The sequence below is a fragment of the Castor canadensis genome, chromosome 2 (genome assembly GCF_047511655.1).
Source record: "Castor canadensis chromosome 2, mCasCan1.hap1v2, whole genome shotgun sequence".
In the NCBI taxonomy this organism is placed as follows: domain Eukaryota; kingdom Metazoa; phylum Chordata; class Mammalia; order Rodentia; family Castoridae; genus Castor; species Castor canadensis.
The window spans coordinates 76,447,315-76,957,461 of NC_133387.1; the positions used below are offsets into that span (position 1 = coordinate 76,447,315).

The 510,147-nt window shown below is 35.0% G+C and overlaps 2 protein-coding genes and 1 pseudogene across 9 annotated transcripts; 1 reads left to right on the forward strand and 2 right to left on the reverse strand.

The window, feature by feature from the left end:
- Positions 1-91,475: 91,475 nt before the first annotated feature.
- Crppa (CDP-L-ribitol pyrophosphorylase A) lies at positions 91,476-385,484 on the reverse strand. Of its 8 annotated transcripts, none has more exons than XM_074065073.1 (11): positions 384,996-385,481; positions 377,666-377,942; positions 356,984-357,133; positions 308,929-309,033; positions 300,470-300,515; positions 278,012-278,106; positions 260,973-261,062; positions 260,360-260,452; positions 240,068-240,199; positions 138,978-139,070; positions 91,476-108,680 (listed from the first exon to the last, which is right to left on the reverse strand). In XM_074065073.1, the coding sequence occupies exons 1-11, from the start codon at positions 385,430-385,432 to the stop codon at positions 108,576-108,578; spliced, it is 1,623 nt and encodes a 540-aa protein (XP_073921174.1). In that variant the 5' UTR covers positions 385,433-385,481; the 3' UTR covers positions 91,476-108,575. The 8 variants fall into 8 exon arrangements, 6 of the variants coding, with proteins under 6 accessions (XP_073921174.1, XP_073921177.1, XP_073921176.1 ...); XM_074065076.1 differs by lacking the exon at positions 138,978-139,070 and adding an exon at positions 109,523-109,575 and having other exon boundaries at positions 384,996-385,477; XR_012445224.1 differs by lacking the exons at positions 91,476-108,680; positions 138,978-139,070 and adding exons at positions 253,004-253,174; positions 254,046-254,159 and having other exon boundaries at positions 240,067-240,199; positions 384,996-385,478.
- Positions 385,485-441,927: 56,443 nt separating this feature from the next.
- Sostdc1 (sclerostin domain containing 1) lies at positions 441,928-446,271 on the reverse strand. The gene is made up of 2 exons (XM_020187592.2): positions 445,882-446,271; positions 441,928-443,391 (listed from the first exon to the last, which is right to left on the reverse strand). Exons 1-2 carry the CDS (start codon positions 446,084-446,086, stop codon positions 442,976-442,978), a joined length of 621 nt encoding a protein of 206 aa, XP_020043181.1. The 5' UTR covers positions 446,087-446,271; the 3' UTR covers positions 441,928-442,975.
- A 25,702-nt stretch (positions 446,272-471,973) lies between these two features.
- Positions 471,974-499,280, forward strand: LOC141418045 (small ribosomal subunit protein eS24-like; annotated as a pseudogene).
- The last annotated feature ends 10,867 nt before the right edge of the window (positions 499,281-510,147 follow it).

The window sequence follows — 510,147 nt, forward strand, 5'->3', positions numbered from 1 at the left end:
ATATATTTACAAACATTTTTTCTGCAAAGAGTTCATAAATGTCTACAGTATGCCACAGGAGTATAGATCATAGCACAAAATTATTCAAAATCCCTGCCTCACTTTCCCTCTCTCACCTCCTCCTTCATGACATTCAACTAATGTGGCAACTCTTCATATGCTTTCCCTGACCACCCACCATCAAGAAGTTTCCTGAAGGGTGAATATGGTGCGAACACTGTGTACACATGTATGTAAATGGAAAAATGATACCTGTTGAAAGTATTCCAGGAATGGGGAGAAGGGGAGGATAAAGGAGAATGGCATCTTATATTATGTGTATAATATAATTAATGTAAGAACTTTTATAAATGCCACAACATACTCCTACTCAACACAACAATAAAAAAGAAATAAAAGAAGCTTCCTGAGTACTTTTTAGCACAATCCCTAGTTTTACTTTCAAAATTCTATAAATTCTATAAATTAAATTCTGTTAATTAATTCTACAAATTATATTTGTTTGTTTACATATTTGATGGTTGGTTCTGTATATCTCATTTATTCTGGCTGACATTATTTTTTCTTTAATATCCAACTCTAGTATTTCAAGTTTATCCCTTTGGATTTTCTTCTTTAAATGCTAATTTTCCTTAGTCTTTGCTCACTAACCATTCTTTCTTCCCTAGTTTCCTTTGACTCTCCAGACCATTTCACCTACTCCCATTAGTAAAAACACCTTCAAAAGAGGATGACACATAAATGATATATACAGGCCCACAATCCTTAACTGTCATCCTGAAATCCATAATATTCTCTACAAAATTCATTGGCAGAAAAATCTCACCTGAAATAACAAACCAGCTTTCACTTATCTCATATCCTGTGAATCTTCCTACATTTTACCACAAAACTCATTTCTTTTCTTTTTTTTTTCTTTTTCTTTTATTATTCATATGTGCATACAAGGCTTGGTTCATTTCTCCCCGCTGCCCCCACCCCCCTCCCTTACCACCCACTCCACCCCCTCCCTCTCCCCCCCATTATTTGACACTCCCTGTGTAAAAAAAAAAAAAACTGTTTTTAAAGAGTGTGCAATATAAGTACTTTTTTAAAGTCCAAAAAACTATGAAATTGAAAAGGTAAGAGGACATAGGCTTATTTTTAGCCAGATTCAAAGAATGATCCAATTGTTTTCTGAGCATCCCAGAATTCAACACCACTGCTTTGTTGTTCTCATTATTGATTGCATCTCTATTCACTTTCCTAGGTACATTCATTGCTTCAGCTTTGTCACACTATATTCCTACATGCCCCTTACTGCTCCACACCTCTGTCACTGGATAGTAAGTCCTCATGTGTACTTCTTATAATACCTATTTGTTACTGAGACGTCTTTCTTAGCCTTACAAAGTAGAGTTTATGAGTGTAATTTGAAGAATTCTTCTAAATCCAGTAATTGTCAGTGTACCCCTATACCACACAGAACTACAAAATTTCATCTCCTAGTATTTCTCCTGCTATTGCATGAGGAGCTCCATGAGTGGTGGGATCATGCCACATTCCTATAATCCAACATGGTGCCCAGCTCTGCTGTCTGTAAATATTTATAAATTCTTCACCTTCTCTAAGCTCACTTCAATGTCTATTGTTGCATTCACCATTTCTGTCAATTGCACTATCAGGTATCTTGTCACTCAAGCAGAGTTCATTCATTCTCTCTTATCTTTCTTGTTAATTGTCTTACTCACTTATCATGTGATACAGTCTGCCTCCCAATGTCTTCTCAATTCATCTTCTCTATCTCCTACACTACTACCACTTTATCTGCCCAAACTGTCTCTCAGCCAGGGTTTTTGAAACACTATCTTGTTTCTCTGCCTATAAACTTACTTTCTATATAAATAATTTTTATTCCAAGTGAATGCTTTAGATGTGTTGCATGCTAATTTTTAAGTTCTAAATGACTTTACACTTCATATATAATGTTCAAAATTATTGGTAGAATAGGAAAGTCCTCATAATTTGCTCTCAATCAACTGTTTCAGCATTGTCTCAGACTAACCCCAATGGTTTTTGCTTTCTATTGTTTTTCAAACAACACATATAATTTTAGATGTTTGTGACTTGAATCTTCTTATTCTTTATGGAATCCAAGCTTCCATAATAGTCCCATGTCAAATTCTTACACAAGCTAAATATCCACCCCAAATGTTCTTCTATTTAAAAAACTTCTCGAAGCCAAGTTAATACCTCCCACATCTGTCTTACACTAAATACTGATTACATATACAGAGCATATTACCTAAAGGTAAGTATATTGAGTTCTATATGTATATAATATTTAAATTATATATTTATTTACAAAGCACAAAAGAAGCTTATACTGTGATTTTTTAAGAATAGCATACAAAAAAGAAAATTATATTCCAATATAATTGAGGTTATCCAATCTAATAAAATATTAGTATATAGCATGCTAACATGTTACAAAACAGAACAACAAAAATATCACATTCTACTATAATTTTCTATCTGAAAATAGTAAAAATAATGCATGTAAAATTCAATAGTATTTTAAAATATCTGAAGAGCTTCCTTCATTGAAAAAATATCACATTTCAATATAATTTGTTACATGAAAATAATAAAATAATGCATGTAAAATCCAATAGCATTATCAATAAGAGGTATTACATTAGTAGATTAAATGACAAAAATGACATATTCATCTCAATATAAATGTATTATGTTGTGGTAAAATCCAATATCTATTACTAAATCCAAAATAAAAACATATTTGTATATAATTTCCAGATAGCTTATTTTAACATTATATTTAAAGATCAGCACTTCCTAATTTGAGAGCTCAATGCATTATCAATGAAAACACACATTTGTCTCCAATTTGTCTTAAACATAAACAAAATTAAGAATTTTTTTTGAAATATAAGCAATGAGTATGACCTAATCCAACATACATTAAATTTTATTATAAAGTTTAAAAAGTTGAAGTGATTAGAAACATTCAATATTGGTGCCAAAACAAACACATCAATAGTACAAAATAGAGGATCTAAAAATAGATGTAACCATACATGGGAAATTAATATACAATAAAGTTGGCATTTCTCTATTGTCTAGATCATTCACCAAGTGGTTTGGGGCCAACTGGCTTGGATTGGTAAAAATAAAATAACTTTGAAAAAATAAACCTAGATAATAACTTTCCTTTTAACAAAATAAATCCTAAATGAGCTTCAAAGTGTTAGACTTTAATGAACAAAATATATACTATAAGAAATCTTTGAGGTAGAATAGTTTTTCTAAATGTGTCACATAATTCAAAAGTCACAGAAGAAAATAGTAATTTTAAAACATAAAATGTATAAGAAAAAAGCCTTTAATAAGTTTGTAAGACAAAAATATGATAGCTGAATTGTTCACAATTATAATAGGGGGAAAACATCTTATAAATCATGATGTAAGCAAAGAACAACATGAAAGAAAGTTTGGCAAATTTCCTAATCTGGAATTCAGCACCATCTTCCACCTTACACATTAGTTGAATGTTTTAAACAATTACAGCTTAAATTCTCTTCTAAGAAACTTTGTTTTCATAATACACTATGAAATTAAATCAGAGTTTCTTAAGAATTATATTGAAAAAAGAAAATTAATCATGCTTTTGGAAGATTTTGCTTTTTTTCAAGTCTTTGTCTATAATCAAAATAACTAATAATTTTTCATTTTTGAGTTAGAGATAAAAATTCTTAACGTGAATACATTCTAACTATAAGGTAAAACAGGTCCTGACCAGGAATGGGTACCTGTGAGAAAAGAAAGACAGCAAATATGGTCAATGTACTTATGTATGTGTGTAAAAATAGAGACAAATCCTGATAAAATTAATCTGAGTGAGGAGGATGGGGAATAATGGAGAGGGTGACTCTAATGAAGATACATTATAAGCTGTATGTAAATGTCACAATGAAACACCCTTGTACTACTAATATATGCTAATAAAAAATAAATTATGATTTGAAGCTACTATATTTGAAGTTAGGAAAAGGGTATTTTATTTGAAGTTAGGAAAAGGGTAATTTAATACCTAATTTACATTGAATTGAAAATGGGCTACAAAATCATTTTAATGTGATTTCCTGAGATACATGTTCAGTAAAAAAAGACTATGTTAATAATAACATTTACTTTTCATGACTTACTTTGGAATTACTTCTGACATTTTAGGTTTCCTAGACATTCTATTTATATATTTTTAAAACCTTAAATAATTTTCATTCCTTATGAAATCATAAGATAAACTCTAAAACCTCAAAACTTCCAAAACTAAATGATAATGAAAAATACCAAGATATATATAAATGGAGGTTTTTATGTTATAAAGTCAGAGACTACAAAGTAAAATGTATGAATTGCCATGTTTTATATATAAATAATTATATATATGTGTACATGCACAGATATACATACACTCACATGTTATATTACATGTGCATGTGAACATGTATCTATAGTGTAACTATACATACAGTGACCATGCACACTACATATATGTGATTAGCACTGCTATCTCCTGGACTCTAGAATCACAATGTCACTTCTCATCCACAATCACCCTCACTAAGAGTTTAAATTCAAGGTTACTCTGCTTTAGTAAGGCTGTTTTTTTAATTTTCAATCATTTCCTCTAGATTTCATAGTAAAATATATTTTTAATATTTATATTAAAAAATGCCAAGTGTCCTTATTAGCTGCAAGCTGTAAATGCCACAAAACAGATTTCGAAATTGGAACACACCCAACATAAATGGTTACCAATGGTGAGTGGGAAGGCATACGCAACAGGCTGTAAAGCCACCACACAATATGAGGAAAATCATTAACCGATCTGGAAAGGCATCAAGATGGCCGGCACCTTTGTAGTTTCAGCACAAAGACTGAGCCTTATTTCCAAATATTTTCCCTGGTGGGGAATAACAGCTGGAAAACAATCCCAGATGTATTCATTTGTGTAACTATTTGCTTCTTGTAGCATATAGGCATGGAAAAATTGTTGAAGGTTTCAATTCTGGACTTGTATTTTTTAAAATGTCAGGCTTTTGAAAAATAGCACCATTTTTCTTTAAAACCGTTCATTTACCTGGAATGTTGGCCAGCAGGCCTATAATATGAATTTGGTGTTGTTAAGGTTGAAAAAATGCCCAATGGCAAGAGAGGAATGGATAATTTTAGTGGATAGAACTAAATATAAGCCTAAATTCAGATGAGCAAATTGTCCAAGCAGAATAAAAAATAATGTTTTCACAATTCTAAGCTGGCCAAGGAATTCTAGATTCTGTTAAAGTAACAAAGTTAGAGAAAAAAGTAATCTAGAAAATTTTCTTTAAAGATATGGAAGACAGAATGTTGAAAATAAAGTTTAAGAAAGTAGGTTAACTGCACTCAGGCATTTTTTTTCTTGAAAGTAACCTTTCATTTGAGATCATTCTAGACATTGACACAGAGCTCCAAAAACTAAAAATTTTTAAGCATATTGTTGTTGTATTTGGAATACATTGTGACATTGACAAAAGTTATTATAACATAGCATAGCTAAATACACTCCCTCCATCATTCTCCTTTATTGCCCCCTCCACTCATTCCTTGAATAGCTTCAATGGGTCTCATTTTTCCATTTTCATATATATTAAGTGGATTTATAGTTCTCTATCAATTATTGAAAAACTCATTGGAACTCTAGTTTTTATAGGGCTAAACATAAATTTTAAATTAATACAATTTTTCTTAATAAGCATGTAACATAGCTTCACTTCTGCAAATGCTCTATTTAGTAATAATTCTATTTTATATATTAGAATATACATTAATTTTTTAAGCAGAGTCTCTGATGTGGTGGGGTGTGTGTGTGTTTATGTGTTTATGTGCTCAGGAAAAGTGTGAGAAAGGAAAGAGAGAGATTTTAATCAGTGTAGTTTTTCTTCACTTGCTTAGATTATTTTTATTTTAAAGGATACCAGACATTTAAATAGTTGAGTAAAATAATCAACTTTTTGTAGGTCTCTACTACTAAAATCAGTGCTGGTTCATGTTCTTTTGTCACTAAACTGTTTTTTAAGAATGTGAGGGGCTGTGTTTGGATCCTTCATCCATTCTATAAATATTAAATGAACAACTATTGCTTTCTAGGAAACCTAAGAACTGGAATTTCAGCATCATCATTTCTCCAAGATGCTGACTGGAGAAACAACTAGAATCACATTCCTGATTATGTTAGGAAGACAGTTTGAGATAAAGTATACGAATAATTTTTCATTTACAGACCTCCAAATGCTTTATGAACATTACATCAACCCAAACATAATTTATGTAAAGGATTTATCACCTGAGCATGTGGAATTGATATCCTGTTCTGTGGAACAAAAAAGGTCTTTTTGACTCAAGTGATCTCTTGCTTGAAGCCAGACTAATAGCCACACAATGATGACACCAGAGAAATGGATTGGATTAATTTCAAACAAAAGTAAGGAACTCAATCTAAACTATGTAAAACTCACCTTGCTCTGATTTATTGGTTTCTTCAGACCATTGAAGCTGCAAATAAAATTTACGAGGGCAGAACAATAAATTAAGATTGGATAAAGGCATAATTTTAGGCCTCAAGTTGCTTGTACAGTTAGATTTTTAACACATAAAATTGGGAGCATAATACTAACAAGTTAATAAAATCACCCCAGTGCTGACATGTACATTTTTTAACAGTTGATTGGTCTAGTTAGCCTCGTTGACAACTTAAAATTTCAAAAACTTACATTACATATATTCAATGAACATTAAAAACATAGAAAAGTTCATAAATGCATGCAACAGAAGTTCATTGGTCTTGAAATATATTTGAGGGAGGAGGAAGTTGCCTTTAAAGTTAAAACTGTAAAATTACCACATAATAAAAGCCTGTGCTTTGAACACTAATTGCCCATTTATTAAGAAAAAAAATAAAGCTCCTTTCCTACGATTCTGAAAGTGTGATATATGAACTTTCTTTGGTTTTATTGAGATGAGCTTTGTGTATTTCCAGTACTACTGCACTTTTCCATTTCTTTTTGATTTTTATTTTGCTAATATGCATTAGTATCATAAGGCATTATATCTATGAAGATTCCTACAGCGTTTTAATTGAGAGTAAATTGCCTACAATAAATGTGGCCTCCTACTGGCCTAGAAGGATGGCCCACCCTAGTGGCTGGGCACAATTGCTTGTTTGAAGAGTTAAACCAAGGCACCATAGCCCACTTTGTCAGCTGCCTAGAGGGAAGTTGTCAAGTCTGGGACCCTGCTGCTTTATTCCTATAACTGTGTTTTAGAAACACCTCACAAGTGGAATTGTGGTTGCCTCATCCAGAAAATGTGGAAAGGATTAATGTGGCATGTAAAACAAATCACTCCTGAGCTCAGCTGAGAAAGTGGGTATTAAAAGCACTCCAGTCAAAAGAGCTTTAGTGAGAGGGTCACGGTGATATACAGTCAGCACATGTTGGGCTGGTAATGCTGCAGGGTGTTTGGGAATGGTAATGGTCCATGGGTGTAAAGTCTTTCAAGACCTCTTAAAGGCACATGTGTTTCTTGAGCATGTTCTCCAAACAAGGACCTGTTATGGGTTAGATTCACTGAAGCTTTTAAACTTTATTGATTGGTTTGTGGGATTCCAGGTTCACTTACTGCTTTAAAAAAAAATCTGTTGATAAACACAGGCAAGAATCCCACTTTAATCTTAACCTTATGAATCAATAAACAATGTGGGATGCTGCCTCTTCATCGATTACAGTACACGCTATTTATTTTTATTATGGAAGTGTTTGCTAGTTTTCAGAGTTAATGGGCAATATATCTGTGTTGTTCTTCTAAATCCAGGTGCTTTGTAGATTTATTTTGAGGGATAAGAAAAGGGAGAGACCTGAAGATTTCTTGCTATTTGAAATATGAACCATAGCCTTAATAAAAACTTGTGGGTTTCAAGTTGAGAGAGAACAAATAAACCTTCTAAGTATAATTTCATAAACTGAAACAATTTTGCTTGGTATTTCCACTTTTGGAAAGAATTCATTCAGACTTCCCATTATAATGCAAATATATCATTAGAGCCAAAGTTGAATGAAATTTTAAAGAGAAGAAATAGAATAGTTTCATGCATAAAAATAACCTATTCTCTTTGTTTGGTTTATATTTGCTATTTTTTGTGAAATGCCCATATTTTTCCCTGTAATTCATTCATCTTTCTAAATAACCTACACCAAAGGCTTATGTAAAATCTTTGAAAAGATGAAAGCACAGCAAAGGCTGTAATAAATAAGAGGTGATACATTTAAGTAGTTGTCAGCACGTGTATACAAAATACACATGTGCTTTTAGGTAAGAGCTGATAAAATATCAAGACAGGTGAACAGGAAGTACTAGTTAACTAACCTAAAAATCTCATCAGTAAAACTAAACAAATGAAAATATTATGTGAGACTGAAAAAAGCCAGGATGCTATTGGGTTCGGGTTCAGTGCTCCCAAGTTTGGTCCCAACTTACAACCATGACGGCAAATATTTTTTCACCAACTTCAAGCATGACATTATTTGTTACCTTTGCTTTACTGCAGGCCTGGTAAAAGTCAAGATCAATAATTTCTCAGAAACAGTTCCACTCTACACTGAAATTACAACCAGCCTGAGGGACAGAGCAGATATAAAATTTCTTGCCATCTCTGTAAAACTCATAAAGCATCACCATTGCCTTGTTTTCAAATTGAACTTCCTGTTTTAGGCTCATTTATGTCACTGTTCTCTGCCTAACATATCTGGCAGGAAGGAAAGTATATGGAAAGTAAGGGCTCATTATTAGTGTATTAAAAAAGATGAAAATATTATAATAAAATAGAAAGATAGTAAGGAGATGTAAAGCTGCTGATATTGTCACTATCAAGTAAGGAAGGAAAATATAGCTTTATGTGTACCTTGTATTTATTCAAAGAAGCAATGGTGTTGCTACCTTCTATGTACCCAGCTATGACTGAAAAAGATAAACACAATTCTGTGCAAAAAAATCTCCGTACATAAGTCACTACTCACGGATTGCTCTTAGCACTTTTGATTTTCAGTTATATTTCTTATACATCCACAGGTAACTGTGATCTACAGTCATATCTTTCCATTTTGCTTAGAGTTACTCTTCTAGAGGCTCCTTCATATAAAAAGGATATGTATAAAAGGATGAAACCCTTTATAATCTCTATTAATAAGAAACCACCCCTTAAAAACATAAAACAATCTGAAAATGTCTTGTGTAGATTTAGACTTCTTCAAATGATTTTCTGATTACATTAAATATCCAGATGGTCAAAATACATGTGTCTGTTCTGTGTTATTAACACAGGTATTTTCATTTTATACCAAAATGATGACAGGAAATGGATGACTTTGACAGCAGTCTTTATTTTGTTGATAAAGTTGTGTGAGTCTGTGGATGCATGTGACATTTTGGCACTTTAAACTGAAAAGGATTTTGTACCTGAATGATGGATTCTGCAGTGTCAAATAGTAACCAGAGTTGGATTCTGGTAACTGGGAAATCACTGACCACTTGTTGCCTGTGCTCAGTAGTACCGACTTTGAATGTTTCCCCAAACACACTAATTGGGGACCTGGACTATGTTGAATTTTGCAGACAGACTGCATGTGAGGGCAGACTAACTCACACCAAGATGTGATGCACACCTGTACAACAGATGACCAATTTTAATGTGCAAAGAAAAACCTCTACAAAATAATAAGATGTTTTCATGTACAAGTCAGACAGCTAAGGAGCTGAATCATGCCATTTAGCTGCAAGTTTTCATTGCTAAAGACATTTTATAGGGCTTAAATTTTATATAGTCCAGTATCAAGTAGTACTCCTAATTGTGTGACTTCAAAGTAGACATGTGAGCCCTACTTTCATATCATTTTAGTGCTAAGCAATCACTGTCTTTCCAATTGCTCCTATGAGGTCCTATATTAACAATATTATTGAGGATTTTATTTAACTTTAGTTTTAGTGAAAACTGTACCTCCTTCTTTGGATAGGAATTTGAACATTGAGATTAAATTGATAGAGAAAATCAAGTCTGAATGGGGTTATAGCCCAGAGGTATACTGTGAATCCCATAAAGCATTGTTTCAGGAACCTGGTTAGTGTTCTGTACACCTGCTTAATGTTTTTTTCATCATCACAAATGTCAAAGTGCTCAGTAAGTCACTGAGGTTTGAATGACAGCCATGCACTAAGCAAGCAGTTATGTTTTTTTACTACCAAATTGGACCATAAATGATGAAAAAGAGGTCAAAAAGGAAGTATGGAACCATACAAATTTGAAAGGGGAAACTGCTAATAGCCATAAACCCAGCACAATCAAAGGCTTGGCAAGTCATTGCAAATTACCTGCTCTGTGAATTACTGATCACACTGCATTATGATATAGAACTTTCTAACTCCTTTCATCTGTAGTAACAGCACTTCTAATAGCTCACAGATCAAAAGCGAAACTCTGCCTGTGGAATTTTGATACAAATACACCAAGGTTGCATAAGAATAATGCATGTGAGCAAAATGTTAATACACAGCTAATGTTTCTTTGGAACAGCTGATTATTTAATATCATGTGTTGTTTTACAGATCAAACTTACCAATATAATATTTATAGAAAAGTAAGATTGGTGAGACATGCACAACTAATTTAGAAGGAATTGTGGAATCTTGTATGATACTTGTGTTAGAGATCAATGTATGTTGGTAGATTTTAAGCAAAATTTTGGCAATCTTTCAAATACAAGATGCCAAGCCAATGATCCTTTTCTTCCAACGCAAGGTTCAGAAATGTGGGAGTGAGGAGACCCAAAATACCCCACTGAATATTTTTTCCTCTAGGAATAATATGTGTATCAATAAGTTCTTCTGAAAAATCTGAAATGCCCATGAAAGGTGAGATTTATATAGATTTTCCCTTGTTTCTTTTCTAGAGATTATATGTACTAATTAAATAGATAGTTTTATTTTGAGTAAAGAAAAAAAGAAAAAGCTTAAGGCTGTGAGACATTTTATAGTGATGATTTGGCTAAAGTGATGACAATCTAGGGTTTTTTTTCCTCTGGCACAAAAATAGCCCTGACGCCTAGAGGTGAAGAGGAAGAAGCAAATGAGACAGATAGTTGGTAAAAATACCATGATACACTTGGATATTTTGTACTTCATAACAAACTGACATGCTTAAAATTAAGAATTGTTTTCTCATTTATGCTTGCATTGGGGTTGTTATGGAACCCCCTGTAATTCTTTTGTTAGATTTCTCCATGAATTAGTGTGAGTTGTTACTCTAAGGTTGCAAATATCATAGTGAATAGATAGGCAATATCTGAGAGATGGCAAGAATAACCTATGTAAAGGTCCTAGGTCTATAAAGAGCTAAGAGTGGTTGAGAAAGAGCAAGAAGCACAATGTGACTAGACCATAGTGAGCAGGAAAAGAATAGATGATGCAAGATTGTGGATGACATGAAGGAGAAGAGTAGCATGTTATAACTCTCTGTTCTGTAGAGAACAGATGATGCCTGAGACAGAACAGAAGAGAGCAGTCCAGTTAGGTCAACAATGCAGTTGTCTAACATGATAGTGGCTTGAACTGGGGTGGTGGCAGTGGAGGTGCAGAGAAAGAAAAGGAATCAAACTATACCCACCGTATCCCTAGAGAGATTCTGAAGGCTATTACATCCCACCTTATAATAAGGTGATCCAACCTCTGGTTGAAGTATTCTAAGTGTAAAATTCTACCCCCAACTCTCCAACCAAAAAATTTGTTTCTCCTAACAGAATTTCCTTGAAATTGGTGAAGCCTTTTAAATAGTCTTTTTAAATCTATTTAAATGAGCTAAGTATAGAACTCAGTGAAAAAAGGCATTCTTCTTTCAATGTTTATTTCAAAAGTTTTGTCTATTGATCAATAATTTTCAGTCGATAAAACCTGAGCAGCTGAAGAAATGTTTTATTATTATCAGAAAGAGAGGGAGTGAAGTTGCCTGGGACAAGGAATATGAAATTGAGGAGACATTTGGAAAGAAGTTTTCTAAGCCCTCTTCCACATGTATTTGCTTGTTATTGTATTGAAAAATAGAATGGACTACATATTTTTACAAATTCAGTAAGACCATTCATTTTAAAGTTCATTTAAAACATTTTTTTAAAAAATACCTGCAGACATTCTGTGATCAGTAACAGATTAAAAAGGTGAAGGCAAGAGCATGAGGCAGAAAAGTAGACAAGTTAGAGGAGAACTAAATTAGTTAAGGATTGTCTGAATAGAAAATGCAAAAGTTCACTCTAGCAACCTTTCCAAGTGCCAGAATCTTGGGATAGTTGTTTGTAGATAGTCATGCCTATAAATCACTTATAATTGCTATTGATGTATAATTATTTTGGGAACTACATATAGTTCATTATATAGTGCAGGTCAATACTCACAGACTCTTATTGTAAGGAGATTTAATTAATTAGTAAATGGTGTGATATGAACAATATTGCTCCATATGTTATCAGTAGCTGACACTATAAAAGAAAGGCAAGTAACCAAGATACCTTACTTCAGGGCTTCCCTGTGCTTTTCTTGTCATAACATGCAGAGAAAATTATGTTTGTATGATTCATTTGAGAAAATCAAAAAGGATTTAAGAGTATTTATAAAACTTTTCTGAGAAAAAATATATTTTCCTAACATTATATAATTATAAAGATGGAGCATTATGCAAAATATTAAATGTTGAATGTGTATAATACTTTCAAGTAAAATCTCTTTGAATTTCCAATGAGAGACTTGAGTTAACTTTCACATACAAACTATTTCCACTACAGGCTAATCTTGAAGAACTCTTCCTTGTCTTTCACTGACAAATGTCATGTTGGCATTTCTAAGGGAAAAATGATTTTTAATTCATTGAACTTGAACTTTTTCATGCAAGATACTTCCAACTAGGACTCAGACTGCATATGCATTGGAACCAACATGTAATAACTTAAATGTTACTGAGAAAATACATGTGGCAAAAACAGATATGAGTATCCCATATATATGAAAACAGACTGAGTCTACCATTTTCAGTTAGGCCTGCTAAGAGTTGTTGCAAAACTTCCCTGTCCCATATTCTTATACCATGATCTTTGGCTGTTAGGGATCTGAATTCTTCTACAACTTCAAGGGACCCACAAGTAGTACAATCTGGACCTGAGTGTTGAAAAGATGTCCATATATAGAATATTTCTTTAACCATTAAGAAAGAGTATTCAGATTGTCAGATGTATACAGCCATTACTGAGCCTTCCCTTAGATGCAGGTGTTGGGGGTATATATCCATGGACCATCTGAATGTTGCTCATTGCTAGAGGCTACTGAACCAGGATGTCAGTCATCTCAGGCCCCACCTGGACGCTCCAGGACTGTAAATCTGCTATTTATTTCTGAGGCCAGTTGGGAAGTTGAACTTTATAGAACAGTTGCAAAACCTGGGTCTGTGCCTCCTGTAGAATGAATAATTTATATTCCCAAAACATGTATTCACTAGATTTTCAAATATAACTTTTACTACACTAAAAGGACAGAAGATTTTTACTTTAACATATTCTATTTTCTTTTAAAGTAATATTTTGAGAATTGAACAATCTATCTTTACATTTTAGCCTTAAACTTTTATTTTAATCTCTAGTTGAATATAACTTTGATACGCAGTACAGACAGATGCACTCAAGCTCTGAATTTTGAGTACAAGTTCTAGGGATTTTATTTAGCAAAAAGATAAAACTTAGGGCAGGAAGAGGTCTTAGTTTGACTAATTATGTGAAAAGAAAAATCACCATACTAAAACAGTCCTAGCAAATAGCAATCTAAGATACATATGTAACTTAAAATTCAAAGGTTTCTAATAGCTACATTTTGAAAAGTAAAACTGGGCCCATAAAATTAATTTTAATAATACATTTTATTTGATGCAAAATTCAAATATTTTAATTACAGAATATGGTCGATTTTTTTATCTTTAAAGTGTTTTTAGTAATGTTCCATAGTGTGGAACATTGCTATATTATTTGATAATTTCCATTGGTTGAAAATTATCTGATTATCACTTTCTTGTTACTGCAAAAAATGCTGTAATAAACATCAGGGAATATACAACTTTGTGCTTTATTTTTTATGGATTATATTCTCAGGATACAATTGAAGGTCAAAATAATATGATCTTTAATTAAATAGACATTAGCAGATTATATTCCAAAAGTGTTATACTAATATTTCCTTAAGCAATGTAGAAAACTGATTTTGTTCACCTATTCTCACGAGTAGTGGGATATGATTTGATTATTATCTGACTAAATGTCACAAGGAGCTATCTCCTTCCTAATTCAACTTGTGTCTTCCTTTGCTCTTCCATAATTTTTTTGTATTAAAATTTTTGGAAGCTATTTTACTTTTAAAATTACTAAAGAAATGTGTTAAATTCTTTCCTATAAAATTTTCATTCTTAATCTATAGTACATCTCAATTTAGACTAGCCACTTGTCAATTTCAATAGATATCTATGGAAATTTCAATAACCAAATAGCCACCTAGTGGTTATTGCATTGGACAGTACAGTTCTCAAGAATAACCCAAGCACCAGTTCACCTTAATTATTGGCTTCCTGATGAAAACAGTCATCTTGTTCATGTCACTGCAGTCATTCCCTGACTTGCATCTAAACTGGGGAAGAAGTACAGAATGCTAGTGGACTATTGCTGCTTTGTTATGTGCATATGAGATTACAGGCCATATTAAACCTGGTGATGATCCAACAGAAGTTACAAGTGGGTATCTTCTGTGGTACAATCATATCCAATTGTCCAGAGCAGAAGAGGAAAAGAAATGGAAGAAAGAAAAAGGCTGAGAGACAGGATTCTAACTAAGGGTGTTGAATTTTCACCTAATTCGCATACATTTTGAGTAACCTTAACAGTATTTATGTGCTACCCTCTTTCTAAGGAATAAAGAAAATACTCCAAATCCTTTATTTCCTTCCTTCCCTGCAGAAGTAAAAGAATAAATAAACTCAGATAGCACAGGTTCATTGCCTGCCTCACGTGGTAGCAGAAACTTTACTGTGATGGAGAGGCAAGCATATTGATTGAATAGGGAAGAAAAATTGACATTTCTCAATTTTTATGTACACATGCAAAATGTTTTTTCTTTGAAGCACAAATACCTGATCTTCCACAGATGATCATCTTGAGCATTTAAAAATACTATTGTACTCATTCTATCATGGTGAATTTATGCAATACTGAGTTTGAATTTGAGTTTCTCTGATCTTCAGTTTTTGTCTGCCATGTGTGATCATTGCTAAGCTTCATATTTCATATTTGTGGAGCTTTTTATTAAATATTTCACTTTACGTGGACTCAATACATATACAGAGATATCACAAAAAGTAATATATGAAAGCCAATGCTTCACATCTATACAAGTAACACACTATTTTTAACTGTAATCTGTATTTTCCAGTGTTTTTCCACATTGTGTGTTTTGCTATAAAAAAGAATTTAGAAAGAATTGCCAAACCTGTCTTGAAACTTCCACTTTAAATTCAAAACAGATCCTCAAATGTCTACTGGGATATATCTCTAGTATGACAAAGAATGTGCACCTGTGATTACCTAAACCAGCCAAAGAATGGCACCATTGCTTCACATAAATGTAGTGACAGATATTTTTTATTTGGTTATAGAATTTTATCATAAATCCCATGGCTCAGTGTAGAGTTCTATCTGTCCTACAGGTCTACTTTTTGCCTTTAGATAACATTTTACACAAACATCTGATGCATTGCTTCTGTCACACTTTGACCAGTAAAGGAACTTAGATCAGCACAATGGGTGAATAATAAGGAGACAAAGGGAATTCTCTGCCCTACTAGATCAGTTTATACATATGGTCATAATTTTTCCAACTTTATGGGTGGAATGCATTTATCACCCCTCTGCTCCCTGTCACCCCTCTGCTCCCTCTCAAATTGATCTTCCATTGTTGGGCTTAGCAGTTGGCCATAGAAGTTACAGAATTGTTAAATAATGTGGAAGTAATGAGTGAGATGGTCAAGTTGAGTTTTATAAGGAAATAATGAATGGTGGAAAAAGAGTGGCAGATCTTAAGAACAGATTCAGAGAAGCATGAAAAAATGAGATGGTCATTTTAATATTTTTAAGAGGTAACTTGTAAATTAAAGCCAGCCTGACAAGTCTCAGACTAATTTATCCTGTCACATTCTGCTCAAGAGAGAACAGCTCCACACTAGCAATGGAGTAATTGCAAAACAATCATATTTTTTCTTCTTTACATTTGTAGACCACACCTAATATCATTTTTTTGCTTTATCTATAATCAGTAGTATAATTTGGATGGTTTTATATAACCAAGTTTTTCAAAGAAGTAATTGAGTAAAACAGTGACTTCACTTGGATCCAATATTTCTGAGTTTTCAAAATCAGGCAGAGAAAAAGGATAAGCAATCCAATTTTTTTAATTGGGCAACAATACCGAACAGTTTACAACTGCTTGGTTGAAAAATATTTGAGTGGCCAAAAGTGTTCAATACCATTAATCATCAGGAAAATGAGCATGAAAACTACAATGAATTATCAGTAGGTATACTCTAGAAAAAAATCTAAGATTAAAAAGACAGAAAATATCAAATGTTGGCATGTTTGTGGAGACAGCAGAATGTTCACATATTGTTGGCGAGAATGTAAAAGGGTGCAAACACTGTGGGAAAAGGTCTGGCAGTTCCTTTATGAAACTAAACAAAAGCCTACCCCAAGATCCAGAAATTCTACTCTTCAGTATTTATCTAAGAGAAGTGAAAACATGTGTCCATCAAAAAGACTTATACAAGAATATTCATATCAGTTTTATTGCTAAAAGCCTAAACTGAAAACTAGTCCAAGTTTTAATCAACAGAAGAATAGATAAACAAACTGTGGTATGTTCATGAAATGGGGCACTACTCAGAAATATAAAAGAATGACTCACTGTGACAAATAAATGTACCTAAAAGACATTATGTAAGTAAAAGAAGCCTTTCACAAATGAGTTGGATATTATTTGAGTCTTTTGGACGGCCTTAAAATCTAAAGTAGATAAAACTAATCAACAATGTAAGAACTGAAATTATCCTTGTCACTGCTTTGGTAGAGAGAAGGCTAGGAGTTGAAGAGCATGTTGGATTTTTCCATAGTAATTTTCAATACTATGAAAGAGATTTTAGTTACATGAAGTGTCTATACTTATCAAAAATCACCAAATGATACACAAGATTAGTGCATTTCACTTCATATAAAATTTGTCAAAATGAAAAAATCAATAAATTTGAATATAAATAAATGTTCAGGAGTGAAAACCACTGATGTCTGTGATTAGCTTCAAGTACATACAAAAATAAAATCTCTTGATTCATAGACAGATAGACAATTGGATAGATAGTTAAAAAGTAAACCTTGTAAGATAACAGAATCTATGTACTTTTCAAATTTTCTGAGTTTGGTAATTGTCAAAATAAAATGGTAGGAAAAAATCATTCAGATAGTTTTACAAGATTGTTCTTGAAACTAAAAGTTGGATTGAAAAAATAGAGACCTTAGCTAGGGCTGCCTAATTTATTTGAGGTATATGAGGTTCTGCTTGATACTCTGTTTAAATCAGTATCTTTGTAATTATTTAATGTAAAAGGTAATGATGTCTTTGTCTATTGGGACTCTGTCCTCAAAATGAAGACAATAGAAACAAATAAAGAAATTATTTTATATTGGCAAGGATTACATGATAAACCCAGTATGGATATATGCCATAGATCAAACTGTATCAGTGACCAAGTGGCACCAGTTCTTCCTCTATACACAGTAGGCAGAAAGACATGGTGATTAACCATAAGGTTTTGAAGTCAGGGGTATTTGAATTTGGACTCTCTTTACTAGCTTTTTTCTTCCTGTCAATATTATTGACACTCTTAGAGTCTTGGGTTCATCATTTACCAAATAGACAAATTGCCAGCTTGTACTCCTGAAGGTCCTTCTGAAAAATAACAGAATGCTAATATTAAAAATCATTCTCTCTCCCTCTCTCTCTCTCTCTGTCTCATACACACACACACATAAATGAGAAGACAGAAAAGAGGTAGATAAATTTGAAGTAATATAAGAAAAAGCTTTCTGAGCAAGAATGTAAAGATGAAATAAGAAGCTAGAAAGAAATTATCAAACTATAGAAATTTTACTTTGCTCCATTTCTTCTCTTTTTTCCCACTACATGGGTTACAGCAATCTTCCCTGTCCTTACCCCAGCACTGAAGCAATGACAGCAATAATTATTCCTAAGCACAAGTCTGAATGAAAAGTCACATTATGAATTTATTTTCAGCTTCCTTGAAAATCTGCTCATAATCTTCCCATAAATAAATGGGACTACAGTCAAGGAAACTAAGCTAAGTCCCTCCCTTATCACTTGGGCTATGCCCAAATCACTCATAATGACACAGGTAGATTGGAGCTTCTTTTTCATATGTATCTTAGGGAGGTCTGGCTGGATTAAGGGAAAGAGACAAAGGAGACTACATTCAACTATCAGGGGTATTTTTGCCAGTCTACAGCTTTTTTCAACAAATCTGTGCTTACACCAGAGGTGCTGAAAATTGCTTAGTTAGCTAAAAATTGTATGGAGAAAGATCTTTGCAGAATAATACTCTGATAGTGAAGATAAGAATTTTTAACCTCCAGGTTCTAAAGTCAATGACCTCCGAGAATTACTAATGGTTTTCATTGAACTAAAATTCACTTATTCTTCCTATTTCAGTGCTATCTATTTCAACTATACCATTTTTCCTGGTTAAGGAGAAAGATTTTGTGCTGGGGCACCAAGCCAGTATAAGGACAAAAATGTTCTGGTCCCAGAGAAATTGTGTGGTGTATAGGAGTAGTTCTGAGGAAATATATGTATGGGAAGAGTTACAAAAATACAAGATTGTTTGTTCTGTAAAATCTCTCATAACAAGATTGATTGATTGTTCTGTCCAATTTCTCTTAAGTCTTCCTGGGATTCTATGTTCTATTTTAAATCTTTGAAATGAAATTTCATGCCATAGACTTCCCACTGAAAGTTAAAGAAAAGGGAAAAATAAATGAAGAATAAAAACCAAAGCAAGACAAAACAATTTTCACAATATGAAAGACTCTTAAAATTATTTTTCCTTTCACTGAAAGAAAAAACTTTCTTGTTTTTAAATGTTTTATTTAAAGAGCATAAAATTATTTACTGGACATGAGAGTAGAAGGCCACCATTCCTTATCTTTTTCTGGCTCCTATGTTTTGAAAAAAACAGCCCAATTGTGCTTGGGACAAGAAGACATTAAGTGAAAAGTGTATTTTATATTTCACTTAATTAAACATGATCAAAGGTTTCTTTAGAGCATTTGAGTGAGCATTTTCCTAGTTATGCACAGTCTATATAAGAATATAGCCATTGGCTCAATAATATCCCTGTTGTTGATTCAATAGTTCCTTTTCCTATGGCCAACCAAAATTTTCCATTCTTTGAAATCCAAAGTTTTACTACCCAGATGAAACACACCTGTTTCTGATATACCACCACTTTCAATTCTTGTTAACTGAAAAATTCATGAAATGGAAAAAAATCTGTGTTCCCTATTCTGGTGTTAAGTATAATTTGGAGCTTCACATTGTTGATTAATAGAAAAAATAGTGACCATTTTTATTAGAATCTAATAAATCTAAAAATGTTTGTGAAGTATTCACTATGGATCAAGCCATCTTGCTGGCTCTGAAAGAAAGATCACGAAAACAGAGCAACCTGGAAACAACAATGATAACAGGGAAAAAAGAAGAAAAAAGCATATCTATGTATATATATATGTATGTACATACATATATATATACATAATGTATATATATGTACATACATATATATACATTATATATATATATATATATATATATATATGTATAGCAATCAGAGTGCTGGGAGGACTTTTAAAACTTTTCTGCAAAGAGGGATCAATGAAGACCATGAGGTGGGGCATCCTGGACACTTTTAGAAAGAAAGGAGACCCGTGATATTATAAGTGGATACCTGCAGCAGAAAGTGATAAAAGATGAGTTCATAGAAGTAATAGGATGCCAAACTATATAGGGCCTTGTAAGCGTTGTAAAATCTGGTTTTTAAACCAAGAGTGACATGGGGCTTTTGCAAGGGCTAAACATGGGGAGGTAGTATTGATGTGTATTTTCATAAAACACCAAACCAGTGTAGTTGCTGGTATAGTTGTTGACTATACCCTGAAGTGTAAGGCTGTATAAACAGAGGAACAAATGTGCATGCCATTTGATACCCTAAGTAAGAGAAGATTATTGCTTAGACTAGGAGAATGGTCAAAAGTGATAAGATTTTACATATATTTCAAAAGATAGAACCAGAAGATTTGCTGAAAGATGGGATGTGCTATATGACAAAAAAATAAGTCAATGATTGTTCTAACATATTGGTGGTAGCTGACTAAATAAAGTAAACAAAAGTAGCTCCATTAATGAAGGAGATAAAGTTGATTTGGGGAGAGAGAAGTGGACACAGTTCACTTGACATGTTGCATAAAGTTCCAAGTGAAGATGATTTGGCATACAGAGATAGACATATCCATGTGAAGTTGAGGGGTGATGTCCAGGCTGGAAATGTATGTTTGGAAATTATCAGTATGCATGGTATCAGTATGCATGGATAATAAAACAATGATCTAGGGAATGAGTGGATATTTATTAAATCAAAATACTGATCTTGACTACATATTTAAGAGTCCAGATTAACTAAAAAAACAGAAACAGAGAGGAAGAGGAGAGAGAAAGACAGAGAGAGAGAGAGAAATGAAGAAGAAGGAGGAGGAAGAAGAGGAGGAGAAGAAGGAGGAGGAGGGAAGGAGGAGTTGCAGAAAGGAGATGGAAGAATGCCAATGGCCATTAAAGGATAAGGAAAATTGGAAAAGTATGTCCTGGCAGCAAAGTGAAATAAAATGAGCATTATAATTGTGAATATGTGGCAACAAGTAAAGAAAATAAGATGACATTAAAATATTAGGACATAGAGTGGTATGTACAACAAAAGAAGTGCAGTTTATGAGCCTTACATGTACAGGATGGACTTTTTACCATTTTCTAACATGGTTGCATGATGCAGATAGTATTAAATCCAGTACTGAGGGATGAGTGGATACTCTAGTGGCAGCATAGGAAAGGAAAACAGTTAATTAAGAGGTGATGTCTTACAAAGAAGAATGGAGAAGGAAAATACAATATTTGAGAACAATTACTAGTCTGAGCTAGCCAAGGTATGTAGGATTTGGAGCCTGTTTTCTTCACACCTCTGAGATAAGATTCTTGGGACTCAAGATACTAAGCCTTTACTGTTGTATGCTTTTGAAAAGCAAATCAGTAGCATGGGTATAAGAAGTTTCAACATTCTATTAAAACTTACTTTTTTCAATTATTTGTCCCAATCCCAATCTAATTCTTTCCTGCCAAACCATGTATTTTTGTTTGTAAGTGTAGTAATAGCCATACAGAATATCTATCTCTACCCATGTAGTATTTATTGAGTTCTTGTTCTATGTAAATTCTGGTGGGAAAAGAAAAGGATTAACATAAGAGTACAAAAATATTCATTGTAATTCAAGTCCCTATTATGTGCTAATTCTAGAAGTGGGTGGAGAAGGTAGAGACAGGGAAATAGGAATAAGATAAGGCTCACTTTTTGGACAGTTGCTTAAGTTTATTACTTAAGGTAGCCTTCCTTAGTAGTTCGGAAATAGAGATTCCATCTTATAGATTTGGTGCTTGGCCCTGCCTGGTCTTACCTATATCCCAATCCCATGGAGGTAAAGAAAGCTGTCTGGCCTACACCCACATACAAAATTCCTTAGGCGTAACAGTCATCATCTCTGAGGTCTGATTAACTCTTGATATTGAAAAGAGAAAGAGATAAAAAGGGACATAAGGAATCACAACAGGTTTTTTTGTTCAGTAATAGGCAGTAATATTTAATAGATTTCATTCCTCAAAATACAAAGTAAAACATTTTTACAGATTTTTAAATGTGACTTTTAATTTTAGAACAAATTTCACTGGTTATTTTGCCCACCTTTGTATGTCCAGTAACATAGCAAGATAAGCCGAGCTTGTTTCTAGTCCAAAATGAAACACCAAAGTTAGTCATATGATCTCTTTACATCACATGGCTCTTACTTTCAAAATTAAGACACCAGAGTGAAATTAAATGGGAAAGAAAACGTTTTATTATTATGTAGATTTAATAGCTGTACGATGTTGTGCAAGCTGCTGAAGCTATTTGAATTTAATCTATTAAACTGAGGATAACCACTCTCACACAGTGCCATTGTTCAGAGGATTAAAGAAATTCTGTATAGAAAATATCTGACACATAGTGACACTGAATAAATATTTGTTTCCTTCCTTCTTTTTGAATTGGATATTTTCAGTTCAATATAATGTCAAGACTTTGGCTCCTTAACTTTGGTGAAAACCACTTAGAAAATAAATTATAAAGTTTTACCACTGTTGGCTCTCTTGCAATTCATAAATAAAAAAAATTGGCATCCAGTCTGTTTCCAAGCACACAACAGCCTCTATCTGTAGAGTAAAAATAAAGAACTGGCAGGGATCATATATCAGATGAACAGTGAAGAGAAAACTGGTGTTTTCCTTGAGAGAAAATTTAAGATTATTTAGGGAAGAAAAAAAAGTAAGAAGGGAGAGAGGGAGGGAGTTAGTTGATAAACAGTTATAAGGCCTATAAATTTAAATGAACCAAATGGTAGAGAGGTTTGTGCTGTATTTCCCTTCCCCATTGGTTAGGTATTATGGCTAGCATTATATATTCATCTTTCTTTCTCCCAAAATGGAAAAAAATTCCTGTGAAAGTGAGTTTATGGAAGAATGTCAGCTTAGTGAATGATTCTATGCTCTATGAAAGAGGAAATGGATACTTTACCACTTGACCTTCCTATATTTTTCATATTTTTTTGGCTAGATTGCAACCATTCCTTTCAGTTCACAATTAAAGTCTAATTTGCTGCTACATTTTATAAAAGTAAGGCTTCCCTCTTACAAATGAAATTTTTAAATTTCTTTTGTTTGATCTCAGACAATTCATACAATTCAGTATCATACAATTCAGTATTTTAAACATATAAAATGCTCCAAATATGAAGAACTGCAATAAATAGTCAATGTCCCTTGGCACCAGGCATTACTCAAAAGTTTCAGTTTGTCACACAGTATAAACTATAAATAAAGACAGAGAGGAAGGGAGAGGTAGTGGTAATTTACACCTGTCTAGAAAGTTTGGCACTGCAGCACAAAGTATAGGAGCCATTTACAAGGAAAAAATGTAACCAGAGACTATGTAAGTATGGAAGATGAGATCATCCACCAGCAGCAATCTTTCAAGTTCATAGACACTTCTGGAGTCACGAGGTGAGAATGAGCAGTGCAGAGCACTGTGAAATTCATTTGTAGTGTTTCAATTTGTTAACACACACTCTCAATCTGTCTTTATTATGAGATAGCATTCATACCATAAGTGAAAGAAAAACAATATGGAAAATACCTGTCTTCACTGAAATCATGATGGTCTTAAACCAGAAGGACAAGGACAATATGAAACTCTGAAATATTATTTAAAGGAGAAAAGGGAGGTAAATTTAGGAAAAACTTTCAGTTACCTTTTTCCCCAAATAAGTACATTCTGTCTTTTAAAAGTTTAGTTCGAATTCATTAATTAATTCTAATTCATGTAAATGCATTTATACGTCTATTGGGCATGGCCAAAATCTGTCATCAAGCACTTTTTCTTAAACTTTTTCCTTAAAATAATTAAATTTATCAAGAATTTAATAAAGACAAAAAATAATTTATAGAATCATAGAATAATCTGAATCTTTCTGCTTTTGCTCCTTAAAAACATAAATGTTATTTCAACTTCAAAGTCAGGCTTGAGAAACAGAAAACCTATCTTAACAGTATTTTAAGAATCAGATATGTCAAAATCTAGGAATCAGATGAGAGTAGTTAGGTATTTGGGGATGAGAAAAAGAAGAGGAAATGATGTTACCAGAATTGCCTGTGGGGGCCTAGCATGTATTAGAAAACATTAAAATAATGTGGAGAAGTAAAGTAGCACCATTCTGAGGGACCCATATGACAATCTGGAACTTTAAAAAGCAAATTTTTAAGCTAAAAATATACACAGGTATAAAGATAGATGTTATTAAATTATGAGAAAGGTAGGGAAAGTGGAAGGTAATTTAAAGGGCTTAGTTGTACAGACCAGTACTTTTCAAACTTTAAAGCACACGTAAGTCAGCAAGGAACTCATCAAGTGCAGATCTATATCAGTAGATCTGAGGTTGGAGTCCAGATTCTACATTCCTAACAACTTCCCAGGCAATGCCAGTGCTGCCCCTGGACGACATTTTGAGGAACAAAACCCCATAAAACAATGGAAGACAAATTTATCCTAGAAATCATATTAAGTAGAATATGAAATGATCTTCTCACTGGCTGCCCCCTACCCCTCTTGTCTTTTCAATGGAACCCAAACTAGAAAACATAAATCAAAGGAGCTATTTTCAAATAATCACAACACACCATTTTACTAAGGTGACTAAATTAATTATTTAATTTAACCCTCAAAACAGCCCAGCAAATAAAGACTTTTATTATCCCCAGTTTACACAAAAAGGAAATTTGGACTTAGAGAAATTAATCAAGTCAAGGCCTTGATTGTAGGACAAATCCTACATATGTAGGATTTAAAAGCAGAGTTCTGAATCTGGCATTATCTGACCACAAAGTCTAAAGACTTTAGTCAATCATACTGCAATTATCCACACTTCTATAAAGCATTCTTAGCTATATTGCAAACAAAGAACTAGACTCAAAAGATAATATAAGGAATATAATTATGTATGAGCTTTAGGAAACACCATTGACATTATTACCTTCTAAAAAGGAGACACTCAGATAAAAAATTACAGGTCACATACTTGATGACTAGGAACCCAATGCAGTAAATAATCATTTGCAAGAACCAGAGTGAATAAAAGATTAGAATAAAATACTTCCAAGACTCAACTCTTTAGACTAAAGAAAGGACATATAAACTCAAGATAAAGACATATTTGAGACACCACAGACCTAAACATGTGGAGTAACCCTTAAAACTTCACATCTGATCCCAAAAGGACTTTTACTTTCAAATAGTAAACTATTAAATATTGTATGCATTCTGTTATCTTTAAAAGAAATACTCACTCCTAAGGTGTGAATTGGTCTAGACCAGAGTTAACTAGAAGTCATCCTTTTCATTATGTATGTCATGTTTACTTACTTGTTTCATATATTCCCTCCCGCTATACAGGTCACAGTGCCTTCAGAACCTGTTGCCTCTTTTCTGTTGTCTCTATTCTTTTCTCTTTATTATTCATGTGCATGGATAAGATAAGTTTGCCAAGGCTTGTCATTCTTGAATGCCCCTGCGAAGTATCAGATACTTTAGTATTGAAATGCTTCTCATACATGCTCCAATTGCTACTGCTACCAACTTCCAGTGCCCAGTATTTACAAGAGAGTAGAAACAACCAGGGTGACATATTCATATATGAACAGTGATGATATGCCCCTGGGTACACATCCTGCTTACATAAAACATCCCCTTTGGCTAAGAATAGATCATATATATACCTTAACAATATATCTTAATACTTTACACCTTTAACTTTCTAAAATCATTAGTAAATTTGTTGGATTATATGTGCTGATTTGTTGGTAGTTGTTCACATGAATGATGGCATAGGTTGTACACTAAAAGAAAATTAAATTCAGTTTATGGCTACAACATAAAAGTTTCTTTCGATAAATTTTTAACTTTTTCTTCCTGGGGATAGCCACTATTTCTATTCTTCTGTTACATATTTTATCCATATAAAAGTGAGTACTTCTAAGATAAGGACTTCAGGAGTCAGTTAATCTTAGATAAGTAGCCAGGGTAAAGCTATCCAGTTATTGGAGGCTGGCCAGTTGGTCATAGGAACATTAGCTCCTTTTATGAAAAGAATGGCAGCCAATAACCAAAGACAGGCTTTCCCTTGTATATAGAAGAACATAACCTGGTAAAGATGGGCTAATTCTTACATCCTAGGTAAGATACACAGCAGGCTAAAGACAAAAAAGAAATATGTCCATTTTCTATAATTTTTTCAACTCCATGCTACCAATCTTTTCAGATCTTCTCAGAGACATGGAATACACAGGAAAAAGAGTAGAAAGTATATGGAATGCTGCCATATGGTTACCAAGGACAAGTGAAGCTTTCACAGTTTTTTCACTTCCTAGCAACCCACATTTTCAGTATGCTTTCCTTCTCTGCCCACATGAGTATATATAGTTGATAGACTATTAAGCAGACATTAAAAACCCATCTAAAACTCTCTTGCAATCCACAGTGAAACTAGCTTCTGCAACAACCTCATTTCATGAGCACTGTGCTTCAGGCCTCTTCTGGACAAATAACAATTTTTTCCTTTTGCAACACTATTCTAGAATATTCCTAAATATATTTCCATGTCACTCTCTATTTGGTTCTCGCCTTCCTTCTTCCTCTACTTCTACATCCTGTTTTCTTGTATGTATGTTCCACTCATAGCCCAAGCTGCTTCATAATTTAAAAATGAATTACATATCTTAACAGCAAGATTTCATAAGCCTAATGTTAAGAACCTTCTTGGTATAGCACAAGAGGGAACCAAGGAATTTTTCTCAGAGTGAGAATTTCAAATAGCATTATTTTTCATAAGTCTCCTAAACTCTATATTAGCAAGTCTTCATGGCTTCTGGAATGGGAGGTCTAGCTGTGGAGCCCCAGTCAAACTGAATTTTCCTCGTCTTTGGCTACTTACAGTGCCTCAATAACTAAACATTTTTGGGTACAGATATGGTCAGTCACATGTAGGATTTTCTCATGGCTTTGTGGTGTATGCATTTCCAAATGATGCCCCTGATGACATAAAACCAGGATTGGAACAAACTTCAAGACACAAAGCATTTTTGGTATAATTAAGACTAGCTTGATTTATCTAGCAAAGGAAGAGATCACTTACAATCGAATCCTCTTCATACCCAAGGGCTACAAGTGTATTTACCTTTCAAGTAACAATATTAAGTAAATAATGAGGAAAACAAAACTAGATGAAGATAAGGTTTGGAGGGCTATATCATAATTAGAAAAAGAGTTTGGGGACAGAATTAGAACTCATTCACTTAGTGTCTAGACCACAGATCAGAGAATTCAAGAGAATTCTAGGCACAGTCACTGCTAAAATTTAAAAGAAATTTAGAAACCTCCTCCCATCAGAATAATTTGGAAGCTCTGACACATACCATTGTTTGATGAACATTTCCAGAAGAATGAGATGACTGTTTTGGCTTTTGCAGTGTGAGTAACACATGTCAAAAAGCAGGACAGGAGGCTTATTTTTCTATAGATAGCAAAAAAAAAAAAAAAATGACTCTCCTGGTTTAGAAAGAATGGCAGGCTGCTTTTGTCTTTCTTTTTCTTTTTAATTTGGAAGTCCTTCCAGATAAACCTTCACAGTATACAACTTGGTTTTGACATCCTGGCATTATGCCTCTGTTTATAAGTCGTGCAAGGAAGTCATCTATCTTGACCAATATGGTTCAGACATATTTTCCATGTTAATTACACATGTTTGGACTGACATTGGAGTGATACTATTTCATTTGTTTAAAACAACAGAAGGGATGGCTCTTTAACTCAACAAATGTAGGTAAAAATTCTTCCCCGGGTAAGTGTTACAAGTCTGGAAATTATAAAGTCTCAGGCACTGATGGCTAAAACCCCAGAGACCAGGAGGCTGACATTGTACAAGGATCCCCTTATTTAGATTGGAAGCATGTTGGGATGGTATAACATAATTATCACAAAAAATTGTAATTATAATAATATATGCATTAGAACTCCAACTAGATCGGTATCCTAAAAATAATTGCCAGTTTAAAAGGAAACAGACCAGTTTTTTCTTTGGCCCAGTGGAAATATTCAAATTTTGGCCGTGTTTTTGAGCAGAACCTCAACATTTTTTACACTTACCAGAACACCAGCAGTTAACCCCATAATGGCCAAATGCTAGTTATCATTCTACATTTGGTCCACAGCTGCATGGTTGTGCTCACTTTATTGTCGTTTCAGTCCTCAACCCATTAGCTGCCTGGTGACCGCTTGCATGCAGAGGGGCCTTTGGTTAACTAAAGTCACCATCAGGATCACAGCTGTTGTAAAATATGCAGTGACAAAAATATCCACGTGCAATGCATTGTAGATAAATCTGTAAGCCAATTTAAGCAAAACTTGAAAAGCAAATGAGGGGACTATAGTTCTCTGACTTCTGAACATTAGAAACTACATTACATTTATTTTTAGGATTCTCTTTATAAAATTTCAGAGTTTTCTCCTTCATGAATCAGATGATGAAGGATAAATTTCAAAGTGATAGGCACAGTTCAACAAAAAAATTCTTTTCTACCTTTCTCCATTCAGTACTAAGAGAATGAATTTTGTGCCCAGTAATTACACAACTTCGTAATTTTGGCACAGAACTGAAGTAAGCATTGGGCGCCTATTCAACTACGTGCCTCAATTTAAGCACCAAATCCCAGCCGGGAAGCTTACTCAGTGGTTAAAAATATGTAAATGCATCACAGCACATCCATCTGCCAATTCTAGGTCATCTAACAGACTCCCCTGAAAGTGCCTTACAGGTAATTATGATTAGGGTTGCAATGGCCACACTTTTGTCCTTACAAGTAACTATGATTGGGATTGACAATGGGAGATTGTGTTTCTTCTCACTACTAGACAACATTTGGAAACAGGAAGCAAACAAGGAATCAATGATGTATACCAAAAGCATACGATGGAAAGATTCTTTTCTCTTTCTTCTTACTGAATTCCATTACCTTGTCAAGATCTCAACATCAAGTGACAGGTGTGATCTGAAACTCCCTTTTATATAAGTTTCAATCCACTAAAGGGGAGTTATTTCTGGCTCTAACTAATCTAAAATTCAGTTCATACTTGCCTGTGTGAATTCATTGGCTTCACTGCCCCAGAAAGATTAAGTTCTTTCCACTGAATTATTGGATATGTTAGTCAACATACTAAATTTTTCTCCTTTATTAAGTAATTTAAGTATGCCTTGTGCACCTATCATAAGTCAAGCACTAGAGATAAACATCAGTGAATTATAATCCCTGTGAAAGGAACCTAGGGTTTGGAGGCATATAATCCCCAAACTGTAAGCAAATAAGCATTTATTTTTCCCTTCCATTCAAACTCCACCTCCGTGGTATCTGGTACCATAAACGATACAAATGAGTATCTAGGTAGCTGTTTCCCCAATTTGTTGAGGCAAGAGAGAGTGTTTATATTAACTAGGCATTGGTGTCTTTTAACTGACTTCCTAGTAATCTTCATTAAGAAAAAAAGGTTAAAATACCAGGTAGATACATGGAATGTAGTCAACATGTTATGTGTATTACTAAAAAGTAGTTCAAATTCTGTTTACAAGTAATTTGCAATAAAATTGAGGAAAACAGTATTTTAACAAATATTTTAAAAATACGATTGCAATGTGTGTGTTTGTCTTTAAAAATAGTAACTGTACATTTATATATAGGAGAGCGCTTTGGGCTAGAACTACCTAGGAAAACTTTATTTATAATAGATAGTCATCATCTCTCATCACATAACTCTACTCCCTGATAGTTTTTCAGTGGATCTCTTCCATCTACAAAATAAAGCACGAGAGGGCTATACTGGGTCCAGGTGTAAAGTTCCAATACTCTGAAGTACATGAAGCCAGCACACTTGTCAAACATTTTATCAAGAACTGTGAATTCCAAAACCATCGTTTGTCTATCCTCCTCAGGCTCCTGCTTTTCTTTATTTTTCTCCTAGAATTTAAACTGTTTCTTTTTTGCTACTCCTGTACATCAGATTAGGTCATACTGCTATTTGAAGTCAGTTCATGGTTCACAAAACGAGGGTTTTCAATAAAGTTAATAAAGTTTCAAACCAAAAGAAAAATAACTTTCAAGATTTGAAGATAAACAAAATTTCTCTCAGATCTCGGAGGCCAATTAGATATATTCCTTTTTAATAAAAACATATACTTTGAACTAAGGAGTAGAGGTTTCCCCCCTTTTCTATTGCAATAAGAAATTGAATGGTAAAAATTAATTGAAATTTGTATTTAAAATTAGAGCAGTCCACTTCTTACATTCTTAATAATTCATGAGAAGTTAAGATATTTCAATCATTTCAGTTCAAAATTCACTTACTGAAGATAAAAAACATTAGATGCTATGTGAGATGCTATAAACACAACAATAAATAAGATATAGCCTCATACATCACATTACTTCCAATAACTGGGAAAATAAAAAATAAGTAAGTAACTTAATTAGGATATATATGTAGTAAGAGGATAGAAAAGTATCATAAAAATACACAAGAAAATACATAAGATATGTACCTGGCTGAGATCAGAAAAACCTTCAAGAAGAAATTAAATAAGCTCTTAAAAGAAAAGTGAAATTAAGGAAGCAGGAAGCATGAAATAGTAACATGTCTGGGAACAACTTCTAAAATGCAAAGAGACATAAAATATGTTGAATGTTTGGGAGCTTTAAGTAACTGAACAAAAAATGCAAAGGATGAAGAAATGAAAGAAGAAAACTGGAAGAATGGGTTTGGACAGACCAAGGAGATTCCAGATTATGGAGTTTGGAATTTACCTTATCATTGATTAAAGTCCATTATGATAAAGAATGGCCTTTATGATAAAGAATACTTTGATGAGAATATAGTGCCTATGCTTAAGTACTGGTCACTTTGAACAGGAAAAAATAAACAGTTGGATATATTCAGTATGATTTCACTTAGAAAAGGTGTTGTGTTATAAGATTCTCAACTTTTATATCTTGAGGTATTAAGCAGTTGTTAGGTTTTAATACTTGAAAAAATAAACACAGATTTAGCAAGACTACAATGATCTCAGTTTTAGATACATTGATTAGGTGGCACCCATAGGACATCCATAAGTTTAGGGGGAAGCACAAAAGTTTAAGAATACATAAGACATTGTTTTATGGCTTCCAGCATCCTGCAATGGTCAAAACCTCCTCTTGAGTCAACCCTGTTACAGATAACTACAAATTCTCAAAGATTTGCATATAAATCCCAATGGACAATGACTGAATGTATGCAGATGTCAGAGGCAGATCAACACTTAGATATAGAGAAATACAAGTGAGTTTATATCTCATAGCATGAGGCAGGTCCTAGTCAGTGAGGCAACAAATGGCTGAAAAAAAGATGGAAAATTCAGTCTTACTAGCTTGAAGATGACAACATTCAGGGTAACCATAGCAACATAACAAATCAAAGTCATCTTACTATAGGATACCTTCAATATCCATGCTTCTCACTGCACTCTTCTCAATAGCTAAATTATGGAATCAGTGTAGGTGCCCATCAATAGATGAGTGAATAAAGAAACATGGTTTACATACAAAGTTTTACAAGGCAATGGAGAGGAATGAAATTATGCCATTTGTAGAAAAATGAATGGAACTGGAGATCACTATGTTAAATGAAATAATCTAGTCCCCAATGTCAAATATCACATACTTTCACTCATATGTAGAATCTGGGAGGAGAGGAGGAAAAGGACATGAAACTAAAAGGGAGACTAACAGGGATGTGAGTGAAGAACAGGGTTAGAGAGAGGGAAGAGGGGAGATGAAAAAGAATAACTGAGGGGTGACTATGATCACAGTATATTATATTTATGTATGGAAATGTCATAATGAAGCTTATTTTGTGTAATCACTATGTGCAAATAAATTGAAAATATAAATCAAATCTTTAAATTTTTCATAGCTTTTAACCATTTGAGTATCAGACTACAAGTATATCTTTACCCTACAATTTCTATAACAGAAAGTGAGGTGGCAATATTTGTCACTCTTTTTAATTTTAAAGAAAACATTAAAAAGGATTGAAGGTTAGTAATATTTTTCAAAAAGGACTACTAAAGGAGAAATTCTAGTCATAACCACAGAACAGAACTAAAAAACCTTTTTTCCCCATCTGTCTTTCCTAAAATCCTACATACTGCAATACAGTAGTTGCTCATTATTTCTCTGATTATTAAAATTTTTCAGAATCATTTTCTAAAATTGCTGTTTCTTCTCTCTTCTTTCTCTAACTTTCCAAGCTTACTTTTTCATTCTTTCCTTGACTCTCTCTCACATGAATTAATGTTTTCCAAATTTATACACTTCTCTACTTCTTGCATCTTCTAGATAAACATGCCTCCCTAAACAATAAAGAGTGCCTGCCCTTTAGGAAATAGAAATGAAAGAAGACTGGGAACACACAATATGCTAATTTTAAATTTTTCTGTCAAATTTACAAATGGAATGAATTTGAAGGTCATTATCCAACAACAGTGGATTGGTTGAATGCTAGATTTATTCAACAGAATTTGGTGTGATATTTTATAAAAATTGTGTGTATATGCTAAATATTTGATGTGTACTTAATGACACAGAAAATATTTGTCATACAACTATTAATTTTTAAAAATTCAAGTTAAAACTAGAGTGTACATTTGAGCCCACCATTTTGTCAATGACTAGATAGAAACATCTAAATATTCTCAGGTTCTTTGTCCATGTATCTAATTGAACTTTTTGTTTTCTTGCTATTCACTTGTTTGAGTTCCTTATATATTTTAGATGTTAACCCTTTATCAATCCTTATCAATATATGATTTATAAATATTTCTCCATTCTGTTGGTTGTCCTATTATACTGTTGATTTTTTTCCTTGACTGTGCAGACTTTTAGTCCAGTGTAATCCCATTTTTGTATTACTGCTTTTCTTACATGCATTTTGCGGGTTACCACCAAATATTCTTCCTAGAACAGTGTCACAGAGATTTTCCTTTATGTTTTCTTCCAGTATTTTCACAGTCTTCAGTCTTACATTGAAGTGTAATTTATTTTGAGTAGATTTTTGTATAATGGATGAGATAGAGGTCTAATTTGTTCTTCTGTATGTGGATATCCAATTACCCAGCACCATTTATTAAAGAGTGTTTCCTTTTCTAAATATATGTTCTTGACAGCTTCATCAAAAATATGTGGACTTATTTCTGTGCTCCATATCCTCTCTCATTGGTCTGTGTCTGTCTTTATGCCAGTGCCAGAAAGTTTTGATTACTAGAGCTCAGTAGTTTATTTTGAAATCAAGTAGTATGATGCTTCAAGCTTTGCTCATTTTAAGATTACTTTGATTATTTACAGTATTTTGTGGTTTTATATGAATTTTCATATAATTGTTTCTCTATTCCTGAGAAAAATATCATTAGTAGTTTAATAAGGATTCCTATTTGATACTTTCATAGGGATTATGGATTGCTTTGGGTAATATGGATATTTTAACACTATAAATTCTTCAGATATATGAATATGGATTATCATTCCATTTATCTGTATCTATTTCAATCTTTTATCAGTATTCTATAATTTTCAGTATATAGATCTTTCACCTCCTGGCTTAAGTTTATTCCTAAGGGAACAGCTTCACATAGTAGGGCAAGAAATGATGTTTTATTTTTTCTTATCTGTCCCTATATTTTTCCTAATGTTTTGGAATGAATATGTGTGATAACATTAAAAAATGTTATTTGTGGAGGTAGAAATCTTAACTGATATTTTATAAATATAAAATTCTTTATGACAAGTTTGATCATAGCTATTCAGCAAAAACAACTCACTTTATTAACTTTCCTTTAATATTTAACAACCTCAAGATTAGTTACCAAATTGATTACTGTTTTATTTTAATAGTATTCTGCTCTACTCAGCAAAAGGAAAAATGTTGAATTTCATCCAAACTGAATTTTAAAAATATCTCCAATTAACATTCACACTAAATCACATATGCCAGTAGTTGTAAAAGCAGGTGAGTAATATGAATTATTTTTAACAGTAAATCCTAAAAATTAGAACTATTTCCAACTAAAATATACTTTGTAGAGTTACAAGTCTTTATATCACTTAAATTCCACAAGGTAAATATAAAAACAATAAAAAGATACATTTCATATAATAGCACTATTCTATATTTTATTATACTCTAAATCTTTGAAAATTAGCTATCCACATATTAATTTTTTTAATCAAGAAGTCTAATTAATTGCAAACTCCTTTTTCCAATAATGTTGAGTAATAGAAATAGGTTAGATGTGTTTCCTTCACTTTTAATACAGCTGTGCATCCTAAGTCAACACAAAAATAACTGTACCAACGGTTACATTTATCATCACCACATAGCTGGAAAGGAAATGACATATTTCAGAGAATGCCTTCAAGAAAGTAGAGGCCTATGTCATTGATTGTTTTCTGTTTTCTCCTTTGGATTATATCAAACTGACAAAACTTCATATTTATAATTAGTCCATTAAGACAAAAGCAAAGTTTACACAGAACATTCATCAGCTCAATTTCAATAAGTGTATAGATTACATAGCCTAATAAATCATTCGAGCAGCTGTGTCTTTTTAAAGCATTGGTAAATAATCATTTAGACTGAAATTAATTGCATCTTTTCTACCTCCATGCATGACTAGTAATGTGAAATTATCTGTATACAAAGAACAAATTTTAGATTTTTGTTATAAATAATAAAACTAAATATTCACTTTATATACCAAGTAATATATGATGGGCTCAATGAGTTCTTACATATATTATCAAAACAAATAAGAATATAGTACAACAAAATTCATCCACATATGAGGACTATTTTTATTCCTTTTGTGGATTTTCATAAGCAATTATTTTATATCATTTCAATATGTTTTTAAACTTTCATGAAATAATTTAATCCCATTATTTGAAATTATCATATTTGAAATATGGATTTCTAGGGTTAGCCATATCAAATAACAATGTTTAAATTTTAGATTACACCTCATTGTATTCCATAAAATTAGGATAATTATGAATTGGCTTTTCTAACTATGAAAAGGTATCTACATGTAGATGGGGAAGTAAAGAAGAGCTGCCTCTATGTTGTTTCTTCCAAACATGCCTGCCATCGAGAGCATCAAGGGCAAAGCACTTCTCTTATGTTGCTCACAAGGAGCTCACAGCAGACAGCCAGGAAGTCCTGAGCTTGCTGGAGAGAACAGATGCCCTGAGTCCTCTATTTCATCCATTTATACATCCATATGGCAAAAACCCACGCCTAGTAACTTTCTAAACAATAAAATATCCTTCCTCTTTAGAGGGAAGATATTTACAGATTAAGTATTCAAAACTATGCCTTGTACTGATTATTTTTCTTTCCCTAAGGACCTTAATAGGATAAATCCTATCATGTCTTGCATTCCTGTTTACTAAATTCTAAATTTCCCAAAACATCAACAGATGATTTATTGCTAGAACTGCTGAGAGGTCATATAGCCTGATGGAGAGAAATTCTGGAATAAGGCCATCGTTTACCTGTAGATAAATCTCTTAAATTTCTAGCAATTCCAATTTCTCATTTGTAAAATGGGAAAATGATATCACAAGAATATTAGAAGAATTAACATTATTATTTTTTAATACAAGTTTATTTCTTTCTCACTTAAAACCCAATACAAGTATTCCTACTTGACAGGTGCTCTCCTCCAAGTGATAAATCAGGGGTCAGGATTCTTCCAGCTTGTGGCTCTCCATCTTGAACATGTTTGTTAAAAGAAGAGGAACACTCACACTCACACAAGGAAGGTTGTTACGGGCTCACTCTGACATATAACGTGTAACATGTTTGGGAAAGAGCTGGTTACTATGTGCCATCAGCCAACACACATGACTAGAATATATTTTCCAGGTTACAATCTTCAGATATATCCTTCAAAGCCAACAAAGCCTCATCTCATTCATGATGTCACTTTGAAGCAGCTAACTGTGATCTTACTCTCCAAACTCAAACTCCTGGCACCTGTTGATTACACTATGCTTCAACTCATTCACACTCTTTTGTTAAGTTGTGAAGACTTTTCTCAGATCTCTCTATTCTCAAACCTCTCTGCAATATTAAAATCTGATAGCACCCTTCTTTTTTTTTTATTGTTGCGCTGGCTGTGAACATTTACAAAGGTTCTTACAATGTATCAAATATATCATAATTGAATTCTCCCCTCCACTGCTCTCCCCCATCCTGCCTTCCCTATACCTGGAACAGTTTCAACAGATATCATTTTTGCATTTACATACATGTGTATACATTGTTTGCACCATATTCATCCTCCTACTCATTTCCACACCACCTCCCTCTCCCACCAGTGCCAGCCTCCCCCACCCTCCATCACTCAACCCCCAGCCCCAGAACCTGTTCCATGCCCCGTTCTCCAATTTTGTAGAAGAAAAAACATAAAAGGTAAAATGAGAAACATGACAATTTTGCTAGTATGAGATAGTTACACAGAGAGTTTCCTTGTATTGTTTCCATGCATATGTATATTACAGCCCCAATTGATTCACCTCTTCCAGTCCTCTTCACTCCTCCCTATTCTGCTTCCTAGGAGCCCTGGTCAGTTTAAAGTTTCTATATTCATTCCTTTACGTGACATAGCAACCACATTCAAGTTTTTATTTCCTTTCCCTTGCCTTATCCCTCCCTTGCACAACCTCCCCTTAGTGTGACTGGTGTTCCATAATATTGCTGCATTTGTTTTAGGCCTACATTCTACATATGAGGAAGAACATGTGGCTTTTGGCTTTCTGAGCCTGGCTAACTTCACTTAAGATGATATTCTACAATTTCATCCATTTACCTGCAAATGATAAAATTTAATTCTTCTGAGTGGCTAAGTAAATTCTAGTGGGTATAAATACCACATTTTCTTAATCCATTTTTTTGGTAGTGGGGCATCTTGGCTTTTTCATAGTTTAGCTATTATGAATAGTGCTGCAGCAAACATGGGTGTGCAGATGCCTTTGTCGTAAACTGACTCACATTCCTTTAGATATATTCTTAGGAGTGGTATTGCCGGATCATACGGCAGATCTATGTCTAGTTTATAAGGAGCCTCCGTACTGTTTTTCATAGTGGTTGTACTAACTGACATTCCCACCAGCAGCATATGAAGGTTCCTTTTTCCCATATCCACACCAGCAGTTGTTGCTGTTGGTATTCTTGATAGTATATATTCTAACAGGAGTGAGATGGACTCTTAGTGCGGTTTTGATTGCATTTCTTCTATGGCCAGAGATGGTAAGAATTTTTTCATGTGTTTTTTGGCCATTTGGAATTCTTCCTTTGAAAAAGTTCTGTTCAGTTCGGTTGCCCATTGCTTTATTGGGTCATTGATGTTGGGGGAGTTTAGTTTTCTGAGCTCCTTGTATATTCTGATTATCAGTCCCTTGTCTGATATGTAACTAACAAAGATTTTCTCCAATTCTGTGCATGGACTTCAATTTAAAGACCATTTCTTATGTTGTATAGAAACTATTTAATTTCAGATAGTCTCATTTGTCCATCCTTTCTCTTAGTTAATGAGCTGCTTGTGTTCTACTGAGGAAGTACCTGCCATGCCTATTGCTTCCAGTGTATTCCCTGCTCTTTCCTGTACCAGTTTCAAGGTTTCAGGTCTGATATTAAGGTCCATAACTAACTTTGAGTTAATATTTGTACAGGGTGACAAACATGGATCTAGATTCAGTTTTCCACAGGCAGATATCCAATTTTCCCAGCAACATTTGTTGAAAACACTGTCTTTCCTCCAATGTATGTTTTTGCTACCTTTATAAAAAATTTGGTGGGCACAGCTGCCTGGATTCATTTCCAGGTCCTCTATTCTGTTCACTGGTCTTCATATCTGTTTTTGTGCCAGTGCCATGCTGTTTTTACTGCTATGGCTCTTGAGTATAGTTTGAAATTGGATATTGTGATACCTCCAGGTTGCTCTTATTGCTCAGTATTGTCTTGGCTATCCGTGGTCTTTTGTGTTTCCAAATGAACTTTAGGGCTGGCTTTTTAGTCTCTAATGAATGTCATTGGGATTTTGTGGGAATTGTGTTCAACATGTAGATTGCTTTTGGTAGGGTAGCCATTTTTAATTTTTTGATTCTACCAGTCCATGAGCGTGGGGGATCTTCCCAATTTCTGTTACCTTCTTCTGTTTCTTTCTTCAATGGTTTGCAGTTTTCCTTGTAGAGGTCATTTACATTCTTTGTTAATGTCATTCTTAGGTGTTTGATTTTTTTTTTTTGAGGCTATTATAAATGGAATTGTTTTCTATATTCTTTCACAATCTGTTAATTGTTGCTGTATAAAAAGGCTACTGATTTTGGTAAATTGGTTTGTATCTTACAACTTTGCTGAAACTGTTTATAGAGTGTAGGGGTTTTTTGGTGGAGTTTTTCAAATCTTTTAGGTATAACATCATGTCATCTATTTATATTCCTATTTGTATTTCTTTTTTCTGTCTTATTGCTCTGGAGAGGAATTCCAAGACTATGATGAATAGGAGTGAAGAGAGTGGGCACCCTTGTCTTGTTCCTGACTTTAGGGGAAATGGTTTCAGTTTTTTACCTAGTAAGTATGATGTTGGCTATAGGTTTGTCATAAATAGCCTTTATTATGTTGAGGTACATTCTTTCTATTCCTAGTTTCATCAGAGCTTTTATCATGAAATGATGTTGAATTTTATCAAAGACTTTTTCTGCATCTATTGAGATAGTCAGGTGGTTTTTGTCTTTACTTCTGTTAACATTCTGTATTAAATTTAATGATTTGCATAACTTGAACAATCCCTGCATCCTTGGGATGAAGCCAACTTGGTCATGGTGAATGATCTTTCTGATTTGTTGTTGGATTCAGTTTGCCATTATTTTATTAAGAATTTTTGCATCAATATTCATTAAGGAGATTGACCTATAGTTCTCTTTTTTGGATGTGTCCTTGTCCATTTTGGGGATCAGTGTAATACTGGCTTCACAGAATAAGTTAGGCCATATTCCTTCCCTTTCTATTTCATGGAAAAGTTTAAGGAATATTGCTATTAGTTCTTCTTTCAAGTTCTGGTAGAATTCAGTGGCAAATCCATCAGATCTTGGGCTTTTCTTTTTGAGGAGACTTTATTGCTGTTTTAATTGCATGTTATAGGTCTGTTTAGGTGATTAATGTTCTCCTGGTTCAGATTCGAGTGGTCGTATGTATCTAGAAATTTGCCCATTTCTTCTAGATTTTCCAATTTATCTGAATATAGGTTCTCAAAGTAGTCCCTGATTATTCACTGTGTTTCCTTGTTGTTTGTTATTATCTCCTCCTTTTCATTTCTGATTTTGTTGATTTGGGTCTTTTACCTCCTCATTTTAAACAGATTTGCCAGGATTTTGCCAATTTTGTTTCTATTTTCAAAGAACCAGCTCTGTTTCCTTGATACTATTTTTTTTTTTTTTGGTATCTATTTCATTTATTTCAGCCCTTATTTTTATTATTTCTCTCTTTCTGCTTGTTTTGGATTTTGCTTATTCTTTTTTTCTAGGAATTTGAGATGTAGCATTAGGTCATTTATTGAGATCTTTCTATCCTGCTAATATAGGCACTCAGGGCTATAAACTTTCCTCTTAGGACTGCCTTTGCTGTGTCCCATAGGTTCTGATAGGTTGTGTTTCCATTTTCATTAAATTCCAGGAAATTTCTGAATTCCTCCCTATTTCTTCTATGACCCACTGATCGTTGAGCAATGTGTTTTTCAGCCTCTGATTGTTAGAGTATTTTCTGCTGCTGTTTTTGTTGTTGTAGAGTTCTGGTTTTATTGCATTGTGATCAGATAGAATGCAGGGAATTGTTTCAATTCTCTTATATTTGTTGAGACTTGCTTTGTGCCCTAACTTTGGAAAAAGTTCTATGGGCTTTTGTGAATAGTGTATATTGTGCTGCTGCAGGATACTCTATAGACATCTGTCAGTTCCATTAGATATATGGTGTCATTTAGTTCTTTGATTTTTGTTGATTTTTTTGTCTGGATGACATATATATTATTGATAGAGGGGTATTAAAGTCTCCCACTACCACTGTGTTAGGTCTATATGTGGTTTTAAGTCCTTTAGTGTATGTTTAATGAAGTTGGTGCACTGACATTGGGTGCAAATAAGTTGATAATTGTTATGTCCTCTTGATGTATTGCTCCTTTTATTACTATGAAGTGACCTTCTTTATCTCTTTTAACTAATTTAAGTTTGAAGTCCACTTTATCTGATATAAGTATGGATACTCCTTCCTGTTTTGGGGGAGCCATTAGCTTAATAAATCATCTTCCAGACTTTTACCCTAAGCCAGTATTTGTTTCTGTCAATAGGTGGGTCTCTTATAAACAACAAATTTTCAGGTTTTCCTTTTTAACCCAGTTTGCCAAACGGTGTCTTTTGACGGAATAGTTGAGTCCATTAACATTCAGTGTTAGTATTGAGAGACATGTGGTGATTCCTGCCATTTAGTTGTTTTGGTTGTTTAAGGATTTGAGTGTGTGCAGCTGATTCAATGCTACCCTCTGAATACTTGTCTGTTCTTATCATGAGTTTTAATACTTCCTGTCCTTTCATGGTCATGTTTGTTTTCATCTTCTGTGTGTAGGATTCCTTTCAGAATCCTCTGTAGTGGTGGCTTAGTGGTCATATATTGTTCTAGTTTCTGTTTTTCATGGAAGACTTCTATTCCTTCATCAATTTTGAATGATAGTTTTGCTGGATAGAGTATCTTAGGACTGAAATTGTTTCTTTCAGTGCTCAAAATATCTCACTCCATGCCTTTCTTACTTTTAAGATTTTGTTGAGAAGTCTACTTTATTTTGATGAGTTTAACTTACATGTTATTTGGTTTTTTCTCTCTGACAGCCTTCAATATTCTTTCTCTGTTCTCTGTGCTGTTGTTTTAATGATAATATGCTGTGGAGAGTTCTATTTTGGTCAGGTCTATTTGGTGTGCTCGAGGCTTCCTGTACCTGAATGGACAACACTTTCTTGAGATTTTGGAAATTTTTGGCTATTATTTTGTTAATATATTACATACCCCTTTGGTTTATACCTATCTCTTCTCCTTATTTGATGCTTATGATTCTCTGGTTTGGTCTTTTGATGGAGTCGCTAAGTTCTTGCATATTCCTTTCACAGTTTTTGAGTCTTTTGTCTAAATGTTTATTTGGTTTTTTTTCTTTAATATCTATTTTGTTTTCAAGCCCTGAGATTCTGTTTTCCACTTGCTCTAGTCTGTTAGAATGGCTTTCTCCAGTGTTTATTTTATTTAATAACTTTTTATTTCCAGCATTTCTGTTTGGTTCTTTTTTCCTGAGGTTTTCCATATCTTTGTTAAATTCCTGTTTCATATCTTGTGTTGTCTTCTTTATTTCATACAGCTCTATTTTTATAGTCTCCTTTGCTTCATGTTGGAGTTTGTTGAAGTCCTCTGAATTCATTTAGTCATTTCTGTGTCTTCTCAAGTTTTTATTTGTGGAGTCTTGATATCATTTGAATTCGTCTTGTACTTTCTGTTTAACCATGTCTTGTAGCTTCTCCGTGACTATCTCAATGATCTTATTAATAATTTCTTCTTTGAGAGTTTTTTTTATAGATGTCATTTGGCTCATTAGTCATAATTAGCATTGCTCTGCTATGTTCAGAAACTGGGTATTCCTTTTCTTCATTTCCCACTAAATGCTCTATTGAATTGTTGGTCTTTTGAGGGATAAAATTGCCTGAACTTCTTCTCCCCATGCTTCTATGATGTGCTGTGCTCCTATGTTGTTGAGTTGCTATTTAAGGATTTTAATCACCTGTTATCTTCCTCTTGAATCAATTATTGTGCTATGACTGTCTTAGTCATTAGCAAGATTGGTGTGCTATTTCTATTCCCTGACTAGGTGATATTTATTAGTAATAACAAATTCACTGAGTCAGTGCCTGACAAGTAATTTACAAAATATATAGGGAGTCCCTTGGTAATGTTATCTATAATCTATGGGGATTGGGAGGGAGGTAGATACTTAGATAGTGAAAGAGCTGGCACTGGAGGAAGGGGCAGAAAGGGGGGATGGTGTGAGGGGGAGGAGGAGGAGGTGTGGGGATTCCTGGGTACTAAGTCCCTACTGTGTGTTGAGATGTAATTCCATCATTGTAGAAGAGGGTGCTATTGTCAGAGATTGCTGAGTGATAGAAAGGCTGGGGTAATGTGTAAAGTTGGTACAATAGACTATTTTGCATATTTAGGAGGTTGAGGTGGTGGAGGGAGGGAGAGGAGAGGAAAGTGAAGAGGAGAAAGGAAGGGAGAAGATGGAAAGAACAGAAAAAAAATCAGGGAAAGAAAGGAAAGTTGGGCAATGGAGGGTTGAGCAAGTAAGTGTTAGGACAGAAAGGAGAAGGGAGGTAGGTAACTGTAAGGTAGAAGAAAATATGAAGAAAACAGCAAAGTAGCAGGATACAAAATCAACTTACAGAAATAAGGAGCCTTTCTATACACTCTATACACCAACAATGAAAAGATTGAGAAAGAATCTAGAAAAACAATTCCACTTATGATAGCCTCAAAAAAAAAAATCAAATACCTAGGAATAACCTTAACAAAGAAAGTAAATAACCTGTACAAGGAAAACTATAAACCATTGAAGAAAGAAACAGAAGATTACAGAAGATGGAAAGATCTCCCATGCTTATGGATTGGTAGAATCAACAAAGTGAAAATGACTATTCTATCAAAAGCAATCTACACGTTCAACACAATTCCCACCAAAATCCCAATGACGTTCATCAGAGACTGAAAAATCAACCTTAAATTTCATTTGGAAACACAAAAGACCACAAATAGCCAAGATAATACTGAGCAATAAGAGCAACCTGGAGGTATCACAACACCCAACTTCAAACTATACTCGAGAGCCATAGCAATAAAAACAGCATGGCACTGGCACAAAAACAGATATGAAGACCAGTGAACAGAATAGAGAACCTGGAACTGAATCCAGGCAGCTGTGCCCACCTAATTTTTCACAAAGGTAGCAAAAACATACATTGGAGGAAAGACAGCTTCTTCAACAAATGTTGCTGGGAAAACTGGATATCTACCTTCAGAAACTGAAACTAGATCCACATCAGACAAATGGCTTATAAACTAGAATGAGAAAATAAAAGTTAAAATTAAAAGTTACAAAATTTAATGAAAATTTTAAAAAATATATGTATATGTATTATATATAATATATCATATATTATATACATTATATTATGCATATGTATTATATATAACATATCATACATTATATACATTATATTATGTGTATATATATATTATATATCGATTGAATGAATGTTCTTTTCTCTGATTTCAGGTTGAGGTAGTGATGTTTTTATTTTTTATAGGGGCTTTGCCCAAGACATTGTCCCTTCTTTATGGTTGGTATGTTGGGTTGCATGGCATTGAATTCTGCTCTTCCCTATGGGACAACTTCATGGGGGCTCAGCTCTGGGTGTTTGAGTCTAGTCTTCCTTAGTGGAGTGGGCTCCCTGGAGCACCTGCCTGCTCCAGAAAAAAACAACAGATCAGCTGGGGCTATCTGACCCTGCTGTTCCCAGCCGGTTAACAGGCAGGCGGGCTGGCAGCAGGTCAGAAAGATTAACTTTAAAAGTTTTAAGAATCTAGTGAAATGGTTAGTTAAGATGGAGTATTTATATTATTTCTATATAAGTTTCTGTTAACTAACCAACTAAGTACAATATATCCTCTAATCTGATGCAATCCTGCCCTATTCCTCAACAATTTTCCTAGGTCTATGAAGTTCCATGATCAATAGGGTCATATTCATGGGTATGTGATCTGTGCAGAAACACAAGGCCCCACATTTAGAAGGGTCCACACTTGATACAATGTTCATTTATCACCATTTTGGAATTCTTAGCTATTGTACATGATATCCTGCATTTTCATTTTGCACTGGGCCCTCTAAATTATACAGCAGATCATAAGAATATGTCATAAGATTTCCTTATACCTTCAAACCCCTCTTTAGATATTCTCATTAGTCCTGTTGATATTGTTTAACTTACAACAGTCTACAATGACGGATATGTTTTCTGTTCCACTTTATATGTCATAAACTCAGAAGGAAAGAGGTTGGGGCATGTGCTACCTCTAATTTTCATCCTTTCTTAGTCACTCCTTCCTACTTGAAGCTTCACTATCACACTAACCTACATACTACACCTCCTTCTTATTCTCAATACTGACCCGGTCACCCTCTTAGATTTGCTCTTGACCCATTTTCTTCCTCTTTCCCTTTATAACTATTCATGCCTTTATTCTATCCTTCCCTTTCTCAGCTCCAATCACCTTTTCCTCTACCCCTTCTGAATTGGGGTATCACATATTTTTCATTGCATCAGCAGTTACTCACAATATCTGCAATCTTAAAATAACTCTTTTTTTTGACTGCCACCTGCTGTTCTTTCAGTCTGCATCCTCTGGTACTCATTTGGTAAGAATTTTTCAACTTTAATGACACATAAAAATCATTAAGCTTCATTTATTTGTAACCTATATCTGCTTCTATTTTCTCTTTCCTCTCTACTTGGCTTTTAGTCTGTTTCCTAATTGAGATTTTTTAAAATTATTTTAACTTGTTTACCTTCTTTTCTCTCTAGAATCCTCTTCTGGAAAAACCTAACATGGATTTAAACCATTTTAAAACTTTCTTTTCATGCCAGTATTTGAAAAGCTGAATGTGACTTTAGAAAATCACCAATGAGAAAGAATAAAAGTCACACTAATTTTATAGTAAAATCTCCACACAGATACTCAACATTACCAGGCCAACCTACTGCACACACATACTCCCCAATAGAATCACAAACAACCCTATTTATGTACTGTCTGCTCTCTCAAACTTCTACCTTGCTGTCTATAGTTTTTAAACCCTCTTTCTTCTAAATATTGGCTTGACTCAGTCCTTCTTTGTGATCTCCTTGATTGCTCTCATCTAAACTCATAAGCACTATCTGTTTCAGGTGAATATCTATCTTGGTTTGCCAAAGATTGTAAGTGTTTCAGAGGACTTGAGACTTTCAGTACTAAACCTGGGGAAATTCATAGGCAAAATAGGATGATTGGTCACCCTCATCATGCTGATAATTATAAAATTATGCCCCCAATCCTGACCTCTCTGCCTGTTTTTAATACTCATTTCAGACTTAAAGTTGATTTTTTTACTTCAAACTCTCCTTTTCTCATCATCTTCTATCTCTGTAGATGTCAGCATAATGCACCAATTATTATGGCAAAAAAATAAAAACATGGAAAAAGAAAGTAGAAGACATTTAGAGCTCCTTGCTATTCTTCCCTTCCCATCACCCCGCCCCAAAACTGCCCCTACCTGATCCAGGCCATCACCTTCTCTTACTTGGACTATAAGAGTCTCCTAACTACATTCCCATATTTAACTACTGACTTTTTCTAATCCATTATATACAATGAAAGCTGGGATAGTTTTCTAGTTTTAAACTAGTGATTTTTTTTCACAAAATGCTTATGAAAATTCATTTTTATTTAAAATATTTCAATGGCTTTCCTTTGTTCTAAGAATGTCAACCAAACATCTTTACAACTGTGTTCCTCTATCCATAGGGATATGAATTTGTTTTATTATTTTGCTTCTTTTTCTAGTCCATTGTGGACTAATAGATGGTCTTGTTGCACATGACTAAAAGCATTTTCAAATGTGAGTTGCATTATGTACATTTGAAGCTTTTGAACAGCTGTAGACCCTAAAATGTGTCTAGTGGTCAAATGCTGAATTCTCAGCAATGTGGAGAATTGCTATAAAAGTTTTTAAATTCATGTGCTTTTCTCATTTGCTGATCATTTGCAGCCAAACTTTTATTAGCAAAATAAATACAGGCTAAATTATAAGTCCTACCACAGTGGTCTTAATTCACCCAACCTATCCATTTATCCCCAAATCAAAAGGCATTCTGCCCCTTCTCTTGTTCAAATGAGTTATCAAGCCTGTGGACTCAGCTTAGAATGGTCTTTGCCCAGCTTTTCACAACAAAGCTTAAAGGTAACTCAGATATTCTTAGAGATTCTATCCCTCCAAAAATCCCTCCTTAAATTGGGTATTTCTGACTCTTCTCTGACTCATTATGTTGCTTATTCCCTTTAAAACAAATTCTAGGACATTAACATGTAAATGTCTATATACATAGATATATACTTTCCAGCTTTACTCATGTTTAATGGGCAAATAATTATATATTTAAAGTGTACAATATAACATTTTCTTAATATAAACTTCTTTTCATATCATGTTTTATTTTTGGCAGCATTGGAGTTTAAACTCAGTGTCTCACATTGATAGGTACTCTTACCACTTGAGCCACTCTACCAGCCCTTTTGTGTGATGGCATTTTTTGAGACAGGGTCTCACAAACTATTTGCTGAGGGCTATTTTCCAACTGTGATCTTCCTGATCTCTGCCTCCTGAGTAGCTAGGATTACAGGTGTGGACCATCATATCATTTTTGATATAACTGTTTATGTCAAATAGATCTTTTTTGAACTTTTTATGGGTTCCCAGTTATCATTAAGAGGTTTTGCTCAAATTCTATATTGTTTATGTAGCTTTGATTTTTTAAGTAGTTTCTATTTGAATTTAAACCAATTAAGAATTACTATATATACAGGTAATATATAATATGTATTATAAACACATACTTATACATTTATATTTACATATACATATGTTTATCATATATATATATGCCTATAAAAATTACATATAAAATTAGAGAAAGAGAGCAGTGCTTCCCAACAGAACATTTTACAATGATGAAAAGTTTTTTAATTTGCATTTCCCAATAAATTAGACACTAGACACATGTGTGCAACTATTGAGCACTTTAAAATATGGCCAATGCTACCAAGAGGCTGAATTTTAAGTAGTATTAAATTTTAATTAATTTTAACATACATTTAAACAGCATTTCTGATCATTGGCTACCATGTTGGACAACACAGATATAGAGAGTGGGTCCAACTTTGTTTCCTTCTGGATAAAAAGCTACTTATCAGTCCCAGTTATTAAAGCCATTCTCTTCCAACTTAATAGAAATACTAATATTGATACAGATGAAGTTTTCATGTACAGATATATTTTTCCAGATTCTCTATTTTTTCATGGATCCATGTAGCTAAAAAACATATTGATTTGATTATAATGACCTTACAGCCTGATGAAGTATGTATAAAGTAAGTTTCTCAGTTTCTCATTCTCCTATATCAAACTTTTCTTGGCTGTTCTCAGACATATTCTTCCAAATGAACTTTAACATCATTATATCCAACTCTAAAATCAACACTTGATGAAGTTCTACTTAGACATGTATTAAATTTATAGAATGTTTTTAAAGAACTGGCATTTTTACTGTATTAATTCTTTCCATCCAAAATCACAGTATGTTTTCTATAATTGAGATATTATTTTATGTCTTTTTTCAAGATTTGGATTTTATTTTTGTGTAGATCTTGTGTTTTTTAATTATCATAAGAAGATCACAGTGTATATTGTAAATAGAATATTTTTTTCATTTTCATTGCCATTGCTTATAATGTAGACCAAAGTTATTGGTCTTTATGAATTTATCCTTTTCTTTTCTTAGCAAATTCTCCTGTTCAGTTTTTTTCATTATTTTTTATTTTGAAAAGAATCTTTGGATTTCTAGACATACAATATTATCGTAAGAAAAGTATTACTTGCCAATGTTATACTGACTTTAATTCATTTCAACTCACCATACTGATGCAATTAGATGGGTAGTAAAAAGCCCCATCTAATTTTTCACAATAATAGAAAGAAGAATTTTACAATTTAATATGATAATTCATTTTGTTTTGTAGTAAATTGTTTTATCATTTTGTGTAGTTCGCTTTTATTTCTATTTAACTTAGAGCTATTACTTAAAATCCTTAGTAGATTTTTCAGATTTTGTTAATATTGCCATATGGCTTTTATTTTTTGTAGGTTGATGTAAATAATACTGATAGATTTCTGGATAACAAAATTTCATGTATTTTATAAATATAATTTCAAATACAATTTAAAAAATTTTAAAAAAAACTCCTTTTTCTTGCTTCTCAAACCTTACCTCCCTTGAGATCACATTTTTCCTTCAGGAAGTCCTGAGACTGGCAGATACTGAAATGACCTCATGTGGGTTTTCTCTCATGCATGACCCACACATGGTACATGGAATCACCCAAGAACCCTTTGCTTTGATAACCTATGAAAGACAACAGCCAGCCCCAGCTCCGTCTCCTTGGCTTATTTATCAGCTACTGGTCAGACATTCATTTATAGCCTTTAGATTTAGCAAGGTCATATTAGACATCAGTCTACTAATGTCTAATCTTCTATGGACTCAAATGAAGTGCTCAGTGTTCTTTTCAAAGCCACTTTAGACTTAAAATGAAGATGAAACAAACATCTGCCTCTGCTTTTATTGCAAATCCAGCACAGCAATTTTCACATTTCTTTCTCTAAATTATTTATTTATTATTGCTTGTTTATTTATTTATTTATTTATTTATTTATTTATTTTGGTGGTACTGGGGTTTGAACTCAGGGCCTTGCATTTGGTAGGCAGGCATTCTATAACTTGAGTCACAACCCATTCCTTCTTTCTCACATAAAGAGATTACTTTGTTTAACTAGTGTTTACCAAATTTTGGGACAGTGGTGGAACAGACCCAAGGAAACCTGCAGGACTAGAGAAATGACCCAGCTGATAAGTGAATGTTTCTACCACAGTCAGGAAACTTAAACCCACGATGTGTACCAGGTTCGTTTGTAGTTCCTAAGGATGTAACAGTGAACAAAATAGACAAGAAAAATCCCTACAGTAATGAAACTTTATTTGGGGGGATAAAGTAGAGATGAAGATAAGGAGTAAGCAAGGCAAATAGATATAATACGTATTATGTTCAATACAAATGATTGCTATGCCAACACTTAAAGCAAAGAAGGTTTGGAATATTAATTTCAAAAGAGGAAGGAAGCAAGAAATGTTAATGTCTAAGAGAAGAAAGTTCCAAGAAGAGGAAGGAGAGTACTTGCCAGGTTTAAAAAAAAGGGGGGGGGGGTGGAATCCAAGATGTTAACTTGGGTACAGAAACAAAAAGCCTAAGCTCCATAACTCCAAAAACCTCCCTGAGATGTTGGAGCCACACTGGGGTAATTCTGACTGCATCTAGCCAAAATAATAACTGCCATCACATTAGGTGCAGAAAAAAATTTGAAGACTCTCAAATCAGCCTTTAATTGCACCTAACAGCTGCAACCCGTGTCACAGCCAGCAAGGCAGATTGAGGCCCAGGAAAACCCTCCTCCCCCATGATGACTTCTCTCTCCTTTTTTCTTTTTTTTTTTTCCTTCTCTTTTCCCTCCTCTATCAAGCAGAAACAGAGCATCACCCAGAATCAAACTATGCAACATCCTGAACCCCTCGCTTGTGGAATGCCTCCCACACACCATGTTGAGCTGAGAAAAGTTGGCACCATTTATCTCCGCCACCACCACTGGCTCCAAACCTGCCTGCTCTTCAATTGGCAGAATAAACAGGTAAGCACTATGCACCACATGGGACTGCCCTATCACCCCCAAGTACATAAAACAGCACAGTCCCTGGGCAGACTAATTGCACCCCAAAAAAACTGACAAAAAGAGGTGGGAAGGGTGGAATACTGAACCTACCCTGGAGAAAGAGGGCAGGGCAAAGAACTAAACTCTCAGCACTGAACTTTCAGTGAACAAAGACAGTGACAGCCACATGCCAAAGCAGAGCAGGTAGTGGATTGCAGAGCTGATCTCCTGAGCCAGAGGGCAGCATTCAAAACTAAACTGCCACACCTCTCTGGGGGGAGGAGCTGACCAAACTGCTGTAGCTGAAGGATAACACAGCTGTCAGCTGGGGAAAAACAACAGCTCTGACCACCCTGCATTATCTGGTAAAACTACCTTACCTTACAATTTCAATTACACTGGTGGACAGAAGAACAAAACATTGCTCACAAGACAGTCAGCTGGTGAGACTATGTCAGAGCCTCTGCTTATATGCCAATAACAGGACTAGATGCCAGAGGAATAACGCTAGAACTTAAACTAAGACTGAAATTCAATTGTTCCTGAAACTTGTGTTTTCTTTCTGTTTTTGTTTGTTAATTATATTATTGTGGGTTTTTTATTTTTATTCATATTTTGTTTTTTCTTTTTGTATTATCAACTTTACCATCACTATTTTCTCATCCCTATTCTCACCCCCTTCATACTCCCTCCTCCTGTGCTACAATCCATTGTTCTCCTTCCCAACTACTCTTTCTGCCCCTTCTCATCCACTGTCTCCCCCTGCCTTCACCTCCCCTTCCCATCCTCCCACAAATTGTCACCACACTACCCCTCCCTCCTACATACTAACCTACTGTACCAACTTTATACAACCCCAACCCCTGCAATCCCTGACACAAGCACCCTACAGCAGCAGAAATACACCAAAACACACACAAGAGCCACAAAATCCAGCAGCCCCCAAATCACTTCCCCCACTCACTCATCTCACTTCCTGCCTACCCTTTTAGTGCCACCCTAACCAATTTCCCAAATTTCTATAGCTAGCCTAACAATATTAACTCCCCAACTCCCACTGTTTATTGATAATACCAACAAGCATTCTTCTATATAATATATAAACACCCAGTCAGGCATTGAAACTGTGAATTAGTTATTGCTAAATTATACCTCCAGGTCAGGGACAGAAATAGCACACCAATCTAGCTAACAACCACACCAGTCACAACACAAAAATTAAATCAAGGGAAAGAAAACAAGCAATTAAAACCACCAACTAACCTAGTAAGAACATGTTGCACAGCACCAAGTGGAGCGATGGGAAGAAGAAGAAGGGATGGAAACCATTCTACTCAAAAAAATAATTCAATACAGGACTCAAAGGGAAATAAATAAAATGGACACCCAGTTTCTGACCCCCAAAAAACAATGATAAATGACAGTAAGGAACCCAGCAATGCACAAAAACACACTCAAAGAAGAAATCTCACAAGAAATCATGGAGAATTTCATGGAGAAGATGCTAGACATAGTTAACCAAAATGTAAAAGATGTTCTCAAGAAAATTCAGGACACCAAAAATAAAGAACATGAGAAGACACAGAAACAAAGTACATGGATTCAGAGATGACCTAAACAAACACCAAAGTGAAACAGAGGACACTCTAAAAAGAGAGATAAATGAATTAAAGATGAAAATAAAAAATATTAAAGAAAAGATGACCAAAGATATGGAAAACCTCAGAAAAAAAGAATCAAACAGAAACATTAAACACAGTGGAAAGCTACACCAGCAGACAAGAACAAGTGGAAGACAGACTCTCAGAACTCAAAGATAAAATAGAAACTAAAGAAAAAAACTAAAGAAATGTTAGTCAAACAACTCAAGAGCTATGAAAGGAATATGAAAGAATGAACTGACTCCATCAAAAGACCAAACTTAAGAATCATGGGTATAGAAGAAGGAGAAGCAGTCCAAGCAAAAAGGATCCATAATATATTCAACAAAATAATAGCAGAAAATTTCCAAACTCTCAAGAAAATTTTGCCCCTTCAGGTACAGGAAGCCTCCAGAACATGAAACACATGACCAAAATAGAACCTCCCCACAGAGTATTATCATAAAAACAACAAGCACAGAGAATAGAGAAAGAATACTGAAGGCTATAAGAGAGAAAAAAACAAGTGACATATAAAGATAAACCCATCAAAATCACAGCAGATTTTTCAATGGAAATCTTAAAATCAAGAAGAGCATGGAATGAGGTATTTCAGGCACTGAATGAAAATAACTTTAACCCTAGGATGCTCTGCTCAGCAAAACTATTATTCAAAATTGATGGAGAAATAAAAATCTTCCACAATAAGCAGAAACTAAAATAATATTTAACCACCAAGCCATCACCACAAAAAATTCTCCAAGGAATTCTGAACACAGAAGATGAAAGCAAACAAAACTATGAGAGCACAGGGAATATTAAAGCACAGGAGAAGAAAAGACAAGGAATCAGAGAGTAGTATTAATTCAGTTCCACACAATCAAACCCTTAAACAACAAAAACAACTTTTTTTTTTTTTTTGGCAAGAAAAAAATGGCAAGAATCACCAGATACCTATAAATATTAACACTGAGTGTCAACAGATTCAACTCCCCCATCAAAAGACACATTTGGCAAACTGAATTAAAAAGGAAGATCCAACATTCTGTTGTTTATAGCAGACCCATCTCATTGACAGAAACAAACACCGGCTTAGAGTGAAAGGCTGGAAGAAGATTTACCAAGCCAATGGTCCCCAAAAACAGGCAGGAGTAGCAATACTTATATCAGACAAAGTAGATTTCAAATTTACATTGAACCAATGAGATAAAGAAGGACACTTCATACTAATAAAAGGAGAACTACACCAAAAGGAAACAAAAATTATCAACCTAAATGTACCCAATGTCAATGCACCCAATTTCATCAAACATACACTAAAGGACTTAAAAGCACATATAGACTCCAAAACAGTGGTAGCAGAGGACTTTATACCCCACTATCACCAACAGATAGGTCATCCAAACAAAAATCAATAAAGAAATTATAGAACTAAATCACACCATAGGTCAAATGGGCCTAGCTGATGTCTACAGAATATTTCATCCAACTTCTGCACAATATACATTCTTCTCAGCAGCTCATGGAACCTTCTCCAAAAGTGATCATATCTTAGGGCACAAAGCAAGCCTCAGCAAATATAAAAAAACAGAAATAATCCCCTGCATTCTTTCCAATCACAATGCATTAAAACTAGAACTCAACAACAAAAAAACAACAGAAAATACACAAATAAGTGGAAGCTGAATAAAATGTTGCTAAATGACCAGTGGTCCATAGATGAAATAAAAGAGGAAATTAAAAGGTTCCTGGAAGTTAACAAAAATGAAAACATGACCTACCAGAAACTATGGGACACAGCAAAGGCAGTCTTAAAAGGAAAGTTTATAGCCATGAATGTATATATTAAGAGGATAGAAAGATCTCAAATAAATGACCTAATGCTACATCTCAAACTCCTAGAAAAACAGGAACATGCAAAACTCCAAACAAGTAGAAGGAGAGAAATAATAAAAATACAGGCTGAAATTAATGAAATAGAGACCAAAATAACCATACAAAGAATCAATGAAACAAAAAGCTGGTTCTTTGAAAAAATAAACAAGATTGACAATCCCCTGGCAAATCTGACTAAAATGAGGAGGGAAAAGACCCAAATTGGTAAAATCAGAAATGCAAAATGGGAGATAATAACAAACACCAAGGAAATCCAGGGAATATTCAGAGACTACTTTGAGAATTCATATTCCAATAAGTTAGAAAATCTTAAAGAAATGGAGAAATTTCTAGATACTTATGACTACTCACAACTGAATCAAGAGGATATTCACCACCTAAACAGATCTATAACACAAAATGAAATTGAAGCATCAGTAAAGAGGATCCCAAAAAAGAAAAGTCCAGAACCTGATGGATTCTCTGCTAAATTCTATCAGAACTTTAAATAAGAACTAATACCAACTCTCCTTAAACTTTTCCATGAAATAGAAAGGGAAGGAATACTTACTAAATCATTCTACACTCATCCCAAAAGCAGACAAAGACACATCCAAAAAGAAGTACTATAGGCCAATCTCCTTAATGAACATCAATGCAAAAATCCTCAATAAAATATTGGCAAACCAAATCCAACAACAAATCATAAAGATCATTCACCATGACCAAGTTGACTTCAGCCCAGGGAAGCAGGGATGGTTCAACATATGCAAATCAATAAATATAATACAACACATTAATAGAAGCAAAGACAAAATCCACTTGATCATCTCAATAGATGCAGAAAAAGCCTTCAACAAGATCCAACACCATTTCATGATAAAAGCTTTAAGAAAACTAGGAGTAGAAGAATGTACCTCAACATTATAAAGGCTATATGTGACAAACCTATAGCTACTATTATACTTCATGGAGAAAAACTGAAACCATTTCCCCTAAAATCAGGAATAAGACAAGGGTGCCCACTCTCCCCACTCCTATTCAACATAGTCCTGGAATTCCTAGCCAGAGAAATAAGGCAAGAAGAAGAAATAAAATGAATACAAATAGGTAAAGAAACTGTCAGTATCCCTATTTGCAGACTACATGATCCTATATCTCAAAGATCAAAAAAAACTCCACCCCAAAACTCGTAGATGCCATAAACAGCTTTAGCAGTGTAGCAGGATACAAAATCAACTTACAAAAATCAGTAGCCTTTCCACACACTAACAATGAATAAGTTGAGAAAGAATAAAGGAAAACAATTCCATTTATAATAGCCTCAAAAAAAAAAAAATCAAATGCCTAGGAGTAAACTTAACAAAGGATGTGAATGATCTCTATAAGAAAAACTACCACATACCTCTAAAGAAAGAGATTGAGAAAGACTACAGAAGGTGGAAAGATCTTCTGTGCTCATGGATTGGTAGAATCAGCATAGTAAAAATGACTATACTACCAAAAGCAATCTGCATGTTCAATGCAATTTCCATCAAAATCCCAATGACATTCATCACAGAGATTGAAAAATCTACAACAAATTTCATTTGGAAACACAAGAGACTGCGAATAGCCAAGGCAATACTCAGCAAAAAGAGCAATGCTGGAGGTATCACAATACCTGACTTCAAACTATATTACAAAGCAATAGCAATAAAAACAGCATGGTACTGGCACCAAAACATGTATGAAAACCAGTGGAACAGAATACAAGATCTGGATATGAATCCACCTTATTTTTGACAAAAGTGCCAAAAATATACAATGGAGAATAGACAGGCTTTTCAACAAATGTTGCTGGGAAAAACAGTTATCTGCCTGCAGAAAATGGAAACTAAATCCATGCCTATCATCCTGTACTAGTATCAACTCAAAGTAGATTAAGGTCCTTAATATCAGAGCTGAAACTCTGAAATTAGTACAGGAAAGAGCAGGGAATATTCTAGAGGCAATAGGTATAGGCACAACAAAAGAAATGGTCTCTAAACTGAAGAGACCACCCACAGAGTGAGAGAAAATATTCACTGGATATACATCAGATGAAGGACTGATACCCAGAATATATAGGGAGTTCAAAAAACTAAACTCCAGGAGATTCCAAGATGGTGACTAGAGGGAAGAAGCAGAAAGCGTGCTTCCTAAAGTAAAATCTTGGAGAGATGCTGGAGATACACTTTACAGGAAAAACCACTGAGAAGAGGCAAAACTTTGACAACTCCACACCCCCAGCCCGTGCATAGCATCCCCACTCCACGTTAAATGGAGAAACCAGGAGGGCTCCCGCATTGCCAGATGCCAGTGCCCAGATGGCTTGGAAAGATGCAGACCACAAGGTGAGCTAAGCAGCACCTGGTACTCCCACAGACAACTGTGGGCCAGATCAGCACAGCCCCCTGGACAGACTGATACCCACCCAGGGAAAAAAGAGAAAAAAAAACTGAATAATAAACAACAACAACAAAAACACACATAGCAAAGAGGGCGGGGAATCCTGAGCTCCAAAGAGGGGGGAGGGGAAATCCCTCATGGAACTGTAAATAACCCAGCCAGCCGGAGAAGGCAGGAGTGGAGGCATCTGCCCAGCAACCAGGAGCGGGAAAGCTAGTAAAAGTGACAGTGGAAGAAAAACTCCACAGGAAAGAGGGGAAGACCCACTTCCCACATGAGCTGTAAACAAACACGCTGGCTGGAGAAGGTGGGTGTTGGGCCACCGCCCCCAGTGTGCTTGGAAAGGGGAAAGCTTGTAGCAGTGGCAGTTGCACCCAGGAGAACTCTAAATAAAAAAGCCTATGGGGCTAGGTGACTGTTAAGCTCACTCCTGAGATCTGCATAATAAAGCCTGCACCAACAGCTGGCTGACAGTAGCAGGCAGGCAAGCCACAGCCTCAGATAGACATTCACAGAACTGTCTCCAGACCCTTTTTTTTTTTTCTTTTCTCTCTTCCTTTGATAAGACAAGACCAAACCACACCTGAAAAACTTACTGAAACTTTGTTGCATTTGAACTTGGGACACTTTGTGGTGTTTTGGGGGTTTTTTGGGTTTTTAAATATTTTTTCCCCTTTGATGAGACAACTACAGAACTACTTCTGAGGCACCATCTACAGGAATGGAGGCTGAGGGAATAACACCAAAATTATTAAGACTGAAACTTTACTGCATTTGAACTTGGAGATTTTTTTTTAATCCTCTCTGTCTCTCTAATGCATTTTTAGCTTCCTGTTGATTAGTATACTAGCTCTCCATGTTTATATGTTTGAAAAATTTTTGTTTGTTTTTACTTGTTTGTTTATTTGTTTTTCCCTTTTTCTTTACCTTCTTTGCTTTTCCTCTCCTCTCACCCTTCCATTCTAAATATCACCATTGTTATTATTACAAGCTAGAAAATACTTAATTGCACACAGTACAGGGACAATAACAATACCAAGGGCAATGATGGGAAGACAGAAAAAACAGGGAAATCAGTTACCCCACAGCAAAAAATTAGTACAGGAACCAGAGGGAAATGAAGAAAACAGATACTCATATCCAGACTCCAACAAAATGAAGATAAATTATGCCAAAGAGCACAATGAAGCCCACGAGAATGATCTGCAAGAAGAAATCCTACAAGGAATCAATGAGAATTTTATAAAGATGATACTGGATATGGTCAACCAAAATGTACAGGAGACACTCAAGAAATTCCAAGACAACAAAAACAGATAATTTGAGAAAGCACAAGAAGAAATAAACCATGGAAGCACTGTATAAACACCAAAGTGAAACAAAGAACACAATTAATAAAGAGATAAATGAACTCAGGATGAAAATAGACAACATTAAAGACGAAGTGAGTCAGGATATGGAAAACCTCAGAAAAAACAATGAAACAGAAATGCAAAACAAAATGAAAGGCCAATTCAGAGAATAGAACAAACAGAAGTCAGAATCTCAGAACTCAAAGATGAAATGGTAATTAAAGGAAAAACCAAAGAACTATTAGTTAAACAACTCAAGACCTCTGAAAAGAAAATGCAAGAACTCACTGGCTCCATCAAAAGACCAAACCTGAGAATCATGGACATTGATGAAGGAGAAGAGGTACAAGCAAAGGGAATGCATAATAAGGCATATTATCTTTAACACAACAAGTACAGAGACCTGAGAAAGAATATTGAAGCTTGTAAGAGAGAAAAAACAAATAACATACAAAGGTAAACCCATCAAAATGACAGCAGACTTCTCAACAGAAACATGAAAAGCAAGAAAAGCTTGGGGTGAGGTCTTCTGGGCACTGAATGCAAATAACTTCAACCCCAGGATACTCTACCCAGCAAAACTATCACTCAAAATAGATGGAGCAATAAAAGTCTTCCATGATAAGCAGAAACTAAAACAATATGTGACCACAAAGCCACCACTACAAAAGATTCTGCAAGGGATTCTGCACACAGAAAGTGAAACCCAACTTAACCATGAAAGGGCAGGCAGTACCAAACTACAGGAAAAGAAAAAGCAAGAAAGTAGAGAGTAACCTCAACTTAGGTACACACAATCAAACCTTCAAACAACTAAGACAACTAAATGACAGGAATCACCACATACCTATCAGTACTAACAATTAATGTTAATGGACTTAATTCCCCCATCAAAAGGCACCGCTTGACGAAATGGATTAAAAGGAAAGATCCAACAATTTGTTGCTTACAGGAGACCCATCTCACTGACAGAAATAAGCATAGGCTTAGGATGAAAAGCTGGAAGAAAATTTACCAACCCAATGGCCCCTGAAAACAGGCAGGAATAGCAATACTTATCTCTGACAAAGTAGACTTCAAACCTACATTGAGAGAAAGAAGGACATTCCATACTAATAAAAGGAGAAATAGACCAAAAGGAAATAACAATTATCAACCTATATGCACCCAATGTCAACGCACCCAATTTCATCAAACATACCCTGAAGAACCTAAAAGCATATGTTAACTCCAACACAGTGGTCATGGGAGACTTTAACACCCCATTATCATTAATAAATAGGTCATCCAAACAAAAAATCAATAAAGAAATCATAGATCTAAAATATACCATAGATCAAATGGACCTAGTTGATGTCTACAGAACATTTCATCCAACTTCTACACAATATACATTCTTCTTAGCAGCCCATGGAACCTTCTCCAAAATAGATCACATCCTAGGGCACAAAGCGAGCCTCAGCAAATATAAGAAAATAGAAATTATACCAAGCATTCTATCTGATCACAATGCAATAAAACAAGAACTCAACAACAAAAGTAAAGACAAAAAATAAGCAAACAGCTGGAAACTGAATAATATATTGCTTAATTAACAATGGGTCATTGATGAAATAAAAGAGGAAATTAAAAAGTTCCTGGAAGTCAATGAAAATGAAAACACAACCTACCGGAACCTATGGGACACAGCAAAGGCAGTCCTGAGAGGGAAGTTTATAGCCATGAATGCATATATTAAGAAGACTGAAAGTTCTCAAATCAGTGACCTAATGATACATCTCAAACTCCTAGAAAAACAAGAACAAGCAAATCCCAAAACAAATAGAAAGAGAGAAATAATAAAAATAGAGCTGAAATCAATGAAATAGAAACCAAAAAAACCATACAAAGAATTAATGAAACAAAAAATTGGTTCTTTGAAAAAATAAACAAGATCGACAGACCCCTGGCAAACCTGATTAAATGAGGAGAGAAAAAACCCAAATTAGTAGAATCAGGAATGCAAAAAGGGAGATAACAACAAACACCATGGAAGTCCAGGAAATCATCAGAGACTATTTTGAGAACCTATATTAAAAATAAGTTTGAAAATCTTAAAGAAATAGACAGGTTTCTAGATACATATGATCATCCAAAACTGAACCAAGAGGAAAATAATCACCTGAATAGATCTATAACACAAAATGAAATTGAAGCAGCTATCAAGAGTCTCCCTAAAAAGAAAAGTCCAGGACCTGATGGATTCTCTGCTGAATTCTATCAGACCTTTAAAGAAGAACTGATACCAACCCTCCTTAAACTGTTCCACAAAATAGAAAGGGAAGGAAAACTGCCTAACACATTTTATGAAGCCAGTATTACCCTTATCCCCAAACCAGGCAAAGACAACTCCAAAAAGAACTATAGGCCAATCTCCTTAATGAGCATTGATGCAAAAATCCTCAATATAATAATGGCAAACCGAATTCAACAACACATCAAAAAGATAATTCACCACGACCAAGTAGGCTTCATCATAGGAATGGTTCAACATATGAAAATCAATAAATGTAATAAACCACATTAACAGAAGCAAAGACAAAAACTTGATCATCTCAATAGTTGCAAAAAAAGCCTTTGATAAGATCCAACACCATTTCATGATAAAAGCTCTAAGAAAGCTAGGAATAGAAGGAAAGTACCTCAACATTATAAAGGCTATATATGACAAACCTACAGCCAGCATTATACTTAATGGAGAAAAACTGAAACAATTCCCTCTAAAATCAGGAACGAGACAAGGATGCCCACTATATCCACTCCTAATCAACATAGTACTGGAATTCCTAGCCAGAGCAATTAGGCAAGAAAAAGGAATAAAAGGAATACAAATAGGTAAAGAAACTGTCAAATATTCCTATTTGCAGATGATATGATCCTATACCTTAAAGACCCAAAATACTCTACTGAAAAGCTCCTAGGCACCATCAACAGCTACAGCAAGGTAGCAGGATGTAAAATCAACATAGAAAAGTCATTAGCATTTTTACACACTAATAATGAACAAACTGAGAAAGAATATATGAAAACAATTCCATTTACAATAGCCTAAAAAAAAATCAAATACCTAGGTGTAAACTCTACAAGGAAAACTATACACTACTGAAGAAAGAGATAGAGGAAGACTATAGAAAGTGGAGAGATCTCCCATGCTCATGGATTGGTAGAATCAACATAGTAAAAATGTCTATACTCCCAAAAGTAATCTACATGTTTAATGCAATTCCCATCAAAATTCCAATGACATTCATTAAAGAGATCGAAAAATCTACTGTGAAATTTATATGGAAACAGAAGAAGCCACAAATAGCCAAGGCAATACTCAGTCAAAAGAACAATGCTGGAGGTATCACAATACCTGACTTCAAACTATACTACAAAGCAATAACAATAAAAACAGCATGGTATTAGCACAAAAACAAACATGAAGACCAGTAGAACAGAATAGAGGACCCAGATATGAAGCCATACAACTATAACCAACTTGTCTTTGACAAAAGCACTAAAAATGTATGATGGAGAAAAAGCCTCTTCAACAAAAACTGCTGGGAAAACTGGTTAGCAGTCTGCAAAGAACTAAAACTAGATCCATGTATATCACCCTATACCAATATTAACTCAAACTGGATCAAGGATCTTAATATCAGACCCCAAACTCTAAAGTTGGTATAGGAAAGAGTAGGAAGTACTCTGGAATTAATAGATATAGGCAAGAACTTTTCAATGGAACCCTAGCAGCTCAGCAACTAAGAGGTAGCATAGATAAATGGCACTTCATAAAACTAAAAAGCTTCTGTTCATCAAAAGAAATGGTCTCTAAACTGAAGAGAACACCCACAGAGTGGGAGAAAATATTTGCCAGCTATACATCAGACAAAGGACTGATAACCAGAACATATAGGGAACTTAAAAAACTAAATTCTCCCAAAACTAATGAACCAATAAAGAAATGGGCACATGAACTAAACAGAACTTTCTCAAAAGAAGAAATTCAAATGGCCAAAAAACACATGAAATAATGCTCACTATCTCTAGCAATAAAGGAAATGCAAATTAAAACCACACTAAGAATCCACCTCACCCCTGTTAGAATAGCCATCATTAGCAACATCACTAACAACGGGTGTTGGCAAGGATGCAGGGGAAAAAAGAACCCTCTTACGCTGCTGGTGGGAATGCACACTAGTATAACCACTCTGGAAAAAAATTTGGAGGCTATTTAAAAATCTAAACATTGATCTACCATATGATCCAGCAATACCACTCTTGGGGATATACCCAAAAGACTGTGACACAGGTTACTCCAGAGGCACCTGCACACCCACGTTTATTGCCGCACCATTCACAATAGTCAAGTTTTGGAAACAGCCAAGATGCCCCACCACTGACGAATGGATTAAGAAAATGTGGTATTTATACACAATGGAGTTTTATGCAGCCATGAAGAAGAATGAAATGTTATCATTCACAGGTAAATGGATGGAATTGGAGAACATTATTCTGAGTGAGGTTAGCCTGACCCAAAAGACCAAGAATCATATATTCTCCCTCATATGCAGACATTAGATCAAGGGCAAACACAACAAGGGGATTGGACTTTGATCACATGATAAAGCAAGAGCACACAAGGGAGGTTAGAGGATAGGTAAGACACCCAAAAAAGTATCTAGCATTTGTTGTCCTCAACACAGAGAAACTAAAGCAGATACTTTAAAGCAACTGAGGCCAATAGGAGGAGACCAGGAACTAGAGAAAAGGTTAGTTCGAGAAGAATTAACTTAGAAAGTAACACACATGTACAGGAAATCAATGCGAGTCAACTCCTTGTATAGCTATCCTTATCTCAACTGGCAAAAACCCTTGGTCCTTCCTATTATTACTTATACTCTCTCTTCAACAAAATTAGAGATAAGGGCAAAATAATTTCTGCTGGGTAGTGAGGGGTAAGGGAGAGTAAGGGGGGGAGGGTCAAGGAGGGGGTGAGAGGAAGGGGGGAGAAATGACAGAAACATTGTATGCACATACGAATAAAATAAAAATTTAAAAAAAAACTAAAAAAAACTAAACTCCCCCTAAAATCAATGAACTGGTAAAGAAATGGGCAACTGAGCTAAACAGAACTTTTTCAAAGGAAGAAATCCAAATGACCAAATACCACATGAAAAAGTGTTCTCCATCCCTGCCCATAAAGGAAATGCAAATCAAAACCACACTAAGATTCCACCTCACTCCTGTTAGAATAGCTATCATCAAAAACACCACCAACAACAAATGTTGGCGAGGATGTGGGGGAAAAAGGAACCCTCATACACAGCTGGTGGGAATGTAAGCAAGTAAAACCACTTTGGAAAACAATATGGAGGCTCCTTAACAAACTAAACATAGATCTGCCACATGATCCAGTAATCTCACTCCTAGGGATACACCCGAAGGAGTGTGACTCAGGTTATTCCAAGGCACCTGCACACCCATGTTTATTGCAGTACTATTCACAATAGCCAAGTTATAGAAACAGCCAAGATGCCCCTCGACTGAAGAATAGATTAAGAAAACGTGATATTTATACAAAATGGAATTTTACTTAGCCACAAAGAAGAATGAAATTTTGTCATTCACAAGAAAATGGATGGAACTGGAGAACATCATCTTAAATAAAATTAGACAGACTCAGAAGGCCAAAAATCATATGTTCTCCCTCATATGCAGATTATAGACCTAAAACAAATGCAGTAATATTATTGGACATGGGTCATACACTAAGGGGAAAATGCATACAGGAGGAATAGGGAAAGGGAAGGAAACCTAAAACTTGAATGAGGTTGATGTGTCCACTGCAGAGGAGTGAATATAGTAATCTTAAAGTGACAGAGGCCACTATGGGAATGTGACCAAGAAGTAGTGAAGAGGTCTGGTAGAGATGAGTCAATGTGGATTGTAATATACAAGTGCATGGAAGCAATGCTAGGAATCTTTCTGTATAGCTGTCTTTATCTCAAACTAGCAAAAATACTATGTCTTTCTTATTATCTCATATCTTCTCTTCAACAAAATTGGAGAAGAGGGCAGAACAGGTTCTGCCTGGAAGCAAGAGGGATTGGGGGGAGAGTAAGAGGGGGGTGGAGAGTAGGGGGAGAGGTAGCCCAAACAATGTATACACATATAAATAATTTTATAAACAATTAAATTGTATATAACTTGTGAGAATAAAAAAGGGGGGGTACCCATGACATTGAAGCCAAGAGGTAAGTCATAGTGTATGGGTAATGATTATGAGTAAAAGTGGGGGAAGAGAAATGCAGCGAGGATGGATCATGTAAGGCCTTATAGGTCATAGCCCAGATTTGGGTTATACTCAGACAGAAAGCTATTGAATTGTTTCTTCAGTGGAATGACAGATGATATTTTTAGATAGGATTCCTCCTATCTAAAGATGGAAAGAGTGAAAGCAGGGATATTTATTAGTAGACTATACAAATGATCCAAGTAAGAGATGATGTTGATTTGAGCTGTCAGGTTGAGCATAGATACAACTAACAAAAATTGTTATTAAATCATATACGGAATATAAGTGAAAGAGAATCAAGGATGATGGAAAATTTGTAATTTAAACTACTCAAAGGGTGGAGTTTCCATTAACCAAGATTTGAGTAGGAAAGATCATTTTCAGTTTAGGACCTACTATGCTTGAAATGACTGTTACACATTCATGTGTACATCTCAACGAGATATGTGAGTCTCAGAATCTATGGGCAGCCCAAACACAGATTCTCCACCAGGATATGAAAACAAGGTGCTGTCTAGCTTTCATGGAAAAACATAGTCTATCTCTGTTTTGTCTACTTTCCCTAAGATCTTTATTATTTTTTTCAGTCCTATATTTTGCTCTGTAATTTACCTTTATAACAGCAATTCTCATCAATTTGTTTGTTTATTTCCTAATTTCAAATGTTTGTGATACAGACAGGTACAATTGACTCACACCTATAATCCTAGCTACTTAGGAGCTAAGATTGAGAGGATCATGGTTCAAGGCCAGCCCTAGAGAAAAATGGGCTGGAGATGTGGCTCAAGTGGTAGAGTGCTTGCTTTGCAAACATCAAAATCTGAATTAAAACCCCAATTCCACCAAACAAAACAAAACAAAATTTGTAACATAAGGGAGGAAGTATGTAGACAAAGGTGTGGCATTTGAATCTCCTGAAAGGTTTGTTTTATTCTGAATAGTTATTGAAACAATCCCTGCTTCTCTGTAAGCTCTGTCTTACAAAGGAGAGCTTGTTCTGAAGTCTCTGCTTTGTGCCCTCTTCACCTTTTGGCTTCCTAAGGAATGGTATCGTCTACTCTGCTGCAAACTGGGGCTCAGGTGCTCTTCTTGGGATTACTTTGCATCGTGTCAGGCTCCAGAATGGTGAAAGGCTTGCTGGTTTGGGCTCTGAGCCACAAGAGGGGCATTTGGGAAGCAGTCAATTCTTATCAAGGAAACAAGAAGATTGCCTGCTTCCAGGTCTCTGTTGAGGTCTCAGTCTACATGTGTCATTTTCTGTTAGTTTCTCGAGGGTCATAAAAACCAATCATCCTCATCGAGCTGCAGAACAGATTCACCATTCAAATTCTGAGGAATCATTTCTATTTCATGGTCATATCAAAGATCATCACCGTGCCAATTACCCTTGAAATATAGTTACTTATCTTAACAGATTTGAAACCAGAATTTTGGACCCAAGGCCCAAACTCTTGAGATTGCATATGCCAGGTCCGGCCACCTGCCCCTAAACTCCAAATAAAGAGGCATGGTGAAAGCAGAGAAAGATTTATTACATGGCTCAGAACATGCTGTGGGAAGAGGCAGAGTAAGCACTAAGCTCATCTTCAGCCATCTTTGGGATACAGACATGACCTATAGGTTTAAGGTGATTGCAAAGTAAAGTAACTGCAAAGAGAATGGCTTAGAGCAAAGGCAGATACAAAATGAAGGCAGGATGTCAAGCTTCTCCTGCTGTTAGTTAATTTGTGGGCCCAAGTAATGAGTCAGTGCTTTTCAGTAAAAGAAGTTTAAGGGCCTCTTACAGATTGTAACACACACACAAATATGTCTGAACACTTTTTGAATTTGTTAAATGTTTTCTGACTTTATTACCACTTAGGATACTGCCCCATGTCTCTCAGTCTCTCTATCTGTAAATTGTGGAGTGGGTATGGGGACCCATGATTGGCTGTACCCAAAGCACCGACTTTTGCCACTGTATCATCCTATTTTCTGGTAATGGGAACATAGTAAAATTGAAATGATTTTTATATCAGTTCCCTTTTATTAATGTAAGTTTGAGGGTTGACATTATTTGGAGAAATCATAAGACCTAAGTAGATTTAAAAAAAAAAAAGCTAATTTATTTGTGTCTTCTTAACCTTATGGCAATTCCTAGAAAGTTCTGACCTTCTGCCTTGAGATGGCCTGTGATTTTTCAATCTGACTACATGTGCCTTGAGTTAAGCCCAGGAAGATATTACCTAAGATTGACAGCACAGAGTTGGAAAGGTGTATTTGGTATGAATACCTAGTCCTCCCAGAACTACCGTAGTCTTTTCTGTTTATTATATTGAAATGCTCAAGAATCATCACCATTTTTAATAGACTGGAGCTCCTCCAGGCCTAGATTCCTGGATTTCTCTGAATCTCTAACAATGACTTCAGAAACAAACTCCATTAACTGCTAAAGACCACCCAGGAGTAACCTTTAAACTGAATGTAGCCATATCAAATTTCCCAGGGCTCCTTCAGGCTATACTAGCTCACCCAGGACCACCCAGAGGCATGACAGGAGATCCAGTGGAGTTTTGGGTTGAATTCAACTTCCAAAGAATGTGAGATGTCTTCTCCAGTATTGAGAAGCCAGACCAGAAAGGCCAGAGTCTATTCACTCACAGAATCAGATGAGTTCACTGTATTATACACCACTTGGCTGCAGTGATACGTACGAGCATCAGTTATCCTCATCTGAGGATCACAGCCTGGGAATTGTAAAATGGGAACTTTCCAAGAATATTACAAAAGCCATCTTCCAATTCAGCCTACCCAATAGATTAAGGATATATTTAACTTTGTTTTTGTTAATTGTCCTGATCTAATTCTTGATAAATTCATTGCATTTTATTCAAGATTTTATATTGAAAACATCCTAGCTGACTAATTATGTAATCCATTGCAGTTTTAAATGGAAATGTGTTATGTACATGAAAGGTATTATTGACGTTGTTTGTCATACAACTTCTTTCTTCCCCTGAGTTTAGGGAACACAATAAGAAACAGCTGTAACATAATGATTATATGAGAGAAAATCCCGTGAATGGAAAGCAGTAAGTTGGGATTTTAGTAGTGTGTTTATAAGTCTGATTATTTGGGGATGGTGGTTTAACCTACATTTACTTGTATGCCTTTGTTTCATATGCCAAGAGTGGAATGTGATGAATGAACATATTGAACTTCTCTCTAGATGAAAAATTTTGACCTTTTGAATATACATTACCATTGCCATATTCAAAGCCTTTCATGAAATCCCTTGAGCAACTCCAAATTGATATTGTTATTCAAAAGAAATTTTTCTTATGTACAGATGTAAAAAGATACTAGCATAGTTACACTGCAAGTCACCATATAATCAGACCCAAAGCACAGACATGCCTCTGAAAGGCCAAGAATGCTGCTTTTCCTTCAACCATCTATCAACCCAATGACAGAGAATATAAGAAAATTCTATTTGTGATGCTCCACCTCCCCTCAAAACCAAAAACAGGAGATTTCATCAGTTTGCAAATCTAAAATACATACATTGAGGCCCAAGTGATAGTTTGGTAAGAAAAGAGACACTCTTGTTAGAACTATCCATTTCTTGAATAGGAGGGAAGGTTAACCAAAAGTCATTTGTCAACCTCCATGTGGAATCATTTACAAGACTGAGCCATCAATAAAACTGGAATATATTGCTCTTATGTTTTATAAGTTATAGAAAATACTCTTATACAAATTAGGAAGAGGGAACAAGATTGTACCTGGTGGATCCAATTCTATGAGTTCCTCCAATTCTATCACCATACATTGTCTTTCATCACTCATGGATTTCCACCTATAAATATACTGCAATACCAGCATCCAGTTACACATCCACACCACCGGTTAGCAGACAGTCAAAGAAATTTCTCCAATTCAGTCATTTATGTGTCAGCAAGCAGGGAGCCCTACTTCCCTCATTGCCAGAAGACTTACTTCTGCATCACTGGAGTGATGGCTAGACATTTACAAGCCATTTTCTTTGGCTGACAATTTTGATTTTAATCCCCTAATGGAGCATCTGCAACTACTGTTTTATTAAACTAATTTCAAATGCAGTTGTGTTTCCAGTAATCTATGACAGTTTTAAAAGTTTGAAGAGACCAAGAGTTGGAGACCACAGTAGAGCAGATGTGTTTCATTGAGATTTGTTAGTTTCTTGCTAAGCTATGCTATAGAGAAATTTCAGGAGGCAAACATCAGGCCAAGCAGCAATAAAACCTCATTAAACATACAGGATTACATGTCAAGTGATAAAATGCAAGCCTCCAAACTCATAGCTAAATAAGAAGTGACCAGACATATAAAATAGAGTGAATAATGTTTTATAGAGTCCTCAACATACCACAAAAGATTATTAATTGTCATAAAATGGATTCATTTCTTTAATAAACAATTGTTGAACTTGTATAATATACCAAACACTGTCTTAAATTCACAGGATTTGTTTGGGACTAAAGTGCCTGATTTCCAGGTGCTTCCATTCTGAGATATGGCAGGGATCAGACAGAGACAAAGATAATCAGGTAAATCAGAAAGTGTTCTTCTAGGAGATAAATGTAATGAAAAGATAAACATGTGGAACACAGCAAGGGGAGACTCAAAGTGTAGGATCTGGAGAAGTGACAGGTGACAGCTCACAGAATTTGAGTGACCGTCATCCTGTTTGACAAGGTAACATTTGAACAAACATCCAAAGGAAGTGCAATTAGCAGTAATATTTTAAGTAATAAATTATCAATTAAATATGACCAACTAGAATTATACAATCTGATAAATAGATCTGTAGCCTAATCATTACAATGTCACAGAGCAAAATGAGTATATTCTCCTTCTCAAGTTCTCACTTTGCTCTTCCAAATTACTTCTTTTCCACAAGGAAATATTTCTAATAATACAACATATGCTCTCACTTTCTTCTTTTTAAATTTAATTAATTTATTTATTTATGTAGTATTTATTTATACTATTTATGTAGTATTGGGGATTGAGCTCAAGGCCTTGCACTGTCTAGGCAAAAACCCTACCACTTGAGCCACATTCATCCTTTTGCTTTTATTTTGTATTTTGGATAGTGTCTCTTGCTTCTGCTGTACTGGCTTCTGACACTGATCCTCCTACCACCATCTCTCACATAGGTGGGATTACAGATGCATGACACTGTACATCGCTTGTTTTCTTAGATAGGGTCTCACTAACTTCTTAGGCTGACTTTGAATCACACAATCCTCTTATCTTTTACCTTATTCTTGGCATGAACACTTTTTTTCTATACTCATGCTGTGACCATTAGAGTTATAATACTCCATGTCTCATTTAGTGATTTAATTTTATTCCTGAAACTCTTGTCCTAAAGGAAAAAATTAATAATAATTATAATATGATGATAATTCATTAATGGCAAAGGGAAATTTTCATTTATATTATTGAAATCCAAATCCAGATTTTTATAATTTAAAAATACATCAAGGAAACTAGCAAAACAAGTTCATATAAGTAAGAAACAATGTCCTCGTAAAAGGAGGATATTTGCTCAAAGACAGACACTCTGTAAAGATGAAGGCAGAAGCAATGAAGAGATGAAAGCTGAGATTGAAGTGAGGTATCTACAAGCCAAAACACAGAAATCTGCCAGCAACTCACCAAAGCCAGAGAAAGGCATGGAACAGATTCTCTCTTATAGCCTACTGAGGAAACCAATCCCATCAACACTTTATCTTAGATTTTTTAGCCTCTTGAACTGTGAGACAATAAATTTCTATTGTTTAAGCCACTCAGATTGTGATATTTGCTATGGCAGCTCTAGCAAGCTAATACACCAGCATTGGTATAAAAAGGGTTGAAATTAGTACGAGAGAAAAGTTTAATCATCATATGCCATGGGTCTTAAAGATTGGTTTTGATCAATCTTCAGTGTTGAGAGTCTGCTCTATGAAGGCATTCCAGATACAATTCTGTCGATACTCTTCTAGGTGAATGTAGTCTAATATTGCACCAAGAACACCAGATGAAACCAAGTTTCCTACAGCAAGGATGAATGTTGATGAAGTTTGTCTCCTCTCTTTCACTTTGGTTGATTAATTCCAATGAGAGCACTGAACGGGTAACATGTATGTAACAACAACTTTTCTCTCCCACTACAATCTCAAATGTTTTTATTTCTTCTGTAATCGGACAGGGGATGCACCCAGCTAAAAATACATTTGCCAGTTTTACTTGCTCAAACAATGAACAATAAGATATAAGTATGTCTTACAAGCAAGATGGAACATATAGTTGAATGAGACTTCTGGGAAAGTCTTTTCAGATGATGGGTGTTCTTTTACCCTTTTCCTTTTCCTTTTGCTTTCCCAAAACATGACTGTAATGTCTGGAGATCCCGCAGCCACATTGAGGTCATGAGTGAAAGGCTAAGATGTCTTCCTCCAGTTCCTGACACTTTTGTGTTATTGAATAGATATCAAAAACTGTCTAGCTTCATATTTTTTATTGAATGACAAAAATAATATCATCTGGGCAATAGACTTAAAAAGATATGTCTCAAATGAAAGCATATAAATGGTATGTGAAAAATGCTCAAAAATTCATAATTCATATTCCTATATATGAGAATAAATGAAAGCTACTCTCTGCTTTAATAACTCCTATTTCTTTTTTATCATTTGAAGAAAAATTAAAGGAAATAAAAAAGGAGGCTATCATCTGAATCATTTTAAACAAAAGGAAACATTACTGAAGATTAAGTTTACATCATCTTTAACATAAGGTTAAAAGTCCATTGCAAAATACTTCTTTTAAACAAAAAAAGTGAAGTTTTCAGAGACTTTCCCATGTTTACCTGGTTCACAATGCTTACTAAAAGTCTATACTTAAGCTAAACACTGGTGGCTCATTCCTGTCATCCTAGCTACTTGGGAGACTAAGATCAGGGCCATTGCGGTTCAAGACCAGCTGAAGCCAATAATTCAAGAGACCCTATCTCAACCAATAACTGGGTTATGCCTGTCATCCCAAGCTATGCTGGAAGCTGGGATCAGGAGGATCTCAGTTCCAGGCCAATCCAGGCAAAAATGTTTGTGAGATCCTCATGTCGATGGAAAAAAACCAAAAAACTGAGCACGGTGGCATCTCAGCTTTGGTGGGAAGCAAAAATAGAAGAATCACAGTTCTGGCTAGTCTGGACAAAAAATGCAATCCTATCTTCAAAATAATCAGAGCAAAAAAAAAAACAACTAAATTGCTGGGTGTGGCAGCACACACCTGTAATCCAAATACTCTGGAAGCTGAGAGAGGAGGACTATGAATTAAAATCCAGCTACATAAAATGTTCTGTCTTAAAAAACAAACAACAACAAAACTACACTTTTTTTTCCCTTCTCAGGACTATTATTTAAGAAATCTTAATCCATTAGTTGAATAACCTTTTATGGTATCATATTCCATGTAGGAAAACAAGTTATCAAGATGAGCAGGAATTAGAGATAATTCTTGGCAAATAGTTTTCCTTCTTCAGCTCAGAAAAATTGTTAGTCAAATGTACAAGGAAAAATATTTTAATTGATTACTGTTCCAGAAAATTCAGCCAACAAAACGTTTTAGAACAGGTCTTCCTAGACCTGTTAGTCACTAGTTGGCAATCTTAAGAAACAATAGACTTTATTTTAAAAATACATTCTCATTCTTAGCCAAGGGAAATAAAATATATTAAGGAGTTCTAGCATTCTTATCTTTTTTCTTTTCCAAATTGCAGATTTTCTGTTTAGGACTTCTGATTCTGGTACTATTTTAAGTCCTGCTTCTTCCCCTTCAACCACTCATCTTTTTCTAAATCCCATTTTTAAATAACAAAATTCTTGAGTTCTTGGACATGGTTGAGTTCTTTAACATATCAAATGTGTATGGCTTCTTAAGAATAATGCGATTTCATGTTCATTATCTTCTTTTTTTTCCCCTTATTACTGTGTTGGGTGGGGGTACATTGTAGCATTTACAAAAGTTCTTCCAATATATCATACTTTAATTCATCCCCTCCATCATTCTCCTTTATTCCCTCCTCTCCCATTTTTGGAATAGTTTCAGCAGGTATCATTTTTCCATTTACATACATGTGTACACAGTATTTGCACCATATTCACACTCCCACACACTTTCCCCACCTCCTCTCCCTTTTTGGTAAGGTAGGTCAGATCTGGAGTATCACAAATATGGAGACAGAGACTGAGGATTTGACTTATAACTCAACCACAGTGACATATGTAGTATGTAACAGAACTAAGACTAGAATCAAGTCTTCAGTTTCCTAGTCCAGTTCTTCACTAGTTCTCCTGTACTTTCCTTCTATTATAGCTTCTATTGTGAAATGCGTGTGTTGGCCACATCAACTAAGAAGGTGATTGAAGTGACTCAGGGGATACAGAATTCTTTCAGTCAGGCATGACTCAAAATTGAATTATTATTTTTGGTGACAGTTTAAGAAAGCACTACAGTATAGAAAAGTACCCATTTAAAATAGCAAATTATATTATGTTACGCTCGACGATTAGGTCACTTACCAAAACTATACTATCCAATACCATTTATTGCAAATCTAATACAAACTCATTCTTAAATGCTGGACACCTGACAAGTGTTTCCAGAGGTACACATTACCTGAATTATGCATTCACTTTAGAGAATTTTATGAAGCCAGGAACAGGATGTCCTAACCGCATCTACTTGGATCAGAGGATTTTACTCCTAAATTTATAGGGCATTTGACTTGCATTTTTGTTCCCCTATCTCATCAGCTAGTTCTAAGAAAATCTTATTACTATAGTCTTAGAAAATGGTCTGTAAGGTTAGCAGTGAAGGATGAAAATTGGTGGCAAAAATCTACTTCTGTTCTTGCATTTCCTACTTAAGTTTAGCTTACTTCTGTAGCAATAGAAATCAGTCTAGCAAATCACAAAAATAAGGTTGGATAAGCACCCTCACAATCTAAAGAAACAAAAACAAACTTTTCAGGTAAGGGTATAAATTACTGCAAGCTTAAAATACATATAAATGAGTATTTTTTTCTTGAATATGTTTCTGTTTCTCTTAGTCATCTTTGTGATTTTGTATATTATAAGTTTATACATTAGAGCAAAACTGTTAAACATTTTCTCATGAAAAAAGTAATTTATTCATTCAATTACCTATTCAATAAATATTTTTTGAGAACTTATTCTGAGGCATACATATGAGAAATACTGGAGATATAATATGATCCATATAAAATACATTCCTTGCCTTCATGAAGCTTATGATCTGATGGGAGATATACAAAAGTCAAAATTCAAGTTAAACATTGATCAGTGCTACAATATTGAGACTAAAATGCTGTAGAGAATTTAAAACAAAGCATTCCCACAGGTCTATCCAAGATCAAACACAATTCAAGTCTGTTAAGTTTAACTCAACTCAACCTTTCTCTCTTAAGAAAACATTTAGAAATAAAAATAAATGAGTGATAGCATTATAAGGATAAGTGTGAGCTTACTTATACTGCAAACTGTCCTTCATTCCTCAACTTGAATCTCTTCATAAGTTTGTACTGTGCTAATTACAAAGTGTTATGTTTCAACACCATGTTTGTGAAACCATTTTTCTAAATATGAAGACATTATTTTGAACATGAGTCTAGAGAATGTTTCAAAAGACAAATACTTTGATGCTAAAAAATTTATAACAATGCAGTAGGAGTCTATCTTCCTTGGTCTATCTCTTAAATTTAATACACTTAAAGTTAAAAAAATCCATGAGGATATAAAAAGAAATACATTTCACTGACATAGTAGGAAATTGACAGCTAATATAAATTGTAAATCTGTTTTAAAAGTAATGAAGAAATTATATTATTCTATAAGGTGGTCATTACTTTCATGTGATAATCACATTTTCAAATTGTTCACCTAAATCCACTGTTAAGAAGTTATAAGTGTGATAAGCTGATACTGGTTCTAATATCAAACAAAGTAATAATGAAAGTGAACATTACAATATGCTTCCCATGACACACCAAATATACATAGGGTTTCTAAGAAACTTAACCAATAATCCCTTGGAAAGACTCCATATTTATTGAACAACAGCAGGAAGAGAAATTATGGCTGTGGTAAAATCATCAAATCTCCATGGCAAAATCTGAATTGGGTTGATAATTTGAAAAAAACAATAATTATTTTGAAGGAAAACAGACATTTACTTCTGTCTGTGCTACTATCAGCTGGTTTAGAAAAACTCTGCGTAGGAACTTCATCCCAGACATTAAGCTAACCATCAGCTGGGACAAATGATAACAGATAGTCAAAAATTATCCAGCTGGATTTTCAAGATTTTTCTTAATTTGAAATACCCCCCAATTTCAAGCATAAACTTTCAACTCTACTGAAGTTTATGCTTGAGTCACTCCAAAGTTATTGTGTTACTAATTGAATAAAGGAATACTGTGCTGAAGACTTTATTTCTTCCTTGTCTTTCTAACCCAATAAGTTAGATTGATCAGATGTAAACTTAGCTACAAGGAGATCCATGGAACCAAGAGGGGTAAGTTCCTTGTGGAACTGACACAAGTTACCCCGAAACCACAGAATCTGAGAAAATGCTTGCCAAGCTCAGATTTACATCAATCCATAAAGAAGTACTTTCTAGTTTCTCCCTCGTCTTATCTCCAAAAAGGCTACCAACACCAGCAGCTGCTAGAAGTATAGTTATAGCCAAGTCCATTCCAGAGCAAACAGTGCCAAAACATTTTTTTTACATTCACAGTTCCCAAGAGAGCAGTTGTCAACTGGCCAGGGAATGTGTCTGTGTGGGCCAAACCACAGAGAAATATTCTTATCTAGTGTATATTTATTTTACTATTTGGTATATGATAACAATGATCCAAATTTCCCTTTCTTCATGAAATGTTAATATATGAGTTTGGATTGGGGTCCGGAAATCTCTGCCATTCCAGTGATTTTAAAAGAATAACCAAATAAAAGTTTCAAAAATTTTGACTTAATGCATTAAAAAATTCTATACTTATATAGCTAGCCTCAAATAATATTTAAAATATGTATAATATTCAAATAGGATATTCTTATTCCTTAGGACCATTTCAAAGGAAACTATTCTAATTTTTGAATTTAAGTATTTTTCTACTTATGAATATTTGTTTGGCATATGGAATATAATATGTGCTCAAAAACATTTTCAATCTTTTAAAAGAACAAACTAGATATATGATTGTACAAAATAGCTAATTGTATTAGCATAATGTTAACTGTGATTAAATTTTCATATAATCAGTTGAATATAAGACCCTTTTCTAAGTAATCTTCTTATAATTTTTAAAATAATAACAAAAATTCTTTCACATTTATTTTTGTATTTTCCTACTGCCTTCTGTTTTAAAAGTTAATATTTTAAAACTAACTAAAACACAACTTTTCATAATTTGAAGCTTAAGGAATTTGAGCACATATATTTGCCTTCCTTTTCTATGGCAACACACTTAAAATGACAATAACAAGGCCGAGTGTCAGTGGCATGCCTATAATCCTAGCTACTCAGGAGGCAGCAATCAGGAGGATTGAGGTTAAAAGCCAACCTCAGGCAAATAGTTCACAAGACCCTATCTCAAAAAAATCCAACACAAAAAAGGGCTGGTGGAGTGGTTCAAAGTATAGACTCCAAGTTCAAGCCCCAGTAGTACCACAAAAACAAATAAACAAACAAAAAATGATAGTAACAACAATAAATACAAACAATATAATCACAACAGTGAAATAAATGGAAGAGAATAAATAGTATACTAAGGACCTTTACAAAAAAACAAAAATCCATTGAGAACTCTTTTTCTGGCAGTATGGCAGTCTTGATAAACTAACATAAACTGTCCTGAAAATAGCTAAAAACACTGCATTCCACATACATACATCAGTTAAATTTGTGAATTTGCTATTAAAAAAAAAGGTAAGAATTATTTGAGGAAAAAAAGATAGGTGAAACAAAACAAAACAAAATACTAAGAAATAGTGTTGTTTTCCCCTTGAAGATATTGAGCAAAACCCAGGTTTTCAAAGTTTCACAGGTTGCTGGAAATTTGAGATAAACCCTATAACCAATCCAACATGCAAAGTCTTACAGATGATTTCCCTGTATAAACTGGAGAGGACATGGTGACATATTGTTGGTTAGTATCATGTGAATTCTGTTCCCTAAAAATCTCCTAGGTCCCCACCCCTTTACCTCTCATCCACACTCACACCTGTGCTGCAAATAATGAAAAACTGCTGTTTCTTATATTGAAACTCAGTGCAGGTAGAGGTAAAATACAAATAACGACTCTCTTAAGATTTGTACACACAAATAGGTTGTCAATAAATTTTGCAAACCAATGCTATGCTACAAGGATTTCTGTAAGGTTTGAAACCATGAGTTTATTTAACAGTGGTCATGAGGGCTCTGATTTAATCAATGGTTAGTTCCATGGATTCAAAATTTGAATACATTATTGGAATATGGTGAAACTGTGGAAGTTGGGCCCTGGCTGGAGGAAGCGTGTCACTTTCCTCTGTTTAAGTTATTTTTAGGTTATTTGTCACAGTGAATAAAAATAGCACAGTGAATAAAAATGTGTTGAAGGCTTAGTAACCAGTTTTGTACTATTGGGAGGTAGGAGAATCTTTATAAGGTAGAACCTAGTGAGAGGTTTTAGATCACTGGGGACATGCCCTTGAAGAGGATTGTAGGATCCTGGTCTTTCTTTTGTTTTGCTGGTCACATGGTGAGTTGTTTTCCTCCATACCACTTTCCTACCCTGAAGCCATGAAGTGCTTCCATAAGCCCAAAACAACAGAATCAGATGTGGGCTGAGCCCTTCAAAACTGTGAGCCAAAATAAAAATTTCCTCCTATAAATTGATTATTCCATGGATTTTGTTACTGTGAAGGAAAGCTAACACACTGTGTCATCACAGAGAGGGCTTAGTAGTGTCACTGAGTTGAAGAGAAAGAGATTAGAATTTGGAGAGATCACAGCAGTTTGCAATTTGGGAATGGAACACAGAAGAGAGGGAACTGTATGGGGAGAAATTTCCAGAGAGCTAGTTCTTGGAATATTAATCTGTGCATACAGGAGATAAAGATACCTGAGACAATAGAAATAACAGTTGAGGACCATTTTACCAAACAATTACTGCAGCTCACACAAAGCTAGGAATAGTGTTCCATATAGGTAGGAGAAAAAAAAAGACCTCATAGTGTGACAAGCATAGGGAAAACCTCCAAATGTTTGTATATAAAGGTGATATACAAGTTTACATTATATGAAAGTGAGAAAAAAACCCATAAGGTCATCTCAAATGATGTTTTATCATCAGTTGATGATGAAAGATATTTGCCAAATATAATACCAGGTCATGGTAAAAGATACTAGCTAGCTAAGAATAGAGAGAACCTTCAGTGCCCTGATAAAAATTATCTATGTCAAATCTACAAGTAAAATCATACTTGATAATGAAAGATTAATACCTACCTACTATGACTGGGGAAAAGACATGATGTCCTCTCAAATAAATTTTATCTAACCTTGTACTGAAAGTTCCAGCCAGTAAAATAAGGCAAAAGTTAAGTATATATGTATCCATACATCTATATCCATTCATAAATAGAAAAACTTAAACACATTAAAAAGGAATAAGCAAAGCTGACTTTAGTTATCTACATAGAAATTCCTAAGGAATCCCCTTTGCCCATCAAAAGACATTGCCAAAAAAATTAAAAACAATCTACAGACCTAGAGAAAATGATTGCAAAATGCATGTTAGTAAAATATCTGTATGCAGAGTAAATAAAGAAATTAGCAACATGATAAAAAAATAAGAAAAATATTTTAACTGATGATCACACACACACACACACACACACATACACACAAAATGAGATACCAATAAATACGCTCTAGAATAGTTATTCTTCTAAAGGGTTAGTGAGGAAGTGACATAGCTGAGACTTGTATATTGCTGGTGAGAGTGTGAAATGGTACAACCACTTTGGAAAACAGTTTAGTATCATCTGCTAGTTAAGCATAAACAAATCATCTGGCAATCATACTCTTTATTATTACTTGGAAGAAATAAGGGTAAGGGAGGGAGCGGGGGGGGTAAGGAAGGGGGCAGGGGGAAAGGGGGAGAAATGACCCAAACATTGTATGCACATATGAATATAATAAAAAAAGAAAGAAAATCATATACCCCAAATTATCAAAAGGATTTTCAAGCAAATGTTCTTAGCAGCTTTATCTATAATAGACAAAATTGAAAATAACCTAAATGTCCACTAACTGCCTAATATATAATAATATGTGTTTTGTCTATGCAGTGGAATGCTCAGCCAAAGGTAAAATGAGCTAATAACATGTGAAAGGATGTGGTTTAACCTCAAGAAAATAATGCCAATTGAAAGAGACATGTAGAAGACTAAATACTTCATTATTTCAGTCCATGAAATTTTAGAAGACAAAGCTGTGATGACAGAAAATAGATCTGGGAATGAGGCAAGGGTCAATGACAAAGCAGCATGAGGAGAGAGAATTTTTGGAGTGATGGCACTTGTCTATATTTTGATGTAGTGGTGATTATATATCTACATTCATATTTCTGAACTCATCAGTTTGTTCTTTTGGTAGTACTATCCTCTATACAACTTCAACAAAAGGAATATTGTTAAAAATATTGGAAAAAATTATCAGGCAAAACAATCAAACTCAATGTGACTCTATTTTGAACCCATTCAAATGACAATAATAAGAAATTATTGCATATCACGTAATGGAGAATATGTAATCAATACTACCTTTTGTGCATTACTGACAGAAGTATCTTTTTACTTTACCACACCATAAAATATTTATGTGTTATCTTTTGAAATTGGGTAATAACAAACACTATAGCCTAACAACTCTACCATAGGCGCATAGTCTACCATAGGAGCACTCTTATATGTATGGATCATAAAACATTTAATAATCATTTAATACTGTGTACTACGAAATAATGGAACTATTAAATATGTATCACCAAGATCACAAATTATAGTATATTCATACAACAGAGAATTATACTGTAATAAAAATAAGTTAACCAAAACCACATGTGCCAACACAGAATGAATATTAAAGACATAATATTAAGAAAAATAGCTAGTATCAGAAGATCACATACTGCATGATACCTTGTTTATAAAATCCCAAAACAAATAAAGCTTGGTTACTGTTGTGAGAGTGCATTATAACTAAAAACATTAGTATATGGATCAGTGATGACAGAGTGTCATACACTAAGAATTATAACTAACTCAAATTGTGTTCCTAGACATTCACTTAAATAAAAATAAAACATGTAGATGGAATGAAAAATCAATAGCAGATGAAACATATTAGTAATATGGTATAAATATATCTTTTGTCTTCAACTGGGAAAATATGTTAGCATAATCATCAGGGAAAATGAGAAATAATTGTTTTGGCTTTGCATAATTATTACTTGTAATAATCATACCATACTATTATTTAAAATTTTAAGATCATATCATTCAAGACAGAGGCTTGATCTAATACACAATGCAAATCCTACCAATCTTTAAAATGTAAAATAAAGGTACAAATAAACAAAGATAGGAGATGAAAGGAGGGAGAAAAGGAAGGGGGGAAAGTGAGTTTCACTGGTACTCTCATGCTTTATAATTGGGAATGATAGGAAATTGTATTTGATGAAATTAGAAAGGATTGTCTGATTTTTAAAACTATTAATGTCACCAAAAAGATAGAAAAATAATACTATAACTGTCCAGTTTTGAGAACAGTAGTGAGGACAAATTGTCCTTGGGAGTGTGAATAAGCTGTAGCATCATTTGTCAGATTAGAAATACCATAGTTAATTTTACATTTAGAAAAAAAAATGTTATGATGATATTGTTTGGAGCTGTGAGAAAACATGGACCAGACCAAAAAATTAAAATTACAAGTGGCTACCTCTGGAATAGGACTATGATTAAAAAGACATGTAGGTCAGAGAACTATTGGGTTTTATTATAAGCCCTCTGTACTAGCTAATATTTTTCCCATTTGAATGAACCACTTCATTTAAATACATGCATAGATAAGTAAATAAGATGCCTTATACAGCTCTTTTATCATTCAAGAAATTAGTGGAAGCAGCAGCCTTATTTTACATCCTTGCTCCACTAGGCATTATTTTACTCTTCTGTCAAGATGGGCTATCCTTTATCATGTTGAATAATGATACCTATCTTTGCATGAAAAGAACCTAAATAAATGTCAGAGTTAAATTGAAGGAAGTTTTTCCAATAGCTTGTAAGATATTTTCTAATCATCCCATAAGTGAACTGAATTGTCAGTGTTTGTAATGAAGAAAGAACAGAAAGAGCAATAGAATCTCAAGCTAATTTATAGCCAGAATCCAACTGAAATTTAGAGCTCTCTCTGAGCTGCACAGATAGCTGCTATATTCTGCACTGCCCCTAAATTTGAATACATCCAAAAGGACACACAAAGCTCTCATCTAAGGCTCACTTAGGGAACCCTGCAGTGACATACGGCCAACTACCACTGATCTGACTCAACTGGTGAGTGAATGCCATCCTGTCTTTAGCTAACTGCACAAAGTAAACTTAGCCCTTCTCCCCCTCTTCTTCCCCTCCTCTCCCTCCCATTTTCTCCTCCTCCTCTTTCTCCTCCTCCTTCTTCTTTCTCTTTCTTCTTCCTTCTTCCTTTTGACTTTAAAACTGAAGAAAATCTTAGAGAACAAGAAAATTTTCTCCCTCTTCACATAGGAGCAAGATTGACACGTTGCAACTCTTTCTCCTTCTGAGGCAGTTGATGTGTGTTCAATTCATGACATGGTTTGCTACACAACTCTCTAGATGTTGTCAAAGAGAGTGTAATCACCCATTCCTGCATGAGAACTAGAAAATGTTTCTCCCATTTTTCCCCATTTCTCCCTATTTTTACCCTGTTATACTAAATTCCTTTTCTAATAGACTTTTTTTTATCACTTTCACAAGGAAAAAGAAAGGTAGAGTGTGAAAATGGTTGATGTATTTTTCTATACATGTATGAATAAGGAACATTGAAACCTACCAAATTTATTTTAAGAGGAGGAAAGAGGAAAAGAGAGAATAACAGAGGGGATGAACCAATATGGGGAACATTGTATGCATATGTGGAAATGTTACAATGAAACCCCCTATACAACTATCATATGCCAATAGAAACATTTTAAAAAACCCTTTTTAATGAATAATATCATCTCATAAAGGTCTAACTCCAAAATCTAATGAGGATTTTTGAAAAGGAAAACCTGTCCCCATATTTTTTTAAACAATAGTGCTTATTTTGATTCAAGAGCAAGAGCTATTGATATTTGAAAGGTTTTTCCAACCAATTGTAAATCCTTTGTATTACTTCTCCCATTTCTGGTAAAATTGAAAACCAAATAAAAACCTAGCAAAAGAAGAAAAAAGAAAAAAACAACCACAAAGAGTATATAATCTCATCAAGAGGCTAAAATGTATTATCTTCCTGCTGCAATTAAATGAGTAACAATGGAGAGTTCCAATCTTGTCTTCCTAAAGCTAGTTTTGATTGTTTACCCTCTTTCTTTTGAAGAGACTCAACCAAGCATATAGTAACCCAGGAACATGGAAACCCCAAATCACACCTTTCTAAAATCAGTTGGTAAACAAGCATTTAGTGTCATGTACTCAGATGCTTGATATCTCAGTTTCTATTTTCCTGTATTTTGTTTGTTGACTCACCACATATTCCTATGTCCTGCTTTTACTCTGTAATCTCTACAGCTTTACTTTATCAATGCTGAATGAGTCTTGTGTTTAGCCTCACTTTCAAAGCTATGCAAAGAGAGATGAGAACATAATTTCACAGGATGGGTTTCCAAAAAAAGAAAGGATTAGTAAGGAATCATTGTCAATTTCATGATAAATTATATTTATGGGCTTGGAGTGCTTAATAAACTGTAAAACAATAGTACAACAGAATCACTGTGATGGTTAGTTAACCACAAGCACATCACAGTGTGTTCTCACTTGACAGTTGGTGACTTAGGGTGGTAACTTCGGCATTATCTTTTAGCTCACTGAATTTAATGAAATTTTTATTCTCACGCAAAGAACAGACTTTCAAAAGTTTACTGAATCTGAACTGGGAAGAGTAGTCCTTCATGTTCAGTGATTGAAATATTTTCTCCAAATCTCTCAGGCATTTTGAGCCTGCATGAATGGAGAACAAACCTTTGCTTGCACATGTGTCCAGGTGATGCTAATTTGTCCTCTGACTTGCTATTCACACTGGCCTACAAGCCATTCCTTCTACACACCACGTGTCCCCATTGGTTCAGGATTCTTTTATTTGCTTTTCCTTTGCCTGAAATATTCTATTAAAGATAATAATATGGTTCCTCTTTTCCACAACTTTCTACATTGCTCAAATGTCACTTGCTTATTGAGGGGCAAATAGGTTACCAAATAGGTTACCAACCCAACACTCCATATCTTTCCTTCTTGTTTCTTTTTTCTTCATACACTTAACACTTTCTACTGTATTTTACAACTTATTATTTCTCCTGTTCTCTAATACTAAGATGATCAAAATGTTTTCTAAATGATCAAAGGAATGATGATGCAAACGTCAGGTTGGTGTTTGGATATGACTGTTAATGTTTGTTGACTGCTAATGTCACTTTTCTACTATGGACATGCATTTTGTTCACATTTCACAAAATTCTGTGTTCTTTATAATATCCAAATGCTTTTTCTCAAACAATCCCTCAACTTCCTCTCTTTCCAACTGATAACATCTCAGTGGCCTTCACAACTGTCTTTAACCAATAATTATTTGACATGTTCTAGGTCACTGATGATTACCTTGAGAAAGAGGGATTTTCCAAGCCAAAAAGAAAAAAGAAAATGAAAAGAAATCCCACAAAGAAAAAAAAAATTAGCCCTGGTACAAGAAAGAAGAGAACTTGCTGCTAGAGGTCACATAAGCAAATTGAAAGATACCTGGGAAGCACAGGCAGTGGTCCATTCAGAAGGAAAAAAACATTGGACTGCACCAAGAGTCCCTTGCTCTCCTTCCTCAGATGTCTCTGGTAGGGGGTCCCATTTACCCCAATCAATGGGCAATAATTTTTCCAGTAGAGCCATTTTCCAGTCATTTCATTTCTCCAGCAAATGTGTCCTAAGAAGATATCTACAGATTTATCTGCCTGAATGATTACCTAGACTTGGCTAGATGTTGCCTAGACTTGGCTGAGATGTTCTTCCATCTATTCTAATTTTTTCAGTCTAAATTTTTTTGAATAATAAAAGCATTGTAGATGTCTCTAGTAGCTGAGATCAAGTCTTAGACAAAAGACTTCTAAGACTGAATATAAATAGAGAAGAGTTCAGGATGACATCATGCAGTATGCACACCAGAAGTGACCACAAATAACCTACAATAACCTTTAAAATTAGTTTTTTCCTGACTTCATAAAACAATATTTTATTTGGCAGGCATATATTGGCAAGCTCTTTGAAAAGCTCTATTTGTTTTCTGTATCCAGGAAGACACAACCACTGTTTTCACATAGGTTTCCTTCTATGCTGTGGTTTTGCCATTTTCTGCTTCTTTATGAGTGACTGCTGCAGAGTATTTTTCTTTGGGACATTTATTAAGAGCAACAAGGATATGAATGAAAAACCATCCTTATAACAATAAAGGGTGGATTTCTCCTTCCATATGTAATGCTAACCAAATCCAAAGGAGAGAAGTGGAATATATCAACAGCGATATGGTTGCTTTATCCTGAGGTTGTATAATAACATACAGCTGGATAAAAATATATTATAGTACACTGAAGGAAAACAGTCCACATGGCTTCTGATGTATTAATTACATCTAAGGTTAAAAAGAGAATATGATATCTTAATGTGATTTTTTAAAAGATAAGAAATTATTCTAGCCAAAGTGAAGTGTATTAGAGAGGAGGAAAACATTTTGAAGTTATCTCATAGATTAATCAATGGTGATCTAGTTTTTGCAGCATGTTTACATTGTTAAAACAAAAATATTTTCTATATATTTACATATTATAAAATCCTTCCTGAACCTGATTAAGTTCATATCATCCACTTTTTCAAAATCTTCTATTTCTTAAAAGACAAAGATGAGTAAGTGCAAAATCTTTGAGAATCAAATCAAAAAGAAAATAAAAACTTCCCAAATAAATGGCACTTGTAGAATAAGCCACTATATTTCATTTTCTTCTTTTGGTTCCTATTAATCTTACACAGGCAAAAGAAGAAGTTTCTAATAATTAACCTTGTGCTGTTGACCTAACCAAAATTAACTGGCTATGCAACAATTTAGCTGTCCATATAAAAACAGGAAGAGAGATTTCCCCAAGTAACCCTTCTTCTCCATGAGAAAAACAGCTGGGGCTCTCTCTTTCTGTACAAGCCTGTGGGGCATGGATGAAAGGATGTATATTTCTGATATCCTCTCTTGTAAATGGGTGGGGTTTTTTTTTCAGTGGAAATATGCCAGCACTCAGTTCCTGAAAGGCAGGGGCCCAAGAAAGTCTGGTCCAAATATTTAGAATTATTTCTTTATAAGATGAGGCCTGTGTAAATGAACAAAGTTTTCTCACCAGTGCTACATGAATAATCACTACAAAATAATAATGGAAACCTATACCATTCCCTCCTAAGAAAGGAGGAAAAGATTAATAAGAAACATTGCCTTCCAACAACAAAAATCAAGGTTTTTAGCACCAGACTTCTTTTGTGTCCCTGTTTTCCAGTAGTTCTGCTACATTTCCCACAGTACACTGCTGGGATTTTTTATTTTTTATTTTCGCTACGCATGCTCACACATCTGTTGCACATGTGTGATCAACCGACTAGATTTTTGAGCCAAATGTCCTGTTAAATGGACAGAGTGGGCAGAGCATTCCTTTGAGAGTTAGACTCTGCCTCTGGTGGATTGCCGCCAAATGCAATGGTGTAATAAAGAAAAGAAATCTGCTCATTTGAATTGCATTGAAATGAACTGTGTCCTCTCCTAAAATACCATATGGTAATGATCCCTGGAGGTACAGCGCATAACACCTAGGTCTGGCAGGCTACAATGGAAGGCTGTAAACGTCCCTGCATAGTCAGGCTGTGAAAGGCAAGAGAGTTGACAAGAAGCATGCAGAGTGAAACAAGAATCCTATCTGATGTCCCTCAGTCGACTTGAAATGAAAGAAAGTAGATTGAACAAAGAAATCCTAGCAAGTCGTCTTGGAGAAATCCTTCTTCTCCCATTAAAAAGCAGTTCTTGGATCTCACCTCCAGTAAAGTGAAACCTTATGGAAAGAAAGCTGTTTCACCTGAGCAGTAGCCAGAGTTTCTTTGCAGCAAATTATCTCAATAAGACTCAAGTGTACATCTGCAAAGCAAAATTCAGTCTTCATAATCAAACCTCCACCAGAGCTGAGAGCAGATGGACCAAGTAAGTGGAGATTCCAAGAGTTGTGCCTCTGCTTTGGCTAGCACTCTCAGTGAACCGATCCTAGCACAGGTAGTAGCTAGTGACCTGGACGCCATGCTATGAGGTCTCTCAAGGGAGTCACACACACGTGCACACACACACACACCAGGCTTTTTTAATGCAGAGTAATTCAGGCAGCTTTAGACAATTGGTGGTGAGGTGTTGAAATGTCTACATGTCAAACAATAGAAAAGAAAAAGAATTAGTATAAAGTTTAGAGTGTGGGCTTTAACTACAACAAAATCCTAGTAACCATTAGTAATCATATAATTTTTATTTATACCAACGATATAATTCTGATTCTTTCAATTTCCTAGAAAACAAATTTTCCACTAATTTAGTTAATAATCTGAATATATTATATAGAAATGAGAAATCACCTCAGGACAAAGAGTTATTCTTCTCTCTATTTTGCTTTTCTAAAAATCTGATCATAATGGTGTACGTCAATTAATGAGGTGCAAGAATTCCTGACTACATTTCTTCTCAATTCTTCCTTTTTTCCCTAGAAGCTTAAACACTTAGAGTTTATCCATTTAAAAATAAATTATGGATTCTATAATTACTATTCTTAGTTTTTCTAAAAATTAGGACATTTCATTTTTCATGTCAAATGTGACTTTGTGTTTTAAGTTCTAAAATTTCTTTGTGATAATTTTGAGAAAATTCCCAGTTATTACTTTTAAAAACATAAACGTTATATAATGGAACAGCAGCTAGTACATATTAGGCAGTTTTGTCTTATATCAGTTCATAGCAGCATTTTGGGTTTTGAATCACCACTTCAAACATTATATTCTAAGACCATCGAAGGGACAATATTAATTACCTCAATAATTTTATAGTATTTCTGAAAGCATTCTGTTAACTAAGTATTCACATATTCTTTAAATACGAAGTTTTCCTGTTAACAAAGTGTTGATCCATTGTTTCTACCTTTGGCCACTGATAACATTATCCAAAAATCGTTTTAATTCAAACATTTTTAAACAGAAAAAAAAACAAGTGCCTTCAATCTCATCACAGAAGTCATTTCTTTTTTCTAAATCAATGCATTCTGCCAAAACTAGGGGGCCTATGGTTTAAAAAAATCATAAGTAAATAGAATTTGTGTTAAGACATTTTTTCATTGAATTCTTCTATAAAGTATCTTCCTGTCCTTGTTTATGAAACATTTTCACTTGAGGACCTCTATGAATATTGATATCACAAAAAATGGCTCTTGGAAATCCATATTTCAGGATAATTCTTATAATATCAACACAGATGATTCTTTCTGCATTAACTGCAATATCTTGATATTGAAATGCCAAATAAATGTCAGCCACTCTTTTTGCTGATAAAGAGGACATCGGATTCTGAAGCAATACTTGAAGTCATATATTACAACCGTACTTATTGTTTCAACAGAGGAGCTCTGAGCACAAAGTGTGTGGGAAGAGTATTTATCTTATTTTCACAGATCAGAAAGCTGATGTAGAGAGATTATATTTACAAGGTCAATGAAAACATTCACAGACTAAGATGAGCCAAATCTGCATTCCATGAAATGTCTAAAAATAAACTTCCAAATGATATGTAATAGTATTTGAAAACATCTTGTAAAATTAATGCATTCATATATTCATGCTTTTCATTTTAGCTGTAATTAAGCTACTAACCTATTGTCTGATTCACAGAAAATTCCCAGTACAGGTTGCTAGTTGCTCTAAGAGCAAAAAGTCCCCCAAAAGTCACATATATACACATATTTGGGTTTTTAACATTTTTTATTAGCGTATATTAGTTGTATGGGGGAGTGTTCATTGTTTCACTGTGACATTTCTATGCATGCTAACAACATACCTTTCTCAGATTCACCCCTCCATCATTCTCCCTCATCTACCTTCTCCCTCTTCGGTGAGTTTCATTGTTCTATTTCCATGCGAGTATACAAGTACATTGACCATATTCACCCTCTTTTACCATCTCAGTTCTCCCTACACATATTTATATTTTAAAGTTAGGGAACGTGTATCTCCAAAATGCACAGTATTGCCTGTGCTAAATCAATCTGAAAACACCACGTTTACTTTTAAATGTGAAATTCCTTCTCCCAATTCTCAGATAGATCCCAACAGCTATGTTCTGGCCATGTAGGGATGCTGCTAATTATCCTGGATGGGAAACTGGTGTAGCGGTCTTCTTTTACATCATTAAGAATTTCGATGTTCACAATAGAGACTTGATTTGCTCTTATGGGCAGCCCTATGCACAATAGCCATGTCTTGCTGAATTTTAGAAAATCATTAGACATGAAAGTATCATTAGCTTCTCCAAGATGTTTAATAAATAAGCTCCTGATCAGAATCATACCACAGTCTGATAATATTCTTCAAAATTCTTACCTGATATTTCACATTTTATTAAAATTTGAAAACTACCATTTATTCTCTCTTTCTCTCTCTCCACAAACACACACACACACACACACACACACACACACACACACACGGGGTGGAAGGAGAGCAAATAAGCCCAAACTAAGAATTTTGCTGGTCAGCGTCGGACGAATGCCTTGGAGACTTGTTGATTGGAGCACACAAGTGTATTTTCTCCAGTGAGCATACAATGTACCCTGTGTGAAAACACTCACAGATAAACAGGAATTTGAGCTCAGCAACACTTCTGCATACTTTCTCTTCCTCTCCCCTCCCTTACCCAAGTCCTTTTACTTCCTAATCTGCTAAATCAAAAGCTAAATAAGGAGCAATAGCCTACAATTAGCTATTCAATTAAAAGGTAGAGTTCAAAGTTGACTCCAGAGTGAGTAATTGCTTTTGAAAACCACAACCAGCAGGCAGCCGCCAGATTGTTACAACAGTTTATTTAACCTCAAAACATCTGATCAATTTTATTATCTCCACAGAAAGGAGATATCCTGGAGAGTAGGATTTTAAATACACTACATGTTCTACATGTTGGAGAGAAAACTGAAATTCTTCAATACCATAAATATTCTTTTGCCATCACCTTGCTGAGAAAGCAAACTCAAATTACATTTTCTTCACCAAAAGTCAACAGAGATGAAGAACATCAGGACATTCAGCCCGGGTGGGAGTGTGGTGAAGAGGCCAGGAACAGATAATTTACAAAATTACAAGGTTTAAAAACACTCAAATATCCGGCTCATGATTTTGGGGGTTTTATTTATTCATCCAGAAAGGAGACTCAGAAGGGGCTGCCAATTTCACCAAAACAAAGAGTATCACGTTTCAAGAATCTTCCCTCTACACTGCCAACCTGATTATTTTGAAATCCGCTCTATGACTACAATGAAGTAGATTGAAATCTTGGTATTATATAAATGGACTGAAGGACTCTCAGCCCTCCAAACCCACAGAATGTCACTTCCCAGGTTTCTCCCAACTCCTTCCTGACCTTATGCCTCTACATCCTGCCTTGTCTTCACTTCAGATCATTGGATTCAATCCCAAAATGTTTCTGCAAGCATATTGGAACTCAACACATTAAACGACTCAGATTCTTTACTTCATTACCAACGCCCATCCTCTTCAAAGAGGCTATATTGGTGGAGAACACAGACTCTTCAGCAGTCTTGCTAGATTTCAATGTCAGTTCCAACAGGTATTAATAAGATGATCTTCAGCAAGTTACTTAGATTCCCTGTGGCTCATTTTCCTCATATATAACCTCAAAGCTTCATTTTGAAGATTGAATGATTATCATGTGAAAAGAGGTCAGAGATATGCCTGGCACATGATAAGCTCTATATAGTTTTTCCCATTCAGACATGAGGAAGTTTTTTGTTCCCCTTGGCTCTGGGCCTGGCCTGGTGGGTATGCCTACCCACTTTTCAGGCTCAGCTCTTGAAACTGGGATACTTCAAATAGCCTAGAAGGAAGCTTCAAACAACCAGCTGCCTGGGCTGTTCTTAGGTCAGTACTTTTAGGCCATGTTATAAGCCTTAATACCACCATGTACTTCTCATCTTTCCAGAAATTTAACCACTTTGAATAAAGTGCCAATGAATCCAGAATACAAGTAATTCTCAACAATAGTTGTCTCCAAAAGATATCATCCTTCACTGCCACATGCGGGTAGCTGGATACTAATCTAATTTCAATCAATGCACCTGAGGAATATGAGTTTTGAGCTTTTTGCCTATTCTAGTGAATATAACCCTAAAATATTCTACCAGTGAGACAACTTAGAGAGTGTTCATAGGAAATGACCCACACATTTCCTCTGACATTTTATTATTGCAAAAATATGAAAACATCAATTACATGTGTTAGTCTAGTTTTTTAAAAATATTTTTTGCTAATTGTCTTTTATATCTATTTCTCAAATCCATTCACTTTTTCCTCTAGAACCATGCTAATATATTTGGTACAATGGAATTTCTATGAATGCTTGAATATTATTAGTGTTCTATGTGCATTCTAAAAGAAGTACATTGGTTTGTAAGTCAGTAATCAGCAAAGGTTGATTTGTAATGATTCTGATTCATTCAGTTTCTTTTAATCATTCAGCAAAGTATTTTCATATTCATATCATTTTATCTACATCTAGCTTGGTGCTTTTAATTATTATAGAATATTCTAAAATGTGTGCCCATTACATTTTTAACTTAACCAGTCAAAGGTTCCCATTTAATTAACATGCAAAATATTAACACCCCATAGGTAATCTCATATTTGATCAACCTGATCCACAGTGACAGTGCTTCTGGCAGTCCACTGAAGGAACTTTCATTCCTCCAATCTTTAGAAGTTTTCCACCTGAATTAAAATGATTCACTCTTTCACTTTCTAGTAAAGATGCATTCAGACAAATAGCACTTTCTGTTTTGAAATATGGTTGTTGGCAAGCAACATTTTTTTTGACAAAATAAATATCTTTCAAAGATACTGAACAACATAAAACACAGACACTTAAAAATTTTTGTGGAAATAGGCCAGTCTCAAATGAAAAGTAAATAATAACAAGTCAGCCGTGTTTTCACTATCTGTAGGATTTTATTTATAAATGTAGGAAATGCACGGGATTCCAGAGGCATTTACTCAAGTTTCTGTATTGCCACATTGTTTGATATAATGAATAATGGAAACAATTTAAATGTCTAGCAACAGAAGACTGGGGTCTAAGTAAAATATGGATTTTATGCCACTATAAAAAAGTTCTGTAGGTACTGACATAGAAACAACTTAAAAATACATTGCCAGGTCACCTAAGAACATTTTTCATATGACTCCACTTTCATAAAATAAATAAAGATACACATATATACATATAATAATGTGATATATATATAGGATTGTACATGCTAAAATATATCTAGAAAGATTTAAAATGCAAAGAAGGATTAACACAGTCTAAGGGAAGGAGAAAAATATTTATCTTTTAATTTTTATCCTTCAGTAGCATTCATGCATTTTTTTCGTTGTTTACAAGCAGTATTTATTAACTTCACACTGAACTTTTCTAAATATAAACAAAATAAAAATACCAACCGATCAACCTGGCTTTTACCTGCCCAAAGAGAAGGCAACATAGTCATAGTGTCATTCAGGGAAAGGAAGTCCAATCAAAGAATAAGTCCTATTCCAAATCACTTATTAAACGGCAATGTAAAATCAAGGAACCTTGGCTGTCTCCATGTTGACACATCCCTTGCAGAGGGGTGTGTGTTTTTGTGTGTTTATTGCAATGGAAAAGAGAAAGAAAATATTTCCATTTAAATAAAAGAAACAATTTTCCATGAACTTGGAGGAGTCAGGGAAAACTATTTGTTTAAAGCTCTTGATGCTAACAGTAGGAATCTAAAACAGAAAATTAATTAAAAATGGATTTCAAATAGTTAAAGTGCTAAGAAATTAAGCTTTCCTCACTAGGAATAAACTGAAATAACCAAGCATGTCCTTTTTCCTTGATGAAATTATGTACATTCAAATTTAAATGTATTTTACCTATAAAGAGCTAATATCTTGATTTTCATATTTTCTCTTATAATCTTAAATGCTGTTTTATTGTTTAATGTTTCAAAAATAGATTATATAAATTATTTTTAGCTTTTCTGCAAATGTTCAAGCAGAAATAATTCAATCCAAAACAAAACTTGGAAATTTATTACAGAATTTGATCACATTTTAAATTATTTATAGAAACCAGGAAAAAAAAAGAATTAGAATTTAGGCCAGCCATCTGAGGAATATTGCTTTTACCATTGGCAAATACATTTTTTATTTTTCTAAGCTAGGTAGCAGGGTTTTTTTTTTTTAATCTTGAGAATTAAACATTTGACTTTATTTCAATATAACCAAAAACGGTTTGTTGCCCAGTGAAATAGTTTACCTTAAATGTCTGAGAAAGCTGTAACTGACTAAGAAGTAAGTATCTTCATTTTATCCATGACAAAGAAAACAACAAAAGGCCCCACAAAATGTGGCAGAACATATTTACATCCCAGGATGTTTTAGATTGTGAGGTCCAAAAATTTGGTCTGGATTCCATTTCTACATAATGACTTTAAATTGTGAACATTTCATGTATAAAATACTAACCCATTAAATTTTTAGCACAATTTCCTATCAGAATATTCAACAAAATTTGAATGCGAAAAGCATTAGACAAAGTATGAAATAAGGTCTAGATACTGGCATTTGAATCTTGCTTTCCTGAGTAGTTTATCAGAAGCAAAGCAATACAAGGACATATTTATGATGCTCTACTCCCTCTAGTGCTCAATGTTTTAATGGCATGTTCAGCAACCTCCCCACACACTCCTGAGCATTTTAAACTTCAGTAACCTCTGTATTTTGTATGGAAAAAGGTCTTTGTTGGTGGCCTAGTCAATGATTCCTATGAATCATTGGTCAATCAGTTCATGTTTGACCTAAGTTCCACCACCTCAAGAAAGCTATAGTTTCTTTCTAGGGAGAAGAATTGTTAGGAAGTTATGTTTAGACCTAAGCCTAATTCCACTCTGCAACATGCACGCTTAAAGAAACTGGGAAAAGTTTACTCTTTCCCACTGTGACTATCCTTACAGTGAATTTAGAAGAGATTTCAGCATAAGAGTAGCTATAAAGAATAATAATAGAAATAAGAAGCTATTTAAAAATACATTGTTTCAGGCAGGGATAACAAAATATGAATGTATTATTAATATTCTATGATATTACAAACATAATTGGTTAATTTCTTTTCATTATATAATAATGACAGTTCCCAAAACTGAATATTATACCCAATAGCAAATTTTTTATGCAAATAAATATGCTCAAATATTTGTTCATTTGGATTTAAAAATATTTCTCTTCCTATGAAACTGCATAATTTCCACTGCATGGGAGATTGTGCAACTTATTATTTTTGCTAGCCCACAGTGGCAGAGGAGCCCTGTGTGTGGAGCATAAATGACCTCAAAGAATTTACAAAATATTTACAAAAGTTTGAAAGAAAAATGTGTACAAAGTTACAGGATTTAGTTAAAGTCGGAACTGATAGACACTAAAACTCATCTTTCCAATTTAAAAAGGCACATAATTACATTCTATAGTTTAAATCATGTCCTCCAAAAAGCATATGTTGAAAATATAATATAAATTTGGGGAATGGAGCCTAATAGGAGATGCTTAGATCATAAGGGCTTCACCTTTAAGGATGGGCTCATGTCAATTATAAAAGGGATTTGGATTGGGAATTTACTCCCTGCCCTTTCTTTGTCTTCCCCCTAGAATGATGCAGCAAGAAATTCCTTTACAGATGCTGGCCCCTGCATTCTTTATTTCCCAGGCTGCAGGATGATGAAAAAAAATTTATTCTGCTTTTTAAATAAGTTACCCAGTCTGGGCTATAGAAATACGAAATGCACTAAGACACTAGAGCTTCCTCAAAAAATTAAAAGCAGAACTACCATATGATCCAGAAATGCTATATGTGGGTTTGTATCCAAATGAAATAAAATCTCTATCTCAAAAAGACATATGCACTCTGGAGATTTGGAAACAACTTAAGTGTCTGTAGATGGATCAACAAAGAAAATATGAAAATATGATGTAAGCGAATGCACAAACAGAAATATTACTCAGGTTTTAAAAAGTAGGAAGTTCTGCCATTTGCAACAATATGGAAAAACCTGGAGGACATTGTGCTAATTGAAATAAAACAGACAAATACTGCATGATTTCATCAAAATAGAGCCTTGAACATAAACGGCTTGTTTGCTATCTTACAAACCTGTAACCCAAGGACTACTCAATTCTAAATGTCTAGCAGTGTTGCCTGATAAGCAGCACATTCAACAAAATCCCCAGGTGACTTTCTGCACAGGCACTGAAGTATAAAAATCGATCACAACAGTAGGGAATCTAAAAACATCTTCCATAACAGTGGAAGAGGCAGGGTTGTGGAGAGGTAGTCTCTAAAATATCAAACCACCATGGGAGGAAATCATGCCTACCCTGTACAAATCCCTGAGAAACTGACATTTGAAGACCAACATACTATATCTCAATTATATTTCCCTTGTACACGGGAAAAGAATTCAGATTTCTTTGAGTGAGTCCTAGATTACATAGTTGGCTAACTTTTAGAGGACATAATGAAAAATATTTACCTTTAAATTTTAGAACCTCTTTGAGCTTGTGATTAGTCTGAGAAGCTCAGGTTAAACAGATCACAGTTGCAGGCAGCAGTTGTAGAACTGAGCCTTGTTCTGTTAAAGCCACAAGAGCCAATAAGCTGAAAAGATAGCTTATTCCTTCATTAGCTCATTCATTCATACATTGGGTAACTACTAGATATAAGGCATTACACTTAATGATGTGGAAATCAGGATGGACAGTGGGACAATAGTTTATTGTGCTTCCAGGAAACAACATTACGAAAAATTAAAACATGAGAAACTTCTCAAATGTATTATCACAGTTATATTTTAAAAGATATTAAGTCATCTTGTTAAGAAAAAGAAAATCATAAGGACAACTAGGGGGAGCTACAGAAATAATTGTTCACTAGTTGATAGCAGAAGGAAAGTAAACACTATATTTTTGTAAGAGAATAATCTATTAAATATTCATTGTACAGTGTCACAGTTTATTGCCCTTATAGTTCGTGTTATTATGTGTAATTATAGTGGTATGTCCAGCTCGCTCCTTAAAAATCTGGCATATTCTGTGGATTAATCTACTGGGAGGTCCTCTTGCAAGAATATCTGGGTCTGGGTGATTGACTGTATCCCTTGGATATGTGTAACAGTGTCAGCTATTCACACATACCTGGCATTCAGTGTACTCATCTATGATGCCATATAGAATGCAAGAAGATCCCACAGTGCATGATCTTACAGAAGTATCTTAAAGGTATCATTCTCTTAGCAGGTGGAAAGTAGTTCAGCAGATGTGTTGTTCAAAAACATCAGAAAAAAGATCTAACAAACAACAGTAAGAAAAGAAACAGCAACAGTGTGGACACAGTGACCATAAATAAATACACTTTCCATTCTGAAGGTCATCTGCAGGGGCAAGAAGGGCTCACAAATTTATGCTTATTGTAAATAGTAAACCTAGAAGAGAATAATTCAGATTTCCTCTTTGCTAAAATATCAATTCCATGTTAGGCAGAACATTCTGGAATGTATTTACATAAAAATACTCGATATATATTTAAATCCATTTCTATTTATAACTTGTCAATATTTGAAAGCCTAAGGTGTCCCACTGAACTCTTAACCCCCCATAACAGAGCAACTACCCTTCTGTCTCAACCCGCTCTTACGTACCTGCTGCACGGTAGGTGTATGGCTTTACTCGCTTGGTTTGTTGTGGTGGTGCTGGGAATTCAACCCAAGGCTTTACACATGCTTGGCAAATGCTCTACCGGAGAGCTGTAGTCTCAGACCAAGTGTAAAGATCTTTACTCGTGATTCCTCTCCCTGCTACTTGGGAAAATAAATGGCTTTCAGGATTTAGCTTTAACTTTTCAGCTAAGGAGTTTGTATACCCTTAATAAAATCACTCTCTCTACAGTCCAGCATTTCTGGGAAGTAAGTAGTTGAACCTGGTGATACCTGAAACAACTAAAAAGATTTCAAAGTGAAAGTAAATAACTTCACATGCTTCCCATGAGGTTAATATTTTAAAGGGAACCAAGCCTTTAAAATGTGTTTCAGCCAGTAGCTAGAAAAGATCTTCCTTTCTCTTGACTATCGTAACATTTGAGGTACACCTATTCCAGCACTGGGGCATTGTGCAAAATTATAGAGAAGGCAATTTTATACCTTGTGTTTGGGGTGTTTCCTTCAGGTTGTTGATAATTATTGACTGCCCCTTAATTTTCTCCTTCTGTTAAACTGTGGAGTTTTCAGACGAACATTATAAATAAATGCAAAGGGTAATGGAAACCAGGCGATAAACAGTAAGAAGGTGGAATGTGAAACATTAAGGATTAGTGGGCCTTTGGAAAATTAGTGTGCATGATTTCTAAAAATGGGTAGCTACTTCCCCGGATGAGATCAATTGCATTGTCTAAATAAATAAATAAATAGTCCTTCATTCAATAAATGGCCCTTCATTCCTGTGGCTACATTTCTTAAATGAAATTTCCCAATTTTCAAATGTAGGCAAGTATTTCATATTTTTAATACAGACGCAAAACACATCTGAAGATTAAATCCAACTGGAGTGTTTCCAGTGTGTAAACCATGGCTATTTTTCTAAACCATATAAATCTAGAAACTATAAAATTATGTCAGTCACCATAAGCAGTATGTATAATAACACTAAAATGATAATGAGAAAGGACACACTCATATACTGAGTAAAGGGTTGGACTACCCAACATTATGACTTTAGTAGTATTTTCAAATTACCCCATTTTCTTTATGATTTTGTATTAACCACAGAGACCTCTAAATAACTTTTATTATCATAGAATAAGTAAAATCCTTTCCTCTTACAGGAAAGAATTGATTTGTGAGTCTCACAATATGAACATTCTGTCATCACTGAGCATCATGAAACATGAATGTCATGCTTTAAGTGTCAAAAAAATAAAGCATATGGATATTTTTGTAATTTTGTGACAGGAAAATGTGAAATACGCACACCTGTGTGCTATGTATATATATGTATGCATATTTATAAATGTATGCACAGTTTCTCCATGTTATTGAATTGATCTTAATGCATATGCTTAAGTTCAAACAAAACAGCAAATTCTGCCACCAGATGGAGCTTAACTTCCATTAAAGCAGCAGATACAAATAAAGGATTTCAATTGTTTGAATTCTTTGTGTACCTCAGGAAAAGACTGAAGAAAAGGGTAAACCATCAAAGGAGACTGGATGTTTTAAAATATTTTTACAAATGCTGGTTTCTATGAGACTTTAATTAATCTTCAGAAGAGAACTCAGTTGACCAGGTCACACATAAATGGCTGGAAAACTGACTTCCTTGCTATTCTTTTCCCTTTCTTTGCATGAAAATGTTAAATTCCTATACAGTTAACTAGTTGTCTTTAAACATATCAACACTATAACAGAACATAAATAAAATTATCAAAAGAAACATCTCATGTGAAGTAAAGATGGAACTTTATGTTACACACCAGAATATGTATTCTCCACAAGGTGAAACGAAGTGCAGCACAGAAAATAATGTGATGGACTAAGAGAATAGCAGATACAGCAAAAGGCAAATGGTGGATTTACTAGCTAGAGATGTAAATAGAATTATTGAAGATACAGGGTCAGGAATATAGAATAAGGGCAGCATTATTTATAGACTTTATAAAGGGAGAAGAAATTTGAGAGTTCCTTTAAGCATTGAGCTTGCCTTTCTCTAGACTAATTTATTTTATACCTGTCACCAACATTTATTATTCTAGATTATAAGAAAATAAAGATTTACCAAACATGCCCTCAACTCTTAAATCGTTTGGTGGTAAAACACTGCAAGTTCCAAAATAAAGTACTACATAAGAATAAACACAGTGACAAATGAAATGAGTGTAAAGAGATATACTAGCAGGGTACAACAGGAAGGAACAACATGCTCAAAATCACAAGACAAGAGGAAGCAGTGAGGATCAGCAGATGGTAAGCTGTTTACAGGAGAGAGTGCCATATAGGCCATGGGTGGCTTGGAATAAGCGAAACAAGACAAGGACAAGAGAAAAAAGTAAGCCTAGATTTAGTGGCTAGGTCAGAGAAGCATAAGTTGCATAGGGAAAAAAGAAAAAGAAAAGGTTCCAAAACTGTTGGGAACCAAAAGCCACAGTCTGACAAAGTCACTGTGACTTAGCAGCATTCCGACAAGGCTGGAATCTGCAGGTGCACCATGTCTCTGTCACAGTGGGAAGGAACACTAAATGGTTTCCCTTGACTGAAAAGAAGTTTATACTTAGTCAAGGACACTGGCAGTAAAAATGCAGGGTGGAAAACACAGAAAGGTTGTAACTAGGTCAGAGTGTTTTTGATGTTTAAGTCTCTTCCTCTTTTGTATAAAGCTTGCTGAGAAAAATTAAAAATTTGCCAGTTTGGTCATCAGCCTTCTGGCCCTCTCGATATGTGTCTTGTCTGTTCATTCCTATCCTGAGCCCTTTTCAGGTTTAGGACCCTTGTGATCATGCCAGAAAACCCCTATGGAGGGAGAGCAACATTTACCAATGAGATCAACAGCATGCATTTGGGGAGTAAATTTGAAGGGCAGGAACAAACATAGGCTCAGTTCTCAATGAAGTCAAACTAAAAAGTCAGATACCCAAGCAAAAACAAGTACAAACATGATATTCAGTACACAATTGAAGGTATAAGATTGAAGTCCATGTGATATTAATTTAGAAGGGGGAGATACTCTTGGGAGAGAGCTGTGCTGAAAAGAGCAGCAACCATTATCAGTATCCCTCACTTAGTATTTAACATGCAGAAGGCAGTGTTAGTGTTGCTTGAGGTTTTATGCTCCGTGTTCTTTTTTTTCTTCTCCTTTATATTTAAAGCTTGCAGCCTAGCTTTCTTGTCCCTTGATTCAGATTTGGAAAGGAGGAAATAGTTAGAGTTGCTGCTGGTTCCTATGTAAAAGCAAAATCGATTAGATTGTACAATGACCCAAGTAAGAGAAAAGAGGCAAGAGGAGAAAGAGTTAAAACAAACAAACAAAAACCAGTTGGATAACAAAAGGAGGAGAACAGAACACAGAGGGACCAGGGCTGAATTGCTTCCTCTGATGGCTGGACCAGCAGGAACAGAGGAATCCTTGATGGTCAACAGTGGAGGCTGAGAGCCAGAGAGTTCTGATGCTTTGATGCTTCTTAAGATCCATGGTTTTAATACATTCTTCATGCAAGAGGAGCCTGAAGAATGTCTGAGGACTTTTCTTCTAATAACGCAGGATGGGATCTTGAAATCATGGATAAGTTGATTTTTTTTTAAATATAATTTTGGATGCATGTATTTGTGAAATGAAATTCTATCATGTTACATATGCTTGAATGCATTCTTAAACATCACATGATTTTATAGTTGGGTCTTCCTTGCCAAACAAGACTATAAATTTTTCAAGTGTTTTTTTAATTAGGATATATTTGTTGTATGGGGGGATTCATTGTGGCATTTCCAAATAGGCTTACATTATACATTGGTTAGATCACCTCCATCCTTTCTCCCCTTTAATCCCCTCCCCACTCCACTTAAAGCAATTGCAAGAGGTTTCTTTGTTCTAGTGCATATAAGTATATGTTTATATCTCGACAGATAAAGGCTTAAATTTAGGCTTGCTGATACTACTACTAGAATGAAATTTTTACTCTTATGGTAATTTAGCATGTCAAAGTTACTTTTAGCTAAACTTACACTTAATCAGGTAGCTAAAACTTAATGTTGAGCCCCATGAAGGCATTTTAAAAGCAAATAAAGACATATGAGGAGACTATTTTGATGCTGTTGTATGTGATCAGTTAAGTGGAGCATGCACTTGTGCTATGTGAATGCTCGACAGGCATGTGTCTCAAAGAGTCCCAACAGGTCTCATTTTTCCATTTGCATACATGTGTCCATAATATTCCCATCATATTCATCCTCCTACACAAAACTGTTCCAGGAATGGGGGAGGAATGATAAAGAATGATACATTCTAAGAAGTTTTGTAAATGTCACGATGTACCCCCACTGCAACAACAATAAAAATAAATTAGAAAAAAAAGGTAGAGTCAGTCAGGCCTGAAGGCCTGGGTGTTGCAGGAATGTAGTCGGGTTCAGGTTCTGGATTGAAGACAGGCAAATGTAGTGGGAAGGATTATTCTCGGTCCTTGCTGTGCCACCTATATGTCCTAAATCCAGCTGAGTTGGTTTAATCTGAGGAGTTAGGAAATCAGAAGTAGCATCAGAAGGCCGTATCTGCATTTTTGTTGCTCTCCTCCTATTCCTTTCTTATGAGTTCACCTTGCAGCTTATCATTGCTTACGGAAAGGAGGTTCTCAAGGGCACGTTTCATACTTGCCTTAGGAGACCTGGATGAAAGCAACCCTCCTCAGTGGCAGGATGTGAACCATAATTTCTTCTTCCTCTTTCAGAGTGGTAGATGAGAACCTTACCTGGAAACTAGATGAGAACATCGTCACTTAATGCTCAGATCCTGCCTCAGTTGATAAAAAAGATGAGGCCTGTCAGGAGAGCAACCGGATGCATGATGAGATGAGAGGAAGTAGCCACATTGTGACGTGGACACTAATGGAGAGTTTCCACCGGGCCTAGTATTTGGTGGGTACTTTCACATATCTGGTCTTTTTTGTCCTCACAAGGACCAGGAATAGTGACATTTCAGCTTTGTCTGTGAGGACACTGAAGCTCCCAGGATTATGGACTAGGTTAAAAAAGAAAAAGAGGCATGTATTGCCTCAGAGCAAACTTAGGGAAGGGGTTTAACTGGCCTAAGCCAGATCTTGAGGTACTAAGGCCATAGCAAGATTATTCTCTGCACTTCACATGTTGGTAGTGTCTCTCTTCTGAACTATCACTAATAATTATCACTTTGCTTTTACCACATACCACTTTCCACTTCTATAATTTCATTTTGTTTCTCTTTCATTCCCAGAAAATGTGTCAATAAAAAAGAATACTGTCTTCTTTTGTACACATTTGCTATAGGACCTAGAGTTCTTGATTATAATTGTTGCTCGATAAGAGCAAGACTTGGTCTGCTACACAGTTTGCATATCAATGACCAGAAGACACACATCCATTGTTAACAACTAACTCTGCCATTTGACCAGAAATTCATATAGAAGAGAATGAAAATCAAAAATAAAAAGCTGGAATAAAATGGAATAAGTAGACTCTAAATATTTCTTTAACACCATCCATATTTATTATTTTCTAATTATTATTGAGAACCATTTGTGGATCCTAATTGACAAAAAGCAGTATGGGGGACACAAAAAATGCAGGCTTTGGGTACCAGCCATGCCATCCACCTGCTGTGTGAGCATAGGATCCTCACTGCCTCCACAAACCTCAAGCTCTTTTTTAATGTATAGATCACCAAATTCTCAAAGTTTCATCAAATAATAAGTGAAAATTGTTTGGTGAACAGTAAAGCACAGCTTAGTGGTAATTATTATTAAATAATTTTTCTTTATGATACTCTTGTCATTATAAAGATGACTGAGATTATTAGAGGGGAAAAGTCTTTTATATATTTTTCCCATAATGTATTTCTGGGTAAAACTCATTCTTAAATTTATTCAATTCTCATGAAAAATTTTCCCCTGCTAGATATATTTTTAAATTAAAAAAAAAAAATTTAGAGTGTTTCTAGTAAACTAAAAAAGCTAGCCTATAGAAAATGTATCAGTAATCAAACTATTTTGTGTTTCATTTGATGGACCTATGAGCATTTTCTTGGGAATAGATGATAGTGGTTTCTCACCTTTTGTGGCGTACATAATCCTCAAACAATAAATGAGGCAAGACCTTTGAATGTGGGTGTAGTTGAGGATAGGCATTGCCTGTTTTCTAGTTCAGGAGTACTTGGGTCCAAACATCAGGGATCTTAAGTGTTTCAGTTAGTAAGCCAAGCAGAGACAAGACTAGTATAAGTGACAAATCTACCTTTGGTTGGTACATATCTCTGTTACAACAGAATGAGTATTATGGTGGGGACAGTCTACTCTCTACCTCTGTTAACTGCATATACCTAAGGTCAAGCTGTCCCAAGTGAGCTTCAAGAGCATCCAACACTGATTCTCTGAATGCACAGACAGTTCCTCTGATAAGACAATTAAGACTGGGGGTGGTAGTCCCCAGTACAGGGACTTTCTCATGAGCATCCTCAGAAACAGTGGCAAGAGTATAATGACATGAAAAAAGAAGAGTATAAGAAACTGAGGGACTTTACAGCATGCAGTTACTGGGCAGGATATTATGAGTCAGGTTAGTTTCCGCAGGAACCATATGGGCTCATATTATAATAAATGGTGTTTGAAGATGAAACAAATGAAAGTATAATCTCATTTTTATGTCATAGTCTAGTGAGGCTGCCAATATAAAAGAAATGTATAATCACTTTTAAAAAGTGTTTCATCTACATTGCCAATGAGTACTTTTATTATGTACATGTAGTCATTAGCTATGAACATGCTTAAACTAGATATCTTGTTTCCCACTTTGTAAAATAAGACACCTAGTCTCTAGACGTTGCTTTTTGCATATGTGTATAAAGCATAAACTCAAATGGCAATCGTTTTAGAATAACTCCTTGAAGAAAATGCCCACATGAAAAAATGTGTACTTTTCTGTTTCTGTATACTTGTTCTCTACACACACACAGAATTTCTCACTAATGTGTATACATAATGTATATACACATATGCTTTAACTTTGGATTGTCTTTCTTAAGAGAGAGTTTTAGGTTTAGGTTTTCACACTGGTTTATAGGTAAAGACTTGAGAATGCCATTATTATTTCTTATCTCTTCCAACAAGGTTTTCAGTTCACATGCTGAGAATGACAGCAAGAAACATGTGTATCAAAAAGTTCCAGAGGGAAAATCTCCAATCTTTCAAATTGTGCCTTACCATAGTCAGAGATTCATAAAGTTGTACAAAAGAATCATTAATTATTTATTAATGATGAAACAGTTGCATATTATAAATTTTAGTAGACTAAGAATATAAAACAGAGCTTCAAAATTGAATGGTTTGATATTGAGTAATAACTATAAGTGAAATTATATTTACACAATATACATAAGTTTGGGAAGTAATGTTCTACATAACTTCATAATTAACCAAAATCTTTTAATATTCATTAAGGTTCTCAAACAAGGGCCAAGAATATTTGGTCTATTTTTGCTTCTCTGTTCTATTATATCACATCCCTTTTATCTTAAATTCCTGGTTTATGGCAGAATTTATGGATATTCCCTCTGGGATCCTCAAAACTCTTAATTTGTTTACATATTTTGGCTTCTTTCCAGATTTATGTGAATAGTAACTGATCCAAGAAATAAATAGGCGGAAATGTCTTTGAATAGCATTCTTTTAGCATCAGGTCATACATACCTCCATTCAGTAAAATAGGCATAAATTCCTGAAGTAGGCAGTTCAAGAATACATTTTTAAAACTCAGGTGGGATTAAAGAGAATGAGTTTCTATTCAAACAAGAAAGAAAAAGGAACTATGGACTTAACAGGGTCTTAAAAACACACACAGGATGGGAAAAAATTTCCTCCAAACTATTGAAGAAAATTGGTAACACAGAGATTTTTATCATCTATTTCCTACTCCTCAGAGGGTTTTGTTATCCACTTAGAGTGAAGAGTTTGCTTTCAACCAAATTAAGGGCTTAGATGTAAAGAAAGAAAAGGAAAATAACACAAATAAAAACCTGACATACCAATAACCAACATATTTCAATAGTCCATTTTATAATGAGATAGAACAAAGAGAATAATGGATAGCTCAAAAAATGGCAAAGTTCCAGAAACCTCAGTCAGTCATTCTACTAGATGTTTTGCCAAACCTTATCCAAATAACCCGATTATGACAGTCTACAGACTAATGGAAATTCTTACAAAATTGGCTCCCATGTGGAATCTCCAATCATGTCTCCACTCAGGTCAAAATGATCACTAGGATTACCTTTTTGAAGCTTTTACCTCTGGATTCAACTGCAATTTTACAAACTGGAAAATGAGGGAATACATCTAGGTAAAGTTCTGTAGGCTTAAATCAGATTTTTTTAGCCACAAGTAAAGAGTAGCCCTTTCTATTTATGATCTAATTTCCTAAAAACTGTTCAAAATAGTGACCAGTCTGGCTTCCAGAATACTGATAGATCATGAGCTCATCTTTGTTTCTGCCTTTTTGAAACTGTCATATTGCTAGGTTGATACAGAACTACTTTGTAGAAACCCTGTGAGGATCATTAAGATTAAGTTAGAAGAAAACATGCACTAGACAAGCCAAACTTCATCTAATCTTCTAAATAGACTCAAATATTTTAACAACTGTGCGGATTGTTTGGAAACATCCTCATTAAGTAGAGAATTAATTTGCATAATAAGTTTCTACTGTGAAGACTAAAAGACAAAGAATCCAATATTTCACATAGGAAGGGGAAAACAATCTGACTTTACTCCAGCCTTGGTCATCATACTGACCACCATCCACACCAAAATTTTCCAATGGGAGCAAACATTGAGGAATATATATGATTAAGAGAATCTCATTACTGAGAGAACCTTGGGTTTAGAGATCTTCCTTTCTTTTGTAAACATGGTAAATGGATTTCAGCTTCTTTTTTCATGTCTTACTGTATTGGTGAGACACAAATGCCTATATGCAACTCTTGTTCATCAAGACAGTACTTACTTCTATTTTTCATGTTTCACTTTTGTTATCAAAATGCATATGACCATTTGTTGCCTGAGAAAGTGCCAACAACCTCAGACTTCACAGAGATGATACTGGCAATCTTATGTGTTCTTATGAGTTCATATACAGACCTAAGAATGTTTCAAAATATGTGTGTTGAAGTAGCAATAGGAAAAAGAAAGGAAGAATACAGGAACACTGAAAAGTAATAGGCTTTGCTCATTTTGTTTCTCTTATTATTAAATTAAAAAAGTCAAAAGTCCTATCATTGACAGTCTTTCTTTAAGGGATTTTAAAATAAGATGTTTTGTAATATTATATAGCACAGTGCTTAATAATACAGTATCTAAGGCTAGATAACTAAATTTCATTCTGATTTCTCCTACACACTGCTTGGTTGACTCAGTATAAGTTGCTGAAAACATAGGTACCTTGGTTTCCCCATCTTTAAATGGTGACAGGTATACATGTGGCATATAAAGTTATTAAGAACAATAACATGTATTATTATAAACATGAAAAGCATGGAGACCAGTTTTTGGAACATAGTAGGTAATCATTCAGTAAGTATTAGCTATTTTGCTATTTGCTATTTGTTTTCAATGCCCATAATTTCACTCAATATCACTTCATATCTAAGAAAGTGTCATCTCTTTTGAAAACTTCTAAATATTCACTAAATATGGAGTGAATTTTCCTCAGAATCTTCTAGTATGCTGGGGTCGTTGGTCTGATCAACAATTCTCCTATAAGCATTCTGCTTAACAAAATGAGTATCTTCTAAAACTTTGTAGACTTGGGAGTGTCAATATACTGCACGACGCCACTGATTTTCTTTCTTTGCTTACTAACTTGTGTGCAATAAAAAGACTCAAAACTCAGTACTAAAAAACGATGAATATTCCTTTAGCTCACACATCTGCTAGAGCTCAAGCAAACTGAGCTACATGTCTCCACTGACCTCAGCGGGGCTTTTCATATTCCTGGGTTAGATGGAAGTCAGATGATCCAGGTCATTATCTTCCTTAGGCAGCAGGCCTGGCTGGGTATATTCTTCTGTTGAAGGTGGCAGAAGTGAAGGAGAGCAAGCAGAAGCACATGGTATCTTAATCCCCTAGCTCAGTGGCACAGTATCACTGCCGACTTTATTGTTCAAAGCAGATCACATGATGAACCTCAGAGTGAAGAGGTGAGCACACATTCCCCCAGTGGAAAGAAAAGTGAGGAAAAAAATATTTCTGAACAATAGTACAATTCACCACAGACATCATTAAATGATCACAAGACTCTTTTTCTACTCTGCTCAACTATACTTTTAATATCCTTAGCAGCCACTATAACCCCTCAATGAATCCATCTAAAAAATGAGAAAAAAGAGAAGATCTAATTGACACTGATAGTTTTGCAATTTTAAAATATTTTAAACAGAATAATTGACCTGGAATTCAAATTCTGTCTTTCTAAAATAAAAGTTATTACGTGGTTGTATTTTGAGAACAGCACATTGCTTCAATTGTAACTGAATGTGCAAAATATGTGTACACTAAACATAAATGAAAGTGCCATTAGATTTTAAAAGGTCAATTTTTTACTTATTAATTATGTATATGTTGTTTTATGAAGAATCTTTAACAGTAGTTTGCTTTCATTTTAAAAATACACATGTATAGGAACACATACCAATGGTACAATGCCAAACACCACCTACATAGCCATTTTTAGTCTACTGACTTTAAGTTATGCAAAAAACTCTCAGTAACCTAAATTTTTCATTTATTCTGTTTATTTTCAAATATTACCTTTAAAATAATTTCTTTTTTCTTCCAAATCATTTTCATAATGTTTTAATCACAATGTTATGACTTATGCTCCAATGAATCCACTGTTTCAACATTAAAACAATATAAAATTTAGATATTTTAATTTAAAGAAAATGTTTTGTGATTTGATCTTCATAAAGTGAGTGTAATACTTCTATATGTGAAGTAAAATTTGATAGTTATAAAAAATTAACATAGAATGAGAACTTCCCTGTTAAACTAATGTAAATGTCTAAAACGACAACAACCAGGGATCTGACTCTTACCTGTCCATAAGTATACTTCAAGTTGCCTCCTAATCTGAGAACTTTAATTGAAGAAACTTCTGCCTCTTTCCAATATAAGTCATTGATCACATTGCTCACTGTCGAATTCCTAAGATGAGTAACCTTAATTGCATTTAGCTAAGTAGTGTAAATTTATAAATAAAAGTCTTTCCAAAATTTTCCACAAGTAGAAGAAGCAATTTCAGCAACCCTGAAGTGTAATTACTATTCTTTTTGAAGGGATTTTGGAAAATAAAGTGAAAACAGACAGTTTTTACTAAAATAATTAAATTTACAAAGCAGAAATTAAAAAAACCTTAACTATAAAGTTACTTCTGGGTCTCTTAAACAATAAAAAGATTTATTTTTACCTATTGACTAGTAAGTCTCTCCATCCCCTTAACCCCTGCCAATGGTTCTGTATGTTGGAAAGGGGGATGGAAAGCCAGACACTCTGGGATATTCCTCTGGTCTTTGGACAGATTTGTCTCTGCCTGTGTCATTCCTCACTCAGAGTTTCCGGCTTCTCCAGCACAGCCCCTCTTCTGGATATGGTTTCCAGGAATCGCTTACAGTATAGAGGGATATAAGTTTAAAACTGATTATCAGTTTAAACTCTTCCTGAGGTTAAGCCCTGCCTCTTGTTCCAGAGTAGCCCTATCACCTTGGGCAAGGTAATTAAGATCTCTGAATCCCAATTTCCTCATTTAAACAGAGCAGACTGTGTGTGTGGATGACAGGGTGTTCTTCTTAACTGTCAATGCTGTAAATGAAATACTCATAGCTCCAGGATAAATTCTTGTTCACTATAATATTCCTTCATTAAATTGAAATCTGTGCTGACTGACCCAGCACTCTTCAGAGTAAAGTGATTTTATCGTGCCATAGATATGTGGAGTTGCAGGCCTGCCTTCTTAAAGCCAGTCTCTTTAAAACCTTGGTAACATTTCCCTTCTGCCTGTATGAGCAGTTTCAAAGTCTTAAAACATTGTCACCTGAAAATGTCCACAGGGCAAAATGTGGACTTTACTGCCATGTTTGTCACCCCAAAGCTCACCCCCTCAACAGGAAAACAAATTTTCTAACTAAAATCCAAGTCTACATTCAAACAACTCATTTCATTTAGAGAATAAATTGCAATAATTATTCCATACCCATTATATTCTAATCATATTACTTAAACATAAAATATAAATTCTGTTACTATATTGACACTTGAGACATATTGGGGAAATCATCTAACATGTCAAAGAAGAAATTCAACAAGATAGATATTTATCATCTATCTTTAGCTGAAAACATTTCATGTGACTTTTATAATTTTTACATGCAGCCAAAGCACTGGAATGATCTGACCTAATCTATTGTTATAAAGTAAATGTATATGTAGAATGAAAGGTATCTCTAATGACTGAATGCACATAATTGTTAAATGAAATGTAAAAGCAAACATTAACATTTGACACATAAAGGTCAATAGAAATTGGAAAGAATAAGAAAATTTACCAAGGCAGCTTGCATCAAAGGAATAACTAATTTAAAGTTGGGTGAGGTGGCACAAACCTGTAATTCCAAAACTAGGGAGGCTGAGGCAGGGGGATAAGTTTGAGGCAAGCCAGGGAAGCATAGAAAAAAATCAAAAAAAGAAACAAAATTCTATGAGATGTAATGAGCTTCCTGATTTACAGAAGACTACGAAAATTGACCAGACTAAGTAAACTTTTATGAAGCTCTCCAGACTTCTTTAAAAGTAGAGACTTTAAAATGCTGCAAGTCAGAATAACACTTCACAAGCCAAAAAAAAAAAAAAAAAAAAACGTAACTGAAAAATAATAGAATAGCAGAAAGAGATTGTATCCTCTTTAGGGATCTAGAATAATAGAAGGTAAATGGTAAAGATATTTGAAACAGTTCCATGTCCTATTACCCCTCTTTTTTAAAGTGTGAAAACTCTAATATAAGACAAAAAGACAAAATGTCACATGATAAGAGGACAATTTCAAAATTAATTGTTGTAGTGATTAAAATAGTTAAATTTCTAAATTCTCATTCCTTGAATGAGTAGCTCACCTGTTATTATTTCATTTTGATTTTTAGTCTTTGTGAGAACATTATTTATGTGAAGGCAGTTATGTTCTATTTGTATACGCATACACAATTTTACAGATTCAAACACTGATCCACTTTTTTAACCAACCATTATATTCTACAAATATGATATAGAGTAAAAAAACATTCTACCACATATAACAAGGGAGAGTGGAAGTTGAGAATAAAATACAATACAGATATTTAGGTAAATGTTTTTAGAAGCCTAATAGATGATTTTCTGTCTGTGTTCTTCATGCTACTAGTAGCTGACCAACAAATCCCAAACTTCTTTCTCTAATTAAGGCAGCAATAATGATGGCACCTTGTGTTAAAGTCTCCTGTAGCTTCTGCTCATCCTGAAAAAAAGAGTAAAGAAATAATTATTTTAGAAAAAACATGTCACACATTAAATTTGGTAAGAAGACACTTTGCCAGACCTGCTATTCTCTGGACTTAGCATTTTTATGTCAGATCTTAGTCACTGGCATGAACTCCATTCTCTAAAGAAAAGAGAGTGACTTTGCAAACACTTTTCATTATAGACCAAAAAGAAAATCTTATAAAAACATAACTAAAAACACTCGACACAATTTCAAATGCTAACAGAAGGAAATAAGATATTATTTTCCCTTAGTCTGATCTCTAACCAATTTTTGGCTCTTCCCGGAAATGTGAATACTCTATCTACTATGATTTTCTTCTCTTGTTTCTGAGTGTCCTCCAACTTTTATGAACTGTTTGTGAGTACTGGTGCAAAGGAAAACCTGTGCTTTTTTGTGAAGGATCAGGAAAATACATGAAATGAGTTATCTTATAAGTTGCTCAAATGTGGGTTTGCCTTTGAAACCTTATTGCCTATGAAAACCTATGTTGTCTTTTTTAGGCTTCTCAAAGGTATGGAGAGATAATAGTGTAAAAGGGAAGGAAAGTGGAAACAAAGCTAAGGTCTCTCTGACATGAACTATGCTAGATTTAAAAAGAGGGATATGGCAACCCATCTAAACTTCAGCCTCATCCTCATTGCCTTATCCCAACATCCAATACATCTCTAGAACCTATTGTATCTGCTTCCGTATTGCTTACTGCATCCTCATACATTAGGACCAGACATTAACAATGATGCCACTCAAACTGCTTCTGGCAGCATAACACTTCTGTTCTCAGAAACGCTGTCATACACAGTCACTCTAACACTTACCCTCTTTTTCACTTCTTACAATGCACTTCAAATATTCATTTAAAAATGTAGATCTGCAGGGGGGAGAAATGAACCAAGCCTTGTATGCACATATGAATAATAAAAGAAAAAAAAATAAAAATGTAGATCTGATCCTGTCATTATCCTACCTAAACTCTTTTGAAGGCTACCTTTAAACCTCAGGACAAAATCTCAATCTTAACTTGGTAATAAAATCTCTTTTATCCTTTCAGTTTCTTGATATTTCCTTAAAATCACTCCTTTCTGCAAGCCACTTATAACTATTTAAGATTGCACACACAAGCTCTCTTTCTTTCTGTACTTGCATTCCTCTGCACTAGCCGATTCCTTTGACAGAATGCTTTCTCACACCCTTCTTGGCTTGACTGACCCTAATTACTCTTAGTGGTTCAACCCAGGTGTCCATGACTCCTCAAATCTACCCTGACTCCTAGCTTCCAGCCCAGTTTGGGTGAGGTGACTATGTTTCCACAGCTGTGAATTCCTCCAGCACACTGCACTTTAATACACTTTTTAGTGGGTCATCTATTCCACCAAATGATGATTTTGCAATGTAAAGAATTTTTCAGTTTATCTCTGAATATGGAACACTTAGCTCAATATCAACCACATGTAGCACTCCATAAATCATAAGGGATTCAAATAAGGAGGATCTGACTATGACTGAGATATCATCACCATTAACTCAGCTGTTGACATTGATTGCTTTGGGTCAATAAATATTTGCATATTTAGCCTGAAGGCTGACAATAGTACGAAGAAAAATATTATTGAAGCCTCACCACCACCAGTCTGCCTCCACCAGCCTAGCTAGCCCTGGGTCCTTTGTCTGTAAGGTTGATAGTCAAGACTCAATCGCCCAAGTCACTCTTCTCCATCAATTTCCCTCATTGTGTTCTAAGGGATGAATCTAGGGAGGACCCACAAGGGCTGAATGGTGGATTTTTTTTTTTATTTCATATGACATTTCAGTGTTGGCTTTCAAATGTTTTTCTGGTTTTTAGACTATCACAAGGCCTATATTACATACAAACAAACCATTCTAAGGTCAAGTAGGTTTGGTCTTAAAATATGATATACTTTTGTAAAATAGGTATCATCCACAAATACAGAAATAATTATTCTAAAATTGAACAAAATTCAAACTGATCTACTAGTATGTATTTTTTACACTTAGTGATTAATTTTAAGCTTGAGGGTATATAATATGCATTCATTTTCTAGTCTCACTAAATTTAGACATAATAGAGATGAAGATAATTCAGACTCCTCTTAAAATTAATCAGAAAAGTTTATCTCCAAAGTCCTTTTGAAGCCAGTTTCTACTTGTCAAAATAATAGTGGCACAGTAACAAATGAAATTAAGGAAAAAGTGTGAAAGATTCTAGTGTTAGAAAAATCACATTTCAGTATCTTAGAATAAATCTTCTATGCTCATTTAGATAGTGATGTAACTTGCCTATTATTAGTTAATAAGGAATTTAAGATATTCTCTTAAAGATTACTTCTGCAATTTTTATAGGCTTCATTTTGAAAGAATTTGGTGAGAAAAAGAATTCATTCTATTTATTGTTTTCTTGTTCTGTTTGAACTCATATAATCATTTTGTCCCTGAAAAAATTTGGGAATATAAAAACTGATTAAAGTCAGGTGTAGTAGCACAGGCCTGAATTCCCAGCACTCAGGAGGTAGAGGCAGGAGGATTGCCAGTTCAAGGCTAGCCTAGGCTACATAGTGAAATGCTATCTATAATTAATTAATTAATCAATTAATAAAAAATAAAAAAGATTGCAAGACACATACACACTTAGAAAATTATTATGTATAAAAATCAGATACACAATTTATAAATTTAGAACTCACCTCAAAACTCATCTCTATAACAGTATTTATAACACAGAAAAATGCAAACTAAAATATTTATCTTGAAAAGCACTTCTTTGATGATTACTTAGGTTAAGTATTTTTCATACACCTATAAATATAAAACCCAAACCACATTGAGATATCACATCACTCCAGTTAGAATGGTTACTATCGAAACAACAAAAATAAACAAAGGTGGGTGAGAACATAGAGAAAAGGGAGCTCTGTACACTGTTGATGGTAATGTAAATTAGTATAGCCATTATGGAAAACAGTATGGGGTTCCTCAAAACATAAAAAATAGAATTGCCCTATGATCCAGCAATCCCAATACTAGTTAATATATAACAAGAAAATAAAATGTCTATCTTGAACAGATATCTCTTCTACCGTGTTCACTGCAGCATTATTCACATAATAATCACAGTATGGAATCAATGAATGAGTCCATCAATAAATGAATAGGAGAGAAAATGTGGTATATATACACGATGGAATACTATTCAGCTATAAAAATAATGAAATCCTGTCATTTGCAGAATGTAAAAAAGTTTTAGTGATCCTGAAGACAGGTAAAACTAATATATGAATTGAAGTACAGAGAGAAAAAAAGGGAAATTGTTTTATAATCATTTTAATACTTTATGATCACATTATCATTCCATTTTCCTTTCCCTTATCTATTAGTTCCTTCCTCATTACTAAGAAGCCTGTATGAAACATGTAAAAAACCACATTTAGGTTCATCCAGCAACCAAGTCATCTGGATTATTTACTTCAAATCATATTTACTTCATGAAACAAACAAAATTAAGAAGTCAACGCCATTCTTAGACAATGCTACATTGTCAAAGAATTATATATATATATATATATATATATATAAAATTGCTATCACTGGGCATAGACTGAAGAAGGAATTTAGAGCATGGTGAGAACACATAATGATGGAATGATTCCTGAGCAAGGTGAAACCAAAGTTGAGAGAGAAGGGGCAAAACTGCAGAATCCAGAATGAAACTCTGCATAAGCTAGGCCACAAAAAAAGCTTTGCAAGAAAAGTGGGCACACAAATTCCCACATTAAAAAGCAAAGAAACACAACCCAAATTAAATTTATCAGCAGTTGATTCTCTTAAACCTTAGCAACATTAATTTCCAGGGTTTAGGTTTTACCTGTATTTCAACTCAATAGCCATAAAGAGCATAAACTGTAAATGTACACACAAATGTTTACCTATCTTTCTATAAAAATTTAAGATATATGTGTCAAGTATAAAGAAACACAGAAACTATATAATACTATAGGATGCTATGAGATGTGTAAAAGTATGCATATTTCTCAAATATAAATTATTGTCATGGCCATCATTATCCTGTCCACTTTGCAACAACCTCTGAAGTTTATGATTAAAAAATTTTAAACTCTAGTTTCTTGTAAAACAATAAAAAAATTAACTGGTAGTTAAAAATATAGCAATTCACTGTTTTTCTTAGTTACAAATACATTACAGCAAAAATAGAAACTGGCTAAAAAGGGAAAGAGTATACTGTATGGTAGCCAGCTTTCTGAAAATACTGGAGGAATGCATATCAAATGTTAACAAGAGTTATTTTGGTATGATGGATTTATGGCATATTTTATTTATTCTTTGTGATTTTCCATATTTTCAAAATTTCCATAATGAACTTATTTTAAGTTTTGCCTAAGAAAAACAAATTATTTTAAATTCAGTTTCAAAGCTGTTTAAATTTAGAGAATTAAATAAATGATATGGCACATTGTCCAAATTTCCTTCTTTGGAAATGTCTCTCCATAAATATCTTCAAAATCTGTACACAGAAAACATTTTTAAAAAATTCTAATTTCAGTAGTAGGACCCCCAAAAAACCATATTAACATTCCACAAAATTTCAGCTTTCCCTGGATTTAGGTGTTAAGGAACATATTATGGAAGTTAAGCTAAAAGTATCAAAAACTTTGTACTTAAGAGTATTCAGCATGTAACAATTTTTCACTGACATCTTAAAGAGTTTCTTAACAGTGGATTTTAAGAATATTTATGAGAATATAAAACAACCACTATAAAATGTCTATTTTAATGTTCTACAACCTCCAAATGAATTATTGAACATTAGAATTCACCATGAGTTTTACCTAGCAATTTTTACATAGCTATTTCACTACCACCTATAATTTCAAGATTAGGTTGAAATATTATTATAGTTAGATGAAAGGTGCACACAAAATGTTCTAATTACCATTAACTTTTTGACAGAAAGGTAATTCCAAGTTTACTCCATAGCAATTACTTTTTGTCACTGGAATCCTAGTCACTGTTTCAGTCTTTGTGTATCTGTGTCTTTTTGTTGTCATTGTTGAAAGACTGGTTTCCTTACGATGATCATATCTGTCATTTCCAGTAAGCTAGTAAAGTCTTGAGGCAGAAATTCTCATGGAACTTCTAAGCCTTTGGCAAGCTTTGTGGAAAGAAGGAGAAGCTTTCATGTCACAGAAGCTTGGGAATGGCAGCAGTACCTCCATAATTCATAGCAGCTCTTCTTGTCCTCCCTTTCCAGCTTCCACCTTAACATTTAACATACAAAAGATTGTTGTTCTAGAAGCAAACTACTACTGAGCACCCTGCAAGTATACCAGTCGTGGATTTTCTATGATGAGCACGTCTTCACAATTCATTACTAACTAACTGTTCTTTTCAATTTTTCTAAAAGATCACTTTTGGAGAAACTATTGCCAAGGTAGTTGAACTTGAAAAGCATATTTTAAAATATTAAATCTCACCATTGCACTATGCAGTTGTCACTACCTGAAGTGTAATTAAATTTATGTTAGGATGCTAGAATAAAATTTATGTAGTTTTTGCAGAATTCTGCTTCAAAAATAGTGAGAAAACCTGTGATGTCATTGTTCTCCAAATACTTATTGACAAACTCAAAGGAAATTTTTAGAGATATTCATCCTCCATTCACATTACTCCTAAAGAACATGATGTATTTTTGCCAAAAGGAAAATAAAATTAAAATATGTGTGTATATATTTGGGCTTTAAGGAGATTATATAATTCTTCTGGAAAAGTGAACATTGCATTGTCTAAGCAAATTCCATCCTAACAGCTAATTCAATTTCTATGAGTTACAAAACTGTTCTGAAATTCAGGTTACTTATAGTCTGATACTAATATCCTTTTGTCATCCTTATTTTGGTAAACTCAGGCAAAGATTATTTTCTAAGTGCCACAAAATTTCAAATACCCTAAGCAAATCAAATTGTTTCAACTATAATTTTACACATGTATACTGATCTCTATCTATCCTTACCATGTACAATATAAAAAAAATCACAAGTGGCAGATTTTACAAATCTTCTGCCAGCTTTTTACACTGATTAGGTCACAATATCAACACTAATATCAAATCAAAGTAATTTGAAGCTTTCTTTTTATATACATTTTGCTGATATGGAAAAAAATTTCTAATGGTCACACACTGTCCCCTAGTGGATATGAAAATAATATTCCCTTTTTATAAAATTCCAAAACAGTAGAACAAGACAACCAGCCATTGATTTGAGAAAAACAAAATAAACTTTAAATGAAAAGCATTTTCTCTTTGCTCCTTTGAAACAATTGTCTTCCAAAAACCTCGACAATAAAATACTAGTGAAAACACTTGGGATTACTGATTAACAATCACCAAACAACAGTTTTAGTATCCTTTATTCCCTGTGCCAAGTAGGTGCTCAATAACTTATTGAATGAGGTAATTAAGAGAAAAGGGCAATAGAGAGAGGGCTAATCTGATCAAAGTACAGCATATGCATGTATGGAAATACAGTGAAATTCCTTTGTACAATTATTATACACTAATAAAGTTTTTAAAAGAAAAAAAATTAACCTGAAATAATAAATTAAAATGCAACAACAAATAACTTCTGAATACTTTGATGAATAAGAACAGAGAGCAGAGACAGTAAAAAACCAGATTACAATGGGATAAAATGTGGGTAGTCAAAAGCACCAAATGTCTGGCCTTGGGAACAAGCATATAATTATTATGTCAATTATTTCCAGTTCTGGAACTTGTCACACTGTCATACTTTGTTTTCTTACAATAGCATTCGCAATATCAATTCTACAACTTAATAAAGTTGAAAAAGTGGTCTCATATACAATGTCCCCTTCAATTAGCAAAAAAATTTTGATCCTATACAACTCACCCAACAGTTACCACATTCTGCTAGTTTTCTATTCGACATCCTCACCAATTGTACTACAACTACTCAAACGACATCTCTACATCCTCTACCTGGATTCCTCTAGTATATGTCTTACCTGGCCACTTCTTTGGTAGTAGAGCCTTTAGCTCCTAGACTAAGCTCAGTACAATAACCATTTTCATTTACTGAACATACATTGTTTCCAATTCTTCCTCTTAGCACTCAAGGGCATCCACAATCAACCTAATCCACTCTTCTAACTACAGTTCTCACCCATAGTGTAGAGAACCCACTTTTGTGGTCACACTGGTATAATCACTATTATTCCAGCCCCAGTAACAATATTTCCCAATAATAGTCTTTCTAACTTACATCAGTTTTCAGAGACCCAGCTGTGAAGACTTTCCTTATGACATCATCTATTTAACTGTGCACCAATAATTTGTGTTATCAAAGTTTTCCTCAAAATCCCTTATGAAATTTTTTGTTAAATTGGCACATCTATAAGTTTTATTTTCACAGATAAATTAGAAGATACTTAATGAGAATTCTCCCATCCTAACCTCAAATAAAAAACTATTTCCTTAGTAAGTTCTATGTTAGTATTTACTAACTTGTTTATCTTACTCTACATAGATCTAGCTTTACAGATGACAATTAAGATACCTTTGATACATCAAAAATTATTAGATAAGTGAAATATCATAATAGAAATAAGCTTTTGAAAAAAATTTAAAGCCCTATATTTTATTTGGAAACTGGAAAAGGTATCAAAGCAAGACACCTTTGCTATATCATTCTACTTCTTATGAAAGAACACCTAATCATGAGAAGCAAGCATAAGTGATACTGAAAAATCTACATTAACACACTTGATTCAGGGAACAAAGGCAGATCAAGAAGCAGGCATCCTCTTACATAGGGTAGATGCATAAGCAAGAAGTGACACACCGGGTATTGGTTGCAATGGATACTATTCCCAGATCTCATCATAAATGATAGAAGGGACAGAAAGCTTATTCAAAACATTTCTTCTTAAGTGGATATTAGTAGAATAACATCAGTAAGTTCTATGTTGAGTTAAGTTTGTTTCCATAAAATTTAGTTTCTGGACTGGAGGCATGGCTCAAGCAGTTGAGTGCCTGCCTAGCAAGTAGAAAGCCTTGAGTTCAAACCCAAATACCACCAAAATAAATCAGTTTCAAATTTTTAATTACAAATTTAATGCAAGAAAAGAAAACTAAAACAGAAAATGTGTCAAAATCTTCTTGGTACAAAAATATATTGGGATATGGATTATTGTTAAAAATTTTAAAGGAGAATGATGGAGGGGGTGAATTCAACTACAATATATTGTAAGAATTTTTGTAAGTGTCACAGTGTACCCCCAGTACAACAATAATTAAAAAAAAATCTTTGAGCAGCTACAAAATAAAAAGAACCTTGATTAATGACTATTAGACTCTTTTTTGTTTGTTTGGCAGTACCAGGGTTTGAACTCAGGCCTCCATGCTTGGTATACAGACATTCTGCCACCTGAGCCACTCCCCAGCCTTTTCTGCTCATTTTTGAGATAGGGTCATGCTTTTTGCCCAGGCTGGACTGGATCGCAATCTTTGTATTTATGCTTCCTTCAGTAAGCTGGGATGACAGGGACATACCACCACACTCAGTTTTTTTGTGTTGAGATGGAGTCTTTCAATTTTTTTGCCTGGGCTGGCCTGGAACCATGATCCTCCTGATCTCTACCTCTGCAGTAGCTAGGATTACAGGTGTGAGACACCAGCACCCAGCACCATAAGACTCTTGAGTGTTGGTTAAATAGGAAGTAAATATATAAAGTCTTAATCACAAGGTTTATAGAAAATTGTTTACCACTGTCTTTAAAACTCTTATTTCATTCCAAGAAGGAGACTGCAAATTGAAACTTGCAAAAGAAATTGTGAAAGGAACAGTCTGCTGACAGTTTTTTTCTTTTTTTAAAATAAGTTTTAGCTGAGGGAAAATCTAGCATGGCAAAGCTCCTGCCCTGAATGGGAGCAGCAAGAATCTTCTCACCAGGTCAGAAAGGAGAGAATGATTGTCTCTAAAGCCTCTTCCCAATCAAGAGGTAGAAAAAGAAATCAGCAGATATGTAGGTGGAAAGACCTTTCTGGAATCAGTAGAATTAAATATCTCTCTGAGATGATGCTTCAAATTAAATAAGAAAACTTGTTAAACATTTATGTTCATTCTCAAGTAAGATTAAAAAAAGATATTTTAACCAAAGAAGTGGGCACAAAGTAGGGATAATCTAATGTCAGAAAATATTTCATATGGATACTAAATTAAGTGTATTTTGAACTTAAAAACAAATTAGAGATGATGTTCCATCAAAATTTATTATAGAAATCTTACATAAACAGAAGATAGACTTGAAAATGTTTGTAACTCAGAATGAAGGGATGAAATTAGTGACAGAAAAGTCATGGTATTAGTTATAGAAGTCAAGCATATAAGGGAAGCCTAGAAAGAGAAAACAATATTGTCAAAGTCATTATAAAGATTTAGAAGAAAATAGCCTGAATTGAATTAAGATCAGGATCTGCAGATAGATACCAATTTAGTGGGTTATGAAATTAGTAAAAGAATACCAACACAATTAGTAAAAGAAGGTATCATGCTCAGATGATACCTTCACATTAACAGATAAAAATCCAACACCTTCCAATAGACAATGTAGGGCATTTCAACAGGTAAAAATAGCTGATGTAAAACTTTTCTAGACTGCTAAGTATCAGAAAACAGTGGGATTTGGGAAATAAATTGTTACTGAAGAGCCCTGGCTAAGTGTCAGAAGAACCAAAAATGGTGACACTGTGGTATCTGTATGGACTTTCAAAGTATACCAATCAGTGAAGCTTTTCTTAAAGGAAAACAAGAAGAGTATTTAAAAACCTACCTATTCAGTGATGAAATACATGTGATGGGGGGGCAAAGACTATTTCAGGAACCTACTTGAGGCTGTCAGGTACATATAAAGATGTGAACAAATAGACATGTGTTTTTTCCCTTATGGAGCATGTAATCAGATAAGACAAAAAGATAAACACATAAAATCATTCATAATTACAAGATATCAATTAATCATACCAATTAAGCATCAAAATGAACTCAGAATTACAATTTTCAGATGCAAAATATTTTTAAGACTATTCAATATACTTAAATAGATAAGAAATCACAAAATAAGTAAGCAAATCTCTCAAGCATGCTTAAATTTATAACATCTCAAAATTATATAGTCTCTCGAATACATGTATCTGTGTATATATATGTATATATACATATAAATATTTGAAACATCAAAATAGAGCTTTTACATATTAAAACCATTGTTGAATTCAAACAAAAGGCTCAAAGAATAGATCAAATAATAAATTAGATATAGTCAAAGAGAGAATTATTGAAACTAAAGACAAACTGAAGAAATTATCAAAAGGCATGTCAGAGAAGAAATTCAATGGGCAATGTAAAAGGAGGTAAGGAATTTGGCAGATATAAGAATGTCTAATATATAGTTAATAAGAACCCTAGAAAAGAGGAACAGATATAATGGAGAGAATTATATAGTTTTGGCTGATAATTTCTACAAGTTATAGGACACATAAATTCATTCATAAAGAAAACCTAATGACTCTCTAGGTAAATAAAAAGGAAAACCAGCAACTAAACAAATTATTGGAAAAGTGCAGAGCACTAAATATAAAGAATCTTAAAGTAGCTAGAGGGAACACAGCAATACAAAACCAACAAGTAGACTGACATTCATCTTTCTCACTACAACAATGTTAGCTTGAGCAAAATGATATTTTTTCCAAGTGATAAAACAAAAAGTAAAAACTAACCTTCCCCCCCAAAAGCTACCAAAATAGAATGATTTGATTTCTCCTCTAAACAAACACTATTTTTTAAGAATAAAGATAAAATATGAGTTCCCTCAGATGAGCAAGATATAAGAGCTTACCCTTAAAACTCCTTCTGATACAGAAGAATATAGCTGAGGTGAAGGAAAATAATCCCAAAATGTGGAAAATATTGAAATATCTTTAAAATAAGTGCATAAATCTAAAAAAAAAGCATTTTCTAGAAAACAAGAAAAATATCATCTGAATACATAAAAACATTAAAAGAACAAAATAAAAATACTGGATGAGAACTGTGCATAAAAGGTGGGGAGGGAGTGATAAAACTTAAAATGAATTAAAATTGATGAAAGTGTTAGAGTAACAAAATACTAACTTGAAATTTTCATATAAATATGCAAAGTAAAGTTTCAAAATGTCTGAAAATAGAATCTGAAACTTCTAGTCAGTAGAGAAGAAATGCAGTAAAAGAAAGCAGTTTCCCAGGTGGGTAAGGTCAGTTGTAGAGCTCTCAACATTTTCTCCAAAAATAACAAAAAGATCAATTAAAACTTACACACACTTTCAATGTAATTTAGAAGACAGAACTCTCAAACTTCAAAATATGTATAAGTTAAAGGAGAGAGGAGATAGAGAGAGAGAGGAGAGACAGAGAGAGAGAGAGAGAGAGAGAGAGAAAACCACTAAATTTTAAGAAGTTCTTATGTTCCTACCCTGTCACAGACTTTTTATACTAAGGGCAAGCTGAAAAAAAAATGAACAAAAGGAAGAAAGGAGGAGAAAGTGACGGGTGCAAAGTTGATCTAATACAACTATCAAGCCTGATTTAAGTGTGAACACACTAAAAAGTGTGAGGCTACAACTGTGTGAATATAGGAAGGTACTTAACACTATAATTGAAAAGGCAGCCTTTCCTTGACAGAGAAGAGCATACATGAAAGGGAGAAGAAATCTTTGACAATTGAATGGTAAAGAGGAAAAAATGCAACAGGGAAACAAACATGATTCTGAAATACAAATAAGAACTAAGCAACTGGAGAACACATAACTCCTCTCCCTACTGTTAACGAACACTAATTGACTAAAGAAGTAACTAATAGTCTATCATATTAACTGAAGAGGGCAGCATTGATTTAAGTATTATGTAAACAAGGCAACTTCACAAGGAATGAATAGGAAAGACTCTAATCATACAGTTATCACACAAAGGAAAGAAAATAAGTTTCAGCCACCTCAATTAATGAACCACTCTCTTGCCCAAGAGAAAAAAAAATACAGAGACTGCAAGATAATACTTCAAACTGAATAGCAATTTTGTGTCATTCTGACTTTCAGAAGAATGCTTGTTTCACATACTACAAAAAAATGAACCATTAGATCAACAAGGATGTGGGAATAATCCAAAACAGATTATTCACAACATCAAATGAACTCAAATGCATTATAAGTGAATAAGTATATTGAAGGAAAGGCAAAGAAAATAACCTAATTTGGAAAATAGTATTTTGATTCTATTCATTAAGAGCTGCATAAAAATATTGTACTCTAATTAGCAAATTTTTTTCCTGAAGTACACATTAATAATTCTGAAATTAAGAAAATATACTGTTAAAGTAAAGCATCATATATAAGGAAGGGAGGGACTGGAAAGATCTCATGATGTTCTGAAAATGGAGATGTCAGTATGAACTCATTTTTTGCTTTTGATAGATTGTATAATGTAATATATGTAAACAAATACATGCATACATATAGAAATAGTTGCATTTCTATGTGTAAAAATACTTCTTATTTCTAGTCATTGAAAAGGTTCACAAACAATGGTGCACCAGGAGCAAAGAACACCTTAGTGCCTAGATCTTGGTTTCTAAATACCCATTCTCTAATACAAAAAATTTGGATTTCTTAGATTTCCAAGGCTGAGTGAGAAAATGGGCTAAGATGAGTCTGAAATATCTTTTGGTGTCAGAAATTAAGGAGATGTTCAAAATCTGCTGACATTGTGAAAGACAACAGAAAGCAGCATGAAGGAGTGCTGAATGGCTGAGTCTGGGACAATCTGAACAACAAAAATGGAACTATTAAAGAGCAAACTCCATAAAATCTCCATAAAATAAAACCAGTACTTATAAGTCCATTGAGGTGGAAGAAAGGAAGAAAAAGGGAGAGGGTAAGTAGGTAAATGGATGGCATAAAAGAAAATTTCATTGTTGCAGAATCTGAGCTTAATACATTTGGAAAAATGGAAACAAAACCATTTGATAAGCAATACTGTATAATGGTTTCCAGCAAGAATCATCAATTAAAATTAGCATGCAAAACTATACTTAAAATCAGGATATTTATATAGTATCTCATACAAAAATTATTCATTATGCAAGGAAGTAAAAACTTTCAGAAAAAAGGCCTGGCAGATACCACTTTAACCCAGTGATCAAGGTTAAAATCAAAATAGTGAGACTGACAAATATCATGCAACCTCAACGTGATGCAGTGAGAAGAATGTAACATGAGAAAACAGAGAAACCTGAGTTGAGAAATTATGCAAAATAATTCCCCAATATTTAGTAAAAGTACAAAATCATAAAAAACTAAGAATACATTCTAGATTAGAATTGAGAATACCCAACCACAAAATGTAACATATGTTCCAGAACTGGATCCTGCCACAGAAAATGTATATTAGTGTGACAAGTAACAAAAACTGAACAAGATTTGAAGGTTAGATTATAAGAGTTGTATCAATGTTAATTTCCTGATTTAGATAATGTAGTGAGGTAAAATGTCAATTCCAGAGATTCTGGGTCAAGGAGTTATTTATACTACTTGATGGAAAATTTTAAATGAGAAAAATGTTTAAAAAAAAAACCAGGTCAAATAGTTAAGAAAAATATGACATTAACTTTTGAATTAATAATGAAAGACAGGACTGTAAAACAGATGCATTGTGGAGGGTACTTGTGAGAGGCAACAGGTGACTGGAGGAAGTGAAGGTGAGGGAATATGGTTGATAGGCTTCCTATACATACATGAAATAGCACCATGAAACCTCTTGTAATTGTTTTAAGTGGGACAGAGAGGAAGTTGAAGGGGAGATAGTAGGGACAATGTAACCAATGTATAATGTAAGACTATTCAGAATTGTCACAATAAATCCCCCCATAAAATGAATATATCCAATAAAAATGGGTGGAAAAAAGAAAAATATGAAAAAAAAGCAAAACAAACAAAATACCCTGGTAAAAAAACAAATCCAAATATTTTCAATAAATGTAAATGGACAAAGCTCATGGGTGGAAATATGAATGTTGTCAGGTTGTATTAAAAACTAAATGCAGCCAGATAAACTTCATAACAGTCACACCTAAAATACAAGGACACAAGAGACTGAAAGAGATACTGCAGGCAGATTACCAAAAGAAAGCCTGGTTGACTATATTCACCAGAAAAGTATAGACTTTAGAATAAAAAGCAGTATCACAGAAAGTCAGTGTAAAAATTAAGGGTGAATAAGTCGGAAGTACTATGTATTCATGTATGAAAATGGAACAATGAGACCTATTGAGGGAGGTGATAAAGAAAAAAGATGGAGGGGGTGAATCTAATATATATTACAAGTACTTTTGTAAATGTCACAATGTACTCCAGGTACACAATAAAATGCCAATAAATTTTTAAAAGGTTTAATTCACCAGAAGCAAGTTCTGGATGTTGGGAATAATGAAGTCAGGTTTGGGTAAACTTAAATGCCAAGAAAACATTGAAGGGAAGATAGCAAGTAAGCAGTTGTGTATGTGAGTCTGGACCACAGGAAAGTCATTTACAAATGAAGGATATTGAAAACCATAGGAATAGCTGGGAATTCCTAGTGATCACATAGGACAGAGCCCTGAGAATCTCCAGTACTTAGGATCTAGAGGCTGAAAGGAAACTAAGAAGGAACCTACATCAAGAGAGCATGGTATCATGAATCCTAGCATTAAAAAAAGAGTCATAAAGAGAAAACAGCACTTTTTTTTAATCCTTGGTATTTATAGATAATGCTGACCTGCCTTCAGCAAGAACCCCATCAGGACAGTTTAACCACATGCCCACTTTCCATGATGCTTCTTTAGTAATGTGGAAACATTAAATATCATCATTGTGCTACACTGAGGTCAGCAACTGCCTTGAAAACAATGCAAAGAAATTTATGGTAGGCTGTTAGAATCAAATTTGTGTGTACCTTGTAGAACACTATCTCAAAGAATATCAAGAAATGCTGTGATACCATTGTTCTTCAAATCTTTACTTCCACTCACCGTGTCCTATAAATCTGCATGCTTCCTTGTGTGCAGGGCTGCATCCCATCTCTCCCATCTCTTTCCTCCCACAGATCTAATGGCAGCAGCTTCATGAGTAAAGTCTGCTTTACCTTCTTTAACAAGGGTCAGAAAAACTTTTTAAAATAATACAAAAATAAGTCAGCTATATACATAAAGACTGATGATCTAACAGGTTAGAGGCAAAGTCACAAAACTAATACTTATACAGAAATAAAATTTTTAAAAGTATATCACAAAGCATTGGAATGTGAAGAGGTAGTGAACAGGGCTGAAAGTAGTACTGATTTTCCCATTTTATAAAGACAAGCCAATATACATTAGACAATTATTTAAATTAGTTAAAAAGTAAATATACACTAAAATAACAACAACTGTGGTAAAGCAATTATATGCTACAAAATCACTAGAAAAGAGTAAATGAAATATGGCAAACTCTATGAGGTAAATTCCATTATTTATACACTTAAGTCCAAGAAAGGTTAAACAGCTTGTCCAAAGTCACATTAATACTGACTAAAAAATATAGACTTCAAGCCACAATCATGGAACTACATCAGGAACTGTTTTATCCAAGAAAACCTGCTTCTAAATGACTAAAGTTTAGATATTTGTTTTGTTTTGGTTATTTTGTTTGTTTGTTTGTTTTCTGAGACTTAGTCTTGCTATGTAGCCCAGGCTGACCTCAAACTTATGATCCTCCTGCCTCAGCCTCCCAAGTGCTGAGATTATAGGTGTGCACCATGGAAGATTCATCATTTTTTTGTGCAATTTGACATCAAGTATCAAAATAAATTCCTCTCTTTAGATTTTAAATGACTTAGCAGCAGAAAATTGGCAGTGTCACAGATATCCACCCCAATGGTATATATATCCAACCACAACCACAACCAAAAAATACCAAGTTGAAACATAAGTTGACTTATGTTTCATGATTTGAATACAAACTAATGAGTGAATTATTACTTGGATCAATAATAATAAAACCCCTAACTTGAAAATTAGAACACTAATGAACCTGTATACAGACAAAAGGTAAGAGTACACATTTTTCACTAAACAATGATGGAGGAATTTAAAAAAAGAGCTCTGTAAAACAGATGTAGTAGACATAAAACAAATATTTATAGAGTCAGAATGTCATTTTTCTCTTACAGTTTATGTGGTCACACATACACATTACAAAGGTAGGCAGAAAGACTCATAAGTGTCAGGAACTGTCATGCCATAAAGTGTTAAGCCATACTGAACAACAAATACCAGAATTGAGCTGCTAAAGCCAAGGCAAAAATAAAAATGTAAACCAAACCACACACTGATTTGACTGTCATGGTTGATGGGGTTTGGCATGATCCCTGGCAGGATCTGTTTTACGTTGGGAAATAATGAACATTTGCTTTCTCTGCCGACATGTTTTCAGTGAGGTGTAGGAATACAGGAAAGGCTGTATAACATTTAATTATTGCTCCAGCATCATAATAAACTGTAAAAGATCTGGGAGAATACAAAGAGCAGTGCATTAGAAATCTCCTGTGGCACCCTGGAAGCCCTACAAAGGAAATGCTAACATGTTTTCCATTCTCTCCACTGAAAGCATAATTCTCCAGTTTCCTGGATATACTAATTTCATAAAGAATAATTTAAGTGGTATAGAACACACACAATCAAAAGGAAAAGAAAGGCTACAAAATCTTTCTTCCTTTTAATTGTTTATTCATTCTGATTGGGACTGGAAGGCCTTTAAACAACCAATAAATGTCTGACAGCTATAAATAATTAAAATCTAGCAAAGAGCAATAATAGTTACAAGAAAGAAAGTGTCCATCACGATTATGTGTATTTCCGATAAAAAGAGCAAGAGAGAGTACTACTTATTGAACACTAACTTATGAAGGGAAAAATGATGATCTTTATAGGAATGTCTTGGAAGACAATCATAAACTTGAGTTCAATGGTAAGTTCTTACAATTATATACATCACTCTTACAAAAATATATTCTTTAACAGAATGAAATATTTCCATGACTTGAAAAATGACAGGAAAACTTGCACTGAGAAACCTATCCTGCTCACATTTACTTTGTTTGGGTTTCTACTTATGTGGAAATAAGTCATTAATGCAAGAACAAAAATAAAAAACATTATTACTCATTACTGGATGAGTAATAACGGCACCATTATTATTGGTATATATTAATTATACAGAATATGTTTCATTATGATATTTTCCATACATGCATATTCATCTCCCTTTATACTCTCTTGTCCCTTTCTCTTGGTCCCCTTCCTGTTCCCTAATTGTCTGCCTTCTACTTTCATGTCTTTTTTTCTAGATTCTGCATACAAGAGAAAACATGTGATTCTTGTCTTTCTGAGTCTGACTAATTTTGTTTAAGATGATGACCTACAGTTTCATCCCTTTTCCTGTAAATAACCTCATTTCATTCTTGTTTATGGTCAAATAATGTTCCATTGTGGAGACCTGTTGAAACTACTCCAGGAATTGGGAGAAGGGAAATAAAGGAGAATGATGGAGGTGGTTAATTCAACTATGATGTATTGTTAGAACTTTTGTAAATGTCACAATATACTCCCAGTACAATAATATGATAATTTTAAAAATTGAAAAATACTCTATTGTGTATATATATACACATACACCACATTCCCTTATCCTCTCACCCTAGCATTCTTATAAATACATGAGCAGTTTTTAAATAAGTCTTAGAAGAAGTTTTAGAGCTTACTCTTCATGTTCTCCATGCTCAATGCTGGAGAAATCACTTCATTTACAATAATTATTTTCGTTGTGAGGTGGCAATTTCTTATTTTATAGCATATGTTACCTTTCTGTCATTCACAAATCATATGACACATACAAGGAATAAAGTAGATGTTTTAAGAGAGAAAAGAAATAGGTGTGCTTGAAAGAATAGTAAGAGAGTTCTTTTTTTGAGCAAAGCACAAATGAACCATAAAATTTTGCCAGAACTACTAATATTTCACGGTATTACTATGGCTGCTTATAATAGGCTTATTAATCAAAAAAGATACATGGGAGATCACAATACAATTGCTAATGTCATACTTTAATGTGCTTGATGTTTTAAGCCCTCTGAAATAGAATTAAGCTTGCAGGTACTTATTTTTCTTACTCTAAAAACAAAATTACAAGTTGTCATTTCTTTCACTTTAATATGTTGCTAATTTCCAAAGTACATGAAACAGCAGGAAATCAACAAGATTTAAATCTCCAGTAACTCAGAGTTTTGTCTTGAGCATCTATTTTCACTTTAACTATGAGAGACCAAGGATATTTTCTAACAATATCCTTAGCTCTTGGCAAAGGACACCAAAATAGCTAATATAATTTGCTGATAATAATAAGATATAAAATATAGATTATATTCCAAGTTGTATGGTGATTAAAGGCATGGAAAGAAATCACTCCTTTACAGTAAGTTTAATGGAAGTTGATGAATGGGGGATATATAAGAGATTCTGAACTTGCAATGGTTTAATTTCTTTATTTACAACTCTCCACATTTCAGAAAAATGGCTTGATAAATTGAAGGATTAATATGTAAAGTTTTTCTCCAGTAACAAAAATTGTACAGAATAAGAGTTTAGTTTTATAAGCATAAAAACAAACTAAAAATGTGAACTAAATTTGATTTAAGCAACAAACATTTATCCTGTTTTTAGACTGCTAACCACCTCTTTTCAAGAGCCACTCTGACATCTGAACTGGCATTTAAAATATAATCGCTTATTTTTATTGAGGAATGGGAAAAGGAAGCCACAAAATGAGAATTCCTTCTTAAAAACACTAGTATAATATGCCATTTTAAAACTTCTTATTTAAAGTAAATATAAGGCAGAGTTTTATTACTTTAACTGTAGTGACTATTTAATTTTTTCCAATAGTAAAGCAATACCAAACATAGCATACATCACATATATAATGTATAATTTATCTAAAAATAGCTTGTTTCTTTCATGCAACTCACTAGAATAACTTAGAAGCTCACTAAATAAAAACCCAAATGAGCTGACTACAGAGTATTCACTAAAATTTGGAGATGATGTGAAAAAGATAATAGAGAAAATAGGGTGAGCTTTTAATTACTGAATTACTGAGTAATGAGAATTTTAACAATGGACTTCTTGGCAAACAAAGATTTTTAAATGTTATAAATCTTAATGATGAACTCAATAATTTTTATGAATCAGGTTATTTAACAAACAATAACAAGAATATGTCAAAAAACCAAAAAAATTATTATATTTTTTTATTTCAAGAAATCAGTAAATTAGATCCAGATGGCAGCCTAATGAGCATACATATCTTCCTCACTTTAAATCCTTATAGATATGTATTGGTGGTAGTGATGGTTGTGTTTGATGCATACACACAGACATACAGAAATACATATGTGGCAATTCTGGAAAAGACAGAGAATGCTATGACATGACTAAGAATTTTGGAGAATTTCTGAAAAATAGAGTAAGATGGGATCAAGCTAGAAACAAACGCAAACACAAACATGCACAAGGGAGACCTCTACTGAAGTCAATTCTTTATTTATTTAACATGAAGGGAACAAATTCAAGGAGTAGAACAAAGGTCCTGTGCCGATGCTCAGAATAGTCCATGGTTTACAAAGGTTTAATTTACTATTTTTCATTTATGATGGTGTGAAAACAACACACATTCCAATAGAAACTGCACTTTGAATAATGATCTCTTCCTAGAAGAGCCATATGTGACAGAATAGTTTCTTGCAAAGTTGAGCAATGGTAGCAAGTCACAATTCCCATTTATACCAGGGAGATCACAGAATAAACAACTGATGCCCTACAACAGATTGTGCTGTTAGGTTATGGTAGATTCAGTGTTTTAAATGCATTTTTAACTGAAAATATTTTCAACTTTTAATGAGTTTATTGGGATATAACCCCATTATAAATTGAGGAGGATGTGAATATTTTTGTCAAAATGTTGGCCATTTCCCTCTCCTTACCTGCATTAAAGAGCTGGTAATACACATATTTAATCACTTTCTAAAAGAGATCATATGGCACTTGGTCCAGAGAAATAGCAGTGATTTAGGTGGCAGAAAATCCCAGAGAGAAAAGGGATTCCCCCAGAAATGAAACAGGCCCTCTCTTACACAAAGCCCAAATGGCTCAAACATTCTACTTCAGAGTCACTAAAGTATGCTTTGGTTAATTCCAAAGATTAACTGTAATCCAGTGCAATAAAGTCACCAAATAGAAGAACATGCTTCTATAGAGTTAAGAGTACAAAGAAAAATGTTTCTAATAGATGTCTGATATCCATGTTAAAAAAAAAAAAAGAACATGGGGATAGTTTCATTTACTGTTTCCTAAATACAAGCAGTATAAAAGAAAATCTGTCATGCATAAAATATCAAGAACTTCATTTGGAGATATTAAAAGCTATAAATGTGACCATTCAAATAAAAATTTAATAGACTGTAGAACAGAATGAATACAAATGAAGATCAAATTACTTAGACAATTGAGACAGGAGTTGTTCTAGAATACACAAGGGGGGAAATGGAGGAGGAAAAAAGAGAGATATGGAAAGTATAATAATGAGAAATATGACATATATGAAAGTTCCAAAAGTGAGCTTACATGATATGCTTATGACAAAGGAATATTAGAGTTTTGTCATAGAAAAACAAGCAATATAGGTCAAAGAAAGCAAAGAGTACTGAGGTAATAATTAATTCTCAAACTTGTTCAGGGTAGAAACTAAACTAACAGAATGTTATAAGACCCAAAAGTAAATGGCATTTACATAGTGAAAGTAATGAGAAAAGTTAACTACAAGTTATTATAATATATAGACAATGCTCTGTTACCAAAACACAATGTTAAAAACATACTAGGATTTCAAGCTTAGACCATATAAGAATCCTTCAATGTGACTTAATACATTATAAAATTAAAGAAGGAACAATAGGAAAATTGAATTTGATGCTGCTACAGTTGGAATCTTGAATGTCCCCCATAGACTCATATGTTAAAGGCCTAGTTGCCAGTCTGTGGTGCTAATGGGAGATGGTAGAACCTTAAAGATGTGCGGCCTAGTGGAAGGAAGTTAGGTCATTGGAGATACAATCCTGGAATGGGTATTGAGATCCCAGTCCTTTCTGCTGTCTTTGCTTCCCACTAATCGTGAAGTGAGCAGCTGTTCTCTACTACATGCTTCCCACCATGATGTTCCATCTTCCCTGCGGCCTAAAAGCAATGGAGGCAGTCCATGGTCATTTGGACATGGACTGAATCTCTGCAACTGTGAGCCAAACCTTTTCTGCTTGTAAGTTATCACAGATATTTTGTCATAGTGATAGAAAGCTAACTAACACAGGTGTCAAAAAGCATCTATTTAATACCTGCCTCTAAGGGGAAAAAAGGCATATAGAAAAGGGAGAGAAGAATCATGGTTTCATTATTTTGAAAATATTCTTTACAGAAAGATCAACTGGCATCACTACTAAAATGTTTTGCTGCACTTGGGTTCTTAGCCCAATGTAATGATATAAGAAAAGAAGTAAGAGAGCTAAATATTGGAAAGTAAGATATAAATCTATCTCTTTTGAACATTAGAAGATAATCATCAGAAAACATAAAAAGAATTAAGAGTTTAGGAAGTAAGTAGATATAAGATCAACCCACAAGATAATATGATTTGAAATATCAATAATTTGGTAGCTTTCAAAACATTGCCAATAGCCAATTATGAAAGGTAGTAAAAACCAGAATCACAATAGTACAACAAAATGCACCAAAATTCTACAAAATGGTCATAATGAAGTCTTGAAATGTGTTTGGTAACACACTGCCTTTTCTGAAATAAACTAGACAAATGAATAATAAAAGTTAGCAATTGCAACTCAAAAGAAGTGTTTTGACTCTACATTTGTACAATGATCAAAAAGAATAAATTGCTGGTGGTGGCACACACCTGTAAGTTCAGCCATGTGGGAGTCAGAGACAGGAGGTTTGAGAGTGCAATGTCAGCCTTGGCAAAGTGACAGAGACACTAACTCATAAACGGAATACCAACAAAAGGGATGGTAGCATGTTTCGTGTGGTAGAGCACTCGCCTAGCTTGTGTGAGGCCCTCAGTTCAATCCCAGTACTGAAAAAAAGAATAAATGACAAAACTATAACATTATACCTAATAATGGTATTAGTATTCTTTGAATTTATTTGTGTTTCCTAAATATTAAATATTATGTTATCACTGGTCAAGACTTTAGCTAATATAAGTTTATGTCAGGGTGGGGGCTGCAATATTTTTAACTCAAGCTATAAATGAATCACTTTATGTACTCCTCAGGTATTACGAAGGAAAAGAAGATAGAGATATTTTTATGTCTTTTAAAATTCCTAACAACCTCCCAAATAATATCAGTGACCAAGAATGTCATTGTCTCTTTCTTTCCCAAAGTGATAGATAGATGATAAATGATAGATAGATGATAGATGATAGACAGATATATAGATAATAGAGGATAAATAGATTGATCATGATAGATGATGGATAGATAGATTAATAGCTAGCTAGCTAGCTAGCTAGATAACCTTGAGAAAGTGTATGTGTTTAGGGGAATCAGAAGAATATCACAATAAAAAGTCTGATAAACCAAGAACTAATCTGTGACTTTCATGAGAGCAAGAAAGTCAGACAATAGAGGAATTCTACTGTAAACAGGAGAAGTCAGAAGACAAACCAATGAAATAACTTGGCAAGAAAGATAGATTTGAGCCAGAAGATAAGACAAGAGAGTTTTTATTTTATTTTATTTTTCATTTTATCATTTTTACATTTACATACATGTGTATACATTGTTTGGGCCACACACTCTCCTTGTTCTCCAATTTTGTTGAAGAGAAACCATAAGAGATAATAAGAAAGACATAGCGTTTTTGCTAGCTTGAGATAAAGATACCTATACAGGAAGATTCCTAGCATTGCTTCCATGCACATATGTATTACAACCCACATTGGTTCATCTCTACCAGAACTCTTCACTACTTCCTACTCCCCTTACTATAATGGCCTCTGCCAGTTTAAGATTACTATATTTACTCTTCCACAGTGAGCACATCAACCTCATTCAAGTTTTAGGTTTCCTTCCCTTTCCCTATTCCTCCCGTGTGCATTCTCCTCTTAGTGTGTGACCCATGTCCAATGCTATTACTGCATTTGTTTTAGTTTTATAATCTGCATATGAGGAGAACATGTGATTTTTGGCCTTCTGAGCCTGGCTAACTTCGCTTAACATGATATTCTTCTTTATGGCTGAGTAGAATTCCATTGTGCATAAATACTACATTTTCTTAATCCATTCGTCAGTGGTGGGGCATCTCAGCTGTGTCCATAGCTTGGCTATTATGAATAGTGCTGCAATAAACATGGGTGTGCAGGTAACCTGAGTCGCATTCCTTCGGGTATATCCCTAGAAGTGGTATTGCTGGATCATATGGAAGGTCTATGTTTAGTTTAACAAGCCTCCATATTGTTTTCCAAAGTGGTTGCACTAGCTTACATTCCTACCAGCAGTGTATGAGGGTTCCTTTTTCTCTGCATCCTCACCAACATTTGTTGTTGCTGGTGTTCTTGATGATAGCTATTCTAACAGGAGTGAGATGGAATCTTAGTGTAGTTTTAATTTGCATTTCCTTTTTGGCCAGAGATGGTAAGCATTTTTTCATGTGTTTTTTGGCCATTTGGATTTCTTCCTTTGAAAAAGTTCTCTTTAGTTCAATGCCCACCTCTTTATTGGTTCATTGATTTTTGGGTAGTTTAGTTTTTTGAGCTCCCTGTATTTTATGGTTATCAGTCCTTTGTCTGATGTGTAGTAAAAATTTTCTCCCATTCTGTGGGTGGTCTCTTCAGTTTAGAGACAGTTCTTTTGTTGTATAGAAACTTTTTAATTTTATGTAGTCCCATTTGTCCATCCTTTCTCTTAATTGCTGGGGCACTTGAGTTCTAGTGATGAAGTCCTTGCTACACCTATTGCTTCCAGAGTATTCCCTGCTCTTTCCTGTACTAACTGCCAGGTTTTGGGCCTGATATTAAGGTCCTTAATCCACTTTGAGTTGGTACTAGCACAGAGTGATATGCATGGATGTAGTTTAGTTTTCTGCAGGCAGATAACCACTTTTCCCAGCAACATTTGTTGAAGAAGCTGTCTCTTCTCCATCATATGTTTTTGGCGCCTTTGTCAAAAATAAGGTGGGCATAGCTCTGTGGATTCATATCCAGGTCCTCTAATCTGTTCCACTGGTCTTCATGTCTGTTTTTGTGCCAGTACCATGCTATTTTTATTGCTAAGACTCTGTAGTATAGTTTGATCAGGTATTGTGATATACCTCTAGCATTGATCTTTTTACTCATTGCTGCCTTGGCTATTCATGGTCTTTTTTGTTTCCAAATGAACTTTAGGGTAGATTTTTCAATCTCTATGATAAATGTCATTGGGATTTTGATAAGAATTGAAAATGTAGATTGCTTTCGGTAGTATAGCAATTTTTACTATGTTAATTGTGCCAATTCATGAGCATGGCAGATCTTTCTACCTTCTATAGTCTTGTTTGATCTTCTTTCTGGTTTGTAGTTCTCCCTGTAGAGGTCATTTACACCCTTTGTTACATTTATTTGTAGGTATTTGACTTTTTTTTTGAGGCTATTGTAAATGGAATTGTTTTTGTATATTCTTTCTCAATTTGTTCATTGTTGCTGTATAGAAAGGGCTACTGATTTTTGTAAATTGATTTTGTATCCTGCTACATTGCTAAAGTTGTTTATGGTGACTAGGAGTTTTTGGGTGGGATTTTTTTGGGTCTTTGAAGTATAGGATCATGTCTGAAAATAGGAATACTTTGACTATTTCTTTACCTATTTGTATCCCTTTTATTTCTTCTTCTTGCTTTATTGCTCTGGATAGGAATCCCAGGACTATGTTGAATAAGAGGGGAAAATGGGCACCCTTGTCTTTTTCCTGACTTTAGGGGAAATGGTTTCAGTTTTTCCCCAACAAGTGTGATGTTGGCTATAGGTTTGCCATATATAGCCTGTTTAATGTTGAAGTACATTCCCTGTATTTCTAATTTTCTTAGGGCTTTTACCATGAAGTGGTGTTGGATCTTATCAAAGGCTTTTTCTGCATCTATTGAGATGATCAAGTGGCTTTTGTTGTTGCTTCTGTTAATGTGCTATATTACATTTATTGATTTGCATATGTTGAACCAGCCTTGCATCTCTGAGGTAAAGCCTACATGGACATGGTAAATGATCTTTTTGATATGTTGTTGAATTTGGTTTGCCATTATTTTATTAAGGATTTTTGCATCAATGTTCATTAAGGAGATTGGCCTGTAGTTCTCCATTTTGAATGTGTCCTTGTCTGGTTTTGGAATGAGTATAATACTGGCTTTATAGAATGAGTTACACAGTGTTCCTTCACTTTCTATTTCACGGAAAAGTTTAATGAGTTTTAGTATTAGTTCTTGTTTAAAGGTCTGGTAGAATTTAGCAGAGGATCCGTCAGGTCCTGAATTTTTCTTTTTTTGGGAGACTTTATTGCTGTCAATTTCATTATGTGTTATAGATCTGTTTAGGTGGTTAATATCTTTTTGGTTCAGTTTTGGATGGTCATTAAGTATCTAGAAATTTGTCCATTTCTTCAAGATTTTCCAATTTATTGGAATATAAGTTCTCAAAGTAGTCTCTGATGATTCCCTGGATTTCTGTGGTGTTTGTTGCTATCTCCCCTTTTTCGTTTCTAATTTTACTAATTTGGGTCTTTTCCCTCCTAATAAACATGAAAGTTTCTAATGGAAGGCAAAAGAAGAGTCCATACCACTCCCAAGGTGTAGGCCATATGAAAAACTGGAACATACCACCTTAGTAGGAGCCTGTAATGTGCAAAATTTAGAAAAAGCCAAATGTGTTTTAACTAGAGAATATTATGGTGATGGTTTAAATAAACAGCAAAATTACTTGACAAAGGATGAGTTGCAAAGAAGAAAGCAGAATGGTATAGGAATAAAAACAAATGATCCAGACAGGAGAAAATATTTTAAATTCATAATCAAATGCATAGTACAGAAATTGTTTCAGTCTTATACCATAGTTCTAAACAAGAAGCACTAATGTATATTATTTCAATTATTGCACTAAAACCATAACAGTAAAAGCATACAAATAAAAGATTCAAATTTTAGTAATAGTTTTAACTAATATTACCAAACTCATTATTTTAAGGAAAGAATGACATTGGTTCCTCTTATCACACAGTACATTATGTTCTTCCTTTCTCTTTCCAATCTAACTGAATTAGTCCAGTTTCAGCCCTTTCAATTTGTCTTCTATAATAGGTATTTGCATGTGTAGCTTCCTTTCTCTAGAATACTTTCTTTGACCTTTAAATCTCTGCCTGGATGGAAAAGTTACATTTCAGGTCATTCCTCTTCCTTAATGAGTGCCTATCTTGTCTTCCCTAAGTCAAATATACCCATCATAAGGCTCTCATCTACCTCCTTTTTCACTCTTGTCTGCATCTCAATTTCATATGTATTTCTGTGATTCTCTTCTGGCCTGAAGTTCCATGTAACAATACCTGATATTATGTTATCTTATGTGTTAATTTGCTCAGAATTGCATGTCATGAGTGTGTGTCATGAACCCAAACCACAGTATATACTCAGTATATATTTTGAATGACTAAATGTTGCTGAGTGGGATTTAGATCTCTGGCACTTTTGCTGAGTTTCTACAATTCTTTCAGAACATAATGTTTTATTTTTTGTTATTCTAAGTTTGTATTTCATCTCCGTCCCCTCCTCTTTCCTTTTCCTCAGTATATCCAACTGCAATGAACAGGAAGTGAGGTTCTACTTTGGGGTTCCAAGTATTCTTACATATCACCATGCTGATCCTCAGGACCTATTCTTTCCTGGTTAATACTGTAGTTTCATACAAGATAAGGGCAAAGAAAAAGAACACACACTATCAAATAAACAATAAATTGAAAAAGTTGTTCAAGTTCTACCTCAGATCATCTAGGATTCCATCCATAATATGTGTACCACATCCTCTAAGAAAATCAATGGTTTGAACTAAATGTCAGATGGAAGCTATGTCTATAATGCCTAAAGTAATATATGTGGAGGAACCCTACCCCTCCTACACTCACACCCACTTAGGGAGGCATGATGGGAGCAAAATACCAAGAGCAATGCAGAAGGAGGAAGGAGGGGCCAAGCACAAAGAATGCTAGAATATGGAAATCAGGAATGAGCTCAGGAACATTTCTCACACATGCAAAATTCAAACTATGATTTGAGGAAGAAACAACCAATAAATAAGTTCCACAAAAGGAAGTCATCTAGTTAAAAGTAGTTTAACCAAAGGTTGAAAAAAAATCCTTATTCTTGACTCTGTCTTGGTGCACTAGGTTCTTTTGCTTTTCTGCCTGCCAGTTTCTCTCCTTTTAAATGGCATCCTAAATAAATCTTTGCTTTCTCCTATTCTCACATCTCAGTAAATTATTTTACCAATGTATGTCTCCAAAATCCACTATGACATATTCTAAGGTTATTCTTCATTATTGGGAATGGATAATTAGTTTTAAAGACAGAAGAATTAATCATTTATGTTTCTTTAACTAGGCAATATTTCCCAGGCAGGCAGGAGTAAGAAAAATGGAAGGCAAAAACACTTCTCTAAAGATTCCACAAAATCATAAATCATATCCCAGAAGCCACACCAAGATGTGAAATAAAATTTGGTTTATGTAGTGAAGAAAAAGTGGAGATGGGAACCTAGCAGACTCACTCTTGAGTACTTTCATTCTAATTCTTATAACAGAGTTAAACAAGCCAATAAAAAGAAAAAAATCCATGAATGCAAATCTTTCCTTCTCTCCTACATCACTAAGGGAATGAATGTCCAAAAGGTTCATGTCAACCACCCAATACTGCCTCCATCCTGGCAAGTTGAAATAATTACAAGACTCTCTGGAATGTTTTCCTTTCCTCTTACACTTCTGTTAAGTTTATTTATAGGATTAATAAGTTTCTGTACCCTAGCACTTAAATTAGGTCCAACAGAAGAACACCTGGAATGTATGTGGAAATGTGGGCTTTAAAGGCAAGGAGGGAGTCAGGCATAGTGAATCTCATCTGTAATCCCAGCTCAACTGGAGGCTGAGATTGGGAGGCTCATGTTTCAAGACCAGCCTGGGCAAAAAGTTAGTGAGCACAAATCTCAAAAAATAAGCTGGCCATGGTGGTGCATGTCGGTGGTCCTAGCTACATGGGAGGATGTAGGGAGGTAGGGGGCAGTCCAGGCTGGCTCTGGGTAAAAATGAGAGACTCAACATAAAAATAACCTCAAAGTAAAAAGGGCCAAAGGCATAGCTCAAGTGGCAGAGAGCATGCCTATCAAGTGCAAGGCCTTGAGTTCAAACCCCAGTACCAGCAAACAAATAAAATTTGAAAAAAAAGACAAGGATGTTCCCTGTTATAGACCTATATTTGTGTTCTCCCAAACTCCTAAATTGAAACATAATCCCCAATGTGATAGCATTTGGAGTAGGGGGGCATTGGTAGGTAATTAAATTATTTAATTTAATTGCCTTTTAAATGGCACTCTAGAGAGCTCCTGTACCCTTCTACCATGTGAGGATGATATCAGAAGATGACCATATATAACCCAGGAAGTAGGCCCTTGCCCAACATAGAATCTCTCAGTACCTTGATCTTTTACTTTACATTTTAAGCAAAGCGTAAAAGAAGGGGACTGTTTCCACCCAACTGCTTATAATAAAAAGTGAGTAAAATGGTTTAAAGACAGAATTATTCATCAAAAAGAAAGCATAACTAAGATTTGGGAAATGTTCAGCCTATATGTAATTTCAGGAGGGTGTGGCCAAACAACAATTTGATAGAAAGATGACCATGGACCAGGCAACTCAACAGAAACCAGACTCTAGTCATTACTAGGAGGGGAGGAATAATATGAGTCAACTGTCTACACAGAAGCTAGGAGCTATTGTTCAAGACAATGGAAGACCAGCCTGGGCTGGTCTAAAGGTAATTTGAAGATCTTTGGGACTGCTTCTCACATCCTAATTCCAAGGACTCCAGAGGCAGTTTCAAAGGATGGACAGCCTGCCCCAAGCAAGGCCTGGGCTATGTCGACCCTCTGATGGATTCAGGAATCAAATTCTCCCTAAAATGGAGGGATTAAGCCTCCATTGAGGTTTCAAGGGACATCAGCCAGAGCTTCTGGTTTGGGACTCCACCCTTGGAGAGTTGTAGCAAGAGACCTTGGCCAGTGGGAGAAAGCCTAAACCAAAAACCACTGTGGAAGTCAGGGATGGCTTCATCAGAGTTATGCTCAGTGGAACCAAGAAGTGTGATGCCTGAAACTAGGAGGGCTTAATGTCTGTCTGTCAAAGCTATGGAAGTAGGATCATTACCTCCTCTAGGAGGCCTGGAAAGCTAATCATGGAGATAAAGAGGATTTTTCTCTAGCTTTTGGATCTAATGGAATTTGGCTTGCTGGAGTTTGGACTTAGTTAGAATTTGTTATACCTCTCTTCTTTCCTATTTCCCTCTGTGGGAATGGCAATGTCTAGTCTGTACCTATACCATGACTGTATTTTAAAAACATATAACATGTTGTTTTCATAGGTTCATGCCCAGAGAATAACTTGTTTCAATAATACTTTGCCTATAGTAATGAGGACTGGATCTAAACAGATGAGCCTTGCATATATAATAAAGAAAGCATGCACAGATTCTCCTCTTGAATGAGAAGAGAATGAGTTAAGAATGACTAGAGGGAGATTCCAAGACGGTGACTAGAGGGAGGAAGCAGAAAGCGAGCTTCCTAAAGTAAACTCTCAGAGAGACACTGGAGATACACCTGGCAGGAAGAATCACCAAGAAGAGGCAAAACCCTCCACACCCCCAGGCTGTGCATAGCATCCCCCCGCCACATTAAACAGAGAAACCATGAGGGCTCCTGTGCTGCCAGATGACACTCCTAACCTGCTTGGGAGATGCAGACCTCCAGGTGAGCAAATGAGCGACATGTGGTACTCCCTGGAACAAATCAGCATAGGCCCCTGGACAGACTGAACCCTGCCCAGGGAAAAAAGAAAAAACAAACTGAATAATAAACAAGCAGCTGAGACAAAAAAAAAAAAAAAAAGACACATAGCAAAGAGCGTGGGGCGCCCTGAGCTCCAGAGAGTGGGGGAGGGGCACTCCCTCACGTGAACTGTAAATAAACAAGCAGCCAAAGAAGGCAAGAGTGGTAGCCCCACCCAGCAACCTTGGAGCAGGGAAAGCTTGTAACAGTGGCTGTCATGTGGAAAGCTCCACTGGAGAAGGGAGGAGAGGCATTTCCCCACATGAAGTGTAAATAAACAAGCTGGCTGGAAAAGGCAGGTGTGGCACCTCCTCCCCCAGTGTGCTTGGAGAGGGGAAGGCATCCAACAGCAGCTAAAGTGTGGCATGCTCCACTGGAGAGTGGGGGAGGGGAACCTTCCCATGCGAACTCTAAATAAAAAAAAAGACTGGAATTGCAGGTAGGGCTGTATACTGGAGAAAACAAAAGGGGCATGCGTCCAGGAGAACTCTTAATAAACAAAGCCTGCAGGGCTAGGTGAGTGTAAAGCTCACTCCTGAGATCTGCAATAAACAAAGCCTGCAGCAGCAGCAGCTGGTTGACAATAGGTAGCAGGTGAGCTGCAGCCTCAGATAGACAGTCACAAAGCTGTCTCCAGATTCCTTTTTTTTTAATCTTTGATGAGACAATGATAGAACTACTACTCAGACACCAACACCAGGATTGGAGGCTGAGGGACTGACACCAAAACTATTAAGATTGAAACTTTATTGCATTTGAACTTGGAATTTTTTATCCTCTCTCTGTCTCTCTAATGTTTGTTTAGCTCACTGTTGATTAGTTCACTATTTCTCCCTGTTTATTTCTTTGGCTCTGTTTTTATGTTTGTTTGTTTTGTTTTCTTTTTTTTTTTTTTACCTTCTTTGCTTTCCCTCTCCTCTCACCTATTCATTCTAGATATCATCATTGTTACTACTACAAGCTAGACAATACTGAATTACACAAAGTACAGGGACAGTAACAGTACAGGATTCAGAGGGAAATGAAGAAAACAGAAGCCCAGATCCAGACTCCAACAAAACAAAGATAAACTACAACAAAGAACCCAATGAAGCCCACAAGAACAATCTGAAAGAAATGCTGCAAATAATCAATGAGAATTTTATAGAGATGATACTGGATATGGTCAAGCAAAATGTACAGGAGACACTCAAGAAATTCCAAGACAACAAAAATAGAGAATTTGAGAAAGCACAAGAAGAAATAAAAGAAACCATAGAAGCACTGTATAAGTGAAACAAAGAACATGATAAATAAAGACATAAATGAACTGAGGATGAAAATAGACAATATTAAAGAGGAAGAGACTCAGGATATGGAAAACCTCAGAAAAAGAACAAAACAGAACTGCAAAACAAAATGGAAGTCCAATCCATCAGACTAGAACAAGCAGAAGAATCTCAGAACTCGGAGATAAAAATGGTAATTAAATGAAAAACCAAAGAACTATTAGTTAAACAACTCAAGACCTGTGAAAAGAAAATATAAGAACTCACCGACTCCATCAGAAGACCAAACCTGAGAATCATGAACATTGAAGGAGGAGAAGAAGTGCAAGCAAAAGGAATGTGTAATATATTCAACAAAATAACAACAGAAATTTTCCCAAATCTAGAGAAAACTATGCCCATACAGAACAGAAAGCCTTCAGAACACCAAACAGACCTGGCCAAAATAGAACTACCCCATGACATATTATCATTAAAACAACAAGTACGGAGACTAGAGAAACAATATTGAAGGCTGTAAGAGAGAAAAAACAAATAAGATACAAAGGTAAACCCATCAAAATCACAGCAGACTTCTCAACAGAAACATTAAAAGCAAGAAGAGCTTGGGGTGAGGTCTTCTGGGCACTGAATGAAAATAACTTCAACCCTAGGATGCTCTACCCAGCAAAACTATCATTCAAAATAGATGGAGCAATAAAAGTCTTCCATGATAAGCAGAAACTAAAACAATATATGACCACAAAGCAACCACTACAAAAGATTCTTCAAGGAATTCTACACACAGAAAGTGAAACCCAACATAACCATGAAAAGGCAGGTAGTACCAAACTACAGGAAAAGAAAAAGGAAAAAAGTAGAGAGTAACATTGATTTAGCAACACACAATCAAACTCACAAACAACTAAGACAACAAAATGACAGGAATCTCCATATACTTATCAATACTAACAGTTAATGTTAACAGACTTAATTCCCCCAGCAAAAGGCACTGTTTGACAAACTGGATTAAAAAGGAAGATCCAACAATTTGTTGCTTATAGGAGACCCACCTCATCAATAGAAATAAGCATAGGCTTAGGATCTAAAAGCATATATTAACTCCAACAAAGTAGTAGTGGGAGACTTAACACCCCACTATCATCAATAGATAGATCATCCAAACAAAAAATCAATAAAGAAATCCTAGATCTAAAACATACCATAGATCAACTGAACCTAGTTGATGTCTGCAGAACATTTCATCCAACTTCTACACAATATACATTTTTCTCAGCAGCCCATGGAACCTTAACCAAAATAGATCATATCCTAAGGCACAAAGCAAGCCTCAGCAAATATAAGAAAATAGAAATTACACCATGCATTCTACCTGATCACAATGCATTAAAACTAGAACTCAACAACAAAAATAAAGACAAAAAACATGCAAACAGCTGGAAACTGAGTAGCTCATTGCTTAATGAACAATGGATCATTGATGAAATAAAAGAGGAAATTAAAAGTTTCCTGGAAGTCAATGAAAATGAAAACACAACCTACCGGAACCTTTGGGACACAGTAAAGGCAGTCCTGAGAGGAAAATTTATAGCCATGAGTGCATATATTAAAAAGACTGAAAGATCTCAAATCAATGACCTAATGATACATGTCAAACTCCTAGAAAAACAAGAACAAGCAAACCCCAAAACAAATAGAAGGAGAAAAATAATAAAAATAAGAGTAGAAATCAATGAAATAGAAACCAAAAAAACCATACAAAGAATTAATGAAACAAAAAGTTGGGTCTTTGAGAAAATAAACAAGATCAACAGACCCCTGGCAAACCTGACTAAAATGAGGAGAGAAAAACCCCAAATCAGTAAAATCAGGAATGCAAAAGGGGAGATAATAACAAATACCATGGAAGTCCAGGAAATCATCAGCGACAACTTTGAGAACCTGTATTCAAAAAAATTTGAAAATCTTGAAGAAATGGAGATTTCTAGATATATATGATCATCCAAAACTGAACCAAGAGGACATTAATCACCTGAATAGATCTATAACACAAAATGAAATTGAAGCAGCAATCAAGAGTCTCCCCAAAATGAAAAGTCCAGGACCTGATGGATTCTCTGCTGAATTCTATCAGACCTTTAAAGAAGAACTGATACCAACCCTCCTTAAACTGTTCCATGAAATAAAAAGGGAAGGAAAACTGCCTAACACATTTTATGAAGCCAGTATTACACTTATCCCAAACCAGGAAAAGACATCTCCAAAAAGGAGAACTATGGGACAATCTCCTTAATGAACATTGAAGCAAAAATCCTCAATAAAATAATGGCAAACCGAATTCAACAACACATCAAAAAGATCATTCACCATGACCAAGTAGGCTTCATCGCAGGAATGTAGGGGTGGTTCAACATACGAAAATCAATAAATGTAATAAACCACATTAACAGAAGCAAAGACAAAAGCCATCAATCATCTCAATAGATGCAGAAAAAGCCTTTGATAAGATCCAACACAATTTCATGATAAAAGCTCTAAGAAAGCTAGGAATAGAAAGAAAGTACCTCAACATTATAAAGGCTATATATGACAAACCTACAGCCAGCATTATACTTAACGGAGAAAAACTGAAACCATTCCCTCTGATATCAGGAACAAGACAAGGATGCCCACTATCTCCACTCCTATTCAACATAGTACTAGAATTCCTAGTCAGAGCAATTAGGCAAGAAGAAGGAATAAAAGGAATACAAGTAGGTAAAGAAACTGTCAAAATATCCCTATTTGCAGATGATATAATCCTATACCTTAAAGACCCAAAATACTCTACTCAAAAGCTCCTATACACCATCAACAGCTATAGCAAGGTAGCAGGATATAAAATCAACATAGAAAAATCATTAGCATTTCTATACACTAAAATGAACAAACTGAGAAAGAATATATGAAAACAATTCCATTTATAGTAGCCTCAAAAAAAATCAAATACCTAGGAGTAAACTTAACAAAGGCTGTGAACGACCTCTACAAGGAAAACTATAAACTTCTGAAGAAAGAGATTGAGGAAGACTATAAAAAGTGGAGAGATCTCCCATGCTCATGGATTGGTAGAATCAACATAGTAAAAATGGCTATACTCCCAAAAGCAATCTACATGTTTAATGCAATTCCCATCAAAATCCCAATGACATTCATCAAAGAGATTGAAAAATCTACCGTTAAATTTATTTGGAAACACAAGAGACCACGAATAGCCAAGGCAATACTCAGTCAAAAGAACAATGCAGGAGGTATCACAATACCTGACTTCAAACTATATTACAAAGCAATAACAATAAAAACAGCATGGTACTGGCACAAAAACAGACATGAAGACCAGTGGAACAGAATGGAAGACCCAGATATGAAGCCACACAACTATAACCAATTTATATTTGACAAAGGTGCTAAAAATATATGATGGAGAAAACATAGCCTCTTCAATAAAAACTGCTGGGAAAACTGGTTAGCAGTCTGCAAGAAAAATGAAACTAAATCCATGTTTATCACCTTATATCAGTATTAACTCAAAATGGATCAAGGACTTTAAAATCAGACCCCAAACTCTAAAGTTGGTACAGGAAAGAGGAGGAAATACTTTGGAAGTAATAGGTATAGGCAAGGACTTTCCCAAGGGAACCCCAGCAGCTCAGCAACTAAGAGATAGTATAGACAAATGGGACTTCATAAAACTAAAAAGCTTCTCCTCAACAAAAGAAATGGCCTCTAAACTGACGAGACCACCCACAGAGTGGGAGAAAATATTTGCCAACTATACATCATACAAAGGACTGATAACCAGAATATATAGGAAACTCAAAAAACTAAACTCTCCCAAAATTAATGAACCAATAAAAAAATGGACAAGTGAACTAAACAGAACTTTCTCAAAAGAAGAAATTCAAATGGCCAAAAAACACATGAAAAAATGCTCACCATCTCTAGCAATAAGGGAAATGCAAATTAAAACCACACTAAAATTCCACCTCACCCCTGTTAAAATAGCCATCATTAGCAACAGCCACCAAGAACAGGTGTTGTTGAGGATGCGGGGAAAAAGGAACCCTCTTACACTGTTGGTGGGAATGTAAACTAGTACTACCACTCTGGAAAATTTTGGAGGCTTCTTAAAAATCTAAATATTGATCTACCATATGATCCAGCAATACCACTTTTGGGGATCTACCCAAAAGACTGACACAGGTTACTCCAGAGGCACCTGCACACCCATGTTTATTGCGGCACTATTCACAATAGCCAAGTTATGGAAACAGCCAAGATGCCCCACCACTGACAAATGGATCAAGAAAATGTGGTAGCTATACTCAATGGAATTTTATGCAGCCATGAAGAAGAACAAAATGTTATCATTCACAAGTAAATGGATAGAACCTGAGAACGTCATCCTGAGCAAGGTTAGTCAGGCCCAGAAGACCAAAAATTGTGTGTTCTCCCTCATATGTGGACATTAGATCAAGGGCAAACACAATAAGGGGATTACACTTTGATCACATGATGAGACGAGAGCACACAAGGGAGGTGTGACGATAGGCAAGAAACCAAAAAAACCCAACAAGATAGCATTTAATGTCCTCAATGCAAAGGAACTAATGCAGAAGCTTTAAAGCAACAGAGGCCAGTAGGAGAAGGGGACCAGGAACTAGAGAAAAGATAAGTTCGAGAAGAATTAACTTAGAAGGTAACACACATGCACAGGAAATTAATGTGAGTCAACTCCCTGTATAGCTATCCTTATCTCAACTAGAAAAAGCCCTTGTTCCTTCCTATTATTGCTTATACTCTCTCTTCAACAAAACTAGAGATAAGGGCAAAATAGTTTCTGTCTGGTAGCAAGGGGGTGGGGGAGAGGGAGGGGTGAGGGAAAAGGGAGGGTGAGGAGGGAAGGGGGGAAAAATGACCCAAACATTGTATGCACATATGAATAAAAGAAAAAAAAAGAATGACTAGAGGCTTTGTTAAGGGAAACGTTTGCTCAAAAACATAAAATTAAAGAGGAAACATTTTTTTATGTTTTGTGCAGTACTGGGGTTTGAACTCAGGGCCTTTATTATAAGCCACTCTACCAGCCCTATTTTTGTGATTTGTTTTTCTTTTTTTTAATTTCTTTTATTCATACGTGAATATGAAAATTTCAGGAGATGCAAAATCAATTGTTTACATTGAACCTAAATGTCTATAGCTAAGATAGGCAGGACTGTTCAAAAAGGGCAAAGTCCTGGAATAGAAGGATGGTTCATAAAGGAAAGCTTTTTGATGGGTCAGTTTTAGAAGTAGAATGCATGTCACCTTGATGGCTAATCTTCAACATACAACAAATCATCTTTGTTGATTTAGCTTGAAGCTGTCAGTTAAAATAAATGTGGCAGCTCTTTCAATTTCCAACCTCCTCTGACTTAGTTTTGGACATCTCAAAATTGTTCTCTTATCAACTACATCAAATGTTCTATATAAAAAAATTCAGAATTTTGTTATGGTCTGGATATGAAGTATCCCCCCAAAATATTCATGTGTTGAAGATTTGGTCTCTACCGGGTGGCACTATTGAGGTGACTAGATCATGAGGATTCAAACTTCATCAATGAATTAATCTATTGATGAATTCATAGCTGAATGAGGTACGAGCAGAATGGTCTTGGTTGGAGGAAGTAGCTCACTTTGAAGGATATAGCTTAGCCCTGACCATTTCGTCCTCTGTTTTCTGACAACAATGAGGGAATCATTTCTGCTATTCCACATACTGATACCAATGTTCTGCCTCACTACAGATGAGGAACAATGGAGCCAACTGACCATGGATTGAAGACCTCTGAAACCATGAACCAAAATAAATTTTCCTCCCTTTTTAGCTGTTTATGTTAGATATTTTGTCACAGTAATGAAAAGTGATTAACACAATTATGAAGTATGATTACTAAAATACCTGTCTTGGATTCTGAATTTTTATGTTGCATTTTCTTAAAGTGGAACACATTCTTTATTAAATAACAATACCAAGTGCTCTTGCCCAATATCTCAAAACACTTATTCCAATACACCTGAGCAATCATTGGGCAAAGATTGGAGCTATTCTACCTTTTGCAGATGTTTTTATCAGTTGTTACATGTTCTTTGAATTGCTAAAAACAAAAAACAAAAAGGATTTTTTAAGCAGGCATAATTTCTAATACATGTCCAGAAGGTTTTAGTAAATCTAAACAAGTACAGCGTCAAGCAAAAGGTTAACCTACACCTTGTGAACACCTCTTTTTGACTGGTCCTTGAATATGTTGTGGCTAGGCAAGACTACTATATAAACTACATATTGAGCCTTGTGCCTTGTAATTATGGTAAGTGTTATTTGTGAAAGTTTCTTCAACTTATTGGGAATTTTGCTTCCTCAGCTGGTAGCAATTATAGACTCAAAGACCACCAGAAATAATTCTGCAGCCCCTTTTGGGATGCACAAGCTTGTTATGAACACTTAAGAGCAAGCATACAGGAAACATTACACTCTGATAATAAACAAAGCCGGGGGAAGGTTATTCTTTTCCATTAAAATATCTTGCCATAAATGATTCAAAAGCCCAGACAGAAATAAGTCCATGAACATATGCAACTTTATCTGAAATCAGAGCCATTCCTATGCAGAATTCTGAATTTTGAAAGTAACAGCTCACACAAATTACTGACAACTCCTTGTCCAGTCAGATGCATCTAACAAAGCAATTTCCATATGAGCAACCACAAACATTTCTGACTTCAGTTGTTAATCTCCCATGAAAAATTATTTCCATACTATTTTTAGCTTGTATATGGTAGTGATTATCTGTTTATCTCTAAAGCATGAAAACTTATGGTGCCTTTTACAATGTATTTTTGTATCATTTTCCCTTCCATGTCCTTGGTAAATGGAAGATTCACATTTTTCTCCTAGGAACAAAAGTTGAGAAGCAAATCACTTTCTTTTCAGTTGGCTCCTTTTCTGTCTCCCAAATTCTTACACTATGGGGCCTATTTTTCAAAGGAGGTACTCTACCACTTGAGCCACACCTCCAGTCCTGGGGCCTATTTTTCAAAAGATTTCTATTTTACCCTCTTAGATAAAAAAGAAAATGCAATTCTGTGAAGCCAACTAATATGGAAAAGGAGATTAAATAAAAATGAATTTCATAATTTACCTTGATCACATAAATACAAAATTAAGTAAATCTTTTTTTATATTGCTATGTAGAAATTGACATTGTCAAAACACAGAAACCTGAGGAGCCAAGATGGTGGATTAGAAACAGCCCTCTCTAGCTTCTCAGCATCTGGGAAACAAAACAACCAGAAAATAGTTTCTCAGCAATAACTGATGAGGAAAGTAGAGCTGGTGACACAGTGGTCTAGATCCCTTCAATGGTCCATGAACTTGCTGTTACCAATCGGGAATACTGAGACACAAATCCAGTGCTGTCCAGTGCTCCAAGGTGAAGGTGGTAAAGAAAGACACAGTGGGACAAATTGGCAGACTGCTGTCTGGATGCCAACAGCAGCTGCATCACAGAATCCACCAGGAGACAAAAGACAGCCCTGAGGTCTGGCTGAACACCACTTCCATTCTCAGCTCTACCTATGAAATCATGGAGCTGATGTGGATAGTCCCAGCAAATGTAGCCTGGGAAAGGAACAGCTCCAGCACAGACCAAACAGACTGTGACTTGGTGGGATCCCTGGGAGAAGGAGGCTGTACATGTTAAGTGGGAAGGGAGTGAGGCTGCAGGGTAAGGGCCAGAGACCTGTAATCAAATCTCCACATATGCTGGAAAACTCGCAAAAGATTGTAACTGCCATTACAGTAAGTCAAACCTCAAATTAATCTGTCACCTGCTGGACTGAACAATATAGACTTAGAAGGGGAAGAAAAAATAATAACTGCTCTGAAGAGCAACTTCGAACTTTGATTTTTAATTTTGTTTTTGTTGCCATTAATATTTTTTCATTTAGCTTACATATATATTTTATTAATTAATTTTTTGTTAGTTTTGTACATTTGATTAGGGTACAATCTCTTTCTCATTTTTTTAGTTCTGCTTTTTCTCACTTCTTTTTCATTGCAGTCACTATATATGAGGCACAATATCCACCTTTCCATATTTAACTTTAAACCACATCTTCTTCCCTTTCCTATTGCCCTCTTTCACTTATATCTTCTTCATCTTTATTCCCCCTTCCACAACTCATCTTTTTTTAAAAAATTATTCATTTATTCACATGTGCATACATTGTTTGGGTCATTTCTCCCCCCGACCCTCCTACCCCTACCTCTTCCCCCTCCTCCCCCCTCAGTTCCAGGCAGGTCCTGTTCTGCCCTTATCACTAATTTTGTTGAAGAAAAGACACAAGCATAATAAGGAAGACAAAGCATTTTTGCTCCACCTCACCCCTGTTAGAATAGCATCAAAAAACAACATGTGTTGGTGAGGATCTGGGGAAAAAGAAACCCTAGTCCACTGCTGGTGGGAATGCAAGCTGGTGCAATCACTCTGGAAAAAAATTTGGAGACTTCTTAAAAATCTACACATATGATCCAGCAATCCCACTCCTGGGGATATACCAAAGGAATGCAACACAGGTTACTCCAGAGGCACCTGCACACCCATGTTTATTGTAGCACTATTCACAATAGCCAAGTTATGGAAACAACCAAGATGCTCCACTATTGATGAATGGATCACAACTCTTCTTTGTTATACTTTTAGTAGATAATTAATTTTCCAGATCATTTTTTGTGAGTCTGTTTATTCTTCTTCCATTCTCTTTGCCTTCCTTCTTTGTGTGTGTGTGTGTGTGGTATTGGGTCTTCGACTCAGGGACTACACCTTGAGCCACTCCAACACTCTGTTGTTTTGTGTTGGGTATTTTCAAAATAGGGTCTCATGAAGTATTTGCCTGGGTTAGCTTTGAACTGTGATCCTCCTGATCTCTGCCTCCTGAGTAGCTAGGATTATATGTGTGAGCCACTGGTGCCTTCCTTCCTTAGTACACTATTAACTAGACTTTTTCTACCTATGTCATTACACTTTCTTATTAATCCCTTCTATTTACCCAGCTGTCACTCCTTCTAAACTGGTAAGACCATACAGTTGTAATATTCTTTAGCATGATCCCCTTATGTCAATCACATTACCATCCTTATTATCTAAGGTCTACCCTAATCACAAAGTATTATCTTTTCTCCTTTACTCGTCCCAAGATCCTGGAGCAGCAATGGTGATTGGTTGTTACTAGGATTGGATGTAAACTCATTGTGGGTGTACATCATCTGTGATTGCCTCTGCAGCTAAAATTCCTCTCCCTTAGCAAAATAGGAGTCTGTACTTAGCATTCTGAGCATGGTGATGGGATGTCTAACTACAGAATCACACCTTTGTCCCATCTAGGTTAGTGACAAGAAAATTAATGACAGTCCAGCCACTACCCAGTCTAATGTAGACTCTGAGAAATTTCCAACTGAAAAGACCTAGATTAAAACCTCCCAGCCAAAACTTATACTCACATGAATAAATTCCAACATAGAAACATTAGTAAAAAAGTAACATGTCCCCTCCAAATGGCAATAGTTTCACAACAAAGGAATTGAACAAAAGTGAAGTGGATGAAATTTCAAATAATGAACTCAAAAAAACAATGACAAGAATGATGAATGAAATTAAAGAGGAGATATATCAGCACCTGAATGAAATAAAAAAGATGCAAATAAGCATCTGATTGAACTTGAAGAGAATTCCAACAAACAGCTTGAAAGAAATAAGAAAGACAATGTAGGATATGAAAAAAGGAATTCAATAAGACATTAAAATCCCCAAAAAATCAAGTTGAAATCTTGAAAATGAAAAGCTCAATAACCCAAATAAAAAGCTCAGTCAAAAGTTTTGCTATTAGAATAGAACAAGTTTAAAATAGAGTATCAAGGATTGAAGATAAACTAGAGGAATTAGATCAATCAGATAAAGACAAAGGAAAAATACCAAGAAAATAGGAATGGAACATGAAAGATCTCTGGGATACCATTAAAAGACCAAACCTGCAAATCATGGGTATAGAAGAAGAAAAAGAGGTACAAGCTAAAGGCATAGATAATATATTCAAAAAGTACTTTAGTAACAGAAAACGTGTCCAACCTTGAGAAAGAGAGCTTCATTTATGTATAGCAGGTTCAGAACACAAACAGGCAAGATCATAAAACACCTATAGATATACTATAGTTTAAATATCAAATATACAGAACAAAGAAAGAATACTGAAAGGTGCAAGGGAGAAGCAACAAGTCACATGTAAAGATAGACCCATTAGAATAACAGCAGATTTCTCAACACAAACTCTAAATGCAAGGGGGGTATGGAATGATATAAGCTTTAAAAGAAAATAACTGTCAAATTAGACTAATGCATCCAGTAAAGCTATCCTTCATAACTGAAGGAGGAATAAAAACCTTCCATAATAAACAAACAAACAAAAAGAAATTCATAACTACTAAACTAGCACTTGTAGAAGATATTTAAAGAAATCTTACAGAAGAGACAAATGCAGCCAGGAAAATACAAGAAAAAGATAAACCCCATGAGATAAATTAGCAAAGGAGGAATATTAAAGAAGTAAACATCACAAAAACAATAAAATGACAGGAAATACTATCTACCTTTCAACATAACAATGAATGCTATTGGTCTCAACTGTCCAATCAAAAGACATAGAATGACAAGATGGATTAAAAAGCAATACCTGATTATTTGTTGTGTACAAGCAAAACATCTCACTAACAAACACAGAATTGGGATGAAAGGATGGAAAAAAATTTTCCAAACATATGGATCAAAAAATCAGGCAGAAGTAGTTATATTCAGCTCTGATAAAATAGACTATACACTGAAATTAGAAGAGACAAAAAGGGTCCCTTCATATTAATAGAGAGAGCAATCCATCAGGAAGAGATAATAGTTGTTATCACATAAGAACCAAATGTTAGTGCACCTAATTCCATTAAAAAATACTTCTGGACTTACAAACACTGATAGAGCCCAACACAATAATTGTAGGAGACCTCAATATACCATTTTCATAATAGATATGTTATCCAGACCAAAAAAAGTGACCTCAGAATTAATTGACCAAATAGACTAAACAGACATCTATGAATATTTCACCCATCAGGTGTGCAATACATATCCTCCTCAGCAGTCCATGGAACTTTCTCCAAAACAGATCATATTTTAGATCAGGAAAATGTCTTAATGAATACAAGAAAATTCAAATAATCTCCTGTATGTTATCAGAACATAATGGAATAAACTAGAAATCAACAGAAAATAAAGTTAAAGAAAGTATTCAAATATATGGAAACTAAACAACACATTGATGATCAAGCAGTGGGCCATTGAAGAAATAAGAGGAGATATCAAAAAGTTCCTAGAATCTAATGAAAATGAAAACAGCAAAGTCAGTTATGAGAGGAAAGTTTATAGGTATAAGTGGCTACATCAAAAAAACCCAGAGAGATCACAAGTGAACAATCTAATGAATGATACATCTCAAGTTGTCAGAAAAACAAAAACAAGTCAAACCCCAAATCAGTAGATAGAAATAAATAATAAAGATTAGGACAGAAATTAATGAAATGGAGAATAAAAACATAACACAAATAATCAATAAAACAAACAAAGAGTTGGTTCTTTGACAAGATACATAAGATTGGTAAGACTTTGGCCAAGTAAATTAAAAAAAAAGAGGAAGAAAATTCAAATCAATAAAGCTAGAGATGAAATGGGATATCACAAAAACACCAGTGAAATCCAGAGGATTATTAGGGAATACTTTGAAAATTTATACTCCAGTAAACTAAAAAATCTAGAAGAAATAGTTAAATTTCTAGATGCATTTATCTACCAAAATTGAACCAAGAAGATATAGACTATGAAAACAGATTTATTATAAGTGATAAGACTGAAGTATGAATGAAGAATCTCCCAGAAAAGAAGAACTCAGAATTGGATGAATTCGCTGCTGAATTCTACCAGCCTTTAAACTAACACTGATGTTTCTCAAGCTATTTCATGAAATAGAAAGGAAAGGAATGTTGACAAACTCATTCTATTAAACCAGTATTACCATAATACCAAAACCGGATAAGAACAAAACAAAACAAGAAAATTATAGACTATTTTTTGATGAACGTAGGTGAAAAAATTTTTACCAAAGTACTTGAAAACCAGTTCAAAAACACATAAAAAATATCATATACTATAATCAAGTTGGTTTTATCCCAGGATGCAAAGATGGTTCAATATATAAAAATCAATAAATGTAATACAGCAGGTTAAGTAAATAAAGCACAAAAATCACAATTCTGCAATTAATGCAGAAAAGGCCTTTTACAAATCCTGCAGCCTTTCATTATTAAAGCTCTGAAGAAAATAATAGAAAGATGATATCTCAAAATATGAAAGAATGATATATAATATATAATTAATATAATATAGGCTATATATGATGAAGTTATAACCATTATATTAAACAGGGGAAAAAACTAAAATCATTCTCTCTAAAGTTAGGAAGGAATCAAGGGTACCCCTTCTCTTCACTCTTAATAAAAGTAGACATATCTTAGATCCTGCTATACCACTCTTGAAAATATACTGAAAGGAGTGGAAATACAAGAGGGAGACCTGCACTCTTTATTTATTGCAGCATTTTTCACAACAGTCAAGTGGTGGAATCAGCTTCGGTGCCCAAAAAACAATGAATGGATAAAGAAAATGTGATATATATATACAATAGAGCATTACTTGACCATAAAAAAAATAAAATTACACTGTTAGTGAGAAAATTATGGAATTGGAGATAACCATATTGAACAAAATATGCCAAGTTCCAAAAGCCAAATATTGCATATTGTTATTCATATGCAGAATCTAGGTAAAAATGATAAAAGTAATAATGGGACTTGAGTGCAAATGGGATACTGTTACGGTGGAGGGTTCGACAAGAAGGGGAGCAGAAATGGAGAGATCATGGGGCCGTGGTGAAGAGGATCAAAATGTACTACATATAAATGTATGGAGATAACAAAGAAATCCACCTAATATTGTTTTACTTTTTCCTTTTTATTTATTGTTGTGCTGGGTAGGGGTACATTCTGGCATTTACAAATGTTCTTATAATATATCAAATATATCATACTTGAATTCACTCCCTCCATCATTTTGCTTTACCCCCCTCCCCCATCGTGGAATATATGTGTACTATGTACACATATATTTAAATATATGTGTACACAGTATTTGCACTATATTCACCCTCCCACGCCCTTTCCCCACCATCTACCCCCTCCCACTGGGACCAGCCTCCCCCCACCACAGGATATTGTTTTTAAAATGGAGGGAGGTGAGAGAGGGGTTAAGGGAATATAACAGAAGGAATGGACTTGCTCAAAACACACCGAATGCATCTACAGAGTTTTTGCATGAAACCCCCTTATACTATTAATGAATTCTTAAAAAAAAAAAAAAAGTATAGGGACCTTTTCAAGATACTTAAACTAAACAAATAAAGTTGAACTAAGACTTTTGCATGCCTTTTACCAAGTGCTTTAAATTGACTCATTTAATATACTTAATAGCTTTTTAAAAAATAAAATAGATTTTTATTTTAGTTTTACCTATGACAAAAATAAGCTTTACAAATATTAAATATCTCATTCAAGTCTATAAGGTAAATAAATGTTGGTTCTGAACATTAAGTTCATTTCCACATGAATTCAGAACTAATTTCCTTTTCTGACTCAATATTGTATCCTTTTAAAAGTTCCTTTTACAAATTTTAAAAGTTCCTTTTAAAAGGCATTTGTTGCCCTTAACGCAGAGAAACTAAAGCAGATACCTTAAAAGCAACTGAGGCCAATAGGAAAAGGGGAACAGGTACTAGAGAAAAGGTTAGATCAAAAAGAATTAACCTAGAAGGTAACAACCCACGCACAGGAAATCAATGTGAGTCAGTGCCCTGTATAGCTATCCTTATCTCAACCAGCAAAAACCCTTGTCCCTTCCTGTTATTGCTTATACTCTCTCTACAACAAAATTAGAAATAAGGGCAAAATAGTTTCTGCTGGGTATTGAGTGGGGGGAGAGGGAGGGGGAGGAGTGGGTGTTAAGGGAGGGGGTGGGGGCAGGGGGGAGAAATGAACCAAGCCTTGTATGCACATATGAAAAAAAAAAAAAAAAAGAACCCAATTACAAGCTAGGCTGACTTCACATATCCAGATGCTGAAAGTTACAAAGTTAAGCAAACAACTGATGACCAACCTAGGGTCTTTATTCTTAAGAAACTCATAGTTTAGTGTTGCAGACAAACATGCTTATTTCCATAAAGTCTTTTAGAACTGTCTCCATTACGTCAACTATGTAGTACATCAGCCCATGATTCATGGAAAAAAGTAGGTGCGTATTATTTTTCAGGGTGGAAAGGAACACAGTGGTTAATTTTATACAAACAAGGACCCATACACATTATATACAAACATCATTTTTTTTTTCTGTGACAGGGTATTGCTTTTAGTCCAGGTTGGTCTCATACTTAAGATTTCCCTGAGATTTCTTAATAGGATATATTTTTTTTTCTGAAATATTGTGTCTAGCTAGAATTTCTAAAAGGATTCCTTACATTTGAGAAATGTTTGCTGTATAATATGGGACAAGTTTGAAACCCCTAAAATCATTTTTGAAAAATATATAGACAACATAATAGTTCAAAAAGTAGAACTGAGATGTTTAACTCTAGTGATAGGTATTTCAACTCTTTGATGTGGTTAACTACATGCTAAAATTTCAGTGTTTGTGGACTCCCAAAATTCATGTGCTGAAATCCTAATTACTAAGTTGATAGTAGGTTACAGGGTGGTGACCTCATGAATGAGACTCAATGTCCTGATAAAAGTGCCCTGGACAGCTGCTTTGCTCCTTCCTTCATGTAAAGACACACAGAGAAGTTATCATCTATGAACCAGCAAAGAGACCTAGATCTTGAACATCCCAGACTTCAGATTCTCTATTTTCATTGTCTTATCAGCTTTATGGTATATATTTTTTTAACAGCAGACTCCAAAGACTAAGACACCTTGGAAAGGAAGTAGAGTGAATGTATGAAAAGGAACTTTTGATCTTTATTTGATATACTTTTATATTTTAAAAATTTTATGTAAAATAGCATATAAAAAGCATGGGCTAATATATTAACTTTTTAAAAAAAGTGATAATAGTATCAAAGACATCCACCCAAAGGAGGGCTGAATTTTATTTTATTTTTTGTTTGTTTTTAACTTTTTATTTTGACATAAGTTCACACTTAACATCAAAGTTGCAAGAATAGCACAAAATCTTTTCCTATACCTTCTATCTACATTCTCCAGACGTTAACATTTTACCACTTGTGTTCTTGTGTTCTCTCTCTCTTTACTTGATGGCTTAAGAAAAGTTTCAGACATAATTATGGCTCTTTGCCTATATATTCTTCTGTGTTTCCTAAAAATGACATTCTATTATGTAACCACAGCATAATTACCAAAAATCAGAAAATTAATATGAGTATAATGTAGTTATTTGATCGATAAACCAGACTCAGATTTTGCCAGTTGTCCTAACAATTCCTTTATAAGAAAATAGGATCCCAGATCACGTGGTTCATTTGGTTGTCACATCTCTTTAGCCTACTTTACTCTGGAACGCTTTCCTAGTCTTTCTTCAAAGCAATGTCTGTTTGAGAGCACCTAGGATAGGTTAAAGGAGAAAATCAAAATATCATCCAGGCTATCAATTTTCCTTTAATCTTTGTAATTAGGATTTCATACAAGTAGAATTTTTAGTTGGATACATGGTCACTCTCTTAAAGACTAATTTCTCAGACTATCTTTAGATGTGACAACATGGCTGAAACCAGGCAATGGGAAGAGACAGGAAGTAACATGAACAACTTCTAGATCAACTCCTTACAGGGAAAGAATGAGCTTCCTCTTTCTGTGGTTTTTTGATTTTGTAGTGCGGGATGACTTGAGGGTGGTAGCAACCTCTCCTTGGCCCAGGAGAAGCCAACAAGATAATCTCTGAGAATTTTGAAGCAACCACACCTGCCCTTGGCCACCTGACTTGATCACTCCAATGCCACATACTTCTCTCTAAAATTTAAGGACTTAAAACAAAACACATCTACTATGCCATTAGTACCTGGGAAAGTTAACAGTAATTACTCAATTTTAGTAAATACCTGCATCTTGTTTTTTTTTTCCATGAGGAAAAAAAAAAAAGTTCTATCTTATACTAATCACTGTGATTTGAGGGATCTCTTTCTTATAGCAGCTGTACCAGTAACCTGACCAATGCAATTGTCTCAATCATTGTTTAAGGATTCTCTTAGATCTCTGAAAGCAGAAAAAGAACACATTTTACACTGTAATAGTGTAACAATGAGGCACACTTCTTTGTTATGCAAATCTAGTTTTAGAGGAATTTTTGGTTGAAAAGATCTCCCCCTGCAATTTCAGTGTATTGGCATCAGGTGGCAGTAGAGTTATTTAGGATCTAAGGGACTTGGCTTCAGTTTCACTGGTGATTTTAGCATGAGCAGAAGGAAAATGTTAACCAAAAAATGACCTATTTACTTAAAAAAAAATACAATGCAAACTGAACAAAATTAACTTCACAGAAAATACAAGCAGATATCTCAAATACGTTCTTCGGAACACACTCTTACTATTTGTTTTCCTTTTTTTGTTTTTTTCTTTTTCAATGCTAGGGATCGAATCCCAGGCCTTGAGCATGCTAGGCAAATGCTCCTCCACTAAGCCCAGCCATATTCTCAGAGGGCTACCTTAATTAACAACCATTTTTCTTAATTGCTTTCTTCAAATAAGGGTGTTCTCTCTCTCTTTCTCATAATCTGCAAATGGGTAGCTTCTCTGATGAACTAAAAATGGCCTAAGCTTAAATTTCTCTCTATGTTCTTGCTAAAATTCTCATTTCTAAAAATTTAGGATGAGAGAAGGAAGTATAAATGATAGCTCCTTAAACCTACTAACATCACTCTTCATTATTGGCTAAAGTACTTGTGGTATTTTGTCACTTAGACTTTTTTCCAAAATTTCCCCTTCTATAAGTTAACACAATTTGAAGACTACTGGCCAGGAGGGCTGAATTTTAGACAGCTACACAAGCATCTCCCTTTACTAATATATAGTTAAGAATACTAGATAGCCAGGCATGGTATCACATGTCTGTGATCCCAGTACCTGGAAGACTGAGGTAATAAAACTGTGAGATCAAGTACATCTCTACTATAAGAAGAACCTGGCTCAAAAAAACAAAAAAGAAAAAACAGGAATACTATACAGTATTTATATTAATTTTCAATTGTCTTATTCTAACAAGAGACTTAATTATCCTTCCAACTGTACTAAAAAACCCCATATTTGGGTTTTCTTTTTTTAATTAGAATGTCCTTTCTTTGGGTGTTATATTATTTTTCTATAAGTACTTCATACAGAAAAAATATCTTGGACATAAAGATAATGATAATTCTGAGTCAGATTTAAGATAACCATGACCTTTGTTTTTCATTACCATATTGTACGCAGTACACAAACAACCCAGAATGAATTGTATAATAAGTGCTTGCAATTATAATCTTGCTCAAAATATAGGCATAAAATGTACATTAAAGTTGTAATGGTTTATTAAAACCTTAGGCAAATATCATGTAGAAAAAATATTTCACAACATAAACTTTATTAATTTTTGAAGCGACAGAAAGTAGATAGCATAAATATTAAGACAATAAAGCCACCATGCTGTGAAAATCCATGGAGTTAATAGACCATAAACTATGTCAACTATTGATCCATATGCAACATATTTCTCTAAGTGAATCTGATATACCTAAAGATATTCATATGAAAATAAGATAATCATTTTTACAAAATATCTACTGCTTATTTACTACCTACAATGATAAACTTTCAGGAAGGACAAGCCATTGACAGTAGAACTGTTTAGTATGAATGCCTCAAGAAAAAAATCGTCTATGCAAAGGTAGGACTTGTAAGGAAATGTGGGCCCCAAAATGACCTCGTGGAGAGGAGTGATCTGGCCAAGAGATTCTTTATTGCTGGATGGGAGAGGGAGAGAGCAGAGAGAGCCAAGAGACAGAGGGAGAGAGGGGCAGGGGCTTAAATACCCCTCAGTGAGACTCAGCATGATCTGATTGGTTAGGATCTTATGGTTCATGCTGATTGGAGGTTGGGGCAGAAGGAGGGTTCAAGCTAGACTTGAGGCAGGGCTGTGACCCTGGGAGGCAAGACCGTGACCCTGGAAAACAGAAGCTTAAGGGTGCAGTAAGAACTGAAACCTATCGGCGCCATTGTTGCCAACATTCCTCCCTTTTTTGTTTGTTAAGGAAGGGGGGCGTTGTGTTCGCTCTGGCTTCTTCAAGCTGGCAAGCGGTGGTGTAGGGGAAAGAAGGGTTAGTTGGCAAACAATGTTGGGGTGGTAAGCCTCATGATGGCGTACACCCAGGCTCCAAAAATGAAGATTTCCTCTTCCCTGAAGTTGATGAAGGTCCCTTGTAGCCATAGGTCGTAAATGCCTCGAGCCAATCCTCTGAGCTGTGAATGGCAGGTATCAGCCAACTATCCTGGCGTTTTGGAGAGGTTGGTATCCCTGGAGGTACAACTGGTTAAATTTTTGATTAGCAATAGCAGACATGTAGTATGACACAAGGAAGCTTAAGAATAGGAGAGCAAGAACATAGGCATTAGGATGGGCATTGGCCAGGAGAACCACTGTGAAATGTTCTTCCCTAGACAATTTAAAGAGTCCTCCAATTCCCTTTTCCATTTTCTAATTGTTTCTTGAGAGGTGTCGCCATTGGGGAACCCATTGAGCTTACTGCAGTGGGTGTCATGAGAATGACCAGATGAGGGCTGGTCCATCGAAGTCCCAATGGAGAGGGTAGAAGATCCTTTTGGAGAACAAGATGCCCTGGTTTAACAGAAATTGTTATAGGGTGGGGCAGGATCTGGTTTGCATGCTCTCTGAGAAGTTCCCTGAGAAGGCAGGTAGTCAGCCAGAGGAGCAGAGTCTGTTGGAGGCAAGTTTTTCTAAGAGAAATGGGTGGCCATACATTATCTAAGACCCAAATAGGAATATTAGGAGGAGCATAAAAAGGTGTCTGTTCAGGGACTACATACCTAGGGATCTAAATTCTGCAAAATCCTATAACTGCCAGGAAAGCTGTAAGCTGTCTTATGGTATGGGGGTTGGGAAATGGAAGATTGGGTTGATGCATTAGTGACTCAGTGAGTGAGTCTGTCCCTTTAAGGCCACACCTAGTTAGGTGACCTGTGGGAGGCAGGGACTGTCAGGATTTAAATGTAACACTCTTGGATAAAAGAGAACTTTAGCTCGTTATTTTATATAAATTGACACTTTTTACCTTTTAAATGTTTGTACCATATTTAGATAAAGTATAACATAACACTGTTACAAGGTGGTCATTTAAGACACATAAGCAAATATATAAATGAACTCTGATTTAGTAGTACTTAAAGCTTGACAAGATCAGCAGAAAACACAAATAATTTCTTTGATAAAATCTTTCTCTGTAATGTTTTTTGTAGCTGTTACTCAGAGCAGAACAATATTAAGATAACCTTGTTATTTCATAGACAGAAGATTTGATTTTAGTTTGACATGACCCTAAAAATCTTTTAGGCAACTCTTAGATTATATTCAACTTTAACTTTATCACACACCAAATCTTTTATTATACACTTTTCAAACTTACTCAGACCTTCATACAACATACTAAACCCTTTGATGGTTTGTCCTTATCCTTCCTATTTGAAACAATCTTTAAGACAAACCCTTTTTTTAAAAATCCCTTCTCATCTAAAAAAACATTCCTTTTTCCTTTAACGTCTCAAAAAAATGCATTTATTACCTATCTATATCCTCTCCAGTTGTTTACTTTGTAACTTCTATTTTTAAATTAACTTTTATAAGAATTTTTAATTTATTATAGGGGCTGGAACAACTAATTAGTAGCCCTTGTTGTTTTAAGGAATAGGCATACAGTCTCATCATCCCTCAGGCTTGAAGGGATATTGTTTTAGGTGTGGAAACTGTGAGGGATTTTTGAGTTTTATTTGAGTAGGGAGGGCCATCCTGGCTCACCCTACACTCCTTTCATCAGTCCACACTGTGGAATCTTTGTTCCTGAAGGAGGGGCCAGCAGAGATAGCTGCCTGACAGGAGGAGAATTTGAGCTTTTAATTGAGATAGTAAATCCCATCCCAGCAGGGACACTGAAGTTTCAGGTACTATGGGGAAAGAGCAACAGAAGAGAAGGTCTCCCCAAGAGTAGGCCAGAGGCCGGATAAACTAATGCTCCAGGGGCTGGCCAGGTTTGCCCCGAACGATAACTTTTGTCATTAGGCCAGGGACCAGGAGAAAAAGGTAAAACAGAAACGGGGTCCACTGTCTAGGAGGAAAATGGCCTTTTGTTTTTCTGCCATTATGGCTCCTCAACATTGATGCCAAGAAGTGGAGTGTGGCAAGGAGGCTTGGACCCATCAATCCATAGGAGGAGGCACCTCGCCTTCCATCTGGAGGCAGGGGCACTTAGACCTCCAGTGGTTACCCTTGCAGAGGGCAGGGTCCCGGTTGGGGGCGGGGCTGTCTCCCGGGCTGTCCCCCCTTAAGCTTTCTCTGCAGAAGTGCCCCTCCCATGCACCATGGTAGCAAGTTCAGGATACAGGCCCCAGTTGGGTGGGGCCCTCTCTGAGAGCAGCAATGAGGCCATGGTGTCTCTTATCTTTTTCTCTCCTGTTAGTAAGGTCCTGGACATGCAGACTTAGTCATAAATACAGACATGGCTAGCTGTATTACTTGGCTCAATGATTTTTCCCTTCAGCCACAGTCTGAGTTTTTTACGAATATCTGGGGCTGACTGTTAGAAACTTATCTTGGAGGAGAACTTCTCTCACCTTGAGTCCACCGTGGTATGCTTTCTGATAGGTTGTTGCTGTAAAGTAAAGTTGTTATTTTACATTGACACCTGACACTCTGGAGAGCAAATCTCTGAACTATTCTGGGCCTCAGTTTCCTCACTTGAAGAATGAAGGATCTGGTCTAGGTTAAACTATGTTTTTCCACTATGAGATGGCTGAAGTGACATTAATGCCACTTATCTTCTTTACCATTTTTTTTTATAGTAATGCTGGGGAATTGAACCCAGGGCTTTGCACATGCTGGGCAGACATTTTCCCATTGAGCTACTTCCATAACCCCAAACATTATTATTATTATTTCTTACTTTGGCTGTACTGGGCTTGAACTCAGGACTTTATGCTTGTAAAGCTGCACTCTACTGCTTGAGCCATATAATCATTTCCAACCTGAGTGGCCTGGGCCCAAACCCATTGCTTTTCTAATGACAGAAATTTGTATAGGGGACCTCAGTTTACTTTTTTTTTACTTTTATAGAAAAGGTCTATTGTAATTTAAGGAGCCCTGTGAAAGCCACTTCTCTTGGTCACTCAAGGCATACTGAGGCCGACCTCAGTACAAAGCTTCCAACATCTACCAGCCAGAACACTGGAAGATGCAGGTCCCATCTAGAAAGAACAAAATGTTAAGATCCTGTCTTTTAACTAACAGCAGGCGGCCTCTTTAATAAAGGCTATCTTTTTAATGAAGAAATCATTTGTAAAGTTAGAGAAGGGCATTCAGAGGGCATTTCAAGCCAATAACAGTGCCATATGGGACAACTAGTGTTAATATTTGGAGGGAAAAATTTATGCTTAGGCCAAAGGTATAGAAAATTCTAAATGAGAAGTTTAGTGACCACAGTAATGTCTATTTAGTTATTTCTGGAACTACAACCTTGAGCTAACAATTGACTTACAAGGGTCTGATGCCCTGAGGTGTGAGGTGGGGCTAGGAGCAGGACTTGTGCAAGGCGCCACTCCCTCCACACACACCTGGGACAAATGACCCTGACCACCTAGGCCTGATCCTGTGGCCCGTTGCCCCTCCCCCCTTCCTGTGTACTCTGCGCATGTTTATTCTAGGGGAAGTGGCGGCCCAGGATGTGCTGGGTCCTCTCTATGGATTTTCTTAGCTATGGCAGGTGTTTTTGCTGTGTCCAGGAGCCATCATCCTGTGCACAGGTGCACCTGTTTGCTTTCCCTCCTCCCCTTGTGGGGGCGGAGTTGCAGCGTGAGCGTGGCAGCTGCAGGTTTTTACAAGCGCTTTTGTAAAGAGGCTGATTTAAAGTTAAGTTAGACTGAGAGGCCTGGCAAACTAATTGGAATAGCTTAAGTCATAAGGTTCCATGCTACAGGTTCTTCATGGGAGGCAGGGTCCCAGTAAGCCCAGGGAGGGGAAGGCAGACAGAGACAGAGGACATGTGGTGAGACCATGGAGGAGGCAGAAAAGGTGTGCCGACATCTTAGGTAAGGGAGGGGAAGGCAGAGCCTGGAGGCATGACACACGCCTGAGGGATTAGCCATCACTTGTGTCCCCAGGTTGCTCCCATTGATTGGTACTGGCAGGCTTTCAGGAAACGAAACCTCCACTCTCCCGTCACCGAATAAAGCATGAGTTCTCTCAGAGCTGGAATCGGCTTGAGGTCAGAATTGGCAAGAAGTGGCTTGCTTAACTCCATGACAGGGAAAGTTTTTCAGGAAGATAGGAGGAGATAGGTATGGTAAGCAGTGCAAGAAGTTGGTTTACGTGGGGAAGGAGGAGGTTTGGAGAAGAATTGGCTGATTTAGAAACTGGTTTACATTCTGATAGAATCTGTGCAGGGGAACAGAAAGTACAGAGGGAGGATTTGAAGTCAGAGAGCCGGATTTAGACGGAGGTATGAAAAGGCTTCGACATAATGGAATCTCTCCCCATCGTCCTGATCGCTCACAGTAGTTTTATGTCCCGTAAAAGGCTGGGATTTAAAAACCCGAAAAGGGGCCAGTGATTTTGGTTGTCTAAAGGATAAGTGGGCCAGATTTGAGTGCAAAAGTGGATCAATTTTTTCGGTTTTATCTCTGGGGTCAAACCCAAGGTGTCTAAATTATTGAGGAGGCATCTCAATGGGGAGTCAGATGGCAGAGAAGATGCACAGGCACCCATTATGAGGGACCCAGTCCCGGAAGGGGAGAGGAGGATATTATATACTGTGAAGCATCCTCGCACAGCACAAATATCTGAGTCATGGCACCAAATGTAAGGAAATGTGGGCCCCAAAATGACCTTGAGGAGAGGAGTGATCTGGCCAAGAGACTCTTTATTGGTGGGTGGGAGAGGGAGAGAGCAGAGAGAGCCAAGAGACAGAGGGAGAGAGGGGCAAGGGCTTAAATACCCCTCAGTTGAGACTCAGCATGATCTGATTGGTTAGGATCTTATGGTTCATGCTGATTGGAGGTTGGGGCAGAAGGAGGGTTCAAGCTAGACTTGAGGCAGGGCTGTGACCCTGGGAGGCAGGACCGTGACCCTGGAAAACAGAAGCTTAAGGGTGCAGTAAGAACTGAAACCTATCGGCGCCATTATTGCCAACAGGACTGGCAGAGGTGCTTCATCTTGGAGTGAAGTGGAGAAGTTGATACTGTGATTGAAGATAGTTTGAGAAATACAGAAAGCAAATTTGAAGTACCTTCAAAGAATACTAAACAAGGCATATTTTAAAATCATTCAAGAGCTTTTAAGTAAACATCAGAGGGTATCCAAATTTTAAGGTATGTCCACACTTACCCACATTAAATTGTTTCATGTTTTATCTACCATTAATTAGATGTAAGATAATTATAACAGAATCTTAAAGTCCAAAACACATGTTAAATATGTAGCTTGATCATCTTGTCATACTTTTATTATACAAAAGTATCAACATGCTATGAAATCATTTTAAAAAGATTTTTCTTTAAAATTATCTTGTACTGTTGTTCAATAGTAAGGAGAATCATCAATTAAAATATCTATTAAACACTTTAAGAGCCTACTTGTTCTCTTTATCAGTGCTGACTTCATATGAGTAAGCCTTTAAGTCTAACCATTGAGTAAGAATCAGAATATTAGAAAGAATGTTACAGAGAGTACAGGAAAGAGGGAACAGAAGTCTAATCAATACTCTGAGAGAAGAAAATTGTAACTTTGGGTAACTTTTTAAGCTTCTCAATTCATTCATATTCTCATTTCTCCTCCCCTTCCTCCCCCACAACCACCTCCCTCTCTCCCTGGACCTACCAGTCAGCATTGTTCTAAGATTTCAATGAGATATCTGAAAAGCCTAAAACAATATTACATTTTAGGATGTTAATTCTCAACACATTTGATCATTGCTTCACTTCATACTAATGGAGGATGGAGAAAGGAAAATTAAAATTTTATCATCAATAAATTTAATAAATACTATTTAGTTTCTAATTTAATAAATGGTATTAAGTACTAAAATGGTTTAAAATAGAAATGCTACATAGGAATCATATTTTTTTTCTTTCTCCTTCAGTAATTACTACACTTTCCCTTAGATCCCTGATGCCTAGCCTGGTATATAATAAGTAATTAGCAAAAATTGATCAATGAAGGAGAGAGAGAAATATATCTCCTATGTTCCCCAGTCTGAAATCTGCCATATGACTTACAAGTTAACACAACTTAAATATTCCCATCTCATATATGACATAACCTTCTATGTTGGCATGCATAGCCCAACTATCCAAAGTTGCTTTTCTTAGAGCAGTTAATATGCTATAAAATGCAGAGACGTATCATGTATTACAGACCTAATTAGCTTTAAGATTACTTTTATCTTGTTATCATCACAATTTTTGTTAAAGCAATAAGTAGAATCATTGCTTTGACTAAGTGTACTCGAGGTAATACAATAAAGACTAGAGCAAAAACATGAAAATGTAAATACTATAATTCTTATTCATCAATTTACTATTATGCTAGTAACTTTTAAGAGGTTTAATTTATATGCATTAATCATATAAATTACTACACAGAGACATAAAGAAATAAATCATACAGTTGAATTGCCTTGGCTAAAGGACCAGGTTAGAAGATAGCAGTGAATCTTTCTCTTGCTGGTCCACTCCACACCCACAGAAAAACCCCCAGACAGAATCTGTCAAAGTGCTCTCTGGAGCATAGTTTGAAAACTTCAGCCTTATAGAATCCTTTTTTACCTTAGTCTTACATAGAACACACTGTCTAACTCACCAGTGGACTTTCGTGTGGTTCATGCTTTTGAAGAATACAGGTTCAAAGGCTATCAAAAATTTCACAGAATCTCTTCTATATCTTTTCCACTAATCTACAATAATTTATACATTTCTGTCATTTCTTACATAGTAGAATATTTTTTAACATTGGTGATTTCAAACTTCCAAGAACAAATCATTTTAATCACACAGATCTTTCATTTTTGGTATAAATAGCTATATTTTTTAGCACTTAGGTTGCCTCAGGCACTAAGGACAAGTATGGAACCTTTCATCAATGCTCAACATTTGAACATAAATACCTAAAACTACTCAACACCAATGGACCCACTGTTAAGAAGCTTTCCAACTGAGCTTTTCTACCTGTAATCTCAGCACTCAAGAGGCGGAGGCAGGAGGACTACAAATTTGAGGCCTGCCTGGGTTACATATCAAGTCCCTGTCTCAAAAAAACAAAAACAATAAGAAACTTTTCCTTAGTTGGTCCTTCCCATTGTGTAATTATCATTCTATTTCCCATACTTTTCTATTTATATGTCAGTTGGGATTATAGTTCAGAGATCAAGACTGCTGCCCTTAAACCATATCCAGGCTGCTTTGTGACTTTGTAAAGTGTCATGGAAACAGGGCCCAGTTCATTTATGATTTGTCCAAGGATTCTTCTGCACTATCAAAGTAAGTTGAGGACTCATAAACATCTGTATATTCTGCTACTCTTCATAGGAAAAACAAAACTACTTTGCAATAATTAATAAACAAAACATATTTTGACATTTAGGTTTTAAATAAACAGCTTCTTAAATATTTAATCAATATTCCACACCTGAATTTTATATAAAATACCAACAACCAACTTTTTCATTTTTTTCTTCACAAACTCATGTAAATGAGTTTAAAAATAGAACTTAAAATAAGCTAACAGCTGGACAGGAATTTTAATTCAGTATTTTATCAAGTCTAACAAATCTGAAATATTAAACATAAGAACTTTAGCTATATAAATGTGAATATTAAAGCACTTCATGTTAGAGGGTAAATAAAAATAACACTGAATATGTTCTACCACTCACTATGATTTGTATTCTTATCAGGATAATTACCAGTGCATTAGGAGGATTCTTGAACTACATTTGAAATTGTGTAAGAAAAACTCAAGAAAAACATTTACCTGACTGATTTATGCAAGCCTGGATCTTTCAGAGAGATAACCTGATCATATACTTACCCACCATGGTCACTCAACTTGCCACAGAAATTACATAAAGAACCACTTTTAATGTGAAAAGATTTCTTCTATTAAGCAAGAAGGAAACTCCCACTATAACTACCTTAAATAAACAAAAGTGTCATTTTTTTTTTCACTTTTATAAAATCGAAGGACAGGAGGGCAGAACAGGTCCTATCTGAGAAATGGATACAGTGGAACAGGGGATATGGTGGGGAAAGGGTGTGGGATGGTGAATATAGTACAAATACTATGTACACATGTATGTAAATGGAAAAATGAGACCTGTTGAAACTATTCCAAGAATGGGGGAGGGGGTAAAGGAGAATGATGGAGGGGGTGAATTCAAGTATGATGCATTTGAAATATTATAAGAACTTTTATAAATGCTACAATTACAGCACAATGATAAAAAAATAAATGATATATAAGAACTATTGGGGAGGGGGGTGGAGGGAGAAGACAAGAGGGAATGATGGGGTAGAGTAAATGTGATTAAAGTATATTGCATGCATGTATAAAAATGTCACTAATAAAACCCATTATTTTGTAAAATGAAAAAAAACATAAAAAGGAAAAAAAGAATAAGGTTCTATATTGTATTCAAGTAATGCCGCAGGAAAAGACTATATTTTGAGATGCTGCAGAACTTAAATATAAATCTTGATAAAACTTGGATTTTGAGCTATTTTTAGTCAAAAAATTCCCAAAACTGTTCCTATTTCTTTGTTATAAATTTTTTTTATTGTTGTCCAGGGGGTACATTGTGGCATTTATAAAAGTTCTTACAATATATCAAATACATCATACTTGAATTTACTCCCTCCATCACTCTCCCAAAATCTGTGATAAGTTTTCTCCTAGGTTTATATTACTAATACTTTAATATTTGTTGGATATCTTCATAGCCTACTCAGAATGCAATATCTATAATTTAAATAAATCTCCTCTTGAGGATAATATACAATTGGAAATTCTATCCTGTGTTAAATGTTAATGAGATGTTAAGCACTTTTAGATTTGTAGCACATTAATGCATTATCAAATCAGCAAAGAATAATGAATCTCAATATTATTTCACCTGTCACTTGGTTTCTTCATGTCTACAAATTGTTTGAAATAACGTTTCACCAAGGTGATTTAAAGGTGAATAATAAATGCCTACAATACATCATAAGCAAAGTGATTACAGCAAATATTTGTAACTGTGTCAGCTTGCTAGTTTTATACTATATTTGAAGCTCACAACTGACAAATAATCGTGGGAAAAGAAAGGATCTTTTATCTTATACTTGGCTGAGTTAGTGTGTACGAAGCACTGGGAATGAAGGTAGGCTCAGGGTAGGCGATATATAAACTCTGTATCACAATCATAGCCATTATCAGCACTGCCATCACATTTTAAAAATAAAACAAAAACTAAAACTCATCTATAAGCTTCCTCTCTGTGAGTGAAGCACTTGAAAGTATAAGAGAAATGTATGCTTCTGAGTACTGACAAGGTGAACATTTCCACTATTCAGAAAAGATTTATCATAAAACACCAAAGGAGGCAAAAACTTGTATTTTATGCAACAATTTTAAGACTAAAGTTAGTGAAAATATACCACGGAAAAGTATAGCAGTGCTACCAATGGACTCTGAGATCCAGGAAGTCAAGGGTAAGGAGGGTAAGTATTTGTCCACAGTAACCAGCTCTCTCTGCAGAGAAACACCAACAAGATCACTGGTTATGCAAAGGAGGCTTAAATGCTGCATATGTTGTATTAGTGACACAAGTGACACAATATTAATAAAGCCTACTTTCCCCTGATAGGGGAATGACTATCTACTGGTTTCTGCAGCATGTACAATGTGCTAATGCCCAGTGGTAGCACATCACAGTGCCAAAGGAATGAGCAATTAAATCCAAAAAAAAAAAAAAAAGACATGTTTAATCTGTGGGATTTAGGGCAGTTTTCAGAAAAAAAAAACAAAACAGTACTACAGGGACCACCTAGGAAACTACTGCAGTACCTGAAACATGGTGGTCACAGAAGGAACAAAAAAAATGGAAGTGAGACCCAGAATTCAGAGTATCTAACAAGTGATATAAAGAAGACGATAGGAAATCTTCAGTCTCTGTTTCCCCTCAGGAAGAAGTAATGATAATTGGCAGCCATTTAGTGGCTTTTTGGAAAATTTGGGGTCCGAGTAGTAAGTTGCAAAACACAAGCAGAACCCAAGACTGAGGACTGCTTGAAGATGACAGGCAAGCCTATTTACAGGCAAGCCGGTTGCAAACCAGAGCAGCCTTGTCCCTATGTGACAGAGTCACCAGTGCTCTTTGTCTACAGTTCTTCCATAGCCCTGTCTACTAATCGACTCACAAGAAGCCATGCCTATATGGGCCTACAATAATAAGCTTGCCAAGCTCAGACACAGCTGCAATTTCTGAAGTAGCACACTAAAAATCTCCATTCTACCTTAACTCAAAGGCAGTAATGCTTATGCATGGACCTGGGAAAAGCTAGCTCATAGGCATCCCAGGTAATCATCCTGACCAATTCTGATCCCTGAAACAACCCTGTGACTCAGTTCCAGCCCTGTTCCACATCAGCCAGGAGGCTGTGCTACCAACCAAAAGTCCTCTCAAAGAGCCTCATCCATAGGTGCCCCTGGTAATAGTCCTAAAAATAAAAAACAACTCAGATCTTACTACTGACCCTGCAGCAGCATTGTGTCTCAGCTCCAACCTTCTTAGAGACCCAGGAAAAGCCTTTAAAAGTCACTAATAGCTTCTAATACCAAGTCTCCAGTAAAAGGGCTGCCAACAGAGGATTGATAGGTCTGGCAGCAACCAAAAGTCCTGGTTTCAGCCTACTTGAACACAATTCCAGAAGCAGTTTTGTCAGCCAGGACAGCACAGTCTGTAGTTGCCCAAACTGTGAAGAACAGAGAAGGTACCTTCTTTTCCAGACAGATACCCATTCAAGGCAACACAGATCATAAAGAAGTAGGCAAACATAACACTGTTAAAGGCAACTAATAGATCTCCAGAAACCAACCATACAAAATGGAGATCCAAGAGCATCTTGCTAAAGAATTCAAAATAATCATGTTAAAGAAGCTTAATAAACTTCAAGAATACATGGATACACAACTAAAGAAAATAAGGAAAATAATACATGAACAAAATAGAGGTTTAATAAAGAAAACAACTGAATTCAATAGCATATTTAAAGGATCATACACCATGAATAAAGTAAGATTTATTCCTTTGGTGCAAAAAATGCTTTTTCATAAGTTAATCAATAAACATGGTATAACATTATGACAAAACAGAATGAAGGACAAAATCCATGTGATCATCTCAATAGATACAGAAGAAGTACTTGACAAAGTTGATGATTCTTTTATGATAAAATCTGTCACAAAATAAAGTACAAAAGGAAGGCACCTCAACATGTAAAAGTCATACACCATCACATGACTAACTTCATACTCCAGGGTGAAAACCTGAATGCTTTTGTGTTCAACACAGCACTGGAATTCCTTGCCAGATCAATGAAGAAAAAAAAAAAAAGAAAGAAAAGGTGTTCAAATTGGAAAGGAAGCTGTAAAATACTTTGTTTTTAGAAGAAACAACTTTATATACAAAAAGCCTTCAAGACTATGCCAAAATTGTTAGAATAAATGAATTCTGTAATAAATAAATTCAATCCAGTTGCAAGATAAAAGATAAGTTTTAGTTTTATTAGTTATAAATAACCTATCCAGAAAGGAAATTAAGAAAATAATCCTATTTACATTAGAATTATAAAGAATAAATAGGAATACATTTAACCAAGGAGTTGAAATATCTGTGCACTAAAATCTAAAAAGCACTAATGAAAGAAATTAAGATGAAACAAATAAATGAAAGGCATTCCTTATTCATGGACTGGCAAAATACTTTTTAAGGTCCATACTACCCAGAGTGATCTAAAGATTCAGTGTATTTCTAATCAAAATTCCAATCATATATTTCACAGGAATAGGAAACACAATCTTAAAATTCATTTGGAACCATAAAAGACCCAAAATAGACATGGCAGTCTCGAACAAAAGGGACAAAGCCTGAAGCATTTCAAAACTACAGTAATCAAAACAGTATAGTGGTAGCATAAAGAGACATATAAATCAATGAAACAGAAAAATCAGCTCAGAAATAACCTACATTTTCAATAATTTGATCTTTCCACAAAAACATACAATGAAGAAAATATAGTTTCTTCAAAAAATGGTGCTGGGGAAACTGAATATCCTCATTCAGAAGAATGAAAATAGACATTTATCTCAGTATACACAAAATTGCATTCAGAATATAGTAAAAACTTTAACATAAGAATTGGAACTGTAACACACTGGGAGGGAAATAGCTTCTTCACATTAGCCTGAACAATAAGTTTTTGGATACTGACACTAAAACTACAAAGCAAAAATAGATAAATGGGATTGGATTAAACTAAAAATTCTTTATATAGGAAAGGAATGAACAAGTAAAAAAACAGCTTAAAAATGGTAGGAAATATGCAAGTTATTCATCTGATAAAGGGTTTCATTCAAAATATATAAAGAAATGAAACAACTAAAAGAAACTTCACAAATAACTGCATTTAAAAATGTGCAAAACACTGGACAGTTCAGAAGCCTTTAGAATTGGTTTCTGGGAGGAATTTGGCAGCATTTGAAGAAGGTGAATTTAGTGAGTGGTTTTGGTGGGGTTTCAGAAGATGAGAACACTGTTAGAAATGTGGCCAATAAAGGTTATGCTGATGGGGCTTCAGATGGAGACATGAATATTACTGGGAATTAGACTAGAGGCCATGATTGTTACATTTTGGCAAGTAACTTGGCTACATTTTGCTGGTTCCTGTACAAGAGCTCAGGGTAAACATTCCTAACCAAAAGGGAGAACATGAGCAGAGAAAGGAGGGAACGGACCAAAGCAAGATTGGAACTCAGCAGGGCAAACAAATCCTATAACTCCATGTCAGCATCTGGGGTACATAGCAACTTTGTCTTCATTCTTACAGTGTCACACATCATCCTCTCAGGGGCTACTTCAGCTACTCCAGTCCTGCACACATGCCTGGGCCTCTTCTTACTTCTGCAATGTTGGTAGAAGCATCCATAACCCCAGAACACTTGTATTTTTCATGCCTACAAAACTAGCACCACATTGATGATGTCAAAGTCTACTATCAGCGAGAGCTGTACTATGGCTATTTGGGCCACAGATACAGTGTCCTCTGTGCCTTATGTCTGACAAATAGTAACAAATCCTGAGAAAATAATTCTCATCCCTGTGTGAGAAGGACACCATGGGACTCTCTTCTCAAAGGAAAGTCTTTGAAATGAGTTTACACTTTTGTACCCTAGAACCCATGAGTTGGGTTTTGCAGATTCCTGAGTGGCTCTCAAGGAATCTTTCCTTATTGTCCTATAAAGTCCTTGGCTTCTTTTTAATGGCACTAATCTCTTTAGCAACTGCATCCTCCTCCTTTGCTGCAATTTTGAATGTATTTTTTTGTCAGGACAGACTGCAAGTTTTTCAAATTTTCAACTCTGATTTTTGCTTGCTAGATTAATGCACAAGATTCTCCCCCAAGGGCCAGCAATTACACTGTCACCTCCAGAGAGGGTATTGACCTTCCAAGTAGAGACAAGATTGTTTTGCTAATATTTTTAAATGCTTTCTAAGGAGGGCCTTTTAAATAAGTAAGCTTGCCAAATACAATAAAAACTAGTTGACATGCTACAGTGAAACAAGCAGATAAACCAAAGTACAACATGTAAAATATTTCCCACACAGGAAAAAAAAATTGCAAATGGTAAACAAAATACAATGCCTTTCTCGGTCAAGTTTTTGAAACAATTTAACATACCACTTAGGCTTGAGATAACTTGTCTCCAGAAAAATGAATACTGTGTGTCAAGAAACAGTAAAGTATGAAATTTAATTTAAAAAAATTATTACCAAATTTTAGATATTCGTCTATTATTTTTTCATTTCCATTTAATCTTCACAAAGCAGGAAACCTAATCTTTAAGCAGCCATACTTCATTGCTATAAGCAGCATTTTGTAATAAAATTAAAATAAGGCCATTATTATAAGTATAGGAAAATCAACAGCAGATTCAAATTATAATGCTATGCATTCATAATGAAATCAAAATTTTTTAAAGCATGGAATTAAAAAATAGTTAGGACTATGTGTGTTTGTTTTGTTCTAAGTCAGCACAAACCAAGTCATTTGTGCTTTGGAAGGACTGGGTTGACTCAAATTTGATGGATCCTAGTAATTTATATTTTTAATTTTTTTTTCTTTTTTAAATAAAAGGTTTGGCTCCTCCTGGTCAAGATCATATATAATTAAAAGAAATAAATAGTAAAGAAGTTGAAACTTGTGCACTCTCTCCTGCCACAAAGACAGACTAAGTATAGTAGTATTTCGGAATGTGTCACTTAGCAAATAGCGCTCCACAGGGAACATGCAGGAAACACCAATAGCTCCTCCTCATGACCAGGGCAGAGGTTTCTCATCAGGGCCCTAAAAACTCTAATAAATAATATTACATAAATATACACACAGGGAGAGTTTCCATATTGAGGAAACTACTATCTGGTACAATCTTTAAAATTTCAAGCAAAGTAACAGGTTTAAAATATGTAGCATCCTGATAAACTGAAGGAGTTTGGCAGGTAACTAGAAAATTGGTGGTTCTATCTGCACCTGTATAATCAAAAGAAACTATCACTTACTCTCCTATAAATAGATATATCAAGTATTAATAGAAGCTCTTGTTTTAAAACCTCATTGGAACATTCTATGCACAGTAAAATAGGTGTTCTCTATTTAATATCGGCATAGTGTCTTTGTGCAGCACTTACTTTAAGGTTTTTACTCTTATACTTTTTAAAAATTATTATTCATTTATTCACATGTGCATACATTGTTTGGGTCATTTCTCCCCCTGACCCCTTCCCCACCTTCTCCTCCCTTCTCCCCCTGGCTTCCAGACAGAACCTGTTCTGCCCTTATCTCTAATTTTGTGGAAGAGATTTTACTCTTATACTTAAAGATTTGAATTAAATGAGCCAAATGTCATTTTAATAAGAGATTTACCAAATCTCTAGTACTACCCAATTTTAATGGACTATTTAGGGAACTAGGATTCATTTAATAGTTTTATTTTTTCTCAGTTTAATGACAACCAGTAACTTCTTTTTACACTTTAGTATTTTAAAATTTTATTTTAGATATTAAAACAGAAACCTCCCTGACTTAAGAATATTCTTAACATTAACAGATGGCTAATCAATGGAGAACATTAAGTGAGTCTAATGTCAAATCATCATTGTTGAGGATGCAAAATGTTAGGAACGAATATGGAAGAATCTCATGAAACACTTTGAAAGTAGGAACCATAACTTTTCAATGTCATTTTTCATCTTATACTACGAATCTGGTAAAAAAAAATGAATCATATTCTATTTTACTGTTTCAGAATTAAAAGAACACAAAAGTAAAAAATAGGAGTGAGTGTTAAGGCTGCCAGTCAGGAATATGGCAGAGTGAGCACCATCTACTGCAACATAATACTGGTGCCACATCTTAGTCATTTTGTAATATTGAGACAGAATACCAGAGACAGCTCTGGAGGCTGAGAAGTCCAGAACCATGGTCTGGAATCTAGAGAGGGCCTACTTACTATTTCATCCCATGGTGGGCAGGCAAAGCCAGGGGAGGGAAGCAGAGAAAAGGCTAAATCTTCCTTTCCAAAGGAACTCACTCTTTGCAAGGAGAGGGAGCCCTGGAGGTCTAATCACCTGTTAGTTCCCTCCTCCCCACACTGTTGCATTGGGGATTAAGTTTCCAATACATGCTTTGGAAAGACACATTTAAAGAACAGGATAGCTATTGTTGAAATCACTAATCAAAAATGACAAAGAAACAGTTGCTTTCTCATCAAGATTGATTTCTTATTAGAATTTATTGATAAAATGGTATAATGAGACAATATAAATGAGGATGGCACTGTGTCTCTCAGTGTCTGAAAGAGCCAAAGATAATAAATTATTATTATTAATTTTTTTGTTTCTCCTGAGCATGTAATATTTTGGTTCATGACAAATATAACACAAAGGAGCTTTAATAAACATCATCTGAAACCATGAACATTTATTCAATTACATTGAGAAACAAGTCCTTGAAAAAGGAGTAGTTCAAAAATTGGTCTCAGGCTCAAAACTACTTGAAATAATCATATAAAAGAAATGTAGTCTATGATGACTTGTTATTTGAGCAATAGGAAATTTAAGAATAAAGACACTGCACATAATGGAGTAGTAGATATACTATCTTACTGTATTTTATTACAGTCAGCAGATAATATCTCAGTTATTATATCCATCCCAATAGGCATAGGCATGTTTTTCTAATTTAAAAATATTTTCATTATACAAGGTAGAAAAACATGGTTAGAAGGTATTAGTACACAAAATTAAAGGAATGAAATATTTTCCAATGTAATTTTTCTAGGTAAATACTAATGAATTTTATAGGAAATTGCAATAAATATACTATGATGCATTTAAAAGTGGATTAAACCTCTGAATGAATTTATAGATATTATGCTACTCCTGACTGAACACATAATGTGCAAATCAGAAAACTATAGTCAAAAATTTCACAGAATGAAAATGCTAAAAAAAGTTCAACAACATAAATTCATAATAGCATTTGAGATTCTGAAAAAATACAAAATAGCAGAGGAGAGAATCTGTGCTCCCTCCATCCATAAATACTTGTAAAATTAACTGAAGTAGAGAAATGATTATATAATGCTAATAAATTATTAACTAATAGAAAAGGTGCTCTATATTTTAAAATCATGAGAAAACATGGTAGAAATGTTAGTCTCCATAATTCTTGCATTGTATATACAAAGAAGTAGAGAAATATTTCATAATCAAGAAATAAGTCAGGAAAAACACTGTAAAATGACTGAAGCAAGTAAGAAGCTAATTCAATACAGGTTTAAATATGTGTAAATGTTAGTATGTTTAATAAATATATCTTGTATGGGATTTAAAAATTATGTAATATAAACTTGACACTTAAAAATGGAAAAAGCAATGGCTTTTCACTTGAATTGAAAAAGCCTCAAATGATCAATAACTGCTCCCCAGTGAGAGTCTAGAAACTTGAAATTGAACTTCAGGACAATTATTTTCTTTACTGTGGATTAGAAAAAGCATTAGCATCATTTAAATTTTTTATGCTAATTATATTTACTATTTTCAAAAAAAAAGAATTAGCAATATTGGGGTTGAAATGTGATCAAACTGAAGTTAGAAAACAAAATAAAATAACTTTATCATTGTTTTTCTATCTATAGTGACAAAAAAATCACATTGTTGATTCTTCTGCATTTAGTTAAAATGAAAAGCATGGTCTTTGTTCAAAGTTATGGATATGATTTCAAGATTGCTTCCAGAGCTTTTTTGTGGTCTACTTATTGACTTAAAATCTATATGAAATATATATGCATAGACTATTAAGGAAAAGAGAAAACTAAATACAAAATATTGTTAGAAGTAAATTAATTAGAAACATAATCAGTGTTGTTCTTCAACATAAATTCTGTACCCATTTTGTGGCAGCTTTAATCGATTTCTGTAATTAATAAAAGAAAATTTGACATACTTTTTTCTATATATGTAGGTAGAATTTGAACATTTAGGGCAAAGAAGCAAAGGTGGTAGGTTGCTTGATTTTGTTTAAAGTAAAAATAAATACAAATTTTGTTTTATTCAATGGAATAAAAATTAAAGATTTATTAGCCTATCAGAAAAAAATCACTGCCAGTTACTTATCATCATTTCTTTACATATAAATCACCTATGGAGTATTAAAACTATTATTTATAATATCAATCTTAAGTCACTAAGAGCTTGTCTTTGAAGGGCATGTATTATCTTGGCTCCCTCCTGTCTCTGCTTCCTAGCTGCCATGACTTTTATAGTTCTACTCCTGTGGTAATAGACTAAAAACTCTAAAATCATGAACTAAAACAAATCTTTCCTCTTTTATGTTGCTTTTCTCAGGTATTTGGTCACAGTGACATAAAACTAACTAAAACAACTAGTGCTTTTTAGGAAATTAACTGTGTCGACAGTATACTAATATTTTTAATCTAAATAGCACTTTATGTTCCCCTAATTTTGACCTTTTCCTATTGTGATGAGCTTTAGGCAAGGGAGAAGTGAGTAGCAACTACTAGAATTGAATATAAAATTATTATTTTTCAAGCATTGTATATTAATTTTTTATTAAAATAATGCTCATTTTATTTTATGTAAGAGAGCACAGGCATTTAACCACGCAACCAAAATTATAACTATACAAGTTGTTTGAAACAATTCTATCTAGAAAGCCTTTCATTGAGTAAATTATTTGAAATTCAATGGCTTGTGGTTCACGGGTCAGTGTGTTCAAGTAGTATAATAATAAGGGGTAAATAAGCTGATGTTAGTAGGGGTAGTGGCCTGTCTTCCATTCATTGTAATGGGGATGAGCCAAAAACAAGCAAAAGCCACACATAAGGTTTTTATTCAAAGTGATTTAAATATAAACACACTTATTGAACACCGGCTAAATTTAATGGACTTGATTTCCCACATGAATTATACATTGAATGTGAAGGAATAAGGAGTACATCTTGTCTATAAACTCAGAGTAACAAAGTTAAATTTCTGTCACACAAGTGGAAAAATGTGTGCCTGAATATTAAGTATATAAATAATTGCTGATAGATTAATACCTCCTTAGAATTTTAATCCAGATTAGGATGGGGGACTCAAGATTCTCTTGTTTTTAAATTTTGTAACAAAACATGAAAGTATTTTCACTAATGTTCTCTTTTATTAATGCTTTAATACATTAATATTTCACCAGTTGTCCTATTTTGAAAGTTTGAAAAATAATACCATTATTCATAATGAGTCTTTATCACACTCAAATAGAAAGCAGTACTGCTACTTTGTGTGTACTGCTCTACTTATTTTTTTTTCCAAAGCTATGAGCCAACTGTGACCATCATAAATGCTCTACATACATCAATCACCTTCTAGTTTTAATGGTGCAAAAAATCCTGTAAATCATATCCTTGCCATAACCCAGCAAGTGATCGGTGGGTTTACATCACTGGACAGGCTACAGAGTAGCCATTACTAATGTGATGAATCATATGTACAAGCTGCTTATTAGGCATGTACAATAGAAGCACAAGAATAGAGAAAATTGCAAAATTTAAAAGAAAAAGAAAAGGTTCATCAAACTCAGATAAATTTCCTGAACAATTTTCCTTTGAAATTAACCAAATGTAAATGAAGTTAAATCCTATATAGTTTTACTGAGTTACTATAAAAACAAAACCAAAAACTTGTTATATAATTATGTTACCTAGAGCCTACAAAGAGTATGTTTGGTTAACATGCTAAAGCATCAGCCAAAATTCAGACTTAAAAGTAGCTCTAGGATCCACAATCATTCTTGTCATATTTCATTTTGTTTTACCTAACTGTCATTGCTATCAGACAAGATTTTGGCTAATTTTGCCCACATTTGTACTATGCAGCCAATTTTTGCATCTAGTGTAGATCTTTGCAGCTGTTTTCTTGTAGCTTGCAAGAGTGAATGAGAAACATCTAAATATGTTCCTAGTCTTGAGAGTCAAGTGGCAGAAGTTTTGACCACACAAATCAACCTCCTGGTGGCCCTTGTAACTTTGCTTAATTCTCCAGTGTCATTTCTTCCTCTCCTTCAAGGGCCAGATTCTAGCATGAGTGGTGAATGAGTTTATAAAATGGTGGTATTAAATTTAAGAAAATCTCATTCTAGATCATGCAAAATATTTTTATCTCCATCAAAATATGGAGGTGTTAGCAGGGATAGTGGCCTGCCTTCCACTCATTGTAATAGGGATGGGCCAAAACCAAGTAAAAACTGAATGTAAGGTTTTTATTTAAATCAGTTTAAATATAAGTCGTCAGATCAAATGATCATAACTTTTTAAAAACATGGGTAGTTTCCCAGAACCCTAAAAATATGGCAAAAGTCATGGATGTTGAAAAGTGTGTGCTATACATAGACACTGATACTTTGTTACAATTTTAGGGTTCTCATGGATAACCTGAAATCAAGTCAATATACCAATTTAATAACCTCTAATCTAATATAGTCCTTTAATTTTACAAATGGCAAAATTAATGAAGAGGCCTTCTTTGCCTCACACAACATAGCAAATCGCAGCAAAAACATACTTCTTTTTGTCACTTCCTTCCCAATTTCCTAAAGAGACCTTTAATTCCTTCGGTAACAAAGACATTAAATAAAGGACGCTGCAAGAGAATCCTCAGAAGGGAGCAAACACTATGTGGTTTTGAAGCATAGTAAAATTCTTTTAGACCAAAAATGCAACCCCTTTGGTTTTCCCCAAATAGTCAAGAAATAAAATTCTTAAACTTAATCCTTTGTTATTTTGATTTGAAGTGACAAAAGTGAAAAAAAAAAAAAGCAACTAAAGAAAGTACATGGAAGGACATCTAAGAGTTCTAAGACTGTTTTCATATGGGAACAATGATTCTGCAATAAGGTAGTATTTAATGGATAAAGCCAACTCATGCTGAACATTAATGCAATTGTATTAATATTAATTAAACTTCTAAATCAAAACACATGTTTAGGTCCCTCTCTTAGTTACTTCCTGTATTCCAAGCCAACTCTGCTTGACATCAACTATGTTGATACAAGCTTGAAGCTGGAGAGTCACCCTAGGTTCCTCCCTCTCCTTTGGCCTGTGACTCTCTAAGACCTATCAATTCTGCCCCTAAATATTTTGAATACATCTTGGCTCTCCTCCCCCTATTCCCTGTGAACCTCAAATGCTAGTCACCTCCCCGTTGTCCTGCTTCCTGTTTACTTGTATCTCTCTCTACAACTCTCTCTACGTAGCAAGCTGCTATGAAAGAGGTCTTTGGTTTAAAGCAAATTTAATCATAGCATTCTGGTTTTGATCCTTTTCAGTATCTTATCACATTAACTATAACTTTGCTTCAAAATTCTGAAATAATTCCAAAATGTTATGATAATCACTTTATCAGTTTACATGGTTTAAGAGTATTTATTTTAGATTACTTTATATTAACAAGGATTGTGTAACAAAAACTTATAGTCGTCTTTAAACACACTTAATTATAAAACAAGTTTTTGAATACAAAGAAATTTTGAAAAAGGATGAATACTATTTGCATTGCTTTTATTAATTATTCAGGGAAAAAGGATGGTATTAAAATGGAGACTGAAATTTCATGCTATTAAATGAAAACAGTATTATTTCACTATTGTGAAATAAGAGTATTGTACTCTGAAATTTAAATTTTCATATTTCAAACTTTAAAACATCAGAATATTCTAGCAGACTATTTTAAGGACTGCTTCACAATGACATACATTCCAAGAATTTTTATGCTCGCCTGGGGTTTTAAGACCACCAAATGCAGTCATACTGACCTGCCTGGCCTGGCATCCAAAGCCCACTTGCTTCATCTCTGGGCCCTTCTTTCTATTTACATCAACTAATTTAGAGTTCCCCAGATCTCTTGCCCTTGAAAACACCATTCTTTCTGTAGTATCCCTCTGATTGCTTTTTGTTTCTCCCCCACCCAACCCTCCGGTAAATATAAATGCTTCTACCCATTTTTCACATACTAGAGGAGGAATAATTATTTTCTGAAGCCTTCCCTGAAAACACTTTTTCTTTTGTGCTATCCCTCTATTTCCTGTATTACACATCATGGTGATCATATACACTTCCCCTTATGAATTTATCTTAGGTAGTACAAATACTGACGAATAAACTTCTAAAGAATTTTATAAACAGGAAATTAATCAATTGAAAAACAGAAGAGGTAAAAGGTACAAGTGAAATATTTTCTAGTAACACAGCTTTTATATAATTTTATAGTTTATTCTCTCATTTAGGAGGTTTTATTATTTTTTAGGAGGTTGTTTTCATTTCTTTCTTTTTTTTTTTTCTTTTGTTTATCTAAAACCTGTTCCATGAAGATCATGTGCAGGGACCAAACCTACTATGGCACAGAGCAATGTAGCATAACATTAATGTAACAACCCTGAATTTTATCTTTCAAACTCTTAAAAGAGCTCTTAACATAGCATAGGTTCCCTTTATATGTCCAACACTATCTGTGCTAGATACTGTTAGCCACACACTGAAGAATTTTCACCCCTGCAGTGTAATAGCACAGTGTAGCTCGGACATGGCTGCTCTCTGCAAGTGCATTTCCAGTCCTGCACAGCACACATTTGGACAAGTGATTAACGTCTCATTGCTAATGGAGAACAAGCAAGAATTATGTGAGCAACTGCTATTTGATTTGCTTAGTAGTAAATCTTTGACCAAAAGCTTCTGCTCTTTTTTTTGTTTGTTTTTACTACTATTTGAATTGGTTATATTCCGATTTCTCTTCAGAACATATAAATCTTTCAACTTTTTAAAACTGGTTCCAACCAGCAACTTTGGAAGCTATGAATTAGAAGAGAAAAATTGCAGAGTTGCAATTTTTGTGTGAAAAAGAGCTACCAGCAGATCTGGATAGTCTACTTGGACTGTGACCCAGGGGGAAATAAAAAGCTTCTGTCTTGTTTGAGTCACTGCATTTGGGGATCTCTCTGTTAGAGCAGATTAGCCTTCTATCCTAACTGATACAGTAAGAGGCATTAGAAAACTGAAAACTGTATAGTCCTGTATATTTTATATTTTACCCAATTTCAGTAAGTACTTTTAAAACTAGCGAATATTGATATTTACAATTTATATTTGGAACTATAAAAAGCCTTTGAATATAAAACTTCATAAAACCTGATATAAAAAAGTTAATTTTATATCTATATTTCTAAGTGATTTACTGACACAGATAAACTGTTATGCAGAATAGACATGATACAATTTCTTGTTACAAGGTCTTATGGAAAGGAAAATGCAAATACCTAAAAAAGAGCCATCTAGTTTAAAACCTACCTAGTTGTTGCTTTCCATCAATCACTGTATTACACTAAAGTGTTTTGAAGTTCCAGTAGAATTTCTTGATCATTAAATAGGAATAAAAAGAATCCCAGTTTCTTTTGGTACATGTGGAATAATAATTACTAATGGATCCTAGCTCCTTGGAAGACAGAACTGTGAGTACACATACAAGTAGACTTATACTTTACTATCTAGTTTCTGCTAATTTTTAAGTTGACTTTATTCAGAATATAGTGCTCTAGTTTGTCTGAATCACACACATTTTGTAATTTGTTATAAAAATGAACACAAGTTTCTATATTTATTGTCAAAGCAGTACTCATGTAAAACAAGGGGAGGGGGACTTATTAAGAAAAGTTGAAAAGAGCTGGGGGCATGGTTCAAGTGGTACAGTGTCTGCCTAGCAAGCACAAGGTCCTAAGTTCAAATCCCAGTACTGCCAAAAAAAATTTCCACAGGAAATATTCAAAAGAGAGTTCTTTGGTAGTACAAATAAATAATTGAAGAGATAAGGACCTGTCAATGTTTTCCTCCAGCATACGAATGCCAAATCATTTTTAATCCATGAAAAATGATAGTTGACAACTCTCCAACACCACTTGTGACACTGTTTTCAGTATTCTAATCTGGTCTCCTTTTGTACAAGGTTTTCAGCCTTCTTGGGGATGTTTGCCAGTCCTGTTCATTGAGTTTCACTATTGCTGGCCCTGGAACTTAAAGGTTTCCATTCAAGTGCTAAACCATGGGATTTTGTAAATAAGTAATTCCTATTGAAGGGTCCAAGACTGTTTCTATTCCTGTCAAATTGTACCTCAAGGTACCTAGTGGTAACTGAGTCCTACTTGGAGATTGACTTTTTATATCAATCTTTTAAATTTTTATCCCTTCATTTCAAAGAGAAAGTGTTACACAAAAGCTTCCTCAACTTTTGCTCCAAAAGCTACAAAGTAGCTTCATTGCTACTTATCCCTGTCCCTTTTCTCCTTGTATTCTGTTACAACTCAGCTGTCTCCTTCCTCTTTTTTCCATTTCGATTTCACTGCTGGACCATGTTCTGTATCCTACCCACTGACATGCCTCACCTGAATAGCCCTCTTTCTATCATAGCACCATCCTCTTATCATCTCCTTAGTATCAACATATTTTCCCATCTTAAAGCAACAATCTCCATCAATTCCATGCCCTCTTCCCTGCTGTTTTTACAGATACCATTGTTCCAAGTTTTCCCAACTCTCACTTAGACTTCAGCCTCCTGTGTTTTGGTTCCTGCCTAACAATTATTCTCTAATAATTCTTATCAGAGTCACCACCACTTTTTGACTTTGCTATAACTTTCCTATCTACTTAGCCAAATCCATTATCTTTTACTTATCTTAGTTGACACCTTCCAAGAATCTGAAAAACTTCCACCCTGACCAACTTGGAAAGCTCTACTCATTGTGCAACATCTGAGCACTAGACAGACTGCTCCATTTATGTGGCTTTCAGCTTACAGGTGGCACTTTGAGATAAGAAATTAGCAATCTGCCTCTCTCTCTATCTCTCTCTCTCTCTGTCTCTCTGTCTCTCTTATAATTGGTAATGTGAAACAATTATTTTCTTTTTTTGTTTTGAAAAGCCCTTTTCCTTGCCTGACTTCCTTTCCCCCTCTATGGTTACTTCTCAGCATGTCTGCATTCCTCTAACCATCTCTCAAATGCTATCTCCTTTAGGACTCTGTCTTGGGTTGTCTCTTCTTCATGCTATGCCTGTGATACCCTACCAAAGATTATGACTTCACATTCCTAGATAGTGGCCTAAGTATGCACACTTTAATGCAATAATGATTTATAGATTATTTCTGTAACTCATATATTTTATGACCCTTCACACGTTTAACATATTCATTATTGACAACCCTATGAGTTAATTATTACTGTTATTGCAGTTTCAAATATGTGGAAAGTAAAAACCAGAGGTTTATGTAATTAGCCACAGTCACAATGCTTATTGGTCACAGAGTCAAGATCCAAACAAGATAATTTGCCCTGTAAATGTCCTTAGGATTGCATATAAGACTATTGTGCTAAAGTTCTAATACTGCATAGCTCCAAGTCCACACTCCTAAGCCTTATCCACAGAGGCAATCAAGCAATTCACTATACTAGTTTTCCTAGTGCTGAAATATTCCCTTTCATTTTCACCTGAAAGATTTATAGGAAATGTTGTTTTACTTTTTTTTTTGAAAAGTGATTAAAAAATTTGTCCACATTCTTGCTTTTGAGAGTCTACTAAATCCAGCTAAAGTTTTAGTGTCTGAGAAATATACAAAACATCTTGAGGTTATGATTTTTATAATGGTACTGGAGTTTTATTTATAGAAAACATGCAGAACATATAAGAAATCAAACATTCAACTGACTACAGAAGCCACTTCTCTCTAGAGTAATTTTATAAACATCTTTTCTTACACATTTTCTTCCATACTTAAATTTAAGATTTGCACCTTTTCTGCATTCATCATTCCCTACTTCTCTCCAAGAAAAATATGACCATTCTGGATATTTTTAATTAACAAGGCCTGTAAGGTTTTATGATTACATATGATGAAGGAAGAGATTAAATGATCTTTCTAGGTCATACAAGCGAACAAACAACAAGATTAGAAGCCTAATATATTTAAATCTTTCTTACAAACCAAATCCAGATAATTGAATTTCAATACTTGGGAAAGTCACATTTCCAAAATATGTTCACTCATCATCAGTTCCAGGAACTAGATCAATATCAGAAATATGTTCTTGCCATTGACGCTCACTATAAAACTTTATGTTCTAGCAGTAATCTATGTATGGACGGGACCAATGCACATGAGGAGAAGCCACCAATTAACTAACTTCCTATGTTCATCACACATGGACCCCACATGTAAATGAAAATTCACAAATAGTCTTTTCCTTAAAAAAAACACTTTGAATGAGGTTATGAGATGCCATAATTTTCTTCTTCCACCTCTTTCCTGCCCTTTGTACTCCCAATTAGATTGCTATAAAAATCATGACTGCCCAAACACTACAACAAAGTGTAGCTCAAACAGGTGAATCTGGTGTGGGATATTCTACAGAGCCCTGTCAGATAAGCTTGTACAGCCATTCATAGACTGAGGGATAAGTCTCAGTCTATCACATTGTAAAATCTTCAATTAGAACAAGGCAATGATGTTTGAACTTCTTTATCTTCATTGCTACTTTAGTTTCAAAAGCCTATATTAAATTTTCCTTAGTTGAAAGAAAATACAGAATTCCCCTGAAAACACAGTATGGCTACCTCTTCATTCATTACCTGTGAAGTGTTATAATACCCCTGGTTTATAAACAAGGTTAAACTTGCATTTCTGTTCATCAGGTTTTGTTAATTACACAAGTTTTGCCTGTTTTCATTTGTAGAAAAGAAGATACAACTGAGAAACACTTCTTTATTTAAATGGTTCATTAGGAGTATAACAGTTGTGTGACTGTCTCTAACATTGATGCTACAGTCTAAACTATTTTAAATAGGAGAGTCTATAGCTTCCATTAATTCCTAGTGGTTAAAAATGCACCATTATCTCCTTATCAGCTATTGTGCCAAGTTAAACTCTTTGGCATAGTTTTCTGCACTCTCTCACAGAATGGCCCTGGTAGACCTCATTGTTCTTTAGTATGAACCCAGCACTACTCTACCAGCAGCCTGCCTCTTCATCCTTCCAGTACCTTTCTGCTCTCTTTTCTTTCAACCCAACAATGCAATCCTAAGATCATGTACAGTTTCTTCAAGAAAGCTGTCCCCATCATTTCTGATCAACTTTCATCACCAACTTCTCTAAATTTCTAGAAAAATTGTTTGGCCATTGTACAAACCAGCACTTATTTATGTGCAGCTTCCTGATTGTGCTGAGTTGACCTAATTGAATCTTGACATCTAATTTATAAACTTTACAAAAAGCAGGAAAATTTCATACTTTGGATATTTCCTGACGATGATGCCTAAAGAAGGTGATCAATATGTAAACATATTTCAAGAGATTAAAATGTTATCTTCCCCAGGTTTTCCAAGGTGAACTACCCTGTCTGGAATAAAGACACAGGGTCCTAATTGCCAGGTCCATTATTTTTCAAGGTGTTTCCATTGCTTAGGTCAAGAGAGGACACTGGAAAAGGAATGGTCTTACATATATTCCAGCTTTCTATTTATTAGTTGTCTTATTTAGGTAAGCAAGTCAATCTTTAAGCCACTGACACTTTCACATAAATTCAAAGATAATAATACTTAAATTTTATTGACTTCTTTGAATATATTATGCCTAGAAGAGAGGAAAAGCCTTGGGGCTCTTTCTGAATATTTCTACCCCATCAATTCACTTAGTTAAATCCTATTTATCCTTAAATATCACATTCTAAACAAGGCTTTCCATATGCCTCTCTCCTATTTTATTATCCATTGTCTATCTTTCCTAGTAAAACTGTAACTGATAGAAAGAGGAAATCACACTATATTATTCCACACTGTGTATTGGTACAGTGTGTCAACACGCAAATATTAATTACCAAGTGTTTCTTTCTCTTGTTATATAAGACTTCTTTTACCTCAAATTCCATATGATTTTTCATATTCTTGATCTATTTCTTAGCATTTGGTTTGGTCACCAGCCATCATGCAATTAATTTTATATGAAAAAAAATACAAAAAATAAAGTGACAAAATCAGACAAAAACACAAATATGGTGATTCATGTTTATGATGATTCAGGTTCATAGCCATATTAACTGCTCACTTTGATACCAATAAATACTTTTTTCAACCTGTTTCTGTGTAGACAAGATAGTTCTTGGGTTTATTCCTAGAGAGTTAATGTGAAAAATTACTTGTAAATATTTCTGTGCAAAATTAACTTAGTTGTGAAATGAAGCAAATGAAGGAACTATTACATGATGGAATAAATAGTTAAGGGTGGAATATTTCTTGTGTACAAACTATTATTAATATGTGCTACATTGGAAAATATTTATATGATGAACAATATAAAAATATTAAATTGATAGTCATTAGTATTTTCATACTCAGCATCAATGTTTTGGTCTAATGGAACTTGTATAAATAAGAACCCAAACTGATCCAAGTCATTAAGAGTGAAATGAAATACATGTACACCTCACTGGCATAGCATAGAGGTAAAAAACCACCCTGAAACAAGAACGTACTTGTCACTAAAAACTGAGAATTCTAATTTCATTTGTTCTGAAATATGGCACCAATGGAAAATTCTAAAAAACTCAAAGGCTATATGAATAAATTCTCTATTTTAATTTTAAATTAAAGGTTAAGGCTAACCAGTGTATACTAAGAGGAAAAATAAAAGAAATGTATACATTACGTGGCTTTATTTACACAACTGTTAATGAGAGTAAAGTTTCTCAACAAATGAGGTGATGATAACCACGCAAGCAATTACAATGAGACTTGGCTGACAGTTTCTGGCAGAGCAATGATCCCCGAGGGGAATTCTCAAATAAATTCACAACCCCAAACAGTTAAAAAAAAAAAAAAAACTGCAATCACTGTCAATTTATATGGGAAATTCTGTTAGAGAATTTTCAGGCACATTGAATTTAAGAAATTGAAATCCAACTCCCAGGAACATGATTTTAGCGGGCAGAATTACACCATCACGTCTCTCTTACAGAAATAAAAAATAGCATGGAAATCTTTTCTACTCTTGTACCTAGCTTATGTCTTTCCTAACTTATAAAAGGCAAAACATCATTAGAATGAAGAAACTTCTACCGGGGAAGACTAAAAACTTCATGTACTACATTAATAAACAGGAAGTTAAATAAGAATAGGAAATCATATGAAGTAAAAGTTTGATTTTTGTCTAAAGAAATAAAACAAGAGCAAAACAAAACAAGCTATTCAGCTCTATACTGTTCTAACTGAATTTTGTGAATACAGTTTCATAATTAAACTCTGCTAATGATCTCAAAATAAATAGCAGGAAAGTGAATTAAATAGAATACTGCTCATAAACTGGTTATGAGACTGTTTTCTTTTACCATTTTGCAAAATGTTAAGCATTTCACAGGGAAGCATTCTTACTTAGGCAAAAGGATGTTAGGAACATAAGGTTGAAATATCAAGGCTTTCGCAGTCAAGAAAGAAAAGTTAATTTAACATAGCAATATCCATTTTACACACCATGTGACACACTAGCCCACAGGATCTGAGTCCTGTATTTTATCACCATTCTATCAGTGTCTCTCTCAAGGACTACATTAGGAACCTATAAAAATCATACACTACTTCTGAACACCTGGCTAAAATGAGGTTACTTCCAACAGAACTGGTTTCATCTACTTGGATAATGGAAACAACTCTCCTTATCAGCAGAAAAACAAGAAACATTGTCTTAGGACAGAAAGACATCAAGAAATGTTAATGTTAAACTACAAGTAAGTAATTTAGACTTTCTTGGGATACATTATAGTACATTGGGTTTTAGGAAGCTATACATTTTTCTATGACTAGCAGTTAGAATTTCTAATTAGTCAACACATTAAAAGGAGAATAATTGAGATGATTAAATAAATTAAAAATAGTCTACTATAAAAAATAAAATATGAAAATATAAATCATAAGAATCCATAAAGCAGGATACGATTACTTCTGTCAACTTTCAGAATTGACTCTATTTTCTCTCGAGAGTCCTATCTGCCCATATGCTCCTGTTTGTTTCCACGGGCAAAAGAGTAAACACCTAATAATGTACATAATTAATCAGCAAGCAATAGCCTGCCAGAAGAGACACACTGGAACCAATATGTTTAGAAAGCTTTTACAGAATAGATTTTTAGCTAAAACATATTTAAATCTCTTACCACTGCATTTCAAGATGTTTTATCACCTGAACAACATCTGCAAACATTTAAAAGGTTAGTCCAACCTTTAACAGACCTTAGCACTGAGTTTCCAGCCCTCTATGATAAAAAATAAATTCATACTAAAATCTATATAGTGATATGTTTTCTTTTTATACCACTTGTATCTCTTTTACATAATTTTTGCTTATTTTTTAGTGTATTTTGTTGATTTTGAACTTCAAAACTTCACTCAATACTCACTAATTGCATCTATAAGTATTTTCTAAGAAAAGTTGTTTAGAACTGCTATGGTTTAGATTTTAAATGTCCCTCAAAGGCCCAAATACTAAAGGCTTGCACACAAGACCATGTCGTTACTAGGAGGTAGTGGAACCATTAGGAGGAAGGCTTATGGGAGGAAGAGCTTTGCTTTCCACTTGTTCCTTGCCTTGCTGCTCCGCTTCACCACAGGTCCAAAGACAATACAGCCAGCCAACCATGAAGGCTCTGAAACCATGAGCCAAACAAATCTTTCCTCCTTTTAAGTTGACTATCTCAAGTATGTTATCACTGTGATAGAAAACTGACTAACACAAGAACAAAGGGTACATTTTCTGTTAGAAATAAGTACTATATACAGTGGTTCTGCATATTATCCCCTAGCCAGCACATTCAAAGGATATTAAACATTCATAGCAGGTATACTTGCTCACTAGCATACCTCTTCCACCAATCCTTCTGGTAATTATAGTACAAATGTTTTCAATTGGTTTAAACACACAATCTAGGTGAACTATTTCATGAGTAGTACTATACATTTCTTCCTTAGGATTTTTTTCTTCAGTTTTTTTCTGAAAATTGGCAAAGTGACTCCTCTTCTACCTCCTACATACTCTTAACTTGGTCATTAAAAGGGACAGAATTCCTTAAACACCTTGATTAGATAGTAAATACATCAGCAATTTTCCCCTCTGTAATCATTCAAGGAGAATGAGCAGAGAAGACACTAAGGAGCTCTGTGCTCACTGTTATGGAGCTGGGCACATAGCTAGAGGGGAAAGTGAGGTTATGAGGCAGCTGCGGAGGTAGGATTCATCCTCAAAGAGAGTGAACAGTCAGGAGAAGTATTACACATGCCATGAAAACCGGCAATCAATAGATGAAAAGAGGTAAAGCGCAGACAGGACAGATTTGTCCTACACATAGGGAAGCTAGAAGAAAAATTTCCTGTGATGACAGTCCCCTGAACCAAGAACATAAACTTTGAGAAGATAGGACATTTAAATAGAGGCTTTATATCTATCAATTTTTTAAACAAGGTGCTGCCAGTATTTGAATGATGAATGAACACATTCTGATAATACAGATACACAAAGTAAGATCACTTATTTCCTCTTCTTTTAATGAATTATTTTTGTGTAGTCATAAATATTTGTATAAGGGAATTTTATATGGAATTTTTCTGTCTTATGTGTCTGCAAAATAGTTTTTGTCTATGTATGCAGATGATGGACAGAATGTCCTTAACATGTTAACCTCAATCTCAATTCATTTTAGGAACATTTAAACAGTACATGGAGAATCCTGGGATTCAGCAGAATATCTTTTAAAAAATGTTAATTTAAATATCAATAAACTATCCACATGCCCTAAATATAACAGGAATGCTTTTCTCCCTATGAAACCAAAACTGTCTTCTTACATATTAAAAATCATAACATCCATTAGGAAATAACTGTTTCTAACTAGAGAAAGATCCACAATTCCCCATAGCTTCATCAAAATAATTTTAAATGTGGAGTCAATATTTAACATTTTAAACCAGTTTAAACAACATATTCTTTAGAGGTTAGGTTCTGCTCCAGTGGATTCCAATGTAATTGTATACAAGAATATTCTCAGAATTTTGCCATGCCTGGATCCCATTTAAGACAAATTTAATGAAAAACTCTAGATTCAGACACTGATAGCTCCAAGTTCCCCTAGGTGATTCTAGTGCAGGTTGGGAGTAAAGTCACTAAGTCTAATCATAGACTATGGAATACAGATATTCCAAGAAAGTATTTCATCCTATTATTTGAAACTTAAACCTAGAACAAATACTATACTAAGGTAGAAAATGTCCAAAGCACTCTTTTAATAGAGAATATGATGAGTATCTCTATACTCACCACTACATTTAATGTAGTTTATCAAGTCCTGACCAATGTTATAAGAAATGAAAACAAAAAACTATAAAGCATACAGGGAAGAATCAGATCATTACTACTTGCAGATTATTATAGGGCCTATTTGGAAAAATATAATCAGTAAGCTCTTTAATCATAAGGTAAATGGCCAATCCAAAGATAAATTCATAAGAATCAACGGTACTTCTCTAATTTAGCAATAAACATATAAAGAATCTGAAAAAATGAGAAAACACTCACAATAGTAAGAAAATTTGTTAAACATGTAGAAATTAATTTAACAAAGTATCCATGGATCCCTACAGAAAAAAAAGATTAAAATCTTTTTAAGAAGCATAAAAAATACTGAATAAGAGATATTACATGTCATTGGATTAGATGATTTAATAATGTTAATAGACATTTTCTCCAAGTTAAACTGGGTATTCAAGGCAATCTCAAAAATTCCAGCTGATTGTATTTAAGAACACTAATTAAGACTTGGCATTGAAACAAGCATATTGCTATATTGAGAAAAATAAATTTCTTTCCTAAACACTATAAGCAACTGGACTCCTGATGCCTTGAAGTTTCTAAATGTGGCAGGTAAATCAACAGGGAAGGTAATATAGGAAGATACATTACCTTTATTTTATGCAAAGAGGAACTTCTTTTAAAAAATTCAAAACAAAACACAAAAAAACCAAAAACAAAGGCAGACAAAAAAGATACATACTGCATAGATCCGTTTATAAAACACATTGAAAATGGACTTTCATTGCAGATAAGTGATGATGGCCTTATATTATGATCCTAATGGAACTCAGAAAACTGAATTCTATCATAACCTCCAACTCAGGGGGAAATGCAAGGGCAAGATTGGTGACACCTTATCAGATGAAGTTGGGTTCAATAAATCTTTTCTGAAAAGAGGCAGATAGTATTTAATCTTTGGGAGCATATGGTCTCTGTCACAACTATTCAACTCTGCTCTTCAAGCACAAAAGGAGCCACAGACAACACAAACAAATTTAGTGCTTCGCTAACACTGTAGTTAACAAAGGTAAATCAACAGCACACTTGGCCATGGGCAGTAGTTTGCTGACCCTCATTTAAAAATCACTACCACTTGACTGAATTAAAAAGCAAATGTCACCAGTCTTTTATGAATACTCATGGGGAAAATGTTTTAAATGATATGGAAAAACTGGTGTTTAGAAAGTTACAAAATTGGAAGAAGATAAAAGTTTTTGGTTCTATTTTTTTTAAACAGGAAGTACCCAATCAACCACTAAATACTTAAATGGCAAAATTTCATTTCTTAAAATATAGAGCATGAATTTTTAAATGGAATTTTCTAAGGAGTCAATGGATTTTAAGTTATTTAGAAGAAATACCCTTCAGTTAATATATTACAAGCAGGGCTTCAAAGGAGCCCTTATATTATTCAGCAAAAAAGTCCAAATTAATATAAAATAATCTTAATTTCCATTAAAATCTTTGGGGGACAAAATAAAGCATAAACACTTCCACACATTTTTAACCAATAAGAAGATATACCTCAGGTCTCCAACTGAGAGAATAGCAAACAATTTTTGTTGATGTTTTTCAAGTAACATATGGAAATTCTTCACAGTTATATGCTCATATGGCTCAGTGGAAATGTACTACATTTTTAGGCGGTCCATGGAAACCAGTGAAAATGGTTCTCAGAGGCAAAGAATTAATATTAAAGTAAACAAGTTTGTGAATATACATAAAGGAAAGTTTATGAACTGGTGTTTAGAAGTCTTGAACAGTTTTAAACATATACATATAATCTGTGACACTCTACAGTATTTTAACATAGAATAAAATGTTGATAGAGGATTCAAAGTCACCATCTCTGAATATACTATTTCTTTCAAATAAAGTGATTATACTTTTAATTAGAGTATTTTCATACATCTTACTTTTTTTCTGGTAGTATTGGGGATTGAATTTAGGGCTTCATGCTTATGAGCCATACTTCTAGTCCTACCTTGTTTTTAAAAGAAATAGTCTTCCAAGGGAATGAATATCTATTGTAAGTGAATGCATTATTCTAACTGCCTCTTCCTCAGTGAAAATAAACAGTATATTAGATATACATATCTGTACTCTAATTTATTATGGGAATGACAGAATCCTAAATTGTCAATATATTTGTTTTATGAAGAATTGCAGTGAGAAGATAAATTTACAAATTGCACAGATCCTGAAGATATTAAGCTCCTTCTATATATTCAGTCTTCTCAATAAATAGCCTTAAGTCCTGCCCTTTGGAGCTTCACTGAATTAAGAGGAAATGATTTTAAATATCTTCTTGGGATAAAAAAAAACATGACAATTGAAAATAACACTGAAATAGAAGATGTATAATGGCAGTTTAAGAACTAAAGAAAATTGATATACCTATAAATTATGAATCATGTTGGACTTAAAATTTATTAATTATCTTCTTATAATTCCAATGCCTCTTGGACTCTGTACGAACCAAAATAATGTTATGTCTTAAATCTAACATTTAGTTCAAAACGAATTTTCCTGTAATATAGGCAGTTTTACCATTTTCCATTTTTTCATTATTAGAGACATAAGCTTATCAATTAGAAGCATGATATTTTTCTCCTCACATAGAATAATATTGAAATTGCATATATAGGCTTTAATTAATATATAATAAATAATTTATTATAAACTTATAGTTTCATATGACTGTTTCTTATGACTTTATTCAAAACTCTCCAACAGAAATTGCCAGTATTTAGTCTTTCAGTATCATAAATTTATATAAGACTTTCCTGGGAGTCAGCACGCACAGATGAAATCACAAAGATGATATGAGACAGAAAAAGACACCCTTTAAATCTCTGTATGAAATCTTGATCAACCCTGAACTACAAATGTGTAAAACTGATCCAAATTAATATGCAAATGATTTGAAAAAATGCAGACCATTGCCCAGGTCCTAGATTTGCCCTATGGGACATGTGTTGGATGACTAGATAACTTTGCAAGGGCTGAAGAAATTAAACTGACACTGACTCTGAGTCACAGCCCTCAAATGGCAGCATAAAGAGAACACAAAAGCATAAAGTGAACATAATTGAGTGCGTTATGAATTAAAATTAAAAAATTAAAATTGAAAAAAATAACAGGATCCAGAATTTTATAATATTCAAAATGTATAGGGTAAATATAAAAAATTACTCAGCATACATAGAACCAGAAAAACTGTAACAACTCTCAAGGGAAAATACGCTCAAGATAGAACCCCAAATTGACTCAGATGGTAGAATTATCAGACGTTTAAGCACATATCATAATTGTGCTTCATGAAAAATAAAAAAGCTCTTGATATGAATAGAATGATAGATGTTCACAGAATGAAAATATCAGCAAAAATTTGACTCAAAAATAAGAAAAAGATGTAGACATTTTCTAAAATAAGATAATACAAATGACCAATGAGTACGCAAAAAGATGTTAAACATCAAGTAACCATTAGGGAAATGCAAATCCCAACCATAATGAGATACCACTTCACACAGATGGACCCAGTCAATACAAAAACAAAAAAGGATTTGGCATAAACACCAGTAATAATATTTTTAAAATGCAGTCACTAGTAAAAACAGTGTGGCAGTCCCTCAAATAATTAAAAATAGAATTACCATATGATCTAGCAATTTCTCCTTCAGGATACATGCTGTAAACACTTGCAATCAGTGTCTCTAATTGACATTTATTGCTCTGGTTTGAATGTGTCTCCCAAAAAAGTATGTGTTGGAAGCTTAGTCACTAGTGTGACAGTGTTGGCAGATAAAATAAAATGATGAAGAAAAAACTAAGATATGCAAATACCAATCTAAAGAAAGCTTGAATAGTAACATTAATTTCAAAAGAAAAAAGATAATTTCAGGACAAGGAACATTCCCAGGGATAAGGAAGTATTATATAATAAGTGACTAAACTAACCAAGAAGACCTACTATCCTAAATGTATGATCCTATCACAACACAGTTTGAGAACACATGAAGAAAAAGTTGATAGAATGAAGTGAGAGTTAAAAAAATCTACAAAGCACTTGAAACATTAAAAACCAATGACAAATTAATAGAATGAGAAGACAGAGAATCACCAAGATTGTGAAGCCTTGAAAAGAAAGTCACATTCAGCCAATCTACTGAGCCACAGTAGAATAGATTCTTCCAAGTATATACAGACAATGTCTTGTGTCCCAAAACAAAATTTAAAGACTTGAAACCATACAAACTCTACTATTTTACAATAATAGGGTTATATAATGAATCAACAACTGATACCTGTCTTGGAAGTTCCCAAATATTTGGGAATCGAATCATACACTTATAAATTACCAAAGTATTAAAAAGGCGCCAAAGGAATTAGAAAGTATTTGGAACTGAAAGAAAATGAAAATACATTTTTTTAAGATTTTTGAGACAAAACTAAAACAGCAACAAGAATTAAATATATAACAGTGAATACTTATAATAGAAGAAAGGTCTTAGTAAATAATCTAATCTTCTAGTTTAAAAAACAAAAGAAAGATGAACTAAATACAATACAAGTAAATAAAGAGGTAAATAAATGAAAATATCCAAATGAAATGTGAGTTTAATACTATCATAAGATATAGGGCCAAGGCACAAAATTATTGGCATTTCTATACAACAAGAATTTAAAACAAATATTTTTGAATGTTTCCATATACTGTAACTCCCCCAACCACCCTCTCTTCGATAAAAAATAAATACTTAGGAATAAATGCAAAGGATTTAGATACTGTAAACTGTAAATCTCTGACTCGGGAAATCAAAGAAATCCTAAATAAATGCATAATTATACTATATTCACGGACTTGAAAATGATGTCAATTTTACCTAAATTAATCTATAGATTAGGTGCAATCCCAAGCAAATCCCAAGAATTTGTATAAATATTGATAAGCTAATTCTAAAATTTATATGGAAACTCAAACGAACTAGATAGCAAAAACAATTTATTTATTTATTTTTTAATTGTTTTACCAGGTAGGGATACATTGTGGCATTTACAAAGGTTCTTACAATATATCAAATATATCATACTTGAATTCACCCCTTCCCTAAAACAATTTTGAAAAGAGTGTCAAAGTTGGGAATCTTACACAAACAGATATTTTTGTGGTGCTAGAATGTAAGCCAGGAGTTCAAGCATGCTAGGCAATTACTCTTAACACTAAGATACATCCACAAACCACACTATCAGATTTTACAACAGTATTCAAGATGGCAGAGTATTGGCACAAGGAAAAACATAGAACAGAGGGACAGAATGAGTCCAGAAATATAAATATGAACAGTTTGAAAAAGTGCTGAGACAATTCACATATGGAGACAATTCACATATGGGCAGGCATCTCCACACGGATGAAGAAAGTCAGTGTGATCACCCAGAAAGCCTGTGCACACAGTTCTGCCAAATACAATGCAGCACAACCCGTTCAAAAGCAAACGATTTAAATGTCCACAGCAATTAATGTGAAAAGACATGCTCTTAAAACATTCCAATTAAAACTTATATTCACCATATAAATCACCCTTCCTTCTTAAATAGAAATAATGAGGAACTAAATAGCAATTATAGCTATCTTTAAAATTTTGCAACTTCTTATTACATGGGCCATCAAATGGAACACTACTTTCCTCTGGAATTTTTGTGAACCTACCATGACCTACCCGGGTCATGGAAATGCTATGCAAATTCTTTTTACACTGTCTGTACTAATACCTTCCATAAAAATTAGGAGACAGAAAATAGTTTTGATAAAACACAAACAACATAGAAATTAGTGAGGGTTTCTTGGCTGTCTTGGAGAACAGAAATAAGTAAAAAACAAAACTGATTTTTAAAAATGTTTTGTTAGTGTAAATTAATTTTACAGAGGGGTTTCAATGTGATATTTATATACGTGCATATAATGTACTTTGATAAAATTCACTCCCCACCCCATTCCTCTTTGTTAAGTTCCCTAAGCATCTGAAGATTTTAAGAGGCAAATATGATGTCCTATCTGGGTTGCTGATAAAATGTTCAGGCTGCTGGTTCTGAAGGAAAGCACTGGCTTAGGAAGAGTTTGAACCTAGCAAGGGAGGATGCACTGCAGGGCAGAGAAAGGTCAAAGTGACATATAAAGGACAGAGCAGTACTTACTGTGACCTGTCTGGTGGCATCTGGAGTTCAGTAACAGAAGTTAATTAGTGATTCAAAACTGTATGAAGTACAGTGGTGACAGAATTTCTGAAGACTTGTAATTATGTTGTAACACTTCAGAATTTAAAATATAAAATAATCAGTAGAGTAGGAACACTAAAGAAAATATGCATCCAAACAAAAATACATGAATCACTGAGAAATAGTGGGATAAACCATTTTGGTTCAGTTTCACAGGTTTCGAAAACCTCTGAACTAAATCATTTGTTTGTACCACTCTGGAGTATTTTTTCTTAATGAAAATGATCATAAATTATTAAATCAATGCAAGGATGTAATACTTGATATTCTACACCTGTGTGTAATTATTTTCCCCCACATATGTTAACAGAGTTTAAGACACTTTTATACTAAGAAATAGAAACATTTGGAAATATTATAAATACTGAATATTAGCAAAGAAAAAAGCAAACATAATTTGTTTCTTAAATCAAAGGTTTCAGTTAACAATAGCTTACAGATTTTTAAACTTCTCCATATGCAATTTATATACATGCACATAAATAATGTAATTAAAATTTAACAAGCAACAGAACTGGTGTAACTTTGATTATCGTCAGTATTCACTATTCAATCTGTAAACCTAATGTTCAATTTTGTAGAGGTTCATAAACATTTACTGCTGAATAAATAAAAACATATGTAATCTATATTCTGTCTTTGTTTTATAAAATCTCTCCTGCCATGTGGCTGAAATAAGTTGTTAAAGATTCTTCTATAATTGGCTAATTAATTGGTGTCAGACAAAATTAATAGGGATAACAGGAAAAATGCTTTGTCCTAGAGAAATTATATCAACTATTATATGCCTAAAATATTTTCATGAATAAGGTTTATGAAAAGCAAAGAGTTTATTAGAAATTTGGGGAGAAGAGGTTTGTGCTGTTGGTCAATAAAAGAAAATGCTTGAAAAACATATAGATTACCACAATGGTTTGTAAACATTTCTCTAGCATGCTAATAAGTCAGGTCTATAGAAACAAAGCCACTTTGGAACAAAGTATTAAATAAATGAAGTATTTCATAAATTAATCAAAGGAAAACTCCAGTGACAACTTAAATTAAAAACCTTGGATCACCCAAGCATTGTATGCACATATGAATAATAAAAAAAAATAAAATAAAAACCTCAGATCTAGGCAGGTCTTAAGAGATGTTCACACCAATACTCTCATTTTAACAAGAGGAATCTGGTATAAGGAATTACATTTACATTTTTATGGCCAAGTTAGGTATTAGTAAAGTAGCAGCCCTGGCCCCCTAATTTCCACTTCAGGACTCTACTAACCCACAGAAATTTTTAGTCAATTTTTTCTAACTCACTACAAGTTTCTGATTTGTCTCACATTTGTCTTCATATCCTTATGTATTTCTTGTGCTTACTCTATGTTCTTCCAGACGGAGACCTGGCAACCCATCTTTACTCTTGTCGAACATATACTTCTACACTGTGTCAATGACTTGGAGTTGTGAAGTAGGAAAAATCGCCTTTGGATTTAAGCTACTTTCTATAGCTGTTAAAGGGAGTCTATCAGTAAAGATCTTATGATAGCAGAGTATCATAAGTTGTCATCCAGTGTAACAAACAAAGGCATGTATTGTCTCTTGCTCAGAGTAGTTTGCAAAGTGAGCCCCAGCTTCTCATAGAGGGCCCAGGGTTTCTCTATCATTTAATTTTTTTTAAATTTGTCTATGTCTTATTTTTAATTGGCACAATAATTACACAAATTTATAGAATAAACTGTAATGTTTTGATCCATGAATATGTTGTGCAATGATTGAATCGGTAATTATTTTATAGACATCATAATGTCAAACACTTTATTCTTCATGATAAAGCAGTCAAAATACTCTTCCAGTTTAAATACACATTATTATTAAATATAGATACCACACTATGCAAATAATATACCAGTAATTATTCTTCCTCTGTAACTGTAACTTTGTACCCATTAACCAGTATTTCTATAGTCAGTCCTCTCTCTAACCCTCCACAACCTCTGAAGGCTATTATTTACTCTCTACTACCGTGATACCAACTTTTTCAGATTCTACATATGAGTAAAATTATATCTCTTCCTGTGCCTGGCTTACTTCATTTACCAATGACTTTTATGTTCATCCAAGTTGAAACAAATGAGAGAATTTCACTGTTTATGGCTGAATATTACTCTGTTGTATATGTACCATCTGCATTTTACCCACTCATCCATAGACAGATCTTAGGTGATTCTGTATCTAGGCTATTGTGAACAGTGTTGCAATAAACACGTTAGCTCAGCTATCTCCTTGACAAACTGATTTCATTTTCTTTTGTTTACATATCCAGTAAAGAAATGCTGGGTGATATGGTAGTTCTATTTATAAGTTTTTTGAGTAACTATTTTACATAGTGTACTACTTTCTGTTTCCAATAATGTGAAAAGGATCCCTTCTCTCCACATCCTTGCTAGCACTTGCTGTCTTTTGTCTTTCTAATAATAGGTATTCTTACTGAAGTGAGGTATTCTCATTGTGGTTTTTATCTGCATTTCCTGATGATTAGTGATACTGACAATTTTTTTTATGTAACTGTTATCCATTTGCATTTCCATCCTTTGATCTATTGTCAGCAGTGCCAGCTTCATCTTGACATTAGTTTTGTTGTTAATATAGAAGGAATGAAGATTTCCCTGTTTACACCCAATAGAAGAGAATGCTTTTCCAAAGTGAAAAGAAAAAAGTCTCAAAAGCCTGCAGAAAATAACTCTTTGCTTCTCCATGGTCAAATTTCAGTTACACTATGAAGCAATTATCAGCAAGGGAGATGAGATCAATTTTAGAACCACAGCATGACCTCTGGGATCAAGACAGGTTGGCTTTCTGCAAGCATGTGACTTTAAGCCACAAGGATTGATACTGAACAAAATTTAGGTTCTGATAACAAATAAGGGGGCCATTGTTGCTAAGTAGGTAGTCAACAGTTACTGGGGATTAAACCCAGGTTTTGCATGTACTAGGAAGCACCTGAGCTATGCATGCCCAGCCCTTAACTACTCTTTAGCTACAAAATTTCAATACATAATTTTATTACCATCTATTTAAAAAAAAAATATTTAAGCCTACTGCCTTCCCTAAAAGAGAGAACAAAATTCTCACCTGGTCCCTGCATCAAGTCCAGGATTTCCAGGTAAGAGCCATTATCTCCAGGAGGTCCAAACTGCTTGGGGAACTACACCTAAATGATAAGGTATTTACTCCCTCATATTCACACACAAATCAACAATGGAGAAAAAACAAGACGGCTATTATGCTAAGACATCAGAAAATGGATAAATAAAAAGCAGTCCAAAGTTATCACTGGTCTGCAGTACACTATAACCTATGTTCTGGGACAGGAAAGTAAAGATTTCCAGGTATGGGAAAAGAACACATCCTACCTCTGTCTTCTGCAAGGCTTCCCATCACACATTTTGTTCCATGAACACTATGAGAAAGTATTTAGTTGATGAACTTTCTGTCATTGAGACAAAATACTGAGAAAATCAACTTAAAGGTATATTTTGACTCACATTTTCAGGGGTTCAGTCCATGGTGTCTTGGACCTATTGCCTGTGGATCTATGGTAAATCTCTACATTATGACTCAGAATATGTGGTAGGAGAAAATTCTCACCTCATAGTGGTCAGGAAGCACAGAAAGAAAAGAGGGAGCTGGGATCCCAATAATAACCTTTTCAAAGGCACATCCCTAATGACCAGTTCCTACCACCCGTTCCTGACTCCCAAAGATTCTGCTATCTGCCCAAAGCATTATCGGCTACAGATGATTTGGGAGGACATTTAAGAACCAGACTGGGGCTGAGAATATAGCTCAGTGTTAGAACACGTTTCTTGCATACTGAAGACCATGAGATTAATGGGATTCAACACCACAAAAATTATCAGTAACATCCAGGTGATCCCATTCTACCCATGGTCCCCAAAGGCCCATGCCCATCTCACAATGAAAAATGTGTTCAGTCTGTCTCCAAGGGTCTCAAGTGTTCTAGCATTGCACAAAAGTCCAGGTCCAAAGTCAGCTCTGAAACACTGGAAAAACTCTTAGCAGTGGGCCCTTATAAAAGTCAAAAAGAACTTACATACTTCCTAGATACATTGGCACTGCAAAAATATTCCTATTTTAAATGGAAGGAATAGGACCGAAAGAAGTTTATAGGTCAAAATTAAATCCTCCAGCTCTTTATCCCAAACTTATCTCCTGCTAAATATCCAGCCTCACAGTCATTGCGGCACTAACTTTAAGACACAAAATTCAAGTGTCCTAACCCTAAAAGGTTTAAACTATCAGATTCTCCTTAAACTTAGATTAAATTCCATAATCTGGAAGAACACAGAGTAAAATCACATTTTTCTCTCCAGTTTCAAAATAGCCAACTTTAGCCTAAGTTTCTTTATTATATATTGCAGAGATTGCCAACATAATACAGTATTAACTTTTCCCCTCATTTTCTCGAATGTTGTAGCATCTACAGGTACATGGTCAATTTCCAAAAGGACAACTTCCCATTTTTGAAGAGCCAGTTAGGGTCATTTACATTCAGCCTGGAAGAGGGAGGCTTCACTGCTCTATCCCCTAGCTCCCCACTTATTCAGATCTATTTTAAAATTTTCTAATGACAGTGCTCATATAAAAATGCTATTCCAGAAATAATATATTTGGCTGGAAAGAATAAATATTCTTTATTTAAATAACAGGATACAAGAAAGAAGTCTTTTGGCTTACATAACAGTAGTAAGACAAAAAAAAATTCTGTTATTGGTTCATTTTGTAGTTTAACTATGTTACCAAGGTCCAACGTTCTTTCTCTATACTTTTTCATCTTTAATATTGACACAGTGATAGCAAGATGGCTATCATGGTGTTAGAAATCACAACTGTGTATAGGGAAATATGACACAACTTTGTATAGAGCTGAAAGTCCTTCATTCTCCATCACAATGGAAGAAAAATCTTCCATTAGCCTCTGGAAGAATTCTTTTTATACTCTATTGACTCAGATTAATTTCAATGTCTATTTCTAAACTAATTACCCATATGGGAAATACCACTATCATTATTAGATTAGACAAAGTATCCAGGACAGAAACTATGCAGGAAGCAAACTACAAAGTAAGACCCGGTTTCAAAAGAAAAAAACAAAACACCCCCCCCAAATATTGTTTCAAAAGCAATTATTTTGTTTCTTCTAAATGACAGAGATATGCTGGGATAGTTAAAAAGCATATCCTTCTTAATATTGAAATTTTTATTAGAAAACAAATAATTTCTTTAAAAAGAGCATTAAATAAATGTACACAAAGTCCCATAGTATGACATCATCAAATTAGAGTCATTTTTTAACTTTATTTTTTTGGTCCCAGTGCTTAGGTGTGTTGAATTTCTATAACCAAAACCATATTTTTTCATATAATTTTGATTGTTACTTATTAGACAGAACAAATAATTCCCATTTTCCAATAATTGTCATTAACCATTTTTAACAAATCTAAAATCTATCACTGAAGTTTTACCAGTTTACTTAACCATCCTATACAGTATTTGATTTCCAAAGTTGTTTGGGACATTTTTGTACATGTTATTTTCTATACTTACGATGAACGGGATTGTGAGAACTTAGATACCTACCCATAGATAACATACAAAATTTTAAGATTGATACATTTTACTAATGTATACCTTCTATTTTATAATAGTCTAATTCTGGCATAAGAAATGTACCAGTATAAAAAAATAAATAAAAGCTCACTGTTTCTAGCCTGCACCCTCCTAATCTGGTTATGTAAAGCTTGTATCTTGCATAAGCATTTATTTAATTATGTCACAAGAACAACTGATGATTAGGAGAGCAATAGCAATTACAATATGAGAACTACTTAAAATATATATTTTGTGTTCCACCGGGGGTTTGAAAAATCAGGCAAAAATAAGCCCAATAGATATCAGGTATAATAGGAAATACCATTCATGACTAGCAGCATGGCCAGAAGGTATTGCAAAAGTGAATAGAGAAAGAAGAGGTAGTCACAATGAGCTAGCTATGGTAGCAATGAATAAGGTGGTAACTGTAACGAAAGCATATGTTTTTAATCTAGGAATTCCACTTCTAAGAACAGATTATAGAAATAAACACACATGAGCTCTATAGCACACATATAAACTTTAATATTTACTGCAGCATCAATAGACAATGAAACAGTTTACAGCAATTGTAACATGTAATGGGGATAGAAAGACCTTCAGGATTAAAAAATCCATATGCATTCACACACATATAGAATCAAGGCTTTGTGGAATTGGTATAAGGTTAAAACAATGGAAATAAATTCATGTAAGAAAATGCTCACTTAAATGTTAGCAGTCGTTGCTTTGGGTTTTATGGACTAAATGCTTGGGATTCCCTCCTCTAGATTCATATGTTGAAACATAATTATAATGTATTAGAAAATACATTATATATATAATGGCTATATAAATATATATATATATATATATATATATATATATATATATATATATATATATATTATAATGCCAAGGTATTTGATGGCAGAGACCTTAGGAGGTAATTATGTCATATAAGTAGAACCCTCATGAATCTGATAAGTACTCTTGCAAGAACAAGCCAAAGAGCTTTTTTCTGCTATGTGAGGATATAAGAAGTCAGTCTTGGTCAGCAGCCTGGAAAAAGACCTTTATCAGAATCCAACCATGCTGGCAGCCTGATCTGGACTTCCAGCTTCTAAAACTGTGAGAAATAAATTTCTGTTGTTTAAAAGCCACTGACTCTGTGGACTTTCATTATAGCATCTTTCAGGGAGCGGGGAATTGAAACAAGTTTACTGGTTGATGCATTTATTACTTTTCAACAAAAATGTTACTCTTCTCTATTTTTCTCCTCACTCTTTTCCATCTTAGTTTCCTTCCTACAGTGATTACAATAGTTTTAAAAATTCTATGTTCATTCTTGTATAGAAATATATACCATATACACCTTCTTAACTTCCTTCATTTACCCTTCCTCTCCAATACAGGTTATAAAACACATATTCATGGGAATGTCACTTGGAAATCCCTTGTATATCTATCTTAAATAAACAAAAGTGTCATTTTTTTTTTCTTTTACAAAATCGGAGAACAGGAGAGTAAAACATGACCTGTCTAGGGAATTGGTAACAGTGGGAAGGGGGAGGATGTGGAGAAAGGGTGTGGGAGGGTGAATATGGTGCAAATACTGTGTATTCATTTATGGAGATGGAATAATGAGACCTGTTGAAACTATTCCAGGAATGGGGAAGGGTTGATAAAGGAGAATAATGGAGGGTGTGAATTAAACTATGATATATTGAAAGAACTTTTGTAAATGCCACAATGTACCCCCACCACAACAATAAAAATAAAATAAAATATAAATAAATAAAAATAACTCATATTTTTAGGTTCAGAATAAATTTAATGAATTTAGCACAGGACTAAATAAAGCTTATTCTTTTATTAAAAAAATAAAAATAAATGTTAAAATGACAACCTAAACTCAAACAAAAATGATAATGGACTCAAAGAAATCTTGACCTCAGGATCTGGCTCTATACAATTCACATTTAATTAAATATTTTGAATCGTAATTTCTAACAAAGACAAGAACAGAAATGATGTGCTTTCAGAGTCCCTAAGTATGCTTAATAGACTAGAATCTATAGGAATCAAAAAAAAAAAAAAAAGAAAATATAAGAGGGCTCAGAAGCATCCTCAACAGATACAATGAATTCAGTACCACAGGGTTACCTGTGTGGAGAGTCTGCTAAAAGGATCAGACAAGATCTAACAACTATTTTTAATATTCTCATTTTAGTATATAACTTTATATTTTTTTTCTCATGTGTAAAAAAAAGATGAAAGTAAAGCATTTAAAGGATAGAATGTCTTTTCCAATATTCAGACTTTTCTACTTTTCAGAAAAGGATTTAGGGTGATCATTTAAAGAAGACACTGCCAGCAATCAATAGAAAGGGAACTGCTCCCTGTTCATACTCATGCTAGCAAAGTTAAAACCAAGGTATCAAAAATATATTAAAATTATTAAGAAATTACTAGTAAATTATTCATTAAAAAACAAATTTCATTTTCAAACATTATGCAGTAATTTACAAAATAGGATGATAAACATGATAATTTCTTTCCTCAAGTGTTACCTTAATGCTACCTAATTTACTAGTTATAAAGTACCTGGGCCCAGTTATATGTATATACCATGTGGTTTCCTTTCTCTTCTATTTGCATCCATGCAATTAGCCATGATACAGTAAAAAATGCACTTTGTCTAAGGCAAATTTCTAGAGGATTTTCTAAAACTTGAACTTCATGATAATATATCTGGATTATGGTCCAATCAGTGCATTCGTAATTTTTCATTTTGACAAAAGACATTTTACTAGTGTTTCAATAATCCACACAAGCATAAATATCTTAACAAAGAGAACTTTCTCCTGAACCATTTTCAAGTCTAACTTCTGCTAACTGATTTTTAAAAATATTCTTGCTATTTCATTTTTCTGTTAACTTTAAAAGATGCAAAGCAACTCATTCAACAATTAGCAAGTATCAGTAATGTGTTCAACACATTTAGAGATATCATGCAGTAAATATAATTATATGAGACATAAGAAAAACCCTTAAGAATCCATACAAAGAAAAATGACCGGGGCTTGATAAATACACGCACCAACCATCTGGTAGTTTTGAGTAAAGATTGGATGGATGTGAATTATACAATATGTTGAGAAAGGGGGCACTGAAGAAGATACATGGAAGTAATGAGAGGATGAAGTGAAGAATCTTTATAGAACATAAAGCAGGAATGATGTAATGGGGACTAGAGATTTTCATGGCTGAAGCAGATGATTACACTGTATTTTAGTAAGATATCCTTAAAGATTAGGATGTGCCAATACTTCAGATGGGCCTTCCAGATTACAATGACATCAAGTTTGTGGTATTAGATAAATGAGGAACCTGGACTGGGGGTGTGGCTCAAGTGGTAAAGTGCTTCTGTAGATAAATGAGGAACTAACTGATGCCAAGATAATATGAATTTAGATGAATTCACTACTTTGTTTCTTAAGTAATCTACTTTGTACTATTTTATAGTCAAGACAACTAGATCAAATGTATACACAGTGTGGGGGAAAGATGACAGGTAAGGGTATTCTGTTAAGACATTCACACTGAAGTGCATAGTTCATATTAAAGATAGTATTATGGTTTAAAATCATATTTACTAATTGAAACAGTTGCATCATTCATAATATATGTTTTTCAAACAACTTATCACACAATATTGTAGCTGTTGATATTAAAGATTTAGGTTTCAAACTAGATTGAAAATATAATCCAATTCAGATTGTATTCTACATCTGCCTCTTCTAGAAGCATGATCATGGGCAAATTACAGCAAATCTCTCTGAGTCTGACTCTGTAAAGTGGTAATAATCTCCCTGCTCTGGTTACTGTAAATTTAACATCAGATTAGATTAGAATTTAGACACCTAAATTAAGTGTAGGAACACAAAAGTCTTGCGGTGAAGACTAATGCAACTGACCATTTTTTAGCCACCTTTCCAAAAACAGTACAATATATATTAAAGTGTATTGATTTTTCTGAACATTTCTTTCAAAAGATGTGTTCAAAGATACTTGAAGACTAACATTAATTCAATTTGAATGCATTTCATAAATAATAACATTATAATATATCAGGTCTTTTAGCTCCTTTAAAAGCCCCTTTATGAGTTCCAAGATATAAAGGATCATAAGTTCAGTTTTTCTAGTCAAAAGGGGAGGGAAAATAATTTAAGTGCAGATTGGATGAACCCCATGGAAATACTTCGGATGTTGTACTACGTTGAGTATATCCCAAGGCGCGTGCACACACACACACACACACACACACACACACACATCATAGATTTCACATTTTGAAGTTCTTTTGTCTGGATTACATGGTCTTCAGGACTGGAGCAAATCAGGAAGACCGTGGTTGAGCATATCTCACCAGGCTCACAAGCAATCAGTCTATTAGTAAAGGAAGTATTCCCTGATGATGAAAAACCCACAAATGTAAGATCCTGAGGATTCACAGACAAAGTCAGGCATAGGAGAGCCACTTTGATGTGATCTGGTCTTATTTCATATTCACTGAGATAATACACATGCAAAAAATCCGGCGCATACATTGACTTCTACCCAGATGACAATATTGCCTGGAAAATCACGACTGCATATTTACCATCTGGCAAGTGGGAAGCATTAGCAAATGAACAGCTAGATGTTTGAGCAAGAGCTACTGCACACCCATATGCATGGAAAATCTGAATCAGCAATGAAGCCAAAGCATAAGTCCTGCCAAAAAATGAATATTCATATTACCAGTACCACACAGGTTGAATTAAACACAACTGTTTTAATTTCATATTGATATTCTGCCTGACAGCAAATACTGAAGATCAAAAAGTAACATGATACATGACAATTCATCAAGAATGTGAGCTAAGTTATTATGAAAAATTGAGACTGAGACTAGCAAGAACCTTAGAAAATGACTTTTTTGAGTGGGAAAGAGTATTATATAGAATATAAAATGTGGAGTAGTCCAAGTGAAATTATCCAAGGTAAAGCCTTTACAAAGACATAATTGCTTTAGGCTGTCAAATCTGAATATGTTGATTTCTTTCTTTTCCTCAATTTTCCTAAACAGTATATATTTCAAACTAAATCTACTCAATATTAAATAACAGTAGAGGGACTCTTACTAATGGCAAATATTTATGTCAAAATCTCTCATCCAACAATTTCTTGGTTTACCACAGTCTAGGATGATCAAATTTTAAAAGTTCAAACACAGAAGGCTAAACTTTCAAACATGAGGCTACGGTGAAATTTCATCCAAATATATAAATGTCAAACAAGCTTGCAGGCACACAAACCAGATATCTATCTGCTAGCTTGTGTACACCTTCACTAGTATCTGTTTTGATTGCTCCCTATGTTTCATTTGATGCTGTCCAGGCAAAGCTAAATAGAAATGAATTTTTAATTATTAACCTTTAATAGGAAATACCTCTAACTTGGAAGCAGTACTTTACATTATAATGCAGAAAAATTGGAATTTGAAGCTGGTTTAGTTGATAACAAAGAAATTAAGTTCACCATAACTAGGATTGCTATGTCCCAAAATGAATCCTATAACTGCAATTAAACATCAAGCATTCTTCAATAGACTTATTCTACTTAGCAATTTATTCTAAATGGCAATAAAAAGTAATCTTTCAAAAAACACAGATCTGATCATGCTATTCTTCCGCCTAAACTTTCAAAGATTTCCTTTGTCTTTAGAAATAGCATATTTTTCTGTGGTTTTTAGAATTCAATCCAATCTTGCGGTCTCAAAGTGTGAAGTATAGTTTTTCTCAACATGTTTATAAGTGAAGATCCTTTTCAACTTCAGAATCACTCTTAGGCTGTATTACCCAGTCAAATTTTCAGATTTATTTAAGACTATCTTTTAATTAACTGCATCAATTGAAACATCTGTCTTTTAATTATCTTCAATTGCAATATCTACATATACTTGAAAATAATTTATTATCTACAAAAAAATTCTGAGAGCAAAATACATATGAAGACTCTGGTAATTTCTCTGTGGGTTAGCTTAAGCAATCAGTCTTATGTTGATGATAGCAAGGAATTAGGAATCTCCTAGGTATTATGCATATATTTACTGTATGGCTCCCACTGCTTGCTCCATACATGCTGAGTGCTTGACACTTACTTGCTGAAAGAATGAACTACTTAAGACCAAGGATTCTAACTTTATTTGCCAGGCTTTGGGGTTTACACTGATTGCAAACTGAGTTCTGCAAGGGTCCTTCCCTTACAGTCAATAAGGGAATCTTATTAATGAGGCAAACCCACTCTGGCATACTCAATTCTCCCCCATTATCTTAATCCATTTCATTTTTTTCCTACCAGTCCTCATCACACTCCATCATTATTTAATTTAAAACTTCATAATGTTTATTATTTTCCATTTTCTCCCACTCATTAGAATGTAAACTGCACAAGTGCACAGATTGTCTGTGATTTGTTCATTGGTGTATTCCAAGCTTGAAAATGATGCCTAGCATAGTGAATGTTCGTGAAATACTTAAATCTTTAACAAGTCATGCCATCTTCATGTTTCTAATCACCTGTCAAATACGAATAAAGCCTCTTCTGTTCAATTTATAGAGTGATTTAAGAAACAAGAGACTCTCCCATTAGTAAATGTGATTCAATCACTGTTCTGAAATTATGTATATAATTATATTTGTATCTCCTCCACATGACATAGTCAAAGCAAGGAAGATAAATGAGGGATCGCCTTCTCCTGGAGGCTTACTATTTGGGTGGATATGATAGTTTACCACCTCACTCAGGTACAGTTCATTTCGTGAGCTTGAACTTATCATTCATTTCAGTGACATGATTAACAGTCATGACTATAAAGACGGTCTACAAGTTTCAACTACATATTATAAGTCATCGTGCTTCAAATTTAGAATGTTTCTTTCCATAAAATTTTTTTCCCTTTCTCTTCACATTCCCGAGTTATGCAAGATTTCTCACAAGCATTGTTAGTGTTATGATTAACTTTGTGTGTCAATTTTGTTTCATTATGGTGTACTATACCCAGTGGATTTTGGTCAAATAATAATCTTGATGAGACTGTGAAGGCATTTTTTCTTTAGGTATGATTAACGATCATAATCACTTGACTTTATATAAACCAGATTATCTTCTACAATGTGAGTGGCCCACTTCCAGTCATAGCTGAAGGCTTTCGGAATAATGGTGATTTCATGAAGAAGGAATTCTGCCTTGACACAGTAACACAGAAATTCCAGCCCGCTGGCTTGCCCTACAGACTTCAGCCTTAGAAGTGACAATCTCTGTTTTCCTCTCTCTCTCTCTCTATATATATATATATATGTGTGTATATCATCAACTCTGTGTCTTTGGAGTACCTTGACTGATAAGTAGGGCTCTGAGACAGCCTAAGCTTTGGAAACAATGCAAGTGATATGCCTGCTTCGCAATGCAAAGAAAACATGAATAATCTAATGTTATCTCTTAAGAAAACTAGTTTTCACTTGAGGCACAACTCATGCACCTACCCACAGGGCACATTTTAAGTATAAAAAGCTTAATGAGTTTTGCTAAATATACAAACTGTATATCTACAGTGCTAATATATAGAACATTTCCATTATCTCTCTTGTCTCTTTCCATTGTTCTGAATTTTTACTACCATGATTAGTTTTGACTGCACTAGACTTCATAAAAAAAGAATTCATGAAGTATATAATTTTTCAAAAATAGTTTCTATTGCTCTCCATGTTTTTGGTACTCAACTTTGCTATTGTGTGAATCTGTAGTTTGGTTTTTTAACTTAGATTTTTAGTAAATCTTGAATTTATTTCTGTATTAGGTGAAAGGTGGAGGTTGAAGTTTAATGTTTTCTGGTAAATGTTTCCAGCTGTACTGAAACAATTTGATTAAATGATTTCCCTTTGTCTGTTGAATCATCTTGTAAAAAATGAATTGACTATTATTTGTGTGTATTTCTAGACTAGATTTTTTTTCAATTCCTCTACTGATCTTACACCAGTTCCACAAAGCCTTTGATTCTGTGATATGGTAAGTCTTTAAGTCAGTTGTGTGAGTCATCCAACTTTGTTTTTCTTTTTAAAATTATAGCTGTTCTTAGAATTTCCATGAAATTTGAGAATTAACTTATTATTTTCAAAAATAAATGTCTGTTGGTATTTTGAATGGGTTTGCATTGATTTCTAGCTAAACTGGTGAATTGTCATCTTCACAATTCACAAACTATATATAATGCCATTTATTTAGGTATATTTTAGTTTTAGGTACAGAAATCTTGAATATTTTTCTTTAAACTTATATTCCTATGTGTTTTATATTTTATCATGGTTTTTTTTTTTTTGGGTCCTGGGGTTTAAAGTCACCTTGAGCCTACACCATGAGTAACTTCATCAGACCTTTTTGTGATAGTTTTTTTTCCAAATAGGGTCTCATGAACTATTTGCCTACTGTGATCCTTCTGATTTCTGCCTCCTGAGTAGCTAGGATTATTGGTGTGAGCCACTGGCACCCAGCTTTATCATACTATTTTAAGTGATAGTTCATTTTTAACATTAATTTATAGTTTTTTGTTGTTGGTACATGAAAAGAAAACTGATTTTACTATTATTCTTATATTTAAGGAAATAATAATCCCATAAAGATAGTTATAGGACTTTTACATGAAATACTTACTAAAAATTTACAGAATTAACATACCACATAGCACAGTGAGAAGTTCCTTCTAAGGTAAATTTGCTATATAAACAGCTCTATGTTTATAATTTGTGATACACTCATGCTCTCAACCAGTCTCCTATAAATTAAAAATATAAACTGTAAGACAATAATACTACTACATTTTAATTTGTTGCTCATATAAGATTAGGAAGAGAAAAAGAACAAATAATCAAGTAAAAAAATACTATAAATATAAAAGGGGTTAAATATCACACACATAAACACACACACCTTCATAAGTCAATTAAGCAGCACTGCTTTTGCTGAGGCTGGCAAAAGTATCCCAAGGCAGACCCTCTGTGTGCTCATCCCCTTAGGTATGAAGAGGGCCAATTCATTTAGCTTTACTTTCTTCATTTCGCAGGACTCTCTTCCCCAAATCTCTTCAGGAATTCAGACTTCTACTCTCTTCACCTCCCACCTCTACTCCTTTATTCAAATGGCAGTGACTCTGATTTCTCTACATTGTGGCTGACTGGATGACTTTATGAAAACTAAAAACAACAATGATAAAAGTCACCATTTGGACTTCTCTGCAACCACAGAGGAAACATAACATAGGATACAATGTGGGTGTTTTATTCTCTAGACACAACAGTATTGTCCTAGAAGAACTCATGTGTAAGGAACCTTATTCCATTGGATGAGATGTGGCACTTTTATCTTTAGCTCCTTCTATGACATTAAGCCTACTCTGCCCAAGTAGAAGCCTTTATTGAAGCAGAATGCTTCTATTCTGCCTCTAACAAGATTTTATATACACATACCCTTTTGTAACTGCTTATTTTCTACATCTCAAGAAAGCTTCTAATAGAGCAGCATGCCAAGGAGCTGTCAAAACAAAGGCACTATGTTAATCAGCTTTCCATCACAGTGGCAAAGAGATAAACAACTTATGAGGAAGAACACTGTAGCTCCTGGTTTCAGAGATTTCCTTCCTTGGTTGCTTTGAGCCTGTAATAAGGCAGAACATCTCAACAGGCAGTGCATGGTAGTGCAAAGCTTCTTACGTCAAGGCAGCCAAGAAGCAGAGAGAGGAAGGGGTGAGGGAGGTCCTGCTATTCCCTTTAAGGGTACTCTCCTAATGACCCAACTTCTTTTCATTAGGCACTACCACCTCCCAACAGTGCCACAGGCTAGCAATCAAACCTTTAGCATATGGGCTGCTGAGGAACATTTAAGATCCAAACTATAACAAGAACCAAACACATATCAAAAGAGAGAGGGACCTCTGGAAGATATTACTCTACCCAAAAGAATCTAAGCGACAACGAAAACTAACTTTAGATTTATTTCCTGTACCATGTTTTATTTATCTGTATTGATTTCAGGAGTAAGTTTTTTCTAAAAACAAATTACTGAGATGCATGCACAAAAGACATATTTCCATTAAACACCAAGACAAAGGGAGCACTGAAGACAGGGTATTAGATTACATAGGCAGTAGTCTGATCCACCTTTACTCTCTGAATCTTGTGGAAACTTTTGAAATTATGCTCTGATGAGTTTAAAACTTTGTTTCCTGGGATTTTTTGGAGAGTAGTGTTCTTATTTTTTATTTTTTCTCTAATATAACTAAAGAATATAGCATTTTCTATGGATGCTTTTGGGGACATAGAATCCTAAAGTCAGTAGGGTGAGCTTTAAAATAGAGAATTTTGCAGTGTAAGCAAATTCTCAGGTCATTCGGGTTTTTGCAATACCACCATTATTATCCCACCCACGCTAAGAATCTTGGAGGTTAAAAAAAAAAAAAAACTTTTTTAAAGGCATGAAAAACACTGTTTACAATGTTCTTTATAATATACAATTAGGTGCCCAACCCAAATCAAAGTAAGCCACACGATGATGCCTAGAAGCAAAGATAATTAAGATAAGCAGATAATTAAGGTGGGTAGTCCTGGAGAAATAGTGTTATGTCTCCCTGGTACTCTCTGGAATATATCCCACCAAGCCAAACTTGGCCATGAAACAGAACGTCTCTGAGAACCACTCCTCTTGAAACCAAGTATTTCCATAGAGATGTGGCTTTTTTTAATAGCGTTAATTTTTAAATCTACTCTCTCTATACTTCTATTCTTCCCACTGGCCCCACTATGGATAAGCAAGGTAGGTATGGGAGAACAATGTACCTGGGTTTTGTGATGCCACAGTCAATGCCAGATCCAACTGCATTGAGATGGGCCTTCACAGAAGAGCATAGAAGGGCCTCAGACTCCAACTTTTAGAATAATATCAAATTCTGTGGAATTCAGCTTCCCTCTGACAAAGCATGAAGAAGTTCAGCAACACCTGGACCAGTCAAATAACTTCAATACCTTCCTCCCTATGTTTAGCACCACCCGTGAATGCTCCATTATAAAAAGCCTCTTCCCCTTGATGTGATTTTTTTTTTCTCAAGGAATCTTTTGAGGCTCTGCTCTCCAGTCAGCACCTGTACATCCATTCCTTCCACCTTAGGAACTGATCATTCACTTCAGCTACATTTCTGGCTCTTCATTCTGCTTGAAGAACTGAAGATGAAGCCTCAGTAGAGCTATTGATCCCCACTTCATATAACTAATGTTTCAATGAGTATGCATATGAAAGTACATGGCACAGAGTGCTCAAAAACATTTATCTTCCTCTCATACTCTCAAATGCCCTTCACTAGGCTAGGTACATGCAGAAGAAAGTGAGAACTACAATCAGAGTTAGTAGGATTATTTTAAACTAGGATGATAGAAAGAGGAGTGTAGATATCAACACACCAACTTCAGAGACGTACAGTCTCAAACTTGAATGTCTAGAAAGAGCTCAGGTTTAAGACTGCAGAATTAGAGAATTAAGTCATAATCCAAAGCAAAAGAGTCATCTTCACAGGTCAGGTGACAAGGTCTGTTTCCATCACATCAAATTTTCTGGTTCCACAAATGCAGCAATGTTTCTATCTTTCATTTCTCTTGAGTAGCAAGCATGGTGAAGTCAACTAGATCACTCTTAGAATTTTGCTGCTGTTGCCACTGCAACATGCCTTCTTATAATCTAATGATACACATTATTTTTGTATTCAAAATAAGCAAAGTCCATTGCTTATTTAAACGCTAACAATCATGTTTCAGTAATACACAACAGGTACTTTGTTCAACTGACATCATCTTTGGAAAGTACCCTTTAAAAAAAAAAAAGCAGAAATCTACCCAAACCCAGGTCAGACAGAATAAGGTAAACATGATAAACACTACACACCTATATCATGAATGCTCCATTGTGAGTCTGAACAATGCTCCAGGGCAAGAAGGAAAAGCTAGTTATGAAACTATATCTCACACCTGGGAACAGAAAATACTACAGGGTGGAGATGGGAGCATGATGGTTGGAAGCTTTCCACTGTGCACAATCATAATTTTTTAAAAAAGAATCACACACACTCATAACTCTTAGCATTGTCTCATATGAAAAACATTGGTTACAATTCAGGGAAGAATATTTTACATCTGAAGGTGCAAAATAAAATCCTCTTCCAACTGGAAAATTTGTAATTTTTTAGTTTTCTATGAGAGAGACTGGGAACTACAAAACCCCCAATTCATAAGGACTCTACCAAAACGTTTGCAACTAACAAACAATAAAACTTTACCATGACTTTCAGTGACACAGGGCCATGTCTCTAGAATGATTCCAGGTCCCATCTGAATGTCTAAGAAAGGTCAAGGCAGCAAGGACAATTTCTGTTTGCACCAGCCAAAACCCGATGATAATCCCCAACCTCACTTGCTGAGAGTTTTCTCTACAAAGACCAGACAAGGTAAATCCTTCCTCAGGATATGTGAGAAGCTTATATGGTGCCTAGAACTCAGAAGTGTCTTTCTCAAGGACCTGAAAGTCATTACTCTGAAATGTAATCATCAGGAAGAATAGAGCCTCATCCTCCTAGTTTCTATGGGAAAAAAAGAATTCTAACTTCTTCAATTGCCACAGAGCAGATGTAGCTGGCCCAATCACACTTACATTCACCAACCCTTCATAATTTTTGAATAGAGGCCTGCTGTCTCCTCATTCTGACACTTTCTTTTTCCCTTTAAAATGTCCAGGCACCTCTGCTCAAATATAAATGAACTCCAGCTTTTCACTCTCTGGTCAAGTAGTTAGTGAATAGGATCTGTTTTTCACTGTTTTGACTAATGTCTGGCTTTGTCTTTGACAGTCATGAGTGTCTTTGATTTGTGTAAAAGATGTCTAATGACAACTTAATTTTTAAAATCCAGATTAGCATGCTAGCATAAAAATTTCCCAATAAGATAGCTGAGAACAAGTAAAAGAACTACCATATTTATTGCCCTGCATCTTCTAATAATTCTATAAACACACAAGCATGTGTGCTATTTAATGGGATTCCAAGCTTCAATTTTAAAGAATGAAGCTCCCACAAATAAAGAAAATGTTAATTGTATAAAACAAACTAAACTCATTTTTATTACCATTACTATAAATTTCTATTGAATGGCATTGTCATGCAGAACTTCCCCATCTCCCTTTTGTATGCTCAAACCATAAATTAACTCTTAAAAAAACTTCAGTAAGGATTTTTCTCTGACTTGATGAAATATTTTTGTACTGGCTAGAGAATTTATTATGGCAGATTCATTGATGGGATTTCTGGTTTTCAGATTTTAATTTCATGGAGTCTGACATTTTTACTCTAACATGTTCCAAAGCTTTTCCTTAATCTCTTTTAGCTTTGGAAAAAAGTGGTTTTTCTTCTATGGATATTATTGTTTTTGTACAAATAAATGAATTTCTATCACCTCACATGATGTTTGGGGTTTTTTTTTTTTTTTCTTTTTCCTTTTTTTGTCTGTACAGGGGTTTGAACTCAGGGCCTCACACTTGCTAGGCAGATGCTCTATCACTTAAACCACATCTGCAGCCCTTTTTGCTTTAGCTATTATTTTTTTTGAGCAGCAGCTTACATATTTTTCCTGGGCCATCCTAGATTTGATCCTCCCAATCTCAGTCTTCAGGTATCTGGGATGACAGGCATGCATGACCACATCCAGCTTTACAGGTTGAGATGGGCATCTTGCTTTTTCACCCTGCTCTTCTTAAACCATGATCCTCCTAATCTCTACCTCCTGAGCTGCTGGGATTACAGGCATGAGCCACTAGGCCTGACTTCATATGAATTCTTATATTAAGATGAAAACTGGGCATGCCTGCATACTGGCTAAGTGACTTCTCAATGTTTTAGTGATTCAAATTCATGCTTCAGCATACTAAAAATAGTTAAGTGTTACAGACTTAGAAAATATGCAATAAAAACTGAAGACTTTAATTTCCCAACCTCTAATCTATATAGAATTTCAAAAATGGTTTTTCAGATCAGGGGCACCATTTAGTTATAACAACAGCTACATTAACTATGAGCATCGAGAAATAAGTCTATATATGATCTAAATTCAAATATTTTGGTCATGGCACTCACATTCCTACAAATTCAAATCACTGGGGAAGTTCTATAATTATCTAATGCATAGAAATGCAATTAAAATGTAACTTACTGCTTAGTTGATTTCTAGACAGCATATAATTAAGCTGCAGCAACCATGTTCCTTAAGATTTATTAAAATTCACTTGAAAAAATTCAATATAAAATCACAAGGTTATTCATGAAATGTAAGTATTACATACATTTAAATGAGTAGCATTGTGAAACAATAACAATTTGGCCTATCATCAATTCCCTTAAGCAATGATGCAAACCTACCAGACAATGAATGTTCACACGGTAACATGGTGGGAAAGCAGGCAGAAACCTGAAGCAGAAACACCTCCTGCATGGATATTAACTGCTGTATTGCTTCATAGGTCACCAGGAAAAGGTTGGTGCTGAGATATTCTATACAAAAGGAGTTTTATTTTTTTTAATTTAAAAAATCTCTTTAATTTGTGATTTTTAAGTCTAAACCTCTTTCGCAGTATTTTGAGCTATGTCAAAATATAAAGATAAATAGTTCAAGACACATTTAAACACATTAATAAATCAAATTCATTGCAAAGTAACTAAATGAAAATGATAATCATTTATCCTGAAAATTGAGAGATCAAGGGAACACACACACCCATACTACAATTTTATTTAATAAAATATAGCATTTGGGGTTTCTAGCAATTTGTTGTACTTATGTTGAAATAAAAGACTATTAGTACATTGGCTCTATATGTAAAACTTTTGAGTTTTTAAATTTAAAAATGTCTCTGTAGTTTCTTAAGGTGGCTATGTAATTAATACTATTTGCAAACTAAAAATGATAGATTTGTTTCTTATTTTCAGTTCTTACCTTTCATTTCTGTCTCATCTCACTGTGGTAGGTACGGTGTCTAAAACAGAGTTGACTAGAAATGATGATTATAAACATTTTTTATTCTTCACTGTATAGGCAATACCCTAACACTTTAAGTATGATGTCTGCCTTACATTCTTGATATATAACTATTAATTAAAATTTTAAATTATACCCTCAGTATGCTAAGAATTTATCATGACTGGATGCTAAATTTTATCACACCTTTTTCTCTAACTATTGGAGCAATATCATTATTTCTGCTCTTTAATATATTATGGTAAGGTATTACAGGTAGATTTTCAAAACAAGTGATGTCTGAACTACCAGGAAAGCCCAATTTGCACTCATGTTTATGAATGGTATTTTCTTACACATTAGAATTTAATAACTTTTACCTATATGTAAATTCAACCCATAACAACATAAACACATGATGTGACTATTATCCTGTTACTATTTTGCACACTTTCAGGAACACAATAGGACTAGTATAAAAATTATCAGCAGAGACATACAGTACTCTAAATAAGGTAAAGATATCACATAGACTTATGATACTCTCATAATACTGGCAATTATTTGTTCATTTTTGCACTTTACACCTTTAACAAATAGTTAACCATGTCTACTAGAAACTGGGCACTATTTTAAAGTGCCAGAAAGGAAGCAGTGAAACAGAGAAAAGCAAAACAGGAACACCATGCCTGCTTACAGGTTATATTCTAGATGAAGTAGACAGATAAAATGCCTAAACAAGCACATGTGCCAGATTGTTTTAAATTGCTATAGAGAAACATAGAAGTCACAGGAAGTGCTTGATCCCAAGAAAAGCAGAACCAGTACACATTCAATTGGAATGTATCTGGAAATAAATCAATGCCAACAAAAGAAACCATTGCCAAGCATTATTATTGAACAATACACACATACAACAGCTCTATTTTCCTCAGAGAAAGACGATTTTGGCTAGGTCCATAGATATAGCACAACAGTAGTTATTATCACACTTCTTTCCAATGTGACAATAACGAGATTTTTTTTTCTCCTCCCGGCTGAGGATTGAAAATGATAATCATGTATCCTGAAAATTGAGAGATCAAGGGAAAATTGAGACCAAGTCTTGTACTTGCTAATCTGGGCTACACCATTTGAACCATGTCCTGAGGCTTTTTGTTCTTTGCTTTAGTTACTTTTCAGGCAAGGTCTCCTCCTGTTTGCACAGGCCACCCTAGGATCATGATCCTCCACCCATGCCTCAGGCATGGCTGGAATTACAGCTGTGTACCACTACTCTTGGCTTGTTTGTTGCAACAGGATCTCACTTTTTTTTTTTCCACCATGTTGGCCTTGAAACTCAGTACTCTTATCTCTGCCTCCCAAACAGCTAGGATTACAGTTTAAGGAACCATACCCACCCCAGGAAAGACGTTTACGGAATAACCTATCATTTCCTTCTTTGACAGGGTACATGTCAGAATGAAGACAAGACAAGTAGGTATTACTATTATAGTATCTGATTATTTTTATTAAAGTAAATATAGTTTGAAACTATTTTTTTGCAATATGTAATTTATACTGTATTTCACAAGTGCTTAAAAATAAATGTGGTTCTCATTATTTAAGGAGAATCTGTATAGCTGCATTTTAACATCCCTTGAAAGTCTGATCCTTTAAAATTTCCTAACAAACCATAAAAGAAGCACCAAAATTTTACATCATCTGGACATAAGTAAGTGATCATTCTTTTTATATTTCTTGTTTACTAGGATGGAGAGTTACCTCCATATAATAAACAAACTTGAAAAGAATTAGACCCAGAGTTTTTGGTGACAATGTTAGGATGAAGGCATCTTCTCTCCAGTGTGTTAGTAACCCAATGTAAACTGGGAGCAGTTTGATGCTCTTCTGAAAATGCCTGAGAATGAAGAAGATATTTTGCATAGGAAGGGGTGAGGAAGACACACAGATGAGAGACAAAAAAAGGCAATTACACTTTTAACATTTTTAGTCTAATGCTGAAAGCCAAAATCTAGCAGTTTTCATATGTTATTACATCAGTTTGTGTTGTGCTTCTCACATTTGCAATTAAAATGTCCTCTGATAAACCAGTTAGTTCACCAATTAACATAATTGGCTTAGAATTACACGCTGCCTTGATCAGAAATTTTAGCTAAAACTGACAAAAATGGTGTATTTTTAAAGTAGTTTTTCAATGACAATAAAATTTTATTTAGGAAGCATAAAACTGAGATCTATTATCATAGGCCAAAATATTTGTATATATTTATCAATACATTACAAAGATAATAAAACACTATATTCAAAATTCTAAGGTAACTGTATAAATATAAAGATGGAATTAAGATTCATTTACTTCACAAAGTATTACAGGTGTTTTTTTCATAACTTCTTAAAAATCATCACTATTCTTAAATTGTATTTTATAATTTATAATCATTACATAATCTAAATATTCCTTTTTAGAATAAAATTTTTAGTGAATTTAGTACTTTCGGCTAAAACAGTTCACATTTCCCTTCTAAAATACAATAAGCAACAAAAAAATGTAACATTTAAATTGAGAAAAAAGTTAATCTGAATCAAATTAATATCTAATAAATAAAAGCCAATTGAAATCCTGAGAGCACAAGAAGTCATATATGGCAGCTAATGACTGCCAAGGTAAACCCTAAACATCTGATGCTACATTGATTTTTAAGATGTCCATTCCAGTTTTGCATTTAAAACTCATAAAGAGAAAAATTCTTCCTTATGCATCTTAAAGTCAGAATATCTAACAATGAAATGAAATTTAGTAATTTCTATTACTTTACCTTTTTTAAATCATCATTTGGCACAATTTTTGGATTTTATGATTTTTCTTTACTGAACATTTTAGTGGGAGAAATCATAATCCACAAAGGCCTCAAAGAGAAAGCTATATAGTATTCTTTCCTAGGTCATACACTTTCTTGTTAAGTGCCAAAGGAAAATGTGCTGAAAAGACCTGGAATCTCTGTGTAATCCACAGCATTGCACACACTAGAGGCCCCAAAAGACCAGCCACACTGTCAGCAGAAGACAAAACAGCTATTTCCCATTTTTTATTTTCATAAATTGACCACAAGAGTCATATTCACTATGCCTACCTACCCTCTGGGAAACACATACCTATCGAAATAACTAGACTCTAACAAAAATTACACATTTTAACACCAAATTAACCTGATATAGTTCCTTCAAGGAAAGCTGTCCTTGGGAGCTAGAATAACAAAACTATTATGTGACTTCCCCAAGATACTTACAAAGAACCTTTAATTGGCTGGGAAACAAAACAATATCTAAGGCCCTGGAAAAAATCAACAAAAAACTGAAGAAAAGCAAAAGGCACACATTTGTAATTCACATGACATAAAGTATACTTGTGAAATGAATTCATTTTCTTATAATGTTGCTATTCTCTTAGTTTATTAGAAAAACTGAAATCTTAAAATAGGAGGGACAAACAGAAAATATGAATGAGGCTTGAAATTGGTGTCTAAGTCCATTTTGTGTTGTCAAAACAAACTACTACCAGATGGGTATTTTTTAATAAATAGACTTATTTGGCTCATGGTTCTGAAGATTGGGAAGCCAAAACCAAGGGGCTATAGCTGGTGAGGGTCTTCTTGCTGCACTATAATGTAGCAGAAGGCAATCACACGGCTAAGGAGCACAAGAGTGGAAGGCAAGTCCTCCCTTTATAAGGACTCCCACTCTCTTGACATAATCCCGTTCAGGAGGGCAGAGGGGACAGAAACCTCATGACCTAATCACCTCTTAAAACTCCTGCCTCTGTTGCATTGAGGATCAAGTTTCCAACAGATGAGCTTTGGGGAACACATTCAAACCAAAGCAATTGACCAGGTAGCCTGTTGAAAATTATTACAACCTCTCACAAACTATGTTTATATAATTGTTCGCCCTGATGATTTTTAGTGTAAATGCAGTGTCTTCATTATTGAAATTGCAATCAAAGGTCAGAAAGATTTGTCATTGCATGCTTTAATTTTGCTCTAGGATCAGCTTATTTTGGAAAAATGATATAACCATTTTTCATGTAACAAAGTAGACTTATGGATCACGCCTAATTATTTCTTCATGATGTAGAACTGAAGTCAATAACAAGATTTATAGTGACTTCTTATCTAGGACTTTATTTCTCCTTTTAAGGGTCTGTGCTAATACTGGACTATCTTAAATTAAGAAGAAAAAAAAGACCACCCTCCCTGAAGAGTCTAAATCCTTTAATTATATCAAAACATCTTAAATATGGAGTCAGAAATTTAAAAAAGGGATAAGAAGATTAAAGCAGTGAAGAATATGCACAATTAAATTCCAGATCTAGTACAGTTAGCAAAAGTTATGATTCCTGCTTAAAATTCAAAAGTGAATAGTTCTATTCAAACTCTGAGGTCCTTAACCAGTAGATAAGCAAGAAATATTCCTTTCTCTAGTAAGAAATTAGAAATACAATGTATAATCCAGATTCATTAAGAAACCCTAAGTACATATGCTCATATGAAGTAAATAATTCTGTGTGTAGTATGATATTCAGTGATTGGTATCTTTTCACAACACCATATCTCCACCATAAAATGAAAATGTTTTTGTAATCTTACTTTATAAGAATGGAACATAAGGTTGGCTCAAATAAATTAAGAGTAAAGTCTAACTAGTGAGTGGTCTATAGATTACTTTAGTGGTCTATATTTTATTATTAGATTTCACATTATACAATTATATTGCAAGCCTATAAGTGAAAATTAAACTTGCTTTTGTATAGGTCTTAATTTGTATATTTTAGGTCTTAGTTTGTAGACTTTAAATGAAAAACTTTTTGATGTACAACAGAAAAAGTTAAAGCATGTACAATAGTAAATATTTATATTCTTATGTTTCTGAATGCTTCCTTGGAAAGATTTGTCCATATAGAAGTATATGGACATAATAGAATTAATTTTGGGAAAATGATATAACTGTTTTCTTATAACAAGGTAGATTTAGGGATCATTCTTCATTATATAGAACTGAATTCACTAACAAGATTTTTAGTGACTTCTTATTTAGGGCTTTATTTCTCTTTTTAAGCGTGAGAGAAAGATTATGATGTATAATTATTTCTATTATGATTTAGGATCTTTTAGGTTATAAATATAAATTTTGAGTCATTTTTAAAAGAGAAAACAATAAAAATTGAAAATATTGTAATATACGGCTTAGTTGAAAAAGGTAGCCTATTTTCAGTGATAATTTTTGAACACTGCTTCCTTATATTCTATCATGATATAGAGTTTCAGAATGATATAGTGATTACAAAATACAAAGATAGAAGCAAAGTAATCATGAATGGTGTCTTTATAAAACATCTGTGTTTTTCCTTCCCTCTAAAATCTAGGTTCTAAAAGGAGTTAGTGTGGATATATTTGTTATTAAATCCAATAATTTCCTAATAGTATTAGTATATAATCACCATTCTCTATTCAGCAAGAGAAAGTTAAAAGTTAATTAAAATATACTTCTTATCAGTTGTCAAAGGTGAGTAATGACATGGATGGAAAAATAATAAACCTCATGATTTTCTATACACAAAAATAAATTCCAAACATTACTCATTTCTCTCCTACTCTCAGTGGAGAAAGTCCCTCTATATTTTCATTGTGATCATAATCAAAAATACTGAGGATTCTTGGAGACTAGTTCTGATTATACAAACTACTACTTTTTATGTAATACTGACTGGAGCAGAAAATAAGGTACTCATAGAACCAAATGTCAATCTCACGCCTGAAAAATTGTCAGACATAGAGCTCCTTCTTTTTAGAAATCACTTATGATCTAAATGACATACAGTATCTAATAGTCAAGAGGACTCAAATGCACCTAAGTACTCACACTTGCTGCTATTGATTTATGATGTCAAATCTTAAAACTTATTTTGGCTTCCCATTTCTCTTTTCTAGTTTCACGTCCCAGCCTGGCTGATGCTTTCAAATCCTCCAGCATTCATGTGGTATTCTCTACTGGATTCAGTTAAACACTGATACTTAGTGTTTTATAAAATGAAAGTAAACAGAAAGATAGCTCCTTTACTCAATTTTATATAAGAAAAATCTACATAAAACTGCTGCAAATAGTATAAGTACAACACATTTTATTGCCAAGAACTGAAATGATACCATGTACTTTAGAAAACACCATTTTCCAGGGACTAATTATGTAATTTGTTCTTTTAGCCTATTCTTTATTCCTACTTTTTCTCCTATTTCATCACGCAAAATATCAGAAATGGAATGAAAATTAAAATTAAGTTCTATTTATTATTCTTCATTGATGCCAATAAAGCAAAGTTGTATTGGGCAGTTTATAGGAAATCAAATGATTCTCAATGAAGTTTGTCAATGTTTTCTGCAAGTGCACAGATAAGTCTCCCCAAAGGGTTACTGTCAGGTAGCAGCTGTCATTCAAGAGCTTCCTTTTACTGCTAGTCCTCCTGACTTCCTATACCAATTCTGTTCTGTAAATGCTTTCCAAAGCTAATGAGACACAGTACCTCCTAGTTTTTATGCTTTGAATGTAATGGATCTCAATTTTCCAACATCTACTAAACATATTTAATTCAATTTTCATTGTTGTTGTAGCCTTTGTCCTTCTAGATTGAAATACTTTTTAAAGACATGTTGGAAATGCCTTAATAGATGAGAGAAAATAGTCTATTAGTTAAATTTTTAAGATAATGCATTTAATTTTCTGTCTTCATAACAATCTTCTAAATTCTTGGGTGTGTGTGTGTGTGTGTGTGTGTGTGTGTGTGTGTGTGTGTGAAAGAGAGAGACAGAGAGAGAGAGAGAGAGAGAGAATGAATCTCACTCTGCTACCACAAAACTCCTGGGCTCACGTGATCCTCCCACTTTAGTCTTCCAATACCCAGAATTACAGGTGTGTGCCTGCAGACCACGCAAATTCTTATCTTTTCTCATAGCTTTGGTAAAAATTCTTTACTATGGTATGAAAATGAAGTACCGCAGACTTGTAAGCGACCTCCCGCCATGCCACATAGAAGCTGCTGGGCATCAAATGACTTGGCATAGCAAGTGGCATGAGCAATACCCTGTCTCTTCTCAAGTCTTCTAACAGCTATTGTCTATCATCATGTCAGTCCATGGGTAATCCATCATAGACATTTGATAGAACAATGTAGAGAATAAGAACATATAACCCAGTCTCATTATGTTTAAAAATATGCCCTTGTAATCTCAAAACATGTCATCTCCAGGCTTTGTCCTCCATGTGGGCACTGCATAAGATGCATTTTAAAAAACATATCTCACATATCATGAACATCATAAATTTAAAATATTTTTGATTTTTAATAGTGTGTTTAATTTAATTTTGGTATCTAAAAGGACATGGCTATTTTATCATTGAGTATAGAAAGAAAAATTTAAGTAACTTGAAAATGGCCAAATGGTAAAAGCAATAACATTAGGGCTAATGATACCATTTCAACATTTTATTACTATTTTTCACTAATAAACATTTTCCCTGTCTCTTCAATAAAAAATAAAATTAGAAAATAATAATGCAATTGCATTGTGTTTGATATGGATTTAATACATTGTAAAAATGATTGTACTGATAACAAAAGAATAAGTTTATGTATACTTGGCTTTCTCTGCTATACCCTTCCAGCTGCTAGTCCATAAAAATTTATATATACATATATATATATACACACATACACACATATACACGTTTATAAGTACATATATATGTACATATACTATGCTTTTCATATTTAAATATTTCTGGTCCAACTTAGTTTACAAACACCTTAATTGAAGGTATTTAACAAGAAATATAGCACTCAGTCCATGATATTATTGGGACATTTGATAGCTCCCAATGGTCACCACCACTTGATATCCATGCCCTAGAGTAATGCCCTCCCCTGAGAGAGGGTGGAACCTAGGAACTTGCTTCTGCTGAACAGACTAAAGCAAAGGTGAGGGTTGTTGGTTGGTAAATACCTTATAGAAGAGTAGGACTTCATTCTTGTTGATTCTCTTCTTGCTTACTCTGCTATTTTTAGAAATTATGGAGAGGGTCCTGTGCAAGAATGAAAGGCAAGCCTCCAGCCACAAGCACATGAAAGGATGAGGAGCTGAATCCAGGCAACAGACAGGTGAGTGAACTAGAGAGGGAACCCAGAGCCAGAGTACCCAAGGAGACTGTACTGCTTTCAGCTACAATGTTTTGGTTATGCAGTAAAAGAAAATGAATATACTGCTCAAAGGGATTAGTTCCTTAGCGTTTTCCATGGTAGTGTCTCCTTAGAGGACTTTTACCTTAATTTTCAAACAAAAAGTTCTTCTTTTTCATAAAACAGACAAAACTGTATTGAAAATTGTGTGTCTAACACTGACTGCATTTCATTTAGATATGCCAAAGTAAAATGATCTTATTGCTGATGTTAATGAATCTACCAAGTGAGCTAACCAAAGTCCCTGAAAACAATTTCTGAAGGCATTATGTTTTATGACCTGCATATTTTCCCAAATGAATAACTCTAAACTTTAAAAGCCAAAACAATATTGAAAATGAAAAATATTTAGTCCCAAACATTCCCACATCAAAAAAACCTGATTACTCTGAATAGGGCATTATGGGATTTCTATAAACAGATTTGGTATTGCATGTTTGGTGAGCATGCCATGTGATTCAGTCCATGGGAAGCATTGTGTGTTTAGTAAATAATTCTCAGTGAAATTCCAAGTAATTGCTCATTGAAGGAAACAGAGTCTAACCTCCTCCAAGTTCATTTTTTTAATTGTTTTTTGCTACTTGGTAGCATATGCCCATTTGTTCTACAAATGATCGTGCACACTTAAAGGATGACTCCTAAATATAGAGGACACAGAGCAAATGTGGGCATTAGAGATAGAAAGAGCAATATTGTACCTTACAAATTCAGTCTTTGCTCAAAAGTATACTAGAGAGATGGATTTGTTCATATATTAATGTTTCACTATGAGTTCACTGATGATAATTATAAGAAGAGTTATAGTAAGAGTATTTCCTAGATGTCCTTTAGAGCACACATAAAACCTTCAAAACTCAGACAATAGAAAAGGATGATGGTATTTAAGTCATCAAGTAGAGTATATTTGTATATAAAGCCAATTTACGTAGCTTCATCTAATTTAATGTTGTCACAATAAACTTCATCTCCTAGATCAATCTCCTGCTTTGGAGATTTACTTTCCAAACTTTTTCTCGTAACTTTTTCACAAATAATTACTAAGCAAAAATTTACATAAATGTTTTAGTAACTTTCTTCCTTTTATGTATGACTTCCATAATCTGTCCTTGTATGAACAAGAAAAAGTGGAATTTAGGAACACAGAGCGGGTGATGGCACCTGATCCTCTGACCTCTCTAAGCTTGTTTTCTATAGCTGTGACAACTGGTACAGTCCTTTCCAGTGTTCCCATCTTACAAAGATGTTCACTAAGCCAGCATTGCTTTCAAAAGTCCTTTTTTATACTACTTAAACAATGGAATGACGGGTCTGTGGGAAGAAAGAAGAATGAGAATAAGAATAGACTAAATGCTCTAATACCAAGCCACACTGCCATGTTTTAATATTTTCTTCAGCCTTCCCCGGGTGGATCTTAACTCACCTTTTGATGTCTTCCACTTTATTTTTATTACAATGCCTAATAAAATAAAAGTTTCCCCTCCAAACTACATTAAAATATATTAACTGTAATGAATACTTTATCAGTGAAACAAAGAAACAGTATAGGTAAAAGCTGTGGTCACACTTGAAAGAAATAAAATAAAAACAGGCTCAGGCTCCAGAGTTAACGTGTTAGAGAACTGTTTCCTGGGTCTCCATCTTCTGATGTAGGAGTTTTACAAATGGAGAATCTGAGGCCTAGTTTCTTGTCCACATTTAAATAGCTAGTTTTTCAGTACAGAAGAGGACGCTAATTAAGCAGAGTAAAGAAAAAGTTATAATAGTTGTGGAAAAATTCTTTAACCTGAATGCTTGCTTCTATATCCAAATCCCTGAGCATATAAAATGCACAGATTAAGTAGAAAATTGCTACAGGACTTTATAAATTTTATAGACTTTAAATTTTTTATACTTTTTCATATTAGCATATGTTAGCAGTACAAGGGGGTTTCATTGTGACAATTCTATATAAAATTTTTATTATCACAGAAGTTCATATGTAAAATTTATAGAAAATATAACTTATAAATATTTGCACTAAAAGAGTCATTATAAAAATATTGCAGACTACTAGAGTTAAGTTTGTAAATGGTAAGCTATTGGCTTGAAACATTCATACCATAAATAGCAAATTTCTTTAAGTTCACAGCTAGATCATCAGATATAAATTTACAGATAATTAGAACATGTTTCCCCAACATACTTTTATGTCATGGACCTCAATGATTCACATAGCAAAACTGGATTAAAAGTGGTGATGAGTAATTTTTTAAATATATGCTCTTACTATGCAGCCCAGGCTGGCCTTGAACTCACTAATTATGTATGTAGTCAGGGGTGGACTGAAACTGGAAATCTTGCCTCAGCCTCTCAAGTGCCAGGCATGCACCACCATGCTCAGCTAAAAGTAGTATTTTAGGCATAGATTTAAACACTTAACGAGACTGAGATTTGTTATATGGATTAGGCTATAAAATCTCATATTAAATATCCATAGTTGTATTTATATAGTTATTGTAGAAAGAGGCCTGATTTAAATTACTACAATAATTGTGGGGAAAGCTTTATACTGCACTTCTAGTATAAAGCATAAATTTCAAATACTTCCTAATTCACTTGGAACATGAGGAGCTGAACATTGAATGATAAAGTTAGAAGACATGACCTGTAAGTATAAGTTTAAACTATCTTCAAAGGAATTATATTAAATGATTGATTTTCTTTTTGAAGTTGCTGGAATATTTTTAAATCAATTTTAGAAAAAGTGCTTTACTACACTGATATACAGAGTTGAAAAATTCATATATATGAGGCATACCTGTAGTTTAGAAAAGCATATGCCAAGGCTTCTTTACCATATAAAGAAAATGTAGAGAAGTTGAAAAACAGTTATAGTTAGATGGATTTGCCAATTAATTGTCAAAGAATGATCAATAACTTATCCTTCACAGCATTTTAAAACATTTACAAATATAATAGAATGGATGAATCCTTATTTTTTTCAAATCAGTTTTTATAAAGTTTCACACAAGGTATAAATATCCAATTTATAAAATAGATGAACAGGAAGTTATTGCCATGTTATATGATGAATAAAAAAATAATTAAAAGGCTGAAACAATAGAGGAACTATTAAGTTTAATATCACCAAACACAGAAAACGCATATGTGTATAGAAGTAAACACAAATACAAATTGGGATAACAGCATCATGTGTTAATTTTTAAAAGCTTAAGTAATTCTATTTAACTATAAACATCCTATAAGTCACTCTGGAGACATAGCCAAAAATCTTAAAGACCACCTATAGGTCTACCTTATACCAGAAACCCATGTGTATAGTACATACTTTGAAGTCAAAATGATATATGCTGCCTTCCAAAGAGGAGCTATAAACACACTGACAACTATCAAAAGAGGCAGCACTTGATGCTCTAGCCTAAGAAAAATGCTTAAAAGCCTAGAATAGCTTTCTGATCAGAGACTTAAAGGAGTGTACAACAATGATATAGAAAACATGCTAATGTCAATCATAAAGAAGGATTAGATTTAGGGAGCAAAGCCCCACATGTGAATACTACAAAAAGCTCTATTTCATACTACTATGGAAAGCACAAACCAATGCCATTTTAATTTGTAGGTTTTTTCAACATACAGTGAACAGAAGTTCCATTGCATATCTTACACACCTTTAGTGCTTTCAACATACCATCATGCAGGCAGTCAGTACTTAATATGATCAAAGTATATCACATGCAGTATGAAAATGTCATAATGAAGCCCATTAAAGAAGGAGGGGAGGTGCTTGCTATTTGTCTGTGGGGTGTACACTGCTGCAGAAGTATATTTTGCCTTGCCTGTTGATTTCTGAATTGTGTCAACTCTCTCTCTCGTGATACCCCAAGATCTTAAAGATATTTCTAACACAGAGCATAAGCAATAATGCACTTGAACTATGATGCCTGAAGTATTCACTGAAGTTTCCTTATGTTTTCTTCTGGTTCTGAACTCAGATCTACATAAAGGGACAGCACTGGGAAAAGACTGAGTGAAGAAGATAGAGCATCAGTCAGAATCAATCCCTGAGACATCCTGGACCCCTAACCCATGGAAAGCCTACATATGCCCTGCCACACTGAACCCAGTCCCAGTAAGTGGCTGTCTTGAGAAAAGGGGCATGCCATTCCTCCCCACCGGCTGGTTTCAATGCTGCCAACGTATACTTGCATACCCAACAGCCCATTGTGCCAACCATACACACCCTCCAGTACAACAATGGAAATGCATCAAAACACACACAAGGGACCACAAAACCCAGCAGGCCCTATACCTGTTCCCCCACCCACCCCACCACACCCCTATGTTCTGCCCCCACTTTTAGCACCACCTTTACAAACAACCCACGTTTCTATCTCTAGTGACATAGTCATTATCTCCCCTAACTCCCACTGTTTATAGATATTATCACCAAGGGGTTTTCTATATAATATATAAACAACTGGACTTGCACTGAACCTGTAAATTTGTTATTGCTAAACTATACCTCTAGGCCAGGGACTAGTACATCAATCTAACTAACAACTAAGCCAGTCACAACACAAAAATTAAATCAAGCAATTAAAACCTACAATGAGCCAATCAATAACATAGTTCCACAGCACCAGTTAGAATTATAGGGAAAAAAGAAGGGAAGGAAACTACACTCCTCAAAAAAAAAATTCAATAAAGGATATAGTGGAAAATGAAGAAAATGGATACCCAGTTCCTGACCCCCAAAAAACAATGATAAATGTCATTAATGAGTCCAGTGAGGCCCACAAACAATCTCTCAAAGAGGGAACCATAGAAAAGATCACTGAGAAACTCATGGAGAAACAGACACACTTAACAAGAAAGTACAAGATGCACTCAAGAAATTTCAAGACACCAAAAATAAAAAACTTGAGAAGAAGCAAAAACAACTAAATGAGCTCAGAGAGAACTTCAACAAACACAAACTAAAACAAAGGAGACTATAAAAAAAGAGATACATGAAGAAGACAACATGAGATAGGAAAGAAGAGTTTTCTCTCAGAAAAAAGAATAGAACAGAAATCCCTGTAAATAAAAACTCCCTTTAGTCAAACAAAGTGGAAGGCCATTCCAGCAGACTAGAACAAGTAGAAGACAGAATCTCAGAGATCAAAGATAAAATAGATATTAAAGAAAAGCAGAAGAACTCTTAGTGAAACAACTCAAGAGCTATGAAAGAAATATGCAAGAAACCAGTGACTCCATCAAAAGGCCAAACCTAGAACTATGGGCATTGAAGAAGGAGAAGAGGTGCAAGCCAAATGGATGCACAATATATTCAACAAAATAATAACAGAAAATTTCCCAAATCTCAAGAAAGTATTGTCCACTCAAGTACAGGAAGCCTCCAGGACACCAAACAGACCTGACCAAAATAGAATCTCTCTGTGGCATATTATCATTAAAACAACTAGCACAGAGAACAGAAAAAGAATACAGAAAGCTGTAAGAAAGAAAAAAACAAATAACTTATAAAGGTAAATTCATCAAAATAACAGCAGATTTCTCAACAAAAACCTTAAAATCAAGAAGGGCAAGGACTGAGATATTTCGAGCACTGAAGGAAAATAGTTTCAGCCTTAGGATACTCTATGCAGCAAAACTATCATTTAAAATTGACAGAGGAATAAAAGTCTTTCATGATACACAGAAACTGAAACAATATATGACCACCAACCCACCACTACAGAAGATTCTACAAGAAATTCTGCACACAGAAGATGAAAGCAAACAAAACCATGGGAGTATGGGAAGTATTAAACTGCAGGAAAAGAAAAGACAAATAATCAGAGAGTAGCACTGATTTGGCTGCACACACTCAAATCCATAGACAACAAAAACAACTAACTGCAGGAATCACCACATACCTACCAATATTAACACTGAATGTCAATGTACTCAATTCTGCCCATCAAAAAACACCATTTGGCAAACTGGATTGAAATGGAAGATCTGACAATCTGCTGTTTACAAGAGACCCACCCTATTGACAGAATAAACACTGGCTTAGGGTGAAAGGCTAGAAGAAGATTTACCAAGCTAATGGCCCCCCAAAACATGCAGGAGTAGCAATACTTATATTAGACAAAAAAGAATTCAAACTTACATTAGTCAAATGAGACAAAGAAGGTTACTTCATACTAATAAAAAGGCAACACATCAAAAGAATTATAACCTATATGCACCCAGTGTCAGTGCACTAAACTTTATCAAACATACACTAAAAGCACATATAGACACCAACACAATGGTAGTGGGAGACTTTAATACCACTTTATCACCAATAGATAGGTATCTAGAAAAAAAAAATCCTAGAACTAAATAACACCATAGATCAAATGGACCTAACTGATGTCTATAGAATATTTCACCCTGCAGCAGCACAATATATAATATTCTCAAAAGCCCATGGAACTTTCTCCAAATTAGACCATATCTTAGGGCATAAAGCAAGTTTCAACAAATATAAGAAAATTGAAATAACGCCTGTATTCTATCTGATCACAATGCACTAAAACTATAACTCAACAAAAACAGCAATAGAAAATACAAAAACAATAGGAAGCTGAACAACACATTGTTCAATGATCAGTGGGTCATAGAATAAATAAGAGAGGAAATCAAAAAGTTCCTGGAATTTAATGAAAATGAAAACACAACTGATAAGAACCTACAGGAAACAGCAAAGGCAATCATAAGAGGAAAGTTTATAGCCATGAGTGCATATAGTAAAAGGACAGAAAGATCTCAAATAAATGACCTAATGCTACATCTCAAACAAGAACAAGCAGAACCCCAAACAAGCAGAAGGGCCAAAATTAATGAAATAGAGACCAAAAACACCAAACAAAGAATGGACTAAACAAAAAGCTGGTTCTTTGAAAAAATAAACAAGATTGACAAGCCTCTGGCAAATCTGACTAAAATGAGGAAGGAAAAGATCCAAATTAGTAAAATCAGAAACAAAAAGGGGGAAATAACAACAAACACCAAGGAAATCCAGGGAATCATCAGAGACTACTTTGAGAACCTACATTCAAATAAAATGGAAAATCTTGAAGAAATGGACAAATTTCTAGATATTTATGACCATCCAAAATTGAACCAAGATGATATTAACCACCTAAATGGATCTATAACACGTAATGAAATTGAAGCAGCAATAAAGACTCTCCCAAAAAAGAAAAGTGCAGGACCTGATGGATTCTGCAATGAATTCTACCAGACCTTTAAGGAAGAACTAATACCAACCCTCATTAAACTTTTCCATGAAATAGAAAGGGAAGGAACACTGCCTAACTTATTTTAGGAAGCCAGTATTACACTCATCCCCAAAACTGGACAAGAACACAACCAAAAAGCAGAACTACAGGCCAATGTCCTTAATGAACACTGATGCAAATATTATAAATAAAACAACAGCAAACTGAATCTAACAACCTATCACAAAGATCATTCACCATGACAAAGTCAGCTTCATCTCAAGGATGCAGGGATGCTTCAACAAATGCAAATCATTAAATGTAATTTACCACATTAACAGAAGCAAAGACAAAAACCACTTGATTATCTCAATAGAAACACAAAAAAGGTCTTTGATAAAATTTAACACCATTTCATTACAAACACTCTGAGGAAACTAGAAATAGAAGGAATGTACCTCAACATTATAAAGGCTATATATCATACTTAATGGGGAAAAACTGAAACCATTTCCCCTGGAGTCAGGAATGAGACAAGGGTGCCCACTCTCCCCACTCCTATTCAATACAGTCCTGGAATTCCTAACCAGAGCAATAATGCAAGAACAAGAAATAAAAGGAATACAAATAGATAAAGAAGTAGTCAAACTATCCCTATTCACAGATGACATGATCTTATACCTTAAAGACCCAAAAAACTCCACCTAAAAACTCATAGACACCATAAATAGCTTCAGTAAAGTTGCGGGATAAAAAATCAATTTACAAAATCGGCAAACTTTCTATTCACCAACAATGGGCAGACTGAGAATGAACATAGGAAATACATTTTCAATAGCTTCAAAAAAAATTAAATACCTAGGAATAAACTTAACAGAGGATATAAATGATCTTTACAAGGAGAACTACAAACCATTAAAGAAAGAGATCAAAGAAGATTACAGAAGATGGAAAGAGATCTCCCATGCTCATGGATTGATACAATCAACACAGTAAAAATGGCTATACTACCAAAAGCACTCTACATGTTCAATGCAATTCCCATAAAAATCCCAATGACATTCATTACAGAGGTTGAAAAATCTACCCTAATGTTCATTTGGAAACACAAAAGACTGTGAATAGCCAAGGCAATACTGAAGAAAAAAAGCAATGCTGGAGGTATCACAATACCCAACTTCAAACTACACTACAGAGCCATAGCAATAAAAACAGATAGTACTGGCATACAAAAAGAGACATGAAAACGAGCAGAACAGAATAGTGGATCCCAATATGAATCCACACAACTATACTCATCTACTCTTTGACAAAAGTGCCAAAAACATAAGATGAAGAAAAGACAGCCTCTTCAACAAATGTTGCTGGGAAAAGTGGCTAATCTGCCTGCAGAACACTGAAACAAGATCTGTGCCTATCACCCTGTACTAGTATCAGCTCAAGGTAGATTAAGGACTTTAATATCAGACCTGAAACCTTGAAGCTTGTACAGGAAAGAGCAGGGAATACTTTCGAAGCAATAGGTATAGTCAAGGACTTCCTCAGTAGAACTCAAGTGGCTCAGCAACTAAGAGAAAGGCTGGACAAATGGGACTACATGAAATTAAAAAGCTTCTGTACAACAAAAGAAATGGTCTCTAAATTGAAGAGGCCACCCACAGAATGGGAGAAAATTTTTGCTAGCTGTACATCAGACAAGGGACTAATAACCAGAATATACAAGCAGCTCAAAAAGCTAAACTCTCCCAAAATGAATGACCCAATAAAAAAATGGGCAACTGAACTAAACAGAATTTTTCAAAGGAAGAAGTCCAAATGGCTAAAAAACACATGAAAAAATGTTTCCCATCCCTGGCCATGAAGGAAATGCAAATCAAAACTACACTAAGATTCCACCTCACTCCTATTAGAATTGCTATCATCAAGAACATCAATAACAACAAATGCTGGTGAGGATGCAGGGTAAAAGGAACCCTCATCCACTGCTGGGGGGAATGTAAACTAGTATAACCACTTTGGAAAACAATATGGAGGCTTCTAAAAAAACTGAACATAGATCTGCCATATGATTCAGCAATACCACTCCTAGGGATATACCAGAAGGAATGTGACTCAAGGTACTACAAAGGTATCTGCACACTCATGTTTACTGCAGCGCTATTCACAATAGCCAAGCTATAGAAACAGCCAAGGTGCTCCACTACCAACAAATGGATTAAGAAAGTGTGGTAATTATACACAATAGAATTTTACTCAGCTGCAAAGAATGAAATTTTGTCATTCATAGGTAAATGGATGGAACTGGAGAACATCATTTTAAGCGACGTTAGCCAGGCTCAGAAGGCCAAAAATCGCATGTTCTCCCTCATATGCAGATTATAGACCTAAAACAAATACAGTAATATTATTGGACACAGGTCACACACTAAGGGGAGACAGTTCACAGGAAGGATAGGGAAAGAGAAGGAAACTAAAAACTTGAATGTGGTTGATATGCTCACTGTACAGGAACAAATATAGTAATCTTAAACCGGTAGAGGCCACTATGGGAAGGGACCAGAAAGTAGTGAAGAGGTCTGGTAGAGATGAACCAATTTGGGTTGTAATACACATGTGCATGGAAACAACACAAGGAATCTCCCTGTATAGCCATCTTTATCTTAAACCAGCAAAAATTATCTTTTATGTTTTCTCTTCTACAAAATTAGAGAACAAGGGGGCAGACCAGGTTCTGCCCAGAAGTAGGGGGTGGCCCAAATAATGTATACACATGTAAGTAAATGAAAAAATGATAAAAGAAAAGAAAAAGAAAAAAATGAGAGGATATGAAGGAGTAATACACGTGGCAAATATGATCAAGGTACATTACTCAGAAATAAAAATTTCACAATGAAACTGCTTTGTACAACTAATTTATGCTAATAAAATTTTTTTAAAAAACTTTATGCTGTATAGCAAATAAAAAAACTTTGACAATTACAGATACTGAATTAACTGAGTAGAAAAATTCATGTAGAAGTAAAATTCTGTCTAGAAGTAGTGGTGTATTTCCTTAAGATTTATATTCCAAACAGTGTTTTCCAATGTTGTCCTAAAGAATACTGAGTTCTTCATGATTAAGGGGTTACAAAATCAAATGGAAAATGATACATCCCTTTTCTACAATTTGAAGAGATGAAATGCTTATTAGTGTGCTATGAATTTGTGAGAAACATTTTATTTTAGGAAGTCTAAATATTTATTGATGTTTCTCAAACTTTTTAGCCATAGCCCCCCCCCCCCTTTTTTTTAGTACTGGGGATTGAACTCAGGATCTACACCTTGAGCCACTCCACCAGACCTCTTTTGTGAAGAGTTTTTTGAGATAGGGTCTTGTGTACTATTTGTCTGCACTGGTTTGAAACTGCCATCCTCCTGATCTCTGCCTCCTGAGTAGCTAGAATTACAGGCATGAGCCACAGTGTCCTATTTACCCCTGACCCTTTTTAATGGCATATACTATGAGACATCCCAGGGTCCTTGCAATGCTCTTTCAAGTGGAATCAAGTATTGGACAGTGTGTTCGATTATTGATTCATCTTGCACTTGTGTGTTTGAGGGCAGAATAAGCCTTATACATTAAACATTCACATACCCAAAATATATTCACTGTTGTCTTTTAAGAAGAAACAAGCAATACATACATAGATAAGCTATCTTTGCTTCCTAAAATAATAGAGATGTCTGGAAAAGCTTTGGGTTTGTCTCCTCTACACTTTTTGTAACTTACTAGAGATCTAGCTTTGAAGGTCTCAGCTCAAAATAACAAGGCCTGATATGAAGCAATGGCCCCCAAAGGCTTCTCCTTTTCCAATTAGGAAGTTCTCTCAGAATTGCATATGAGCAATTCCATGTTTAATGCATATATGTTCCATATAATATTTGGGATATACTTAATGCTGAAAATTACTCATGGTTTATTTGAAATTTACATTTAACAAGGCATCCAGTATTTTACCTGGCAACCCTATTCTCTATAATGCATGCACCAACTTTTTGCTTTTGTCTAAATCATAGAACAATAAGAGTTTCAGAGACTGTGTACACTCTTTTCTGTTTTTCCTCTTTTGAGATTTGCCTCAATAAACTATTTTATATCTATACGGTGTGACATTAGCAATGTGTGCCCACAACTCCTTTGCAAACATAAGTAAAATAACTGATTTTTCCTGCCATATTATGAGTAATTCAACAAAAAATAATGACACACTAAAGAGGAAATATTCATGAGCAAGGATATAGATTTGAGTTATTACTTTGCCAGTTATCTGACCTTGGGCAAGACTTTGGTTTCCGGAGTCTAATAGTCTCTACAGATTCATTTTATATTTTCATAACTCTAAATAGGCTAAATTTGCCAGTGTCTTGATAAACTGAGGTAATGCTTGCATATTTTGGAGGCAATGGAAACAGCTACCTCCAAGTTAAAGAAAACCAAAGGACTAGCTAAATGATAGTCCTTATATTTACTGTATATTTGGTTTTGAGACTGGGTATCACTATGTTGCCCTGGCTGGTGTTGAACTCAGTGATCTAGGGCTGCAGGTGCCTCACATGCCTGGCTTGTTAGTCCTTACACTTAATTAAAATTCATTTATTTCAAACATAAATGTCACTTATAGACTAAAAATATACCTTAAATAAGTTCACAAATTATAACTATTTATCACACATATAAAATTTTGAGTATCTGTCATTTCCTAGACAGCTAGTACTTACCAAATCACTTTTATTCCAAACCACTAAAAAGGCAATTGAAAAACTTGATAAAACTTGTCTGTGGTATCTCCAAGAAATTATAACATTCTCACAGGTGTGATGGAAGCTACCTATGTGCAAAGGATATACCCAATATCTGTAACAGATTCTCCAAATACTGTTTTAAATAGGATTCCTCTGGACAAAGCATCCATAATGCTAGCTCATTTTGCCTTAACTTGTTATTAAAGACAGTGACGATAAATGTATTTCTTTAGTTGAGTACTACGCTTTCCTGCCCTCCCATAATCTGAATCTTAGGCATTGATTTCAAGTGCTTAAATGACATGCTAGGAGAGAAGAACGCTTGACTACTAGTATTAAAATACAAAATAAAAGTAAGAAGTTTCAAATTGCACCAATGGGCATGACTGGTACACATGGATGGCAGCTAGTTAAATAGAGGAATTCACCTAATTTGAAATTTAAATTCAAAATTAGAACATAATTATAAAAAATGGCATTTATCTAAATTTCAATTTTAACTGAGTATTTGATATTTTTGTTTGTTAAATCTAGCAATCCTCAATGGATCACCCAGTCTGAGATATTTCCAGTTGATATATTTTTCCTAAAACATTTTTTTTCTTTTATTCATATGTGCACACAATGTTTGGGTCATTTCTTCCCCACTGCCCCCACCCCCTCCCACCCCCTCCTTTCCCCACTCCCTCTCCCTCTCTCCCCCTACCTCCTCACTACCAGGCAGAAACTATTTTGCCCTTATCTCTAATTTTGTTGAAGAGAGAGTATAAGCAATAATAGGAAGGACCAAGGGTTTTTGCTAGTTGAGATAAGGATAGCTATACAGGGAGTTGACTTGCATTGTTTTCCTGTGCATGTGTGTTACCTTCTAAGTTAATTCTTCTCGAACTAACCTTTTCTCTAGTTCCTGGTTCCCTTCTCCTATTGGCCTCTGTTGCTTTAAAGTATCTGCATTAGTTTCTCTGCATTGAGGGCAACAAATGCTATCTAGATTTTTGGGTGTCTTACCTATCCTCCCAAGTGTGCTCTCACTTTATCACGTGATCAAAGTCCAATCCCCCTGTTGTGTTTGCCCTTGATCTAATGTCTGCATATGAGGGAGAACATACAATTTTTGGTCTTTTGGGCCAGGCTAACCTCACTTAGAATAATGTTCTCCAGTTCCATCCATTTACTTGCAAATGATAACATTTCATTCTTCTTCATGGCTGCATAAAATTCCATTGTGTATAAATACATTTTCTTAATCCATTCGTCAGTAGTGGGGCATCTTGGCTGTATCCATAACTTGGCTATTGTGAATAGTGCTGCAATAAACATGGATGTGCAGGTGCCTCTGGATCACCCAGTCTGAGATATTTCCAGTTGATATGTTTTTCCTAAAACATTTGTTTTGATTTTTATTTTTCTCCTAGATTTTGGAGAGTCCACTTAGGATAGTTATAATTTTCCCCATCATTAACATCGATTTGTTTTTAACAAAATCGCTTTCCTACTATTAAGATTATAGTCTACAGACATATATTAAGAAGACGTCAACATGTCACCTACCTGTGAGTAACTTATGAGAAGGCCACATAATAAAATATTTCTCTTTTTCACTTCCTTTGCAAATTCCCTAATCCACATTAAGTTTTCCATTCTCTGACTGAGAGGCACCAATTTGAAATCAAAGAAATGCACCTGTAAAATATACACAAGAAAGTATCATTCCTTTCAACTTTCCTCTTAAAAAAACTAACACTCAAAACAATGATAATATTCAAATAATTTTTATTAATTTTTATTTATTTATGGTTGTGTTTCAAGTCATAATTATTTTTAAAAGACAACAAATCCTCTTTTATAAAGACACAGTAAATACTCACTTGAGATTGCCATGTTGAAAAATTTAAAATCCTAACATTTTATTTCAGTACATCAGTAGAATATATAAATATGATTTCATTAACTTAACTCACAATTTTAACTAGCTTTGCTACTTACCATGCATATTAATAAATTAACACTATATTGAAATTCATTGGTGGTAATTAAGTAAAGTATTTCAGGAGAATTAATAATTGGCATCTCTAACAGATGATTATTTCTTAAATTAAACCCAGAGGGCTTTTGTATAGAATGATATTTTTAGCAGTGTTAAGCTGTGCTCCTGAAAATACTCAAATGATGATTTTTTAGAAAATAAATGTTTTAGAAAATTAAAGCAGAAGGAAGGACATTCTGTGGGCTAAGCAGGTGAAGACTAGATAATGAGATAAGGTCACCCTGCGACCTTGGGCTCACCTTCACTTGGCTCTGTTTCAAAGGTAGTATTTCATCTGTTTCAGGAGGCAGTGTCACTTAAGACAAAAATAACTCCTGTCTGGTGACCCACAAGTAGGCTTGAGGCACTGTGAGTGAGCTATCAGGTCATATACTAGACCTTCCATTGTACAGTTTAGCTTGTAAACAGGTATTTCAAACCTGAACTGTAAATGTCCACCAGCTATTGCAAGAGATGCTGGTTCCTGTTTGTAACTTAAGCCTCCTAAAAGGATTGCTCACATACCACCTTCTGTGATCTCCTTCCCTTACCCATGAACTGCCAGGGGAGTGCGTAGTGGGAAGCAGCCCCCATACTGATAAGAGGTGGTAAGATGAAGAAAGGAACCCAGCTCTGCCCTGTTGAGCAAACTAGTGCTTACAAAAGCTTCTTTCCATGAATTTGCAATGTTCAGGTGAACCAAATTCACTGATGGTAGGGGTACAAACCAAAAGCAAACTAATTCACCAATCAGGAAGTAAAGTGAAAGGAAGGAAGTGAAGTCAGATAACAGGATGTAAAACTTTCTCAAAAGCCAGATGACAATGTAAGGTTTGTTGTAACTCTCTCCTCTTTGTCCTGACTATTCTTACCTAGGAAATTTTCTTATGAGCTGATGCCACTTCTGGATTATATGAACCTGATTCCCATGTTTACCAATCACATAGAAGGTAATTTCTTTACAGAAACATGTGTTATAGCAAAAACATCTAGGCTGAAGTGAAAGACATGATACTACAGTTTCCAGAGTTCCTATAAACTCATAAGATGTATCAATAGAGGCTGGAAGATTTTCACTCCAACTATATGTCTATAAAATATAGCATGCTCAATTCCTCGGAGCCAAAAAAAAAAAAGTTAATGCCACTTAAAAGGAAATCAGTAAGTCAAAAGTGCTGTTTATCACAGATTCCATGAATTAAAAGAAACATAAAAGTGAGTTCTAGGAAAGCTATTTATACATCTCACCGCCTTATCCTTCTTCCCATCAAATCAAATACTTAAATGACAGGGAAACGATGAGACACGAAGTAGCAAGACAAAGACGAAACATTACAGGTCCTTACTGTGAATATTTACTATATGTTTAGCATTGTGTCAATTGATGCAAATAACTTTTAAAGCAACACAGGTATGGATCTTGACCTTAGGAAATATATAACCAAGTTAACAAAATTCAAGCATGAAGTAGTAGACCACATTTCAAAACTCTCTTTTACCAGACACAAAGGCCTGATGCCGTCATGAAAAATGGGAAAATCTCTAACAGATGTTCTTCTTGATACCATGATCTTAAGTATATACTTTACATTGTGCTACTAATTTTGAACTTATAAAACACAAACTCATAAGTGATTACTTATGAGTAACCAGCAGAAAAACTTTGTACAAAAACACAATTGATTTCAATTTAAAAACAAAACAAAACAAACAAATAAAAAACAAGTAGGTTTTATAACTACAGCAGAGAGTTGCAAAATAGTTATGATAACTCTGGAGAAAAATGTTTTTGTCTTAATACAACAAACTTACAGCCTGGAAAAGTTTCTCATCCACTGAAATGTAGCAAAACATTTTATCTAAGTGGTGTTCTGTAGATGTACAAGAATATATAAAATAGACATATTTTTAAATACTGGGCTGTGCACTAATTCACATGGAAATAACAGTAAAACATCATTTCTAGTTCAGGATGAAATTTCAAACAGTTCTTTCTCATGTATACATAAAAAAAATAAGAATATCCTACCCTCTATAAAGGACTTTCTAATTTCATTTGAATGAATGGACGCAAAGTTACTTGAGTGTATTAATATACTGCTTTAAACAGTGTCATGGCTTTGTGATGGACAAGGTTTCCAGCACTCAATGTGTGAACTGGGCTCCTCTGCACCTCCTGTATCTTGTACATTCAGTTCTGCATGTGCTTTAGCTTTATCAAGCAATCATTTCACATATTCCTGGTCCCTGGTGAATTCCATCTTTTCTTCATATTTTAAAATGTGATTTTCACTTGTCTCTGTAGAAGGTAAGTCCATTAAAGGAATATAACGAACTACTGAGTACATTCTTTAAAACCTACATATTACACTTCAGTCTTATTCCAGAGTTCAGGTTCACAGGAACACCAAAGAAGGAAGTCAAGATTAATGGTATGAGGGGAAATTCATTGTTTATTTTGCTAAGAAGAAAGTCACTGTGGTGAGACTTATGTACCAAAAATGCATTGCATAAGGCCCACCAAAGTGGAAGGAAGAAGAATCAAAATGGAAGTTTTGGTAATTATAAAAGAAATGACTTAGAAAGAAACAGCAGAGAGACCAGACAGCTTCCTGCAAATCCACACAATAGATACTTCAAAATTATCCACATATGCGTACAGAAAAGTAAATTGGGTGAATTAGAAGTTCAACATCTTCAAAACATCATGTTTAAAAGAAAGTATGGGGTAAATCTAATAACTGTGAAGCTGGTCAATTACTAAACACAGCAAAATAACAGTTTATCTCAAGGATTACGAAAAATTCAGAAAAAACTTTCATCTTACTTCAGTTATTTATGAATTATATGGATTGTATTACTGTAAACTACTTCAATTTAAGGAACTTTACTTTTAAAAAGAAAAGCCATCTAATATTGAACCACTTCACTGAAAAACAAGTTTAAATCATTGTCATCATGAAAGTCGACTCATAATTCTGATGAATACAAACTAATTAATTTATAAGCTATCATAGAAAAATCAAAGCAAGTGCCTAACAACTAATTTATAAAGCTTCACAAAGTAAAATACCAGCAATATTAACAGGTCGGGAAATAACAGCTTTTAATAAAAAGTAGTAAATGAGAAAAAACAATACTTTGCATTAAGATATTAACCAAAGATTTGAAGGTTTCCTTTGATTCAAAGAATTAAAAAGTAAATATTTTATAATATCAGCATAAAGGCTATATTTGAGTACATACTTTGTGTTAGATCCTCATTTAAAAGACCAAAAAACCAACCCAGAATTTTATGTTTGAAAAAAATACTTGAAAGCATTTTATAAAACACATAAAATAAACTTTTTCTTCAAATTATTTCACAAGATGATTTTTCCTATCAAACCATAATTTTGCCATTGCTGTATTGTGGGAAAGTTATCTTTAGCATTATATACATCTATACTTATCTTAACATCTGTACCATCTGTAAATAATTTTAGAAAGAAAAGTTAAAAGCAATCCTAATGATTAATATGCAGTGTTGATAAATGTTATCTGCATTTATTTTTCTCTGAGAAAACTATCAGAGAATATAAATTAGCAAAGAAGTTACAAAAAAGCTAGGACATGATTCTTCAAAACTTCCCTGAGTTTACTCAACTTTATTTATACAGCTGCTGTCTCTTCACTTCCAAAGCATTTATGTTCTAAGAAATTCACCATAAATTGAAAATACTGGTAAGTCAAAAATGCACTTACTATACCTAAACTACCACATATTGTAGCTTAGCAACACAGTGCAGTGTTGCTAAATATCAGTTCTTTTCCTTTGTGACACATGGCTGACTAACAGTGACAGCCAACTACCACTGTAGCAGATTATCAAATCATATCCATCCTGGAAAAAATAACTAATTTAAAAATTGAAGAATGGTTTCTGTCCAATATATATACCACATATGCACAATCATAAAATCAAAAGAGCTCATGTAAACTTTCTTCAATTGGGACTACCTGCATATTTTGGTGACTTATCAAAATTTCATTTTATATTATAAAATTTGATAATAAAGTTGTTTACAGGTCACCTAGATAAGTGTTACATGATTTTTTAAAAATACAATAAATACTTTTTGAAGTCATTTCACAAAAAAAGCAGATTTGGGCATTTAGGACAATCACTATAACGTCCATAAATTTATATTATCTGGAACTCCTAATAATTGATTCTGATCAAGTCTACCTTCACACATGTTTTTTAAATATATATGACTGTTCTTCATCCTTATGGGTATGCATCTATGTCTATACCTTTAAGGAAGCAGGTACTTATTATAGTCTTTATATACTGGCTTTGTCTGGGAAAGTCCTATGGCAGACATGGCATTGGGACACACCATAAACTCAGGACAGCTACAGCTGGCCAGATGCCAAGGGTTGCATAGCTTGCCTATACGAAGGGCGATCTGGAGCCTGGGACTACTGACACTGTCCCAACAGTAGGAGCAGGTTGCAGATCCAAGGCGAAGTCCTGTACTTAATGTCCTCCCTTTCAAGTAAAGGGGATTTTGTAACAGGTGTTTAGAAATTGCTGTGTTGAAAACCACTTATTCTTTACTTGGTCCTTTAAATTAACTAAAAGGAAGAGAAAAGTGTGGTATTTTTCTATTTGTATGTCTTTGCCCTAAGCCATTCTGTCTGCAGCCACCTTTGAACCCAGGAAAGACAGGACTGACTGGGGATCTTTACACTGAGATGAGGAAACTGCCCCCAAGAAAAGGAACAACAGAACTTCCACAGCAGGCAACAATGACTTTCATCCTGAACAGATTGCTCTCCTCAAGTGATGACAGTGATAACAACTTCTCTAAGACCCCTTCAATCAACCATAGAGCTGGATTGATGTGCTTACTTTGCCCAAGTAATGAACCACCTCTCTTTGCAATTCACCATTACTCTTCTCTTCATTTAGTGTATAGGGGTGACTGGCCAGATCTGACATGTGGAACCCCTGGGCTGAGCCTGGTATCTAAAATGCTAGTTAAAGCTTTGGTGTGTCATGCCTAAAGAAAATGGACCCTTTAAGCATTAGCCACTCCCAACTCCCAGAGGAATAAAAGCAAAGATTGAATTGGCTCCACAAAGCTGCTGGAATTACTTTTATTCCAGGGACTTTTTTGTATCTTTCCACTTTTGCAAGCATCAACTGCTTTTTATCACTATTCAGTGAAGCAGAGAAACAAGTGAATTGAGAGGCCTTTTGAGTAGGATCTTTGGTAAGTCTGTTCCCATAGGGCACATTCAATCCTGCTTTGCTTGTCATTTGAAGAAGCCACCTCTCTTAACAAGAATTTTGAAGTTTTGTAGTTGTTTTCTGATTTTTCTGTCTTTTGAGCTCTTTCAGGATATTCTAGGTTTAGGCCAGTTTTATTTTTAGATAAGGAAACTTGAAATTCTGCAGGTCCAAATAGTAAGAAGAGAACAAGGTACAGGAACCAGGATGTTTCTGTTTGAGGTTTCTGTTGTACTTTTCTTAAGAATAAAAAGCACAAAGTATACCTTGTCCCTGAGGGAGAATTTTACATGACTATATGAGAGAGCGAGAAAGAGAGAGACAGAGAGATAGACAGACAGACAGCCAGAAGAATGGTTTTCCTGAGAGCACACTCTGAATTAATGTAATTATTTTTAATGTGTCATTTTGTGTATGTTTATTAGTCTGTGTCTATAATGATTGACTTGATGGAGCTTAAAGTCTAGTAGCTGCAGCAACATTCCTGTTAAGAGATTTACTCTTGCTTCAACAACCAAGATGAGCCTCTCACAAAATAAGTCCTAAACAAACAGCATTGGGAACAACTTAATCTACTGGAGTTAATAGAAGTAATTGACAAATGTACTTGTGACATCTAAAAGTTTGCATTTTTAGCATATCTGATGTGAACTAAAATTGAAATTTTTAGCATGCCTAGTTTAAAAACTTTTTTTTGCATGTGTGTGTGGTTCTTAAACTGCTATTATAAAGTTAATATGTAAAAACTGTTATCTCTAATCAGTTATCCAAGCTTCATATCTCAGTCAAGTCTAACCAAATGCAAGCATTCAAGAACTTTCTCTCTAAGAAGAAAAATGGATTTTACAGATAGTAAAAGCTGTTTCCATTCTGTCATAAGGATAGTTTGAATTAAACTCTCTTTTGCAATGAATGGAGCTATTAACAAATGTGTTTTTATAAGTTGCTTTGTAATAAAAGCAGTTTAAGATGGCTTTTTTTCCCTGGGTCTTCATTAAAATATAAGACAATTAAGAGTATTTTATTAAAAGTAATTTTGTCTAAGTTCAAAAATTTTGCAAATTTATAAAAAAGAATCAGCAAATAGGAAAGAGATAGAAGAAAGGTCTAGAAATAACTTTTTGGAGAAGTTAAAAGGAAAATAAAATTCTTTTGACTGAGGAAGGATTTTGTGAAGTAAGGTTTGTCCTAAAGGATTGCCCCAGAATGGTAAAAGGATACAACAAAACCCAGAAGGCTCAGAAAAGCTGAAGTGTAAAAACAGGTTTCAAAAAGTATATAAAAGACGGAGTATACAAAAAGATTGTGTAAGTTCGCTACAATTTAAGAATTATCCAAACAATTTTCTAAAGTCTAAATTTAATGTACTGATATAAAACTAGAACCTAATTCTCTATGACTATATCAAGGCTATCTTTAAAATAATATTCTGTTATTACTAATATTTCTAAGAACCTGGCTTAAAAAAGAGATTTTGTATTTTGTCAAGGTAATTGTTAGTGTTTTTTATACATTTTGTCAGGCTTTTGATTACTTAGGATGCTGAGTCTTAACTAAATTAGAGTTTTATTAAATATCTGTTTATGGCAAACTTTTTTAAATGACCAACTTATAATTGTGGTTAAATAAACTATTATGTTAAGTAATTCTAACACAGAGAGTGCCCTATACATATGACTAAAAATATGTAGAGCTGCAGTCTAAATTTTAATAAATTTTGTGCACGTTTACAGTTAAATTGTGTAAGTTTAATAACTGTAAAATGTACAGCTAATGTCTGTTTTATCCAAAATGCATTATATCTAAACCTCTGGCATCTAACCTTCAACTTTGACATTCCTGCCATTTTACTTGTACCCAATATCATTAAGGCGAAAAAATAAAATAAAATAAAACCTGCCTATATCTATTTCTTAGCTAAATGAACTTTACTGTATATATGAGGCATTGTACACTAAAAAATAAGTCTATTTGGCATCACTAGAGCTGTTCCTCCAACTTGTAAGAGAGCTGGCATTTTGATTTAAGCCAGTGCTGTACACTTCTTATTTTACCTGGTCAAAGATTCTAAATTTTACTCCAAAGGTAAAACCTAAATTAATATGTATATATGACATCTGTATAGCTATAATACTAATTGTTTCTGTCTCTTTTGTATAGTAAATGTATTTATATTCCCCAAAAATACATGCCTTCTAAAGTGAAAAGCTTAGGAGAATAAGTTAACAAGCTGGTGTCCTCCAAATTAAAATTGTTAGTGGTGATAGTTTTTTGCAGGCTTGTGTACATATGTTCCTCATTTTAATAAGGGGAGCTTGGTGATACTGGTATAACGTCAATCACAGCTATTTTCTTAAAATATACAGTGGAAATCACTAGACTGTTTTGTTAATTGCTAACTATTTTTCAAAGCTATTCTGTTTTTTTTGTTTGTTTGTTTTGGTTATCTAAAGTTTGGTCCTTCTCTGGAGCATTTGCAGTTGGCCTCACAGAAAATGACTCTTATAAATACTTATTTATCAATCAAGTTATCTTTTTAAATATTTACTTTTCTGGTTATATGTTGATTTCCTTGTAATACTTGTAACTGATGTCTGTTGTACAACTTCTAACAATTGCACCTGGAACAGAATTTTTTAAATAGTAGAACATCATCTATAAAACAAACAAAATTAAAAATACAAATAAACTCCAGGTAAGCCCAGCCTAACAGCCACTCCTTCTAAACCTCTTAGTTGCTTAAATTTGGTCAAAAGGGTCCCCACCTGATCTGCCTGTCACTTCTTCCCCTGACATGGAATCAGATCAGATCATCCAGAACACAGTTCATCCCAGAGACAAGATACCTTGAGAATCAAACTACAAGGTGTTCACTTGGCATATATCTTCAGAGAAAACTGTTCAAGAGAAAAAAATTAGGAGAAAAACTTCTCAGAAAAGAGGGAAGTTGTCATAATCAAAATGGAATCATTTGTGCCAACTCTTCCAGCAGTAACTAAAGCTGAGAGGTTATAAAAAACTTATGCATGGCTACTTCAGACAATGAAGCTATTCCAGGCACCTCTGATGGAAGGCAAACTCATATTTTTGGCCAAGACCTTCTATTTAACTACAGACAAAAATGACTGTCCTACTGGCTCCAAACACATCATTTTAGTAGTCAATGATCATGGATTTATTTAAAAGAGGGTACCCTACACGATTTATTTAATTGAATGTCTTCTGATAGTAACTCCCTTTTGTATTCTACTTTATAATTGTATTTCTACTTTTATGCTTAAACAGCAGGTTCTTTTGACTTATTTGCGTCAGCTATTACAATTTGTCCTTTTCTTGTGTACTACTTTACCTTTGGTCAGAAAACCTGCAAAACCAGGTTCGCTGACACCCTAATTCCTTAAAGATGGAGGAATGTTCAAATATAAGGTGTTTGGGGAGGAATTATAATAAGAAAGTGCTTTTACTGAAAAACAGTGACTCCTTTCTTGGGTCCACAAATTAACTAAAAGCAGGAAAAATGCTTGGCACCTCTGCCTTCCTTTTGTATCTGACTTTGCTCTAAACTGTGCTGCAGTGATGACCTTGGACTCCAGGAAGGACAGAGCTGATCAATAACATCTTTACAAGGAGAAACAGAGGAAACTGCCCCCAAGAAAAGGAATAGCAGAGCCTCCTCAGGACAGACCACTGACTAAATAACAATGACTTGCTTATCCTGACCAAATTGCTCCCCTCAGGTAATGACAGCAATAACAACTTCTTGGAAACCCCAATCAAAATAGGACTGAGAAAATGATCTACTACGTCACACTTTGACCACAAATTTATCATGCATGACTTTTCTCCCTAGCCCAAATTCTTTATCTATTTAAGTCTAAAACTCATACCTGTACCCCAAATATGGGCTGAAGTGCTTATTTTGCCTCTTCCCAAGGTGTGCCCATGCCACACAATAAATCTCTCTCTAACATTTGCCATTACTCACCTCTTTATTTGGCATAGAGGAGTAAGTAGCTATACCTGACAGGTAGAACCTCTGGAGCTGGACCAGGGGACTAAAATTCTGGTATCAGTTTCTCTCTGTACTGTGCTGCCTGGGCTTGGGGAAGAAGTGGCAAGAGTAAAACTGTCCTTCCTACTCTCTTCAATGTGTCTTTTTCTAATTACTCTTCCACAAATTGATACTGTGATCTCTCACCTGGTTTCCTTTGCTTTTGTGAAGGTACTATTACAAATGGAGAGCTGCTCATATTAATGTTTTTAGGGAGATAATTGCTGAGAGTTCTATTATGCCAACTTGCTCTGCCTCTCTAGAATTCTTCTTCACTGCAAGAATTACTAATGGACAGTGATTATACAAAAGAAGCTAATATAAAAATCATTTCTGGTCCTCCATCCCTTTAAGTTTAGTTGATCATTAATTTATTTGCCTGTCCTATACAATAAATTTATTCTTCCTAAATGTTACTACTAAAAATCTTGTTATGGAAAATTAGATCTAGAATACACAAAATTAAATTGTATTCCAAGCTAAAACAAACTGAGCTTTTTCTTATTTACATATAAAATATATTCCTGAAAATATGAATGATTATTGAATATGGGAAAATAAAACACAATTGAAATAATGTAAATTTGTTTCTGTCCAACTAGGAGTAACAGGGACCAAATTTACCTTTCCATTTGTAGGAACTAAAGCAGTAAGACAACTTTATGAAACAATGGTTTTGAAAACATTATACAACAGACAATGGAAGAGGAAGAACATCTGAGAGATGAGAGACAAGTAAAGTGACTCCTATACCACTACACATACCCTAGCTTACTGCCTTAAAAGGATGTTAGGTCGTGATAAACAGGGTAATCTGGGTGTCATCTCTTTGACTTTTGAGAGGAAGCTGGGGAGACCAATTAGTGTAGAGTTCATAGAACACAGTGCCAAAGAGAAAAGTTTTGGTCAAAAGAGAATTGATCAGTGTATACATGTGAGAAAATTAACAGACAGAAGAAAGAACCACCAAAAAGGATTAGTAGGAACAGTACCTGGTTCATACACAGGCTTAGGAAGAATGGTGGTAGCTATGAGCCAGGGGAGCAAACTTCATAATTATTGGGTATGAGATAATACTAAGAAGGATCTTGTCTCAGTTTTGGAATTATTCCTATACTAAATATACTAATTAGTATTTTTATATACTAAATATTCAAATTTAGCATATAAATTTTATTTATATACTAAAAATCACAAAAGATCCAAATGGCTCAAACAGTTATCAATTAACTGGATCCTAGGATAAAGCTGAGTCAAAAACTATCCAATATCCAACAAGACAAATTTTACAATGCCTATATCAGCTAATAAAAAATGCCAAACATATTAAAAAATAGAAAATATGACCTATCATAAAGAGAAATTACATCTTTGAAAACAAACCCGGAACTGACACAGGTAATGGAATTTAAAAATACCTTAAAACAACTATGACTGTGTTACAATTGTGCAAAACACTATAGAAAAGACAAAAACATACAAACTACACAAAAGGGAAGCTGCAAAATAGACTGACTCTAAATTCTACAGTTGAAAAGTACATTTACATTTTAAAAAAACACTGGAGAGGATTAACAGATTAGACAGTGCAACAAAAGACTAGCGAGTTTAAAGATACAGCAATAAAAACTATTTAAAACAAAACAGAAACAAATAGACTGAAAAAATAGGAAGAATAAACAGACCATCCATGAACTGTGGCTAAACCTCAAACAGATGATATACAGTTCACTAAAGTTCTTACTAAAAGCAACAACAACAAAATCTGAAAAATGCTGGAGAAGTTCAAATTAGGTGAAAACTTAAAATCTATCTATCACTACACCCTAAACATGCTCAGACAAAATAATTCCTAGGTATATAAAGAAGCAGGAAATTATGATAGAGGAGATAGCATGAGGAGATACATCTATCACTTGAACCTTACCCAGAATGAATACAGATGTGAAAATGTGTAAACAAGGAAATTGTAACTATTGCTATAATTGAATCCCATATATTAAGAATTTGTGTAGGGAAATAAATATAAAGAGTACCTAAATTAAACTTGCAGGGATGAGAAATACAATGCTTAAAATGAAATAAACACACTTTTTTAAAAAAAACTTCAAGCATGTCCATGTCCATGTCTGTACACATAAAAGCAACATCATGTAGCAGATGTGTGCTGCACTCAACTTAACAGCCAGTGAGAGCAAAGGAACATCTGCATGGCACATGCCTTCACCACAGTGTAAAAACAAGTTGAGCTACAACAAAGAAATTAGTGTGATACCAGATTTTGTCCATCTATTATAATCAGTATTAATCATAAATTTGAAGGTAACTTTGGTTCATTTTTTATAAGGACATGTACTACTCATTTTCAGGCTACTGAATACAAGTACAGGACTATAAATTTAGTATTTTCCCCAAGGCCCTGTAGCTATGAAGATAGTTATACTGCAAAAGATAACCTTTATGCAACTTAATATCCTAATAAGTCAGTCTGTTGCATGATCCGAATAAAACGCAAAAATAAATAAGAAAAGTTTAATTATTACCATTTTTATTCCAAACCTTTGTCTTCATTAAAATAACCTAATATTATTAAATGTTTACGAATTGCACATACAAAATCTAAAAGATCAAATTTGTGCTCACAAGACCAATGCTTTCTTTGCTCCATTATAGTAGTGACCCATTTAGTGTTTATTTTTGGATAAATAAAAAAAAGTTTGCCTCCTTTCAAAAATGTTTGAGAATTGTTCCCTAAATTAAATTTTCAAGAGAAAAATATTCCCATTTGAACATGAGGAACACTTCAAAAGTTAATGCTACTTTCACACACAAAAATATTCAAAATAAGACCCAAACCAGTCATTTATTTAAACAATGAGGAACACTTCATAAAAACTAAAAGTAGATATCTTTAAGGCAGATAATTAAAATTTTAAAATGAAAAACAATTATTTTTCTAAAATGCAAATAGAGTAAGAAAAAATTAAACTATACTGAAAAGTAAGTAGAATAATATAAAATCGACATGGTAAAATTTATAAAATTAAACTTATTCATAGGCAATAATGGCAAAAAACTCAGGTAGAACTGGCGATTCTATAATGTAGCAAGCCTTCCATGTTGCTGGCCTACCTTCCTGGGGTCTCTACTGCAGCTGTGGCTTCACTCTGAACAGTTTCATGCACTGCCCTGTGGCTGTTTGCAGTGACTCCTACACTGCCACACACTGCTTGGCCTCCCAGGCTTTCCTCTGATATCTTAGTGGAAGTCGACATGACCCCATAACGCCTACATTCTGCATGCCTACAAAACCACCATGATAATGATAATGTCAAGGTCTGCCATTTGCTCTAGCAGTTGCCAAGTCTGTCTGGAGATGATTGTAGTAGCCTCTAGTTTTGCCTTGATATTGAACATTTAGGGGGCCCTACATTGAGCATCCCAGTGTTTTAAGATGCAAATCTTTTACCTGGATCCTGACACAGGAAGGTTCTTGCTGATTCCTCAATATTCTCATCTTTCCTATGTCTAGGTAGGAAGTGGTTGGCTTTCTTTATGTCATAAATCTCATTGTAAATGAACCCTCCTTGGCAGCACTTTTAAAACACGTTCCTTTCCTGGAGAAACTGCAAGTGTTCCAAATTTTTCACTATGATATTTGCTCCTAATCATCATTGTAAATCTGGCTAACAGCAGGCAGTAAGAGCCATGCCACAACCTGAATACTATGGTGCCTTGAATTTTGGCTACCAGATAATTTAGTCTGTCATCTTTAAACTCTGCCACACATGAAGTCTCAGGGAATGCACATATTATACTCAAATTCCTTCCCAATGTGTAGTACGGCTGGCCTCTAGTCATGGTCCCAATAGAGTCTTCATTCCCTCTAAAACTTCATGAGCTTTATCTTTACTGCATTCCTATCAGCATTTTGATCTGAGCCCTTGCCAGAATTGCCTACTAACCTCTGCTGATAACATTCCAAACCTTCTCCAGCCCACACTTCCAAACCCTTCCAAACTCCTCCCCTGAACCAATTCCAAAGGTTTCTAACTACATTATCAGATATTGTGACAATAAGGACAACACTTCTTGCTATCATTTTTCAGGGTTAGCTTTCCATCACTGTGACAAATGATCTGAGAAACACAATTTACAATGAGGAAGAGTTTACTTTGACTCATGGGTTCAGTCCATGGATGATTGGCTCCACTGCTCTTGGATATGTGGTCAGGAACTACATCATGGTAAACACACGTGACAGAGGAAACTGTTCATATCATGGTATCTAGGAGGCAAAAAGAGAGAGGAAGGGGGCCTGGGTCCCAATATGCCCTTCAAAGCTGTACCTTCAATGCCCTGACTTCCTCTAACATGGCCCCATGTCATAAAGGTTCTGCCACCAACCAACAGTGCCACACATGGGCCTTCAGAGGGCACTCCAGATCCAAACTTTAACACATATTGTCTGTGGTTGCTTTGACACTACAAAAAAATATGTTGAGTAGCTGTGACAAGGCCTTACAGCTTGCAAAACCTAAATTATTTACTACTTTAACAACTCCTAATATAATATCTATGATATATATACACATATATATATAGGATATAGGCATTTAATGTATATATGATATATACATATAAAAATCTTAATAATTTGCCAATTCCTTACGTAAAAAGATAAGACTCGAGCGAAGAAAGAGCTTGAGCTACCTCTTTTAAAAGGAGAGTGCTCCATTAAGTGATCTTTAAGATCCTTTTCTCTAACAACATAGGCTTCTATTACTCAAACAGGGCAAGTATTGACATTACTCATGAACATTATGTGGTAAAGTGAAGTGAGCACTGAGCTTATTTTTGAACCTGGGATAATGGCATCTATGATAATCAACTCTCAGGACAACTCTGAGGATTAAATGGAATCATTCCTTTAAAAGAATGGTGACTCATGTTTTCAAGCATTCAATAAGTGTCTATTATGACTAACATTGACATAATTACACTAATAATATGCATTAGCAGACAACATTTGCTAGGAGAGTTGTGAGAATTATAAATATAGTGGGAGGTCCATCTTTTCTAAATGGGAAGAACAAGAGAGCCAAGAGCAACACTGGATTCTCATCGATTAAGAAAACTCATAACTTAGTCTTTATCATAAACACATTAAATAAGCTAGAAAACAGTTGTCTATAGCTCTTTCTCAAAAGACTCTCCAAGTGGTAAAACTGCTCAGAGTACTCAAAGAAGAAATGCAGGTGATTTTATTCAGTCCTCTTATTCTCAGGTAAGTGTTTTCCACTGGGACTACCTTCACAAATCTTGCTACATTCCACTATAGCAGTGAATCAAGTATCCATAGTTTAAGTAGAGTTAATTCAAAACTTTAGAATCTCATAAAATAAAACCTCTAATGTCTGGAGAGTTGAATCCCACTGTACTTTTCAAAAGTCTCACACATAAACCTGTGGCAAACTGCATGCAAGCAAGCCTAAGCATGTTTGGATCAAGTTGTTCTTTGCACTGATTCCATCACCTTTCTATACTTTCAATAAAAGTAAGGTTCAGACTTTCCAGAAAACTGCAGAAGTAATCTATTTTTAGGTGACTACAGAATTTTATCCTAAGGGGACTACATTTAGGTTCAGTAATATTCTTACCAGCTTCCTATCTCTGCAAAAGAAGTCCAGTGATAGTTTGTTGGAAAAGAATGATCAATTTTTCAATAGAGAGGCAGAAAAAAGAGGAATGAAAAGCCAAAAGTGAAGATCTAGGCTTATCCTATAAGACTAAGCAGGCCCTGAAAATAGGAGAATAAGGGACAAACATAAGAGAAAATGTAAAATAACTCAAGTCTTGTGATGCAGGTTAAACCATAGGTGGTCTCAAAAATGGCTTGAAATAGGAATGCAGTTGCCTCATTCATACTTAACATATCTGTTAATATGAACTGCTCTACTAAATCTACATTGTAAAAATAACCCACTGTAGGTCATAAAGAAGTAAAATGATTGCACAAAATGTTGTATAGAAAATATTTTGGAAAAAGAAGTCCCTTAGATACCATAGAGTATTCTTTATTATAGATAAAGATTTTTTTAACTGAAGTTCACCAACATTAACTACTTAATACAGGTTAAGAAACAATTGTTATTATAGTCCTAGTATTTCTACATTGAATTCTAACTCCAGATTCGGCAGCTTTATCATGTCAGTTTCACAAGAATATAATTAATTTCTGTACATGAAATAAAACTTGAAATATTGCAAACAAATTCATGCACAGAATATTTATATTAATTTGTATCATATTAATTTATTAACTGTATAACATGTAACATTAAAATGGTGAGGTTGAGGGGCAGATGTAACTCAGTAGTTGAGTACTGGCCTAGCATGTGTAAGGCCCTGGGTATGCCCCTGAGCACTGAAATAAAATAAAATAATGATATTGAAAATGTATTTAGTGTACACAAAAGCAATGTTAGGAATTTTTCTGTATAGCTATCCTTAACTCAACTCGCAAAAACACTTTGTCTTCCTTATTATGCTTGTGTCTTTTCTTCAACAAAATTAGTGATAAAGGCAGAACAGGTTCTGCCTGGAACTGAGGCGGGGGGGAGGGATGGGAGAGGGGGATAAGGGGAAGAAATGACCCAAACAATGTATGCATATGTGAATAAATTAATAATTTTAAAAATAATAATAAAATAAAATAAAAAGAAAATGTATTTAGTTCCATCTTTGTAGTGAAAGGGGATAGTATCACAGAATTTTGTGAAAAGTTAGTGTGCCAAATGAAAATCCAATCACACCAATTTCTACTGGGTGAATATACTTTATAGAATTCCAAGTTACAAGCCTCATCATGACGTTAGACCTGCCTAGTCCCATTATTAAATAGAATTCAATAGCTCAGAAATATTTAGTGAGAGAAATTCCCAGCCATATTTTTGAAAATCTGAATGACCAAACTCAATCCTTCAACTCCTTGTCTAGGGCTAAAATCAATGCAAGCTCCCTAACAAAGCAGTCTAATTATATGTATTTTGCCCCTGTGAACTTCTTTGTGAAATTTTATAAACTGATTAACTAGTATATAACTGACAAATTTGCAAAAAACTGTTCATGGGACTTAGTTGAATAAACTAAGGGAAATAAATATCAATCCCAAATGATGCTTAATTCAGAAAAAATGAACTTACAAAATTTTTTCAGTCCTCTGGTATCCATTCTATTTGCATATTCCACTTAGAAGACTACCATACCTGAAAATAACCTTTATTCTTTAAAAGAATGAATAGTAGGAAGGTGTGTTCAATGAGAATCATTTCTTTGCACATCATCAGTTACATGCCCATCATAATTAATCTTAGTGAGTTCCTATATCCCACACTATCAGCTTTTCATTAACCATTTAGCCATAAGCAAAGATCTTCTAAAACTTATAACAACATAGTCAATTCTTCTATTCAACACCTACCATGAGAGTGATTTCATCATTCCTCATCTTTGTGTTAGAAATGAATTCCTTCATGACCACAGTTGGAAAAGGTTCTAAAGGTATTCTTAACCAGTATTTATTTAGGTTTTACTATTGATTTAAGTAGGAAATACCTGAGACTTACTATATTAGCAGAAAACAAATGAAAGAGTTTATAGAACTTGTGCAAGTGATTCTATTTCTGCTATAGTATATAAGTCATGAACAAGAAAACTTTAACATATCTTAAGAGAAAACATCATAAACATTTAATAAAAACATAGTGTTCTGAAGGAAAAAATTAAGTATTCACAAGGCTACAGCAGCAATACAGTTGAGACTAGAACAGTACATGGATTTGGATCTGCTCCTGAGACCAATGAATGGCTAGCAAACACAGATACAATATCCATTTGAAAATAAGAACAAATGATCTAGGGACTTGAAATACACAAACTGAAAAGTAAACCAAGTATAGAGACAGAGAGAATTAAAACAGTTCTTGCATGTATGTTTTAGAAGAATTTGTGCTTTGAAAACACATTCTATTAGTCTAGGAATAATGGTTAACCAGAGAAAATACAAAGAAGAAGCAGTTAGTTAAAAGGTGGCAAAGATTCATGTCGAGGATCTGGTAAGAAATTTAACAGGACCATGGATTTTGATAATCTAAACTCAATAAAGGCTAAATGCCCTGTAAAGCTAAAATAAGAAGCTATTTATACTTAAAAGAAGGAATAGCTATGTTTTTACATTTGTTCTTTATTAGGAATATTAGGAAGGAATATTAAATACATACATGAGTACATATGTATATTTTTAACATTTTTTTCATTATTTAACACATTCATGACAGCATAAAAGTAACAAGTGTATATGATATACTGTACATTGGATTGATTCTGTTCCTGGAGTTGCCACTGTGAGCTGTGGAACCTTCTGGAAACAATTTACATCTTCGTGACAGTTCTCTCATATGTAAAAGTATCAAGTGTCAATGAATGGTGATTTTCTGGGGGGTTTTCCTGACATGTTCAAATATTAAATATTTTGAAGTATTCTAAAATCATATCTTCTGATCTATAATGTTAATAAACTACTTCCTAACTAAAACTAAGTTAGGTACTTTTGTAGGATTATTCATTTATTCCAAGTCATTAAAATTCACTTGGTAATTTATGTTTTTGCTAAAGTAAATTTATGAAAAGATTCCTATCTCTCATAATGCACCGATAAATTTGTCAACACAGGCAAAGAAAAGTAGAGCTCTCATGTAATTATTCAGATAAAAACAAAACAGTTATTGTTGTATGGAAAAAGTAAAAAACTATTTTACCAAATAAAGTTAATAAGTTGCTACATTTCTCAATTTTGAACTTCTACTTATATTTGTTGCCTATTTCTTCCCAATTGTAACAGCTAAACATGAATTTGATGTGTATTAGGTGAATCAGCTGTGCTTATTGAATCAAAATAAAAATAAGCTTTAAATATGTATTGTCCTTTCACCTGACACTACCAAAGGATGTTTTGTGGAAATTCTGGCATAATCAAATAAATCATTGGTTTTACAGAATCTTTTCTGGAATGCAGCCTTGATAGTTTTACTTACCAATATCTTCATCACTATGGAAAAAAAAAAACAAAAACAACTCTCTGATCATTAATTTTTAAGCCAAGAATGCAGCCTCAATTCAGAATCTTAGTGTCTTTAATTCTTATTTAACTAAAACTTATGCTTTTCTGAATTATGTTAACATCAGAAATTTTACAGATTTACCTTTTGATATTTCAACACATATTCACATTATTGAAGTAGTAAACATAGAAAATAGAGAATGAGAAACATCCAATGTTCATAACTGCTGTGTCAGGCCACTCTGAAAACAACTTTTTCAAAAAATCCTCTTGAGAGATACAATCTGACAAAGGAGGTCATACATAATATATATGATTCCATGTATAATTTTTCAACATTATGATGGTAGGAAAAAGTATGCATTTACCAGAAACCAAACTTCAAATTTTGAATTCTGATCTTCTCCTAGACTGGTAGCCACAGTTCCTAGTCAGTCATGAGAACAAGGCAGCAAAAACATACTCTGCAGTGTGGTGTTACAAACTTACAGTGTTGGATGGGTTAGGCATATCAAATGTATTCTCATCTAAGTATTTATGGGAGCAACAGAAAGGCTTGAGATACAAGGATAGCAATAACTAGAGGAACTGAAGGCTTAAAAACTAAACATATATAATTGAATTCCCCACTATGGGATAGACATGACCTTTAAGAACTGGGTAATTGCTAGCATTTTTTGAGACTGTTTGCAAATCCTTCCTATATCGAAATGTTACAAGACTACATACAGGTCCTATTCCTGAGCCAGTTTAGTTAGCTTGGCTTCTTGTCTTGTTCCTTTCTGGTTTTGCTATATGATATCCTACTGTGCTACATGGCTTAATAGGCTAGTAAAGTAAATTCTGCATTATATGTATGCTTTTGGTCATTTATAGAAAAATCTCTCCAAAATTTTTATGGGCCATTGTTCTATGAATGCTCTTTAATCTGTCATTCATTCTACATATGCTTTCCATGGAACAGAACCGAAGAATAAATTTTCTTCCATTAGATTTCTTTCTCATATTTTTTAACTTTTGGATTTCTTCTCTTATGGCATTGTGATAATATGGTCACCACATTATCCAAACATCTTGTCAACGTTGCCAGTATTTTGCAATTTTAAGGAGCATAAAGAAATGAAATTGGTTGCTAGGTTGAATAAAGTTGTTTTCCAAACCTGTCAGTTCAACTAAATGATTGTTCTAGTAAAGGCAGGCGTCTGTAGAAGTCATAGCAAGAGACAGCCTAAGAAATTCATAAGGAAAATTTCTCCTGAGTTTGGGTCGATCCTCTCAATTGGATAAAATTTTGCTAAACAGAAACATTGAGTTATGAGGAAAAAAGCACAAGTTTGATGAGGAAAAATCTGCATTCACTCACTTACCGAAACCACAACTACAGGATACAAAATGGAAAGGTCACTCTCCTCAAGCATACTCAGTAATTTCTTGGTTTTGTGAAAATCAGATGTCATAAACTGAAAGACCAGGAAAATAAGATAAAGCGAAAAGTAGCTCTTAAAAGACTTAACAGATAACTCAAGGGGAAAAAAATGGAGAGATTTTACATAATATTGAAATATTTATCAAGATTAATCTTTGGGACTGGAGACATGGCTCAAGTGGTTCTACCAAGTTCAAGGCTCTGAGTTCAAGCACTAGTTCCATCAAAAAAAATAATAATCTTGAAAGTTTAATGGATACCCATAGGTTATATGCATTAAATTTTGAGCTATTTTTACTTTGCTCTTATATTATCTACTTTATACTGAATACAAAACAGAAAATTAAAAATACAGTCTATAGAAATATTATTTGCTTTCAACAACACTTCCCTATTCCAAAAGATAAAAATACAATTTCGAAAAACACACTGACACAATTCATCTGTCAATCTCTTCTGTGCAAATACTTCAGGAACAACAAAATCAATTCTTTTTGTCATTACATTTGTTCATATCGTCAAGTGCTATCAGTTATTTGTATTTTGCTACTTACATTCACACAAGCAAAACTGTAGCATTGCTCCAAGATGTGCTGAGTATCTCTGCCAGCATAACCCAGAGCCCCACATGTGACTTTAACATGCTAGAGGGAAAGACACACAGGAAAAAATTTACAGCTAGAAAGACCAAATATGATCATAAACTACTTTACTACAAAACAGCATATAACTGTTACAAGGCCAGCATCTAAAACCCAGGACTGTATTAAACAATGAATTCAGATTGAAGATTATCAGGCTACCAAAGTCATTTCAATTAGGCCATGAATAATGAACATTACTTTAACAAGCAAGAGTGCAGGAAACTGCTTCAGATAGGAACAATGTAGGAGACACAGAAAATACTCACGAACAGGCAAGTAGTCTGGTTTACATTATATGAAGAATTTATTGCAGAGGATGTCGAAGAACTAAAATAGAAAGGTTGGCTAGACAGGGATGGTTGAAACACGGAAGGATATTAAACACCACAGTTACAAAGAATAGATGTCACTAAACCAGGAATGACTGAGGGCAGGAAGAATAATATGAAATTATAAGAACACCATTGAGAAAGAAATAAGACTTGAACTTGGACAATAATAATGAAGACCAAAGACAGTCTGCCAAAGATCTTATTACAAGAGGCTGTCTCAGACTACATTTAGGAGAGACAGTACATATGTTTTACAAATTTCTTAATAAGATTGTTTCTTTTTAACTTGGCATTCTAATTTACTTACTACAAGTTTTTGTATTATAACAATATAAACAAAAACTTAAGAAATACTACACAGGGGTATTTTATATCTCTGCTGTAACAATTTCCCAGGAACTCATATTTCAGTGGTTCTTACTGGCATTATATTTATACTACTTTATAATTTATAGTTCTAAAAATCAATGTTATTTCCATTTAAAACTCTTATTGAACACAAAGGTCAAAGAGTACTATTTACAAAAAAAAATAAGAGAATTTCTATGTCATCAGCTCTACATTACTACTACAACAGAAATCAGCTTCCACAGTGCAACATTAAATTTGATCAAGGAATTAATTACATCTTCTCGATATTACAGGGACACAATTTTTCATGGTTCTCTCATGTAGCCAAATGTTTTCAAAGGCTTTAACAGCTAATTTGCTCTAGATGTTTGCATAACAGAGCAACTTGCCAGGACAGACATGTCCTTTCCTAGAGATTTGCTTGTTTTCCAGAAAGTAATGATGGAGACCTGAATCCCCTCAGAGCAGATTTACATGACATTCCAGAGTCATAAAGATAACGTCTCCCTTGTAACAGGAGGATATCATCAGCCCATGTGTAAGGCCTGAATTTCCTAATATCAAGGTACTTTGGAATACATCCCATTGCCAGACAACAACTAACTCTGACTGCATATCTCTGTGGGAGTTCCAATTCAGTAAGCCAGCACTAGACTATTATTCCAACTACTGCTATGTCTGTGAATATATATAAATCATCTTTACTCTGACCCTGAAATGACAGGTCTTCTTCTAGTATCAATGGTACTGTGTCAGGCAGAATTGCTTGCATGTGAGGAAGGCTATCATCTTAGATCCTGACAAGTTTCTGACTTGACAGATGTAAATTAAGACAACCACACACAGCAGCAGACTTCACTTCAACAAATGTGCCTAAGTGAATTCTGAATTCAGAAAACAATTAATTACTTTAAAATTTTTGTGAGCATATACATTAATGAGATCTATAATAAGAACATGAGGCATATTCTGATTTAGTCTTTTACACAAAAAAATTAGGTAAAATCCTGAGGACAAGATCTAGAGTCTTTGAAAAAAGAAGCATTCATGTTTTTAATCAATAAAAATCCTTAACAAAAAGTTCAAAACTTTACTACCAATGTTTTTTAAAGGAAAATGGCTCGTGTCAAGAAAAATTGTGTATGGCTCGCAGAGCGGCTCAAAAGGTAGAACGCCTGCCTAGCAAGCATGAGAGTCCAAGTTCAAACACCAGTACTGCCAATGAAATGAAGAAGAAAGAAGAAAGGAGAAGGAGGAGGAGGAGGAAGAGGAAGAGGAAGAGGAAGGAGGAGTAAGAGGAGGAGAAGGTATATATTCGTAAAATCAACAATGTGGAAAAGTTTTTTGAAAAGTTGAAAAAGAAAACAAAGCCAGGTGCTGGTGGCTCTCAACTATAATCCTAATTACCTGGGAGGCTAAAATTGGGAGGATCGTGATTTTTGACCCCAGCCTGGGAAAAGAGTTTATAAGACTCCACCTCAACCAAAAGCAGAACTTGCCTGTCACCCCAAGCTCCATGGGAGGCTGAGATCAGAAGGATCAAGGTTCTAGTCTAGCTAGGGAAAAAAATTTGTGAGACTCCATCTCAACAGAAAAAAAACTCAGTGTAGTGGCACATACCTGTCATTCTAGCTATGGAGGGAAGCATAAAATACAATCACAGTCCAGGCCATCCTGGGAATAAAGCAAGACAACTATCTCAAGAATAACCAGAGCAAAAAGGGCTGGAGGAGTGGCTCTAGCAGTGCAGTATCTGCCTTGCAAACGTAAAACTCTGAGTTCAAACCCCAGTACCACCAAAAAAAAATAAAATAAAATAAAAATCTAAAAACTCAAAAATACCACTTCAAAGAATCACTGACAGTTGGATAGGAATCACTCTGACAATTTTCAGTTTTCTGTGAACAAGATATGCAAGGACAAAACGATTCACTAAAAGCATGGGATTGTAATGTCTATTTCCTTTTGTAATTATGACAATAAAAGAAAATCAAACACAGTATAACTAAAGGCATTAGTTATACTAATTAACTTCATTTAATTCTTCATATTCAAAGAGGTTAGTTTCCAATGGTTAAGAGTGATATCACCTCACCAACAACACATTTGACAACACAATTCACTTGTCAATATTGACTTCCTCCTACAAAAAAGTAGGAGAGAATACATTTTTTTTTTTTGTTAACTTTTTTTTTGGCAGCACTGGGGTTTGAATTCTGGGTCTCATGCCAGCCCTTTTTGGAGATGGGTTTTTACAAGATGGATCTCAAGAGCTATTTGCCTGGGCAGGCTTCACAGCTCCAGTCTCCTGATCTCTACCTCTTGAGTAGCTAGGATTACAGGCATGAGCCACACGAGCCTGGCTTGAGAGAACACATTTTAAATTCCACCAACAGCCTAGTTCTGGCTCATATTTTTATTCTGATGAGGTATCATGTTCTATTCTGTGGTGTGTTTCTACTTCTAATAAGCTAGTCAGTTATAGAGTTGTATTCTTCTAGTTTTAATTTTATTTCCTTAGTTATTCACTGTTAGTCTCTTGGAATCTTTAGAGTTTTTTAAGCTTCTTGAATTCAGCTTCTTACTCAGCTCTATAGAATAATCAAGTATGAGAATATCTGGGGACCAAGAGATGTCTGAGCATTCTTGCAGACTTATTTCATCTGATTTTTTTCTTGTGGTATGATTACTTTCTAATTGTATAGTCTTCTGGTTCTTTTCTATGAATTGGAGAGTTTTAAAAAAATGGCAGACACTGAAAAACATCAAAGATCCACAAAGAACTGGGGACTTTCTACAGTTGAGGGCCATTTTACTTTACTATCACAAACACTGAGCTCATGTTTGCCTGTGGCAACTTTAACCCATATTGACTTCAATATATACTTGTTTCTTTATAAAAGCTATTTCATGTTTCTTAAACTTTATTAGTAGTAGTTAAAGCTTGTATTCTCAGATGGGTGCTGTGGTTCACACCTGTAATCCTGGCTGCTTATGAGACAGAATTAAAGCGGATCTCAGTTTGATGTCAGCTTGGACAAAAGGTTAGCAAGACCCCATCTCAATCAATAAGCTGGACATAGTGGTACTTGCCTGTGGTCCCAGCTATGTAGGAGGCATAGGAAGGAGGATCATGGTCTGAGGCCAACCCCAGGCAAAATGTAAGACCCTACCTAAAAAATAACTAAAAGCAAAAAAAAAGGTTGGGGGACATTTCTCAAGTGGTAGAGTGCCTGCCTAGGAGGTGTTAGGTATTATTTAATTATAATTAAAATACATTTTCTCAGTTATTTGATAAATTTAAAATTCTAATTAAAATACAATATTATTTATCAGCTAATGTTCAAAGACTAAGGCATATGCACACAATATTTTGTTAAAATATTAGTATTTTTGTACTCATAGAAAACACAAGAACTAAACTAAAATTCCTTTCTTCTTTAAACTGAGACTCTTAATAATTATTTCTAGTTAAGTATAATCATTTCTTTTCTGGAAGCTTTACTAGCTTCAATAAAGAGGCAAAGGAGTCTTTGACACCTTTAATAAACAAAGACCACATTAGACAATGCTATTAGGTTGTTTATGAAAAGCTCTGTGGCGTCATCTTATGCTGTCACTACTCATGTTTCCACACTTGCACACAACAAATGGAACAAGCTCCTGGCTAGAACAACTTTTGTTCTGTAAATATTTTTGTTCAATGAACATTTAAACAAAACTTAAAATAATTTTCTAATATGTTCAGTAAAAGTAAAGAAGTATACTAAAAATTAAATATTTTCCCATAACAAATAAAAATGCAGGAAAGACTTGCCATTAATAAATGCAAACATCTGCATAGTCAAAATATTATTTTGATTATGATGGTTTGTTTTAAAAAAAAAAGTTTTAATTTCAACAAGAGTTAGGGCTTAACTAAGGCTGAAAGGCCTTAGTCCTGTGAGTCAGAGGTTCAAAAATGTGTTTCTGAGAAGCCAACCCTCTTTTTACAGAACATGTTAGTTGCGTCATCTCTGAATCTGAATCCACAATGTCCCACCTCCTTCATATTCAAACAACAGCCCTAATGTGAATATAAACAAGGGAGTTGTAGAAAGATAAGGGTTTTTTTTTTTTTTCTCCTCTGTGGACAGGCTAGCTTTATATAAACTATAGCCCCAATCATGAAGGCTGAGTTGATGGAGTAAGGCAGTGACCCTCCACTTCATAGAGTGCCACCATAAAACCCATATCCTGCCAGGCACTGGTGGCTCACACCTGCAATCCCAGCTACTCAGGAGGCAGAGATCAAGAAGCCAGCTGGGGCAAATAGCTAGCAAGACCCGATCTCAAAAAACCCATCACAAAAAAAGGGCTGGTGGGGTGGCTCAAGGTATAGGCCCTGAGTTCAAGCCCCAGTACCAAAGAAGAAAAAAAAAATATATATATATATATGTGGTTTTATATATATATATATATATATATATCTCCTAACCAGCTTGTTATACCAGTGACATCTTGATATACTTCCAATTAGGCAAAAGAGTACAATAATCAATGGGCTGTTACGTCATACTGTTGCTACATCTCAATTCCTCATCACACAGGGAAATGGGTCATAATTCCCTAATTATACCTCTTAAAAGTCACACAACACAAAGATCAAAGTCCAGCATGCAGCCTTGAAGTTCCCTGTGCTACACAATGCACTAAACACTGTCTCTGTTCCTGAGTTTATGGGCTTCTCAACAATCACTGTTCTAGAAAGTCAATAGTCCCCGTTTGCTGCTATTCCAGTCTTCTTAACTTCCTTCCACTTGCAGATGACACTTTAACATATTATCAAATCTCCATCATGCCTTTACATTTAATATCTTACATTTATTGAAGATTTATCATTTGTCAGAGTTTTTACTAAATATTTTAAACAATTATATATTGAAACCACACAGCATAGCAATGCATAGGCAGGTATTATCATTGTCCTTCTGTTTTGGATAAAGAAGCTGAAGCAAAGAAGTTGAAGTAACTTATCCAAGATCATCAGTCCATTAGGGAATGAAGTATTAGACTCCTTCAGCACACAAATCTAAAACATGCTGGGCATCAGTATTACTCCAGGTACTTTTACCTTATCATGGAAGTCACAAGACCATTATTCAGAGGAATAGGACACTACAGGAACGAAAGTCAACACCTGATCTAGAAGAAACACCAAATCTGGAAGAAATTAAGTGAGTATTAACTATCTTAATTGCTGGTTCACATGATCTAACTCAGATCATTTTTTCGGGTCCTGGACAGGGAAGAAACTATAAAAAAAAATGTGTCTTCCAAGTCAAGTCTTCAGATTTGATATTGGTGAAGGTCAGGTGCTTTGAAACGCTGCATCCAATAGATGCTGAACAACTGGTAGACAGGATTGGTATTGCAATATTCCTTAAGAACAACTCCCTTGAAGATCAACTACTGTTTTGAGGCAAAACTGCAGACTGTGGAATAGAAAATAAAACACCTAATCCTAACAAAGATGAGCCCCTACCAAAGAAGAATTCAAGATTCTCACTTTATTACACATATTATATATCCAAAGCTGGATATTGTCCAAACAAAATATAAAGCTACCAAATACAAATCTGATCAAGATAATCTTTCTGCTGAGTTTTTGTACAGCAGTAGACTATTATACAATAATATGGTCAATCAACAGTGTTATAAGTAAATGGGAGATTATGGGCATTTATTCATAAATCACGTTTGGCAAGCACAATTTGGAATATTTTACCTAGCCAATGTAACAAAAGACAATGTCATTCTAAAGGTACATACATTAATATGATCTGTTCATGTTTAATAATAATGCATAAAACATTCGCAAGTTAAGAATTCACAAGGTAACTGATACTAATCCTATCTGTCTTAACTAAAACAACAAAGTCATGAAGAGTAGTGTAACCTGGCTAGTGATGTGTTAAGGTTTCCTTTATCTCATCAATAAATATTTATTGAGGGATAGATTGCACATACAGACAGTATCAATGAATAAAGGATTTCTACCATCAAGGATCTTATTATATTCAACTGCAAAGATAAAGTTTAGCTCTATGATTCCCAAATTTTATTGTGTATCAGAATCCCTGGTAATGTTGAAAATACAGATTTTGATTTTCTTAGATATGGAATGGTGTCTAAAAGTCAACATTTTTAATAAGCTTCCAGTTGATGCTGATAGTAACTGGTCCATATATAACATTCTGAAGCAGAAACAGATTAGATCATCTAAAATCACATTAATCTGAAAGGACTCTCATTTTGAATTGATACATTTATGGAGGAATCTGTCCCATCTAACCATTCCAAGACAACTTTTAACATTGACAAAACCAAAACTACTGCCTTTTTGCATCATCTAAAATTAGTGACCTAAATCTTTATACATCCACCAGCATAATAAAAATAAATGACTAAAAGAGAATATTTTGGTTTGTTCTCTTTCTTCTTATTTCTTGTTTCTCTGTTTTGTTTTGTTTTGTTTTGTTTTGTTTGTAGAGAGACAGGATCTCTCTACATAGCCCATATTGGCCTCAAACTCCCAATCCTCCTGCCTCAGCCAGCTAAGTGCAGTAATTAGAGGCATGTACCATCACACACCCATCAAATTAATGAATTTATTACTTCAACACTTCAACTAATTTCCCTTCAAATTCTAACCTAATTTTTATATGAATAAAGTTTAATTTTTTTCTAAGTAATATGGACACAGCCTAGAAGTATGTAGAAGATTCATTACTGTTAAAAGTGTATGTAACAAATAATATTGTAGGCAAATATCATTAACTTTAAATTACTGAGTAAAATCAACCATTATATTTCTTCAAGCCTTAAGTAGTATACAAGCTGTATTTTCCCGTTAAATAGATATGTTAGATTTACATAAAAAATTGTCATGTCATATAACATTCTTTTATCAAAACACATATTAGTAGCCTATTTAATAGGTGTTATTTAGCCTATATCCTCAAAATATTTTAAAACATTAAAGATAAATTATATTTTCAACAAGATAGTGAAAATATGACATGTTTCAGAGGTCTGTAAACATATTTGTACCAAAGGATATTTTAAAGCAGGACTTTTCTAAACAATACAGAAAGGTAGATTCAAATCTCAATGTGGCATCTTATTACCTATAGTCTGAAGAATTTTTAGATGGGTCCGCTTCTTCAGCCCTCTGCTAATTCCTGCCACAGTGCTTGTTGCTCTATCATTTCCTCTGTTTTTCTGACATGCTACCCATCACAATTTCATCACTGTTGCTGACTCCGCTTCATCTAATCTCTGTGGCATCTGCAACCTGCCCTTCCCTTCCATTCCCTCTGGTGGTGAGTATAGTGCTTTCTTCTCGTTAGGAAATCAATTAGAACTTCTTGGGTGTACTTAGTGTTTTAGACTCTTCTCAACTATTCACATGATTGATAGATGCCCAGCGGCTACCTCTTTATCTACAGAAATATATCTGGCCGATGTCCAGGCAGAGAGGTATTCCAGAAGCTTGCTTGTTCTTTGTCCTATTATCATTAACCACAACTATTTAGCTGACTCCCACCATACATCTAGCACAGTGTAAGGGATTGGTGATAAGCAGTGGTGAAAGAGATATGCAAAATAACAATAAAAAGTAGGATATACAGAATGGCAACATTGTTGGTGAGTACCTTTCCAAGAACTAGAAAAATTAAAACAATTTCATAGGAAAAGTAATAACACACTAAGCCTTAAAACATAAAATTAATAAGTGAGGAAGATACACAATCTAATAGGCGAAAGAGAAGCAAAACACTACACATTTCAAGATCTGACCAATCATGAATCGTGATAATGATAACAGTGAGAGAAATGCTCAGTATAGACATGCATTGTCTTAAATGACTGTAAGGACTTTGTTTGACTATGTGTATGGAGTAGTCACTTCAGATAGTGTCAATGTAAGACAGGAAAAAAGAAGGAATTTTACACCAAGTGGGATGGACAAGTTCTTAGTTGTAGGTCTTGGAAACAAGTTTTCAGGTGACTAAATGCCATGGATAATTTATTCTGAACACGAATTCAAAGAGATGTATTTAGCTCTGTTTTTCTAGATCCACTAAATCTCTGAAACCATTATTTAGCTAATGACAGTAGAACAATATCTGCTTTCTGGCATTGTAATCTAAAATTATACTTCATGTAAACAGTTGAAATGAACTACATCTCCTAACTCAATTATTAGAGGAAGCATTAATGAATGTAAACTGGTATTTTTCAAACATCATATATTCTATAACCAGAGTCATGAAATCAATAAAATGAAGGGAAATTGGTAAGTAAACTGCAAAACTACAGCTCAGTTTAAATAAGTTAGTGTGTACATCCTTACTGAAGTCAACTGTTGAAGCCATGTGTGCCTGTAATCGCAGGAGGCAGAAGCAGGAGGACCATGAGCTGAAGACTGGTGTGGGCTATCTAGGGAGTTCAAGGACAGGCTAGGCTATGGGTCAAGATCTTGTCTTTAAAAAAATCTATTGAACTATAATCAAAAAGTGGCTTCTTTCCGTTGCAGTGTTGGGATCAAACCCAAGGTCTTGTGCATGCTGACTAGCTACTCTACCACTGTGCTACATCCCCAGCCAGAAAGAGCAACTTTTCAATATTCTATACACATTTTCCTTATAGAAGTATGTATTATGTGCATAAAATCAATTTCTTGATTTAGGATATAAGACCTGACTTCACAAATGTATGTCTAATACTAACTGTTGGCATTTTCTGTTTTTGCATTTTTAATTTAGCAAAATGTCTACAACTTGTGAGCAATGACATAGTTTTCCTAAGTGGACAAGGATGCAAAAGAACATTTTTTTTTAATTAACTGAATATTCTAGGAAGAATAACAATTCAACAGGTTCTTATGTCTCAAGAATAAAAAGCCAAAGATATGTTAAATACACAGAAAAAATAAAGTGACATTTAGAGAAGATTAGCTTAGCTAATCTTCATTAATAATCATGTTATAAAACCATGACAACCACTTATAATTATGTACTGATTTTATTAAATGCAGCATGGACATAATTAATACCATCTTGAGTAACTGTACAGTCCAATAAGTTTGGACACTTTTCCTCTCTGGAGAACTCATCAGAAAATCTGGCTAACATCCAAACAAACCAAGTGGATTTAATGGGATGGTCTTCAGCTGTTTTCTAGTCTTATACACACACATACATACCACATCCTTAAAGTGAATTACTGTTGCCACCGTTCAGAATCAGAGGTTCAAGAGAAGAAGAAACTTTACAGTGTCATATCACTCTGTTCAATACTAAAAAATGAAAAACACTGAATCTTCAGATTAAAATGTCATTTGTATCAAAATAAGAATTAAATAACTATTTTGAAAAAAAATCTTAAAATGCTGTTATAGCTTAAATCACTGTTTCATTTCTGCTTTTCCTCTGACTTCATTTGCTGTTTTAATAGTATTGTTTGAGTAATGTAATACACAGACTTTAGTGAGGTCTGTAACAGAAGGCACGGAGCCACACACTCGACACAACCTGGAAGGCAGTAAGACAAATAAACTAGGTATCATAGAGCAGTTCCAACAAAACCAGAGCATGCTTTTACCCAGGAAAACAAACGATCTTCAGTTATACCCTGCTTGTCGTTTGTGGTTACACAAAACAGTAATCAAATTATGTGCTCTGGGAAACAGAAATGAGTGGATAAGCAAAATACACAAAAAGCCTCAATAGTCCCTGCTCACTCAGGATATGTAAAACAGTGTTCTTTAGGAACTTCATTTCTCTTATTACAGGAATAAATATTGGACTGAACATGCTTATGTGCATTTAGGGGTAATGTTATGTATAGAAAGATTAAATACTCCATGCTTCCTCCTCTAGAAGGAAGCAGCAGCAGCCAGTATGAACTTTTTTATAAAACAAAACTGGATCATCCATTTCCTGCTAAAGTCCTCTATCTCTTCAATTTGCTCTTAAGACAAAATATAAAATAATAATAATAGCAGCAACTGTAGTAACCTCAGCATAACCTACAAGGCTGCCTCTGTTTCTGTTCCCATCTTTACTCTCATCTCCCACACTCCATTTCCATTCCAACCACAGACCCTATACTTCAGTCCCCATGACTAAAGCCCTTAATGTGACTTTCACACACTGTTCCTTCTGCCTCACTCTTTAAATTGATGTAACTCCTGGTTACACTTTTAGGCTTAACTAAATAGCATGTCTTCTCAGAGATTTCATGCACTGTCCTCCACCTCCAACAAATGTTTTTCATGGCTCTTACATAAGTGCAGTTTACTTTTCCTCAGAATATGCATATAATCTGTGATTAAGCATCCTTTTATATTTGTATACATTTGTTGTTATATTTCAAACTGTACAATATAGTCCTTAAGGTCACAAAAGCATACTTCAGTTCAATGTTCTATACTCAGTGACTCTATCATTAGGTGAGGAAGGATAGATAGGTGAAGTGACAGAAAAATTAAAAATAATAAACATTAAAAATGCCAAACTCAAAAAATAGAACTATGATGTAAACTGAAAACCAGAGCAGCAAGCTCTCTTTATACTACTTCCTTTTAGATGTTAAGTTACAAGAATAGGAAGAAAGAAAGATGCTGTCTGCACCTGCCTTCTCCTCTGAGATGTTAAGAAACTACAAATGGTAAAAAGACAGAAAATTGGAAGGTATGTCTGGCAAATGGGAGCCCACAAACTCCTTAGTCTCCCTGTGTTTGGGGTAGGTCTAGATCACATCCCATGTTTCAAAATAATAAACAGCATCCAGAACCACTGTCTCTAATTCGGGGTTACTAGGCTACACGATAACATGTATTTACCCAGCTCACAGAACATAAAACTCATAAAAAGTCTGTCATTTTTGAGATTAACTCCCATCCCTGCACTTCAAGCAGAAGGTGCTTTTCTCTCCCTTTTTTTGTCTCATTTCTCCCTATTTTATCCTGGTACACCAAAATTAACCCTTGCTAAAACTTCAAAATTGTGAGACTATTTCATGAAACTCCTTGAAATTCTTTTCATTGTAGATCTCAAGTTCCTGTGATTTTGTGTGTAATCAGGGAAGCAGAACCCTCTCATCTGGTAACAATAGACATTAGATGGTACATAAATTAATGAATTAAAGAACAAAAGCTTAATTGCATCTTCCTACTTAGACATTCCTTACTACTTTCAAAACAGCAAGCTATTTTTCAATAATTGCCTTTCATCCCTGTCTACCACCCTGATGTAGCTCTCTGAAGCAGGTAGGTACTATGAAACAGTTCACAGTCCTTAAAGGAAAATCTAAGGAGTATGGTATGACTGATAATAAAGTCCTACAATTTAAGTGTGAGTGAAAAATGCATGTGGCAGAGTAGGAGAAGTGTCTCTTCACCAATTCGCTCTTTAGCTTCCTTTTTCAGCAACCTCTCCCATGAATTTGGTGCTTTCCATTACATTAGAGTTAGACATTTGGATCATGCCAAAGTATACCACAATATTCTAGCACAGGTAATAACCATAAGCATTCCCTATCTTCCCTTCAGTTTCAATGGGAAACATGTTTTTTCACATCAATAAAACAAGCTTCCCATTGTGTGTTAAGCAGTTCCACACCCACACTGATCTGCCCTATAGATTTCAACAGTGGTGACTTCATCCTTTTTATATGTACTTTTCAAACAGACAAAAGCTCTTGGAGGTTAAAATGTTAAAATATATCAGATTTTGTGTTTGCTGTAAGTTATAGACTGAAAAAATGCCACAAGATAAATGTGTCCTTATAAGGAAAGAGAAAATTTATATAAAAACAAAATAAACCATGAGAACATTCAAACTTCAGTTTTAGTAGTTTTTCATTAGACTTCTAATAGGATAACTGTGGTTGATAACAATTAATTGAATATCTCACAATAGGAAGTAGAATGAATTTTGAATGTTTCCAACATAAAGAAGTAACAAATGCCTGAGATGACAGATATGCTAATTACCCTGATATGGTCATTGTATACTTTTATTGAAATGTTACATTGTAAGGCATACATATATACAATTACTATATGTCAGTTAAAACTTTTTTTAAAAAATTAAAAGTTAATACAAGCACTACTTTAGTTCCTCATTTAAATAAAAAGTCTAATATATCCCCTACGAATGGCCAAAAAAATGCATGAAAAAATGCTTACCATCCCTGGCCATAAAGGAAATGCAAATCAAAACCATACTAAGATTCCACCTCACTCCTGTTAGAATAGCCATCATCAAGAACACCACCAACAACAAATGTTGGTGAGGATGAAGGGAAAAAGGAACCCTCATACCCTGCTGTTGGGAATGTAAGCTAGTACAACTACTTTGGAAAACAATATGGAGGCCTGTTAAAAAATTAAACATAGATCTGCCATATAATCCAGCAATACCACTCCTAGGAATATACCCAAAGGCACCTGCACACCCATGTTTATTGTAGCACTATTTACATAGCCAAGCTATGGAAATAGCCAAGATGCTCCACTACCAACAAATAGATTAAGGAAAATGTGGTATTTATATACAATGGAATTTTATTCAGCCACAAAGAAGAATGAAAGTTTGTCATTCGCAAATAAATGGATGGAACTGGAGAACACCATTGAAGTTAGTCAGGATCAGAAGGCCAAAAATCGCATGTCCTCCCTCATATGCGGATTATAGACCTAAAACAAATGCAGTAATATTATTGGACATGGGTCACACACTAAGAGGAGAATGTGCACGGGAGGAATAGGGAAAGGGAAGGAAACCTAAAACTTGAATGTGGTTGATGTGCTCACTGTAGAGAAGCGAACAAAGTAATCTTAAACTGGCAGAGGCCACTATGGGACAGGGACCAGGAACTAACAAAGAGGTCTGATAGAGATGAACCAATGTGGGTTGTAATACACATGTGCATGGAAGCAACACTAGGAATCTGTCTATATAGCTACCTTTATCTCAAACTAGCAAAAACACTATGTCTTTCTTATTATCATTTTATGTTTTCTCTTCAACAAAATCAGAGACCAAGAGGGCGGAACAGGCACTGTCCAAAAGCTGGGGGGGAGGGGGGAGCAGGTAGTGGAAGGTGGCCTAAACAATGTTTAAACATGTGAGTAAACTTAAAAACAACAAAATAATATTAAAAAAGTAGAAAGATTATAAGTCCAAAACAAAACAAAAAGTCATTATAATTAAGACATAAGATCAGTAATTTCCTTCCTCTTGAATTTATGTATCCTTCTTAGCCTTCTTTATTACATAAGTGAAATTCCTAACTTTGAGTCAAACTTAATTTTTAAAAATAATTCCATAGTTGCTATCTACATCTACTTTATAAATTACATACTGGAAATTGAAGCAAAATGTAAGTGTTTAAAAATAAGAAATGAACAGAAGATCCATTCTATTAAAGAATAAAGTGGGAGAGTATTCTGGAAAACTACATGTGTTATTTTAGTCTTTGAATCTCTGCAGATCCCTTCATAAAAACAGAATGAAAGATGGATATCAAAACCGAAAATCTATAGAAAACATCTTTCACAAAACTAATATTAGTAGGTAGTGATAAATTGCCAGTATCTATAAAAACTCATACAATTTAAAAAACTGAAACAAAAAGCAGAAGAAAAATCAAGGGGCTAGGAAACAAAATAATCATCGGGTACTTTCTGATTAGCTTAACAGGCAATTTTGGGAATAACAACAGAACTAGGAAAATCCTTTATGGGTTGAATACAAAGGAGCAACATGAAAGTTCTCAATTTGAGGCAGGCTAGAAGTAGGGAAAGTTCGGGACTAATACGTATATGTAGGTTGCCTGTGTCTGACTCAGGGACAGCTCTGAGCACCCTCACCTGGCTGGGAACTGCACATGTCCCTCCCCAACTCATTGATTATTGAATGGGAACCACCTGGTTCCTCCCTCCCATTGGTTACCACATGTTTTAACAGTACGTAAAGAAGAAAAGCAGCTCTCTCTGCCAGCAGATTCCATCTGCACCCACTATGCTTCTTTTTGTAGTTCCCTTCCCTAACTTTTAATAAACTCACTTTACACCCATGTGTCCTGCTGTTGGTTCTTCCCAGTGGGACACAAAGAATTCAGAAGTCTTCTGATGACAGATTGCACCATGCTGTTAACAATTTTACTAGGGATTTCTGGGGGCCTGGGTCCAAAGAACATTCAAAACAAACAGACTGAAAAACTCTTGTAGGGCAGAGCACTACTTCAGAGGGCTAGACTGACAAAAGGAGGCAGGTTAGGAATAAAGAATATACAACACCCAGAAGTAAAGGAGGGGGGCAACAGAGGTCTCAAGAAGAATGTTAAGGAAGGAGTATCATGTCATTAAGCTAGAAAATTATTTTGACCTACTGACCTACCCCTTCTGCTCCCCACAATAGATAAAACTATGTTTCTTTAAAAGAAGTAGTAGTACAGCTCTCAAACAAATCTCATATAAGTGTAGTAAGAAGTAAAGGAATAAAAGTAAAAATGCAATGCATGTACATAAGAAAGACCTAATCACAATACAAATGAAAACTACAGCCTAGCATTTAATGAACTAAATGAATTTTTAAAAACTCAGAATTCAAATGACTTAGAAACATAATAACCAGAACAGAAAAAGTGAAATAATTCATTCATTGTACAAATAAGGGGGAAAGTAGAAAGAATAAAAGTACGAAAAGATCATCTCATGCTTGAAAAGAAAAATATGATGTAAAGAAAATTCTAAAAATCAAAAGGGAATTAAGAAAGTTTAAAAACCCAAGAGAAGGTAATAGGTATAGAACATGGGCAAAGAATACATAACCTAAAGAAAGAACTATCTGAAGAAGAAAACTAAAGTAAGAGAAAATAGTAAAAATAACTATGCCATAAGAACTTTCATTAAAATAAAAAAACTACATGATAAAAAAACACATTATACACCCAGGAATATCAACCAGAAATAGCCATTATGGAGAAAATTTTTTAAAGTAATTGAGCTTTAAAGGAAAAAAATCTTTGGGCATCTAGGAAAAGAAAGTCAGTCACATATAAGACAAAAATAAATCTGATTTTCAACACTTGATAAAAACACTTTATGAAGAAAATGGATTTTCGAGGAAAAAATTTTGAAGATTTTTTTTGTTTTAATCAAGCCAAATTACATCAAGGATTTTAAGCAATGAAATATTTTTATTTAAATGAAAGAACTTTAAAAGGAATATTGTATCCATGAGTTCGCCCTAGACAATCTATTATAGGATTATCTTCAGAGAACCAAAATGATTCATAGGATGTCAATACAGATTTGTGGTGACCATTAATATGTATTTATTTATATAGCAAAGAGTAAGAGTTTTAATATATTTTATTCAACCCTACCAGCTTTATAATGTCCATGATTTTAATATTTTCAGTTCAATTAGGCAACAAAACTGACAACCAGGTACAGAAAGTGTGATATCAGAGCCTGTTCTTTTTCTAACTGCTATCATGATGAAATTACATAGCCAACTAAAATGAACTTTCTCCTTTGGCTTTTGACTAGATTTATATCACATATGTTAAAAAGTCATCACATGTTGATCATAATAAATTCTACTTAGAAGTTAAACATGTTAATGAAAACAAATTAATATTTAACAAAGTCAGGCAAACAAAATACTTCAAACACAGAGTTGTCATAAAAATGACTGTGGAAGTCATTAGTGGTAAAAGATATAAATAGTTCCTATAGACACTTTTACACTTATGCTTCTTTTATTTTCCTAGCACTAATACTGATAGTAGCTTATTCACTCACTTATATTCATGATCAACTCGTCGTTTGTCACAATCTGTTTCACTTTTTTCTGCTCTTTGTCCTCCTCAGTTCTCTTTTGTTTCTATATAATCGACAAAGCTCACTAAGCTTCTGTCTCATGGCACTGTAGCTCTCAAGCCAATGTGGGCCTTAGCTTGGGGCACATGCATCAGGCAGGCTTCCCAAAGCAAGTCACACATGAGAATCAGGAAAGCAGCCACAAGAGGAAAGGACAGGAGATAGAGGGTACTTCCAGTCCTAACTGTCAACAGACCGAAGGATCTCAGCAAGGCAAAAGGATACATTAGGAATAAATAATTTCTCAGCTTTTTCAAGAAAGATGTCTTTAAGCTAAAAAAATTTGTCAAAAATTTTATCAAACTCAGTCTTTCAATACTTACATTTAATTCATTTCTTAGTGCCTCAAGAAGATAGCTTATAGGTTCTTTCTCTTCTTTTGTGTCCATAACTACACAAAGTTCTTGTGAAATTCTCTCTGAAATATAAAGAAAAGTGTTAAATTTTTAATATTTTAACATTCAAAGTTCTACTATGCTGAAACTTGTGTTTACCTGCGTTAGGTAGCCCTTGACCAAGAACAAGGAGTTTTGGCTATGGGCCAAGTGGAGTGACCCAAACTTCACACAAAGATGTTCTTGATTCTGTTTACCACCCAAACCAAGACATCTGTTCATTAAACACTGTGTGCATGAGTAATGTCACAACACAGCCAAAAGAGATGAGATCTTAGTGTACGTTTGAAAGGGAGTAACTATAAGTGACAACCATTCAGTTCCCCAATTCCATTCTTCCAAGTTTATAAGGAGTCTCACAGAATCTTAAAAATTCCAACTTCTCAGGCAGATTCACCCTCTAGGCTAAAACATGTCTCCTGTGCAAAACCTCCTGGTTAAGTCCAGCATTTTCCCTGCCATTCCTCTAGATTACCTATTCAATAAACTAAGCTCCTATTCTGACTTTTACAAAGGAAAATAATTGAATTTTCCTCAAATTTGGAGGGCTTATTTGAGATGATTTGTTTTAAATATATAAATCAGGTGACAGAATAACATCCATTCAAAGATGTACAGTCCTCCTCTACAGTAGGTAAATTTGAGGTACTAAGAAACACATACGTAGCTGCCAGTTAAGGAGCCACTCCACAATATCTTGCCACGAACATAGAAATAAAGCCTAATTTAAACAGAAGTCCTAAATCAAAAGTTGGGCTAATTTAAAATTTGACCCAGCTGCTTCTTACAAGGGCAACTTTGTATACTGTGTTGTAGGAAGCATTGATCAAGTAATAATTCTGACAAGCAAACATAGGGAAGAGAGTCAAAATAATAACATCACTAGCTAATAATATTCCAAATTTCCTACTTATCAAAAATACAGTATGTTCCAAAAGCTGTCTGCTGTAATGCAATACTCAAGCTATGTAACAAATTCAGGAACCTTGATTTCAGAGAAATCAAGATTTCCCAAAATTGCAGGGTTATGAGTAGTAGAAAAAGGATACAACTCAAAGAAAATAGTTACAGATCTACAGCTATTCTATGGGAATAAAATGAAGACAGCGGAAAGACATTTAACACTTCTTAAACATCATATGAGAAGTCCTAATGCTTTCATTGTCCCATTTAAAGTATGTATTATTAGCTAAGTGCTTGTTTTCACTAGAGGATACTTAAATCCAGGTCTTTCCAAAAATCATACCTTTCTACCATGATACTTACCTTGCAATAGTTTCTGTAAAAAAAAATCAACACATTTTTCACTCATATTCTTTAGTTAAGAAAACTAAACATATGTAAACAAAGTAATTCAAAAGAACTAAAAGGATTCTTCACTAAGTTACATGACCCTAATATAATTCAATATATTTAACAATACAAATTAATGGCCAAGACTGTTAGTACTATAAAACATCCTATGGTGACAGAAAAACTAGTTAAAAAAAAAATAACCCTTTAAAATAAGCTAAGAACTCACTCTTGAAAGGTGAATACATTTTTGTTGCTTAGGTGGGGGGGGAGCTTTGAAAATAATTCGAAAAGATAAAAAATTAATTCTATTGAAACAGGAAAAGTATACACATAAACATAGTACGGCCAGAAGGCAACTGAATTACTGAAGGTCATGGAATGCTTTAGCAGTGAACCCTGCAGTGGGATACTAAATGATGTCATATCATGGCGGTCTGTCTTGGATTCTTCATTATCCCAGAAGCTTTCAGTCAGAAAAGCAGCAGTGTTAAAATAAAGCTAACTCAAGTTTATGCATCATGAAATTAAATGTTTAGACAAATTTTGGCTTTATAACATCTTACAAAAAGTTACGCAGTTAAATTTCCGAATGCTTCTCACAAAAAAACAAGAATCAAAAAGAGTATTGTATAATTTATAAATACAATTAACATGATAACACCACAGACATTTTGACAAATTGATAGAACCATACATAAAGAATAATGTTTTTGAAACAAAATATAACGTGGTGAATTTCCCCTTCCTTGTTTTGTAATATAGCCTCTATACAGTTCTAAGCTCTAGCCAATGTAAATTGATAGTGATAAAAATTAAAACCAGGGTATTAACTATCACCCTACAAAAATACAATTTTTAAAATGAAATAATTCAAAACCGATTTGGCATTCATCTTATATCATGTAATAGAGAACTTCTTTTATTTAGGATCCTTTCATTTCCTTATAAATTTTGCAATCAGTTTCCCTAACACCTGGTGAGCTTTAGACAGAAATGGCATTTTTAAAATAAGAAGCTTTCCAACGAGCATGACACACACCCTCACTGCCCAAAATCTTCCTCGATCCCTCTCAAGTGCTGTATCTACTCCAGCTTAGTCCTTCTGCAGTTTGTTAGATTTATTCCTGATTGTTTGTGAGTACTTAACTTCTTAATTTGTTTCTATGGTCATACAAGAGTAAATTTTATACAGATCTTGCTGTTAGTAACTTTGCTAAGTTTGCTTATAAACTCCAGTATTCTATCATTTTAGATTTTACTATATGTATAAATACTGATTATGATGAAAGGTTTATTTCCTTCTTTCCAATCCATAATGTTATCTAGTAATAAAAAATTTACTTAGAATTTTACCTCCATGTTTATGAAAAAAATTAGCCTATAAATTTACTTTCCCATGAATTCCTGTCATATTTTTATTTAATAACTACACTGTTTAAAGTTGAGAAGTGTCTTTTACTATTCTCTAGAAAACTACAAAAGATTGATGTTTATTTCTTCTTTTAAATGGTTTTGTAGATTTTACTGGTAAAAATCCGCTATCTCTGGTTGGAGGGGTTAATTACAGACCTAGTATCTTAAATAAATGACTATTCACATCCTCTATCTTCCATATCAATTTAAAAAGTTCTATGTGTTCATTCATCTAAATTCTCATGACTATTAGAAAAGTGTCATAATATTTTCCTTCAATGTCTATATGAATTATAAGACCTCAGTATTTTTCATGATCATTCTTGCCAAGGTAGTACCAATTTTGTTGACATTTTATAAGGAAATCTTTGTCATTACAGACCTCTACAACAAATTACTATAAATCCAGTGACTTAAATCACCACCCTTTCATGCACACAGGTCTATAGGTGGGGAGACATGCATAGAAATTGTAAAGCAAATAGGGTAAAATGTAAACATCTAGTGCATTTAGGTAAAGATGTAGGTTGTCTGTACTATTCTTGCAAGTTTTCTTTAAGTTTAAAAGAATATTAAACTAAAAATTACCTTCCCGTCAAAAACCAAATGAGATACAAGGAAATATTATGAAAGGATATTTTCATATAGCGAATAGGAGTCTTTAAAAATTCATCTACCCATTCATTAAAGATCACACAAGCAAAGTTCCATCAAGATTCAAGGCAAAGTAACAATGATTTTCTGGTGGTGATTTCTATATTGTCAGTTCATCTCTTGAAATTTCTAGATACTTGTATACCACAGTGGTCTCTACTACACTGGCTGGTTTCTTACATTGTCCATGGACCATATGTGTATGTATTCTATTAATGACAAATTTTCAATCACTTTATACACAAAGAATAGACTACATTCAAAATCTTCATCCATTCTCTATTATAATTTAATTGTTCTCATCTGGCTGTGCATTAAAATCAACTAAGCATCTTTTTTTTATTTATATTTTTCAAACTCATAGGCCTATAAGCTATCCAAAAAGATTGCAGTCTGTATTTTAGTTAAATTCCAAAAGTGATTCTAATGTACAGCCAGATTGAAAACCTCTGATTAGCTATTATACTAATTTTGTATGATATGTGGATTATAAAAGGTTTCTCTCTTTACAAAATTTGAAATTGTCTACTACGGCTGATTAATATCTCCCCACCACCAAAAATACAACTCATATAGAATATGCTAGTTTTAATATTCCCTGTAGCTTTGAGAAGCAGGAATCTCAATAAAGAACCAAGTATGATAGAAATTTATCTTGAATTAGATATATCATCATGAGCTCATAAAGCATTTCATCCTTACGCATACAAAATATTGGTAACTTTAGGTGGACAGAGAATCAATTGATTCACTTAAAAAAATGAAAGAAAAAAATAACCAAGCATTTATCTTTCCAGTGTGAACTATACTACTGCGTAACTAAATACTAGGTAAAAAGAAATATTTCTTTATGAAAGTATTCTAATTGACATATGAAAACTAATTAATATAGTTAAAATATCATGATTTTCACCTGCCTCCAAAGTAGGAACAAACTATACAGAAATATCAGAGGCTATCATCATTAGTTGCCTTATGTTAAAAATGCCTACCATCTCTTATCTTGCCAAAAAGAGGAATCAAAATTTGATCAAGCTCCAGGATCCAGCACTACATTATTGAGGACAAAGAAATACACAGAACTGCACTACACATGACTAAAACAGTTATTGAGATTCAGAATACTACAGGCCAAACGTGTTGGATACAGGAAAAGAAAAAGTAAAGGGATAGTAAACTGCACACAAAATTGCAGTTAAAAAGTCATTTTTTTAAAAAATATTATTAACTAAACCATAATGTCCAGAGAGTGCCAGTAAGAAATGTGATATGGAGAGCCAACATGCCTGTAATTCCAGTATTTGAGGAAGGTGGAGGGACTCAGGCAAGAAGATCACAAGTTCGAAGGCAGCCTAGGCTACATAGTAAGATCTTGTCTCAAAAAAGGGAGGACGGACAGAGAAATGAGAAAAGAGGAAAGGAGGGAGAAAGGAAATGTAATGAGGAGACTGCTATAAAGTCTAGACAGTGGCTACTTCTGAGGAAGATGGTCAGAATTGTGTGAAAGTTTAGGAAAGGGCTCTATGGGTGGCAAACTTCTATTCTTGATTGGTCTGGCTGTGCAAATATTCTATTCTGTAGGCTATAAGTTTGGCTAGATTTATGTATCTGTGATTTGACATTAAGATGACTTAAAAAAAAATAATAATTATCTGAATATGTACTACTCCTTTCACCCACACTACTACTCATTCAGAAAGTGCCTTTATATATAATCAAGGGACAAAATAAGGTCTTGGGTATTCCACAGATAAAGAACTGTGATACATTTTTAAAACAATGGGGGAGTCTTTTAAATTTTAGCTTAAGAGAAAAACTACTGAAAACCTGAAACGAGAAATGGTGCTTTCATTTATATATAGCTTTAAGATTTAAAGTTCTAAATACCTTCAAAAATACTTTAAATTCTAATCAAAATTGCTAATAGAAAGATATTTGCCTCTTTTAAATAAAAAGCATTGAGTGTAAATTTCACTCTAGGTTTTTTTTTAAATAACTTTCATTATGTTGAGGTAATTTTCTTCTCTTCCTCATTTGAGTGCTTGTATCACGAAAGTGCTCTGAATTTTGTATAATGCTTTTTCTGCATTGATATGATCAAGTAAGCTTTGTGTTCTTCATTCTGGTAATGTTCTATATTGTATTGATTGACTTTCATGTTTCCAATCATCCTTGCATTCCAGGATAAATCCCCCTTGGTCATGTTAGATAGCCCTGTGAATAAACTGATGGATTCAATGTGCTTGGGTGAACTGAGCATCTCCCATCCAAAAACACAAAATACAAAATTTACTGAAATCCAAAACCATCTGAGCACTCACAGGATGATCAGTTTTAAATTTTGGAGCATTTCTAATTTTGGACTTGAATATTCAACTGGTTAAGTCTGAACATACATTTCCAAATTAAAAACCTGAAAGATTTCTGATACCAAGCATTTCAGGTAAAAGATACTCCACCTGAATTTTGTGAAATAATGAAAATTTTTCCTCCAAGGTCAGAAACAAAATGAAGATTCCCACTTTAGCTACTTATATGCAACATAGTAAAGAAAGAAGTAAAATTATTTCTGGTCACAAGTAATGATTTGATATATAGAAAATCTAAAGAGTCCACAAAAAATACTGTTAGAATAAATGAATTCAGCAAAGTAGCAGAATACAATGTTAACAAATATTATTTGTGTTGCTATATACTAAGCAAATGTAAAAAGGAAATTATAAAAAACAAGTCCACTTATAATAGTATATAAATGAATAAAATAATTAAGAACAAAAAATCCAAAGAGTGAAAGGATTGTGTAATAAAAACTATAAAACATTTTTGGAAGAAATAAAAGATATCCTCTGTTCACAGACTGAAAAAACAAAATAATTGTTAATACAGCAATACTACCAAAAGCTATCTATAGATTCAATGTAATCCCTACCAATTCCCCATGTTTTTTTGCAGCAATTGAAAACAGTATGCTAAAATCTTATAGGGACCCCTGAATAACCAAAGCAATCTCAAGAAAGAACAAAGATTAAGAATTTGCACTCCATGACTTCAAAAGTTACTACAGAGTAACAGTAGTCAAAACAGTGTGGTAAGGCCATAAATACAGACCAATGGTGTGTGACAGAGAGCTTCAAAATAAACCCAGGTATATATGGTCAATTGACTTTTTAACAAGGGTGCCAATACCATTCAATGGAGAGAGAACAAATGATGTTGGGAAAACTGGTAGCCACATGCAAAAGAGTAACCTTGGATCACTACTTAGCACAATAGACAAAAAAGAAAAGAAAAGAAAGAAAACCTCAAAATAGATTTAAAACCTGAAACTCCAAGCTTCTAAGAAGAAAATATAGAGAAAAAGCTTCATGACACTGGATATGGCACTGTTTTATTTTTGGATCTGACATCAAATGCATAGACAATAGAAGAAACAGACACATTAGACTTCATGGAAATCCTAGAACAGTTTAGGTTGTTCTCCTGCCATGGGAGGACACAATCTTCATCCTCTTTACCTTCTAACTCCTGCTATGTGAGAGCATAGCAAGAAGGCCCACACCTGATGCTGGTGACCTTTTAATCTTCCAGAACTGTGAGAGAAAAATCTTTTGTTCCTTACAAAGTATCCAGTCTGTAATGTTCTATTCTAGCACAAATGGACTAAGACACCAGATTGGCCTTCTACTGTGGTGAAATGTCCCTCTTCATTACAGGCAATTTTCCATGTTCCAAATTCTACTTGGTTGATGATATGGTCACTACAATTTTCTTTTGATTATTGTATGTGTGGTATGTTTCTCTCATTTACTTAAATATATCTATAATATTTTGGAGGTGAGGTTTTACAGGGAGTATATAGTTGGATAATTTTTATTAGAGAAATTCTTTAGACTGGGGCACTAGAACTATTTAATGTTACATTTAGATTTAATGATATGTTCGGATGTCAGTTAATTTTTGTTTTCTACCTGTGCTCCTTTATCCCTGTTTGGCTTAAACTTTTGATATTTCTAAACTTTATCTCTTGTGTATGTGATTGAATCTCTTTGCACAATTTTTAGGTTTTGCTGTTTTTAGTGTTTGCTCTGGAAACTAAAATACACATTTAAGTTTATAGTCTACATAAAATATTTTACTACATCAAGTAGACTACAAACACCTGTGGTGCAGATCCCTTTACCCTACCCTCTTTATGCTGACGACAAAGTTGTTGTTCTCTTCCACATAAATGTTCCCTCAGAAAAATATGTAATCCTTGTTTTTACTATCAAATAGTTTTAAAAAATAAATAGAATTATATGAATCTACTCACCCACGAATGTATGAATTCTGTTATTCTTTTAGTTCCTGATGTTTCATGTCTATGGCATTTCCTTCTGTGTGAAGAGCTTTAGACATTCTTTTAGAGTACAAATGCTGGCAATGAATTCTTACTTTTCTTACATCTGAGAAAGTATAACACCTCTATTTCTAAAGATTCTTTGTGTGTGTGTGTGTGTGTGTGGATTTAAGATACAGGTGAATAATGTGTCATTAGTGCTTTACAAATCTTGTTCTATTTTCTTCTGATATTCATAGCTTTGGATAGAAATCTACAGTCATTCAAATTGTTTTTTCCCTGTAAGTAATGTGCAACTTTTTAGTTACTTTTAAGATTTTTATTTTGTCCTTCAGTTTTCAACAGTTTGATCATGAAATGGACTTCTTCAGGTTTATCACATTGGAGATGGATATGCATTTTGAATCTGTAGATTTAGAGCCTTTAAGCAAAATTCAAGCCTTTTTCTGTACTGCACTCTTTCTTCTCTGCTTCTGGGACTAGAATAACTTGTTACTGTTCTACCTCCTAAACTTTTTTCATTCTGTTAATCAGATTGAGATATTTTTACTGATCTAGTTAACATTTCTAACACTTTGTCATCTCCAATCTGTTTCAGATCATCCAACAAGTATCTTAATTTGGATATTATATTTTTAAGTTCTAAAATTCTCATTTGGTTCCTTGTGTTTTCTATAGCTTTGAGAATTTTTTTATGTTTCATTTCAAGAGCATTACTTGGTATACTACGTTCATAGTCAGTGCTTTAAAATATTTGTCAGATAATTCCAACAACTATGTCACCTCAGCAAAGTCAACTATTGATGGTTTTTTTCCATAGGAGTTTAGGTTTTTCTGGCTCTTTGTATGCCAAGTGGGTTGTATTAGATTTTGATGTGAAACTGTGGGTCCTGTTCAAATTAATACTGTTTCAGCACTAAATCAACCCAGTTTCTCTCAGGCTCCAATTTTAATGATCTTCTGTGTTATGCTTACAATATCAGTTGCATTTTTTCAAAACTTTTTCAGTACTGTTTGAATCTCCCATTAATGCTCTTTAGTGACTAATCTGAGTACTGGCTTTCCCTTTCCCTTAGTTCACTTCTTAAAGTCTATGGTATGATGTTTAGGGTCAAATACTGATACACAACCCAGAGGTACACCTGGAAATTTGTGAAGTTGTTTATGAACTTTCTCTGTTCCTCTACAACAATCCCTCCCATTTTTTCATTTCTCTAGTAGATCTATTGTCAGTACTTCTACCAAAAATCTGGGGCTATATCATATTTCCAAAGTCTGTATTATATGTCCAGATCAAAACAGCAGAAAAGAAAGAAGAAGTAATAACAGTGCTCGCCCCAACTCTTAAATACACAGCAATTCTTATCAAAGAAAAATGTTCCCCTCTCAAAATTTTAGGTTACACTAGTCCCCCTATTATTGCCACTGTCTGTGCCACTATTGCGACATGATTGCTTAGGGAAGAAAGCATTAGAATATATGAAAAAGAAAAAGGCGGAATGTTTTCCTATTAGGTGACTCCTTTTCTGTTACTCTGATAAGACTCACAAGGATTCTCATGCAAGCCTGTGCAGTCTGGCAGCCACTTGTGGTTTTTAGGCCTCAATGGATCCAGGTTAGAATAAAGCAGCAAAACAGCAAGGGTCACTGCCAAGGTAATATTTCAAATCTGGACCTTCTTCATTAACCCATCTGCTATTATTTTTTTCAAATACCTTTCATTATATTCTGTCCAAGTTTTACAGCTTCATTTAATTAGAGAAATGGGTGTTTTTACTCCATCTTACCTAAAAACAGAACCAACTCATATTCTTTTATAAATAACAAGTGAAAAATAATCTGTCTACACATAAAAGTTCATTAAATATTCAAGATTCTCAGTAAAAATATGAGATTATATTGTAGTTAACTTTCCTAATTTTTATCAGCATATAAATTTTCTTACAATCAATTGTACCTTAGAGTAAATGGAACATAATAGAAATGCCTCCCTAGTCATACAATGTAACATTCGATTCACAACTATTTATGTAACAGAATAGACATCTTGTACCAAAAATACAGACTGTCTGAACATTTAAATTTTAAAAAATCACACTGTCTAATTAGCATAATTATATTAGTTATGAGTTAAGAATACACTCCAATAGTACAGAAATTCAAAAGCTTAGGGATGGAGAACTTAACACAAAGAAGTCTTGGCTAGTTCCCTGGTCCACAATGTACTAGACAATACAATACTCTAAAGCACCAAAAAACAATTCACAGTCATTGAAGCACATAAGGATGCAAATTAGAGGAGACAACTTCTCGGAAGGTCATTCTTTTGTGCTGCACCCTTCCACGCAACAGCTACATACTGTTGGCTCCAAGTGGAGAAAGACAAAGAGGCTCTGTTAAGCACAGGATATTCTTCATTCTCTGCTTATATCCTTGCTATTCTAGTAGCTGATGGTGGCAGAGAGGAAGGAAATTGTCAGAATTCCATCCATCTTCCCTGTAGGCTGCATCAAAAAATGCCTAATTTGATATCCTGAATGTCAAAGTTTTGAATGCATCATAGCTCCATGTGACAGACTTCTTTGAAATTCTCTCAAGTTTCAATTAAGGCCTAAATACACAATTTCTCCAGGGCTTCCAACCCCCCAGCTAAGTCTTTGCAATCTAAAACTTCACATTTTGTTAGGCTACATCATTCAGCAATATATAATTATACACAATGTCATTTCATAAGTGCTCAATTCCAGTGTTTTTCTAAGACTCCTGCATAAGTAACAACAATTTTAGTCTATAAATCTGAAAGGTTATAGAGGCCAAAATCTAATTTGTAACGTATTTATCTTTTAAGTTTTCCTTTTAATTTTAAAACAGACACAAAAATACTTTGTGTATGACTTTTTAAACAAGAGGACAAAAACAGTAGTTTTTCAAATTGTAGTGGTAGAGGAGAAGAATTCAAGTATGGTATCGTTCATACATTGTAAGAATGTTTGTAAATGCTACAATGTACCCCAACCCAGCACAATGAGGGGAAAAAGTTAAAATTAAAAAAAAATCCACACAGGCATGGAAAAAGGAAGCATAGCTCATGTTTGCATGTTTAATTACAAAAATATTATTTAAAAGTCTTCAAGATTATGTTTATTTGATGTGCATTTCCTTTCAGTTCTCTTTATCTTTCCTGGGATGGGGCTGGAATAAAAGTTTCTTTAGCACCTCCGGACTACCTAATTAGAATTCTTCAATTTCTCTTTCCTGTGGTTGCTTTGCCCTTTCTGACTTTGGCTTGTCTTTTGCTGGCCATGGGTCCCGGGCCTTGAAGTCCCAGCTCTTGATCAGGAACATAAAAGTCAAGGTCAAACTCTGACTAAAGGCAAGGAATTTTGTTGATCTAGTTCAACAAATGTTCTGTCTTAAATCTAATCCTCCTCCATGACCTCATGCTTCTACCCCAGCCCTTGTGCACACAGCTTAGACTTCCTATACTCCTCATCACAACCAGAGGAAGCATTTCAAATTTCTTTTCCATTTGTTTTCCTTTTAAGATTTTATTTATGGCTCATCTCTGACCCCTTCCCTATGTTAGGGTGTTGAAGAGATTATTTTTGTTTTCCATATCAATAAACATTTAGTCTCAGATTGTGAATTTAAATAGGATGCTGAAATTGCTTATTTGTATTGTAGTGGGTTCAGCTTGAAGACAACACCCCTAGAACATGATACTGCTAATCCAGTGCATTTCAGTAGAAATCACTGCATTTGCTTCTTTTCTATTGTCAGCAAATAAGAGAATGTGTTTTAACTGTAGTGTCATTTTTGTGAAATTTTCTAAAATCTATGCCAAAGTAAATGATGGTGGTTCTTTTATTAATTATATACCTGCTTAGGCCATTTGACTATGCTAGTTTTCAACAGGTCAGCACCTCTAAATCTGTCAGGTTTTATAGAAGAGTGCAGAGTGAACGCAGCAACTAGACTCAGAGGTAAAACTATTAAACAACAGTTTGTCTAAGGATATCTTTGCCTTCCTTTAACCGCCTTGTGCCTAGGAAGTGTTTACCATTTGTAAGGCAGTTTGTCTGCACTTACATTGTACATCTTATTACTCCTTTGGGAAGAAGGTTCATTTTCCTCTGGCCTTTTGCCTAAGTTAGGTTTAGCTGAAACAACCTTACTTTTCCTTTTAGAAAAGGTTGTTACATGAGACGTACATGCAATTGTTCTTTTCCCATCAAACGTCAGCAAATGTTTGCTGAGTGTATTATGTTGCTCATTAATTCACTTGCTGCTTTAGGATCAACTTTATCTGTACCTTTTTCTTCCCCTTGTCACCTCAGTGCAAATATGAACACAGTACCTGTTTCTTCCATATTCTCTTCTCCCAGCATCCATTTGACTTGACTTGACTTTAAATAACTGTATCAAACATAAAAAGACATTTGCCAAAACTAGAGTGTTTTTTTAAAAGAAAGCTTAGCTAAGTTCCTTTCTCTGGTAACTTTGAAAAACAACCAGAGTTGTTATATGTGGCTATTTTAAAATGCTTTGTATATGTGGTGTTTAAAAAAGAGTTTAGGGTATAGGAAGGTGAATATTACCTAAGTATTCATGTTTGAAAATGAGACCTATTGAAACTATTTCAGGAATGGGGAAGGGGAGATAAGGAGAATGCTCAAGGGGGTAAATTTAGCTATGATATATTATAAGAACTTTTGTAAATGTCACAACGTACCCCCAGTACAACAGTAATACATTAATTAAAAAATAAAAAATGTATTGGCTAACTATGTAGAATCTAGGCTTGTGTGTCATAAATCCTCTTCGTGTGCTCCCTTTGTAATAGTACCCAGAAACATCTCCTGCACTTCAGAATATCAGTCCCCCAGCCATGGAGAAACAGTGTTTTAGGGGGATGTTTTCTAGTTCGAGTGTTGACCAATGACCTAAAAATATTGCAGTTGTGGGTACGTTCTTTAATTTGTGTGGATCAAGGTAAGGTAGCCTTTTCTGTTATTTCCAACTTTTTAACAGCTATCTCTGTATTTGACAGAACTCCCAGAATTAACTGTTTTTATTGTTAGTAGCTCCAGTGGCCTCACTGGGATAGGCAAGCCATATTGTATGACAGCGTCCCTATTTCACCTGCCTAAGTCTATAATAGGGCTTTATTCACAGTAAGCACCAAGGTCACCCTGTCATCTTCAGGTCAGTTACATTCTCTTTTAGAAAGTGCATGCTTCACTTGAACAATGAACTTTCAGTGAGGTACAATAAAATTTTGATAAAATTTGATAAAAGCTCAGAACACATACCGTAGTGATAAAATGAAGTAGCATTTATTACCGAACTCTAAATTTTGTGTAATTTTCTGTGACCCAGATTGTACATGTTTTATGTGTGCTTAGATAAATATACTTAATATACGTGCATATACACACATACATAGCAGATCCAAGACTGACTGACTTGATCTGAAATGAATGAATCTGCAATGTTACATGTGACTAACAGTGATTAGGAACTGGAGAAAAAAAGACTTACCGCATCAAATTCTTTTAGCTACAAATCCCAGTATAGAGTAGTTGATGGATAGGCTAGGGTAGTTTGGTGAAACAATCAGATCAACAAATTGATTACATACTCCTATGATTTTATGCATAGAACACCCTGTGCAGTAAAAATAACTGTTCTTATATTTTTCACTGTAACTGGATTATTCAGGTTGCCCAGAAAGAAAGAACATTCCTAACTCTAACAAAATAAACTTGTTTTGCTTAAAAATTCTCTTATTTTCATTCAGATAAACCAAAATATGAGGTTAGTTCTATAAGTGGGCAAAACTCCAGAAGTATATTTTCAATTTTCTTGGAAATACTCAACACCATGAGATGTTGTGAAACTCATTCACTATACTGACCTCTGAAAAGTTTTAGTGTTCTTAGGTAAATAAAATCTTTATCAAACCCAAACACAGTTATTTCCAAAAAATGTTTCCAGCAGTGGTTTCCATTCTTTCACTGAGTTCCTTGGATCAAAAGCCAATCTTATGTTCCATTTTTTAATTCCTTAAAGATTTAAAAGTGATATTAATCATAAGCCAGGCATGGTTGTTCATACCCGTAATCCCACAGCACTCAGGAGGCAGAGGCAGGAAGAGATCAAGTTTGGGGCCAGCTTGGGCTACATGCTGAGACCCTATCCCCCCAAGAAAAATCAAAACCAATCAACCAAACAAAAAACAGAATCATCGGTATTGGGCCTTGATGTCACTATCTCAGTTTCAGCTATAGAAAGGTAGTTAATTTTTCTCTGAACACTTTGACAGAGAAAGCTATTAGGATAAGAAGAGGACAGACAGGTAGTGTACAAAGGGAAAGCAGCCAACAAGCCATGACTATAATACAAGTAGACAACAGAGTCAGTAAATCAACACTTGCATGAAAACCATACACATCCACTCTAAGAGGTCAGCATGGTCTTCTGAGGAGAGAGTTATGCTGTTAACTGTGCATGATTTAACTGGAGGGCAATCATTTGTAGGCACATTTTTTAAAAGATGTTTTATATCATCAGATCTTAAGCCCATCTTTGAGTCACAGAATATAAAATGAAATTTCCTACCTTAGAACTGAAAGTAAGGAGCAGGCATGTGTCATCTTGTCTCCTGCAGTGTTCTTATGTGTAAGCAGTGCATGCATTATACAGTTTTCCAAGTGAATGATACCATACATTTTGCCTTTCCATTTTGAAAAAAATTATTTTGAAATACATACAATCTCTAAAGTTAGTGACTCAGAGTGTTTACAAATGTATTATATTACTGCTTTGAACACAATGTCGTATTTGGGTTTTTGACATTTTTTAACTACTTACATCAGTATGAAGTATAAGTGGCTGGCTTTTGTATGTTATCAAGTCTTATTTAGCAGTTAATAATTCACTGTGGCCTTCGAAGTTCTTGAAAATGACAGATTTACTTACTTATGCTTGAATCACCATTTCACTGATGACAAATTAAGAAAATTATAAGATTAAACAAACAAGCAAACTCTACTTTCTCTAATCTTGACCCAAATATTTAACTTTACAATTTACATCCTTTTTGTACAATAAAATCCAAGGAAACCAAACTCCTTTTCAATTATTTTGCAGCCTTCCTATTCTTACTAATTAAAGCTTGACGCAAATGTTCTCATATACTCACATAAGATACAATCACATTAATGTTTTCAAGAGAATGAAGAGCAAAAATTATTATGTACAAAGAAGTTTGGATATTAATGGGGGAATTTGGAAAATTAAGTATCAGTCAAAAGCCAGAAACATCAAAACCCAAAGTCTCTAAGTAAATCTTAGCTGTCACTTTGCATTGTCCAAAGAAACATGGTTAATACAAATGGCACCATCTCCGAGTATTTAACAAGAAAAACCTGATGAGGACATACCACAGATGTAGAACATTGTCCAGTTACATACGTAAGAAACCTGATTAAATGTTGTTCATCTTTTTGATTTAAGAGTTTCACAATGATTTTGCACTTATAGTCACAATCATAAGTAAAAATGTTAAAAGATCAAAAGGAAAAGAAGGTACTAGTTTCTTTCTGTGTCAAAGGCACACACTTCAACACAGTAAGTCTTCTTAGACTTCAACACTACTGAACCAAAATTGCTCACATTTGATTTTACTTTACTCCTTTTAGTCAGCTCCAACTTAAAAATATATTCAGCTACTTTTTCAAGGTATAAGTACAGAAGGAATGAATTGGTTTATTAAAAAAAACCTATATGAGGAAAAAAAAAGCAGGTGTAAGAATGTATACCTTTATTGTTCTTAAATACTTATTGAAAGAAATCCACCTGTATCATTGACTTTCATAAAATTGTATTTTTCAAAAAATGAAAAAGTATATTTTCTGAATAAAATGTAAATTTGAGCCAGTATGAGATGTTATATGTCAGAAAAATCAAACTCAATTTTCCTTTAAAATTTTAAAAACAAATGCTTAAAAATGGAAAAACATTATATAATCACTGAAAAAAGACATAAATTTTTATATGAACATTAATATTAAGTAATTTTAACTGAAGTCAGTTAAAACTGAAACAATTTTTAGTTTTAACTTTTTTCAATCTTCATACAAGCCACTATATGAAAAGAGGCACAACAGGCAGTTTTTATAGCATAAGCTTTTTGTACAATTATAACCAGGAGAAAATAAAATGAAATTGTTTTTTACAATATTCTTTAGCCACAAAATTGAATACATTAGAAGGTTGCTGAAGGAGGTTAGTAGAAAATAAACACAACCTTTTATTTAGAAATTCCATAGGGCTTTTTGTCTTAAAACATTTTAGGATATTGACCCTTCTGCCAGGTTATGGTCAGCATATTAAATCAAATGTGGTTTGGGGCTGTTTGTATGGCTTATGTAAATCTAGATAGAGTATGTTACCACTGACATCTGTTACCACTTTAATATAGTTTTTGGTTCGTCTGAGCATGCAGAACAGGCTTGGGTGGGCTCAACCAGTTTGTGTGACAAAAGTACAATACTTCTTTGTGAAGTGGATGTTTACAAACTTATCAGTCAGCCCTGAGCCTTGTTGCACCAATTAATCAGACTACTCTACAAAAGTTTGTTTTAATTTTCAGAGTAGAAGATGAAAGAGTTAAACATATACATATTACAAGGACTAATTCCAGCTCTCTGCCTTAGGAAAAAGGAATATTGAGATTTCTTTGTTTTACCCAGTTATAACAGTAAATTTGTGATTAAATGCATTTTAACACAGACTCTGTGAAAGACAAATATGAAAGGACCACTTTCTATACATGTTTCCTATTAAGGATAGTTCAGCATAAATGGAAACCCATGGAAACATTGATGCTAAAATAAAGATTTAAATTAACATAAGATAAAAATCAGATTTTGAGACTAACTACACAATACAATTTATAAATTTTAGTCACAAGCATGCCTGAAGTTAGCCAACCTATATCAAATACTAATGAAATAAGACTTTTTCCTATAACATCAAAATTCTCACATCAAAAATGTTGACTTGATTATAAATGAAGATGGACTAAAAACACATGCTATTCTAGTAAAATGCTTTTGCATGCAATTTGATATTTATCCTAGCAATGTTTGCAGTATAGAAAATACAAAGTAAACAAGAAAATATTTATATCAGAATATTTATTGACCATCAATATTTAGCATGCAAGGGAAAAAGCAGGTAAAATGCAAAATTACAGAATATAAAATATAAATATGAAGCATTTATATCACAGCATGAAAAAAGCTCCATCCTGGAAGAGAAAAACCTGTTGCATGTACACAGACCAGAGTTATCAAAAAAATTAAACAGTACCCAACAGTACCCAACCTAACAGTAAAATGATTGGTTGTGTGATTTTGAGTTTTTATTTTTATTCTTTCTCTGGGAATGTCTAGAATTCTGTCATTTCACTATTACCAATTTTCCACACACCTGTAATACAAAAGTAAACACTCCAGATAACAATACTTAGACAAGTATTAGGAGGTAAGTTCTTTAGACTTAATTGTATGATCATTTTCCATCTGGCCCACTGAAGGAACAGTTCCTAACTCAAAGGAATCAAAGCTCATAAGACACAACAATTAGAAACCACTGGTGCCCACCAACTGAGGGATTAATTCTAGGATAGACTTTGGTGTCCAGTAGGAATAGCTACATAATTCAGAGATACAAAATGGACATGTCCCAGAATGGAATTAAAATGAAGGACAATGAGGAGGGTGAATATGTAGGAAATATTATGTACACATGTATGTAAATAGAAAAATAAAAGCTGTTGAAACTTTATCAGGAATGCAGGGAGTGGGGATAAAGAAGAATGATGGAGGGGGTGAATTCAACTATGATATATTGTAAGAACTTTTGTAAATGTTACAATGTACCCCCAGCACAACAATTATAATAAAAAAAGAACAAAATGGCTATATGAGAAAATGCATCAAAAGTGCCTGGCAGATAGCACTGTATGCAATGGTGCTTAATACGTACAGGTGCTTCTTCTACTTCTTATCCTGTTTGCCTACTTCATACATTCTTTGCAAGCCAACAAACTCTTCCTGATGTACTCTAGGCAGTCACAAATCTCTCTCCCCAGCTTATCTAAGAAATCTACTAAATTCCTTTTTAGTTACATGGAATTCATTCATGAGGGTTAAATGAACTCCACAGAAGCAGTCCAATACTGCAGTCCTGTGAGATAAGCAAGGGTAGCAATTGTTCTAGAAAATTTCATGGAAGCAAAATGAAGACATTAAGTGATTTGATTAAGATTACTTACAGGGTAAGTTATAAGCAGATATCTAATAACACAATTTACTAAAAGAGTTGATGCACTGGTATTATGGAACCATTTCTGTGAAGGTTACATTGAAGAGTTCAAATTAAGAAGAAATGTTTTGCCAAGTGCCATACTATAGAACAAGAATACACTGTCAATAATTCTTTAGAGAAATTAAATACAAGTACAGCCCCCAACAATAGACAAAATGAATGCTGCAGTCACTTTCATATATTTGGAAATCCAACCATTGCAGAAAACAATAATCTTTCAAGATGACCAATAAATTGGATTTTTTTCAAGAGGTATAAGTGTACATAGAATCAATGAGATATTATACAGTATTTTAAACTATTGAATGCCATTATATTTTTGTTTTCTCTTTGGGTAAAAAAACATTCCCTGATTTTTTATAAATTCTACTCTGAGTAGCTAATGTTAAAAAAAATCAAAGCCACTTGAAGCTGAAAGATGTGGATAAAGTAATTTTATTTACCTATACCTAGTCCTTTCAGAAATAATAACATCATAAAAAAAAGAATTAAGGAAAATGGAGACTTGGATTTAAGCTGTGAGTCTGGCTTTTACCAACTATGTGACCCAAAGGAAGGTAACTTAACTTAAATCTCAGTTTCCCCATCTATGAAATGAAAGCAATAATATCTACTTTAGGGCACAAGTTTAAACAAATGAGACAACATATACAAGACACATAGCATAAGTGCTATATGCTCCAAGTTCTGGTTTCAAGTCTTGACAAAAGAACACGAAAACATTGTATCATTTCTACTTTAAAAAAATGGTAAAGGGATAGACATACTGTATCTCAATATGCCTTTGTTGGAAGAAGAATGGTAAGGTGGGATGTGCCATGTATTTTCATAACGTAAAATCTTCAAGATGAAGGAAAAAATGTAGCTATACCTGATATCATACAAATAAACCCAGTTCAATAAAAGAAGATGCCAAACAACGACATTCTCTGCACTTTCATTGAATAATAATCTGAAACAGGTTCATAGCATATTATGGGCAATGCTGAAATTCAAACTGGTCTTAAAACCAAAATAAATTGTTTCATTATAACTTGGTGGCAAAATCAGCTTCAAACTTAAACTGGCTAGAATTTCCATAGTATTTATCACATTGAGCATAGACATTTTTACACATCATGAGTTTCATTTTATGGTTGTCCCAAATCCCACTGGGGGTGAGATATAGTAGATGGTGTGCTTTAGTTCTGAAAGTACAAAATATTCCAAAACTCATGTAGCCTGTAGATTCTAGATGAGAGAATCTGAACAATCTCTACTCACAGGGAAAATGGTGGAGAGTGGGGTCAGTTATGTAATGAAGAGGAAAGTGCCTAAGGCTGAGCCTTGTAGTTAAGTTTATTCTCCACCCTTCTCAAGTCAGTAATTGCATTAAAATCCTTCAGTATACTATAATATGGAAATAATAATGTTGTTTATATCACTGATGTCTTGAAGAATGTAAAGAGATAATACACATAAAATTTTTCAAATAATTCCCAAGCCAAAGCTAGTTTCCAATAAATGCTATGAAATATTAGCACTTAGAAAAATACTGTCAACATTTACTTGGTATGATGGTTAATTGTATGCGCCCATGTGATTGAGCTAAGGGATGCCCAGATATCTAGTAAAACATTGCTTCTGTGTGAATCTGTGAGGGTGTTTCTAGAAGAGATTAGCATTTATGGGAAGACTGAACAAAGAAGTTGGCCCTCATCAATGTGGGGCAGGCATCATCCAACCCATTGAGGACTTCTGTTTAGGACTATTTTGTTCATCACAGTTGTTTAGTGGCATGCCTGTCCTCTAATGTCATATATTGACTAGAATGAAAAGATGAAAGGGTAAGTTCCCTCTCTTCTGGTGCTGGGATATCCATCTTCTCCTGCCCTCAGTCCCAGTTTCAGTTCAAAGACTACTAGCCCTTCTGGTTTTCAGATCTCTGGGTTTGGACTAGCTTTCCTGGGCCTCCTGCTTGCAGAAGGCAAATCATGACAACTAACCTCCAAAATCATGTGAGCCAATGTGCCATGATGAATCTCTGCCTATGTATCTGTATCTATATTTACATTCTTTTGGTTCTATTTCTTGGGATAATGTTTATCAATACACTATGAAAAGGGAAGGAGTTGAATATATAGCTCAGATAGTCTTAAATCAACCACATCATATTTTGCCATTTGAATTTTTTAAAAGCTAAGAGCACTTTTTCCTGTGCCCAAAGGTATAGCAAGTATCAGAGACAGTATTTATCACAATTACTGATGGCAGAGAGTAATCTCAGGTGAACAAATAAGCCTTTGAAGTTGGTAGAGCATGGTAAGACTTCAAATTGTAATAAAGATAATTTAGAAAGATTTGACCTGTAAAAGACTGTAGAGAAGCCTAGAGTAGAACTTCTGGAATTTAACTTATAAATCGTCCATAATTCTTATCAAATTCAGATTCTGAACGAGTGACCTGGGGCCAGAGATTCTACTCTGGAGGTCTCAGAAACCCTGAAGTTACTGGTCTTAGGTGAACACACAGAGGCAAGACCCCAGAGCAGCGTTCCTTTAACTTTACCAGTAGCATCAGAATCTGTAAGAAGTTTTAAAAAACACAAATTTTAGAGAATAAGGCAACTTTTGGAATTTGTTGACCTAAATCAGCTGCTTACATTAAGCTAGTCAAATTACGTTCCCTGAGAAGAAAACACTCTTTTAAAAACTTTAAAAATAATGATATACTAGAACCTTTACCTAAGTAAGAAAAGCAAGTATGTTTAAAATGTAGGCTTTTAAGTTTTAAGCAGCCTGTTTTGATAACATGTGGGCAAAGTATTACAATTTATAGAATCCTCTATTGAACCACCTACTAACTGTTCACAAAACAGACCATTTCCATTTTGTTTTACCTAGGTAATACAGAGATGACTTTGTAACAAAACCAAACTGAGCTTTCCATTCTTTGTGTTGAGAGCATAACTGACCACATCATGGTTTAGCCAAACTCTCACAGAGACATATTTACACAATCGCCTGGCTGATATATAAATATATGTCAGCGTTTTGATTTATGGTTATAGATGATCTGTTTATAGACACAGATATACAAATTATAGTACATTAATGGCTTGAAACTAAATATGCTTAAGGGACAAAGAACTTGAGGATAAACTGCAAATACAGTGTCATGATCAGAGAAAAGATTTCAGTTTTCTGTATATGAATCCAACTGGTTGTTAAACAGGATTTCCCAAATCTTAAAAATGAAGAATGCATTTAGAATTCAGATTCAGCACTTTTTTCTATTTCAATAAAAGTTTAAATTTGGAAGTTCATCTCTCAACCAAAACTTGAGCATATAGTTTTACTAATGATCTAACTTTTATGAAAGCAATTACTTACTATACTTATATAATCTTTGATCTTGAAAAGACTATATATTTAAAACAGTAGTTCTCAATTAAGGGCAAGATTATCCCCTGTGGGACATTTGACAACATCAGAAGTCATCTTTGTCACAACAAAGGGGGAAGTAAGAAAGGAAAAGTATTTCTGGTACCTCAGTAGAAACTAAGCATGCTACTAAGAATGTGATGCACAAAATAGTTCCAAAATCCAAGAATTACCTAATCTAAATTGTCCGTGTGTATGCTAAGGTCGAAAAACCCCATTTAAATGATATAGGATGCAAAAACACAGAAAGAATGTCCCTTCCACATGTTAATTACATTCCTAACACAATGCTAAACATAAAAATAAGTACCTCGTGGTTATTAGATACACTATCTGGGTAGATGAAATCTTAGAGTTATAGTGATAAAAAGGAAAGACTATCACTACTACAAAACATGTAGTCATGGTCAGAACAAAAAAGGAATTCAGAAAATCATCTCATCCAGTTTTTCTAATTAGTGGAAATAATGATTCCATACAGAATGTGCTACCTAATGCACAGACGTGGAAGTGAGAAGGGATAGGGAAAATTATCCTAATAGCAAACAAGAGATACCTTTACAACTTTTCTAAAATGTCACTTTCTACTATTTCCTTTCAATGGCATCAATGATTTATATTTAAATTAATAAGCTAAAGTCTTTCTTTTGTCAAAATTACAACCAATGTGACACAGTAAGTGATAATTTCATAAGCACTAATCAAAATAAAATGCAATTATTTTCAAAAAACAAATCAGAGACCTCAGTGGCCTTCAGGCATTTATCCCTCTGAGATTGCTGGGATTTAGAGTGTCATGAGAAATTCTGAACTGGCTTATATTTTTTTAAACACAGGAACTGACAGTCACAAGGTCAAACATACCCTTAATAATCGATTCAGCCGTATACAGATCTCGTTTGTAGGTCACCTAGAGGACAGATAAACCTCATTAGACTTAACAGAGCAGGAAGGAATGTGAAAGCAATAAAATAATGCCCCCAAGGAAATTCTTGATTTTGGAGAAACTGTAAACATATAACACTGACAATTTCTATGTTAGAATAGCCTTAGCAAATTCACATTAAATCATACTCTTTCTACAAATGAGTGAAGATTTGATTTTAAAACTTTGCACAAATTAAGATTTTATGGACCAGTAGTTACTAAAATCTTATTAATATAATGAAGTATGATAACTGAAGAAAATGTGTTAATGTTGGAATAAAAGTGACAACATTACTATTTAATAGTACAGTTTTCTATTGGAAGGAAGAGAAGGAGAGGGAAAGTCTCTGTGTTACAAAAATCACCAAGCCTCATTCTTATTTGAAACTTTAAAAGATTAATTCACATTTAAAGAGACTTTCTTCTGAAGAGTGTCTTTATGTATGCAGATAAGATTCAGCTTGTTAGATTTTTTCCTTGTCATGCAACCTGGTAGGGTATGTGTCTGCTCTATGGAGAAGAATTCTAAAACTCAACCCAGGAACAGAATATGTACATACACTGCAGAACTAGTTCTCCTATATCACATGTATCACAGAGCTGAAAGACGTAGTGAACAATAAAACTGTATTAAATAAATATGGTCATCGAAGTTCATCAAGTACCCAGATGATTACGACATAAAACCATTGGACAAAAGTTTATTCAACTAAGTAGTATCTTACCATTCCTATAAAATTGGACTTTCTTTCTCTAGATTAGCTCATAACTGGATTTGTACAGGTACTTTGTTTTAATTCAAGGAGACACAGAACTACTCAAAATAGATTCCCTTGCTGGGCCTTTATCCTGGTGAATCCTAGACCAAGATTACACCTTGCTCTCCAGAATTCAATGAACAACTAATTTGGTAAGACAGATAGAAAGTTGCTTAAGCATTTAAACAATCCATTCAAATCAAACGTGACATCACTATATTATCTCTAAGATAAGAGCATGCCAACCAACATTCCTTATGACTTATAATGCTATGGTAACTGATCAACAATGTAATTCTGTTGTCAGTAAAATAAGTAATAGAAAACAGACATTTATAGACTTATTCTATACATTTACCAAATGTATTGATCGGACTCATTCAATAAATATTTATCAAGGAACTACCATGTAGTAGGCCTTGTTATAAATGCTGTGAATAGGGCATGAAAAGAGTGAGCAAAATCTTAAGCTTATAGAGACTACATTTAGTCAAGAACATTTTCTTATAAATTAATTTGGGCTGGCAGAGTAGCTCAAGTGGTAAGAATGCCTGCCTACCAAGCATGAAGCCCTGAGTTCAAACTGCAGTGCCACCAATAATAATAATGATGATGATAATAATAATGGTAGTAAAATAGTCTTTAATTCTTTTTCCTGGAAACTCCAAAACTACAAGATATCTGAAATCAGACCTAATAATTATTTGCAATTTAAACAAAATTTTTTTCGATTAGTTGTGTACTACATAGGTTAAAGCCAGGCCAGAAATTAAGAGGAATATACATGGTTAGCAATCCATTTTCTATTCTCTTTTGCTTTGAGAAGTAAAGCTGCATGCTAAACTAAAATTATGACAGCAACTTTTTGCAAATAAATGTTAAACTTACAGAAAAATTATTCTATAAGTCATTTTTGGTATTTAAGAATTCTTGCAAGACAATTTTTGCATTGGAGTCACTCTTATGAATAAAATACATGTTTTCATTTCCTAAAGGTTTAAACTCCTCTAATATTAATTACCTGTATAAAGAAAAAAGGCTCTTAAATTTATTTGCCTCATCTTCTTTATCCTATAGGCTATAGACACCTACTACACACAGATTAAGACTTTTGATTAACATTTTATACATACAGCTGTGAGCACCTCAATCACATTTCTCAAAGAAATATCGATGTAATGAAAATAAACTGCAGAAAATATTTCTGGAAAACTTGGAAAGTATCTTTGTAAGGATAGTCTTATTTTTTTTCCTAACATACTTCAAAGAGAATATAACTGGAAATGTTGTAATTTTAAGTTGAGTTATTTTTTCTTTTACAATAATATGGGTTGTCTTCCTTCTCTTAATTTTAAAAAATACCCTAACAATCAGTATTGAAGTTGATTTGCTTCTGTCAGTATGATCTGTAGCTTTTTTTTGACCTTGTACAATACCCTATTATGGAAAATAATTACCTTTTTTTAAGTCCCATAGTGATAGAATAGAATCTCAGTCCTTTCATTGATTTGTTTTCAAACTGTGCTCACTGGAGCCTCAGGGGCCACGTCAAGGACAGTAATGACGTTCTGTGCAGGTGAGACGCTAGTCAGCCCAGTACCTGTATTTTCCTAGTTCAGCTCAATTTTTGTCTACTTTGTTAGATTGGGTATCTGTGCAATAATTCATCTGCATAATGTGTCTGGCTGAAAAACAAAAAAATTCAATAGCAACCTGACGCTCACAGCCACAGACATAATAATCTTTTCATTCTTAAGGCCAGAAATCTCTCAGCCACTCTAATGTGCATTCTAATGGGACATTCCACCTCTATTTTGTGGGTCTTTCTGTGTTGAGACACAAATTTTCAAAACAGAGCCAAGTCCAGTTGGCCACCATCTTCCCTTGCTTAATACTATACTTTATGTTCTCCCACATTTCACCTTGTAGGATAATGAATATATAATTCCAATTAATCAGAAAAAAACTGGAAACATACATTTAAAATATATAGGATGTTACACATATTGATATTTTTGGAATTTCATTTCCATTTCATCAATTATGTAAATCTAAGAAATATTATTTTCTCTAGACTGGATAACTGTTTGAAAACCTCTAAAAGAGAAACATCACTACATTGTATTGCCAAGGTCAAAAACCAAATAATTAAACTATTGTGTTTCTTTGTTTTAAAACAAAGAGGCAAGAACCCTTAGACTTAAAAAACTGTAGTCTCTATCAAAAGGGATCTTTAAAGTCATTTATCCCAATAATATTGTGATGACACAAATGCTTCAAATCTCCTTGTTAAGATGCGTTTTCAGACAATGAAACACAGTTATTACATTTCTCCAATAATTGGGTATAAATCTCATGCCTTGAAGATGGTTTTGACATTTAGAAATAAGGAGTCTGTTCAATTAAGAATGTACAGTGTAGTAAATGGTCTAGCTAAGTATTTAAAAGTACATTGGCCAAAAATATGGTGTAACTATAAATTTAAGTTCTCATGTAGACTACATGAAACCTCACCAAAATGTTTACTAAGGCCTGCCAAGACACAACTCAAAGGAAGCATGACAGCTGATTCCTATTTCTGGGAGCCATGTATGTAGTTTTCTGCAGTTGGTCACTCATGGAGTGGGGATGGGGGTAACCTGGTCATCCTGGGGGAATATTCCCTACCCTGTATGATGGGTGGGGGGAGACAAAAAAAAAAGTTGTTTTCCTCAGACAGGGGAGGAGAGCTAGTTTGTAAAGGTGACTTCAACCCTAATGTATACTTTTAGCACTTTTTTTAAATAGAATATGACAACTTCAAAATAATAATATTCCTGAAATTTGGGCTGGCACTTAAAACAGTTCTACATGCAGCCATTAGAAATTTCTAGTAATTCTTCATTTTACTATGTCATGAATTCTGTGACTTCTGATGAATAGAAAGGGTACACCACTCCCTGTTTCAGAATCTTCTCTTGCCTTTCTGGTTTATGGTATTAAAATGCCTCTTGATTGCATCCAGATGTGTCTTTTACTGTGTCATTCTTCTGAAACATGCTCTGGGTACTTGGCTCTGCCAGCTAGGTTCAATACCAGTTTTAGTGATTTAGCATAACTTAGGCTTTTCACATCCAATTTTCTTTAATGGTGCATCTTAGGATTCATGTAAAATTAAAACACTAATTTCAAAATGTAGATTCCATTGTTGTGGTTTAAATAGCAATTAACATGTTCTCTGTGCACATAAAATAATACCACAAAATTAAAAGCCTACATGAACTAAACAAGGGCTAAATAGCTAAGAAAATACCAAAAAAAGATAGAAGACCAAAAAAAGAGGAAGAAAAAGGACACAAGCTCTGAAATACCTGCAATAATACACCCACTAATTTCACCTCACTTAGAAGAAATGTGATTGTTGGCGAGGATGTGGGGAAAAAGGAACCCTCATACACTGCTGGTGCGAATGCAAGCTAGTATAGTCACTTTGGAAAACACTATGGAGGCTTCTTAAAAAACTAAACATAGATCTGCCATATGATCCAGCAATACCACTCCTGGGGATATACCCAAAGGAATGCGACTCAAGTTACTCCAGAGGCACCTGCACACCCATGTTTCTTGCAGTGCTATTCACAATAGCCAAGTTATTGAAACAGCCAAGATGCCCCACTACTGATGAATGGATTAAGAAAATGTGGTATTTATACACAATGGAGTTTTACTCAGCCATGAAGAAAAGTGAAATGTTATCATTTGCAGGTAAATGGATGGAACTGGAGAACATCATATTGAGTGATGTGAGCCAGGCTCAGAAAACCAAAACTCATATGTTCTCCCTCATATGAGGACTTTAGATCAAGGGCAAAGGCAGTAATGTTGTTGGACTTGGGTTACATGCTAAGGGGAGAGCACATAAGGGAGGAATGGGGATAGCAAGAAACTCAAAACTTGAAAGTGTTTGATGTCCCCACTGCAGAGGAGCTAATACAGTAGTCTTAAAATGACAGAGGTCAATTTGGGAAGGTGACTGGGAAGAAGTGAAGAGGTCTGGTAGAGATGAATTAATTCGGGTTGTAACACACATGTGCATGGAAGCAATGCTAGGAATCTCTCTGTATAGATATCCTTATGTCAACTAGCAAAAATGCTATGTCTTTCTTATTATTGCTTATGTCTTCTCTTCAACAAAATTAGAGAGGAGGGCAGAACAGCTTCTGCCTGAAAAAGAAAGGGGTTGAGGGACAGGAAAGGGAAGAGGGTGGGGGAGGGGGCCGGGGGGCAGGGAGGAGAAATGGCCCAAACAATGTATGCATATATGAATAAAGAAAAAATAAATAGAAGAAGAAGAAATGTGGTACCTAAAAATCTCACACAGCAGTTTGTAGGATATTTTGCCCAATCCATTGTGTTACAGGCCTTTTAGAGTTCAGTATCCCTTTGACGCATATCATGATTCAAACCTCATTCATAGGAGTGAGGCTACTCATCTCTGTCCGAGTTTTGCCAATGATACTAAGATCTTGATTCCTTTAAGCCTGAAAGTGTGTGTCACCCACATGGCATGTGTTTTTAGGGCTACTGTAACAACACACTACAACCTGGATGGCTCCGAACTATAGAAATACATGCTCTTGCTTCTGAAGGCTACATGTCTGAAATCAAAGTGTAGAAAGGTCCAGGTTCCCTCTGAAGACATTTGGCAAGATCCCTTCCTGGCTTCTTCCTGGCTTCTAGTGATTTCTAGCAAAATTTAGTTACCTTGGTTTGTACATTTGTCACTCTGATTCCTACCTTCTTCAACACATGGCATTCTTCTTCTTAATACCCATTTTTTTCTCTTATTCTTAAATAGACACCAGTCATGTTGGATTTAAATTCTATTGTATTCCAACATGTCCTTATCTTAACTTCATTACTTCTGCAGAAACTCACATCCAGAGATGCCAAGTCTTAGTATTTGAGCATACTTTTTTGGAGGAGATAATTCAAAACAGTATGTGAAATGACTCACCAGTTGAGCTAATAGAGGAATTATGGAAAGACTAACATACCTAAGTGAGCATAAAAGGGAGGCAAAGCCAACATATAGATGAAGACTAACACAGTTTTGCTAGAAAGTGCAATGAAATATGAGCACTTTGCAAAAGTTAAATAAATTTGAAAATGGAGTAGACAATTCAAAAACAATGTGCTCCTTTCCTTTCATCCTCAAACCTGAGTGCTCAATGAAGGCTTGGAATGCCTCCAAAGAGGTCAAAAGTGAGGAAAGTGAGCTCTGACATGCATGTGAGCACATATTAATATAACGCCTCAGAGTTTTCACTTTTATCATAGCCCTCCTTTGACTGTAGCAGACAATCAAAGATACAGTCACTGGGAGTTGTGGGTCAGGGTCCTTAACAAAACATTGAATTGATAATTGACAAAAGTCCTTATAATTAATAATTATTTTACCATAACTATCAGAAGCATACTAACAGTATACTACTATACTAGTAGTGTATCAGTATCAAACTAGTAGTATGTGAGTGAGAGAAACAGAGCAAATAGTTTCCTCTTTAACACACAGTTAAATCCCAAAGATGATTAGCATTAACCTTGACTCTTCCCTGACTCATTCCAGAGACAGGATGTTAAATACATCTCTAGATAGCCCTAGAGGTGTTCACAAAGTACATATTGAGAGAAACCCATAGGAGCCATATACATAAAACCATAAACAAAATGAATAAAGTGTTGCCTGCTGGGCTGATGACACTTAGATGTCCTTAAGTAAGCAGAATTACTGCATAAATCTCAACTAGGCAACAATCCAAGCATGTTACTATTTCTGGAATTTTAGAATTAAAACCTTTAAGTGTATCTGAGACAATCAACATGCAGAAAGGCCTATCAAGTTACTGTGGAAAATATCCAATCAATTTATAGGGTATTCTGTTTTAAAAAATCAATGATGGATTGTATGAATAATCAAAGTTAGAATGAATATGTACAAACTAAAATTTGGTGGATATTCTATACTGATTTACCAGTACTACAAACAATATTTCCAAAGCAGTTACACCTATTTCAAATTTGGAAATGGCCCTAAAACTCTACTTCAGAATGTACTGTTCAGTTCAACACATAACTATCTAATTAAACAAAGGCAAATCACAGGGTAAAATGCCAATACCTCCACAGGAAGTTGCAGTGTGATAATGCTACTACCCTGCTCCCAGCAACAACTCAATTCCCTCCAAAAGAAATCCACTTGTTATTAGAAGAGTTGTGTCTTGCCAGAGGAGAGAGTATAGCTTCCGATACAAGACCAAGAACAGGTCCAGCCACTGCCCTACAGGTCAGAATGATGGTTGATATGCTTCCTACCTAGTCCAGCTGGAGCTACTAATCCAGCCCTGGATAGAAATGTTGCTTTCCGAGCAACAGAGTTATAGCTTCAATCCAACAGAATGAGTAGAATAAAAGGCTACAAACAGAGGGTAAGAAAAAGAAAAAAGTTTCAAAACTTCTATATTCACTCCTGTATGAGAAGTACATTAACCATATTCACCTTCTTAACTTCCTTCTTTTACCCTCCCCCTGTCATATGTGACCTTCCCTTCGCATGAACTGTTTTTTGTACTATGGCTGTGTTTGTATAATCCACATGAGAGAAAACATGTGGCCTTTGATTTCTGAACCTGGCTAACTTCACTTACGATGATGTTCTCCAGTTCCATCCCTTCACCTGCAAAAGATAAAATTTCATTCTTCTTTGTGCTTGAATAAAATTCCATCATATATAAATACCATTCACCAGTAGTGGGGCATCTTGGCTGTTTCCATAGCTTAGCTATTGTGAATAATGATACAATAAACATGGGTTGCAGGTGCCTTTACTGTAACCTGACTTACATTCCTTCGGGTATATTCCTAGAAATTGTATTGCTGGATCACATGACAGTTCTATTTTTAGTTTTTTGAGGAGCCTCCATACTGTTTTCCACTGTGGTTGTACTAATTTCCATTCCCACCAACAATGAATGAACGTTCCTTTTTCCCCACATCCTTGCCAACATTTGTTGTTGGTACTGTTGTTGATGACAGTCATTCTAACAGGAGTGAGGTAGAATCTTAACATGGTTTTGATTTGCATATCCATTATGGCTAGGAATGTTGAGCATTTCTTCATGGCTTTTTGGGTTTTTTTTTTTTTTTTTTTTGGCCATTGGGACTTCTTCCTTTAAAAACCTCTGTTCAGTTCATTTACCCATTTCTTCATCGGGTCATTGATTTTTTTGGGGAGTCTAGTCTTTTGAGCTCTCAGGAATGGGAGAAAGGGGCATAAAGGAGAATGATGGAGGGGTGAATTCAACTATGATATACTATAAGAACTTGTGTAAATATCACAATGTACCCTCAGTATAATAAAAAAAAAAAAAAAGAAAAGGAAAAAGGTGAAGAAAACAAATACAGATTAAAGTGGAATTTGTCTGAATTATCCCAAAGTGAATTGTCTAGAGTCCAAGCAACAGAAATATCACTGGTTCAAGAAACTCAGTGAGACTGCTTGAACTCCCTTTAAGGATTCTACCAGTTTAAAACATACGTACATATGAACATGTGCACACACAAGCAGAAAAGAGCCAGGTAAAGTACTCTCTCTCTTACCTTCCAGAGGTCAGGTGATCCTTCTACAAGTTTGGCTTTAGTATCACAGTATTTTAGAGCCAAGTGCAAACACTCAGTTCCAAATTCCAAGTCATAGTCACTACACTGTTTAAAAAAAAAAAAGTAGTAAAAAAAATAAGCACAGGCACAGGAAGAGTTAACAATCTGTGATTTAAAATGAAACTAATGCTTTTATTTCATAAACTATAGCAAACAGAAAAGGAAGAGCCTAAGAGAACTCACAAACCATTTAATTAGCTACTGATTATGTTATAGAATAATCCTCCTTATGCCCTAAAGGCAAAACAAAACAAAAAAAGGCAATAGGAATGTTGCAATCGTTTTAACAGTTTTGGGCTTCCTCAATAGTGTCAAGTGTTCAATAAACACAATACTTTATTTCCTTTGCTCATAAGTTACTTTTCCAAACCCATTTATAAAATGCTTAAAGGTAGGGCTGAAGAATTTATGTCAGAATTCTTAAATCCAAATCTCCTAACATATCCATACTAAGACATTTATAGGTCACCGTTCTTATTCATTTTAATATTTAAAATATGAATATATTCTTTAAAGATTTACTTTTTATTTCTGAAGATGGAAACAGTTCAGTCTTTGTGTGGAAAATGCAAACATCTCTCAAATTCAGTAAAATAAGATTTTAAGCACAATCATCAAAATAACCAAAAAATAAATGTAATTCAGATGAGTACTCACTATCATATCTCCAAACTCTGCATTAAAGACCAGCTATATAAAGGTAAATGACACATGTATAATGTCCCTATGAACTCAAGCCCAGAAAGAGAGCTGAATTAACAATTTGAAGAGAATGTAATTTGCAGCACTAGAAAAGTAGCTGCCCATAATCCAGTGCTAATTTTATATAAGAGTATCAGGGAAGGCCTATCAGAGACAATGGTCTCTGATCTCCATCTTAAAGCCTAAATAAAATTGGGGGAAGGGCATACTGTTTAAACAAAAGATGCCATGCAAAGATACAGAGACTTGAGACATTATCAAATATTTATCAAGATTTTCAGTTTATGAAAAAGCATAACCATGTAAGGGGGACTTCAGGAAGGTAACAAATATGAATATATTATTTAGCCTTGGCCAAAAGTGTTTTGTTGTATTGGAGGTTACAAAGTTCCAACTGTAGTAGTTTGTGAAATTAAGAAAATATAAAATATACAGTCCCCATTTCACCAGAAAAGTCATAGCTTATATCTTCTATTTTTATATAGTGCATAGCATATTTCCTATAATATTATCAATATTAGCTACATTCAAATAAGCTGAAGTGAATTTCAGTAAACCTCTGCTTTGTTCTTTCAGCATCTGTACAGTGTTATCTGGTAGTATTTAAGTTACATACAGTGAAAAGGAGTTATCTCCTTAACAGATGGTTAAGTCCCAAATATGACTAGCAATAACCCTAACTTTTTCCCTGACTTATCCCACGAACACAATAATTAGCACATCACAAGACAGCCTAATGAGTGCTCACAAAATACATATTGAGAGAAGCCCATGGGATCAGGTACTTCTCCTTGTCTCAGGCGGTGATAGGAAACATTCTGGATGCTATGCTCCCACCACCCATGCAGTACTAGTAAAGTCAAAGGAAAATAGGCAAATACAATAAAGAACATATGAAATAGAGGATAAACACGGAGACTAGTGTGAATTTATCATACACAAACTAATATTAAAATATGTATATTCATGTATCCATGAATGGATTAAACGAGTGATTAGATCAGAGCTCTCATTATCCAATCTCTGGATACTTTACTAATCTCCCAGATGCTTCTCAATCCAATCAAGCTGATAAGATCAACCATCCATATCCTTGTTGGTTAGTCTCTTATAGGGGAAAAATTTGGGGCTCAGGTAAACTGCTTTCTCTTGAGGAATAACTTTATCAAAAAGAATGAAATGTCCTAGAACATTTCACAATGGTTACTTTTGCCCTAGCTGGTATGAAGCACAACAGCATTTTTCTCCAATGTTCGGTTTGAGAACCTAGCCAACCTCCTAAAGGTAAGATTCACAAAAGTATGGGGTATCCCTATGATGGGACTCCTTCAAGTTCTCTCTCAGACTTCCCCACACTGAGTTTCCAGGAATGCTTCAATTATAATATAGGTCTTCTTTCCCGGCACTGGAGATTTTTACTGTGTATTGACCTATTTGGGGGACAATAGTTTGCCATGTGACTTTACTTCTCTCAATGATATAAGGAGTTATTTTAGTTTGTTTAGATTTTTCACTTGTTAAGCTGTAGTAATGACCTCTAAGATCCTTACAGGCCCAAAAGGAAATGAGAAGTCCTACAGACATACTTTCTCAGGAGACCACAGGAGATGGTAGTGTACAAAATCAGAAGAGAAAGGTGAGAAGACAGATGGAATAAGAAAGTATATAGACATACACAGGAGAAGAGAAAGGGAATTCCTTAGATAGTAGTGAAGAGTCTGAAGATAATCACTGTGCAGGACACAGAATGAGACACCGGGTTAAGAGGTTAAGAATGAAAAGAATCTCTTTAGAATGTGTCAGAAAAACTGACTGCCTCTGGAAAGAAAGGCTAAGAGAAAGGGTTGGCCTGATATTTTATTTTGTACCCTTGCCATAGATGAACTGTCCTGTTATTACTTCTTGCTCAAAAAGAATTATGTAATATTTCTGTGCTTATTGTGCTATGTAGCAAAAATATTATATTCCCCAAAATAAATATTTGTAAGAATTATGGTTTTAATTCCAAACATATATATTTAATACTTTCAACAAACCAGTCTCATGTTCTGGTGATAAGCTGCAGAGCATTTAAAATCTAAACACTCAAATCTAAGAATAGCATCTGTATATTGTTGCTATAATATATTAAATCTGGCTACCATTATATGATATACACAGGACATTCATCTTCTCCATGTCAGTCAACATAGTCTTGCTATTATTTTATCTAACAGTTAAAACTATGGGCAAACTATATACATGAAAACTTACAACAGGTTTCTAATCAGGTTCTGCTTAACTAATAGAAGTGTATACACTATAGTGAACATAAGGCACCACAGACGGTAAGAGCATGACTATTAGAATCACACAGACTTGGGTTCCAACTGCGGTATTGCCACACAACAAGTTGTCAGACTACAAACATGCTATTTAATCTGTCCTCAGCTTCTTCCATTTTCAGGAATGAAAGATAAAAGTTGTCATAAAGAACAAATATGACAGCAACTATAAGATATCTGGTATACTATCTGGCTTATAGCCAGTCCTTGGTAAGCTACAATTATTAGTTACAAATTTAAATTGGTGTTTAACAAGTTGTCAGGAGCTAACCAGTAACATCTCATGGTTATGTAGACTTCTATTTTCTCTGCAGGGAGATTGGACACATTCCTGATGATGTATACCATCTTTTCCTTCTGCTGTTCTTCTACCTAGTTTCTGTTCAGAAAAAGGGGAGATTTTCCTTTGTTGTCAAAAGTGGCAAGATTTCCTTCTTTTTTATAGATAGGTAATATTCCAGTGCTTATTTATGTGTGTAATCCTAATTTTTTTTATCCATTCATCCATTGAGAGACAATTAGATTTTCTCCCTTTCCTGACTTCTATGAATAATGCTTTAATGAACATGATTGAAGATATTTCCATGAGTGGCTTATTTCATTTCCTTTGGACATGCACTCAGAGGCAGGATTGCTGCATCAAATCTTTCACTTTTAACATTATGAGAAACCTTCATACTGGTTTCTGCAATGGCTGTGCCATTTTACATTCCCACCAATAAAGTACAAGGAGCCCTTTTCTCCACACCGAGCAAACACTTGTTATCTTGTCTTTTTGATAATAGCTAATACAACATTTATGAGGTGATCTTTACCATCACTTGAATAGCTAATTTCTATAAAAAACCTGCAAAATTAACTTTACTTCTATTATAGCTTCTTTGGAATTTTTGTTTGCAATGTCTCTGACATTCTCTTTCCTCACACTAAACTGCCCTGTTTATCTCACCGAGGTTTCCAAACCTGTGAAGGCTCCATTTTGCTTGGATTAGAAAACCTTCATTTTCTTAGACTCTCCTTATCAAGCAAGACACTATAGTTAATAACATGAAAAATTTTATTATTAGCACTCCAACATCCTTGCTCCCTTGTCCAAATACTACATCTTTATAAACCCAATCATAAATCAATCATATTGTAATCATTCTTAATTTTCAGTTTATACAGGGATATTTACCAAATATCCCTGTAAGATTTGCAAAACCATTTATGCTGTCCCCTTTACCTATTTTGTCTTCTCTGGAGGCATTACTTCTTTTAATCAGCTGTTCTAGTATTTACTTCCATGTGTAATGGTTAACTTTAGCTGAGCAAAAAAATATGCAGAAAAATCTCACTGGCATGTTGCAATAAACTTATTTCTTGCATGGCTGTGCAGTGGCCAGGATGACTGCTTCAAACTGAAATGCTGTTGAGTGCTAATCCATGGATTTGCTGTGCAACTCATACTGGAGGGGCAGCAAGCAAGCAGAATATGAGTATCTTCTTATGGCATAAAAAGAAGACAAAACTAATAGCACAATCACACATTAAGTTTCTATTTATGTTAAATCTGATAAAATCCCATTATCCAAAGAAAGAATTAAGGATGAGAGAAAGATACTTTTTCCCCCAAGGGGCCAAGGCACAGGAAGCGAAATAAAACACTGTTTCCACAGGATGAAGAATTGGGCTCAGTAATTTACCTGCTATACAATACCTCTACGTAACATTCTTATACTGCCTTTTGATTTTCTGTTCCAATCATTTTCTATGGAACAAAAAGAATTTTGTCCTTTTTCTTCTCAACCTTACCACAGTATGCACCTGTATTATTTCCTACTCTTTATTCTTTCAATATCATAATTTTGACTGAATCAATATTGAATGTTTACATTGACTATGTAAACCCCAATCATAGCTGAATCACTTATTACTAAAATTCCTTTTCTGAATAACTCTTTGTTTTCCCTGGAATTTGAGTTTATCTTTTGTTTTATGTGGTTAGATTTCTATATGCTTATGACTCATGCAACACCACACACTTAGATACTTTCCTAAATCTACTCTCAAGATGTTCTAACACATCAGGCATTTTACTAGTCTTTATATTCATGAAAAAGTTACCTTAGAGTCCTCTAAGCTTTATCAACATGAACTGCTTGTCTTTTCTGCCAGTCATACAATTATCACCCTTGGATCTCTCTATATATCATCTTGGGAATTCTCTTCCCCTTTCTCCTATCACATATACCCTAATTCTGTAAACCTCAGTCTTCTTTCTTTACTGACTCATTTTCCTGGAAAAATTCTCCAGTAGCTTTCTATACAGTGATCATGTTGAGATACTTCCAGAAAACTCTAAGCTTAGTATGTTTAGGTATTTCTTCTTAGACTGGACAGATAGCCCAAACAAAATTCTTCCAAGGATAGAAAAGCCAAGACACCAAACCAAGAAGCCCACTGCTTCTCCATTCATCAGTCAATATGTACATTTCTACTAGTCAGTGCTTTGGGCAAGACACTCAGCCCCTTCACATCAATGGTCTCCCAGTATGAAGAGAACACTTCAACCCACCTGCTTCTGTTGAGGTGGTAACTGAGTAGGGAAGTTTACTTAGAGATCTGACTGAGTCTTACACAGCTTTTATTTAACAAACCTTTTTATTATGTCCTTTTTCACTCAATTCCCGAGGCACCTCGTGCTCCAGATCCACAATGTTCAGAATTCTATAGCACATTAAACCCCACCAGTTGCTTGTAGTTTGGCCTTCTTAGCTCTACTGAGTTTACTACTAACTCATAGGTTTTCCAGTTGATGTTCCTTTATTTATCATCGGCTCCTTTCCTAGTCTTATTCTTGAGGATTTATAATGGTTTTCCCTTCCTGCTAGCTATGATGCTTGAGTTGCTAACAAAATGAGATAAATGTTAATTCTGCTACCTATCCAGAAGCATGAATATGTGCATGTTAATTATAAATATAATTATAAATAATCCAAGTTGTCTACATAATTGGTTTCAATTTATATTCCCATAAACAATGTATATAAATGTGGCAGGATTTTTTTTAACATGAAGCAAATGAATATGACTTACAAGCACTCAAAAACATCTCTGAAAAAATATGTTGTACATAATGTTATTATTTTTTCTGGGAAAAGGTTTCCAAATTTTCAGAGGTTTTATATAACACAAAAAGTTTGGAACTATTGTTTTATGGTAATCATGTAATGGTCCACTGCTACAAATAATCTGATTATATATCCTTCTAGCTGTAACATCATTCAAAATACTATTTTGGCAAGGCAGTCTGGGAAGTTTGCCCAACAATGAACAATATATACATTAGACTTAAGCTAAATCAAAGGCATGCACGCACAGGTTTCTCATTCTGTAGTTACAGGGCCATGCTCACAATATTTCAAGTAGTAACAAAATAGACTAGCTTACAAATAGGAAAACAATGAACACCTGGATTCAATTTATCATCTCAAAATCAAACCTGAAGCATTTTGCATACATTTATGTTGTTTGAATTATGCAATGTATTTTAGAATTGCATGAGAGACACTTATCCAAGAAGCTTTGTTCTTACATTCTATCAGATCATCATGAGTAAACAATTTCAGACTATGTTCACATGAGGCTGACAAAACAGATACAACCCCCATTCTATAGGAGGTAGAAGTACAGATGACCTGATGAAATCTTTGGGTACAAATTTTCAGATGAGTTTACAAAGAACTCCATTCAAAAAAAGGCTTTTAAACACTAAGTCAGTGGAAAAAAATAAACCTATGAGATTATTCAAATTTTGGTCAGTCCTACCTAATCAAAACTTACACAGGCAACACCATCCATACTTGTCAGTTAAGTAATACAGTGAAGATTTTTTTCATGCATGTGTCCAAATATTGATGGGAAGAAGATTGCAAACAATTTTACCAGTGATTCTAAAATTGCATTTTTAGCCATTTCTGCTAACCCTTACACTCAAATTGTATCAAACTGTATAAAAAGTAAGAATTTAAGTGAAGTGTTTTTGTTTGTTCGTTTTTGTTTTTTGCTGTTTTTTTGTTTGTCTTCCTTGATAAAGTAAACAGGTCAAAGGTTAGGCAGTAAAAGAAGAAATTAAAATATTGCCCTAAAACGCAAATTACTAACCTTGTGTAACAATGAGTTAACAAGCTGTCAAGTGATATATCTAATCCCAGTGTAAACAACTGAAGAAAAAAAAAATCAAAACCCTGTATCACTATCCAAACTCAGAGATAAGGAAGATTTAAATTCTTGCAGGGAGAATTTGTAGGTAGGGTTCTGCCATAATATCATCAAGAGATTATAAACAACTGAAATAAGCCCAAGAAATAGAGAAGAGGGGGTCTGGATTCAGAAATTGTTTCACTACCAACAGGCTTAGTCACATGATTATATAAGCTGTATGATGCAGTTGAAAATATATGTCCCTTTATTTATGGGAGAAGTATGAAAAACACGATTAGAAAAGTTGGAGAACTACTCATTAATTAAACAAATAGTTATGGAAAATTTGCCAGTCAATAGGCTGAGAAGGATGAGTTAGTCTGGGGAAAAACCACACCAGCAAATGTAAAATGAGAACACTGCCAGAATGGAGGCATGTTCACACACCAGGGAAATGGAAGGAGGCAGCAATGATTGATTAGGTCATGTCTTGTTTCCAACTGATATATTGTAAATCACACTAAATTTGGGCTGAGTTTAGTACATGCAATTAAAACTATAACAATATGCTTTAAACTCTAATCAGATATTATCTTAAGCCATTTACTGACCAAAGTCTAAAAATTATTTTTCTCAAACAGCTTAACCAGTAGCCTCTCGCTGACCTGCTCCTTACACTAATGCTTAGCACCTTCTGCCTGCTCTGTCTCATTTCACACAGTATTTTCAAACCTTTCCTGCAAGTCTTTCACACTGCAATCCAGTTCTCTCAGCATTAACTCTTGACTAAACTGTTATCTACGAAACTCTGCATCTGTCAAACTAAGTAACTTTTTTGCTTAATACCTTTCTTTGTTTGTACTCTACAGTCTAGGCTCTTCATGCAAGACAGATGTCAGTACAGAGCAAGAATATCATTTGCCTTAACACTAAGTCTTCTGGATGGACACCAGTGAAATGCTGTTCAGCAATGAAACAGAATGAAGTAGAGATATATTCAACAGCATGAATGAATCCCAAAATGTTTATGTTTTCTCAAGCAAGACATGAATGATTAAAAATCCATGATTTCATTTATATGACATTCTAGAAAACAGAAACAGTACAGACAGAAAACAGATCACTGGTGTGATCACAGGTCCTAGAGATCATGAGAGGGAATCAATTACAAAGGATCACAAAGCTACTTTTTAGAGCGATGGAAATATTCATTAGATGAATTGCTGAGAGAGTTACAAGACTGTGTGCCCATGCTAATCCTCACCAAAAAAAATGAGGGAATTTTACTGCATATAAATTATGTTTCAATAAATCTTAAATGCAAAATAAACCAAAACCTCATTTATAATAACAACAGCAAACTAGTAGTTTAAGATCATAGAAAACTCTAAAATTTAATTGAAAAAAATTTTAAGTCTAATGAGATAAGACTGTTAGGCATAGATGCTATATTAGAAAGATAGAAAGACCATAGTTCTTCCCAAAATGACCCACAGACAAATTGCAAATAAAATAAATAAAATCTCAATGCCTTTTTTTTTTTAATGGTACGGTGTTAGAACTCAAGGCTTTATGCTTACTAGGCAGGCATTCTACTGCTTGAACCATGCCTCCAGCCCTTTTGCTCTGATTATTTTTAAAGAAGGGTCTCACTTTTTGCTCAGGCCAGCCTGGACCACAGGTCTCCTATTTTATGCTTCCGTCCCTCCCTGGGATGACATGCATGTGCCACAACATCCTGCTCTTTTTCTATTGAGATGGGGTCTCACAAGCATTTTTGCCCAAGTTGGCCTAGCACCATGAACTTCCCAATCTCAGCCTCCCAAGAAGCTTGGGATAGCAGGTGCACACGACCCACACTGGCCTCAAACACCAATTTACCCAATATCAGTCTCCCAAGTAGCTAGAATTACAAGCATGAGCCACCAGTTCCTGGCTAACATCCCCACACTCTTCATGAAACCTGATGAACTGATCACAAAGAACACCATAACACCACTGAATAAGAAGAATCAAGAAATATGATCTACCTTATCAAATTCTAAATGCTATAACTGTATTTCTATTTAAATAATAATAAGATTATATCATATCACCATTTTTACATATGCATTATAATGTGATAGCAATTAAGATAGCTTGCTCATAATAAGACAAGTAGCCATAGAACTTAGTGTCAGAAAAGCTATCATGTGTTTATGAATACCTAATATGTGACAGCTAGAATTACAGGCAAGTGGGAAGTTAATAAAGAATTAATCTATAAACACTATTTCACTGTAGTGAAATTGGTTATCACTACAAAAAATAAAAATTGTTCTGTGATGCAAACCATACACAAAAAACTTCACCAAAAGTAAATAGAATATTTTTATGAACTTGAAGTAGAATTTCTTAAATAGGAAAGACTAACAATCTCAAAAACCCTGGAAAGTTGAATATGCCAAATTGGAGAAGGTATTTATGCCACTAATAATAAATGACTTGAATCTAGAATATAAAAAGGACTCTAAGGAACCAATAAGAAAAAAATTAGCATAAAAACTCAAGTGGGCTGGACACATATCTCAAGCCATAAAGCACCTACACACATATTCACAAGCATAAAGCCCTGAATTCAAAAATGGCTAAGAAAGGTGACAAAAGAAAACACAAATGATCTACATGCATCTGACACTCAACTACTATTTAGAATAATTTCAAACAAAACATCCTTGAGATACAACTTCACTTATACTAGACTGAGAAAGTTTGAAAAGCAGGAGCTCTCCCATCTATGACTTGGAGTGTAAGATATCATTACCACTTGAGTACATGTTTTAGCTTCTCTAATAAATTTGAATGTGCAGATATTGTATGACCCAAATTCCTCTCATAGATATGTCTCCTAGATATATATTTCATATAGGCTAGGAGATTCATACAAGACTGTCATTGTTAATGGATTTACTATCCCCAAATGTTCACTCCCCAGCCATGCATGTCATGACATTTGTTTTGTAATTCTACTAAGTTATTAAAGGATGTTTTCTCTGCCCTTGGCTTTGGATTTGGCTTAGGACTGACCTGGCCAAAGAAATTAAAGAGTAACACTGTACTAGTTCTAAGCTTAACATTTAAGGGTCTTCTCATGTTGCCCTTTTGTGCCTTTGCTAGTCTCCATTAAAAGATAATACTCTGAATAGAAAGACATGGGACTGGGCTGCCCCAGCTAACCTTCCCAACTGCACCAAAAGCAGAACTACCAGTAGATCAATGAAATACATGACTTGTTTCAGGCCACTGAGTTCAAGTACTTGACATTTGCATAGCAATAGAAAACTAATATGGACATATCCAGAAATCCTTTACATAAGATAATGCCATTATGGGTTGAATTTTTCAATTCAAAAAAAGATATACTGAAATCAGTACCTCTGGGACCCTCAGAAAATGACCTTTAAAAAGAGAGCTTTTACAGAGTGAAAAATGAGATCAGGATGGGCCCTAATTCAATCATTGAGGTTCTTATAAAAATAAGAAATTTTAGAACAAGACAAACACACATAGAGGAGTGACACATGGGGACACAGGGAAAAGACAGCTAAGTGACTAGAGAGTTGCATCTATTTACCAAGAAATGCAAGGACAACAGTAGAAGCTAAGAACATACACGGAAAGTTTCTACCTTGGAGCTATCAGAGAGCATGGCCCTACCAACACCATAACGCTATATTTTTAGTCTTCAGAAACATGAGACAACAAATTTTTTATTTTATTAAGTTGCTGAGATTTAGAATGTTTTTATAGCAGCCCTAGAAAACTAATACATGCCCCTCACAAGAACACCAAAACCTAAAATTTGGTCTTAAAAACCTGGCATTAGGAAGCAAAGAAATTGAAAGGGAAAAAAATCATGTCAAAGTGGAGGGGTATGCATTAACTTGGAAGACAAAAAATTTATCTAATCAATTTATGAAGTTGGACTTCATGACGTCTAAGGAGGATGTTGAAAGCTCCTACTGGCATCTGTAATATGAGTGAGTAAACAATACTTCACTAATGAAAAGAGCTAAGAACTGTCTAGTTTACAAGTAGAAGTAAAACAAATATAGAAAACACAGAAATTTGACAGCAGAGAAAAGAAAACTTATCTCCCATCTCCCTACAGAGAGGGCCCTAAAGCCAATCCCAGGAAGAACAGGGATCTAATAAAGGAATGATCAGGGTGAAGAAGCCTGACAGTATTGTCCAACAGGATTACAAAATTTCTGTGGACCAGTGATTGGCATTTGTCTCCCATACTTCTTTTTTGTGATGTATTAGCATATAATATTTGTAGAGGGAGATATATTATACTTACATATGTGCTTAAAACATATCTCAGTTAGATTTACCCCCTTCCATCATTCTTCTTCTAACTCCCCTTTCTTAGAATAATTTCAACAGGTTTCATTCTTCTACTTTCATATACGAATGCAAAATACATCCACCGTATTCACCCTTTCCTTATGCCCACCTCACACTGGTACCTACCTCCAGAAAAGACTTATTTTACCTCCTGTCCTTCATTTTTTACGTGCATATTGATATTCCAAGGGAGTCTTGCCTTGGTACTTTAGGCCTCTATATATTGTGCTTTAATCAAATTAATGTCCCTCTACTGTTTTTACTTATTCTCGATCACCATGCTCCCCTGATATTCAACAAGTTATAGTAAATTATGTTATATTCATATATAGATGGCTTGTATCAATATTTTTCATTTTCTAACATTTTCTTTCCCTCTCCAGACTCCTGTAGTCTGCAGTCCCCTCAGACAGTCTTACTAATTTTGTTCTCTCACTATGTATATGTATATATGTGTGGGGGTATATATATATAATCATATTTGTATCTCTATATACATTTAATTTATGGGTCTGGTTTTCACATACAAGGGAAAACAAGCAACCTTTGACTTTTGACCCTGGCTTAATTAGCTTAACATGAAGTTCTCCAGTTCTATCCATTTCCCTGAAAACAACCTAATTTCATTCTGCTTTATGACTGACTAAAACTCCATTATGTGTTATATATATACATTTTCTTGATCCATTCATCAGCCATGAGATATCTGGGCTATTTCCAAAGCTTGGCTTTTATAAATAGTGCTGCAATAAACATGGGTGTGCAAGTGGTTCTATCATATCCTGGAGCACATTCCTTCAGATGTATGCTTAGGAGTCCCACTCTTCTTTGGTAGAAACATATTTACTGTGGGTAGTCCAAGTTCCACAGCTGTAATTTGGGCATATAGGTAACACAAAACTTCGTTTTAATTCTCATGTGTTCATATAGAGACACTGAAATAGGGACTGACATATAAATCATGACATCTCAGTCCTTCAGCATTATGATATGACTACATGAGATTGAAAGAATCCTAAAATGTTATTTAAAATACTTAAATGTTAAAGGGCTATGAATAATTGTGACTTAAAGGGTAAAGTCTAGTAGATAGTATTTGGGGACCCAATACTACACATTCTCCAAATCTATACTCTTTGTCATGTAACTTTACATTTCTCTCTATTAAGGTATGAAATATATTTTCCCATCCCAAGATGTTAATTTGGGCATGTGATTTGCCTTAGCCAGCAAAATGAGGCAGAAATCACAGTGTACCAGTTGTAAATCTGGTAAATTTCCCCTCTCTTATACTTGTTTTATCTTCATGAGAACATGCTTGCACAATCCACTGGTCAAAGAAAGATGAAGGGATCAGACCTACTGTATGGACTTGCAGTACAAAGCAGAACTGTCAGCCAAGCCCATTATAAACAAGCATGAGCCCCAGCTACCTTACAGAAGCATGAGCATAAATTACCACTAAGCTGGGTCTTCTGGTTAGTTTAATACACACTATTTGCATAACAAGAGAAAAAACTGATATAACTGTTGAAAAGTTGTTTGAAATTACCCAAAAACTAGAAATAATTCAATGAACAGCACTCAGTATATTAATGCAATATAAAAATAATAAATTATAAATATATTCAACAGAAAAATCAAAACCATCACTATGCAAAAAAGTCCCAGAAAAATATTACCAGTGTGATTTTATTCATAAATACATCAAAACTAAGCAATTTTAGAAACATCTACATATGTGGTAAAAATATAGAAAAAGAAAGGCAAGTAAATCATTGTGACAAGATTAGGGACAATAGGAAGGATATGAATATAATCAGGAACAGGGAAACAAACAGGAAGGAGAACACAGAGAGATCAAACAAGATACTGGCAATATTCTATCTTCCAAGCTGGATGAACACAAAATTAAATATCTACTGTTTGTTTTCAGATCAATTTACCAAATGTATATAATACACATAAACTCACAGACAAAAACCTTCCCTGGCAGAAATGGATTAAGTACTTTGTGTCCCTCCCTCACCAGCAGAGTGCTAAGATGTGGTGCCCTATTCAAGATGAGCTCCATTAGCACAGAAAGTTGCAGACTGGTAAGGAAGTTATTTAGCAATTATAGATCAGGATTGTCTAAGGACATGGGGAGGTTAGCCAGAACACCTGGATTGTAGTAATTCTTCTCTAATTGGTAACAATCTATTCTGAAAAACTTCCTAAGCCTCCTCTACACCAAGGAGTTGAGGTCATTTCTTTTGTTCAACTATAAACAAGTGAATGAACCACAGACTAACAGGTGAATCACTTTTCTGTTCTTTCTCTGCACAATCTGTGTATTCCACCAACGGACAGAAGAACATGACACTGTCTACCACCAACTCCCCAGTGCATTTAATCTGACTTTGTGCACTACCCTTTGATGAAATTTGACTGCACAAGACTAATGTGTTCAAGCTTACCTCGGTGTTTGCCACATTGAAGGCAGTTGCCCTTTAGTACAGAGTCTCTCTTCCTTGAAGACATGAGAGCTAGTCAGGGATACACTCTGGGCAATAGCAATTTCAGGAACAATGAGAACTGGCAACAGAGGCAATGATTTCAAAACTCTCCAGAAGGGTGATCACTATACAAGTGTGATAGCATTGCTATTGACTAGTTATAAATGAGTCAAATCATTCAAAAACTTTTTCCATATCAAAATGACAAAAAATTATTGGAGTAAAACCACAAAAGTGCTGATTCAATATCCCATTCATAGAGTATTTGAAATCTCCAGAATATCAATTCCTCATGAATTCCTCATCTTTATGAACACTGGTGCAATCATTCTATTATGCATAATGGTTGTAGATAGCCTATAAGGTTGTAGATCCTTGTCAGACTAAGGATCTTTTAACTTAAAAGTACACTTGTACAAAGGAATCCATCTACAATACAACCAATATTTAACAAGAATCATGCAACCAATATTAAGAATGATTTTTAATATTAGAACAATATTTGGTACTATAGATGGACTTGGAAACATATTCTTTCCAAAAACTACTCTGAAAAACTTATTCTTGACACTCAAAAATCATGATCTGTAACACTCTTTGTAAGAAGTACAATATTGTCTGAATCCATTTTTGTTGTTATAATGAAATACTTGATATGGGGTAATACACATAGAAAACAGGTCAACTTGGACCATAATTCTGGTAGCTGGAGAGTCCAAATAGCATGGCACTGGCACTTGAGGAGGGACCCACTGGCTATGCTATATAGAGGAGAAGAAGAAAGTGAAGTAGTCAAATATAGAAAGGGATCAAGCACACAGGGCAGCTATTCTTGATATGACACACTCTCACAGAACTAACCAAGATGTGTGATAATTACATTAATCCCTCCAAGGGTGGTACCAGACAGCTTAATCACGATTACGAGTGTGACAGCATTGCTAGGCCCCACCTCTTAAAGATCCAGCACCTCTCAAAATTACACTGGGGACCAAATTTCTATGAAACTTTGGGGGATACATTCAAACCTTACCAAAACAATGGCAAATTTTTTAACATAGAAAATTATAAGTAAGAAAAAGGGAGAAGTAGTTAAAGAAAGGACTAAGGCTAAAGCAAGACTCTTATTCATGCCCAACTCTAAGTCCTCTGAAAGCACAACATTCATTACCAGATTAATAATTGCTGTTTCCTCAGTGTTGACATTTATTCTCTGCTATTCAACGTAAGTAAAGGCACATTCCCAAAAGATTATCCAACAGACACAGGCCTAGGTGAACACTAAAAGAAAGTGGAAACAAGCTGACTTGATGATTAATTTTTCATTTTGAAGATGTTTAGACTAAGAAACATATGTAGATATTAAAGAAAGAAATCTCTTAAAATGTAGATGCCACGGGATCAAAATAGATGATCTTTCCTACAAAGCCAATCATAGAGGATCTCTTTTTCTGGGAATCATCACATGAGCAAAAGACTTAATATCCATCAAGTGAACTAAAAATTATCTTAATTTGTAGGCATGGAACCACAAAAAAGCTGAAGAATATTTTTGAGGGAAAAGGGGATTCAATTTTTTTAAATACATTTAATATATTCTCTTGTGTATTATGTTCCAAGTTAAGAGAGAGAGAAAAAGAGAGATTGATTCAATACATCCTTACTAGATCTTACCAAATCATAACAGAATTTGAGTAGACATGTAATTCTTTTTTCCAGGAAGTATAATTCTTATGAGAGATCTCAGGATGATTATACTGGAGACTAAAAGCTATCTCTTGATCATTCAACTTGAAGCCCAAATTGAAGCAATTTTTTTAGATCCTAAACATTCCCAAATCACAAAAATGCTACTACGTTTTTGCATCAGCCAGTACCATTTCAGGCTCTCTTGTTGCAATGAGGAAAAAGTAGAATATATCTTTTTCATACCAGAATAGTGAAAATCAGCAACTGGAATTGGACATTCCAGTTCATTTTTGTCAAGTTTTAGTTTTTGTCATTTCTCCCAGAGGGATCATTCCTGTAGGTTTAGGGTAGACAAGTCTTAGAATTAACTCCAAAGGGACCCAGTAATAGAAGGGCCCCAATGCTTTACTGAGTTTTACCTACAAAACCTTGATAGGTGCTAACAGGAAATATTGTTAAAAAAAAAAAAATCTTACTACCAGCAGTAAATTTCTCCCTTAAGAGAAACTAGTCATCCAGAACCTAAATTGCTAGGGCTCTATTAGAGCCTAACTGACCTGGAGGAATGGAAATATCTAACTCAGCTAACTCTAATCCTTCAAGTAAGAAAAAGAAATAGCCAGTTCTCACCTACTCCAGCTATCCTGCCCCACCTATGGGAAGAAAAAAACTTGTCCAACAAGTTCACAGCTCAGGCCTAGGCTCACAAAAACACTGAGACCTTCTAATCATTAACTATAGGAGCCACCCTTACACTTTACCACCCAATTACTAATGACCCATTTACTGTAGCTCTTTTTGCCCAGTACCTCATGTCCATCCTTCCACCCATATTAAAGACATATTAAAGGGCAAAACCAGAATTGAACAGAAGGAACAAGATTGTAATCATATACATCAGGGATGTTAGAATTATCAGACAGGGAATTTAAGACAACTGTGATGACATAGAAGAGCCTCTAATATTTAAAGCAAACAGCAAGGAAGAAGAGATGAAAAATTTAAGTGGAGATACAGAAATCTTAAAAAAAAAATTAGAGATAGAAAAAACTAACAAATCAAGAATGCTTTGATTGGTTCATTAGTAGACTGGAAATTATTTAAGAAGAATCTCTGAGACAAGGGTGAGTACTCTCCCCAATCCTATTCTCCCCAATCCTGTTGAATAGGAATTCAGTCTGGTTAGGATTGAATTCCTAGCCAGAGCAATAAGACAGGAAAAAGAAATAAAGGATACAAATAAGTAAGGAAGAAGTCAAACTAGCCATATTCACAGCCAACATGGTCTTATGCCTAAAAGACCCAAACACACTACACCAAAAAACTCCTAGACACTATAAACAGCTTCAGCAAAGTAGCAGGATACAAAATCAATTTACAAAAATCAATACATTTTCTATAACCAACAATGAACAGATTGAGAAAGAATACAGGAAAACAATTCCATTTATAATAGCCTCAAAAAAAAATTCAAAAACCTAGGAATAAACTCAGCAAAGGATGTAATTGACCTCTACAAATAGAACTACAAACCATGGAAGAAAATCGAAGACGACTACAGAACGTGGAAAGATCTCCCATGTTCATGGATTGGCAGAAGCACCATAGTAAAATGGCTATACTATCAAAAGCAATCTATATGTTTAATGCAATTCCCATCAAAATCCCAACTACATTTATCACATCACATTTAGGGTTGAAAAATCAACCCTAAAATTCATTTGTAAGCAAAAAAAGACAATGTATATCCAAGGCAATACTGAGCAAAAAGAGCAACACTGGAGGTATCACAATACAACTACAGAGCCACAGCAATAAAAACAGCATGGTACTGGCTCAAAAACAGATATGAAGACCAGTGGAACAGAATAGAAGACCCAGATGTGAATCCATGCAGCTACCCCCACCTAATTTTCGACAAGGCACCAAAAACATGTGATGGAGAAAAGACAGCATCTTCAACAAATATTGTTGGGAAAACAGGATATCTTTCTGCAGAAAACTGAAACTAGATCCATGTTTGTCACTTTGTACAAGTATCAATTCAAAGTGGATTAAGGACCTTAATACCAGATCTGAAACTGTGAAGCTAGTACAAGAAAGAGCAGGGAATACACTGGAAGCAATAGGTATAGGCAATGACTTCCTCAGTAGAACTCAATTGGTCAGCAACTAAGAGAAAAGATCCACAAATGGGACTACAAGAAATTAAAAAGTTTCTGGACGACTGAAGAAATGGTTTATAAATTGAAGAGGCTGCCCAGAGAAAAATCTTTGCTAGCTATACATGATAAGGGACTGATAACCAGAACACATAAGGAGCTCAAAAAACTAAACTCCCCAAAAAATCAATGACTCAATGAAAAAATGGGCAAATGAGCTGGACAGAGCCTTCTCAAAGGAGGAAGTCCAAATGACCAAAAAAACATGGAAGAAAAAAAAAAAGCTCACCATCTCTGACCATGAAAGAAATACAAGTCAAAACCACATTAAGATTCTACCTTCCTCCTGTTAGAATGGCCACCATCAAGAACACAAACAACAACAAACATTGGTGAGGATGCGGAGAAAAAGGAACTGTCATACACTGCTGGTGAGAATTTAAGCAAGTACAACCACTATGGAAAACAGTATGAAGATTCCTTGAAAAACTAAAAATAGACCTGCCATACTACTCCTAGAGATATACCTGAAGGACTGTGAGTCAGTTTTACAACACCATGTTTATTGCAGCACTATTCACAACAGTTAAGCTATGGAAACAGTCAAGACACCCCACTACTGATGAATGGATTAAAGAAATGTGGTATTTATGCACAGTGGAATTTTACTCAGCCACAAGACAAATGAAATTTTGTTATTCACAGGTAAAGGCATGGAACTGGGAAGTCATTTTAAGTGAAGTTAGCCAGGCTCAGAAGGCCAAATGCCACATGTTCTCCCTCATATGTAGAATATAGCTCTAAAATAAATATAGCAATATTATGGGATGCTGGTCACACTAAGGGGAAGTCACACATAGAAGGATAGGACAGGGAAGGAAATTAAGAACTTGAATGTGGTTTATGTGCTCTCTGTACAGGAATGAATACAGAAATTTTATATTGACTGAGGCCTCCATGGGAAGAGGACTAGGGTGGAGTGAAGAGGATTAGAGGAGATGAATCAATTGGGGTTGTATATGCATGGAAATATCACAAGGAAACTCCCTGTGTACCTAACTTTACCTCAAAAAAGCAAAACAGTCATGTTTTTCTTTTCACTTTTTTCTTCTACATATTCAGAGAACAGGAGGGCAGAACAGATGTGGGGGGAGTTGGCACCAGTGGCGGGGGGGTGGCAGGGAAATGGGGTAGAAGGGTGAATATGATGCAAAAAATGTGTACACATGTATGTAAATGCAAAAATAATACCTGCTGAAACTGTTCCAGGATTGGGGCAGGGGGATAAAGGGGAGTGGTTGAGGAGGCAAAGTCATGTATGATATATTTGATATATTGTGCAAATGCCACAATGTATCCCCAGACAGCACAACAATAAAGGACAAAAAATAAGCCATAAAAAAGAATCTCTGAGCCTAAGGATAACTGAATACCACAAGGAAAAGTGAAAAGTAAAGAGAATAAAAGCTGAAACAGGGAGGGGGAAGAAGAAGAATCCTCAAGAACTTTGGGACAATGAAAAGTATAACATGCATAATAGGAATGCCAAAAGTGGAGAAATAATTTAAACAACATGGATTGAAAATTTACCCCAAATTAGCATCAGACAGCAAACCATAGATGAAGGAAGTTCTGAACACCAGGCATAATAAATGCCAAAAATTTACACCTGGGCATATTATACTCAAACCAAAAACCAATGGTAAATGAAAACAATCCTAAAGAAGCTAGAGAAATAAGTACCTTAACTATAGAAGAGCCAAGATAAGGATTACATCTGACTTCTCAAACCATGCAAACAAAAAGACAATGATATGAAATAATTAGAGTGTGTAGAGGAAAAAAAACTACACAGATAGAATTCTAGGCTCTGTGAAATTGGCTTTCAGAATGGAAAGAGAAATAATCATCCTCAGAAATAAAAATTGAGGAAAATTTTTGCCAGCAGACATGTCTTGTAAGAAATGTTAAAATAGCAGTAAAAAGGAGATGATATTAAAAGCACAAGTCTACAAAAAATCTTTATAGAAAAAAGGGGGAAATAAAAACTTTTTTATGGTTGCTGATATAAAAGAAAATGTGTTCAAAATAACAATAGAGCAATGTATTTCAGTATGATGCCTATGTTTAAGTGAAGTAAATGACAGCTATGATATAAAGAATGGAAGGGAATATTAAAGATTATGTGGTTATAAAATACTCAGCACTGCCTGTGTAGAGGTATATTGCCATTTGAAAGGAGAATTGATTTAACTGTAAAAGTACATTGCAAACCATGGCAAAACATTGAAAAAAAAGAACTCTGATACACTAAAAAAAGGGAGAGGTGGGTGGAGTCATAAAATGTGAATTAGATAAAAAGGCAGCAAAAGACTGAAAATGAAACAAGAGCAAAGAACTAAAGCAAGGTGCAAAAAACAAAAAAATGTGATAACATAACTGTATCAATATCAGCATTAAATGTCAATGGTCTAAATACCTCAATTAAAAGAGACATTATTAGAGTGGATCAAAAAACAAAGCCTATTATTTTGCACAATACATAATTTTTTAAAAATAGCCTAATAGCCAGGAACGGTATATACACCTGCAGGCCCAGATACTTAGGAGGCCAACGTGGGAGAATCACTTGAGCCCATGAACTCAAGAACAGCCTTAAACACAGCAATACCTTACCTCAAAAAATACACCAGAAATGAAAAACAAAACCCAATTCTATGTTCTCTACTCATTTGAAATGTAAAGATATTTAATTTATTATAGGTTAAAAATAAGTTGAGAAAGATAAACCACATTATCACTAATCAAAAGAGTGGAAGCAGCAAAATTAATTTTAAACACAGCCAAACTCAGAGCAAGAGAAATTACCAGAGATAAAGAAGGACATTACATAATGATAGAGAGGCCAACTCTCCAAGACATAATGTTTAATATATACACACAAACAAATGGTCAAATACATGAGACTAGAACTTTGGGGAAAAGAAATGAATTCACTATGAAAATTAGAGACCTCAAAACACTTCTGATCAGTCTATCAGACTGAGCAGGTAGAAAAAAATCAATAAACAATTGATCTTCATAGCAACTAGATACAATTGAGTATATAATTCAGCAACATCAGAAAATTCATTTTCAAGGTCACGTGGAGTGTTGATGAAAATAGACGACATGCAGGACCATAAGAAACACAACATCTGGGAGTGATAGCTCACTCTGTAATTCCAGCTCTCAAGACACTAAAGCAGAAAAATCATGAATTAAAGGCTCCCTTGTCTCAAGAAAGAAAAACAATTAAGAAAAAAAAAGAATAAAAGAAAGATATTAACGTGCTTAAAAATAGAGATGATATAAGGTCTATTATCAGACCATATGAAATTAAACTAGAAAACAGTAACAGAAAAATAAACGGAAATTCTAATTAACAGATGAGTTAAAGAAGAAATCAGGATGAATTATAAATTATTTTAATTGAAATAAAAATTGTATTTATCAAAATTTTGGAATCAGCAAAAGCTGTTCTTGGATGGAAATTATTGCGTCAAATGTTATACAATATATGTTTATAATAGTATACATTGTATAATAAATTTTACATAAATTATTTGTTTTACTTTATAAAATGATAAATAATATTATTTTTATATTTATATATTATAAAAGAAAAGGATATTTTTAATGTGTCCCCCAAAGTTCTGTGTTGGAAATTTTGTGTTTTGTTGTTGTTTTTGACACAGGCACTCTCTATGTGGTCCAGGCTGGACTTGAACTCTTGATTCTCCTTTCTCAGCCTCTCAAGTGCTAGAATCACAGGTGTGCACCACCACACCTGACTATGTGCTAGAAATTTAATCTCCTATATGAACAGTGTTGGGAGGTGGGGTCTAATAAGATGTAATCAGGTCATGAAGGCTCCATCTTCACAAATAAGTCAATGTGATTATGGAGATTATTGTAAGAGTAGGCTTGTAGCAAATGCCAGTTCAGCCTCCTCTTGCCTGTTTGCTCACTTTCACATCTTCTTGTCCTTCTAGCTTCCATCATGGGACAACTTAGCACAAAGACCCTCACCAGATGCATTCATTTTGACTCTGGACTTCCTTGCTTCCAGAACCATGAGAAATAAACTTCTTTATAAAAAAGCAAACTCAAGTATAAGAATAAATAATGAAAAAATAGAGCAGAAATCAATGTAATGAAAATCAGGAAATCTGGAAAAAACTAAAAGCTAGTTCTTTGAAAAATTAATAATTCAACAAACCTGGCTAAGATGAAATGAGGTCACAAATAAATAACAAAACAGAAGCCTGAATCACTGCAGATCCTATGGACATTGAATTACATTATTATTAACAATTCTGTGCTGACAAATTTAATCATTTGAGGAATGGATCTACTCTTAGGAAGACCTGCAAGTTTTACAAGAATAAACAATAACTAAATCAATAACTAATCTTTCAAAGCAGAAAACACCAGATAGGTTCACGAAATTCAGTGAAACATTTAAGGAAGACATTATACCAATTCTGTATACTCACCATCAGAGTATAGGAGGGCTACTCCCTACCTCATTCTGAGGCCATTAATACCCTAATTATAAAAACAAGAAACCTACAAACTAATAACTCTTATGAAAACACATGCAAAAATCCACAACAAAATATTAGCTAATAAAACCTAGTAATATGTAAAAAGAACTATACATAATAACCAATTGAAATTTAACCCAGGTGTTTAAAGTTGATTCCACATTCAAACCTATTAATGTAATCCATCACATCAATAGACTAAAGGAGAACAAATACATCTGATCAATCAATAAAAGCAGAAAAATCATCATTAGGCAAAAATCTAACACCTATTCATTATTTAAAAAAGACCAACAAGGAATAGAGGGAACTTAACCTAAGGACATCTACAAAAAATAATAATAATACAGCTAACACCATACTAATATCACTTAGTGGTGTCAAATTCAAAATAGCTCTTCTGCTAATGTCAGAAACAGGTCAAGTATTTCTCCTTTACATCACTCATTTTCAACACCATGCTAGAATTCTGAGCTAATGAAATAATAAAAGGAAATAAATATTCTGTCTGAAAAGGGAGAAATGAAACTGTCATCTTTGCAGATGATTTTTGTAGATAACCTAAAAGTATAAACAACAACAACAACCACAACAACAAAAAAAACCTCTTGGAACAAGCTATTATAGCAAGGTTGAACAAAGTTGCAGGATACAAGTTTAATGTATAATTATTACTTTCCTATGTATTAGCAAGGAACAAGCAGAATTGAAAACAAAAGACAGTATCAACACTAGCATGAAAAAAATTAAATAGGTGTAAATTTAATGAAAATATGAACATATCTAAAAAAGGGAACACTGAAAACTCTCCATGAACTCAAAGGATTAGTAAATAAATACAGTGACATCCTATATTCATGGATATGAACACTTAATATTGTTAAAGTACCACTTCTTCTCAAATTGAGCACAAAGTTGATGTAATTTCAATAAAAATCTCAAAAAATTGTTGTGTGGGTAATAATAAACTGATTCTAAGATTTATGTGGAGCAACAAAAGACTCAAAATAGACAAAATAACATCAAAGGAGAATAACATTTCCAAGATTACTTGGAAAACTGGCATTATTTGTCTTCAAGGTTTACTATAAAACTACTGTAACAAGAGTACTGATAGAAGAGTAAGCAAATAGGTCAATGGATCAGAATAGGGATTCTAGAAATAGTCCCACATAAATATAGCCAACTGGTATTTGAAAAAGGAGCATACAATAAAAGGTGCTAGAAAACCTAAGTATACTCATGCAAAAAAATATATCTACATGCATTTTTCCCTCCAGAGCCCAAAAGATTTCTTTTAATCTTCTGCGTCACTAACATATAAAGCTGTTTGTTTACTTGTTGCTAAATGTACTACTCTGAAGAAATAGTATTTCACAAGTGAAGTCTTACTGTATGTGCAAGCATTTCTACTGTTTTGCTTCATCAGTGCTTACAAACTGCCACATCAAAATAAGAAACAATCAATTTCAACTTACTATGTAAACCTATTTCCAACATTTCTTCCAAATGTCTCATTCTTATAAGCAGTGAAGTATTTACCAAGTAGCTATCATGCGTCCAGCATCGTGCTCAGGCCTGAGGAAAACACAGCGAATAAAACAAAGTCCCTACTTTCATGAATGTGTATTACAAAAGGTGAAAAGTAAGAATGAGTAAACAAACCAGCTAGATAATTACTGATAGAAATAAGTAATATAAGGGAAATAAAGAATTAGAAAAGTAGGTGAAAGCATAAACAGGAAAACTTATAAGGAGTTGCCATTTGGTCTGGCATTGAGGAGTTGAAATTAAATCAATAAGAGCTTGTGTTAGTTGAGAAAAAGAAATGTGGCCAGTTAAGTTTATAATGCTGCCAGAACCACAAGAATTTTACAGGTTCTGCATCTATTTTATTTTTGCCAGAAAGTTCGTGACAATAGGAAAAGAAAAAGGAGAGCGGTTGAGAATACTTAAAAGAAAAATAGCAGAAGCAACAGCTAGTAACTCAAGTAATTTACTACTAATCAGTAACCTACTGCAGTAGACTGAATTATTGGTCATAATTTTTTCATCTCTTTGTAGAAACACACCCTTGTCACTGCCTCATGGATGCAAAGTGTACCAGCTCACTGCACTGATGTTGGGCTTGGTCACATGGCTTGCTTTGTTTACAGGGAGAATGGGAATGGCAGTAAGCTCATTTGGTGCCTATTCCTTCTAAAGAATCACATCTATTCATTTAACATCTTGTACCTCCTGCCAGTACTGTAAGAACCTCTCCAAAGTAACTGATGCCCATGAAGACTGGGCTCCAGAACAAACAACATGAAAACAACACTCAGTAAGAAGCCATGCACAGCCAGACCTGCAGGCACAAACAGAGCTACCCAGTCAAGCTCAACCTAGATCAATAACATTCAGTCATCCTAAAGACAGGTGAAGAATAAATGATTGCTGTTTCCTGCCAGAGTTCTGGGAACATCTGTGCATCATTACAACTGACAAATACTTAAATCAGGCACAGTACTACCTTTTGTTTTTAATAAGTTCATCCAAATTTCCCATCAACTCCATAAGAGAGATATTACTTTTAAACCTATATATCAGACAAAGAAGCTGAGATTGACAGGTCAAATGACCTGCTGACAGTCACAGTAGATCACGGCTAGCCAGTCTAATTTCAGTCCTATGACTCTTTATCACTGCTTATACTGTGGCTAAATCTACTAACTTTAGCATTAATAAATATATCCTTATCATACTTCTAATCTAGTATTTATAGATATAAATTATAAAAAAAAAAACTCTATAAGAAACTGTGATTCCAGTTCTTGCCTTAGTCAGGATCTACTTTATCTGAATGTAAACTGGCAAAGTGCTACTAAGTTCTGACACCATTTTAATGCCACACTCTATCTTTCAGAAATATATAGTGGGTAAGCAAACATGGTGACATCAGCTACACAGTGAGATAGGAGGCTTTGGGTTTCCCTCAACCCATGAATGTACCAAAGAAACAACTACTCACAGATAAATTCTCTCAAAGAGAAAGTAAAAAGCCAATTGAGAATACTAGCCATGAACACTGGACAGATATGAAAAGCTGAGACTAGGACATGCACTCCATCCAGGCACTGTGCCACAGAACTAGCAAGGAATCACCAACACTCAGTTTTTCCCTGTGGAGAGGAATGTTTGGGCCACACAGCAAGTGTACCAGCTCTAAGGATCTGTGAGATTTGGCACTTAATTCACCAACTCAGGGAATGGAGTGGACTAGGCATAAGTGAGTCTCTCTATAACACATGGGAAAAGTTGCAGCTTTTTCCCTCTGGAACCTGGGGGAAAGTAGCAGGCACATAGCACTTTCAGGGGCCTCATCCCATGAGAGTAGTACAGAGAGGGCTTTTTAAATGCACAGGTATTTCAAGAGACTTTATTCCCTGGAAGGAATGTAAGAAGTGGCTCCAAAAATGCAGCTCCTATTTCTCCCAGAAGGAATTTGTGTCACACACTGAATGTCCCAATATTTACAGCTACCACTTGAAGCTCTGAAAGCTGAAGAGAGTAAGTATGTGCAAGTCTCCCTAGATCACCAAATAGGTGGTCTTCACTGGGTGTGCAAACATCTTCAGGGGCTACAGCCTTTGGGAACAGTGCATGAAAGAGGAAGGAAAGGGTTCCATTTTTCCTCTGGAAAGGGTTTACTGCACACTCTTCCAGTGGCAACTTCATAGCCTGTCTTGGGAAAGGCGTGGGGGAGAGGCAAGACTGTGGCAAATGGGGCAAACAGCAGCTTGAGCCTTCTTTATAACAAACTCCAATGCTAAGGATAGTCTTACCCACTATCACTCAAAAACAGCTTTTCTATAAACTGAGCACACAACTTATATAGTTCCCACACAAGGGACTGTCTCCTTAATAACACAGCCCTGGGAGTCAATGGGACTCTGCATCCCTGAGTGATCTGAGAGAACAGAAAACAGAGAAGGACATGAACAATCCCACTTCTAGCAGCTGCCTCCCAGGTTGGGTTGCAGTCTAAATGCAACTGAAGAAATTTTCCACAGATCTTCCTCCCAGCTAAGTGAGAGAGAGCAGAAAATAAATGCTCACACTTAGCTTCACCATGAGAATAAAAGAAACCAGAATATATACATATACCATCCAAATATTCCCACTGTATCAAGAAGGTCTGGCTTCTACCTTATTGTCTTTGGAGTACTGAAATGATATACATATTGTCTTCATAAAGGGGGCCACTAAAACCAAAAACACCAGTGTAGACAAACACAAAGATTTGAGAGGAACCTTAAAATACTTGGCTAGATAAGACTGACAAGAATAGGAGAGATGATTATCTTACTGAATGTAAAGAAAGGAACAGTTGAAAGAAAGGAAATAGGGGAAAATATTACAAATGAAAAAAGCTAAACCTCCAGAAACCAACCCAAGTCAACTGGAACAGTTGTGATGTACCTAGCAGGAAATTCAAAATAATAAGCATAAAGATGCTCACTGAAGTTGGGAAGACAATGCAAAAACAAACTGAGAATTCAACAAAGAGAAAATATTTTTAAAGTATCTAACAGAAATCAGAGATGATGAACAATCAGGACAAGTCATTAAAAAACTTCTCATTTGAAGAACAAAATGAAATAAGAGTAGCAAACAAAAGGATACCATCTGGGAGAGTATACATGTCAGTGTGTCAGAAGAAAGTAGAAAGGAATAGGAAACATATTTAAATAAATAATGTCAGAAAACTTCCCCAGTCTGAGGAGGAAACAGAAATTCAAACCAAGAAGTACAAAGGACACCAAATAAGAAGAATCCCAAGAGATCCATCATGATCAAACTGCTAAGTATTAAAGACAGAGCTATGAACACATAAGGGAAAAGTGTATTTTAACATAAAAAGGAGCCCTCGAAAAGATTATCACTTAATTTTTCAGCAGAAACCTTGCATGGAATTATATTCAAAATCCTAAGAGAAAAAAAGCAAAACAAAACCCTACAAACCAAGAATACTACACCCAGAAATCCTATCTTTAAAAAGTGTGGTGATGGGGGTAAAGTCATCATTACAGTGGCGCATACTTGTAATCCCAGCTACTTGGGAGGCAGAGGGAGGAGGATGGAGAATTCCAGACCAATGCAGGCAAAGTTTCAGACACTTATCTCAAAAACAAAATACAAACCAAAGAGCAGCAAAGCCCTTTCCTAACATGAGGCACTGGATTCAGTCCCAAGTACTGCAAAAATAAATAAATAAATACATATATACATACATACGGGGTGATAAACACTTTCTCAGAGAGTTTATTAGCACTAAGTCTGCCTTAGAAAAAGTACTAAAGAGAATTCTTCAAGCAGGAAGAAGAGGACAGTAATTAGGAGCATGAAAATCAATGACATTATAAAACATTGATAAACATATTTTACAAAATACAAAATACTCTAATACAGTAGTGGTGACAGATTAGTCAGTTGTTATCTTTAGTATAAAGTATAAAAAAAACAAAAGCATTGCATGCAACTAAAGCAACAATAATTTGTTAAGGGATACAAATTATAAAAACATGTAAATTATGATATGAAAACATAAAACATGGCAGGAGAGTAAAATCAAAGAGTTTATATACAGGACCAAAATTATCAACTTAAAATATACTATTATAAAAAGCTTCATGTAAGACTAGAGATAAGCACAAAGCAAAAACCTATAACATACACACAAGAAGTAAAAAAAAAATTCAGAATGCAGAGGAAAAAAGATGTGTAAAAATATAAAACATGGAAAGGATGTGAAGATAATATAAGTAAATGGAAAGATGCCACATGTTCACAGATTAAAATATTGTTAAAATGACATATTACTGAAAGTGATCTGCAGTTTCAATGCAACTCCCACCAAAATTCCAATGTCATTCTTCAGAGAAATAGAAAAAAATAAATCTTTAGTAGGGCATGGTTGGTGCATGCCTATAATCCCAGCTACGTGGTAGGCATATATAGGAGGACTGAGATCTGAGGCCAGCCTAGGAAAAACAGAGATGCTATTTGAAAAATAAATAAAGCAAAAGTGGCTGAGGTGTAAATGGTAGAGCACCTGCCTAGAAAACACAAGGCCCTGAGTTCAATACACAGTACTGCAAAAAAAAAATCCTAAAATTCATATGGAACCACAAAAGATCACAACTAACCAACTCCATCATAAGCAAAAAGAACAAAGTTGGAGACTCACACTACTGGAATTTCAGAATATATTACAAAGCTATAGTAACAAAAAATGTAAGCATACTGGCATAAAAACAAATACATAGGCCAATGAAACAAATACAGAGCCCCAAAATCAATCCATGCATTTATAGACAACTGATCTTTAACAAAGATGCCAAGGACTTACAATGTGGAAAGAACAGTCTTCTCAACGAATAGTGTTGGGAAAACTGGATATCCATGTGCAGAAAATGAAAATAGATTCTTATGCCTCCCCCTTTTACATGACACAAATCTAAATGGATTGAAGACTTCCATATAATACCTGAAATAATAATAGAAGAAAACGGGGAAAGCCTGGTAACAGTGGTCTGGGCAATGATTTCTTGACTGTGACCCAAAAACACAGGCACCAAAAACAAAAATAGACAAGATTGCAAGCTGAAAAGCTTCTGCACACCACAGGGAAGAAATGAATTAAATGACAACCCACAAATTGGGAGAAAATATTTATAAATCATCAGATAAAAGTCTCATATCCAAATATACAAAGAACTCAATGAAAGAAAATGAGTAACCATACTTTAAAAATGGGCAAAGGTTATGAATAAACATTTCTTTAAAAAAAGAAAACAAATGGTCAGTGGGCTCATGAAAAATGTCCCTCATCAGTATGAGGAGAATACAAACCAAAGCCACAATGATACATCACCTTGCTTCAGTTAGACTCGCTATTATCAAGCACATGAAAGACAAAAATGGGAGAATATGTGGAGAAAAAGGAACCTTTGGATGCTATCAGTGAGGATGTAAATTAGTGCTGCTATGATGGAAAACAGTATGAATATTCATCAAAAATGAAATTATAATTACTGTTTAACCAAGCAACCCCACTTCTGGGTAAATACATTCAAAGGAAATAAAATTGGTATGTTGAAGAGACAGCTACACTTCCATATCCACTGAGGTACTATTCCAACATCCAAGATACAGAATCTACTGCAGAACCAAAAAGGACAAAAGGGTTTTTTTAATGTAATATGTGCACACAATGGCATAATTGCCAGCCTTCAAAATCCAGGAAATTTGTCATTTGCAGCAATATAGATGAATTTACAAGAGATGATATTAAGTGAAATAGCCAGGAACTGAGAGATAAATACTATTACAATCTCACTTTCATGTGGTATCTTAAAAAAAAAAAATGTGAACTCAGAAGTAGAGAAAACAGAGTGGCTAAGTGGCTATATAAGGGGCTGGAGATATAAGCTCAAAGGTAGAGGGCTTGCCTAGCATGAGAAAGGTCCTGGGTTTGATCCCAGCACTGCCCCCACCAAAACCAACAACAACGAAAAAGAATGGTTATCAGAGGCTTGGCTGGGGAGGTAGCAGGGGACAGGAAAAGGAGGGAAATTTGTCAAAGGATATTTAAAAAGTACACAACCTAATAGGGACAAAATTCTCGTGGAAAAGATATTCTGGCAAAAACATTCCTTTTATATATAAAAAGAGCTTAAAAAATTCCTTCATGTTTATTAATAAAGTCATGGTATGAGTAAAACCTGAAATTTAAAATGCACTGTTCAACCGACAATTCAGCTTTTACTCACATATGATGTTATGCTACTTTGTGTACACCAGGACATGATATAACATGGTGACCTATAACATGGTTGAAAATAAAGCCATTTACACATCCCACAATCCATCAAGATCAGTAATGCAGTGAGACTAGCTGATTTTAATGAAAGGGCAAAAAGGTCTGTGATTTCCTGATGCTCTTAATTCCATTTAATATTTTGTGGTAGGGAACACACAGGCCTCATGAAATGACATAACCTGTCTTTGTCAGCCTAAAGAGAGTTTGGACATTCATTCTTTAATTTTTTTAACTTATACAGAAATGAGATCAACTCAGGGGAAAAGAAAAAAAATTCACATTCTTAGCTATTTTGAGAAATTGGAGTATATAAAAATTTTCTTTGAGAAATTACCCAAACGATGCATGCCCATATGAATAAATGAATAAAGAAAAGAAAAAAAATTTCTTTGCAGTTTTCTGATTACCCCAAAGACTACTGTGGCTGAGAAAAGGGTGTGTTTCTAGGAATGGAATTTAATGTCATTAAATACATACATTTAATGGGAGGTTTCCAGAGCCTCCTCACTAACGTACAGCCATCAGAAAACAGTCATCTGCTTTATTTTTTATAGTTTAAATAAATTTATTTCCCCTAAGGCATATATATCAAAAACATATTCAACATTAGGACTGCATCACACACTTAAACCAGAAAAATGAAAATCTTAGAGAAAATGCACGGAATATATTCTCCACTAACCAGCTAAAGAAATACTCTTTCTGGCCTTTTTACACTGGGTTACCAAATCTTATCAGAAAGGTATTTGTCTAAGTAATTATGTCTTATAGACAAGTATCATCAAAAATGTTATTAGAACAAAGCATGCCATTGTGGTAGGATTCAGTTTCAGAAAACATAAGAGATATCGTAATAGAACTTCAATTTTTATCTTGCCTTGCCATTTAATAGCTACTGACCTTGTGGAAATACTTTGACTTCTTATTTTAGAGATGGGACAACCACTTACCAGTTACTATGCCTTCCATGGAGTGGGTATTCAAACGATAACTTCTCTTTTCCCTTACATGAGTTGAAATTTGACAAAGGAAGTTACCATTCTAGTGTGAGGGTGAAGAGGCCATTTTAGCTCCCAGTTTCAAGTGACTTAATTTTCTTAACAACATAGGTATTTTCTCCTCCCCAAACAATTTTTAGTCTATCCAAACTCCCAACTTGTACAGCAAATCAAGAAGAGACAGGTCTGCTCCAAGAAGCAGCTTAGATACAACAGATGCCAGAATCAGAACTGCAATTAATGCAAAGGACAAGTAGTTATAAACCATGTAATAGGCTTGCATTCCTTTTACTCTGAGATAGAACTGTTACAGACGAATTATTCTAGAGGAAGGAAGCAATATGCAATTAAATAATAATGTGACAGTTATTAAATATTTTTAGTTTTATAAGTTAAAAGATAAATTACTATTAGACCTTTGCATACAAAGCTAGTATTTTGCCCCTGAAATGAATCTTCTGGTTTGTTTTATTCTCCAAGTATGAAATCTCTTTAAAGCAATTGTTTCTTTTCCAACACAATTTAAAATATCCCTGCAGTGATATTTTAAAAGGTCTTTACTACTGCAACTGCTCATATAATATAAATGTACCATTTCATCAGTACAGTCTGTTTGGCTGAATTAATATCTCATTACTATTATGTTCAAATGTTCAACCAACCATAGGATATCTTTTCAATCACTACTCCATGGTTTTTGGACAACTATTGTTTTATCCATCCCTGACCTTTTTCTAAATCATGAAGTCACAACTAGAAAGTCTTAGAAATGTTCTAGTCCAAACCCCTCTTCCACAAGTGTAGAAATAGACCCAGAGAAATTCCAGTCTGTGACATTCTTGTTCAAGGTCACTGAGCTTTGACCTCCCAATGTCCTCATTGTTTCCAGTTTCTAACATCATTGGTGGAACAGGTTTGAGGCAGGGAGGTTTGGATGTTGGAATAGAAGGGTGGTGTGGAAGTGCAGGTTGGTCCTATTAAAAGAGACACCAAAATAGTGGCTTGTTTGGGCAGACACCTGCTGGAGGCTCCAATTCACCCAGCATTGCAGCATAAATATCTCCATTTTCTATAGAATGACCTCATCTTTTTTAACCCTTCACCACTTAATATGTAAGTTTTAAAGAGAAAATGATTTGATCACTTACAGTGGTGACAATACCTTCTCAGTGGTTTGAAAACATGTATTTTATCCAAACTAAGTAACAACATATAATTGAACCACCAAAGAGTAAAAATTCACCAGAAAAAAAATTCTAGGTTATTTCCAAATCTACTGCAAAGCTATAAAACTTGGGAAAAGCTTAAATTTATACAGTTATTCTAAAAGTACTGACATGTAGACCCTTAACAGAAACTGAATAAATTGAACAAAAGAACAATAGAATCATTTATAATAAGTTTTATTAATTTTTTTTACTATTTCTACATATTTGTTTCAAAAACACGAACAAGAAGATATCTTCTTTCTTGGGCAGAGCTACCAAGACTTAGAAAAGTATAATGAATTAGTAACAATGAATGAAATATATATCAGAAACTCAAAGAACTATGATTCATATTTCTTGCTCTTAATTAAAGATAGACACAACTACCTGGGGGTGTTCCTTCTTCAAACATGGGCTGGCCCTTATCTGTTCCAGCCTAAAGACCACAAGAGAAGTGTTGCTATTCCAGACCGGGTTCCAGGTTAAACGACAACCAGCAACTTCTACTGTGGTCTCATGGAACCCAGCCTGTCTTCAAGTTTACTACTCCATTCTTCAATCTGTCATCAGTCACAGCCAATAGATCCACTATGTTTTTTAATTTGGGAAGTTATTTGGTTCTCGGATTTCCATTTATTTCTTACCCTTTCCATATCTGTCTTAAAATTTCTTATCCTCTCAACCATTAGATCAATGTTTTCTTGGAGAGTCTTCATCTAAAGTCCTCTATTACGATTACCTGGATCTTTTTCTATCAACAGATTATCTTATCATGAGTGACTTTTTAAAACTGCATCATGAGTTTTAACTATAAACTGAACACTGTTTTTGTTTTACAGAATTTAGATTCAGTTACCTTTCTCTGAAGGTTGTTATGTGCCCTGGAAAATGATCTTTACTCCATGTAGTCCTTCTGAATTATCAATTATGAGCCAGAGCTGTTTACCAAATTCCCTTTATCACAACAGAACTGAACTCCAAGCCTGTCTCCACTCCAATAAGCAGATGCCAAGGTTTTAACTCTTCTCTCTCAGCCTTCCAGTCATTTTCATCTGGGTCCCTCAGAATACAGTTCCATGTGTGCAATGCTCAGAAGTCAGCAAAAGTTTGAAGGAGATATTGATCCATGTGTATAGCAGATCTCACCTGTGACTCCCACCATTCTGGAATTCATTTACCTCACCCATCCCAAATTTCCAGCTGACTTCACAGGACAAAAAGATATCTTTCTGCCTTTCTACTATAGGGACTAGAAAGCAATTATAGGGGAAAACTATTATTTAGCATGACATTCAGTCACTAGCCATGAACTACACAAGAATTTGAACAGGAAAGTATTAACTATTGAACAGGAAAGTAATAACTATTTATTATGTAAACTAAATATACATATACCTAGTCTGAAGGAGAGTGCCCAGGGAAAAAATATCATTTATCCAAGGCTGACATTCAAGCCTCCCTGGTGACAAATGGAAAAGTGGAATGGCTTGAACAAGGCCACAGTTGATATAAGGTCAGCAGGCCAAGGCTGGTCTGTCAGAAACCAGAGATAAGCACTAGCAATCTGGCAGCCTCCCTCTCAGTGGCCAAGGAGCCCGATGCTGATGAACACAAAATTACATGGAAACAAGCTAGAAGTCTTCTGCTGAAGGGCCAGAAAACCAAGGATTGCAATCACAGAACCACAGGCCAGGAAGCAGGAAAGCCTCTGCCAGCATGTACACAAGCAGAAGGCAGCAGCCAGAGAATAGCAAGCTAGGGTGGCAGCAAAACCTTGCTAGGTAATAAAAACAGCACCAGAAGTCACACATGCCAGCAAGAAGAGAAACATACCCAAATCAGGAAGAGAAGTTCTTTGCCTATTGTGTCCCTTCAGTGCCCTCCTCTGATGCAAAGGAGAGGTGCTTACAGAGTCCAGCAAGGCAATGGAAGGTGGCTTTGGAGCTGAGAGCAATAAATTAAGTGGTACACCACATAAATGTGAGTCTTAGTGTGATCCTCTTTCAGGAGCTGAATTCACTCCAACTAATACATACTTTTGGACACTCTTCACTGCCTTTATACAAAAGTGTCAAGCCTACCTAACTGTCCCATCCATCCCTATCTACAGACATATGCTGGGATCTACCATTTTCTATCCACCAGAGACTCAGCTACACAAGCTATTCTGACGTAACTAGGAGACAAAATCCCTGTGTAATAATCTGACACAGGCTAAAGAATAGGGTATGCAGGGAACTATTCGCATTTCATATACATACTGTAAGGTTTATAAAATGTATAGGTATCTTGGTATTTAAAAATGGACATAAATTTCACTGATAAACACTTGTCAAAAATATTCTCAGTGAAAAAAATTGAATTTATTCAAATACTTGTGAAAATAATAATAATTGTACAAACAATGCAAAACTACATCTCCATGCAAGCTCAAAGCCCTGAACTCAAACCCTAGTCCCACCAAAAAGAGAAAACTACATTTCTAGTTCATAACTAGAAATATCGATGACATTCTGAAACAATTAGTGCCCACAAGTAATAATGTCATTCAATAATGATAACTTTGAAGTATGAGAAGTCAAGTCAAGTTAGGAGTCTGTAATGTTGGAAATGGATTTTGCCTCAATGGACTAGGCCTGAGATTTGATTCCCAACACTAAAAAATATATATAAAAATGAAAAGAAGTCTATAATGTTTATGCATATATAATTTTTTAATGTATGGATCCCTCAAAACTATTTTAGATCTGGCAACTTTCTATAACAAAGGAGATTCATAAACATAGTAGCTTTAACATTTGTAGACAATCGTTACATATGACTTTTCAATGTTCAAGGCAGCATACCAATAAACCAAAACACTGCCAAAACCACTTAAAAGCAAAACTTTTACTCTTAGTTCTTTTGGCAATACACCCAAGAAAAAAGTTATATCACAAACTCAAATAACTTTGGCACCAAGCATCTCGGAAAACTACTATCTTATAAGAGACATGTATACCCTCTAAAACTGTATTCTTTTCTAAACAAAGCAAGAAAATAATTTAGCAGTGGTATAAAAACAAAACAGTAAGAGTTGCTTGTATAATATCTAAGTGGACATAGCAAGTAGTAATGCCTCATGCTGGAATTGGTTGATAACCAGTGTGGGAAACTGAGCCATGATAAATGACATGTGATAAGAGATCACAGAAATTCAATCTCACAAAGTTGAGAAGGACCTGGGGAAGGGACAGACTGAAGGTTAGGTTGAAGTATCAGAGAAGCAATCACTGACTGCTTAATCATCCAAGTCAATCACACCCAGCCACCAAAAAAAGAAGACTGTCAGGAAAAGTTATGCAGAGGTCTAGGGCAAACAGGTGCCTTTGGCTGGCTACTACTTCTTTGGGGTCCAAGTCCAGTATCTGCTGATAAATCCAGGGCAGCAAATGGTTGGAAATGCTAGAACTCAGGATGATGAGCCAAATGGTGGACCCGGACGGCAAGAACAAACTGAATCCATTGAAGGCCTTTGTGTCTGTTGGTCACCCTTGACAGCAAAAAGGTCTCCAGAGAAAGATGGCTTTTCCTGTACTACTTTGTAATAAAATATATCCTCAATCTCACCATACTTTTTCCATCATGCTAAAATTTTCTAAAATAGAAAAGCCAAAACTGTAAAGAATTGAAGTTCTTAGATCTGCCAAGGAAATGGGTTTATTTTGGTCATGAAGTGCTAAGGTACTCTCAATAGATGATAGATAGATAGATAGATAGACAGATAGATAGATATGTACACACACACACTACCCACATCACCTTAAAAAGAACTAAAAGAGGTCAAAACCTAACCTATTTCATCATCCGATTGCAGATGAACCCATGCCACCAAGATTTCCTCTAGTATTAAAGCGAATCAAGAAATGTTTCATTTTGAACTTTATTTCTTCCAGCTGAATCGTGGCATATCCTTCCGAGCACACAGTTTCAGATGGAAGTACATCATAGGTACTGCCTTCATGGAACTGCTTAGTCAGCTACAGTTTTGCCACCCTTAGAAGAATGTCAGAAGACTGTTTGGGTATCACGTCTGTCAGTTCTCACCACTCACAAACCAGGAGCTTGATCGTCAAATGTTTAATACACCAGTGTCCACCTGAGTAAGTTCTCAAATGTCCTTATAATTTCTGCCCCCTCCTGACTGTCCACCAAAAGCCAGTACCTAATTTGAGAGGCAGAATCCTGCAGTAAAACATCAGGAAGAGAAGATACTGAGTCTCAAAGTTCTTTTCTATTCACTTAAAAAGGAAACTTTTCTTGCCAAATTCTGAAACAAAGAAATTGGTATTTTAAAAGTTAAAACAAAAGCACTGACAGCACCAGGAGGCCCTTTTGCATAATTCTTGTGACAGAATAAGTGTTCCTATTGTATGTCTCCTCTCATGAATTCTATTCCCCACCTTTCACTTTCTTACAAGAAAATCACAAGCAACAGATTTCCAGTAATCTTCCAAATTGAAAACTATTGCCAGGATCCTATTTTTTTCCAGGATAATGCTATGAATTCCACAGAAACCACAGGAAGAAAGTCACTTATTTTCAGTAACCCCTCTCTACCTCTGATTCTATGTCCTCTGCCTCATTCTGTTTCTCTTCTGTTGCTCTCTTACACATTTGCAACTGCATTGTGACCACACTGCATTTTTGAAACTCTGTCTAGCCTAAAGACAGATATTCATATCTTGTTAAGATGTGTTCCCTAATGAAGTGTGAATAAGTGTAAGACTAAAATGTTGCTAGCATTGTTCTCTAGAGTTCCACTTCTACCACAGTACATAGAAAAATAAACTCACAGCTTTAACTGCATGCCGTGTGTGTGTGTGTGTGTGTGTGTGTGTGTGTGTGTGTTGTGACTGGGGTTTAAACTCAGGACTTCTGCACTTGCAAAGCAGGTACTCTACCATTTGAACCATACCTCTAGTCCATTTTGTTCTGGTTATTTTGAAGATGGGGTCTTGTGAACTATTGCCCAGGCTGGCCTCTAACCATAATCCTCCTGATCTGAGCCTCCCAAGTAGCTAGGATTATAGGCATGAGCCACTGGCACCTGGCACGTGGCATATTTTATACTATAAAAAACCTTTACTCTTTAAATTCACACAATGACATGCATTAATCTACTATTAGATTTGTTTTTAAACAACATGATACTAAGGCAGAAGCAATAAAGAAAAAATAGATTAGAAGGAAAAAGATGATCATTTGTGAAGAAAACTTAGAATTCAAGTATAAACTTAAGACTGAATTTTCTATAGGCTCAATTTACTGAAGGCACTAAACATGCAACAGCAAATATCAGTTAAGAAGTGCAGTAGAAAACACAGAATAGAACCCACATGTGGTACACATGCCTATAATTCCAGCTACTAAGAAGGCAAAGATAGACAGATAGAGTTTCAAAGGCAGCCTGGTCAAAAGATAGCAAGACCCTATCTCAAAAACGAGCTGGACATGGCTGTACACACCTGCAATCCCAGCTACTCAGGAAACAAGAGAATCTCAGTCCCCAGCCAGCTTGGAAAAAAACTAAAACCCTATCTGAAAAACAAACTAAAAACAAAAGGACAGGGTGGGGGCATAGTTCAAGTGGTAGAACACTTGCCTAAAAGCATGAGGCACTGAGTTCAACACCAAGTATGCCAAAAAATTAATATACATAATAGTGTATAACATCTAAAAAATATAGTCTAAGAAATTGTTAGTAATACACAATACATAAAGTCCTTCAAAGAATGTAAAATCATCTATATGTTAATAAATGAGATTTTAAAATTTAAAGACATCAGTTTGGCCTGGTGTGGCAGTATGCATCTATATTCCCAGCTATATCAGAAGCAGAGATCAGGAGGATCCTGGTCCAAGCCCAACAAAAAGTTAGTGAGACCCCACCACAGCAAACAAGCTAAGTATGGTAGTACGTTTGTCTTCCCAGCTACACAGGAGGCAGAGGTAGGAGGATCACCATTCAAGGCCCCAGGCAAAAAGCATGAATCCCTATCAGAAAAAATAATTATAACAAAAAAAAAAAAAAAAAGGCTGGGGCATTGGTCAAATGGTAGAAACTTGCCCAGCAAGTACAAGGCCCTGGCTTCAAACCCCAGTACCGCCAAAAATAAATAAATAACATAAAGACACCAAATTAATCCTTAGTTTATAATTCTAATGAATATCTATCAAGTAGCCAGGGGGAATTTAACCTAAGATGCTTGACCTTGACTTATGGAAAAGCAATGATGATCAATACATGGTGTATCCCTCTCATGGAAGGCCCTGCTTCAGCTTCTCTTGGTCTCACCCGTCTCCCAGTCCTAAGTACCAAAGCAAGTGAGGGCACGTGGTCTGCATGGTCCTGTAACTGAGGACACAAGCACAGTGTCTGGTAGCTACCCCCAGACACATGTAAAGCACCATGCTACCTGTCATGGGACCTAACTTCCCTTGCAAATGAAAGGGCTAGGTAACAGAAACAGCATTTTCCTCTCTATGGGAGAAATGTTAACCAAGAGTGTGACAGATTAATACACTTCTAAGAAAAGTCCACTGGAAAGAAGAATGCAGTTGTGGAAAAACCTAAGTGGATGTGTCCCATCTGATGAAGTATGTTTGTGAAGTCATTCCCTGACTACTAGTATATCATCCTGCTTCCTTACTTAAGCTGTGCCAAAGGCTCTATTTCCTAAGGAACCTGTGCTAAAAAGGAAATGTTGAAAATAATTAAGAAAATAAAACAATGAACAGGAAAAACATCAGTGATTAATGAACCTCAAATTAAACCTAAGAATACATTAGAAATTAGCAATAAAAGATGAAAAAGTTACTTAGAATGGGTGATTTAGTAAATGATGCTGGAAAACCTAGCTCACTTTATAAAGGTTTAAAAAAAAATGAGCAGGAGCTCTATATTAAAGAATATTTTTAATGACCTCAAAATGAATCAAAGATCTAAAAGTAAAATGAAAAATAGGATAAAATATAACCATCACACACAGGGAAAGAATTTTTAAAGACCTAAAACTCAGGATTTGTTTCCATCAAATGAAGTACATGAAAGACAACACCGACAAATGGTGTCGGTATGTAATGTCGGTATGGAAGATGTATGTAATGTGTAAGATATATATAATGTTTAGGATATACAAGAAGCCTCACTAAATTAACAAGACACCCAAATGAAAAATGTAAGAGCTATTAATAAGCAGTATAAATAAGATTTCAATAAATGTACATTAAGGTTGCTATAACAAAATGGCTCAGAGTAGGTAATTTATGAAAAACAGAAATTACTGCTCACAATTCCGGAAGCTGAGAAGTACAAGATCAAGCCACCAGCAGGTTCTGCGTCTAGCAAGAACCAATTCCTTATACAGGGTATGTTTCTACTCACAGTGTTCTTCTGTGTCCTCACATAGGGGAAGAGGTCTATGAGCCTCTAAGGACCTCTTAGAGAATGAGACCTTGATGACCTAGTCACTTCCCTAAAGCCACCACATCTTACTACCATCACCTGAGGATTAGGTTTTCAGTTTCTGAATTTTAGAGGGGACAAAAACATTCAGACAGTAGCAATAAGCAACACAGAAAAGTGAAAAAGTACAAAAAACTTCTTCACTTGCAATGAAGTCAAATTAAAATACAGACATACATCCACCAAACTGACAAAAAATAGAAAGTTAAATTTTGAAAGCTGCAGAAGATGTGGTTGAACCTAGAACCATTGATAAACTTCAATAACTAAACAAATAAACTGATAATATGTTATACAACTAGAATCCTATAAACCCATCACCATACACTAGAACTGAATAATAAGATACAATTTATGATTCTAGGCTAATGATTAAGAAAGAAATTTCTTTGCGTAAGAATTATTATACTTAAAGATGATCTCAGTCAAGGCCACAGAATCTTGTTTTACAAGTCTTTAGAATTTTTCCAAAATGGGACTGAAAAAATAACATGGATATATGTGTGTACATAGTAAAATAATTGGCAGAAGAAAAAATATAAAGGTAGGAGAGAAAAAAAAGAAAATCATAAGAATTATGACAATAGAAAAAAAAAGCATGACTGTGGAAAGTGTTTAACTCTTTGGACATACCACTAAGATTCTAAATTTGGTTTCTGTTGTGACGTATCAAATATAAAAATCCTGTTTTCATTAACAACTTAGATGTGCCAATTGCCAACTGACATTTATGCAAAACAAAATGGTCTGAGATACTTTAACATAAAAAGTCAGCCCTTTCTAATTCACAATGCTTAATCCTTAAATCCCTACTTATTTCATGTACCTCTCTTCATACTCATGTTAAAAAACAACTTAAATCCTCCTCCTATTTCTTCATTCCTTCCCCCCAATCCCTCAAGTGGCTTCAGATTTCTTTTAGGGCTCTTTGTTCTGAAGCTCTTCTCCATCATTCACCTCAAAATCCAAGCCAGGCCCACTAAACACTCAACAAACCCATAATCGTCCTCACTGAAAGGAATAGAGAACTACACTCTATAAAAATGGTAACAAAACTTCTGACAATCATAACACTTGGTGGATAAAGACACTTCTTTTTAGAAAAAATTTCATCTTTTAAGTGGTTTCTTCTTAACACAACATCTGAAGCCGAAATATGTTGACATTTAATACAAGATACATGCTTTATTCATCCTAATCCATGTGGGGTATAGGCAGCCTATGTGCTACAAATGAAAATTCCTGCTACATTTCTTTAATTTTCTGGTTATATTTCAGTACTCAGAAACAGAGCAAGAATCCTTAAAAATTGGGGAAGGAGGTATATTGAATGGTATTTTTACTTTCAAAGTTAAATAGAATTTTTTAAAATAAAATACTTCTTCTCTATCTCCATTATAGGATAACATTTAAATACTATATATCCATATTATATATCAAGTGTTGGCAATAATGGCGCCAATAGGTTTTGGTTCTTACTGCACCCTTAAGCTTCTGTTTCCCAGGGTGATGGTCCTGCTTCAAATCTAGCTTGAATCCTCCTTCTGCCCCAATCTCCAATCAGCATGAACCATAAGATCCTAACCAATCAGATCATGCTGAGTCCCACTGAGGGGTATTTAAGCCCCTGCCCCTCTTCTCTTCTTTTCTTCTCTTCTTCTCTTCTTCTCTTCTCTTCTCTCTCCTCTTCTCTTCCCTCTCTTCTCTTCTCTCTCTTCTCTCCTCTCTCCTCTTCTCTCTCTCTCTCTCTCTCTCTCTCTCTCTCTCTCTCTCTCTCTCTCTCTCTCTCTGTAACCACCTCACCAATTTTCTCAAAGAACAGATTTATGTGATTTGCACTGCTTTGTTGTATAAGTCTATTGTTTTTTCTTAAAACTGCAAGGATAGAGTTTCATATTTGAATATTCAATAAGAATCTTCTGGACCAATCTGTGGACTTTCCTCATGTTCCTAGAGACTGCATAATTTTCACTATTCAATCTGTTTGTTATTCTTTAATACTCATTGTTATTTTCTTGAAGAATCTTTTCCCTTAGCAGCCTCTTAACATGCCATTAAAAATTCCTAAGGGACAGTTTCCTCCCTGGACAATTTTAGGCAACAAAAGAAAACCACTGAACAAATATCTCGTTATACAGGAAGTCCTAAACCAAGCAGAAACAAATTACTATTTGTGTATTTTAAGATTCACATAGGTTTATTTTAATGACTTAAATTATCCAGACACAGACACTATCACTTCAGTATTCACAAATGGAAAAGGGATCCTTCTTCTGCCCCAACCTCCAATCAGCATGAACCATAAGAGCCCAGGAGTTTGGGTCTTGGGTCCAAAACTCTACTTTCATTCCACAGCTGGCCCAGGCAAAAACATGAGACACTATCTGAAAAATGATTTAAAGCAAAAAGGGCTGAAAGTGTGGCTTTAGTGGTAGAGTTTTGCCTAATAAGCGTGAGGCTGAGTTCAAACCCTAGAACCATCAAAACAAAACAAAAAAACCTTTGCCTTTCATTTAATAATTTTTAGGTGAATTTCTTAAAGTATTTAGGAAGAATATATGACTGTGACTTGGGAATTTTTTTGGATTTTGTTTTTCTAGGATTTTTTGCAATGCTGAGGATCCAACCCAGATCCTTGTGTATGCCAAACAAGCACTCTACTACTGAGCTATATTCCCAGCACTGTATTTTAATACATATATATCCCATGCAAAGCTGTTCACATCATTGGCAGTAGTATTAACATATAAATATATATCTACATATACATACATATATATGCATGAAATTCAACTCAATAATACTTATTAAGAACATAATATGAATCTTGAACTCTTCCAGGTAGTAAAATAATAAACAGGACCTTGCCCTTTGGTATTTTTCCCATCCAAAAATGAAGATGTGTTAGTTAATGAAACCTAATAAGGAAAATAAAGAAGCATATGACAAAGATTATTTCACAAACCTTACCAGAGAAGGCTTCTCTGAGCAGGTGATATTTGTGTAGTGACTTAAATGAAGAATGAAACCAAGCAGTGAGAGTATCTGGAAAATGTGGCCCATGCAGATAAAAGAGCAAGTACATGGCCTTTCTTGATGTATTCCCAAGTTCACACACCCTTTCATGATCATTCCTTTGAACAAATACATGTGTGATATTAATGAAACATCAAGAACATTGCTAAGATCAAGAGCAATACTGCCCTGCTTTCAGAGGGCATACAATCTAGCAGACTGTGAAGCAGACAATTAAATTGTCTAATTGTAATTTTGATGCTGGGAAGGAACAAAAAAAAATACAGGTGCCAGAAAAACACATCATGGGTTGCCTAACCTAGTCTACATGATACAAGAAAAGCTTCCCTAAGTGATCATTTACTACATGTATAAAGGATAAATAAAGTAAAATAGAAAAGAAAGTTCTAAATAGAAGGAAACTTACATTGGAGAAACTAAAACAAGGTGAGCATGGCTAGAACACATAATAGGATTCAAAACCCAGAAGAAGAAGTAAATAACAATCCAGCAAATCATCATACAGAAGGGAATCTTGACCTCTAGCATCATTGGATGAAGAAGCATCATCTATAGTGCTGAACTGAACACCTCCTTTTATTTTGCCAAATACACAATGCCTCTTATTCAGCTCATGTATTTCTTCTAATTATGACTCAACTTTATATGACCTTACTTATGACCACCCAATATCTGCTTAACTATCAGAAAATGGTAAAAACTATTACATAGTTTCTGCCTGAGTTCCACAAAGGACAGTTTCACCTTGATAAAAAGCAAACATAAGTCCATATCTCAAGGCCACATAAATAAGTGAGCCATTCAGTAACTTTGTAGATTTTATTAATCAAAAGTTTTATCACAGCTTGCCATGAATATCCCCCAAACATACCTAAACTTTATGTCCTTGGAACAGTTTTATATGTGTGTGTGTGTGTGTGTGTGTGTGTGTGTGTATACAGGTACATGTATATATGTATATATGTGTTATAAGAATGAAATGATGTTTTTATTTCAAATTTCTTCTTTCCCAAAGCGTCCATATATCACTCATCTCTCCTATTCTCAGTGGTGACCTACAAAAACAAGAAAATGAATTTCCAATTCTCCCACCACATCCATTAGTCCATCTGCATCTGTATCCACACACACTACCTTTCCCCTCTATCTATATATGAACTAGATCAACCAAGGTTCTAACCAAAGTCAACTTTAACACCAGTATTACAGTGGGTCCCATCCCCCTCACTCCAGCATGATATTCTACTTAATCATCTCCATCAGCATACCAATAAGCTATGTTATATCATCCATCTTAAAAATCTACTCTTCACCTGTAAGGGATAATGACAAATGAGACCATACCTATGACTGGGACAGTTTAATTATGCACACCTTTTGTCATTCTTTGCCTATTTAAACATACAACTCATGTCTATACCTTGAAGACAGTTGGAGATGGGCTGAGAGCCCACGTCTCCTTTTGGTGTTTAGGGACAAGTGGCCAGACCTGACATGGGAAAGCCCAACACTTTGGGCCTATGGTACAAAACTGAGGTTTCCATACAAGTAGTGCAAGTAGACTCCAAAAGAAGAAAGATAAGGAAAAAGTGCTCCCTGAGGGCCTTCAGAAGTAACACAGCCCTGTAATACTTTAATTTTAGACTTCTAATATCCAGAACTGTAAGAGAATAAATTTGTGTTGTTTTAACTCATTAAGTTTCTGGTCATTTATTACAAACAACAATAGGAAACTAATATACTTGCCCAACCTCAAAAGTTGGTTTACCCTTTGCTTCTCTTCCACTTTCTCTGCATTTATTCATTGGATAGTCTCAACCAACCCCAAAGCATTAAAATGCCTACATGATGACAACTCCCAAATATATATTTCTAGCTAAACCTATCCACTGAATTCTAGATTTATATATCTAAGCAGGTCATAGTGGGCCCCAGTTTAGAGCATCCCACCAAATTAGGTCTGGCTACTGATCCCAGAAATCAAACAGAAGAGTTATGGTCAAAGACAGGAAAGGATTTAATCACTGTTGCTATATCAAGAAGACAAAAGGAATCAAGCATCCCAGCCCTGTCTTCTGGGGTGCTGACATATTGACATGAGCTTCAAAATGACAAAAGGAATGGGAACAAGAAGTATGCACAAACAGTCTTTGTCAAACTGTGCTCTGGTTGATCATTATCTCAGTTCTGGTCACACAGAGCTTATCAGTGTCAAGGAATTTACCACTGCTAGGGTAGAGGGAAGTTTACATTTGGTGCTCAGGAAATTGCTACTGCTCAGTAGGCAATCTCCATTTGCTTAGCAGAATGTTTATCAGACCGGTGACCATGGAGTCAGGGAAATAGTCATGATTTCTCCTGCTTAGTGAGGTTCATCATGGAGTGATCTACCTGAAAGGTTCTCCTATTTGGCCTTAAAGGGAGAAGATTACCAGCCTAAAATAAACACTCCTCAAATGACTAACGTGCCTATGGGCCAAGTTGAGCAGGAATCTGACCCAAAAGGCAATAAAGGAGACCAAAACAAAAATAAGGATATTTCAATCTTAGCCTGCATCTGCAGGCCCAAGTGAAGAATCTAAGCTTTTAACAAAAAGGTCTAAGTCCCTCTTATACCTCTCCTGAACACTTGCAATTTTATGTCTAGAAGGAATCTCATCCTAAGTATATCAAAACTAAATTTCAAATATGCTCCCACAAAACCTTTTCTTTCATCTCTAAAAAGGACAACTGTATTCTAGTTTTTCAGAGCAGATCTTTAGGACTGCCACTCTTCCCTACCTTTGATAACCTTTGTATGATCTACTAGGCTAATTTTCCCAATTTTATCTTCAAATACATTCAGAATACAAAGGCTTCAAACTACATTCCAAGTTGCTCAATTGTCATAAAGATGACAATTGTTTTTTTTTTATTTTTTTTTTTCTTTTATTATTCATATGTGCATACAAGGCTTGGTTCATTTCTCCCCCCTGCCCCCACCCCCTCCCTTACCACCCACTCCTCCCCCTCCCTCTCCCCCCCCTCAATACCCAGCAGAAGCTATTTTGCCCTTATTTCTAATTTTGTTGTAGAGAGAGTAGAAGCAATAATAGGAAGGAACAAGGGTTTTTGCTGGTTGAGATAAGGATAGCCATACAGGGCATTGACTCACATTGATTTCCTGTGCGTGGGTGTTACCTTCTAGGTTAATTCTTTTTGATCTAACCTTTTCTCTAGTACCTGTTCCCCTTTTCCTATTGGCCTCAGTTGCTTTTAAGGTATCTGCTTTAGTTTCTCTGCGTTGAGGGCAACAAACGCTAGCTAATTTTTTAGGTAAAGATGACAATTGTGATAAAAACCTGACACGAACAACTTAAGGGAGGAAGGATTATTTTGCTATTTCAGAGGTTTCAGTTTATCATGGCAGAGCAGAAAGCAGAGAAAAGGATGCAGGAAGGAGCCAGGACAAAATGCATCCCCAATGACACTCCCTAGTGACCTACTTCCTCCAACTAAGTCCCCCTCCTAAAGTTTTCACCACCTCCCAAATTAGCACCACCCACTGGGGACCAAATGTTAAACACATGAGCTTGTGGAATACATTTCATATTCAAACCATAACAGTATATAAATGTTTATATGAAAGCACAAAATTCATTGATCTCAGAAATACAGCAGACTGAGTGTATGTAGCTCAGCAAGATTTACTCTGTGATATAGGATATATTGACCTCAAAACTTGAAGAACTTTAGAATAAATTAATTGTATAATGTGTATACAATTAATGACCAAATTCCAAAAGTAAATCCTTATATTCCAAATTATTTAAAGAAAATGCAAAACACTGTGGACTATCCTTATTAGAATTAATTTCTACATAATCAATCTCATTTTAAAACAGTAACTAATGGTTTTAAGATTATTAATAATTTAATACAGATACATCCTAATTATATCTACTAAGTTCTTCTAGTATAAATGTCAGTATTGCCATTGTCTTGTAATCCTAGAAGTCTATCTGTATCAAACTACTGGTTATCTAATATTAGTCAAGCACTGAATTAATTGTGCTAATTTATTTCATTGAGAAATTTCTAATAAGCCAATACATGACATTCAATAACTGCCTACTTAAATAGGCAAACAAATGGCAGTAAAATTATATAGTTACAGAAGTGTTTTCAAACAAAAGAAAAACAAAGGTACTCCAGTAAAAACAAATATTTGACATTTTTAAAAACTTATCATTAGCTACAATTTTAATTAAGATGTCCAAACAGCTATGCACACAATTTACCAAAGCAGGCCTGAGAAAACCTATTTATATTTATCTGAAGAAAACCTATTTATAAGGTAGGCCCTGGGCCAATGATTGGAAGTTAACTGATAGGGGTAGTTTTCTGTGCCCAAACTATCAGCATGAATTGCATTGTTTGTGCTGAACATCTGCTTTCTTTCCAAGAATGTGAAATTTTTGTATGTGCTTGCCAGAAGACATCTATGTGACCAACCCCAATAAACACCTTGGATGCTGAGTCTCTGACAGGTTTTATGTTGCAGGAACATTATACACATGTTGCTATATTTTCATTCCTAGGGGAAGGGCATGCTTTGTTTGACCCTTCAGCTGAGGGAAAAAGCATAACAAAGGCTCCAAATGGATTCCTCCAGACTTGACCTACCTCTCTCTTCTGATCCAGTCTCATATCCTTATTACTTCACTGTAATAAATCTTAGCCTGGAGGACAATGCTAAGTATATGCTGAATCTCGTGAGTTTTTCTAGAAATTCTCCAAATATGGACTTGGTTTGAGTATACCACAATATAATAACAGCTTTTTCAAAAACCCAGAATTCTTACCTGCTGATATGCTTTATAAATCACATCAAATAGAAAAGCTTGTGGCATTTCACTTGCTCTGTATCTGGCACGTTCTAGTGAGTGGTCTAAGCAACCATCAGCAGAAGGACTGATGACAGTAGATACAAGAGGTCGAATTGCTCCTGCTGCCTAAAAAGCAAACAAACAAACAAAAAATAGCACATTTATTTTGCCTACAGAGCATTTAAAATAAAACTGTAAGTTCTGTATCTCACTTTCAAACACAGATCTTATTCATACCACAACAAGCCATCTCAAGAAAGGATCTGAGCAAATGTTTGTTCAATTCATAAGTCAAATCATCATATAAGATCAAAAATCAATTTCACAGTATTATTATTTCATACACTCCAAGGTAGAAATTATTGTTTTCATTGCAGGTTCAAAATTCTTCTCATCATAAGTCACTGAAGTCAAATACTACAAAGGGATGCTAAAATGATAAAATTGGGTATTCCCAAAAGATAGAAATTTAGCATTTCCCTAAAGAGGGAAAACAGGAAAGACAATTTTGAAATGAGTTGAAAATTAATATTACTAATTAGTTGGCCTTCAGAACATTGTATTTACACATTAAATAATTAAAGAAACAAACTCCCAAGATCCTCAAATTGAGACTAAACAAGTCATATAATGAATTTATGTCTTATTCTAATTCCTTTGAAAAACAGTTCCTTTTAAGCATAATGTCCATGCAACAATTCCTTGGAAAATATATCCATTGATTTTCATTACAATGATGAAATGCTCTCATTAATAGTTGAATCTAAACTTAATTTTAAAAAAACACATTCATAACTGTCAATCTTTCCCTTTATTTTTAATAAGGTCCCATTTGTAAAAATTGCCTTAAAACAAGGTTCTGTGGTAGACAGTTAACCAAATCTTCTTACATTGACTTCAAAATATTTCTTCCACACAATTGCTACATGAGTATTGCACATGAAACCAATGCACAAATAGAACAAGTGTGCTCTTGAAGAGACTAACATCTGAGCAAGATAGTCTGCATGCTAGTTTACAAAAGTCAAGGGATTGGCTGAAAATCAAAGCTAACACATGAGCCAGGGGGACAATTTACAAAATGCATCACCATTTCCAGTGTATCAAATGGAAATCTGGAACCTAGGCATAAATGCAAAAAAGAGACAGCTGGGAGTGAGAGGAAATATTGTCCAACTAGGTAAAAAGTGGAAGAGAGCAAGTCCAATTGGTCAAGCCTAACACCTATTAGTAAAGGGTTAGAAGGTAATACAGAAGATAAACACACATGGAACCCCAAAGATGCAAGATTTTTAAGGAAAAAATTTAAATTTCCATTGCAACTACTTATAATACTATTGTAATTGTATGCCAGGCCATTAAGTGAAACAAGAGAGAGAACATGAGACGTCCAAAATAGCAGGGTGAAGAAGCTTTGCAAACTTCCACCACAGCACAACTAATGAAAGGTGTTTTTTTAAATGCCATTTAAAGCCTTTGGGAATGTTCTCAAGGATATTCAGCAGGTGAACACTTATTCAAGAAAATCTTCTAAATTTGGGGTTAAAAATGTGATTGTGGTACTTGAGCCATGACCTCTTTCTTATTTAACATTCCCCCACCCCCCAATTCAGTGTGACAGAAGCCTTACTTGGGGTAGGCAGAACTAAAGATACAGGGCTCCATCTCTTCTCAGCTCCCAATGGGAGGGGTAAAGCATCTGTAGATCTCATTCCCTCAGCACCATGGTATAGAGGTTTAAGCCTCAGCAAGAGCATTCAAGAGGTTCACCAACTGATATGCAGTGCAAAGTTTTTATGCTCAGAAAGGAAGGGCAAGAGGACAGATCTTTTACTGCCTTCATGCAATACCTCATCTTGAAGTATGGGTGTCACTCCATTCTATTTATTTTTTGGTGGCACTGGGATTTGAACTCAGAGTCTCACACTTGCTAGGCAGGCACTCTACCACTTGAGCCACTCCACCAGCCCTATGAGTGTCATTCCAAAAGACAGGACATTACTCTCACCCATAGCTCCACAGCAGAAGTGATTTTTCAGAGAAGGAGAAGAAGAATCTAAGAATAGCGATCTATGAAGCTCTCCAAGAAAACTCAGTGTATTTGGAAAAGAGTACAAGGAAATTTAAAATTAAGTACATTCTTAGAAAAAGGAGATTATCATGGCAAGCAATTAAAAGGAACCTGGAATCTATACAAGAAAAAAGCTAAACTATAGGCAAGCTAGTGTGTGATGGCAATAGAGACAGACAGTACAACCAAGATCAGAGACCAAGATGATCAAATAGATTCTTATCATTCCAATGCCATTACAATGTGACTACACTTGTTCAAGTTTCCATCCTCTGAGAAGGGACATCAGAAGCTTTTCTGTATTTAAAAAAAAAAAAAAAGACTCTACTAAAATAGACCAGCCAAGTCACAAACAGATGAACAAACAACAAATTTTGGAAAAGTAGAGAAACCATTAATAGAACTGAAAAAAATTTTTTTTTGTTAACAAAAATTTCATACAAAGAGGAAAGTGTGGGTGAGGGGAGAACTTGTAGAAACAGGCAACAGAAACTGCCTGTGACAGAGCTCAGACATAAGCAGATAAAGACTTCAAATCAGCTATTGTATGTCACATTTAAAGAACTAAAAGAAGTTATACATGAAGAAAAGCAAGGTATGCAAGGTATAAGGACAATATCGATATTGCTATCAATATTGATATTTTACAATAGAAATTCTAAAATTGAGAAGCATACTAACTAAACAATTATCTAGAGAAGCTCAATTTGAACTGGCACAGAACATTACATTAATAGACATAACCCAAGTCAAAGACAGAGAAAAAAGAAAAATGAACACAGCCTAGAGAATACACACCACCAATTTGGTATTGGAAGTGCCATAAGGAAAGGAGAGAAAAGGGCAAAAAAACATTCAATTATGACTGAAAACTTCACAAAATTAAGGAAGAGTCTATACATTCAAGAAGCAAAATAAACTCTAATCAAAATGAATACAAAGAAATCCATGCCTAAATAACTCATAGTAAAATGGTAAAAGCCAAAGGCAAAGAAAAAATTATTTACTGTTAATAAGAGACCTATGATAAGATCAACAACTGAATTTTCATCAACAATAATTAAAGCAGAAGGCATTAGGGTGACAAGTCATTGCTGAAAAAAAAAAAAGAAAGAAAACAGCTTTCAAAGAATTTGTAACCTGAAAAACCAACATTTCAAAAATTTATAGAAAATAAAGAGAATGCTTTGCCAGAAGATTCATTTTACAATAAATGTAAGGTGGTCTTCAATGTAAATGAAATAAACACCAAACAGCAATTCTAATCCACGCTAAAAAGCAAAGCACACTAGTAAAGGTAATATACAATTTAACAGTTCAATGAACTAAGCTTGGCACCAGAGGCTCACACCTGGAATCCTACCCACTTGGGAGGCTGAGATGCTTAGGATCTCAATTCATGTCCAGGACAGGCAAATAGATCATGAGACCTCATCTCAAAAGCAAAAAGTGGACTGGAGGTATGGCTCAAGCAGTAGAGCACCTGCTTTACAAGCACAAACTCCTAAATTCAAGCTCTAGTCCCACCAAAACAACAACAAAAAATTCAATGAATAATCTTGTTTCTCCCTTCTTATATTAACTGAAAAAGCAACTGAATTAAACATTAGATAGCTAATAATTAGTCTATCATAAATGTGATATATTTAGTAAACATAACACAAAAGAAATGAATAGGGATAAAAACATATAGGAATAAGGAGATAACAATGGTTGATAACATGAATCCATAGTAGTAAATAAACTAAAAATACCAAACAAGAAATATGTACCATGTATATTCGTTCACTATTTTCTTTTTAGCATCTATAAAGGACAATATAAGCTAGTAACTGTAACAGTGTACTTGAGCTTCTAACATTAACTGTAATCTGCATAACAATAAGAACACAAAGAAGGAAGAAAAAACAATGCCCGTATAGCTCGCTGGAGTTAAGGTAGAAAAATTTTGACTTACATTAAGATGAATACTGTACTCCCTAAAAGAAGTCAAAAAGTTAAGAGATTTAAAGGAATTAAAGCATTCCAATAGAAAATATTTATTGAATGCAAATAAAGCAGTAAATGTAAAGAAAAAGAGAAATGACACAACAAAATACAAATTCTAACATTTGTGAGGGTAAAGCAAGAGGACAATGAGTTCAAGGTTAGCTTGTGCTATATAGTGAGACTTTGTCTCAAAAATTTAAAATAAAATATGAACTGGTAGACACAAATACAACTATATAGTGCATTATATATGACTTGATTAAACAATCCAATCAAAAGGCAGACATCGTCAAACTGAATTTTTACAATCTAATATAAAGCCAGGCACATGCCTGTAATCCCAGCTACTTAAGAGTCAGAAATTGGGAAGATCATGGTTCCAGGTCACCCCGGGAAAATAGTTATTGAGACTCCAATCCTAACAAACAAGGTGGTACACATTTTAAATCCTATGTAGGAGGCATAGGAAGGAGGATCATGGTCCCAGGCCAACCCAGGTAAAAATCACAAGACCCTGTCTGAAAAATAACTAAAGCAAAAAAGCTTAAGGGCATGACTCAAGTGATAGAGCACTTGCCTAGCAAGCAGAAAGCTAAACAAACAAAAAAATACAACTATATACTGTTTATAGGTTACACAATTGAGATACAGAAATACAAATAGATTGAAGGTAAAATATTAGTAAAGGATACACCATGCAAAGTCTAATCATAAGAAAGCTGAATTAGCTATATTATAAAGGTATATGCCTTAAAATTAAAAAAATGTTAGTAGGGATAAACAGGGACATAATATAATGAGAAAGGAATATCCATTAGGGAGCTATAAGAATTCAACATATTCACCTAACAAATCCACCAAAACACATGAAGAAAAACTGACAGAACTGAGTAGAGAAATCAACAATCCAACAATAGCTGGCAACATTAATGCCCTACTTTCAAAAATGAACAGAACAAGTAGGCAGACCAAAATGGAAAGGAAAGCCTTGAAAAATGTTATAAGCCCAATCAACATAACAGCCATCTATTGAACGGACCAATCAACCATAGTAAAATACAGGCTCTTAAGCGCACATGGGACATTTTCCAGGACAGACCATATGTGAGGCCATGAAACAAGACTCCATAAACTTAAAGGACTGAAATCATATTAAGTATGTTCTCTTCTTAGAATAGAATGAAATTAGAACAGAAAGTAAGGAATTCTGCAAATATGTAGAAATTGAAAAATACCCTACTAAAAACTACTTAATCAAGGAAATCACTAGGGAACCTGAAAATACTTTGATATGAAAACATAGACAACATACAAACACTTAAGGATGCAGCTAAAGCAAACTTTCAAGGGAAAAATTTACTGTAAATACCTACATAAAAGAAAACTCTCAAGTCAAAAATGTAATGTCTACTTCTGGACACTGGGAAAAAAGAAACTGAAGCTAAGGTAGACATAGGCATAGATAATTTATTTCATCTTTTACAAAAAACAAATGAGAAAAAAACTAAACTGTGATTCTTTGAAAGAAATTTTTAACTAGCAATCAAAAGGACCCAAATTAGTGAAAATTGAAAATAGTGACTTTTCTGCCAATCTTACACAAATAAAAAGGAGTTTAAAAAAAAAACCTAACAACTATCTTTCAACAGGTTAGAGAACAGATGAAATAGACAAATTCTTGAAAAGATGCAGACTACCAAAACTAACTCAAAAATTGGAAAATTAGAATAGACCTATGACAAGGAAATTGAATTGGCAACTGAAACTTCCCACAGTGAAAAGTCAAGACCAACATTGCTTCACTGGTTAATTATACCAAGATTTTGTAGAAAAATACCAAATTCTCAAAGGTTTTTCAAAAAGGAAAAAAGAGGGCGTTTGGAAATAATTCCAAACTTATTTTCTAAGACCGGTATTACTCTAATACCAAAACCAAACAAAGTCACCACAAGGAAAAGACAACCACACACCAACATCCTTTATGAATATATATCCACAAATTCTTAAAATACAGTCATCCTTCTATATCTCCAAAGGATTGGTTCCAGAACTGCTTGTGCACACCAAAATCCTCGGATGCTCAAGTCCCTGATATAAATGTCATGGTATTTGCATATAACTACACATCTTCTCATGTACTTTAAATTATCTCTAGACTACTTATACCTAGTACAATGTAAATGCTATGGAAATGGTTGTACTATATTATTTAGGGAATGGCAAGAGAAAAGTCTTCACATGTTCAGTACAGATTTAGGTTTTTCCATATATTTTCCATCCACAGTTGGTTGAGTCTATAATTTGGAACTTAAGGATATGGAAGGCTGACTGTACTTACAAATGAAATTTAGCAGCATATAAAAAGTATTCCACATCACGACCAAGTGGGATTTATTCCAGAAATGCCAGATTGATTCAACTTACCCAAAATCAATGTAATATACCATATGAGTAGAATAAAGGGCAAAATACATAACATCTCAATAGCTGCAAAAAATTCTTCACAAAATTCAGCACCCCTTTCTTGAAAACAAAAAAAGCATACAAAATTGGGAACAGAAGAGAAGTTAATCTGATAAAGATCACCTATGGAAAAAATCCCATAGTTAAAATCATAATAGTGAAAGACTATTATTTATAAGCAGGAAAAAGAAAAGAAAATTCACTGCCACTACTATTATTAAACAGTATAATAGAAGTTCTAGCCATGGTCATTAGTTAAGAAAATGTAACTGAAATGATCCAAAAGAAGCAAAAGTATCTTTGCGGATAGTACCATCTTGTATATTGAGTCCCTTTATGAATTTGTTGAAGAACTGTTAGAACTAATAGGTAAATTCATAAAGCATGCACAGAACAAACTCAATGAATAAAACCCAACTGTATTTCTATACACTAGATATGATTCAAGAATGAAAGTAAGAAAATTAATGATACCAAAATGAATAAAAAAGGAATAAATTTAACCAAAATAATTAAAACTTATACTCTAAAAAATCTACAAAAAATTTCCAGTTCTTATCTCAAGGTCAAAAACCTTCACTTACATAGTGCTATTTCCTCTCAAGTACTTCTCCACATCAATAGTCCTTCTGTCCTGCCTCAACTTCTATTCTTCTTTTAAATTATCTCCAATAGCATACAAGCATACTGTACCATCTGCCACCACTAAACTAGTCCACTTTTGAGTGCAAATCTATCTCCAGTAAATCTAAAGTCTTTCATACAAGTTATTGTGGTTTGGATATAAAATGTTTCCCCTCCCAAGACTCATGCATTGACAGCTTGGTCCTCAATACATCAGTTTTCAGAGGTAGGGCCTTAAGAAATGATTGATCACAAGGATTGTCACTTCATCGATGAATTGATCTACTGATGAATTTATAGCTAAATGTACAATTATGAGGTAGGTACTAGTTGGAGAAAGTAGATCACTGAGCACATGCCCTTGAACGATATATCTTGTCCTCAGACTCTTGATCTATCTCAGCTTTCTGGCCGCCATGAGTTAATCAGCTTTTCTCCTCTATGCCCTTCCGTCATGATGTTTCTGCCTTGCCACAGGACTAAGGGTAAATGCAGCCAGGTGTTCATGGACTGAAACCTCTAAAACTATAATCCAAAATTATTATTTCCTCCTATAAGTTGTTCTCTCACGTATTTTGACATAGGGAAAGAAAGCTAACTAACACAGCTGTAAAGCAAAACTCCAAATGATCGATCCTACTGCATATCTCCAACTTATCTTTCTCCTCATGCTATCTGGAATCCATTCAGTCAGGATTTTACCTCCACAATTTTACCTCCATTGGTAAAAACATTTACCAATGTCACCAGTGCCCCCCACATTGCCAAATACAATTTATAATTCTTAATATGGAGACTTTTCACTTGGTTTTTAGAAGTTATTCACAAATAATCCATCATTCTACTATACTATGTCCTATATCCTATTTTCTCACCCTAAATGGTAAAATAATCCGAAGTTAAGTTTCCAGACTTCTCTATCGACACTCATTACATAGATAACCACATCAAGTTCCATGACTTTAAACACCATCCACATGAGAACTCCCAAACCAATAATATCTTAGCCCTAAACTTTCTCTTAAATTTTGGATTTGTACATCCAAATGCCTATTGAATATCTACACTCAGTTCAAAATATGCATCTCAGCTATAACATTAAAGTCAAAGTTTTAGTTTTTGCCTACTCCACACACTCCAAACCTGCTCTTGTAGACATCCCCATCTACAATTCTGTCAACTCTGTTCTCCCAGTTATTCTTGCCCAATACCTTAAAGGTCATTCTTGATTTCTCCCCCACTCTCATAATGAATAACCAACCTATCAGCCCCATCAGCTTCAAAATATGCTAAATCCACCCATTTTTAATTGCTTCCACAATCACAGTATGAATCTTAGTCACCTACTCTCCTCTCTCAGTAAACTGGGATGACAATAGCTTCCCAATTAGTTTCCCTTTCACTCTTGTCTTTCCATAGCCTGGTCTTCACAAAGCACTAGAATGGTCCTGTTTCAGATGAGTAAGACCACATCTCTTCTCTGCTCAAGAATGTCCAATAGATTTCTGTCTCACTCAGAGGATAGTCAAGGTCCTTCCATTTAATTATTAAATTCAGTTATTCATTTTGACTAGTAACATTTCAAATACTCAATAGCCACAAGTAGCTATAAGACCAGAAAGTAAAACAGGAACATTTTCAACATTGCAGAGTGATCTGTTAGCAGCACTGGCCTTTGAATGTTCACTCTTGAGTTCATCTTTCCAGTACCTAGAAGAGTACCTGATATGTAGCATATACTCAGTAAGTAACTGTTGAATTAATGAATCAGTGCTCTAGGTCTAGCACATTAGACACTGCTCAGAACTCACAAGAAAGTCAGAATATCACCTGGTAATCTTTAAAATGAAGCCAAACCAAATTCTATGTCCTTAGTGAGAGACAGTTGGTGTGGTAAACATCCTGTATTTGTAGTCCATACATGGTGATATAACTCTTATTTACGCTACTTAATAGCTGTGCTCTTAAAAATAAATTCATTCTTTTTTTTAAAAAAATGAACATTTTTACCAATGTATTTTACTACAAATCCCTCCAGCTTTAATATTCTAATATTGTATGAGGAAGTCCCATGTCAAAACTCCTAATCTAACAGTTTCCTCAAATCTTCTTCATAGCCACTCTTTCCCACAGAATGCTAGGTAGGTAATGGCTATTTCTTGAACCAAAATAGAAATGCCAATTTGATAAGGTGACAGAATACTACAAAATCACCCATGCAGGGAAAAAAAAATCCATCTCAACAGTGTATATGGGTAGTAGTCTTAGATTACTCATATTTTTATAGCTCTTTCATTCAGATATCTAGCTCATACAATAGACTTATATCCATTACCAAAAAGAAATTGAATAGCAGCTATATTCTAAACACTGCATTTGATACAATGAGAAACAAAACCTTGCTCAGAAAGTTTTATAGTTCTGTTATGCTGTAGGAGGTACAATGGAGAGTGATAGATACACTCCTACCACAGACAAGTTATAAGATGCTGCAGTACTACAAACATGCTTTGTTCTTGATTGTCAAATATCAGTTCCTTGATGACTAAAACCATTAATAAAACTGTCTTTGATATTAATTTTGACTTTAGTACCTGTTGTAAATATTTTCTGATGGTTTTCATTATATCAAAATCATGAATATTTACTCCATTTCATATTTCTTTTAAAGAATTATATGGTTTATATAAAAATGAACTCTCTCATATATCCCCACAGAAAATGAAAGGCACAAAGTAGGAAGCAATACTCTTTCTCTACCTAGTTATTCAATTTTAAATCTCTTTTTAATTCACACCTTGTCTCCTAAATGCATTCCTTTATTTATACCTTTTTTACGCAAACATTTCTGAAGCACCTTATTCCACAGTTTGTACCATAAGGTTCTAAGGATTCAGAAAAACAAGATACAATTGCTATCAAGGACTCAAAGTCTAGTGCACATGACTGATGAGCAAGGCAGTAATTACAAAATAAATAAAAATATCAAAGGCAGTGAGCACAGAGCTCTAGGGACTAGGTGTGAGCCTCCAACTTCCTGAGCAAATTACATCTTAGAAAGTGTTAACAATTCTCTAAGGTTTTAGAGTGCATATTGCACACAGAAATATGGTTACCATGAAAGAAAGTGTGTATAAGAAAAATGGTGGTAGGGATGCTGAAGTAATTGTTGTAGAAAATGATTAGAGAGCTACAGTGATGATGACAAGATAGAAAAACAGATCAATGACAAGAGTCCTAAAAGACCTGTGCATAAGTACAGCCTCAAAATACAACTAAGGTCAGTAGAGAAGAAATAATTTCATAAATGGTGCTGGAACAGTGAATTGTCTTGTAGGAAAAAATGAAATCAAATCCTTACTTATGCATTCCAAAGAGATACGGTTTTAAATTTTGCATTCTCATCTAACACTTTATTTTTAAAAAGAATATTGGTGAATATGGTTATGATTTCAATGCATGAAAAAGAATCTTAAATCACAAGCAAAAGTCAAAAGGGAAGATATTTGCTATATTAAAATAAAAAATGCTTTTTATCACAAAATACTACTTATAAAAAATAGCATATAACTAGCCAGTGCCACTGTCTAGAATATAAAATTCCTTTGGTGTTTAAAAAATGAAAACAAGATAAAAGATTTACATGGACATTTAAACAAGGACACATAAAGTCCATAAATACATGAAAAGGTACCCAACTTGTTAACAAAATGCTAATTCAAACTGTAAAGAGAAATCATTTCCCATTAACCACACTGGGAAAAAATAAACCTCACCTACTAGTATCAAACAATGGTAAAGACATGGGGCAGCCCAAATGCTGGTTACACACCATTGATGGGATTATAGTTGAACACAAATTTGGGAAGAAATTTTATATTATCTGGCAAAGCTGACAACCTGCACATATCATTACTCTAGAGAAATACTAGCCCATGGGCACAAGAAAACATGCATAGCCATGTTCATACTTGCATCCATGCATTCGCGATACTTGGAAGACAAACGTTATCCTTAAAATAAATGAATTGTGATGCTACAATAATGACCGTGAAATAACTTCCCTAAATACATTGTGCAAAAACTGTCAAAAATATATAAAACATAAGTCATACATATATTCTTTTTTTTTTTGGTGGTTGTGGTACTAAAGTTTGAACTCAAGGTCTCAAGATTGCTGGGCAAGTGCTCTACAACTTGAGCCACTCCCCCAGTTTTTTGCTTTAGTTATTTTTTCAGATAGGTTCTCTTACTTTTTGCCTGGGCTGGCCTCAGACCACAATCCTCCTACCTATGGCTTCTGTGTATCTGGGATCACAAATAAGCTTGCTCTTTGAGATAGGGCCTCGCTAACTTTTTTGCCCAGGGTGGGCTTGAACCACAATCCTCCTAATTCTAACTTCTAAGTAGTTGGGATTATAGATATGAGCCTCTGTGCCCAGATAACAATATATTCTTTAAGGGTACATGTTACACAAGTAAAGAGAAAAGACTGGGAGGTTGGAGTGGAGATAGTTTCAAAGTTAGTGGTGATGTTCTATGACAGGATGGGTGTCTAAACAATGCCACATGTTTTCAGGATATTAAAAAAAAGGATTTCTAAAATGTATATTGTGGAGCTCCTATCTTGATTACTGAAAACTAGCTTCTTGGGAGTAGAACTCATCCACATTTTATATACCATTGCGGTAGGATTGGTAAATTCAATAATTAGTAGGTTCTTGTCTCTAGAAAGCTCAAAATGGGTAGTAAAAGCAGTGCAATGTGAAGACAGCTGAATGCACAGATGACAACAGCTCCCGGGGTCTTACTAAACAAACAAGTGAACTCTTGTTCTGACCCTTCTCACTGTCACTCACCTAGCCATCTGGTGTCCACAAAGAAGAAAGATACTAATGCTAACAGACATCTATGCCAGAAGTGTTAACAGACCTCTGTTCAGAAGCAAATACACAAGGAATCCTCAGTTTTATGATGTGTTCTGAAAATCAAAGTATCAGAATGAAGACACAAGTATGGACAACACCAGTTACATACCAAATTTGAGCTATCTGGGAAGTTTGCTATATGAAACATCATCCCAATATATCAAAAAATGTCTCCTTGGGTATTAGCATAATAAGCTTTTGAATGGAAGCTTAAATAAAGCTCAACACCCCCATAATTACTTGCCTCTCAAGCTCATCTATCAAAGTATTTCTACACATTGATGAATGGAAATTATCATAGATACAAATCGTAGAATACAGAATAATGAATTCCACCTCTACTTTTTTTACTTTTAAAAGCAAAATTGAATAATACTTATAATCCATCCCTACAGCAGGTACTAACATGCATCTCTCCTCAGGCATCTGCATCCCTGCTAATTAAGATAATATACAACAGAAATCCTACCATAGAATTAAAATTTTAGTTAGCTGAGTTGTCTTCATTGAAAGACTACTTAATAAGTATTTATAAAACAGCATCTTCAAAGTTAATCACTGGCAATTAAGAGATTTTAGAAATATTCTATTAAAATGTGAAATATTCAAGCCAGGAGCCAGTGGCTCATGCCTATAATCCTAGTTACTTGGAAAACTGAGATCAGGAGGATCAAAGTTCAAGGCCAGCCCAGACAAAAAGTTTGTAAGACCTCATATCAACCAATAGCTGAGTGTAGTGGCACATGCCTGTCATATCAAGGTAGGCAAGAGGCTAAGATCTAGAAGATCACACAGTTCCAGGCCAATCGAGGCAAAACAGTTTGAGAAACCCCATCTCAGCAGAAAAAAGCTGATCATGTTAGTACAAATCTGTCATCCTAGCAATGCTGGGAAGTTTAAAATAGGAGGGTCACAGTCCAGGCCAGCCTGGGAAAAATGCCAGACCTTATCTGCAAAATAATTTGAGCAAAAACAGTGGAGGTAGGACTCCAGCATCACAAGTGTGAGTCCCTGAGTTTAAACCTCCAGTAACACGCACACACAAAAAAATTGAAATATTCTATCTCCTTTTGTCTGTTTTTGGCAGTACTAGGACTTAAACTCAGGGCTTTGTGCTTTCTAGGCAGGTGGTCTACCACTGGAGCCATGCCCCCAGCCCTCAATCTCCTTTAAGACAAATAAATTGAAGAGAAAATTTATCCCATATAGAAACAGATGTTTTAGAAAAGTATGTGTTCAGATTACTGCATTACTATACAAAACACCATGAAAAGGAATAGGGAGACCCCTGTTTCATATGCTAAACTTTAATTCCTAGAAATTAAAATACCACTTACCTTAATTCTACTATGATTAGGTATATTGTATTTCTCTAAAGAAACCTTATTTCATTTCAGTCTCTCCATATTCTCATCTGCCCTTGACCTACTTCTTCCCACTTCACTTGAAGGTAATCAACAGGACAGAAATACAGGGGTCATTTAAAATAAAACCAAACCAAAGCTTTTTGAGCAGTAGCCTCAGCAGTATTAAAATAAATGAAGTTTCACCTGATCCCATGGCAGTCTAGGAGACAGTTTAGTATGTACCCTGAGCATTTTAACTTGCCAAAATAAACCTGACATTTCCCACTGCATACAGTTATCAGAACTCCCTGCTTTGTCACAGAACTTCTTTAGCCCTAGGATTTGAATTAATACCAAAGTCTTTCTCCAGTAATGATATGAACCCAGTCACCCAGAAAAGATCATTACCTCACCCACTCACAAACAAATCTGATGTGTAGTGCACTGATCAAAATCACATACAAGTGATTATCCATAGTTAATTCTACTTAAAGTCAAATTTCCAAACACAGAGTCAAAATTCTGCCAAGTGATTTTCTATCTCTGTTCTGAAATACATGCCCAGAATACATGGCATAGAGTTGTAAAACTAAATGGTAAATTATGTTCTTCCAGATGCACCCAAATGAACTTTAATAGGATTTCCACAATGCTATTAACCATTGCTAAATATAGTCATGTTGTAGGACCCAGAGATTACACATATACTCACATCCTGTCAGTGTTTCTAGTAATATAAGTCTCATTGTTCTCAAGAGAAATGCTATAGATGACTCATTCTAACAAGAAACAAATTAAAACCTTTATGAAATATATTTTGTCCTACACAGAAATTATTTCTATATAAACCTTTGGTTTTACTTTATTTACTTATTTATTTATTTTGCTGCACTGGAGTTTGAACTCAGGTCCTCAGGCTTGCTAGGCAGGTGCTCTTACCACTTGAGCCACTCTGCCACCCCTGGTTTTAAGTGTTCTGTAACATTTTACTATTGTTGAAGGTTTTTTTTAAAAAAAAGCTGTTCAACAAACAAAACATACAGAGCCATTTACAAACTTACACTTTGCTCAATTGCTCAGCACATTATTAAAACAAGTATTTATCTTGTTAAGAAATAAAGATAACTATATATCATAGTATTATTAATTATTATGGACTCCACTACTTTATTACTCTGCTGTATTAGTGGTTCTCAACCTGGAGAGAGAGGCCCACAGGAATCCTACAATGATGAGATCACTCCCCCCACAACAATGAATTACCTTAGACGAAATGTTAATGGTGCCAAGGTTGAGAAACTGTACACCATACCAGTATCCAAATATAGAAAAAAACAAGAACTGGAGCTTTCTCTCATGTGCAAAAATCCCTGTTATATTGGGTTAAGTTCCAATATTTAAAACAAGACATAAATGGAGTAAAGCTGCTTTTATGAACTAAGCAATAGGATGTACCCATGATCCAGTGCTGAAGAAGCCCCAGACAGTTAAACCTCTTAGATAAATAAAATTTCCATGTGCTCAAATGCAAAATTATGGCGAACTTTAATTTCACAGACTCTGAGAGGTATATGAGGGAGGGCAGAATAAATAGATTTCAGAAGAGATTGGGAGGAAAAGGGAAGGAGTAATAGAGGTATATAAAGTGCAGGTGTCTTACCACTCATAGCTCACATACAACCCAGTCAGTCAGGTCCAGGCAATGTAGTTCCCTGAACATTCTCTGCCTCCTCTACATCTCAGTGGCTTAGACAGGCCTTCATTACCTCTCATTGGGACCATTATTGGGCCTTCCAAAGTAATTTTCATGTCCCTCAAACTCATCCTCTAATCTACCTATGAAACCAGTGAGAATTGTGTTTCTAAAATCTATATGGGAAGGAGGACAGGACATCAATGCCCCTCTATCATAACCTACAGGAAAAGACTCAAGGCAAGACAGTAGAAAGGGTTAACAAATTTAATTTGGAAAGCCAGAAACATACACACACACACACAAAAGACAAATTCAAGTGGTTCTTTCCATTTGGAAGTTCAACATAAAAGGTTTGAGTTCAGGAGAAACAACTGGGCATAAGAGATTTGTGAAATACTAGTATATTAGTAGGATTTAAAGTACAAATACATTATATAATAAGAAAGAACAATCTCTAAAACCTACATGTCACATGATTCTATTTATTCTAGAAAAAGAAAAAGTAAAAGAACAGAGAATATATGATTGGTTTCCAGGAATCAGGGGAGGGCCTGAACATAAGTGGTGCATAGAAGGGAATTCTCTGGAGAATTCAAACAATTCTACACCTTATGTACATCATAAGGTGTAGAATGTAAATGTAAATGTAAATGTTATTGTAAGTTTCATAAAGAAAAAAAACAATGTAGGTATGATTTAGGTTTCTCAGATATCAGTCATTTAATGATAACAGAAGAAAATTAAGGGAACCACAAAAGGAATAGGAAGAAACATCTGAAAAGGGTAGTCATAATTATAGAAAATAGAGTCACAGAAGCCAAGGTAGGGAAAGAGTCTCAAAAAGGAAAAGCTGGCTAACCCTGTCTAGCTAACAAATCCAGAAGCTTCCCAGAACCTTTGCTCATGTTTGATAAACCAACACACAGAATGCAAGAAATTGATATGCTTAGAACTGCATTCTTATTACAAAGGATTAGATCAGACCAACCACCAAATGAAGAGACATGTAGGATGTGGTTTCAGAAGGTCTGGAATGCAAAATTTACCCATTCTCTCTCCACAGAATCAGACTGCACCACTCTCAGCACATCAATGTGTTAACTAACTTAAGTTTTCCTAAGGCTTAGAGTCCAGAGATTTTATTAGGGTTTCATTGTATGGATGACTTATTAATTGTTAGTCATGTGTTCTTCCTAGATATAGAGCTAGCTCAAATCCTCAATCCTCTAATAATATCACTGTTTTCTCCAGTGACCAGCTACACACAAATCATATCATCCCATTAGTATAAATTCAGACATGATACAGGGAGATCAGGAATAGCCAAAACCCTCCTATTAGTTGAAAAATTCCAAGTATTTAGATTTTTCCTCCCAGAATCCTGGAACAAAGGTCAATTATTTATTATACAGGCTGAAAATACATTTAATTTGTAAATCAGGAAGCCACAAGAAATATTGGAAAGAATAGTCAGAGAGAAAAGAAGCCAGATGGCTATGTATTGGAAAATAGACTGGGAGTATGGAATCAGAGCCAGGAAATATGGCCTACTGCTGTAAAAGCTGATTAGGAAGAAGGTAACATGTTCAAATAGGTACAGAAGAAACAGGTCTAAGTAGCTTACCAAAAGTTTTCTCTAGGAGCAAATCTCCATGAGGTTGCTTGACTTATGCTGCCTTCTTTTCAATTCATACCATCACTGGCAGTTCAAACACTAGTAGTCCTAAAAATGATTCTCACATTTTGATTTTTTCAACATTCCAACTTGCTTCACTCTTTCCAACACTTTTCTCATGAAGTAACGTTGTTGCTATTCATCTTGACATAACTATGTAGAACTATATGATTACTTCCTACTTAGAAAAGATGAAAACTACGTTTAACAAAATGGCAATGACTAAAATATCTTGGACAACCTCCCGTAATGAAAAAGAAAAGATTAAGACACACAGGACAGAATTTTACAAACAATCTTTGAAAGTAAGACTGGGCTCACAACAAAATTTCATAAACATAATAGTTAGAAATGAAGGAAATAAAATGGCAGAGATGATTTGGGTTAACAACAAGGTTTAGTTTGAACAGATAACAAGGAAGGCAGAATAACATCTTGAGCCTGTGCTACTTTATTCCAACTATGGCCTTCACATAAAGACTCATGAAGGATACTATCCTCACTTAAAAGAAATACCCACAATTGAAGGAAAACAACAAACAATATTGTGTGGCTTGGCTCTAGATCTAGGGGACAGGGATAGTGACTCCTGAGAAGTCATAACAATTAGCTTGGCTTCATATGAACTTACAGTTTGACTTAACATTACCATAGGATCTACAAAACTTCAAGCCAAGAAGCAGTGTAAAGCTGTTGCAAGCTGGTAAAGTGGCTGGAATTTCCTGCAGAAGGAACATAAATCCATGCTTCAGAAACACACCCCTATCCAATGCCCAGAGGATTCTTGCTGATAAAGTCCTGCCAAGCATAAGCAGGACTCATTCTTTGTCATCTGTTACAGTTCAAATTATAAAGCAAAGAAGAAAATGGATCATAAACAAAAGTGAACAGGAATGAAAGAAGTACAATTATCTGCAGTGTATAAATTATTTAAATATTAAAAGTGAAAATGTAAAATCAAAAACAAAATAATCACACATAAAAAAGAATAGAAAAGAATTCCAAAGAACTGAAAAATGTTAGAATTTTTTAAATCCTGAACAGGAGATTAGACACAGTCAAAAAATGAAATAGGAAACATATTACCCAGGGTGCAGCATACAGAAAACCATGGGAATCTGAAAGAGAGCTTAGAAACATGAAAACAAGAGAAAAAGATCAAGTGTACATGTGGTAATTCATAAGGATAGGGAAAAAATTATAGGAATAAGCCAGACATGGTAGCTCAAACCTGTAATCCTAGCTTCTCAGGAAGCAGAGATTAGTAAGATCATAGTTCAAGGCCAGACTAGGCAAAAAGTTCAGAGATCTCATCTCACCAAATGGCTGGACATGGTGCTTATGTCTGTCATCCCAGATGTGCAGGGAATCAAAAATAAGAGGATCATAGTCTAGGTCAGCCCAGGCAAAAAGTGGGACTATATCAAAAATTACCTACACAAAAAGGGATGGTAGAATGGCTCAAGTGGCAGAGTGCCTACCTAACAAGCACAAGGCCCTGAGTTCCATCCCCAGTATCACCAAAACAAAACAAAAATCTCATAGCAATAATGTGACAGAGACTCGGTATTCAATCAAAAAATTGTTAGAATTTTCTAGAAAGAAAAAGTATGACTCAAATATCATAAAGAACAATAAATCCAAAACAAGGGGATAAAGGAAACCATATCTAGACACATCATAGTAGCTGAACTCTGAGAAAGAAAACATAAACATTCAAAATGAAGGGGTGAATTACTTTCAAAGGAATATAATTTTATAAGTAATTTAGTAGACTTCTCAAAATAAGTATAGGGCCACAGGCCCTATGGAAGCCATTTTTCCTCCTTGTGGAACATGAGAATGTAGGAGAGAAGAGGTGAGGAGGGAGGGTAGGCATGAGGAAAAGAGAGAGAAAGAGAGAAAGAGAAAGCCACTAGGCCGTGGTGACAATTTTGAGTTTCTGTATGAATGCAATCTTAATAGCAACCTTATATTTACTCTCCTGAGGTAATACATCTTCACCAATAAATCTTTCAAACCAAAATGAAGTATCTGAAGTGGCTTTAAGCACCGTCAAGCAATAAGTTAGCATGTAATTCAAATCACTCTTTTTTGATTTTTGTTGACAGGCTGGAAAGATGTCAATACTTCCCACCAACTTAAGAAGCTAAACTACTAGTATAAATCTCACCTGCATTTATGTTTTCATAATTACAAGTCAGTAAGAGTTAGTAAGAAGTAATGCCTGGATCTAACCAAGACAACTAGGATATTACCCTAAATGTAAGAAAGTTTAGAACAAATAAAAGAGATTACTGAGTGGCTCAAGTGGAAAAATACATTTCTTAGAGCAGATCCTTCCAGATGAGCTGAATCAAGTCTTTGAGCTCTACTATAATTCTAACAGATGTAAATAACTAATTACAATATGAAATACTTCTCACCTATAAACACGCAAGTAAATTCTGTCCAGTGGAGGTTCAATTGACTTCTCCATGGAAATCCCAGTTTTGTCAGTTTGAAAATTCAACATTTCTTTTTATTCCATAGAAATTTGCATTTCTCTGGATTCATTTTTGAGCCAGTTATAACATCTTTCTGGTTTCCTCATCAGTATATTAAGGAAAATCCTTAACAAATGAAGTTTATGATTTCACCTGCTTTTGAAAATTATTCTTTAGCATCAACAAAAACAAGACAGTCTCTCTAATAAAAGAGTAGTATTTCTGAAGTTTCCTTCAAAATAAAGCTGTAAAGTTTTGGTTCTAAATCAGCTTAAATCTAATTAGAAAGTTTCAGACTTCATTAAAATATAATTTATTGAGTTAAATATGCATAATGTGATTGAATCTTTAAAATATTCTGATTCACAAAGAAAATTAGTCTAACTGGAATTCCACAAGGGTTCAACAAAAAAGTAACTGCCATACATCTTATTATGCTTTATTTAATCATTTGTAAAACAATGATATTCTTAGCATATTAGTTGGAACAAGATAGAAGGTCTCATTTGTCATTTCAGACACTACCAAAAGAATTTCCAACCCCAAAACAACCTTGCATGTAATGTTATCTGTATTTTTACAGGTAGGGAAAATGGGTTCATAGAAGTTTAGAAGTGAAGACATTATACCACTAACAATTAGAAAAACAGAAGTTTTGGGGCTCGGTATGACTTCCCAGCCTCGTTCTATTATTCTATACCATCTCTGTACAATACATTTTTTCACCAAGTCTCAAATTTAGACTGCAAATTTAAATAGCCTAAAGTTTATACTCAGTATCATATTATTGGATTTATAGAATTTTATCATATTTATGGAATTTTGTCTGGTAAATGCAGGAAAAATTTAAAAGTTCTGCAAATTACAATAGGTGTTTTAATATACTGTGTTTATTTTGTGAAAAGGGAAACAATGTTGTCATCTCAAAATGATTCACTTTAGGGCAAAAATATCATATGGCTATTTGCACTAGAAAATAAACCACTTCTAAAAATTCAAAATAAAAAGTCAAGTTCATGGGGCCAGGCTTTTGTTAATTATATTTATCTTGCACTTTCAAAAGGTTTCTCCAGCATTTTTAAATATGACTGCTTATTCAATTCCACTCATTAAAGTTCCGTTCACTTCTAATGACATCATTAGTGTATTCTTTTCCAAATAGCTCAGATTACATTATGATAAATGACCACAGCAAAAGAAATTCCAAAGCAGTCTCACAATCTACAACGGTATGAAGTTCCTAAAACAAATCATCATAATGTCTTTAAGTCATGATGCTCACTTTAATGACATTTAAATATATTTCTATCAAAACTCAGCAAAGTAACTGCTCCATTGCCTATGCCCCTTTTGTCCCTTCTCAGGAGTAAAAACACTTACCCCATGTGCCTTAGCAGCTATGACAACTTTGAGGAGGACATCTTCCTCAACAAATGGTCTGACAGCATCGTGAATGATCACAACTTCTGGCTTACAGAGTTTGCAGTCTGGCTGATCTTGTGCCAGTGCATTTAGCCCATTGAAAATTGACCTGTGGCGAGTTACTCCAGCTTCAACAAGTGAGATGTGTTTGTGCTGATACTTCCGAATGATACTTCTCATTGCTTCCATGTTCTCTCTCGTTACTACTACAACAATGTCCTTTATCCAACACACTCTGAAAGAAAAGTATATATACATTTCACATTTCAAATAAATGGATCCTTAAACATCTAAAGCTATTAACAGAAGGTTGAATTACAAAGTATCAGTATATTTACACAAGGAGATTAAAAACTAAAAGCCAAATCAGTTCTATGCATTTTTATTAGATCTAGTAAAAAGACTGATGAGAAAGAATCATTGAGCACTTCATGCAATAGATTGCTTCACATTGTACGTAGACTATTTTATATGTTGTGGTAGTCACTATAATATACCATATATTTTTACTTCAACTAAATTTGAACAATTATATTGTGAGCACTTTTGTAAATCTACCAATATATGCTAATAAAATCAAAATAATAATATGCTAATATTATTATAATATACAATAATATGCTAATAAAATCAGAAACAATTTTGAACAGAGTACCACTAATTGTCTGAGACAATAAACCATAGGAATATGCTTTGAGTTTTATAGTTTTCCTAATATTTTCCCCCTTGATGAGATAAAAACAATTTGAAACAATTCTTAGTTCCAAAAGTTGACTGTCTCTTTTAAGAAATCCATGGAGCTGACAACCAATCACTTTAATAGTAAAGCTGAATATCTCATCTAAAACAAACCTTGCCAATATCAAGATAAATTGTGAAGTTTAAGTGGGAAAAATCATAACATCTTACAGCGTACCAGTCTGTAGCCTTTATAGGCAATCAAAAGGATTCTAGAATAATAAGTACTACTACATTTAAGTTGCTCTTTGGCTTGTTTTGTAAGCCATTCCCCACTCCTTCCATTGCAAATTTGACAAGTTTAGAATTTACATTACGCTTATAGCTTAGACTTTGTAGTGTGCATAAAGTCCTTAGTAATTGGCCAGTGACATTTCCTCAGTTCCACCTCAATGTGGACTTTCCTAAGATTCTGGATCCACTACCACAGTGGTGATCCATCATTCTCTTTTGTAATTTCATCTCCTCCATCAAGCTCTTAGCTGTCTCCTTTTTTTTCCTCTTTTCCCAACACAGACCCATTTGTGCCACTTCTGGATCATCTTTCTTGAGTACAAATTCTGAGGCTATCCCCTGCCTACTCTGGAGCAAAACCTGTGAAGACCCACCACACACAAACACGACTTGGTCTCTTCCATGCCTGTCTTATTCTCAGTTGCTCCTTGAACAACTCACATTTCAGCTTTTCATACTTTCTCTCACATTCAGCTCTCTGCCTGGGTTACTTTCTTTACCTATGGGCGTTGCCCTCATCTCTGTCTCTCCCCCATCCCACCCACTCCTGTGACAGTCCTACTTGCTCTTCAAGTCAGTTCAGTCACAACCCCCTCCAGTTTTCTGCGACTGTCACTCTGGAAGCAACTTCCCTACTCCCCGCTTTCATCAAACTCATCCCCAGAAGATTATTAAGCATCATACTGCACTATATTAACAGTTTCCTGTCTCCTTCACTAGACTGCCAAATCACATAAAGCAAAGCACACATACTATCATACACAACTTGGCACATATTTATCTGTCAATAAAATTAATAGTAGAAACAGCTGAGGTATATGGAATGTGCTAGCTGCCATGGACTGTGGAGAGCTTATTTACCATGAGGTAAGTGACTATTTTCTCAAAAGGACACAAGGGCAATGACATACCTATAATCGTGGTTAGAAAATGAGGAGATGGTGCCGTAACCCCAATCTAACTTTGGAGCTTACACCTTTAACCTCTGTAAATATACTGACAGTGTCTTAGAGGAAGGGCATAACATCCAAAAGAGAAACATTTGCCCCCCAGCATTTAACTTATGTTACTGGGGTCAAACCATGTGACGCTGCTGCTTTATAGCCGTCAGTTTCTTATAATTTCTAATAACTCAAGCAAAAGCAGATATTCCTTCATCCATGTATTCATTGAGTCATTCAACAAACATCGACTAATCCAGCTAGAACATACCAGGCACTATGCTAGACGCTAGTAATACAATAATCAACAAAACCAGTGGAATTCTTTTACATCTCACACCAGAGGTCAATAAAGATAGGAAAATACTCTACCACTGAGCTATAACCCTTGCCACATTGCCTTCTTTTTAATAGAAGAGCTATAAGGAATGTTCGACTAAATCAGTAGCAGGATTTTTCTGTAAGGCAAGAGAGTAACTTATCCTCTAAGTTATTCAACATTTTTATTTCCCATAACAATTCCTCAAAAAAAAAAATAGTTAAAAGCAATGTTTAAAGAGATCATGTTGTTATGTTTAAAGAAAAGTACACTAAATTAAAAACTAAAATACAAAAGAATTAAGAGGAAGAAAAATGAAGAGCTATTATAGAACAAAGTCATTCAAATATCTGTTCAATGATTTAGTGCCTTACCTCCTAATTTTACTAGACTGCTTTCTGTTTAGAAGAGGGCAAATAGATGTAAGTAACTACAAACAGAAGTACCTGTGGTCTTAGACTATTTCCAAACAACTGCATGAAATTCAAAGTATGAAATAATGTTTTAAACCAGTGTTTCTCAAACTATATATTTCAGGACCCATTAATATGTCATTAAATCAATTTAGTAAGACCAAAATGGTTGGGTAAATGAAACCGAAATAGATATAAAAGCCAGAGTACATAGCACAAAACAGGAGGGAAAGTTCCACAAAAAAATTAAGGTTCAGAAAATGCTGCTTTAGACCACTTGAGATAACGGGCTTATTATGTTATTTTGTTCAGCAGCCAAGGATACACTCAGGACTTGCAAGCCTTTGTAAGTACTGTTTGTATTTCAAGGGATTTATTCACATTCTTTTCTAGTTATAGAATTAAATTTTAATATTGCAAAAGGCTTTTAATAAGTAAAATCATGGGACTGTGAAAGACCTTAAGTACCTCACACAGTGCCTACTGAACAAATATTTGCTAAATAAAGGCATCTAGTCTACCTCTTAGCTGAAGGCAAGTCCACACTAAACCCCCAGCAGCCCACAGCCCAAATCTATCAAGTTCTCTTGGTTATTTCCTTCCTAGCACATTCCACAGCAAATATAAGCCTAGTCCCAAGCTCCATAACATCTAGAAACATTTTGAGGAACAAATATATCTCAGAAATTATTTTCTCCTGGAATAACAAATAGTACTTAAAGCATACGCTGCTCAAATGGCTTAATAAGACCAATTGCAAACAGTCATTTTTAACAAATGCTTTTTAAAAACATGAGAAAAACCATGCCCTGTTAACACCTCCAACATATGCTCATCCGGGCTTCAAAAGTTCAGCCTCAAAGGGACAGTGGCAGCTGCTGCTCAGTGTCATTGACAGTCTTCACGGAAACTTGGCGTGTGAATTGCACTGCAGCCATTGTCTGTGGACTCCCATCTCTCCACACCTATCCTGATGTTTTAGCAGTAAAATGATGAATTGGTATGATGAGCTAGTTCTTAAGGCCTTCAAAATGTTGGCTTTCCTCTCTATGTCCCCTAAAAGCTCCAAGTTATCAAGTCTCAGGCCACTTGTCTTGGTCTTGTTTTAAATGAGACTCATGGGGGCCTTTGGGAACTCAACACAAATCTCTAATCATGTGACTCGTATAAAAATACAGTTGCCCTATTCGTTCCCTTCACTCAGACTTACCCTCTTATTAATGAAGTCTTCAGCAAATAAAACTAAGTCAAATTTATCTACTTACCACTCAACTGAAAGCATCCTAAACATCTTTCTCTTAAGGAATCCCTAATCCAGTTAATCACTCAGCCCCATCAATTCTACTTCTTAAATGTGTTTCCTGTCTTCCCTACTCTATTCCTGCAATCTTAAGTCACACAAACAATATTGCTCACTTGGATTAACATTCATGTATTTACTTGTGGAACAAGATGTCTTGTTCAACAAATCTCAAATGTTTTACACAAATATAGTAGAAAAGAACAATCGTTTAAAGAACATAAGCAAACAAAAATTGAAGACAAATAGACCAAAGTGAGAAAAGAAAGTAAACCATAAGTTGAAACATTGAAAACCACACCTTACAAGAGGAAGGAAAGAGTGAATATGATCAAAGTACATTTATGAAAATGTCATAATGAAAATAATTATCTTGCATAATTAATATACACTATTAGAAAAGAAAACAACACCTTGGAGTCAAACAATATCATGGACTCCACATATTTTCCCAGCAATAAGACAAAAAAAGCAATTGAATCTCAATCAAAAGATTGAGTTTATATACACACAATCAGATCTATAAACTGATTTTTTTTTCAAATGTATGTACATATTGCTATATGAAGATTAATTAATTCCAATAAACTAAGGAGACTGAAACTTCATTTGGGATGTCAATATATTAAAATACAATAATGTACACTGCTATCACAAAGACTAGAATGCTTCTTACCAGCGTCATAGCTCTTCTTCTTCCTGTAGAAGATTTACATGGGAGGCCAAATTGTAAAAACATTTTGGATAAGCATGAATCATATCAAAGAATAAGTTATTTTAAGCATGATCTTTCTCCTAAGAGATTCAAGAAATCTCAGATTTGCAAAGTCCTATCAGCCTCTGTTCAGACCTGCTGTCAGAGGAATCAATGGAGTCCATGTTTAGTTGTTGTTCAAGACTCCAAAGTATGGTTTTCTTTTTTCAATAGCATGTATTAACTTTACACCCCACAAGTATGAACAAAAATAGCCAAAATTTACCACTCCTATTTGTTTTTATTGCAGTTATATCGAGTCCATTTTTTTAGCTATTCCAGGTTAACCAACTCTCCTAAATTATATTTTCTTTCCACAGATATTAGAATGCTGGCAAGAATTTTTCCTTCTGTGGTCTCCCAGTTCTCCTTTCTCACCTACGCTCTCTCTTTGTATCTTCACTGAAAAAAAAAAAAAAAAAATCCCAGCACTTTGACACTCTGTTACCCAGCCAGCTGCAAGTTTTTCCCAATGGGCTTCAGCCCATGCCCAGGCCTTCAACATTCTCAGGCACTGATAATGCTGTTTATATTGTCTCCCAGAAGAGTAAAAGAAAGTGGCTTTGGACCTGAGCCAAAGTGCCTTAAACTCTCACCAACTCCATCCCTGACTCCCTCATGCAGACATACATAGGTAGAAAACCCTTTGCTCTCACTGTCATGGGGATAAGCAGCAATATCTGTAAGTTCCCCTAATAAAAGTTTTGAACTCATCACCCTGACTGGCATTTAGTGCTTTTTATTCCTTTGGAATCCCAAGTAGCAACCATGTAAGAAACTGGAACTCTGTTTTGTGGGAACTCTTCCTGCTGCAGCTTTTAAGGAGACTCCAGTCAATGGTTGTGAGAGACAAAGTAACTTCCTATTTCATATCCAGAGAGTATATTTAAAATTGTAGTTGATCAACTGAGCTAATTTTATAGGTTTTCAGAGCTTATGCCTTCGCAAACACTACCATTGTCACATGGTTTCTGGGAGTAATATTTCCTGGTAGAAACTCAGGTCACAAAGCAATAGCCCATAAGAGACTAATACTCCAATGGCAGTTACTTAGTCAAATGATGAAAAAAATAAAGTGCTCTAAGTTATAACCTGTTGTAATTTGTATTTCAATTCCCCTAATAGGCTATTAAGATTTCAAGACTGCTGTTATCAACTAAGTAAGAATGGAAAACAAGTGTTCTTTTGCCTTATTTTCCATAAACAAGACCTTTCCAAACATTCTTTTGCTTTAAAAGATTTAACTTTTAGTGTCCATCTACCAATGCCTGCCTCAGAAGGTACAAGAATGCAAATTAATACATTTCTTTCCGTGGGGAGAAATGTTAAATGTGAAAGTGTTAACAATCCTCTCCATGTAATTATCAAGTACACAAAGATCCTGCTGGCCAAGATCTGTTACGGCCTATAGGATTTCCTGTACAAGTGAACTACCTCATCACAATGTCGATGGCACTAGAACATGGTAGGTGTGTGATTGATAGGGTAGTTTCAGGAACCCCTCTCCCCACTACCCAGAAAAAATAGAAGACTGAAAGTTATTAACTGGAACAGTTTCAAAGTTTGTATGAGTTTCAGATGGAACCACTGGCTTGAACAGATTAATCGAGGGTGATTATGTCTCTTTACACTTTCATTTTCCAAATGCCAATATTCAAAAGTAAAATAACCTTACTGGTCCTGTTGGGGGAGGGTGCCTTTCTGGGCGCTAGCCAAAGCCGGCGGTTTTCAGCAAAGCCTACTGCAAAGGCTAAAGGATGCCATCTATATTGAAATTTGAATTGTTCACTTCAATCCAATTTTAACTATTATCACAAGTCCCCCACTGACTTCAAAAAGAATTTTAAACAACTGGCAGAACCATGTGGAGCGATGTGACTCCGCTGTTTCCAACTCCAGTCTCACCCCATGCTCAATCACACTACTAGAGTGCTAAAAAAATTTAAATAAAATAAATAAAAGGAGCAAAAATGTTGACGCCTTTTCACCTCCCCAGCTACGTGCTACTACTCTCCTGATCCTCCTTACACCAGTCCCTCTTCGTCCATCATGCCCGGACTCAATTTGCTTCAGTCCCTTTTTTGTATTGGTATCAATTTCAGCCTTAAATTCGTTCCCACGGTTGAAAGGTTTGTGTTAAATCTTGCTCCTCTCTCCACGTTCAGCACCTGGTAATTGGTGCACTGTGGCTCTCGGAAGGCGCTCAGCAGCCATGTGTGAGTGAAGGAACAAACGCCTGAGAAAGCAGAGGCGCATCCCAGCACACCTCCACGCACGCATGCGCGCAGCCTCCTACCACGGCCGGTCATTCCGCCCCACTGGGGCCAAGGTTAAAACCAAATGCATTCGCTAATCCCGCTGCACAGGCCCGGCTCTCCCCTCCGTTATCTGCTTGGACACCTAAAGGCTCGGAGGGCAGCTCCAGCTGGCGTGCCCATCTCTGGCGTACATGGCGGGACCCAGGCTCGAGCTGGAGAAATCGAGCCCGGGAGTTCGGCCCAGCAGTTACACGAGATTGAGGTCCGGGAAGCGGCTGGGCCGGGAACAGGCCGGGCCCCGGGAGCGCACGAGTCGTCGGCGCCGCATTACCTCTCCAGGGCCTGCAGGGTGTAGCTGATGAGCGGCCGATCCAGGATGGGGCAGAACTGCTTCGGGGTGGGGACGCCCATCCTCTCCCCGGAGCCCCCCGCCGGCAGCACGGCCGCCACCGCGAGCGAAAGTCTCCCCGGCTCTGCCCGGGCCGCGCTTCTCGAGGAGGCCGAGGTCGCCAGGGGCGCTCCGCTCAGGCGACGCCCGGGCTCCGCGGGCCTGGAGCCGCCAGGCGGCCCGGGCTCCATGGCAGCCAAGCTCCCCGCAGCCGAGGAGGAAGTGTTCAGGGCCGATGCCAACCGGGGTGGCCGCAGCTGAGCCAGCAGACCGTCCCCCACGGCGCGGCCTCTGCGCTGTGTGCGGCGCCCGGGGCAGCGCTGGCTTCCTGCTCCTCGATTCTCCCGGGCGGGACCGGCAGCCGCCCTGAGTCTTCGCATACCTAAGGTCGCGCACCTTCAACAGCTGTGCGCACGCAGCAGCGCTTTGGACTCAGGTCCATTCCCGAACAGGTGGAAAAAAATTACATTCAAGTCACAGTATGGGACCAAGAATATGTGTGTGTCTAGATTACCTGTTTACAACGAGTGTAAAGGGAGGTGGGTTGGCAAATGTGAGGAAACATAAGTAATCCAAATTTGGGAACCAAATTTGCCCACTGGAACCACCTAAGGAGCGCGCCCTGAAGCCGGTGTGCTGGGGTTTCATTAATCTAGTGTGCGGTCTGGAGTTTGAAATATTTTAACACACTCAGGTAATTTTAAGAAGCACACATGTCTTTTTGTAACCAAAGAGCAATGACACTAACTGCTAAACAGTGGACACACATCTCCTTAACCACCAGAAAACACCAAATTGCCATTTTTCTTTCACAGAGTGGGAAACAATGTTAAGAAACTTGTATATAAGATGCACAGCTAGTGGCAAAGCAGTCTTAAACCCCTTATACAGAAGTACTGCCGGAGTTGAGGAACTCCAGGCCTGAAACATATCTTGCCCTTATTCAGTGCAATGTTGGTAGTGTTTACCTTGAAAATATAATGGAGTATTTGGAGTGCCAAAGCGCTATTGTATTCCATCCCTTGGAATGTGAACTTCATGCGAGCAGGGCCTTGCTTCACTTTTGGGGTTTGGGCTGTGTGTCCAGTTTCTGGAATGTAATGGAAGCTTAATATATATTGAATGAATTGCTGACTGAGTAAATTAATAATAATTAAAGTGGATTATTTCCTAATTACTTGCTAATTCACAAGCTGAGATTTATAAAGAATCTTGAGCACTGAAATCATCCAGTTATACTATTCCATATCATTATTTTATCCATTTTTGTCAGTTTAAAGCATACAGAAATAAAAATTCTTTGCTCTTATCCTCTTTGTCTATGGGCATTATAAGGCACTTTTGCTTTTGTTGCCTTATGACTGATGATTAGCTCCTATGCTTGATGAAGTGTGTCAAACTACTGGCCCTTAGGTGAAAAGCAAGCATCATGTTATACTTATTTTTGCTGTGGTAGTTCCTGCCAGTTTTATCTTGCACTCTCTCTTAAGAGTGGCCATAAGAAGCCAAGAAAGCTACTCTAGGAAAATCCTAGGGTGGGTGTTTGTTAGGTGAGTGTTGTTGTTTGGTCAGGTGCCTCTAGAAGAGGCAATGCAAGAAAATGTATGAAACAATGGACAGATTTTAATTACAGATCCTTGAGAGAAGAGTGCCCAGGGGACCCAGTGGGAAGGCTGGAGAAGGCAGGATGACCCACCTGGCAGGTGAGGACCAGTAGAGACAGGAGATCTATGGAATCACACCTTTACTAAGGTCCACAGGATTTCAGCCTTCCTGAAGTGGTGTGGATTGGTTAGTTTTTAAAAATACCATAAAAAGCGGAAATTTTATAATTAACCATTAGGTTTTATAATGATTAGCAGCTGTGGGATATGCTGGGCCTGTGGGATGAAAACCAAGTGGGTTATATTGCAAACCACCACACAAGAAGGGAAGTTTTAACTAGGCCAAGATGGTAGGGTGAACTGAATTTCAAATATGCTAAAAATGACCAAGGCAGCAACTATATTTAAAAATTGTATAATAGTACTTGACTTCATAGCACAACTATCATACCTGTAACTGGTCTATACTATACTTGCAATAAATATGTGTTGCTATCCTAACTGGATGGGTGAGGGAATAAAAGAGTTTATGAGAACAGAAAGGCAAATCAAATTATTTCCATTAATATTGATCTTTAATCCTCCCATTTTGATCTAAAGTTGGAGTTAAAACTATTCTTCCTATTCTTAATCTTGAGCAAAGAAAAGCATATTAATAAAGATCTTATTTTAAATGGTTGATAAATATATGAAAACAATATTCAAATATATGAAAGCAATAAATAAGTATGATTAACCATCAGAGAAATGCAAAACAAAACTACACTGAGACTCTGTGACTCCATCTCACCCCAGTTAGAATGGTTGTTATAAAAAAAAAAATAAAAAAATAAATAGCCTGGACATGATGGTACACACCTATAATCCCAGCACTCTGGAGGCTGAGACGGGGATAAGCACTTTAAGGCAATATGCTACATAGCAAGACAAAAATTACTAACAACATACGCTCTCAAGGATGTGGAGTAAAGGCAACCTTTATTTCCTATTGGTGAGAATGTAAGCTAGTATAGTCATAGTGAAAAGACAGTATGGAGGTTCCTTAGAAAACTAAGAATTGGACTACCATATGATCCGTCTATACCATCCTGGGGATATACCAGAAGGAAATGAAGTCAATATCCAGTCGAGATATTTGCACACTCATGTTTATTGCAACAATATTCATAATTGCCAAGATATGGAGTCAGTCACACACCCATTAAGAGATGGGGGTCTCCTCTCCTCTCCCCAGCCCTCTATTTCTTCCCTAACAGTAGTTTTCTCTTATACCTTTAAGTAATTTTTAAAAAATGGTAGAGTTGTCTTGAAAGTGCCAAACTCCGAGTTTATTTTTTTATTTTTTTTATTATTCATATGTGCATAAAAGGCTTGGGTCATTTCTCCCCCCTGCCCCCACCCCCTCCCTTACGACCCACTCTGCCCCCTCCCTCTCCCCCCTACCCCCTCAATACCCAGCAGAAACTATTTTGCCCTTATTTCTAATTTTGTTGTAGAGAGAGTATAAGCCATAATAGGAAGGAACAAGGGTTTTTGCTGGTTGAGATAAGGATACCTATACAAGGAGTTGACTCACATTAATTTCCTGTGCGTGTGTGTTACCTTCTAGGTTAATTCTTTTTGATCTAACCTTTTCTCTAGTTCCTGGTCCCCTTTTCCTATTGGCCTCAGTTGCTTTTAAGGTATCTGCTTTAGTTTCTCTGCGTTAAGGGCAACAAATGCTAGCTAATTTTTTAGGTGTCTTACCTATCCTCACCCCTCCCTTGTGTGCTAAAGCTTTTATCATGTACTCAAAGTCCAATCCCCTTGTTGTGTTTGCCCTTGATCTAATGTCCACATATGAGGGAGAACATACGATTTTTGGTCTTTTGGGCCAAGCTAACCTCACTCAGAATGATGTTCTCCAATTCCATCCATTTACCAGCGAATGATAACATTTCTTTATTCTTCATGGCTGCATAAAATTCCATTGTGTATAGATACCACATTTTCTTAATCCATTCATCGGTGGTGGGGCATCTTGGCTGTTTCCATAACTTGGCTATTGTGAAAAGTGCCGCAATAAACATGGGTGTGCAGGTGCCTCTGGAGTAACCTGTGTCACAGTCTTTTGGGTATATCCCCAAGAGTTGTATTGTTGGATCAAATGGTAGATCAATGTCTAGGTTTTAAGTAGCCTCCAAATTTTTTTCCAGAGTGGTTATACTAGTTTACATTCCCACCAACAGTGTAAGAGGGTTCCTTTTTCCCCGCATCCTCGCCAACACCTGTTGTTGGTGGTGTTGCTAATGATGGCTATTCTAACAGGGGTGAGGTGGAATCTTAGCATGGTTTTAATTTGCATTTCCTTTATTGCTAGATATGGTGAGCATTTTTTCATGTGTTTTTTGGCCATTTGAATTTCTTCTTTTGAGAAAGTTCTGTTTAGTTCACGTGCCCATTTCTTTATTGATTCATTAGTTTTGGGAGAATTTAGTTTTTTAAATTCCCTATATATTCTGGTTATTGGTCCTTTGTCTGATGTATAGCTGGCAAATATTTTCTCCCACTCTGTGGGTGTTCTCTTCAGTTTAGAGACCATTTCTTTTGATGAACAGAAGCTTTTTAGTTTTATGAAGTCCCATTTATCTATGCTATCTCTTAGTTGCTGTGCTGCTGGAGTTTCATTGAGAAAGTTCTTACCTATACCTACTAACTCCAGAGTATTTCCTACTCTTTCCTGTATCAACTTTAGAGTTTGTGGTCTGATATTAAGATCCTTGATCCATTTTGAGTTAATCTTGGTAGAAGGTGATATACATGGATCTAGTTTCAGTTTTTTGCAGACAGCTAACCAGTTTTCCCAGCAGTTTTTGTTGAAGAGGCTGCTATTTCTCCATCATATATTTTTAGCTCCTTTGTCAAAGACAAGTTGGTTATAGTTGTGTGGCTTCATATCTCGGTCCTCTATTCTGTTCCACTAGTGTTCATGTCTGTTTTTGTGCCAGTACCATGCTGTTTTTATTGTTACTGCTTTGTAATGTAGTTTGAAGTCAGGTATTGTGATACCTCCTGCACTGTTCTTTTGACTGAGTATTGCCTTGGCTATTCGTGGCTTCCTGTGTTTCCATATAAATTTCACGGTAGATTTTTCGATCTCTTTAATGAATGTCATTGGAATTTTGATGGGAATTGCATTAAACATGTAGATTACTTTAGGGAGTATCAACATTTTTACTATGTTGATTCTACCAATCCATGAGCATGGGAGATCTCTCCACTTTCTATAGTCTTCCTCAATCTCTTTCTTCAGAAGTGTATAGTTTTCCTAGTAGAGGTCGTTCACATCTTTTGTTAGGTTTACACCTAAGTATTTGATTTTTTTTGAGGCTATTGTAAATGGAATTGTTTTCATACATTCTTTTTCAGTTTGCTCATTGTTAGTGTATAGAGATGCTAATGATTTTTCTATGTTGATTTGATATCCTGCTACCTTGCTATAGCTATTGATGATGTCTAGAAGCTTCTGAGTAGAGTTTTTTGGGTCTTTAAGGTATAGGATCATGTCGTCTACAAATAGGGATATTTTGACAGTTTCTTTTCCTATTTGTATTCCTTTTATTCCTTCTTCTTGCCTAATTGCTCTGGCTAGGACTTCCAGTACTATGTTGAATAGGAGTGGAGATAGTGGGCATCCTTGTCTGGTTCCTGATTTTAGAGGGAATGGTTTCAGTTTTTCTCTGTTAAGTATAATGCTGGCTGTAGGTTTGTCATATATAGCTTTTATAATGTTGAGGTACTTTCCTTCTATTCCTAGTTTTCTTAGAGCTTTTATCATGAAATGGTGTTGGATCTTATCAAAGGCTTTTTCTGCATCTATTGAGATGATCAGGTGGTTTTTGTCTTTGCTTCTGTTAATGTGGTTTATTACATTTATTGATTTTCGTATGTTGAACCACCCCTGCATCCCTGGGATGAAGCCTACTTGGTCGTGGTGAATTATCTTTTTGATGTGTTGTTGAATTCGGTTTGCCATTATTTTGTTGAGGATTTTTGCGTCAATGTTCATTAAGGAGATTGGCCTATAGTTCTCCTTTTTGAAGGTGTCTTTGCCTGGTTTGGGGATAAGTGTAATACTGGCTTCATAAAATGTGTTTGGCAGTTTTCCTTCCCTTTCTATTTCGTGGAACAGTTTAAGGAAGGTTGGTATCAGTTCTTTAAAGGTCTGATAGAATTCAGCAGAGAATCCATCAGGTCCTGGACTTTTCTTTTTGGGGAGACTCTTGATTGCTGCTTCAATTTCATTTTGTGTTATAGATCTATTCAGGTGATTAATTTCCTCTTGGTTCAGTTTTGGATGGTCATATATATCTAGAAATCTGTCCATTTCTTTAAGATTTTCAAAGTTACTTGAATATAGGTTCTCAAAGTAGTCTCTGATGATTTCCTGGACTTCCATGGTGTTTGTTGTTATCTCCCCTTTTGCATTCCTGATTCTACTAATTTGGGTTTTTTCTCTCCTCATTTTAGTCAGGTTTGCCAGGGGTCTATCGATCTTGTTTATTTTTTCAAAGAACCAACTTTTTGTTTCATTAATCCTTTGTATGGTTTTTTTGGTTTCTATTTCATTGATTTCAGCTCTTATTTTTATTATTTCTCTCCTATTTGTTTTGGGATTTGCTTGTTCCTGTTTTTCTAGGAGTTTGAGATGTATCATTAGGTCATTGATTTGGGATCTTTCAGTCTTATTAATATATGCACTCATGACTATAAACTTTCCTCTCAGGACTGCCTTAGCTGTGTCCCATAGGTTTCGGTAGGTTGTGTTTTCATTTTCATTGACTTCCAGGAACTTTTTAATTTCCTCTTTTATTTCATCAATGATCCATTCTTCATTAAGTAATGAGTTATTTAGTTTCCAGCTGTTTGCATGTTTTTTGTGTTTACTTTTGTTGTTGAGTTCTACTTTTACTGCATTGTGATCAGATAGTATGCACGGTATAATTTCTATTTTCTTATATTTGCTGAGACTTGCTTTGTGCCCTAGGATATGATCTATTTTGGAGAAGGTTCCATGGGCTGCTGAGAAGAATGTATATTGTGTAGAGGTTGGATGAAATGTTCTGTAGACATCAACTAGGTCCATTTGATCTACTGCATATTTTAGATCTTGGATTTCTTTATTGATTTTTTGTTTGGATGACCTATCTACTGATGATAATGGGGTGTTAAAGTCTCCCACAACCACTGTGTTGGCGCCAAACTCCAAGTTTAAAGCACAGTACCACCAACAAAAAAAAAAAAAAAGATTTTGTTTTAGGAAGTAATTGCCTTTGAATCATTTTGTACAATCAGTTTTAGCCAAAATCTTAGTTAATTGATTTAGTTTTGTTCATAGATCAAAAATATTAATTTCATTCTGTTCCCTATGAATCCTCAGATCTTACATACTATATATGAAAAATGTCTAGCAAATCAACTTACAATGAACAGAAGGACAAACTACAGTATCTACACATATACTTATATATGATATGAGTGGCCACATTTCCCTGCATATATTTATAGAGGTATAAACAATGATTTCCACATTCCACATACTATAGGTAAAAGAGGTAATTTCCTATTACTATATGCCAACTAATAGCAGCCCTACTATGAGAATACTTTCTTTGCATCACTCTTTTGAAAGTACATAACCTGGAAAGTGTAATCCTCTGAAACCTGTTGGTAATAAGCATTCTGTTATACCATTTGAAGAGTTAAGAAAAAATAAACCCAAACTATATTTACAAACAAAGCATGTAAAGTGCAAAAGGTCCTGGAGTGGTTTTTTTTTTTTACTGGGCTTTCCTACAGAAAGAATGATGGCTGCCCTAAAATGCATGTATCTTACCCAAAATTATCCAAAACTAGTAAGTATGATATCTTACATTGCTAAAGGGATATTACAGATTTGACTAAATTTAGGGTGTTGAAATTAGGCAATTATCCTGGATTGTCCAGGTGAGACCTATATAACCACAAGGGTTCTTCAAAGAAGGTCAGAGTTGGAGGCAAGATCGTGATTAGAAGAGACCACTGTTTTGACTCTGTGAATGAGTCACCTAACACATGAGAAACTGTATTCTCAAGCGTGAAAGAGAAGAAGCAGTCACAAGATGTAGCAGGACAGCAGAAAAGCATGTAACAGAGAGAAGCAGCCAACAGTTCCAAATATATTTCTGTCTCCCTGGGAGGGGATTGGGAAGCTGGAGATGCCATCACAGTGTAAGCCAGATGGCCCTGGTTACAGACTGGCACTTCCTGCTGCAAGAAAAGCCCACAACTCCTGTAAGCCTTTGACACATTGCAGGGGTTTGGTGAGACAATGGCTTCTCTGGAGTGGAAAGCTAGCCTTAGTGAAGAAAGGCATTTTAAACCTCTCCTCATCTCTGAGAGCTACACCTTCTTGAAAGGAGCCTATTGTTTGAGACTGCAACTCTCTTGGGGCTTGAAAATAAAGTACAGACATGGCTCATGTAATCTTGGGGTGGCCTGACCCAGAGTTGGGGTGGGACATAGCCACAAGAGGTGTTTGTGGAGATTGGGAGGATCTGACTTGGTCTTGCAGTGAAGTTCAAGCAGTAGAAAGTTTGAGAAGCAAAGAATGCAGTGATTAGACACCCTACATGTCCTGGCAAGGAGCAAGTCCCATTGCCTGATGGTCATCGAAGGAACGCAGCACCAAGCCTGTAGCTTGGATAGGATTTAGCCTTCAGGACCTGTCTTCTGGCTGCATGTGTTGGCTGCTACTTAGGTGTAAGGACCCTAACTCCAGTCCCTCCAAAACAAACAAAATCCACAGCCTCTACCCACCCCCTTTCTCCTCCACTCTCACCTCCATGTCCACCTGCCCCAACTCACACAGCAGAGGGAAGTGAACTGCTGTGCAGGGCTGAGCATTAAAGCCTACATCTAACAACTGCATCCCAGCCTGTGTTTGCTGCCAGGCCAATCTGAGGACTCCAAGTCCAGATCTTCCAAATCAAATAACTTCCACAGTCTCCTTCCACACACTGGGAGGTGAACTGCTGGATGGGTCCTGAAAGCACTGAGATGCATCTCCAGGCACTGCATATCAGCATGTGTTTGCTCTGAGGCAGGACTGAGAGCCCCACATCCCGACCGTCTGAATCTGGAAACTTCCAGCCTCCTCCCCACAGGGAATTTAACTGCTATAAGCACTGAGACCAGCAGGCAGAGTACCTAGGTCCCCTAGTTGTCCCCCAGTCAGTGCAGAACTCAGTGATATGTTTGCTTCCCCAACTCTGATGCATTCAGAGGTCACAGTGAGGCTTGAACACTTGGGGCTCCTAAGGATACAAACTTGGGACTAGTAGGAACCTGTCTAGCTTACAGAACATAAAGCTCCCTGCCATCAGCAGCAACTTCTAGTACACAAAAAAGGGAAGCTTCCATAGTGAAAGCAGCTCAGAATCAGACAACTAACCCTTCTACATGAGACTCCAGCTGGTTTCTTCAATCTAAGTAGTACAGGGAATCAGTAACCTGAGCACATGGACAATTTCTTGGCTACTGAGGCATAACCCCAGTCCAGTAGTGAGAAATAACACCTCAACCTGGCCATTATACTGCCCTACCTGAACACTGAGACAATTTCAACTGAAAAATTACAGGTAGTTAAAATTTGAAACCAATGATTTGACCTCAGATGTGCAAAATCCAATTCAAAAACACAAGAAATCTGGCAAAAACAGGCAACATGAATCCTCCAAAACTCAGTAATGCCACAACAAACACTAATGAGAGCAAAGTGTATGAAATCTCAAATAATTAATTAAAATGATTATAAGAAAGATCAATGAAATTAAAGAGAATAAGAATAAATGCTTGAATAAATTCCAAGAAAATATAAATAAAGGACAGAATGAAGTAAAGAAGACAGTGCGAAACATGAAGGAAGAATTCAATAATCATATAAAAATTCTGAAGAAATATCAAAGTTTTGGAAATGAAATGTATAATAAGTTAAATAAAAGTTCAGTTGAAAATCTTTCTGGTATACTGGATCAAATTGAAGACAGACTGTCAGGTTTTGTAGATAAGGTAGACATATTGAAATATGCAGATAAAGTGGGTTGGAGGCATGGCTCAAGTGGTAGAGTGCCTGCCTAGCAATCATGAGGCCATGAGTTCAAACTCCAGTACTGTCAAAAACATGCAGCTAAAGATAGAGTAAAAAACCTACAAAAGCATGCAAGACCTCGGGGACACCATTAAAAACCAAAACTATGAATCATGGACATAGAAGGAGAAGAGGTGCAAGAGAAAGCCATAAAAAGCATATCCAAGAAAATAATAGCATAATACTTACCAAGCCTTGATAAAGAGATGATCATCCACATATACAAGGTTGTCAGGACTCCGAACAGACAAGATCAGAAAGAAACCTCCCACATAATGTTACAGCTAAAACAACTGGTCATACAGAACAAGGAAAGAAAATTGAGCACTGCATGAGAGGAGTGCCAAGTTACCTATATAGGCAAACCTGTAAGAAGAACAGGTGATTTCTCAGCAGAAACTCTAAAAGCAAGGAGCTCATGGGATGGTGTATTTCAAGCCTTGAAAGTATCTGCCAACCTGGATTATTGTACCCAGCAAAGCTGTTCTTCATAATTGGTGAGGAATAAAGACCTTCCATGATAAACAAACACTGAAGCAATTCACAACCACTCAACTAGTGCTGCAGAAGACACTTAAATGAATCCAGAACACAGAATAGGAAGATAAACAAAACCATGAAAGCATGGGAAAGAATAAATCTCACCAGACAGGTAGATAAACAAATGAGGACTGAAGAATCAAGCACTGCAAAACCAATAAAATGTCTGTAGTAACTGTATACCTTTCAATAATAACTATGAATATTAATTGTCTCAATTCTCCAATGCAAAGACATAGAGTTGCAGATTGTAATAACAAAAAGAAAAAACAAGATACATCATTGGACACCTATAAGAAACGCACCTCATTGGCAAAGACAAACATAGACTTAGAGTGAAAGGATGGTAAATTACTTTCCAAGAAAATGAAGCCCAAAAGCAAGCAGGAATAGCTATACTAATATCTGACAGAGCAGTCATCAAACAAGTATCAGTCAGAAGAGACAGCCACTTCATATTGATAAACAATATGAAGAGGATATAACAATTTTAAACATATATGCACTGAATGTTACACATTCAGTTTCATAAATGAAACACTACTGGACATAAAAGCACAGATAGACTCCAACATGACAATAGTGGGTGAGTTTAATACTCCACTTTCACCAATAAATAGGTTGTTCAGACAAAAACGACCTACAGAAAACTTCAGAATTAAACAGCACTATATATCAAATGGGCCTAATAGACATCTACAGAAGATTCAACCCAAAATGCACAGAATACACATTGTTCTCAGCAGACCACAGAATTTTCTTCAAAATTGATCATATCTTAGGACATAAAGCAAGTCTTAACAAATTAACAGCAAGAAAATTGAAATAATTTCCTTATTTTATCAGACTACAATAGAATAAAAAAAGAAATCAATAACAAGAAACTCTACAGAAAATATCCAAACACATGGAGACTGAACAATTCACTCCTGAATGATCAGTAGGTCATCAAAGAAACAAAGGGAAAAATTAAGAACATTTCTAAAATCAAACAAAAATGAAAACACAGCTTACCAGAAACTTTGGAACACAACAAAGACAGTACAAAGAGCAAAGTTTATAACCACTTTCAGACTTCTAATATACAGCACTGTGGTTGATTTGTGTTATTTTATTTCACTGAGCTTGTTGTCATTTGTTACAGTAACAATAGAAAACCATTGATTCACACTTGGAAAGAACTTTAAATTTATAACTGTAACCTCCAAATGAATTTATACATAGTTGAAAATATATTGATGTGATTGAAAAAAAATGCACTATTTATTCAACTTTATTTATATTCTATTACTGTTGTGACTTATAAACTCTTTATCTTGTGAATAGCAAAATGTATTACATTGTATTGCGAATGTTCAATGTATAACTTTGGTAAATGTATACCACAATTTTATAAACTTTCTTTGACATGTATTTACTTTTTTTTTTTAACTTTACAAAGGAAAGAGGTTTATTTAGCTCGTGTTGTAAAAACTGAAAGGCCAAAAACCATAACACATGCTCTGGCAAGGGCTCCACAGTGAGTGGTAAAAGTACTTGTGGGATAAAGGATCGAATGGTGAGGCACAGAGTAGAGGGACGCTGGGTGGGACTCTGCTCAGGCTTTTATAAAACCATTCTCTGAGAAATTACCATGGAATTTATACATAGTTAAAAGGAAATACCTTAATCCCTTCAAGAGCTCACATCAAATGACATAGCCTTCCCACTAGCCCCACTACTTTTTGTTCTTTTTAAATGTATATTAATTATACAAAATAATAGATTTTGCTGTGACATTTTTATACATGCATATAATGTATTTAAATATTCACTACCAACCTCCTTTACCATCTCCATTTTCCCCTCCCCCAGTCTCCTTTCTCTTCTCAAATAGTTCCCTCTAGATTCCACAGATAAAATATGATAGTTTTTTTTTTCTTTCTGAGTCTGGCTTATTTCATTTAACATGGTAATCTCCAGTTCCATTCATTTTCCTGAAAATGACATTATTTTCTTCTTTGTGACTGCATAATACTCCATTATGTATATATACCACTTTCTTTATTCATCTACTGATGGATACCTAACCTTATTCTATGGCTTGGTGACTTTGAATAGTTCTGCAGTAAACATGGGTGTGCAGGTATCTCTACTGTACCTTGACTTTGATTCCTTTTTATATATGCCCAGGAATGGAATAGCTAGATCACATGGTAGTCTATTTTTAGTTTCTGTAGACAATCTGCACTGTTTTCCACAATGGATGTACTAATTTACATTGCCACCAACATTTATCAGAGTTATTTTTTGCTGCGTTTTCATAAACATTTGCTGTTTATTGTTTTCTTGAAGAAAGCCATTCTGATTGGGGTGAGAGGGAATCTCAATGTAATTTTGATTTGCTTTTGACTGATAAAGATGTTGAATTTTTTCATACATTTGGTGGCCATTTGTATTTTGTTGTTTTAAAAGGGTCTGTTCAGTTCATTTGTCCATTTATTGATTGGGTTACTTGTTATTTGGTGTTTAATTTTTGGAGTTCTTTATGTTTTCTGGATGAGTAGCTGGCAAAGATTTTCTCTCATCCTATAGGCTATCTCTTCGCTCTGGTAATTGTTTACTTTGTTATGCAGAAGCTTTTTAATTTGATGCAATTCCATTTGTCAATTCTTGCTACTTATTTCCTGATCTATTAGAATCCTTTTCAGAAAGTCATTGCCAATGCCTACACCTTGTGTTTCTCCTATTTTCCACTAGTAGTTTCATATTTTATGTCTTACATTAAGACCTGTAATGCATTTTGAGTTGATTTTTTTTAAAACAGGGTGTGAAATAAGATTGTAGTTTCTATCTTCTACATGTGCATAACCATTTTTCCCACCACTATTTGTTAAAGAGGCCCTCTTTTCTTCAACAAATGTTTTTGACACCTTTGTCAAGAATCAGATAGCTGTAACCATGTGGACTTATTTCTGGGTCTTCTACTCCTTTAGTCACATGACTGCTTTTGTGCCAGTACCATGACATTTTTGTTACTCCAGTTCTTATATTAACTGAAGTCAGGTGCAGTGATTACTCCAGCTTGCCTTTTTGTTCAGGATTTCTTTGGTTTTTCTGAGTCTTTCATGTTTCCAAAATGAATTATACAATTGATTTTTCTTCTTCTTTTTTTTCTTTCATGGGCATGGGGATCAAACAAAGGGCCTGTGCATGCTAGGCAAGTGCTTCACCTCTGTGCTACATCCCAGCTAGGGTTGATTTTTCTATTTTGGTGCAGAACATCATTGGAATTTTGGTGAGGATTGCATTGAATATGTAGTTCACTTTCAGTAATATAGTAGTTTCCACAATATTAATTCTGCCAATATATGTACCTGCGAAGTCTTTCTGTCTTCTAGAGTTTTCTTTAATTTCTTTCTTCAGTGTTTTATAGTTTTCATTGTAGAGGTCGTTCACTTCCTTTGTTAAGTTTATTCCTATGGATTTAATTTCTTGAGGCTATTGTGAATGAGATTGTTTTCTGGATTTCTTGGCCTGTTGACTACTGGCATTACAGAAAAGCTGATGATTTTTGTATATTGATTACCCTGATGCTTTGATGAAATTGTTTATCAGATCTAAGAGGCTTCTGGTAGAATCTTTTGGATCATATTATCTGCAAATAGGGACAATTTAACTTCTTTTTCTAATCATATCCTTTATTCTTTCTTTGACCTTGTTATTCTGGCTAAGATTTCCAGCACTGTATGGAATGAGTGACGAGAGTGAACATCCTGTCTTACTCCTACTTTAAAAGTTATGCTTTCAGTTTTTCCCCATTCAGTGTAACACTGACTATCAGTTTGTCTTATACAACCTTTAGTATGCTGAGGTATGATCCTCTATTCCTTGATTCATCAGGGATTTTTTCATGAAGGGACACTGAATTTTGTCAAAGCCTTTTTCTGCATCTATTAAGATAATAATGTGATTTTTGTCCTTGATTATTTTATGTATGTTACATTTATTGTTTGTGGATGTTGAACCATCCTTGCATCATGGGGCAAAATAACTTGACCATGTACATGATCTTTTTAATGTGTTGTTCAATTTAGTTTGCAGGTATTTTATTGAGGATTTTTGCATCTATGTTTGTCAATGATATTGGTCTATAGTTTTCTTTTGTTGTCATTGTTGTATCATTATCTGGTCTTGGTATCAGGATAACACTAGTCTTATAGAATGGTCCTGGGCTTTTCCTTTATAGGACACTTTTTTTTTTTTTTTTTTTTTACTGCTTCAATCTCATCTCCTGCTTCTGGCTTTCCAAATTGATAGTCCTAAACAATAGGTAAATTTTGTTCCCTTGTATGTCTCAGCATGGCTTCCAACTGTGTAGCGCTGCAACGGCTTTTGATTCAAAGTCTGTCTCCTTGCAGCCCGACTGGCCATCTTAGACAACTCTCTGGATTAGTGTTTGGCTTTTGTTGTGAGCTCCTGGAGACAAGAAAAACCTGGGAACCTTTGACTCTCAAATGGTAAGCTCCTACAAGACCTTCTTAAGATGGCTTCTGGGAGAGAAAGAACTTCCCCAGTGTTGGTATGCTATGCAAATTCCAGTTTCCCAATCTATTTAGGCTGCACTTCTGCATGGTGCTGAGACCTGTACTAATTGAGTTTTCTGAGTTTCTCCCTTCTTCTTTTGCCTCTGCCCTTACCCAGTGCTGTGCTGTCACCTCAGGTTCACTGCTGGTTCTCTTTCCAACCCTCTGTTCCACTCTCCAAAGTCTCTGAGTTATTTCAAGTCTCTGTCTGTTCACAACTGAACTTTAGTTCCATCCCAGCATTACCCATCTTGAAAGGCAGCTGCTCTCTAGCTGTTTTGATTCTCTTTTTTATAAAGCTGGCAATCACTAGGTGCTTCTAATCTGTCATCTTGAAATCTCTACTTTTTTTTATTTAGGGCAGTATTGGTGTTTGAACTCAGGGTCTCATGGTTGGAAGGCAGGTGTTCTACCACTTGAGCCACATCCCCAGCCCTTTTTGTTTTAGTTATTTTTCAAGTGAGATCTTGCATTTATGCCCAGGCTGACATGTAATTAGATCCTCCCATTTACACTCCTTGTATAGCCAAAATGACAGGCATATAACACCACACCCAGCTTTTTAGTTTTTAGTAGTTGAGAAGGGGGCCTCATGAACTTTGTTTCTGGCTTTGGCTGGCTCCATCTGAGATCCTCCTAATCTCTGCCTTCCAAGTAGCTAAGGATTATAGACTTGGTCCACCAAGCCTGGATCTACCTTTTTAAAAAATACAGTTTAGTTTTTGGAGTAATTTTACATTTGCAGCAAAATTGAGAGGAAGGTACACAGATGTCCCATTCACTCCCTGCCCCTACATATAAATAGCCTTTTCCATTATCAGCATCCACCACCAGAGTGTACCCCTGTTACAATTGATGAACATACATTGTGACATGTCATTGTCTCCCCAAATCCACAGTTTATTTTTAGGTTTACTTTTGATGTTGTACTTTCATCCTATGGATTTGAACAAATCTAAAATGGCACATGCTCACCATTGTAATATAATACAGAATAGTTGCATGGCTTTAAAAATTCCGTGTGCCCCAAACAAACATGAGCATATATACATATTTAATATATATATACATTTACATATCTAGTGTGAATATATATATAACATGTTTACAATAGTGAGACTGCTCAATAGGCCTGGGGGAAGAGGAAGTGGAAAAGAGAGTGAACAATATCATTGCATCTGTGTAGGAAGATGGCATAGCAAAACTCATTAAAAGCTGTTGTGTGATAGGGCATAGGGAGGAAATGTAAGGGAGAGTAATAAAGTGTTAATCATGAAACCCCTTTGAACAATGAATATGTACTTTAAAATGAAGTATAGGATTGTAAAACAGGCCCTGCTGGGAGGGGTATTAGAAATGAGGTGAGTGGAGGGGATAACGGGGTGAATATGGCCAATCTACTTAATGTACTTATGTTAAATAGAACAATGAAATCTGTCAAAATCATTTGACATATGGGGGAAGGGGATGAGGTAGAGTGATGGTGGGAGCAAATCTAATGAAAGCATAAATCTATCAAACTATGTATAAAATCTGTACAAGGAAAACTATAAGATTCTGATGAAAGGCATTAAAAAGAAATAAGTAAAGTTGTTCTGTGTTCCTGTAGAGAAAGACTATTAATACTAATAAATCACTGTCTACGCCTTTATTGTAAGCATACCTTCTAATGTTTATTTTTCCTTTAAATTAGCTAAGATGTTGGGGGCTGGGATGATTTGACTCCTTACTTGAAAGTTGTCAGGTAGACCTTTCTCTTATTTCTTGGCTGCCTTGAATGAAGGACTGTCAGCCAAGCAGCCAGCTAAACTGTCCTTGTGCCAGTCCTGGCTGCTTTGAACACTCCATAGATACCATGAGGAAGCTACACAGAAACCATAGCTTATGCTACCAAAGTCCTGACTATTTCTAACAGCTTGCACTGGAGAGTTTTGCCATCATAAGCTTCAGTGAACTCTAAGTAAACCTGTAGCCATTTCCACTCTGGCTGGAAGAGGAGCACTTCCCTTGGTGGCCCAGAAGGCCTGTGATTAGTACAAACACAGTCTTTCATTTTCATGAAAATCTGTTGTGACTGGTGCAGATACCCTTGCCAACACCCCCTTTCTGGCTATATAAGCAGGCTGGTGAGCCCACTTTTGGAGTCCACCAAGAGACATCACCCTCCTGTGTTATCCCCTGGTGTTGCAACATTTGCCCAATTAAAAGACTTCTCTAGAGTGGTCCTTTTGCCTTCTTTAACTTTATCAATAGTAGAGAAGGCTGAACTAATAACATGAAGACAGGATGGCAGAAGCAGAGCTGTAGCAGCAACAAAGGTGGCTACCATGAAAAATAGCAGCAGTGGGTGGAGGCAGCAGCAATAGGTACCTCAGCAGCTGCAGCAACAACAATGGACAGTAACAAGGAGGAGATAGCTACAGAGTTTCAGAGAATGGCCAAGGCAGAAATGTCAGGAAGCAGCTGCAATGGAGACAAGGGCTGTGAAGAGCTAAAGATGAGAAACTATGGGCCCTGGTTGCTGGAAGAGTTCAAGAGAGCTGCCAATCCTTAAGAGCCAAGGTCTCAGACACTATAGGTTTAAGAGCTGTAACAGTAGCCCCTGACAAGGGCTGAGGATCCTAACACCCTAGGCCTACAAGATACAACACTTGTTGCTGTAGAGCTGAGTGTCCCAGCACCCAAGCCTGTACAAGAACTGTAATACTAGAAAACACTTGCCACTGTCCACTAACTGTCCACTGCCACAGTCCACTACTGCTGAAACTCAAGGATTACAATAGCTGCCAAGTGCTGGGCCTATATAGGTGGTTAAAGCCTAGAGCAATAGGCCGCTAGCTGTCAGGGTTTTCAACTGTAAGCCTCTGGGTCTGCCAGCCCAGCCCCTAGTCCTTGGGCACCCAAGGGCCCAGGACTGCTTGTTCTAGAAAATCTTCTCCTTGCCTTCCCATGATTCCTGCCAGGTACAGCAAAAGACCCCCCGTCAGCTGATTGGTAATAGTAAGTAATTATATTAGTTAACTTTGCTTTACTACAAGAAAATACCCAAGGCAGATAACTTATAAAAAGAAAAGATTTACTTAGTTTACAAACTGGAGGCCCAAAGTCCAAAATTTGCATTGGAGGATCTTTGTTTTACCTATGGTGAGGGAGGTGGAGGTAATTATGGCTCAATTACCTATCGGAGCAAATGGCCACATCTCAAACCACAGCAGAGAAAGAATCTGGAATACCACAGTGCCTTTCAAGCGAATAGTCCCAGGACCTGAGGACCTCCCCAAGTCCCCACTTCTTAAAAGTCTACAGCACCTTCCAATAGCACCCTGGGAGCCAAGCATTTAGAATATGGTCCATCAGGAGACACAATTTCAATCAAACCATAGCATGGGTTTTTAATTTCAAGTTGCGCTTACTCATTGCTGGAATATAGAAAGCAATCTAATTTTTGTAGTAACCTTGAATTATGCAACCCTGCTACAATCACTTATTAGGCCCAGTTGTCTTCACTTTTTAATGTATATAGAAGTACACATTAAATGGAACTGACTTTCATTTTTATATCTGGAAAACCAAAAACATTAAAAAAAAAAATCATGTGTTTGGTATGTCTACATACCCTGAAAGATTTATCTTAGAGATTTCTATTACTGAAAATTGTAGTTCTAGTTTGCTTAATTTTTCTCATATTAATTCAAGTACAAGTAGCACCCCAGTCATTCTCTTCCTTTCCAACCACACTGCTTTAATACCATTTCTAGAGAAGAGTTGGGGTGTTGCTCACAAATGTAATGAGCAACATAATACCTCACCTTTAACCCTATTCAAATCAGAGCCAGAGAAAACAAATTATCATTCTTCCATGAACCAGCCCCAGTACTTCTTTCAATAGATGAATTCTAATTCCTAATTTGCCATTGTGTAACTTACATAAATTATACAGTCTGTTAACCTCTGACTTTTAACTCATTTTTTGCACACAAGAGAAGTGATGCTCAGGATTGAAGTCCTTCTGAAGATAATTCATAGTAGATAATACCACATAACAAGCTTACTATCCTTCATTTTCTGTCTTTCTTACAAAGTTAACTATCAATGTCTCAACTGTCCACTTTGTTTTTCCTTTCCTTTATAGCTAAAAAGGAAAACAATACAGAATATGAATCATGGAGACTGAAGATAAATTTAATTTAATTTGTATCAAAGTTTAACTTTTTCTGAGAATTGCTTATGGACAATTGTTTTTACATAGTGTTTTTATATATTTTAAAAATATAATAATTTATACATCATTTTATATAATAATCTTAGAAAATTGTTCATGGCACCTACTGACAGAAATTTGTATCCAGTATGTCCAGTGTAATTGCAGACATCTGCACTTTTAAGTAGGCCTTTTTGGATGATTCCAGTATATATATGGACCAGATCTAAATAGATATTGAATTTTTAAAAATTATACCACCAGTAACTTTATGTTCAATTTGTTGTGGCCATTTATTCTAAAACAGAAATGTCTACAAAATGATATGGGCTTTTAAATTTTTCTCTGTCTAATTAAATGTCTCAACTGAACCAGACATAAGAATCATCTGTGAAGTTTTTACGGGTGCGTCTGCTAAAACTGAATCTCAAACAGGAGCTTGGAAGGGTTCATTCTGATATCTATGGTGGTAATCACCATATAGATTATATACACAGCTGGAAACCCTGGTCTACATTAACAACTTGAATAATGATAAACAAAAGGTGTTATATAGTATTATACAATATTCAATTTGGATAATAAACTGATCACTGAACCAGGGGTTATGTCTGGTTTTACTCTATGGTGGTATATACTTCTTGAATAATTATAGCTAATTATATATATATATATATATATATAGCTTATCAGGTGCTTAGAGGAACAATGCGATTTTGGGTCTTACAACTGTTTCATGAGACAAAGGTTATTATTGTTCCTTTTTACATTGGGGAACCTAAAATTAGTGAAATAATGACCTGTAATCCTTGGTCTGTCAAACCTGTTCTTGCCTCTAAAGGAGAAGACAATGTTTTTGATCTGTTTTCAGTTCTCCTTATTGGAGGTTCAGCTCTTTAATTCCTTTTTTTGACAAAATGTAACCCAAAAAATACTTTGAACAATGAGCAATGAACAGTGAGCAATATTTTCTGCAGCAAACTTTTCTGGATGAAATGGGATGTGGTAAGTGAAGAAGGCATAGAATACAATAATATGCCATAAAAATTAAGATGTCTTTTATCTTGAATTATGGCTTTTACATCAGCATCTCATACTATAAATTATTTTTTCCTCCAAGTATTTTTATTTACTCATTTTATTATTAGATTCAACATTTTCTGTTATTTTCTAATATTTATTTCAAAACTCATCTCAAATACACTAGGCCCTGGGTTCAATCCACTGTGCCACATAAAAAAAAGAAAATCATCACAAAAATTTTCTGACATAAGCCAGAAAAAAGACCACAATTCTTCTTGAATAGAAATACTAAATACATGAAGAAATTGAGCTCTCTATCCATGATGAAATAATTTCCCAAAATGCCTAGTGTCTCAAATTTTAATGGTCTTGTTGTTGAACTTTGAAAAAGCTTTTTTTCAAGTCTCAAATATGTTCAATTAGTTTTTCAAAGAGCCCCAGTATAACATGGAGACATCATTATTTCTTTAAAAAAAAAATATTTTCATTTCCCCAGTAACTTGTCCTGACTTAATAGGAGCCAAAATCACCATGTTGCAAAATTCTAGAAGTCACCATGCCCAGAAAATATACTATAAAATTTCCCTCTTGAAGTTGGATAATGGAGTGGTACACGTGGAAACTTTCATTTATTACTCTATTACTTCTTGTTAACTAATTTTAGAATATGAGGGTTAGAGGGAGTGTGCAAGTGTGTGTGTGTTAGGTTTGGGATTTAAAGAAAAAAAACACAAGGTATTATACTCCTAAATTACATGTTTTAGATCCTTCAAAGAAAGGATGAATTAAATCTTGCTTTTTTTCCTGGTAAAAACTATTCAATGAGCTAGCATTTAAAAACATGAATTTAGTAATACTGTGTTTGAAGTGGAAATTTCTTTGTGTGTGAAGGGAGAGTTTGTACAAATTATAAAAATGTAATTAAAGTGGAGCTAAACTAAAGAGTTTGTTGTGGAAGAAAAAGTGATCTTTTTTCATGAATGGAAACTTCATAGAATGATGTAGTTAATATAGAAACTTCATAGAATGGTGCAAATTAATATAATTTGTGACAGCACAAATTCAAATTATATTAATAGATAATGGGGAACTAAATAAAATGTTTCTGAGTTTCAAAGCCTCCCCATCCTGAATTTTAAAAATGATTTGTGTGTCACATGAGTGGAATGACATCTAAGTACTTCTCTTTATTGTGCTTATAGAGTTGACATTCACTTGTTTAAAGTTTTCCTCCATATAATTATTGGCATTCAAATGTTTTGATTGTCCAATTTCCAAAAAGCTGAAAAGTATAACCCAGAAACAAACCGGTAGAAATGAGTATGAAAAACTTGCATTCCACTACCGTTTAATACAGACCTTCATGGTTAGAATACAAAGATCAGATTTTTCTAGATTGTTGATTATTCACCCACAGTTAATAGACAACCAGAACTCAAAGCAAGCATCACTTCCACTGTATCACCTACCATCTCGACTGTCCCTCTTTTAATACCTGTTTAAAACTCATTGTCTATTATAGCAGTGTTAACCAAAGAAAGGCATGTGTACCAGCAAGGTTATGTAAACTAATCCTTTGGGGTTCAGGAAGTAAGGCAGCTGGCAGAGTGGCTCAAGTGGTAGGGCATCTGCTTAGTAAGCATGAGGCCCTGAGTTCAAATCCCAGTACCACCACCATCAAAAAAAAAGAAATCTCACAGGAAGTAAATAGTAATACTATATTTATGTTTCCTTTCCATTTCATCTTTTTTAATGTTAATTTTGCGAGTTTTATAGTATACTCACCATTAGTACAGTAGCACATGTATATTATTTAATGTTTTAAAAAATATATATTAAAAATGTATGCTAGTGCATACCCAAAACTCGTTGGTGAGAGAAATGTACATCCAGTAAGATTTAACACTAGTTCTGTACTCATTCTAAAATAAGAATTGACTGAGTCTCTCTGAGCCCCTACCACCTTTTTGATCTTAGGTGAGTTACCAAATTCCCCTAAACTTCTATTTCCTTATCTGCAAAACATAACTAATAATAATAATACATTGCATAGGATGTAGTGATGATTGTGTCATTTTTGTGAAGAGTTCTGGAAGAAATAAAATGCTATTCAAATATGTGTAGACAAATAGAGAGCAGACAGTAAACTCATTTTTGTAGCCCCAACATTTTTCACAGTAGCTAACACATGGAAAATATTAAATGACTATATGAATAAATGAATGAGTGAGGGTCTGTTACAGTGTCATTAACATTCTTCTGAGAAAGAGTAAGATGATAAGAGTGATTGTTAAGTTGAAAGAACCACGTTAGGCCTTGCTCCATCCCTGGCACCATGATTTTTGAAAAAAATCATTCATTTATTCTGAGCTCAGTGAAAATTGGATATAATGATACCATTTTCATACCTCACTAGATTATTTCCAGAATAAAATATATGTGAAGTATGTACATGAAAATTTGTCACAAACTGCATTATTTCTTATGGTTATAGCTTCTGCCAATTGTACTTTACTGAAAGGAAAGGTCTCTCTCTCGCTGCCTTGTACTTTTACTGCATTCCTTTTAGTGTCTAACACAATGCTTTATCCATGGTGAGTTCTTAAAAAAAAAATCTTACTAATGAAAGGTGGCCTTCTGTTTTCAAGGCTTTTGAGGGGTTCCAACTAGTACCAACTTGCAATAAAATGTCAAACATGTACCATGAAAATGCTTGATTTAAACTGCCTAGGCAATCAGCCTGCTACCCCACAATAGTGCTGGAAGTTTGACAGTACTAGCCAATTTTTATGCACTATTCTCTATTGTAGTACCTTTGAGTTTTCCCTAATGGTGTTCCTCAGTCATGAAGTCCCAAAATGAAAGCTCTGTGGATAGGAGTCTGTTATATCTTCAGTGACAGAGAGCATTGTACATCCCAGGTACTCAATACTTCATGAATGAAGGAATTGATTCTGAAAAATTAAGAATATGTGTACTTGTTTGAAAACTTGAGTTATTTACTAAATTATTAATTAGATGGATTCAGTGAAAAGTTTTCCCTCATTATGAAAAAAGACTGAAAAAATAAGAATCCGTGTTGAACTTATTTCCAACATTTTAAGCTCCTTCCTTACTCAAATCACATTATAGTTTCTTTCCTGTGTTTATGTATATTCATGTCTATTTTAAATATATGTAAATAATGAGCTTCCTTTTATTAAAGCCTGGTTTTATCTAAGCTCCTAATTTTCTGAGGACCATAATTTCCTTTTTTGAAGAAAAAAAAATTCTTTGTGTTTGAATATAAATGCATCCATTCTCAACATTCTCTTTTTTGGACTAATTACATTTTTCCTAAGTTTATAACCCAAGAAATTATTATATATACCAACCAGGGAAGTTACAAAATAAGTTAAAATTTAACCATTCAAGATACCATTATTTTTCCTTTCAGAAATTGAATCATGAATCTGGAGGTTAGAAAGTAATCATTTTTTGTACTACTTAAATTTGCTTTCCCTAAGACTCAGATTTTAGAAACAATGCTTTCCCTCTCCTCTCCTGACATAGTTGGTGTATATTATCTCCACAAGGCTGATACATACAGGAGCAAAAGGTGCTGGCCTACTATGTGAGCCACTGGGATGTTCAGACAGCCCCCATAGTATGAATGAACAATGGTGGAAAGAGGGAGTAAAAGTGCATAGTGTCCTTCGAAAAGGCATACCATCTCAAGACAGGGGCATTGCTCAAGTGGTAAAACACCTGCCTAACAAATGCTAAGCCCTGAGTTCAAACTCCAATACTGGAAAAAAGAAAGACATACCATCCATATGAATTCAGAAGCATTGGTCAAAGCCAAATACCAGGGAAGGTACAGATCAGAGGTCAAGTTCCAGAGGGCTAGAAGGTACAGACCTCCCCAGCTCTGTGGCACACAGCCAGTGGTGTACTTAGAGGCTGGGGCTGCTCAAGAGCCCCCGGGGCGCTGGGAGGGAGCCTGCAAAAGAGAAGCAACTCATCCCCTTTATTTAAGCTGTTGGAGAGGAAGGCCTGGAGGAGAAAATGAGCCTGAAAGGAGCACCAGGTTCTGATTCCAGCACTGATGGCCAGTGCTTGGGGACTGCAAGCAAGTCACCATCCCTCCCTGTACAATGGCTGTGGTAATACCCAGGAGCTCTCTTTTTTCACTCATTTCTAATATGATGGCAGGATTTCCCTGTGTTTTCTCTCTTCCACAAGTGCTGACAATCAGTGAGGGACTTTTTTTTAACAGTGACTGAATGAATGAGTGAATGAGTAAGGTCACTGCAGGCCGTGGTTCTTTTTGGCGGATAATCTTTGAGAGAAAAAGAAAGGCAGTGCTGTGTTGTTCTGATCGTGGGGTTTTGCACATAAAAAATGCCCCATAACTTTGCATGGAACCAGTGGCTCCCGGCCTAGCAAGGGCTGGGCACCTAGCGGACTCTGTGAACAGGCTTAGTGTGAGAAAAGGGAAAGGGTTAAATTTTGGGGAAAGAACCGAAGGGCCAGAAACTAAATGAGAATTAGTGATCATTTTAATGACTAAAGAAATATTAACTAATATTTCCTGAGGGCTTGCTGTGAACCAGGAACTGTGCCGTGCATTATGTGGGTTCTCATTTAATTGCATACCCTGGAGACTGGGATCATTTCACAGGTGGCAAAGCTGTCACAAAGAGGTCAGCGACCTTAGCCAAGAGAACAAGGCTCTGAAGTGGCAGATCCAGGACTCTGACATGAACCTGTGGACAACAGGCGAAGCCTTTCCTAACCTCTCTCACTCAGGCAGTCTGGTAACTGTTACACTTGCCCTGAGGAGCAGCAACAGGTCTTCTGGTCTTAGTCCCAACTGACTCCTTGGGCATGTAACTCAGGAGAGCTCCGCCAGGGTAAGGACTAAGGTGCCCAGAGTTGTATCCACTCGCTCAATTGACCAATTAAGTTCCTTCTCTCCCACCGCCACCTCCAGCCCCTTTGCCTCCTATTTTGTCTAACTAATGAGGAGTGAATTGGCCAAAGAGTAAGGGAAGGAATGAGGAGAAACAAAGTCTGAGATAAAGAGGACTTATTAATTAGATTCTAGTCAAGAATTGATTTAAAATAGCTCTTTTCGAAGGAGACTTCAAGTTATTGCCTCTTACCACATTGGAGAATTCAATTCATCAAGATCAATTATTTCATGCAGATGATATAACCTGACATATAGCAACATCTCTGGGTCTAGTGACCCAGCTAAGAAATTTAGGGGCAAGAGTAAATGGAAATGAATTATTTTTTCATCCATCAGAATTACATCTCCTGGAGGTTACTTAGTCTGTTGTATATTAGCAGGATATTGTAAACACATTTTGGGCTTCCAAAAATTGTTTATAATTATAAAAAATGTATTTTCTGGTCACAAGTTAATTTAAAAAAAAAGTGATGATGAAGGCTTCATTATTGATTCATTGCATATCCTAAGACCTCATGGACATTTCACAGGCAGATTGGTGGATGGATGACTAAATTGTTCTCAAGTAGAACTTAATTTAGGATTCAGTCTATTAGTATTCATTTACTACAATGCATCTTTTAGTAGGGATCTTTTTTAAAATTGATGGATTTTAAAGTCATTAAATATATACAAGAAATTTCCCAGATGTGTAAGAGGATAACCACAAAAAATTCTTTTGCAGTTTGAAAAGAAATGTGCACTATTTGAATCTTAGCTACCATAAATTAATTTATAAATAGGTCTAAACTATGTCTGTCCATAATGAAGCCAAAGAACCAGCTACCCAGATGTTCTTAATATCCCCCATCTCCACTGTAAGTCCTCAAATGCCTTCTGATGGCTAGTATCTCCTTCAGGGCAGAGGAAAAAAAAAGAAAACAGATGTTAGGAGAATGGACTAGAGTAACCATAAGCATGGTGGAAAGTATAATTACAGTTCTTAAAGTAAGCGTATGAAAGAAGCACTATATAACTGTGCATTGCTGAAAAATCACCCTGATTAAATAATCACCCAGTTTAAAACAAACTTCACTGGACAGGGAGCATCTCCTTTTGAACCAGTGCTTTCAATAACAGAAGGCATATAGCACTTTTAAACCATAAGGGTTCTGTATGTATTTATTTACTGTGATTGCCAAACAAGAGGTTGGTTTTTCTCCAGTGCATCTTCCCCCATTATAGCCACTATTTAATACACTCTCTTCCTTAATTGCACTTATTGCCATTTATTTATTTATTTGTTGTCTGACTGTAAGCTACCCATTGTCATTTTTCTTAAGGGGGTAGATACTTGTTAAAATAGAAGATTGACAGCATCCCAGTTGTTTTACTCCAAAGGTAAATATTTCCTAACTTCTAAAGGTAAGGATTAGTTTTGCCCATTCTTGGATTAAATATAAATGAAATTATAAAGTACAGAGTATTTTGTGTCTGGTTTCTTTTACTTAACATAATGTAGTTGAAATTCATATGGTGGGAGCATTGTACATTGCTATGATTTGGATGTGTACTCCAAAGATGTATGTGTTAAAAATTTTGTCCTCGGGATGGTGCTATAGGGAGGGGGTGGAACTTTTGGAAAGTGAGGTCTAGGGGGAAGCCATGTCTATGGCCATACCACCCTGAACTCACCTGATCTAGTCTAGGGAAGCCAATAGGTCACTGGAGCCATGCCTGTGAAAAGGATAGCCCCTTCCTCTTCCTCTCTTTTGCTTCCTGGAGGTGAAGTGAGCATTTGTGCTACCATGTGCTCCCTGCCATTGCCATTTGGCATGGTACCAGAGGCCCAAAACTATTGGTCTGACTGATTTTGAACTGAAACCACCAAAAGCTATTGGACTGACTGGTTTTGGACTGGAATCACCAAAGCCATTGCCAATATACACCTTTTCTCTTTAAAAGTTAACTATCTCAGCTAATATATTCTTGTTGCCCTACAAAATTGTTCTATGTAAATATAAAAAAAATTATTGATCCATTCTGTTGCTGATATGCATTTGGGTAGTTTCTACTTAGAAATATTCCAAATAGTATTATAAATACATGTTCACAAAAAGTATATATCTTTTGGTGAGCACATTTATGCATATCTGTGGCATATATTAACAACAGTGGAATTGTTAGATCATATTTTCTATTTAAGTGTATATGTCAAACAGTTTTTAAAAGTAGTTAAACCAATTTCACTTCATGATCAGTGTGTGAGTGAGAATCATGTCTGTCTTGCTCACCATTGTATCCCCTGCACCTGTAACACCTAGTAGGCACTCAAGAAGTCTTGGATGAATAAGTCCAATAGATGTATGTGAGCAGTGTGTAAATGACTATTGGACTTCCCCTGATTTTTTCAAGCTTGTAAGAAACAAAACAGATTTCTACACTACTTTATAATTTTGCCAAAAGAAATCCTTAGATATCTAATCCCTGAAAAAAGAAAAAGACTTCTTCATTGAATGCTATTTCCTAACACAAATAGCTTATTAGTGATGGAATAAACAGCATAAATTTGATAACATATAGAATATTAATGTGTTGGCACAGGAGGGCATTTTAATGTGTTAATTGTCCCACCCACTCATTGTATGCTGGAGGACACAGAGATCCAAAGAAATCAAGGTACTTACCTAAATTTAAGAAAATAATCTTGTTATTCACAAATGGACATATGCTTTGTTTTCTCCTTCAAAACTATGGATTGAATGATGAGTATTAATTTGTGTAAAATAATGTGTTTTAGCAAGAACAAACCCAACTTCCTATTTTGTTGATAAAACCTTCATATTTTAACTATGACCACTCTCTCAAACACTCCTTCTTCATTACTTAAGTAAAGCAAATTACTTTCTGTCACTGTGTAAAATTATTTTTATTTTTCTTGGAGGGACGAGATGTCTTTATCTTTTCTATGATATGATCAGAATCGATTCAGAAGATCTGTGACTTTTTTAAGATAGAATTTTTATTTTTTATTGCTTCTTACCAAAATTATCTAACAAATCAACCATATTACCTTTAAATCTTTCCTCTGAAGAATAAGTACTTTTGTGGATAAAATGAATATTAAGAGAAACCTAATTCAACACTTAATATGTACATAATCAATAACTGAAAATACGATGTAGATGAAGATATGTATTGTTGATCCTATCAATAGCTACAAATATTTACCACTGCTTGTGTATGACTGTCTTCTAATGTATTACTTTGCCTTTTCATTCAATAAAGAGATAGAACACTGTTGTCCTCATTACCCATAGGGCATTGGTTCCAGGATACCCCACAGATCCTAAGTTCTATGAATGCCCAAGTTCCTTATATATAATGATATTGTATTTGCATATAATCTATTCATAATCTACTTTTACATTAAATCAGCTAAATTATTTACCAATATCTACTACAATGTAAATTGCTTTGTTAAAGTTGCAATCCTATGTTGTTTAAGGAATAATGACAAGAAAAAAACTTGTACATGATCAATATAGATGCATTTTTTTCTAATATTTTCCATCTGTAGTTGGTTGAACCAACTGATATTTCCTTCTTCCTTGACTTTACGCTCACTTATGTAATTTTTTTTTTGGTCAATTGAATGTGAGGGGTATGAGTGAGCTAAATCTTTAGAAAGACTATTAGGCATTCTTTTTTGAGCATCTCATATCACCATGAGATAATCACAACTAGCTTGCTGGTTTCAGGATAAGGCTAAAAGTTATGTGAAACAGAGTCTACCTGCCCTAGCTCAGACTGGCTTAGATCAAACAACTTCCCATGGACTTTCAGATGCATAAATAAGTCCAGCTGAGATCAAGCAGGCTAACCCAAATTTCACTTAATTAACTAACTCCACCCCCTCTCCAAATGCTTACATATGTGATCTAAGTAGGGACAAATTATTTTAAATCAGTAAAATTTTGTGTGTTTATAACAAATTGTTATTTTAATAAAATGATAAATATTCTTAAGTAACTATGTTTATTAATAATGAAAAATAGGACTGTAAAATAGATACAATGGTGGGTACTAGAGAGAGGGGAAGGGTGAATGAAGGAGATTAACGTGATGGTATATGGTAAATGAACTTCATACATACCTACATGAAACAATTTAAAAATCTCTTGTAATTGCTTTAAGTGGGGTGGGGAGGGGGTTGAGGAGGAGAGATGATGGGGGCAATGTAAATAATGTACAATGGAATTGTCACTATGAACCCCGCCTGTATAATGAATATATCCTAATAAAAAAAATTTATTTTAAAAAAAGCAGCAGCTACTATAACAAGGACAACTCATCAGGAGGCAAAAAATTTATACAACTTATAGGGAAGATTTGAAAAGTCAGTGCACATAAGGAGTTTAGAAGTCACCACTCTATCCTAATAAGTTAAAAGCTAAACAAACTGAAAAATCAACAACTCTTCTTAGATCTATCCAAAAAGTGAGATCACAAGGAAAACTGCTTTACTTCCCCTTCCCCCCCCCAAAAAAAACATTGAAGAGACAGAGGCAAATACAGAAAATTACAACATACTCCAGCAGAAACCTCAATGGGAACTAGCACTGAAAAAGGCAAATCAAAGCTATACTTGAATTACAGAAAGCCCACTATGGGAAATTCAGAAAGTTAAAAAACCCAACAGAACATAGTCACAGGAAGATACCCAAGGTTTTATAGGTATTACTTCTAGATACTTTAGTAGGGTCCTCACAGTGAATATTGAAGAAAAGTCCCCCTGATGTTTTTGGATGAAGGAGGGGGAAAAGAACCATTTTGAAATAAAGTATAACATTCTAGTTTTTTTTTTTTATTTTAAAATAAGTTCTGCTCTCAAGACTATTTTACCAAAGTCTAAACCTCTGGTGTTTTATCAGTACATAACTTAATAGAGGAAGGGAAATCACAAACTCCAGCCCCTGATATTTTGTCCCACCTAGGACTGAGAAATGCTGGTGAAATTCACAGTCCAGAGGCACAGGCTTGCCAAAAGTCTGAGGCCTACTCACTGGACTACATAACTCTTCCTTTTCCCTACATATTAATGTTATATTACTAAAAGGCTAGTACATCGTGTTTCCTTTCAACAAAAAATTACAAAGCATACTAAATGGTAGGGAACACAGTTTAAAGAGAATGGTAATCTTCAAAACCAGAGTCAGAAGTGATAAGAACATTGGAATTATCAGACAGGAATTTTTTTAAACTATCATTAATATTCAAAAGGCTTTAATGGCAAAAGTGACAGCATACAGTAACAGGTGGATAATGTAAGCAGACAGATAATCTATGAAAGAATCAAAAGGAGATACTAAAGGTATAAAAAAAACTGTAAGAGAAATTTTAAAAATGCCTAATGGCTCATTAACAGACTGTGCAAAACCCTTGAAAGAATTTCTGAGCTAAAACAGGATGAGCGGGTTGGTAATATGACTCAAGGTGTAGAGCACCTGCCTAGCAAGCACAAGGCCATGAGTTCAAAGCCCAGGACTGCTAAGAACAAAACAAAAACAAAAAGAGGATAACAGGCTAGATTTTAGTGTCTTGGCCCAACTCTAGTACTATGATCATTGCAAAGAATCAAAAACTTGTCCTAGGCATCCAACCCATGAAGAAGAAACTAGAGAGACTGTGTCCATGGGAGGCAAAGTGTCAAGAAAATATGCTTTCCTAATGTGGGAAAAAAGGTTTCTGGGAAAAAAAAAAAGTAAAACCCAGCCTTGCCTTACATGCAGGGTAAGTTTTTAAATAGCACTTCCTTCAGGGACAGGAATTTCAAGCCAAGAAAATTGTTCTTGGACTAAGGAAGCATCTGAAGCACTGACAGGAGAAATAACAGAGCTTTGAAAGGCTGGTTCTAACTCACTAGTAACTCAGACACACAACAGTGGAAAAATAAGCTCACATTAGAAAATTGCAAATCAGTAGGGAAAGAACCACCAGGAGGAAAAGATCATAGACCAAAAAATGGGAAATTTTATAAACTAAAGTTTAGTCATAATAAAACTATTTGAGTTTGTCAGCTAGCTGTGTTTAAAAATGCTAATGAAGTTAAAAATGGGTGCAGATTCTTCCTCTGCCAACCTCTCATACTGGGCTGTGAGGGGACATGAAAGGAATTTCTGTACTCAAGCATATGACAGATCCAAGATGGCAACTAAGGCACAGAAGCAGACAGTGTGAGCTCCGTGACTCCAAAACCTTGCTGAGATGTTGGAGCCACACTTGGCAGAAATAAAACACCAAGGAGAATCAAAACTTCAACACCCTGAACCACTAGCCTGTAGAAAGCTTCTCCACACCATGTTACACTGAGAAAACAGGAGAGCTGCTGCCACTGCCACAAACCAGCTCCAAATCTGCTTGGGTGACATTTGGCATACCAAACAGGTGAGCACCTAAGCATCACGTGTATTTCCCTAGCCACCTCTGGGATAAACCAGCATAGCCCCCTGGGCAGACTGATCCCTCTGCAAAAAAAAAAAAAGTGAACAATAAACAAGGATCTGAAAACTAACACACAGCCAAGGGGCAGAGTTGCTGAAAGTGCACTAGAGAAGAGGGGAGGAACAAGGAGATGATCTCCACTCAAACTTTCAGTAAACAAGGCTAGAAAGGCATAAGGGATGACAGCAGGCCAGTAATAAGCCACTGTCTGAAATAGGGCAGGTAGCAGTCCACAGAGCTCATCTCCTGAGCCACTGAGCAACATGCAAAATCAAACAACACTGCAGATTGAAAAATAATCAGCAAACCATCACATTACACTGAGAGCAGGGGGCCGGCTGATGGATCACTGACCTTGCCCAGAGAAAGGGAGCAAGGCAAAGAAACAAGCCCCCAGTAATGAAGCACAGCAAAAACACACTTCTAAAGCAGGACAGCTGGTGGGCTACAGAGCTGATTCTGGAACCTGAGAACAACATACAAATTTAAACTGCCACATCCCACTGAGGGAGGAGCTGACCAATCAGCTGCCTCTGAAAGGCAGAAGAAAAAACATTACCCAACCACCTGGTGAGACTATGACAGAGCTTCTGCTTAATTATCAACACCAGGATTGGATGCTGGAGGGGTAACACCAAAACTTAAACTAAGACTGAAATTCTGTTGTTCCTGAACTTGGAATTTGTTGTCTGTTTGTTTGTTTGTTTGTTTATTCTGTTTCTTGTTTGTTCATCTCTCCATGTTGATTTATTTTGTTTTGTTTTTAGTTTTACTATTGGGAATTAGCTAATACTAAATTGCACCCAGAACAGGGACAAAAATAACACACACACACTTAGCTACAAATCCAATACAACTACAGCCCAAAATTAAACCACAAGAAAGAAAACAGGTGTCTAAAACCACCAACTAGCTTATCAAGAACATAGTTGCACATTACCAAGAGGAGTGATAAGAAGACAAAAAAGGAATGGAAGCCATTCTCCCCCCAAAATAATTTAATACAGGATTCAGAGGGAAATGAAGAAAACGAAAACCTAGTTCCAGACTCCAAAAAAACAAAGATAAATGATGCCAAAGAACCCAACAATGCCCACAAGAATTCCTCAAAGAAGAAATCCTGCAAGTAATCACTGAAAATTTTTTGGAGATGTTACTAGATATGGTTAGCCAAAATATAAAACAGGCACTCAAGAATTTCAAGACACCAAAAATAAAGAATATGTGAAGACACAGAAACAAATACATGAACTCATGGGAGCCATAAATAAACACCAAAGTGAAACAATGAATACTATAAATAAAGAGATAAATGAATTAAAGACAAAAATAGACATTGAAGAGGAAGTGACCCATGACATGGAAAACCTCAGAAAAAATAATGGACCAGAAATACAAAACACAATGGAAGGCCACTCCAACAGACTAGAACAATCAGAAAACAAAATCTCAGAACTTGAAGATAAAATGGAAATTAAAAGAAAAACTGAAGAGCTATTAGTCAAACAACTCAAAACCTATGAAAGGAAAATGCAAGAACTTACTGACTCCATCAAAAGACCAAATCTGAGAATCATGGGCATTGAAGAAGGAGAAAAGGTGCAAGCAAAAGAGATTCATAATATATTCAACAAAACAATAACAGAAAATTTCTCAAACCTAGAGAAAGCTATGACCAATAAGGTACAGGAAGCCTCCAGGACACCAGACTTGACCAAAACAGAACTACTCCATGACATATTATCATTAAAACAACAAGCACAGAATAGAGAAAGAATATTGAAGACTGTAAGAGAGAAAAAACAAATAATATACCAAGGTAAACCCATCAAAATCACAGCAGATTTCTCAATGGAAACCTTAAAAGCAAGAAGGGCATGGAGTGAGGTATTCCAGGCACTGAAGGAAGATAACTGCAACCTTAGGATACTCTACCCACCAAACTATCATTCAGAATAGATGGAGCAATAAGTCTTCCACGATAAACAGAAACTAAAACAATATATGACCATCAAGCCACCACTACAAAAGATTCTTCAAGGAATTCTGCACACAGAAATTGAAAGCAAACAAAACCATGAGAGGACAGGCAGTACCAAACCACAGGAGAAGAAAAGACAGGGAATCAGAGAGTAACATTAACTCAGCTGCACACAGACCTTTAAACAACAAAAACAACTAAATAACAGGAATCACCACTTATCTATATTAACAGACTTAACTCCTCCATCAAAAGACATGTTTGGCAAACTGGATTAAAAACAAAGATCCAGCAATCTGTTGTTTACAAGAGACCCATCTCATTGACAAAAATAAGCACTGGCTTAGGGTGAAAGGCTGAGAGAAGGTTTACAAAGCCAATGGCCCCAAAAACAGGCAGGAGTAGCAGTACTTATCTCGGACAAAGTAAACTTCAAACTTACATTGATCAAATGAGATAAAGAAGGACACTCCATATTAATAAAAGGGAAATAACAATTATCAACCTATATGCACCCAATGTCAGTACACCCAACTAAATCACACCATAGATCTAATGGACTTAGCTGATGTCTACAAAATATTTCATCCAACTTATGCACAATATACATTTGTCTCAGCAGCCCATAGAACCTTCTCCAAAATTGATCATATCTTAGGGCACAAAGCAAGCCTCAGCAAATATAAGAAAATAGAAATAATCCTATGAATTCTATCTGATGACAATGCATTAAAACTAGAACTCAACAACAAAAACAATAGAAGACATGCAAGCAATTGGAAGCTGAGCAACACATTGCTCAATGATCAGTGAGTAATCAATGAAATAAAAGAGGAAATTAAAAGGTTCCTGGAAGTTAATGAAAATCAAAACACGACCTATTGGAACCTATGGGACACAACAAAGGCAGTCCTGAGAGGAAAGTTTATAGCCATGAGTGCATATATTAAAAGGACAGAAAGATCTCAAATCAATGACCTAATGCTACATCTCAAACTCCTAGAAAAAAAAGAACAAGCAAAACCCAAAACAAGAAGAAAGAGAGAAATAATAAATTATTTCTCAATAATAAATTAATGAAATAGAAACAAAAAAAACATAAAAAGGAATCAATAAAACAACAAGCTGGTTCTTTGAAAAAATGAACAAGATTGACAGACCCCTGGCAAACTTGACTAAAATGAGGAGAGAAAAACCCAAATCAGTAAAATCAGAAATGCAAATGGGAAGATACAAACAAATACCATGGACATCCAGGGAATCATCAGAGACTACTTTGGGAACCTATCCTCCAATAAATTTGAAAATCTTAAAGAAATAGACAAATTTCTAGATACTTATGACCACTCAAAATTGAACCAAGAGGATATTAGTTACCTGAATAGATCTATAACACAAAATGAAATTGAAGCAGCAATCAAAAGTCTCCCAAAAAAGAAAAGTCCAGGACCTGATGGATTCTCAGCTGAATTCTATCAGACCTTTAAAGAAGAACTAATACCAACTCTTAAACTTTTCCATGAAATAGAAAGGGAAGGAACACTGCCTAACTCATTTTATGAAACCAGTATTACACTCATCCTCAAACCAGACAAAGACACCTCCCAAAAGGAGAACTATAGGCCAATCTCCTTAATGAACATCAATGCAAAAATTCTCACTAAAATAATGGCAAACTGAATCCAACAACATATCAGAAAGATCATTCACCATGACCAAGCTGGCTTCATCCCAGGGATGCAGGAGTGGTTCAACATATGCAAATCTATAAATGTAATATAGCACATTAACAGAAGCAAAGACAAAAGCCATTTTATCATCTCAATAGATGCAGAAAAAGCCTTTGATAAGATCCAACACCACTTCATGATAAAAGCTCTAAGAAAACTAAGAATAGTAGGAATGTACCTCAACATTATAAAGGCATTTTACAAATATATAGGTTTGTATGACAAATCTATAGCCAACATCATACTTAATGGAGAAAAACTGAAACCATTTCCCCTAAAATCAAGAATGAGATAAGGGTGCCCACTATCTCCACTCCTATTCAACATAGTCCTGGAATTCCTAGCCACAGCAATTAGGAAGAAGAAGAAATAAAAGGAATACAAATAGCTAAAGAAACTGGCAAACTATCCCTACTTGCAGATAACATGATCCTATATCTTAAAGACCCAAAAAACTCTACCCAAAAATGCCTAGACACCACAAACAACTACAGCAAGGTGGCAGGTTACAAAATCAACTTACAAAAATCATTAGGTTTTCTATACACCAATAACGAACAAATTGAGAAAGTATATGGAAACAATTTCATTTACAACAGCCTCAAAAAAAAAAAAAATCAAACACCTAGAAGTAAACTTAACAAAGGATGTAAATGATCTCTACAAGGAGAACTACAAAGCCCTGAAGAAAGAGATTGAGAGAGACTACAGAAGGTGGAAAGAGCTCCCATGTTCATGGATTGGTAGAATCAACATAGTAAAAATGGTTATACTACCAAAGCAATCTACATGTTTAATGCAATTCCCATCAAAATCCCAATGACGTTCATCACAGAGATTGAAAAATCTATCCTAAAGTTCATTTGGAAACACAAGAGACCACAAATAGACAAGGCAATACTCAGCATAAAGACCAATGCTGGAGGTATCACAATACCTGACTTCAGACTATATTACAAAGCAATAGCAATAAAAACAGCATGGTACTGGCATAAAAATAGACATGAAGACCAGTGGAACAGAATAGAGGACCCAGATATGAAGCCACACAGCTATGCCTACCTTATTTTTGACAGAGGAGTCAAAGACATACAATGGAGAAAAGACAGCTTCTTCAACAAATGTTGCTGGGAAAAGTGGTTATTTGCCTGCAAAAAACTGAAACTAGATCCATGTTTATCACCCTGTACTAGTATCAACTCAAAATGGATCAAGGACCTTAATATCAGACCTGAAACTCTGAAGTTAGTATAGGAAAGAGCAGGGAATACTCTGGAAGCAATAGATAAAGGCAAAGACTTCCTCAATAGAACCCCAGTAGCCCAGCAACTAAAAGAAAGGATGGACAAATGGGACTTGAAATTAAAAAGCTTCTGCACAACAAAAGAAATGGTCTCTAAACTGAACAGACCACCCACAGAGTGGGAGAAAACATTTGCCAGCTATACATCAGACAAAGAACTGATAACCAGAATATACAGGGAACTTAAAAAATCTAAACTCTCCCAAAATCAATGAACCAATAAAGAAATGGGCAACTGAACTGAACAGAACTTTTTCAAAAGAAGAAATTCAAATGGCCAAAAAACACATGAAAAAATGCTCAACATCTCTGGCCATAAAGGAAATACAAATCAAAACCACACCCCTGTTAGAATAGATATCATCAAAAACACCTCCAACAACAGGTGTTGGTGAGGATGTGGGGAAAAAGGAACCCTCGTACACTGCTGGTGGGAATGCAAGCTAGTACAACCACTCTGGAAAACAATATGGAGACTTCTTAAAAAACTAAACATAGATTTGCCATATGATCCAGCAATTGCACTCCTAGGGATATACCCAAAGGAGTGCGACTCAGGTTACTCCAGAGGCACATGTGCACCCATGTTTATTGCAGCACTATTCACAATAGTCAAGTTATGGAAACAGCCAAGATGCCCCACTACTGAGGAATGGATTAAGAAAATGTGGTTTTTATATAATTGTGTATGGAATTTTATTAAGCAATGAAGAAGAATGAAATCTTATCATTCGCAAGTAAATGGATGGAACTGGAGAACATCATCCTGAGCGAGGTTAGCCAGGCTCAGAAAACCAAAAATTGTATGTTCCCCCTCATATGCAAACTTTAGATCTAGGGCAAAGGCAATAATGTTGTTGGACTTGAGTCACACACTAAGGGGAGAGAATATATGGGAGGAATGGGGATAGGTAGGAAATCCAAAACTTGAAAGTGTTTGATGCCCCCCTGCAGAGGAACTAATACAGTAACCTTAAAACAACAGAGGTCAATATGGGAAGGTGACTGGGAAGTAGTGAAGAGGTCTGGTAGACATGAATCAATTCAGGTTGTAATACACTGTGCATGCAAGCAATGCTAGGAATCTCTCTATATAGCTATCCTTATCTCAGCTAGGAAAAATGCTCTGTCTTTCTTGTTATTGTTTATGTCTTCTCTTCAACAAAATTTGAGAAAAGGGCAAAACAGGTTCTGCCTGGAAATGAGAAGGGTGGGGGGGGAAGGGGGAGTGTTGAGGGTAGGGGGAAGAAATGGCCCAAACAATGTATGCACATATGAATATATGAATAAAGAAAAAAAAGCATATGACAATCGAAACTTCCAAAACTAAAATCAAAAGAGAAAATATAATAAAACATCCAAGAACTTGAGACTGCTACAAAGGTACAACATACATATAACTGGAAATTAGGAGAAGAGAGAAAATAACAGAAGCAATATTTAAACTGGGAAATTTCTCCAAATATCATCCAAACCATAAGTTCAGAAAGATCAGAGAACACCAAGGATACATGTCAAAATATTATGAAGAACTCTGTGCCCAAAAATCTTATAGCCCAGATGAAGTAGACAAATTCCTTCAAAGGCACCATCTACCAAAACTCACAAAAGAAGAAACACACAATGTAAATAAGTCTTTATCAATAATTTAAAATTTTTCAAAAGAGAAGTAACAGACCCAGATAGTCACTCCTGTGAATTTTATCAAACTTGTAAGAAATTATAACAGTTCTCTACCATCTCTCTCAGAATACAGGAGCAGAAAGTCTCATTCTATGAGGCCAACATTGTAATATCAAAACCAAAGACATATTTCAAGAAACTACAAAGCTGAATCTCTACCTATTCATTTTCAAGACAGTGAAACTATTTTTCCTGTTCCTAAAATGATGAATGTACATCATTATATATTTGCTAAAACCCATTAAATATATGTCAAGTATGTATGGGAACTGTTTGTGTTTCCCAATCAATTTTGTTGTGAACCTAAAACTTCTCTAAAAATAAGACTTATTTTTTTGAGTCTATTGTGGAATTATTTTCCTATATTCTTTCTCAGTCTGCCCATTGTTGGTGTATATAAAGGTTGCTGAATTTTGTAAATTGATTTTGTATCCTGCTACTTTGCTGAAGCTGTTTATGACATCTAGGAGATTTTTGTTGGAGTTTTTCAGGTCTTTTAAGTGTAAGAACATGTCATCTGCAAATAGGGATAGTTTGACTTCTTCCTTTCCAGTTTGGATTAAACTTAACAAAGGATGTGAATGACCTCTACAAAGAAAACTATAAACCATTGAAGAAATAAATTGAGAAGACTACAGAAGATGGAAAATATCATGCTCATGTATTGGTAGAATGAATATTGTGAAAATGGCTAAATTACTAAAAGCCATCTACATGTTCAATGCACTCCCCATCAAAATACCAATGACATTCATCACAGAGATTGAAAAATCTACCCTAAAGTTCATTTGGAAGCCCAAAAGATTGAGAATAGACAAGGCAATACTGAGCAAAAAGAGCAATGCTGGTGATGTCCAAAAACTGAAACTAGATCCATGTTTGTTAACCTGCACAAATATCAACTCAAAGTGGATTAAGGACCTTAATGTAAGACCTGAAATTTTGAAACTACTGCAGGAAAGAGCAGGGAATATACTGGAATTAATAAGCATAGACAATGACTTCCTAAATAGAACTCAAATGGCTTGACAATTAAGAGAAAGGATCAACAAATGGAGCTACATGAAATTAAAAAGCTTCTGCACAATAAAAGAAATGGTCTCTAAATCAAAGAGGTAATCCACAGAATGGGAGAATATATTTGTAGTTATATATCTGACAAGGGATTAATAACCAGAATATATAGGGAACTCAAAAACCTAAACTCTCAAAAAATCAATGACCCAACGAAGAAATGGACAAATGAACTGAACAGAGCCTTTTCAAAGAAAGCCAAATAGCCAAAAAACACATAAAGAAATGATCAATATCCCTTATTTGCCATAAAGCAAATGCAAATCAAAACCACACTAAGATTCCACCTCACTCCTCTTAGAATTATTATCAAGAACACAAACAGCAACAAATGTCAGTGAGGATGTGGGGAAAAAGCAACTCCCATACACTGCTGGTGAGAATGTAAGCTAGCACAACCACTATGGAAAACAGAATGGAAACCCCTCAAAAAATTAAAACTAGAACTCCATATGATCCAGCAATACCACTCCTAGGAATATACCTGAAGGGATGTAAGTCAGGTTACAATAAAGGCAACTGCATGCCCATGTTAATTGCAGCACTATTCACAACAGCTAACTGGAGGTATGGCTCAAGCGGTAGAGCACCTGCTTTGCAAGGACAGAGGCCTGAGTTCAAACCCCAGTCTCACCTAAACAAAAAAAAAAAAAAGAAAGAAAAGAAAATTTCAGAATAGTTGAGCTATGGAAATAGCCAAGATGCCCCACTACTGATGAATGGGTTAAGAAAAATTGGTATTTACACATAACAAAATTTTACCTAGCCACAAAGAAGGATGAAATTTTGTCATGTGCAGGTAAATGGATGGAACTGGAAAACATCAGCTTAAGTGAAGTTAGCCAAGTTCAGAAAGTCAAAAGATGCATGTTATCTCTCATGTCGAATATAGAACTAATACAAATATAGCAACATTATGAAAAACAGGTCACACTAAAGGGAGGTCACATACAAAATAGGGAATGTAAATGAAGGAAGTTAGAAGGTGAATACAATTGATGCTTTTTCTGTACAAAAATAATATAGAATTTTTAAACCTAGTGAAATCACCATAAGGAGGGGACTAAGGTAAAGCAGTAACAGTAGAGGAGATCAACCAATTCAGGTTATTATATATATGGACATGTCATAAGGAAACTCCTTGTATCTTAAACAAGCAAAAATATTTTCTTTTATAAGCTCACAGAAAAGGAGGGCAGAACAGGTCCTTTCTGGAGGGTTGGTACCAGTAAGCGGGGAAAGGGTGTGGGAGGGTGAGTATAGTACAAATTCTGCATACACATGCATGTAAATGGAAAGTGATACCTGCTCGAACTGTTCCAGGAATGGGGGGGGGGGATAAAGGAGAATGATGAGGAGGGAAGTCAACTACGATATATTTGATACATTGTAAGAAAGTTTGTAAATGCCAAAATGTACCCCCCACCCAGCACAATAATAAAATATAAAAGGCAACTAAAAAATTAAAGTCATAAACTAAAAAAAGAAACCTTAATTGGTCTCATTTCTGAAACAATTGCTTAGTGTTGTTGCAGGTCAAAATGAGAATCTGCACTCACTCCATTAAAGAATTCCAAAGTTTTAATGGCTAATATTAAGTCATTTTATGTACTGATATTAGAGTGTTGTCTATTATATTCTTTTCCCTTCCTTTGAAAGTATATAACTTCTCAATAAATGGTTTTCTTCATTTGTCTTTAAAAAAATAAAATAAGACAATTTCTAAAAATGTAAACAACCAAAAACAAAACAACAAAAAAAGAAAAACCAAGATCAAGGCTGACAAGGATATTTATAGTCTCAGTGATAGAGCAACACCATATTTGACCTCCAATTAGTGGCTAGCTTGGTGCCTACTCAGGTGTATCTCTTCAACCTTATACTCAGCCACTGGGGCTCACACACAAAGGACTTGTTAAAATACATTGCTTCTAATATCACTTGCTAATTCAGCAGATCTAGAGAGGGGTTATTGTATTTGACTTTTTATCAAGTTCTCTCTTCAAGCTGATGCCACCACTTTGAGGGCCACTGTCCCAAGAGATAGAGGAAGTGTTCTTTACAATCCCACATCCCTTGTCTCTGGGCAGGTCCTTCCTCAGCAGAGATTTCCAGCATTGGAGAACTCAGGCTTCATAAACAGAGGCTAGGCTGTCTCTTCATGGTTTTCCTGTGGTTTTATCTGGAATTTTCTTCTGAATTATGCCTCTTTCTCTTTCAGTATTAGGTTCATGATTCTTAGTCTTGATAATAAATAAATCCAAAGGCAAATATAATAGAATTCAAATAGAATACAAGTCATACTACACAGAATCATTTTAAGTACAGCCAACATAACAATCCTTGAAACATACCAGCTATATGATATAACCTATTATAATAACTTAAATAATATGTTTTATTCTCCCCCCCCCAAAAAAATAATAAATTTTAGCCAAAATAAAGAGATGGGGGTAGAACAATGAAGTGACTTTTATTAAGCCTTTGCAATTCAGGATAGAGTTGGAAATAGAACTTCTAAATACTTTCTGTTCACCTGATCTTATTACTAACATATTTTATTATGTGTCATGTTTTGTCTTTCCAGAAATGGACTTTATCTTGTGCAAGAGTAAAGTATTACCCACCTTAGGCCATCACTAGGGCCATTTAAATCTCAGGCCATCTTTAGCAGAAAAAGACAATTTAAGAAACAACAAATTATTGTATGTAAAAGCTGAAGTAAAGGGCGTTAATAAATTCTCTCAAGTTAAAAGAATTTGTCAATATTGATGCCTCTTTGGCTGTAGTTGCAAAATATTTTATGAGCATTGTTAAAAGAAGATTAAGACCAAAAAAGAGGGAATAAAACAATCATAATAATGCCCTAAAACCCTCTTTTGATATATGAAAACCATATCAAAGAGAACATTCATCATTTAGACTTTCACAAAAACCTACTTTGTTTCATTCACATAGTTAGGATTTTTCTGTTGTATTAAACAATGACTCTTTGTGTTAAGGGTGGTGTGTCTTTCCCTGTAGTCTTCTGTCTGAGCTTCAGAACACTGCTTGGGATGATGATTTCAACCTCATAAAGGATTGAGTTATAGAATTAATAAATATAAAACAGAATTGGGAGTGGAGATATTGAGTTGAGAAAATGATCCTGAAAGAAAACTGGAAACTAATAAGAAACATTGAGAAAATACCATCCTCATGAAACACACTATACATTCCTGACACATGCTTGATCCAATTTTTGTTTTTCTGACACATTTCTGGATCCTCTGTACTCGCCTGTTATAGAGAGACCTCAGCTAGCCAGGATTCAGGAATTGACCACGGGGCCCACCACGGACAGGAAGGTAGAGTGGCAGCCCAGATTCCTTGCCATGACTTGTATTTGGTGGGAAGAAGAAGAGCTCTTCTGTCCATCTGGCTACCTGAGAGTCTCTACAACCTCTGTCTGTCTCACAGAAACAGAGAGCCCAACTCCCCACTTATTTGGGATTCAATGATTTGGAAACACAAGACTAATTCTTCCTTATCAAGGGGATATTAAACATTATGTAATAGCTATGCAGATGGTATAAAACATGATCTACCCCTCCAAGAAATTTCAATCTAAATAAAGAAAAAAAAATGTGCCTAAAACCTACTGCAATTAAATACCTGATTACGTGGTTCAGGTTACATAGGTCATAGACAGTATAGGCATCCAAAAACAATACTATTTCTATTTTAATTCTGAATGTTTGATCATTAATCCAAGGCTTATGTGTGTTATTGTAATAGAAACCATACTACTCAGAACTGCTTGAACTTTATGTGACAATTACTTTGCTCATGGAAAACAAACACAAAAAAGGAAAGAAAAAACTTAGATACTATTTTGAAATAACCAAGTTGTACCTATTTCTAGTATAGAATAGAAAAAAAATAGATTTTCATCTATAAAAATGAAAAATTTACTACTTTTAGTATGCCTTCCTTTTCTTATATAAAAAAGACACAGGTGAAGAGCTAATGTCCATATTAAGTGCAGTTATTAATTGGTAATACAAAGCTTCAAAAGACTATGAAACAAATTTTTCAAGCATATTAAGGGTATACTGGCACTAAAAAAGTCTTTTCACATTTTTATACCATCAAACTATATTGAAAGAAACTTTAGTATAAACCTTAGTTGACTTGTTTTAAGTATCTTCTTTTAAGTCCAAAAATAAAATATGCTTCCACACAATGTACATATATTTCTCTGAAATTTAGTCATTGCTTTCTAGAATGGTGTTAAATACTTTACTTCTACTTATGTTATTGTCTTCAGGATATGACCCCCACCATGATAACCATCTTGGTCTATAAATAAGCAGCAAAGAAATTAGTAAATAAGGAAAGGATTTATCTGGTTGTGATCACAAAGAAAACTGATTTATAATGCACATGACTGGTGGCATAGGTCATTTTACTGGGGTAATAGTGGATTGAAACATGGGCAAGCAATGCTTAGAAATATAGTTCAAATAAGCGTTATAAAATACTTTTTAGAGATAAGGGCAAAACAGTTTCTGCCTGGAAGCAAGGGAGTAGGGGAGGAAAGGGAGGTGGCAGGGAAAGGGAGGAGGGGAGAGAAATGACCTAAACATTGTATGCACATATGAATAAACAAAACACAAAATAAAATAAAATAAAATACTGTATGCATTTTTCCAAAATTATAGGAGTTATTATTTTTCAGTTAATTTAGTCAAGTCCCTTGGTCTTGCTCTTTTTCCTTTGTATTTCTCTGTTTCTTCAGGCTGCTATAACAAAATACCATAAACTGGGTGGCTTATAAACAATAAACACTTATTTCTCACAGTTATGGAGATCAAGAAGTCCAAGGTCAAGGCAATGTCTGGTAAGATCCCATTCTCACAGATGGCATCTTTTAACTATGTCATCTTGTGGCCGATGAGATTAGCCAGCTCTCTGGAGTTTCTTTTGTACTAATCCACGCTTAAGTATAGAGCCTTCATGATCTCACCTCCCCAAGCCCTGCCCTCCTAATACCAACACATTGGGGTTTAGGTTTTAACCTGTGAATTGAGGAGGAGGGCACAAACATTCAGACCAACTCAAATTGTTACTATTTTTTAAGTTTACTACCTTATTTGAATATAGGAAGAAAAACTTTATTCATTTTATTCGAAGTCTATTTTTAAATGTGTTTTTATAATGTATATATTAATATATAACAGGGAAAGGTGCTCAAAATTCATTTTTTTCCTTGTGAGAGCATGTTGAAAATACACACTGACTTTAGAGAGTTCTGATCCATTAGTGAACATGAATAATAAAAAGACAAAACACGGGATTGACATGCTTTATTGCAATTATGTAAAAGCAGGAATGAAGGGGAAAGCTGCTTTTGTTCCTTCTGTAGAAGAAATGAATAAGAGAGGCTGCACCCTGAAGTAAAACATTGCTGACATAATTGCACACAATAGCAGTCAATGTTATAACTATGGGGGCAAAAGAAGCATAAGTGTGTTAAAACATTTCCTGTATCATTTTTATGAGAAATAGATGAAATATATGGGAAATGGCAACACAGTAAAGAAAAGCAAGTTAAGATGACACAAAAATGAGAATGGGCAAAGGCACAGATGCAGTAAAAGAAAAACTCCTTCTTTGAAAACTACCAAAATGCCAAAGCTTTTCATTGTTTTTCAAATTTAAACAGATTAGTCCAGAATGTCTCCCCAAAATTCTTCTGTCCTCTCCTTTGATTCTGCTACCTTGCTCACTCTTCTTTCCTCTGCTTCTCTGTATCTTACTCTGAGTCTACTCCCTGGATCAAAAGCATGAAGTTGAATTCCCTACCCAAGACTCCCTCATTCAATGAGATAGTCTCAACCTAAGAAATGCAATGATAGTAACCTTCAGAGTAAAACAGTAATAACTAACCATGAGCCCTTACGTACAGGAACTCATTTAAAGCTACCCCATTTTACAGATTGGAAAACTGAGACATGTATTGCTTAAAGTAATCAACTATTAAGTGGCAAAGCCAGGATTTAAACCCAGGTATTTGGTGCCATTTCCTATACTCTTGATCACTGTGCACTACCATCTAACATCTAAATAAAACATAATTTTATGTATGAGATGGATTCCCAATTTAATCTTTTCTTTGTGTTCTCATTCCTAAGATCCCAATAGTCTTGAGTCTGCATTTGAATAAGTCACATTACCATTAATGCATTAAACCCAACATATGGTCTTTTGAGCATAAAGCAGTGGGATGAGAGGAAAAAGGAACTATTCCAGTTACAGATGTTGTTATTTCTAGGCATTCGGATGTAGGTGAAGAAAAAATTGCAAAGTTGGCAATGCTTTTTATCCTTTGTACATCTAAAGGCTGTGCTCAGCAAACTACTAAGCAAAGCCTGGCACAGCTGTTTATTCTGTCTCATCATCTTTTATCTATGAAGTGCTTTCCCCTTAAAGTGAGCCTTTGAAATTCTGAAAGCCGTGTGCTTTATTTCCCATCATTCCACACTTCTGCCAAGTTTCAAGATTGGCTTTGATGTGTATCTAAAGTGGCTTGGCACCCTGCTGTCATCATTCCCTGGATCTGTCTCACTCTGTGAAACTGTGATCTGATCATCACTGCCCCACGTGAGAAGGCCAGCTGCACATGGAACCATGACAATGTCTGTCCTTCTACAGCTTCATGTGGTTCATGGGTTATGCTGATGTCTACTGGAAATATAATATGAAGAGGTTATAGTCACATGTTTTGAAATCATGCAAGTTATGTAGCTACCCTACCTCTCAGCCATAGACCTTTAACCTTCTGAAGTCTTATTCTCAACATAGGTTATAATGACAGCCAATCTTAAAAGCTGCTAGCTTCAAGTACTTTATTTTCTAAGGTTAGAAATAAACTTAGCGTAGTAAGCGTTTGTTGTATTTTAGGTAATGCCTTTTGATGGGTCATTGTTCCCAGTTAATTTTTAGTGGATTTATAGACCATACATTTCTTCTTCCAAATAATCTCATTTAGTAACCTTTTAAACAATACCACAAATTGAAATTGGTAGGTAGCAACTATAGTCATTGATAGATAGCATACTTAGTGACAAGGTTGTTATTAAAACATCTAACAGCATTAGTAACACAAACAGTCACTCTAGCACATAAGTATGTGAACATTTTTCAGAGGCTATGTGGGTCAGTAGTAAATAGTCCCCTGTTATATGATGCTCCTCAAAAACGTTATCTTTGTTTTTGTATCTTACAGACTTAGTTTAGATTGATTTTTTTTTCCCTTTAGGTACTTAGTATCTGATTTCAGGGTAAGGCATCCAAAGCTCACAGAATCGCTCTGAAATTTGACATATTCTTATCTCAAGTATAAAATAATGAAGTGGAAGAATAGGTGCTGGAAGGAACTTAAGGAGCATCTTAACTAGCTTCATTTTAGAAATGAAATTTTAAAAAAAAGTGAGAAATTCTATAATAATTCAATGACGAATAAATGTAACACATTCCTCCAAATCTTGCAAAGAAAGGTAAGTCAGGGATGAATGACAGATTATGCTCACCAGTTCTCAAACCCATGGCCACCTTATGAAGTCAGCCAATAAGGAGCATTGGTTGGCGATCAGTTGCAAGTAGAAAGGGGAGTGACAAGGTTATTATTCCCGTCTCTCTCTCTCTCTCTCTCTCTCTCTCTCTCTCCTTGCAAGTCCTTCTGATGAACTCAGATTGACCATAACTGCTGCTTTTCTTTTTGTCTGCCCTGCTCTTACCTTCCTCATTTTTTAGGGCTCTGAATGGTGACACTTCTGTTTTGCTAGCCCTGCCTGTGCTTCTGGACATTGCCTTGCCTTTTCCCCGCCCAGATTTTAATAATTAGCTTTCTTGTAAATTTTTCCCAGCCCAGACTTTAATAACTAGCTTCTTTGTAAATAAGTCCCCCTTAACTTATTCTGAGTGTGCCTTCTGTTTCCTTTTGGTATGCTAACTAATACAGCAATGTCAATTTAGCAGATTTTCCCAAAGCCATTCAGAAGTAGCAGATTTGAGATTAGAATTTAGGTTACCTAACTTCTGTCTGAGAGACCATGTAAGTATCCCATTGTCCCACAGAAACTCAACCAGCAAATGAGCAGGTACATACAGTTCACCAGGTACAGGATTTTTAAAATTTTGCTGTTAATAATTAAAATTAGTAAAATTCAGCTAAAATATTTGTATTTGTTGTGGATTTTGCTAGTGTATGTGATAGCAGATTTGAAGCTGTCTTTTTGCTATAGTCCCCACCATTTTCCCTTGCCTTGGTCAATTTACTGGTATTAAAAAGCATTGAGTTTGCAAGCCTTGTCTTGATGTGCTTTCTCTTCCAGATATGTTTGTAGTTGAGAAGAATAAAAAAGTTAAATAATGGAATTAATCTTCTAATGGTAGAATATTAAGCAATGCTAGAGAGAGGTATTTTGTTTTTAAATCAGGCAAAGAGAACGACAGGGCTTCTGATAGTCTTAAAATTGTACAGTATTTGAAGATTCCTAGTCTGGGCTACAGTGCTGAGAGACTGTGGCTTTTCAGAACTCATTCCAGAGCTTCCACAGGATTGATTATGTGTCCCTACAAGCCTTTTCCCTTATCATCAGCATTTTCCAGGTCTTTATTTCAGCTCGATATACCACTGCTCTGGTATTGTGGCCATCTTTCCATTGAGCATGCTTATGATAAGAAAGATAATAAGACACACAGAAAAACCCATAACCCAGAATGTCAAGTAACCACACCTGTTTCAGTTTAATAATATTACAGAATCGTAAGTGCCTTAACTCCAAAAGAACACAATAATCAAAATTGAGCCTTGTTCCACAAAAGGGCAAAACAGGTCCTGTGAGGGAATGGGGTGGCACCGTTGGGAGGTAGGAGGTGGTGGGAAAGGGGTAGGAAAATGAATATGGTGCAAACAATGTATTCACGTACATGTAAATACAAAAATGATATCTACTGAAACTGTTCCAAGAATCAGGGGTGGAGGATGGGGAAGAGCAGTGGAGGAGGGGAATTCAAGAATGATAAATTTGATACATTGTAAGAACCTTTGTAAATGCTACAACTTACCTCCGCCCAGAGAAACAATAAAGAAAATAAAAAAAGCCTTGATCCAGCTCCAACTTTTGCTAGTCATTCTCCTGGATTTCCCCCCTACTATGTGGATTAAGGAATGAGGATATAATGCATATTTACATAAATTAATAATTTTTTTTACCTCAAACATATGTTAATGACTGAGAACCAACCTAACAGACAATAACAGCATGGCTTGCATGATATCACTGTAACCATCCAGTGTAACCTACAAAACTTTCCAAATCCTTTGAGATTTCTTTACTGGGACCTTAGAATATATAGCTAGGCAGAGATTATTCCATCATCACATATCACTCTTGACAGCAAATTGGCTACAATAAAATTATTTCAAATGTGTGCAATTATTTCAAAGTATCTCTTTAAATATTGAAGATAAGTAATGTTTAGTGGTCTGGATGAACAAATCTCTACATATTTTATTTGCTAAGATTGTCTTCAGCTATTGCCTTTAAACTCATGCTGTCAACAGCATCAAAATGACTTAATGGAAACTATCACGAAGCAGGCATTTTTATGTTACTATGAATGTTTAGAAGAAGACAGACTTCAAAAGAGCTGTTTTATGAATACATAAAGAGTTAAGTAATCAAATTGAAAAATTTATAAATTTCCGACAACTTTATACAGAAAGGTAGTTCTTCTGAAGAAGTTATTTCTAAGATTGTATCTGCTTAAGATTTCTGGTCTATCTAGCAGACTTCATAATCAAAAAAACATAATTTTTCCATTATGCTTTTATCATTTACTACAATTTACCTCAAATGATTCTGACAATATTAACATTCCCTTCCGAAATATATTTCTATTAAGTCCAGATAGTATAATTTAGGTCATGGGTCATAGCAATGATACTGTATAAGTCTTCCTGGGAATATGAATATATGGTTTTGCTTTTGCATTTTGCAGTAAAGCATTTGTTCTCTTCATAACTGGATTGCCATTTGTTCACTATCGTTTCTTAGAACCTAATAGACACAGACTTGGTTTTCAGCAACTACTAATTGAATGTAGAGGTTTGAATGACTTTCAAATAGAATAAAATGTTGACTAGAAATGCCACCCGGCTTACATCCTAATATGTATGCTTTTCGTATTATTTGCTGTAGAAGAAACTAGGTAATAACTCAGCAATAATGTTTATTTTGGTTTTTTGAAATCTCACAGTGCAGCCCAGGCTGGCCTCAAATTTAAAATCGTCCTGTCTTTACCTACCAAGTGCTGGAATTACAGGTCTTTGCCACCAGTCCTAACAACAATAGTCTTTTAATAAAGGAAAATTCTAATGTGTCTTGTGCCAAATTCCTTCACTTTTTTCCTGATACTTGACATCGTCCTGGCATTTGCTCAAGTTTGGACAAAGAGTGAGAAATGCCTTGTACAAAGCTATAGTTGCAGCCCTTCTGGAGCTGGGTCTCTACTTTCATCTTATGCTGCCTGCCTAAAAGAAGTACCAGATATGATAGAATATGACAACTTCTACAAGTTTGAAAAAATCTTATTTTGAAATTTCACAATTGAGTGAACTGCAATCATAATCAGAACCAGAGAGTAGCATAAATAAAACCTACTTTTGTGGATGTCACTGTAACTAGAAAAATAATATTTCCTCAGAGATAACAGAATATTTTAGATATTGACCAAACCCAAAGTTAGTAAGTGGAAAGGACTAATAAAAATCAAGACAAAAATTAATGAAATGTTTACTAAAGAAAATCAATACAAGGAGTCAATGAAACAAAGAGTTGTTTTTTTTCAAAAAGATGAGCAAGATTGACAAACTCTTAGCTAAACTAACCAAAAGAAATAGGGAGAAGATACAAATTAATAGCAAGAATATTTACTCTCTCCACTCTTATTCAATATTGTGCTTGATATTAGCCAGAGCAATAAGGCAAGAGAAAGAAAGAGAAGGGATATAAATAGGAAAGAAAGAAATCAAATTATCTCTTATCTTACACTTAAAAGATCCTAAAGGTTCCACCAAAACTAAAAAAAAAAAAGTTTGTAGATCTGATAAAACACTTTTGGCAAAGTAGCATGATACAAAATGAACATATGAAAATCAGTAGCTTTTCTATATGCTAACAATAAACAGGCTGAGGGAGAAATTGGGAAAATAGTAGAATTCACAATAGCTACCAGAAAAACCACTTCAGAATAAATTTAACTAAGAAGGTGAAAGACCTCTGAGATGAAAACTATAAAACATTGAAGAAAGAAACGGAAGAGACTAGAAGACCCAAAGACTTCATGATCATGTATAGGCAGAATTAATGTAGTGAAAATGGCTATACTACTGAAAGCAATCTACAGATTCAATGCAATTCCCATCAAAATACCAATGTTATTCTTCACAGAAATAGAAAAATCAAACTTAAAATGCATATAGAAACATAAAAGACCCCAAATAGCTAAAACTATCCTGAACAAAAATAGCATTTCTGGAGGTATTAAAATACTGACTTCAAGTTGTACTATAGAGCCATAGCAAAAAAACAAAAACAAAAACAAAACCATGGCACCTGCACAAAAACAAACAGACCAATGGAATAAAAGAGAAGGCATAGAAATAACCCCCACATAGCTAGCATTCTAATCTTTGACAAAGGAGCCAAAAATAAATGTTAGAGAAAAAACAGCCTCTTCGACAAATGGTGGTGTTGGGAAACTGGATATCCACATGTAGAAGACAGAAAATACATCCCCATCTCTTACCCTGTACAAAAATCGGCTCTAAGTGGATCAAATAGCTTAATGTAAGACCTGAAACTTTGAAATGACTGCTAGTAAATATGGAGAAAACTCTTGAAGACATAGGTATAGGCAACAACTTTCTAAATAGGACAAAAATTGTTCAAGAAATAAGAGCAAGAATTGACAAATGGGATTGCATCAAATAAAAAGCCTCTGTACACCAAAGGAAACAATTACCAAAATGAAGAGACAATCCACAGAATGGGAGAAAAATCCTTGCAATTTATTCACTAAAGAAAGGATTAATATCCATAATATATAAACAGCTCGAAGGTTAAACAATAAAAGATTAAATAATCCAATTAATAAATAGACAGATGAATTGAATAGACAACTCTCAAAAGATGAAGTTCAAATTCCCAATAAATACATGAAGAAATGTTCAACATCCCTTGCCTTAAAGGAAATGCAAATCGTAACATTGAGATTCCATCTCACTCCAGTCAGTATGATCATCATCAAGAAAACAAGCAACAATAAATGCTGGTGGGGATGCAGGGAAAAGAACCCTTATACACTGTTGGTAGAGATGTAAATTTGTGCAGTCACTATGGAAATAAGTATGGAGAGTCTTCAAAAAACTAAAAGTAGAACTACCATATGATTCTGCTTTGTTATTCTTGGACACACTTCCAAAGAAATATTATTCGGCATACAGTAGAGATATCTGCACACCATGTTTATTGTAGCACTATTCACAATAGCCAAACCATGAAGTCATTCAAGTGTTCAAAAAATAAGATGACTGGAATAAAGAAAATGTATTCTATACACACAATGGAGTATTATTCAGCTATAAGGAAGAATGAAACTATGTCATTTGCAGGAAAATTGATGGAAGTGGAGATCATCATGCTGAGTGAAATAAGCCAAAATTAGAAAGATAAATATTGCATGTTTTCACTCATCCATAGAATCTACACCTAAAAATAAAATAAATAATAATATGACATGATTAAAAATTGGGGGACTCTTTGGAGGAAGAACTACTGAAAGGGTGATGGAAAAGGGAGAGGATGACAGGGCTGAATATGATCGAAATACATCATATATACATATGAAAATAGCAGAAGTACATTATATGTTATGAAAATAGCATAATGAAACTCACTAACAACTAGTACAAAGATTAGAAAGAGGGTAAGAAATAGTAAATGAGTGAATTTAATCAAAACATAATATATGCATGTGGAAATATCACAATGAAATCCCTTTGTGCAATTAATTTATACCTATAAAAGGAGAAAATTTCAGAGCTTTAAGACATTTTAGACATCTAAATGCTTACCTTACTGATGAAATAAAAGACTTAGGAAACAGAAGCAGTGAGTATGAGTTCACCCTATAAATTAGTAGTAGCATAGCATAAACCAGATTCCAGAGCTTCTATTTTCAAGTTCACGTGTTTTGAAATTCATTGTAGATGAATCAAACTGGAAAGTTCATTTATTATTAGAAATATCAAACTAAGTCACAGATTAAACAAAATGTTTCTTTATTGATATGAAAAGGACACAAAAAGCCAGGCACCAATGGTGGCTCAAGCCTGTAATCCTAGCTACTCAGGAGGCAGAGATCAGGAGGATCATGGTTCAAAGCCAGCCCTGGAAAATAGTTTTGCAAGACCCTATCTCGAAAAAACCCATCACAAAAATAGGGCTGGTGGAGTGACTCAAGGTGAAAGCCCTAAGTTCAAGCCCCCCCAGTACCTCAAAAATAAAAAAAAAAATTTAAAAGAACACAAAAATAGTCAAGTCTTAGGATAGATAGGAAAAACAAGCAAAATGACAACCTTTCATTAGATTATTAAATGCATTTTTTCAATTTTTTCCTGAAATTTTCAATAAAGAAAATTGTGGCAAGAAAGTTTCTTTTAACCATTTGAGCTTGAGAAAGTTTTTTAAAAGGCAAACAAATTAATTTCTAGTGTATTATCTATGTATGAAAAGTAAAAGAAGAAATAAGGCAAGCAATTACACAGAATACTCAAGTTAAACTGTCAGCTACTCAACACAAAATATAATGTTTATTAGTGATTGTAGAGGATTGTTAAACAGTCCTGGTTATTGGACAACTAGGTTCAGTGTTTTAGAATATCTTCTAAGGCCAAATTTAGATCAGTAAGCAGTGAATAAAAAATTCAAATGATTTTTGTGGTAATTTTGCCAATATTGTAAGAAAAAAGACCTTTAAATTAGCATAAACTTAATGATAATAAGTTTCTACTGAAAAGGTGATGCCTATGTTTTAATGGTGAGGCCACATCAAACTCTTGAATAGCTTTAGTGATGATAAACTTTGGATAAATAGTCTAAGCCAATGACAATGCCATTCTATTTAGAATCTGTCTCAGATTCAAGCACAAATGAACACAAGATAATTCTTGGTTTGTATTACTAAAATGGAAGGAAAATATTTTGAGTTCCTCCATAAGAAATCTGCCAAATTGCTTCACTCATTTGTTCACGGAAAATAAATCCTTCAACAAGTAAGCCAATGCTGATGATAAAATATCACTCAGTTTAATTTGCTCTGGAAATGATTATGCAGTCAACTTGGCATTAATTCAGTTTAATCAGTTCTTAAACCTGGAAATTGAAAAGTCTTCCCACTGGTGTTTCTGCAGTAGTTGTAACCCTGTTGCTCATTAAGATAATTTTTAAAGTCAAAGGCAAATTCACCAAATGTGTTGTAGGAATGCTACACACACCAATGAAATTAAAAAATGACACTGATGAATAAAATGACTTTGGGTATGTCTCTTCCACAGGTCTCTCCTCATGGATGCAACAAAGATTTTTAGTGTTTGAATGTCTACTTAGTTCACAAATCTAGACTCATTTCAATTCAGCATAACATAGAACTATACTTTAATAGGTTCCAGTGAAACCAGGCTGGAAGCTTTCCCTATTTGCCTTGGAGGAAAAGAAATGTATTGCTACTCTCTAGCACTGAACATCCTAATACATTTTCCCTCTGAACTTCTGAGCTTCTATGAGAATTCCACCAAAACCTTGCCATGCATCTCACTATTTACTAGGACTGTGTAACTAGCAAAAGCATATAAGTGCTGAGTTTAGGGTGTGAAATGAATTACCATTTTAGTACTAACATGTTTTCAAGAGTTAAATCTTATCCAAATGTACTCTAATTCCAGATATAATGAACTAGATTTTGAACTAAAATTGCCTGGTGAAGGCAAAAGTGAATTACAATATACAAAATGTAAATTTTCAAAAACTTTGATTCAGCAGTTTGGAAGTTTCTTGATTTTGTTGCAGCAAAATACTATTATTTCCACTCACAATGATCATTACAGTAAGTATCTATTAAAAACATATTCAACAGACACATCATATTATATAATAAGAAAATCTAATATCATATCAATTTATGGGGTGGGTGATACTTCAAGATCTCCTGATAAAGACTTCTTCATTGGGGAAAGGAAAGAATAAATTAAGATCCACGTTTTTACTAAACACAGTATGCACAAATTATGATTGCTTTTTAAAAATATACAGTAAAATAAATATGACTAACAGTTTTTCTAATTATTTATTTTTAACTAGCATAAATTAGTAAATATAAACAGTAACTAAAATATTAACTTCTTTGCAAATAGATAGTTTTGAAGGTTCCATGTTCATGTTTGATTAGGTCTACCACACTATGTATGTCATTCATTAATATGTGTTATTAATTTTTCTTTTATCTTTATTGCTATATATGTCTATTACATTATATGTATAATATATCTATAAGTATTTGCATCTATCAAAGCATTTGAAAAAGTCCTTTGTCCATAGTGGGGCCAAAATAAATTTGATAATCAAATCCTTTTATGGATAGATATTTTGAAAATAAATTGAAGTCATTCCTTGCTAAAATTAGAATTAACATGCCATTTTGATATGATAGTTGCAAAGGTGATAATAAATTTATGAACAGCTTATCAGATTGGAGCATGTGAGTTCTGGAAAAAAAGAACTAAAATACACTCAGCAATTCAGACACAAGTGTCTTTTATCATTTTTAAGTAACTATAAAACTATGCTTTCCATTGGCTTTTAATTTTGACTTCACTGAGAGATGGATTTTATCCCAGGCCTTTGCCATTGATTGTGACCTTTTCCTCTCATTTGATGTTAAATATCATACAATGAATGCATCACCAATGTAACATGACCTGAATGGATCATCAAATTGGATGTGATTGACCATGAGAAAGAGATCCGATTCTTGGCTTAGCAAAGACTATAGAAGTCTTATTTGTAAGCTTCCTTTATGCCATTTCCTGTTTCAGACTACATTCATGAAGTATTTGTAGTACCCTATTAGTAATAAACTCAGTAAAGATTTTAGCTTTTTTCTCCACCACTCTTTTGGCTTTTTGTTTTTCAATTTTTTTTATTATTATTAAAAAGCATGATCTTCTTGATTGTAAAAAGCCATTATTGGGTCAAGTCTTTTTATGCCTCAGATTTTAGGATACAACAATTATTGAGGTCATCTCTAGTGTCTTCTATAGAAGATGCTATCTAATTGGGGAGGAAAAACGGTTAAGTTGTCTTAGGTTGTCGATGTTCTATTTAATATTCCATAATCGAGGTCAAACAAGTAAAACAAGCATGAAATAATACATTTTTGATATTTTTAACCAATACTATAATTATTATATATGACCCATATATCAATATGATATAATATAAAAGTTTAAGATTTAATTAAGACTGCAAGATAATAAATAAACTGCCATTTATTTATTTGATGATACAATAGTTGGCATCATTATAAACTCTAAAGTTTTTTTGTCTTCATATATATTGAAACTCTTCTACCTCTCATAAGGAAGGGACAATACCAATGTCATTATTTAGCTTAGTATAATATATATTACATACTACACATGTGATTTTTATATTTGTAATTACAAAAAGAACAACCTACTACTAAAAAAGTACTAAGGTGCTCTCCGTATTCAACATCCAAAAGAGAAACACCCACAAAATCTTATCAATATATATTACCCAGCCTCTTTGTTTTCTTCCTTTAGAGGCATGGAGTCAATCATTTGATTGAATTAATACATCAATCATTTAATTTTGTCCAAGGCCATGATTATGTTGCTTAACATAACAACATTCCAAAGCTGAAATCACAGGAAAAAAAATGGTTTTGGGCTTGTTGTTACTGTTTTTATTTTGTTTTGGGAACCATACAATAGTATTCAAACTTCCCTGACATAAGATACTGATTTCCTAACAATTCCTTTCTTTCTCAAAATTAGCTGCACATTGAGATTACTTAGAAAACTTTAAAAACTACTGGTATCTGAGTTCCACCCCCAGAAATTCTGATATAACTTGGATAGAAGCTTTATAATATCTCCCCCTCCCAACAGCGCTTATTAATATGTCTGATTCCAGTCATTACGATGCACTGCTGGACTGCCACCCAACTTTTGCAAGCATCCCATTTACCTAAGAGTTGGTATCTCTCTCTCTCTCTCCTCTTATTACAGAAATGTCTGTCTAAGTTTGAATGTGACTTAGCAAAAACAGCATTTGTTGGGCTGGGGATGCTGCTCAGTGGCAGAGTGCATGCTTAGCATGTGCAAAGCCTTGGGTTCAATCCCCATCAGCAGTGGCAACAACGAAAATCAATTATGCTTATAACTTTATTCTACCATTTTTGCAAACATGTACCTTTTTATACATGTTAGAGGCAAGGGCAATAACTTTTAACAGTGTTTAATTTTGTTAAAAGAAACCAATAGAATAGAAAGTCAAGTTACCTTCTGATTGCACAGACTAAGTAAGAAGTATTACACTTTTCAGCTTTACAAAGCATGTTATTAATTTAAAAAGATCCATACTATTGTAAAGTTCATGATGAAATATGTGTAATAAAGAGACTAAAATATTTATTTTACATATCTACATGTATTTTTATATTTCTAGATCAAACACAAATCACACAGGAAAATATTTAGGTACATGAAAAGTTGCAAAACATAAAAAAATTAATATTTTGAAAAAATCACATGTGAAAGCTCATTAAATAATAACATTGACAAATAAATAATCAGCTTTACTTATTAGCTGCTGTCATGCATTCCTGGCATTCCATTCCAAGTGAGGGTCAGCATGCAGGGGATAATTTCATACTATGAAACTGTAGAAAGCTACAGGGCTTATTTTTGAAGTGAAATGTCACAAGGTCTTCCTCGCTCTTTCAAAGGAAGATCACTCATGGCTGCTAAATTGTTCCCATGAAAATTACTGAAAAAGCACCTTTCTGAAATGTTGCTGTGAAGATTAGTGGCAACATTTAAAAAAAAAAAAAACCCTTCTGTTTTGAAGGGAGGGGGAGGGGCTAGGGAATGGAGAGCAAGAAAGGCCCTTTTCTCCTTTAATCTGTTATGATTCAGCATGTATGTAGTATCAATAATCTTTTAAGAATGATAGGGAATTAAAACTACAGAAGGAGTGGAATTTAAATGCAAATTGCACTCATACATCTTGAAAAACTTGAAAAGGAAAACCTTTTCCCAGAGAAGGTCCTGATACTTAGGACAGCTTTCTGGGTTTGATCAAAGCAGAAAGCATAGACTTTCAAGTGAGAAAATAGCAATGGCAGGCAGAGTCCTCCAAGCAATCAAATCTGTAAAGCAGATGGTTAACTAGTTAGTCCAGTCTGAGAGTCTGAGTTCTAACTCATGCTGTGCTTGCTGGATTTGCTGGCTTTCTTCCGCTCTCTGTGATGCTGCGCTGGCTTGGCCGGGGACACGCTCTCGAAGTTGTGGCTGGACTCGTTGTGTTGCCGGGTGTACCTCTTGCACTTGCAGGCCGTGACCACCGTGATTTTGTAGGTGCGTGTGCTGCCATCTTGGCACTGCAGCTGGATCCTCTGCGTGCGCGTTTTGTCATTGACACACCTCCACTCCTGGGAGCTCCTCCTGCTCCAGTACTTTGTTCCATAGCCTCCACCGATCCAGTTAGGGAGCACTGGCAGGGGCAAGCACTCACCAGCACACACCAGCTCCTTCAGAGGGCTGATACTGGTGCACTGGCCATCAGAGATATACTTGGTGGAACGCAGTTCCCGACAGCCCACTTGAACTCTACCTGCGGCAAATGGAAAAGAATATGTATTAGAGAAAAAGAGCAAACGAAGCCTTAAAAAAGTAATTTGCAGTGACAAAAATAATATCCACATTACAGCAAATTGCCAAAAAAAAAGTGAACGTCTTTTTCCCTTTCAGTGCAAAAACTGCCAAGATATTTGTTAGAGACACTTTCACGAAAATTAACAGCTCACCGCTTTACATAAAAACTATCTATAACTTTTGGGGGGTGGGGGAGGAAAAATGGTCTAGGCCTGATTCTTTTTTCATGTACAACATTAACTAATTGCTTATTAGAGTATTTGAAAATCACATTTTCTTAGTCTCATTTCTCAATAAGGGTTTAGCAGCATTTCCATTTATGTGTATACTCATTCTTCAAAGCGTACACTTTAATGTTCTCTTTCTTATGGGTCGCATTGGTTAGGTCTGCCAGTGCTTTTAATTAGGATTTTTAAGAAATCTGTTGAGAAAATGTGGAAATTATTTAAATATTTTGTATGGTGCCTATGCACTGTATCGTATTTGATTTCAATTATAGAATTCAACTGCATAGAATCACACACACATACGAGTACAAACTTCTGACATTTTGCATATCAAACTTAGTAACAACTTTTAAACATAAATTCCCCAGCTATGTTTTAAAAATTACAAATAGTAAAATGCTTGAAATGCAAAATGCCACCACAGCTCAAAATTTAAAGAATATAAAAGCCCCTAAATCAGAAACGTATGGTTGCCATAACAACTTGGCTTACATTTCCATGAATTTTATGGCAGAAAAATACCTAACATGTCTGATTTACAACTGCAAAAAGAACCACAATGTTCATTTCCTGAATACTGCTCATGGCAAACTTTTTTGTTTTAGTTATTGTGATTTGATAAGTATGTTCTCTAATTGTCTGTTTTTTGTTATATGCCTTATATAATTAAAGCACAAATTAATCTTGAAATATTGAAGTTTTCCTTACCACTGCTTTGTTATCTGAACTTCAGGAGAATTACCTATGATAACTTTAAAAAGAAAGTAAGGCTTGCTAACCAAGAAAAAGAATGTTTAAAAGCATAAAAATACAATGTGTAAAAGATGTTGAAGCGGTTCTACATAGAATACTGGAAAACAACTCAGAGTAGAAAGTGAGTTAGTTTTACTTCATCTCTGTACCCTAATACTTCTGAGGTTAAGAGATGTAGTGTGAGAGGAGTTTTGATAATCGTGGAACAATGTGTGCCTACACAAACATACATGTCAATCTAGAAAAAGCTGGGCGTTGTTCTGGGTTTGTCTGCTTCTAATTCCAGCTCACCTTCCTGTAGCTGCCTTGGGAATAAATGCACCTGGAAACAGCTGGAAATGATGCTGACTCCTCCAGCTTTTTTTTCCTGTGTACACAGAGACTGGGCATTTTTGCAGTGACAGTTCACTCCTTGACAATGAATACCACCTCACTGCTCAGTGATCTAAGAATAATCAGTTATTTTCTATGTATTTAAGAGCAACCACTTTCATAAAAATTGAAACACCTTTGTATTCTTAGGAAGACATTAACAGTCATATTTGCTCTGACTTTTAAAGGTCAAAACTACTTTAAAAGTTGAATGGAGTTTAAGGAGGAAGGACAAAAGAGTTGTGCAAGATTTCCTGTGTAATGTGTCTCTCTGTTTCTCTTAAAACCTGATTATTAACATGTGAACTCTTCTAAAGGAAAACAAAAGTTAGGAGAAGAAATTTGAATCCTCCTAACTAGTGGTCAATTAGTGGATCAATTAAGCAAACAGAAAGGGATAAAACAATGCTTCCTGGATAAAACATTAGTGTACTGTTATTTTAAATCACTTAAGTTACAAAAATGTTCCCAGTCTTTCACAGAAAAATACAATTTCCTAAAATTTGACCTGGTTAATAAAGAGTTACTCCAGAAAATCTGGTTATCCAGTGTTTTTCAGTTTTATCCCTCTTTTACATCGAACATCATCAACACTTAATGCTATTTCACCAGACATCTTTTAGAAATCTATGTGAACAATTTTTTTCTCTGAAAGCTTCCTTTTTTTCCCTTGTAATTTCCTATACATACTTTTGCTGAGTTACCTTTATATACTTTACCCAAATTGCACAGGTTCTGACATAAACTGACCAAACAACCTGAACTTAAACTATGTAGAACAATACTTTTTAAAATTCTCATTTTTTTCCCATAGCTTTAAAGAAGCAACAGTTTAATTCCCAGATAGGTTTATTTTGTGGATGATTGATAAAACAAGTCTGTGCTTGTTTGATCAGGCCACTATTTTAATTATGTTAACTCTAAAATCACTACCTAGGGAAGAATGCCTGCCTACATTTGCAGCAGATTGCTCCCAGATTGTTTTGCAAAATGTATATGGTTCAGGTTAGTTAACAATGAAACAATTCTACAGGAATGTGAGCTCATGCTACCAGAAAAGAAAAAAAAAAAAATCTGTACAAGTAAAACACACTTACTGTTCCGATCCAGTCCAGTGTTACTGAAATGCCTGCCTCCATTTCTGGCTTGATTCAACGTGCTGTTGCTGCTGGGGTGTGCTGGAACAGGTTTAACCACATGTGAATAAAGGATTTCTGTGGCATCATTTTTAAAAGCCAAACAGCTTTTCATTAGGATGCATGCAAGGGGAATGAGATAGAAATGAATGGCAGGAGGAAGCATGGTGAGTAGAGGATTTGCTTGGCTGAGGAGCTGGTTAATAATTCCTTTCCCTCTGCTTCTGCACTGTAACTGTGAAATTCCTCCTTAATGTTCCCTTTATATATCCACAGAGGTTTGGCGTTCATTCAGGTGTAAAGTTGTGTAGCGCTTCAGAGTGAAAACACAGAGAAGGGGTGGGATCCCTACATGACCCTGCAAAAGAATTTTACCAATGGAAAAGAAGACTGCAGAAAAGGAGGAGCTTGGTATACAAATTGCCTGAAATTTCAGAGTTGGACTTCACTTGTCTGTGAGCCAAAGCAGGCAGACACAGTCTATAACAACTACTGACTCTCCTCTGTATTTCCGTTCCAGAATCTAGATCACACTCAAGTTTGATTTAAATGAAAATACCTTGCTGTTGATTTGATGAGACTAGATTTGCAACATCTCTTCTATACTCCCCTCAGACTTAAGAATATTTGGGGGCATGGAGAAGGATCTTGCCAGATAACAGGAAGAATTCATGTGAGTTTAAATAGTGTTGGGTTTGCATAAAGCATCTAGTTAGCGAAACACATTTTGTCTCTCAAGAAGCAAACTAATATTTTTTTCTTTAATATAAGGGATGGAGCTAAAATTTGCCCTCTAAACACTCTTAAATAATGCTGCGTTGATCTACACAAACTACTGTGCACTACTAGGTAAATTATTGCCAGGAGTTCTGTGTAGAGAAAAATGAGCAGAATTCTGTCTGTATTAAAGTAGCTGATACCAGTTTTCATTGTGAAAATATGCCACAAGCATTAACAGTCTTAGCATCACTTTACATGAAAGAAAGCCATTTCCAACAGATTATGTTTAGCAAATTCAAAATAATTTTTTCTAGATCTTTCTTTTGTTGTAGAACAGGAGTTCTGCCCGTTTTTATTCAACATTTTGTTCATTACTTCCTTTGACTCTGCTGCCCAAGTAAGAAACTGCTTTTTTCTGAGCTACTTTATCCATACCTGAAATAGCTATTTCATTAATTAATATTAGGCCACTGGTTTTCATCCCTTCAAAAAATCATGAAGTATCATCTGATTTATAGGACAGTTTGATTAGAATAATAATTCCTTCCTTCCTTCCTTCCTTCCTTCCTTCCTTCCTTCCTTCCTTCCTTCCTTCCTTCCTTCCTTCCCTCCTTCCTCCTTCCCACCTGTGTTCATCCACAGTGGCACTATCGATATTTTGGAAGAAGTAATTCTTTATTTGCAGGACGGAAACTGTCCTGCAAGTTTAGTACCATCTCTGGTTTCTTCCCACTAGATGTCAGTAGCATGCACCCCCATTCCCAGTTGTATCAAAAATAATTCTAATTGTTGCCAAATGTGCCTGATGGGTCAAATCACCTCTGACTGAGAACCACCAATTGTCTATCCATCTATCTCACTATAAAAAGAAAATAAAGGAGGGGTGAATCTAATTAATGTACATTATAAGAACATATGTAAATGTCGCAATGAAATCCTCCCATCACTACAAAGAAACAGTACAAATTTTTAAAAAATTGGCAATATCCTAGTAAGTTAAATATATATACTATATGTATATATTGCATACACAGCATTAAGTTCAATAATTTTGTTACTAATTTTATATATGAAGAGATTTAAACATGATTTTTATATTTGTTGAAGACATAATATTTTGTTAAGCACTTACGAATTTTTTTTATAAGAAATTGTATTGCAGGGTGATGTGTTCATCCTCTACTGAAGGATGAAAAACATACGAACGATAAGAACGCTGCTAAAAATGTCCATGATACTATATAATGTCATTTAATGAAGATGTTTAAAAGAAATTTCTTTTGGTCTTTGTTTTTTCTAAGTTATATCTTGAACAAGTGAATTGTGGAACAAATCAATTCTTTGCTTTTCTGTTGGAATGAAATGCAGAAGACCCAGTTCAAGTAGCACTACTCTTTTCCCTTTTTTACTTAAGTTATGGTCTACCTATGTCTCCACTTCTTTCATGCCCACTTTAAAATTTTGCAGTTTTGTTAATTTTATGTAACTTCTAACTGCCTTAGATCGTAAGTAAATAATAGTAGATAGATAAACGACAGCTTACTGGACATAAATATATATTTCAGGTGTATATTTCTGTACACCTATTGTAGGTACATTTTGCTTCTTAAGTATTTGGGGATTTTGTCAACTTAATTTCACAATTTTTATTCTAAAATTAGATGTTTTTTGCTTTAAAAAAGAAAGTAAAAATAAGAATAAAAGACTAGTTGTTTACTAATAAAAAGAAAATATTGTTCCTTTTTATTCAGGAAAAAAATGCTACTTTAGCTTTGTTTTAAAACAATGTCTACTTCTCCTTTAGATGCATAAACTAAAATATCCATCTATGAAATGATATATCTGGAATAAACTTAAAAATTAATATGGAATAGGGGCGGTTAGGAATATGGGTGTTGAAAGGTTGGTCATGTGTTGATGGATGGTATTTTCTATGTTCTGTTTACTCTTCAATATGTTCAATAGCCTACATAATAAAAAGATTAAAAATCAGAATCAAATAATCAACTTAATGTATAAATATCTCTCTAATAACAATCAGATTTCTATCCTAAGGTTGCAGATAGTCACTTATCCTAACATCCTTCCTGGAAAATAACAAATCTGTTTATTTTGTGCAAATGAAGATTATATGCCAAACATTCTTCTGAAATACTGTAAGTATTTTTTGTCTTACTTGTCAGGGGAACAAGATTAGTTACATGAAGTATATTAATATTATCTATTGATCTGTAGACTCAGTGCCTACAGGAAGTAAGAGAATCAAAATAATCTAGTCCTTCACTGCATTTTCTCTTTCATATAAGGAGCAGGAGATATTTTAACTTGAATTAATTATTGGGCTAATCAAATTCACTAAATTAATGCATAGTTGTTAAATCTGCTCTGTCACTAGTATGCTGTAGACTCAGTCAAGGATCTAACCTCAGCAGAAACAAAATTAGAAACAAAAGCAGTGTAGTTGGTGTAGGTAGATCGGAAAATGTCAGACTTTTAGGCCCAATATATCTTGCAAGACCAAATTTAGAAAGCTTTGATTAAATAGAAATAATCATAAGCATAAGTTTAATATTTAAAATTATTCTGATCAATATGAAACAACTCCATTAAGAATAACCACATAAACCCATATTTACAGTAGCGAAAAGCTACAAGCAACCCACACATCCACAAACAGATTAATGAATAAACAAAACACATATACATACAGTGGAATATTATTCAGCCTTAAAAAGAAGTTTATCAATTAGAGATGAATCAACATGGGTCATAACACGTGTACACAAAAGCAATGCTAGGAATATTTCTGTATAGCTATCCTCAACTCAACTAGCAAAACACTTTGTCTTCCTTATTAGCCTTGTCTCTTTTCTTCAACAAAACTAGTGATAAAGGCAGAACAGGACCTGCCTGGAACTGGGGGGCGAGGGGGGAGATGGTTGGGGAGCGGGGCAGGGGAGAGAAATTACCCAAATAATATATGCAAATGTGAATAAAAAAATAGTAAAAAAATTAGAAAAAAAAAGTTAGTTCCACACATTTCCACAACATGGATGATCTCTGAAGACATTATGCTATGAAATAAGCCAGAAAGACACTGTCTAAATCCACTTATGTGAGGTTCCTAAAATAGGCAGATTCATAGAGACAGATGGTCAGATGGTGATCCTCTTATGAGAGGCAGGAATGGGGAATGAGTGTTTAATTGGTGCAGAGTTTCAGCTTGGGAAGATGTAAAAGTTCTAGAGACGAATGGTAGTGATAGTTGGGCAAGTATGAATGCCATAGTGCTGTACACTTTAAATCATTAAAATGGTAAATTTTATGTTAAGTATTTTTTGCCACAATACAAAATGAGTAACAACAAACTGTGATTACTCTGATAAGATTGTAGTATAAATATCAAATATCGTAATTGATTCTTTCTCATCATCAGGTCTTTGTATGAATCTGTTTATTTCTCTGCTTAGAGCATTCTTACTTCATCTTCTTCTTTCTTAATTAATATCTATTTTTCCTCCAACCCCAGTTCAGATGCTCCTAGGACTAAGAAAACTTCCCTTTCCCTCTAACTCTTTGAGTCTGGATTCCGCATCCCATTCATACATATCTGGAGCAGCTAGTTACCTGATGACCTAACAAGTCTTATGATAGAAGAATCATTTTTATTTTATAAATATCATTGAATAGGAGGATAAATTAAATATTAAAGCAATATAGAAAAAATTCCTTAACATGCAAAAAAATGGTGACTATTCATTGTAGGCAATATGGAATCTAATAATGCCTTCTTCATGGTATTTACATGCTTGTAGCAGTCCCATTTTCTTGAGTGTAGGATGAATCTAGTGACTAACTTCTAATGAATATAATACTCTAACATGATGAGATATGGCTTCTAAGTCTAGTTACCAAAGTATTGTGACTTCTGTCACCTGCTCTAGCTCTCTCACTTACTTGCTTTGATGGAAGCCAGCTACTATGATGTGAGCTTCTATATGAAGAAATCTCTGTGGAAGGAAACCAATGTTCATATCTTTTTTTTTTTTTTACGGTTAACTAATTTTATTATTGAGCAGAAAAATAATAAACAGATAAAGATGCATAGCCTGCAAGTGGCTCCAAGGCTGTATAAGAAACTGAGGCCTTCAGTCGAATAGCCCAGAATTCTATCAGCCTGGTAGGTGAACTGGAAAGCAAATCTTTTCACAGTCAGTTCTTCAGATGAGGTTACAGCTGTGGCCTACATACAGCCATACCAGGATGTTGAGCCAGAGGTACCCACAGAAGCTAAGAGATAATAAATATTCATTGTTTTAACTAATTTTCAGGTTAATTTGCTTTATAGCCATAGACAATCAGTATAATATTATTTTCATAAAAATGAAGACATAGTCTTTAAACCACATTATAAATCATGCTAGGGCCTTGACAGCATCAGATATGGAACCCTTAAACATGGTGACTATGTAATTTTCTTTCTTTGGGGGAGAAGTGAGACTTACTTTCGAGTTTGCTGCTGAGTCATCAGTGTGGTACCACTATTAATAACCTAGTAATGGAATTAGAATTACTACTATTGGTATAATATACAAAAGCTTGAAAGTAATTTTCATGTTCTAAATAATATCATGATTCCTGAATTTGAATCTGTTTTTATTTTTTAAAGATTGCAATTATTTTTATTTTCAGTTCTAGAATTGGGGAACACTTCATTACATAAAACAGAATAAGTGTTCTTCTGAGTTTGAGTCTTTTTTCCACCATGCATGAATCTGTGACATATTCCTAAAATTCTCTAATTCAGTTCCTTCATCTCTAAAACATGACAAAACTCACTTACTTCACAGAGTAACATCAAGCACAAAATGTGGCATGAAGAAATGTGGAAAATACTATTTCTCATTATAGTCTTCAAATTATAACTATGACTTTGGAAAACCTAGAGAAGTCTCAAATAAATACATTCACCTAATTTAAGGTGGAAAACAAAACATTAACAGAAAGGAGATTGCTGACCCTGACAAAGGTAAATAAATGATTAAAAAGTAGCTTTTTATCTTTAAAAAATTGTTCTCTTATCTTTAACAAGGGAAGAATCAGAATAAATATAAGCAAACATATTTATTAGATTAAAGTATGTACTAAGTCTATCACTATGTAGTTTTAACTATTTTCAGTTAAAAGAATAAAACTTATTAACTGAAAAGTGATAGCAACTGGAAGTTTAGGATAAAAAAAAAGAAACTACTATAGCATCTTCATCCATAAAAATTGTTATATCAGCATGTTATGTCAACATCTATTGAGTCCAGTATTTTGAAAAACGGTGTAGTCTCAGACTGCAAGGCTCCATGGAGCATGGAGTCATCCTCATCTTCCCTTCCCAAAGCTCCTAATTAGAATTCCACAGAAGTAAATCCCCTTACTCGAACCCATGTACAATTTCCTTTCTTCCTCCCTCACCGCCTTTATTAGTTGTCTTCTTATTTTAATTTTAACTGCTTTATAGTTTGATTTATAGAATCAATATTTCTTTTATTTTAAGTTGTGTCAATATGGGTAACATTCATTTAGGTAAATCTGCTTACAATGATCTGTGCAGCCTGAGATAAAACTCAAGTGAAAATTCTAGATCCAGTGGATAGATTGCTAGATAGGATTCTCAGTCTCTGCAATGCTAACATTTGGTCTGAGTAAGGTTTTGTTGTGTGTATGTTGGGGGGAGGAGTCTTTTGCACTGTAAGATGTTTAGCAGCATCCCTGAGTTCCACCTGCTTTGCTCTAGGAAGCAGAGGGACAGGGCTTTCATCTGATGGACAAAGGACAGTTGCAAGTTGTCCTTTTTCCTGATGTTTGCTACTTTGTGCAATAGGAATTGATGTCCTCATCTTGTGCCTCCAGTCCCAGCAGTCCCTAAACTAAATCTGACCAAGTCTGATAGCACATTAAATATCCTGCTTTTGGTGATACTTGGGGGAATCTAATTTCTTTTGCTCTTGACAGTTATTCTAAAACATTGTTTCACCTATGAGCTTGTTAGAAACGCAAACATTGGGCCTAACCTCAGACCTGAGTCAGAATACCTCAGGGTAGAACCCAGGAACCTGTGTTTTAATAAGCTTTCCAATTAATTCTTAGAAATGCCAAAGTTATGTGTAACTGTTTTGGGATATACACATGAATTCATTATGGAGGCCTTGCTGCAGTTACATAACAGTTGCCTAGTCCATGTAACTGGGCCTCTGTCCCATGCTTCTTCCACTCTGCACAGTAAGATAGAAAAGCCCTGCCTTGCAGCTCAGCCCCCTTGCCCCAAACCCTAGCCCATTTCTTTCTGCTGTCTTGATTTCTCTCTCAGGACAGGGTACTCTGTGTTCTGCAGTGACTAATACTCTGTTCCATAGAAATAGACAATTATAACCACAACAATTACTTTACCTACAGTGGTACAATCTCTCAGTAGCTATTTTGGCAACCATATCTAGCTTGCTCAGAAATCAGCATTGACACAGATATTGGCAAAATACTTTGATTGCTGTGTTTTTGATCATTGTCCACCAGCCTTAGGGGCATCATCCCACAGCCAAATCAGGCTCCAGCCCTGGCAACATGCATTGCTGCTTCAATCTTTCCCAGGGAATCTTTTATTCCAACACCAGCAAGCTTCAAGGCAAAGCCTAAGTCAGTTATGATCTTATATCACCAGTAAAGACTTGAGCTTAGAGACTGCACAGTTTGAAATTCCCTGGTAAGTAAGAAAACTGGAGAACAAAAAGAATTTAGTAAAGAATTTGATCCAACAAAGCCACGATCTTGCATGGAAAATAAAATTAGGGTGGAAATTTCTAATTTGAATTCTGATATTTTTATGAAATGACTTCTTTCAAGTTATATACAGATGGAACCTGTGTTGTAGGACAGGATGCCCCAAATCAACAGTGTACTTGGGGCAAACGGGATATGATAAGGAAGGAAACAAGTTTGATCATACCTATAGAATAGGTAGATTGGAGTAAATCATTCACTAATCCTGTCTTGCAGGTTTTGAAGTTTGGACATTATCCAGTAGACAGTGGAGAACCATCAAAGATGTATGCATGCATACATATGTGTTTACACCTATAGCAACTTCTATCCAACTCAAATGATAGAAAATTTCCAGCATCCAGAAGTTCCCATCTTGTCTCTTCCTAGTATCGACTTCCTTCTTTCTCCCTAACTTACATCATTGTCCTGATTTCTAGCACTAGTTACTAGTTTTGCCTTTTTAAAACTGATACAAAAAAGCTGACTTTTGTCATTGTTGTGTAGTATGGCCTCATATAAACACCCCGTAATTTATTATCCAGTCTACTAGATTAGTCTGTTGTCAGGTTTTGGCTATTATGAGTAAAGTTACTATATAGCACTCCCTTTAGAGATATATTTAGTTATGAAATGGATGAGATATAGGATATATATGTATATATAAACACACACACACACACATATATATATAGATATATATTCATCTGTCCCAGATAATAGCAAAGAGTTTTCCAACATGATTTCATCAACTGAAATTTCTACTAGCCTTGATAGATTTGAAACAAGGGCCATATCAACATTATGCTTTAGAACTCTGAATCTAGCTGCAATACATAATATGGGTTAGATGTGGTTACACTAGAACATAGAAAAAAGCAACATTATTATAACAATCTGGGTGCAAAAAACCAAGATCTTGAACTTAAAGGAGGGAGGAAAAGCTAGGAAGAGGTGAGAGATACTCTGGGGGTAGATTAGAAAGTTATTAGAGAGAAAGACAAAGGTGAAATAATGTTTTAAACCTGGGTGACTGAGAAACTGTGGCATCATGAGAATCAAACTGAAAGGACAATAATGAGGGCAAGCAGGTCAGGATAAGTTTAGTGTGCTGACAGGAACCCAGGAAAAGGTGTCAAAAAGAAAACTGGAAACGGAATTCAAGAAATCCGTGCATGAGTTGACAGCAACTTCTATAGGGTGCTCTCCCAGACATTATTGTGCTAGATCTTGGTTTAGAATCCTATTGTCAAATAATACTGGTTTAAGACTTTCATTTATATATTTAAAGTTATCTAATCATGCCCCTAAATTTTTAAATTTTATTCCCTAGCTTTAGTAATTCCCAAGTAGAATGAATTATTAATAGATATATTTATGAAGCTTATAAAATGTATGCCTTATATTTTATGTGAAACCATAAATGATAAATATCTCTCAGATCTTTTTTATTGCCCTTATACTATTGGATCATCATTATTTGCCTGAACTACTGCATAATGTCTTCCATTATCACTCTAAATGAAGTCCAGAATGATCTTTTAAAAACTTCTATTTTGTGCTGCAGTAGTGCTTTCTAATATTTACCATCCTACTCAATACTTTCATGCCTTTACATAGACTATTTAGACTACCCATGCTGCCTAAAATACCTTTTCTTCTTTCATAATTCAAATTCTGTCCCTTGAAGCCTATCTAGTACATATAGATTTAAGTCATTAATCAAGTAATTGGAAAAAAAAAAGACAGTTGCACAAAAGTAAGCTCTTCTAAGCATAAAGGATATCTTTGAGAATTCCATTCTATAATTTAAATAAAAGGATATTTAGTTTACTCTCAATAAAGTTGTGTCATTTACTTTTCTAGCCCTAACATACAGCAACACATTTAAGATCAGAAAACTAATTTAAAACATAATAAAATGAAGCATTAAAATAAGAAAGGAAAGAATGTAGATTTTTAGCTTACAAGGTTTGAAAAAGAGTACTGCATTAAATATTCAGATTTTCTGAACACACATGCCTTTACTGTTCCCATGGCAATAACAACAAAATTGACATAATTACTTAGTAATACTTAAGCTTATTTGAAATTTTATTGAAGAAATACAAAAATGATTATATTATGGAAATGATTCACATAGATTTCTATTGGTTTAAAAACTGAAGTTCTAAAACTTATGAAAAATAGTATTTGTATGTTGTAAAAAACTAGTTTATTAAATAGAATGATAAAAATCTACCTTTCCCCATCCTTCTCCCAATTAATTCTCCAGTGATAATCACAGTTTAGGAATGTATATATATGTGTGTGTGTGTGTATATATATATATATATATATATATATATATATGTATATATATACACATATATATGTATTTGCATGGGCATACACATATATATTTTTTAATTTTTCAGGTAGACTGTATTATCCTGTCCATATGATTTCTCAAGTCATATCCTTCACTTAAGGTCTATCTTGAACATTTTCCCACATCAGAACACACAGACGTTTCCTTGTTCTTTTAAACCCTTTCATTCTATGAATGTTCCACAATTTAATTGTTCAGTTCTCTGTGGGTGGATATTTGGAGCATTTTGAAATTTTCTCCTTTTTACATATGAGAAGACATTTATTTGGAACTATTATGTTTTTATTCCCTTGTTTTCTCCATTCCCTTCATCCAGGTAATTGGATCAGAAGAGAGTTGGGAGTGAAACAGTGAGATTGGCATGTGTACTTCATGAAAGACCAAAAACCAAACACTATTCTGATCAATACCTCAGACAGGAGGCTAGGCTTCACATTCATCATTCATGAATGATTCCAAGGATGTAGAAGTATATGCAATTTCAGAGCCTGTAGATTTGGGCTTGAACAGAATAGGTCAGTACTGTGGGCAGTAAACAGTGCCTGCCTGGACCTCCCTAGTACCTTGATTCCATGGAGGGAAGCTTTGTAAAGTACTTGGTGAGGTAGAAGGGAAGGAAGGAAAGGAAAATAAAAGCCAATGTTATAAATTAAATTGAGTTTAAAATATAAAGAAATGCAACTTGCATTTTCTGCACACCTAAGCTTCTAGACCAAAATTCATAGCATCTTCATAAACATTTTCACTTTTCAAGATACCAAGATATTTTATATACCTTGATATACTTAAAGTCAAACTTTAATTTTGGAGTCCTTTTATCCATAAGAACATAATTTATTTATATTGACTAGAGAGAAAATGTCCATTTTAAATAGTGTTCACTTTATCTTGACATAGTTACTTGTGGAATTTTGTAATATCCATTCTTTTTTCAAAATATAATACCAACTTTAGAAAGATCATATCTGAGCATAATAAAGACTATTTATAACATTATACTGAATAAAGAAAAACCTGAAAGTATTTCTTCTCAAAGCAGAAACATGACAAGGTTTTCCACTATCATCACTCATAATCAGTATAGTGTTTGAAATCTTACCCAGAGCAATAAGGCAAGAAAAAGAAATAAAATAATACAGATAGGAAATGTCAAGCTATTCTAAATAGCAGATGATATGATCCTATATTTAAAAAACCTCCAGGCTTCACCTGAAAACTCTTAGATCTGATCAACACTTTCAGCGAAGTAGCCAGATACAAAATCAACATAAAAAATTAATAGCTTTTCTATACATAACAAACTTGCTGGAAAAGAAGTAAAGAAAGCAATCCTATTCACAATAATCTGAAGAAAAAAACCTAGACATAAACTTAACAGAAGATGTTAAAGACCTCTACAATTAAAACCATAAATCACTGAAGAAAGAAATTGCAGAAGACACTGGAAGGGAAAATCTCCCATGTTCATGAATCAGCAAAATTAATATTCTTAAAATGGCTATAGTTCCCAAAGCAATATACAAAGTCAATGTAATCACCATGAAAATTCCAAGTTTTCTTCACAGAAATGGGAAAAACAGCCCTAAAATTCATATGGAAACACAAAAGACTGCAAATTGCCAAGCTAATCTTAAGCAAAAAGATCATTGCTGGTGGTATCATAGTACCTGACTTCAAACTATACTACAGAGCTGCATGGTACTGGCACAAAAGCAGACAGGTAGATGAGTGAAATAGAACAGAAACCATTTGGTTCTTGGCAAAAAGATGGCATCTTTAACAAGTGGTGCTGGGAAAACTGGATATTTGCATGTAGGTGAAGACTAAAACTGGATCTCTAGCTCTTACTCTGTCCAAAAATCAACTTTAAATGTATCAAAGACCTTTATGTAAGATCTGAAACCCCTACAGGAGAATACCCCCAGACCTAAGCATAGTCAATGAATTTCTGAATAGGGTCCAATAGGTCAGGAGATAAGAGCAAGAATTGACAAATGAGATTATATCAAATCAAAAGCCTTCTGCACAGCAAAAGAAATAATCAGCAGAGTGAAAAAATACCCTACATAATGGGAGAGAATCTTTGTTACATATTCAATCAACAGAAGACCAATATCTTTTCAAATGAAGAAATACAAATGGCCAATACATACAAAAAAAATATTCAATAGTCATAGCCATCAGAAAAATACAAATCGAAACTACATTGAGATTCTTTCTTAACCCAGTCAGAATGACTGTCATCAAGAAAACAAACAAAAAAATTCTGACAAGGATCTGGGGAAAAGATAACCCTTATACTATCATGGTAGGAATGTAAACTAGTCCAGCCACTATGGAAACCAGTATTGAGACTCCACAAAAAATAAAAATAGAACTTCCCTGCAATCCAGTCATAGAGCTTCTAGGTATATACCCCAAAGAATCAAAGTCAGTACTATAGAGTTAGCTGCACAACCAAGTTTGTTGCATTAGTATCCACAATAGCCAAATTATGTAATCAGTTTAATTCCCCATCAGTGGATGAATGGATATTGTGGCATACTTACACAATGGAGATTTACTCAGTCACAAAAAGGAATGAAATTATGTCATTTTTAGGAAAATGGATGGCACTGGAGATCATCATGTTAAGTAAAATAAATGAATCCTACAAAGACCAGCAGTGCATATTTTCTTTCATATGTGGAATCCAGGGGGTTAGGGAAGGACATGAAAGTAAAAGGAGGACCACCAGGGAAGTGGGAGGGGCAGGGGAAATGGGAAAGGGAAAAAGAGGGTGAAGAAAGAGTAATAGAAGGGATGAATATAATCTCAGTACATTGTACACATATATGGAAATGTGATAATGAATCCTCTTAACTTTGTGTAATTATTATACACTAATAAAAATAATCCCAAAACCCATACCTTCATTACAATGTCAAGTTATTATGGACTTTTTTTCTCACTTTGATTTCATACTGATGTCAAGCATAGCCAGAAACACATATGAACAGATAAGACTGTGTAGTTTACTTGAAAAAAAAATATTTTTATAGAATGGCAATTATGATTATTATTTCTTGTTTGTCTTAGTGTTTACCTTTAGTTGGCACTTTTCATGGAAACAATTTAAATGTTATTCTCTGATTAAGAGGCATTGATTAAAATTGCATTCAACAAGAAAGGACAAAGAGGATCCTTTAAATGTCTTATGGTTTAGATTTTTTTTTATGTCAACTAACAGTTTATACTGTCTTCAGGCCTAATTCTTTAGCATGTTTATAATGCAGTTGGCGGTTGTTGGCTGCCAATGTCTGGGGAGGCCCAGCTTCTCTGACAAACAGCCAAAGAAGATCTTGAAGCAGACTGGAGAAAGTCCACTCCTGCCAGGACATTGCAAGCTGTTTAGTGACCATCTCAATGTTCTTCTAGTTTTATTGCCATACTTGGTAGTCCCAGGAATCTGACTAGCTTCAGATGTTGAGCAAAACAAAATACAACTGTGTACAGCCACACCCTCGGGTGATTCTGCCTCCAAATACCTTACAAGTCCCAGGCTGAAGCACTTGAAAGGTTTGCATCCTTGCAGATCAAATCTTTACAAAACTGAGCCTTTAAAGACAACCCGTAAGCACATAAATGTGCACTGTTTTGTGCTATTTTGCCTTTCCAATTATAAAGGTGGCTAATGCACATGGTAATTACAGTTCCTTAAAATTTATTCACTCTTGAGCAGATCAGCTCAGAAGTGTTGGCAGGGTTTCAGGGTTCCTTAACAACTGCTTGCCAAACCACTCTTTGATCCCGCGAAATCATCACATGATTCAAAACAAGGCCTACAGCCCTTTCAAGAACTCACATCTTAAATCCTCATCTGCATTATCTAACCTCCTCATGTTCAATCCAAAAGCTGATTTTTCCTTATCAGTGACAAAGGAATACATTTTTCCCTATGGGATTTATAACAGGCTTTCTTTGTTTCTCCTCATTTATTCATCATTTTAACTACCACATATGAAGTGCTTATTATGGAGTGGAGGTTGTGGCTTGCCCTGCAGTTATAGAACTAAGTTACCTTTCCTAAATTCACAGCAGAAAGTGAAGACAGTCAGTTAAACAGATAATTACAATACAGGATTTTATGTAGGGGAGGGGTAAACGGAGAACAGAAGTAGGGCTCACAGCCACTGATGGAGGTGAATGCTGAGCCAAGCCTTGAAGCAGATGATAAAAGCAAGTGACATGGGTATTGGAGACAGAAGAAATTGTATATGCACCCAGGTCTGGCAGTGAGAGAAAGCATGACAAATCTTAAAAGCTAGGTATGCTTTGCTTGTCTTGAAATTCCTCCCATAGAGTAGCTAGAAAAGAAGTGGGAGAGATAATCACACCAAGATTTTGAATAGTCATTTTTATCCTCTGAAATTTGAATTTTATTCTAAAGCCATTGGGAGAGAGCCCTACAAGAATTTTGAGCAAAGAAGTGATGTGAGCAGTGTGGGGTCTTAGATAGATAATACTGAAGAATTGTGGAACAAAGATAAATTAAAAATATTTAGCAGAGAATGATTACCTCTCAAATCAAATGATGGAGGATGAGGAGTGTATCTGGGCCTGAAAATAGTAATGGACACAAAACTAAGGGAGTGAGCTATCTCTCCTGGGAATCGGGACTGCCATGAAGACAGAAAAACAAAAGAGAGGGTAAGAAAGAGGGAAGAAGAAAGGGGGAGGGATAGAGAACCAGGGAGAGAGAACGGGTGATGGGGGGTAAAGTGGTAGAGGATGGGAAGCCAGACATACTATTTAAATCATAGGTCTCCACTTGAAGATGAAAGAGGGGCAGGGAGAACACAGAACATTTCAATAGCATTCCATTTCTTCAAAAGAGAGACAAATTCTTGTCACAGTAATATCCTAACACTGCTGTATCAATTACTTGTTCTACTCTGGGCTCTTCTCAAAATAATGCAAAGATACTTGTAGAATTCTTCATACTGTCCATTCTTTTGAATTGAAAATCATATCCAATTGATTTGGTCAAAAACTTCTTGATGGTTTTGTGTTATACATGTTTTATTTAAATCTACCAACAAATATTATCAGCATTTTCCTCAAATTATATCCAGGGTCTAAATCACTTCTCACCATATTCATTACTATATTGGTCCAAGACAACACTATCTTTTTACCTGGACACTTACAAAACTTTCTCTGACCTACTTCCATGGTACAGCATCACTTCTTGACTCAATCACCTAGTGACTTTCCATCACCTTTCATGATCTTGAGACTGTGAGACTGTGAGACTGTGAGTAAGCTAGTCCCTGACTATCTATTTGTCTTTATCTCCTCCTAATTCCTCTTTTCTCACTCTGATTTGGCTACTCTGGGCTCCTTTTTTGATGTTTTTGCCTTCTTCCCCCACCACACCAGCAGCAAATAAACAGGAGAGGAGGGGCTTTTATTTCATGCAGTGTTGGCTCTCAAGTGACTAGGATGTATCTAGGATGAACTTAGTGGTCTGTATTTTTTGTGAAATTGATTAACGAATGAATGAATAATTATCCCTTCTTTTGTGCTTGTTTGCTTGATGCACTGCAAGTAACCATTGTCATTTATAAAGTGTTGAGGCAGAGAACTCAATCCCTGCACTTTGTAAGTAGATTTCAAATATTGCCACAATCCTAAAGGGTTAAACATGGAAATGAAATTGGCATTCAGCTCTGGTTTTAAGCTAAAGATAAGTGAACTAAACAAGAATTTAAAATCTTTGTAGGATTTCCAATAATCTTGGGAAGGGTCAAAGTTATCTTCTCCTAAAAATGGTAACTTTTCCAGAAGTAACACCTCTACAGTGGGACTACTCAGAAATATTAAAAGATAAATTAAATTAAAAACTCATTCTTGCTGGGCCTGGTGGTGCACGCCTCACATCCCAGCAATAAGAAGGCTGAGGTGGAAGGACTGTGAGTCTGAGGTCAGTCTCATACAGTGAGACTCTGTCTCAAAAACACCAAAAAAACCCAAATGAAACCCCCTCCTCCTTACACACTGAGAGAAACCCTGTTTTCATAGATGCATATTATTAATAATGTTTATAGATGTGATATTGAGTTGATAGAAATCGTAAGAGAGTGTTTAAATGAAATATTTGCAATACTTAATCTCTGTCGAATACTTTGTTCCGTTATCCCATTTATTTTTCTTCTTGAATCAAGCTGTATAGTTTTCTTTATAACTCTGTATTTTTAATTTTAATCACAGGTATTTTATATTTTAGATTGCTGTTAAAATTGAATTTTCTTCTGTCATATAGTCTAACTGCTTATTGAAAAGACTTCGCATGTGATCATTGTATCAGTCATTTTCAATTAGTAATAAAAATTGTCTATAATGATCATTTTATTCCTCTCTTTTTAAGATTTATGTTTTTGTTTCTATTACCTGCTGTTATTTATTCTTCTGGTTGAAATTTTCCACCAATGTTAGTTTATATAAATGATGATGGGCAATCTAATTATTCCTGACTTGACTTGGAATGATTCTAGTATTTTATTTCTTAACTTTTGATCACTATAGTTGTGTTTCATATAGACACTTTTAGTTGACACCTAGCCATTGCTAATTTAAATTACAGTGAAGCAAAACTTGTTCATAAATATTTTTTTCTCTTATTCTTTTCTTCCACATAGATCCCATGATGCTTGGTACATGATATTATATTTTTTCTAGAACTTGGTGTACAAACTTACCTGTATTTTAAAGTCTCCCTCTTATCAATATTTGGTATTGTGTTGTTAATATTTAAAAATTTAACATTAAATTTTTTCAACAAGTATCTTTTTTATTTTTGAATTACCATGGATTAATAATATGAAAGGATTTCACTGTGCATAATTCCATACATACACACCATGTACCTTGAAAAAGCTCACCTCCTCCATTATATTTCCATTCCCCCTTTTTTGAACAGTGGTGGCAAACGTCCATCCTCTTCACTCCTCATTATCCTTTCCTCCCCACCTTCTGCTGACCCCCCCCCAGACAATCCCTCATATACATTCATGTCCCATTATTATCATCTTCATCGTTTTATGTATAGGTTCCACAAATTAGTGAGAAAATACAATATTTGGCTTTTTGAGCTTGGCTTATCTCACTCAGCAAAATGGCCTCCAGTTCCATCCATTTTCTTGCAAATGACATAACTTCATTTCTCTTTATGACTAATATTTCATATTTTCTTTATCCATTTGTCATAAAAAACCAAAATTTTAAAGGTAAATATCATTTTATCATTTTAATAAGTGATAATAAATTTTTTCTTTTCTATGCACATTATTGTGTTTGGTTACTTTCCATTTATTGAATGGCCATATGTATTTCCTGTTTTTTTAGTTATATATTTCTATTTGGGTATGAGCTATGAAAATGTAGTGGACAGAATGACTCCTTGATTGTGGCATACACTCATTTTACTACATTTGTAAATGATGCCAAGTTGCCCTCCAAAAATATTGCATTGAATAATTTTCAGCCATATGTAAAACAACCATTTCTTTTTACCCAGATCAAACCTGAAATAATAATTTTAACTGAGTTGTCAATTCAATAAGTAATTAAATTATCATCTGTAAAATCATGAGTGAATTTTTTATGTTTATCATGAGATTTCGGATTTGCTTCTTCATCCGTTAAATTGTATTTACTTTATTCTATGTATTTGTAAGAGATCTTTACCTATGAGCTATTAATGCTTTATCATAAATAGAAAACATTTCTTCAGTTTTATTTACAATTTAATTACACCTATGGTTGTTTGCTTGTTTGTTTGCTGTACCCAACTCCTATGACAGACACATGTCCTCCAGCCTGCCCTCTTTTTCAAACAGCTACAGCTCCCTGCTGGCTTCACCCATCTTTACTAGATGAACCTGAGAACATTTGTTCAAATTCTTGTCCCAAACCTCTTGCTTTCTGCTTTGGGGTTTCCCTGACTTCTCAGTAAGGTACTCCATGAACTTGCTTTTACTATTTTTTGAAACCTAAAAGTCTGGAGGACTCCGGATTAATTATTGCCACTATTGACTATTCAGGTCTGGAAGCAATAGTATTTCTTCCATATTTCTTCAAGAGAACATTCTGGGTGTTCTCAAAACACCCCGAGGGATACAATAACCTAACAGACAGTGATAACCAACTAGACAACATGTCTTTAAATTAATGTTTTCTTGTTAGCCTATTTTTCACCTTCTGTGACTCACTCCTGCTATCAGGGATCACTTTTCTAAATGGAGTACCCATACATACCCCTTTGTCTTAGACTCTGTATTGGACTAAGTCATGTATGCTTTTTATATATGATGTTTATCTATATAGTGTGTGGTTATGTATGACCACATATATATAACTCATGCATTTTAAGGTTTCTGACTATGCTTTCATGGTTATAAGGGCTTTTTTTGTCACCAGGGTCAGACTAATATGCATGTGCATTTTATCTCTTTGTGACTGATTACCTTTATTACATAAAGTTTATTTGGTATATGATGAAAGGTAGTAAGCAGTTTTGTTATTTTTCCCCAATAATGACATACATTTTTTAATAAATTTACTGAACATCTAGATGTTTTCCATCATCCCCAAACATTTTAGTTTTAGGAGTCCAATCAGAAGTTTCAGGAGACCAATTATCTTATTCCTGCTCTTTTTCATTGCATCATAATTATGAATTAATTACCTACATATTCATAAATATAAACACCCACAGAGGAGGAGAGATTTTTTATAATAAATTTTTATTAGGATATATTCATTATATGGGTGGGATTCATAGTGACAATTCTAATTAGACTTATATTGTACATTATTTACATTGTTCCCATTGTCTCTCCCCCTCCACCCATTCCTCAACCCAATTAAAGCAAATGCAAGAAGCTTCTTAGTTCTGTTTCATATAGGTATATGAAGTCCATCTGCCATATTTCACCACCTTAATCTCCTTTCTTCACCCTTCTCCCTCCCACTAGTACCCCCATACACAGACACACACACACACACACACACACACACACACACACACACATTGTACCTATTTTGCAGTCCTCGTTTTCATTAGTAATATTTAAGTTGATGTTCAAAGGGGTGTCTCAATGTATGACCACTGTGGGTGTGCTTTACTTTGTTCCATTCATCCCCTTCCATTACTCTCCCATACCCCTTTACCTCCCACTCCCTATTTTTCAATAATTTCCAATACACATCCTTATATCTTCTACCTTCACATATTATATTATACAATATTACTGATGTTCTATTATTTTCTCTTTCTTTTCCTCTTTCCCCAAGTTCCATAGAGTAGTTCCACTGTTAAAAACATGTTCTAGTAGGTAAGGGAGGGGGTGAGGTAAGGGGGGAGAAATGACCCAAACATTGTATGTACATATGAATAAAAGAAAAAAAATAAAAACAAGTTCTAGATCTGAGTTTGCTTATATGTTTATCTTTGGATCTATCTATGTATGTATGTATGAGCGAAAACACGAGGCTTTTGTGTTTCTGATCCTGGCTTACTTCACTTAACATGATGTCCTACAATTATATCCATTTACCTTCAAACCACATGTTATTATTCCTTGTGGCTAAGTAATACTCAATTATGCATATTCACCACAATTTATTGATCCATTCATCAGTTGTAGAGCACCTGGGTTGTTTACAAAACTTGGCTATTGTGAATAGTGCTGCAATGAACATCAGTGTACAGGTGTCTCTACTATATCCTGTCTTACGTTCCTTTGGGTAGATGCCCAGGAGTGGTATCACTGGATCATATGAGAGTTCTATCTGTAGTTTTTTGAGGAATCTCTACACTGCTTTCCATAGTGGTTGTACTAATTTGCATTCCCACCAGCAGTGTATAAGGGTTCCTGCTTTGCCACATCCTCACCAGCATTTGTTGTTATTATTAACATTGACTATGGCCATTCTAACTGGGATGAGAGGAAATGTAAGTGCTGTTTTGATTTGCATCTCTTTTATAACCAGGAAAGTTGAACACCTCTTCATGTAATTACTGGCCATTTGCACCTCTTCTTTTGAGAATTCCCTGTTTAATTCATGTACCCATTAATTCCCTGTAGATTCTGGATATTAGACTCTTGTTGGATGAGAAACTGGCAAAGATTTCCCTCCATTCTGTGGGTTATCTCTTGAGTCTGGTGATTGTTTCCTTTGGCGTGCAGAAGCTCTTTAGTTTGATGCAGTCCCATTTGTTCATTGTTTTTCTTAGGTGCTGAACCTTTTGAGTTCTGTTTAGGAAGTTGTTCCCTATACCTATCAGTTCTAGTGTATTTCCTACTGCTTCTTGGAGTTGTTTCAAAGTTTCAGGCCTTATATTAAGGTCTTTGATCCACTTTGAGTTGATTTTGGTACAGGGTGAAAGACAAGAATCTACTTTTAGTCTTCTACATGGGGATATCTAGTTTTCCCAGCAGCATTTGTTGAAGAGGCTGTCTTTTCTCCATCGTATGTTTTGGACTCCTTTGTCAAAGATCAGTTGGCTATAAATGCATGGGTTTAGGCCTGGATCTTTTATTCTGATCCATTTTTCTTCCTGTCTGTTTTTGTGCCATGTTACCACGCTGTTTTTATTGTTATGGCTCTGTAATATAGTTTGAAGGTGGTTATTGTGGTGCCTCCTGCATTGGACTTTTTGCTCAAAATTGCTTATATTTCATGATTGCTCTTTCTATTTTCATGCAGAATGTCATTGGAATTTTGATAGGGATTGGGTTGAACATGTAGATTGCTTTTGATAGTATGGCATTTTCGCAATGTTGATTCTACCAATCCATGAGCATGGAAGGTCCTTATATTGGTTTATAGTTCTTATTAAAAAGGACTTTTGATTTCTTTCATTAAATTTATTCCAAGGTACTTTATTGTTTTTGAGGCTATTGTAATTGGTATAGTTTCCCTAATCTCTTTCTCAGTCTGTTCATTGTTGGTATATAGAAAACTACTGATTTCTGTATGTTAATTTTGTATCCTGCTACTTTGTCAAAAGAGTTTATGATTTTTAATAGATTTTTGTAAGAGTTTTTGGGATCTCTTAGGTATAGGATCATGTCATCTGCAGATAAGGATAGTTTGACTTCTTCCTTATTTGGATCCCTGCTATTTCTTGCTTTTGTCTTACTGCTCTGGCTAGGAATTCCAAAACTATATTGAATAGGAGAGGAGAAAGTGGAGATCCCTGTCTCATTCCTGACTTTATTGGGAATGGTTTCAGTTGTTCTCCATCTAGTATGATGTTGGCTCTAGGTTTGTAGTATATAGCCTTTACTACATTGAGGAATATTCCTTCTATTCCTAGTTTCTTCAGTGCTTTTATCATGAAAGGGTGTTGGATTTTGTCAAAGGCTTTTTCTGTGTCTATTGAGAGGATCATGTGGGTTTTGTCCTTGCTTCTGTTTATATGCTGTATTATGTTTATGGATTGACATATGTTGAATCATCCTTGCTTCCCTGGAATGAAACTATCTTGGTCATAGTGTGGGGGAAAATACTTGCCAGCTATACATCAGACAAGGGACTGATAACCAGAATATACAGGGAGCTCAAAAAACTAAACTCCCCCAAAATCAATGAACCAATAAAGAAATGGGCAAGTGAACTAAACAGAACTTTCTCAAAAGAAGAAATTCAAATGGCCAAAAAACACATGAAAAAATGCTCACCATCTCTAGCCATAAAGGAAATGCAAATCAAAACCACACTAAATTCCACCTTACCCCTGTTAGAATAGCCATCATTAAAAACACCACTAACAACAGGTGTTGGCGAGGATGTGGGGAAAAAGGAACTCTTGTACACTGCTGGTGGGAATGCAAACTAGTCCAACCACTCTGAAAAAAAAAATTGGAGGCTTCTTAAAAATCTAAACATAGATCTGCCATATGATCCAGCAATCCCACTCCTGGGGATATACCCAAAGGAATGTGACACCAGTTACTCCAGAGGCACCTGAACACCCATGTTTATTGCACCACTATTCACAATAGCCAAGTTATGGCAACAGCCCAGATGTCCCACTACTGATGAATAGATTAAGAAAATGTGGTATTTATACACAATGGAATTTTACTCAGCTGTGAAGAACAATGAAATCTTATCATTCACAAGTAAATGGATGGAACTGGAGAATATCATTCTAAGTGAGGTTAGCCAAGCTCAGAAGACCAAAAATCATATGCTCTCCCTCATATGTGGACTTTAGATCTAGGGCAAATACAGCAATGTGGTTGGACTTGGATCACATGATAGATAAGGTGAGAGCACACACGGGAGATATAGGGATAGGTAAGAAACACAAAACATGATAGTATTTGATGTCCCCACTACAGAAGAGCTAATATAGAAACCTTAAAGTGACAGAGGTCAATATGAGAAGGGGATCAGGAACTAGTGAAAAGGTCAGTTAGAGATGAATCAATTTGGTATGTAACACATTTGTATATGGAAGCAATGCTAGGAAGGAATCTCTCTGTATAGCTATCCTTATCTCAACTAGCAAAAACGCTTTGTCTTTCTTATTATTGCTTATACTTTCTCCTCAACAAAATTAAAGATAGGGGCAGAACAGATTCTGCGTGGAAGCAGGGGGAGTGGGAGAGGAGGGGGGAAGGGGGGAGAAATGGCCCAAACAATGTATGCACATATGACTAAATGAATAAAAAAATAAAATAAAGTTTTGGTAAAATTCAGCTGTGAATCCATCAGGTCCTGGGCTCTTCTTTACAGGTAGACTCTTCATTGTTGCTTCAATTTTACTGCATGTAATAGGACTATTTAGGTGTTTAATAGCTTCTTGGTTCGATTTTGATTGATTACACACATCTAGATATTTATGCATTTCATTTAGATTTTCCAGTTCACTTGAATATAAGTTTTCAAAGTACTCTCTAATGATTCTCTGGATTCATTAGCATTTGTGGTTATGTCCCCTTTTTTGTCTCTGACTTTATTAATTTTGGTCTTTTCCCAACTTCTTTTTGTCATGTTGGCTAAGGGTTTGTCAATCTTGTTAATCTTTTCAAAGAACCAACTTTTTTTTCAATGATTCTTTGTATAGTTTGTTTGATTTAGATATCATTGATCTTGGCCCTGATTGCTATTATTTCTCTCAGTCTGCTGATTTTGGGTTTGGTTTGTTCTTGTTTTCCTAGGAGCTTAAAGTGCATCATTAAACCTAAGGTGCATCAAATCATTATTTGAGAGGTCTCTGTTTTTTTAATCTAGGCACTTATAACTATAAACTTTCCCTTTAGTATGGCCTTTTCTGTGTCCCACAGATTCTGGTATGTTGTATTTTCATTTTCATTGGACTCTAGAAACTTTTTGATTTCTTCCCTTATTTCTTCATTCACCATTAGTTTTTCACCAGTGTGTTGTTCAATCTTCATGTTTTTGAATATTTTTGGTGGTTTCTTTTGTTATTCAGGTCTAGTTTTACTCCATTGTGATCTGATATAATGCAGTGGGTTAATTTGATTTTGTTGAGACTTGCTTGTGTCCAAAAATAGGATCTATTTTGGAGGAAGTTCCATGAGCTGCAGAAAAGAATGTGTACTGCCTGGTTGTTGGGTTAAATACTCTGTAGATCTCAACCATGTCTATTTGGTCTAAAGTGTGGAGTATCTCTGAAGTTTCTTTGTTGATCTTTTGCCCTGATGACCTATTTATTGGTGACAGTGGGGTATTCAGGTCTCCCACTATCACTGTGTTAGTGTCTATCTGTGCCCTTAGGGCCATTAGAGTTTTTTTTTTTTTTTCTTTTTCTTTTTTTAATGTAGATGGGTGCCCTTGAATTTGGAGCATATATGTTAAGGATTGATTTTTCCTCATGATGAATTGTTCCTTTAGTTAATGTGAAGCAACCTTCATTGTCTCTTCTGATTGATTTTAGTCTGAAGTCTACTTTGTCAGATATGAGTTATAGCTATTCCTGCCTGTTTATGGGGTCAATTTTCGTGGAAAACTTTTTTCCACCTTTTGAATCTAAGCTGGTGTTTACTTTTTTTTCAATGCGATGAGTCTCTTGTAAGCAACATATGGTTGGGTCTTGTTTTTGAACTCACTTTTGCTATTCTATGTCTTTTGATTTACATTCAGTGTTAATATTGAGAGATACCTATGGTTTCCAGCCATTTTTATTCTCCTGTTGTTTAGTTGTACCTATTCCTTGTTTACTGGTCTGCTTGCTCAAAAGGGTTCATTCTTTCTTGAGTCTTCCTGTCTCACTCTACTTTCTTCTTCCATTTGTAAAAGTCCTTTAAATAGTGCTGGCTTGATGGTTGCAAATTCCTTTAGTTTTTCCTTGTTGCACAAGGTTTTAATTTCTCCTTCAATTAGAAAGGATAGTCTTGCTGGACAGACAAGTCTAGGTTGACAGTTGCTTTCTTTCAGGACCTGAATTATGTCTTTCCATGACCTTCTTGTGTTTAGAGTTTGAGTTGAGAAATCCACTATTCTAATGGGTTTGCCTTTATATGTGACTTGTCTTTTGTCTTTTGCAGTTTTCAGAATTCTTTGTTTGTTCCTTGTGCTGAGTGTTTTAATTATGATGTGTCTGGGGGTATTTCCTTTTTGGTCCTGACAGTTTGGTGTTCTGTAAGCTTCCTGCACCTGGGTGATTCTCTCTTTCTCCAGGTTAGGGAATTTTTCAGCTACTATTCTATTGAGTAGGTAGTCAATGCCTTTAGTTTGTATCTCCTCCCCTTCTTCTACACTCATGATTTGTATGTTTGGTCTTTTCATGGTGTTCCAGATATCTTACATGTTCCATTCATATTTTCTTAGCATTCTTTCATGATCTTTTACTGTTTGGTCTAATTCCTCTACTTTGTCTTCCATTCCTGCTATTTTATTTTACTTGCTCAACTCTGTTTGCTAAGCTTTTGATTGAGATTTTTTTTTTTTTTTGAGATATTGAGTTGTTTATTCTTGATTGATTATTTTTCAGGGTTTGCATATCTTTATTGATTTCTTCTTTCATATCCTGGGTAGTCTTCTCAATTTCATTTATCTGTTTGTTTATATTCTCTTTGAGCTCATTTAATTGTCTATTCACATCCTCTTTGAGGTCAAATACTAGCTTTTGTGTTTCTTCTTTCAGGTCATTAATCATTTTTGCTATTGTTTTTTGGAACTCATTATTTGATATCTCTTTCTCTATACAAGTGTTTAGAGCATTAGTGATAGAATTGGCTTTTGAGGGAGAGTGATTGTCTTGCTGTTTCATTCTGCATTGAGATTTACAAAACTGGAGTTGTTTTTGGTTATGGTTTTAATCTCTCATGCCCCTGTAATTAAGGTTTTGAGTTTTTTCTCCCAGAGCTCCAGCAGTTTTCCTCAGAGATTGGTATGCTGGAAATGTTACCATTTGCAAGGTTCTTGCAGAGCAGATTACCTCTTTTCTCCACTCAGCAAGGAGACTTGAGTTTCCACTCTTTGATGGTGACATGGGGACTCTCCTGAAGTCACAGAGGGGAGTGCTGGGTCTCTGTGCACTGTGGGAGGCTAGCCTCCTAGTACCTGCAGAGTAGTGGATTGCCACTGAGTGGAGGACCTGGGATTGGCTCTTGGACAGGAAAGATGAGATGGGACTTTCCCTGCAGGGAGGCAGAGGCTCTCCAGCTGTCAGGAACAGTGGGGAGTGCTGAGCCTCTGTGTACCTCCTGAGGCAGGCCTTCTGGTGCCACTGAATAGTGGTTACAGTTTTCTTCCCCTCAGTGGGGAATCTAGTGTTTTTGATCTTTAACAGAGAAGCAGGGGATCTCCCATGGTCTGGCACAGTGAGAAGTGCTGGGCCTTTTTGTGCCTTAGGGAAGCAGGTCTTCTGGCACCTATGGAATGACAAATTAACACTCAGTGGAAGAGCTGGATTCCCACTCCTTGACAAGGCAGTGGGGGCTCTCTCACTAGAGGGCTTGGTGGTTAGCACTGGACCTCTGTGCTCTGTGTGGGGAGGTAAGCCTCTTATCACCAGAAGTGTGGAGCCTGGGGCTCACTTGTGTGTGTGGCTGTGGGCTACTGGCACAGTAGCAAGTTGAGGGTGCCTGTGGGGCAGTAAAGCTGGGAGGCTTGAATCATCTGGTGCCCGCAATGCAGCAGAGGCCCTGGGGTCTACTTGTGTTGGAGCGTGGGCAGCCAGGAGCCTCACCGCAGCTTCAGGCATGGGGGACCCAGCCTGTGGGCAGTGGCGGCTCTAGGGCCTGCTTGCAGGTGCAGGTTACCAGGAGCCACAGAAACTGCTGCAGGCACTGGTGATCCAAGCCTGCAGGCAGCAGGAGTTCTGGGGCCTGCTTACTGGCACAGGCTTCTAGGAGTGTGGAACAGCAGCTGCTGCCTGCACAGAGAACTAAGCCTGCTGGTTGAACCTTCTGTTACCCATGGAGCAGTGGGAGCCCTGGGTCTTGTTTATACAGGGGTGTCAGTTTCCCTGGTGCTTGAGGATGAAGGTAGCATGTCTTGTAGCTGGGGGAGCATAGAGACCCTAGTGCCTGTGTATGCTGGGAAGTAGGACTTACCACCCAGTGAGCACTGAGTAATGGAGCCTGGAGCCATGCAGAGACTTCAGGGTGAGGCATTAGGAGCTTCAGGAGCATTGAGTTACAAGTCATTCTTCCCATTCTTCCTGTGGATAGTTGCTTGTCTATTTGTGGATTTAGAAAGAGCTTTGTTTCTTGCTAGTTATAGAGCCCCATGCGTGCCTTTTTGGGTTCCCTGATCTTCCTTTTTCAGGGTAGTTAGTTGTCTCTGGGGTATAGGGAATGTCAACAATCTGCCATCTTGCTTCCTTCCAACAGAATTTTTTGTTTTTTTCCTAGTAGAGTCACAGCTACTAGGAGTGTCATAGCAGAGTAAACAACCAAACTCTTACTTTGTCACAAGTCTTATGTGCCTGGGGCTTATATTCACATTCCAGGAGAACTTAACCTTATCAGTTTAATTACTTTCATTTATGGCTACTTTTATGAACACATAGTTATCTAGTTTTGTTTTTTTTTATTTAAGAAATGTTTAAATAAACTAGCTGTCAGCATAGCCACAGTCACATGAGGCTAGGCTCTGAAAAAGAGACAGTACCCTTGTCTTCATGAATGATGTCACTGCCTTCATCTTCCCAGTATCTCAAGAGCAAGTAAATGTAAATAAACTGTTGGTTCCACAAATCATTTACTAAATATTTATGTATATAGGAAGTTGTTTTGGCAATTTGCATAGGTGCCATTGTACTTTTAATCTATTCTTATGACAATGCTAGCAAGGGTTACTAAGGTTTTTTAAATATTTTAATACCTGAGAAAGTAAATCTCTTCTCAGCATTCTCCTTTATAAAAAAAATTGTTGGCTCTTTTTGTTTCCTTATGCTTCCAGTTGAACTTTAAAATCACTTTGTTGAATTCTCAAAACATGGAGATGTGCCACCAGGTGCCACTCGAGAAAGGACTTATTGCCTACCTGTGGGGTAGGCAACTGTCAGCTCCTTGGATTTGGGTCATGCCCTTCCTGAGGCCACTGCTGTTTGGTCACTGGGTGAAGTGTTGATAAAAAGAATCACTGATTTCTGCAGACCTGAATGAATCCATTGGACAATATTTGCTTCAGAGTGCCTTGCTGATTCACCCAAGGCTTTGCTGGGTCTGCATCTCAGTTCCACTCTTCCTCTTGCTAAGTCCTGCTTTTATTTTCTCACACATAAATCCCTAACAAATGTCTTAAACCCTAAATTCCATCTCAACACTTTCTCTGGAGAACCTAAACTATTCCCAACATGATTAGAATAGTGCCAAATCTATCAACTTTGGTAAAATCAGACTTTCATTTAATACTCAACTTTTCCTTTTAGGACCACAAAGTGTCTCTAAAATTTATTTAGATCTTCTTATATATTTCTGAGCAAACATTTCTTCATATTGGGCTTATGATTTTTAAAGTGTTTATACAGTTTTCTTGTGCCGGTTTTTGTTACTGATTTCTCTGCTATGAATAGAACACTTTCATTATATATTCTATGTGATCCAAAGTATTATGTAATAAAATATTTGAATAGTAACTTCAGTGAATTCTCTCACAAAGTACACTTTTTCAAAACACTGTTTACATTTTCCTTTCAAACCTTCCTTCTCCTCCATCTAATTTTTATCTGACATTATGAAATTAGAACTATGAAATTTCAAAAAGATTTTACTCCAGTTTTCCACATTTTCAGAGTAACCTCAATAGTAATAGCATCCATCTGTTGAGGGCTTCTACTGTACCAGGCAATGGCACGTGAATGCTCTGTAATATTACCTGTAATCCTGGCAGCCATCTGCAATGCAAGATCACATTAAAACTATGCTTTCCAAAGAATGCATGTAACTTATTCATTATCAATAGCTAAGAAGCTATTAAACCACTGATAAAAGTACAAGCAGAGTGGAGTGTTTAATCTAATCGTACTAGTTCTTTCATTTTCTATGTCTCTCTATAAACATTTTAGCCTACCTGTTAGTCTCTATGTCTTTCTTTGTGTTCATATCAGGCATGGTCATAATTATATTTAATTTCAGTAAGCCCCAAATTTTGTCACCAACTCCATTGATTCATATTTCTTCTCACCAGCATATCATGGCATACTCTTACCAACTTGCTGGCATGTCAGAATTTCAGTATCTTGAGATTGCTTTCTGGAAACCTAAAAGGTTTTTCTAGTAGTTGTGATAGTTTGGAACTCCTAGAACTTCTGTATCAGAAGTTTTCCCAAACTGTCACTCCTCTTTGTCTCACTGTAAATCAAGTTAAAGAGAGCCAGAAATCAGTTTGTTAGCTCACAATTACCACTCTCATTTATGGATGGGTTGCTTTGCACAGTTGTGCATATACCACTCTAGGCAAGTTCAGCAGGTACCATTTCTACCACTACTACTACTACTACTACTACACACATACACACACATACCTTTCCATGTTTGATTCTAATAAAAGCAAGTTATCATGATTTTTTCAAAAAAGTGATAACAGGCAATGTTTTCTAATTTGTACATTAAGAATCTGAGGAGGTCAGTGTACTGAGTTGATCTCATGCCATCTGGGAAAGGATAGTTTTATTTTATAATCAAAAACCAAGAAAGAGATAAAGTTCTCTACATCTCACAATTCTATATTTTGATCTTATATTTTACTTCAACAGTTGGCAGTTTTGTCTCAAATAGGGCTGTAGCAACCTCGGTGAGGAACATACATATTCCCTTCCAGGAGACTTGCACTCCAGTCAGGTAGTCCTGAATTCCAAAACTGGACTTCAGAATGGCAATTTATTTTGTAAAGTAGATTTTTAAATGTAACTAATACATGGGTGTACACATAGCCACATGTAAATATTCATGCATATACATATCTACATGTAGAAAATCCAATTATTTACGTCTTAACTAATTCACTCAACTAAAAATTTAATAGATTCTTACCATATTTCTGTTTCCAGAGACATCCTATCTTGGGCCTTGCATTATTTTTTAATGAATGTAATATAAAGCCAAAATTACAGTGAATTGTATAAGATTGTTTTTTATTTTTCTCCCTTGAACAACACAATCTGAATGGAACACATCACTTGTGCTCATATCTCATTGGTCTTAAAATTTAGTCACATAAAAAAGAAAATCTAGTTCCATGATCTCATCTAGCTGTAATCTGGGAAGTGTATTCTTTAATCTGGGTCACCATCTTTCAGCTGAAGATTTCACTGCTAAGGATAAGGGGAGAATGAACCAACTCTGTCATAAGCTGTGCTTTGTGGCCTCTCAATTAAGTTTAGTAAAGAGCCCTAACAACCTCCCTTCAAGTGGAAGTGTCTTATTTTTCTTTAAATACTTGATCTAATCCTTTTATAAAACTTCTTAAAAGTAAATTGATGATGCTATTAACCTAAAATGGGAAATTAAGTTTTGTGAAATTTCCCTTGCCTAAATCTATTAGCTATTATGAGCCAAGCCACCACTTTCTTTCTTTTTTTTTTTTAATAAGGTATATATTTTATTTTTAAGGATCACATCTGGGGCATCCGCCACTTTCATTAGAATTATCACAAAAAGTTAAGAATCATTTTTCAAACAAATATCTAATGAGCAATGTTACTTACATCAATTCTAAAAGAAAAAACTATTTTCATAGTTTAACAGGTTTTATTTATTTACAGCATATAATTTCATCCAAATCATCTGGATAGATAAATATTTGGGAAGAAGTAGAAGCTAGTTTACCAATGTGACTTCTATCATTAAAAATGTGTACTTCTGTCTTAATTTAGTTTTTGTTCTTGAACTCAAAAGGTAAGGCCTTTGCTTTTACAATAATGAAATAAAACAGAAAGGCAAATTAATCTACCAGCAATCTTATAGTCAAGAAATTTTTCACATAAGCTACTTGAGTAATATATATGATGAAATTGTGTTACATATCAAAATTAACCTGTCTTTTAAGTTAGAAAACAAATTTTGTTTTAAAAAATAAAGAAAGTTAAAATAGAATGAAAAAAATGAATGTCAAGAATATATAGTACCTTATCATAGTGAATTTACACATTCCACCTTAATTATTTGAGGGAGTTCATTTTACTGATATTAGTTTCACTCATTAGTGTACATTGAAAGTGAATATTGATGGCAGGTCTCAAAAAAAGATCCTCAGAGTATAGCTCTTTATCAAATTGACTCTGTAGGATAACAGATTGCTTAAGCTCCTTGAGTTTTGCCAATAGCCATATTTTAGCTTGGGATTATGGTAATACGACCTGCTACATCAGATGACTTTTGTCCTTAGGCTCTTTATGCCTGACAGGACAGTGATGAATTTATATACACCTTTCTTCTACTCAATCTTGTGCAGCCTGTACATGTACCTCTTTAAACAGAAGAAATATATGCATTTTCTAACATTAGCAATTACTTTCTTGGGAAATAATATTCACAGAAAGTGAAATATATGCCTTTCTGAATGAAAAATAAAATCTTCTAAGGCATACCCCAACCCAGGTTATGATGAATGCAATAATTTTCACAATATAGGTGCCTGCCCCCTTCCTTATGGCTTACTTGCACATAGCATTTACTGAGTTGTGCACAGCATCACAGCAGACCTATGTATGGTGTGTGGGAGTTCTGTGAGTCTCAAAGCAAGCACAAAGCAACTGTGTTAATGTCCACTACTGAGCAAACAGGGTAGAGGAGACACGGCAGTCCCCAAAGGTCACACTTTTATTTAAACCAGAACTTGCTCTCAACACAGAAAAAACACCATGTCCTTCTAAGAAACACTAACAAGTCTGTAACCTTCCTCTTCCTTTTCTTCCTCCTATAACTTCCCTAAGATAACCAAACACTTATACCAAAATTGGTTCCATAAAAAAGAGAGTGAAAGACAGGGCTCTGTACAGTTCCTTTTTTCAGTTCTTCCTTCCTCATGAGCATGCCAAAGGTAAAGAGTGTTGCAATCTATACACAATTCAAGTATGTATGAAAATGTGATTATGTCAGGAATTCTGCACAATTAAATGCTCTTATTTTTGCATCTAAAACTTGCATAAAGACAAATGATAACATTCATACCAAAATTTTTAACTTTAAATTTTTATTTTAGTTTTTCTTTACTTAGAACAACATGAAATAGTATATTCAAAAAGCTCATGACAGGTTGTGAGAGACTGAAGAAAAAAGGGTAGTGTTTTATATTTTAGTACCTGAGTAGAAATGTTCCTATTGTTTGAACAAGTGGTCTCATGATTTTGTTTTGCACTGGGCCCCACAATTTCTGCAGCTCTTGTGTGATCTCCACTGTGCTTTGAGCAGCCTTTACAGCACAATTTAGACATCATCCTTTTTACATCATTGCCAAGTCTGAATGTATGTCCCTCCAACCCCCAGAATCTACAAGTCACTCAGTCTGCTTTAACAAATTCTCTTTCTGCTTAATCCATCTGGGATGAGTTCTAATTCTTGTAGCAAAGCACACTGATAGGTAAAACTAATAGCTAAACTTAGAGATCATTTCTGCATGCTAGCACACAGCCTTCTAGGGTTAAAAATCAAATAAATCATGTGGGTTCACCAGGGCCAGGATTCAAACCCAAGTAATCTGATTCCAACCCTGTGTGCAACCACAGTCCTATTAGTGTTTGTCCTTTTGAACATTGTTGATCCCCATGGCAAGAATTTTACTAAGTTCTGAATGGGCAGTGTGCCATTTAAACAAATAGCCATTGTTAGACTCCAAGACAGTAAATGTTTGAATCAAGTATTGTTGCTGAAAACATAATTCTTAGGGAAGATCCAACAATCTGTTTTTTCTGAGAACCACGTTGGTGGCAATCGAGACCGTTCAATGGTTTTACGTCTCTGGGATTTTTTTGTCTCTGAATCCAACCCCTGCCCCCAGATTTCTAGTTTTCCAGATTTTTTACAAGATTTTTCTAGCATACGATTACCCTGACTGCAAAGGTAGACAAAGCAAGGAAGATACATGGCTTCAAATATAAACACTCAACTTTTTTTTCTGTTTATCAGGTCTAAAACAGCTTTCTCAGCAAGTTCTTTTTTTTTTTTTTCTTCCATCCTGTGTGTGCTGTTGTTGCTCTTGTTGAAGTTCACACAGAGATCTTGGAAGAATTTTAAAAAAATTCTTCAGAGGTCTTCACAAATAAATGAAGACCTACCCATAGTAAGTTTATCATAGCACCACAAGTCCTACAGTCTGTGAAAAAACTACATTATTCTGACAGGGACATGTGCCATTTCAATTTTTAGATACTCCTAAAATCTTCTGATATAAGGTCACGGACACATGGTACTTTTAAAAAGGTATGCAACTTGCTATATTAAAAAAAATGTAATGCAAGCTTAACCATGCAAGTTAAAACATTACAAAACCATAAAGGTGAGTACAAGTATTTCTTTGCCAGCTCTGAGTGGGATGGCGCCTTTACGATTTATTTTAAAATAACAAAACAATCTGGAACAATGAAGTGTTTCTCCGTGCTTCATGAATATCTATGAATTCAGTTCATGACAGGACAAGTCATTAGCTGTCCCTGCCAAACAGCCAAAAGGAGATGATTGATTGTTTTATGCAGAACCTAGCACAGTCTAAAGATACTTGAAATCCATGCTCAATTAAATGCAAAACATTGCCAAAAATGAATGTAATTCTTGAATATTATCACAATATTTATATTGATGACCAGAAGCACTTGAGAACTAATAAGCACAAACATCACAAGCCTATGACTACAAATATTCTTATTATAAACAATGCTTTTATTACTTCCTTAAACAAAGCTATTATTGCCTTTAAAACATATCCTAGAAAATAGACTGGATTAGCTTTTGTTGCTCCGTTTATACATATTGGCAGATTACTGGGATTTCTTATATTTTCTTTTTGCCATAAACTAATATAAGCAAACAAGGAAATATGTTCAAACAAGGAAAATGACCCTTCTCAAAAAGTAAATTCTCTATTTTCTAAACTTACTAAGTATCTAAACTTACATTATCCAATTAAATAACCATGTATTTTTCATTTATTACTATTTATTTTTATTATTTTTATTTATTATTGCCATAAACTCAGTTTTCAAATTTCAGACTGCTTAAAAGGATTTGCTGACCCTTGCCTCTGTGCACAAATATGTTGGTTGCCCCAAATGTTCATCTCAAGACATGGAAGAAGATTTACTAGAAGGGCATTCACAGAGGGCAGGAGTGTGGAGCGGGGAGAATGTGGAGGGAAGGAACAGCCGGCACAGGCATGCATTGTTGAGATAACTGCTGTAGGCCAGCAGGCAAGGCTGCCAGGACCTGAGACACAGCATACCACACTCTCCATTCAAAGGACAGGTGCTGGCTATTTACCCCTAACCACTGTCCTCCAACGGCAAAGGGTGACCTGGGGACAATAACTGTCTTGACTTGCTATGTTCTATATACTGAGACTAATTGAGACTCCTGTGACTTCAGAGAAATCCCTGAGACAGAAAATGGAGACTCTCCTGTCTAGGGGTACCAGATAAAACACAAGAGTGATATTAGGATTTCAGATAAATAGCAAAGACTTTTTTTATATTGTAGGTACATGAAACATACCTTAAAATTTATTCATTATTTATGTGAGATTCAAATTGAACTGGGCATCCTTCATCTTTTCTTTGTTCTCTGAATCTGGCAACTCTACTCCTGGCACATATTGGAAGTGGGATGATGGAGACATAAATCTGACCTTGCCCAGAGCTGGCTAGAGCTAAAATGAGAGGTGGCTGAAGGGAGGTGAAGCAGATGTAGCAGCTACCTTTGGGTATTTTTTATTTACTTACGTTGGGTGCCAATATATTTTTATTGTGGTATAAAACACAGGCTGGGAAATGTCACTGTGGGGTTTGCCTCTCCCCCACGGAGTGTCCATTCACTCTTCAGGGTATGATTTGGGGAGCTTTCATTTTTCTTGTAGCTGTTCTCACTGTCAGGAGCAGCCTCTTCAGTTTCACTGTTGACCAGCTCCATTTTGTAAAAGAATCTCCTCTTTTTCTTGGAGACACTCTGACTCCCTGTCTCTTTGGGAGCACTATTGTTTCCTTGGGTGAAGATTTCTTCCTCTTGGGAAGACTTGCACTGCTAGCTGTCTCTTCAAAATGACTGCTAACCAACTCGTCCTTCAAGAACAGATTTATTTGGAGGGCTTAGAGAAAGAGACAGTTGGATCTTCCTTTCCATTCTTCTGAGGAGTTGCCTGGGGTATTTGCTTTTTCTTTCTTAGTTTTTTTCATGTGAAAAGCCAAGATTGAGAACTTCCATAAGGTGAGGATAGGGCACACTTGCCAGGGACAAGGTGTATGCTGCAACCAGCTCTTTTGGGCTCCTGAGTAAGTTCTGTCAGCACTCAGCTCCATCCTCTTCCTCCTCCAGAGGACTACGCTGCTTTCCAGAGATACCAGCACAAACCCAGCCTTTATTTTCCTGTTTCTCCAGCTTCCCAGCAATCTCAGCACCACCTGCATGGTCAGAGAAAAGTGCTGGGAAAACCCAAATATTTCTGGTTTTCCAAGGCCTCATTCCTGGCTTTATGTGTGTTTTAAATGAAGAATAAATCTGCCTGACTTTACCAGGCAGACTGCCACACACACACATTGTAATGCATCACTTTCCTGGTCAATATTCCTATTATTACTAATAGAAAGCTCTCCACTTAACCTCCCCATAAATAATCTTTTTACTTGATTCTGCACAGCACTAGCTCTAGTTAAGCAAAATAATACAACAGGTTACTTACCTTTTGAATCTGCTCAAGTCCTCTTAGAATTGCTCATGACATTTTCTTGTCACACTGTGATCGTAAATGCTTTGGGTTCTACCAGTATATGTCGTTAGACCCGGCCCTCTGGGAGATAGATGCCAAGGCACGACTAGCTGTGTGTGAGATTTATTGGGGTAATAGCACCTGAGGAGGATGGGGGGGAACAGGAATGAGCTGATCTGACCATGATGCAGGTCTGACCAGAGGCAAGCAATAAGGATGAGTAGAAGCATCTTAGATCACAGTTTGTTGTTTTATTCAAAAATATTTAATTAACAAATATATATTATGATTTTCAAGGTGTACAATAAAATGATTTGATACATGTACACATTACATATGGTATGATTACCACAGTCCAATTAATTAACACATCTATTGCCACCCATAGTTACAGTGTGTAGGGGTGTGTGCGCATATCAAATCTGTGCTCTTATCAAATTTCAAGTAAACAATACAGTGTTTACTAACTACAATCACAATAAGGTACACTTGATCTTCAGAATTAATCATTTCAGAGTGCACCAGTGCCATTGGAGAGTCAACCTTCTGAGGAGTTATACATCCCATAGGAACAGAGCTGGCCATGGACCTGCCACCATTAGCCTCTGGCCAAGTGCAGTACATGGGATATTTGGCCTCCATGTGGAAAGGGATGGATGTCAGAACACAGCCCTGCAGTCCTGGGTCTGCCAGGCTCACTTGCATGGCTGGTTCTGCACAGTAGCTTTTCCCAGGAGGGGTACGAAATTTCTCCTGATAAACATATGACCATTAATGGAAAGAGGAGTCCATTTACAGACTAATTTTGAAAATACTTAAGGCTCCTATTTATGAAATTTAAGTAAGTGTGGTATTTGATTTGTAGAGATATTTTGGAGTGAAATTTTGTAATTTTTTTTCAAATTACAGCTGCTTAGACATTAGTTTATTTCAACCACTTCTTAGAGTTTTCTTGCAATGAACTGGAAAACCATAGTAATATTTGCTACTTCTGAGGACTACTGTAAGGATCATATGAAGATACCTCAGGTAGAACTCTTAGTGCTGCTGTATAATAACTGCTCGAGGTAATATTAGTTATTGTTGAGCTATAGTTAAAAACTTATCTAACACATATCCATGTAAAATCACCTGCTTTCTACATTATTTCTGGCTCCACATTGTTGAGGTAGAATCTAACATCCCCTCCACCACTGCGAAGAGAACCAAAAAGAATGGGTCACCAGGATTAATCATTCTATTCACTTGAAGTGATAGACATAGCTAGAAGAAACATATTACAATGAGTGCTTGTAGGACTAGAGAATGGGGAAAAGAACCATCTTTCACTCGAATTAAATTAAGCCTGTGTTTCTCACTTAAATACACAGCAAGTGCAACCTTACTGCCATGTCCTGCCCTTTAAGGAAAAGGGTAAAGCAAGAACTCTGTCTAAAGCCATATTTAACTTGGCCTAACCAGTGCATTAAATGAATATATAATTAATACCTTTAGAAGAGCATTGGTTCTGCACATCACCTACAGACTTTTTTCTTAACATATATCAAGTTTACATATTTTCCTACAGTCTTAAATCCTATACAGTATGTATTAGCTATATAACTCCTAAAGATAATCCCTGCCTTAAAGAAACTGAAATTATGAATGTAGAAAAAAAGAAGGTCAGTCTGTGGGGGACATAGGGAGAGTGCTCACTCAGCTGTCTGCCTTCCTTATAAAGGATAAGAAGGAACAAAGCTGTATCATGAAGTATTTAACCCAGGCAAGCGAACTGCATTCTTGAGAGTGAAGTTTGTTAAATACTAAAGCAAGGAAATGGAAACTCCTCAGGAGGTCTTTAGAAATAGGAAAGATTCTAATCTGTCTGGAAGAATTTAGGTGTGGTTTTTCTTGGGGGTAAGTGGATTGGTTATATAACTTCACAGAATTTCCTGTATGTTTTTTGACCCCATTCTATGACTATTTAAAAAGTTACTCCACCCCACCAACATGCAAAGGCCCCTTAGGTGCAGAGTAAGTCATGGCTCTATCATGAAGCTCAGCCATGGCTCTTCTGGAAAACGGGAGACCACCCAAGCAGAGCAATGATAGGCTGCCACCTAAAATCTATATATCTGACTGGCTGTAAAGTATCTGTCATCTCATTTTTCCATTTGGGGAATTATTTTCTTAAGTTATTATTTTTTTAAGTTTCTATTATTGTTATCTTTTTTCTAAAAAGTTTTCCCCATTCGAAAATGTTCTAATTAACTTTCAGTATACGCAATAATATATGTATACTTTTGAAGTTCAACACTCATGGAAAGAAAAGAGTAGTTTGTAATTTATGCTTTAGCCAAGCCTCATCATTTTCAATGTGTGTGTTCTCATGTGAAGAAATCCAATGTTTCCAACATACTCTTTGAATGTTGTGTTTTCTTTTCTAAACAAACAATGTGATGATCAATTTCAATCTTATGCCCAAGCCTCTCTACAAGTGTGTTTCCCATTAAAGTTCATCATAACTTTTCCAAGTGTGTTTCTCAAACAAATCAAGATTGTTTTATCCATACATAGTTAAATAGTCTTGATTTAATTTGAGAAAAAATGTCATATATCAGAGGTCAAAAGAAATTGTAGATCTCTGAATGTGCCACTGCTAAATTTTTTACAGCACTAATGTAAAGATATAATATACATTGCCTTTTATATGCAGAATATAGAAATTCCTTAGCTCCCTTTTTCTTTATAGAACTAAAACTTTCAATGTGTTTACTCAGTTAATCTGAACTTTTAAAACAAGTCCCTTTCCCCTAGTTTTCTCAATATTTTATTGTGAAATAAATAATTTTATAATGAGTACCCAGGTGTACATTGCCTTTTATCATAACTTTGCCAGAATCCTTTTTATCATAGCAGGCCCATTTTGATAAACATTAAACTGTCACTCAAATTCCCCATGGCCTAACACACAATCTAGTTTCACAGTCTATTTTTTGAAATATGATAATAAATTTTAAAATAATAATGACTACAATTGATTAAAGCACATCAAACATGTCAGAATCCAAAAATTCATATGAAAATTTTAACAAAAACTCATTACTCATCCTTGGAAATTTATCCAACTCATCATTCTGAAAATAAATCAACAATGAACAAAGCACTTGTCCTATTTTCTCTATATAAAATGTTCATGTGAGCAGCTAAAGTATGGGGAAGTGATACTTAGTAACAGAAGAATTACATTTAATAAATGCGCAGAGAATAGAAGAAAAGTCACTTTGCAACACCTAAGGAAATAAAGGAACTAGAAAGACATCAAAGGTTACTAAAATGTTCAGGCGAAAGAATGATAGGAGAAATTATAATGAGCCCTGATCAATTTTAGTATCACCAAAAGTGGGATAGAAGAGATAGTGGCCTCCTGAATGATAAATCAAGACGTGCATAAGGCCACTTTTAAAGTATTCTTCCCTTTAAAAAATTGTACTTGAATATAAATCAAGTCTTTCAGTGCTTCAAGTTCCAAGTTTACAGGAAATTAGTATCAAGTTCACATGATAGAAGCACAACTAAATAGTACCAGAAGGAAGTAAGCAAGCAAATGCAGAAAATAGGACATTTTTAAGGACCAATGAGCTGCTTTATTCAACAAGTAAAGACTGTAAAAGTGGAGGAATATGATAAGTGGAAATAGATTAAGGGAGATTTAAGAATGGTCTCTAAATTGAAGAGGCTGCCCACAGAATGGGAGAAAAATCTTTGTTAGCTATCAGAAAAGTCAAGGGACTGATAACCAGAATATACAGGGAGCTCAAAAAAACTAAACTCCTAAAAAATCAATGACCCAATGAAGAAATGGGCAAATGAACAGAACAGAGAGCTTTTTCAAAGGAAGAAGTCCAAATAGCCAAAAAACACACACACAAAAAAATGCTCAACATCCGTGGCCATAAAGGAATGCAAATCAAAACCACATTAAGATTCCACTTCACTCCTGTTAGAATAACTACCATTAAAAACACAAACAACAACAAATGTTGGTGAGGATGTTGAGGGGGGAAAGGAACCCTCATACACTGCTGGTGGAATGTAAATTAGTACAACCACTATGGAAAACATTATGGAGGCTCCTCAAAAAACTAAAAATAGAACTGCCATATGATCTAGTAATACCACTCCTAGGGATATATCTGAAGGAATAAAAGTTAGGTTACAAGAAGGCACCAAACTCCACTACCCAAAATCATGCCATTTCCCCCTGAAAAACCAAAAGACAATGAAGCATCAAGGGAGTCATGCCTAAACAGATTCTTGGTGCAGTTTGTTTTCAGCTGGAGTAGACAGAGCAAATAGCTGCTCTTCTGGTTCCAAAGCAAGAACACCAATGAGAAGAAATAATGAAACTCTCAACTGGAGTTTTCAGACTTCAGATTCTGGTAGCATTCAGCCACTCTGTCAGCCTAGACAAGTAGGAGCTTCCTCCAACCATAAAGAGAGTCAGATGACTCATTTCTTGCAAATAGTAAGCAAAGCTTCCCTGGGTGAGTCACTGCAAAGAGTTCTGGAGAAATATGGCAACACTTCAGGCTTCAAAGTAGGTCTTGTGGAGGAAGCAGACACACATTTTAGGAAAAGTCTCCTAAGAGAGACCAAGATTTAAGATTGGAGAACAGAGACATAAGAGGCAAGAAGAGGTGATCCTGATGAAATGGGGCGAGAGTGAGAACAGCCTAATGTACTGATCTGGTAGTAGGAGAGGCCATAGCAGTCAAGGGACCTAGGAAGTACAGAGGACTGGGGAGGAAAAATAAGAGAAAAAAAGTGGGGGTTTTAAAGAATATTAAGGAGAGAAAAGAAAAGAAAGAAAACAAGGAAGTGAGTCCCTATATATACCTTTAATGTATAACATATTTACCCTTTATACCTAACACACCTGGAAGAATATTAAGGCACAATATTAAGGTCAACTCAGCTTACCTTCTCCTTAAGATGTGCCTTTTAAAAAAATGAGACAATTACTTGGATTTTTTTTTCTTTTTCCAATACTGGTTATAAACCCTGGGTCTTACTCTTGCCAGGCAAGTACTCTACCACTTAAGCTTCACTCCTGGCCCCTTAGTTTTTATTTTTATTTTTGACATAGAGTCTTTCTATCTTTGTGCCTGGATTGGCCTTGAACTCTCAATCTTCTTGCCTCCACCTTGTGAATAGTTGGGATTACAGATGTGTGGCACCATGCCCAGCTTGGGTTTTTTTTTCTTTTTTGGTGGAACTGGGGTTTGAACTCAGGGCCTCATGCTTGCTAGGCAGGCACACTACCTCTTGAGCCATGATGCCAGCCCTTTTTGTGTTGGGTATTTTCGAGACAGGGTCTCAAGAACTCTTTGCCTGGGGCTGGCTTTGAAACTAGATCCTCCTGATCTCTGCCTCCTGAGTAACTATGATTACAGACATGAGCCACTGGTGCCCAGGAAATTTTTATTCTTAGAAAATGAACCTTATACTTTGCCTAAATAAATTGTCATATATCAATCTCTATTATTCCAAAAATGTACAAGCAATTTTGCAAAAAAACCTTTTTATTACTTGCTTAGGTATTTGTTTCTACTCCAAAATGTGTCTTGTGCCATCTACTGCCTCTTCCCTGCTCAAACTTATCAAACACTGCCCCCAACAAAGGAGCTGGGTCTTCTAGCCTATTAGCTCAGTGTGTGTGCAATTCCATCATTTTCTGTTGTCTGCTCCAGTTTCCAACCCCATTCCATTACTAGTTTACAATATGATCCATTTACCTGGCTTTGATGCTCAACTTTTCATTATCTAAAAGTAGCTTTAATACTCTGATGAGAGCAGAAGAGAAAAGGAGAACCTGGTATAAATCACAGAGTCTTGGGGGTCTGCAAGAGGGTCGAAGCCCAACTATGATGCATGTCAATAATAAGACTGACTCCAGGTTAGTCCTTTCATTGAGACCCTGCAAAAATTTGTCTCCTAGGCCTCATCCACTTCTCTGCCTTCCTGCTGATAATTACGTTGTTTACCTGCCTTTATCTGACTCTGAATTAATGTATGAAATAGTGATTCTCAATTTCACCTGCTCATAAGAGTCCTGAGGGACTTTAACAAGTACTGATGCCAAGGATCTGGGCTCAGTGGTTTCCCAGCAATTGGTCTGGGATGGTATCTGGTCTTTGGTATTTTAAAAAATGCCCCCAATGTAATTTTACTGAATAGCTGAGTTTGCAAAATATAGTCTGAAAGAGTAATAGAGGGGATAATATGGCAAAAGTACTTTATATGCATGTATAAAAATATTACAATGAAATTCCCACATTGTACAGTCAATATGTACTGATGAAAATTAAATAAAACAAAATTTAAAAACCAAAATAATATCCTAGAAACATATCCAAGGGTTCTGTGACATAAGTAGTACTTTAATCTGACCAATTCTTACTCATTTAAATTGGGAAAGAGAGGAGATGTGACATATGATATCTGAAATGTCATTTAATAATCAGGTAGAAGAGATGCTAAAAATGATAGAGCCAGTCTATCAGCATGCATTAGAACAATATTGCATTACCCTAGTCTAGTCAAATTAACATGTCATCTGAACCAAAGAACCTATTTTGGATGCAAGGGACATGTTCACGTTGCAATTGGTTTAATATGGCATACAAGAAGACTGAAACCCGAAATATGTGGTGTTCATAATCAAGGTCAATGTCAAATCCAAATTCCAGAGAGTGATATTGTACAGAAAGAGAAGCTGCCATGCACTGAATAGGAAAGGAACCAGATCTGTAGCTGCAAAACTGGGACCAATGATCAGAAATACAATAGGAAATGGAATAAGATATAAGTACTAAATGGATCCAATTCATTCTAGTGGAAAGAATAGGATGAAAGTCTGGTTATTATCTGCCCATTTGTGCTGTGCGAGTATAACATGGCACCTGGCTGCTCACAGGTCCTAATATGAAATGATTTTGCTTTCCATCAAACATATTATATCAGTCATCACAGGCTGAGTTATACTGCAGTAACAAATAATGTTCACGCCAAAATCTCAGAGAAAAAAAAGCACAAAATATCTCAGTCATATTCCATGTCCAGTAGGGAGTAGATAAAATGGAAAGGTCTTTCTTGTATAGTAATCATTCAGGAAGCCAGACTGATAAAACAGCGACTACCTCAAATGTTACCCACCTTCATGTCACAGCAAAAGAAATGTCGTGAAGAGTCTTTAGCTGGCACTTAAATGCACCAGCATACAAATGACTGAAGTCACCTCTGTTTACAACTGATTAGGGACAATTGGTCAACTGGCTCCACTCAGCCAGAAGAGGCCAAAGAAGTTTCATCTAACCATGTGCCAGGGGCTGAGGAGGACTGGAAACAGGATTAGCAACTTTAACAGTGCCATACATCATTTATAAAAAGTCAACTTTTCATTTTCTTATTTTTAATGGAAATGTCCATGAATAAAGATATGACAAGTGGTATAATTTGTTGGTAACCACTAAAGAAAGTAATCATAATGACAGTAAGAATTGTTTTTACTGATTTGTTTCTAGAACTTAAAACAGTGCCTGGAGCATAAGAAATTTTAAATATTTTCAGGGTAAATAGCATTCATACAAGAAGTAAGCAGAGACAGAAAGAAGAGCACTTATTAGAATGCTTATTGGTAACTCACTATTCATTATTTTAAAAATCACCAAGTAAGGCCAGGCAAAGTGACTCATACATACTCAGCAGGCAGAGATCAGAGAATCATGGTTCAAGACTAGCCCATACAAAAAGTTAGCAAAGTCTTTTCTCAACCAATGTCTGGACATGGTAACATGCGCCTGTTATCCTGGCTACATGAGCAAGAATCAAAGTCCAGTCTGGCCCAGGCATAAAGCAAGACCCTGTCTCAAAAGTAACCAACACAAAAAGGACTGGGGCATGACTCAAGTGGTAGAGTGCCTGCCTAGCAAGCAGCTACCCTGAGTTCAATCCCCAGTATTTCCCCCCTGCTGAATATGAATAATGGTCTGAAGGTGCGGCTCAAGCAGTATAGAATCCCACCAAAATAATAATAAATAAATAATTACCAATTAAGAACTTTCCATAACCAAATGACTTACCAACTATATTGAAATGATGACATCGTCACTTTCAGGAGTCTTAGCCAAATCAAAAACAGCTAAGAATCCCTTCACATTTAACCACAAATAGCCAAGTCAACCTTAAAATTGACAATAACAACAAAAAAAGCTAAGGACAAGCAAAAAAGATGTATTTTTCCTTTGAGATCTTGACCTCAATATACAGGATAATATTTCATGCTCCTGCCTCCGGGGGGTGGTGGGGGGGTGGCGGGTGAACCTTTCTGAATCATTTATATTGATCTGAATTTGCCCTAAATTAGCCTATACATTTGGAATTACCCTAGTCAATTTGGAATTGCATTTTTCTCCATGAAATTGTTTCCATTTTAGTTTCAAGTTTCTAACTTCCATAAATCACCAAATTTTACCCAAAAGAGTCTTTGGTGTTTGGTAAATAGCCAGATTAACTCAAGAAGAAGCTCCAGACCAAGACCACAGAAACCGAATAGTGAATTTGCTAAGAAACCGTATAAGGATAATCACCTGCCACCTTGAGGGAAGGCGTGGAGTTCAGTGTCCCCTCTCTCTCTGAGGGTACCCTCAGAGTGTAGTGATGGGGAGTCTAAACATAGACATCTTGTATTTTCACCAGTTCCCAGGACTCTACTGACTGCTTACTGGACCTTGTGGCTACTCATTAAATCTTCTTTCCGATCCTGGGTTCAGAGTTTGGGCTGCTTAGAGATAGGATATGTTATTGTGTAGTTTGAATCTAGCAAGGAAACCCAATGTAATTTAAATGATGACAATTAATACCATCTGGTGACTAGTATGAAATAAAAAAAAGATGCTATCATGATAGAAAGGGTTCAAGTTTCCTGACCTTACCTAGTGTTCTCTGTATTTTAGATGATGGTCCTCCTCCATGGTCAGAAAGAAAATGTGCTCTCTCCATTGGAGTTGTACAGGTTTAAAATCAGAAACCTGGCAGAATAATCTTGGCTACTCACTTCTCCATACCAAGAACTGAGTCTTATTCTCACATGCAACCTTAGCGTCAGACTTCTTCCTAACATATGGTGGACTTGAATTCCTGAAGCGAGTTAAATAGAAACCAGATCCAGGTTGTTCTTGGGTAGACCAAGAACAAGACCAAGTTCTTGCTGAGGGCCAGTAAATCCCTAACAGAAGCCCAAACGGATACCCATAAATCTCCTGGACCTCTTTTAGTTTTCCTTCTAGAGAGGACCTGAACTCCTGAACTCTGCCAGCATTTACTTGGGGTGATCTGGTAGATACAGAATGCCTGTCAATTGCACAGAATGAGTGATTAATAATGTCTTTCTCTTTATATTTTTCTATTGCTATTTCCTAGTCTTTCAACTTAAAGATGATACAGTGATAATGTATTTTCTTTTACCCAGAGACAGTATATTGCATGGATGATAGGAGCAGGGGAGCCAGGCCAGATGGGTGGGTCTTGCCTAGTTCTTTAATGACTCTGTGACTCTGGCCATTACCTAAGTTCCTATTACTACGTTTTTTTTCATCTGTAAAAGCTTTGCCATGATTTGGATAAGGTTTGGTGATTCTCCCAAGGGTGCATGTACGGAAACTTCATCATCAATATTCGAGGGCAGAAACTTAATATATCTATGAGGTTGGGAGGTAGGGCCTTTGGGAGGTGATTAGAATTACATAAATTCATCGGATGGAGCCTCCACGATTGAATATTGGTAACTTTATGAGAAGAGACCAGAAGACATACTCGCTCTCCCTGTCTCTTGCCATGTGATGCTCTGTGCCACCTCGAGATTCTGCCAGCAAGAAGGCCATGACAACTGGGCATGGTGGCATGTGACTATAATCCCAGCACTCAGGAGTCTGAGGCAGGAGGATCATGAGTTCAAGGCCAGCTTGGGCTACATAATGAGACCCTGTCTCACTAGACAAAAACAAAACGGCCCTCACTAAATGCAAATCCCCAGTTTGGTATCTCTAGAATCATGTGCCAAAATAAGTCTCTTTTCTTCATAAGATTACCCAACCTTCAATATTTCATTATAACACATAATATAAACCTGACATCTTGCAGATAATAGAGCAACATGAAAGGTGTATTGCCACTCCAAGCTGCCTTCTGCTGGCAAGAAAAATCCAATTATAATAGGTATTGATCAGAAGTATCATGACATTAACTCTTAAAAAGCAACTATCTTATTTTAAGTTCATTTTTGTTGAAAAAGGGCCAGATTCTTATTTTTTATATTTCTAGTTGTTATCACCACATAGTTCTAAAAACTTGAAATGTCATTTCAAGTTGCTATTCTGTTTCTGTAACTTGAAATACTGCTGATGGGAGATAACACTTATATGCATTTTTTTAATTTGTGAAAAGCACATTTATTAGCTGTATTACATTTTATAGTGATAGTATGCATGCACTATCACAGTTTTTATTCTGACATGACAATTCATATATTTTCCATGAGTGGAAAAATCTAGCTTTTCCTTTGTGTATAGATATTTGGCATATCTACTTCTCTAAATAGAGGGCTATAAAAATTGCCTCTGAGCAAGGTTTTAACTCCTGATGGAACAGAATGTGTTTGGGTAAGCAGTCAGTGTTGCCCACAAGAAGTAGTGTAAAAGCCTGAGCTGAATGAGAACGTATGCGTGCCTAGAAAGGGACCATGCTGGGGATCCAGGAGCTCAGCACAATGAGAGATCATCCCTATGGAAAGGAGATAGAGGACAATTAGGTGAGGGGTCAGAGTTTAAGCCAAGTGAGGAGAATATCTGTGTGAAAGGAGAGCAGCACAGTGGGCAGTATGGAAGATTCAACATGGTGAGAATTAGAATGCAAGTAAGATAATCTCCCTGAATTCTAACACCAAAAGTCCTAAATCTTTGTTCTTTTGTCTTATATAACTCCACCTGTTCAGCAAACTCCAGTTGTTGAATTCTATTCACCGTGTACCAAAGTTTGTTTCAGGTTCTTTTCCCCTTCTTTCTCCCAATGCAAATCAAAGTACAGAGAAAAGCAACCATCCACACCTACTCACAGAAGAACATACAAAATGCCACAGTAACACTCCATCAAAATGCCAGTTCAAGTTTCCTCTGTAAAAGGAGAAACCGCCCACAATTTGCAGTGACAATGTTTCCACCTTCAAAAAAAGAATCTCAAATGTACCCTTATCACTATGCAGAAATACATTATACCTTTGTCATTTGATTCTATATATCCTTGAGAGTAGTGTGGACCACCACTCAGTGGGACTGTGGTGACTATTAAGCCAAGTTCATGCTAAGTATAGAATACAGGATAGCTACCTTTTGTGACCACATCTTTTCTCATACTCTAGGTAGTTGTTACAGTCAGAATGTCTATGTCTCCAAAATTCATATGTTGAAATTCTAAGTCTCAATGAGATGGTATTAAAAAATGGAACCTTGGGAGATAATTAGGTCAGGAAGGTGGAGCCTTCATAAACAGGAGTAATGTTCTTAAGGTGGCCATCTGCAACCTGAAGATGCCCTCACCAGAACTTACTCGTGCTGCCATGCTGATCTTGAACCTCCACTCTTCTGTCCTGTGTGGAATAAACTGCTGTTGTTTATGAGATTCCCAGTTTGTGGCATTGTACTATTACAGCCCACACTGAATCAGACGGTAATCCTGAAATCATTTCAGAAAATCACCCAATGATTAGGTGGGTTTGCTCTTGATTCTTGCAAGCAGAAATGACACCAGGAGGAATGATTCTCTCCTTTTCAGTGCTGAGAATTGATGAAAATTGGATGTCAGGGATCTACTGCAGATAGGAAGAATGACAAAATCACTATTTTCCACCATTACGGAATAGAATACAGTAAAATGAAACAAAAGAGTGTCATTTTTTCAGAGTGGAATAAGCAATACTTGCGGGGAAAAAAAAAATCACCACTTGCTGACATTCATTCCAATCATTTCTCCTCTCAACTTGAAACCTTGCATGTTTGTTTAACTGTCTTCCCAATCTGCTTCAGCCATCCAGCAAGAGAATCTTGATTGCTGCCAATCATAAGCGTACATACCATTCCCCTCACCAAAGATCAATTCTGGAGTGGCCACATGAGTAACTTCTGGTCAAGGATGTGTGAATTGAAACATTGAGGGAAATGATCCAGAAAAGATTTCCTCTCATAAGAGGACAATGGAATGCAGACCCTCTTTCCTCTCAAAATTCAGGTCAATATATGAAATCTAGAACTACTACAACTATTTTGTGATCTGATCCCCCCTCCAAAAAAAAGCCTACTTAGAGGTATATAGGATTTAAATAAACTAGCAGAGATTTAGGGTTGACCCTCATTGTATGCAACTCACAACTCTCAAATACGGTTTTTGTGTCCTGATAATACAATGAAAAACATCCTAATTAATGTCTGATATCTTTACTCTAAAATTAGCACGTATCACAGCTGATAAGACTGCTGGTAGCTCGGTAAGTGATGAATTAGAGGGACTTACATTCTGTTTTTTGAAACAATGATGAGAATATTTTATAGATAAATGAGGGATCCAGAACTTAGAAGCTACCACTTACTGGGAGAAAACCAGAGCCAGAGGTTAAGATTTCCCTTTGGAAATCTCTTTGCCTCTTATGTGGAACTCCAAAAAAGAACCTCAGAGTCATTTTGCCAGCTAACGAAGCTTCTTAAATATTTATAATTAACACAAACAATGAGCTTGCGATGTTACCATAGCTATATAATTTAGGTGTGATCTAAACTTAAGTAGCAAAATAAATTTAATAAAAAATAGTTTAGCTGGATGTGGTGGCACATGGCTGTCATCCCAGCACTCAGGAAGCTGAGGGAGGAGAATTGAGAGTTTGAGGTCAGCCTGAACTACATAGTGAGAACCTGCCTTAAAAAAAATACAAGGAAAGGTTATTCAAATAAGCACAGTATGTGAAAAACGAAATATGATAAAACACAGATGAAGGGTAAGAAAAATTTGAACTATGGAAGCTAGAATTTCTTAGCAAAGGAACTGTTAAGTTTACCAATTCAAAAATGATCTTGTTCAATTTTCTTCTCAAGAGACTTCAGACAAACAATTCCGAACTTCTACAGAAAATAGAAAAATGCCAGGAGCTTATGTCATAGAACAGTATAATTTTAACAGTAGAAATAATGTTCATCATGGGCCACACCAAGACAAACAATTAGGGAAGTGCATTTGTAACACTTTGAGTCATTAATTTGCAAATGGCAAAGATCGGAAATAGGGATTTTCTTTATCCAAAAGACATCTTAGTTACTAAAGCTATGATACAAAATATAACTAAAGTCAACAAAAGGAAATTGAAAAGGAATGTATGTAATTACACCAAACACAGGATGCATGACATTTTTCACCACCTAATATCACAATAGGTAGATGGATTAGCTAATTATACAATCCGATTTAGAGAATACAGAAAGGATTACTTAACATAATACCATATAAAGGGCTTACTTGACTTCCTTTGGATGAATGGCAGTCACACGTTAGTGACAGTACTTTAAGAGTTTGTAAGTAGAGTAGGAATGCAGTAAGAGTTTTTAGACCACCTACATCTAACATACATTAAATTGCACAACACATTCCTTTCAATAAATGCTCTTTTTAATAGCATTCATTCCTTTTACTGATAGAAACTGCAAACAGGGCTATGGTATTTAATTAATTCACAAGATGCAGCTGTACTCAAATTCTTGGCAGTTGGCCAATAATTTTAATGTAAATTTTTTTAAAAAAAGAGAAAGGGCAATATAATAATTCCATCAGAAATAATTTCAATTTTCACATTTTCACTTTAGTGAAATTGGCCATCAGATACAAGTTCTCGGCAAATATTACAGCAAAAACATAGGATATGTGTGGGCAGGCTGTACACCCAAGGAGTAACAGACAAATGTGACAAAATCACAGTGTTATGAGATATGCCCATAAGATAAAATTACATCACCTGACTTGGTCAGATTTTTTATATAAAGTAGAAAGATCTAAAATATACCAGCAACACATATGCTTATTTACATTTGCATAAATAAATGATAGTAAAAGCAGTTGTGAATCTAGTTAGAACTAACAACTCAAATTACCACTAGACTCGTTCTCTTCTGTGTGTTAGTTTTTCTTTTGCTATTGATCCTATATGTAGGAAGAAACATGACTGATGGCAGCTTCTAGTCTCATATATTAACAGATGCATGGAAAGACAATGAAAAGATTCTAGGGAGGGTTCTGATTGGTCTGATTGTGTGATTGACCAATGTCTGTGGTTAGCATTGTAAGGTTCAGTTAAGTTTAGGTTCCCACCTCTAAACCAAAGACTGTGACCAGAGAGAAGGTTCATCTAGATACTATCCTTACTCACTGACTCTTTAACAAAACCCCCTATTATATGGGTAAGATAGAATAATGAAGAGCCAATAATAATATAGGAGAAATTCTAACTAGCATTAATTAGATAAGGCGTAGAAACAGTCTTTGAAATCATCATGTTATAACGACAACCTATAAATGGGAGAAAAGATTTACAAAGCACACATCCAATAAGGGTCTAGTATTCAGAGCCTATAAAGAACTCAGAAAACTTAACAACTAAATGGAGAGAACCCTAATTTAAAAATGGGGAAGAGTTTTTTTCTTTTGTTCTTGGTGGGATTGGTTGTTGAACTCAGGGCTTCACACTTACAAAGCAGTTGGTCTAACACTTGAGTCACAACTCCAGTCCATTTTATTCCAGTTATTTTGGAGATGGAGTCTTGTCAACTATTTGCTTGGGCTGGCCTCAAACCACAATCCTCTGATCTCTGCCTCCCAAGTAACTAGGATTACAGGCATGAGCCACCAGCACCTGATTTGACCAAAGGTTGTATATTGACATTTCTCTAAGAAGATATATATATACTTCTTGGTACATGAAAGTACATGAAAAAATACTCAACATTATCAGTCATTATAGGAATGCAAATTAATACCATAATGAGTATTGGCAAGAAGTGGAGAAATTGAAATTCTCATATATTGCTGGTGGGAAAATTCAAAGTCCTTGTAGAAAACAGTCAGTGGGTCCTCAAAAAGTTGGACTTAGAATTAACATATGACCCAGAAATTCTATTCATAGGTATACATTCAGAAGAATTGAAGACTAATATTCAAAGACTTATAAACAAATGTAATTAACAGAACTATCATAATATCCAAAAAGTGGAAATAATCCAAATGTCCATCGAAAGATTAATGGATTAACAAAATATGGCATATCCATGCAATGGGATAATATTCAACCATAAAAGAGAATGAAGCAAATGACAAGGGATAGAAAAGAAGAGAAAAGAAAGGTGGCCCCTGGTTCCTATGGTAGGAATGACAGGATTATTTGAGTAATTCAGCAGCCTGGCAGGGACTGAAACCCACCACATGGACATAAACAGAAACTGCATTTGGTCTGTTGGATAGGGGTGTTAACTGACTTGGGGATCCTATCTGTAGGAGAATAGGAAAGGGAACTTGAATTTAAGCAATTGGAGGCACTCTTCATGTCAGATTTCAAGGCAGCATCTATAATTTTAGGTCTTACGTTACAGTGTCACCACAAGGAAATGATTTCTTTGCCTTAATAATTTGAAAAATCTATGGGGAATTGTTCTGCTTGGGCTGACTCAAATCACATAATTGTAATGTTTGGAGTGTATAGAATTATGACTGTCAGCCTCACTGGGACACAGGATTGGAGGTGAAGCAATAACCCCAAAGAAGCATATCTTCTCAAAAGATGAGAGTGATCAAAAGGGAAAATAATCACTAATCACAGTATCTCTTCCATTTGCTTCTCTCCTTCCTTCACCCTCACCTCTTTCTCCATGTTTCTCTTCTCTTTTTCTGTTTGCTTCTCTTCATCCTTTATCTCTTCTTCTCTACACTTCTTTTCTTCTTTTTTCATCCTTTCTCTCTCTTCCTTCTCTCACTACTTACTCTCTTTTCTTTATCTTCCCACTCATTTTTAACAGTCCATGCCTGCAAAAGCCACCGTCAGCCACCAATTATACACATGGTAGGGTTCTGATAGCCTTTGGCTTAACTTCTATTTTTACTGAACTATCCATATCATAAGGTAAAGTGTAAGGGATTTAGCAGAGCCTAAATTATCTGTGAGTTCATCTTTCCTATCCAAATTCATGGAAAATTGTCAAGCTTCTTGGCAAGCATACCCTTATTGTGGAAACAGATTTTCTTTCTTTGTTATAGCCACAAATGAATTCATGAAGTGAAAATTAGTTCCTAAATCTGTAGAAGTCTTAACCTTGCAATTCCAAAAACTCTCAATGTCTTTGCAATTTTTATGAAAAAGATTTCTTTTGAACTACTTTCCAACATGCAGTGCCTCTAATTAAAATGATTACTGAACTCTACTCCACTGTTTGCTTTGTGAGAGAAGGTGGTAATGAAGGCATCATTAAGAAGAACCTAGCAGCTGAATAAAGGCCACAAGGAGCACTCAGTTAATGTAGTCACTAAGACACTTTGGAATTTTGTATGAAGGCAATTGAAACACTTCAGGCTCTAAGCAAATAATAGTAACATCTTTAATGATCCATTTGATTGCCAGTCAATACCAAGCAGAACAAATACAATTAAAGTCCATTTAACGCTGAGTACTTAGGCTATTTGCTTTCCAATTTCCATTCTTTGGAGACTCTTATTCATTTCCCCAGCCTCTGGTAGGGCATGTGGTTTATGGTACAGACTCAAATAATTTCACTGCCTGTCTCACTAAATGAATGAATAAATGAAAGGTGCCAGATTACCTAGAATAGCTTCCTCATGTAGTGAAAAGAGCACTTCAAATAGCTTGATGGCCTATGTCTGGCCACATACGGTGATCCAGGCTTCCTGGAGCTGGTCTTGAAGTCTCTTCCTGCCATCATAAAATGTACATGAGAGCAACAAAGACTCTCTTGCCAAAACTTCTGGTTGCCATTGCCAGCAGTGATAATCTGTGAAGCCATCCCAGGCTAATAAGTAAAATGATTTCTTAGCTGAACCTGCTTTATGAATCTTAACCCAAAATGATGAAAGTGTGTAAAAGAAAATCCCAATATCCTCAAATGCTTCAGTTAGAAAGAATCTTAAAGAAACCTGTATGTGTTGATAGACTGTAAAACCCATATGCTGATAGGTCAGAACCATATGTTCATATCTCAAATTTAACATATGATCATACTTTCACTTCCCCTTTGTTGTTTTAACTATATGGCACATTTAAAACTTTTTCATGAAGGAGTGAGAAAATAATTTATTGCCTTGCTAATAATATAAGCTATGGTAAATAATGTTTTTTGAGCCACTACTCAACTTAAGACTTTCAGTCAAACATTGGCCCAGTTATCCTCAGAGCCTCCTGAGGATCTTCTGTGAGAATTGATGTGATTGGCAAGCAGACAGCAGTCCTCTTTTCCTCCTTGGCTGCCTAAGGATGGTTGCCATCTTGAATGACACAATATCCAAAGCAGAAAGTTCATGACCAATAACTATTTCAGAGGAAACAATTAGTCAACTATGACCTTCATGCTGAGAAGGTAACAGTCCCCAAGACAGAAACCATAGAAAAACTAGCCAAGATGTATAAGACAACACTAGATGTCATCTTTGTATTTGGATTTAGAAACCACATTTTTTGATGGCAAGATGATTGGTTTTGGCATAATTTATAAATCTGCAGATTTTATAAAGAAAAATGAGCCCAAGCATAGATTTACAAGACATGGCCTGTATGAGAAGAAAAAGACCTGCAAGAAAACAGTGAAAGGAATGCAAGAACAGAATGAGGAAAGTCAGGGTCACTGTAGAGGCCAATGTTGGTGTTGGCAAAAAAACAGGAGTAAAGATATGCGGTGACTTTATCTACATGCTTGTGCAAATTTTTCATGATAGAATTAATAAGCTGTAAAAACTTTAAAAACACTCTTTGATTAAGTGATGGTTTAATAGAAATCCTGTAAAAATTATCTTCATAGTAAATTATTATCTTATAGTAGAAGAGTTGAATTTATTTTACATTAAAACATATGGTTGCACACATAGCATTCCAATAGTAAATCTGTCTTCATAGATTTATTTTATTTTATTAGCAATACTGGAGTTCAAATTCAGTGCCCAGCAAAGGCACTGTACCACTTGAGCCATACTCCTGCCTTGTCTTTCCTATATTTAAATATTAACCTGGAAATTATCAGAATGAAAAAAGATTCTTTTGAAAAGGACTTTTTGACTAGGGAAATGTCCCTTTTGGTCTTATGTGTCTTTTCAATTTAAATTTACTTAAAATAAACAAATAATAAATAGTAATATACATACAGACATGTATAATTTATGGCTGCATAGAAAATCACTTCAAAACTTAGCAGCATTAAATACCAACCATTTACTATGTTCACTCCTGCCTGTCAGGAATCTGGGGTTTACTCAACTGGATGCCTCTGGTCAGAGTCTCCCACAGGACTGCAACCAAGGCCAGGGCTGTAGTTTCCATAAGGCTCCCTAGGTTGGGAGGAGAGGATCACTTTTATAGCTATTTTACATGACTATTGGTAGGCCTTCATTACTCTCTGACCATTGGGCAGAGACATAAATTATCCTGCCATGTCCCTATAGGTCAGCTCACAGTATGGTAGCCGGTTTTCCCAAGTGGGCTAGACAGCAAGGGAGAAGGTGTTCAAGTTGGTAACTATAATCTTTTTATAATGCAATCTTAGATGTGATCTCCCATTCTTTACATGATATTCTTTAAAAGTGGGGCCATAAATCCAGCCAACATGCAAAAAGAGGGAATCAGACAAGAATGTGAAAATCAGGAGGCAGGGATCACTGGGTGGCTTGTAAAGGTTGCCTTCTGTCTTAACCTATTTTCTGCTGCTGTAATAAATTCTTGAGATAGGTAATGCATAATAAAAAGTTTACTTAGCTCACAGTTTTCAAGTATGAAATATAAGATTAAGCTGCTGCCTTTGTTCATTTTGTACTAAGAGCCTGGTGGATTGCATCATAGCAGGAACATGTGTGAGAGAGATCATGTGGTGAAGTAGAAAGCCAAAGAACAATTCAGAGTCATGCTCTGTCTAGAAAACTATCAGGGTCCCAGGAGAACTACCTTAATCCTTTCTGAGGGCAGCACCCACTGGTGACCTAACAATCTCCTATTAGGTCCTGCCTCTTAAAGGTTCCACTGCCTCAGTACCACCAAATTACTACTACTCTGAGGACCAAACAAACCACAACCAACCATGGCACCTAGTCTGTATGCTTATATGTATCTGTATGCACATATACAGATACATATGGGCACACACATCAAAATACATACGTAGATGGTTGAACACTTGGATATATTTATACATATTTATATAAAATATGATTGTTGTTATAACATGTGTGACAAGATTCAACATTTCCACCAGCCTTAATAAGACTTCTGTGTCAGAGTTTAGGAAAAACTCTCTGACAATTCTCACCAAGTCCAAATTGAACAAAGTAATTGCATTGATTTCACACAGTGAAATCTCAACATGGAAGTTAATTTTTATAAACTGTATGATTTTTTTCACCTTATGCAATCTCTAATGTCAGGCATGGGGTCTTCTGCCCTTGGCTCCACTGTTTAAAGACCTTGCTTCTGTCTTTCTCATGACACTTTCTATGGCACAAGCTGATGAACCCACTTGGAACGCTTGTCTCCTTTTTCACTCTTTACTCTGCACTCTTCTTCACTCTTTCATTTACTTGAAACGATTGGTGTGTGCCCCCCCGGACTCCAAGAGTAACCAATGAGTGGCTATTTGGGAGGATGAACAGAACTTCAACAATGGAGCTCATGATTCTTGGGAGAAGATGTGAAATCACAGTGAATTCAGCACAAGTTTGCAATTGAAAAATATTTTATTTGGTTAAGCTGAGGTTCTGCCTTCAGGTTTCTAGCCCTTCCAGACAGAAATAAATGTTTCCAAACTGAACAATGTCCTATTCCTATACAGGTAGGCATTTGGGGGTAGGGGATTGTGCAAATACTGAGAAGAAACAAAGTGTGAAAGGAAGAAGTAGGAATTGTTGCTTTCCTGAGAGAACTTAATGAAAACACTATGGACAATGGTCTTTCAGAATCCTAATGGCAAAGTGTGGCATGGAGTCAGGAAGAAGGAGAAGTTTCCCTGTCAGCTCAGAACCCACTACCACTCTGATATCTCAACAAATGTAGACACTTAGAACATTCTGGGTATGGACTATGGAGGTCAACAAAGGCACTTTAGCAATAGAGAAATGAAGTTTATTTCAGCAGTCTGAAGGGTGGTAGACATGGGCCAGGAAGAGGAGAGGAAGGGAAGAAAACTGCAGGATGCTGCAAGACCTACTGAGGCAACCCAATGATGACTTCAAGAAATAACTAGGAAACTCTCTACAGATCAAGTTTGTGGGACTTCAGTAGATGGCATTTGAATGTTAAAAGTTTAGCAATGAATATGAAATATGCAGAAAGATATGTGAAAATTGACAAAGTACAAAATGCAGCAGTGAGTTTTCAGAAGATCCCTGAGCTTAGGGAAACAAGACATTTATAATGCGTAGTAAGTTGTTTTGACCTTATCTTTATTATAAGGATAGAGACATTCTTTTTATTATACAGCTCAGTTTAAACAAAACAAAACAAGCCAGGAATGGTAGTGCCTGCTACTCAGCAGGTGGAAGTAGGATCATGGTCTAAACAAAACGAAACACCTGCCTTTGGTTTGAAGGTATGTCTTCGGTTTACAAACATCCTTGAAAGTATAGCTCTTAACAAAAGCAGTCAGTGCCTTGGCTTAAGTGAAGTAACACGAGAGATTCATGGAAAAGAGTTCTCCAAAATTCCATTGTCATATGCATTTTGTGTAAACAATGATAAAATCATAGCTATCAATTAAAATGCATTGTTTTACCTATACTTATAAAAATGAAAATGTGGAAACCCTGGACATCAAATATCATAAATAGATATATCTATTTTTATATGATATAAAATATGTATTGATTGTGGCTGATATATTATTCATTCTACTATCATTCTGCACAGCAGAAAAAAGCTGTGGTCATTTTATCTGATCAACGTTTTCACCACTTAGAAAAATAACACCTATTGTGATCCTTGGAGTTATTCAAGACAAAATTAGAAAAAATTTAAGTTATGTCCACTTAATAATAATCACACACATTGTTTGGGTCATTTCTCCCAATGTATGCACATATGAATAAATGAAAAAAGAAAAATTTAAAAATTAAAAGAAAATAATCACACACATGGAGTCTTTGCTCCCATTTCCTGCATGGGGAACAGAAAATACTTCTCTCTCTCTTTTCTCCACCCTGTTCCTCTCCTAATAAACTTCACTGTTACTTTTACTAAAAAAAAATAATAATCACACATAATTTTTCCTCACATCTTGTTCATTGGAAAATAGTCCTTTAAAAATGATTCAATGTCAACGTCCCCTCAACAATCTTTTACTCTGTAAACAATATGAACTACCTGTATAGGATAGTGTAATAGATAAGAAAATTTTAAACTGAACTCCCAAACTCTTCATTTTATGTTGAAGAAACTAAGATCCAGGGACATTAAGTGACTTGCAATTGGCTAACAACTAGTTAATGTCAGGATTGAGAATAAAACTCACATGCCCTGACTTGGAGCACGAGGCTCTTTCTTCTTGTCCAAACCCACATACATGACAGGATAGGGCTTTCAAACTGGGGTATGCATACCCCTGCAGGCTATGGCAGCATGCCAGACAGGTAAAGCCACGGGATAAACGCAGGGTGTCTTGCTTCAATGTAAATATTACTCAAAGATGTGAAGAGAGTTAGAGGAACCACTTATTTTTATATTAAAGTGAGATTGACTGTAAGAGAAAATGCACATTTAATATGATTTTTTAAGATTTCAGGTTGAAGTCCTCAGACTATAATCCCACCTCATGGAGATGAAAAGTTCTCTGTTCAGTCTGCTAGGGGATACTTCTTTGATAAAAAAAAATTTATACTATCGATGTGAGGAAGTCTACAAAAGAGGTCTTATCCAAAAAGTGCCTTCCTTGACATTCCATAGTTAAAGTCGCATTCTTTTATGCTTCATGATCACTAAATTGTAAAATTTTCTTGAAGAGGGAACACTTTAAGACCTTATAATAAACCAGGGACATCACTCAAGTTGCAAAGTACTTGGTAGAGGGTCTGAGTTCAATCCCTAGCATTAGAAAAAGAAAAAAAAAAGACCTTACAATAAAGTTTCTGAGTTGCTTTCCTAAGAAAAGGTTTTGTTGGATATTTTCATAAAATTTATTTTATCTTAGTACAAGAATGAAAAGATTTTAAAATAATTTTTAAGATGTAATTTTAGTACAGTTTAGCTGATTAGAAATTTAAGTCTATGACATGTCTGTAAGCCTATGTTGCAAATGGTTACATATATATATACTTTTTTCCTGGTACTGGGGTTTGACCTTAAGGCTTTGTGCTTGCTAGGCAAGCACTCTACCACTTGAGCCACTCTTCCAGCCCTGCATATGGTTCTTAAAGTCACATCTGTGTATGTACAAAATTGAACAAGTGGTGTGCATTTCCACTTTTTCCATGCAGCATATTCATGTATAGTATCTGAAATGTTCTAGCCCATGTTAACAGCAAAAAAATGGAAAACAAGAGACCAATAAATTATTTTGCACATTTTTATAGTGGACCATTTTTCTCATTTTTATTTCTGGGATAAAAATGACTTAAGCAATAGTTCTCAAATGATTACTCCTTCCATCATAAGTCAGAGGACTTTCATACCCACCCCAGAGCCAAATTCTTTTCAGAAGTACTGAAATATTAAGTTCTTGATTTTCTCCATTGACACATTGTTCAATACTCTGTGCTAACACCATTTTCTTAATGCAAGTAGTCCAACTCATTTCAAAGAGTTTGATTCCTAAATTTCAGGTTCAAATTTGGAGCTCAGAAATCAACTCATTTATTTTAATTAGAGCAGGTGCATCATGGTGGTATGGCTGTAGACTCATTCAGTTCCATCAGTATTTATTAACTGCAGCATATTAGACCAGGGATGAGATAAAGATGTCACAAACAAGATCCTACCTGTGAACTTAACCAGACCCATATAGGACTATAAAATAGTCTGTGATGCAGGTACCAATAAATCAAAAATAAAATTTTTCTTTAAAGGTTAGAAGGTACTGGCCAAATAATGGCTCAATTTACCTGTTTTCTGAATTTGTTCTTGGGCAATAAAATCAGTGTAGCGTTCCATATTCTAAGCACTTGGAAGTCCAGAGAACCATAACATTTTCACAACGACTTTGTTTCCCTGTCTGGGTCTCTAATGTGGCCAGTGTTCCGTGCAGGATGTAAGGGGGGACCAAACACTCAGAATTTAAAATAAGTATCTTAGTGCTATGTTTCTAAATCAAATTTATGCAAAAAACTCCCATACTGAGCAAAATCAAATGTTAAAGACAGCATCAGCCCTGGTCAAGCTCTGCTACAATTACACAGAGTACTGCCTCGCCCCTAACCTACACATCTTATTTTCAGAAACCTAAATTTTCTTTTATTCACATCGCGAATCAATGACAATATTTCCAGTGGTCTGCTGTCCAGGCCCTTGGACCCACTCTTGGTCTTGGGCAAGAGCCCGGTTCATCACCCAGGTGCTAGGGAAACGCTCTACCTACCACCCCTGCGAACGTCACAGAAGTCAGGGTTTCGCTTCAAATCGTCCCTCCTTTGGATTGGCTTTTAGTGGATGGAAATGTGGCAACTCCTAGTAACCGAACAATGAGGCCCCCGCCCAAGCCAAGTGTGCGTTATCGGTGCGCTTGGACGCCCTTATTTTCCTGATGGCCCGGAACCTGTACCCCAGGCCTCAGGCCTTAATTGGTCTTAGCATAACTAGGGCTTTGGAAACTGCCCTACAGCGCAGTCTCCAGGTAAGAGGCATCTCCCTTACTAGACCACCAGCCCCCACACCCTGCCCTGCCAGAGGCTGCCCCTGGACTCCAGGTAGGAGGGGACTGAGGATGGTAAAACCTGCCCAGTCCTTCTACCTGAGATATAGTGGCAGTCTTCCTTAATAGGGTTTGAGGACTTCTGGGGATCCCCACTAGTCCTAACTTTACTTGTTGTTTATAGGTACAGGAATTGATCATCAGAGAAGATATTTTCTTCTCTAGATTTTAACACAGTCTTTATTCTTCTAAGATTTAATAATCCCACAATTTTAAAATATTTTTCTGTTATATTGACCTTTTCCCACTCAAAATCTGGTACATATTTGACTAGAGAGGTTTAGAGATTAACAAGCCATAAATTTTGGAGTCCTGAATCTCACACACACACACACACTCCACAAATAATATGGATCCCCTAATATGCAAAGTGACATACTGAGGAGAAAAAAACTCCTTGATGACAATACAAGAAAAGTTGAAAGTAGTTAAATTAGCTGCCAAAAACAATATTTGGGTGGATAAAAATCTCAGAATTGTGAAACATAGGAGCTAAAACGTTTTTCTAGAGTTTTCTGGCCTCTCTGGAAAGGCTTGGGACTAACTGATTAAACATGGCTGAGCATTAGATAATGACCCGAAAGCTACTCACACTAAATCCTAAACTGTGGTGTGTGTCGCGTGCTGGTGTAGGAACTAATCAGCAGAGAGGGTATTTTCTTCTGGATATGCGAGTGCAGACAGACTTTATTCTCCTAGGATTTATTAATAGCATTTCCGTCCTCCTCTCCCTTCCAGTAGACCCTTCACCATGATCTTACCTGGCTCCCACTCTCTACTTTGGGCTAATGACTCACCAGATCTGCACATCCACCTGACATCTCTGATAAAAACCACCTTGATTTACCCTTGCAGATTCCAAGTGAACACCCTGACCTCCACATTTCACCAGAGCCAAAATCTCAGCATTTCCCACCTGACCCCACCTTCCCTCATCATCACTCATCAAATCACTCTCATCACCTCCTGTGACTTCCCTTGCTCTTATTTTCTGCCTCCAGTTACTTGATCTATTCTCTCTCTGCACACGATATCATCATATCTCTTCACTGTTCATTCCCACTTGCCATCACCCTTGAGCAGGCTTATCAACTCTCACCTGGATTCTCCAGAGGTGGACTTGCTTTTTGTCTGCACACAGGCCATCATACACCTTCCTGCTAGAGGCATTTTCCTGAAGCCTACTTGTAACATCTTTCTCCAGTTCAAAGACCTCTAATATATTCCTCTTGTCCCAGTGTTGAGTCCGTTGCTCTATTAACCAATAGTTAATTAAGCTCATGGTTTTAGGGGACCAAGAAAGCAATAACATCAAAAGAAAAGGAGAAAAAAAGGTTTTGAAATAACTTCTTAGTGGATATTATTTTTTGTTTGTTTGGTAATGCTGATGATTGAACTCAAGGCCTTGCACTTGCCAGGCAGGAGCTCCAACACTTGAGTCACATACCCCCAGCTCATGATATTGTTTAAAATTACTGATGTGATTTTTGTGGGAAAAGTTAAAACTTTCTTGGATTTTCTTACGTGGATTTTACCTTGTAGTTAATAATATAGAAAAATATATGTTTTATATATGTGTATAGAGCATATAAAATTAATTTTAAATTATAGCTTATAAGAATATGTGGTTTTTCATCTAAAGCTTTCTAAGTCTATAAAAGTTTTACTTGGGTACTAATTAAATGCATACTTTCCAAACCTAAATTTCAAGTCATTGACTCCAACCTATCTTTCTTAATTTCTCACAATTGCCTTTTTTTTTTTTTTTTTGGTAGTACTAGGATTCAAACTCAAGACCCTGTGTTCTGCCACTTGAGCCACACCTTCAGCTCTACTTTGGGTTATTTTTCAGATGGGTCTCACATTTTTACCCAGAGCTGACCTCAGACCTCAATTCCCCTACTTGTGTTTCCTGAGTAGCTAGGTTATAGGTGCGTCCCACAAACGAGGCTCACATTTGCCTTTTACATGCCTTCTGTTGCAGCCAAAGGATCTACACAGCCCCACATGCCTCACACTGTTTCCTCTTTTTTGTGTACTTACTCCCTTCTTCCACCAACATCCTGTTTCTTTTCTATTCTATAAGGCCCTGCCTATTGGTCCTGCCCTGAAATCGTCTCATAGTGCCTAGACAAACAGGAATTTCTTTTTCCTCTGCATTTGCTGGAGCATGTTTCCCTTTTCTTAAATCCCTTAATATTTGCAACCTTATTTTACAGTACTACATACCCCTTACTTCTCCTACTAAAAAATTTGCTAATAGACAGTAGGCATTTTGCCTAATTCATTGCTACATGTACCAGGTAGTTGCAGACTAAACTAGTCACAGCCTGAACTAAGTGCTCAGTAGTGGATGGTTTAATAAATGGCAGAGTGAATTTGTTTGGACCTGCTATTGTAAAAATGTTCATTTTAAAGAATGCTTGTTATATATAGCTACTGTAGAAAATGGTATGGCAAAAAGTTAAAGACAGAATGACCAAATGATCTAGCAGTTCCACTTCTGTCCATTAGCTCAAATGAAGTGAAAAGCAAGGACTTTCAACAGATCTTTGCACACTCATGTTCATAGTAGCGTTATTCACAATAGCCAAAAGGCATACCAACCACGTATCCATTGGCAGATGAGTGGATAAATATTTAGATATTATAGCATATTATTTAGCCTCAAAAATGAAAGAATTTGTGAAATATGCTACAAAAGATCTTCTACTGAGTGAATAAGTCATTCACACATGGACAAATACTATAGAATTCTGCTTTATGAGGTATCTAATGTAATCAAGCTCACAAAAGCAGAAAGCAGAATGGTAGTTGCTTGGGGCTTGAGTGAGGAACCAGTGTTTAATGGGTATGGAGTTTCAGTTATAGAGGATCAAAGTTCTGGATCCAGATGGTGTTGATGGTTACATAGCAATGTGAATGTGATTTGTGTGAACATAGTTAATGCCACAAAACTGTAAACTTAAACACGGTCAAAATGCTAAATTGTATGGCATGTGTACTTTACCACAATAAAAAATAGTCAGGGAAAGATGCTGCCATGTGCACCTCTAGATAGAGGAACGTACCACTAGTAAGGCTCTGTGTGCACTGGTAACTTTGAAATACCCCACCAAGATTCACTGAAACCCAAAACTTCATAGCACATTTAATACTTTTTACCAGATTTTTACAAAATCACTGGTTGAATAGAAATATGCTATGATTGAAAAATTTGCATAAGTAAGTCATAGCAGTGATATACAAACTACTTTTTACAAATTTACACTGACTATCTACAAATGATTTACAAATTTTGATGCTTTCAATTTCTCCCTTATATTTCTTATCTTTCTAAATTTGCTTAAAATCCCTAAATGTATTCTGTGGCTAAATTTTCAAAATATATATTACTTTCTGGTTATCAAATTAATGTGTTAATTATAAAATATTTGTATATTTGAAAATATATTGCTTTGAACTGGGCACAGTGGCTTATGACTGTAAACCCAGCTACGCAGAAGGCTGCACCAGGAGGATTGCTTGAGCTCAGTCTAGGTAACATAGAAAAATCCTGCCCAAAAAATATGTATATTGTTGAATTACAATAGTGCCAGTTACTTTTCACTAAAAAATATATTTTAGATATTTTTATATGTCTGGATATCCTTCTATATTAGGGTTCTCCAGAGGAACAGAACCAGTACGATGAATTAATTAATATGTAGAAAGAGATTTACATAAGGGATTAGCTCACTTGATTAAAAAGGCACACAACCTACTGTCTACAAACTGGAGACCCAAAAAACCCAGTGGTGTAATTCCAATCCAACCCCAAAGGCCTGAGGACTGCTAGTGCTGATGTCTGGTGCAGAAAATGATGGCTATCCCAGGTCCAGAAGATAAAGTGACTGGTCATCTCTTAGCCCAGTCAAATTGATGCATTAAATTAACCATCACACTGTTTCTCTGTTTTTCAATGACTACACACTATTTCAGTGGCACTCTCATCCTTTTTTTTCCTCTTTTTTAAATTACATTACTGTTGTACTATGGGTACATTGTGCCATTTACGAAGTTCTTACAATATATACCATGTTGAATTTATCCTCTCCAGTGAGGTCACATCTGAATCCCCATTACAACTACTGGGAATATTTCACAGACTAGGCAATGAGATAAACAATGTCTTTCACGTTTTTTCTGTGTATGCTCACCTGTGGATTTCTAAGAAATGAATATGGAGACGTTAAAAGTATGATTATAATTTTAACAGGTAACTGAAAATTTTTAATTCTACTTTGACTGGCCTTAACCACCCAAACACTTTGCAAAGTTGTAATTGACTGTGTATGATGGGGCTGAGAGTTAGATGTTTAAGTTAAAATACCCAGATGATAATACCTAAACCAATAAGTTTCTAAAAGATCAGCCTGTGTAACAGGGTAACAAAATATCCTCATAGGAATACTTAAGCCAGCGCCTATAAATTCTTCAAGCCTCTAGCTTCAGCTTGCTTAACAAGGAATCAAAGGAAGTTTAGAACTACAACTGTGCAGCTGCCCTCCATCAGTAGGATATTTACCTTCCTCACTCCTTTAAATATTTGTTCATCCCATTATGTTTAACTCTTTTTAAAGTCCTCTACTAAATAGTAAAACCATTCTTAAAACTTTATAAATCATCTTTTGACATTACAACCTTACCACCCACAACAAATCCCAGCTGAAAAATTTGGTG

What these genes read in the sequence shown, in the direction of transcription:
- Sostdc1 (XM_020187592.2), bottom strand. Translation starts at nt 446,086, where the DNA reads ATGCTTCCTCCTGCCATTCATTTCTATCTCATTCCCCTTGCATGCATC. An exon ending in CACTGGACTGGATCGGAACA is followed by an intron (nt 443,392 to 445,881) that starts GTAAGTGTGTTT and finishes CATTTGCCGCAG; the next exon opens with GTAGAGTTCAAGTGGGCTGT.
- Crppa (XM_074065073.1), bottom strand. Translation starts at nt 385,432, where the DNA reads ATGCGAAGACTCAGGGCGGCTGCCGGTCCCGCCCGGGAGAATCGAGGA. An exon ending in CACTAAGAAATGAATTAAAT is followed by an intron (nt 261,063 to 278,011) that starts GTAAGTATTGAA and finishes CTTTCCCTCTAG; the next exon opens with CATGTTAAAGTCACATGTGG. An exon ending in GGTCTGCATCTCCCAAGCAG is followed by an intron (nt 108,681 to 138,977) that starts GTTAGGAGTGTC and finishes TCTTTTTTTCAG; the next exon opens with GATGAGCAGAAGCTACAGGA.